Source organism: Capricornis sumatraensis, chromosome 7, assembly GCF_032405125.1.
Source record: "Capricornis sumatraensis isolate serow.1 chromosome 7, serow.2, whole genome shotgun sequence".
In the NCBI taxonomy this organism is placed as follows: Eukaryota; Metazoa; Chordata; class Mammalia; order Artiodactyla; family Bovidae; genus Capricornis; species Capricornis sumatraensis.
Window position 1 is genome coordinate 89,868,810 of NC_091075.1, and position 576,716 is coordinate 90,445,525.

The window sequence follows — 576,716 nt, forward strand, 5'->3', positions numbered from 1 at the left end:
GGAGCTGATTATACAGAGTGAAGTAAGCCAGAAAGAAAAACACCAATACAGTATACTAAAGCATATATTTGGAATTTAGAAAGATGGTAACAATAACACTATATGTGAGATAGCAAAAGACACAGATGTATAGAACAGTCTTTTGGACTCTGGGAGAAGGCAAGGGTACGATGATTTGAGAGAATAGCGCTGAAACATGTATATTATCATATGTGAAACAGACCACCAGTCCAGGTTTGATGCATGAGACAGGGTGCTCAGGGCTGGTGCACTGGGATGACCCTGAGGGATGGGATGGGGAGGGAGGTGAGAGGGGGACTCAGGATGGGGAACACATGTATACCCATGGCTGATTCATGTCAATGTATGGCAAAACTACTACAATATTTTAAAGTAAGTAGCCTACAATTTAAATAAATTTTAGAAAAGTTTATTGAAGTATAATTGTTATATAACATTATTATTAGTTTTAGGTGTACAACATAATGATTTGATATCAATATTATTAAATGATCACCAAATATGTCTTATTAACATAAACGATTTTTATTGCAGAGTAATATGACAGGGTAATCAATAACAATTTTTTAAAGTAATAATGTTACATTAAGATAAAATTATATGGAAAATATGGAAAGGAAATATAAGTGGAAGGGACATTGTACAGGAGACAGAGATCAAGACCATCTTCATGGAAAAGAAAATAGCTGTCTGGGGAGGCCTTACAAATAGCTGTGAAAAGAAGAGAAGCGAAAAGCAAAGGAGAAAAGGAAAGATATAAGCATCTGAATGCAGAGTTCCAAAGAATAGCAAGAAGAGATAAGAAAGCCTTCCTCAGCAATCAATGCAAAGAAATAGAGGAAAACAACAGAATGGGAAAGACTAGAGATCTCTTCAAGAAAATTAGAGATACCAAGGGAACATTTCATGCAAAGATGGGCTCGAGAAAGGACAGAAATGGTATGGACCTAACAGAAGCAGAAGATATTAAGAAGAGGTGGCAAGAATACACAGAAGAACTGTACAAAAAAGATCTTCATGACCCAGATAATCATGATGGTGTGACACTCACCTAGAGCCAGACATCCTGGAATGTGAAGTCAAGTGAGCCTTGGAAAGCATCACTATGAACAAAGCTAGTGGAGGTGATGGAATTCCAGTTGAGCTATTTCAAATCCCGAAAGATCATGCTGTGAAAGTGCTGCACTCAATATGCCAGCCAATTTGGAAAACTCAGCAGGGGCCACAGGACTGGAAAAGGTGAGTTTTCATTCCAATCCCAAAGAAAGGCAACGCCAAAGAATGCTCAAACTACCACACAATTGCACTCATCTCACCCGCTAATAAAGTAATGCTCAAAATTCTCCAAGCCAGGCTTCAACAATGCATGAATCATGAACTTCCAGATGTTCAAGCTGGTTTTAGGAAAGGCAGAGGAGCCAGAGATCAAATTGCCAACATCTGCTGGATCATGGAAAAAACAAGAGAGTTCCAGAAAAACATCTATTTCTGGCTTGTTGCCTATGCCAAAGCCTTTGACTGTGTGGATCACAATAAACTGTAGAAAATTCTGAAAGAGGCAGACTACCTGACCTGCCTCTTGAGAAACCTATATGCACGTCAGGAAGGAACAGTTAGAACTAGACATGGAACAACAGACTGGTTCCAAATAGGAAAAGGAGTGTGTCAAGGCTGTATATTATCACCCTGCCTATTTAACATCTATACAGAGTACAACATGAGAAATGCTGGACTGGAAGAAGCACAAGCTGGAATCAAGATTGCTGGGAGAAATATCAATATCCTCAGATATGCAGAATGCACCACCCTTATGGCAGAAAGTGAAGAGGAACTAAAGAGCCTCTTGATGAAAGTGAAAGAGGAAATTGAAAAAGTTGGCTTAAAGCTCAACATGCAGAAAACTAAAATCATGGAATCCGGTCACATCACTTCATGGCAAATAGATGGGGAAACAGTGGCTGACTATATTTTTGGGCTCCCAAATCACTGCAGATGGTGACTGTAGCCATGAAATTAAAAGACACTTGCTTCTTGGAAGGAAAGTTATGACCAACCTAGACAGCATATTAAAAAGCAGAGACATTACTTTGTCAATAAAGGTCCATCTAGTCAAGGCTATTGTTTTTCAAGTGGATGTGAGAGTTGGACTATAAAGAAAGCTGAGAGGCAAAGAATTAATGATTTTTGAACTGTGGTGTTGTATAAGACTCTTGAGAGTCCCTTGAACAGCAAGGAAGTCCAATCAGTCCATCCTAAAGGAGATCAGTCCTGGGTGTTCATTGGAAGGACTGATGTTGAGGCTGAAACTCCAGTACTTTGGCCACCTGATGCGAAGAGCTGATTCATTGGAAAAGACTCTTAATATTGGGAAGATTGAGGGCAGGAGGAGAAGGGGACCACAGAGGATGAGATGGTTGGATAGCATCACTGACTCAATGGACATGAGTTTGAATAAACTCCAGCAGTTGGTGATGGACAGGGGGGCCTGGCGTGCTGTGGTCAATGGGGTCACAAAGAGTCAGACACGACTGAGTGACTGAACTGAACTAGGCCAAGAACAGTGGTCTGTAGCACTATCATGAAGGTATGAAAAACCGCTGCTTCCACTGGATAAAACTATTGATAATTATTTAACCCAGTTGGCCACCTCAATTACTGAGAGAGTATAATGAACTGTGTGAAAAGAGGTGTTGTTAAGTCCTCCTACCCGAGGATTAGACATTGTTCATTTTGAGAACATCTGTGTCATGGGTCTTATCTACTCGGCTACATAAAAGGCTGAAATTTCTTCCGGTCTTTGCAGTATCTTTAGTGAATTACCTGTGACTCAATAACATTCTGGTTTAATCCTTTTTCTATAATAAAACTTTTATTTCCTTTCTACCGTTTTGGAGAGGTTATCTGGTTTGGCAGAAGATTTTAGCCCTGATTACATTTCCTCCACAATTCTGGTAAGGAAAATGGGATGAGTCCCACAGGTCTTGAATTGAATAGGTGACCTGAACATCTTAGGGCCACACAAAACCAGGGGCAGAGACCTTGAATAATTAAGCTTCCCTTCTAGTTCTCTGCTCTTTCAATTTTTAAAATATTTATTTATTTGGCTGTATCAGGTCTTAGTTGCAGCACACGGGATGTTCCTTGCATCATGCAAGGTCTTTCGTTGTGACACACTGGCTTCTTTAGTTGTGGCGTGTGGGCTTAGTAGTTACTGTAAGTGAGCTCAGCTGGCATGTGGGACCTTCGTTCCCTGTTATTGTTGTTCAGTCGCCAAGTCAGGTCCGAGTCTTCACGACCCCATGGACTGCAGATGACAGGTTTCCCTGTCCCTCATCATCTCCTGGAGTTTGCCCAAGTTTACGTCCGTGGAATTGGTGATGCCATCCAAACATCTCATCCTCTGTTGGCCTCTTCTCTTGCCTTCAATATTTCCCGGTATCAGGGTCTTTTCCAATGAGTCAGCTGTTCACATCAGGTGGTCAAAATAATGGAGCTCCAGCTTCAGCATCAGTCCTTTAACCATAACAGCTCCCTGCTTGGTTGGAGGACTAGGTCTCCTGATCCAGCTCTATGTCTCCTTCATGTATCAGCCCAGCAGTATCCCACCTCCAGGAGTTTCTTCTCATCACACAATCACATATCCTATAGCTAGAAAAGCAGACATGACAAAGTGACTTGATCAGGAACTAATTAAGAACTTTGATAAAAGATCATCCCCCATATGAGAGGCAACAGGATAAGTAGCAGCTGCAGTCATTACTTGGAAAAAGACAAACAAATGAAACATTAAGTTGATGAACGACAACATGGGAGAGAAACCAATTTATATATATAGATGTAGAGACAGATTATACAGTGGAAGTGACAAATAGAGTCAAGGGATTAGATCCAATAGAGTGCCTGAAGAACTATGGACAGAGGTTCATGACCTTGTACAGGAGGCAGTGATTAAGACCATCCCCCCAAAAAAGAAATGCAAAAAGGCAAAATGATTTTTCTGATGAGGCCTTACAAACAGCTATGAAAAGAAGAGAAGCGAAAGGCAAGGAGAAAAGGAAAGATATATCCATCTGAATGCAGAGTTCCAAGGATAGCAGGAGGGATAAGAAAGCCTTCATCAGTGATCAATGAAAAGAAACAGAGGAAAACAATAGAATGGGAAAGATTAGAGATCTCTTAAAGAAAATTAGAGATACCAAGGAAACATTTCATGCAAAGATGAGCACAATAAAGAACAGAAATGGTATGGACCTAACAAAAGCAGAGGATATTAAGAAGAGGTGGCAAGAATACACAGAAGAACTATACAAAAAAGATCTTCATGACCCAGATAACCACGATAGTGTGATCACTCATCTAGACCAGACATCCTGGAATGTTAAATCAAGTGGGCCTTAGGAAGCATCACTATGAACAAAGCTAGTGGAGGTGATGGAATTCCAGTTGAGCTATCTCAAATCCTAAAAGATGATGCTGTGAAAGTGCTGCACTCAATATGCCAGCCAATTTGGAAAACTCAGCAGTGGCCACAGGACTGGAAAAGGTCAGTTTTCATTCCAATCCCAAAGAAAGGCAATGCCAAAGAAAGCTCAAACTACCGAACAATTGCATTCCTCTTACCCAGTAGCAAATAATGCTCAAAATTCTCCAAGCTGGGGTTCAACAGTACATGAACCATGAAGTTCAAGATGTTTCAGCTGGATTTAGAAAAGGCAGAGGAACCAGAGATCAAATTGCCAACATCTGCTGGATCATTGAAAGAGGAAGAGAATTCCATAAAAACATCTACTTCTGCTTTGTGGACTACACCAAAGCCTTTGACTATGTGGATCACAACAAATTGAAAATTCTTTAAGAAATGGGAATACCAGACCACCTGACCTGCCTCCTGAGAAATCTGTATGCAGGTCAAGAAGAAAGAGTTAGAAATGGACGTGAAACAACAGATTGGTTCCAAATCAGGAAAGGAGTGCATCAAGGCTGTATATTATCACCCTGCTTATTTAACTTATATGCAGAGTACATCATGTGAAATGCAAGGCTGGATGAAGCACAAGCTGTAATCAAGATTGCTGGGAGAAATATCAATAACCTCAGATATGCAGATGACACCACCCTTATGGCAGAAAGCAAAGAGGAACTGAAAGAGCCTCTTGATGAAAGTGAAAGAAGAGAGTGAAAAAGTTGGCTTAAAGTAATATTCAGAAAACTAAGATCATAGCATCTGGTCCCAACCCTTCATGGCAAATAGATGGGGAAACAGTGGCTGACTTTATTTTTGGGGGCTCCAAAATCACTGCAGATGGTGACTGCAGCCATGAAAAACTGTGACCAACCTAGACAGCATATTAAAAAGCAAAGACATTACTTTGCCGACAAAGGTCCATCTAGTCAAAGTTATGGTTTTTCCAGTAGTCAGGTATGTATGTGAGAACTGGACTATAAAGAAAGCTGAGTGCTCAGGAACTGATACTTTTGAACTGTGGTCTTGGAGATGACTTGAGAGTCCCTTGGACTGCAAGGAGATCCAACAAGTCTATCATAAAGGAAATCGATCCTAAATATTCGTTGGGAGGACTGATGCTGAAGCTGAAACTCCAATACTTTGGCCACCTGATGCAGAGAACTGAGTCATTTGAAAAGACCCTAATGCTGGGAAAGATTGAAGGTGAGAGAAAGGGACGACAGAGAGTGAGATGGTTGGATGGCATCACCGATGCGATGGACATGAGTTTCAGTAGGCTCTGGGAGTTGGTGATGGACAGGGAAGCCTGGCGTGCTGCAGTCCATGGGGTTGCAAAGATTTGGACATGACTGAGTGACTGAGCTGAACTGACTATAGAGACAGAGAGAGAGTTAGAGATTTCTTTGTGTCCCAAAGGGAGAAAAACCAGCTCTTTATTCCTTTTCTGGACCACCAGAAAATTTGATGTCACTGATAAGTTATACAGGGCTCCCAGGTAGTCATATGCTTTTCTTGCTAATAGATACTTTTCATGTAAAGACTTCTTTCCCCGTGTGCCCTAGATGTTTGCAGAAGTGCTCTGCAGCAAGTTTTCAGCTTACTGCCCCCCATGTGGGTGTATGCACTCTCTATAGGGTGGAATTATGCAACAACAGCTGCACAGAATTATACAACCAGCAGATTCTTTTCCTTTCATGGAGCAAGCTTGTCTGGGGTCAGAAGGAAGATCACATGACAAGGGATAAAGTAGCCAAGTGAAGTTGACTATTCACTCCCCTCCCACAATTGTGAATAATCTAAGCACATTAGAGATCTGAAAGAGGGTTGCTGACATCTGTACCTGAAGACTTTTTGCTAAAGGTGAACTGAAGAAGGAGCAGCATGTGCTCAGAAGACAGTTGAAAACCCCATTGATTTTCCAGCAGTGTTTCACTAAGGCTTTCTTGAAATGTATTGACATGGACCCAGGGGCAGATCAAAATGCCCTGTGATCCTAAACACCTTTGTCTCAGCTCTCTTGCTGACTATCCAAACTCAAATTAGGGAAAAGACCACAGATGGCAAGAATAGACTATTGCTCAAATTTTAATAGTAACTTCTTAGTTTTGGGAATAATCTAGAGAAATATAAAGAAGAAAATAATATATTTGAAACTGTGCTGTTGGGGGCTCAGTTAGAACTGTTTACTGAAAGGAAACAACCCCTACCCTGGACAGTGCATAAAGGGAAGAAAGGTAAAAAGGAGGTTATGTTCTTATTGCAAGATGCCAGGCAGAGAGAGGCTGTGAGACAAGACCTGGGGGAAGCAGGAATTGCAGGGGCAAGAGAATCAGATGAGTCTCAGAGGGCAAAAGTCTATGAAAATACTTGGCAAAATGGCTCAGTTGAGGAGAATCTTGGTGGAAATCAGTGTCATGTGAACCAAAGTTATTGAACCATGTGTCAATAACTTTTCCTCAGTAATTGATCTCACCATTTCGGATAGATAACTGTTTCTACTTGTTCTGCCATTTCCTTGGGAACTTTTCCCTTTCTGTTTGATGACAGATCAATACAGATTTTTGGTATTGGGGATCAGCTCTCTACTTGTTCGTTTCCATCCATTATTCAGGCAGAGCCTCTTATTAGGAACTTGTGCTCTCACTTTCTCCTGATTCTCTTGTTGAGGAGAGACATGCTGTACAATTAAAGGCTATCATATTCTGCATGGGCTTCCCAAGCGGTACTAGTGGTAAAGAACCTGCCTGCCAATGCAGATGTAAGAGACATGGGTTCCATCCCTGGGTCAGGAAGATCCCCTGGAGGAGGGCATGGTGACCCACTCCATTATTCTTGCCTGGAGAATCTCATGGACAGAGAAGCCTGGTGGACTACAGTCCATGGTGTCGTAAAGAGTCGGACACAACTGAAGTGACTTAGCACGCATGCATGCATATTCTATACTCTAGATGAAATGTCTTTGGAACCTGTGGAGCACCTTGGAAAAGACCCCCTGAGCTAGTTACTTTACTTTATGGAAAAAAAAAAAATAGAGTGTAGCAAACAATGGCAGTCTTATACTAGAAAGGTAATCTGAGCTGAAACAAATTGATACACCACTTTGAGCCCTAGGAAATAATGCTCTGGCTGGTGTTTAGGGACTTCCCTGGTGGCTCAGATGTTAAAAGCATCTGCCTACAATGTGGGGAGATTAGGGTTTGATCCCTGGGTTGGGAAGATCCCCTGAAGAAGGAAAGGGCACCCCACTCCAGTATTCTTGCCTGGAAAATCCCATGGACGGAGGAGTGTGGCAGGCTACAGTCCATGGTGTTGCAAAAGAGTCGGACACAACTCTTTTCGCTCACACAAAGGGAAGTTAGTGACTTCACTTTGAGTCTGACTCTTTTCCAGGCCTCTGTATCCATGGGATTTCCCAGACAAGAATACTGGAGTAGGTTGCCTTCCCAACCCAGGGATCAATATGGTGTCTCCTGCTTGGCAGGTGGATTCTTTACCACTGAGCCACCTGTGAGGCCATGATGCTGGTTTAATTCAAGATAATAGAATCAAAGGCTTCCCAGGTGGCTCAGTGGTAAAGAATCCGCCTACTAATGTGGGAGCCTCAGGAGATTCACGTGGGATCCCCGGGCTGGAAAGATCTCCTGGAGAAGGGAATGGCTACCCACGCCAGCATTCTTGCCTAGAGAATCCCATGGATGGAGGAGCCTGGTGGGCTACAGTTTATGGGGTCGCAAAGAGCTGGACACAACTGAGCACAACAGAATCAGTAATAAATTTACCAGAGAGGTAATCCATGGCCCTGTGTAAAATAATATCTTTTGTCAAGTGCTGAGTTAAAAGGGATAAAATCAGGTATAACATAATTAGAAAAATAAGGAGTCATTTTTAAAAAGGATGTTTTAGCCCATTCAGGGTGCTATAGGAGATTATCATAGATTAGGTATCTTATAAACAACAGAAACTTATTCCTCACAGTTCTGGAGGCTGGGAAGTCCAAGCTCAAGGAGGCTTGGTGTCTTACCAGATTAGGTGTCTGGTAAGAACCCACTTCCTGGATCACAGACAGTGGGCTTTTTGCTATCACTTCACAAAGCAGTAGAAATAAGGGCTAGTTGAGCATCTCTTATAAGAGTCCTAATCCCACTCTTGGGGACTCCACTTTCATGCCCTAAACCCCTCCCAAAGGGCCCCACCTCCAAATATCATCATATGAGGGTTAGATTTCAACCCTCATGAATTTGGGGGGACACAGTTTATGGCAAGGGACTAATCCCCCTTAACACTCCCATACTGCCAGTAATGAAAGAGGTAAATGTGATAAACATGGTCATTTTATAGATTTGTCAAGAACTTAGCCATTAATCCCTGTGGCTCCTAACCCTGCAGCTGTTCTGATTTCTGACTTTAGTACATTTATCTGCAAAGTTATTTCTCCGTGATTGACCTATGTTCTGCATTTTCTTTCTCTCTTTTCTCTCACTCTCTATTTTTCTTTCTCTTCCTCTAGCAGATGAGTCTAAATTCTTGTTTGCCTTTACTTATGGTGTCTGATACTTACATCAAAGGATTCCTCAAGGGTTTCACAATTCTTCTAGCATGCTTTTCTCATTATTAAAGAAAAAAAGAACAGTCGACGAATTTGTCTCACCCAAGAGATGTATAATTAATAAAAATGCAGTTGATTTGCCAAAAGTGGCAGAAACTAGAGAACAAAAATGGATATTTTGCCTCTGATACAACACTTTGCTTTGCAGGAGCCTAAGATCTCACTAGACAAATGGGAATAGCACCACTGAGGTAAAATATTTAGGGCATCTGCTGTCAGCTGTGGTCCACCAAATGTGATAATCTTAGAGTCAGCCCATTTTGTAGATAAAATGGCCAGCTATCAAAACAAAAACAAACAAACAACTAAGACAATATTTGGAATTGGTACAGAATAGTGAACAGTGCAAAAGAGCACACCTTTTGCAGAATGAACAAAACCTCTGGTAACAATTAATTATGCAGTTCTCCAGAACCTCCAATTTATCTCTACACTCTCAAGAGGCTTTTGAGCAACTAAAATTGACTACATGCTCTCCCTCAGCTTTGACATTTCCTAATAAAAAAAAAAAAAAAGAAACTGATTGATTTTTCTGTGGGAGGGTAAGAGTTCAAATCTGAAAGTTTGTCATAAAAATATAAAAATTATACTTATTTATTTTAGGGCTTCCCTGGTGGTTCAGCTGGTAAAGAATCTGCCTGCAATGCAGGAGACCCTGGTTTGATTCCTGGGTTTGGAAGATACCTTGGAGAAGGGAACAGCTTCCCACTCCAGTAGAACTGGCTAGAGAATTCCATGGACAGAAGAGCCTGGCAGGCTACAGTCCATGGGGTCGCAAAGAGTTGGACATGGCTGAACGACTTTCACTTTCATTTATTTATTTTGGATAAAGTCAATTAGCAAACTCTAACCCAGATGGCCACCTTAATTACCAAGTGGTATACGATGAACTATGTGTACCAAATGGTGTTGTCAAGTCCTCTTACTTGAGGACTAGGTATCTTCATCTTGTGAATGTGTCTAAAATAAGTTGTATCTGCTTGGCTATATGAGAGAGTGAGATTTACCTCTGTCTTTGAAATCTCTGTAGTGAATTGCCTGTAACACATGTCATGTTCTGCTTTAATGCTTATTTAATAATAAAATAGTTTACTTTCTCTTCTACCACTGGAGAGATTTTTTGGTTTAACAGGAGATTTTATTTTTAATTACATTTTCCCAATACACACAGGCCGTGCCTATCACTTCAGAAAGAGTATTTAATTCATGGGTGGAAAAGGAGATGTATCAGTTACCTTTTTCAGGGTAAACTGGTCAATCTCTTACCTTCATCAAATGTAGGAGGTCAACTGTCATACCATCTGGAGATATCTGCTCACAAAAGTTCTTAGCCATTTGGAGATCAGTCATCAAACACACTTTTTTTTTTCCTATTCTGCAGTATCCATCATTACGTTGTACCAGTTATGATTTGCCAGCTTTCTGCTGGCAGAAGGTAATCTCTCACAAGTGGCCTCATCTTTACAGAATATGCTTGGAATTCTGCAGCCATCTAGTCTTGGCCTCCTACTACCTGTTTAGAATTTGATCGATCAGTTGACTTCACATGGTAAGTGAGTAAGTGAATATAACATCTTTCCAGGTTGCCCCCAAATTACTAGGCTTCTCAATAACAGGGGGAAAATGATCTTACTGCATTTTTTTTTTTCTAATCGCCACATCTCTTAGAAGATGTGCTTTAAAGGTAAAAGGAAAGCAAAGTGAAGTCACTCAGTAGTGTCCAGCTCTTTGCGACCTCATGGACTGTAGCCTACCAGACTCCTCCGTCCATGGGATTTTCCAGGTAAGATACTGGAGTGGGTTGCCATTTCCTTCTCCAGGAGATCTGCCTGACCCAGAGATTGAACCCAAGTCTTCCACATTGTAGGCAGATGCTTTACTGTCTGAGCCATCAGGGAAGTCCTTTAAAGGGGGCTATGAATAAAATTTTTGTCAATTTCTTTTCGGTCTGCCACTCTCTATTTTCTCCAAATCTCATGAGAAAGATTTTTCTCCTGTAGTCTGCCCCAAGGTGTTTCCTACTTCAATCCAGAGATGGGTAGACAGCTATCCTGACAGCTAGTTATTATCATGTTTTGATGTCCTGTCTCAGTCCACTTGGGCTGTGTAACAAAATAGCCAGCCTGGGAGGCTTAAACAATAGACATTTATCTTTCACTGTACTGCTTAATCACTTCAGTCGTGTCTGACTCTGTGCAACGCTATGGACTGTAGCCCGCCAGGCTCATCTGTCCATGGAATTCTTCAGGCAAGAGTACTGGAGTGGATTGCCATGCCCTTGTCCAGAGGATCTTCCCAACCCAGGGATTGAACCCTGGTCTCCTGCATTGCAGGCAGATTCTTTACCACTGAGCCACCATGTAGAGGCTGGGAAATTCAAGATCAGGGGCTAGAAGATTTGATTCTTGGCAAGGGCCCTCTTCCTGGTGAATACATTTTTTTTTCTGTGTCCTCATATGATGGAGAAAGCTCTAGTCTCTTCTTATAAGGTTGCTAACCCCATTATGGGAGTGTCTCCCTCACTACCTCATCTTAATTTCTTTCCAGATGCCCCATATCCTAATACTACTACATTAAAGGCTCAGTTCAGTTCAGTTCAGTCGCTCAGTCATGTCCGACTCTGCGACCCCATGAATCGCAGCATGCCAGGCCTCCCTGTCCATCACCAACTCCCGGAGTTCACTCAGACCCACGTCCAGTCAGTGATGCCATCCAGCCATCTCATCCTCTGTCGTCGCCTTCTCCACCTGCCCCCAAACCCTCCCAGCATCAGAGTCTTTTCCAATGAGTCAACTCTTCGCACGAGGTGGCCAAAGTACTGGAACTTCAGCTTTAGCATCATTTCTTCCAAAGAAATCCCAGGGCTGATATCCTTCAGAATGGATTGGTTGGATCTCCTTGCAGTCCAAGAGACTCTCAAGAGTCTTCTCCAACACCACAGTTCAAAAGCATCAATTTTTCGGTGCTCAGCCTTTTTCACAGTCCAACTCTCACATCCATACATGACCACAGGAAAAACCATAGCCTTGACTAGATGGACCTTAGTCGGCAAAGTAATGTCTCTGCTTTTCAATGTGCTATCTAGGTTGGTCATAACTTTTCTTCCAAGGAGTAAGCATCTTTTAATTTCATGGCTGCAGTCACCATCTGCAGTGATTTTGGAGCCCCCAAAATATATGCTGTTTTTTGAGGGGGAGAGGAGACACAAACATGGAGTCCATAACACATCTCATCATTTTTTCTTACCAAAATTGTATGTCATTTTGATTGATGGGTCCAAAAGACAACTCTGCCACAGTGCCAATCTGATCTAACTGAAAGGACTGGACAGTTCATTCAGATATCCACTAGTCAGAAACCCTGCTGAGAATCAAGAATTGCTAATTATTTCCAGGGCATAATCACTCAGGATCACAAGTAGACCAGGGAGAAATCAAGGTCTCTATTGCAGCTCCCGGGTCCTTTCTTGCTACTCCACTTGAAGATCAGCATAAACCTCTCTAAGCACTGTTTGTTGTCCTATCACTTACACAGAGAAGCCATTTAAAAGGTCATACTATGTCTCCATTTATCTATTTTTTAAGTTATTTATTTATTATTTTGGCTGTGTCGGGTCTTCTTTGCATCATGCGGGATCTTCTATTGATGTGGGATCTTTCATTGTGGTGCACAGAGTCTAGTTGTGGCCCGTGGGCTCAGTAGTTGTAGCCCACAGGTTTAATTGCTCCACGGCATGGAGGATCTTAATTCCCAGACCAGGGTTGGAACCTGCATCCCCTGCTTTGCAAGGCGCATTCTCAATCCCTTCCCAGGGAAGTCCCACTGTCTCCATTTATACTCAGACATTTACATAGCTCAGGTGACATTTTCCAGGGAGCCATCCTCTATAAACTGAAAAGCCATAGCTCTGTTTGCGGTTTGTGCTCGGTTGCTCAGTGACCCCATGGACTGTAGCCCACCAGGCTTTTCTGTCCATGGACTTCTCCAGGCACGTGTACTGGAGTGCAATGCCATTTCCTCCTCCAAGGGATCTTCCTGACTCAGGGATCGAATCCTCATCTCATGTGTCTTCTGTGCTGGCAGGTGGATTCTTTACCATTGGGCCAAAGCAGCAATCCCAAATAGCCATGGCCCTATCACTAGAAGAATTCCATAAAATGATTCTCCTGCTGGAAAAATCTTTAGACTGTGCTGACAGTAACATGTTTACAGGAATATTTGATCAGCCCCCTTTTTTTATTTCCTCGAATGTTTCCATGATGAACTTTAATTCATTTGGTATTTTCTGATTACCACTCTTACCTGTCTCTGATGACCAAACAGTTTCTAAATCAAGGAACCATAGGACATTGAGTTAGAAGCAATGCCTAGGTTTCTGAGTTTGGGTTTGAGCCAAGACAAATGTGATATAACTAAAAATTAAACCTATCTTCTATAGCCTCATCAAGCATATGAACAGGTATGCTTTCCATCTCTCCCTGACTATTAGGTAAGAGTAAGTAATCACTTGGAGAAGGCAATGGCACCCCACTCCAGTACTCTTGCCTGGAAAATCCCATGAAGGGAGGAGCCTGGTAGGCTGCAGTCCATGAGGGTGCAAAGAGTCAGACACTTACTGAGCGACTTCAGTTTCACTTTTCACTTTCATGCATTGGAGAAGGAAATGGCAACCCACTCCAGTGTTCTTGCCTGGAGAATTCCAGGGATGGCGGAGCCTGGTGGGCTGCCATTTATGGGGTCTCACAGAGTCGGACACGACTGAAGCGACTTAGCAGCAGCAGCAAGTAATCACTACTCCATTTGTCTGTAATAATTCAATGTCACTCTCCCTAAGCCGAAAGTCCTTTGAATGAAATGGTTTAAGAATTGAAAGCACCCAAATAGAACTACATACTTCTTTCTTATGAAATAAGGCAAGTTGCTTTACATTGAAAGTACTTTCTAAGAGATTAATGCATTTATGACATGTCTATTTAATTTTTTTATTTGCTCAAACTAACATCTCCATATTCAAGCAGGGGTGATAATTGTGGCAGTATGAAACTCATCTCCTTTAATAGAGAATTATAAATAATTGAGACCAAAGGACATAAGGAGAGCAGGCAGAATATCTTTCTAGTGTTTTTCTCCCACAAAAGGATCCATTTCCTTTATTTTTTCACACTAGTAAAAATATGGTAAATTTGCTCCTGTCTTGTCTCATTTGTATTTGGGTTTGGTTGTAGGTGAAGAAAATTACTCTGTAACCACAGAGAGAGAGAGAGTAATTTGATTTATGATCACATGGCATAAATTTTTACTTTTACTTTTTGCTCTTTTTGGTTTCCCTGTAATATATAGTTTAAGCTCTGCTTTTCAAAGGTGTGTGTGTGCTAAGTCACTTCAGTCATGTCTGACTCCCACCAGGCTCTTCTGTCCATGGGATTCTCCACACAAGAATACTGGAGTGGGTTACTGTGCCCTCCTCCATGGGATCTTCCCAACAAAGGAATTATAAATTCTTGGCCCCACTCCAGATCACAAAATCAGAATCTCTGGATGATTACCCAGGTTTCTGTATTTTATCAGCTCTCTGGGTGATTCTTATGAATTCTTCTTATGAATGCTCATGGCTCAGAAGTGTTTATTTAAACTGGCCTTGTGTAATGGACATGAGTTTGAGTGAACTCTGGGAGTTGGTGATGGACAGGGAGGCTTGGCATGCTGCGATTCATGGGGTCACAAAGAGTCGGACATGACTGAGCGACTGAACTGAACTGACCTGAACTGTGTAAATGTTTGCTGGTATTGAAAAAACGTGGCTCGTATCTGCAAGTTTCTCAGATGCAGACCAAGAATACGGCAATGTTCTTGGGTGAATATGTCTTTAACCTCCAGACCTCTGAATGATATTGTCACAGTTTGAGGAATCACCCACTCCTCTGCCTGCATAAATGATACTTAACCTCTCTGGGATCTAATTTCTTCACCTGTAACCTGGTTTGCTCTGGTCTGGAGAGATAAGCTTAACAGGGCAAAGAATACTAAAAGAGAACTCCAGGTGTTTCCTCTATGCTCGGTCAAGAGTGCAATCACATTCCCCAAATTCCTCAAATGTTATTCAACATAGAGGACTTAGTGATGATGTACCTGGTGATTCATAGAAGTCCAGTTTGTCAGGATGTCAACTAAGACTTTGCTAAGTGATATCATGCTCAGAACTATGTAGCTGGAAACAGTGTTGGGGCCAGTCATGGACCCCTGACTCCTGGTCCATTTCCTCGTCACTGTTTGGCGCTTTATCTCTACAATCAGACACATTTAGTTGGTGGTATGGAAATGAAGTAAAGTGAACTGACAAATTGTGTTCTTTGGAGAATGAAAAAACTAGAGATATAAAGTCAGTTTCTGTTAAACCTTGAAAGTAAACGGGATGTGATCATGGGCAGCAAATGATTTTTATTAATTTTATCTTCATTAAGTTTGAATTTTTCAATAGCATGGATTTCTCCCTATCAAGATAAATATATAGTATCTATATAATTATATGTAAATATCTATATAGATATATGTAAAGCAAAATTAGGAAAATTACATCATTTCAAGTGAAATCTTTAGGTGAATTGAAGGCTATAGAAAAAAAGATGTGAATAGCTGGAATCCAGAAGAAACTCTGAAATCAGCTGCAAAGCCTCCACTTTTCTCCTAGAAATTCTTTCTTCTTCAGAAACAGAATGAACCAAACCCAGAGAAATAAAGGCCACAGATGGACTGCATTCACCTTCTATTGAACTCATCAATTAAAGGCAAATTATATTCTAACATTAAAATCACATTTCTCACAGGGCCTTTATTTTTAACTCATGTCTTTTTAGCTCTAAATAAAGAAGATGGGATAATTGATAATTACTGGCAAACTTTTAAAACAATTATGGCTAGATTTTTAGAGAAATAATGAATCAAAACTAGCCCTCATTTTACAGATGAAGAATTTCTCAAGGTCACACAGCTAGTACATAATCAAGTCAGGTCTAGAAAATAGATTCCCAATAATAAGGTTTAATGCTATTCCTGCCTGTCTTTGCTGAACTGAGGTCAAAACAAAGAGGAATAAAAATATATAAAATGATAACCCCCCAAAACACATAGTTTGGGTGAAGAAGCCTTTAATTGCAATTGTTTCCCCAATGACATTCTTTAATTTCTCTTTTGATAGCTTGTACGACAGAAACTTTTCCCACTGTTTTATATTAATTAACTCATCCAATAATTTTCTCATACACAAGATAACCAAAATCAAGAAGCTAGAGGAGAAAATTAACATGCTTATGTGGTAGACACTACAATCACCCCTATTTTACATGTAAGGAAACAGAGGTCCAACTTTTAATTTGCTTATGGTTAAATGGACAGTAAGTGATGGTTCTGCGATGTGAACTCAGAACCTCCAAATAGCCACTACATTATACAGACTCTCCACTGATTCTATATATCATTCAATATCTCCAGCTCGAAACGCCTCATTTTTAAAAAGGCATTACAGTTTCATTATCTAATAATCATACATTCCTTTAAGTTTTAAAGCTATCTTATTTATTTCTTTTTTAACATGGAAAGTGATTTTATTTTTTTTTATTGTTAAGATTTAAAATTTAAAATTTATTTTTAATATAAATTTATTTATTTTAATTGGAGGCTAATTACTTTACAATATTGTATTGGTTTTGCCATACATCAACATGAATCCTCCACGAGTGTACACCCGTTCCCCACCCTGAATCCCCCTCCCACCTCCCTCCCTATACCATCCCTCTGGATCCTCCCAGTGCACCAGCCCCGAGCATCCTGTATCAGGCATTGAGCCTGGTCTGGTGATTCGTTTCACATAAGATATTATACATGTTTCAATGCCATTCTCCCAAATCATCCCACCCTCACCCTCTCCCACAGAGTCCAAAAGATTGTTCTATACATCTGTCTCTTTTGCTGTCTCGCATACAGAGTTATCGTTACTATCTTTCTAAATTCCATATATATGCGTTAGTATACTATATTGGTGTTTTCTTTCTGGTTTGCTTCACTCTGTATAATAGGCTCCAGTTTCATCCACCTCATTAGAACTGATACAAATGTATTCTTTTTAATGGCTGAGAATACTCCATTGGGTATATGTACCGCAGCTTTCTTATCCATTCGTCTGCCGATGGACATCTAGGTTGCTTCCATGTCCTGGCTATTATAAACAGTGCTGTGATGAACATTGGGGTACATGTGTCTCTTTCAGTTCTGGTTTCCTCAGTATGTATGCCCAGCAGTGGGATTCCTGGGTCATAAGGCAGTTCTATTTCCAGTTTTTAAAGGAATCTCCACACTGTTCTCCATATGGCTATACTAGTTTGCATTCCCACCAACAGTGTAAGAGGGTTCCCTTTTCTCCACACCCTCTCCAGCATTTGTTGCTTGTAGACTTTTGGATAGCAGCCATTCTGACTGGCGTGAGATGGTTCCTTATTGTGGTTTTGATTTGCATTTCTCTGATAATGAGTGATGTTGAGCATCTTTTAATGTATTTGTTAGCCATCTGTATGTCTTCTTTAGAGAAATGTCTGTTTAGGTCTTTGGCCCATTTTTTGATTGGGTCATTTATTTTTCTGGAATTGAGCTGTGGGAATTGCTTGTATATTTTTGAGATTAGTTGTTTGTCAGTTGCTTCATTTGCTATTATTTTCTCCCATTCCGAAGGCTGTCTTTTCAGCTTGTTTATAGGTTCCTTTGTTGTGCAGAAGCTTTTAATTTTAATTAGGTCCCATTTGTTTATTTTTACTTCTTTTTCCAATATTCTGGGAGGTGGGTCATAGAGGATCCTGCTGTGATTTCTGTCGGAGAGTGTTTTGCCTATGTTCTCCTCTAGGAGTTTTATAGTTTCTGGTCTTACATTTAGATCTTTAATCCATTTTGAGTTTATTTTTGTGTATGGTGTTAGAAAGTGTTAAAGCTATTTTAAAATGTAAAGAAGCACAAATTAAAGACACCAATAATTCTACCTACAACCCCAAAGTTACCATTGTTAATATTTCATTTTGTATTATTTCTCAGTATTTTCCTCACACTTTTAAAATTTTTTTACAAATATGAACCACATTTTCCTCAAGCTTCATTATCTTTGGGTAGAGATAAAATCCTGACTTTACAATATCCCAGTTCCAAGTACTTACAGACCATCTGGTGATATCCACGTGTAGAGTCATCTCTTGTATTGTTGGAAGATGGTGTCTGCTATGACTGAAGTACTCATAGAAGTCCCTCAGATGTCCAGCAAATGCTACCATAAAGAAAGCTAAGCACCAAAGAATTGATGCTTTTGAACTGTGGTGTTGGAGAAGAGAGTCCACAGTTGGAGATTTGAGAGTCCCTTGGACTGCAAGCAGATCCAACCAGTCCATCCTAAAGGAAATCAGTCTTGAATATTCTTTGGAAGGACTGATGCTGAAGCTGAAGCTCCAATACTTTGGCCACCTGATGCGAATAATTGATTCACTGGAAAAGACCATGATGCTGGGAAAGATTGAAAGCAGGAGGAGAAGGGGATGACAGAGGATGAGATAGTTGGAGGCATCACCCACTCAATGGACATGAGTTTGAGTAGGCTCCGGGGGGTTTGTTGATGGACAAGGAAGCCCAGCATGCTGCAGTCCATGGGGTTGCAAAGAGAGGGACACGACTGAACTGAACTGAAGTACTTATGAATGTCCCTTGGATGTTTAGCAAATGCTACCAAGTAAACTAAATGCCTGGGCTTCCCAGGTGGCTCACTGGTAAAGAATCTGCCTGCCAATGCAGGAGATGTAGGGAACACGGGCTTGATCCCTGGGTTGGGAAAATCCCCTGGAGGAGGAAATGGCAACCCACTCCAGTATTCTCACCTGGAACATTCCATGGACAGAGGAGCCTGGCGGGCTACAGTCCACGGAGTTGCAAAAGTGTCAGACACGACTGAGTGGTTGAGCGCACATGCAAACTAAAATGCCCAGCACTGTGTTGGACAACATGGTTCCCGGTTGGGTGCTGCTATCCTACAAGCACCATGACTCCAAATGGAGGCCACTCTTTTCTCTGGCCACTGTGGCCTCCACTAGCCACCACTGCCACCCTCCTGTGTGTCTCCACTAGTATTTTGAAAGTGAAAGTGAAGTCACTCAGTCCTGTCCGACTCTTTGCGACCCCGTGGACAGTAACCTACCAGGCTCCTCCATCCATGGGATTCTCCAGGCAGTACTGGAGTGGGTTGCCATTGCCTTCTCCAGGGGATCTTCCCAACCCAGGGATTGAACCCGGGTCTCCCATCTTGTAGGCAGACACTTTAACCTCTGAGCCTCCTAGTATTTTAAATCCTTCAAATTGTCAAAGATGCACAGTAGATAAAGAAAAGTGGACCGTGCTTATCTGGTTGAATGAATGGGTAAAAGAGGGGTCTCCTGAGGCTTGCTTAATCTTAGTGGTTTGAAATGTTTTCCATCTATCAGTTTCTCCTCCAGCCTTGTCTGAGAGCATGGATCTGTAGTGCTAGCAGCCACCTTATCACAGGTTCTGACTCAACTCACTGACTTTTTTCACTCACAGAATGGTGAGTACCCCGCACATAAATTTCTCCCTGACCTTTCTGGTCCATGTGTCAGACAGAGCAAACAAGCTTGAATTATCTCCCAAGAGGCCCCTTATTCACCGGCAAGTAAATTTTTGTGAATTTGTTGGGTTGCTGGGTGATATGCCCATCTGCACTATATCTGTAACTCCCCTTCTTGGCAGCAAGTATTCTTATTTTTTTTTAATATTTTCTATGTCACTAGATAAAAAAATGACTCAACAGCCTTTTTAAATTGAAGTTTTTATTAGTAATGAGACAATATTTACGTGTTTTAGTATTATTCTATTAAATCAGTTCATAAGAAAATTCTTCACTTTTGAAGAATATGATTTATTGCTTTACTGGTTTCATTTATTCTCTAATTTTTTGTATAAATAATTTCCCACTCCTATGTCTTTTTAAGATATTGCTACTTTACTAAATCAATTCACAAGCAAATTCTTCATTTATCAAGAATATGATTTATTACTTTGCTGGTTTCATTTATTCTCTAATTTTTTGTATAAATAATTTCCCACTGTTATGTCTTTTTAAGATATTACTGCTCTACTAAATCAATTCTTAAGCAAATTCTTCATTTATCAAGAATATGATTTATTACTTTGCTGGTTTCATTTATTCTCTAATGTTTTATATAAATAATATCCCACTTTTATGTCTTTTTAAGATATAACTACTCTACTAAATCAATTTATAAGAAAATTCTTTACTTATCAAGAACATGATTTATTACTTTACTGGTTTCATTTACCCACTAATTTTTATATAAATAATTCCCCACTCTTTTTTGTTATAGTATGACTTAACTCTTAGCTGAATGATATCTTGTACTCTTTTAATGGAAGTTTACATAAATGGAAATTTCAGAAAGCATTAAAAATTTCTATTTGCAAGCTGAGGGGGCCTCTGGGCATTCACATGGTGCTATTGATCCTTCACGTGAGAAGACACGGAATTGATAAACTCTCCCTCTTGACACCACATGACTCTGGAGCAAGGACATTACAAAGCCCCGAGGAAGCCCTCCAAAGAGCAAATTTATGCTTCTTGCTATTTTGTGATATATCTACTCAGTAGTAGAGGGGTCCTGGCTTTGTGCCCTACTGAAAATGTATCTATGAGTTCAGAAATAATCAGAGTCAGCCATTTGGATTATAAATGGGGGTTAGGACAACCTCCCCATTGGGTGCAGTTGATCGGCACTGTCCACAGAATATTGTTTGTAAATAACAGTGCCTTTCTGTTCCTAAGGAGAGAGCCAACTGCATGAGAATTTAATCTAAAGCAGCAGACTGGGCAACTAGTCCTCCCAAGACCTGCTAGTCACCTAGTATTATTTATATGATCTTGCATGGAAATCTTTCTTTAGTAATCTCTCTCTTTTGATATTGTGAATGCGCTTCTCATCACTTTAAAAAGAATCAAATAACTAAGGAGGACATGAGGAATAAAAGGAGTTACTCTGGAAGAAAGCAAGATTTCAAAAACAGCTCTATTTTGCAAATCTCAGACTCTCTTCACATATGATTGAAAGCTTGACTAAATATAAAATTATGATCTCATAAATTTCCTCTTAGCATGGCATTTTCTGATAGCACCAGATGGGAAAATTTAGTCAGACTAACTTCTGCCACATTGCTGTTCATTTTAATCTTAATATTTTTTGTGGTGTTAAACTGAATCCTAGGTGAGTTTTTGTTTGCATTTAAATTTCAAGGGTGATATTTTCATCACTTTAATGAGAATATGCAGAATTCTTGTAGCTCAGGCTCAAGGTTGTGTTTATATGTTTATTTTAATCACAAAATTTCCCTGTGTTATACATCTCATGACTCTTTTTGCTTCATTTTTTCCCTCAGATCTTCTTGGGATTATCTGCTTTCTGAGATTTGATCTTCATTTTATGTCATAAATGTTCTCTATCACTCCTGTAATTTTCCTCTTTTATGTAGTCACTATTGCTGCTAGGGCTATTTTCACATGAGACAAATTAAGTGTTAAGTCATAAATAGCACTACTAGCAATAAAATCAGTAACTACATACTGAGAAAAAGTGTATTTCATAAGACAAGTAAAAGAATTCTGAACTTACATGCAAGTATACACAGATAAGAGTATGTTCAGTTCAGTTCAGTCACTCATTTGTGTCTGACTTTTTGCAACCCCATGAACAGCAGCACGCCAGGCCTCCCTGTCCATCACCAACTCCCACCCAAACCTATGTTCATTGAGTCAGTGATGCCATCCTCTATCACCCTCTTCTGCCCTCAATCTTTCCCAGCATCAGGGTCTTTTCAAATGAGTCAGCTCTTCAGATCAGGTGGCCAAAGTATTGGAGTTTCAGCTTCAGCATCAGTCCTTCCAATGAACACCCAGGACTGAATCTCCTTTAGAATGGACTTGCAGTCCAAGGGACTCTCAGGAGTCTTCTCCAGCACCACAGTTCAAAAGCATCAATTCTTCGGTGCTCAGCTTTTTATATAGTCCAACTCTCACATCCATACAGGACCAACTGGAAAAACCAGAGCCTTGACTAGATGGACCTTTGTTGACAAAGTAATGTCTCTGCTTTTGAATATGCTGTCTAGGTTAGTTATAACTTTCCTTCCAAGGCGCAAACGTCTTTTAATTTCATGGCTGCAATCAGCATCTGCAGTGATTTTGGAGCCCAGAAAAATAAAGTCAATAACTATTTCCACTGTTTCCCCATCTATTTGCCACAAAGTGATGGGACTGGATGCCATGATCTTAGTTTTCTGAATGTTGAGCTTTAAGCCAACTTTTTCACTCTCCTCTTTCACAATTATCAAGAGGCTCTTTAGTTCTTCTTCACGTTCTGTCATAAGGGTGGTGTCATCTGCACATCTGAGGTTATTGATATTTCTCCTGGCAATCTTGATCCCAGCTTGTGCTTCCTCCAGCCAAGTGTTTCTCATGATGTACTCTGCATGTAAGTTAAATAAGCAGAGTGACAATATACAGCCTTGACATATTCCTTTTCCTATTTGGAGCCAGTCTGTTGTTCCATGTCCAGTTCTAACTGTTGCTTGCTAACCTACATAAGAGTATAGCCCCTAAATATATTAACAATATACTGACATATGCAAATCTCTATACGATCTTTCTCAGAACTGCTGAATATGTTATCTTATATGTCTGAAGGGCCAGGATAGTGAGGAGATTATCCTGCATAAATACAAGTGGGCCCAATATAAGCACATGAGTCCTCAAAAGCAGAGGAGATTTGCCTGCTGTTGTCAAAGAAAGATGGTAGCATGAGAAAAGATTGAATGCTGCTCTGTTGCTGGTTCTGAAATGTAGTGGACTAGGTGCAAGACCCAGAGAGAGCCACTGAAGAGCTGGAAAGGCAAGAAAATGGCTTATTCCCTAGAGCCTCTAGAAAGGAATATCTGCTAACACCTTGATTTCAGTCCAGTGTTACCAGTATCGGTCCTCAGGCCTACAGAACAGTAAGGAAATATACTTGGATTGTTCTAAGTCATGTGTGTGTGTGTGTATACCATGCTCATTATATATATTATAAATAATATATATATGTATACACAGACACACATGTTAAAATTCTAATCAAAGAGGCCATTACATAAGCAAACCAAAACTTAAGCCAGAATCAATGCATGCATTCAAATCTGAGAAAATGACGCTTAAAAACAACCAATCACAAGTGGCCAACTAATATCTGAAAAAGAATATGCGTATATATATATATATATATATATATATATATATATATATGGATTGCTTTGCAGTATTCCTGAAACTAACACAACACTGCAAATCAACTATATTTCAATCAAAAAAGAAAAAAAAAAGAACAGCCACCTAGGCTTTCCCAAATAAGACACCACTGAGGATGAGATGGTTGGATGACATCACTGACTCAATGGACAGGAGCTTGAGCAAACTTGGGGAGATAGTGAAGGACAGGGAAGCCTGGTGTGCTGCAGTTCATGGGGCTGCAGAGTCAGTCGTGGCTTAGTGACTGAACAACATCAACAAAGCTTTAGCCAGTCAAATAATTTCCTTGCTTTTCTTCCAAGGCTGCACTGCTCTATAAAATCTGTCTCCCGCTCCTGTTGATGTAATGCTCTTAGCCACATTCAGTTTGGCACTGCTCAATTCAAATTGATGTTTGCTCAAATAGTCTTGAAAATTTAACATGCCTCAGTTTATCAAACTTGGGTCTTCCACATTGCAGGCAGATTCTTTACCGTCTGCACCACCAGGGAAGCCCTATCTTTTGTCAACAGATATATATCTGTATCTGTTCATACTTATTCCAACCCCAAACCAGAGTGTTCATTTCAGCGTTTTAGCTTTCACTCCTCTCTCATTTCTAATTTCTTTTTCTGACAGTGGGAAATCTGGCTCTCCTTACTACAATGTAGAGTGTATAGTATATAATTATTATTCAGCAATACTACATACAGAAAATAGTTTCAAAAGTGCTAGCCCATACATTTGTGAGAAAAAAAATATTTATCAGCTGCATACGATTCTTTCTGGATTCACCCTTACAATATCCACCAAAAACATTGTTTCACCAGATTTCTTGTCAGCTCCTTTCTTTCCCACCATGAGGCACATTCTCCACCTCTAAGCAGCCACTTCCTGCATTTCTGCCTTGTGGCTCCAACCAGTTAGCAATCAATCAACAAACCAAGTGAAGAGAAAAGTTGTTGTTATTGCTTACTCACTAAGTCATGCCTGACTCTTCTGTGACCCCCATGGACTGTAGCCCACCAGGTTCCCATGTCCATGTGATTTCCCAGGCAAGAATGCTGGAGTGGGTTGCCATTTCCTTCTTCAGAGGATCTTCCTGACCCAGGAATCAAACCCGAGTCCCCCGTATTGCAGGCAGATTCTTTACCACTGAGTCACCAGGAGCCCCAAGGAGAAAAGTAGCTCAGGCAATTGGGCTCCCTCTTCTGCCTTTCTTTCTTGGGTATCTACACTTCATTTTTTGTTGTTATTGTTGTTGCCTTGTCTAGTTGGAACTTATTTTTGTTCAAAGGCTCACAAGATTGCTCAATGCTTTCCTCAGTTTCCTCACCTCTTAACAGCCATTTTCTGCTTGACTTCTAAGTATCTCTAAAGAATACTAAACTAATCTCAGTGTTTCATTTCTTTCACTAAAACCTGGGCTCCTTAGTTCTTGGCTGCCTTAGGTGCAATCCAAAGCTTTACAACAGATGGGATGTTTGATTGTTTTTCTACTTTTTTCCTTAAACTTCTCAGTTACTCTTGGGAGCTCTGATCACCAACAAGCTAGTCCTTTATAGCTAGAAGGAGAAATCCCCCAAACCTGTAACTATTTCCCTGGATGATATTTTTAGTGTTTAGTTTTAGTTTGTTTCTCAGTTAATCCAAAATTAGCAGCCTGCAACTGTTATTTCTCCTGTCCCCATATTTTTCTTAATAATGAATTATCTTTGGCCTTAAATTGTATTGCCCTTCTTCACCAGTTTTAGAACTTCTAATTGGAATTTTGAAGAGAAAATGAGTCTTTGTATGCAGGTTATCATTTGGTCTGGACATGTTTTAAGTTTGGAATCAAATAGTTTTTTTCTCTTACTCAAAGAATAGAACACTTTTTCAAGTCAAAAAACTTTGATTATCATTGTGGGTAATTCCAAAATATTTTTATGAAGTCATTTGCCCTGGAGAGTATCTTCAATTATCAATATATTAGCAAAAAGCATTTTAGGCTTTAGAAAAGAGAGAGTGAATTAATACGTAAAAAGTGTTCACAAACCGAAAAATAGCTTTCATCTTTTCAAATCCACCATTAAATAAAGGAGTTCTTTACTTATTATCAATTTAATATTTCAAAAAGTGCAGTTGCAATTATTTTCTGTATAGATACACATAATGAATATTCCAAAAGTGATACTGTGTGACTGACACAGACGCATCCTCCATGGAACCTCCAGTTTCCCATTGAGATATCAAGTAGGCCAGCTGAGACCCAGGAAGGCAGCAGAGAGAGCTCAGTATACAGAGTTTATGTACAAGTATCACAAGTCAATGGCTAAATCTTATGCAGATATAGTATATCCAGCGGGAAACAATTTTCCTGTCACAAGAAAGGCTCATTCTATTGTATGTCAAGAAAAAATTATTATATTATAGTTTAATGAAATGTCCCTCAAGATGATCCCACTCTTTTAGCTCTGAATGTAGGTACCCCCAGAAACTTTCTGATTATCAGTTTTGTTGTGGTGTTAAAATGTTTACCACCTGAATCACGTAACTGCATTGTGTGGTTATATCAGCAATGTTAGGGTTTGCTTGAAATTGCAATAGTATCCCATTATCCACAGTTGACTTTTCATGGTTTCATTTACCAGTGGTCATCTGCACTGGTCCAAAAATGTTAAAAGGCAAATTCCAGAAATAAACAATTCATGAATTTTAAGTTGCACACAGTTCTGAAGGATGTAATGAACTCTCTCTTTCTGCTCTCTCCTGCCTAGGACATGGTGGTTGTGGTGGTTGTTTAGTTTGCTAAGTCGTGTCTGACTGCTACGACCCTGTGGACTGTAACCCTCCAGGCTCCTCTGCCCAGAGGATTTCCCAGGCAAGGATACTGGAGTAGGTTGCCATTTCCTACTCCAGGCGATCTTCACAACCCAGGGATCAAATCTGTGTCTCCTGCATTGCAGACAGTCTAGACTGCCCAGGATATGATCCTCCCTTTGTCCAGTATATCCCACCTCTTAGTCACTTCATAGCCATCTCAGTTAACAAATCAGCTGTCACAGTATTGCAAAGTTTGGGTTCAAGTCACCCTAATTTTGCTTAATAATGGCCCCAAACGGCAAAAGTAGTGATGCTGGCAATTCGAATATGACAAAGAGAAGCAATAAAGTGGTTCCTTTAAGTGAAAAGGTGAAGGTTTTCGGTTTAATAAGGAGAGAAAAAATATTGCCTTCCCAGATTGCTAAAATCTATGGTAAGAGCAAATCCATCTGAGAATTTATGAAAAATAAAAAGAAATTCATGTTAGTTTTGCTATTGCACCTCAAAATACAAAAATTATGGCCTCAGTGCATGATAAGTGCTTAGTTAATGTGGAAAAGGCATAAAGTTTAAACAATAATAGAGTTTGAGAGAGTCCACATTTACATAACGTATTAGAATTTATTGTTAGAATTGTTCCATCATTAATTATTATTGTTAACATCCTACTGTGCCTAACTTATAACTTAAACTTTATCATAGACATGTGTATATAGGAAAAATCATAGTAGTACTGTTTGGTACTACCCATGGTTTTAGGCATCCACTGGAGGTCTTGGAATGTATTCTCCATGATGAGGGGGACAACTGTATTTCCATAGCACATTAATGACCATGAACAAATTTCATAACCTTGAATGCAGAATACTGGGAGTCATGTAAAGAAAAATAAGTCTATTTGTTTTTATTTCTAACAGGCAATTGATCCTGTGTGCTTTAAGGGAACCTCCATTGATGGGATTTTCCAGGCAAGACTACTGGAGTGGGTTGCCATTTCCTTCTCCAGGGGATCTTCCTGACCCAAGAATTGAACCCAGGTCTCCCACATTGCAGGCAGACGCTTTTAACCGCTGCACCACCAGGGAAACCCTGGTGCAAGCTTTGTTGCACACAAGTAAAGGGTGTCAGGTCCCAGTCTATCTTCAAACATTCATAAGTTTGGGATCACCTATAATTCAATTAGGTTTTTGTTCAAATAACTTTATCAGAGGGGCTTTTTTTTTTTTTTTTTTTACTATTCTAGGTCTTGGCTCAGACGATAAAGCGTCTGTCTGCAATGCAGGAGACCCGAGTTCGATCCCTGGGTTGGGAAGATCCCCTGGAGAAGGAAATGGCAGCCCACTCCAGTATTCTTGCCTGGAAAATCCCATGGACCGCAGAACCTGGTAGGTTACCGTCCATGGGGTCACAAAGAGTCGGACACGACTGAGCGACTTCACTTTTCACTTCACTAGGTCAAACACTGTATCTCTTTATCATTTCCTAGGTTCATTACCCTACTTTATTATTTTATACTCGAGTACCAATTAATAGTTTATTGATTGTGTCTCCTCACTAGAATGTCAGGTCTTGAAAGCTGGGACTTATCTGCACTATGCTTAGTAGTAGGTATTCAATACACTTTTGTTTGATGAATAAACTGCATGTCTTGAAACTTTGGGGATAAAGTAATTTTCTAAATGGAATATTTATCTTCCCCCTTAATTTATATTTTTAAAGAAAGATTAGAAGGAAAAGTTTTCAATTTTTTTAGTTAGTTACAATAAGGGGAACAAACCATTTTTGAAGAGTAAAAGAATCCTTAAGACTACATGATATATTTTGTCTTATTTTTTCTTTGATGTTAAAAAGAATCATAGAGGAAGAAAAGATTATTAAAATTCTGAAGTTATTTTATGTATTACATATTATGATTAAAAAAACCCAGTCATATGAGTAATGCAAGGCAGGTAAAAGACTCAAAGATTTACAGGGGGTTTTCAAACTCAAATGTCTATATGGACAAGGAGGATAACATAGAAGAGTATCATAGGCCAATTAAAAAACCAGAATAAATTGGAAATATGTTAAACCAGAGGCTTTATGCTCAGTCTAAAGGTATTAATACTTATTTTTTTTAAAAAACTAAGTGAAAATAAGTGTCTGCTTGTAGACATGTCCCATTTGTGATCTCTTCTATAGAAAGAAAAATATCAAAAGGAATAACATCTGTAGTAACACAGTGCTATGAGATTTTATTACCCATATAAATAATCACTCCTCCTTTGGATATCAGGTGCGAATTTTTGAAAAGACTGAATGCAGAATGGTAGGTCCAGAGTCCAAATGTAGATGAGAAAAGAATACTGTTCAGTGGTTAAATGGAAAGAAGAGCTTAGAGGAATATCTATATATATCATTTAGGAAAATGTGATTATAATTATTTTCACAATAGTTGTTTAAATGTCATTACAACCAATTACTAGTCATGGTGCAGAGGTAAGAATTCACAGAGCGTCTACTTGCACTCACTTTGAGCTTCATATATCAGTTGATATACAGAGAACTCTGATCATAAGTGCATCCATTTATGAAGTGAATTTTTCAGTGTCACTCCTATTACCCAATAAACCCATATTTTATGCTCAATTTCACTTTAATATGCCAACAAAGCATATTCAGTCTCCATAAACAAGTAGAAGTCCTTAGACCTGATTTGTGAAATGAAGCTGAGCTTCAAATGAAAGTGATGTCTCATAAACCTCAATATCCCCATGAGAAATGAGATAGAAATGGAAAACTACTGTAACCCAAAATTCATTTCAGTATTATTGCTGAGGACTTTTTGTTTTCTTTCAAAAAATCAGGGCAATGAATTCACCTTAAATTGCAGTCTCTTGTGTTGTAGTTACACACAAAATAAGTGTTCTTATGCCAGGTAATACTGTAGCAGAAAGGGATTGAATAACTTCCTGGAGAGTTTGCCATAACTTATTATTTTTCAAAAGCTTTCACATGTATTTTCTCTGTAATCCATATCAGAGGCTTCCTATTTCATTTGTAAAACTTAGACATTAAAGATACTCATTTTTCTAGTGTGCTGTGGAGACTGCAAGAAATAATACAGAGCAGTATTGACCAGGAGCAGTTTTTGAAACAGATTAGATGCTAGAAGAGAGAAATCAAAGAGAAATGGAAATCAATGGAATCTATTTTACACTTTACCAAATTTTAACCATGCTTTAAACAGTCTTGTCTGTTGTGAATGCTCGACAAATAAGGTTTGTTTTAATTGTAAAAGAATGGTGTTGGTTGGAATTCAGATCACAGATGAGTGAGCATAGGCACAGATGTAAACTGGAAGCAGGCCTATTTTTCTTACGTAACACTCAAGTTCTATTCATGTTTTTATCCAAAAAATATTTATTGAACTATGGATCAGCTCAAGAGATACTTCAGTGGAAATTTAAGACAAAACCCTATTCTAATGTAACATATTTTCTAGTTAAGGATGCTATTATTGTTATATGGTATGTTGGAAAGTTACACAACACACACACAGGCCCAGACACATCTTCTTGAGTCAGTCACAAGAACCTGAATTATGGAAAGGACAAATAGAATGAGAAAGGAATGGAAATAGTATTGATATAATTGAGATGATATGCCTCTAGGTTCTCCCACCTTTTCCTGATAATGATTTGGTTATTTCAGTCCACAGGTGTGTACTTGCTGAGTCACTTCAGTCGTGTCCAACTCTTCTCAACACTATGGACTGTAGCCTGCCATGCTCCTCTGTCCATGGGCTTCTCCAGGCAAGAATAGTGGAATAGGTTGCCATGTCCCCCTCCAAGGTATCTTCCCAACCCAGGGATCAAACCCACAGTTCTTAAGTCTCCTGCATTGACAAGCATGTTCCTTACTACTAGCACCGCCTGGGAAGCCAATTTCAGCCCACATAGTTTCTCTCAAAGAGCTCCATTGCCTCTTGCTCCTAAGTTCTTCAACTAAGGACAGAAAATCAAGACATTATTTTTTATTCCATTTAATTTCTGAAATCACTTAGCAATCAATTGAATGCCTTATAAATCAACAATGCTGGATACAGAGTGCTAGGCTGTCTGGTGACATGGTGTCCCCTCTCAAGGAGGTTACTTTCTCTTTTCTGCAGAGCTTTTTAATAGATAGCTCTGAGATATATTCATGATTTTCCGCTAAAGTATTATTCTTATAGAATGTAAAATTTATGCTACTTTTCAGGAAGATTTAATTCTACAGAAAAAGTTGGTTGCCTAGCCTAAAAATGTTTGGGTTATGTTTGCCTATAAACAGCAAACAGCCCACAAGAGTACCTTTAGATAAAATTCTCATTGTTCATCCACTCACCATCCATTTCCACTATCTCTCAATACTTATTTAGAATCTCTATCTTCCATTCAACCTTCTCTGACCAATCCAGCCTAAGCTGTCCAGCTTTTGGAATCCTACGGACTGTTTCTGTGAGCATACAATGATCATCTCTTGATGTGCTGCTTTAAAAAGCATTCTGCTTATATGACATGTCTTAACAAGAGGATTGTAATGCCTTTTAAGTCGGTGTTTTTTTTTCCCCTTTAACATATTTCAGAATGCAACATATGTATTTACTGAAGGCCTGGGTGAATTTGACTAAAACCAGTGTACCAAAAAAGAGTTCACTGAAGACGCCTCAGAATATAATGAAGTGATATTCTTAATAAGCATACAGAATAGTAAGAGGAGTAAAATGTGTACCTGAATAGTGATGCTGTGCTCAGTTACTCAGTCGTGGCTGACTCTTTACAACCCCATGCATAGTAGCCCACTAGGCTCCTCTGTCCACGGAATTTTCCAGGCAAGAATACTGGAGTGGGTTGTCATTTCCTGCTCCAGAATAGTAGTACTATGGTGCAATATATACTCAAGTGCCATAAGATATACAAGATGATCTCAGTACAAAAATTTGTACAATTTCCTCAGCACAATTTGTCTGCATCTCAGAGAAGCACAGTTGATCTTAGTAACAGATAATGTTACTTTCAGATTGGTCAGAGGCCAATTGGTCAGAGATTTTCAAATAGAAACCGTTTGTTGTTGATCAGTTGCTGTCCTGTGGGACTCCATGTGACCCCAAGGATTGCAGCATGCCAGGCTTCCCCATCGATCACCACCACCACAGAGTAAAGCAGTGCCTTTGGCCATTTGTCTTGTCTACAAGTTACATGCCTTTCTTTTTTCCCTCCTTTATCCTGATTACCTCACTTCCTGTCTTCATATCCAACACTTGGAACTTGCCTTCTGCCTATTTAACTTCAGAGTTCCACAAATGTTGATAAAGAAGCATTTTTTTTGGTTGACATTTTGCCTCTTCCATGTTTCTCCCCTTAACAGTCTCCCCAGAATATACAAGAAAATTTCTGAGATGAAAAATTAGAGATACATTTTTCATAATACTATTCACGTAAACTAAGACACACATGTAGGTTGAGACAAATGTTGTGTAGATTTTATATATATATATATATTATAAAAATGTACTGACCAGAATTTTCTACTAGAACATGGCATATGTGATTTATAATAAAATTTAAGGACTTTCCTGGTGGCCCAGTTGGATTTATCTCTGATCCAGGAGATCCCACATGCCTTAGAGGAACTAAACCCGTGAGCCTTAACTACAGAGCTTGCTTTACTTTATCAAAATATTTGATTTATTTATCAAATATCTGGACACCTTCTGTCTGCTAAACATTGTGCTCCTTGCTAAGAATACAGGATGAATGGAAAGACAGAGTTCTTGCCCACAGAGAAATCGCAGACTAGAGGAAGAGACAGTTGCATTGACTACTTCTGCCGTGATGAACGTTATTTTCTAAATCCTATCTTCATTCATTTTCTAGGTGACCATTTCCAATATTTAAGTTTTGAGAATATTATCAGACTTTGACATGACAACATATGGCACAATCAAAACTTTGGTGTTCAGTTTCTAGACCCCCTGGCATCTGGAAGTGGGAGGAAGACATGAGATGTTGACAGATTCAACCTGGGCTCCAGCACAGCCTGCCTAACTTAAATCGCCATTAATTATCCAGCTCTTCAGACAGGCTGGAAGGTTCTGGGGACGCATGAATGAAAGGTGAATGACTTATTCACTGTGTGATTTGCTGTTCTTCCTTTATGTCCACTCACTACCTGAGAGATTCACCCAAGCCAAGGATGTCATTCAGCTCTGCCTTGTATGCCCACCCCCAGCCACCCAACACACTGAGAGGCAAACACGCAAAGGTAAGTCAGCATCTTGTGTCCTTGTTCAGCCTTTTCGTTAGCAACAAAAGCCATGTTATTAATGTGATTCTTCTCTCGCCTGCTGTGAAGGTATTGTGTAATATATTTGATGCCCATTCATAGCACCTGTACCAGCCCATGTGATGTACTTTCTCTTTCCTTTTGTTGAGTTTTGTTTTCTATTTTTGCAGCTGTTTTGATATCTTTATTGTATAGGCCCATTTATTTAAATCACTTCAACATGTCTCCATTAATAATAGGTACACACAAATGGCATTGCTTCCAAGACAGAACTGAAGTAAAACAGTTGAGACTAAAATTATTGCTTCATATAAACTGCAAGGAATAAATTTTAAAAAGGATCTTGGTAAGTTAATAACAAAGTTTGCTTTCATTCATTTTTCTTGTATGTTGAAACATCATGATGTGTGGCATTGTGTGGTTTAGCTTTGCCAACTTAAAAAAGACATGGAAAATACTTATTTCTGCTGCTTGCTGAATCCTGCAAAAATTACCCTTCATTTTCTTTTTCTAACTTCAGTGATGTCATTTTAGACGGATTTTGGAGCAGCTTGAGAATTTAAAATTTGTTGTAACTAAATTCTGCCTTGACTATTTAGATAATCCAAACAAATGCTACAATTTTTACATCAGATGCTTAGAGGAGGAAAATATGTTTGTGTTTATTGGGTGTTTCAGAACAAATAATGGAAAGATTCAAGTTGTACTTATGACTCATATTTCTATTCTCCTGCTCTAACCGCTTTGTGACCTAGGTGTTTTTCATCAAGATGAATGTGGCTGGTAACGTACATGCTGCTAGTGACCCCTTTTGAACAATGATATAACTGTATGTGCATACGTGCTTGATTGCTCAGTAGTGTCTGACTGTTTACAATCCCATGAACTGCCTCTGTCCTTGGAATTTTCCAGGCGAGAACCTGAAGTGGGTTGCCATTTCCTCCTCCAGGAGATCTTCCCAACTCAGGGATCAAACCAAGGTCTCCTGTCATTGCAAACAGATTCTTTACTGACTGAGTCATCAGGGAATCCACTTTACTCTATAATCTTATTTAAATTAGTTCATTTATTTCCAAAAGAAAGTGAAAGTGTTAATCTCTCAGTTGTGTCCAATTCTTTGTGACCCTGCAGACTGTAGCCTGCCAGGCTCCTCTGTCCATGGAATTCTCCAGGCAACAATACTGGAGTAGGTAGCCATTCCTTTCTCCAGGGGATCTCCCTGACCCAGGGATCGAACCCAGGTCTCCTACATTGCAGGCAGATTCTTCACTATCTGAGCCACCAGGGAAGCCCAAAGTGTTCTGTTATCCTGAGAATAATAACAGGCAACCATTTCTAACAGTGATTCTGGGTCAGGCATTGCACACATTATTTTATTTAGCCCTCTCAATAATCCCATAAAGCACATATGGGATGTGCTTTTTTCCTATTCCCTACTTGATAGATGAAAAACTGAGGCACTGTGTATTAAATACCCAATAAGTGATGATCCATGATTTGAGCCATATTGAACTTTCCTAAACAGCTTCTCAAGAAAAATGAGAAGGGACATTGAGAGCAGAGTATCCTTTTCTGGTCACCCCAGGCAGCTGAGATGCTGGCCCTTAAAGTGGTACTGCTCCATTCATAAAAGCACATTTCAACAACCTCATTATGCTGCTATTTTAAAACAAATTGTAGGAAATATATCTCACAGCAAGGGAGATATAGGCTTCCCTGCTGGCTCAGATAGTAAAGAATCTGCCTGCAATGCGGGAGCCCTGGGTTCGATCCCTGATTTGGGAAGATCCCCTGGAGAAGGAAATAGCAACCCACTCCAGTATTGTTGACTAGAGAATACCATGGACAGAGAAACCTGGTGGGCTACAGTCTATGGGGTTGCAAAGCATTGCACACAACTAAACAATTAACCTTCCACTTTCAAGCGAGATTAAAAGACTCGTGAAAAGAGAAGCAAAATCAGTGACCCACATAATGCTGTTTTTCACCCCAGTGTGGACAATTTCTTCTAGTAATTATATCAATTTAAAGAAAAAAAATTGCTAATAAAAATATCCCTGTAGCAAAAGACCTGCTAGATCTATACAAAGCCCCAAGGCTTGAAATGAACCTACAATTTGAGATATTAATTTTAATTAATTGAACAAATATTTTAATAGTATATGGGCATTGAAATTCAACCAGCACTATTTGCTACTAGGCTAGAAACTGTAATTATTTAATATCTATTACCGTTAGATAATAACGTTTGTTTTTGTTCATTGTAATATATCAAGTTGAATGGAGGACTTATTAGCTATGCTTGCAAAAGCTGTGAATTTATAGGCAGACTCTTCTTTGTCCTTAGAAATGGTTTCCTCTCATATTTGCTTATCTGTATTATCCGTGAAGAAAGAAGCAATTGTAAAAGGGTTGCTTATGTGGAAATACTATCCTAATTTAACCCAGTTTCTTTGTTCTTATAACACCCAGTATGTATACCTTCCACTGAACATCAGTTACTATACTCTGTGTCACCCATGACAGATAATTTGACAATTCAGTGTTCGAATACAAAGGTAAGACAGATGTATTTCCTGTCCTCCTGCAGAATATATTCTAGTGAGTGATGCATGTAAATAGAAAAAATAAACAGAACAGGACGACAAACAAATAAAATGATATGAGTGTGCTGTGTAGAATAATATATCAAGGAAGACAAAAGGAGATCTCATTTAGGTATGGTGATAAGGGAAGGTGTTTCAGTGGAACTAACATTTTCTCATGCTGAGAATGAAAGGCTGAGGAAAAAAAATTGTATAAAAAGTGGAAGAAAGAGCATTTCAGGCCGAGGAAGCAGCAGGTGCTGTAACCCTGTAGTATGGAAGCTTTCAGTGTGCTGAAGGAACTTAAAAGCCTATTTCTGGGTGAGAAATAGTGATGGTTAAGAGGAAGGGTTGAAATGAGCTTACATAGATGGATAGGATCAGATCATGGTGGATCAAAGGCCATACTTGGAAATACCATTCTAAACACAATCAGAAGTCCCTGATTTGGTTTAAATAGGAGGGAAATATGATTCTGATTGGGTTTCCCTCATAGCTCAGTTGGTAAAGAATCCTCCTGCAATGTAGGAGACCCAGGATTGATCCCTGGGTGGGAAGATTCCCTGGAGAAGGAAATGGCAACCCACTCTAGTATTCTGGCCTGGAGAACATGGACAGAGGAGCCTGGAATGGGGTCGCAAGAATCTGATACAACTTTGCAACTAAACCACCACAAGATTCTGATTGGAAGCTTAAGACAAATCACTCCAACTGAGCTGTTGAAAGTGGATTGTAAAGAAAACACTTAAGAGGTATCTTTTACCATCCAGGTGAGTGATGATAGTAGCCAAGACTTGGGTGGCTTCTACAATTAGGAATTCAGTCAATGATGGTAAGAGAGATGAATGAATTGCAGCTCTAGCTAATAAAAAATCTAACAATCAAGTTGTCAGGACCAGGTCCTTTGGAAGATGTACTTCAACAGTAGGAAGGGAATATTGATATTAATTGCTTCACTGGTTTAGTGGAAGCCTACATGTTCCAGAGAATAATATAAGATCCAAAAGAGTGGAGAAATCTCAATAATGAATAATGATTTTATCAGTTCAGTTGCTCAGTCGTGTCCAACTCTTTGTGACCCCATGGACTGCAGCACACCAGGCCTCCCTGTCCATTACCAACTCCAGGAGACAATTCAAACTCATGTCCATTGCATCTATTATGCCATCCAACCATCTCATCCTCGGTCATCTCCTTCTCCTCCAGCTTTCGATCTTTCCCAGCATCAGGGTCTTTTCCAATGAGTCAGTTCATTGCATCAGGGGGCCAAAGCATTGGAGTTTCAGCTTCAGCATCAGTTCTCCCAATGTATATTCAGGACTGATTTCCTTTAGGATTGACTGGTTGGAGCTCCTTGCAGTCCAAGAGAATCTCCAGAGTCTTCTCCAACACCACAGTTCAAAAACATCAATTCTTCGGCACTCAGCTTTCTTCACAGTCCAACTCTCACATTCATACATGACTACTAGAAAAACCATAGCTTTGACCAGATGGATCTTTGTTAGAAAAGTAATGTCTCTGCTTTTGAATATGCTGTCTAGGTTGGTCATAACTTTCCTTCCAAGGAGTAAGCATCTTTTAATTTCATGGCTGCAGTCACCATTTGCAGTGATTTTGGAGCTCCCCAAAATAAAGTCTCTTACTGTTTCCACTGATTCCCCATCTATTTGCCATAAAGTGATGGGACTGGATGCCATGATCTTAGTTTTCTGACTGTTGAGTTTTAAGCCAACTTTTTCACTCTCCTCTTTCACTTTCATCAAGAGGCTCTTTAGTTCTTCTTCACTTTCTGCCATAAGGGTGGTGTTATTTGCATATCTCAGGTTATTGATATTTCTCCTGGCAGTCTTGATTTCAGCTTGTGTTTCATCCAGCTTGGCATTTTATATGATATACTCTGCTGCCGGGAGCCAGCACGGGAGATCCCACCCATGACAAGGTCATGCAGAGAGGCCTGGTGGGCAAGGCGAGTCAGGTCTCAAGGGGTCCTCTGTCTGAGCATCTACCCCGAAACCAAAATCTGTCTGTCTGCTATACTATACTCTTCTGACATTACCACCTTTTCTCTGGAAAGAGTTAATTCAGAGCTCCAGTTACCAGTCTCCTGCATATAAAAAGCATGTCTTGGCTTAAAACCCCTTTGAAGGCTTTCTAACTTACCTAACCAGTCTGCCTGGATTTTTTACAACTTGTGAATTGTTTACAGCCCCCAACCACGAAGCTTAGAGCATCTTTAAGATACACAGCCTTTTCTAAAAAGCTAAAAATTATACTGGTGATGGGATTCACTGTTGAGTCAATGACTGCTGCCAGGCCTCCATATTCTTTACCTTTTAGACACCTGAAAGATATTAATCAATGTAATTGGGATATAGAAAAAGGAATATAGTAGTTTTTGATGTTAGCAACACTAGACTTTTGAGTTAATTAACCTTCTCTTTGTTATAAATCACTGTACTTCTTTCACTGTTATAAATTGCTGTGTCCTTGCTATGTAAAAATGTAACTTTATTTAGTGCTTTCTGAGAGTGGCACCAGACTTTGGGAAGAACAACACTTTTAAGACAGATAAGTCTTCTGGTTGACAAACCCTTATCAGAAAAGGGCCGTAAAATGTTAATTGGCCTTCTGGCCAGAAGATGATGTAAATCACCTAAGACTTGTGTATACAACTAAGTATGAAGAGAGAAAGTCTGGTCTCGATAAGAGTCAGGGCTGCTGACACTGCATAATTTAGTATTATCCATTGATCTCTATGTAAAATCAAAAGTATATAAGGCCTTTCCAGACAATAGAGGATGGGCCAGTCACTGGACTGGTTTCCCCTGTGTCTTTTCTTACTCTATTTTCTGGCTGAATTCCCATCTGGGAGGTGGAGGCTCGCCATGTATACTTACTTGCCCTGGCTTTTAAGACCCACGTGAGAGGAAGCCCAAGGCGGGGCACCCCCCGCTATTCAAGAGGACACCCATGCCGTCCCTCCTTCGAATTACCCTGGATCCACTGGGGCAGGACCCCGGCACTCTGCATGTAAGTTAAATAAGCAGGGAGACAATATACAGCCTTGATGTACTCCTTTCCCGATTTGAAACCAGTCTGTTGTTTCATGTCCAGTTCTAACTGTTGCTTCCTGACCTGCATATAAGTTTCTCAAGAGGCAGGTCAGGTGGTCTGGTATTCCCATCTCTCAGAATTTTCACAGTTTGTCGTGATCCACACAGTCAAAGGGTTTGGCATAATCAATAAAGCAGAAGTAGATGTTTTTCTGGAACTCTCTTGCTTTTTTGATGATTCAGCAGATGTTGGTAATTTGATCTCTGGTTCCTTTGCCTTTTCTAAATCCAGCTTGAACATCTGGAAGTTCACGATTCATATACTGTTGAAGCCTTGCTTGAAGAATTTTGAGCATTACTTTGCTAGCGTGTGAGATGAGTGCAATTGTGCAGTAGTTTGAGCATTCTTTGGCATTACCTTTCTTTGGGTTTGGAATGAAAATTGACCTTTTCTAGTCCTGTGGCTTCTACTGAGTTTTCCAGATTTGCTGGCATATTGAGCGCAGCACTTTCACAGCATCATCTCTTAGGATTTTAAATAGCTCAACTGGAATTCCATCACCTCCACTAGCTTTGTTCATACTGATGCTTCCTAAGGCCCACTTGACTTTGCATTCCAGGATGTCTGCCTCAAGATAAGTGATCACACCATCAGGGTTATATGGCTCATGAAGACTTTTTTGTATAGTTCTTCTGTGTATTCTTGCCACCTCTTATTAATATCTGCAACTTCTGTTAGATCCATACCATATCTGTCCCTTATTGTGCGCATCTTTGCATAAAATGTTCCCTTGCTATCTCTAATTTTGTTGAAGATATCTCTAGTCTTTCCCATTCTATTGTTTTCCTCTATTTCTTTGCATTGATCACCGAGGAAGGCTTTCTTATCTCTCCTTGCTATTCTTTGGAAGTCTGCATTCAGATGGGTATATCTTTCCTTTTCTCCTTTGCATTTCACTTCTCTTTTTCAGCTATTTGTAAGGCCTCTTCAGACAACCACTTTGCCTTTTTGCATTTCTTTTTCTTGGGGAAAGTGTTTTTATATGTATAAATAATGACTTCAGTTTACTGTGAACTCCATGTCACAATAATTATTTGAACTTGCTATTTACAGTGAACACCTCATTTGTGTGACATTTGAAGTATAATTATAAAGATTGTTGCTGTGTCTGAAACTGTTCTGACTCCTCAGGACCAAAGGTAGCATTGAGTGAGTGTTTACTTGGTGGTTCAGATGATAAAGAATCTGCCTGTAATGCAGGAGACCCAAGTTAGATCCCTTGGTCAGGAAGATCCCTTGGAGAAGGGAATGATACCCCACTCAAATATTCTTGCCTGGAGAATTCCAGGGACAGAGGAGCCAGGTGGGCTACAGTCCACGGGGTTGCAAAGAGTCAGAAATGACAGAGCAACTAACACTTTCACTAAGAGGAACCACACATGGCCTTTCCCCTTCATTATCTCATTTAACTCTCAACAGAGTCCCATGAAGTATATCTAACCATCCTCAATTTAAAGACAAGGAAATGGATATTTAAAACTCTTAAGTATATCTCTTATAAATGAAATGAATGAATTCTATTCTAAGCTTTCCTGACAAGAAAGACTCCAGCATTTTCATCACGCACTGATTTAATTGCAATTTGTTACAAATTGAGAGGCATGTCTGAGGGCAAATTAAGTTCCTCAATTTGAATAGATTAGATTAATTTGAATCTATGCATAATTTGCCAATTTACGTAAAGGAGTCTATTAAATTCCAAATCTTCATTACCTCCAATCTAATTTAGTGAGCTTTATCTTTATTTACCTACAGTTGGGAGATGATGACAAGTCAGTACCAGCCACAAAGTTCACTAATTCAAAGCCAGTGAATTGTATAGCACTTCTTAAACCTAGCAAAGCAGTATATTAGAACACCCAAACAAGCTTTATGAGCATAAAATTTACCTTAACTTCTTGAAATTTTGAGTAAAATTCTTGCTTAATATCAGGACAAAGGAAAGAAAATCACTTGATGTATCTCTATCTTTCTTGACACTCATGATCTTTTTTTATCTTTTCTACATTATGGGAGGATACCCTAGTGGCCCAAATGGTAAAGGATATGCCTACAATGCAGGAGAGTCAGTTGCAATTACTAGATTGGGAAGATTTACCAGACAAGGAAATTGCAATTCACTCCAGTATTCTTGCCCGGAGAATCCCGTGGACAGGGTTGCTAAGAGTTGGACATGATTGAAGTGACTTCAGTTCAGTTCAGTTCAGTCGCTCAGTCATGTCCAACTCTTTGCAACCCCATGAACTGCAGTACGCCAGGCCTCCCTGTTCATCACCATCTCCCGGAATTCACTCAGACTCACTTCCATTGAGTCCATGATGCCATCCAGCCATCTCATCCTCTGTTGTCCCCTTCTCCCCTTGCCCCCAATCCCTCCCAGCATCAGAGTCTTTTCCAATGAGTCAACTCTCCTCATGAAGTGGCCAAAGTACTGGAGTTTCAGCTTTAGCATCATTCTTTCCAAAGAAATCCCAGGGTTGATCTCCTTCAGAATGGACTGGTTGGATTTCCTTGCAGTCCAAGGGACTCTCAAGAGTCTTCTCCAACACTACAGTTCAAACGCATCAATTCTTCTGCGCTCAGCCTTCTTCAGAGTCCAACTCTCACATCCATACATGACCACAGGAAAAAACCATAGCCATGCCTAGACGGACCTTAGTTGGCAAAGTAATGTCTCTGCTTTTGAATATGCTGTCTAGGTTGGTCATAACTTTTCTTCCAAGGAGTAAGCGTCTTTTAATTTCATGGCTGCAGTCACCATCTGCAGTGATTTTGGAGCCCCCAAAAATAAAGTCTGACACTATTTCCACTGTTTCCCCATCTATTTCCCATGAAGTGATGGGACCGAATGCCATGATCTTTGTTTTCTGACTGTTGAGCTTTAAGCCATCTTTTTCACTCTCCTCTTTCACTTTCATCAAGAGGTTTTTTAGCTCCTCTTCACTTTCTGCCATAAGGGTGATGTCATCTGCATATCTGAGGTTATTGATATTTCTCCCTGCAATCTTGATTCCAGCTTGTGTTTCTTCCAGTCCAGCGTTTCTCATGATGTACTCTGCATAGAAGTTAAATAAGCAGGGTGACAATATACAGCCTTGACACACTCCTTTTCCTATTTGGAACCAGTCTGTTGTTCCATGTCCAGTTCTACTTGTTGCTTTCTGACCTGCATACAGATTTCTCAAGAGGCAGGTTAGGTGGTCTGGTATTCCCATCTCTTTCAGAATTTTCCACACTTTATTGTGATCCACATAGTCAAAGGCTTTGGCATAGTCAATAAAGCAGAAATAGATGTTTTTCTGGAACTCTTTTCCTTTTTTCCATGATCCAGCGGATGTTGGGAATTTGATCTCTGGTTCCTCTGCCTTTTCTAAAACCAGCTTGAACATCAGGGAGTTCACGGTTCACGTATTGCTGAAGCCTGGCTTGGAGAATTTTGAGCATTACTTTACTAGTGTGTGAGATGAGTGCAATTGTGTGGTCATTCGAGCATTCTTTGGCATTGCCTTTCTTTGGGATTGGAATGAAAACTGACCTTTTCCCGTCCTGTGGCCACTGCTGAGTTTTCCAAATTTGCTGGCATATTGAGTGCAGCACTTTCACAGCATCATCTTTCAGGATTTGAAACAGCTCAACTGGAATTCCATCACTCCAATAGCTTTGTTCATAGTGATGCTTTCCAAGGCCCACCTGACTTCACTTTCCAAGATATCTGGCTTTATACTAGTGATCACACCATCATGATTATCTGGGTCATGAAGATCTTTTTTGTACAGTTCTTCTGTGTATTCTTGCCACCTCTTCTTAATATCTTCTGCTTCTGTTAGGCCCATACCATTTCTGTCCTTTCTCGAGCCCATCTTTGCATGAAATGTTCCCTTGGTATCTCTAATTTTCTTGAAGAGATCTCTAGTCTTTCCCATTCTGTTGTTTTCCTCTATTTCTTTGCATTGATCACTGAAGAAGGCTTCTTATCTCTTCTTGCTATTCTTTGGAACTCTGCATTCAGATGCTTATATCTTTCCTTTTCTCCTTTGCTTTTCGCCTCTCTTCTTTTCACAGCTATTTGTAGAGCCTCCCCAGACAGCCATTTTGCTTTTTTGGATTTCTTTTCCATGGGGATGGTCTTGATCCCTGTCTCTTGTACAATGTCATGAACCTCACTCCATAGTTCATCAGGCACTCTATCTATCAGATCCAGGCCCTTAAATCTATTTCTCACTTCCACTGTATAATCATAAGGGATTTGATTTAGGTCATACCTGAATGGTCTAGTGGTTTTCCCTACTTTCTTCAATTTCAGTCTGAATTTGGCAATAAGGAGTTCATGATCTGAGCCACAGTCAGCTCCTGGTCTTGTTTTTGCTGACTGTATAGAGCTTCTCCATCTTTGGCTGCAAAGAATATAATCAATCTGATTTCGGTGTTGACCATCTGGTGATGTCCATGTGTAGAGTCTTCTCTTGTGTTGTTGGAAGAGGGTGTTTTCTATGACCAGTGCATTTTCTTGGCAAAACTCTATTAGTCTTTGCCCTGCTGCATTCTGCATTCCAAGGCCAAATTTGCCTGTTACTCCAGGTGTTTCTTGACTCCCTACTTTTGCATTCCAGTCCCCTATAATGAAAAAGACATCTTTTTTGGGTGTTAGTTCTAAAAGGTCTTGTAGGTCTTCATAAAACTGTTCAACTTCAGCTTCTTCAGCGTTGCTGGCTGGGGCATAGACTTGGATCACTGTGATATTGAATGGTTTGCCTTGGTGACGAACAGAGATCATTTGTCATTTTTGAGATTGCATCCAAGTACTGCATTTTGGACTCTTTTGTTGACCATGATGGCTACTCCATTTCTTCTGAGGGATTCCTGCCTGCAGTAGTAGATATAATGGTCATCTGAGTTAAATTCACCCATTCCAGTCCATTTTAGTTCGCTGATTCCTAGAATGTCTACGTTCACCCTTGCCATCTCTTGTCTGACAGAGCGTGGTCCACTGGAGAAGGGAATGGCAAGCCACTTCAGTATTCTTGCCTTGAGAACCCCATGAACAGTGTGAAAAGGCAAAATGATAGGATACCAAAGGAGGAACTCCCCAGGTAGATAGGTGCCCAATATGCTACTGGAGATCAATGGAGAAAAACTCCAGAAAGAATGAAGGGATGGAGCCAAAGCAAAACCAATACCAAGTTGTGGATGTGACTGGTGATAGAAGCAAGATCTGATGCTGTAAAGAGCAATATTGCATAGGAACCTGGAATGTCAGGTCCATGAATCAAGGCAAATTGAAGTGACTTAGCACTCACCTTTCAACCATACCTGAGTTTATGTAAATAAGGTGACTTGTGGGAAACACCTGTAGATGAGGAGCATTGACACAGGAAACAACTATGTGATTAGAGGCTTATAATTATCATTCCGACTCCCAACCTCCTCCAAGGAGGGAACAGGGGCTAGAGATTGAGTTCAATTACCAGTAATCAATGATTTTATCAGTCCTGCCTATCTAATGGAATCTCCCAGAAGTACAGGGTTCAGAGAGCTTCTGTGTTGGTGAACACACTGAGATGTGGGGAGGTTGGTCCATGGAAATCTCCAGGCCAGGATACTGAAGTGGGTAGCCTTTCTCTTCTCCAAGGGATCTTCTCAACCCAGGGATCAAACCCAGGTCTTCTGCATTGCAGGCTGATTTTTTATTAACTGAGCTATCAGGGAAGCCCTGATATGTCTAGAAGGCAATGAATGTCTAGCAGGCAATGGGTAAAAGAAAAAGCTAAAAAGGAATACATTATCGATTATTTCCTGAATTCTTGGTGACATTGTCCTGCAGATCCACTGGTGAACTCCATAGCTGGCAGTGATGCAAACAGGACAAGTCTCTTAGGTTTATAGGATGAATCAAGTGCTTTTAATTTTTCCTCAATAACTTCCTAATGGAATTATAGGAAGAAGGTGGTAATTGGGAAAATATCAATAAGAAATAAAATTATATATTTGATAAAACTGAATATGAACTCTCTAAGCATATACATTCAGCTAATAAAACCTGTCTATGAAACTTATGGAGATATGTACTTTTACTTTGCTTTTTCATCAGCCTCTTGTTTTTGACCATTTTAATATTTATTAGTATTTTAATGAAGCAACAGCTATTCAAAGGAAACATTTGAGAAAAAAATCAAATTGTTATTTGTTAGTATAGTAACTCCAGGGATTAGCTCAGGGGGGCAGGAAGGAGAAAGATATTGACTTCAAAATGAGGTCAACATTCTGATTATGAATTCAGCCCCATAATTAACCATATTACTATGTACCATCACATGTATATAATTAGATATTGCTATTGATTTGGATGTACTTATTTTTATTGCTCTAAAGAAAGGAGTGCATACCAGGAATATTTCTACCCACTTCTGAAGGGCAAGCTCTCTCTGGAAAAACAGAGTAAACTCTCAGAATAAATGTGTGCCCATGGTACATTTGATGAATCACCAATGGGATTACATTTATAAAAATAAATATGTCAGAATTTGTGTCAGAAAAAGAAAAAGCTAGAGAGGTTGTCATCATATAAATATTTGTACTAAAGCATTCCACCTTGGAGAAGGCAATGGCACCCCACTCCAGTACTCTTGCCTGGAAAATCCAGTGAACTGAGGAGCCGGGTGGGCCACAGTCCATGGGGTCGCTAAGAGTTGGACACGACTGAGCGACTTCACTTTCACTTTTCACTTTCATGCATTGAAGGAAATGGTAACCCACTCCAGTGTTCTTGCCTGGAGAATCCCAGGGACGGGGGAGCCTCATGGGCTGCCGTCTATTGGGTCACACAGAGTCGGACACGACTGAAGCGACTTAGCAGCAGCAGCAGCAGCAGCAGCATTCCATTTAACACGGAAAGGGAATGGCACCCCACTCCAGTACTCTTGCCTGGAAAATCCATGGACAGGGGAGCCTGATGGGCTGCAGTCCATGGGGTCGCTAAGAGTCGGACATGACTGAGCGACTTCACTTTCACTTTTCACCTTCATGCATTGGAGAAGGAAATGGCAACTCACTCCAGTGTTCTTGCCTGGAGAATCCCAGGGACAGAGGAGCCTGGTGGGCTGCCTTCTGTGGGGTCGCACAAAGTCGGACACGACTGAAGCGACTTAGCAGAAGCATTCCACCTACACACTTAGGGATTCACAATGTAACAATAGTGTTTCCCCAAAGGGCATTTTAAAGAGCATGAACCCATTTTAAGTTTCATGAATATGAAACTCCATAAGTTTCATATTCAACAATGTATTTGAAGAACATATTCTTCAAAACAGGGGAAGGAAGATTTTTATAGTCAAATGAATTTTGGGTAAAATATGTATTTTTGGAGGCAATTGCAGTATCTAGAAAAAGCGTGATGGAACACTATTCTTGAACCATCATTTTGTTTCATTAAATGGAGCTTGGGTTCAGTTCAGTTCAGTTCAGTCGCTGAGTCGTGTCTGACTCTTTGCGACCGCGTGAATCGCAGCATGCCAGGCCTCCCTGTCCATCACCAACTCCCAAAGTTCATTCAACCTCACGTCCATCGAGTCGGTGATGCCATCCAGCCATCTCATCCTCTGTCGTTCCCTTCTCCTCCTTCCCCAAATCCCTCCCAGCATCAGAGTCTTTTCCAATGAGTCAACTCTTCACATGAGGTGGCCAAAGTACTGGAGTTTCAGCTTTAGCATCATTGCTTCCAAAGAAAACCCAGGACTGATCTTTAGAATGGACTGGTTGGATTTCCTTGCAGTCCAAGGGACTCTCAGGAGTCTTCTCCATCACCGCAGTTAAAAAGCATCAATTCTTCGGCACTCAGCTTTCTTCACAGTCCAACTCTCACATCCATACATGACTACTGGAAAAACCACAGCCTTCACCAGACGGATCTTTGTTGGCAAAGTAATGTCTCTGCTTTTGAATATGCTATCTAGGTTGGTCATAACTTTCCTTCCAAGGAGTAAGCGTCTTTTAATTTCATGGCTGCAGTCACCATCTGCAGTGATTTTGGAGCCCCCAAAAATAAAGTCTGACACTGTTTCCACTGTTTCCCCATCTTTTGCTATGAAGTGATGGGACCGGATGCCATGATCTTCGTTTACTGAATGTTGAACTTTAAACCAACTTTTTCACTCTCCACTTTCACTTTCATCAAGAGGCTTTTTAGTTCCTCTTTACTTTCTGCCATAAGGGTGGTGTCACCTGCATATCTGAGGTTATTGATATTTCTCCCGGCAATCTTGATTCCAGCTTGTGCTTCCTACAGCCCAGCATTTCTCACGATGTACTCTGCATGTAAGTTAAATAAGCAGGGTGACAATATACAGCCTTGACACACTCCTTTTCCTATTTGGAACCAGTCTGTTGTTCCATGTCCAGTTCTACTTGTTGCTTCCTGACCTGCATACAGGTTTCTCAAGAGGCAGGTCAGGTAGTCTGGTATTCCCATCTCTTTCAGAATTTTCCAGTTTATTGTGATCCACACACTCAAAGGCTTTGGCATAGTCAATAAAGCAGAAATAGATGTTTTTCTGGAACTCTCTTCCTTTTCCCATGATCCAGTGGATGTTGGCAATTTGATCTCTGGCTCCTCTGCCTTTTCTAAAACCAGCTTGAACATCTGGAAGTTCACAGTTCACATATTGCTGAAGCCTGGCTTTGAGAATTTTGAGCATTATTTTACTAGTGTGTGAGATTAGTGCAATTGTGTGGTAGTTTGAGTGTGTTTTTGGCATTCCCTTTCTTTGGGATTGGAATGAAAACTGACCTTTTCCCGTCCTGTGGCCACTGCTGAGTTTTCCAAATTTGCTGGCATATTGAGTGCAGCACTTCCACAGCATCATCTTTCAGGATTTGAAACAGCTCAACTGGAATTCCATCACCTCCACTAGCTTTGTTCGTAGTGATGCTTCCTAAGGCCCACTTGACTTCACATTCCAGGGTGTCTGGTTCTAGATGAGTGGTCACACCATCGTGATTATCTTGGTCGTGAAGATCTTTTTTGTACTGTTCTTCCGTGTATTCTTGCCACCTCTTCTTAATATCTTCTGCTTCTGTTAGGTCCATACAATTTCTGTCCTTTCTCGAGCCCATCTTTGCATGAAATGTTCCCTTAGTAGCTCTAATTTTCTTGAAGAGATCTCTAGTCTTTCCCGTTCTGTTGTTTTCCTCTATTTCTTTGCATTGATTGCTGAGGAAGGCTTTCTTATCTCTTCTTGCTATTCTTTGGAACTCTGCATTCAGATGGTTATGTCTCTCCTTTTCTCCTTTGCTTTTCACTTCTCTTCTCTTCACAGCTATTTGTAAGGCCTCCCCAGACAGGAGCTTGGGTGGTATTAGTATTAATATGCACCATCTTCTAATTTTGTATGTTAAAAATTATTCTTGTTAGATGGGTACTAAATTCTAAAAATATTACTAGTATTTTAAAATTTTCAGCTTCTTAACTCTGGAGTCTAGGGACAAGGATTTCAATTGTTATGCCATAAAGTGGATTCTGACTTATTCTACTTTTATTTATTTTATTTTTTATTTTTTTTTAAATTTTAAAATCTTTAATTCTTACATGTGTTCCCAAACATGAACCCCCCTCCAACCTCCCTCCCCATAACATCTCAGTGGGTCATCCCCATGCACCAACCCCAAGCATGCTGTATCCTGCGTCAGACATAGACTGGCAATTCAATTCTTACATGATAGTATACATGATAGAATGCCATTCTCCAAAATCATCCCACCCTCTCCCTCTCCCTCTCCCTCTGAGTCCAAAAGTCCGTTATACACAGCTATGTCTTTTTTCCTTTCTATGTTTAAGTGAATGAATCTTTATATATATATATATATATATATATATATATATATATACATATTAAATATATATATATATATATATATATATATATATACATATTAAATATATATATATATATATATATTCTACTTTTAAAGATTCATTCACTTAAACATAGAAAAGGCTATGGCAAGTTCTGCAGCTAAGAAATCTGTTTAACTTTGTTTTATCAGGACTTTTAATATTTGGTTTGGTTTTTACTCTTTTTTATTTTTTTGAAGAAGCATGTTTTAGCCATGTCAACAAGTATTATTTTAAGCTTAATACCATGGACACTGTAGCGTAATGAAGATGCAGATGGCAGGAAGAAATAATTTTAAAAATGCAATGTTCATTCTGGTTCAAACAGTCATTTTAGCTTATCTCTTTTCTTACAACTTTCTTAGAGTTTATTGTCTTTTGAGCCTATTTTAATTTCTAATTTGTGCCTGTGGCCATAGTCATTTTAATATCTGCTCTAGAATTAATGTGTTTGGAGGAAAAGATAATATCAAGAAAATCAAAGAGTTATACTCTGGTCTTCAAGGATTTGGTGGTAAACATTTCATAAGTCTGCCATCACGAATATCTACTAAGCTTTTCCCCTATATATTGTAATAGTGCTCATGTGTGAAACGGTACAATAAGGGTAGCGAAATGTTATCACAGATCACGAGGAATTTTCTATCTAATAATGAATACCAGCTATTCAGGGGAAATTTTAGCAAAGTTGGAGCAGACACTGTTCTCAGTCTTGAGATTGCAGCATAAAAGATTGAATTCCTGGAAGTCTAGAGGTTATTGTCCAACAGAAAGCATGCTGCTGCTGCTGCTAATTCGCTTCAGTCGTGTCCGACTCTGTGCGACCCCATAGATGGCAGCCCACCATGCTCCCCCATTCCTGGGATTCTCCAGGCAAGAACGCTGGAGTGGGTTGCCATTTCCTTCTCCAATGCATGAAAGTGAAAAGTGAGAGTGAAGCCGCTCAGTCTTGTCTGACTCTTAGCGACCTCATGGACTGCAGCCTATCAGGCTCTTCCGCCCATGGGATTTTCCAGGCAAGAGTACTGGAGTGGGGTCCCCTTGCCTTCTTTGAACAGAAAGCATAATGGTGTTCAAAACCCAGTAGAAGGATGCCAATATATATATAGCATTTAGATCCTCTGGATTATATTGTTCCTACTTAATCTGTTAGACTGAGAGAGGTACATTTAAGTTCATCCACTTCTATTATACTCTATCATTTTATATTATGTTCCTTTTGACCATAGTACACGTCTGTGTGCATGCATGCCCAGTCTTGTCTGACTCTTTGTGACCCCATGGACTGTAGCCCTCCAGGCTCCTCTGTCCATGGGATTTTCCAGGCACGAATCCTGGAGTGGGTTGCCCCTCCTCTAGGGGATCTTGCTCACTCAGAGACTAAACCCACATCTCCTGCATCTCCTGCATTGCAGGCAGATTCTTTACTGCTGAGCCATCAGGAAAGCCTGAATAACATGTCTAAATTAGAGAGATTAGAAAATACTGTGGCTTGGAATAATATCTTGTCACAGTTTCTCTTGATTTAAAGTAGCTCTTATCTCTCTGACAATAAACAGGAGGGTGTTAATAAGAAAGTCTTAATTTTCTATAAATGATTATAGCAACTCCTTTCATTTGCTTTCACTCAAAATATTTATAATAGTTTATTCATCTTTCTGGATTATGTAAAGTGTTGCAGATCACATGTCTTATGGTAAGTATATCAACAATGTCTTAACTTGGACTTCATCTCATTTTTAATGTTATGTAAATAATTTAATAAATACAATTAGAAATATCTCCATCCCCTGATTCAAAGGAAGATACAATGAAGTTCACTTTAGAAAGGGTTTTACAAACTTCCTCCAGGGAATTCAAATACATGCTTTAAAATTAATATTATCATGTTACACCTACTTGTTGCCAGGACAATGAGTGTGTGTATGCATGTGTGTGTGTTTGTGAGTCCATGAGTACAAGTTTTCTCTGTTTTATTTGTTCTCTGTCATGTACATGATGACTCATCAGAAATTGTAAGGAGATCCCGAGCTCACATTCCAAAAACTGCTGAGAGCTCTGTGTTCCACCTTCAAATTTAAAGCAATCTAACATTTGATCAGATGAGTTGCACTATAGTATATTACTCATCTGTGGCCTTTCAGAAGGCAACTTCTTGACAGAGGACAGTTACAGTTTAAGATGAAGTAGGGGTCACTGAGGGTTGGACACAACTGAATGACTTCACTTTCACTTTCCACTTGCATGCATTGGAGAAGGAAATGGCAGCCCACTCCAGTGTTCTTGCCTGGAGAATCCCAGGGACTGGGGAGCCTGGTGGGCTGCCGTCTATGGGGTGGCACAGAGTCAGACACGACTGAAGTGACACAGCAGCAGCAGCAGTGGTGCATGTGTGCTGAGTCACTTTAGTCGTGTCCAGCTCTTTGCGACCCTGTGGACTGTTGTTCTCCAGGTTCTCTGTCCATGGAATTCTCCAGGCAAGAATACTGGAGTGGGTTGCCATGCGCTCCTCTGGGGATCTTCGTGACCCAGATCAAACCGCTGTTTCTTGTGTCTCTCGCATGGGCAGGCAGGTTCTTTACCATCAGCGGCACCTGGGGAGCCCAAGATGAGGTAGAACTGAATTTAAATGAAAGCCTGACTTTGGAGGCTTTAGGGAGAGAGAACACCAGCCACAAATACTTAAGCCATTTTATCCAAGGAGAATAAACTCTATTTTAATTCTTATTTAAAAATAGAAAACACTGATTTAATGATATTCTAGAAGATTACTTTTTTTTTTTTTTTACAAAATATCTGAAATGAGAGTCAGCTCTTCAGGGTGCCAACACAGCCCCTAACCAACTTGGCAAGGCTTCCAATGAGTTTTCTAGACATAAGTGAAAATGAATGTCACTTAGTCATGTCCGACTCTTTGCAATCCCATGTACTATAAAGTCCATGGAATTCTCCAGGCCAGAATACTGGAGTGGGTGGCTATTTCCTTCTCCAGGGAATCTTCCCAACCAAGGGATCAAACCCAGGTCTCCTGCATTGCAGTCAGATACTTTACCAGCTGAGCCACGAGGGAAGCCCAAGAACACTGGAGTGGGTAGCCTAGCCCTTCTCCCCTTCTCCAGCAGATCTTCCCGACCCAGGAATCAAACCGGGGTCTCCTTCATTGAAGGTGGATTCTTTACCAGCAGATCTACCATAAACACAGGGAAATTCATTGAATGAACAACTCCTGAAGGTCCACAGGGCTCTGTGGGTGACCCCAGATCCTTAGTATTAGCTAAATTTTCTGTGTGTGTTTTTTCAGTCACTCAGTCCTGTCCAACTCTTGTGATCCCATGAGCTATAGCCCACTAGGCTCTTCCGTGCAAAGGGTTTCCCAGGCAGGAGCACTGTCATGGGTTGCCATTTCTTCCTCTAGGCAATCTTCCCCACCCAGGGACTGAACCTGCGTCTCCTGTTTGGCAAGCAGATTCTTTACCACTGAGCGTTATTTGCTAAATTTGAGTCTGTTTTATTCTTTAGACACTATAAGCACAGTGGCCAGGGATGCTATATTTCTCAGGAGCCTATCACATTTTTGAAGCCAGGAAAACTGTTAGTCACTTAGCAAGAGAAAAATAAGAACACAAATGAGAAATTAAATATTTACCAATAAACAAACATAACTTAATGCTAGCTGCATTATGGTTAAATTTAGCATTCATAATATTTCTATTGCACTTTGGAACTAGCTGTAAATTAGATTCTCTTCACTTTGCAAGAATTTTCATATATCCATGGTGACTTGAGAGAAATCAGAGTTAATTATAAGCTATTTGCATTGCTTATGGCTAAATACAATTCGAAATGATATTATAAATACCCTTTTAATTTTTATGCCAATTTTTATATATAATGTATGAGGAAAAATGTTGTAATGTATTTAATACAATGTGGCATGAGGCCAGAAGTCTGCTGAGCAATTTCATCTCCAGTCTTTCTCTTCATATCTTACTGATTTCTGAAAAATTAAAATCCATCTCTGAATATAGTTCGTGCTAAGTCTCTTCAGCCATGTCCAGTTTTTTGCAATTCCATGGACTGTAGCCCATCAGGCTCCTTTGTCTATGGGATTCTTCAGGCAAGAATACTGGAGTGGATTGCTGTGCCCTCCTCCAGGGGATCTTCCTAACCCAGGGATCAAAACTGCGGCTCTTACTTCTGCATTGACAGGTAGATTTTTTACCACTAGCACCACCTGAGAAAAGCTCAGGGAACTCTATTCAGGGCTGTGTGATGATCTATAAAATAACAAGTATTTTGCTTGTAAATATTTCCTAAAGTTACAAATATTTCCACACAAAGAATAATTCTCACAATTACTAGGACACAACTTAGCAACTAAACAGCAAAAGCCAAACTGCCCGTCTAAATGCTGGTTCTACCAGCCAGCTAATTGTGACCTGAGTGAAGGACTCCGTGTGCTTCAGCCTCAATCTGCTCATCTGTAAAATGAGAGTGATAATGATCCATGGGGCTGTTTGAGCATACAATAAGATAATGCAGGAAAAGTCATGAATACAGGGCCTGACAGACATTAAATGTTCGATAAAGGTTTACAATTATTATTTCTTTCAGATAATCTCTTTTTTAAAAGATATATTTTTTTATGGGGTCACAAAGAGTCCAACACAACTGAGCCCATGGCACATATCTTTATATGGATGAAAAACAAACCTCAAAAGACCCAATTTGATTTTATTCAAATCAAGATCACAATTTTCACAAAGGCCCATCTGCCTGAAAGTGTCTGATATGGCCCCAAAACTGCAGAGACAAGTAGAGAGTTGTAGGAACTATGTATGTAATGTGACAGCGATGCATTCATAATTGACACAACCTGTGAACCACTGCAAAGACCAAGAGAACTATCTTCTCCATAGAGGTAACATGCACTGCAACATACTGTCCACCGACTTGCTGCCTCCAAATGTTCTTCAGAGGGTGACATCCCTTCTCTGGACCCAGGAGAGAGCCCCTGGCTATTATGTGCTAAGGGAAAAAGGACTCACATATGACCTTTGATTATAAATTGACATACCAAACTTTCTTTTTACTTTCTTCCTTAGTACCTCGAATTCTGCTTTGGCCACTGTAAAAATGTTTGACCTTCCTACTCCAGACAGTAAGGTTCTGCTGTGGAGCCCAAATCTCCTAGTTATGACTGTGGTGGCCCTTCTGTTCTCAGCCTTTTCCCTTCTCTGTTATTATATTTGTCAGGATTGGGAACTAGCTATTGTTGATCCAGAAAGAACCTGGATCTACTACTGGATTTAGTCCAGTGCTCTTCATTCTTCAGGAATAACGTTAAGGATCAAACGTGAATTTTGAGCATAAAATTAGATGAGCTTATCTCACTTCTGAGCTTGACTAGAACTGGGATTAGAATTGGAATTCATATTGCAAATGTATTCCTCCATGGCCAGTCTCCTTCTATTCTGCAGAAATAAGGGGCTCCAATGTAAAGGAAGGCCATTAACTCTGGATAAGCAAGAGTCTAAGTTGTTGTTCAGTTACTAAGTTGTGTCCGATTCTGTGACCTCATGTGCTGCAGCACGCCAAGCTTGCCTGTCCTTCATTATTTCCCAGAGTTTGCTCACACTCATGTCCATTGAGTTGGTAATGCCATCCAATCATCTTGTCCTCTGTCATTCCCTCCTCCTCCTGCCCTCAATCTTTCCCAGCATCAGGGTCTTTTCCAATGAGTTAGCTCTTCTCATCAGGTGCCCAAAGTACTGAAGTTTCAGCTTCTTCATCAGTCCTTCCAATGAATATTCAGGACTGATTTGCTTTAGGATTGACTGGCTTGATTTCTTTGAAGTCCAAGGAATTCTCAAGAGTTCTCCAGCACTGCAATTCAAAAGCATCAATTCATTGGCACTCAGCCTTCTTTATGGTCCAATTCTTACATGTGTTCATGATTGCTGGAAAAACCATAGCTTTGACTGTATGAGCTTTTGTTGGCAAAGTGATGTCTCTGCTTTGTGATCCACCTAAACAAGTGAGCAGAAGTGTGCATTTTGAGAGAGAAATTCTGAAGGCTTTTTAATATATTACACTTATTAGTATATTACGCTTTCAAATAAGCCCATTGCAAACCTCCAGACTGCACAAGTATACATCCAGCTATATGCATGGGACATCTTCATTTGCATATATGGCTACTAAGATGAGTCACATTTTTCTAGCCTGATTTCCTAGAGCTATCTAACGACACACACAATGATATGTACTCTGTTGGATTTCTTAATTTTTATCTTCACATCTCAGACGTTGCGTGGTGCTTGGAGACAGTAACACAACCTCTGGCTGAATGCTTTATTGTTTATGATGTTCTCAACATGCAACTCAAGTTGTCAGAAGAAATAGCCAATCTTATTCACTTTACCTTTGCTTTGGATGTTCATGGTTGTTAGAAATGCTTTTGAATAATGTGGGTGGTCTGGATAAATAGTTTCTTTCACTACCGAGCCAGGATTTTAGTTTCCTTCCCTCTGCATTCACCCTTCTGACTTGGAATCTTATCCTATTCTCCTCCACAGATTCCTTAAGCTTACATATATGCTCATGTCCTCCCCATCACTCAAGGTGGAACCAGATTTCTGCTTGACTCTTCTTCTGCTGCCTCATTAGCCACTATCTGTTTTCTCTGTTTACCACCAGACTACTCAAGAGATTGGCCTCACGTCACTGCCTCTTCTGTCCCATCTCTCACCAACCTTCACTGTGGCATCCCCTACAGCCTGTCTTCTGCCCCAAGCATGTGACAGAAAGTGCTTTCTGGAAGGTTACACAAATTTCTGAGTTATGATCATGTGGCAAACATTGTTCTAGGTGCTTAGAATACAGTCATGTGCAAACTGGAAAAAATACCTGCCCTCTAAGTGGAGTGTCCTTTGTAGCAGAGGAAGCAAAAAAAAAAAAAAAAAAATCATCATAATACATTGGTTTCTATATATTATGTTAAAAGGTGATTTAAAAAGAGCATATTGTGATATGAAATAGGATGTTGGTGTTAGAACTCATTAGAAGATGACAGTAAATATTTTTTTAATATAAATTTATTTATTTTAATTGAGGCTAATTACTTTACAATATTTTATTGGTTTTGCCACGTGAAGGAGGTAAGAGAATTCTGGGAAAGAGCATTCCAGCAGGAAAGAATGACAAATGTGAAGTAACTCAAATACTCTTTTATCTTTGAGTCCTGCCTCATCTTTTTATACTCCTAACCCACAAAACGCCATCCTAGACATTTCTTTTATTACATCTTCACTGTCACCGTAAAACTGACTCTAGCTTTTTTAGCCCCCATAAAATATGCTTCTTGGTCTTCTACTATACTTGCAAATTTGATTTTAGTGAAAGAAAGGACCATGGCCTTTGATTTACTCAAAATCTATAACCTAAATAACTCTGATAATGGCTGTAAAGATTGATAATGTCTAAAAAAATCTTAAGCTTCTGAGGCTGCAATTTTATTATTTTTTGCCTTCAATTTTAGAATGTCTCCAATGTGTTGGTTTTTCACCCTGGATTCTCTGTGCTAGTCATGCACTTACTGTTATGCTGGTTAAAATCTAAAATATTATTTCCTAAAGTGACACTTGAAGTGTCCATGATTCAGAAGATGGGAAAAGTGAGTCATGGCTATAGGAAGTCAGTAATTTTCTCAGTGAGCCCTGCTCCATGTCCACACACTTTAAGGCTAAATATCTACTTGCTACACCAAGTTTAAAGAGCTGGGAGTCTTCCCACTTCAGGAGTATGTACTTGATTTTTATGTAAATCATCATTGTCCAAAGTATATTTCATGGAACACCTAGTTAATTTCATGTGTCAGCTCAAATGAGTTTTAAGGCTAATAACTGGTAAAAATAGTATTTCTGAGTGTGTCTGTGAGCTTGTCTCTAGCCTTTGATTCAGTAGACCGAGTGAAAAAAGATCTCTCTACTCAAAGTCACTGGATATCATCCAATCTGTCTAGGGTTTGAATAGAACAAAGAAGCAGAGAAAGGGTGAATGCCCTCTGCCTGAGTTTGAGATGTCCATCTTCTCTGGCCCTCAAACACTGGCTCTCCCGTTCTAGGGCTTTCAGACTCAGACCAGAATTTATACCATTGGCCACCAATGCTTAAGCCTTTGGATTCAGATTGAATGTTACCACCGGCTTTCCTGAATCTACGGCTTGAGATGGCAAATTGTGGTACTTCTTGGCCTCTGTAATCACTTGGCCATTTCCTCTAATAAATCTCCCTTTTCCTGTATGTGTCTCTGCTTTATTGGTGATCATGTTTTGAATTTCTGTTTTCCTGTTCAATGTTCAGGCTGATGCTATATAACCTCTTCTTATTTTCTTGCTCCCACTGTTTCACAAACTGCTTTCCTCAGTTTTCATTCACTGTCTCTGCTTTGATTCTGAATGACAAGGGAGAAGACACCAATAGTTTTGTTGCTGTTCATTCACTGAGTCATGTCTGACTGTTCACCAGGCTCCTTTGTCCATGCAGTTTCCCAGGCAAGAATACTGGAGTGGGTTGCCATTTCTTTCTCCAGAGGGCCACTGAATCACCTGGGAAGCCCACACTGATAGTTTATCAAAGTCTAATAAAGAGAGAAAAGTACAATACAATGAATTACATTGCACTTGAAAACTATCTGCTCTATTTATGATGTGGCTGCTACTGCTAAGTCGCTTCAGTTGTGTCCCACTCTGTGTGGCCCCATAGATGGCAGTCCACCAGGCTCCCCCGTCCCTGGGATTCTCCAGGCAAGAACACTGGAGTGGGTTGCCATTTCCTTCTCCAATGCAAGAAAGTGAAAAGTGAAAGTGAAGTTGCTCAGTCATGTCTGACTCTTCGCGACCCCTTGGGCTGCAGCCTACCAGGCTCCTCTGTCCATGGGATTTTTCCAGGCAAGAGTACTGGAGTGGGGTCCCATCGCCTTCTGCATTTATGATGTGTAGTGATTAACAAATAAGCTCTTGAAAATCAAACTGCTTGAATTCAGACTCAGACTCTAGATCTCAATTTTCTCTTCTACAAAGTGAGGGGTATAAGTGTGCCTACTTTATAAGGTTGTGTAAGGATAAATTGGACTTTCCTGGTGGCTCAATGGTAAAGAATCTGCCTGCCAAAGCAAGACACATGGGTTTGATCCCTGGGCCAGAAAGATCCTCTGGAGGAGGAAATGGCAACCCACTCCAGTACTCTTGCCTGGGAGATCCCATGGACAGAGGAGACTGGTGGACTTCAGTCCATGGGGTCACAAAGAGTTAAATACAACTTAGCAACTAAATAACAACAATAAGAAGGATACGTCAGATAACATATTTTTAAAATACTGGTGTTTAACTGGTGGTAGGAGAAACAGTGCACTAAGACAGTTCATTTATTATTTAATTTATGATTAGTCCTTGGTTAATCTTTCCTTCCTTGTGCCTTTATTCCAAATCTATTTTACATTTACTTTATCCCAAATATGAAAGTGTAAAGAACAGAGAGATATGTTATTACTGACCTGAGTAGGCCTAATGCATTCTTAACTGATATAAATTGGAAAAAGTAGAGAAAGTATCTCTCTTAAAAGAACAGTAAAATATAGAAGAGGCATTCCATCATGCTATGTAGTAAGTCTGCTCATTAATAGATGTGAGAATTGGCATCTAACTTTCCCCCCCTCATTTTAACAAAAATAATGAGTAAAGATGTTTCTAATGGCTATAAGACTTGTAGCAGACTTTGATACATTGGTTTCACAGGAATTGGGGTCCCTGGACAATTACAGGTTCCTAGTAACTTTAACTCAAAGCCTGATGGCCAGTGCAGTGGTCATGGCAACAAGCTGGTCATGCTGAGGCGAGGGCTTTGTGGTCTTCTTAATGTGCAGACATATTTCCATGTTAGACAAAACAATTCTGATGCCCTGGAGCTGGAAATTCTTTTGATGAATAGTGTAGAATTCAAAATTACTCATTAAGAACAATCTCACTTATAAGTCCATATAATCAGTGGAGAATCATATTTTGGAGCTGTTACATTAGGAGAGCCTAGCCACTCACGTTCCTGTTGTATTAACTGCCTTTAGACAACTTCTGCCTTCCTTTTATTTCTGTTCCTAACTCACATTCAATTGGTATAGCTCAGAGACTCAGAAAAGCATCCGTTACTTAATCTGCCATGAAAAATTGATAACACGAAGAGAACCCTAACTTTCAGGTTCCAAATCAGAGAACATAGATGGGGTTTAATTTGGGAAATAAAATAGCTATGGGGCTTGTTATCTAACATCCGATGCCAGACAAATTGTAGAAGTTAAATGGGGCAATATAGACAAATGCATGGGGCAGAGAATTCAGAATTTTAGAATATTGATCCAGCTGGAATAGTTATAAAAACAGAAAGAAAGAGATCGGTTGTTTTTCTGTTTTCAAAATAAACAAGCTAAGCAGCAAAGATTATTGTCAAAGTAACAGCACTATAAAGGTGCTAGGGCGTAGCATCATAAATGGTGCTCAGAAGGTCACAAAGGATTAAGGCAAATGTGTTTCTTGGCTTAGGATTTCAAAGCCTTTAAAAAAGATTCAAATGTTTCCTCATCAGAAGATAAATATCGAAAGGATACACGTGTATGTATGACTGAGTCCCTTTGCTGTCCACCTGAAACCATCATGACATTGTTAATTGACTATACTCTAATACAAAATAAGAAAGTTTAATGAAAAAATAAAAAAGATGACTATCAATCTCTACTCCAAATCTACTTAATAATATGTCAGATTTCTAGCTTAAGGAAATACTTGTTTTCTTCCACATTAATCAGTTGGCAATCTAACTAAACTGCATTTCAGTTTTCTCTTGCTGTTTTCTGAAAAAATTCCTTTTGGCTCTCTGCTCATTTTCTCCAAATATGTTTTCCTGTCATCATCAGTTAATCTGAAAAATTACTGAGCTCACACTTTATTGTGAATTTTCTACCAGAAGAGAAAGAGGTGACAGAGACCTTCTTTGTTTTGAGGAAGTCTGGTTGTGGTTACACACTTATAGAAAACATTTTCTTTGCTTATTGGAGAATTTCTTTTTTCAATAAATAGCCAGACTTCCCTATCAATGGTAATTATGCCATTTCATCTTATCATCACTAGTAAGGAAATGTCATTTTCAGGATTATATTTATTAATAAACTTGTATGTCCATACAATTAAAGCTATGGTTTTTCTAGTAGTAGTATGGATGTGAGAGCTGGATGCTTTCGAATTGTGGTGCTGGAGAAGTCTCTGGGGAGTCCTTTGGACTGCAGGGAGATCAAACCAGTCAATCCTAAAGGAAATCAACCCTGAATATTCATTAGAAGGACTGATACTGAGGCTCCAATACTTTGGCCCACCTGATGTGAAGAGCCAACTCAGGAAAAGACTCCCTGATGCTGGAAAAGATTGAAGGCCAAAGGAGAAGGGATCGATCAGCAGAGGATGAGATGGTTAGACAGCATCACCAACTCAATGAACATGACTTTGTGCAAACTCCAAAAGATAGTGAACAGCCTGGAGTGCTATCGTCCATGAGGTCTCAAACAGTCAGACACGACTTAGTGGCTGAACAATAAGAAAATACAACCTGCATACAAGCTCAGTCACTAAGTTGTGTCTGACTCTTTGCAACCCCATGAACAGCCACCCACCAGGCTCCTCTGCCCATGAGATTTTCCCAGTAAAAATATGAGAGTAGGTTGCCACTTCTTCCTCCAGGGGATCTTCCCAACCCAGGGATTGAACTCATGTCTCCTGCGTCTCCTACATTGGTAGGCAGATTCTTTACCACAGTCACCCAGGAAGACCCATGTATAACAAACAAATGTGTGTATAATTATATATAATTTTGAGAATATAATGCTGAGTTTAATTTACAAATATAACTATTATCCTTAAGCAAGAATTAGTAAATATTTAGTAAATTAGTAAATTTACATTAGGAAATATTTACAATGTGACAATAGATTGCCTTGACTTTTGACTTAAGCATATTACTTCACAAACCTCTAACTCCAAGAATATTGAGTAGAAAAAATGAATTATAAAGTCCTTGCATGACAACAAGTATTATTAGCCTCATCTGTTTGTTTGTTTGTTTAAATTTGGCTGTGCTGGATCTTTGTTGTAATATGTGGAATCTTCTTGAGCCACGCAGGAACTGGTTACCGGACCAGGGATTGAACCAAGTCCCCATACAATGGAAGTACAAAGTCTTAACCACTGGATTACTAGGGAAGTCCCAAGCTTCATTTATCAAGTCTTATTTTTTAGTTTTTAAATACTTATTCATATGACCGCCAAGTATAGGATATTGGAAATTCAAAACCAGAAAAGATTAAGAGCAATGCCAGAGTTATTTCTCTAAAGATAGGAACTGGATCACATCATCACATTATCTTCCTCCTTTAGTTTATTTGGTTTCTCATAACTCTGGGCCTTTGCACATGCTGCCTCTTATACCAAGTCTATTCCTTCCTCAAGCTACATACCCTTTCCCCCTTCTTCTAACTGCTATTCATAATGTAAAATTATCTCACACTTTTTCTGACTCCCCCGTATTGACCTCTTCTGTATTTCCATTGTGCCATGTACAGACTTTTAACTACCTTTTTAATAATAAAATATTATTTTTATTACTTGTCTTCTCCTACATTGCATTATAAAGTTTTTGGGGCCCAAAGTTTTATTGCAGTACAGTGCTAGATGCTAGGGATGTTGAATAATAAATGAAAAAATGAATGGACATAGGAATGATTGAAGTAACACAATAACAGAAATCATCACTAGCTTAAATCATCATAGCTTAAAATGAACAATAAGGATAAAGATTAAAATTCCATAAAAATAATGAATGCTATAGATAAAAGTCATGATTTAAATAATATTCCATTTTTTTTCTATGTAAAGACTGGAAGAAGAACATACACTATTAAAGAAAATTTTCCAGAAATTGATTATAAGTTATTTCATTGGTAAGGAACTAACTTCATCTAGCTGCAAAACTTTACTTGTTGCTTGACAATATCAGGTAAATATGTATAGAATATATATCCACACAAAAACTTTCACTGATTCCTATTCTTTTGATATTTGATAGTTGTTAAATATTACTGGTACAATTGTTATGGGAAAAAAGGGTTTGAATGGTGATTGAACTCAAAGTTAAATGATAAAATGATCAAAGAAAAATATTATCAAGAGCTCTTTTAGCGAAAAGATCATTTATTTTTCTCTCTTTGGCATTGACATTGATTTCTTATGTGACAAGTGAACATACTCAGAATATGTATATATATGGACTGCCTTGTGTTAAAAAAGTATTATTCACCCTGCATTTATGTTTTTTTTTAATAGTTGTCAAAATATATACCACTCCTGGTACTCTCTACAAATTATTTGTTGCAATTTTAAAGGAGGATATTCTAAGATACAAACCAAATGAATGCAGATTGTAAAACGCCCCTTAAATGCCCCTAAGTAAACCTCTAATTCTAGTTTAGGAAACAGGACTCCCAGGGATAAAAAGATGAATTATGGTTTTGAAGTTTAGCCTGGAGAATCCCAGGGACGGGGTAGCCTGGTGGGCTGCCGTCTATGGGGTTGCACAGAGTCAGACACGACTGAAGTGACTTAGCAGCAGCAGCAGCAGGGTCCCACTTTAAGTGTTTTTTAAAACAGAATGCAACATATAAAGAAAATTTTAATAAAAATAAAACATATATATAATTAGCAATGCTGTCTTAACTCCAAGTTCTGCTTACAAAAGCTCGCTAAGCATAAATTTACTTCAATATGAGAAATTATGATTATATTAAAATTTTGCAATGAATCTTTGAGCAAAGTAAGAACAACAGGCATAGAGATCCAGTTCTTAAAGTACCTGCCAACCATGTGGGATGAGAAAAAGGTAAAACTGAGATTGACGTAATGAGACAGACAAAACCAGGACTCAGAATGGCAGGAAATGGCAAAATTTGAAATTAACAAACAACAAAAAACAAGACAAACATTTAGATGAGGGAGCAAGCACATTTTGGAAAAAATGTAAGTGTTTTGGTAGGTACATTTCCTGCAAAAAAAAAGAAAAGAAAGAAAGAAAAGAAAATCACCTGTAAGAGAAGTATATAATTGAAAATATCTATCAAACAAGTGTAAATTTAGTGGATGGTATTTGTCTTTACTAACAATGAGATAGTGGAGAGCTAGAGTAAGGGGTTTGGAGCCAGAACACCTGGTCTTGGAACTTTCTCTCCAGCTTACTAGCTTCTACAGTCTCTGTACTAGTTCTGGCAGTTTACATGATCAGTCTTGCTATGGTCTCTTCGTTTGTAAAATGTAGATTCTACTGATACCTAGGGTACAACTACTAATGTGCTAATAGGTTACTTATGAATAAAACATGTTGAACATAACACTTTATAAAGCACTGGGTACCTGTTACCGTCCTTAATTTAAGGCGTGGAAATCTTTCTTGATATTGCCCTTTCCGTTCAGTTCAGTTCAGTCGTTCAGTCCTGTCCGACTCTTTGCGACCCCATGAATCGCAGCACGTCAGGCCTCCCTGTTCATCACCAACTCCCAGAGTTCACTCAAACTCATGTCCATCGAGTCAGTGATGCCATCCAGCCATCTCATCCTCTGTCGTCCCCTTCTCCTCCTGCCTACAATCCCTCCCAGAATCAGGGTCTTTTCCAATGAGTCAACTCTTCGAATGAGGTGGCCAAAGTATTGGAGTTTCAGCTTTAGCATCAGTCCTTCCAATGAACACCCAGGACTAATCTCCTTTAGGATGGACTGGTTGGATCTCCTTGCAGTCCAAGGGATTCTCAAGAGTCTTCTCCGTCACCACAGTTCAAAAGCATCAATTCTTTGGCGCTCAGCTTTCTTTATAGTCCAACTCTCACATCCATACATGAGCATACTATATTTATTGTTTCATTTATATTATTTTATGAGTGAGAAGCTGGGCCAGGTGTCCTTTGATCTCCCGCGGCCAGGCCAGGTGCTGGTGGAGAAGCCGCTCAGCGAGGCCACGGCCCAGCTCATGGACGAGGAGGTGTGGCGGCTCATCGGCTCCGCGCACGCGCACACCCTGGGCCTGCTCACACACTGCCGCAAGCGGGTGGACAAGGTGGGCAGGCGGCTGCTGGAGAAGGAGATGCTGGAGTGGGCCGGCATGGTGGAGCTGCCGTTCGCGGAGAAGATCACCTACGAGGAGCTCGTGGAGGGCACGGGCAGCCTGGAGGACACGGCCCTTCCCGAGGGTCTGCAGTGCTGGCTTGGGGAGCCCGCTGCAGGAGAGCCCAGCCTAGTGCCTCCAGCTGGAGAGCAGCCTCCGGGAACCCCAGGAAGCAAACTGAAGCACATGTAACCCGAAGCAATGGTACTCCACTCCAGTACTCTTGCCTGGAAAATCCCATGGACGGAGGAGCCTGGTGAGCTGCAGTCCATGGGGTCGCTAAGAGTTGGACACGACTGAGTGATTTCACTTTTATTCTTCACTTTCACACATTGGGGAAGGAAATGGCAACCCACTCCAGTGTTCTTGCCTGGAGAATCCCAGGGACAGGGGAGCCTGATGGGCTGCTGTCTATGGGGTCACACAGAGTCAGACACGACTGAAGCGACTTAGCAGCAGCAGCAGCATATATTCTTTAAAGTAACCAGCAATTTGTACCATTTATTGGTGATCATATTTTTCTGACACAGCACCCCTAGAACCATCTACGTACAGATTTCTCTAGCTTCCTGCAATACTGAAGCATGCCAGTTTTATCTTAGAGGGCGTGTTTAATTATTAGAGATTAAATTTAGATATAGGAGAACTGTTGTATCTGAATTCACCAGGTCACAAGTATGTGGTTGACAGCCATGAAGTAAAAAGTAGAGTAGAAACCAGCTAGCACAACAAAATAGTCTAGTAATTTCTGTTACCATGTGGACAGTCTCATCCATGGTTATGGTATTAACTTACCATTTATTACATGCCAACCTCATGCATGCTCTCTTTCTCTGTCTCTCTCTCTTGTTGTCTCTCTTTCTGTCTCTATATCTCTGTCTCTCTCTCTCACACACACACACACCTACCTTCCCTTCTTATTTCTACACAGTGTAGCATTCAAAAGACTCCAAAAGCAGTTTTACTAAAGTCTTGTGGAATGTCTCTGTGAGTGGGGAGGAGAGTGGGGGTTGCCATACAACAAAAACAAGTATATTTTAAAAGTCTTTATAAAAGAATCCTCACTTCCACACACCTGCTTCTTGAAGTCCTCTATGTTGCCCTCCAAACTCCAGGTTCCTCTCTCTAGGGTTCTAATGCTTTCCTCCCCTAGGAGGCACTTTTCTGTGGACCCCAGTTTATCTTATCTGCTGCTGCTGCTGCTAAGTCGTTTCAGTTGTGTCCGACTCTGTGTGACCCCATAGATGGCAGCCCACCAGGCTCCCCCGTCCCTGGGATTCTCAAGGCAAGAACACTGGAGTGCGTTGCCATTTCCTTCTCCAATGCACGAAAGTGAAAAGTGAAAGTGAAGTTGTTCAGTCGGGTCAGACTCTTAGCGACCCATGGACTACAGCCTACCAGGCTCCTCCATCCATGGGATTTTCCAGGCAAGAGTACTGGAGTGGGGTGCCATTGACTTCTCCAATGCATGAAAGTGAAAAGTGAAAGTGAAATCACTCAGTCGTGTCAAACTCTTAGCGACTCCATGGACTGCAGCCATCTAAGTGTCTTCAATTCTGCCTCCAGGAGGCTCTTCCACTATATCCTGAAAAGAGATGATGGCAAGTGATAGATAAGTGTTTTCTTTTTTTTTTTTTTTAATTTGATCAGAGTATAGTTGCTTTACAATGTTGTGTTAGTTTCTGTTCTATAGCAAAGGGAATCAGCCATACTTACATATATCTCCTCTTTTTTGGATATCCTTCCCACTTTGTTATTTTATGTGTTTATTCAGTAGAGGATTGTAGAACTTTGTTTGCTTTTTTTTTTTGTTTAAGCTTTGGGAATGATACTATAGAGTAGGATATTAACACTTGTGATCTGAGTGTGAATAACACTTGTGTGTGAATAATTATTTTCTTCCTTGACATTAAAGTTTTTTTGGGGGGGGGAGGTGATAGTTTAAAAAGACAGGCAACACTACTCAGCCCCAGGGAAATTGCTAACAATCAGGTGATTAAAAGCTAATTGGTCAAATCAACAATTTAACCAAAACTATGAGTTGACTGGAAAGAGCAGATTTTCTGACCAACTATATTAACGAAGTGACACTAGTGTCACCAGGGAAGTGATGAGTAACCTTGTTACACCCCTGCTATAAGTCAGGATGGGAGAAATTTAGGGGTCATTCCAGTTCTTCGGTAAACTCTACAATGAGTTTGCAGAATTTATAACACCTTGTTTTGGTTTAGAATTTGTGCTTTTGTTGACAAATTTATTTCAGTAGATTATGTTTTTCTTGATAGAAATATTTTAAAATAAATTAGCTCACTAGCTCAAAGTGTATTATTCAAAAGTGTCTGGGCTCAGAATGTTTTCTAATGTATTAATTGATGTGTTAATAATGCCTGTTTGTTATATTTTACTTATGCATCTGATATTTTACCTCATTTTATGCAGTTTTATTCACTTTTATGAAGTGAAGTGAAAGTTGCTCAGTCATGTCAGACTCTCTGGGACCCCATGGATAATCCATGGAATTCTCCAGGCCAGAATACTGGAGTGGGTAGCTGTACCCTTCTCCAGGGGATCTTCCCAACACACAGATTGAACCCAGGTCTTCTGCATTGCAGGCAGATTCTTTATCAGCTGAGCCACAGGGGGCAAAATCTCATTTAGAATAAAACTCCAAGCCCCATACGCACCAGAGATGCTCAGAGGGCTCACACAAAACCTCACGAGCACCAGGAGATCCCACAGAGACTGAGCAAGACCTGCCTTTGAGTGTCTTAGTGTCTCCTATGGAGGTACGGGTCAGCAGTGGCCTGTCGCAGGGACAGGGGATCTGGGTATTGTAGACCTGACATTAAGCCCTCTTGGAGGAGGTCACCATTAATCCCACCATAGTGCCACCAGAACTTACACAAGACTTGGGAAACAAACTCTTGGAGGGCACAAACAAAACCTTGCATGCACCAGGACCCAGGAAAAAGGAGCAGTGAGCCCCATGAGAGACTGACCCAGACTTGCCAGTGAGCGTCCAGGAGTCTCTGGCAGAGGTATAGGTCTGTGATGGCCTGCTGCAGGGTCGGGGGCACTGAGTGTGGCAGTGCGTGCACGGGACCTTTTGAAGGAGGTCGCCATTACCTTTATTACCTCCACCATAGTTTGGTCTCAAGTCAACAGCAGGGAGGGAACACAGCCCCACCCATCAACAGAAAATTGGATTCAAGATTTAATGAACATGGCCTTGCCCATCAGAACAAGTTTTCCCCCCAGTCAGTCTCTCCCACCAGGAAGCTTCCATAAGCCTCTAATCCTTATCCCTCAGAGGGCAGACAGAATGAAAACTATAATCACAGAAAACTAATCAAACTGATCACATGGACCACTCAATGAAACTATGAGCCATACCGTGTGGGGCCACCACACAGATGGATCGTGGTGGAGAGGTCTGACAAAATGTGGCCCACTGGAGAAGGGAATGGCAAACCACTTCAGTATTCTTACCTTGAGAACCCCATGAATGGTATGAAAAGGCAAAAAGATATGACACTGAAAGGTGAAGTCACCAGGTCAGTAGGTGCCCAATATGCTACTGGATATCAGTGGAGAAATAACTCCAGAAAGAATGAAGAGATGGAGCCAAAGCAAAAACAATGTCCACTTGTGGATGTGACTGGTGATGGAATTAAAATCCAATGCTGTAAAGAACAGTAATGCATAGGAATCTGGAATGTTTGGTCCATGAATCGAGGCATTTGGAAGCGGTCAAAGAGGAGATGGCAAGAGTGAAAATTGACATTTTAGGAATCAGTGAACTAAAATGGACTGGAATCAGGGAATTTAACTCAGATGACTATTATATCTACTACTGTGAGCAAGAATACCTTAGAAGAAATGGAGTAGCCATCATAGTCAACAAAAGAGTCTAAAATGCAGTACTTGGGTGCAACCTCAAAAACGACAGAATGATTTCTGTTCATTTCCAAAGCAAACCATTCAATATCATAGTAATCCAAGTCTGTGCCCCAACTAATAATGCTGAAGAAGCTGAAGTTGAATGGTTCTATGAAGACCTACAAGACCTTCTAGAACTAACACCCAAAAAAGATGTCCTTTTCATCATAGGGGACTGGAATCCAAAAGTAGGAAGTCAAGAGATATGTAGAGTAACAGGCAAATTTGGACTTGGAGTAAAAAATGAAGCAGGGCAAAGACTGACAGCGTTTTCAGAGTTTTGTCAATAGAATGCACTGGTCATAGCAAACACCCTCTTCCAGCAACACGAAAGAAGACTCCATACCTGGACATCACCAGATGGTCAATAGTGAAATCAGATTGATTATATTCTTTGCAGACAAAGATGGAGAAGCTCTATATAGTCAGCAAAAATAAGACTGGGAGCTGACAATGGCTCAGATTGTGAAGGCTTTATTGCCAAATTCAGACTTAAATTGAAGAAAGTATGGAAAACATTAGACATTAGACACTAGACATTCATGTATGACCTAAATCAAATCCCTTACAATTTTACAGTGGAAGTGACAAATAGATTCAAGTGATTAGATCTGATAGACAGAGTGCCTGAAGAATATGGATGGAGGTTCGTGACATTGTACAGGAGGCAGAGATCAAGACCATCCCCCAGAAAAAGAAATGCAAAAAAGGCCAAAATGTTTGTCTGAGGAGGCCTTACAAATAGCTGAGAAAAGAAGAGAAGCTAAGGGCAAAGGAGAAAAGGAAAGATATAAATATCTGAATGCAGAGTTCCAAAGAATAGCACGAAGAGATAAGAAAACCTTCCTCAGTAATCAATAAAAAGAGAGGAAAATAATAGAATGGGAAAGACTAGAGATCTCTTCAAGAAAATTAGAGATACCAATGGAAGTTTTCATGCAAAGATGGGCATAATAAAGGACAGATATGATATGGACCTAACAGAAGCAGTAGATATTAAGAAGAGGTGGCAAGAATACACAGAAGAACTATACAAAAAAGATCTTAATGACCCAGATAACCACGGTGTGATCACTCACCTAGAGCCAGACATCCTGGAACGTGAAGTCAAGTGGGCCTCAGGAAGCATTACTATGAACAAAGGTAGTGGAGGTGATGGAATTCCAGTTGAGCTATCTCAAATCCTAAAAGATGATGCTGTGAAAGTGCTGCACTCAATATGCCAGCAAATTTGGAACACTCAGCAGTGGCCATAGGACTGGAAAAGGTCAGTTTTCATTCCAATTCCAAAGAAAGGCAATGCCAAAGAATGTTCAAACTAACTCACAATTGCACTCACCTCACAGGCTAGCAAAGTAATGCTCAAAATTCTCCAAGCAAGGCGTCAACAGTATGTAAACTGTTAACTTCCAGATGTTCAAGCTGGATTTAGAAAAGGCAGAGGAACCAGAGATCAGATTGCCAACATCCTCTGGATCATAGAACTACTTCTGCTTTATTGACTATGGCAAAGCCTTTGTGTGGATCACAACAAACTGTAGAAAATCCTTAAAGAGATGGGAATACCAGACCACCTTACCTGCCTCCTGAGAAATCTATATGCTGGTTAAGAAGCAACAGTTAGAACTGGACATGGAACAACAAACTGGTTCCAAACTGGGAAAGAAGTATGCCCAAGTTGTATACTGTCACCCTGCTTATTTCACTTATATGCAGAATACTTCATGCAAAATGCCGGGCTGGATGAAGCAAAAGCTGGAATCAAGATAGCCGGGAGAAATATCAATAATCTCAGATACGCAGATGACACCACTCTTATGGCAGAAGTGAAAAAGAACTAAAGAGCCTCTTGATGAAAGTGAAAGAAGAGAGTGAAAAAGTTGGCTTAAAATTCAACACTCAAAAAATGAAGATCATAGCATCCAGTCCCATCTTCATGGCAAAGATAATGGGGGAACTTCTTTTCCTTCATGGCAAACATGGCAAAACAATGCAAACAGTGACAGACTTTATTTTTTTGGGGGGGTGGTGTTCCAAAATCACTGCAGATGGTGACTGCAGCCATGAAATTAAAAGACGCTTGCTCCTTGGAAGAAGATCTATGACCAACCTAGATAGCATATTCAAAAGCAGAGACATTATTTTGCCAACAAAGGTCCGTATAATCAAAGCCATGGTTTTTCCAGTAGTCATGTATGGATGTGAAAGTTGGACTGTAAAGAAAGCTGAGCACCGAATTAATGCTTCTGAACTGTGATATTGGAGAAGACTATTGAGAGTCCTTTGGACTGCAAGGAGATCCAATCAGTCCATTATAAAGGAAATCAATCCTGAATATTCATTGGAAGGACTGATGTTGAGCTGAAATTCCAATACTTTGACCACCTAATGCAAAGAACTGATTCATTGGAAAAGACCCTGATGCTGGGAAAGATTGAAGCCTGGAGAAGTAGATGACAGAGGATGAGATGTTTGGATGGCATCACCAACTTGATAGACATGAGTTTGAGCAAGCTCTGGGAGTTGGTGATGGACAGGGAGGCCTGGCATGATGCAGTCCATGGGTTCCCAAGGAGTCGGACACGACTGAGTGACTGAACTGAATTGACTGAATGCAGTTTTACCTTAGCATTTTACTTTATAACTCTTTAGTATTTTTAAAAACAAGTATTATCCTTTTCTATGTTTTCATCATTTCAATTAATTTTTTTCTCTTATATCTTATATTTGTGGCTTCATAATATGTAGAAAGGAATAATGACATTTTTACAAAGTGTATTAATTAATGTGAATACAAGAGAAATGCTTTATTTGCTAATAATTTGGGGCATTATTGTACCACTTACTATCTTTGCAGAGATACATAATTATTCCTTAGTTTCATTATTTATTGTTCATAAATGGAGAGTGGGTATATTCTGCTAAAATTCTTTCAAATCAATGATCAGATATTATTTGCAAATAGTTTGTCCTTCCTATCAATTTTTAAAGCTAAATTTTTTGTCTTTTGATCCTGAAACTTTGTTCTCTGCCACCATTAATGAGACATGGTGACCAAAAGCCAAGCACGTTGCAGAGTCTAAAAGAAATGCTGTGATTTTGCTACATAGTGAAGATGACGGACTATAAAGAAAGCTGAGTGCTGAAGAATTGATGTTTTTGAACTGTGGTGTTGGAGAAGACTCTTGAGAGTCCCTTGGACTGCAAGAAGATCCAACCTGTCCATCCTAAAGGAGACCAGTCCTGGGTTTTAATTGGAAGGACTGATGTTGAAACTGAAACTCCAATACTTTGGCCACCTGATGAGAAGAGCTGACTCACTGGAAAAGACCCTGATGCTGGGAAAGATTGAGGGCAGGAGGAGAAGGAGATGACAGAGGATGAGACGGTTGGATGGCATCACTGACTCAATGGACAAGAGTTTGGGTAAACTCCGGGAGTTGGTGATAGACAGGGAGGCCTGGCATGCTGCAGTTCATGGGGTTGCAAAGAGTCAGACATGACTGAGCAACTGAACTAAACTGAACTGAAGATGATGAGGAGATTGGGGAAACCACAATGACAAAGTTGATATTTATTTTGAATTAGTATATGTTAGGGCTTGGCTAACAATTTTACTTAAGCTCATTTTTAACAGCAGTTCCACAGTGAAATTTGATAATTCTGCCTCCTCTTTGGCAGATGAGGAAACTGAAATCTAGTTAGATCACCCAAGATCAATTCAGGCGTGAAGTGGTAGGTGGGGTGCAAACCTGAGTCCTCTGCCTTTGCAGCTTAAACTAGAAACTATGGCAACACTGTATCTCCTTGTTACATGATGAAGCCCCCTCCTTTGGATGGTCCTCAGAGGAGGTCATGTGTTTTCATCAGTCCTCACGGGTCAGAGCTGATAGTAGCTTTTCTAAAAACTATCCCGAGCTGACACATTTTAAAACTAGAAGGAGCCCCTTTTCCTTCTTATCCCATTAGCATTATTGCCACTTTCTCGCTCTTCAAGTTCTGTGGAATGGATTTAGGCAAAAAAAAAAGTCACCTCATAGCCTCTTATTTTCTTTTGTAAAAACAGTATGATGCACTCTGATGTGAAAAGAAGAGCCCCTGTCCCTTTCTTTGAGCCCCTTTGGAGAAAGTACAAGTAGCAATTGAACTTGATACTATTTCACTTTGTAGCAGGAAAGAACTTGGTTACCATTACTCAGTGATGAATCTAATGATAAAAATTTCAGTTGAGCCAGGTCTATACTTTGTTAACATTTTTATTGCTACGTGCTCCCAATACAACAATCAGCATCAGTAGTGTACACTTTGATAAAAAGGAATTTTTAGCTTAGTAGAAAACGAAGCTCAAAGATCAGAAGTATAATGAATATATACATCTTTATGAGAGGTGTATGTGTGTGACCAGCTTTCTCTGTAATCCCCTGTGGACTAGATGCATGCACACGCAAGCGAACTAGAGAGAATTTCATTCTGAAATTTTAGGGAAGAAAAAAAAGATTTCTGCTTGAGGCTCAGAGATTTACAATCTGGAATTCACCTAATTCATTTGACCTTCAAAAGTCTTGCACCAAGTAGCAGCGATTCTTTAGAGGTATAGAGTCAATATTTTTACCATGGTTAAAATGCAAAAAGTTTTTGCACATTTTCTGTGTTGAGAGGTTAACATATTTACATTTTAGTTTGCAAACTGTAGTTTTAGATGGTTCAGAAACTGACTTCAAAATCATTATGCTGACAACATTTATCTTTTTTTTTCCTTTCAAGTGTAATTCATGAAATACTAATTTCTTTCACATACTTCTTTTCTGGTGTTTCTAATTTACTATTTCATTAAACAGCTAGTTGTCTGAGCCCATACAATTTTATGTTTCACTGAAGGGGAACAAGTTACCAACTTTGCATCAGCTCCTCTAAAATTGCAAAAGGTTTGTATAACATCAATTTTCAAATTTAGTTCTTTGATTTGGCTGCTTTAGTTTGCTTAAATTTCTCCTCTATGTACAGAACAAAGCATGCAGCTCTAATTATGTCTCTCTAGTTTACCAAAATATGTCATTGGTATTAGAGTAAATATTTAGTACATAAAAATACTATCAAGAAAAAAAATCAAATTTTAATAAATATCTTCAGTTCTGAATTCTATATACAGATACTTTACATCTACTCCCTGGAACTTCTGGCTTCACTGTAAGTAGACTGATCACTGACATAAATTACTAGCACATTATTGCAGTCAGATGCATTGTGGTTGTGACCATGTGATTATGAACCATGCGGAAAATAAATATCGCAACCATTGACAAATACTGTCTTGAACCTGCTTCTAGAGCCCTACAGCCCTACTCTATTTGAGTGTTAATCTAGTTTCATGATGCTTTTCTCAGCTACCAACATACAAATGATCTCAGAACATTTTTCATTATTATTACAGTACATTGAGTATACACACTTGTAGAGGTCAACAATGAGACAACTCAAAACAACACAAGAACAGAAGACAATCAATGGTGTCTACTGAAGCCCTGGTAAAAAGGTTTCTGTTTTGTCTTGCATGGGCTCATTTACTGGTCTCTGTTCCCTGTGACTACAAGTATGCTAAGACACTAATCTTATTCTTCTTTATTTAAAGGATGGAAGGTAATATCTGCAGCTTATCTATTCTTTTTCTCTAATTTACGTGTCACATTGTTGATCAAACAAAACCACACAACACAACCCTTTGTATTGTCAGTAGCTGCAATTCTAACTTCTTTGTAATATTCTCCTTTGAAAATCAACTCATACAATGTCAAATAAGGCAATACTCAATGACAGGCACCTAGAACATCCAGAAATGTAACACAGTAAACAATCATTTGAGAACACATCTCTTAAAATAATACTGATTTCTGCAATATACAGTATTTACACAAACAGCTGCAAATTTGCTCATACAATATTTCTAATATAGATAAATAGGAATACAACTCTAAGAATTCTTTGCTCCAAAACTTTTTGTTAAAGTGTAAACCATTGGCATCTCTTTTTTCTTTTTACTGTAATTTTTTAAATTTAAAAAAGAAATCAGCTGACATGCACAATTGGTTCCAGTCCCTTTCCTGCTTTAGAAAATGACCCACACACCTAACAACTTACTTTCCTCCAGTCAATAATCTTTGGTGCCTTCTTCCAATGAATTCTGGTAAATGAGTCGAGGCAGAACAAACGAAGGACGAAAGCAACTGGAAAGTGAACCAGCACTTTTTTTTCTTCCACTCACAGAGAAAATGAGCTGATGATTTATGGAGAGTTCCACTTTAGACAAGCTGTATGCACCATGGAGAGAGGCAGGTCCTCCAGATTTTTCACCAACATCGAGCCTTTGGGCTTCCCTTGCTCATCTTTCCGACGTGGATGACCTTAGCGGACGTCTCTTGTCAATAAGCTTTTCATCTTTCTTTGAGGTTCTTGCCTGAGAAGAAGCACCTATGGAATCACTGGCTGCAAGGAAGGGGGCAGCAGCCAGTTGTGGAGATGAACTGAGGTGGCCACTCTTGGTAGGTGGGGAGGCCAGTCCCAGAGTTTTATTTTCTGCTGGCTGTGCTTGCCTCTGGGATAAGTTAGCACCATTGGATTTACTGTTTGGCCTGAAAGCAGCATGCTCATTTGGACCTACTATGGAAGAGATTCTGCTCAAAGATTTCTTCTTTTCAGCAGGAGTCTCTGAATAGTACGGAACCAAAGATGTAGGCATCACTAGAGGTCCAGGGAGGTCACTGGGGTTAAAGATAGCATCATCATGAGTTTCAGCAGCTTCTGAAAGGTACGGCGGTGGCAGGGTGCTACTGCGCTTGCTGCAGGACTCACAACATAACTTGTTATAACCTGGTATGGAGCAGTATCGTGCCAGTACCTCCATTTGACAGAATATGGACTTATCTCCCAAACATGGCTCATCTACAGAGATTCAAAGAAAAATAATATAAGAAATATGCCCAAACATAAACAGTGGACAATATGCATGGAGCTAGAGGGCAGTATGCTAAGTGAAATAAGACAGAAAAGGATATATATTGTATGAACTCACTTATATGTGGAATCTAAAAAAATAAAATAAAACAAAAAAACAGAATCATAAACTCAGAGAACAAAGGAGTGGTTACTAAGGGAGGGGCAAAATAGGTGAAGAAGATTAAGAGGTATAAACCTCCAATTACAAAATAAATAAGCCATAGGGACGTCCCACAGAGCATAAGGAATATGGCCAGTCATATGGTGATAACTTTGTATGGGGACAGACTTATTGTGGTCCTCATTTCATAATGAAATGACATAATATTGTATGCCAACTATATTTCATTTTAAATATAAAAATAAATATAGCTAAAAATAAAAGGAGGAAAAGCATGAAAATCGTTAATGAATATAAAAAGATTTAACTAAGATCTAACATTGATGGGTGTTTTCCACATAAGCCTTTGAGTTAAAATATGAATATTAGAATAAATTTACTAAAAAAGTTGTTCTCTCTATGCAAAGCACTTGAATTGACCAGCTCTTTCACATTCCCATCAAGAGTCTTCAGATCGAGGGTATTTTTTTTCTTCTTAGGAATGTATTTCTGATTTTAGAAAATAGAATATTGGATTTATCATACTTTTAAGATATAGAGAGGCATCTGTTTGTTTTTTTTAAATTTTATTTATTTATTTTTAAATTTTAAAATCTTTAATTCCTACATGAGTTCCCAAACATGAACCCCCCAGAGATGTTATGGGGAGGGAGGTGGGAGGGGGGTTCATGTTTGAGGCATCTGTTTTTAAAATTTTTATGATAGTCTGTCTTTATGATAGAGTAGTCTCTATATTAAGTTTAAATTGAAAATAAAAAATACTAAAGATTTGTTGGAACATATTAAATCTTAAAACTATATTACTAAAAGAAAAATCAAGATACAATTTTGATTCAGAGTATATTCTCCAGAGTGAAGCAATAGTTTCATGTTTACCATTGAATGTTCTCAGGTTATTTGTTATTTGAAAGCACAAATCTGGGTAACATGTGCCAACTTTCTTATGAATAATACATGGTTAATTTTATCGAATTGACAGTACTTTAAAGAATACTAAGTACCACTTATAAAACACTTGGGAGGCGTGTTTGTACATACTATTTCCATTATTTTAAAATTTTATTAATCATAAGTTGTAAGAATTAGATTTCAAAAAATCCAAACATTGAGTTCATAAAAAGTCTGTACTTCTTTTTAGCCATTCCAGGGCATATTCTATGCAGAGCCCATGTGCATAATCCCACACAGAATACTGATCTCATATCCAAATAATAAACGCAAAGAATTATAAATTGTGGCATTTATGTAATACAATCACCATGACAATGTAATGTTGGGTAATTCTACATTGCTAGGTAAGGAACTTGCTATATAACTTGCCAAAGAAATTGAATCCCTTTCCTAAAGTTTGAGGGGGGGGGATCAAAAGAGGAGGGTCAGTTGGCAAGACCAATAAAGATTAAACCTTATCACCTTTGTTAGAGTTTGAATGTCATGTACACTTCCTACACTCTAAGATGACTTGTCTTTGCCTGACATTTACACACCTATGATACAGTATGAAGCATTTGAACATCTCATACTAGAAAATAATTAGGTTGTAATCCTAATTAGGTTGCAAATCCCTGCAAATTAATGGGTTTTATGTCAAGTATCAATCCCTTATTGTATCCAAATTATTTTTTCTATGCTTATGTCTTTCTATGCCTATAATATTTTCTTTTGGATTAAGGAAGAGAATCAAGCACATACCTGCTGACAATTGGGCATATTTGCAGAAATATACAGCTCTACCAGTCATTGAGATCAACAAAGCTTACAAAGTGTTTAGCCTTCTGACAGTAACACTTATATAAGGGTAAAACATTACGGTGACAGTAAATTTACAGCTTCTGAGTAGGTAAATTTGTTATTTTGGCTTTGACTTGTGCTTTGAACTTTCAAATATACTTTCCAGAGAAAAATGATTAAGTATGTAAGTCCTCTGTCTCCCCCTCATGGTCATACTTGTTCATGCCACCCCACATTATCAAAGGGAAATCTGCAGAGGGATAATTCACAAGGAAGACTAGACAGGTAATGGGAGAATAGGAAGGGGGAGAGAGAGAGAGACAGGCACGGAGAGTCCGAAGGGAAGGGACACCGGGGGTTGGGAAAGAAAGAAGGCGGGGAAGACGAGATGGGGAAGAAGGGAAGAGATGGGAAGATGGAGAGACAGAGGGGGAGTGGCAGAGACAGGGAGAGGGGAGGGAAGGACAGATAAAAGTGGAGGAGAAAGAAGGACACCTTTAGACACATGTGCCAGAAAGGGAAGGATGAGGGCTATCAGGGAGAAAAAGAGGGAAACGAAGAAAAAGAAGTCAGGAAGACACAGGGAGAGAGAGAAGGGGACAGGGAAAGAGAGATGAGGAGGAGAAAGGGAGGCCAGGAGAGGAAGAGAGTGAGTGAGAGAGGGAGAGAAGAAAAAGTGAGTGGAAAAAGCATGCGTGGAGTACACAGAACGTGAGCAACCCACAAACAGCAGGTAACAGCAAATCAAAAGCAGGGAGTGAGACCCACAGAGGAAATGAGAGGAGAGTGAAGTGGAGACACAAAACGAGGCAGACAGCTCACAGGCAGATGTAGAGAAAGTGACAGAAAAGGAAGGAGACAGAGAAGCTGAAACCATCCATATATGCTATTTATTACAACAGCAAATTTGAATTACACAGACATCCCGGACTCATGACAGTTCCACTTTTGATTTATGGATTTCACAATGGCGTGAAAGCCACATACATTCAGTAGAAACTGTACTTCAAATTTTGAATTTGGATCTTTTCTGGGTTAGTGATAAATGGAATGATCCTCTCGTGATGCTAGGCAGGGCAGCAGCCGCAGCTCCCAGTCAGTCAGGTGATCGCCAGGGCAAACACCTTTTAATCATACTGTACCCAGACAACTATTCACAGGCTTTGAGTTAGATGGTTTTGCCACGTGAAGGCTAACATAAGTGTTACGAGCATGTTTAAGGCTAGGGCATGGTGTTCAGTAAGTTGTGCCCATGCGACGACATATGCATGCATGCTCAGTCATGTCTGACTCTTTGAGACCCTAGCCCACCAGGCTTCTCTGTCTACGGAATTCTCCAGGCAAGAAAACTGGAGTGGGTTGCCATTTCCTCCTTCAGGGAATCTTCCCTACCTAGTGATGGAATCTACATCTCTTGCATTGGCAGGCAGGTTCTTTATCACTGAGCCACTTTGGAAGCCCTGTTCTGTAAGTTAGTTGTATTAAATGCATTTTTGACTGAATGTATTTTCAACTCAGAAAGAGTTTATCAGGATATAACTCTCCTGTAAATTGAGGAAGATCTGCACTTTAAAATAAAGAAAAGAGACTCTGTTTTTGCAATACTGAAGGAATAGGTCAAGCAAATTTTAGCCTAGGTACAAGGTGCCTATTTTGCAAGCACGTTTGTTGAATATTTGGGCTTTCTTCATAGCTCAATTGGTAAAGAATCACCTGCAATGCAGGAGACCCAGGTTCAATTCCTGGGTTGGGAAGATCCACTGGAGAAGGGATAGGTTACCCACTCCAGTATTCCTGGGCTTCCCTTGTGGCTCAATTGGTAAAGAATATGCCTGCAATGCGGGAGACCTGGGTTCGATCCCTGGATTGGGAAGATCCCCTGGAGAAGGGAAAGGCTACTCACTCCAGTATTCTGGCCTGGAAAATTCCATGGACTGTATAGTCCAAGGGGTCACAAAGAGTCGGACATGACTGAGCGACTTTCACTTTCATGGATATGGATGCAGGTATTGGGAAACAGCTTTGTGCATAACATTTATCATCTGAGTGTCTCAACTGAATAATTTTAGTAAAACATTGCATAACATTCTGCATTATTATGCCTTTAACAATAATGTGAAGTTATAAAGAAAATCAGAGAGAAAATAAGTAGATTATTCTAGAGACACAGATTGACAGAAACTTCATATGGGGTGATACGGCCCTCACCCCAGCATTACCGTCCACTGGGGATCATGGAGGCTGCAGTGGTGATGGTAACTAACTGGAGGGGATATTGCCTCAGACACCCATTTTAAAGAACTGTATTAGGCTAATATTTCAAGTGTGTTCTCCTAAAGTTATTTTTCAATAAGCAAATGGGAATTTCAGAGCTTGTCCCCAAAGGAAATTCTCCTTTTTTGCGGCTCAAAAACATGGTCATAGTGAGAGTTTGATGCATGAAGCAGGGTATTCAAAGCTGATGCTCTGGGACAACCTAGAGCGATAGGGTAGGGGAGGGAGGTGGGGAGGGGTTCAGCATGGGGGGACACATGTATACCTATGGCCGATTCTTATTGATGTATGGCAAAAGCCATCACAGTAAAGTAATTGTTCTCTAATTAAAATAAATGAATTAATTAAAAAATCAGAATAAAGAAAAAAGATAACCATGGTCAGAGCAGTGAAATCAATCCGTGTCACACCTACCATTACAGGGAGGCAGCTGACAAGCTCGGACAGACTCAGGCTTCTCCCCGTCGCAGTGGTCACCGGCCCTGCAGAGGACCTGCCTCACCTCTGTTCCCTCACCGCAGGTCACTGAACACTACAGAAACAAAGGCTATGATTGTAGACGTTTTACTCCACCAAGGCTGCCTCTCTTCCTTTCCCCATGTGCACACTCAGGCACACACATGCACACACAAGTGTACATACATACACAGCTCTGGGGTTCTTTCTCTGCTGTGCAGCGTTACAGTGACTTTGGAGACAGAGAATCCTGTTTATACCCTGGCTTCCTTCAGCAGCCTGGGAACATTGCTTTTTCTCTGAAAGCCTCAGAGAACTGTTGGGAGTAAATGAAGCAAAGGAAACAATGTATGTAAAGCAGGTTAAGTCTGGAACTTAGGAAGCATTTGATGCTGAAGAAGTCATTGTTACAGTGTTAACACTTTCTGCTGGTGCTGCTAAGTCGCTGCAGTCATGTCTGACTCTGTGTGACCCCATAGATGGCAGCCCACCAGGCTCCCCCGTTCCTGGGATTTTCCAAACAAGAACATTGGAGTGGGTGCCATTTCCTTCTCCAATGCATGAAAGTGAAAAGTGAAAGTGAAGTCACTCAGTCGTGTCCAACCCTCAGCAACCCCACGGACTGCAGCCTTCCAGGCTCCTCTGTCCATGGGATTTTCCAGGCAAGAGTGCTGGAGTGGGGTTCCTAAAACCAGCGGAGGAGTCCATTTTCAGGGAGCGGATCTCGGATTGAGCTTCCCCTTCTCTCACCTTCCTTACAGATGTGACTGACTCATGTGCTATGCTGGAACTACTATTATTCTATTCCCACAAATTGATTTATTTAAGGAAGGGGCTAACTGCTCTAAAACTAAGACCAGAAATAGCCGTGCTGTTGATCTAGGTAGGATCTGCAGAGGAAGAAGGCTTGTTCTAGGGCTCTGAAGAGAGTGAAAGGTGAGTTCTTCCAGTCCTGTGCAGGTAACTTTCATTGGCTTGTTCCTTCCATCCTGGGTCTGCTCTCCACTTCCTCCTTCATTCTCTATCTGCTTTTCTGAGTCCCTGTCCTCCTAGCCACTCTTCTATGGCCCCATAATTCCTTATTTGGAATCTTTAGAAACATCAAAGATCTGTGGTTAATACACGGACCGAAACACTGATTCAGCTAGTCACCAAACAGACGTTACTCAGACAGGCACCAACTGGGCACTGGGGAAACAGAGTACCTTTTTTTTTTTTTTTTTTTTTTTTGAGAAATGCTTGGTCTAGTGCTGAGCACAGGCTCAAAGACAGGAGTTATGATACACTGCTGTGATCAGCAAGCCATTGGTAGGCTTCTGCTTTTGGAATGAAGAAGGACTGCAGAAAAGGTGGTATTTTGGACCATGAAGCTGAGCCTTGATGGATGATGATGGGTAGATGGTCAGATAGACAGAAAGGGAAGGGCAAGCCAGCCAGAAGGGAGGAGGCTCCAACCAGCTGGCCTTTGGAAGAGTGAACAGTTTCCTCAGACTGGGACAAAGAGGTGGAATAAAGGAAGACAGATTAAGAAGAGTTATCATGGGATTTATTTATTTATTGCTGGTGATCATCTTGCAATGTATACAAATACCAAATCATTAAGTTGTACACCTGAATCTAAGGTAGTGTTGTATCAATTATACCTCAGTTTAAACACACACACAAAGCAGTGGGGTGTCACATAGGACAGGGCCCTGAATTCAAGGTTAGGGATTTGAAACGTATGTAGGAGGGACAGTGCGGTCAACACTAATATTAGAAAATCAGTCACCTTTTAGACAGCGTTGTATCCCAAAGCATCCGAATGTGGTTTGCCCCCATCAATGAATCTTACATGCAAACACTGTTTTAAAATACCATTTTTTTCTTAATACGCCCAGGTGCTTACTGATTCCACACAATGTGACAGTTTCTCCATTCACACAAAGCCCACCTGATACAGAAGCGAAATTAAAATATGTTTCACATGCTTCCACACACATACGCCCCCCCTCCCCGGCCCCTCAGAGTTCGCACACCCACCTCGTTCCAAGGCCCCGTTTTCCACGGGGCCGGGCAGGGCACTCTGTTGCAGGGCCGGCGGCTCTCGGGCCGGTCGCCCGCGCAGTACTTGCTGTGCACGGAGCGGTTGGTGCCGTCGTGGAGCGGCTGGAGGCAGCGCACCGTGCGCAGCTGGTAGCCGGAAGTGCCGCAGGTTTTGGTGCAGTGCTCCCACTCTTCCGCCGCCCAGCTGCAGGGGGTGGGCGTGAGGGGTTAACATTGTCCATGGAAACCCCGGGGCACCGTGCGCCCCTTCTGGCACCGTAAGCCTAGGTTTTTCTGCTCTCTGGGTGAGGTACCACCCAGGAGGCAACTTCAGAAATATGCATGCATCAGTCTCAGAACTTTCTAACAAAAGTAAATCTGACACATCTATTTTTCAGGCCTTGGTATTCTGCCTCCCCGGTGACTTTGAAACAACCTTCTCTCTTCCGAAAGGATCATCTACAGAGGGCTTTGGAAACTCAGCTTAAGGTTTTCCCGTTAGATTCAGGCATCATGGTAGTTTTCAAAACTAGCCCCCACTGGTAAACAGGATGTGGTATACTGATTGCTATTATTCATCAAAAAAAGAAGGAAATAATACCACATACACTATCATGGATGGACCTGGAGATTACCATAGGAAGTGAAGTCAGAAAAAGACAAATATCATGGGATATCACTTATATGTGGAATCTAAAAATATGATACCAATGAACTTTTGCCTCAGGGTGTTGAATATCTCATGCTGCTGCTGCTAAGTCGCCTCAGTTGTGTCCGACTCTGTGCGACCCCATAGACGGCAGCCCACCAGGCTCCCTCATCCCTGGGATTCTCCAGGCAAGAAAACTGGAGTGGGTTGCCATTTCCTTCTCCAATGCATGAAAATGAAAAGTGAAAGTGAAGTCACTCAGTCCTGTCCCACTCCTAGAGACCCCATGGACTGCAGCCTACCGGGCTCCCCTGTCCATGGGTTTTTCCAGGCAAGAATACTGGAGTGAGTTGCCATTGCCTATATCTCATAGGAAATATAAAAAGGATCCATCTGATCCCTGCCATGACAAACTGATTTGACTGCTGCTGCTTTTTCATTACTTCATGACTCTACTCATGTTTTAATATTCTGAGATTACTGTTCCAACTCTGTGGTTGTTGCTGTGAAGGCTGGCTACCTGACATATTCATTATAACTGAAAAATTTTGTTCTTCAGATAGGCCCTTATTGACCTGATAAAAGTTGTATGCTTGAGCAGAAACCACTTCCATGAATGTACCTGATAGAAACATTTCCAAGCAGATATTTTAAAAAAGATTTCCTCGGGGACATTCCCAAATCACACATCCAAGTTCAATGTCAGTGTCCCAGCACTCTCTAAATTAGCTATGGATACACTATTACAGAGAGTTCTTCATTACATATATCCCAAAGGGTTGTCACCATTGATTACCTCCAGCTAATCAATCTGTCAGAATGTAATGGAAACATACTATTTGTCCTTTCCAAAGTTACTTTCTCTCTGCATTTTTAAAAAATTCTGTATATACAGAGCTTGTTGTTGTAGCTGTTTAGTCACTAAGTCAGGTCTGGCTCTCTTGTCACCTCATGGACTGTAGTCCGCCAGGTTCCTTTGCCCGTGAGATTTCCCAAGCAGGAATACTGGAGTGGGTTGCCTTTTTTTCCTCCAACCTAGGTATTGAACCTGTGACTCCTGCATTGGCAGGCAGATTCTTTACCACTGAGCCACTTGGGAAGCCCGTATATGCAGCACCAAAATATAAGCAAGTTAAAACCTTGGCAGTTTTTGCTCTTCAGAGTTTAAAAGATTGCCCTTGTTGTCAGCTGACAGTAAGAATGAATGGTGGCAGCTGAAAAAGTTTACTCAAGTTTTGAAGACTTCAATAGTGACTCTCATTTGAAGATAGGTATTACATGAGAGGTATATTATACTTCATAGTCATAGGTACTTTTGGCCACCAGAGAAACCTGGACATATGATAATTAACTCAGCAGACCCAAGAAGGATAAAGTCAAGTTCCTGGTGGCTCAGATGGTAAAGAATCCACCCGAGATGAGGGAGACCTGGTTTCGATCCCCGGGTTGGGAAAATCCCCTGGAGGAGGGCATGGCAACCCACTCCAGTATTCTTGCCTGGAGAATCCCCATGGACAGAGGAGCCTGGCGGGCTACAGTCCATCGGGTCACAAAGAATCAGACATGACTGAGCGACTAAGCACAGCACACACATATAAACAAATCTATATACAAAACAGATTCTCGGATATAGAAAACAAACTTATGGTTACCAGAGGGGAAAGGGGGGTGAGGAGGAATAAATTAAGAGTATGGGATTAAGAGATGCAAACTACTATACCTAAAATAGGGAAGCAGAAAGGATTTACTGTGTAGTACAGGGAACTATATTCAATATCTTGTAATAACTTATAAAGTCAGGTAATCGGAAAAAAACGGAATAATTTTCTTGCACACCTGAAATTAACACAATATTGTAAATCAACTGTACTTCAATAAAGAGAGGCAGAAGTAAAAGTGAGAAGCAGAAATATGGTTAAAAGACACGGGACTAAAGGTTTATATAATTTCCATGAAATGATCTGATCACTGTAAGCAGGTACACGTAATAGCTTGGAGTAAAAATTAAATTAAAACTAAAAAGAGCTAATGCCATTTAAATCCCTTTCATTTTGTCCTTGGTATATAAGGATAGGTAAAATAAATGCTTACAGCGGATGTGTGCACTCCTGAATATTGCACATTCTTCTAATAGGTTTTGGCTTTTTGTTGACCTCACAGAAGCTGCGATGAACCATTTTGTTATCACTTTTCCTACGGCATCCGTATTTAGTGTACTGGAAACCTGGGGAGGCAAATATATTTTTGATTTAGTCATTTATTCATTCTGTCACCTATTTGATCATTTATTCATTCATTTAGTTCATCAAATATTTATTGAGCCAGGCACTGTTCTAGGTGCTCTAGTTCCAGAAGCAAATTAAATAATTAAATATAAGTTAAACAAAAATCCTTTAATAAAGTATTAAATAGCAACTTCATGCTTGTTAATGAACTAGATCCTGAAATACAGTCTAGTAAGATAGTCAGATAGGAAAACTATGTCATAGTTTCTACAAAGCCATGTCAATAATTGACTGTAGAGGGCAGCAAAGGAACACAGAGAGGAAGTTCTCTGCCTTAGCTGGAGGAGAGACAGAGAATGTTTACAAGATCAGCACTTCCCTGGGCAGAATCCTCAAGTTCAGACAGCACCAGTAAAGCGAATGGACTTCACTGGTGGCTCAGTGGTAAAGAACCTGCTTGCCCCTGAAGAAGACATGAGTTCGATCCCTGGGTCAGGAAGATCTTTTGGAGTGGGAAATGGCAACCCACTCCAGTATCCGTGTCTGGGTCCCAGAAGAGTTGGACATGACTTAGAGACTGAACAACAACAAAGAGAATGAAGCAGAACAATAGTCCAAGCAAATGAAATGACATAGAAAACTGCAGGGCTCTTTGAATGGCTGAAGTATGGGATCCGGTCTTAAAAGATCTGTGGGCCAGACAAATGTTTAGGGAGTTATTGAGGGTCTCCCCAGGCACCGACTTGGACGTTTAAAAAACATATATATATGGACAGAAGAGATGGGCACGGGGGTGGGGGGCGGGACTTGGATTAGAGGTCAGGTATGAAGAGGGAACTGGAGAAGGAAATGGCAACCCACTCCAGTATTTTTGCCTGGAGAATCCCATGAACAGAAGAGCCTGGAGGGCTACAGTCCATGGGGTCACAGAGAGTCGGACACGACTGAGTCACTGACACACATATATATTATTTTTTAATGTTTAAAAACATTATATATGTGTATATATATATTATTTTTTAATTTTGGAAAATTTTAAATCTAAAAAAGTGTAAGGAAAGCACATGAATATGCCTTACACCTAGATTAACCTTTTGTTACCATGTCAGCATATTTGACATACATATTTTTACATCATATATATTAATTATAACATATAATAAACAGATTATATCAGTAAAGAATCTGCTTGCAATGCAGGAGAGCCAGATTCGATTCCTGGGTTGGGAAGATCCTCTGGAGAAGGAAATGGCAGCCCACTTCAATATTCTTGCCTGGAGAATCCCATGGACAGAGGAGCCTGGCAGGCTACAGTCCATGGGATCACAAGAGTCAGACATGACTTAGCAACTAAACCAGTACCACATATACATTTAAATATAAAATGTTGATGAACCTTTTGAGAGTAAGTTGCTAACATTCTGATTCTTCACTTCTAAATACCTCAGCATATAGCTCATAACAAGCACATTACCCCCACATAGCTACAATATACTCTTAAAATCAGAATATTTAACCCAAATATAATACTATTATCTAATATAAAGACGATATTCAAAATTTATCAATTGCCCTATAATGTACTCTATAAAAATGTTTCTTCAGTCAAAGAACATGCATTGCATTTAGTAGTCATGGAATTAATCAGGAATAGTTTCAATCTCTTTCTGTCTTTTAATATTTTTGAGATGATAAGCCAGTTGTTTTGTAAAATGTCCCACAGTCTGGGTTTATCTGTCTCCTAACGGTTCGATTCAGGTTTTCACTTTGGTCAAGAATATTACATAAATTATGTTTTGTCTTCAGGGTAACATATTGAGAGAAAGAAGGATCTGAATCAGGGAATATAATTCTACTCATTCATTTGTTCATCCATTCAAGAAATTACCTAGAAATGAAGAGAAGAAAATCAAATTTAGTTGGCTAGTTAAGAGACTTCTGCAATAATCTTCCCTTTCAAAGTCGAGAAGGAAGCCTGATGAGGGAGGGATAAATCTAGTAGATATTAAAAAGGTGCATCTGAAAGTCTTGTGACCAAGTAGATGTCGACGACGCAGTGGTGGTTGGTGGCGGTTTAGTCACTAAGTCGTATCCAACTCTTGTGACTCCAAGGACTATAGCCCGCCAGGCTCCTTTCTCCATAGGATTTTCCAGCCAGGAATACTGGAGTAGACTGCCATTTCCTTCTCCAGGGCATCTTCCTGACCCAGGGATCAAGCCTGGGTCTCCTGTACTGCAGGCAGATGCAGTAGGAGGATCCAGATTAAATAATCATTTTGTGGTAGAGTATCATTTTTGTTTCATTTAGTTTTTGGCCACACCTGTGGCACACAGTATCTTAGTTCCTTGACCAGGGACTGAACCTGTGCCCTCTGCAGTAAAAGTGCAGTCTTAGCCACTGAACCACTAAGAAAGTACCTAAAGTGTCATTTCAAATAATTATCTAAAAACATTTTATGTCCTTTCTAGAGAAAAACCTTTAAAAATACATCTTTGAATTTAAAAGTAAAAATATTTACCCAGGCATTCCCTGCTATGAATAATTTCTTGTTTTCAACTATGAAGTGTTACTATTACGAGAGAATTCTGTCTAGGCTAGCTCCATTGTGGAGCACTTGTTGTTCCAAACTAAAGGAATGGATAATGGGAGAGACTGAGAAACTCTGAGGTGAGCTTAATGGATCTACTCCAGAGAGAGAGAGCGGACAGGTAGCAGAATACAGTATAAACAGGTACGAAGAAGCCAGGCTACCTACCTGGGTTTGTATCTTACAGTGCTGAGCTTCCCTGTGTGTCACTTTCCCCACCAGTATGACAGAGGTAAAAGCAGTACCAACCTCTTAGAGCCATCCATCATTAAAATATAAAACACTTAAAATAGTATCTGGTACATAGTGCAACTAAGAGCTCTTCCATTATTAATGCTGAAAAGAAATGCATAGGTATGGAAAGTAAAAGTGGAGGAGAAGGAAGGTAAGAAGCAAAAGACACCGAGGTTTGGGAGAGTTAGGAAAGAATAAAGTGACTAAGGGTGCCACTGCATGGATATAAGACAAGGGGAAAGGGCCAAGGAATTTTAAGATGGTCTACTATTGATATGAATGGATTCCTATCATTTGTAGATCCTGAGATTTCAGTCAAAATGCTTTATATTTAAGTGCTGGTTATGTCTGGTATTTTCTCAGGTTGTATCCTCAGTTAGACACAATCCTTAAGGCAGAAGGAAGAAGATTGGCTTTTATATGAATTACATTTTAGTATAATAAATGGGTTCAATTTGTTACCTCCACCACAGGGTTTGGAACACTGAGACCAGCTCTTCAATGCCCACTCAAAAGTATCTAATTCTTCCTGGATGACATTGTTGCTGTTGATTGTAGGTGCAGAGTCCTCGTGGATGATGTACTTATATGTCAGGCTAGAGCGGGTATCGTTCTCCTGAGGTATAATCTAATGTATACATGAAATAGATATGTAAATCACCTGAGTTTTAAATTTGAATGAAAAATTACAAATATTTCAGAATACATATCTTATTAAAACTGGAAGACTTTCAAGTAGTTTCTAAAAATAGAGTTTTTTTTCTTTCTATCACTAAAGTATAGGTATGTCTTGACTAAGAAAAAAATGCAAATATATAAAGTATCTTGACATTAAAAAGTTTAAAAAAATACAATAAAATTCAATTTAGAGTTCCTCAAGTTACATAACTCCTGAGTGTACTTAATTGTTACTCTTTACAGTAGACTTTTGTTATGGTGATAAAGATAATCATATTCCATCCAGAAAATATAGAGATCATGAAAAAATATAAAGAAAATAAAAATCATCCATAATTCCACTAAACCAGACAAAACTAAAGTCACTTTTATTATTTGGGGATAGAAGCTCAAGATATTTGCATATGTGTGTGTGAGTGTGTGTGTGTATGTGTACACATACATACTTTTCTGGTCTTGCTTATTTCACTTAACATGTCACGCACTTCCCAAGACAGTAAATATTCTTTGAAAATACATTTCTAAATGCCAGCATAGCGTTTACTCTTAGTGCACGAGTGCATGTCCAGTCACTCTGCTGCTGCTGCTAAGTCGCTTCAGGCGTGTCCGACTCTGTGTGACCCCATAGACGGCAGCCCGCCAGGCTCCCCCGTCCCTGGGATTCTCCAGGCAAGAACACTGGAGTGGGTTGCCATTTCCATCTCCAATGCATGAAGGTGAAAAGTAAAAGTGAAGTCGCTCAGTTGTGCCCGACTCTTAGCGACCCCATGGACTGCAGCCCACCACACTCCTCTGTCCATGAGATTTTCCAGGCAACAGTACTGGAGTGGGCTGCCATTGCCTTCTCCAGTTCAGTCACTCAGTCGTGTCCAACTCTTTGCAGCCCCATGGGCTGTAAAAGCTCCTCTGTAGAGCCTTTTTGTAGACTGCCAAGCTCCTCTGTCCACGGGATTCTCCAGCAAGAATACCAGAGTGGGTAATCATTTCCTACTCTAGGGGATCTTCCTGACTCATGGGTCTAACCCAGGTCTCCAGCATCCCCCACACTGGCAGGTGGATCCTTAACCACTATTCCACCTGGGCAGCCCATTTAATCCTAGTGTACCTTATTTAATCAGAAAAATTAATATCTATATTTTGATTAAAATGTATCCCCATTTTTGTGATAATTTCTGATTTTACTTAATGTGGTAAAGGGTACAAACACATTTTTATAGTTCTCATAATAGACCAGTGAATGGCCCTTCAGAATAGTTAAAACAATTACTATTTTCATAATGAAAGTATATGAAGGTGTTCCCATTCAGCACTGTATATTAAATCATTTTCCTCTTTGTTAACTGAATGGGCAAAAAATTGTTGTTTTAACTGCTATTTATTTGATAAATAGTAAAGATTAATTTTCCTAAGTTTACTGGTCACTTGTATTTTGTCCACCATGCATTGTATGTTCATGTCAGAGCCTCTTTATTTTATTGTTATACATATTCTTTTTTTCATGTAATCCAAGCAATAGAAATATTAATCCTTTTGTAATAAACTTTGCAAGTGTATTCTCAGCTTTTTATGTGATCTTTACTTTTCTAGCAAAGCACTCTTTTTTATAAATACTTTTTATTGACTTTCATGTAGTTTTTACAGGATTGTATCAATTACATATGGCTCCCTGGGGTCACTCTAATATTATTGGCGAAGCCCTGCAAGAAGGCTCTGAGGCCAGACACCTGTGATGCTGGAGAAGGATGCAATGTAATTACATATGAGTAAAACAGAGCTTCTGATCACCAACCAATCAAACTTAAAATAATCTAAATAAAATTTGATTGATATGTATTTTCCTACAAAATTACCTAACCTATGGAACAGAATGAGAGTCCAGAAATAAGCCCACATAAATTTGGGTAATTAACTTGTAACAGATGAAAAGGGAACTTAATGGAGAATGGACATTGCTTTCAACAAATGGTGCTGGACACTGGTGGCTTAAAAAATGTGTGTGCAAGTCCTTTGACACTTTCTCTCTCTCAAGAAGTGGAGCTGAATTCTTCTCTCCTTCAGTGGATCCTGGACCAGTGGCTTGCTTCTAGCAAACAGCAGCAGATGTGAAAGGATGTCATTTCTAAGGTTAGGTTAAAAAGACTGACTTTTGTCTTGGTTGCATTCTCACTTTCTGGATCATTTGAATCACTCACTTCTGGAAGACAGCTGTCATGTGAGAAGGACACTTTAGCATCCTATTTAAGCATCCATGTGAAGAAGCTTGGGAGCAGTCTTCCAAGGGCTTTCAACTACCATGTGACTGAACTGGGAACTGAGAAGATTCTCTCCAGTGGAGCCCTAAGGTGACTGTAGCCTCATCTGAGAGCATCTTCATGAGATACCCTGAGCTAGAACTAGTCATGGAAGCTATTCCCAGATTCCTGACCCAGAGAAACTATGAGATAATAATGCTGCTTGTGTTCAGCCATCAAGTTTGGGGTGATCTGTTATATAAGAATAGATAATGTATGGATATCCATGTACAAAACTAAGACCCTAATGCAGACAAAGTGTGTATAAAATTAGCTTAAATGGTTAATAAAATTAAAATGGTTAAATGTAAAACTATAAAAATTACAATAAAAAGAAGAAAACGAATTTTGATCCTGGATCAAGAAAAAAGAAAAAACAACCATATATAATAAGAAAGTCTTGATCCATAAAAGGAAAAATGGATAAATTGGACTTCAATAAAGTTAAAATATTTTTCTTTATGGAAAACACTACTAGGAGAAGGAAAAGAAGCTACATATTAAAAGAGAATATCTGAAAAATCACATTTCATAGAGGATTTATATATTGAGTATATATAAAAAACTCTGAAAAGTTAAAAAGAAAAAAGCAACCTACTTTAACAATGGACAAAAGATCTGAACAGACACTTTATCAAGCAGAAATAATTTTCAAATGAAAAAAGATTTGAAATTTAGTGAGATGATTTATTTTAGATTAGTATAATATTTTTATAGGGAATCCAATACATATTGGTTTGGTATACAGAATCTAACAATATATTTCAAGTCAAAATGATCACTTCTGCTTTCATTCACGGGGAAGTAACAGAGTTGCCTTCCTGATACTAAAAATAATAAAACTGGATACAATATTTGAGAGGATTTTTTTTCTTGCAATGAATAACATGGCAAAGGAAAATGATCTCCATGAGGAGAAGTACTGGCTTCTGGACAGGGCCAGGTCTGGACCTTGGTATGGAGAGCAGGAACCCAAGCCAAGTCAGTGTCTCACTGAGCTGAGGAGTGGGGAGTTTGGGGCTTTCAGAGACACGGGCGCTAAAGAAAAGAGGGCTTCAGAGAGGGTGGTCGAGAAAGCTGCATGGGCTTTCTATATAGAGGACTGGTCTGTGCTCGCCCAGGCCAAGAAACCATGCTATCTACCAATGAGTGGCTGCCGTGGGGCTGGGAGCAGGACAGAGGTGCCTCGGGACAGGCAGGGATGAGGGCCCTTGGTGCTCTTATGGCCTCCCCAGCACTTCAGACATGCAGTTACGGCCCCAGAAAGCCGAGACATAAGAATAAGAGCAAAATTGAAACAGATCAACCCTCAGAAAGGAAAACCGAGCCTCCAAGATCAGTGGAAACCGACAATAAATTAACTGCCAGACAGAATAAAACCCAGTGCTTCTAAGAAAGGCAAGGTAAACTAAAGGCCTGACAACTCACCATCTCTAATGCTCAGTGTACAATAAAAAAAGTATAAGAAGTATGACAATGTGAACTATAATCAAGAAAAAAAAAAAGCCCACAAAATCAGGCAATATGAAGTCTCAGGACTCAGAGGAAAAGTTGGACATAATGAGTGAAAATATATGGACATCTCAGCAGAAAAATGGAAATTATAAGAAAAGAAAAAAAAAAAGGAAATTCTAGAAAACAAAGTACACTATCTGACATGAAAACTTTACTGGATGGGCTCAGTGGCAGACTGGAGACCATATAAGACAGTAAAAGAATTTGAACACAGTTCAATAGAAATTAGCCAATCTGAAGGACAGAGAAAAGACAGCGATTACAAAAGGATGAACACAGTTCATAAGTCTCGTGAACCAACTCCAACTGTTTTAATATACATGTAAGTGAGTCCCAGGAATAGAAAGAGAGAGATGGGGGAAAAATAAACTTGAAGACATATGGAAAATTTACCTCAATTTAGTGAAAAACATCAATCTATAGAGCCACGATACTTGGTGACCCCCAAGCAGGATACATACAAAGAACATCACAAACTAAGCATGCCGCAGTCAAATTACCAACCGTCCAGGACAAAAAGATAAGGAGAAAATTGTAAAATGCAGCCAGAGAATACTGACACACTAAATGCACAGCAGCAACCTAAATGAAGCTTGCTAACTGCTGCTGCTAAGTCGCTTCAGTCGTGTCCGACTCTGTGCAACCCTGTAGATGGCAGCCCACCAGGCTCCCCGTCCCTGGGATTCTCCAGGCAAGAACACTGGAGTGGTTACTTCTCATCATAAACAATGGATTCGAGCAGACAAATGTTATATAAATGAGTCAATGATGGCTCCTGTATATTGGCCCCTAGGTTGTTTATTTATACACAGCAAGTTCAGACTGATTAGCTCAAAAGTCCACTGGCACCAAACTCAGATTTTCACATAGCCAATTGTTTCAAATGTAGCCCAAACAAGTAGATTTCTAACCATCTAGAAGAGAAGGGGGAGACAGAGGATGAGATGGTTGGATGGCTTCACTGACTCAATGGACATGCGTTTGAGTGAACTCCAGGAGATAGTGAAGGACAGGGAAACCTGGTTTTCTGCAGTCCATGGGGTCACAAAGAGTCAGACACGACTGAGCAACTGAAGAACAGAGCCTGTTTGCTTTGCATACCCTTATGAAACTGGACCCCAAATCCACTAATTATAAATAAGACTTTGTGGTTATCAGGATCTCAAGCTGCTGCTGCTGCTGCCGTTGGAAGCTCTCCAACCTGGAGTCTCCCTGCTGTGCTGCTAGGCAACATCACCTGGACACATAATCTCCTCTTGAGTTTCCCTTCCTCCAAAAGGGAGGGAGAGCCCTTGTCTTCTTCCTGAAGGTGGCCTCACATGCAAACCTGCTAAGGCATCACCTGAACAATATGGTTGGGTGCCACCTCACAGTCATATCTATTTCCTGGATGAAACCCCAAATTCCTGGACCTCTCTACAATGATAGAAAAACATCCTTAAAGTGCTGAGAAAAAAACAAACAAGCTAGCCACTTCCAATTTTATTTCTAGTGAAGATATCCTTTAAGAATAGAGTGACATAAAGATGTTTTCCAAGAATTGAAAGCAGAGAGAGTAACTTGCTAGCATGCATACCCATAGCACAAGAAATGTTAAAGGAAGTTCATTATATCAAAAGTAAAGGGTACTAAATAGAAAATCAGATTTACCAGGAAAAATGAAGAGCATCAACAATGCTAAATATGTGAGTAAATATAAAAATCTATTTTTTCTTTTCTTGTCTTTAAAAGATAACCGACTACTAAAATCAAAGATAATAATACTATATTTCATTTATAATGTATATATAATAAAAGATATGACAAACTTCCCCAAAGAATAAAGAGCAAGGATAAATGGAATTATTAAAAACAAGCAAGTAAATAAAATCGATTCTAATTAGTTATATTATATTAAATATTTAATTATACAATTAATTGTAATTGAGATAGATTGATTATAAAAATATAAAGTAAAACAACTACCCAGTAAGCCTGGAATGCCACATACCAAAACAATAACAGGATCATGTAGAGGTCCATCGGTGTGAAGAGTTTCAATGTCATCTTCAATGTTATAATCCCATTCCACACCAAGATCTATGAAGGTCTTTGACTTGGCTTCCTCCCCTTTGCCATTTAAAATATAGTGGCCTGTAGCCTGATTCTTAATTGCTAAGGAAAGAAAAATGAGTAACCGGCATACATTTTATCTTATTACAGCTTTGAAGATTCACAGTTAAGTCTCTCGCCTATAAATGAAAGACTGCATTTATGAGTATCAAAGCAATTAAAATGAGTGTTACTTCTGATAGGACTCATACTTCATTCAGTAGGCATTCAAAATTCTCAAGAAGCCTTCCTAACCAGTTAACAATAGTGGCGAGATGGTGATATAGAAAATCAAAATTAATAAATATTCCCATTCGAAAACACTGCCAAAGCAGTCAACACTTTCTAACTCATTCATCCCATACATTTCCTCAGGAAGCTGGAAATATTTTTAAAATAATGGCTTATTCTACAACAAGTAATACAAATGATTTATACTAGGACAGCATACAACATAATGCCTTTTTTATTTTATTTTATTTTTTACTGTGTAGCTCTTTCAAGTTAAGTCAAAATATTAGAGGTATTCAAAACAGTTGAACTAATTTTTAGGCCAACAAGCAATTAGTCCTGACAACTGTAAAATTCTAAAGTCATATTACCTACTAAAATGGTCAGGAAAAGCTCTTTACTGGTGACAGAAATTATAATATATTACAGATTTACTATATATTATTAAATAAAATGCTTTCTCTAATGAATAAAAATAACAAATGGGATTTTAAAGTTTGGAGGTACGTTGGCATTTAATGATATTAGAAAATAAAATTTAAAAAGTTATTACTATTACTAAAAATGTGTAGAAAACATGAGTAATTTTAGTTAAATACATTTATTCCTCTTGAGATTTTAAACTAATTTTTCCAAAGATAATAATCTGAATTCCAGAATAAAAAGTAGGGAATTTCAATTATGGGATAAAGGACTGCAGCTAGACAGTGGAGACTGTTTTGGAATCTAGTAGTAAATATATTTTAAATACTAGTAGGACTATTTTGGAATCTAATAGTAAATATATTTTAAATACTAAGAAAAAATTCCATGTAACACCAACAAAAACCCCAATACATTTTGAAGTTACATGTATTTAGAAAAGCAATTTACTATATATTTTCACAGGTTTGACAGATGTGTCAGTTTCAGAAATCTTCTTAGTGATTTAACGGCTCAAGGAATATGTGAAAGCTGTGTTTACATTTGTGCATTCACTTTAAATATAAACCCCTCTAGAATGACATTTCTACATGATCTTCTAATATAGAAAGGAGGAAAAAATCTTCTTTTGAAAATTATAAACAGGATAATTTGCAGATAATAAACAGAAAGCATGCAGAAAACGAATCTGCATGTGCCAGTCAAACTGGACACATAACAGATATCAGGACACTTTTTACTGGACTAGCACAACCTGGATGAGGTTGGTTTTCAGCCAAAGAACTTAAAATGCACTAAAAGAAGAGGCATACAGTATGGCATCAACCAAAATATCAGAATTAATTTGTCAACAAATATGGCAAATTTTTCTGATATTCCTTAATTTAGTGCATGTTATCAATATTTTACTTTTTCTCATCTCCCAATAACAGAATAAAAATGTGTAACAAATTCACACTTACCAAATTATTTTTTCCTTCATGTCCTAATGAACCAACCCAGGTTTCACCAGAAATTAAAACTCTAGTTGTGAATATTTCTTATTATAAAGAAAGAATAGTTGGGAGAAATGACCAACGCAAACCAGGTAATGATGACTTTATACATAATTTTGAACCTTGCAGACCTATGCGTGTACATAGATATAGATACCTATGTGTATACATGGACACAGATACACACATACACATGTATCTATATCTCTGTATCATTTCTTTGACATTTCTACATTTCAGTGCATGTTAAAGCACAGCCAGCAGACAGAAACACTTACCAAGAACATGAGGAGAAGCCTCGTCTTCTTGGATTAACACATGTCTAGCACCAGGGGGTATATCAAACATCTTAAGGTACCCTTTGCATGTGTAGTAAATATTGGAGGAAGCAAAGAAGAAAACAAAAGCAACAACCTTGGTTAGTCAGGCATTACGTTCCTACAGCTCCTGTGTGCAGAAGAAGGCATCCATAAACCGAAAAAAGCAGTTTCAGAAATTAACTTCAAAGCACTGGCAGATTTTGTGACATCTGGCACAGGATCAGAGGCATATTTTTCTTTATAATTATTAAGTTGACAAAAAATTAATTTTGTTTCTAACCCACTAGTCACTTATTTTGTATTGACCTACAAATTGTGGCAACAATACTTCAGGCAAATATAATAGTATACTCTTCTGTGTCCCTCCATGCGACTTTAGTTTTTTAAATTATCCTTTTGAACAGTGGCTCATTTATAGTGTGATTAGTTGGTGAATTTCTTGAGGTATTTTATTGGTCTATATATTATTTTAAAAGTCTAAGTGGCAAGTATAGATAGCTAAACTTCTAAGTAATGAAATAGCTTCAGATTTAAAAGCCTGCTCTATTCTGAAGAAATTACAAAAGAAAAACCTGTGAGTAGTTTTCATTTATATCATGATTAGCAACTACTTTTAAGGCTTTACACAGTTATAAATGGCAATGTTGTAAAATATATTTTGTAGATTGGTTGGAAAACATCTGCAAGTTATATCACGCAGTGCCTTTACACTGACCCTAAGTTCAATCTTCTAATCGAGAAACTGCAAACCAAAATGCTTAATAGGTTGTCTTAGGTTTCAAGGTCCTATTGTCCTGAATAATAAACCTTCCTAGTATTATCGCATGTCCTAAAAGTTATCTTAACTGAACTGAAAAATTATCTTAAGATCATTTGGAATTAAGGTCCTAACTATAAATCAACAATAGTCAGGGGAAATAGAGAAACCAAAATGTTTCTTCTCGTTTCCATCAAAAATGAATATAGGAAGATTATGCAACTTATACCTTCATTACATTATGAAACCTATAACTCATACATTGTAACTATTGACAGAAATCCAGTTATAAATACAAAATTGCTGGTGGAGTCAGAAAGAAATCTGTTTTTTGGTCATTTCTATATGGACAATGATTACCTATAGGTAGATTTACCTGACTTTTTAAATAATATTTATTAGTGTCTTAACTAAGTGGAGTGGTCATTTTGGGGTCAGGGTTTTCAGCACCTGAGCCTGGGTGATAATCAGTACATGAAACGTACCATGTTTGCCTGAGTATCAGCAGCTGGAAGTCATGTGGTTAAGATACCAAGGGTAGCAAAACAGCTTGATGCCATTTATGGATGCCCATCTTTCTGCAGTTTGCTACAACTTACCCAGTACATTTTTAGCTTCCCTTGTTTCAGCAAGAGAAACACTACGAGCTCCTTTGGGTAAAGTGAAGGCTCCTCTTGTCTTCCCTTAAATAGAACGTCTTTAATTAGTAGAGAGTTCATTTATCCAAGTCTTGCTGTTTCATTGACTATACTATCAGCTTTGTATAATTTTATTAGGTAACATATAAAATATGTTTCATAATCATATATATTGAAGTCAAAATGCATTTATAACAGTTAGCTAATGCCAATAAACTGTTAATAGTCAATGAAAATAAGACTAAGCATGAACGAGAAATGATATAGGTGATTTGAAGTCGAATACTTGCAGATTTCATTTTCCAGCAACTTGAGTTCTTTATGGCATCTCTTGCTTAAATTTTTCCCTGTTGGAAAAGGTTAATTAGTCTATTGAATAACTATGATGATAATATTAGTGCAAAAAAATAGATGTTAGTTTATCTTGGAACAGTCTGAAAGCTTTCCTCTCTTCTTCTGAACTTAATTTGGAGGTTTAGCATAACTTTTGAGGTATCTGAAAAAAAAAGTACTACTACCTTTTATTACACATAATATAGAGAGGACAACAATGGTAAAAACCATTTTGTTTACATTTATTCACTCTGGAAATGAGAAAAAATAATTATTTTACACCCAAAATGAATAATTCATAACTGCAATAAAGCACAGTAAATTATTTCACATTAAGATGGAGAAAATCATGTTACTCTACTAAATGCATATAATTTATGTATATAATTCTAATTTTGTTTGCTTTATTAAAATAATACCATCAGCCAGAAATGGCAACATTTGCTTTTTACAATTTTCAAAGTACAAACTATAGTAAATTATCACAGAGGAGTAGCAAAGACATCAGTAACTAGAGAAGGGCATACCTAAGGAAACACATTAGAATATAGTCACCTGCTTCTGCCTAAACATATCACCTGCTTCTGACCCAAATATATCAAAGAGCAAAGCTGATATGTGTAGAAATGGCTTGAGGTGGGTGACTGGGGGATAATGGGAGTAAAAAGAACTAAGGGAATTATTCCATTTGGATAAAGACTAGTTTTTTCTTTTATATATAGTTTCTTATTTTTCTAAAAGGAAAAATTACTGCAATGACAATGTGTTCAATGTAAACCAAATCTTTGTCTTTGTTTTATCTTGTTTTCTATTATTCTGTAAGAGACTATATCTTGGATGTAAGAGAAGCTTTTCAAGGGAAGCGTCACATTGAATTAATCTTTAAATATTGAATTCTTACAAACTTTTGTTCAATAAATGTTTGTTGAATAACTGAATAATAATTGTTCCAAACTTAAAGAAATCATTCAGTAATCCATGTTTGTATCTAAATCTTTTGTGAAAATTCCAATGTATAATTATGAAAATACTAATAATGTTGCATATTATTTGTTGCTTTGGTTCCATCTAATGAACCTTCACCATATGCCAAAGTCCAGGCCATTGACTGTGTAACAAGCACAGAAGTTCACACCATAAGCAATTATACCTCAGGTTATTTTTTGTTGTATGTACCTCAAACTTGTTTAATATAAAATTATAAATACTAACTGAAATATGAACCCAAGATTTATAGTTTTATAAATAGGATAAACTTGTTCACTTTTAAAAGAAGCAAAGTGACTGTAATATTTTAAAAGTTGTATTTAAAGTTTTGAATATTTTTAACTTCTGATCAGTAATTTATGTCAAACAAAACATTCAAAATAAGCATTAATTCTAATAATTAGGTCTAACACATTTTATTAAAAACATAAAATTAAACAGAACATATTTTAATGAAAGACTATAATTGATATTGGTTTCTTTTATTCCTTATCTAAATTTAGTAGATAGGTTTTCATCATGGATGCTATAGAGTATGGATTGGCAAAGTTATTTCAATAATTTCTTAAAAGGTAATCTGGATGAAAATAAATCAGCAGCTAATTGTGTGTGTGTGTGTTTATAGAGAAAATGGTGCATTCCTAAAAGAAGTCTCAAAAAAGGCAAATCATGGATACTGAATTCATGAGAACCTCATCTTACCAAGCTTCCTGGGTGTCCTGGTAAATGTCCCCTTTACAGTTCGACAATGGGAATTATCTCCTCCACAGACACCACACTTATCCTCAACCTTGTTAGAACCGATTTCTTTATCACAGCCCACTTTCTGGGAAGAGAAGATATTAGATGTAGCTCATTTTAATGTGCCAAGCAAGTAAAGGTCAACATACTGGAGCATGATACACCATTTGTTCCATCATGAGCCCACAGCCAGGCACCAAACTCCCTCTCTAACTCTAATTCTTAATATCTTGGTCTTTTAAAGAACTATTATGAAATCAAATGACTTGCACTCTGGGTAATTATAAAGGATAAATTTCCCTCAGTCTAATGCAGTGCTTCTCCTATCATATGTAGTCAATCATCAAACATTTATTGAACACAGATATTGTAGCTGATGCTGAGGAGACAAAAATTAAGATGTGGATGTGTTTTTCCCTGGTTGCCTTCATATTAATAAAGAAGAAAATCAAAATAGAGAATTGTCCATTAGTACAAACTTTACAAGTTGGTAAGGGATGTGAGACAAAACATCACCAATGATGAGATTTTCAAAGTAACTTGAAGGAACAGAGGGTGCAGAAGGCAATTCAAGAATGCAAAGGGATTCAAACAAAGCCAAGGAAGTCATCCATTTGTGGAAAGTGGGTTCAAAACAATTGCTCTCCTTGTTTGTTTTAGTGGTTAAGTCATGTCCAACTCTTTTGCTACCCCATGAACTGAAGTCTGCCAGACCCCTCTGTTCATGGGATTTCCCAGGCAAGAATACTAGAGTGGGTTGCCATTTTCTTCTCCAGGTGATCTTCCCAACCCAGGGATTGAACCTGTGTCTCCCGCATCGGCAGGCAGATTCTGTATCATCGAGTCACCACGGAAGTCCAACTGGGGTGGATTTTTAATGTGAATGGCTGTTGGGTAATGATGATTCTGCACTTGAAAGTTTGAGATGAGAGTGAGCAGAGAAAATGATGCCACATATATACTTAATGCACTCCCAGATACTGTGGGAGGTGAAAGATGAACAAAACACAGATTCTACTTTCAGGGAAATTTTAGTTCAACTATGAGGCATCGCATATTGGAGATTCTTTTATATTAACACCTTAGTTGTACCTAGGTCCAAAGGAATCAAGCAGCAGCAACATGTTCAGTTAATGAGATAATTCCTTATCATTTAAACGTGTGAACATGGACAAGAAATAAATGGCATAAAAAAAGGCTGAATGGACAAAAAGCTTTTGCATCTTCAGTAGTACTTTTGTTCTGATGTGGAATTTAGTGTTTAAAGTTAGAATTAATTGGAAGGTGAGACAGGGAGAAAAAGAAGTTTTTTAAGATGATAAAGCACATCTTGCATTGAATTAAAAAAAAAAAAAGACTTCGCATTGTACTAGTGGATGGCTAGGATAAAATACTCAAAGCAAAGGCATGGTTCCAGTTGTATTCCCAGCCCTGAGGCCTCAGGAACCCCCTGAAATGCATTTGACTGGAAATGAGAAAAATGAATTAAATATTGAAAAATTTTCTCCAGTGACCAAAGTTTGATTTTATTAAGTGAAATTTCTTCCAAATTTAGTTGAGCTATTGAACTATTCATAGACTGTCATTGTAATGTGATCTCACATAAGAAAGAGTTAAAGGAAAATTCTGAAAATACGCCGATGAATGAGAAGAAAAGGAGAAGGACACAATACTGTAGGAAGCTTCGGTGGAAGCAACCTGAACTCACCACACACTCTCCGCGCACACATATGCTGTACGGGTCTTTGTAGGAACAGCGCGTTCCGTCGTGCACCAGCTGTTTCATATAAGCAACATCTCCAGTCTCTTTGGATTGACAGTAAAGGTGGCATCTTTTCTTGGCTGTATAAGATGGAAGATTAAGTCAACTATTTATGCAAAATGATATAGTTTGAATAGTATAGTTTGTTTTTAAAATATACAGTTTCAACATGGCTTCCTGGAAACAAATTGTATAGATAAAGAGTTGTGGAGGAAGTATGCATACTTGGCATATTTATTTTAACCAGGGTGACCGTATGATTTGTCATCTAAACTGGGATAATTCAGATAGTGAAAAGGAGCTCTATTAATGACATAGAAAGGGATGAAAGTGAAAGTGTTAGTTGCTCAGTCATGTCTGATTCTTTGTGACCCTATGGACTGTAGCCTGCCAGGCTCCTCTGTCCATGGAATTCTCCAGGCAAGAATATTGGTATGGGTTGCCATTCTCTTCTCCAGGGATCTTCCCGACCCAAAGGTAGAACCCGGGTTTTCTGCAGAGCAGGCAGATTCTTTACCATCTGAGCCACTACCAGAGCCCCTAACAATATGAATTGGTATGACTGGTCCCATACAACCCAGGCTCTCTGGCTACCCTAGATTTAGCCAGGGTTATTCAATAAATTTCATTCAAAATCAATTTAGTTTTAGTGACACTTAGAGCACTGAAAAGGTTTCTCTTTTGTTTGACACAGTGGCCTAGTACAGTTTTTGCTTCTTGTAGGATGTCATTAATTAAATCTAATTTATGTGACTCATTTTCCTCAAATTAATCAAAATAATGCATTGCAATTCTGAATTCTTCCACATGTGCATCTTTGCTTTAAAACAGGCTTAAACTGAACTCAGCAGTGTATTCACCCAAATAAGACATATGTCAAGAAGTTCCCATCTGAACAGATTTAACTGAAAAGTCAGGGCTAAGGAGTGAAACATGATAGGGGAATTTCCCAGTGTATTTCTTAATAACTAATGTACGGTTATGAAGTGCCTTTTGTTATTCAATAATGCTCTTTGTCTTGTTCCTGACTTGATTATAAAATAACTGTATTTTCTCTAGTTGTTCAGAAAAGAAAGATCACAATATTCCAGAAGCATTTCCCAGCAGAGGGATTTCAGTTGCACGAGGAAACTCAGCATCTCTCCCAGGCATTGCTTTCCACTCATCTTTTCAATAGTGATGGTGGCTGTATTGCCTGCCAGGAACTATTCCATAATTCTCACCTCTCTAGAGAAAGGAGTGTATTAGCCTTATTCTTGGAAACCCAGGAGGACTCACCCCTATAAGCACCAAGTTTCCTAAATTGCCAAGTGGGGATCAAGAGTCCAAGGGATTGTGTGTTGGCAAAGCTTAAGCTCTAAGTAACTGTCCACACAGCAGGAGAAGCGTGGGTGTCTACTCACAGTCGGGATGTTCATATGGCAACCAGTGGTGTTTGGTATTCTGGTATTCAAAGTGGGAGTTACGCTGTTGGCACTGCTGAGCTCTGAAGTCCTCAAAGTGTTTTTGGCATTCTTCTGTATTACAAAGCTGGTACTCAAAATTAACACCAGGACAATCCTGACCACCATTGATGGGCCTAAAGAAAAGACAACATTGAGAAAGGCCTTTTGGCTCTGGTCCAGTGGCTGAAGCTTACAGGCACAGTGCTGGAGGGCAAAAAGCCAGAGCTTCTGAGCTGCCAGCCCAGTGAATGGACTCATACTTCCTAATTTCAATCCCTTTTCCAAAGCACTGTCCTCTCCCTGCTAGGGTTTGCTGGAGGGAAGTCCCAAACTCAAATCAGTATATTTTAAAACAGTGTGTTCTTTCAAACGGTATGTTTTAAATGCACAAAAAGAGTGTATAAAGAATCAACCAACAGGCATATGGTCTCAGGAAAATTATATATTTTTATCATGCATAAAACATGTATTTGCAACCCAAAGACACATTAATCATGGCTCTATGCCTGTTTCTTAATACATCCAATACAAACAATAATCCTATCTTCCTTAGAGAAAAATTGCGAGGATTAAATGAGTTACTGTGTTTAAAACACTTAAAAAAGAGTGTAGCACGTGTTTAGCCCTTGCTGTTCTTACTACTATAATCTTTATTGTTTTTGTTGCTTCTGTGAATATTGCTATCATCTCTTCCTGTGCAACAGATAGTGTAACCCTCGGTCTTTGTACAAAGATGTGCTCAGAGCCATCCTGCTGCCAGACAAAGAAAACGGGTGTCAAATGTTAAACCCTGCACAAGGAAGACTGTCCTAATAAGTCTGATAGTTCAGTTTTTGTTTTTTTGTTTTTTTTCCCCTGCAGAAAATAAGATTCACTAAGCATACAACAGGGGTTCCAAAAATTTTCTCTGGGAGGACAAATGGATAACTTTTCCCCCACCAGTTCCTTGGTCTTTCTTTCACCGTTTTTGCAGCTCAGCTCTGAAGCACTCCTCTCCTGACTCTGAAGTGAGGGAGCCTCTGTGGTTAGTGCTGGTTCTGCCGATAGGCCTGTGCTTCCTAGAGCAGGTCTCACAGCCTTGGTGCCTAGTCCTAAGGACACAGTGATCTGCTTTCCCTGCTCAGTTCCAGAGCCTCCTAAACAGCAATTTCTTTAACAATCTCTAACCTTAATCATGGACTACTCTTCCCTAGATGGATTAGTGGGGATTTACCCAAAATTGACACTTAAATGCTCAGTTTACACGGCCTGTGTTTTACGCGTACTTTGTGAAACTGAACATTAATGGCATAATATTGAGGCATTTTCTGGTCTGTCCCCAAGTGAAGTGCATGATAGGAGTTACACTCACGTTGGATTATTGCACTGGCGTGTTCTGAATCGCACACCAGTTCCACATGTCCGGGAACAGGAGCCAAATTTGGTCCAGGATCCCCAGTTGCCATCTTGTTTTTGCTGATTAGCATTCTTCCACATGCAATGGCCTTTATAGCACCACTTAGGAAAATGACAAAAACAATTATGAAATTTTGTGCACATGCTAAAATTGAAGTCGTTATACAAGGACCACCAAGTGAAAGACTTCCTTTCTTTTTTACTTCTTTTTCCAGTGAAAATACACTTAACATCATCCCAAAGTAATTATAACAATATGGGGACCTATACATACTGGGTAATTTGGACTTGCATTATTAAATATAAAATTAAAATAAAAGGTAACATTAATTCAGACAAGTTTTTAAACGACCCATTTATCAGTGAGTATCAAACATCATAATCAATAAGGAGATCTGAGCACTTAATTTGCCCAGTTGGTGCTAGTCTACCCTTCATCCCTTGTTATCCATATTATTGGAATTTTTTAAGGGCAATAGGCTCCCCTTTAAATAATGACAGGAAGTTATATGCCTTAACTGCAAAAACAATTAATATAACATATCTAAAACATATATAGCTTTCATAATGATTCTAAGAAATAGATAGGTCAGATATATTATCTTTACCTTTCAGATGAGGAAATTGGGGCCCAAAAAGAACCATGGATAGTGTGATACCCTCTGACCAGAAGAACTAAGTGAGGAATACTAAAACACAGATACTGTAGAGGCATAGAGCTTATAGTACCCAACACAAAGCAGATGCTCAAAAGGCTTTAGTTCTTTTCCTTTTAACATTTTGATTCATGTTTTTATTCTACACACAATAAAAGTGTTTCTTAAAACTCAACTTTGGGAAATTTAAACATAACACAAATATATTTAGGGAAATTGGATGTCCAGATTTGGTTTAGAGGATATCTTCTGCATAAAGCAAAAACGAATCAACTCATTGTTGCTTTTGTTTTTTCAGTCATTAAGCTATATTACCAAATTTTCCAAAAGCAACATGCCGTATGTTATGAGTTTAGCATAATTCCTAACAGTTTAAACATGAATAATGACAGATTTTATTATTACTATTATGTGTGCCATTCTGATAGCAAGTACAGTTTATACACATTTGAAATAGAGCTTTAAAGGGCTTTAAAAGAACTAAAAACCATATACATTTTCTTTGCCAGGTTTTGGTCCTATCTACAATATCTTATTTCCAAACTAGTCAAAGCCCTTCAACGTGAGTTCTCAACATGCCTTTGTCTGGGTTTTGTGATCTTTCCCCTCATGAGTAGTGAAGCTTGGCACTGGGCCAGTTTCTGAGCATTGAATCCTTACTACACAACTTGAGATTGAAAACTTCTGGGCATCTTTCCCCAAGGAGCAGGGCCAAATCTTCTAAGTTCACATGACTTTATTTCTGGACAACTTTCACAAGAAGTGTGATGCCAGCAAGTGAATCAAATCCCATTAGAGCCCAGACACTCCGCTGAGCAGCCTCTTCCTATTCTATCAGTTGGGGGCTGAACAGTGGTCCCAAAGATGCCAAGTCCTAATCTTTAAAATCTGTAAATGCCATCTTATTTGGAAAATAGCCTTTGCTCATGTAATTACATAAGAATTTTTAGATGGGGAGATTACCCTGGATTATTCAGGTGAACCCTAAATGCCATCACATGTATCCTTATAAGAGAGGGGCAGAGGGAAACACACGCAGAGGAGAAGGGGGGCAGTGTGGGCACAAAGGCAGAGATTAGAGTGGCACAGCCAGAAGTCAAGGAACCCAGGCAGCTACCAGAAGCTGGAAGAGCCAAGAACAGGCTGTCCACAAGAGCCTCTGGGGGGAGGGCCATTCTGCCCACACACTGATTTCAGCTCAGTGAAACCAATTTTGTTCTTCTAGCCTCCAGAACTGAGAGAATAATTGTTGTTTTAAACCACCCTCTGGTAATTTGTTAGTAATTTGCTAGAGCACCTCTGGGAAACTAATACATGATGTTCGTGCATTACCACAGTGAAACTTCACATCCTATAGTTTTCTTAAAGATGACGATACATGTCATTTTAAAGATGATTCTTATGCAACATATCTTAAATCTTTACTGTATAAACAGATTATACTTACTTTCCCAGCAGCACATTCGGTTCCATCAAGTGGGGGCCCTTTTTTAGTCTTACAAAAGTAGGGATTATCAGGATGGCTACACCAAAGCTGTTTACATGGGTCAAACGTTCGGAACTGGAAGAGAGAAAAACCAAACTCTCAGTGACGTAGAGATGGAATGACTTGTACCGGTAATACCTGCTATACAGTTTCTTCACGTCATGTTTCTTGGATATTTAATTTCAAGTTATAATAGTCAAAGTTGTAGCATGTTAAGAAAACAAACATGCCTAAGAATTCCAAGTAAAGAATACTTTTATTCTGCTTTTCTAAAAGAACACTGATGAACAATGCTTTGTCTGGTTCTCCAGTTGACTTTTACTATTCTGCATGCCATTTCTACCTTATGGTTTTCAGATTTTTAAAGAGTGAGTGATTATTATAAACACTGTAAAAATGAAAATGTCATAGCAGTTTTGCAGCTCTCAAGCCATCAAAATGGCTTACCTTTATCCCTGTATGTATGAACCAGTTAGATATAAAAAATAAAAATGCTCATCATGAGCTCACTAAATGCAGAAAATATCTGTCAAACTTTTCATGTAAGATACTATATTCCAGGTGTAACAAAATGTCACAATACGTTCATATAGTTTATAAAGTACTTGTATATATTTGATCTTCATACCATGGCTGAGAAATATGGGTTATAAGGTAAGACTATAGTTATGGATACAAACCAAACAGTAATACAGCCGGATCAGAATCTTAGTTTACTCATCCTAAGAATGCTTTTTATTTTCCTAAATCACTATATTATAATATCCAAGTGTATATCTAAGCACACATATTTGTATGTACTGTTTCCTCATCTACTCTCTTTATAACAGTAAATTTCTTATCATTTTTGGATATAAAAAATAAACCTATATATCAAATGCCAGTTTATCCATATATTCATTCCCTATGCCATTAATTAGGCTTCCCAGGTGGCACAGTGGTAAAGAATCCACTCGCAATGCAGGAGACGGCAAGCGATGTGGGTTTGATCCCTGGGTAGGGAAGACCCCCTGGAGTAGGAAGCAGCAACTCCCTCTAATACTCTGGACTGGAAAATTCCACGGACAGAGGAGCTTGGCGGGCTACAGTCCATGAAGTCGCAAAGCAAAGACATGACTGAGCGCACACACACATACCATTAACTATTCATACACAGTCTTATCGTGTAGCTTTCTTCCTTTTCTTTAGTGTTATTTATTCATGGCTGTGCTGGGTCTTCACTGCTGCACCGGCTTTTCCGTAGTTGTGATGCACAGGCTTCTCATCACAGTGGCTTCTCTTGCTGTAGGGCGAGGGGCCTAGGGTGCACAGGCTTCAGTAGTTGTGGCTCCCCGGCTCTAGAGCAGAGGCTTAATAGATGTGGCGCGTGGGCTTAGTTGCTCCAAGGCATGTGGGGTTTTCCGGGACCAGGGATCGAATGCAAGTCTCTTGCATTGGCAGACAGATTCTTTAGCACTGAGCCACCAGGGAAACTCTGTCATAGCTTTCTTTTAAAATTAGTCCTCATTTCCAATCTGGGTTTTTTGTTCTCATTCCTATTACTTAATGCAGAAACTGTAATTTTTTACAATATGGAGCCAGAGCTTTAGAATTCTCAGGTTAAAACATTAACGCAGGAAAACAGGAACTGACTGTATATTTTACAGGCAAACCAAATAGCTATGTATATCTGCAAAGGCAGAATTTCAACAGCAGATCAACTTCTTTCAATGAAATACATTTTTTTCTTGCTCTAACACATAAAGCTTCCTCTAACATATAAAAAGCCCCATTTACCAGATGCGTGACTTAAGCAGGTTGCATAACCTCTGTAAGTCTTGGCTTTTCATCTGTAAAATAAAAGTATACCAACTTCCTTCTAGCCTGTCAGAAGGATTAAATAAGATAGTATATATAGAGCACTTAGCTATAGCATGTAGAAACATAGCAAACACAAATCATTGGTTCCTATTCTTGCACTAGTGAATCTGTAAAGGTCACCAAACAGGAGCTATGCAAATAGATTTTAAGATGCAAAAATCCAAATTGACTGTAACGTACCGCAGTGCACATTTTATAACCAACTCCAAAGTCAAAACGACACTGCTCATCCATAGAATAATTGATTCCAGGAAGTTCTGGGAGTTTGGGCCAGTCATGTTCAAATGGGTCGTCAAGGAGACAGTCATAGGAACTGGAGGAAGGAAAAAGGTGCATACAGCTAAATGTTCATTTTTTTCTAAAATCATGTCTCAGTGAGAAAGTATTCTTAGGTTACATACTCTGGAATTTCATCAGATCATAAAGCAAGTTCATGAAAGCATATCTTTTAAGGATTTTGGTTTCAGCTCCATTTAGAAAAAAGACCATTCATCTTTATTCTTCCCAGGAAAATAAGCCAAGCATACTCAAAAACACAGTAGAACTGTAACAACCTTGTTCATGTCCCTAGCTGAACCCCCATGGTATAGCAGGGCAGATCCTGACACCCACCCTATGGGGTACAGGTGGTATACCCTATACAGGCATTGTGTGACCACCCTCTCATCATTCTCAAATCAACTTTTACCATTAGTCAAAGATCCCACAGAGAATTTACTGAAAGGAAATCACAGTTAAAAATTCACTTCAAGGCTAGGCTTATGGCTTCAAATATTATAATCACATTATGGAATTACTGTGCCAAAAGCTAAGTCACAAGAAAATGTCTATCATGAACAAGAGTTTTCATCCACTGGGAGTTCAGTTATGATCAATGTTCTAAGAGACAGTTTCGCGCCTGTATTTCTACTGTAACGTTCTCATGACACAAAGAAGGAGACATACTGTATGTATCTTTTCAGTTCTTGGCCGCTACACCGGGACCAGTGGTAACGATGAAACGCAGCTTGCACCAAGGGGGCCATAACACTTCCCATAGCCGTCTCATCACCGCACCTGTTGCCCTGTCCATCGTGTTCCATCCCCAACCTAGAACACAGAGCGAGACCTCGCTGGAAAGAATCAACATAGCGACCACGGCTTTGGCATAATTTCTGTTTTGAAATGTACAGGAAAATAGGTATTTTTTTAAGCTAACAAGGCTTTTGTGGAGGAGTCACAGACACTGTGAAACTGGGAGCCATCTGGCAGAAATGCCTTTCTTGTTCTATAGCTCACGAGTGTCTCTGCAAGCCAGTCACTCATTTGGTTTCAGTGCATGACCTCTCCACTCTTTTCAGCTCCCCAAACTTGGCAAGAGGGTGAGAGTTGCATGCTGGCATGTGCTCTGCCCGAAATATGAACAATACTGAGAGAGGCAGAAAGAAAAGACCTTGTTTTTTTTCCCCACTCTATAGCTGTCAACAGTGACTTACACATGGCCAGTTTCATGTGCTACTACAAAGGCAGATGAAAAACCATCCTCGTGATTCAGGGTACAGCTTCTCACTGGGTGACACATGCCTGTGACTGGAGCATATCCTGTAGAGAATAACAATTACTTTTATTTTCATTTTATGAGAAAACCCATTAAGGATTACTACTGGACCTTTGCCGAGGGAAAAAGAAAAAAGCTTTTCAGGAAACAGAGGCCGTATTATTTAACTGCTAGCATCATGCCACATTCTCTTGGGAAAGCCACAGGTAACGGGCTCTGAAAGGATTCACTGGGTCTGCAATTTTCTCCTCTCCTAAGGGAAGGAACTGCCTGGGGTTACCATTCTGCTCTGCCCACCAACCAAGCCCTACCTTTCTGCTGTGGTGAATGTTCCTTCAAATCATGGTACTGATGAAGGGACCCAGAGATTCCATCAACGTTGAAAACAAAGTGGTCAGTCTAATTTTTTTATTTTTTAAAGTCCACATCAGAGTTTATTAGATAGATAGACGAAAGCTGACTTTGGAAGAAAGTTCTTCGGCAACAGACGTTTCCCATAGCACCTCTTTTCCCCTTCCAAACACTCAGTGGAAATCGTACTGCATTTAATAGCAGCCCCTCTGTACCCCAAATGTACACCTATTACTGCAAAGGAGAGAATAATATGTCATGGTATTTAGGTGGCATTTAACATTGTGAATTCCACAGAAGTCACTGGACGCAACAGAAAGCAAATGTATGCTTGGCCAAGGCAAAGATGAAAGTGATGGTGGAAACGTGAACATGTGAACAGACTCCCTGATTCAGGATTGCTCTTTTTTTTAAGATTTAAACAATTTTTATTTTATGTTGTAGAATAGTTGATATATACTGTTGTGTTGGTTCCAAGTGTACAGCAAAGTGATTCAGTTTTAGTTTTGAAAAGTCATGCCCTTAAATTTTTCTGCTACATAGTAATGGAAATACCTTGCATTCCAGCAGGTCCGAAGTCTTGCCTGGTTAAGAAAATTGCGTGATCATGGTGTTCAGAGTGATTGGGATCAGATTTTTGTTGTTGGCAAGCCCAGCGACACACATTCTCCAGGCTCCTGGATGGATTTCCCCTTTCTATGAGGCTGATGGACTAGAAGAAAACAATATGTTAAAGACATGCATAATATTAATATTTTCCCAAAGGCTTCATTGAATAACTTTCTCTGAAATTAACATTTGAGATTACAGTAATTAAATAATGTACAATAATATTATTGGGGGCTTGTTTAGATAACTAATCTCATTTAGAAACTCTAAATGCACCTAAGGGATACCTTTATGATGATCAACATTATCTGTGTGAAACGTGGCTGACACCATTAACTGAAATACGGGATGATGAATTTTTGTGCTACTGTGAAGCAACTCAGTATTAATCAACTGTGTAAAAAAATCTCAATAAATATTAAGAACAATAACAGAAGAATCTATCTTAATCTATCAAATATTTGGGACTTTTTCTCTAGAAATGTTGAAGCCAAAGATCTTCAGTTTCTTTCTTTCTTTTTTTTTTTTTTTGCTTCAAACTTAATCAAAGCTGGTTTATATAATTTAAGGAGCCATCAAATTATATAAACCTAACACTGAAAAAAGTAACTATCCTTTATTTTAACCTCACAGCAATGAAGAGATGGGGCATTCATATCCTGCTGTTCCAAGAAATGGAGTGACATTCCTGAGAACCCTGCTGTGCATATGTGCATGAGTGCTCAGTCACGTCCAACTTTTTGCAACCCTGTGGACTGTAGCCCAGCAGGCTCCTCTGTCCATGGGATTCTCCAGACAAGAATACTGGAGTGCATTGCCATTTCCTTCTCTAGAGCATCTTTCCGACCCAGGGTTAAGCTCATGTCTCCTGCATCTCCTGCATTGCAGGTGGATTCTTTATCACTTGAGCCATTGGGGAATGCAGTTACTATCACATTATCATCAGTTCAGTTCAGTTCAGTTCAGTTCAGTCACTCAGTCGTGTCCGACTCTTTGCAACCCCATGAATCACAGCACTCCAGGCCTCCCTGTCCATCACCAACTCTTGGAGTTCACTCAGACCCACGTCCATCGAGTCAGTGATGCCATCCAGCCATCTCATCCTCGATCGTCCCCTTCTTCTTCTGCCCCCAATCCCTCCCAGCATCAAAGTCTTTTCCAATGAGTCAACTCTTCGCATGAGGTGACCAAAGTCTGGAGTTTCAGCTTTAGCATCATTCCTTCCAAAGAAATCCCAGGGCTGATCTCCTTCAGAATGGACTGGTTGGATCTCCTTGCAGTCCAAGGGACTCTCAAGAGTCTTCTCCAACAACACAGTTCAAAAGCATCAATTACTCTCACATCCATACATGACCACTGGAAAAACCATAGCCTTGACTAGACGGACTTTAGTCGGCAAAGTAATGTCTCTGCTTTTGAATATGCTGTCTAGGTTGGTCATAACTTTTCTTCCAAGGAGTAAGCGTCTTTTAATTTCATGGCTGCAATCACCATCTGCAGTGATTTTGGAGCCCCAAAAAACAAAGTCTGACACTGTTTCCACTGTTTTTCCATCTATTTCCCATGGAGTGATGGGACCGGATATCATGATCTTCATTTCCTGAATGTTGAGCTTTAAGTCAACTTTTTCACTCTCCTCTTTTACTTTCATCAAGAGGCTTTTTAGTTCCTCTTCACTTTCTGCCATAAGGGTGGTGTCATCTGCATATCTGAGGTTATTGATATTTCTCCCAGCAATCTTGATTCCAGCTTGGGTTTCTTCCAGTCCATATCGTCAGGAGATAAAAGTTCAAAGCAAGTTCTGAAGGAACGAGAAACTAAATTTGGAACCTCAAATTAGTTCTTACTTGGCTGACTGGCTGAGTTTTGTTACATTTCAGCAGGTGGTTTTATCAGTGTTTACATTCTTAATAAACAAGTTTGGTTTGTTATATGTTGATCACATACTTCTCCAAATAAATGATTTCACAACCAACTGAAGGCTCTTGACATCTCCAGCTAGAGTCGACTTGCCTTCAGTGCTGGAGACACAAAGTAGGTCAGGTTTGTGGGGGGAACTAAAGATCAATGACACCCATTCAAGAGAGATGGTAAGTTTTCATATATAATACAATGCAAACACATGGACTTTTCCCCCGTTCTTGCTAAATGCATATTTCATTAGTGTTCCATAATCAGGAGGATTAACTGTGGGAGGGGGACATTTAATTTTAAACATCAAGAAAGCTGCCAAGTTAGTCACTTCCCCTATGTTTTCTCCTCAAAGGGAGAGACTATTTCATCCATTCCATTATTTCCAAGGACAGGGATCCAACTAGTGCCATTTTAAAGCCAGCTAAAGTTACACTACATAAAAATGCCTATTATATGTATTCTGACCCAACACTTCATTTTCAAGATTATAAGATTAATGCCCTTTAAAAAAATACACTGTATGCTTCGTTTTTATTAATTGGAAAGATGTGAAACATTCCTTTTAAGAAATCCTGAGAGAGAAAGGCTCTCTATTATTTTGTTAATCCGCCTGTAATGTAGGACACCTGGGTTCGATCCCTGGCTTGGGAAGATCCCCTGGAGAAGGGAACGGCTACCCACTCCAGTTTTCTGGCCTGGAGAATTCCATGGACTGTATAGTCCATGGGGTCACAAAGAGTTGGACATGACTGAGTGACTTTCACAGCCGGACACACACAGATATATTTGAAGCTCCTAGAAAGCATCTGACACAGAGCAGGCACTCAACATACGTGTTTTGGATTAAAAAAAAATCAATCATAAATTTAACGCTGGTAGTGTTTGTTCAGCTGAAAAGTTGTGTCTGACTCATTGTGACCCCAACGAACTATAGCACACCAGACTTCCCTGTCCTTCACAATTAAGGAAATCCTCTTTTTCCATTATATTGTCATACCTAAAATCAGGATAATCATCTTCGACTCCATTAGACAGAGGTAAACACATCAGATGACACCAGCACAAAAATCACTCATTATCTACTCTAAGTTAGAGATCTCCATTCATTGGGGCAGTTTTCTCTTCTCAATTCAGAGCAACTGGGGTCTACATGAGACATATCCACTATAGCCCCAGTAGACGAATCTGTTTGCTCACCCACTCTTTGATGTTCACAGCTCACATATAGTAAGACACTTTACCTTTGCATAACCCAGCATTATCATGCGCACCAGGACCACATTTATATGCACTCCCAGGGACTCATCGTGGTAAATTTCATTCACCTAGAAACAAAGGAGATAATTACTAGAGGAAAGGCCACAGAAAGAACTTTAGGAGATGGACACTTGGGGAAACGGCTCTGTAATCCCAAATACAGGAGACGAGTCACTTTTTTTTTAGTTTAAACTGATATTGGAAATGAAATCATTTACATTTAACTTTGGAATGATTCCTGGCTATGTGAATTACTGATACTGTAAACCCTGTAGTATCATGAATATAGAAACTAGGCTGTAAAAGGACTAAAAATATTAGAGTGTTAAGAATACATGTGTACTATGATCCACAGATAAAATTCATCAAAAGTAATCACATTTAAGAATCTGCCTTCCAATGCAGTAGACATGAGTTTGATCCCTGGTCAGGAAGATCTGCTAGAGAAGGGACAGGCTAACCACTCCAGTATTCCACTCCAGTATTCTTGAGCTTCCCTTGTGGTTCAGCTGGTAAAGAATCCACCTGCAATGTGGGAGACCTGGGTTCGATCTCTGGGTTGGGAAGATCCCCTGGAGAAGGGAAAGGCTACCCACTCCAGTATTCTGGCCTGGAGAATTCCACAGACTGTATAGTCCGTGGGGTCACAGAGTTGGACGCGACTAAGCTACTTTCACTTCACTTCGGGAAGATCCCACATGCCATGGGACAACTAAGCCCGTGAGCTTTGACTACTGAAACCCAAGTGCTCTAGGGCCCATGCTTCAAAACAAGAGAAGCCACTGCAATGAGAAGCCTGTGCACCACAACTAGAAAATAGCCCTTCCTTGCCACAACTAAAGAAAGCCCGCCTGCAGCAATGAAAACCCAGGACAGCCGAAAAATAAACAAACAAAAGCTTTAGCAAGACCACGATTCAGGTGAAGCATCTGCCAGCATGAGGGATGGCAACCTGTGAAGATAAAGAGCAAGCGTGTCCTGCAGGGTGCCTCTGTTTCCACCAGGGCCGCTACCTCTTGTTAGGGAAGCTGGCGTGCAGGAGCTGTGGTGGTACCTGTGGGCCAGTAACTGGGTGGTGCTCCCAATGCCTCTTCCACCCCAAGAATGGGGCATCTGAGGCAATGATTATTTAGAAGTCTCACAGTAAAGAAATCCTTCCACATTTGGATTACTAAGATGACTGTTCAAGTACATATAATATCAGTCCTGGGTAAACCTCAGAGTGGTAAAGTTGAGTCATTGCTCTTGATTTAATTTTAAATGTTAAGTTAAAATTTCTACAGGTAATCCGGTATACTTTAAAACCATAGATATTAGAACTTACACAACCTCAGAGGTCACAGTCCAACAGATTTTTATAGATGAGGAAGATGAAGACCACAGAGATTAATTAACCTGCAGAAACAGTCAATTATTGACAGTCTAAAAAGACTTCTGGCTTCCCTGAAGGCTCAGCAGTAAAGAATCTGCCTGCAACATAAGAGACACAGGAGATGTGGGTTTGACCCCTGGGTCTGAAAGATCCCCTGGAGGAGGAAATGCCAACCCACTCCAGTATTCCTGTCTGAAAAATCCCATGGACAGAGGAGCCTGGCGGGGTATATTCCAAAGGGTCGAAAAGAGTCGGACACAACTGAACGTGTACGACCATGCAGAAGAGCGAAGTGACTTCTATTTTCTGGTTATGCTAGTGCAAAATTGGTGTGAATAAAAATTGCTAGTAAGTTGGAAATGCTAATGGTGCCTTTATCTGGCTACATTTCAAAGTTCTTAGCTGTTCTCAGGAACAGGGAACCAACATTTGTCATAATTACTGAAAGAGGGATGGAAAATGAGTCTCAATTCAACTCAAGACCCAGGAGGTTTGGACAGAAGGCACAGAGGGAAGATAGGCAAAATCTCATAGAGAGAAGCCTTAAAAAGAAATATAACTCAAGGATAATAGAATGCTCTAAAAAAGAGAAATGTATGGATTTCTAATTATACTGACCAAGAAACAGACCAAGAAATCTCAAATGAAAAGTTTCAGGAATATAATCGGACCACACAGAACACCATAAATATCAAAGTGTTCAATGTAGGTTGAAGGTAAGTAAGTAAAGACACTCAGTCATGTCTGACTCTTTGTGACCCCATGGACTGTACGCCACCAGGGTCCTCTGTCCATGGGATTTTCCAGGCAACAATACTGGAGTGGGTTGCCATTCCCTTCTCCAGGGGAACTTTCTGACCCAGGGATCAAATCTGGGTCTTCTGCATTACAGGTAGATTCTCTACCATCTGAACCACCAGGGAAACCCATGTATACATAGATATACATTTACAAACTCACACATACACACACACACACGTACAATGGTAAGACCCAATTTAACTACTATTCAAGATAAGCCAAGGAGTGAAAACAATCGGTAATTCACTCTTGCATTGCACAAGTATGCAGGCTGGTAGCACATGCCCAAGCAATTCAACTAGAGGCCATTGTAAATCTGTAACATTGAGTTCATTTTGTCTGTTCTGTCTGATGAAAGAGATGTATACAAATGGGAGTGCTTCCCTGGTGGCTCAGCAGTAAAGAATTTGTCTGCCAATGCTGGAGATGAGGATTTGATCCCTGGATTGGGAAGATCCCCTAGAGAAGACATAGCAACCCACCCATTCTTACCTGGCTAATCCCATGGTCAGAGGAGCCTGGCCAGCTTCAGTCCAGGCGGTAACAAAGAGTAGACACAACTTAGAGACTAAACAACAATAGCAACAATACAAACAGGAATGTAACCAGAGTCCTCTAAGCAAGGGGCCTAGAAATGGGCTGCATAAAACGTGGTGGGAGAGGTGTGGTGGCTAAGAGCCTGACACGACCCACTAATAGTCTCAGTTGACATCTTTCTTGACATCTCAGAAAGCTTCATCTTTCTGAGTCTCAGTCAAATGGACAGAATAAGAATACTATCTCATATGATTGGGGTAAGAATTGAAAGATTTTATTTATGCACACAACAGCTCAAAAATTTCAAGAGTGAGAAGGAGAAAAGTACATTAAAGCACGTAAGAGTATAGGAAGTAGAAAAGAAAACCTAAAGAAAAGGAAAAAAGCCACCATATGGAAAAAGGGTTCAATTTGCTCTGAATGTCTACGGCAAATAAAACTAAAACCATGGGTTCACTGTTAAAGGGGGAGATTTCAGGTCAATATAAGGAGAACTGAATGCTGACCCAAAAACTGTAATTTCTTATGACCCTTTTGGCCATGGGCAGATTCTGTTATCTTACTCCATATCTCATAATGCCTAATTGAGGACTGAATGCTCCTCTTCTTCAGGATTATCTGATAAGAAATATCTAGCATAATAATTCCAAAACAAGTAAATGTCTGAAGCCAGGCCTGTCATCGACAGAAACTCATGGACATTCCAAGAGACTTCTCATAAGGCGGTTGTTCTGAATTAGCATAAAGGCTTCACACACAAAGTTTTTACATGTACTTAGTGTGTGCTTAGTCATTCAGTCATGTCCAACTCTTTGTGATCCCCACACTGGAGTGGGTTGCCATTTCCTTCTCCAGGGGATCTTCCCAACAGAGGGATTGAACCCACATCTTCTGTGTCTCTGGCATTTCAGGCGAATTCTTTACCACTGAGCCACTGGGGATGTCCTGCTGCAGCTGCTGCTGCTGAGTCACTTCAGTCGTGTCCGACTCTGCGCGACCCCATAGACGGCAGCCCACCAGGCTCCCCCGTCCCTGAGATTCTCCAGGCAAGAACACTGGAGTGGGTTGCCATGTCCTTCTCCAACGCATGAAAGTGAAAAGTGAAAGTGAAGTCGCTCAGTCATGTCCGACTCCTAGCGACCCTATGGAGTGCAGCCTACCTGGCTCCTCCGTCCATGAGATTTGCTGGGCAAGAGTACTGGAGTGGGTTGCCATTGCCTTCTCCTAACATGTACTTAATGTATCAATAATTGAAATGTAAATGCATTTAATGTAAAAGATGTTGAAATTAATGTTAGTGAGTTTACAAAATTGGGGAACAATATAATTTTAAACTAAAGAAAAACAGATTAAAAGAACTAAATTAATTTCTGGAGGAGAAGTGATGCAGGGAAGGGAGGGCCTTACAACCATGGCTGAATAGCAGTGACAGTGATACTTTTAAATGCTATGGGAGACTTTTATGTCAGAAAACTATTAGACTCATAAAATAAATGAAAGGTGGCAATTATAACAAATAGCTTGTGATATCTGAGTTAGTATAATGTACATATGAAAAATGAAAGTGAAAGTCATTCAGTCGTATCCAACTCGATGTGACCCCATGGACTATAGGCCATTAGGCTTCTCGGCCCATGGAATTCTCCAGGCAAGCACACTGGAGTGGGTTGCTGTGCCCTCCTCCAGGGGACCTTCCCAACCCAGGAATCGAACTCAGGTCTCCTGCATTTCAGGAGGACTCTTTACCATCTTGAAACACCAGGGAAACTCATAACATACATATAATCACCCTAAATTAGTACATTCATTTTTGTTTGGTAATTTTAAAAGTCAGCACAGTACTGAGAAATATAAAGGACACACTTAATGTTCTCAATAGCAATATTATATTATAAAATGATGAAATAAAAAGGCACTTTTTAAAAGGTTAAATTTACCATTCACCAAAAGAAAAGTGGTATTTAACAATAGTCCCTATTATGCCAGACTAGTAAGTTAACAGAGTACCCCAGTAGAAATCAAGATCAGTTTTGGAATGTTCCAAGTTGGCACAAATTTGTGAAACTGTCTCAGAGTATAGCATGGATAGAGATAACCAAATATAAGGCAATACATAGGATAAAATATTCTTTCAATGTGGCAAATCAACAAATATTAGGTGTCTCTATTGTACAAAGCACTGGATATCATTTATTATTTTGCCTCTCAAGGTTCAAAAAGTTGCTTGCTTTCCATTACTGAATTTTAAAATGTACCTAATCAGTAACAGGATGTAAAGTTTTTTAGGCTCTGAGACACACAGGATATGATAAGAGGTGCAGAAATAATCAGCATCACAGAATTAAATATATTCTAAGACTTGAATTCGAGTCCCAAATCTGCCCCCAACAAACTGAATGACTTTGGGTTGGTCACTTAACATCTCTGAGCCTCTGTTTTCTCACTGGCAAATTATAATCATACTTGCTCTTTTTGCTTCACACAGCTGCTGTTCAAATCAAACAAAATGCCACAAACTGCCCTCAGCAAAATAAAAGGCACATGAGAACACTTCTACCTATCCATACCAAAATGTTAAAGGTTTATGAACATATTTTCCAATCTATCCGAAAAGAGCAAAGAAAAACAAACAAAAAAATAAACAAACAAAAAACATAACTCTCCCCATCTTAGTTTTCACTGAAAAGGATTTGAAAAATCTTGTACTGTGAATTTATTTACTCTCAATAGAATAATAATAGAATCAAAGATTCAGTTTAAATTACAAAAAAAAGGGGGAAAAATTTAATAATTTTATTTTTCAAAAATACTTTTTCCAGCAGAGGGCAGTACACACATGTTAGAGGCGGGTGGAGCGGCTGTGTTAAACACCTGAATGTACTTACACAACACTGGGTATGTTTGCCTTTTGTATATTTACACATAAATAAAATAAGCTCCTTAAAATGAAATAGAAATTTTAAAATATTCTAACCTGAGGAAAACACTGAATGACTGGACTCTTAAAAACAAAATAAATATTGATGACACATTTATGTAGATTGTTTTTCAGTGTCATCTGATTAACACATTATATGAGAGGCACAAAGAAACTTAGGATTTGGGTATAAATTAATCATGAGTTTTAACAACCAATACATGATATACAGAAAGAAATAAACAGATCATACTGAATTAAAATTGTGGATATGTTAAGATGAATGAAAATAATATTTTTTAAGAAAGCATTTTTATAACAGTGACAAGGAAAGCTACTTTTTCCTAATTTAAAGCAGAATCAAGAACACAAAAAGCCAGCATTAACACAGAGCTTTCCAAGTTCCAGACACGGTTTTAAATACTTTAGCTATGTTAATCAAGTAATGCATAATCTTTGAAACAACTTTAAAGATATTATCTCCATTTTACATCAAAAAAAATTGAGGCCCAGAGAGGTTAAGTACTTTGCCCAAGGTCACACAGCTAGTACACAGAGTAAAGGATGTACACCTAGGCAGTCTGGCTCCAGAGTCAGTAGTTTTTACCAACTCGCTACACTTCTACACACCTGCAGACCACACCACTGTCGCGATGCAAAACAAATCTAATTTTAGAATAATCATTATCCCTGTGTTTAAGAAAGTGATGTGTAAGCATACTGATAAAGATAACTCGAAAAAACTTTACTTCTTTTCCATAATTTTCCTTTGTGTAAATTTTAAGGAAATGAATTAATTGGACTTGGGTTTGGGTGAACTCCGGAAGTTGGTGATGCACAGGGAGGCCTGGCGTGCTGCGGTTCATGGGGTCACAAAGAGTTGGACACAACTGAGCGACTGAACTGAAGAATTAATTAGATTTGAGATTGACTCCAAATAAGGATTTCTTGAAAGTCAATATAATCTAAAAATATATTGGGAAAAAATGAAAAGGAGCTGGAGCAAATCACTGGAAAAAACTGAATAGGAAAAGAAAAGACAGGGCTGAAATTTATAACCAGTGTTTGGGGTTGTAAGCAAAGCATTAAGCATAAACAGTCTAAGAAGTCATATATCAGATATTACATAAGGCAAATCAAAGTTTATTGATGCAAAACTGAATATCCTGCCACCATGTCAGGCAACCTAAGGAGCACAGGCGGATTTTCTATAAGGTGATCAGGGTTGAGCCCAGAATATTTATTAAATTACTTGAAAAATGGGGTAAATAGGATATTAACTTTTAAGTAACCTTAAATTGGAAGGGATTGCCAATGTGAAGGTGGGGAAAGGTAATGATTTTAGGAATAGTTGATTTACTTGATTAATTAAATCAAGTATTCCTTTCCTTAAGAGGAAAATTCCTTCCAGGTTTGTTCCTTAACAGGACAGTTTCTCCCAGGACATTTCCCAGGACATTTCCCAGGACATTCTGACCTGCTTTGTCTGACTAGCTGATGAACAGCTTTGTCTGCCTTTGACAAAAAAAAAAAAAAAAAAGCACTCATATTTCTTTAGGACGGAGGGATGAGGTCTTGAAAGGCCATATTGCTCAGTGCTTAAGGGTATGGGCTCCACAGTCAAACTGCCTGGGTTTGCTCTATGTGACCTTGGGCATCTTGTTTGTTTCTGTGCCTCAGTCTTCTCATCTGTAAAATGGGATAATTACACTACTGTCCTTATAGGATTGCTGAGAGGGATAAAGGAGGTCACATACATACAGTGCTTAAAGGTGCCTGGGCCTTGCAAATATAAAAACAAAAATTGTTAGCCAGCATTAGTAATATTATATAGAAGCAAATAAATGGTATACATGTATAATTTTTTTAAAGAGACTTTTTGTTAACTAAAAGCAAAGAAGTATGACAGGACAGCCTCAGTGACTTTGGCTGGACATAAACAAATCCTACAGTAGACTGGGAAAATATATTACTCTATCCACAGCCACACCTTGTTGAGCAAAAACTTCCAAACACATAGCTGCTTAGATTTGCAGTCCTGTCCTCTATATTTTTACTCAGGGTGTAGCTGTCTCCTAACCTGTCAACTCCTTTCCCCTCACTTCCAATTTCAGAATAATAATGACTGCTTTTTTAAAAAATTGAAATACAGTAATTTAAAATGCTGGATTAGTTTCAGGTGTATGGCAAGGTGACTCAGTTATACTCTTTATTTCATATTCTTTTCCATTATGGGTTATTATAAGATATTGAATATAGTTCCCTGCACCAGACGGTAGGTCCTTGTTGACTATTTATTTTATATACAGTAGCACTACAGGTAAAGAACTCACTTGCCAATGCAGGAGATATAAGAGATGCAGGTTCGATCCCTGGGTCAGGAAAATGCCCTGGAGAAGGAAATGGCAACCCACTTTAGTATTCTTGCCTGGAGAATCCTATGGACAGAGGAGCCTGGTGGGCTACGGGCCATAGGGGTGCAAGGAGTCGCACACAACTGAGGCAAATTAGCATGATTAGCACGTGTATCTCTTAATCTCAACCCTCTAATTTCCCCCTCCCCTAATAACTACCTTTTATGAATAGTCTCATCTAATATTTAGTGAACTGAATTGTGCCTAAGGGTACTAGGGGTCGGAAACTGATTGACAAGTGAGTTTAAGTCTCTGCTCTTAAACTATTGTTGTTTGATTGCTAAGTCGTGTCCAATTCTTTTGCAGCCCTATAGACTGTAGCCCACCAGGCTCCTCTGTCCAAGGGATTTCCTAGGCAAGAATACTGGAGTGAGTTGCCATTTCCTTCTCCAGGGAATCTTTCTGGCCCAGAGATCGAACCTGAGTCTCCTGCATTGGCAGGCAGGTTCTTTACCGCTGAGTCTCCAGGGAATGCTGCTCTTACCATGAATACATTCTAATAGGTAAAACAGGCACTAAGCATGGAAAATATAAATCATCACAAAAAGACATGCGGACGAGGTCATTTCGGATGGGAAAGGGTGCTCTGAAGAAAATCTGAGTGATGAGCTAGAGGATAAGAGAGAGAGGAAGAAGCTACCTGAAGCTGTGGCATTCAGAGCGTGAAGACCCATCTGGACAAGAAGAAAATAGGCAGTTGCCTCTCTGGGGAAAAAGTGATCCAGGAAGAAGGGAGGAGCTGGTACAAAAGCTCAACCTCTGTTATCATGAATCTCAAACACTACGAAGGGGACATCGTGATATATAAAAAAGAGACTGAGACCCAGAGAAGTTCTACAATTTGTACCCCAAATGATTAGCACAGCTACAAATCCAATAAGTCTGTATGACACCAATGTCTCTTCTCTGTTATAACCATCTTGCCTGTTTATTTCTTCCTGTCATAGTAGAAGTACTAAGTTTCCTTCCTTGAGGCTCTTTCACACTTCCTTAGGGCTCTTCCCTGGTGGCTCAGATAGTAAAGCATCTGCCTACAATGTGGGAGACCTAGGTTCAATCCCTGGGTTGGGAAGATCTCCTGGAGAAGGAAATGGCAACCCACCCCAGTACTCTTGCCTGGAAAATCCTATGGAAAGAGGAGCCTAGTAGGCTACCGTCCATGGGGTCACAAAGAGTCGGACGTGACTGAGTGACTTCACCCACTCACTCACACTTCCTTAAAGATATTTATTTGCTCCAAAAAATCAATGCCATTTTTTGTATTCAATCGCTCCCCTTCTCGAGGTTCTTTTCCCTCTTTTACTAATATTCCCAATTTTCCTTCATTATGAAAAAATAAAGCCCCCTATAATATTTTGTAGCATTTAGTACTGTTCATCACTACATTCATCAATGATATTATTCAAATTCATCAATGATATCCAAGTTATTTGGCTATATTTTAATAATTGCTCCTTTTCCACTGGCTTACTCACACACATCAGTATGTCTCAATGTTTTGTTTTTGATTCTCTTTTCACATACTTTCTCTGCAATATTTCATCCACTGCTGTTTCTTCAACCAATTTCTATAGAGTGATGAATCCCAAATATCTCACACTGAATCACCTCTCTTAGGCTTCACAGTCATCTGTTCAGCTCTAGTAAGAGAGCTATCTATTTGGAAATACATCAGTATATCTCAAAGTATACTCACCCTCTCCTGTTCTTCTCTCTGAGTATTCTATCACAGCTAAAGATGAAACCATCTTTTAAAAAAAAATATTTATTTTGGCCATACTGAGTGGCATGTGGGTTCTTAAAACCAGAGATCAAATCCACACCTGCTGCACTGGAAGTATGGATTCTTAACCACTGGACCACTAGGGAGGTCCCAAAGATGAAACCATCTGATTCTTCTTCTTCAAGCATTATAGTCAGTATATTACCAAGTCCTGCAGTACCTCTCACATCTGTCTCTCCTGTCCACCTTCATGTCCAGCACCTCAGTATGTGTCCTACTCAGTTGGACTGCTGCAACCACCTCTTAAAATCTTTGCAAATATTTTCATTTGGGTAATTTGGGCTCATTTCATTTGTTCTCCAGAAGGACAGGTTATCGGGTTCACATAGCTGTTCTCCGTAAGCATGAGGCTCTTATTTTATGGTTAATTATGCTTTGACTTCCCTAGGTATCAAAGGAGCTTTGGGTGGACCAAGGATAGGCAATTCAGCTATAAGGCCTCATGAAGTCTTCCAGCCTTTGGAATAGTGGAAACATACCAAAAGCTCTGGCAGAACTGATTTCTTTCTTCAAGAATGAGAAAGACAATTTGCTTAGCAAACTAAAAAGTTTTTCTGCTGTAGGACCCTTGAAAAAATAAAGGCTGAAACAAACCAGGGAAACAAGTATTTATTTCTTGTTCAGTTAAAATTAAAGGACCTATGAAACAGCAGCACTGTTTGCATATTATGTCATGTTAATTTCACCTGTGATGAAGGGAGTTTCTTCTAGAATGATGGGTCCAGGATATTCCAGGGAAGGTGTACATATTTATACAAGGGGTGGCTGAAATGATGTGTGCTTACTCCAGTCTGTCTCTGTGACCTTGTGTGTTCAATCCACATTGGGGACAGTAAGTTTTTTGAGGTAGGAAGGGATAGAATAAATCACAAGGAATCTGAGGCCAGATGGATTACAGTTTGTCCCCTAATTTGGTCACTTATATATTAATGCTATGTATCTATGTTCATAGCACAATGTCTAACAGAGTCTCTTCCTCCAAATCATTCAATTTTATCCTGAATTCTCTTTTTAAAACACAAACTAATCTTTAAAATCCTTTTCATAAACCTTCTTCACTAGCACCGTGAATTTCCAACTCCTCAGCATAATACATACATTTTTCTACAGGCAGCCTCAGATTCTTTACCCAGCCTCACCTTCTGCCATCTCCACCTCCAGTAGCGCTAAAGACATCATGAGCTACCACTTTAAAAATCTTTATAAAATCTGTTCCCCATCTTCCCAAACCCATCTTCTCTTTTTTCTAGCAGGGAAATGCTAATTCATTCTCTAGGTTTCAAGTCAAATGACACATCCTCTATGAAGATTTCATTTGCCAGTTATGTTACTTGCCAAACCACATCCCCTCCTTCTCAGTTAATGTTTACACAGTATTTTGTGGCTGAATCTCTTCAAGAAACTATCACATTTTATTATTATTGCTTCTTGATTTGTTTATTTCACTGCTAGAGTTAGCTTCTCGTGAAAAAGGAGCTAAATTGTATTCATTTTTGCCTCCCTAGAATCTAAGAAGACTTGGCCTATGGGAGGGTATGTCTGCTAGGTGAATAAATGTCTGGAAGGCTGATGTGAATTCAAATGTAAAGAATGGATTAAAGATAATTAAAGACAATAACCCAAATCACAGAATGGCTACAGGATTTGCTCAAGTTGCCTGAACATGTATACTCCCTAGATAAATCTGCCTCAAACTCACATTCAGCATTTTCAGAAACACTAGCTAAGAAATTAAAAGCAGTGAAGGGATTGAATCATCATTAAGCAACCAATAATCACATTAGTTTGCTAATCCTTGAATAAGTCCATTAATGCTCTGTTAGGACTAGTGTACTTCCAGGAGTATACATTTTCCTGTAAAAGTATTAGGTAGGGAAGCTTGCCATATCCAGCAAAACACATTTATGAATTCCCAGTTCATTGTCTGTCATAGATGGCCAATTTTAGTACATGAGAAAACTGAATGTTCTTAATGATTAATAATTACTTGGAAGTACAAGATTTTTTTTTCACACATTTAAAAAAGGGAGTTACACTTTTTTTAATGAATTGTTTTCTTTTGGTAAATCCTGAGATTAAGGGATTGACTCAATTCTCTGCAGGGCACTGAACATTTTAATAGGCACATCAGACCCAGATCACCTCACAAATCTTAGCAAATGACAGAGATACCTGCCACCACAAAGTGTTAGTGACGAGAAACTTCTGGCACATGGAAGGAAAATACCTGCCTTCCTCCTCCTCCAACTGCAGAATCTGCTTTATCATCCTGTTAGGGAGAATCTTCAACTAGATTGCTAGCTGATTTGATTCAATCACACAAGTAACTGAATTCTCAATGTTAGGGCTTGAACGGTATTCTAACAAGATAAAGGAACAAGTAAAGACATTAGAATTTTATTTGGCAAGGGATATACAGAAATGCATCAACTTTGCAACAAGAGGCAGTAAAGCCTAGGGAGGAAGAGCAATCGTTTCTGAAGGCCCAAGGATCTATCCAGTTCTTTACATTTTTACATCTTTACATTTCAATCTCTTAATTTACAAACTAGGACTGAAAACGAACCTATAGTTGAAGAATTTTCCCTAATTCTTGTGAAGCATTTAACATCACGACCAGGCACACAGCAAAGGCTAAATGTTGTGCCAGTTGCTCAGTTGTGTCCAACTCTTTGCGAAGCCATTGGCTGTAGACCACCAGTCTCCTCCGTCCATGGGATTTTCCAGGCAAGAACACTGGAGTGGGTTGCTATTTCCTTCTCCAGCAGTATAAACCCCCATTCTTAATGACATTAAATCGTTCTTCTGAATCTGAAACTAGATTATTTCTAATATCTTCAAAGATTGCATCATTAGCCTTGAGTCTACACAATCTTGTTTTTTTAAATAGGCCACCCCATCTATGTGAATGGCACCATTATCCAGTAGTATTTGAACCAGAAAGGTGTAAATCACGATGGATTCCTCCCTTCCCTTGAGCTCCCTATTTGATCCACTGACAAATTCTATTGATTATACTATGAATGTTGCTGCTGCTGCTGTTTCGTCACTAAGTCGTGTCCTGCTCTTTGTGACCCCATGGACTGCAACCCACCATGTTCCTTTGACCATGGGATTTCCCAGGCAAGAATACTGGAGTGGGTTGCCATTTCCTTCTCCAGGGAAACGTCCTGACGCATGGAATGAAGCCAAGTCTCCTGCCACCTGGGAAGCCACTCTACTGTGAATACTCCCTTATTGTTGCAATCGTCATTGTCCAGTAAACTATCATCTGCCTAGACATCTACAATTGATTTCTAATTGATCTGTCTTCATTGTCCCTAGATCACTGCCATCTATTCTTTACAACACAGAAAAAGGCTTTCAATGACTTTCCACTAATTCTCTTAGAATTGAATTCAGTCTCCTCCCATGACCTGGAAGATGCCTGCCCTCTTCTTCAAGCTCCACCTGACTCCTTGAATGATAGACTCAAGCCACAGTGGCTTTCTTTTTATAACTAAAACACTTGCTCTTATTCAATGGCTCTTTCTTCTTTTTTCAATCTCAACTTACCCATCATTTCTTGGGAGAAGACTGTCCCTACCACTCGTTAGCCCTGTTATTCCCTTTCTAAGCAAACTGTTGGTTCCCTGTAGAATTCTTATCATAACCTTTGATATGCTTGCTTGATTTCCCCACCAATCTGTAATCTGAGTATGAACAGAAAATGTCTTTGTGTTCCCAACTAAATACTTGGTACACAGCATTAAAATATTTGCTAAAATACTGAATCAGTTACAGTTTTATTGGATGTATACTATGTGGCTGACATTGTTTTTATGTGTGTGTGCTAAGTCACTCAGTCCGACTCTTTGCAACTCTGTGGACTGTAGCCTGCCAGGCTCCTCTGTCCATGGGATCCTTCAGGCAAGAATACTGGAGTGGGTTCCCATGTCCTCCTCCAGGGGATCTTCCTGACCTAAGGATTAAACCTGGAACTCTTAAGTCTCCTGCACTGGCAGGCAGGTTCTTTACCACTAGCACCAGGAAGCCCTGACACTATTTTAGATGTAAATATGAAGCTTAAAAGGAGAAGGCAATGGCACCCCACTCCAGTACTCTTGCCTGGAAAATCCCATGGACAGAGGAACCTGGTAGGCCACAGTCCATAGGGTCACTAAGAGTCGGACACAACTGAACGACTTCACTTTCACTTTTTACTTTCATGCATTGGAGAAGGAAATGGCAACCCACTCCAGTGTTCTTGCCTGGAGAATCCCAGGGACAGGGAAGCCTGGTGGGCTTCCATCTATGGGGTCGCACAGAGTCGGACACGACTGAAGTGACTTAGCAGCAGCAGCAGCAGCATGAAATTTAAAAATGCATAGTAACTGTACTCAAGGAGCAAACAACCTATCAGAGAGCTACTGCCAGGAATTCACACATTTTATAATAAGGAGATGGTTTGTGAAAGGTTCACAGGAGCTGACAGTTGACCCTGATCTTCATGAGTGAAAATATTACCATAAAAGAAAAATGGAGATGAAGGGGGAGGAAGGAACAATGGGAAGAAAGTTTAGAGACAACAAAGAACAAAGGCACCAAAGATGGATTTTAATTGCCATGATATCTTCTACCCATAGCCTTGGTTCTGAACACAATGGAAACTGTGGAAAGATGAGGTTTTCTGAAGCCAATACATTTAATTTCGTCTGACCAACAATAACTGCTGTAAGCAAAATAATACAGAATATATGTGCTGTTATTTCCTCATCTATAAAATGAAGGGATAACAATAATATGCTTCTTATGGTACTTCCCAATGGGAAATTCCATGATTCTTGAGTTTCTTTTTCATAAGATTCTTAAGGGCAGGAATCACTGGACTGAGAGTTGAATAAATGTTTAATGAATAGATTCACTTTTACACAATTTATACTCATGTGCTCTTTTTGTTTACTAGTCCCAGTATATGTGGACTTCAAATTCTGATACCAGTTTATTATGATGGTGAAAACCAACACAAGATCTACTTTCTGGGTTGCTTTTAGAAACAAATTAGGTAGGTTAATTTTTGTCCATATTAGAAGATTAGTACTTCTGTAACTTTTCTTTATCCCGTCACAAATAGATATATTAATACATGATAAAAGGAAAGCTTTGCCTGAGACAAAGAAAGGATAAAAATAAGATAGTAATATGCCATCACCCTTTATCACCAAAAGGTGTAAAAGTGCATATGCAAAGAAAGAAAATGATTCCCAGAGTCAAGACAAACGGTAAGTACTGTTAGCTGTTGCAGTGGCTGAGAGAAATTCTAGCTTCTAAAAGGATTAGAGTAGATGGAACATATGGCTTTTATGTCCTTTTGACTTTCACTTAATAATTTGGTAAAAGTTAACCAGTTCCAGAACAACAACAGCAAAAAATGTCATGATCCTGTAGCACCAGCTTCTACTTCTTTCAAATCAAACTAACATTGTGAAGAGTGGTCTTCATTTCGTCATCTTTACCAAAATCTGTGCTTCCTGGTATGATCTACAAAGAATTTCTTTATATTCTCCCAGTGTATTAAACATAGTAAATATCCATCCATTGTTGGCTAAAAATCTATAAACAGAAGTAAACAAAGTGGAGCAACCTCTCTGGAAAGTTCTATAATTGCTATCTAAGTTCATTTTCTTATTTTACATTAATCTCCTTCATGTAACCTGTATGTAGTCAAATTCAAATATATGCTGTGCATCTATTTGGAACTTTGAATATTCAACTGTCTTCTCTGACTGGAATTCCCTGTTGTTCATCTTCAAAGATCTAACTTCTAACATTCAACCATACTTCTTCTCCATACCTCTAGTTCAAAGACACCCTAGTAATCTTCCCCCATAGCAGAGAATCAATACTTGCTTGCAGTCAATTAGCACTTTCTAGATGATTTTATACATAATAAATTACAAATCTAATTTCCCCTAGCAAAGTATATCCACAAGTGAGGAAACACCTCTATTATACTAGAAGGTTTCTGGTTTGAATAAGTGGATGCCTAAAAGAGTCATTTACTGAGAAAAGGAGGGATAGGCAAGCTTCAATTTATTTGCTCTAAACTCTGAAAGTATCTGCAAGAACACTATGCTGAAACAAAAAATAATAATAATTTTTAATCAAACACTATTAAATGATACACTTAAAATGCATATTTTATTACATGTCAGCTATGCTTTAATGAAAGTTTATATTTAAGAGTAAAGAGTTTTTAATATTTTAATATTGACTTTATTTACTATTGTATCATATAATCATTGTATATTTTCTTCCTGTTGTGGTTAAGCAAAAATACATAAATCACTTTCTCTGACAACCCATTTCTACCCATATTTGAAGTCTCTCAAAAAATAGCATTTTATATTATAACCTTTAAAAGTTGAAAACACAATAAATGAAACAGGAGCAAACATCAGATCAGGTGTTCTTTTAATGCATTTACTTTTTTCATTAACCTCATTCTGAAGTAATTTCAGACTTACAAAAAAGATTGGAAATACAGAAAAAAGAATTTCCATACACCCCTGACCCAAGTTCTTCAAATGCTAACATTCATCATAACTACTATACACAGTACAAATTTAGAAAATTAATTTTAATGTGATACAATTAACTAACCTAAAGACTCACTTAAAATTTTATCAACTGTTCCACAAATACCTTTTTACTGTTCTATGATCCAATCTATGACATTTTGTTGCCATATCTTCTTAGTGTTCCTAAATCTAGGACAGTTCCTCAGTTTTTCTTTCAAGATTCTGATAGTTTTGAAGAGTATTGGTCAGTTATTGTGTAGAATGCCCCTCAATTTAAATTATTCTGATGGCTCCTTGTGTTGTTTTAAAATACAGTCATATCTGTTTATTTTTTCTTTAAAGATGCGTCTGGGAGAAATTTTGAGTTCTATGAAAGAGGATGAGTTAAAAATAAACATAGATGGAAGGCAAATGGAGATTCTCACTTTCATTGATTCATTTGCAAAGAAGCTGGGGATTCAGTGGAGGGCATGTTTCCTCTTAAGGAATCTTATTAAAATCACCTGGAGCCTGTTCACTTGAGACCCCAGAGGAAAGTGTTAACTCAGTGAGCTGTCTTTCCAGTGTCCAAATCCCAAGATTCCCAAGACAAATCACATAAAGAACTTTAGTATACTCATTTGCACAGTCATCACTATCATTGGACTTCCCTGGTAGCTCAGCTGGTAAAGGATCTTCCTGCAAAGCAGGAGACCTTGGTTCGATTCCTCGGTTGGGAAGATCCCCTGGAGAATGGATAGGCTACAGACCCAGTATTCTTGGACTTCTGTGGTGGCTCAGATGGTAAAGAATCTGCCTGCAATGCAGGAGACATGGTTTGGGATCCCTGGTTTGGGAAGATCCCCTGGAGGAGGGCATGGCAACCCACTCCAGTATTCTTGCCTGGAGAATCCCCATGGACAGAAGAACCTAGGGGGCTGCAGTTCATGGGGTCACAAAGTCGGACGCAACTAAGCACACGCATACTATCATTAGGCAATAAGGGCCTAAAACAAAGGAAATACATTTGTGTCCAAAAGGTGGCAACTATCTAATTTAAAATAGCAGGTAAACCAAAGCTATTTAACATTACTCTTGACTTATGCTTCAAGTGTTTTTCTTGGTTATACTTAAACTATGATTAACTGGAGTTAAAATTAAATAGAACTCGAAGTTTCACCTTCCTACCTCCCAATAACCTATCTCCTCCTCCTTCTACTTTGTTAAAGCCACCTGTTTCTACTTTGTTAAAGCACAAAAAATCATATATTCTCTCACAGTTTCCATGAGTCAGAAATTTAGGAACAATTTGGCTGGGTGGTCCCAGCTTGGTTTTTCTCATGAAGTCAAAGTCAGATGTCAGCTGGGTCTATTCACCTGAAGCCTTGATTAGGGTCTAGAGCGTGCATGCTCAGTCATGTCCGACTCTCTGGGACCCCATAGACTGTAGCCCGCCAGGCTCCTCTGTCCATGGGATTTCCCAGAAAGAATACTAGAATGCATTGCCATTTCCTGCTCCAGGGGATCTTCCCCACCCAGGGACTGAACACACGTCTCTTGCGCCTCCTGCATTGGCAGGCTTGTTCTTTACCACTAGCGCCACCTGCTATAAGGATGCCACTTGGAAGGTGGATTTCCTGTATGTATGGCAGTGGTGCTGGCTTCTGGCCAGAAGTACCTGATTTTCATCACATGAGCCACACCACAGAGATGCTTGAGTATTCTCACAGCATGGCAGTTGCTTTCTGCCAAGGTTTTTTCTACTCTAAATACTGGGGTAGACTTTTTCTCTTTAAGATGTCACTGGTCTTTGTCTGTTCCCTGAACACAATAGGCTTTGTTGCACCTCTCCCAATAAAATGCAAGCCTCTTAATTTTTGGAGAAAATGGTTCCAGGAAGGGTTTTTTGCCTGTCCCTCCCCCCACTCCAGGTTAATATTGAGAATGAAATCAGCTCAGTGAGGTCTGTATCCCTTTCTCTCCAGATTCTGGTCCTGGCTCATAGGTGGCAAAAGGCTCATGAGATTGGGTGCTGAGACGGGTTCCATCCTAGGCTCCAGACATCACCCTGAACAAATCCTTTATGATGTTTTCTGCTCTGAGATTCTGGGAAAACTGGGGCATCAAGTGGGGGTGGGGGCTGTGCTGCCTTTGTTTAAATCCCTCACAAAATTGCCATTTTGTTTTGGAGCAAGCCCTGTGCCTGTCAGTGATTCATGGCAGATACTTGCAAACATGTCATCTTTCTTCACATCACATGATGAGCCTTCTGCTTCCCTTTGTAGAACTTAGGGGGAAAAGCAAATTGTGGGAAGAGCTTTGGGTTCTTTACAGCCCCTGTCAACTGGCCATCTGCTAATCTCCTCGGTGCTGGACAGTCTATGCTCACACTGTCCTTTCTTCTTTAGAATTTTCCTGTGAGCACAGCCACCACTATTCACATTTTCCTGGTGAGGAACCTGAGAAGTTAGTACTTGTACAAGCTCTCCTACCATATAGTGCTAGGGGCAGGCTTAGACGCCAGACTCTCTTGCCTTCCCATTATTGTCTTGCACCTCCTACATATGTATTTTTAAATGATTGATACAACTCAGGAACAGACAAACGTAAGAGATGCAGAAGGCAAGGTTTGTGGGGAGAGGTACAGAGCTTCCATGCTCTTTCCAGGCTCTCACCCTCCCAGCACTGTGATGTGTTCACCAACACAGAAGCTGCTGCTGCTGCTAAGTCGCTGCAGTTGTGTCCAACTCTGTGCGACCCCAGAGACGGCAGCCCACCAGGCTCCCCCGTCCCTGGGATCCTCCAGGCAAGAACACTGGAGTGGGTTGCCATTTCCTTCTCCAATGCGTGAAAGTGAAAAGTGAAAGTGACGTCACTCAGTCGTGTCTGACTCCTAGCGACCCCATGAACTCCAGCCCACCAGGCTCCTCCGTGCATGGGATTTTCCAGGCAAGAGTACTGGAGTGGGGTGCCATTGCCTTCTCCGAACATAGAAGCTAGTCACTGTCTTTTGTTTTTGGCCATGCAGCATGTGGGATCCCAGTTCCCCAACTAGGGATAGAACCTGCTTCCTCTGCATTGGAAATGCAGAATCTTCACCACCAGACTGCCAGGGAAGCCCCTTCCTTGTCTTCTTTTAATGATTACCATCACTGTATTATCATTATCTCAGATTGTTTCACTAACTTCAAATAATTGTAAAAATTTACCTCAATTTTATTGACATTTTAAGCCTCTGTCTCCTCTAGGGGAAAAAAAAGTCACAATAATTTTCCATGTTGCAAGATACTTGAAAAAATATTGAGATGACCAAATGCTGAATTCCTTTCTAAACACTTCTTTTATTATATTGTTAAACTGATTAAAGCCTTCATGTCATTTATATCCTCTTATTTCAAATCCAAAGTTTCTGTCTGTTCACAGTCCACCTCTATGTTGTTTACACTCATTTGTTCACTTATCCGTCCTTTCATTACACAGACGTTTGACATTTAATAATTTAAGAACTCTTTTCAAGACAATAAAGTATGAGACAAATATGAGCATTCCTTTGAAAAGGTGTTCAGTTTAAATGAAAGAGACAACCATGAAGCAAATCACTGGGGCCTAACAGTACTCCCCTGGTTCAGGAACGGCGTGCTAAATATCACCTGGTTTTGGATATGGAAACTATATTTGACTATCAGGCAGACTAAAAGAAGATTGTATTTGCTGACTAGTTAACTAATTTAAAGGTGCCAAACGAGACTAAAGGAAACTGATCTTTTCTCTATCACAGGGACACGTGCATGCATGCTAAATCGCTTCAGTCATGTTTGACTCTTTGCGACCCAATACACTGTAGCACACCAGGCTCCTTTGTCCATGGGATTCTCCAGGCAAGAGAACTAGAGCAAGTTGTTGTGCCCTTCTCCAAGGGATCTTCCCCACCCAGGTATATGAACCCGCGTCTCTTGCCCCTCCTGCATTGGCAGGTGTGTTCTTTACCATTAGCGCCACCTGGTAAACACCCCCCCCCATTTCTCCCCAAATCAATGCAAGGAAATAGACTTTTTGCTGTCAGTTTTCTTCTATAGTTTCTGCCTGAACCTCTGTGACATGTAAAGTGAAAGTGAAAGTGAAGTCGCTCAGTCGTGTCCCACTCTTTGCGACCCCATGGACTGTAGCCTATCAGGTCCCTCCGTCCATGGGATTCTCCAGGCAAGAGTGCTGGAGTGGATTGCCATTTCCTTCTCCAGGGGATCTTCCTGACCCAGGAATCGAACCCCGGTCTCCCGCATTGCACGCAGATGCTTTACCATCTGAGCCACCAGGAAAGGTCCCTGTGACATGTAAAGAAAGCCTCTATGTTTGGGTAGCACTCAAGTTTGGAGAGCCATGATTTTAGATAACCATGGGAAGCCATAAAACAAGGCTAGCATAGGAAGTTACTAATTATTCCAAACTTGTCACAGAAAACAACAGCAACAAAAAAAACCAACTTATTTCCTTTGCTTCAAATTTCCACGAGATAGTTTCATTAGAATATCATTATTGGTTTTTTCCATTTCTCCCACTCTTATTTAATTGATCAGTTTGAGACAGGGCATTCTCATTTCAGTGTTACAGATTTAACAGTCTGCAACAGAGCAATGGGAGCGTAGGGAGGAAAGGAAGAGATTCAGTCTTCAGTCTGTCATGCCTACAGCTCTCTACCCATCCTACAAAGGAAATCTGAAATTACTGTTTCGAGTTTAATTGAAAACCTGAAATGAAAGGTTTTCTATTAAGCCTTTGATTTAATTGGGGGTTGCGGATAGAGGGTTGTGAGCAAGATTGTCTAGTTGATCACAAGGTTTCTAAACCTTGGCACTGCTGATATTTTAGACCAGATAATCCATATTTCTCTATTGTGGAGAGCTGCCCTTTATGTTGCAGTTGTATAGCAGCATCCCCGGCATCTCTCACTAGTGGCAGTAGCTTCCTTTCCCAGTTATGACAACCACAAATGTCTTGGTGCATGCTAAATTGTTTCAGTTGTCCCCAGCTCTTTGCAATCCCTGGGGACTGTAGCCTGCCAGGCTCCTCTGTCCATGGGATTCTCCAGGCAAGAATTCTCCATGCCCTCCTCCAGAGGATCATCCCTACCAAACACTGTCAAATGGTCCTGGGTGGCAGGGGCTGGGACAAAGTGCTCTCAGCTAATTGAGAATAAGAAAAATATTTGTGGCTACACATTTAAATGATGTGCAATTCAGCTCTTATCAATAATAAAACTATGTATTCATCATCTGCCTTTTCACTAGGCCTATCATTCAGTTGATTCTGTACTTAGGAAGAGAGGGGAGACTGTTACTATTACCTCCTAAAAACCTCTACATATAGTAATTACTTCAGGTGCAATGAACTTCAGTTTTAAAAATTATATTCTCTCTTCCAGTTCTATTCTCTGATGCTTGATTAGCTTTAGAATAATTAATTTCTAGTATTGGTGATAGAGACTCAGCCTATTACCTAACTTTTTTAATGGTCTTAAAAACAAAACGTCTTTTTGCAATGGTTATAAAACTAAAAATGCAGCACTTTTGTGTTTTCCTTGACACCTCAGCTTACTGTCTGGTGAATATACTATAGCCATTTCTACTTTCCTGTCAACAGAGTCTGTCTAGAAAACCTTGACAATCCCATGTGCCCTTTGAAAAACAAAGCAAAAAAATCCAGGAAACAAATCCCTACAGACCTACTTTAACCTGAAGCTTCCTGATGGATTAGAGGATTATTGAACATCTTGTACAATCTTTTAATTTTATAAACACAGAAACTAAATCCCAGGAAGGGACATGACTATCTAGGGTCACAAAGTCAACCAGGAACATAGCTAGAACTGAAGCCTCTGCCTCCTAAGTTCCAATTTGATAATCTCAACACTTCACAGCTGCTCCCTCTAAAGTCTTACAGAACTTATAATACAGTGCCTACTGATATGTCTTAATAATAGAATGCCTTTTATTGCTCAACCTTTGCATTTTTTTTGCATCACTTTTATCCTTGACTAAATTATAAGTACTGTGAGGACAAAGACTATTCCAAATCTCTACTGCATTACTCCAAGAGCCTTCCTAACAAATCTATCCTGACTGACTGCCTCCCTAGTGTGGAAGAAAGTGGTCCAGGGGCACAAGGAATGATGCAAATATTAATAAAAGTAGCATCTTCAGGGGAATTTGCTTTCTGTGTGCTAAGCAGTCTTCATAACTGGGATCTGTGCCAATAAACAAATAAACATGTGTTGAGTTTCTACACTATTTTCCATTTCACAGAGATATAATATATGTAGAACTTTATACATTGGCATCTAATGAACAGAATATATGTTTAACATATTGGCTTAAATATTAGAATAAATAAAATCATGATTAATAACATTAAGAATTGTTGGAAATCTAATCTTCAGCACGGAAATAAGGCAAGATACCCAAAGAAATCACACTAAAAGTCAAAAGCTGAAAGAGAGAATAGGCTTAGGTAATACATTTGCCAGAGTAATATGGTATTTTATCATTCTAGGAGATTAAACATATAAAACAGAGCATACTACTATCTTAGTTATCTTTTAGAAGCAGGTAACGTATGTATTTTTTCTTCTCAACTGCCCTGTGCCAGTTCACCTGGGAAAAAAGGACATCAGTTTGAGGACACCGGCTAAATTTCTTCTGGATAAGATTAAGGCTCATAAAGAAGACATAGAGAACAAATTTAGAGTCCTTTATAATTGCAGGGCAGCACTGTGCAAAGAGTTGACTGCGCTTTGTATGTATATTACATTCAACTGCATCATGGTGAAAAATATGACTCTATCCAAAAGCTCTAAAAGCAAGCATGCACACAGAGTTATTAGGCCTAAATAATTCCTCATCATCCTGGGATGCAAAATGATGCTGGAAAGATCCATCTCATTCTTTGTGGTCCACATCAAGTCAGAAGGGCAGTCCTGAGAGTTTTGATTATCCCCAGGACCAAATGAGAACCATAATTGATGTTATAATTCCAGCCCATTATAAATTTTTAAATTTAAGATTTTTCTTTGATGACAATGGATCAATAGTTGATCACGCAAAAGAAAATTTCACTTCGTGTTTCCTTTAGTTTTGCATCTTGTATGTTAAATCTGTAGATCAATATTTGAATCGAATGCAGTTACGTACACATTTTGAATGTGGGGTGTAGTCATGGAAGACCTCATAGAGGTTTCCAAAAGACCAGAGCAAAACAGGAGAAGTGAATCAAAAGACCAAAAAGCTTCAGAAAGGGAGTCACTACTCACAATGTTCATCAGGGTGAGGAGGTAGTTTTGGACGTGCTCTTTGCCATGGAAACGGACCACAGAGTCATCCACTCCCAGCAGTACCTCGATGTTGTAATCATTTTCTCCTGCGTGTCTGCGGCGCCTCATGGTTTCATTCAGCTGCTGGTCAATGCTGCTGTAAACAGTACCTAGATCATCAAGGCCTTCCAGATCCGACTCTATTAAGAAACAAAAGGAATCCAGGCATTTCAGTTTTCCCAATGGGCCTTCTAAGGACTTCTTACAAAAAAAAAGGATGTTCTTGGGGGGCCTATCATTATCATCCACAGTCACCAAGATGCTGCTTGTCAGTTTATGCCTTCAATAATGTGCATATGCACACGTGATTAGACAGATATCTGTAAACTCAACATGGAACAACACAGGGAAAAATAGTATTCCTGCACAGAGAGCAGTGCCACCAGCCAGACGGATGGTTGCAGGAGGGACAGAGGACTTCCTCCAGCTGTATCCTTGGTGCAGAGCACAGGAAGTGGGGGTACAGAACATGTGCGGGCTAAGCAATTATTAAATAAGTGGAGGCTATTAATTTCAGAGTCACAGACTGATAAGTTTACAGTGGTTAGCTTAAGTTACTTTAATCATGGACTATGGAATTTGTATCATATAAGTCCAAATCACTTCTTTTTCCAGTAGCTTCAGCTTAAAAATAAAATTGTAGCATGGCAACACAACAGCATTTAGTGGTGTGACGATCAGTTTCCATATATTACTTTATTTTTTGTAAGTATGGTTTTCTAGTGAATGCTGCTAGGCAGACACTACAGTTCTTCCACATTTTACTGGCCTTCATCTGGATAGCAGGCTGCTATGATAGGTATATATCTGAATCTTTGAGATGCTTAAGTTAAAAAAATCAGTCACAAAGGGGAGAGGGTGGGATGATTTGGGAGAATGGCATTGAAACATGTATACTATCAGGTAAGAAACGAATCACCAGTCTGTGTTCGATACAGGATACAGGATGCTTGGGGCTGGTGCACGGGGATGATCCAGAGAGATGATATGGGGTGGGAGGTGGGAAGGGGGTTCAGGATTGGGAACTCATGTACACCTGTGGTGGATTCATGTCAATGTATGGCAAAACCAATACAGTATTGTAAAGCAAAATAAAGTAAAAATAAAAATTTAAAAATAAAATTAAAATTAAAAAAAATAGAACTATAAAAATTTTATTTTATGCTGTGGAAGGAATTTAATTCTTTTACTTTCCAAATAGATATACATATACATAGACACACATCGAGTGGTATACAGATAGCCATACACATACATATCTCTAGAATATCTTTCTATCTACTTACCTACCTACCTGGAGAGAAAGAGTAAGAGAGGCATTTTTAGGTTCTAATTGTCTCAGATTTCGATTATTATAGTTTTGGTGAAGAAAATGCCTTGGTGCATTAAACAAATAAAATATATTCCTGAAATACTAAAAAAGATATTAATGAAAACTGCTAATATACAACTGAAAGAATCCTCATTCCCATTTCAAATATATAAAACCTGGAAAGGATTTTATTTTACACACTGCCTTGATGACTAAAACAGCCACATATCTAAAAACAAGTTTGACAGAACCAATTCTGACTCATGTTTTATACGAAGGCTTATTTAATGTTGTACTGAGGCCTGTAAGCCATTTGAATTGGTGTCTGACATTAATGAACAGACATTTTCCTCGCCACCTCTGTGGTTTTAGTAAAGTTGAGGGGGAAAAAGTGGTGTCTCTTGGTCAAGAAGATTGAGGACCAAGCCTGAGCCACATGGGAACTGAACTGCAGAAGTACAGGTCTCACTCATACTCCTTCCACTTTTAAAAATACAGAGAAGCAGCAGCACCCTCCCCTGTAAGTATAAGTAGAGGCTCTGAATGTGACTACTCAGGTTAGAAAACTAGACTGTAACTCACTTTGACCCAAGCTCAAATGCTAGATCATTAGCTGGGAATTTTCTCCTCATAAGGGAATCACACTGGCTCCACAGTATGTACACAACTCTCACCACCATCCACATCAAACAGAAAGCTTTCCTCAAAAGCTGTTTTTAAGAGCTGTAAACCCACACAGAGCAGAAGACTACACCTGCAAACAACCTTCCTATTCAACCTCAGTCTCTTCAGACACTTGAGAATGTGAAAGATTGTGATAGCCAGTGTTCAAATAGGAAATTCACACACAAACTCCCAGTTCTATAAATGGCTCTCTTTGGCAGAACTGTCAGTGACGGTCTCCAATGGAAATAGCCCAGTAAAGTCATCATGTCATTAAGTCTGATGCATGAATGAAGAAGGGTGAATACCTATTTCAGAAGGACAGTTCATCCTGCTCTAAGTAAGACACCTTTGGTTTGGCCTTTGCATTCCTTTTCAAATTGGTGGTTTTCTGGTAAGAGAAGAGAATCTATTTTTTCATTGCATGAGGAACTCAAGAAGGAAGTCTTTTTCAACCATTGCTTTTATTCTATCAAGAACACTTCTGCCCCTATTTCCTCCTGTGCTGTACAATGTTCTTTTCTGGGATTCCTAACGTGGGCAAATGTCAAATATTAAAAAAAAAAAAAAACCACAGTAGTGTACAAATTGTTCTGAGGCTGTGACATCTCTTCATTCACAATGAATTTTCCTAGTATGTCTACATTACAATATAATGATCAGATATACCTGGCTTCAAATCCTGGCAGTGCCACATCCCAGCAGTATGATTTTACTTAAAACTAACCTCTCTGAGCCTCAGTTTTCTCATCTGTAAAATGGGATAATGATACCTACTTTGCAGAGCTGCTGTGATTCTGATTAACGTTAGTAAAAATAGTGCCTACAGTACTTAGTCATAAGTGCTCAACAAATAGTTCTGCTACTACTACCATGATGATGGTTATGGTGGTGATGATGATTTCCTGTTAAGAGAAGATTTCTACACTTTTTAAAGCTTCCTATATTTTATTTTATATATCAAAAATGAAATGGTTATATTTCTTTTGAAATAAAGGTGAGAAAAAATCTGGAATTAGTCAAGGAAAATATGAAATGCTGATAACTTTAGAATGAATAAGGGTAACAGTATCTCTTGTGGAGCACAAAGTAGATAAAGCAGAGGAGAATCTAGAATGGTTACTTCCAGTTAAAATTAGGATTAAATTCAGTCTTGCCTGGAAAATCCCATGGACAGAAGAGCCTGGCAGGTTATGGTCCACAGGGTTGCAAGAGTCAGACACGACTTAGTGACTAAACCACCACCAATGAGACAAACTTGTTTAGCTAATACCAAGTTGGAGAGAGTTAGTTTAGAAATAGCACTGATCTTCACTCAATGAGTACTTATTGAGTACTCATGTCTGGCAGACCCTGAGAAAGTGAAAACTTCTTTACATGTTAATTCTGGGAATTACACAGTTGTACCAGATTCATATTCAGAATGAAGCTGAATTTGTGTCCTGTAGTCATAATCAATTATGTAAGCTTAAACTTGTGGAAGTGTCCATGGGTTACACACTAAATAGACCTAATCAGGGTATTGAGTGCTTGTGTGCCTTCTAAGGCACTTCAATTGTGTCCAACTCATTGCAACTCAGTTGACTGTAGCCCACCAGGCTCCTCTGTCCTTGGTATCTTCCTGGCAAGACCTGGAGTGGGTTGCCATTTCCTTCTCCAGGGGATCTTCCCAACTCAGGAATCAAACCTTCATCCCCTGTGTCTCCTGCATTGGCAGGTGGGTTCTTTACCACTGGTGTCACCTGGGAATCCCAATGAGGGTATTAGAACACATATATTGTTAATAATTCACGCTTTTATAAAGCTTCAGAGTTTAAAAGCGGACACACAGACTTCCCTGGTGGTCCAGTGGTTAAGAATTCACTTGCTGATGCAGGGGACATGGATTTGATTCCTGGTCTGGTAAGACCCACATGCCATGGGGCAACTAAGCTTGTGTGCCATAACTACTGAATCTTTACTCTAGGGTGTAGCTCCACAACAAGAGAAGTCACTACAATTAGAAGCTTGTACACCACAACCAAGAGTAACTAACCACTCTCACTGCAACTAAAGAAAGCCCACGTGCAACAAAGAAGACCCTAGCCAAAAATAAATAGTGTTTACAAATATAGTATATATAAAAAGCAGACACACACTTTTACAAAATTTTAGATACCTCTGTGTCTAATTCTAACATTCTCTTTGTGCCCCCATAAATACAGGAATAAGAACAATTAACGGTGAAGATGATGCTAATTGTGCTTCCCTGGTAGCTCAGATGGTAAAGAATCTGCCTGCAACGTGGAAGACTTGGGTTCAGTCACTGGGTTGGGAAGATCCCTTGGAGAAGGGAAAGGCAACCCACTCCAGTATTCTTGCCTGGAGAATTCCAGGGACAGAGGAGCCTGGTGGGCTACAGTTCATGGCATGTCAAAGAGTCAGACACGACAACTAATCAACTAACACATAAACACATACACATATGATGCTAATCATGTCCAAACACTCCCTATCAGATCTGTGTTCTGCTTTAGGGACTGAAGAATCACAGAGATGTTGATAAGCAAGTTTAAGAAGTGAAACTATAGTGACATTCTGAGGTGGGTCTTGCAAACTCTGGATCTCTCATGATACCCTGTTGGCATTCTGCTTAAGTAAGTGAATTTAAGGTGATTTGAAGGGCTGTGGCTGAGCTGGATAGCAAAAGTGACTGATGTGATAACAGAATTATCAGAAAAACAGAGACTCTGAAGATACCAGTTCAGTTCAGTTGCTCAGTCATGTCTAACTATTTGTGACCCCATGGACTGCAGCACACCAGGCCTCCCTGGCCATCGCCAACTCCAGGAGTTTACTCAAACTCATGTCGATATAGCCATCAATAATTAAGCCCCTGCAATAGCTATACTGTGCTACTACTATTTCCCATACTTCATTACAAAAACTAATCCTTATAGTACCTTTTCAAGCTTCACAGAAATATCAAAGGCAATCCCCTTAGCACTTAAGAGTGAGCTTTCTATTTTTCAAACTTTTTGGAAAATATAAGTTTTGAAACTTAGCTTGAAAGCTCTGATAAGAATTTAATATTTTTGAAACATTTTGATTATATCCTTCTTTGTGCCCCTGCAGATTCTTTCTGTAAATGAGCTTTCATGAAAAAAAAAAAGATTTTATAATAAATAAAAGCCTATTTTTATGGAAAATATGAAGTGTTTGGGGGCAAACATGTGACCAATCAAGTCATAACAAATACAGTTATCTTTAGTGTAAAGTCAGAATTTTGAATAGAATAAAATCTATTCAAATAGATTAAAAAATAGGTAAAATTGAATAAAATCTGATTTGTGGATTATAACATTTGGGCTTAAGCCATTTTCAGGATGGAATATGGCATGTTTACATGCTTACTTACATTTACAGGAAATCTAAGTGTAGTTTGATGAAACCACTTCCCATTCTGGAAAAAAATCTTGTGATGTGAAAAATGACAGGGGGAAAAGTTAAAACTTGAAAGGAACACATGTAAGAATTAAAGATTTTAAAATTTAAAAAAAAATTTAAAAAAAACAAAAACAAGTTCTGATCAAATTCTGAATCTTTGGGGTTGGAATATAATCTTAATCATGCTATGATAGAGAATATGATAGAATCATCTACCCTACCGCTATTCCTTATGCCTAAGGAAGAATGGCAATTCTAAGTGAGGTAGCAATAGCCAGCTAAAAGTCACTTGCAGACTTCCTTGTAACTAAGGACCACACTTGATTTAGGATAAGTCAATGAGATATAAATCAAAGTACTGCTTACACCTCAATGGCTTGACACGGTTCTTATGAGAGGCTTCTATGCAAGCCCCTCAAAGGAATGTGATTCATCTTAGTAGGTGAGCACCTTTGGTCCTTTACTTAGTAATCCTTCCAGCTGCCTGGCCCATGAATGTGATACGGGAGTTCTTTGAGATAACCTTGGATTCAAGGCATGTACTTGGTTTGGTAGAGTACCTATAAAGAAGGGATTGGATATCCCAAGGTTTTTTACGGAGCTGGCATCCTAGCCCTGGGCTGCCTAGCATCAGACTTTGTTATACAAAGTGTAAAGGGGATAGCACTTCCATTGTGCATAGGGCATATGTGGGTTTTCTTTTATATGTCACTAAATCAAGTCTTAATAGATACGACATTGGCAACATTTAATTGTATTCTGTATATTCCCCCACCCCCTGCTCTCCTACTCCTTTGGGGAAAGCAAGTTAATGTCATGTTAATAAGTGAGTGATAAAGTAAGATTCACTTTACCAAAATGTCTCACAGCAGACTTCTCTGTAGTGCCTCCACTTCAGAAAATGAGGAAGAAAATGTTTGACAGTAACAATAAACACAGAATGGATCTATAAGGAGAAATTCGGCATTCTTCATGAACAGACTCCTGCTGTGCAAATGAAGTGACTAGAATGTCACAGCTAGATTTTCCAACTGTAGGTGGAGAACCTAAGATGAGAGCTAAAAATAGGTGTAAAATCCAACACATGTCATCTGTTAAGGTCAGAAGCAGAGAGGAGTTAAGTTATTGTGTTGACCTGTTTGTATCATCCAAGAGAGATTTTTCCACTGATATAATTTAAATAAATGTATGCTGTTATTGGGCTTCCCTGGTAGCTCAGAGGTAAAGAATCTGCCTGCAGCGCAGGAGACTGAGGTTCTCTCTCTGGGTCCAGAAGATCCCCTGGACGAGGGCATGACAACCCATTCCAATGTTCTTGCCTGGGAAATCCCATGGGCAGACGAGTCTGGCAGGCTAAAGACTTTAGGGTTGCAAAGAGTTGGCCATGACTGAATGACCAAGCACCTATTGTTATGATTCTAAAAAGATAGAGTAGCAGCATCTCCACATATATGGGGAGATGCAAGTCTGCAAGTGACTTTTAGCTGGCTTTATTGCTACCTCACTTAGAATTGCCGTTCTTCCTTAGGCATAAGGAATAGCAGTAGGGTAGATGATTCTATCATATTCTCTATCATAGTATGATTAAGATTGTATTCCAACCCCAAAGATTCTATTCTTTTTAGATAGAGTAGCAGCATCCCCACATATATGGGGACACCATTCTACCAAGATATAAAAGGATTCTGTGAAAAGCAGCTGAACTCTTCACCAACTGGGAAATTCCATAATGATAGTTCAAAGTAATATATTCAGGCTAATTCATGATGTCAATTCTGAAGTTACATTAAGTAACTGCTGCTTTTTTTAAAAAAGAGACATTACCATTGAATGAATATTAGTTTCCATGATTTCGTTTCCCTCAAGTTCTAATTCTAAAACACGTTTGCTTTTGTTTTCACTGACTACTTTAAATGATAGCATATGGTATTTTTAAAATAGAAAACGTACCTTTTAAATAGAAAAAAAATGTTTTCATGATTTGAGTTTGTAATCACTAGCAAACAAACAAAATAGAAAAGTCATCTTAATGTCTAATATACAGAAAGTCCTGTGTATGTGTATATGTCAGTTAGAACGTTTTTGGCTGCAAATAAAGACAACTTTAAAGCATTCCCAGTAATCAGGAAATATATCAATTTGCATTACAAGAGGTCCAGTGGTAGGGTGATTCCTGGACTACTCAGTTCATCAGCATATCAGGTACATCATCTTTTCATATCCTGCCATTCTTGATATACAGGCCTTGTCTTATGGCTGCACCAATTCCCCATCACAACCGGGTATCACAAATTCTATCTTTTTGCATGTCTTTCTTAAAAGTAGGCAAAAATCTTTCCTAGAGGTCCTCTGGTACATTTAATGACATGTTTCAGTGGTTGGCATTGAAGCACAGGGCAATGTAAAAATTATTCAAAGAACAAACCCACACATGTCTTATTCCAATCAGAAACCAACTTTCGCAACTGAGGCTGACCTCCTCTGAAGTACATGTTTAGGAAAAGTATGGGTTCATGAATAGTACTGAGATTGTATTTTGAAAAGATGAAAGCAGAAGGCCTTGAAATAAAAGAAGAGGGGGAAATGGAAGTTGCATAGGCAGCTCACGTCGCTGAATCCTCCTTTTCAAGCCCTTCTCTTCCCAGTGAGTTAGGAGAGAAGGGGTCAGGGTACAACCTTTAAAAAAAAAGGACATAGCTGCAGGATATGGCAGAAACTGATTAGAACCAACTAGATCCAAGATGGCAGATTACTGACTTCCAGTAGACTTTGAGCCTCATTATGCGTTCATTGTAACACGGGAGTATGCCAAATGACACACCCACCAGTGCCATGACAGTCCTGAAGCTAACAATCAGTTCAGTTCAGTTCAGTCACTCAGTCGTGTCCGACTCTGTGACCAAATGGACTGCAGCATGCCAGGCATCCCTGTCCATCACCAACTCCCAGAGCTTACTCAAACTCATGTCCATCGAGTCGGTAATGCCATCCAGACATCTCATCCTCTGTCATCATCCCCTTCTGCCTTCAATCTTTCCCATCCTCAGGGTCTTTTCCAATGAGTCAGTTCTTCATATCAGGTGGCCAGAGTATTAGAGTTTCAGCTTCATATTCAGTTCTTCCAGTGAATATTCAGGACTGATATCCTTTAGGATGGACTGGTTGGATCTCCTTGCAGTCCAAGGGACTCTTGAGAGTCTTCTCCAACACTACAGTTCAAAAGCATCAATTCTTTGGCATTCAGCTTTCTTTATAGTCCAGCTCTCACATCGGTACATGATGACTGGAAAAACCATAGCTTTGACTAGATGGACCTTTGTCGGCAAAGTAATGTCTCTGCTTTTTAATAATGCTGTCTAGGTTGGTCATAGCTTTTTTTCCAAGGAGCAAGCATCTTTTAATTTCATAACTACAGTCACCATCTGCAGTGATTTTGGAGCCCCCCAAAATAAAGTCTGTCACTATTTCTATTGTTTCCCCATCTATTTGCCATGAAGTGATAGGACCAGATGCCATGATTGTAGTTTTCTGAATGTTGAGTTTTAAGCCAACTTTTTCCCTCTCATCTTTCACTTTCAGCAAGAAGCTAACCATAAAAGACCAAAAATTGGGCAGTTGCCCAATTCTTGGAAATCCCTGCTTCTTCCCCCAAATAACTGGAATAATCCTTCCACTCATTAGTCTATAAAATTACCCAAACCATAAGAACTAACCATGTCATATTTTGGGGATCTTTCTCTCACCTTCTGAGATGGTCTACATTCAGCCTGAAAGTGAAAGTTGCTCAGTCATGTCCGACTCTTTGTGATCCCATGGAATTCTCAAGTCCAGAATACTGGAGTGGCTAGCCTTTCCCTTCTCCAGGGGATCTTCCAAACCCAGGGATCGAACCCAGGTCTCCTGCATTGCAGGTGGATTCTTTACCAGCTGAGTCACAAGGGAAGCCCTGTTCTCTCTAGGTAAATTCACTTCTTATTTACCACTCTGCCTCTGAATTCTTTCACTATGAAATGAGAACCTCAAAAAAGATGCACAAATTGAGAACTGTGAGTTAAAAAATGAGGACTGCAGCCCAGGAGGCAGCATATCAGATATCTCTAAGAGACTGCTCCTGGAGGAGCATTGGGGAAAGTCAATATACAAGGTTTTGGTGATGGGGGAGTTCCATGAAGCATTCATTTTACAAAAGGTTTTTTGTTAGTCACGAGGATCTGATGTCACCATCAAGGGATTTAGTGCTTCTTTGGAAGGACTGATGCTGAAGCTGAACTCCAATACTTTGGCCACCTGATACAAACAACTGGCTCATTGGAAAAGACCCTAATGCTAGGAAAGATTGAAGGCAGGAGGAGAAGGGGACGACAGAGGATGAGATGGTTGGATGGCATCACCGACTCTATGGAAGTGAGTTTGAGCAAGCTCTGGGAGTTGGTGATGGACAGGGAAGCCTGGCATGCTACAGTCCACGGGGTTGCAAAGAGTCGGACATGACTGTGTGACTGAACTGAACTAGATATGAAGAGATACAAGGATTGAGATCATAAAATCTGTTCCTAAAAACATCCAACTATGTAAAGACCAGTCCCACCAGATTCCCTGGAGCAGAAAGTGCCTCACTCCATCCTGAATTCCCTCAGGGGTCAGTGAGGGTCAACAGCTACAGCAGCATGGGGTTCAGTCTCCATAGATGCAGATGGCAAATGCCTTTCTTTGTTGCTCAGTTGCTGGCAATGCTCTGGGTAAACGCCAATTTGTGGTTGACACTGGGAACACCACATTCCCTAGAAACAGTCTGCCACTGGTCTCTTTTATTTTCCTTTTGCATTCACACATTTTATGTTTCATTTCTCCTATTGTAATCTGCTTGCCTACAGAACACCTCTATACTCTTTTGGCCCAGTAATGTCTGCTGACATTCAGTTCTTCATTGCTATAGGAGTGCACTCATCACTTTTGCTTGTTCAGCCCTATTCCAATCATTTCTTGAATAAATCACTGAAATGTTTGGGTGTGGGCAGAGTTGTCAGACAAAATATTGTATTCTCTGTTTAATTCAAATGTCAGATAGACAACAATTTGTTTTGTATAAGTATGTCCCAAATATGATCATGGGACCTACCTGATTCTAAGAATTTCTTCCATGTTTATCTAATATTCCATTTTAAATGAGAATTCTATATTTTCACTTTCTATATATGGCAACTCTAGGTGTGAGGTATCTGTCTTTCTCCAGGAATTCAGGAAGCTACATTAATCTACACCCTCCTGGCTTCACTTTCCCACTCCACCCCTGAACACTCAGGTCTAGCAGTGGAAATTGATCGAGGCATGCCCAAGTATATTCCATTTCCCTGACTCTAGTAATTGGATGGGCAGATGGCCTAAATCATGGCACTGAAACTACGATGTACAACTCTTTTATTTGGAACTATTAGGAAAGAGAAGTTCTCTCTTCCGGGCTTATAAACTGGCAGAATGTAGTAGCGAAGGTGCTTGGGGTGAGCATGGGAGAGCTGTTGGTTTAAATTTAGCACAAGAAGAAGAAAGTGAAGATTATTAAGGGAGACAATAGTTATATTCCAGTGATGTCATTGAGACTCTGGATGCAACCATTCTTTAAATCTTGATTTTTCAGTTTTGTGAGTCATTAAACAATACTAACACCTGATATTCTTCTCTTACTACTTTGGAAAACAATTCTTGCCAACGACAGTTTGATGTTAGTTCCTGTAACTGAAAATAAAAGAACCCTGAAAGATAAACCCATCTATACTCTTCGTGCTATAGTCACTAATTTTCCTTCCCTTTTCTTTAATAAACTATTCTTAGGCTGTAAAGTTCTCTGAAAAGGATGGTAACAATTAAATTTATATTTAATATAAATATTATTTATAATACAAATATCCCAAGTTATTTATGCTGTTTATATCACTTTAAATATAAGAAATTCTCTATTAGTAAGCTGTTTCCTAGTTTGTTTCTTCTGTTGCTCTTATTCAGCTAAAATCATAGTTTAACTTTGGAAGATACTGCATCCTACTAATCTGATACTGCTAGAAGTTACAGTTTTCTATGTATAATTTCCATATACATTTAGTTGGACTAATGGAAGTTAGGTAGTAGTAACATGTTTCAGTGTAACCCTGACAATACTCTTTTAATACAAAAATCATACTTTTATGAGATATTAAATATTTTGGACTATATCCTTTTACATACAGTGTCATACAAAGGGAGAGAAATTGAAGACTGAGCAGTATTCAGTAAATCTCAAAAAAAAAAGTCTATTCATCTTTCTCATAAAACAATGTGAATTTCTTTGTTCATTACAAGCTGGCTAAGCCAAGAGGCCTAAGCTGTAAACAAGAAAGAAACTGTCTTCCAAGAGTAGCACCCTTCCCTTGCAAATCTGCTTATTACTTAACACAAACATGGAGCAAGTTCAAAAAACTAAAACCTTAGCAAACACAGGTATCACTTTACAGTCCAAAGAATACAATGTTTGAAATAGCCACTAAAAATATTTTGCACTGAGTTTTCCAGAGCCTTAAGAGCTAGACTTAAAAAAAAAAAAATCACATTTAGCTGATAGAAAATTGGGGGTGAACTTCAGGAAGTCATGTTACAGAAGTGAAGGCAAGAAATACATTCTATAAATCAGGTACATTGTGGGCCATCCCTTAAAACTAACCAAAGGGTCACAACAAGCAAGATGAAACTGCTCACTCAAGAAAGAAATCATGTTGAGATAACTGGAAAAAAAAAAAAAAAGAGAGAGAGACAAGAAAGATTCATTGATGTACAAACTAGTATTGATTGCATCTAAAATTGTCTTTCTAGATTTTAAAGGTCTTTTTGCAGTTTGAGTGCAAGAAATCTAAATGTTTATATGTTCAACTAAAATTGAGGAATAACACATTGGATAGATTAACGTCGATGGGATGAAATCACTGATCAATAAATTGTCATCAAAGTTAATAAATGCTGATAATTTCTTTAAGTATCAGATGGGAAATCCAGACCACTGGCCGCAAGTCTATTTCTAAGTGAGTGTGAACAGATTTCATCTCAATCCATTCAGTAATTTGAAAGGCCCTTCCCTGGTGGCTCAGAGGATAAAGCGTCTGCCTCCAATGCAGGAGACCTAGGTTCAATATCTGGATTGGGAAGATCCCCTGGAGAAGGCAATGGCAACCCACTCTGGTACTCTTGCCTGGAAAATCCCGTGGACTGAGAAGCCTGGTAGTCTACAGTCCATGGGTCACAAAGAGTCGGACACGACTGAGCGACTTCACGTTCACCTTTTTACCTTTCATAGATTGGTAACATGAGGATAATCCTCACAAATGAAAAAAGTTAGAATCCCTAGAAAGGCTCATTCCCTCCTTTCCTCCTGCTCTCATTTTCCCTCCCTCCACATCCTTTCTTTCAGTTCCTTGTTTGCTTCATTCCCTATTTCTTTCCTCTCTACCTTGATTCTGTCCATCCATCTATTTCCAAACATTTCTTGAGCACTTTTTCCACATAGAATTGGATCTGGTTTCTAGGAATAAAGAATGAATAAACCCAGTTTCTGTCATTGAGGTGGTTACAGCTTAATGGGAAAGAAATATAAACAGATACTTTCATACAATGTAAAACATGTGACCTGGAAGAATCTGAGGACATTTCAACAGAGGAGGTGACAGCAGGGCTGGATTTTGAAAGATGCGCAGAAGTAAGATATGTGGGGATACACTGACGGCCATTCCAGGCAAAGACATAGTATATGCAAAAGACGTGAACAGTACTGATACCCTCGGGGAACAGCATTGAAAAAAAAAAAAAAAAAGAGGGTGGAGCAAAGAGTAAAGTGAAGGTTTGTGTTGACAGATGTGGTCACTGATGGAGGCTGAAGTAAGATCATCAAGAAGCTTATATACTTTGTAGATAGGCTTGGAGTTTGTTTTCTTGGGAACAGTTCTGTATCATGCCTATTGCGTGCATGAATCCTAACTCACTTCAGTGGTGTCTGACTCTTTGCAACCCTAAGGACTGTAGTCTGCCAGGCTCCTGTGTCCATGGGATTCTCCAGGCAAGAATATCGGAGTAAGTTGTCATGCCCTGCTCCATCGTGCTAATTATCCTAGCATGAATACGAGTAGTTTTTTCTCTCCATTTTCAAATGTGGCCCAGTTTAAACATATTAAATGGCTGCCCTACTTTGAGGTCTCTCAACATCAGAAGGTGATTTGTAGAAGGAGAGCTGAATCTACATAATTCTCTTGTGTGCACAGAGATTCGATGGTAACAGTGGGACTGCAAGACAAGCCTCCCGTGTTCTCCCCACAGTGATGTACTTTCCGAGCTGAAGACATAGGGGTGTAAACCTGATGATGTAACAGTGGACATCCATTCCAGCATGCTTGTGTTGTATACTCCTGCAGGAGCTGTGAGTCCCAGTGTGCTTGCCTCTAGGCTCCCAGGTGAGCCTTTGGTTAAGCCAATTAGAGGTACTCAGGTAAGATTTGAACTCAGAAGTAGCAAGTGTGGTTTGGGAGACACTGTGGGGACTGGGGTTTTCTATAGTAGCATCCTAGGTCTGGTTGCCAGCTGTGTAGATGCTGAGCCAAGTACGGCTGCAGTACTGCCAGTTTGTTATCCTCAGAGAGCACCTTCCGTAGCAACTTCTTGGAGTCAACAGGTCCAAGGATAGCTCGCTCCTTCTCCCCCCTCCCTGACTGGAGCAGCAATAGCAGCTGCCCAGGTGGACCAATCAGCTGCATCGTTCTGAGAACTAGTCCCGGAGCCCAAGCCTAAATGGTCACTCTTCCAGTCCTTCCAAGAATCTAAATGTGCGCTTAATTCTTTATATTAAATCCTTTCATGCTTAAAATAGCTGATGTGGTTTCAATTTCCTGGAACGGAACCTTGACACATAGATGGTAAGTTATTTAACAAAACTGGGCCTCACATCCAAAGCTGTGTAATCAGAGGGTGGGGCTATTCAGTGACCTGCAAGAGCCCTTCTGCCTCTAGAAATTTTCCTTCTGTGATTCTGTACTTTGGGGGAGTTTGCCTAATACCTTGATTTTTCTCTCCCATATCCCTTAGGAACTGCTTACAATACGGCCCCTGGCTTACATTTCCAGATAACTCTTCCACTAGGGTCCCTGTTAGTACATGACAGAAAATGCACCGAAAGCGACAGGATGTGTACAAGACAGGGATGAGAGAGGACCCATTCATTTAACAAACTTCTACAGGGCACCTATTACATGATGTGCTGGCATGCTAAGTCGCTTCAGTTGTGTCCAACTCTGCAGCCCTATGGACTGTAACCTACCAGGCTCCTTTGTCCTTGGGAATCTCCAGGCAAGAATGCTGGAGTGGGTTTTCATGCCCTCCTCCAGGGGATCTTCCTGACCCACGAATTGAACCTGCATCTCTATGCCTCCTGCATTGAACAAATGAGATTTTTACCATTAGCGCCACCTGGGGAGCCCATCGGTCATGTGATAGGTGTTCTTAAGCAATATTTTATAAACCCTTTGACCTAGTCCAGGCATTTGTTACACAAAACATTCCTGGAAGTACATTTTACCTTTGTATAATTTTCAGTGTAATAACGTTCACTCCCCATCCTGTAGCTACCCATCCTTATCCTTTTCCACTCCAGGGTACAGTCACTATAGCTTTACAGAAGCTGACCTGGGTCAAATTAGGATTTATTTCCCTTTTTCTCTAATCGTCTTCCTTTCTAACCAATTTCACTGTCTTCAGTCGAGTGCATCAGCCCATATTCTCTTCACTGATGCGGTCTTCCAACTAAACATTTCATTCCTCTCTACTTTTACTTTTCCATATATCTCTGTAGGAGGTCCTTTGCTGGATGCTATGCTTGTCTCCAATTGTCTGAGAATCACCCAAGCAAGGCCCTTTGTTTATTTTTACACACATTCCCTTGGACAAATCATTCAGTTATTGAATTTTAATCTGTTTTTTAACCCTTGAGCTACATATACTGAGTTAAGACATTTCTACATTCTGCTCCGATGCCTTCTCATTATTATTATTCTCAAATAGTCAACTTATCCTAACATGATGCATTCTTCAGTAATCTTCCTGTATTCAATACTTCCTATTCAGGCAATCAAAACCCTGAGGTCATTTTTACTTTGCTTGCCTCATCAGGTCATTGCCAAATTCTGATAATTCTTGCTACACAATATTCTTAGATTTGCCATTCTGTCGGCACTTCAGACTCCAATGTCATATTCCGTGTTCTATGTATATTGGACTGTGTCTTCTCTTTCATTGTTTTGAATCCATACTCATTCTATGTTCAGCCACTTAAATTGTCTTCCTTAAGTGTTACTCCAAGAGTACTTAGTGCAAATTTCTTTTCTTCATTAAATCTAAACCTTTTGTCACTGGCCAAATAGATGCAGGAGACCTGGATATGATCCCTGGGTCAGGAAGATCGACTGGAGAAGGAAATTGGCAACCGACTCCAGTATCCTTGCCTGGGAAATCCCATGGATAGAGCAGCCTGATGGATAGGCTCTGTGACTTCTGGGGTCACAAAGAGTCCGCTATGACTGAGGGACTGAGCATGCATGTGCATGCAAATATTTCACTACCTAAACTACACACCTCTTTTTGTAGCCTCCTTTTAATTCTTCTCCAGAAGGGTTAACATAATTATTAGTCATCACACAGTCTACTCATTTATGCCATTTTTCTTATTTCATCAGCCTAGAATGCTGTTCACCCAAATAAAAGAATATCTTTAAAAATCCATAAAGGAATTGATCAAAGCCTGCCCTGTTCGAGGATCCTCTCATCTGACTCTAATCAACATATTTAGCAGTCCCAGATGACTTTCTACTAACATCCTTAAAGCCAAAAGTTCAAAAAAGAAAAAATAATGTTCAAGGGTAACTTCATGTGCTATATTTTTCCTCTTGTTTGATGAAAGTCCGAATAAGTTCTTGGTAAAGCAAAGAATGGTCACAGATAATATAACTCACCAGAGCACGTAACTTTAACAACAAGGCTGAAAACTAGGCATATACTACATAGTATTTGTTATTAATAACAGTTGTATTCACAGAAGAAGCATATAATATATTAGAGTTAGTGCATCTTTAACCTATTTGCTTTGGAACACTTCATTATATGGATTCCATGGTAATGTAGACAGAGTGACATAAATAAATGCTCTTGAATGATACTTTTGTGAGTAAAAGTGACACCTGATAATTAATGGTTGTATCCACATTTTTAAAAGGCGAAATGTGCTAAAAAGTAGTCCAATGAACCTGAAGCAATAAATGTCTGTTAAACAAATAAGTGAGTAAACAAATCAGTGGGTAAGTAATTTGAGTTTAGAGAAAATGAGGACTTAGATCGATGATAATGCATCAATGCACAAAAAGTAGACTAATGGAAAAGAAAAACATAACTAATTGTTACTGAAGTTTCTAATGGTACTATAAGAGATATCATCAAACAAAAAACTGGGGCTTTCCTGGTGGTTCAATGGTTACGGATCTGATTTGCAGTGCAGGGGACACTGATTTGATCCCTGGTCTGGGAAAATTCCACATGTTATGGAGCAACTAAGCCCGTGGACCACAACTACAGAGCCCATGCTCTAGAGCCCGAGAACCACAACTACTGAACCCGCAACTACAACTACTGAAGCCTGAGTGCCCACAGTGTATGCTCGGCAACAAGAGAAGCGACCGCAATGAGAAACCCGAGCACAGCAGCTAGAGAGTAGTCTCTGCTTGCCAAAACTAGAGAAAGCCTGTGCAAAGCAACAAAGACCTAGAACAGCCAATAAATAAATAACAAATGAAATATATGTTTGAAAAGATGATCTTCCATATCAAATATATTTTTACAAAAAGAGAAGAAAAATACTGGAGAGAAGTCCTCCATGTGAGAGTAGGTGTATAATTAAATGGGGCTTCCCTGGTGACTCAGTGGTAAAGAAGCCACCTGCCAATGCAGGAGATGTGGGTTCAATCACTGGGTAGGGAAGATCCCCTGGAGAAGGAAATGGCAACCCACAATATAATCCATATAATTGAATTTTATATATTAACAGCCAACAAAAACAAATGAAATTTATCAACAAAAAATTAGAAAAAAGTCTTATTTAAAAGAGTATCAGTTCAGTTCAGTCGCTCAGTCATGTCCAACTAAAGACTCAAATTCTTAGGAAAAAAAATATAATAAAGATGTGCCAGTTCTCTACATTGAAACATTAATACTTAAAAGACATTGAACCACAGAGTTGGAGAAAATATTTGCAAAACATATCCAACAAAGTATTCATATCCAGAGTATATAAGTACACCTACAAAACATTAAGAACAAGACAAATGTCCTGTTTTTAAATGTGTTCTTATATGTGCACGTCACAAAAATAAGTCTAATAGCCTACAGATATATGTAAATGTTCTCTATCTTGTTAAAACATCAGAAAAAAAAACAAATTAAAGTCAAGTAAAACATACCTACCACAACCACTAAAACTAGAAAATAAAACTTGAAAAAATCAGGCATCAAGTGGGATTTGAATCAACTGGAACTCTCATCTACTGCAGGTTGGAAGGTACATTGGTACACTATTCTGCAAACCCTTAGCATTATCACTAGAGTTGAACATATGCATACCCCAAGACATGGTAATTCTACTATGTAAACACCAAGCAGAAATAAGTGCATGTAAACACCCACCATAATACACAAACAATATTCATAGCTATTTATAATAGCTAAAACCGAAAAACACATACGATGAATGTGTGTATGTGTTAGTTGATCAGTTGTGTCTGACTCTTTGTGATCCCACAGACTGTAATCCACCAGGCTCCTCTGTCCATAGGATTCTGCAGGTAAGACTGCTGGAGTGCATTGCTATGTCCTTCTCCAGGGGATCTTCCCCATCCAGGAATCGAACCTGGGTCTTCTGCATTGCAGGTGGATTCTTTACCATCTAAGTCACCAGGGAAGCCCAGCTAGGATGACTGCTGCTGCTGCTGCTAAGTCGTTTCAGTCGTGTCCAACTCTGTGCGACCCCATAGATGGCAGCCCATCAGGCTCCCCCGTCCCTGGGATTCTCCAGGCAAGAACACTGGAGTGGGTTGCCATTTCCTTCTCCAATGCATGAAAGTGAAAAGTGAAAGTGAAGTCGGTCAGTCGTGTCCAACCCTCAGCAACCCCACGGACTGCAGCCTTCCAGGCTCCTCTGTCCATGGGATTTTCCAGGCAAGAGTACTGGAGTGGGCTGCCATTGCCTTCTCTGAGCTAGAATGACTACATCATGCTAAATTGTACAAGTGAATAGTATAAAGCAATTAAAAAAAACAAACTGAAAAGTGAACCTTCCTACACTGTTAGCAGGAATGCCAATTGGTATAGCCACTATGGAAAACAGTATGAAGTTTCCTTAAAAAACAAGAGTTGTCATATGATCCAGCAATCTGATTCCTGGGCATATAGCCAGAGAAACCTATAATTTGAAAAGATACATGCACCCCAGTGTTCACTGCAGCACTACTTAGAATAACCAAGACGTGGAAGCACCCTATATGTCTATCAACAAATGAACAGATAAAGATGCGGTATAGTTAGACAATGTAATACTATTCCACCATAAAAAAAGAATGAAATACTGCCATATACATGAACACAGAAGGACCTAGAGATTATTATACTAAGTGAAATATATCAGAGAAAGACAAGCATCATATGATATTACCTATATATGGAATCAAAAATACAATACAAATGTACTTATTTACCAAACAGAAATATACTCACAGACATAGGAAACAAATTTATGGCTACCAAAAGGGAAAGAGGAGGTGAGGTATAAATTAGAAGTTTGAGATTCATAGATACAAACTCCTATATATGAAACAGATAAACAATAAAGTCCTGTATAGCACAAGGAGCTATATTCAATACCTTATAATATCAGTATTCAATATCTTATAAGAAACTATAATGGAAAAGAACGCATATATCGCTGAATCATCTTGCTGTATACCAGAAACTAACACAACATTGTAAATCAACTAGATTTCAAAACAAACAAATTGGTAAGAATAATTTTTGCAGGTGATGGATATGTTCATTATCTGGATTGTAGTGGTTTCATGAGTATATTAAATTTATACATAAATTTAATATATTTAAATTTATAAAATTGAACATTTAAATGTAGATATGTTTAACATCTTAACTGCATCTCAATAAAACTGTTTTATAAATGTAAAAAAAAAGAGAACAAATTGCTACTGCACACAGTAACATGAACTAACCACATAGACACAATTTTAAGTTAAAGAAATCAGATGAAAAAGAATAGTGCTATGATTCAATTTACATTACATATATTAATTTCACAAAAGGCCAAAAGTATACTGTGTTGAGAGAATTCAGAATGGTGATTGACTTTGGTGGGTTACTGACTAGGAGATGGTACAAGGAGAGCTTTGGTGATGCTGGAGTCATTCCATAACTTAAATTGCATGATGATTACATTTGTAAAAATTCATTGAGCTGAAAACTTAGGCTTGAAAACTTTACTCCACATGTACTGTAGTCCAGGAAATAAAAAAATCACAAAACCCAAAAAGATTTAAATATAAATTAAATCTCTCATATGCCAACACCTATTTGACACAAGTCTTGAAATAAAAAACTTTGGAAAACATCATGAAGTAATGTAGAAGTCTACATCAAAGCAAAATAATTTATGCAAGAGTGGCAAAAGGCCACCCACAAAGACTGCTTTCCCTCCTCCCAAAACAGTGACTTGATAAAACACACACACACACACACACACACACACACACACACACACACACACACTTTAAATCAAGCCACAAAATTTACTTCCCAGGGGGTAGAATGTCAGGTTAATGTAAGTCCAGCTAGAGTATTAGAGGACATTTGCAAGATTTTTGCCAAAGAATGCTTACGAGATCATTCTTCAAAAGGCTTCCCCTCTATGTTCCTGACATGATATAAACTACTTTGGTATTTATGTATGATGGCACTACTTTAGTATACTTTATAGGTCTTTAAATTAAACCATCTGTCATTCGAGCTAATCTTAAGAGAAAAAAAAAAAGAAACACAATTGCTCTATAGCATGCTGTGTGCGTAAGAATCACCTAATTCTTAGGGTCTCTACCCAGATATTTAACTGCACACTAAGTCTACAATGGGCCCCAACATCTGCATTTTAAGAAGCACTCCAGTAGATCCCGAATCGGGAGGCTTGGGCACATGTTCATGTTTGTTGCTGTTGTTCAGTCGCCTAGTTGTGTCCGACTCTTTGTGACCCCATGGACTGTAGCATGCCGGGCCTCCCTGTCCCTCACCATCTCCCGGAGTTTGCCCAAGTTCATGTTCATTGCATCAATGATGCCATCCAGCCATCTTATCCTCTGACACTCACTTTTTCTTCTGCCCTCCATCTTTCTCAGCATCAGGGACTTTTCCAATGAGTCATCTGTTAACATCAAATGACCAAAATACTAAAGCTTCAGCTTCAGCATCAGTCCTTCCAGTGAATAATCAAGGTTGATCTCCCTTAAGATTGACTGGTCTGATCTCCTTGCTGTCCAAGGGACTCTTGGGAATCTTCTCCAGCACCACAGTTCAAAGGCATCAATTCTTTAGCATTCTGCCTTCTTTACAGTCCAGCTCTCACCACTGTACGTGACCACTGGGAAGACCATAGCCTTGACTATATAGACCTTTGTTAGGAGAGTTATGTCTCTGCTTTTCAACACACTGTCTAGGTTTGTCATTGCTTTCTTGCCAAGAAGCAATCGTCTTCTGATTTCATGGCTGCAGGCACCATCTGCAGTGATTTTGGAGCCCAAGAAGAGGAAACCTGTAACTGCTTCTACCTTTCCCCTTCTATCTGCCATGCAGTAATAGGACTGGATGCCATGATCGTAGCTTTTTCAATATTCAGTCTTAATCCAGCTCTTTCACTCTCATCCCTCACCCTCATTAACAGCTTCATTAGTTCCTCTTAGCTTTCTGCCATTAGAGTGGTATCATCTGCATATCTGGGGTTGTTGATGTTTCTCCCCTTTATCTTGATTCCAGTTTGTAACTCATGTTTATGGTACATTGCTCCATATACTATGTTATGAAATGACCACTTTCTGTTTGATCTGCTTATATTAAAAATGTGATGGCTTTTGTTTATGTGATCACAACTAGTTTGGATGATAGATAAAATAATCAATTTACCAACTGAACTACTCTTTCAAAATATACTTTAATTATAAATACTAATAAGTATCTCTATTATGCATCTATGGTATAAAACAACATATACGATATTTACTGCATTAAGGGGAACCTTTCTTATGGTTCCTTATTTAATATACATCTTACTAACAACAAAATTAATACTTACTCTACTCTAGGCACCACTGTAAGAACTTTAATATATCAACTTAATTAATACTCACAATAACCCTGTGGAATAGATATTATTATCTCCATTTTACAACATAATTGCACTCATTTCACACGCTAGTAAAGGAATGCTCAAAATTCTCCAAGCCAGGCTTCAGCAATACGTGAACCATGAACTCCCTGATGTTCAAGCTGGTTTTAGAAAAGGCAGAGGAACCAGAGATCAAATTGCCAACATCCACTGGATCATCGAAAAAGCAAGAGAGTTCCAGAAAAACATCTATTTCTGCTTTATTGACTATGCCAAAGCCTTTGACTATGTAGATCACAATAAACTGTGGAAAATTCTGAAAGAGATGGGAATACCAGGCCACCTGCCCTGCCTCTTGAGAAACCTGTATGCAGGTCAGGAAGCAGCAGTTAGAACTGGACATGGAACAACAGACTGGTTTCAAATAGGAAAAGGAGTACATCAAGGCTGTATATTGTCCGCCTGCTTATTTAACTTCTATGCGGAGTACATCATGAGAAACACTGGACTGGAGGAAACACAAGCTGGAATCAAGATTGCTGGGAGAAATATCAATAACCTCAGATATGCAGATGACACCACCCTTATGGCAGAAAGTGAAGAGGAGCTCAAAAGCCTCTTGATGAAAGTGAAAGAGGAGAGCAAAAAAGTTGGCTTAAAGCTCAACATTCAGAAAACGAAGATCATGGCATCTGGTCCCATCACTCCATGGGAAATAGATGGGGAAACCGTGGAAACAGTGTCAGACTTTATATTGGGGGGCTCCAAAATCACTGCAGATGGTGATTGCAGCCATGAAATTAAAAGACACTTACTCCTTGGAAGAAAAGTTATGACCAACCTAGATAGCATATTCAAAAGCAGAGACATTACTTTGCCGACTAAGGTCCGTCTAGTCAAGGCTATGGTTTTTCCTGTGGTCATGTATGGATGTGAGAGTTGGACTGTGAAGAAAGCTGAGTGCTGAAGAATTGATGCTTTTGAACTGTGGTGTTGGAGAAGACTCTTGAGAGTCCCTTGGACTGCAAGGAGATCCAACCAGTCCATTCTGAAGGAGATCAGCCCTGGGATTTCTTTGGAAGGACGGATGCTAAAGCTGAAACTCCAGTACTTTGGTCACCTCATGCGAAGAGTTGACTCATTGGAAAAGACTCTGATGCTGGGATGGATTGGGGGCAGGAGGAGAAGGGGATGACAGAGGATGAGATGGCTGGATGGCTCACCAACTTGATGGATGTGAGTTTGAGTGAACTCCAGGAGATGGTGATGGACAGGAAGGCCTGACGTGCTGCAATTCACAGGGTCACAAAGAGTTGGACACAACTGAGCAATTGAACTGAACTGAACTGAACTGAAGATATTAATATCAATATCAATAACCTCAGATATGCAGATAACACCACCCTCATTGCAGAAAGGAAAGAAAAACTAAAGAACCTTTTGATGAAAGTGAAAGAGGAGAGTGAAAAAGTTGGCTTAAAATTCAACATTCAGAAAACTAAGCTCATGGCTTCTGGTTCCATCACTTTATGGCACATAGATGGGGAAACAATGGAAACAGTGAGAGACTATTTTTGGATTGTGACTGCAGCCTTGCAGTTAAAAGATGCATGCTGCTTGGAAGAAAAGCTATGACCAACGTAGACAGCATATTCAAAAGCAGAGACATTACTTTGCCGACAAAGAGCCATCTAGTCAAAGATGGTTTTTCCAGTAGTCATGTATGGATGTGAGAGCTGGACTATAAAGAAAGCTGAGCACCAAAGAATTGATGCTTTCGAATGTGGTGTTGGAGAAGACTCTCTAGAGTCCCTTGGACTGCAAGGAGATCCAATCATTTCATCCTAAAGGAGATCAATCCTGAGTGTGCATTGGAAGGAATGATGCTGAAGCAGACTCACCAATACTTTGGCCACCTGAAGTGAAGAATCGGCTCATTGGAAAAGACCCTGACGCTGGGAAAGATTGAAGGAAGGAGAAGAAGGAGATGACAGAGGATGAGATGTTTGGATGATATCACTGACTCAATGCACATGAGTTTGAGCAAGCTCCAGCAGTTGGTGACAGACAGGGAAGCCTGGTGTGCTGCAGTCCATGGGGTTGCAAAGAGTCGGACACAACAGAATGACTGAACTGAACTGAAGATGAGGCACTGATGCACTCGCCTAGAGTCACATAATTAAGCAAAAGAGCTGGTGTTTGAACTCAGGAAGTCTAGCTCCAGAGTCAATCTGCTTAATCATTGTTCTAGCCTACTTTTCTGAGGGCTATCCAGTTTTAAACTTCTGTAGGTTAAAGGCAAATAAAACCACAAAACACAATTTAAGGGGATAAAATAGACTTCTTAAAAATCTGCAACACAGTAAATTTAAAAAAAATAGCCATGCTTTTAACACTTCAAAAATGTTAGGTTACATAAGAAGAGTTTGACCAACACCATGAAATTTGGGCCAAGGACATTAAAAAAGTCAAGGAGCCTAGTGGTCATTAAGTCCACTGTGATGCACCAGTGACTACAGGGCACCAAAAAGCATGAAAAATTCCAAATTCAAAACACAGACTGTACTGCATGTGCACGTGAACAGAAAAAGACACTGGAAGGATACATACTAAAAAGGATTTCCTTTTTTGTTTTAGTTTCCCTCTCATTATACTATCATAAATAGAATAAATCAATAAATTCTACTCAAAAGAAAACAAATGGACAGAAAAACAGACTTCAGTGCAACAGAATCTTAAGAATATGAATGCTTATTTAAATATAAACCACTAAATCATCTCTTCAAAGATTCCTTTTATACAATAGCACTTTATAGGTACACGTATCTTATACTTTCTCTACAGTATCTTAGGTCTTTGTTCTGCTTTACCAGCTCTGTACAGTTGAGGAATTGACCGTGGATTTACTACTCTTTGCATCTACAGGACCTAGACAACACAAAGCCTGGCACCTAAGGAGATAAGGTATGTGCCTGCTCAGTCTTGTCCTATTCTTTGTGACTCCATGGAGTATAGCCTGCAGGCTCCTCTGTCCATGGGATTTTCTTGGCAGGAATACTGGAGTAGGTTGCGATTTCCTCCTCCAGGGGATCTTCCTGACCCAGGGATCGAACTCACAACTCCTGCGGCTCTTGGACTGGCAGGTGGATTCTTTACTACTGCGTCACCTGGGAATCCTGGCACATAAGGAGGCATTCAGTAACTGACGGTTCAGGGATTTCATACTTGTGAGAGCAAAAATGCTCAGGGCAATACTGTCTTCTACGATATACAAACAAAACTATTTCAGAAGCTAATATCTACCAGATATGACCTCATAATTGCCTAAAGGTACACACAGCTGTGTTGTCATGAGGAGAACAGGTTATTAGCTGGAGAACTGAGAGACATTTCCAGGACAGCTGGAAAATTACTCTCATTGAATTCCCCTTCCTTGTATTTCTAGTGAATACTTTACTCATACTTGACAACCTCTCCTTGGAAATATTTCCCACACCTCCGCATTACAATGTCACTTATGTTGCCCACACTCTCTATGCATATCTTTATTATATGCATAATATAGCTGCATCATAGTTTCACTTGTGACTATTCTTTGGCTGCACTGGGAGCTCTCTGAAGCCAAGGAGTGTGTATTATACACCAGGACCACTGTACACAATCTTGCAGGCTATGCACTTCACAAGAGCACCATTTCTAAAGTGATGTTTCTATCATCATGCATTATCAGTGATTGGTATATTTATGACATCACTATTTTGGTATATGACAATAAAGCATCTTAAAGAGAGATTATTTTATCTTCTAATATTCAAAGCTCCTGAAACATGGAAGGTACTCAAATTTTATATAAACGAACCCACCAAGAACTGAACCAATAACTAGTATACAAAAATTAATGTAGTGAATACTGGTTTTATCTTACAAATGACATGTGCAGAAAGACAAATTCAATATGACAAATAATATACACAAAGTGTGATAAAATTAGTGATCCTTTGCTAATACATATCCATGAATTTTATGGTCTGAGGACATGTAAAGCAAATTACCTCTAAAGTGAACATGGTAAGTTCTATCATTACACTCCCAAAGCCAAAGCTACCAATATGGGAACCTCCATTTCAGAATTTTCTTCCTCTCATAGTACTTAAAAGCTTTGATGGAAAAAGCATGATAAGCACACCTATTTAAACATCTGATGTTTTCACTTTGGGGCCTTGAAGAGCACCGTGTCCAATTCAGTTCAGTTCAGTCACTCAGTCGTGTCTGACTCTTTGCGACCCCATGAATTGCAGCACGCCAGGCCTCCCTGTCCATCACCAACTCCCGGAGTTCACTCAGACTCACGTCCATCGAGTCAGTGATGCCATCCAGCCATCTCATCCTCGGTCGTCCCCTTCTCCTCCTGCCCCCAATCCCTCCCAGCATCAGAGTCTTTTCCTATGAGTCAACTCTTTGCATGAGGTGACCAAAGTACTGGAGTTTCAGCTTTAGCGTCAGTCCTTCCGAAGAAATCCCAGGACTGATCTCCTTCAGAATGGACTGGCTGGATCTCCTTGCAGTCCAAGGGACTCTCAAGAGTCTTCTCCAACACCACAGTTCAAAAGCATCAATTCTTCAGCGCTCAGCCTTCTTCACAGTCCAACTCTCACATCCATACATGACCACAGGAAAAACCATAGCCTTGACTAGACTTACCTTAGTTGGCAAAGTAATGTCTCTGCTTTTGAATATGCTATCTAGGTTGATCATAACTTTCCTTCCAAGGTAAGCGTCTTTTAATTTCATGGCTGCAATCACCATCTGCAGTGATTTTCGAGTCCCCCCCCCCCTGCAAAAAAAAACCTCTGACACTGTTTCCACGGTTTCCCCATCTATTTCCCATGAAGTGATGGGACCAGATGCCATGATCTTCGTTTTCTGAATGTTGAGCTTTAAGCCAACTATTTCACTCTCCTCTTTCACTTTCATCAAGAGGCTTTTGAGTTCCTCTTCACTTTCTGCCATAAGGGTGGTGTCATCTGCATATCCGAGGTTATTGATATTTCTCCCAGCAATCTTGATTCCAGCTTGTGTTTCCTCCAGGCCAGCGTTTCCCATGATGTACTCTGCATAGAAGTTAAATAAGCAGGCGGACAATATACAGCCTTGATGTACTCCTTTTCCTATTTGAAACCAGTCTGCTGTTCCATGTCCAGTTCTAACTGTTGCTTCCTGACCTGCATACAGATTTTTCAAGAGGCAGGTCAGGTGGTCTGGTATTCCCATCTCTTTCAGAATTTTCCAGTTTATTGTGATCCACACAGTCAATGGCTTTGGCATAGTCCATAAAGCAGAAATAGATGTTTTTCTGGAACTCTCTTGCTTTTTCGATGATCCAGTGGATGTTGGCAATTTGATCTCTGGTTCCTCTGCCTTTTCTAAAACCAGCTTGAACATCAGGAAGTTCACGGTTCATGAATTGTTGAAGCCTGCGGCTGCGAGTGCAACAGCCAGGGCACTAAGCACAAGTGGCTGCGACGGCCAGCACCCACGGCCAAGAGGAGCTACCCCACGTCCGAGGTCAGGGGCAGCGGCTGAGAGTGCCAGGCTGTGATGGCACAGGAACCAGAGGAGCCACCCTGCATCCAAGGCCAGGGGTGGCGGCCAGGAGGAGCCACCCTGCGCCCAAGGCCAGGGGCAGCAGCCGGGGAGAGCAACCCACTTCCAAGGAGCAGTGGCTGTGCTGGTGCAGGAGGGCCTAGAGTAGCTATCCCACATTGAAGGTCAGGATGGGCGGCGGTGAGGAGATACCCTTCATCCAAGGTAAGGAGCAGTGGCTGTGCTTTGCTGGAGCAGCCGTGAAGAGATACCCCAAACCCAAGGTAAGAGAAACCCAAGTAAGATGGTAGGTGTTGCAAGGGGGCATCAGAAGGCAGACACACTGAAACCATACTCACAGAAAACTAGTCAATCTAATCACACTAGGACCACAGCCTTGTCTAACTCAGTGAAACTAAGCCATGCCCGCGGGGCAACCCAAGACGGGCGGGTCATGGTGGAGAGGCCTGACAGAATGTGGTCCACTGGAGAAGGGAATGGCAAACCACTTCAGTTTTCTTGCCTTGAGAACCCCATGAACAGTATGAAAAGGCAAAATAATAGGATACTGAATGAGGAACTCCCCAGGTCGGTAGGTGCCCAATATGCTACTGGAGATCAGTGGAGAAATAACTCCAGAAAGAATGAAGGGATGGAACCAAAGCAAAAACAATACCCAGCTGTGGATGTGACTGGTGATAGAAACAAGGTCCGATGCTGTAAGGACCAATATTGCATAGGAACCTGGAATGTCAGGTCCATGAATCAGGGTAAATTGGAAGTGGTCAAACAAGAGATGGCAAGAGTGAACGTCGACATTCTAGGAATCAGTGAACTAAAATGGACTGGAATGGGTGAATTTAACTCAGATGACCATTATATCTACTACTGTGGGCAGGAATCCCTCAGAAGAAATGAAGTAGCCATCATGGTCAACAAAAGAGTCCGAAATGGAGTACTTGGATGCAGTCTCAAAAACGACAGAATGATCTCTGTTCGTTTCCAAGGCAAACCATTCAATATCACCATAATCCAAGTCTATGCCCCAACCAGTAATGCTGAAGAAGCTGAAGTTGAATGGTTCTATGAAGACCTACAAGACCTTGTAGAACTAACACCCAAAAAAGATGTCCTCTTCATTATAGGGGACTGGAATGCAAAAGTAGGAAGTCAAGAAACACCTGGAGTAACAGGCAAATTTGGCCTTGGAATGTGGAATGAAGCAGGGCAAAGACTAATAAAGTTTTGCCAAGAACTGTGTCCAAAAGACCTATAAATAAGAAAGTGAAGTGAAGTGAAGTCGCTCAGTTGTGTTCAACTCTTTGAGACCCTATGGACTGTAGCCTACCAGGCTCCTCTGTCCATGGGATTTTCCAGGCAATAGTCCTGGAGTGGATTGCCATTTCCTTCTCCAGGGGATCTTCCCGACCCAGAGATCGAACCCGGGTCTCCCGCATTGTGGACAGATGCTTTACTGTCTGAGCCACCAGAAAGTCATAAATAAGAAAAGTGAAGTGAAATGTTAGTTGCTCAGTTGTGTTCAACTCTTTGAGACCCCATGGAATAGAGCCTGCCAGGCTCCTCTGTCCATGGAATTCTCCAGGCAAGAGTACTGGAGTGGATAGCCATTTCTTCAGGGTATCTTCCTGACTCGGAGATCAAACCTGGGTCTCCTGCATTGCAGGCAGATTTGTTACTGTCTGAGCCACCAGGGAAACCCTTATTAAAATAGAGTATTTACAAGATTTTTAAAATTCAATCCACTAAGAAGATAGAGCAATTTTAAATTAACATGCAATATATTATATATTAATAGCTTTACAGTATATAAAGCAAAAACTGACTGAATTAAAATGAGAAAAAAATACCTTAAATCATGGTGGGTAGTTTTAAACAACCGACACAAACTAAAGAGCAAACAGATTTAGAAAAACAGTTCATTTCTAGATGATATGAACAAAACAGCCAACAAATATGACTTGGTAACAAAAAAAAAGCATTGTATCCAACAGTGACAGAATTCACATTCTTTTCAAGTGATCCTGGAACATTTGTCTATTGTTGGACCATAACATTTTATGCTGGACCATAAAACAAGTCTAAACAAATTTCAGAAAACAAATCATTCAATGTTCTTCCACTATAATGGAATTAAACAAGAAATCAAAAGTAAAAAGACAATTAGAAAATCTTCACACATGGACATAAAGCAATACACTCACAAAACATGGATTTAAAAAGACATCATAGCGGAAAACAGAAAATATTTTAAACTGAATGATAGCATAGTAGAATTTGTGGGATGCATATAAGGCTGTGTTTAAAGGGAAAATTTATAGCCTTGCATGCCAAGATTAGGAAAAGAAGAATGAGTGAATATCAACTTCCTAATATTCATCTCAGAAAATTAGAAAAGGAAAAAAATTAAGTTACTTAACTAGACAAAATTATTAAAAGTAGAAATAAAATAGTAACAAATATAAATTTAAAAAGATAACATAACATTAGAAGACTTTCATATGGATCAGAAAGAGGCTAGAACAAATATAAGAAATGAAAAGGGGAATACTATTACAGATGCTTGAAAACTTTAAACATAAGAAGAATATAACATGAACCACTTTATGCCAATACATTTTAAAATTTATAAGATATAAACAAATTCCTTGAAAAACACAACTTTAAAAAATGATACAAGAAGAAAAAGAAAATACAAATTGTACTATACCTGTTAAGGAAATTAAATTTAATTAAAAACCTATCCAGAAACTTAAAGGAATCTATGGACAAAGTACAATAATTAATAGCTGAATTTATGAAGGAAGATGGATATATTCATTATAAAAATTATGTTTCAATATTTCAGAAACACACAAAATTGTTTTAAAGATAGAAATCATAGTAGCATCAAAAAACATCGACTAACTAGGACTATATCTTATAAAAGATATGCAATATTTACGAAATAAAAAGAATAAAATATTGAAAGAAAATAAGAAAACCTAATTAAGTAAATTAATCTTTTAAAAGTATAAACCATTCACAGTTTAGAGGACTCATTGTTATAAAGATGCCAATTCTCCACAACTGATTTATAGATTTAGCACAACACCAACTGCAATTTCAGTATTTTTTGTTGAAGCTAGACGGGTAATTTTGAAAAAACATTTCATGGAAATTCAAAGGGCAGAAAACAGCCACACCAATCTTTAAAAGTGGCACAGATTTGAACAACTTATACCCCCTACTTAGCAAAATCTAGTAGAAATCTAGACTGGTGAAAACAGTGCAATGTTGATGCAAAGGCTGACAAAGAGGCCAATGGGAGAGAACGGAAAGTCTAGAACAGCCTCATACAATATGGTCACCTAAAATTAACATATGGGAAAGAATGGTCTTTACGTTAATGGATGGAAGGTCACTTGGATATCCACATGGGGAAAAAAATGAATCCTGAGCCACACCGCATGTCAAACACAAAAATTAAAAGTAGATGGTTTGTAGATCCAAATACAAAAGAAAAAAATGAGAAAGTATTTAAATGAAAACACCAACTATCCTTATAACTTTGGAACAGGCAAAGATTAAGAGGCCATGAAAGGGCTTCCCTGGTAGCTCGGTGCTGAAGTCCACCTGCCAATGCAAGGGACTCAGGTTCAATTCCTGATCCAGGAGGTTCCCATATGCCATGGAGCAACTAGACCTGTGCACCACAAACCTGGAGCCTGCGCTCTAGAGCCCAGGGACCGCAGCTACTGACTCTGCATGCCCCAGAACTCATGCTCCGCAGTAAGAGAGGCCACCGCAATGAAGCTTGTGCAACTCAACCAGAGAGTAGCCCCTGCTTGCCTCAACGAGAGAAACCCCCTGCACAGCAACAAAGACCCAGAAACGCCAATAATTTAAAAAAAAAAAAAAAGAGGTCATGAAAAGTGTTAACCATAGGAAACTTTTGCTAAATTCAATCTTAACATCTGTTCACCAAAAGATCCTTAGAAAGTGAAAAATAAGCCACGGTGCAAGAAAAGATATATAGAGAGATACATACATACATACACATATATACATGAAAAGTACTCAGATGTGCATAAAGAATTCCTTTGCTACAAATCAATAACAAAAGCAGGCATTCCAATGCAAAAAAGAGTAGAAACTTAAATAGACAATTAAGTGGATAGCCAAAAAATCAATAAGCTTATGATAAGATGCTCAATCCTACTAGTTATCAAGGAATAGTTAGTAAAAACCAGAATGAGATATCACTACACATGTCCAGAATGGCTAAAATTATAACAGCAACAACAACAACAACACAAAGTGTTGATGAGGCTGGGAACAATTAGACATTTCGTACACTTTCTGGTAGTAACACATATTTATATAGCTACTCTGAAAACTGGAAATACCTACTAAATCTGAAAAGAAGACACAGAAATTTCACTTCTAAGCATAAACCCACCAGAAATATATATATATGTGTGCCAAATAATAAGAATGTTCATAGTAGCCTTGCTTAGGATAGCTGCCAAATGGAAACAACTCAGTCCGTTAACAATAAAATGCATAAAGAAACTGTGGTATCATCATTCAGTGGAAAACTATACAACAATAAGGATGGATGAAACATAGCTGTACACAGTCAGACACAAAAACTACCTATTGTACGATCTTGTTCATTTAAAGCTCAAAATCAGGCAAAAATGATATATAGTACTTTTAAGTTAAAATAATGAAGGGAAGTGTCTGGATGCTGACAATGTTCTAGGTCTTGGTCTGGAAGCAGGTATTCTAGAAAAATAAAAAGTGCTGTGGGAAATTCATGTGGACACTAATTATTTTCTCCACAGCTTACTGAGAAATATACTAGAATAAGCACATTGCACATTTCTTCACTTCCCAACACAGAACGTGTTATAATGAATCTAGAAAAAAAACTAAAAGTCAAAGCTATGACTACTTTAGCAGTATGAAGAAAAAGTGCAGCCTTTGTAATTAAGTCATTCTATAGTTTCTTCATGTGACAAAATTTAAAACATATTTATTTAATTGAAAAACTGTGTGGCAGCCTATTTGTTCTACTGAATGTTTGGGAAAAGTTCCTTTGCTCTGGTGTAGAATTTCTTATTATTATTTTCTTGCTATGCTTTGAGTCATTCAAGCTGAGTTGTTTTTAGCATTAAGCAGCTAACCCAGAAGCAAAGAAAACCAGTCACAAGGGATTATCTCCTTTAGGACTATACTAGAATTATTATACCTATGAAATTATGTAAAACTGGATAATTTTATGTGGCAGGAAGAAGAGGGGAGTTATAAATAGAGGAAAGCAAAAGATGTCACTAATTATTAACTAGGCAATATGAAAATAAACGTTTCTATAAATAGATTTTTTATATTTTTTCCTTACACTAAATTTTCTTCCACTTCTGTTTCTTCCATCCTGTCCACATTGGTGGATTATTTATTACTCTTTCAGCTATATATTTCAAGAGAATGAGGTGACTGATTATATTTTTGCATAGTTTCTTGGTTTAAAATGCTGTGAAAGGAATTTATTTTTAAATTTGGAACCTGTTACTATGACATCAAAAAAAATGACAACAGAAAAAGCTAGCAAAGAAATACTCTCAACAGTACCCTTAATTCTAGTAGTTATAATCTTTTAAACCTCTTGCCCTTGATAAAGCAGTTAATATCTCTAAATGAACATAGGTATTTCTAAGAAATTCCAAAAGTCATTTCTTAAGCTTTAGTGTTCTGATTCTTCACTGTTACCTTAAGAAACTCTTCCCAGATCCCACAGGTTACTGCATGAAAGGAGACTGTTTTTATAGTCATAATTCTGAGCTGCTAGCCCTGAAATGTTTCCTCATATATTTCTTATTGATCTAAACCTTCCTGGCTATCCATTTTATTACCAATGCTTACCTTTCTTTTATTTATAGCACTATATCACCCTTCAGACTTTGTGCTAGGCACTGTCTTTCTGTCCCACAACTGTGACTCAGTAATTGGCCTCTGGTGACCCTGAGTAAATATTCTATTTCATCCCTGTGTGTTAGCAAATTGTTCCCCAAACTTGACATTAGTATAAGGAATTGCTCCTGAGCGGCCAATGTATTTCTGGGAGTTCAGTCCATTCAATACCTCAAATATTTCTTGAGTACCTACTACATGCTCAGCACTCTGCCAGGTGCTAAAAAGAAAACGATGAGTAAAACAGAGAGATTCCTGGCCCTTCAAAAGTTTTGATGAAAAAGACAGAGCTCAAGCAAGTAAGTGCATAGATATATGACTATAAAGAGATCTGGGAACAGGAAGTACTCCGAAGACATACGATGGTTGACCTGACCCAGTCTTCAGGGTCAGGAAAGGCTTCCAAAAAAAGTAACATACAACCAAGATCTAAAGAATGATAATTAGGCAGTGATTCACAGCAGGCAGGAACTTGCATGGCAGGATAAGGATTTGTGTCTGTGAAAAAACATACTTTCTATTGGGAAATTATCAAATAATTAACCAAAGATAGGGGGTGGGGAAAAACTGAAAATTTGACAGGGACAACTAAATTAAAAATATATTTCAGTGAAAGGGCTGTTTCATTCTAAAGAAGAAAAATAACCATTCATCATGAATTTTGTCAAAAGTCTCTCTATGCCTCCAAAAAATAAACTGAAAATGAGTCCAGAGCTTTGATAAAGACATTATGTGACATAAAATTCTATAAGGGAAAAAATATAGGTGACAAGGGGGAAAGTTGCAAAACTAGATATCAATTTCCATGATGAAGAAAAGATGTAAAATGTCATACATCAGAGATAAGGAAGCAATATAAATGCAGAAGAGATGAGTTTAAGATAAATATTAAAAAGAGGACCATTAGAATCCTGTTTTTAAAAAATCCATTAGAATTTGAAAATTTTAAATATACATACTCAAATACATTTAACATGTTACATGTAAGTGTTGTTAACTCTCAATATAGGTAAAACAGAGGGTAAACATTTGAAGTCAGATAAATTTCATTTACAATGTCACATATCAGAAAAAAACAGATATTTACACACATGTAAGTAGAAGAATGCAGTTCTTTTTTTTCACTCTTCTGCTTTATATTTCAATTGGCCAGTTTCTGTAATTTACAGATACTATGCTAGATAGTGTCTAGCATAACCCCAACACTGACTACACACAGTTATTTCCAATTAGCTTGGACACTGGATAAACGCCTCTTATCACGGAGGCAGAAGGGTAAGGTGAAGAGGTCCCTGACCTGAGCCCTGACTGAACCTCACTGAAGGCCTGAGTCACTGAACCTCTAAGACAGTGCATGCCAAGCATGAGAGCCTATTAGAATCACCTGCAGGGCTTGTTAGACCACGTGGTCCTATCTTCAGAGTTTCTGATCCAGTAGATCTCAGGCAAGGCCTGAAAAGTACACTTCTAACTAGTTTAGATCTAGGTAAGTGAAGAGGAACTAAAAAGCCTCTTGATGAAAGTGAAAGAGGAGAGTGAAAAAGTTGGCTTAAAGCTCAACATTCAGAAAACGAAGATCATGGCATCTGGTCCCATCACTTCATGGGAAATAGATGGGGAAACAGTGTCAGATTTTATTTTGGGGGGCTCCAAAATCACTGCAGATGGTGACTGCAGCCATGAAATTAAAAGACACTTACTCCTTGGAAGAAAAGTTATGACCAACCTAGATAGCATATTCAAAAGCAGAGACATTACTTTGCCAACAAAGGTCCGTCTAGTCAAGGCTATGGTTTTTCCAGTGGCCATGTATGGATGTGAGCGTTGGACTGTGAAGAAAGCTGAGCACCAAAGAATTGATGCTTTTGAACTGTGGTGTTGGAGAAGACTCTTGAGAGTCCCTTGGACTGCAAGGAGATTCAACCAGTCCATTCTGAAGGAGATCAGCCCTGGGTGTTCTTTGGAAGGAATGATGCTAAAGCTGAAACTCCAGTACTTTGGCTACCTCATGCGGAGAGTTGACTCCCTGGAAAAGGCTCTGATGGTGGGAGGGATTGGGGGCAGGAGGAGAAGGGGACGACAGAGGATGAGATGGCTGGATGGCATCACCGACTCGATGGATGTGAGTTTGAGTGAACTCCAGGAGTTGGTGATGGACAGGGAGGTCTGGCGTGCTGTGATTCATGGGGTCACAAAGAGTCGGACACAACTGAGTGACTGAACTGAACTGAAAGCTCATGTTGCTAATGCTGAACAACTCTGCTCTAACAGTATGTTTTCTTATTTGCAAAACGAAGAAAACATTGCCTTCGAGGCCCACTTCTCAAAATTGCTGAATAAAGCCAGCATGCCCTTTGAGGATATAAATTGTTTCATGTTTTCTTATACTGAATTGCCAAGGGTGGTATATTTGAATGACCGAATGTCTACATCTTATTAACAAAAAGACACTATATGACTGTGGGAATGGTGGTGGTTTAGTTGCTAAATCATGTGTGATTCTTTGTGACCCCATGGACTGTAGCCTGCCAGGGTCCTCTGTCCACTGGCAAGCAAGAATACTGGAGTGGGTTGCCATTTCCATCTCTGGGGGATCTTCCTGACCCAGGGATCAAACCCATGCCTCCTGGATTGCAGGCAGACATTACCGACCGAGCCATCAGTGAAGTACATGAGTGTGGGAGAATAATGGTCAAATAGTAGGAATTCTTCCTACGTGGCATTCACCCAAGTGGCATGGGTAAACTGGAAATTCAGATATTGAAAAAGCAAGAGAAAGACTATGTAATTATGTTGCCAGAACTGTTAGCAGCAACTTAGAGACACTGGCAAATAACTGCTGTCCCAGCCACCTCTTGAGTATTGCAGACCCACAAAGGCACTGAAAAGGGAAATGCCTAGTACAGCAAGGGACTGTCACCACGCTGCCTCAGCACCCATGCCAGTGTGTGTTCTGACTGCTGTGTCCCACGCCACATTAGTAGTGAAAGGCTTTAAATATCACCCTTAGAAAGGTGAGGGGATGAAATGATTACTATCTCTTTGCAGACACCTTTTCAAATAATCAGTGCAAATCCTGTATTTACCACCATAGTTGGTTCTTCCTCTGCATCCTTACTCCATGTGAATTCACATAAGAAGTCCCATGAGAATAGAAAATAGCAAAAGGATTAAAGGATTTAGGATTATATGTGATTGCAGAATAATTCCACTCAGGTACTATTAAAACCTGCTCAGAAACATCAATTTAGAAAGGCCTACCTACATTGCTAAAGAGAAAAGGCACAGCAGTCACCAAGCATGACTGGTCTAGCTCTGCCTCTCTGTTCCAGCACTTTCCAAAGCTATGTAAACCTTTCTTCCCCAGGTGCTCGAAGTATCCCATGTTGCCATTTGATGTGACTAGTTCCATTGCCAGCAGCTCTGCCACCTTGAGCCACTTAGGTCCACAGTCTCTATATTCTGAGCAGCCTTTGACATTGCCAAATACTGAGCTGCTGCTGCTAAGTCACTTCAGTCGTGTCTGACTCAGTGCGACCCCATAGACAGCAGCCCACCAGGTTCCCCCGTCCCTGGGATTCTCCAGGCAAGAACACTGGAGTGGGTTGCCATTTCCTTCTCCAATGCATGAAAGTGAAAAGGGAAAGTGAAGTCGCTCAGTCGTGTCTGACTCTTTGCCACCCCATGGACTGCAGCCCACCAGGCTCCTCCGCCCATGGGATTTCCCAGGCAAGAGTACTGGAGTGGGGTGCCATCGCAGAACTAAACAATTCCTACTTAGAGGTCAGTCTTCTCTGTGACTGTGAGTGTGTGTGTGTGTGTGTTAATCACTCAATCATGTCCAACTCTTTGGGACCCCATGGACTATAGTCTGCCAGGCTCCTCTGACTATGGGATTTCCCAGGCAAGAATAACAGAGTGGGTTGCCATTCCCTTCTCTAGGGATTTTCCTGATGCAGGGATCAAACCCAGGGCTCCTGCTTTGCAGGCAGATTCTTTACTGTCTGAGTCACCAGGAAAACCCCAGTCTTCTTTCTACTTATGTTTAAAAAAGGGGGTATTTTTTCCCATTATTTGTGCTGCCATTTCTTACACAAATACTGGGATTCACAAACCAACAATGCAAAACCCAAGAAAATCTGGAAAAAACAGTGAAGGAGCACTTTGAATTTCTTCAAGTATTTATCTCTGAGTAAACTACATGGGACCTTTAAACAATATGAATTTGAACTGCACAAGCCTGCTTATATGTGGATGTTTGTCAACAGTAGATACTACAGTGCTACACAAAGGCAAGGTTGGAAGGTTCCCAGATGCATAACTGCAGATGGGAAGGCCAACTATAAGTTATACGTGGATTTTTGACTGCTGCGAGGGTGGCACCCCTAACCCTACATTGTTCAAGGGTCAACTGTACTTCAACCTAAGCTGACTCTTTCTGCATATTATGAGTAATGATCAGGTAAAGAAAGCAGGCTTAGAGTAATATTATAAGAAAATATCCTTCCAGGAAATGTTTTCTGGAAAAATTCTCTTCCATATATGGAACTGCAATGGATAATGTATACATGATCCAATCTCAACTTATAAAAATCTCATCCATATTAAAAAACTGATGTTTTTTACTAAACTTCCTTTACTGGTTTCCATATAAAATGGCGGCATTCCTTGCATCTAACTTAGCACAAGTATAAAACACTGGGCTCAATGAATGAACTGTTTACTAAAACAAGGCTATGGTTTTTCCAGTGGTCATGTATAGATGTGAGAGTTGGACTATAAAGAAAACTGAGCACAGAAAAATTGATGCTTCTGAACTGTGGTGTTGGAGAAGACTCTTGAGAGTCCCTTGGACTGCAAGGAGATCCAACCAGTCCATCCTAAAGGAGATCAGTCCTGGATGTTCATTGGAAGGACTAATGTTGAAGCTGAAACTCCAGTATTTTGGCCACCTGATACGAAGAGCTGACTCATTTGAAAAGACCCTGATGCTGGGAAAGATTGAAGGCAGGAGAAGAAGGGGACGACAGAGGATGAGACGGTTTCATGGCATCACCGACTCGATGGACATGAGTTTGAGTGAATATGACATGCAGCAGCAGCAGAAGAGGGTAACAACAAGTAAATTCACACACTGAAGATCTGTGTAAGTATACTTTTCATCAGTGTGTGTTGAACCTCTTCTGCTCTTAAAATGACAGTTTTTAGGATCTTCAGAGAAGAGTGAGGGAGAAAGAACAGTCATGTTTTGGGAACAAAGAACGTCCTCAGTATGACTTAAAAAGCTTTTCAACCTAATCAAACAAAGGAAGCCCTTTTTGAAACAAGAGGCAATTCAAGAATGGTCGTTAATCAGAGGTAGAGTGAAGGCACAGGGGTGACTATACGGCTGTTCTTTTACTGTTATCTGGAAAGAAGTTTTAGATTTCCATAAAACACATAGAGTAGAATTGAGCCTTGAATGAACTATAATGACGGGAATCACAAATATTTCAATTTTATAAATAAAGTTCCAAGCACTTTTAAATTGATTGATTACAATGAAGTATGTCAGTTCTTTTGAAAGCCATATACTTGTAGTTATGGGTTTTTATCATCAGTATTTCTTATTGAAAGCTCCCGAGTTGAAAAATGGCATCCAAAATAATCTCATTTAAATGGGAGGCAGGGTGTAGTACAGGACAAGTGTAACATATTAAGAAGTGAACAAATGGGTTATTATTGCTGGCTTTCTCATGTTCCGAGTCAATAATTTATTTAATCTCACTGAACCTGAGATATCTCAGTAAAATGAGGATAACAATAGGATCTATGTTATACATATTATTCTTTTATTTATTTATTAACTCACTGGACTGTAAGATCCATAGGGACAGAAATCAAGACTGTTCTATCATTATAAACTTAGTTCTTAGTATATAACAGATAAAGCATCCTACATGCTGAGTGCTTGGAATTTACAGAAAATAAGACAAAAATGAAACTTAAACTCAGGAAAATCAAGTAAAGCACTTTACCTGTATAAAGTAAAATATAAGGAAAGTATTTCTCCTAGTGAGCTATACATGGTGAAGGTGAAGTGTCCGACTCTTTGCGACCCCATGGACTGTAACCTACTAGGCTTCTCCGTCCAAGGGATTCTCCAGGCAAGAATACTGGAGTGGATTGCCATTTTCTTCTCCAAGGGATCTTCCTGGCCCAGGGATCGAACCCGGGTCTCCCGCATTGGAGGCAGACGCTTTAACCTCTGAGCCACTGTTGCCCTTTGGTCTCAGGGCTGTGTGATGTTATGGTTACATCTAAGTTGCAAGAACTTAGTCGTCCTGGTGGCCCGTGGAGCCACACCCTGTAATCATCAGACAGAATGGATAGTTGAAAGAGGGTTCTTCCCAGCTGGGGTCTGGGATTCCCAGGTGGCTCAGTGGTAGAGTGGTTCGCCCATCAATGCAGGAGGCACAGGGAACACAGGTTCGATCCCTGGGTTGGGAAGATCCTCTGAGGGAGGAAATGCCAACTCACTCCAGTATTCTTGCCTGGAGAAACCCTTGGACAGAGGAGCCTGGCAAGCTACAGTCCCTGGGGCCACAGACACGACTGAGTGACTGAACACAGATGTCAGCTGAGTCTTGCTTCCTCATATCTTAGAGACCTGTGGGAGTCCAAAGCTTCTCCATGATTTCAGCAAATTCCCCAAAGCCGACTACTTTATGGTTCCCTCATTCCCTGCATTTGTAGAATGCCTCCTTTACATCTAATGATATACATAACTATAACACCAAGTTCACTCCTTTCTCTGATTCCAAAGAAAGACCCTCTTCCAACACATATTTGCTGAGTTTACTTACTTGAGGTTCTTCTGGGAAGGGTGACCTAAGCCACAATCTCTTATCATTTCAGTGTAACCAGACCCCTTACTGTTCCTCCCTCTGTTTTCTGGTACCCCAAGCAAATTCATCCTCTTTCCTCAAATTGGAAGGTTCTCAGTTCAGTTCAGTCGCTCAGTCGTGTCTTTGCGACCCCATGAATTGCAGCACGCCAGGCCTCCCTGTCCATCACCAACTCCTGAAGTTCACTCAGACTCACGTCCATCGAGTCAGTGATGTCATCCAGCCATCTCATCCTCTGTCGTCCCCTTTTCCTCCTGCCCCCAATCCCTCCCAGCATCAAAATCTTTTCCAGTGAGTCAACTCTTAGCATCAGGTGGCCAAAGTACTGAAGTTCAGCTTTAGCATCATTCCTTCCAAAGAAATCCCAGGGCTGATCTCCTTCAGAGTGGACTGGTTGGATCTCCTTGCAGTCCAAGGGACTTTCAAGAGTCTTCTCCAACACCACAGTTCAAAAGTATCAATTCTTTGGCGCTTTCTTCACAGTCCAACTCTCACATCCATATATGACCACAGGAAAAACCATAGCCTTGACTAGACGGACCTTAGTTGGCAAAGTAATGTCTCTGCTTTTGAATATACTATCTAGGTTGGTCATAACTTTTCTTCCAAGGAGTAAGTGTCTTTTAATTTCATGGCTGCAGTCACCATCTGCAGTGATTTTGGAGCTCAGAAAAATAAAATCTGACACTGTTTCCATTGTTTCCCCATCTATTTCCCATGAAGGTTCTGCTCCTACACAAATCGATTATTATCTTATTTTTTTGCTAACAGAGGTTGGTTCCTTCTTAAGGAGAATTCTCAAACTACATAATAAACATAACAAAAAATAACGTTTTTTCTGCCTATTTATTATACCTACTACTTTCATAACTATATTATTATTGTTATTGTCTTTGTTAGCAGAATCAATTTGTAGTTCTGTATAGGGCCACATGAACCCATCTTGTGTGTGTTAGTTGCTCAGCCATGTCCAACTCTGCGACTCCATGGACCGTAGCTTATCAGGCTCCTCTATCCATGAAATTCCCCAGGCAAGAATACTGGAGGGGTTGCCATTCCATTCTCCAGGGGGTCTTCCCAACCCAGGGATTGAACCTGGGTCCCTTGCATTGCAGGCAGATTCTTTACAGTCTGAGCCACCAGGGAAGCCAAACCCATCTTAGGTGAGCCAGACAGGAAAAAAGACACAGCTGTGTATAACGGACTTTTGGACTCAGAGAGAGAGGGAGAGGGCGGGATGATTTGGGAGAATGGCATTCTATCATGTATACTATCATGTAAGAATTGAATCGCCAGTCTATGTCTGACGCAGGATACAGCATGCTTGGTGCTGGTGCATGGGGATCACCCACAGAGATGTTATGGGGAGGGAGGTGGGAGGGGGTTTCATGTTTGGGAACACATGTAAGAATTAAAGATTTTAAAATTTAATAAAAAAAAAAATAGTAAGTGTTAGATCCTATGCAAGAGTAAGCTTTCATTATACACTGCTGAAATAGAATTGCTTCCTTTTATGTCACTCTATATGCTATCTCCAAATCACCATCAACATGACTTACAATTTTTATCTGTAGTCACATAACTTATAATGGCTAACATTATGCCAACTCTATTAGTTTTTTTCTATTTGCTGTGTAACAGCCACAAATTTAGCTGCTTGAATCAACACTCACTTGTTAATTCAGTCTCACAGGTCAGAGACTGGGCAGGGTAGAACTGGTCCTGCAGGTCAGAGTTTGAACAGAACTCAATTTTTTTTTTTCTTCAGATCTGCACAAATCTGAAATCAAGATGTCAGCCATGCTGAGGTACTCATCCTAGTTTTGGTATCCTCTTCTGAAGTCTGGGTTGTTGGTATACTTCACTTCCTTGTGGCTGTCTGACTGAGGCCCAAGGTTTCTCTCCAACTGTAAGGCAAGGCTTTAGTTCCTTTAGGCTTCTTTTGTTTCTTGCCACAATGTCCCAAAGGTCATTCACAACATGACTTCCTATTTTCTCCAAGGTCAGCAAGAGCATTTAATTTTTAATTAAAAAATATGGGGAACACGTGTATACCTGTGGCAGATTCATGTTGATGTATGACAAAACCAATATAATATTGTAAAGTAATTAACCTCCAATTAAAATAAATTTATATTAAAAAGAGGAAAAAATATGGGATTCAGGTTCTGTAAGAATCAATTATTCATTCTGAAATTCTGGAAATCCATGTTACTCTTATTTACTTTAGTTTCACAATAAAAATGGTGATAATCATTGTGATAATTAATGAAACTCTTCAAAAGATTATTGCAAAAATCAAATGAGATCATGTGTATTACAAACATAATATAAAGTGGTATGGCTTCCCAGGTGGGTCAGTAGTAAAGAATCCACTTGCCAATGCAGGAGATGCAACAGATTCGGGTTCAAACTCTGCGTTGGGAAGATCCCCTAGAGGAGGAAATGGCAACCTACTCCAGTATTCTTGCCTGGGAAATTCCATGGACAGAAGAGCCTAATGGGCTACAGTCCATGGAGTTGCAAAGAGTAGGACACGACTGAGCCACTGAACACATAAAGTGGTATATACATGTAATTATTATCTGTATTATTGGCATTATTATTAGTCTGCTCCTAACACATTTCTGCTCCTCCCCTGATTCATATCTATACGCTCCTGGGAGTTTTCTTTACTAATTAACTAAAGATGAAAAACCTCTAGTATGCCTTATTGATACTTTTATGAGACATACAGAGATTTTGCTGAAGTGGACTGTGAAAATGTTACAGGTCCATTTAAAGGTGAAGCTAAAAAATGACGAAAAGTGACAGTTCACAGTTGACTAAATTTAAGCACTATGCATCATTTGCTACCTTGTGTGGGAGGAGAAGCAGTTCAAGGTAAGGATCTACATGTCAGCTTCTAGATTGTCTGGTCAAGTAATCAGAGTCAGGGAAAAAAATTGGAATTTTGATAACCAAGAAGTTCAAAGGAAAAGTTGGGATAGAATTTTTGGAATGTAATCATGATTGGAGGATACCTGTATCCCACATGAATCATCACCAAAAATTTCCTACAGAATAATTTCTTATTCAGATGGACAGGATAACTCCTTCTGCTGTGGTTGTTTAGTCACTAAATCATGTCCAACTCTTTTCAACTCCATGGATTGTAAATCTCTGGGGTCCTCTGTCCATGGGACTTCCCAGGCAAGAATACTGCAGTAGGTTGCCATTTCCTTCTCCAGGGGATCTTCCCAAACCAAGGATCCAATCTGCAACTCCTGCATTGCAAGTGGATTCTTTACTGCTGAGCCACTAGGAAAGGCCAACTCCTTCAGTACATGTCAGTCTGCTTGCTCAACAAGCTCAGCAGTGAATAAGGTTGTGCATGGGATCAACAACATGAACGTAAGCTCTTCGTCTAGTCTGGATATCTCCCCTGCTGATGGTTCAATTTGTCCCCAATATGATGCCATACTATGAAGGAAGATATCTGCATAACCTATTTCACATCATGACACACGTGATGTGAAATCATCTGAGTCACCCAACAGCAGCACTCAGAACTCTTCCATGACTCTGCAAATGAAGGGCTCAAAGTGGCCTTATTCCTGTAAGTCTGAACTTGTTTATTTGCTCAGTTCTTTGATTCTTTGACCTATGCAGGATTTTTTCAATTAATTCCTTGCTATCTTTGCTTAAGTTAGCATAGCCATATTCTGTTGTTTGCACGCAAACAACCCTAAGATTTTTTTGGCTTCCCATGTAGCTCAGGGGTAAAGAATCCACCTGCCAATGCAGGAGCCACAGGAGACGCAGGTTTGAGGTCAAGAAGATTCCCTAAAGGAGGAAACGGCAATCTACTCCAGTGTTCTTGCTGGAGTAATCCCATGAGGAAAGGAGACTGGCAGGCTAAGTTCATGAAGTCACAAAGAGCTGGAACGATGGAGCACAGCACTAAGACTAAATGCCTGGGGAGTCACGGACCTAACTTGTAAAACCATTGAGAAATTCCTTCCTCATTCACAATTATCCTGCTGCTGCTGCTGCTAAGTCGCTTCAGTCGTGTCCGACTCTGTGTGTCCCCATAGATGGCAGTCCACCAGGCTCCCCCGTCCCTGGGATTCTCCAGGCAAGAACACTGGAGTGGGTTGCCATTTCCTTCTCCAATGCATGAAAGTGAAAAGTGAAAGTGAAGTTGCTCAGTCATGTCTGACTCTTCGTGATGCCATGGACTGCAGCCCACCAGGCTCCTCCATCCGTGGGATTTTTCCAGGCAAGAGTACTGGAGTGGGGTGCCATTGCCTTCTCCGACAGTTATCCTGGGAAGCCCTAAATCTGAGTTGGGATTAAATGATGTACCAGTTCTTGAACCCAGGAGTGGAACAAGAATTACCCATACAATGTTTTAACAATACATATGCGGATTGAAAGCTACTTGATTAGATTCACAAATTGAAATCTGGAAGCCATTGACAATTCAGTTGATATGATATTAAAATATATTCAATAACATATTCAAGTATATTTCTGTATCTTCAGCCACCAATGTATAAACTTTTCAACCTTTAAATTCCAGGAGAGACAGTAAACAATATCTGCCTCTTAAAAGTTTAATTTTAGCTGTTAAAAAAGTTTTAAAGCATGATATTCTTTAAAAGATTATTTCCAGAGAATAATCAAGTTCATGCCAAATAATTTTATAACAACCTGGCAAAAGTAAAAATAAGGGTTAAAAAGATTATTCTGATACAACTAGAATATCTTCCATAGATTAAAGAAAGCAAAGTCATATGAAATATAAATTAATATTATCCTAATGTAGCACTTTACTTGATTCATCTAATTTTATTTGCTTCCCTCTTATGCACATGTACACACACTGTCTCGACTTTTTGCCCTCTTGTTCTCATTGTCTCTGGCTCTCTCTCCTGTTGCCACCTGTGCAAGTGTGCACATGGATGCACACACATGATACACCCAACAAGACAGAGATTCCATTAATGAGCCCATCTTGCAAGAGCTTTACATAACTCTCTAATGTGTATAAATCACGGCAGCGCACAGAAGAGATTTTGCCCTCTGCCTCAACTGCTGTTCCTTAGCCTTTCACACAAAATAGTGTACTGTCTACAGTTCAGTCATTTACCTTTCCTGATTTCTTTTTTAAGCTTCTTTGAGACATCACCCAAATGTGAAGAACACTTTAAGACTTCTTCTTTTCATAAGTGGTACCCATTTTTGTATATTCCTACTCTCCCCTCCCAACTCCATGAACCCAAATTCCAAATAGATAAGGATTAAAAGAATTATTTGGCAAATGCCAAAAATACTGTGCAATTTAAAAGTTTGAATATAAAGATATGTCCAAAGAAGATCTATCATCAAGTAACATGTTTTTTTAAACAGTTATTTTAAAATATCTCTGGGGTCTGCAATAGAATTCAATATGGTTTAATTTTTATTTAAATTATCTTCTGCTGGACAAATACCTGTCTCCTTGAAGCAAAGTTTATTGCTTTTAGCATATGAATAGAAAGGTTTTTATTTCAAGAAGAAATGTTTTTCCCACTATTTTTTATTTATAGTTGATGAAACTTCCATGTAAGTGTTTCCAAATAAATGATAGCAATTCACTTCTGGTATGACTGAGTAGAATCTACTCAACTAACTCTCTTACAATAAACTGTAAACACTAAGGAAAAGTAGGAAATAAAACTTCCTGAAGTCACTGGACTTTCTGAAGTGTGTATATATATGTATATATGTAGATACATATATACACATATATAGGTAACCATTAAAAAATAAAATGATACATGAAAGGGGTAAATTAAAATGAAATTATATAAAATATTCAATTAACCCAAGAAAAGACAAGAAAGGACACAGAGAAAAAGAACAGGCAAGACAAACAGAAACAAACAGTAAAACATTAATAATAAGACATATCTCCAACCTATCAATAATTAAATAAAATAATTAAATGAAATATTCCAAACCAAAGGAAGAGATTATAAAAATGGATAAAGGATAATGTAATGAAAAGCTAGACCAAACTATATGCTAAGACTGTTTAAAAATACAAATATAAAAAATAGACAGCATATATAAAGTGGGTAGAAGTTAGCTGACTGCTATATTACTATCAGATAAAGTAATATCAAAAAATAGTTAAATTTATAAATTTCATAATTATAAAAATTTAATTATAAAGATGTTTTTTAAGTTTGACTTCCCTTATTTGTCAGAAAGACATAAAAATCAGTTGTTTTTAATTATATTCAAACCTTATTCAGTTAAATGATCATATGTACCAGTTCTGATTTTCAGCCATTACACTTGCTATGAAGTTTTGTCAAAAAGCCAATTAATTTCTATGTTGGTATTCCTTCAAAAAGTCTCCAAGCTGACTCAAGGGGTGCCATTCTTAGTAACCTCCCTAAAATACATCATCTGCCAACCAAACTACTTCCTATAATCAGTAACCAAATAGAATTTCTTTTTTCTTTCACATCTTTATTTTCATCCAAATTGTGTTTGTGTATGGATGCATATATATGGACATATGTTTACATATATACATACATTCTTATTTTTAAATGCACATTTCATCCATATGGGTCCCCTAACCATATTGAAGTTAAAATTCCTACTCAAAAATATCGACAAAGAACATTTTGCTAAGAAAGTAAGCAACAAAAAGCAAGAATCCTGTGCTAGTTTAGTTCTCTAATTTAAAAAAAAAATAACCTTATGATTAGTGCAACAAAGGATATGGATAATCCGAATTATTTTTGAAAGTTGTTTTCAAATGTTAAAGTAAGTAGGAGAGAAGAGAGGAGAGGGGAGTAGAAGGGGAGGGGAGAGCGGAGAGACAACTGCAGGGAACCATTACAACTTTTCTATAAGCTGGCAACAAACCACAGGGTGACTAGCTTTTCCAACACTCTACATCTATTAAGTGTGAACCTGGGATTCAAATGCAGGCAGACTGAGTTGAGAGCCCTTCCTTTAAACCCACTGTACCATCTCATGAAAAATTACTAGGGTATAAAAACACTGTGATGTTTTCAAGGGTTCACAATGAGGTAGATCTTCAGTACAATGAATTAGTCTTTTTGAAAATCTGATCCACAAGCACATCTATTAAAAAATAAGGTGAATGATAGAAATTTAGTATGTAGTTGACATGTAAGAGTTCATTTAGAGATAAAACCTCTTATTAATATGAGTACGTTCTGAGCACATTCCCTGTAAAGGACTAAATCTGATAGCTGATATAAAGTATCAGAGAACTAAAATTCACAAGAAATTTTCAGGTTAAAAGATGAAACATTTCATATGAGCATTTCATTTAATCCTCATTACAAGTATGAGAGGTAAGCATCCCATGTAATTAGACCCATGAAACAGAGATTCCACAGAAAGGTAACCATGCTTGCAAGCTGAAATGGCAACCCACTCCAGTACTCTTGCCTGAAGAACTCCATGACTATCGCCGGCATGGACTGTCACCTGAGGAGCCTGGTAGGTGACAGTACATGGAGTCGCAAAGAGTCAGACACGACTGAGCAGCTTCACGACTTCACGAAGCTCGTGATGTGAATCCCATACTCAGTCGACTATTCTTGCTGTTTCTTTAATTTATCATAGATCATTATAAAAATAAAAACTACCTTCCAAAAATAATGGTATCATAAGCCAGGCACTATTCTGCTGTCACCTCTTGTGTCTGAATCTCCTAAGTAAAACTAGGATGTGAAGTCACCTGGAGGTTGACACTTGAAGAAAGAGAGTCAGGCTTGGAGGTATTTGTTGGGGTTGTCCTGGGTGAATCTGATCTCACTTGAGCTATAGTGCATAAGGGTAATTAGCAAGAAAAGGCATCTACAATTTGGGGGTGAACTTGATATAGTGAATACAGTACTATCAAAATCTCCCAGTGACATTCACTTGAATTTGGTACCTAGGGCCACTTAGATGGTATTGGTCAAAACACAAAGATGTCAGTCTCCTAGCTAGTTGATCAAAAAGCTCAGACTCAAAAATGCTACTTATTGATGTCCCACAATACATAATTAACAAAAGAGGGGAAAAAAACCAGCTTTTTTTGTAAGTGCCTAAAGAATGTTATTTAGCCACATCAGACACAGCAGAAGTAATTTGCTAATATCAAAGTATAAAAGCATAAATCCAGGTAATTAGCAAATAACTACTAGCAGCCAATCTGTGTCTCATTTGTTAGTGACATAGAACATAACTGAAAACATATTATTCATTATTGAAGAAACAAGCCATTAATCACATATAAAGGAAATATTAATGTACACCTTTGAATAGTGAATGTACTCATTCTGAGATTTTTTTTCATGTTGCTGTAGAAATGATAGCTCTACTCTGTCTAAACCATATTTCCCGGTCCCTCTTTCTCTGCGACAAATGAAAATAATGTATAAGGTATCAAGCCAAGGCCAGGAGTACAAGCACTGTTCATAGCAGAGATACTGAGTAACTCATCCAACAGAGTAGATGGTCTTATTTGCAGGTGGCATTAAGCAACTCCAAATTTTATTTTAAATGAAAGGAGTAAAGGAGAGAAGGAAGGAGCAGAGGGACTGAGAGGCAGAGGGTATGAAGGAGAGAAAAAAGGAAGACAGACAGGTCATTCTTAAATAAAAGCAACTGGGGTGTTTTGTTTAATCATAAATTTATCCTCAACAATGCAGACACAATTCTAAAAGCATCTTCTCTCCTGGAGAAAAATAACATTTTCCTTAGTGGCCTTCTTCCATGTTGAATTTATAACTGTTTCCAGAAGTATATCAAAGAGAAAGACTTGCAGTGTGTATATCTGGATAAATTGTAGAAATAGCTTCTCATAAGCTTATTTATGGTCCATCAGTGACCAACTCATTCTCAACTCTTTGGAGCACAAAGCCAAAAACAGAATTCTAGGGCTGGTCAACATGATATCACTTATATGGGGAATTTAAAAAATACAAATGAATGTTATGGTTACCAAACAAACTTACAGCTACCAAAGGGGAAAGGGAGAGGGGAGGGATAAATTAGGAATATAGGATTAAGGATTAACAGATACAAACTACTATACACAAAATAGATAAACAATAATATATTAACAGTTCCCTGTGTTACAGCACAGGGAACTATATTTAGTAGTTTTGTAATAACCTATGATGAAAAAGAATATATATATATATTCAGATTCTTTTGGGCCATAGGTTATTATATATATATATCTGAATCACTTTGTTGTACATCTGAAACTAACACAATATTGTAAATCAACAAGCAAAGAGAGAAAGCATGGTGTGCTTTGTCGCTCAGTCATGTCTGACTCTTTGCGACCCTGTGGACTGGTACCTCTGTCCATGGGGATTCTCCAGGCAAGAATACTGGAGTGGGTTGCCTTGCCCTTCTCCAGGAAATCTTCTCAACCCAGAGATCCAACTCAGGTCTCCCACACTGCAGGTGAATTCTTTACCATCTGAGCAACCAGGGAAGCCCAAGAATGCATATATGAAAGAAAAAAAAAATTTATTCAAATAGGAAGTTCTGGATGATTTTGTAGAGTTATCATAGCCCTGAAGTATTTTTTTGAAAAATTCTACATAAGAATTACAACATTAAATATTAACCAACTCATTTAAAGCCCTGAGGATTCTGTATGACTATTACCAGAAGTGGAGTCTGGTTGCTTGCCACTCAAAAGCCAATAAAGTGGCCAGATTGTTGGAAAAGGGAAATTTGCTTTATTTTGTATGCTGGCAAATGCGAGGGGTCGGTGAGGGCAGACCCCCATCCTCCCCACCCCCACGATCAGGATTTGTTTCATTTCCTTGAGGCCAATTCTTGGAATCATGGCACCTTACGATTCTTGGCTATAATCTGGTCACCATGTAGTTAACTTCAGCTTTCAGTATCTATAAGACAGCCTACAGGCATGGATTAGAATACTACCTATAGCCCTTGAGAAGGAACTAAAAATCCTTGACTATGCTTAATGACTATATTATTTGGTCTCCTTGGACTATTTTTTTGTTTGTTTATTTGTTTCTGCACTTTCCTATTTCTCTAATTAAACTTCTTTGGCTAAAGTTTTTCCTCAGACAAAAGGCAGGAAGAGGACATGAGGAAGGAGGACCACAGCATAGGGTCCTGCTCTGTTTCATGACCACTTATATTTAAAATAATATTAAGTACCCCTGGAGAAGGGCATGGCAACCCACTCCAGTATTCTTGCCTGGAGAATCCCAAGGACAGAGGAGCCTGGCGGGATACAGTCCATGGGATCACAAAGAGTCAGACACGACTGAGTGACTAACACTTTCGCTTTTTTTTCCATATTTATTTTATGATAATGTTGTTGATGATGTGCCAGCTGCTGCTGTTAAGCACTTTATCTCATTTAATTCTTGAAAGAATCCAAGGAGGAAGACACAGTTTTTCCCCATTTCATGTGCTGAAACTGAGGCACAGAACTAAATAAACTGTCTAAAGTGGAGCCTGTATTCACACAGGTAGCCTAGATCCAAAGTCTTTATTTTTTTTAACATATTTTCCCCACTTCATTTCCTATTATCTCATACTTTATGAAAACATAATATTCAACTGAAAATAACTACATTTCCTATACTGATTACTCATAATTTTGGCAAAGTTAATGTTATTATACAGGAAGGAGCAAAAGGGTATGTTTCTCCTGTGAATTAAAAGAAGGCTTCAGTAGCATTTCTCCCTGAGCAGTATCCAAAGCATAGCAAAAACACCTGTCTAGGAAAGCACTTCATTTCCTAGGCTGTACTATAAATACCTGAAAGCCATTTAATAAAATAAAATAAACTGTTCCTCAAAATTGTCCTGACTTCTTAACTTCCCAGCGATGACCTCTTTTTCCTGGGCTCCTAGAAGAAAGAAATTCTGGCCAAACTTTTTTTTTTAAGTTCCTTTTATGTCCAAGATGATGGAAAACCACTATGAGCTCACAGGGATAACCAATTGCCTTAGAAAATCCTACTGACAAAATTATAGGGACCCAACAAGAGCATGCATCTTTGTCCTGCTGTAATCTCTGCTCATTGAAGCACATCTGTGGTACTGTGCTCAGTTTTGGTGCTGCAATTTAAATGGGACATTAGAAATGTAGGGTCAGGGGTAATTAACAGGGAAGAAAATGCTACTCTCAAAGGCACTTTTCACTTCTAAAATACGAAATAGTCCATGGTTATTTATTATGTGTATACTATCCTTCTCAGTTGATGAAATGGGTGTTGGTCAAGCTAGGCTCCAGGTTTGAGGGGTGGAGAAGAAGGGAAGGAAAAGGAGGGTATTTCCAGCAGAAGACATGACATTTCCAAAGGCCCACACAGAAGAACAAGCTTAGCAGTCTGGGAACTGAAAGTTCTGTGCAGCTGGAGTGGAGAAAATGAAAGAGACTAGTAATAGAATAAACCAGCTGGGAAAGAGAGGGTCAGATCTCCAAAGCCCTTGTGAGTCAGGACAAGAAGGGGCTGAGCAGGGGTCAATGGGAGTGGGTGGAGAGGTCGAGGAGTAATGAGAAGCCACTGAAATGTTTAAAGAAGGGGCCAAGTGTCTGTGACTACAGTTTGGATAGAGAACTATAGTTGTACCAACTGAAATTGTCAATATTCCACTGTCTTGAACCCATACAGATGGCAATTACCTCTGGTTCGATCTCATCAAAAAAATCTTCCTAAGAGGAAGCAGGACTAGAGACCAGGAGACAGTTAAACACTGCAGGTAAAAAAGATGAGGAAAAGCCACACAGTGACTGAGAGGCTATGGTTACTGAAGCTGAGAAGCTAGGATGACAACATGTCAAGGTTATTATGGATGGGATCATTGTACAGGAATAATAATTGACTAGATGACCTACTGAATTTGCATAGGAACCTGGAATGTTAGGTCCATGAATCAAGGCAAATTGGAAGTAGTCAAACAGGAGATGGCAAGAGTGAACGTTGACATTCTAGGAATCAGAGAACTAAAATGGACTGGAATGGGTGAATTTAACTCAGATGACCATTATATCTACTACTGGGGGCAGGAATTCCTTAGAAGAAATAGAGTAGCCATCATGGTCAACAAAGAGTCTGAAATGCAGTATTTGGATGCAATCTCAAAAACGACAGAATGATGTCTGTTCGTTTCCAAGGCAAACCATTCAATATCACAGTAATCCAAGTCTATGCCCCAACCAGTAATGCTGAAGAAGCTTAAGTTGAACAGTTCAATGAAGACCTACAAGACCTTTCAGAACTAACACCAAAAAGATGTCCTATTCATTATAGGGGACTGGAATGCAAAAGTAGGAAGTCAAGAAACACCTGGGGTAACAGGCAAATTTGGCCTTGGAATACGGAATGAAGCAGGGCAAAGGCTAATAGAGTTTTGCCAAGAGAATGCACTGGTCATAACAAACACCCTCTTCCAACAACACAAGAGAAGACTCTATACATGGACATCACCAGATGGTCAACATCAAAATCAAATTTATTATATTCTTTGCAGCCAAAGATGGAGAAGCTCTATACAGTCAGTAGAAACAAGACCGGGAGCTGACTGTGGCTCAGATCATGAACTCCTTATTGCCAAATTCAGACTTAAACTGAAGAAAGTAGGGAAAACCACTAGACCATTCAGGTATGACCTAAATCAAATCCCTTATGATTATACAGTGGAAGTGAGAAATAGATTTAAGGGCCTAGATCTGATGGATAGAGTGCCTGATGAACTATGGAATGAGGTTTGTGACACTGTAGAGGAGACAAGGATCAAGACCATCCCCATGGAAAAGAAATGCAAAAAAGCAAAATGGCTCTCTGGGGAGGCCTTGCAAACAGCTGTGAAAAGAAGAGAAGCAAAAGGAAAGGAGAAAAGGAAAGATATAAGCATCTGAATGCAGAGTTCCAAAGAATAGCAAGGAGAGATAAGAAAGCCTTCTTCAGTGATCAATGCAAAGAAATAGAGGAAAACAACAGAATGGGAAAGACTAGAGATCTCTTCAAGAAAATTAGAGATACCAAGGGAACATTTCATTCAAAGATGGGCTCGAGAAAGGACAGAAATGGCATGGACCTAACAGAAGCAGAAGATATTAAGAAGAGGTGGCAGGAATACACAGAAGAACTGTACAAAAAAGATCTTCATGACCCAGATAATCATGATGGTGTGGTCACTCATCTAGAGCCAGACATCCTGGAATATGAAGTCGAGTGGGCCTTAGAAATTATCACTATGAACAAAGCTAGTGGAGGTGATGTAATTCCAGTTGAGCTATTTCAAATCCTGGATGATGATGCTCTGAAAGTGCTGCACTCAATATGCCAGCAAATTTGGAAAACTCAGCAGTGGCCACAAGACTGGAAAATGTCAGTTTTCATTCCAATCCCAAAGAAAGGCAATGCTAAGGAATGCTTAAACTACTGCACAATTGCACTAATTTTACATGCTAGTAAAGTAATGCTCAAAATTCTCCAAGCCAGGCTTCAGTGATAGGTGAACCGTGAACTTGCAGATGTTCAAGCTGGTTTTAGAAAAGGCAGAAGAACTAGAGATCCAATTGCCAACATCCACTGGATCACCAAAAAAGCAAGAGAGTTCCAGAAAAACATCTATTTCTGCTTTATTGATTATGACAAAGCCGTTGACTGTGTGGATCATAATAAACTGTGGAAAATCCTGAGAGAGATGGGAATACTAGACCACCTGACCTGACTCTTGAGAAATCTGTATGCAGGTCAGGAAGCAACAGTTAGAACTGGACATGGAACAACAGACTGTTCCCGAATAGGAAAAGGAGTACGTCAAAGCTGTATATTGTAACCCCGCTTATTTCATTTCTATGCAGAGTACATCAAGAGAAACGCTGGGCTGGAAGAAGCACAAGCTGGAATCAAGATTGCCGGGAGAAATATCAATAACCTCAGACATGCAGATGACACCACCCTTATGGCAGAAAGTGAAGAGGAGCTCAAAAGCCTCTTGATGAAAGTGAAAGAGGAGAGTGAAATAGTTGGCTTAAAGCTCAACTTTCAGAAAACGAAGATCATGGCATCTGGTCCCATCACTTCATGGCAAATAGATGGGGAAACAGTGGAAAGTGTCAGACTTTATTTTTTGGGGCTCCAGGATCACTGCAGATGGTCATTGCAGCCATGAAATTAAAGACGCTTGCTGCTTGGAAGAAAAGTTATGACCAACCTAGATAGCACATTGAAAAGGAGAGACATTACTTTGGCAACAAAGGTCCATCTAGTGAAGGCTATGGTTTTTCCAGTGGTCATGTATGGATGTGAGAGTTGGACTATGAAGAAAGCTGAGCACCGAAGAATTGATGCTTTTGAACTGTGGTGTTGGAGAACTCTTGAGAGTCCCTTGGACTGCAAGGAGATCCAACCAGTCCATTCTAAAGGATATCAGTGCTGGGTGTTCTTTTGAAGGATTGATGCTAAAGCTGAAACTCCAATACTTTGGCCACCTCATGCAGAGAGTTGACTCATTGGAAAAGACTCTGATGCTGGGAGGGATTGTGGGCAGGAGGAGAAGGGGACGACAGAGGATGAGATGGCTGGATGGCATCACCGACTTGATGGATGCGAGTCTGGGTGAACTCTGGAAGTTGGTGATGGACTGGGAGGTCTGGTGTGCTGCGATTCATGGGATCGCAAAGAGTTGGACACGACTGAATGACTGAACTGAACTGAGATGACCTAAAATCTCTATTTACAAGTTTGAAGGGGTCTTAGGAAACGTTACAACCAACAACCAACTCTAACCATCCAACCCCACTCTATTTTTACAATTAGAAAAATGGTGTATTTTCACTCAAAAAATTGATTGTGAGTATGTTCCAGGTATCAAGACCTATGCTGACCACAATGAGTATAAAGATGCTTCAAGGAGCTTAAGACCTAGTATGTCCATCTGGAGGGTGGTTACAAGCAGAACAGTGAAGCAAGCTGCTTAAATCTCACTGCCAGAGGCAAATGAGGACCAGAACTCATATTTTCCCTGACTCATAGAGACAAAGACACTTTCCACCATACTTGATTACTCAGGATTCCTAGGCTTCACCTGATATGGGCAGCTAGAGGTCGGTCTCAGCCTCACCATGCTATCCAGGAGCCAGAGGGGCAGCACCGATAGAACAGAGCTAAATGGCAAGCAGTTCTAACTGACCCCAGTCCCGTTCCCTCCCTTAACTCTCCTTATTGTGGTGGATTCTGTGCTCCATGAGGTCAGGGCTTTTATGTCACTAAAGCTGTTTACCCAAGTATTGCTTGATCTATCACTAGCCTACTCCACCAATTTCTTCTTGGCCTCATGCATTTTCAAAAAAATTCCACCTCCATAATCCAAAGTAGTGGGAAAATTGTATGATTATACCATAACATTGTAACTGAAAATTCACTGTATCTGAATATCCAAATTACCCGTATAATTTTTGTCTCTGCATGCCCTGAAATCAAACACTGGGATAAGGTGATAGCTAAGTTTAAGGCAGTTACCAATTTTCTCTAAGAATCGCTCTAGTGGGGGGAAAGTGAGAAAGAGGGGTCAAAGAATTTAAATTCTTTCATTGACTTATTTGCCTAAACACAATTTATTTCTTTTTCCACTTTATTTAACTCTAGGATATTTCAAAGATAAATGGAAGCAGCTAGCTTTATGTCTAATAGAAACTAGAAAGGAAGTTTCAAAGCATTTTTTCTTCAAGAAAATTATGCCTAAAACACATTCTACTTCTATCCTACATATATTTTGCAATAGAAGTATTAGTTCTAATCTCCTATCCTTCTTCCTGAGCTTCCCCGGTGGCTCAGATGGTAAAGAATTTGCTTACAATGCAAGAGACCTGGGTTCGATCCCTGGGTTGGCAAGATACCCTGGAGGAGGGCATGGTAAGCCACTCCAGTATTCTTGCTTGTTGAATCCCATGGACAGAGGAGCCTGGGGGGCTATAGTGCATGGGGTCAAAAAGAGTCAGACATGACTGAGCAACTAACATTTATTCTTCTTCCTAATGACCTGGAGTTTTTAGATTAATTTTTAGATAGGAATTGGAGCCTTTTACAAGATACAGTCTTTATAAGTCGAGTAGCAGAATAAACAGGTGAACATGAAATAAAACGGTCACCACTTCTCTCAGGTGAATAAATTTTCCTCTTTGTTATTTCAATTTTCTTCAAATATACAAGCAATACATGAATGCATGATTTCATTTTTAAAAAATTGAGCAGTTTTGCTGCTGTATCTGTGGGCCTGTTTCATCCCCAGGAACTGTACCTGCTCAGATATCCAGGGCTCAGAGTCAACCAATTCTTCACTTGAAGAGAATTCTGTTCTTCCACAACATGAGGAATTATTAGGGACTGAACTGTCCCCCTCAAATTCTTGTATTGAAGTCCTAACCCCTACTTCTTCAGAATGTGACTAATGTGGAGAATCCTTAAGGAGATAATTCAGTAAAAGTGACATTGTTCGCATGAGACCTAATCCAGTATGATCAGCATCCTTGTAAGACAAGTAGATGTGGACAGAGACACACAGGCAAAGAAGACCATGTGAGGACGGCCATCCACAAGCCAAGGAGGGCCATCTCAGAAGAAACCAGCCCTGACACCTTGACCTCAGACTCTAGACTCTGGAACTCTGAGAAGATAAACTTCTGCTCTTTAAGCCTCCTCATCTGGGGTGCTTAGTTGTGGCAGCCCAAGCGAATTAACAGAGGAGCAAACCAGAATCTACAGGAGGACATGTCTCATTTGAAAAAGTCTACTTCATATTATATTACAGTGGTGAACACTGGAAAATAATGGCAGAAAAACCTCTAAAGCCTGGCCAAATCCAGGTGGCAGGTAGCACTGTGTTAGTGAATGCTGAAGGGCAGATGGTCTGCTACTTACACTGATTTAAGATTTTTCAGGTTTATGATGGTGTAAAAGCAGTCCTCATTCAGTAGAAACCATACTTTGAATTTTGAGTTTTGCTCTTTCCTAGTCTAGCAGTAGACAGTACAGTCCTCTCCGGTGATGCTGGCTTCCAATCAGCCATGTGATCACAAGAGCAAACAACTGATACACTCTGTGCCAGATAACCGTCCTGTTTTTCACTTTCAGTACAGTCTTCAATATATTATAGGAGATATTCAGCACTTTATGATAAAAGAGGCTTTGTGTTGGATGATTCAACTGTAGACTAAGTGTTCTGAGCACATTTAAGGTGGGCTACGCTAAACTGCAGTGTTCCATAGGTTAGGTGTATTAAATGCATTTGTACTTGTGGGATTTTCAATTTACAGTGGATTTATTAGGATGTGAGCCCATCGTAGGACAGGGAAAATTTGTGCTAATGAGCACATCGTGAGAAACGCTGGACTGGAAGAAACACAAGCTGGAATCAAGATTGCTGGGAGAAATATCAATAACCTCAGATATGCAGATGACACTACCCTTATGGCAGAAAGTGAAGAGGAACTAAAAAGCCTCCTGATGAAGGTAAAAGAGGAGAGTGAAAAAGTTGGCTTAAAGCTCAACATTCAGAAAACGAAGATCATGGCATCTGGCCCCATCACTTCACAGGAAACAGATGAGGAAACAGTGGAAACAGTGTCAGACTTTATATTTTTGGGCTCCAAAATCACTGCAGATGGTGATTGCAGCCATGAAATTAAAAGACGCTTACTCCTTAGAAGAAAAGTTATGACCAACCTTGATGGCATATTCAAAAGCAGAAACATTACTTTGCCAACTAAGGTCCGTCTAGTCAAGGCTATGGTTTTTCCAGTAGTCATGCATGGATGTGAGAGTTGGACTGTAAAGAAGGCTGAGCGCCGAAGAATTGATGCTTTGAACTGTGGTGTTGGAGAGACTCTTGAGAGTCCCTTGGACTGCAAGGAGATCCAACCAGTCCATTCTGAAGGAGATCAATCCTGGGCTTTCTTTGGAAGGAATGATGCTAAAGCTGAAACTCCAGTACTTTGGCCACTTCATGCGAAGAGTTGACTCATTAGAGAAGACTTTGATGCTGGGAGGTATTGGGGGCAGGAGGAGAAGGGGACGACAGAGGATGAGATGGCTGGATGGCATCACTGACTCGATGGACGTGAGTCTGAGTGAACTCCAGGAGTTGGTGATGGACAGGGAGTCCTGGTGTGCTGCGATTCATGGGGTCGCAAAGAGTCGGACATGACTGAGCAACTGAACTGAACTGAACTGAACTGAATGTGTAATATTTATTGAGCACTCACAGTTGGCTGGACCCAAGGAGAAGGGTTTTGTCTACATGACCCTTTGAGTCTCCACCATATTCCTATGAGGTGGGGGCTATTATTATCTCCATCTCATAAGTGAGGAAACCAAGACAAAGAGGTTAAACAACATCTGTGTGATTCAGAGCCAGTCTTCCTCCAGGTTTGTCCATGTTTTTCCTTTGCCAGCCCTGGGAGGTAGAGTTTGGGGAAGGAGTGGTTATCTGATCTATGATGGCTATTGGTTAAAAGATATTGGAACTTGCTATCTTACATCATGTTTTTGGTCCCACCTCCAGGGTGAAGCTATCAAATGTGTTGAGTGTGGTGAAGATGTTGCTAGTCAATAATAATAATCGCTCGTATTACAGAGCACTTAATGTGAGCCTTGATCTGAGTTTTGAAACTGTCTATGTGACTCTCACAGCATCCTAAGAGCTTTTGCCAGCGTCTCCCCGCGGCCCACCTCCAAGTGATGGGCTCTGGCACTTGCTCCCCTCACCACCAGCTGTCTTCCTCCCCCATAAGCCCAGTATCTGCATCTGTCATGCGGAAAGGAAAAAGGGTGGCTGATGTTCAAATTTTAAAATAGAAGAAACTTTGTTCTTTTTCCCCTTACTACAAAAACATTTTATGATAATTGTAAAAAAAAAAAAGAAATGTTGAAACCAGAGCAAAAAGAAATAAATCATCCACAGTTCCACCCCCTAAAACAAATTTAACAGTAAAAAAGCATGCAAAAGTCTTCTCTCATCATCCTATCTTCCAATTACTGTCCCATCCCCAAAAGAAATATTGTTTGTGTTATCGCTGTCACCAGTTTTGTCATGAAAAGTCAAGAGCTAAATCTTGCTACCCTCAAATATAGCATTTTGACATATCATGACAAGATACACAATCAATGATTTCCATATACATAATATATAAATAAACTCAGAACAAGGGAAATGTAACAAAGATGTAAAGATCATTTATCTCTCAAAACAATAAAATAGCACATACTTATTTTAAGAAATATGTAATAGCTGCTGGATTAATGAGATTGTAATTCAGGGTAAGAAACAGAGTTAAAAATTAAGATCAACTCATCAGCTTTGACACATGACTAGTTAAAAGTATCAAGGACAGCATGTGAAAGTGAAAGTGAAAGTGAAGTCGGTAATCCATGAATTAATTTTTGGAATTTTTTTTCTTTATTAAAGAACTGAAGTTGAAATCAAGCTATTTTCATGCAAAGAACAGTACTAAATTAAAAGCAAACAGTCTCAACAGTCCATATCTGGATGTAAATACTAGCTCACCCTCTTTTTTTTTTACACTGATTTTCCCACAGGAAGGAACAGATTAGAGGGTGGATTACTTCAAGCACTATAAAGGTCTCTAGACTGACCCCACTCTTCGAGGGAACTCTTTCAGAGGAATAATGCTAAAAAGAACAGTGAAAGCCCAAGAAAACCCACAACTGAGCCCTTCAGAAGGCCCTCATTCACCAGTTCCCATTGACTGCCCTGGCCTCTCTGAGGGAATTCAAAATAATTCACTGCCCACCATAATACTGAATTCACAACAGAGAGGAAAAAAGGTGATGGAGCTACTTTGCATCTGTTTAATTTTTTTACAGAAATGTTAAGGGGGTTAATCTTCTACAAGCCCAGTCATGTGCTTTCACAAAGAGCCAAGAAAGGAGTCGCAAAGCCTGCCATGATTCAAAGGGAGGCTCTTTGTGTCTTCTTTTCTGTACCACATCTGACAAAGAGGCTGCCTGAGTTCTTCGGCTTCGGGCTCTTGCCTGAATTCTGAAGTCAGTGAAGCAACAATGATGTCATTGCTTCTGAAGACCACTGTTGGTTGAGATAATGAAGATCTCTTCATCCAAAGCATTATCATTTTCATGGCACACATTTCCTGTATTTCTTCAAATACAAATGTATCCTATGTGTTGGAAGGGGTGCCATATCTTTCTTTATCTTTTGCATTATTGAAAAGGAAGCATACTGCAATACATTTCCCTCCCACGGAAACATATCATTTTTATGTTTAGCGAGAAGGTACTACTGGACTAGAGTGCATTTAACAGGGCAAAAAAGATTACATTTTTTACTGAGGGATAGGTATATTATTCAATTAATATTCTCATACTAAAAGTCCAAAGTGTTAAGCAACATAGTCATTTTATAAGGAAGATCCACTTCTTACCCTTTTAGTTCTCAGTATATGTATATAAATAGCTTGGAAGAGCATATCGAGTTACTCAAAGAGAATTAAAACAGTTTGAGAACAGTTTCCACACTGCCAATTTTAAAATAATGGACCCTACTGAAAATCCTTTGCAAGGTATGAAACCTCTCTGGGAGAAAAGTGACAACACAAATATGTATATATAGAAAATTAAATTCAAGAAGCTTTTAGACCTATTGATGTCCTTGCAGATTAAGAAAGTCTTTTTTTATCAGAGTACAATTTCTTTAGGAAAAAATTCTGTTCAGATCTTTCTGGAAGTATCTGGAGAACAATGACTTTTTTAAGAGACTGAACATTTTCTCAAAGTATTTTCTACTTTCCCCCTTTGATATGTGTTAATGGTAGACTCTACTTCAATCACATACAATACCAGTTATGAAAAAGTTGACCTCCCTTAAATTATTATACATAAGAAACTTGAAGCTTTTAATCTTTAAAATTAAAATAAATCTTTAAAATTAAAATAAAAATTTAATCTTTCTTCTCAAGAGTTTGTTGGATGAGATTAGATGAAAATAAGAGGTAATATACGAATTAAAACAGCCAAAACATGTGTGATAGAAGTTGAAGTTAATTATCTCATTTCATTGAGTCTCATATATGAGATAAATATTATCTACCTTTCAGATTCTACAAAACTGAAGGCAGACATTTATTCTCTTCTCAAAAAGATGGTCTAGTGGTTACCAGCTAAAGATGATATAAAGATGCATTCCAACATCTTAAAAGAAAGAGATATGCGGTCTATCATATCTAAGGACAAACAAGAAAGTAGAGTGGGGGAAAATGTATGTTTATGGAATTCAGAGTTCAGTAAAGTTCAAAGTAAATAGTGTATAGTGGGAAATGGGTGTCACTAATGAACAGTAAGAGAGAAAAAATAGGTAAATAGATTCCAGGTGCTGCCTGAGGACAATGCTAAAATGGTTATATTCTATCCAATAAAGAATAGGGAAAGAAAATTACCTAAAAATTACAAGTTTTAGACTACATAGTGATATTATAAGTATTTCAGTTCACAAAGGTTACTAAATTTTCCATCAAAAGCAGCAATCTCCAAAGCAGGATACCAGTGTACTTACATTACAGAGATTATGTAAAAATATGTACTGGAATATGGAGAAAAAATAGAACTTCTATCAAAGTTATCTCTGTTATATTCTTTTGAATTTCTATCTCTGAGAACGTCATATATGTTACACATATTCTGTCATATATAAACTATAGTAATACATTTGTGTCTCTGCAAACACACACGCTAACATAGTGTAAGTACACGATCCACAATGTTTGGTAACATCTCAAAATGGACTAGAGTGACCTGGGTTTAGAACTGGATAACAGTCAAGGGACTGCTGTAGTATTCAAAACAGAAAACTATTAGGTTCTGAACAAAAGTAGAAAACTGGAGACTGAAGGGGCTATCTTGAGAGTTTTCTGGATAGATAACTTGCTGGTCTTGCTTGCCAACTAGATAAAGGATATCGAAGTCAGAAGGATTAGCTGGGTGGATACCAATACCATTCACTAAAACAAAAATCTAATATGAGAATCAAGGAGCAGTTTAGGAACTGGTTGATGGTTAAAGATGAGTTCAGTGTTGGCCATATTGAGTTAAAGGTCTTTGTGGAAAATCTAAGTGCAGGTGGCTAAAAAGTTGTTGAATATACAGTCTTGGAGTTCGAGAGGAATGTAGATGATATACACGACCATGCAATTCTCCCAAAGATCACCAATGGTACAAGACATGAGAAAGAAGAGGGAGACTTGCGTGAAAAGGATGGGAAGAGGAAAAATTATAAAGGGAGGAGGCTAAGAAAGAAATCCAAGTAAGACACTAGTCAGGAAACCCAAAGGGGGATTCTAAGGCCACAGGGAGGTAAAGGGGAGTAAAAACCAAAATAGAGCAGCATAGTTTATCAGTAAAAAGTTGTGTTATTTATTTTGAAAATAAATGAAATCCCAGGAGCTGAAAAACAGATCTTAATAAATCAAGGAAATAATTCATATTATAAGGTGGTATATGCCAAAGGGTAGAAATGAACTTTTAAGAACTATGAAATTTCAAGGAAAAAAAATAACACTTTCATTTTAAAAAATGACCCTCAAGCTGGATAATAAACACTAAATAGAGGTGACAAGAATATATTCCAAAAAAGAGTAATAACAAACAAGGGACACAATAAGGAAGCTTATTTAACTACATTAGATATTTCTTCCAAAGTTACATCTAGCCAGGCACAAAAATTTCTTTTTACTTCTAATAAAGATGAACATGTAACATTACTTTTGAAACACACTGAGTTTGGATGTGTTGTTGTTGTTCAGTCGCTAAGTCACGTCCAACTATTTGTGACCCCATGTATTGTAGCACACCAGGTCTCCCTGTCTTTCATGGTCTCCCAGAGTTTGCTCAAATTCATGTCTGTTGAGTCGGTGATGCTGCCTCTCTCTCTCATCCTCTGCTATCCCCTTCCCCTTTTGTGTTCAATCTTTCCCAGCATCAGGTCTTTCCCAATGAGTCAGACTGTTTATAATTATTCCACGATTAAAATTTTAAAATTAATTTTATGTATAATAATTTAAAAACTAAACAATGCATGTAACAGAGAACCCTTATCTCTGCCCCATCCCTGAACACTCTGCTCAGAGACTGAGTAGGGCTCAGGGATAGCATGAGACATTCTGTTGGGCATGTTACTTAAAATTTTTTAATGTTAAATATGGGTCACAAAGCCACTTACTGGGAAGCCTTTGGGCTAAAACTATACTAAAGAAAAAACATGTTTGCCAATCGATAGCAGCTAAGACACTGAATCAATCTGGTTGAATTAGTTATTATATAAAAAACAAACCAAACAAAAATCCTTGAGGTAACATGATTTATATATGTGTGTTTTCTACTTTTAGTTATTAATAATAATGTCATGGTCACATCATCATATTATGTCTCTACCTAAACTTTTGTCCTGGTTCCTTAGGATTGTCTTCCTTTCTTCCCAGTCATCACTTCCAGGCATCCTTCACTATCAGCCTGAAGTCCCTCAAGCACTTCAGCCTTCACTGGTATCTCTAAAGTCACTGAACATGTTTCCTAGATCAGTTATTAAAAAGCTAATTTTGTAACTGATTAATTGCATTTTTAAAAATCAATCTTGGTATGTATCTTTATCAATCTTGGAAGTATGGGTTTCCCTGGTGGCTCAGATAATCTGCCTGCAATGCAGGAGACCCAGATTCGATCCCTGGCTCGAGAAGATCCCCTGGAGAAAGGAATGGCCACCCATTCCAGTATTCTTGCCTGGAGAATTCCATGGACAAAGGAGCCTGGCAGGGGGTCACGGGGGTCACAAAGAATTGGACAGGACTGAGCAACTAATACTTACTTACTTATAGAAGTATATTATACTCTATGAAGCAGGGCAAAGGCTAATAGAATTTTGCCAAGAAAATGCACTGGTCATAGCAAACACCCTCTTCCAACAACACAAGAGAAGACTCTACACGTGGACATCACCAGATGGTCAACACCGAAATCAGATTGATTATATTCTTTGCAGCCAAAGATGGAGAAGCTCTATACAGTCAACAAAAACAAGACCAGGAGCTGACTTTGGCTCAGATCATGAACTCCTTCTTGCCAAATTCAGACTTAAATTGAAGAAAGTAGGGAAAACCACTAGACCACACAGGTATGACCTAAATCAAATCCCTTATGATTATACAGTGGAAGTGAGAAATAGATTTAAGGGACTAGATCTGATAGAGTGCCTGATGAACTATGGAATGAGGTTCGTGACATTGTACAGGAGACAGGGATCAAGACCATCCCCATGGAAAAGAAATGCAAAAAAGGAAAATGGCTGTCTGGGGAGGCCTTACAAATAGCTGTGAAAAGAAGAGAGGCAAAAAGCCAAGGAGAAAAGGAAAGATATAAGCATCTGAATGCAGAGTTCCAAAGAATAGCAAGAAGAGATAAGAAAGCCTTCTTCAGCGATCAGTGCAAAGAAATAGAAGAAAACAACAGAATGGGAAAGACTAGAGATCTCTTCAAGAAAATTAGAGATACCAAGGGAACATTTCATGCACAGATGAGCTTGATAAAGGACAGAAATGGTATGGACCTAACAGAAGCAGAAGATATTAAGAAGAGGTGGCAAGAATACACAGAAGAATTGTACAAAAAAGATCTTCACGACCCAGATAATCATGATGATGTGATCACTAATCTAGAGCCAGACATCTTGGAATGTGAAGTCAAGTGGGCCTTAGAAAGCATCACCACGAACAAAGCTAGTGGAGGTGATGGAATTCCAGTTGAGCTGTTTCAATCCTGAAAGATGATGCTGTGAAAGTGCTGCACTCAATATGCCAGCAAATTTGGAAAGCTCAGCAGTGGCCACAGGACTGGAAAAGGTCAGTTTTCATTCCAATCCCAAAGAAAGGCAATGCCAAAGAATGCTCAAACTACCACACAATTGCACTCATCTCACACTCTAGTAAAGTAATGTTCAAAATTCTCCAAGCCAGGCTTCAGCAATACGTGAACCATGAACTCGCTGATGTTCAAGCTGGTTTTAGAAAAGGCAGAGGAACCAGAGATCAAATTGCCAACATCCACTGGATCATCGAAAAAGCAAGAGAGTTCCAGAAAAACATCTATTTCTGCTTTCTTGACTATGCCAAAGCCTTTGATTGTGTGGATCACAATAAACTGTGGAAAATTCTGAAATAGATGGGAATACCAGACCACCTAACCTGCCTCTTGAGAAATCTGTATGCAGGTCAGGAAGCAACAGTTAGAACTGGACATGGAACAATAGACTGGTTCCAAATAGGAAAAGGAGTATATCAAGGGTGTATATTGTCCCCCCGCTTATTTAACTTATATGCAGAGTACATCATGAGAAACGCTGGCCTGGAAGAAACACAAGCCGGAATCAAGATTGCCAGGAGAAATATCAATAACCTCAGATATGCAGAAAAAACCACCCTTATGGCAGAAAGTGAAGAGGAACTAAAAAGCCTCTTGATGAAAGTGAAAGAGGAGAGTGAAAAAGTTGGCTTAAAGCTCAACATTCAGAAAACAAAGATCATGGCATCTGACCCCATCACTTCATGGGAAATAGATGGGGAAACAGTGGAAACAGTGTCAGACTTTATTTTTTTGGACTCCAAAATCACTGCAGATTGTGACTGCAGCCATGAAATTAAAAGACGCTTACTCTTTGGAAGAAAAGTTATGACCAACCTAGACAGTATATTCAAAAGCAGAGACATTACTTTGCCAACTAAGGTCCGTCTAGTCAAGGCTATGGTTTTTCCTGTGGTCATGTATGGATGTGAGAGTTGGACTGTGAAGAAGGCTGAGCGCTGAAGAATTGATGCTTTTGAACTGTAGTGTTGGAGAAGACTCTTGAGAGTCCCTTGGACTGCAAGGAGATCCAACCAGTCCATTCTGAAGGAGATCAACCCTGGGATTTCTTTGGAAGGAATGATGCTAAAGCTGAAACTCCAGTATTCTGGCCACCTCATGCAAAGAGTTAACTCATTGGAAAAGACTTTGATGCTGGGAGGGATTGGGGTCAGGAGGAGAAGGGGACGACAGAGGATGAGATGGCTGGATGGCATCACCGACTCGATGGACATGAGTCTGAGTGAACCCTGGGAGATGGTGATGGACAGGGAGGCCTGGCATGCTGCGATTCATGGGGTCGCCAAGAGTCGGACACGACTGAGCGACTGAACTGAACTGAATTGAACTGATGGGAAAGCATATGTTAAGTACCCTATAATAAATAAAAATAATATATTTTGTATCAATAATAGACTACATGTTAGCCTAAAACTCACCACTGACAATTATGCATTGTGTCTGCATAGTCTGTGAAGGCATAAGCTGTAGACACATATTCTATATCTGTTAAATACTTTAGTTTTCTAATGAACTAGCTGAATAATGTGAGCTTTTCCTCCCTTCTCTGTGAGATAGTCAATAGTAAAGATTGTTTAAAAGATACATGTTAGTACTCTTGTATCAAAAAAAGTCCCTGCTTAGATTTTCAGATTTCTTTAGTGTTCTAAAGACCCAGTTTGAAGATCTAATTTTAAAACTGGCTCACGAGATCATAGTCAAATGCTTGAGTCTTTTTTACAAGATATCCTTGGCTAACTTTACTCTAAGAAATTTAACACAGTTGGACTGTATTCCTTTGGCTATGAAATACCTTTCACAGGAATGGCCATTAAAGTATGTGTGCAAAGGGGTGGAACAGAGAATGTGTGTGATCCCATCTTAATGCAACATGTTCTTATATCAAAATATGTTTTCTAAAATAACCACTTATATTTTGTCTCTATTCATGGAACTATAAGGGGTATTCTTAATGGATTAAATACTGAGCACTTACAGTTTCCCTCTCCCATTAGATTTTCTGCTGTCTATCACATTTAAGTTGTTCTTTTTAAGCTATAGTTACTGGAGCTGGGGACCGAAGTTAAGGGACTGCCTTCACGACTGTTCTTATTAATTTTTCCTTTGTTATTGCCAAGAACTGAAGAAGACTAAAACAGATGACCTCCCTATTTGTACTGAAGGATGGTTGGACATGGTACCTCTGTCACTTTCAACACCATTATTCTATCTCTGGACCAAAAGTTAGAAAAATCTGCAAAAGTAAGTAACTGGGCTTCTGAGGACTATATTTATGCTACTGTTCTCTAATTTGCATAAAAGTCACTTCTTATTTTAATCATATCAGAAAGAAAACATCAGGATTCTATATTCACAAGGAGAATAAATTTGATATCTTCTTTTAATCACAAGTATTATAGAATTAGAGATAAAATTCCATATTTTCAGATATTAGCTGGGAAAAGAAAATAACTATCAAGCAAGTATAAGATTCCAAATTTATATATATAGACACTGGAAAACTGAAAATTCCAAGGTTCTCCTGATGACTCAGGATGTCCAAACTGTATCTGTGATTCATTTTAGATTACAATCATGAGGTAAGTTATGCTTGGGTTATAAAGATAATATTTATTTTTTCTGACATCAATTCCATTTTAATCCTGTTTTTTTTTTGTTCTTTTGTACTTGACATCTTATTATTCTTCATCCCAAATTACATGTATATAGTCAGAGGAGACAAGATTCTAACAAAAGCCCTTTCAACAACCCTTTGATATATATGGTTTTTGCAACTACGACAATGTGAATCCCAGAAATAGAGTAATCTGTGACATGGCAATGATATTTTAAAAATATAATTATTCTTCTCTGCCTTCATGCATAGATAACTTGTTAATGACCCCCAAACTCTAGCTGGAAGACTGGGAAGGGAAAGGAAAGTAGCTGTTAGATACTAGGATTGTTGCACCAAAAATATAAAGAGACTTGATATTCAACTTCTGCAGTTCAAATAAGATTTTTCAAAATTAAGAGATCTGTAGGTTAAGAAAGAATTAATTTTCTAAATCTTCATAGCTCTCATGTAACATATCAATGCTAGGCCTGGAGACCACAATACAGAGGGTTTTTTTGCTTTGTTTTGTTTTGTTTTCCTCCTATTAGAGAAAGTCCTGGTAATTGTTAGTCTTAATCATGAGGCTAGAGTAGTAAGGAAAAAAATATTTAATTAGAAGAATAAAAAGGCAAGCTTGGCCCTTCTGATTCTGGATGGCTTATGGAGAGGACACAGTGATTCTGATTTCTTCCCAGTTCCCTTCAAGGCAAAATCTCATAAGAAGGGGCACAGTGCTAAAACACACAGATCACTGAGGACCTCCACGGGCCAAAGCCTGTTCTTCCGCTCTATTCTGGGGACACTGGAAGGAGAACACTTAACTTCCTAGCACATCCAGTTGTAGCCAAGGAAGCTGTGACACTCCTTGGTTCCCATGCTATAAGAACGGCACCACCAACTCTATGGACATGAGTTTGAGCAAGCCCTGGGAGTTGGTGATGGACAGGGAAGCCTGGCGTGCCATAGTCCGTGGGTTGCAAAAAGTCAGACACAACTGAGCAACTGAACTGAACTGAAAAATAGCATGATCTGAGTTTCCCGGGGAGCCTGTCATAAAGGACTACTGAACCACCATGATGTGCTCGCACACAGAAGCTGTGGGCAGGTCACATGGGCTGGGGAAACATTAGTCCTAGCCAGAGCTGAGGGCGGTCTGCTGCGTCCCTGAGAGCAGACAGAGTCTGGTTGAGAAAGGCCAGCATTGAACGCCAGTGGGTCTCACAGTGGCCAGGCAGACCAGGAATATCAGTCCAGTGAGGCCCACTCAGCCACCCAAAGAAGGCCACATATCAGTTAACATCTAAAACTTCTGAACGAAATCAAAACGTGATGCATTCTGCATTTGGAATATCTCTGCTTTTCTTTTTCTTCTTTTCCCTCCAATATGTGCTACAAAGTCACCAATCTATTAATAACAGGAAGGTCCAATTTCAGAATTCCTACTACTTAAACTCTTGGCTTCCCAGTTCCTTAATTTCTATTCAGAATACAAAACTTGAATTTAATTCAGATTATTTGAGTTACTTTATCAAAGTTGTCATAAGGTCACAAGAGTAGAAATAGAGTGGAGTGAAGTGCTACTAGATGCTATGAGTTGACCTCTGAGTCTCATTATAATTGGGCCTTATAACTAGGAAAGACGAAAAATCCAAAAAAGATGGGACTTTACTCAAGAATAAAAATCCGGGCCATTAATATAATAACCACCCGGATAGATTTGGACAAAATGTTGGATTTTGTCCAACATCAAAGCTTATAGATCTCAAGTCTACAAAAATAATTCCTATGTATATCATGAAAGTTCATTAATAATTTGCAGAAGTCTGAAATAACAGGATGCTAGAATACGTCTTCCATAAATTTAAGTGGAAGAGAACCAGGGCGCGACAGTGTTTTAAAAATGCCCAGGTGAATTCAAATGATAGCAACCCCTATAACAACTACAAATACTTCCTCTGACTTTTCAAATGTTGGATCATCACAGATAAGAGAAAGGTGCTGAGAGACAAAATCAATGTACTAACCTGATTAAATTGATTGTACCCACTTTAAACATAAATTGGAAGGTGCGTCTACTACACCTAGTGCTGATTTCCTCTGGACTTCCTACTGGATTCAAAAGCCAACCCCAGCATCACAGAATGAGAAGGGGCAATGTTTATTTGCATAAAATTCCTATATTGACTTTATCTGCATACATCATCCAAAATGGGGAATGGAGATATTTAAAAGCTGTCCTAATATCTTAATTTCTTGTTACCTAAAGGCTGTCCAATGGCATTTCACCAGCACAGAGCACGGGACATAAAAAGAGTCTGCTTTCATCACTAATTTGTCTCACCAAAGGGGGTGTAAACATTACTTTCCTCCCCTGAGTATGCAAGGTAAGACCTGATAAAACTGAAGATGTGAAAACAAAACCTGCCAACATGCTGAAGCAGATGATTGAATTTAGAATGTAAAAAGGTTTAGTCCCACACAGACTTTATTCTTAACCTTTAAAAACCACACATAAATCTATAAGTCACATTTAAGAGATATAAGCCTTGAGTATTGGCTTATACTCAGGTAGCATCTAAAACACACTTAAAGACTATCCTTTGGACAAGAATATAGACAAAATTTTAAGATGCTTGGTATTATTAATCAGAGCTCTGAAATAATGAACAAATAGCACAAAACCAAAAGAACAAGTTAATGTGGAACAGCATAGAAGTGGTTACAATAGTTGTGAAAGATGAGAAGAAAACCAAACAAATAGACAAAAAAAAAAAAAAAAATTGAATCAATGTCTCTTATCAAAAATTTTGGTAGTAATCCAGCAACTTTGAATTCTCAACACCAGTTGTACATTTCCATATTCAATACCTTATTAGAGAAAACATGGACTTATATTTTGTGCACTTTAAATCTGGACTATATAAACACTCCTTTCATTGTATCTATTCATGAAGAGATAGAATAGGCCCAGTAAGACATGTTAATAAGGGAAATAAAGTATTATCTTTCATGTTTCACATCTCTGCTTCCTGATTACTTTATATAATAATTCAATCTTCAATTGCCTCCTTTTGTCAATAATTATTATAAGTACCTAGATTATGAAACATAAAGAAACCAACCTGAAAAAGAATCCCATAAATGTCATTAGTATTTCTATGTGAAGCCAATGGGAGTTGCTCTGACAAATAACTGACCCTTAAATTATGTTATAGACTAAACTATGCAGCTGTGAAAATTTTATCATTTAACATCTATCTAAAAGAATATTTGCTATTGACAGAACTTAATGATTTAGTAATATTATTGCTTCATTCATAAGAAAACATCTGCAAAAATTAAATTCTCTTGTTTGATTTTTTTTTTTTTTGGTGGGTTACAATGCCCACCAAAGTTTCTCCTTGATTAGGGCATAGGTCATGAGAACTTCCAAATACAAAGGATTACAGCACCTACTGATGTGTCTACAGATCAAGGAAGGACTCTGTGCCGAGGAAGTTCCTAGTGTCACTAAAATAAGGAATAGTCTTCCCATTATTCTAGTTCTTGTTTCATAGTTCCATTCCCTGGCAACCAGGAGCAACTCCCAAATCATTTCTGACTTGTACATGTTTCCCACCTGGGACAAAGACACTCCTTCACAGCACCATGACAACCACACCAGCAACACAAGCACTTGGGTTCATGCAGGAAAATGAAAATCCTGAAAGGAAGCTAGGAGATAAAGGCTTACTATTCCTTGTTTCCCACTGGTAGGAAGTAATTACAAAAATTACTTTAACACAAAGCTTCTGGTGAATGAATAGTTTGTAATTTGAGGGGAGAAGCCTAAGGGCCTAGAGATTAAGAAAAAAATTATGAGAAGCTGAATGATGTCATACAAGTACAGTCTATCCCACCCCCGAGAAAAATAGACTACCTAAAACAAACTACTTATTGATGACAGTGTAGACATTCTTAAGAGATGATCAGACATGTATTTTCCTTTTTATCTGGGTTTAGACTGATGACTAATTTAAACAGTGGTGGTGAATTTTATGACCCTTAAAGAGTTTATTAGCCATGTTTTTACCAAGTAAAATTCAAATCAGTAATATATAAAACAATTTTGTCCAAACTAAAGATGCCAAAAATGGATGTAATTTCCATACTCCCAAAGCAGAAATCAGAAAAAGAAGTAACTTCAACTCTCCCCCATGATGAAGTAGACAAGTTTCTTTATCATAAGCATGCCAAGTTTATATTTGTTTTTTAATGAAAAGGATGGTATTCTTTGCCAGAACCTGGGTGTGGTATGTGTTGTGAATACCTGCCAGTTCTGTACTGGAAGATATTATTTATATTGCCAAATATAAAACTGTTTTAGGTCTTATTCGCGAAAGAATAATTCTAGAACAGAGCACTGTATTTGTGACTTTATAAGTTCAAGTTCAATACATTTTTAAACAGATATTTATATTTTTCCACATTTCAAAAACAATATAACCTCTTTAAGGGTCAAGGAAAGACAATCTGTGCAATATATGGGAATGACGGAGGATTTGCTAATGTTGTTGTTGAATTGTACTATATAATCTTTCATCTCAACAGGTTCAAAGCTGTGACTTTTAATGGAAACCTAGGTAAATATTTTTAAAGATAAAGAATCAAAATAAATGCTTGCTTTCAGTCAAGTGGAATACCTTAGGGCTGTTGAGTATGGTAGAACCATACTTTTTTTTTTTTTCTTTTTTTGTTTGTTTTTAAGGACATAATCTTCTTTCCTATAGTGATAGGTAGCAAAGATCTTTCATGGGTTCCCAAAGTTGTGCGATGTTCAATTTCTGATTCTCACTGATATGGAGTTAGAAATTAAAGAGTAAAAGGCAAGCAGAGACATTCTAAGCAACCGTGAGCCAATATCTGCTACCTGAGTCCCAAGATCACTTCTACCCATCCCCACTGCAACAGGTATATAACAGTCATGCATTGATGTTGGGACATGATTTTGAAAATATACTGTGAATTTTTTAGAGCACTTACTGTCCCAATGGATCTTCAAAGTTAATATATCCAAAATTATTCTCACTTGTCATTCTTCATCAAGTCTATTCCAACTTCTCATTTGAAATACCTGAATTCTGGAAACAGAATTCTCTATAGTCTTCCAGATTAGGATTCTGAGTCATCCACGATCACTCTTCCTCTCTCTCTACCCCAACAACTACTCTATCAAATAACCCCATCTATTTTACTTCAATCTCAACCCAGTTTGGCTCTTTCTTTCCAACTCACTATTCGTGGACAGGGAGGCTTGGTGTGCTGCGACTCATGGGGTCACAAAGAGTCGGACACGACTGAGCGACTGAACTGAACTGAACTCCTCACCTAGTTCATGTCATAATTGGTTTTAACTTAGAACACCTTCAACAAACTACAGACCTCAAATGAATGCCATTTCTGAACCGCTAAACCGACAAAGCAAGAAATGTGGCCAGGCAATGTGTGATGACTAGCAAAATAACAGCAGAGTATTTACTTACAAGAGCCTCACTGATGAAGCTGTAAAGGGATAGCAGTGCCTTGCTTATGATCAAAACTCCTCCTGATGAGTGTTTATATTAACCTATTAGCGAAATTTATGAAGACTGTGGCCCTCAAATACATTTCTTTCTGAGGAAGGCTTATCTTATATATTTTATTCCTCTTCCTATAACTCATTGAAGAGAGACCTTGTATCTCCTAAAACAACATCCTATATTGACCCCCCAAATTACTATTTTATATCATACTATAGTTTTCACTTATAAACCAATATATCTTTATAATTCTGGAAACTGTTTAATTTTACATTTCAGAATGATGGAATGAATTATAAAAATATATTTTTAATTTTCACTTGGAAAATATTTAGTCCATGAAAAATCTTGGCTCTCAGTCCTAAAACCAAGAAATTAAAAAGGATAATTTAAACATTATAGTATGGTATTTCAGGTTCTAAATTTGAATCTCTATTTACCCTAGGAAGATATTTACACTTTTAAAATATATCATTACAATTTAAGACTCTCCAAAGGAGGTAAATTGCTAGCGCCAGCAACTCAGTTCAATGGGAACTACATATATAAGAAAACAAAAATAGTGAACTTCATACTAAGTTTTATCACGGAATATTCTGAGAGAACTGAATGGCTCAATTTTGGTTCCAGTTTTAAGGTAACTGAGAGTTAACAAAGGAATCCCTTTTGCTTTGACCCATGACTGCTGAAAACCTTTCCAAAATATATTACCCTAGCTTGTGGCTTACTTTTTACTATAAAGTAATCCTCTATTCGAAGAGTTGACTCATTGGAAAAGACCCTGATGCTGGGAGGGACTGGGGGCAGGAGGAGAAGGGGATGACCGAGGATAAGATGGCTGGATAGTATCACTGACTCAATGGACATGAGTTTGAATGAACTCTGGGAGTTGGTGATGCACAGGGAGGCCTGGCGTGCTGCGATTCATGGCGTCGCAAGGAGTCGGACATGACTGAGTGACTGAACTGAACTGAATTCTCCATTCGCAATTGGAAAACTGTTTTCAGAGTCTGTCTTCTTAAAAATTCCTCATATAATCTGAATATACTGATCCTGATGCTTCTGGAATTTATATTTTTAATGGTCTCCTAAAATAATGTCCCAAATTAATTATATCCAATTCTATTAAATGTATATACCTTGACTCCTAAATTATTTTGTCTAATTTAACATCTAAAAATACAATAGGTATTAAATGTAATATTTCTCACAATTTTATTATTTCAAGAAAAAAATAATCTCTCTTCCCCTATAGATATCAGACTATCGGAAAGCAGCAAAGACTGTTATTTATAGAAATAAATATCTTCAGAGACTGCAATGGAGGAACAGGGTGCAGTTTGGTGAAACTACAGTATGGTAGATGGAGCAGAGGAGGACAGTCATAGAGACTAATCTGGTTTCCAGTCCTCCAAGACCATTCTATAGTCTGTGGGACTAAGCTTTTCTGAAAGATGTTTGTTGCTTCAAAAAACATATTGCTTTTAACATACAACAATCAGGATTATAGAAAAAGCACTGTATCCTACTATCTACCCTTTGATATAACCATCATTTGATTTAGATTAACATTTCTAAAGCATGAAGATATTTATAAATGAGAATTCATGGCAGTGCATTCACAACATTCTGATCTCTATTCACAGATAAAGAAACTGAGGCTCCAAAATGTTAACTACTAATCTAACAACTTATGTTGTAGAGCTGTTACTCACATTATTATTATTACTTATTATCATTATTATGTCTAACTGCAGAGTATATTTCCTTCTTATTATATCACAGTGACCCCCTGGGATAGATACACATTTCATAGCACTGCATCTGTTAATACAGACCTATTGCTTCAAATCAGAAATTTCTCAAAAAATTTTCAGGCCATGTTAATTTTAAATGCATTTTAAATGGTATTATTTCAATTAATACCACATATAAAAGGAAGATGGTGGCATCTGAACCTCAGACTAATAACTAGGCAACAACTCTCAAAAGACATCATTAATCTAGAAGACATATGTCTGCTAAATTAAGAAGAGTATCTGTATCCCTGACATTTCCCTAGGGGAAATTTCCATTGCCTTTAATTTAGAAAGTTGGCCTTACAAAATAAAATACAGTTGACCCTTGAACAATAGGGGTTTGAGCTATCTGGGTCGACTTCTAAGTGGATTTTTTTCTACAGTAAATACTACCATATTGTATGATCCACTGATTCCTAGTTGGTTGAATCCAGAGTTGGTTGAATCTGAAGATAGGGAACCTCAGATACAGAGGACCCACATGTAAGGGATGAGGCTACAAACCATATGTGGATTTTCAAGGGCAAGAAGGGTTGACACTCCAACCCCAATGCTGTTCAAGGGTCAACTGTATAGTCTTTTTGAGATTTGGTTAAAAAACAGATTCCTATTATTTCTTTATTTTCCATAAAGGGAATTTCAATACCAACTTTATAAAAACATCTCTTTAATACCAAGTTACTTTCCAATCCCATTAAAAAAAAAATAAACAGAAAACCTTGACAGGCAATAATTCACTTGACTTTAGTGGCCTAGCCTAACTTAAAATAAAATTTGACAGAATCATTCAACTAATTGCCACTTTTACATTGTAAACAGTTTTGCAAAATAGGTGAAATCAAACAGCATTCTTATTTTCAAATGTTATCTATCATGCTGGACTTCAAACAAAATACAGTTCTTTGCTGTGTCAATATATCTCATTTAAAAAGTTTTAAAATAATATTAATAATGCATAAGTTAGATTATCCTTAAAGACACACTTTGAAAATTTAACCCAAGCTAGAAAAAAGTTCATTTTAATGTGAAAATTTAAAAGTAATAAAAAAATAACAAATTGGGAGAATGATGACTTGAAATAAAATAATACCTATAATATATATTTCTCTTATGCATTTATAAATGGCAAGCCATATGTCATAATTTATAAATATAAGCTTCTTTTGCTTCTTCCACATTATACAAAGGCACATGACTATCACATTCTCTTAACTGATGGGAGAGTTGTTTTCATCATATCTTAGAACTATAGTTAATTATTGAGGTTTGTCAAAGATGCGTACCTCCGTAGTGGAAGTCTTGGGACATGTCTATGGGAGCCCGTTCTACTGCTGATCTCTTGTAGACAACATGAATCCTTCCTTTTTCTTCCTCCATCTGCTTACCTCTTTCCAAGGGTTCAATGAAATACTCATCATTATCACTTTTTATCATTCCAGCCTAGAGAAAACATAAAATGTGTTATGTTAAAAGAAATATCTATCAGCTTTAGCTTACATTTAGTTTTTTAAATGGTAAGAATACAATTTTTGAAAACTAATGACCTTTCCACTTTTGGTTATAAATTCAAACTGGTTAGTTACTGTTAGTTGTTCAGTTGTGTCCAACTCTTTGCAACTCCAAGGACTGTAGCCCACTAGGCTCCTCTGTGCAGGGGATTCTCCAAGCAAGAGTACTGGAGTGGGTTGCCATTCCCTTCTCCAGGGGGTCTTCCCAACTCAGGGATTGAACTCACGTCTCCTTTATTGCAGGCAGACTCTTTACCGTCTGAGCCACCAGATTAAAATGATTAAGCCACTATAAATATCAGTTATTCAAAGGGAAAAATTCATATATGGTAGGAATAAAATATTCCTAGGTGTTGTTGATCCTATTTGTGATGCCAATTGTCTTGCTGTTCACATTGTTTGCTGAACCCAGGGTAGGCAATGCAGGAAATCAGAGGCTGGATGAAGACTCAAGGAACAGTAGGAACTGCAAACACATGTATTTCCTCCTGGCTGGCACGGCAGCCATAACACAGCCTCTCTCCTGGCTGATGAAGCAGGCAGGAGAGAAGCAGCCTTAGCAGCAGCCGTAACATAACCATAATGTAGCCATAACATAACCCCATATAACACAACCATGCGTCACTCCAGTGTAGCCCTGATGCAGCAGCCAGGGCCTTCATGGTGAAGTTCACAACAGGCATACCACACAAAGGAGCCCATGGCCAAGTGAGTCCCTCGTGAGGTGCAAGTGAGTACCTCGTGAGGTGCATGTGATCTCAGCCGTTACATAACCCTGCTAAGTCACTGTTCATAGAACATGGGGCTAGATGGCATGAGAGTGTGGGGCGAGACAGCCTGCCTGGCAGCATCTTGTTAATTTGTTCTTTCCCTACATAAGGTAAAATCGACTTCCCAGGTGGCGCTACCGGTAAGGAACCCACCTGCCAATGCAGGAGACATAAGAGACGTGGTTTGATCCGTGGGTAGGGAAGATCTCTGAAGGAGGGCATGGCAACCTACTCCCATATTCTTGCCTGGAAAATCCCATGCACAGAGGAGTCTGTCGGGCTATAGTCCACAGGGTCACAAAGAGTCCAACACGACGGAAGCAACTTAGCACACATGCAGATAAGGCAAAATAAGAGCTTTACATAGGGTAAGAACAAGAAAATCATACAGTCTATATAATTTCATTGGTCTATAGATGAATCACATTTATGTATTCTACTTAGCATTTTATCTTTAAAAATCTTACAGGAACATAAATTCAGGAAAAATCTCTGATTTCCCATAGTAACCCATTGTGGAGCTGTTATCCACTGCTGCTAAGTATCTCTGTAACCCATTTATATCTTCCCATCATATCACCATGGTATGAGATGAATAAGTTCCATGGGGTACTCCATACGTAAAGTTACTTCTGTCCTTAATTCACCTCAGCTTCATTGGAAACTCTATATTTCTAATATTTATTAATTTGAAGAACTAGCTCAAATTTTGCCCATATTAATCTAATTTCATGATTTTACATATTTTGTTCCTTCTCCAGTGTCATCCTTTTAAATGAAAAGGTTATCTGATATTCAGTTCCTTCCTTTCACCTCACTGGTGTTTTTATAACTGTTTCATCTTTGATTTACTTAGAAAACACCAGGACTATACTATTCACTACTACAGTTGAAGAGAAATGATAGTTTGTCTGAAATTTATCCTTCATTAATTATAGAGTCCACAGTACATTCAAATAGCTACAGCTCATATTCCTGTTGTAAAAGTCATACACTAATTGTTATTTTGTTGTTCTGGTCTCTAAGTCATGTCTGACTTTTTTGTCACCCATGGATTGTAGACTGCCAGGCTCCTCTGTCCATAGGATTTCCCAGGCAAGAATACTGGAGTGGGTTACCATTTCCCTCTCCAGGGGATCTTCCCAACCCAGGGATCAAACCCACAGCTCCTGCATTGGCAGGCAGATTCTTCATGGCTCAGCCTTGAGGCAAGTCCCACATATACTAATGTGGTTGTTCAGTCACTCATTAGCTTCCCACCCTTTGCAATCCCATGGACTGCGGAACGCCAGGCTTTCCTGTCCTTCACCATCTCCCAGAACATGCTCAAACTCATGTCCATTAAGTCAGTAATGCCTTCCAACAATCTCATCCTGTCATCCCCTTCTCCTCCTGCCTTCAATCTTTCCCAGCATCAGGGTCTTTTCTAATGAGTCCACTCTTTGCATCAGGTGGCCAAAGCACTGGAGCTTCAGCTTCAGCATCAGTCCTTTAAATGAATATTCAGGATTGAATTCTTTCAGGACTGATTGGTTTGATCTCTTTGTAGTCCAAGGGACTCTCCAGAGTCTTCAAAATCACAGTTCAAAAGCGTCAATTAATACTTCAGTGCTCAGCCTTCTATATGGTCCAACTCTCACATCCATACATGACTACTGGAAAAATCATAGCTTTGACTAAACGGGACCTTTGTTGGAAAAATGATGTTTCTGCTTTTTAATATGCTGTCTATGGTTGCCATAGCTTTTCTTCCAAGGAGCAGGTATCTTAATTTAATGGCAGCAGTCATGATCTGTAGTGGTTTTGGAGCCCAAGAAAGTAAAGTCTGTCACTGTTTCCATTGTTTCCCCATCTATTTGCCATGAAGTGAAGGGACCGGATTCCATGATCTTAGTTTTTTGAAAGTTGAATTTTAAGCCAGCTTTTACACTCTCCTCTTTCACTGTAATCAACAGGCTCTTTAGTTCCTCTTCACTTTCTGCCATAAGGGCAGTGTCATCTCCATATCTAAGGTTATTGATAGTTCTCCTGGAAAACCTGATTCCAGCTCGTGCTTCACCCAGTTGGGTATTTTGCATGATAAACTCTGCTTATAAGTTAAATAAGCAGGGTGACAATATACAGGCTTGATGTACTGCTTTCCCAATTTTGAACCAGTCCATTGATCCTTATCTGGTTCTAACTGTTGCTTCTTGACCTGCATACAGGTTTCTCAGGAAGCAGGTAAGGTGCTCTGGCATTCCCATCTCTTTAAGAATCTTCCAGTTTCTTGTGATCCACATAGTCAAAGGCTTTAGCATCATCAGTGAAGCTGAAGAAGATGTTTGTCTGAAATTCCCTTGCTTTTTCTATGATCCAACAGATGTTGGCAATTTGATCTCTGGTTCCTCTGCCTTTTCTAAATCCAGCTTAAACATCTGGAAATCTTCATTCACATACTTTTGAAACATAGCTTGGAGAATTTTAAGCATTACTTTCCTAGCATGTGAGATGAGTGTGATTGTATGGTAGCTTGAATATCCTTTGACATTGCCTTTGTTTGGGATTGGAATGAAAATTGACCTTTTCCAGTTCTGTGGCCACTGCTGAGTTTTCCAAATTTGCTGCCATATTGAGTGTAGCACTTTCATAGCATCATCTTTTAGGATTTGAAATAGCTCAGCTGGAATTCTATCACCTCCACTAGCTTTGTTCATAGTGATTCTTCCTAAGGCCCATTTGACTTGATATTCCAGGATGTCTGGCTCTAGGTGAGTGATCACACCATCACGGTTATCTGACTCATTAAGATCTCTTTTGTACAATTCTTCTGTGTATTCTTGTCACCTCTTCTTAACACCTTCTGCTTCTTTTAGGCCCATACCATTTTTGCCCTTTATTGTGCCCATCTTTGCATGAAATGTCCCTTGGTATCTCTAATTTTCTTGAAGAGCTCTCTAGTCTTTCCCATTCTGTCACTTTCCCCTATTTCTTTGCATTGATGACTGAGGAAAGCTTTCTTATCTCTCCTTGCTATTCTTTGAAACTCTGCATTCAGATGGGTATATCTTCCCTTTTCTCCTTTGCTGTTCCCTTCTCTTCTTTTCTCAGCTATTTGTAAGGCCTACGAAGACAAGCATTTCAGCTTATTTTAATTTTTTTTCCCTTGGGGATGGTTTTGATCACCACCTCCTGTATAATGTTGTGAACCTCTGTCCATAGTTCTTCAGGCACTCTATCAGATCTAATCCCTTGTATCTATTTGTTACTTTCATTGTATAATCATAAGGGATTTGATTTAGATCAGGTTTTAGAAAAGGCAGAGGAACCAGAGATCAAATTGCCAACATCCACTGGATCATCGAAAAAGCAAGAGAGTTCCAGAAAAACATCTATTTCTGCTTTCTTGACTATGCCAAAGCCTTTGATTGTGTGGATCACAATAAACTGTGGAAAATTCTGAAAGAGATGGGAATACCAGACCACCTGACCTGCCTCTTGAGAAATCTGTATGCAGGTCAGGAAGCAACAGTTAGAACTGGACATGGAACAACAGACTGCTTCCAAATAGGAAAAGGAGTGCGTCAAGTCTGTATATTGTCACCCTGCTTATTTAACTTCTATGCAGAGTACATCATGAGAAACGCTGGACTGGAAGAAACACAAGCTGGAATCAAGATTGCCGGGAGAAATATCAATAACCTCAGATATGCAGATGACACCACCCTGATGGCAGAAAGTGAAGAGAAGCTTATAAGTCTCTTGATGAAAGTGAAAGAGGAGAGTGAAAAAGTTGGCTTAAAGCTCAACATTCAGAAAACGAAGATCATGGCATCTGGTCCCATCACTTCATGGGAAATAGATGGGGAAACATTGAAAACAGTGTCAGACTTTATTTTTGGGGGCTCCAAAATCACTGCAGATGGTGATTGCAGCCATGAAATTAAAAGACGCTTACTCCTTGGAAGAAAAGTTATGAGCAATCTAGATAGCAAATTCAAAAGCAGAGACATTACTTTGCCGACTAAGGTCGGTCTAGTAAAGGCTATGGTTTTTCCTGTGGTCACGTATGGATATGAGAGTTAGACTGTGAAGAAAGCTGAGTGCTGAAGAATTGATGCTTTTGAACTGTGGTGTTGGAGATGACTCTTGAGAGTCCCTTGGACTGCAAGGAGATCCAACCAATCCATTCTGAAGGAGATCAACCCTGGGATTTCTTCGGAAGGAATGATGCTAAAGCTGAAACTCCAGTACTCTGGCCACCTCATGCGAAGAGTTGACTCATTGGAAAAGTCTCTGATGCTGGGAGGGATTGGGGGCAGGAGGAGAAGGGGACGACAGAGGATGAGATGGCTGGATGGCATCACTGACTCGATGGACGTGAGTCTGAGTGAACTCCGAGAGTTGGTGATGGACAGGGAGGCCTGGAGTGCTGCGATTCATGGGGTCGCAAAGAGTTGGACACGACTGAGCGACTGAACTGAACTGAACTGAACTGAACTGATTGGCCTAGTGGTTTTCCCTACGTTTTTCAATTTCAGTCTAAATTTTGTAATAAGGAGTTCATGATCTGAGCCACAGTCAACTTCTGGTCTTGATTTGGTGACTGTATAGAGTTTCTCCATCTTCAGCTACAAAGAATATAATCAGTCTAATAAAATCTAACATTACATAGACTAATATGATTAATATTAAATTAATATAACATGCACTAATATGGAATATAAATTTAAATAGCAGTACATTTATTTGAAAACAAAGTTGAAAAAATAATGTATTAGTGTGGAATTGTAATTATTTGAAAATATTTATCAGATCTATGTCATCGTCTTCTTCTGAGGCTCTTATTCTTTATTTTCAAATGTCAGGTTACTCACTCTCATGGAATATAGGCAAGGGAATATAGGAATATAGGGGAAGGGGGGATGATTCCCACCCCTTCTAACTGCTGGTCTAATGGCTCTACTGCTCCGTATCAAGCAGCACAGACATGAAAAGTAGGCAAACCTTGCCTCATAGCATCTGTTTTCAGCAAATATGCCTATAACTATTGCTTTTCTCTTGCACTCACATCTGTCCCCATTTTCTATTCTGTCTTCTCCTCCTAGATATGCTCTCACCCCCGCTCCCTCTGTGTAAGCCCCAGAGGGCATTCTCAGAAGCTCTGGTGTCTCCATGTGCCATCTCTACATCCCCCTAACTACTATGCACATTCAAACAGCCTTTGAATTTATGTCACCTTGTCTTACAAGGAAATATCACTACAGCTTTTCCACAGTGGTTAGTTTTACCCTCTTGAAAAAACTTCTACCCTTTCACCACAAAGAACATTGAGCTAGTGGGCATTCAGTAGTAATGTTGATCTTCCAGAGACAACTCCAGTATCTGAGTTGTTTCCTCATCTGGTCAATTACTTTTCCCCTAGTGCTGTACTGAAAAGATGCTTTTTTTCATAAGTGGCCTGATTAGATCTTGACCCTCTTGTTAATGGATTCATCTCCTCTACACACACAATTTCCAACGTTTTCTCATGCTTTTCAATTTTTGGTTTAATCTCTTTAGCATTAATGTCATATTCTTAAATCTCTTTTTCTCAGTAATTTTGAATTCACTTTTTTGATGGGTTAATAGTATTCATAGATAGTGAAAGTGAAGTCACTCATTTGTGTCTGACTCTTTGCGACCCTATGGAGTGTAGCCTACCAGGCTCCTCTGTCCATGGGATTTTCCAGGCAAGAATCCTGGAGTGGGTTGCTATTTCCTTCTCCAGGGGATCTTTCCAACCCAGGGATAGAACTCAGGTCTCCTACATTGTGGGCACACTTTTTCCCATCGGAGCCACCAGGGAAAATGTTCATAAAACATGCAAACTAAGCATAAACATAGTAAACATATAAAAAGTTAACTAACAGGACTACATCCAAGGTTGAAATGTTCAGCCTCGTTCCTAATGCTGCCTGTTGATGGGAGGCAGTGTTAACTGCCTTTATTATGGAAACACAGGTCTGTTGTATATACCAAAGTCTACAGATTGAAGTTTATCAGTATTCATCTTCATTCAAGTTTTTTTTTTTTTTTTTTGCCCTAAATCCATTCAGTCACATTGTTCTGTAAAGTCTCTTCCATTCTTTTCCCATCTATTTACACTGACCTTAGTTACAGACCTCATCATTGCTCATTTGGATTACAGAAATTGCCTCCTATTGTGAGACTTTCCATAGATCACAACAATTCTCCAGATGAGTGCCTAAAACTGAGTGGAAACAGTGGTCACTGAAGCAGCCAGCAATCTCTTAGCAATGGGCAATGACTACTGGGGCACTTGAAAGCCATGGGGAAAGCAGGAAGGATTAGCCCACATGCCATTAAAAATCATTTCTACATACCTTCTATTGGAAATGTTCAAATCTCAGGCCCTACTTTCTCCACTAGGTCACAGGTAAAATTTAAAACATCTAACCCTCCCCCTTAGGAGATAATGAAAATTTAAATGAGGTTGAGGCAGAGTCATTGGCAAGGCAAAAGCTGGATCACATAACCTGTGATAACTCCAAGGACAGGAAATCTTCTTTAAAATTTTTTTTCATTAGAATATAGTTGCTTTACAATACTGTGTTAGTTTCTGCTCTATAGCAAAGTGAATCAGCTATGCAAATGCATACATCCCCTCTTTTTTGGATTTCCTTCCCGTTTAGTGAGAGCCTACCCTTTTATTCATCATGTAAGCAAAGTTAAATGAAAAAAAAAAATCTTATCTAAAGCACTGTACTGGATAACCTTAGTAAAATAAAAATTCTCAAAGACATGGTTCATCTACCCTCCAGTTGAGGGCAATCTAGCCAAATAAATGCAATATATGTCTAAAGGTATTCAGTGATGTATATTATGAAAAGTCCAGACAGTAAATGATAACGGCACTTGAAAGTCAAATTAGGGAGATTCTTTGCCCACAAACCTACTGCACAAGCCAACTGTCAAAGGAGCTCTTGATTCTCCACCCAAAATCTATTTCAGCTGAAATCTCCTTAATGCCTATGGGAATTTCACTTTGGCCATTGTTATTGTTCACACTCTTCCACATAGCACAGCAGCCAAAAATTACTATTTCAAATTATGGTATCATTTTAGACAAGCTAGAATGTGATAACAAATGGACAGACTATGTAAGGGCTCAAAACATCAGGTGCTGCTTTCCTGCTCACATAGAAGCTCAGAGTATTTCTAGGTCAGCCAGGCGGGGGTTCTGCTCCACAAGCCATGTGGGTGTCCAGACCGACGGTGGCTCTGCCATTTCAATACGGGCTGCCATGTTTGCCCAGTCAGAAGGGGGAACAGCAGGAGGAAGCCCACACAGAAGATTTTTTCTGAGTTAGCCCTGGTCATGTCACCGGTACCACTTACTTCCACGGGCAGGATACAGTCACATGGCTGGCTCACAGCCGATTGCAAAGAAAGTCAGGAAACAGAATCTGGCTGTGTGTCCAGGGAAGAAAGACAATGGATTTTGATGAACAGGTGGCCGTCTCAAACTCAAATAAGATCATGTCACTCCTTCACTTGAAACACTTCAGTTGCTTCCCCTTGCACTTATACCACAATCCTTCAAGACCTGTATCTCCCCAGCCCTGCCTATTGACCCCCAAGAACTGCCCCGTCCCCATACTTCCAGTGCCCCAGCCTGAGGGGCCTGTGCACAGTGTTGCTTTTCTTTTGATATTCCCACCTTCTTTATGGCCTCAGACTTTGAAACGTTGTTGGTTCTATTTAGAAGGGTCCTCTCACGCCATGCCACACTTCCCTTAGCTGGCTGTGTTTTATTCTCCAGGTCTCCGTTTAAAGGCAGGTGATGCAAGAGGTGTGAGTTTGATCCCCAGGTGGGGAAGATCCTTTGGAATCAAAAATGGCAACCCACTCCAATATTTCTGCCTGAAAAATTTCATGGACAGAGGAGCCTGGCAGGCTACAGTCCACGGGGTCACAAAGAGTTGGACACAACTGAGTACGAATGCATTATGGTCACAGTTTAAATGTTACTTCCTTAGAAATTATTTTCTGACTCCTTCACCTGCATGTAGACTACGTATCCCCATGTAAATTAGGGCCTATCTTTTAGCCAATTAGTCTGACAGAGCAATGTATTTTCTCTCACAGCCCTTAACACAAATCCCAGGTTGACTCATCTAAGTGTTACCTTTATTATTTTCTGTCTCTCTCATGGAACTGTTGGGATTCCCTGCTGGCTCAGATGATAAAGAATCTGCCTGCAGTGTGGGAGACCTGGATTCGATCTCTGAGTTAGGAAGATCCCCGGGAGGAGGGCATGGATAATCCCCATGGACAGAGGTGCCTGGCGGGCTACAGTCCATGGGGTTGCAAAGAGTCAGACGTGACTGAGGGGCTAAGCACACAGCACGTGCGGCACTGTCAGCTCCTGAAGCGAACTTGTGTCTCTTAAGTCACCTTTGTCTCCTTAAGTACCAGCACAACGGCCACACAAAATATGCCTTCAATACATTTTTGATGAAAAGTGACATGAATGCAAGGTAAAGGGAGGGGATGGAGAATTTTTAGAGGTTCCTGGTGGGAGGATTGCTGTGTTGGTGGTGTGAGAGAAGGCATTAGAAGTGAGACAGTTCAGGCTTGAACAAAGGTTGTGAAGTGCAAAACTCCAACACATGCTTGAGGGCAGTGGGTACCCTGCTCATTCAGAGCAGAGTCTGTGCAGGGCAGCTCTGGGAAACAGCTTACAGAAGATTTGTGTCACCTTGTATCCGAATTTTTAACTTGTAGCATGGAGAACAAGTAAGGTTGATCAGATGGGCTAAAAGAAAGTGGGATTTTAAAAATAATTTTTATTTATTTATTATTTTTGTCTGTGTTGGGTCTTTGTTGTTGTGCAAGTGTTTTTTGTAGTTGTGAAGAGAAGGGGCTACTCTTGGATTGCCACGTGCGGGCTTCTCACTGCCTTGGCTTCTCTTGCTCTGGATCTCGGCCTTTAGGGCACAGGGGCTTCAATAGTTGCCGCATGTGGGCTCAGTAGTTGTGGCTTGCAGGCTCTCAAGCACAGGCTCAATAGCTGGGGCACATAGGCTTAGTAGTTTCACCACATGTGGGATCTTCCCAGATCAGGGACTGATCTTGCGTCTCCTGCACTGGTACACAGACTCCTTACACTGAGCCACCATGAAGACCCATGAAGTGATGTTTTAAGATTTATCTGAGGATTAAGTTCCAGATGGAAGAAAGACTAGGAAACAAGCAAGCATGAGGTTAAAAGTTCAGGTGGCAGAAGTGGCAACGGGAAGAGAAAAGGGGAAAGATGCTGGGAGCCAGCGTGAAGAACTCCGCCCATGGCAAAGGTCATGAGGAAGGAGGCTTCGGCATACGCAAAGGCAGGATCGAGCCTCAGGAAACCCCTGTTCCCGAGCATCTACCCACAAAACCAGAGTCCTACTTTACTGTTTTATGCTCTCACCTACACCTCTGACTTTACCAGGAGCTCTCCCCCATCACCTCTCTCAGAGAAGGAGCTAACCTACAGCTCCAGTTAATAAAAATTCCTGGGCATGACAAGAGTGTTTCGACTTACGAACTCCTCTGAAGGTTATCTAGCCTGCCTGTACAGGTTCATCCGGCCACATGTGATTGTTTACAGCCTCCCAACCGTGAGAAGCACGAGATGCTGTAAACTTTCTAAATACAGATTCTTTTGAGAAGTTAGAAAAGTATAAGTATAGTATAGTGGGTTGATTAGAAATTATATTGGTGAAGGGTTTTTCATTTGTTGAGCCAATATTTGCTGCTAAATCTCCTGCCCTTATAATGAACATAACTAACATATAGAAGAAATAAGTATTAACCTTTAAGATTAATCATGTTACCCTTAGGCTAAGTAAATTCCTTTCTTAGTTGTAACCCACTATACCCTCACCCTATAGGAATGCAACTTTATCTGACCTTCAGAGGGTGGTACCTGGTTTAAGAAAAATCACCCCTGGGAAATAAGTTTTTTGGTTATCAGAAAGAAAGGATCATAAAATGTCAGCAGGCCTCATGGCCAGAAGATGATGTAAAACCCCTAAGACCGTTATGTATACGTTTATATGAAGCTACTGATTTTGATAAAGGTCAGGACTGCTGACCCCTGCGTGACTTTAAAATTTCCATTTGTCTCTATGTGTAACAAAAGGTATATAAGCAAACCTAAAAATAAAGAAATTGGATCAGTTTCTGAAAAGACTGATTCCCCCGTGTCGTTCTTTCTTGTTCTCCATTTCTCTGGCTGAATTCCCATCTGGAGCGTGGGTGCTCGCCAAGCCTGCTAATTTTGCCCTGGCTTTTAAGTTCCACCCAAGAGGGAGCCCAAGGCGGGGCACCCTCTGATATTCAAGTGGGCTCTTGTGGCCTATGTAGGTGGTGCAAGCTTCTTGTCTCGAAGCTTTTTTGGTATCCCACGTAAACCAAGTTATTCAGCCTCTTTTTCTCCACTAATTTTCCTACTACACTATTCCTTTCTAATCTCCCATTATATCTTTAAATAAGCAATTAATTCCTAGGATGCTGACTCTGTCCCTGCTTTGAATTACCCTGGATCCACCAGGGCTGGACCCTGGCAGAAAGAGAAAGAAAAAAAGGAATAAAGTCAAGAGTGATTACAGGAAAAAATAAATACTTGGTCACCTGTTAACATGGAAACTCCTCCACTTAAAACCTTCCAAGGGGGACTTCCCTGGTAGTCTAGTGGCTAAGACTCCATGCTCTCAGTGCAGGGGACCCAGGTTCCCACATGTTACAACTAAGAGTTCAGAGTTCACAGGCTGCAACTAAGACCCAGTACTGTCAAATAAATAAATAATTTAAAAAACAAACAAACAAGCAAAACCTTCCAAAGATACCCATGCCATGTATATTAATAATCAAAGTTTTCAAGATGCCCATTCTTGGCACCACCATCTCCTGGGCCTCATCTCTTTACTCTTGCCCTTGCTGGTTCCACTTTAGCCACAACGGCCTCCCTGCTGACTCCTGATATCCCATGTAGGTGCCTTTGTTAAGGCCTTTACATTGGAAAGGCACTTCCACTTGTATTTTCCCTTCCTGAAATCTTTCTCCCCCGGAATTCCACATGTCTAACCCCTTCACCTCCTTTACCTAAGTAAAGCACACCCTGACTATCTACCTGCTTCCCCCACCCAGCACCCCAAACTCTCTTAGCCTGCCCATCTTTTCCATTGTACTCACTGCTTTCTGATGCACTAGCTAACCTAACCATTTATCATGTTCCTTGTTCACTGTCAATATCCCAGCAATATCCTGCTTGTCAGGAATTTACTTTCAGCCTGTTCTGTTCATTCTGTATCTCAAGTGCCTAAAACAGTGCCTGGCACAAACTGGATGCTCAATAACTATTTACTAGATGACAAAATGAGAAGCAAAGATAAAGGAAGCGAAGAAGGTACAATCTCCAAAATTTTGAAGTTGGGTGACTAGGAAATTAATGCTTTTGCTCACAGGAATAGAAAAGCTAAAAGAGAAAGCTGATTAGAAAGGCAGGAAGATGATTAGTTCATTAAGCATGTTCATTTGCAGTAAGGGTGAAAATACCCAACATGCAAAGAAAAGATGCAGAACTTTTATTCAGAAAAATTGCCGTGGCCACAAATATATTGGAAATGGGATACTTCTCAAGGCAATAGCTAAAACTGTTGGGGGGAAAATGAACAGGTAAAGTTCATAAAGAGATCTGAGGGAGAGCCAACAGCAAATCTTGGGGAAAGCTCACAGAACCTCAGAATATTACTATACAGGAAATTCCTAAGATCTGAACTCAGGACCATGGTCTACAAGGTCCAAATGGCCTGAAATTCTCTATTTGTCTCGCTTCTCCTAACCCTTCACATCTTGCTCTTTTGGCTCTAGCAATATGGCCCCTAGCCCTACTGCCCTCACCCCTACAAGCATGTTCCCCACCTACATAAATTAGCTTCCCCTTCTCTCTCTATCCTAGCCTTTTTCCTTTTGAGGCATTACCTCAATTACCTACATGAGTGTCTGTCATCCTTTGGGACACAAACTTAATTAAGCATAGACTGTGTCAAATTCACTGCTGTATCTCAAGGCCTAGAACAGAGCTTAGCTTGAAGCAGGTACCTAGTATTTGATGGACACTGGGAGAGGAAATTAATGTAAGAAGTGGACAAGTGAAAATAAAACATCTTAGAAGGAAAATTTAAAACATGGCAAGAGAGGTGGGAGGAAAACTGAGTACCATGTCATGGGCATCCAAAGAGAAATTTCCTCAATGTTAAAGCAATGGCAGTGAAGAGGACACAAAAGATGAAGGCTGTGAAAAGGAAACTAGAGAAACAAAAGTGATGGAGTAGCGGGGGCTGAAGAGATACTACAATGAATTATGAAAGGACCAGGTGGTAAAGCCACATATATTTCAGATCCTAGACTGTTCAGAGCCATTATAGGTAGATTCTCAGCCTGCTCTTCCTACCACATCACATGGATTTTTCTTCCTCAGCAGTTACCAAAAATGGAGTGACTAAAAGATGGGATATATATATGTGTTTATGTGCATGCAATGGAATGTTACTCTGCCATAAAAAAGAATGAAATACTGACAGATACTGACATTTGTAGCATGGATAGACTTAGAGAACATTATGCTCAGTGAAATAAGTCTGACAGAGAACAACAAATGCTATCTGATTTCACTTATATGTGGAATATAAAAAATGAGACAACTGAATCTATACACAAAAAAGAAACAGACTCACAGACATAGAAATAAACTTACGCTTACCAAAGGGGAGGAGAGAAGGAGGATCAAGTTAGAAGTAAGGATACAAACAGACACAAACTACTATATGCAAAATAGATAAGCAATGAGGCTGTACTGTATCGCAGAGGACATTATAGTCAATATCTTATAAAACCTATAATATAATATAACCTACACAGCATCATAAATGAACTGTACTTCAATTAAGGTGGGGGGGGGGAAATCTCGTGTTTTTAGACAAGATTGAGCCATGCAAAAAATCATCAGTACCCATAGTTAAGTAGTAAAGACTCTTTTATCCGTAAGATATTCATTTAGGTAGTCAGGTATTCAATAAATACATTTGGAAGCTCAAAGACCATGAATTGTTGACCTTAATATTAAATAACTCACACTCCAGCTCTCAGTCTTCACAATTTTATTTCACAGGATACAGTGGAGTGATTTAAAGGAATAAAATTCAATATGTATAAAATTAGGCAGTTTCAAACTATGACATTCGAAGTATTGGCATTGCTTTCAATCTTGCCAGAAATTTACAACTTTTAATTATAACTTAGAAATGTCACACATAAGATTACATATGGTCCTAAAAGATTCTGTTTAAACAGATGCAATAATTTCTTATGTATCTTAAATGTTATTTAATTTGTGTATGGTGTGTGCTCAGTTGCTCAGTCATGTCTGACTATTTGCAGCCCCATGAACTATAGCCTGCATTTCCTTTGCCCATGGAATTTTCCAGGCAAGAATACTGGAGTGGGGTGCCATTTCTTACTCCAGAGGATCTTCTCGACCCAGCGATTGAACCTGTGTCTCTTGTGTCTCCTGAGCTGGCAGGCAGATTCTTTAACACTAGCACCACCTGGGAGGTATCGTAACAAGGCAATATTTCATAAATTTCCCTTTATGACACAAAACCTCCACATTTACCCTTCTGTGATCATATATAGTAATACAGGAAATATTTATGGTATTTCTGAAACTATTTTCCAAAATTTAACACAGATAAAATTTTAAAATATCTACTATATTTAGTACAGCATGAAATTAAACATGTTTTATTAAATTTTAATTAAATCTTCACACAATTCCTTTGACATCGATGTAGAGAGGATATTTATAAAACAATGATCCATGTAAAAAAGTCAGCTGCATAATTACTCTCTCCTCTGGTCAACTCTTCCAGCTACATCACTCAGCTCAAACACTGCCAAGAATACAGAATTAAGCCAGTAGCTTAATAATAGCTTCTGAGCATGGAAACAGCCATCATAAAGGCCACCCTCCTCATTCACTAGATGAGGTCCTTGCAGTCATATCTGACACCCAGTTCTACTAAACCAAGTTAGATGGTTTCCTAATCCTCATCAAAATGCAAATGGCAAACAAAAGTAAGGGGTGTGGGGTCCAAGGAGTTTCAGCTGAGATAATGTCCATGAATCCCCTTTGTAAACCATAAAGACTTACCACAAATGTGAAATTCTAGTCCTTATATATCGACAATAATAAACAGCAGTCACGAATAAAAGACTAGACTGCGTTCAACTGGTTTAAAATGAAAATCAAAATAAAAGACCTTTAAAGAAGAATTTAACCAAGATTTACTAAGGTTTTTTGAAAATTCTGCGCCAGATATTCTAAAAATCTTCTATGGAAACCTTCTATTTTCAGCTGTGACACCTAAATGCTGCTTTAATGCAATAATTCTCAACTCTATGAAGGAAGGAGAGGAGAGCTAGGCAGCTTTTTTAGAATTCCAGGAAATATGTACCAAATAATGTGATACATAATTGAAGCTGAAGCTAACTAAATATCCATTATTTTGTGGTAAACTGGTTACAATCTTAAACTAGGTCATAAATAGGAAAGTAGTGATGTTTAAAATGTTTGGTTTGTTTTAATTAAACTACTTTCATTAAATTCAGTTTAGTTTTAAATGTCTAGAAGAACATTGAGAAAAATTTTATTAATGTTGTGTATGTATGCAAGAGAGAATAAATGCAGATGTAATATTTAAGAAAGACTATCAGTATACCTTAGTGGTACAAGTCCATCTTAGCTCACTAAGGTTCATAAAAACACATTTGGAGATTCACCATTTGACTATGTTGCTTCCTCCAATACCTATTCTTTCCCTATGTCAATAAAGCACGTTGCCTAAGTCCATGTTATCATTAGAATGGACAGATGTTATTATATGAACATGATTTCAACACTTTTCCTGAATTTCAGGAAGTATTTCAATATCATCCTCCAAATTCCTACAGAGAAGGCAAAATATCTCAGAAAGGATGGAAGAGAGAATAAGGAGAAATAACACAGCTGTATTTGTTAAAAGCACAATTTATTTACATAAAGAAGCTTATTATTTTGGATGCACTTGGATAGAGCTTATGAAGATTAAGAAATAGCTAATATATGCCCCAAACCATGCCATTGGTTACTACAAAGCCTTCCCTATTCCAAAGTCAAAAGTAATCTTTATTAATTTTGGACTCTCAGCATTGTATCTGTATTTCTATGATACTTATCATTGTCAATCTTTTATTATAATTATTTATGTTAACTGTGCTAGTATGGGGGAAGTAAGAGATGTTGAATAAGATGTCAGCTGAACTAAAATATAAGTGTAGTCAAATTCAACATTCATTTTTGGGTTTGGCTGGCATTTCATTTAACAATAATCCTTCTGGATGCTGAAACTCAACAGCATCTACCATAATCCTCTGCAAACTGATATGACACCTAAATGAATGTTTGAAGAATCTTTTCCATGAAGGGAGTAGATACTCCAGTCAGGCAGGTGTTTTAATTGGAGTCCTCAAAAAAAAAAAAAGAAATCCTATTTGACTCAATAATCTGTACTTAATTAATTCATCTTGATTCACTTAGATGCTAAAGCAAATGGGTCTCACTTTAACCAGTGATATTACTGATCACCATGTCAGTTCCTTAGTTAGACAGCATAACCTCCAACCGTCTACTGTCTGATTTTTATCAAAAACTAGGTTGCAAGAAATACAATTCTAGGAAGATTTCCTGAAGGTGAAAGGATTTTCTATACATCTAGTCAAACTGCTTTATTTTTTATCATTTCCATCACCAGTGCTTTCCTCCATTAAGCCAGACCACCATTATTTGGGCCCTTTAATAAGACTGTTTTTAATCAGCTATGTGAAGCGCTAAAACATCACCCTATGAAGAAGGAGATTATACAATAGGGTCCTAGGAAGCTCACTGTCTAATAACAGTATGTTTGTTGTTGAAGATCTTTCTCAATATCCTACACTCTGTATGCTATGTGAAAATCCAGGGGAACAAAAAGATCTCAGATTTTAGTAATAGAAACAGATTTGGTTCATTTTTATTTGATCAGCACTTCATATTATGTAATTAACCAATATCTGTGAGAAAACTCAGAGTCAAATTTGTATTCTCTCTTTAAGACAATCTTGTGTCATGAAACCATGGATACTGAACTTTTTTGTACATTAGTTTTCCTGTTCTTGTTTTTCCTTCTGTTTTCAATATTTTACTGTGTGAATGCATATAAATGCATATGTTTATCATACTGAAGGAGGTAAGTACTTGTTAAGTTAAAGTACAAGACTATATACTGCAAGCTAAAACTAAGACATGGTGGTTTAATTTGAAACAAGAACACATTTTTCTGAAAATGTGTAAAGTATAGGACTAAATGTATTAACTATGTTTATTTAGCATCATTCAATGTTTCACAAACATCTTAGCATTCTTGAAAAGTTAAGGATAAATTATTTTTATTATTTTCACAAAATGTGACAGTTTATAACTCTAAACCTTACTTTCCTCTAATTTCCTAATGATTTGTGGTGTACAATATAAAATATAAACATTAAATATTTTTACATTTAATTTGGATTTTGTATAGTGAGGTATCCCATCTATATTAATAAATACACACATTGAAGCTATAACCTCAATAATATTGGCAGAGGACTTATGTGAACCAAAACAGCATATTTTCTGTTATTTCCTCCCATTGCTCTTTGTAAAACATAAAGCAAACCAAACAGCACTGAAACATGTATATTATCATATGAGAAACAGATCGCCAGTCCAGGTTTGATGCATGAGACAGGGTGCTCAGGGCTGGTGCACTGGGATGACCCTGAGGGATGGGATGAGGAGGGAGGTGGGAGGGGGGTTCAGGATGGGGAACACATGTACACCCATGGCTGATTCATGTCAATGTATGGCAAAAACCACTATAATATTGCAAAGTAATTAGCCTCCAATTAAAATAAATAAATTAATTTTAAATGAAAAAAAAAAACAGTACCAATAGCAACGACAAAACTGAATCAAAGCAGCCAATAAGAGGGGAACAAAAGAGCAAAAAAATAATTTAATGAAAAAAAAAAGAAGAGACATTAGTTCAATCAAGATTTCCACTCCAAATTCAGCAAAATGAGACAATGTACACGAGCAAGAGGCAGAGAAACAGCAGGAACTTCCGACGAGTCCCTGTACCATTTGCTATACAGGAAAAAAACCACACCAAGGCCCTTCTCCATCTCCAGTATGTGTGCCTGATACATATAGGCCTCAACAGTCATGATAAATGATAAATTTGTTGCTAAATATGTATAAAAGTAAAATATCCCCAAATATTAAGGCACAGAAAATACAGTTGATATTACCTTTTGCAGAGGGAAGCAAAAATTGAAAAACTGAAATTGTGCAATGCTCTTAAGTACCTTTTGCAGTTTAAATGTCATTTTAATGACTGAACATCCTAAAAAGAGATCATCTGTACTATGGCTTACCCATAGCTACTGTGCTTGTACAATCCCAGAGGGAAAGGATGGGACACAAAAGTGAAGAGGAAGAGGGAGTGAAGGAGACTGAATCTGGAGATGGATGCAGGGAGGGAGTCCCCTTACTGCAAATTTCAGAAAGTCTTAAAAATATCTAGTAAAATTATTTTCACAAGCGTCTAACATTTGTAGAGTTTATGGCATATAAATACTTTATTCATTTAAAGAAAACTTTTGTTCTTTTTCATAAAGAGAATTCATCCCTACTCTATCTGACTTGATTTTTCATGTGGAGTTTTTCATGTAAATGCATTTTATCTAGTTATTTCCCCAAGTCAGGATGAGATTTATAAGTACGTACAAAAAAATCACTTAGAAAAAACTTAAATTAGATGATTAAAAGCATCAAAGACAGTAAATCAATTCAGAAAACAAATGGATCCCTCCTGATTAAATGTTTAAGACTTTATGATCTTGTAACATACATAACTATACAAAAATGATCTTCACGACCCAGATAATTACAATGGTATGATCACTCACCTAGAGCCAGACATCCTGGAATGTGAAGTCAAGTGGGCCTCAGGAAGCATTACTACCAACAAAGCTAGTGGAGGTGATGGAATTCCAGTTGACCTATTTCAAATCCTGAAAGATGATGCTGTGAAAGTGTTTCACTCAATATGCCAGCAAATTTGGAAAACTCAGCAGTAGCCACAGGACTGGAGAAGGTCAGTTTTCATTCCAATCCCAAAGAAAGGCAATGCCAAAGAGTGCTCAAACGACCACACAACTGCACTCATCTCACATGCTAGCAAAGTTAGTGTTCAAAATCCTCCAAGCCAGGATTCAACAGTACATGAACCAAGCTGGATTTTAAAAAGTCTGAGGAACCAGAGATCAAATTGCCAACATCCGCTGGATCATGGAAAAAGCAAGAGAGTTCCAGAAAAATATCTACCTCTGTGCTGTTGACAACGCCATAGCCTTAGTGTGGATCACAACAAACTGTGGAAAATTCTGAAAGAGATGGGAATACCAGACCACTTGACCTGCCTCCTGAGAAATCTGTATACAGGTCAGGAAGCCACAGTTACCACTGGACATGGAACAACAGACTGGTTCCAAATTTGGAAAGGAGTACATCAAGGCTGGTATACTGTCACCCTGCTTATTTAATTTATATGCAGAGTACATCATGAGAAACGCTGGGTTGGATGAAGCACAAACTGGAATCAAGATTGCCAGGACAAATATCAATAATCTCAGATATGCAGATGACACCATCCTTCAGGCAGAAAGCAAAGAAGAAGAGCCTTGTGATGAAGCTGAAAGAGGAGAGTGAAAAAGTTGGCTTAAAACTCAACATTCAGAAAACGAAGATCATGGCATCTGGTCCCATCACTTCATGGGAAATAGATGGGGAAACAGTGAAAACAGTTACAGACCTTATTTTGGGGGGCTCCAAAATCACTGCAGATGGTGACTGCAGCCATGAAATTAAAAGACGCTTGTTCCTTGGAAGAAAAGTTATGATCGACCTAGACAGCATATTAAAAAGCAGAGACATTACTTTGCCAACAAATGTCTGTCTAGTCAAGGCTATGGTTTTTCCAGAGTTGGACTATCAAGAAAGCTGAGCACCAAAGAAGTTATGTTTTTGAACTGTGGTGTTGGAGAAGACTCTTGAGAGTCCCTTAGACTGCAAGGAGATCCAACCAGTCCATCCTAAAGGAAATCAGTCCTGAATATTCATTGGAAGGACTGATGCTGAACCTGAAACTCCAATACTTTGGCCACCTGATGCGAAGTACTGACTCATTGGAAAAGACCCTGATGCTGGGAAAGATTGAAGGCGGGAGGAGAAGGGGACCACCAAGGATGAGATGGTTTGATGGCATCACTGACTCCATGGACATGAGTTTGAAAAAACTCCGGGAGTTGGTGATGGACAGGGCGACCTGGCGTGCTGCAGTCCATGGGGTCACAAAGAGTCGGACACGACTGAGCAATTGAACTGAACTGAACATACCTAAGTGCCAGGCTTGAAGATTAAGCAATCCTAGTTTAGAGAGCATAAAGGAGGAATCTCACTTGGTTCACACAAGATGTGGGTTCTGATCAGAGGTTTGCTGCTAACTAGTATGACTTTTGAAAAGTCATTTAAGTCTTTAGTGCTCAGTTTCATTATTTAAAAATACAAGAGTTTTACTAGATTAATCATGAAAATGACTTCCAATTAAATTATCTTCCAAGGATAAAGCTCCCAGGAAAGATATGTATTTGAAAAGCTGTTCTCTGCCAATATCCAAAGACCCATTTATTCCCATGATAAATAACTTGAAATTATTAGATTAATGTAAAGTAGGTCACAAACTTTAGTGTGCCAAAGAAATTAGGTCCCAACCTCAGAGATTTTTCCATGTTTCAACTCCAGAGAGTCTGATTCAGAAGGACTGGGATGCAGATCAGAAACCTGCAATTTTAACAAGCACTTTTAAAAAAAATGCTGCAAATAGTGTTAGTATGGAAATTATAGTTTGAGAAAAACTGCTTAAAAAATAATGTGCCAACAAAAATTAATTTGGGGATGTTTACTCCCTTATGCTAAAACAAATTTTAAGAAGACTATTTAAAGAAAACATGACTAAATGGAATCTAGGAATTGAACTCTACATAACAGTCATCTACTGTAGATATTAATAAAGTATCTATACATATCCCAAGTTTTTAACAGTTTGAAGAATGAGTTCAACTATCTTAATAATTAAAAGAAAAATTAAAAATCACAGTCATTCATTTAGCAGAAAATATATATATATACATACACACACACACACACACACACACATACTAACAGCTGTCACAAGGAAAAAAAAAGCTTTATAAATTCCAACAACTAAAAATAGTTTAAGGGGAATGTTAAATTCAAAAGAACCTAAAGTTTTGATCTTGGAAATTATTCAAAATAGCATTATAACATTATAGCCTCCTGGTGACTCAGATGGTAAAGAATCTGCCTGCAATATAGGAGACTTGGGTTCGATCCCTGGGTCGGGAAGATCCGCTGGAGGAAGAACCGACCCCAGTATTCTTGGCTGGAGAATTCCATGGACAGAGAAGACTGGAGGGCTACAGTCCATGAGGTCTGAAAGGGTCGGACATGACTGAGCGACTAACACACACACTTAACATAATAAGAAGTACCAAACTGCATAGCCATTCTAAATCCTCTTGAGTCAAGGAGATTAATGATTGATACTTATTTTAGCTAGGTTTGTGCATTATACTAAATTTTGAGAATATATACTGAAGATATATTTACTGTTCCTAAAAAGGTAAGCTAGCTCACAATTAATGGCAATAAAATCAAAATTCGTAATGACAAGTATAATCTAAAGTATTGAAATGCTGCCTGCAAATAGGAATTCAATCTAGACCACTTCAGGTATTCTTTTAGCACTTGATATTTTTCTGCCATTAGGTGGATATTGGCAAGTTGGCATCAGGGTCAGTGCCTCACACAGCAATATTTCTCAAACTTTAAAGTATAAATCAATCAGCTGGGAATCTTGTCAATATAGGTGCTGACTGAGTGGTCTGAGATTCTATATTTTGAAAAAACTCCCAGGGGATGTGGATGCTTCTGGTCTTTGGATGATACTTTGTGTAACAAGGCTGCAGGGCATTTCAACTACATTGAGTTAAACAGAGGAAATCCTATGAATTAGATATAGGTCAATGCAGTAGATTTAATTTCCAAAGATGGTCCACAACACAGTCTCTCATTCCACATGGCTTTCCTCAGTGTGACTTCACCACTCCCCCATCTACAGAAAAATTTTAATTGCCCTCCCTGCAACCCAAGCCAGCTTTTGTGATTCACTTGTAATGAAGACAGTGTGGTGGAGTGTCACTGAATGATTTCTGAGCCTAGTGTGGAAGATATCTTGAAGCTTCTGCCTCATTCTCATAGAGCACTCTCTTTCCAGATACTTCCTCTCAGATCCGGCTGCTGCACTGTGAGAGACCTCGGCACCCGAGTAACAGTCCAAGTCTTTGAATCACTCATTCTCGTCACCAGACGTGTGGATGAAGAAACCACCCCATAATCCCAACACTCAGCGATTCGAATCACCTCCCATTCTTTTGAACCTTCTCAGATGAGGACCCAGACATTCTGGAGCAAAGACATATCATCCACAATTGCCTTATCTAAATTCTTGCCACACAAAAATCCAAGAACAGAATAAAATAGCTATTGTTTTATACCCAAGTTTGCATGGTTTGTTATACAACAATGAAAAAAAAAAAGAATGGAATTAGAGTTAAGGTGAAAAAGCATGTAGTGAAGGAAAGCAAATATTTGATCCCTATATATTATTTTTAATTGTTTAAGCTGTATAGCTAAGAGAGGGCTAAAAGTGAAAGTGTTAGTCACTCAGTTGAGTCCAATTCTTTGCAAACCCATGGACTGTAGCCCACCAGGCTCCTCTGTCCATGGAATTCTCCAGGCAGGAATACTGGAGTGCGCTGCCATTCCCTTCTCCAGGGGATCTTCCTGACTCAGGGATGGAACCCAGGTCTCCTGCATTGCAGGCAGATTCTTTACCATCTGCGCCACCAAGGAAGCCCTAGAGAGGCAAGGTCTGGCAATAGAGATAAAGCTTCCAACACTGTTACAAGAACTTGAGAGAAAGTATGGCCAGAATAGAAGATGCATCCTCAGATCACACAAGAGATTATAACAGAAGTTGAATAGGGACAACAGCAAAGAAACTTGGAAGGCATCAGAAATAAATTAAGTGTAAACCTGAGAACATATAAAGGAATTAAAAATTGGAACATGAACTCTGTAGGATGGCTTCTGGTTTCATCAATGAAGCCTCTTTCACTAGACTACCGAGAATAACCATAAAGCAAATCATAAATCAAACTAGAGAGAACAAAGGAAACGTTTTCAAGAGAAATGAAAGTGACACAAATAGAACATGCAGCGGGCATAAATAATAATGTGAAGAATGGATTACGGTGCAGTGCTAAAATGGCTCACTCAGTGCTCCAGGAATTGGGACATAAGGAGGAATATGACAAAATCCTACACAGTAAAGTTTAAAAGACTAGTGAAAACAAGAAACAAAGTAAGTAAATAATGTACTTTCATACAGTGATAAATAGTATAAAGAAAATAAAGCAGGGTAAAGGACAGAGATACTTGGGGGAGGAGATAGGAAAGATATGCAAGATCTCTCTATACTGATTATAATCAAGAAAAAGTCAACAAAGAGCAAGTAGTGATGAGACACAAAGATGGGCCTTACTATCGATAAATTATCCGCAAATGAGAAGAAAGCCCAAGACAGCTTCCTAACCACAACCTGACAGGTGTTCCGCTCAGAAAGTTGGAAGTCATTCTTGACCTTACTGAGACACAGAAGAACTTCATTTCCCAGTGTTCCCTTCAATGAAGTGTGTTCAGATACTAGCCAATGGAATGTGGGTGGGAGTGATATATGCCACTTCTTAGATTGGCCCATAAAGTCCTCCAGGTCAGTAAGTGAAAGAAGAGAAAGCCGGGTGTTTGTCTCTCTCTCTCTCACTACCACAGCATGTATCTGAGAGCGGTGGTGTCTAGTCCCCTTGGTTACCCTCTTCCATGGTACCAGCTTTAACACCACCTACCTGCCTGGCTTTTTGAGATCTTGGGACAAAACAGCATTTGTTGCTTGATGAGCTCTGAGTGCCTCCCCATCCCAGGTCAGTTCCCTTAACCTTGCCCACATCCTGTTAAGTAGTCCCTTTATGAAACCTATCTAGTTTAAACTTTTTAAAGTTTAAACATTCTTTAAACATTTTAAAGAATGCCACTGCTCCTTACCAGGACCTTGATGGATATACTATTCTACATCATTCGACATTTGAATGAAAAGCATAATACCTAGGTCATTAAAACAACTAGTAAAACTGACAGAGCTTTAGAACTGAAAGTGATCTTGGAAATCACCTTGACTCCATTAACCTTATTTTTCACTGATGGGAACAAGGACCAAGGACCAAGGATGCATTTCCCTTTTATATTTTCTATATAATCATTATATTTAGTTCACACCAGAAGAAAGCATATGCTAAGCTTTTTATTTTGGGGGGCTCCAAAATCACTGTAGATTGTGACTGCAGCCATGAAATTAAAAGATGCTTACTCCTTGGAAGGAAAGTTATGACCAACCTAGACAGCATATTCAAAAGCAGAGACACTACTTTGCCACCAAAGGTCCGTCTAGTCAAGGCTATGGTTTTTCCAGTGGTCATGTATGGATGTGAGAGTTGGACTGTGAAGAAAGCTGAGTGCCAAAGAATTGATGCTTTTGAACTGTGGTGTTGGAGAAGACTCTTGAGAGTCCCTTGGACTGCAAGGAGATCCAATCAGTCCATTCTGAAGGAGATCAACCCTGGGATTTCTTTGGAAGGACTGATGCTAAAGCTGAAACTCTAGTACTTTGGCCACTTCATGCGAAGAGTTGACTCATTGGAAAAGACTCTGATGCTGGGAGGGACTGGGGGCAGGAGAAGGGGACAAGAGAGGATGAGATGGCTGGATGGCATCACTGACTCGATGGACGTGAGTCTGAGTGAACTCCAGGAGATGGTGATGGACAGGGAGGCCTGGCGTGCTGCAATTCATGGGGTCACAAAGAGTCGGACACGACTGAGCGACTGAACTGAACTGAACTGAAGCTTTTTATATATTTCAGAATATTTATTTATATTTACAATATATTCAGGGGGAAAGTAACAAAATGTTATTCTTAAAATGAACACTCAGAAATACTAGTTCTGCATTGGAACAGCAGTCATCTCAGCTGGAAAGCAAAGAACATGAGCTGCTCACTTCTCATTCTTTCAGTGAAACCCTATTCCGTTTATAGAGCTGCCAAATGGCGGAAACAGCCCAAAACAGTTTACAGTATTGAAATATACTGACTTTTTTCCTTGATGATCTTCTTATGATGGAAAAAACAAGCTTTAACCACAGCTGACCCTGATCATTAATGTCAGCTCCTGATCAAAAGCCACACCCTGCCTGCAAGTCACATCAAAATGCCAAAGCATCTCTCCAGCTAGAAGTTCAGCAGCAGCAAATGACCATTATCAAGCTCTGTGCATGAAGACTTTTTCTAGCTCCCTCCATTTCCCTCTAAGTTTACTCTTGCTCTGCAGCACTCATTTCATATCTTGAGTATCTTTTAATGTTCTTGTTCTGAGAAACTAAATTAACTAATGCTATCCCAAGAAAACAAGACGGCATCTGTTGAAAAAAGCTATACCATATTGCAAAGCCTCAACCTCTAGGTATCAAATATGAGGCTAAAGCATTTGTTATCTTGAATAAAAACATTTGTTGGATCCTCCTGAATCTTTCCTCCCACACCTTTGGTCTGTGAAACAGTGTCACACAAACACGATCTTATCCTATAACAAAATTTACTAAAGTTATGGGCTGTCACTAAAATATGTCTCAATATTGTAAACTTGATTAAGTAATATACATATGTATAAAACCTCTGGTTAATGCTTTTTTTATCTTTAGATTGTATGTGTATATCAAAGGGATGTGATAAGAGATTAGAAAAAAAATTGTTTCTTTCAACAACAAAGCCATAATTTGTACGGAATGGATGGTCTTCCTTAAGTGAGCGAAGTTTCATCTGCATTTTCAACCTCTCTCCATCACTTGTGTTACTGCCTGAGCTCCACTTCCTGTTAGATCAGCAGTGGCATTAGATTCTCGCAGGAGAGTGAGCCCTACTATGTAAACTGCACATGCGCAGGATCAAGGTGGTATGTTCCTTATGAGAATCTAATGTCTGATAATTTGAGTACAACCCAGAGGGATGGTACGGGGAGGGAGGAGGGAAGGGGTTCAGGATGGGGAACACGTGTATACCTGTGGCGGATTCATGTTGATGTATGGCAAAACCAATACAATATTGTAAAGTAATTAGCCTCCAATTAAAATAAATAATTTTTTTAAAAAAATTGCTTACAGACTCATATCCAGAACTCTATCAGTGAGTGGCAAGTGACAATTGTATAATTGTTTCATTATATATTACAAGAATAATAGAAGTGCACAATAAAGGTAATGCACTTAAATCATCTCAAAACTATCATCCTCACCTCTTTCCGTGGAAAAATTGTCTTCCACAAAGCTGATCCTTGGTACTAAAAAGGGTGGGGACTGCTGGATTAGACTAATAAGGTAGGTAAAATCCCAGTGAAATAGTAACTAGCCAATATCCGTTCATCCAGACTATCAAATGCAAATGGCAAACTTCTGCCTTCAAATCCATGCCCATCCTGATTTTCAAATGGCCCTAAAGGACTCAGTAAAGAGACTGAAGTCGGCCTGTTTCCTGAGATTCTTACGTTGCAAATAAAATGGAGCCTCTGTACCCCAGGAGAATTTAGTTATGCAACTAAGTTTTCGACATCTAAGTAAATGGTACCGTAAAAGATAATAGTATCAATATACACTTATTATAGCCCATTCCACATTCATTTGCTCAGTCTTTCAGACAACCTTATGCTATTTAAAAACCAAAACTCAGGGAGGTTAAAATGATTCATCTGAAGTTACACAGTGAGTGGCAAAACTAGAACTTGAACCCAAATCTTTCAACCCCTAACCTGATACTCTTTCTATTGATCTTGGACCTGCAAGAAGTGCAAATTCTGGAGCTCTACTGCAGGCTGACTAAATCAAATACTCTGAGATTGGGTCCTATGGGAGGCAGAATTATAAGGTAGCCCCCATTAATCTTATGATTGACAAAGATTTGCAAGAAAGATAATCCCCAGGTTTTCAAAGTTATTGAGAAACAAACACTCTTTAAAATTTCTAAGAATTATGAATTATTACAGCCTTTCTGGGGATAAATTAACAATGTAAATCAAAATTCTCAAAAAGGCATATATCTGTTGACTCAGCAGTTCCACTTCTAGGAATTTAAATTTATGCATCCCAAGTGGATACAATAAATAGGAATTAAGCAAATCAATTATGGCACAGCCACATTAAAATTAGGTTCTTGATGCATTTTTACTGCCATGGAAAGATGCTGAGCTCTAATGTTTAGGAAATAACAGAATGCTGTGGATAGTCTGCAACACTAGAACCATCTAATATCAAAGATGTATCAACTAACTTCATTTAACATCAAAGATTTATCAATTAGCTTCCTAAAATAGTCTCAAAGTAACTAAATGTTTGTAAAAGAAAGCTCTGCATAAATTCATTGTAACACAAAGTTTATCAGATCTATAGTTTTTGAGCCATGGATCTGTATCTCCCTTAGTTGATATTGGGATTTTATGGCAATGATCATAATCCAACTTCTATCACAGTGCATTACTTTCAAGAGGCATTACTTTGCCAACAAAGGTCTATCTAGTCAAAGCTATGGTTTTTCCAGTAGCCATGTATGGAGGTGAGAGCTGGACCATAAAGAAAGTTGAGTGCCGAAGAATTGATGCTTTTGAATGTGGTACTGGAGAAGACTTTTGAGAATTCCTTGGACTGCAAGGAGATCCAACCAGTCAATCCTAAAGGAAATCAGTCCTGAATATTTATTGGAAGGACTGATGCTAAAGCTGAAACTCTAATACTTTGGCCACCTGATGCAAAGAACTGACTCATTGGAAAAGACCATGATGCTGGGAAAGATTGAAGGCAGAAGGAGAAGGGACAATAGAGGATGAGATGGTTGGATGGCATCACCAACGATGGACATGAGTTTGAGCAAGTTCTGGGAGTCAGTGATGGACAAGGAAGCCTGGCGTGCTGCAGTCCATGGGATAGCAGAGTCGGGACATGAATGAGCGAATGAACTGAACTGAACTGTTTAGGTTGAACAGTTGTTAGTTTAACATAGAATATATTCTGCTGGGATTATGTGCTCAATAATTCACCAGTTCCAAAGTTCACAGCCAGGTCTTCACACTGGTCCACTATGAGTCTGTCCTCATGACAATAGAAGGCAATTCTAGGATAAGCTCTCCTAGAGTCACATGACTCTGATTATTTCAGTATCAACAGTAACTCAGACTCATAAAGTGAAGAAAACGAGAATCCTTTCTGACCTACAATTGCTAGGTGGAGTCATGTGGCATATACCTATATTCATAAAGATCAGTAATAGGTAACATACTCATAGAAGTAATGCCAAGACCCAGGCAGCTTTGGAGAAACAATAGTACCCTTACTACTTATAAGATTCTTTCCACTTAAAAGAATGGGTGTTTAGCCTGATGGAACTGTTTCACACCTTTGTGTTCCCATAAGTGTTGCTGCTCTTTCTCTTTCCTGTTGAGCTTTAGCTATCATGATTGAAAGTGAAAGTAAGCCAGAGTAAACTGACAACATCCTCCTTTATAGAAATTAGGGCACAGGGAAGAAGCATGACTACATGGAGAGATAAGAAGAGTAAGACAAGAATCCGTGGTCCCATAAACAAAATCTGTAGAAAGGCTCAATATATGATATGGTTCAGAAATAAAAGTCCCTTCTTTAACGTAGAAAAATTCTAAATCAGTATTTCCCAAACTTTTTTGTATCAAGATCCCTTTATACACCTTAAAATTATTGAGGATCCTTAAAGAGCCTTTATTTATGCAGGTTTTTTTTCTCAGTACTTATTATAATACTTTAGAAACTAAGACAAAATTTTACAAAATATTTATTAATCCATTTAAAAATTAATTGATTACATGGTAATATATATAAAACATTTAATGAAAGATAATGAAGGTTTTCAAAACCAGGAAAATTTAATGAGAAGATATACATTTTAACAAATCTCTTCATATCTGACTTAGTTCATTCTCTGATCTGCTTCTAATTTAATCTGTTGTAAATATCTCTTGCAGTCTCTGGCAAACTCCACTGTACGTACATATGAGTGAGAATGAAAGTCAAAGAAGTGAATAATGTCTTAGTATAATTATAAAAATAATTTTGGATTCACTAAATCCCTAAAGATGTCCTGAGGACACATAGAGAGCAGTGTTTCTGGTTTACTTGGGACTATCCTAGTTTTGAGAGACTGAACTGAACAGAACTGACCCTAGTTTGGGGCTTCCCAGGTGGCGCTAGTGGTAAAGAACCCATCTGCCAATGCAGGAGGCTTAAAGAGACATGAGTTCAATCTCTGCGTTGGGAAGATCCCCTGGAGGAGGGCATGGCAACCCACTCCAGTATTCTTGCCTGGAGAATCCCATGAACAGAGGAGCCTCGTGGGTTCCAGTCCGTAGGGTCACAAGCGACAGCATGCACGCATCTTAGTTTCAGCACCAAAAGTCCCAAGTCCTGGGGAAAGTCATTAGTCCAGGCAAACAAGGATGAGTCATCCTCTCTATAATATAGCCTAAGATTAACAGTGCTAAAACAAAAAGAAAAAGATCAACTTGCTTAAGATCATAACATCAACTAATTACTGCTATACGTTCAAAATCACAAGTCTACCTAACTCATGGCTACACTTATTTCTTGTTAGTTTTATACTAATTTGAAATCAGCAAACTCTGCCAAGTAGCACACACTTAAACATATACAGAGCAAAAAGATTTGATATGTTATATTAGGAAAAGTCAAAATTAAGCTTTATTTAATTTTTTGTGGTTTGGGATCCTGGGTCTGAACCAGTATAACTTAATAAATGTCTATTAAAATATATTATTTTTGAAAGAAAAATACTATATGCCATTGCACTAAATATTTATTCATAAAATGCAAAGAGAATTATTAGTATTATAGTGACTAATTACCTTTTGCAACAACAAAGTATTTAGCTTCCTGAGAATTATTTCATTTTTCAAAAAGCTTTACTGAATAAAGTATATTAAAGTTGCTTTATGACATTCAAGTGCCAAACCACATGTTTTCCCTCCATCACCTTTAGTTCCTTTTAAGTGAAACTGTGTATGAGTAAGTCTTTAGTCAAATAATGTAGTCATCTGTTTCCCTCATTTTTTCCCTTTTTTAGATGAAGTATTTCTAAAACGTTATGTATATAACAACTAACAGTGATCAGTATAATCTTTTAACAACTCCTAAGGTTCTTTTTTGTATAAAACATGAATGACAAAATCATATTATTTACATTAAAATGTTATAAGAAATCACCATCGTAACCAGGTTTTTCTCCATATGAGATTTTTTACATTATTGAATTGGCAATAGGCATTCATTTCAAGCTCAAGACATTTTTCTTGCCATCATTCTCACAAAATTAAATGTGTACCTACAGTTGCTATGTTACTGGTATAAGCCTTACCTTGGCATAGTTATCTTGTTTAAATAAATCATTTTCTAAAAAGGTGTTTGCTGCAACTTTAAAATGTATTTCCAAAAGCAATAATCCCCTAAAGAAAAAATGTGACTTCCTTCTCCAATTTTTTTTTTTTTTAGTTTTTCTCACTCTTAAATTGTCTAGAGACAGGTTCACTAAGACTAGGATATTTATGCTTTTTTAAGGAGGAATTATGTTATATAATGTCAATGCAAAATTGTGGAGGATATAAAAGCACATTAATTAACAACTTTTCTATTTCAGACACAGAAGAAAAGTAAAATATTTTACAGTGAAATACCACTAGCACTTCAAATTTCACAAAACGTCACTTGCAATTGTCCCAAAGAATGATAATTATATAATACCAACAATGTAAAAATGCACCAAATAAGTCAAGTGAAAGATGAGTTTCACCATATTTTTGAAACATATGTCAAAAGAGACAAATGTCCAAATTCCATTTTGTGATTAGTCATTAAAATCTGGTAAAATATTAGAATTTAGCAGACATTTTTATCGAACATCAACTTCTCTACAGCAGACACGTCACACACACTAAGACCCCTGACATCAGTTTCTCCAAATTTTAGCTTAATTCTCCACAAGGCCAGTCAACTCCTTGGGGGTGTGGAGGGCGGGAATCACTTGCCTGCTTAAAAACTGCCATGAATATCAGTTTCCTGGAAAAGAAAGTTTGAACCTCTTTTCTTGGCATAGTATATGATGTTCACTCAGTACCCCAAGCATGATATCTTTTGCCAATTCATTTCTCCAGCAAATAGACCTTGAGTGCCTTGCAGCACCTGGTCCACGGCGATGCTCAGTTACACTTTCTGCATCAGTAATAGCAACATCCTTACAAGCTTATGCCCATGTACCTTGGACACACTCTTCCTTCTTCCTGGTAAGATATAGCACAGTACAGGTGAGAACTTTGCACAAGAGGGACAATTCAGGAAGATTAAGAATGTTCACTTGGTCAATTTTGCTCACCCATAAATAAAATAATTTCATTAAGTTCCACAGGAGAAAAGTATATCCATTTCATTTGGATTTCTACTCTTGCTAGAAAGATGCTGATGAGAAACTACGCTTGCGTGTGTGTCATTTTTTATTGACATGAAACTGACATAAAATAAAAATATAGACCTTAGGGGTTCAGTACAATGAGTCTTCACCCTGCAAATATCTATGTAACAAACATTAAAAACAAAATATAGGACACAACTGTCAGGATCAAAAGGTTCTTTCATGTCCCTTTCCAGACAATTTCTCTCTCCCATCCCCAGGCCACTCATTCTATCAATATAGATTTTTTAAAATCTATTCTCAGACTTCATATAAAGAGAACATACATAGTCAATGGAGACTTTTTGAATCTGGTTTCTCTCGGTATAAAACTTTTAAGATTCATCCCTATTGTTGCATGAATCACTAGCTTCTTACTATTATCACTGAGTAGTATTCTACCTAAATGAATATACCTTGTATTTCTCATGTATTTATTAATACTTTGTGTATCTTCTTTGATGAGATGTCTGCCCCGTTCCTTTGCCCAATCTGATTTTTAAAATTAGATTGTTCATCTTTTCATTAGTAATTTGTAAGATTCCTTTAAATATGTAATATATTCAGATACCATTTTCAGACATGTATGTTGTAAATATTTTCCCTCTCTGTGGTTTGTCCATTATTTTAATGGAATCTTACAGTAAGGAGACTTTTTAATTTTGATGAAGTCTAACTTGTCAAAAGTTTTTATGGTTACTGACTTTTGTGTCCTGTTCAAGAAATCACTGTCTACCCCAGAACTTTCTATTTGAAACTTTGTGTTCTAGGTACACATATAGGTCTATGATCCATCTCAAAAGGCTGAGGGTTCATGAATGATTATTTAACCTGTGTCAGTGTTTGGGAGGGACGGGCATTCAGTCCTGTGCAGACAAATGTGGCGAGGTAAGGGAGGCATAAAGCACTCCATTTCTCTCCTCTGAAAAGAGGTTGAGGGGCCTCCTGCACCAGATTCAGACCTCAGGGTTAGGGCAGAGGAACAGGTAACACCTTGGTCTCTATGCCTTCCAAAGGAGGTGATTTAGAAATTGCATGGTTTCCAACTCTTGCATATGCCCACAGATTACAAAATGATTTCAAGTATTCTCTGGAATTTTTGTTATCAAAAACTGAAACATCTGACTCTTGGTATAATGGTTCTCTCATCAGATATTCCATTTCCTTCATGAAGAAAAAACAAAACACAGAGCTGGTCTTGATTTAGTCATCAGTCAGCTAAACATGGGAGAAGGCAATGGCACCCCACGCCAGTACTCTTGCCTGGAAAATCCCATGGACGGAGGAGCCTGGAAGGCTGCAGTCCATGGGGTCACTGAGGGTCGGACACGACTGAGTGACTTCACTTCCACTTTTCACTGTCATGCATTGGAGAAGGAAATGGCAACCCACTCCTGTGTTCTTGCCTGGAGAATCCCAGGGACGGGGGAGCCTGGTGGGCTGCCATCTATGGGGTCTCACAGAATTGGACATGACTGAAGTGACTTAGCAGCATACTAATATAATTGTTGTTTAGTCGCTAAGTCATGCCCAACTCTTTGCAAACCCATGGACTCCAGCCCACCAGGCTCCTCTGTCCTAGGGATTTCCCAAGCAAGGATACGAAGTGGGTTGCCATTTACTTTTCCAGGGGATCTTCCTGACTCAGAGATTGAGCCTAAACCTCCTGCATTGCAGGTGGATTCTTTACCAGCTGATTCACAAGGGAAGCCCAAGAATCCCGGAGTGGGTAGCCTATCCCCTTTTCCATGGATCTTTACAGCTCAGGAATCAAACCGGGGTCTCCTGTATTGCAGGCGGGTTCTTTACCAACTGAGCTATCACATGTATACCTAAAATTCCCTCTCTCACCAGGGCAAAATCAATTCCTTCCACATTTTTCACACTTCCATTGTAGCCCCTTAACACAATGTTACAATTCTGCATTCATTCATTCAGCAAGTATTTGTTGAGTGCCTACTTCATGTCAGGGCTTCCCAGGTTTCATCAGTGGTAAAGAATCTGCCTGCCAATGCAGGAGGTGCAAGAGACGTGGGTTCAATCCCTGGGTGGGGAAAAATCCCCTGGAGGAGGAAATGACAACACACTCTGGTATTCTTGCCTAGAAAATTCCATGGACAGAGGAGGCCAGTATGCTGCAGTTCATGGGGACACAAACAGTTGGACACGACTGAGCATGCACACCATACATCCTCCCATACCACATGTCAAGGACTATGTTTGAGAACATACGTACCTTATTTGAGGCACTACCATTACAGAGCTTACCCTCTAGTATTAAAATGTCTTTATCCGCACCTGGTTGGGGGTCACCACTGCATCGTATTTGGCACATTCCCTGGCCATTGATAGAGTCTCACAAATGTTTGTTGAATTAATTTTTCACAAAAGATAAAGTAGATTAAGCCTTGTTCACAGCTAGCTCATTGTTAGGCAATCCAGGACAATCCATGTTTAAATAAATTAATGCAATTTTAACAGGTAATATTTCCATTTAGAGGAATCTGTGATCTGAGAAATACTAGAACGGGAAGATAAATAAATAGAGAAACAAAGAAAAGTAGGTCCAGGAAATCTCATTCATATTTCCAGTTCAAAAAATTTGTTCCCTGGTGGCTCTGTGGTGAAGACTCTATCTTCCAATGCAGGAGACACAGGTTCAATCCCTGATCTGGGAAGATCCCACATGCCAAAGAGCAGCTAAGTCCATGTGCCACAACTATTGAGCCAGTGTTATAGAGTCCAGGGGCTGCAACTACCGAGCCTATGTGCCCTAGAGCCCATATTCCACAACAAGAGAGACCACCACAATGAGAAGCCTGCACACCGCAACGAGAGAGTGGACCCCGCTCATTGCAACTAGAGAAAGGCTGGCCCTGCAGCAGCAAAGACCCAGCACAACCATCAATAAATAAATAAAATTAGCTTTAAAAAATCTTGTTCCATGTTTTTACTATTATTAGGTCAACTATTCTTCAAAATCCTGACAATATTAAAAAAAAATGATAACTGGGCATTCAGTGATCCTCTGTGGTCAATCAAGTGTGATCCATAGGTTACCAGTCCCAACCAACACAAGCCTAATGGGCTACAGAACAGTTATCCAAGGGACAGAGAGCCACATATTTACGGAATTGAAACACTCATGTAAGTAATCACCCTAATGAGTGAACAGTCGTGTGTATCACCACATCCTGCAGGAAGCTTAAAAAGCAGCCCCCTTACTGCCTACAGCATTATCAGGCAAGAAGACACACATCGAGGCTACTGCTGTGGGCGTCCGAGTGAGAATGGGCTGGTGTGGACTTCCTTTCTGAAGAGAAATACAAACACATAAATGCACAGACAGTTCCTTCTCCTGTTCCTAGAAAAGCAAATAAGGAAAGAATTCCCTGCTACTCTCACCAAATTCTAAATCAGGAGGTAAAAGAGGTACGCAAATCTCAGGGTATGACGCATGATAAAAATGTATTCCTCTCATGTCTTTCCAAGATCATAAAAAATGAGTTGGGAGCTGTCATCATGGTCTTATCCTGGACATTTAAAGATAAACATTAAACACCTTGGGATATTTTTTTTCAAATTTAAATATAAACCCAGGTTTACAATTTCTGTCTGTGTTAAAAGTAATGTGTTCACATGTGAATTTCTCTAATGTTTTAAATCCAAGGATTTAAGTGTATGACCATTTGTGTTTGGATGCATGTTTCCTTTCTTTTCTTCTTCTGTTGTATGAAGCTATACACATGTTTTAAGAATTAAGCGATCAGTTAGCCTCACACATAGACATATCATTTTAAGGCTGGATATTACAGAGGAAAATAGGATGATCAACTTTTAAATTTATCTATTTGACTCTGCAAATTGGAACACAAGTTGGAGGAAATACAGGATAAATTCAGATTATAATAGTAGGTAACTCATAATAGCCGAGAATTCAGATCATAATACTAGGTAACTGATAATAGCTGAGATGTGGAAATGAGCCAAGTGTCCCTCAACTGAAGAATGGATAAATAAAATATGATATATCCCTACAATGGAATACTATTCTACAATAAAAAGTAATGAAGAACTGATGTGTGTACAACATGAAGGAACATGCTAAATGCTAAATGAAAAAAAGTCAATTATAAAAGTACACATACCGTATGATTCAAGTTGTGCAAAATGCACAGACTAGGCAAATCCACTGAGACAAAACACATAAGCTGTTGCCTAGAACTAAGGAGGGAGGGAAAGGAATGGAAGGAAATGGAAAGTGACTGCTAACATTACAAGGTTTCCTCTAGGGGTGATGAAAATGTTCTAAAATTAATTGTGGTGATGGTTGCCCAATTCTGTATATATATTAGAAACCACTAAATTTTAAACAGGTCAATTGTATGGTATGTGAATGATATCTCAATAAAGCCAGTATAAAATAGGTAATACTTTGTAGCAGTAAATGACACAGGCATCCACTTTGTGTAGAAAAAAAGAGCATGAAATGAATTCTTATCCAGGTTTATAAGCATGAATCCAGGAGGATGCAGAGGGAGGAAAAGCTAGAAAAGACTTCTTTTCAGTCTAATGCCACAGTGACTGTGTGCAATGAACACATTTCATCTCATTCAGTTAGTGCAGCTAGCAATATTCTAATAATCTGTGGCAAAATTTCACAATCTGCTTCAAAGCCTCAGTTACATATACAGTCCTTAATAATGTGAGTAACAGGGGGAAAGCAGTTCTATAAAAGAGAAGGATCTTTAAAATGTATTGGAAAGGTTGAATAGGAAAACAGAGTCAACAAAAACAAAATTTCACCTTTAACAGGAAGACCTAGTTATAAATAGCAGACCAGCTAACCAAAGGTAATATCGGATAGAGGATCCGATCGGATAGAGGATCTTCCTTAAAGAAATCATAGGCCTAAAACATCCAGGGTTAAACTAGTGATTAACTAGTGTCAACCAGTGTTAAACCCACTGCAGAAAAACACAGTTGAGTGCTTCCACCTTAACTACAGGATAAAACTTTAGAAGACAATTTGATTTCCATACCAACCGTGTCACGTGCCTTTGCCTATGTTTATGAATCATTAAGGAAAGGTTTCGGTTAAATATAAAAATTCCATGGAGGTGATATTACAAACAATGCTAAAGGTATCATTGATGGGTAGAAGTTGCAGATAAATTAATACAAGGATGCTTAGAGCCGTAAGTAACAGAAAAGAACACTATATGAAGAAACAGGGAAGGATTAATCATCTCATGTACAGGAAGCTGTATGAAAGGAATGCTTTGCTGCTCAACTGACCTCAACAGAAAATCCTTCTATGTTGTTTCTGTTCTCTAGCGATGTCTCTCCTGATGTTTCCAAGGTAAGTGAAGCAGACCTAGGTGTCAACTACTGGCAATTCCACATCCATAGGAAAGAAAGAAGGAAGGAAGCGGGTAGGAAGTGTGAGAGGAAGGACAAGAGGGAGGGAGGGAGGAAGTAAAGAAAGAATTAACTTGATGTACCCTTCATTTGGAAAAGCATCTTTTCAGAGGTCCCTGGTTTACTTTCCCTCAGGTCCCAGAGCCAGGATCAGGTCACATGACTATGCTTAAACCAACCCTTAGCGAAGAGAATGAAACCACAGTGACTGGCTCATTCTAACCAAGATTTGCTCCTGGAGCTGCAGAGAGCAGTCACCCCTTAAAATCCACTGGGAGAGTAGAATAATGAACAAAGGCAGACTTGTTCCAGGAAGTACAAAACAAAAGTGATAGGAGTGATACGTGATGCAAACACCATCTCACACACAGGACAAATAAATAGGTTGTAACCTCCAGAGTCGGGAAGGCAAGGATGAAGTCTTCAAATATGTGAAAGACCATTAGAGAGAAGATCTCTGATCAATTTAATTTGAGGCCCTACAAACTATTAGCTCTCCATCAATATGTGCAGGGCAGATTCCTAAGTGGGCAGTAATTAGACCATTCACGTAAAGATTGATTCACCATCAATAGAGAATACAGTCTTTGGATTAAAGGTTGAACTAGCTAATCTAGGATTTCTTGTACCCCCTTCTCTAGTTTGGCTGAATCAAGCTTGTAGGAAATTTGCCCACTATTTCCTCCCTCATCTTCCTTAATAAATCTGCAAATCAAATTAAAAACCTAAAGCTGATATTCTCAAGTGGCAAGAAAAGAAACAAAAAGATGATTTTTCATAGGTCGAGCAGCCTTTTCTTGTGTCAGACAATAAGTAAAATGAAGATTCAGAGGGGTTTAAAGCAATTCTGAGCATCAGTACCATGTGCCATTTCTTTCGGTCTTCAATCGTAATTTCATTCCTGTCCCAGGCAGCTCTTCTTACGGTTGGTCTAAGTAGAAGGACAGATTGCTGATCACACAAGGGCTCTGGCTTTAGTCAGAACTGACTAAATAAATACCAATGTCTGAGAATTCCTTATGCCTTTCTTTGTTGTTATTCTAAATGCCAACATGAACAAGCAAACGGAGCAATGAAAGAATGTGCCATTGAGATCCATGGGGGGAGCCCGTTACTTCCAATTACATCCCTCTTCTCTGCCAAGTCCTACCTTCCAATTTCCATTCTGACCTATTTTCACGCAGTTAATGTTGACAATTATTTAGACAAATAATATGATTTCAACCCAAATTTCTTTGACCTTAAGAACAGACCTTCAGTCAATTGCAAGCAGTTCCTGAGTTCATACTCAATGACTGCAAATTTTGAGTCAGGACACTCTCCCTGACACCACATCTGAAAATAAATTTAATAAAATATAGATGTAAAATCTACTTAGGTTTTGCTTGGGTTCAAAAACCACTCAGATTTTGACATGTGAAGAGAAAAGTTTTTAAATTTAACTGAGAAAGGCTTTTCATTAGACTCCCCCATCACCTCAATCACTTATATTTTTATTTACACATTAGATAGCAGATATTAAATATAAAGAACACAAGTGACTCTAAAAGGCAAGACTCCTAATGCAGCAAGTGTCAGACAATTCCTTCCCTCTGTTTTGGTGAGGAAAATAGGGAGCCACTCCATGTAGTTCATATCTAAAAATGTAACAACTTCTCTCTGCTGCCCTTTGTGTCAGCTATTTGTCAGGCACATAATATTGCTACTCACATAAAAATTTCACCAAGACTTAGACCTATTTTTTCAATCCAAAATCTTAATTCTCTGCATATAAATTCAACGAGGACCTCTTTGTTTTTATTTCACCTGTTCTTTCGCCTGTCCTGTATGCACTTCGCCTTACTACTCTCTCCTCCCAGAGGAAACTAAAGAAGTTTAAGGTTCAGACATCTATTTGCACAGACTACTTCTAAGGCCCAGAGAAGAGCCCTAACAATGATCCCATGATACATTTCCATGATTCCCTGCAAAAATAAGACATTTTAGCCTCAAATTGTTAGGCCATGGTCTTTCTCACTTGGCCTTCCCCTCTATCACACTTGTCTTTATGTTGAGAGGCACTGGCAAGCATTTGGGGGATCTGTATAGACAGAAATAGAGTTGGGAGTATATTCAGTTTGGGTTCAGTGGGATATATTTCTATGGTTCACAGTAACTTTCTTGTAGAGCTCAGTTATTGTGAGTTGTCTCCAAGATAGAAATGCCTTACTGGATTATAAAAAAATCTGTAACTTTTTATGAGTATTGTCAACTCAAAGATTATTTATGATAAGTCACTGTATATGCAAACTTAAAATATTAAATATTTCAAGCCCTCAAATATTAAAGCTCATGTATGAAAGAAATTTGATAAATGTTTCCTACATTTTAAAAATAATCCTAAAAATTTACATGATATTATTGGTAATTGGCTGAGATACTTAACAGAATTTATCTAAATTTATCAATAATAAAAATATAATTTCAAACAGCCATGATACTGAGTTACTTTTCTACTCTCTTGGTAGAATATATTACAATATATTGTATATTACAATATTGTCTTAACATGAAGAAGCAATTTCAGAGTAAGCTCACTTCCCAAAAAAAAGGAAAAGAAAAACTGTGTAAGTCCAACAGCTGTTTCAATTAATAAAATTGTTTTCACTGAATTTTGTGATATTTGTGGCATTTTAAGCTCTTTACTTTGTAATTTTCCATGGTTTCTTTCTCATTCTAAATAATCACATTAGTACCTAACTTGTATTAATAATTTTGTATTATTTATCTTTAAAAGAACCCCTACCTTGATCAAGCTTCAGATTACACAAAACCTAAAGCCGCATTAGACTCATTGTTGAAAATGCTATCTTTCCTTGGCCTCTGGGAAACTGCACTCTTCTCATTTTCCTCCCACTGTACTGACCACTCCTTCTCTGTGTCATTTACTACACTCTCTTCTAGCCACAAAAAACACATACTCCATGCAGGGAGGCATGAAGAGTCTGTTCTGGACCTCCTTCTCTTTTCTGACAGTTTACTTTCCTTAGCTGATCCCATCTAATCCCACGGCTCTAAAGAGCCTTTTCCAACTGCTGATGTCACCTCCATCTCCAGCTGTAACTGCAGATGAGACTCCAGTCTTGGTTACACAACCATCTACTCAACATTTTCCACAGGAACATCTCAAACTCCACGGCCAAAACAGAACTCTCAAATTTGCTGTCTAAACCCACTGCCCCTCTAATGGTCCCCATTTTAGGAAATGGCCCATCAGTGTTTTTCCTCACATCTAACTTCTGAGCATTACCACTCTTTCCTCTTTCTCTCACTTCACAGGTCTCATTACGTCTTGTCAAACTCTCCTTAAAACATATCCCAAATCCATTACTCCTTTCCATCTCCCTTTCTGCTATTATAGTCCAAGACACCACCACATCTCATCTCAAAAACAAGGCTCTGCCTTAGACAGCAGGTGCCTATTCCATTCTCGACACAGCAAGGTGATCTTTTTAAAAAAGTAAATCGTACCACATCATCCTTCTGCTTAAAATCCTCTGTGATACCTGAAACTAAACATTTCACGCTAGCTTACAAAGGCATACAAGGGCTGCCTGCTTCCCATCTCATTGACTTTGTCTTCTAACCCAAAGTTTACCTTCTTAGCAGTTCATCTCTGTCTCATATGTTTTACTAACCAATCCTCCTGATTTCCCTCAAATCCCACACTTTTTTCAGCTGTCGACCTAAATATCATCTCTTTGTAACCACGTCAAATGCCATTCGATCCCTGGGTTGGGAAGATCCACTGGAGAAGGGAAAGGCTACCCACTCCAGTATTCTAGCCTGGAGAATTCCATGGACTGTACAGTCCATGGGGTCACAAAGAGTCGGACATGACTGAGCGACTTTCACTTTCATTTTCAAATGCCTCGGTCAATTCTTGTCACATTACTCCATTTTATTTCTCTGCATCATACTCAGACCATTGAGTGACTGAATTAAACTGAATCTGATTGTTTTCTTGTATGTTTATTGGTCTGCTATACAACAGTTAGAACCAGACATGGAACAACAGACTGGTTCCAAAGGAAAAGGAGTATGTCAAGGCTGTCTATTGTCACCTTGCATACTTAACTTATATGTAGAGTACATCATGAGAAACACTGGACTGGAAGAAGCACAAGCTGGAATCAAGATTGTTGGGAGAAATATCAATAACTTCAGATATGCAGATGATACCACCCTTATGGCAGAAAGTGAAGAGGAACTAAAAAGCCTCTTGATGAAAGTGAAAGAGGAGAGTGAAAAAGTTGGCTTAAAGCTCAACATTCAGAAAACGAAGATCATGGCATCTGACCCCATCACTTCACGGGAAACAGATGGGGAAACAGTGGAAACATTGTCAGACTTTACTTTTTTGGGCTCCAAAATCACTGCAGATGGTGACTGCGGCCATGAAATTAAAAGACGCTTACTCCTTGGAAGGAAAGTTATGATCAACCTAGATAGCATATTCAAAAGCGGAGACATTACTTTGCCACCAAAGGTCTGTCTAGTCAAGGCTATGGTTTTTCTAGTGGTCATGTATGGATGTGAGAGTTGGACTGTGAAGAAAGCTGAGTGCCGAAGAATTGATGCTTTTGAACTGTGGTGTTGGAGACTCTTGAGAGTCCCTTGGACTGCAAGGAGATCCAACCAGTCCATTCTGAAGGAGATCAGCCCTGGGATTTCTTTGGAAGGAATGATGCTAAAGCTGAAACTCCAGTACTTTGGCCACCTCATGCGAAGAGTTGACTCATTGGAAAAGACTCTGATGCTGGGAGGGATTGGGGGCAGGAGGAGAAGGGGACGGCAGAGGATGAGATGGCTGGATGGCATCACCGACTCGATGGACATGAGTTTGGGTGAACTCCGGGAGTTGGTGATGGACAGGGTGGACTGGCGTGCTGCAATTCCTGGGGCTGCAAAGAGTTGGACACAACTGAGCGACTGAACTGAACTGAACTGATACATCTCTCTCTAGAAATCTGGCCTGTTATTTTCATCCTGGTGTTACCACCAGCTAGAAGAGTACTTCACATACCATCTTAAGCCCTCAGTATGCTATTCTGAAAAATGACATGATAATCTTAATGTCAATGATTCCAAGTTTGCCTCAAAAATTATATTACACTCTGCAGTTTGAGAAAGGGGTGGACAAGGCTGTTACCACATCATTCTTCACATGACCACTGCTTGGAACATTTTTTTTTTTTAACCTTCACAAAAGCACTGAACAACATAATCAGTTTTGTGGTCATAAATATGTTCTAAGAGTCACATGACCAGGCATTGCCACTATAGAAAAGAGGGTAAGGCACTCCTACACTAGAAAAAGCAAATCCTACTTTGTTTTTCAGTGAGATTTATTGCATCTGTGGAAGAGGTATCAAAGATACAAATACCAACATTTAATCTATTATATGACTATTCCCAAACTGCTGTTCTTAGCAGAATTCTTTCATGGCATGGTGTTTTACCATGCCTGTGGAGAGGGAGCACTGATTTGTCTTAGAAAATGTATTCCTAGATTTTCAATGATGGCACTGTCACAAATACATATAAGGCCTGCCATGATTATACCATCTAAGAATGTCTATGGCGAACTGTGAAAGTGTTAGTCTTCTTTGCAACTCTGCAATTTGCAACTTTTTGTAGCCTGCCATCCTCCTCTATTCATGGGATTTCCCAGGCAAAAATACTGGAGTGAGTAGTCATTCCCTTCTCCAGGGGATCTCCTCAATCCAGGGATCTAACCTCACTCTCCTGCATTGCAGGTGGATTTTTTACTGCTGAGTCACCAGGGAAGTCCTATGAAAGTGAAAGCTGCTCAGTCGTGTCCGACTCTGTGACCCCATGGACTATACAGTCCATGGAATTCTCCAGGCCAGAATACTGGAGTGGGTAGCCTTTCCTTTCTCCAGAGGATCTTCCCAACCCAGGGATCGAACCCAGGTCTCCCACTGCAGGCAGATTCTTTACCAGCTGAGCCACAAGGGAAGCCCAAGAATACTGGAGTGGGTAGCCTATCCCTTCTCCAGTGGATCTTCCTGACCCACGAATTGGACCGGGATCTCCTGCATTGCAGGCAGATTCTATACCAACTGAGCTATTAGGGAAGCCTGGGAAGTCCTATGTGGTGAACTGTAATTGATGGCAAATGTTCTACTACTGCAAAAGTGTAGACTCCACAAAGCTTCCATCAATCAGCATTACTGGTCTAATCCAGCTGGTGGCTGGTGCCATCGCCACCACCTCTCTTACCTGCCTTGCTACAGAGACCTTCGTAAGGGTGCCAGCAGGAGAGACCAGAGAGACAAAAACAGCAAGTGAATGTTTCTACCCACCACCACCCTCAGAAAAAGAAGAACTAGGAGACATAGGAGAAGTGTATTGGTCAGGGGAGAGAGATAAAAACAGGAAGGAAGGGAAAGGGAAAGGAGAGAGGTGACAAACAGTGAGAAAGAATGGAACCAAAGAAAGAAAGACAGAGAAGAAGGAAAGAAGGCAGGGAGGGAGAGAAGGAGGATGGGAAAGAGGGAGGAAAGGAGAGAGAAAGACAGTCAGAAAGAAAGAAACTGCCTTCAGATAAGGTGTTCCAAAAGAAAACAGCACTAACACACAATTTTCATTATTTTCACTGAAGAGACAGACTGTAGAGAAATGAAAGGACAACATACTTTTTCATGAAAGCATCCACAGACCTTTAGGACAGTCAGAGCCTAATTCTGGCTAGAGAAGTTGGCCAGATATCTAAAACTGGAGAGGATCAAGTCTGACCCAATCCTGGCTCAGTCTGTGGATTCTTGAAGGTCAAGTAGCATTTAGCACGAAATGACTGCCTGGCTAGAGTGAATCTGAGCTACTCAGAACAGATGTCAGAAGAGAAAAAAGAAGAAAGCAAAACAAAAAACAAAGCAATTGATAGTGGGAAAAGAATGGCACAGATTTCTCAACAATGTCTGAAGTCATTTCTTATAGGCAGATTCCAAAATGGTAGCAAACCACGAGTATACTAGATGGCCATCAAAAGAAAATATATGAAACCAAATATTTAAAAGATAGGTGTGGACACGCTAGTGGAAAAGTCAGCCCTATCATAATGCCAGTATACTTAGAAGTAAGGCCAGTGCTATTTTATGACGTAAATTGAATATTTTTCAGACACAGAAATTTGTAGTTACAGATACAGAAATAGACTGATACTGAGGGGAAGGGAGTTTGTTACACTAACTGGCTTCAAATATTTTTCAAAATTTAAAAGTAATTAAACCAAAACCCAAACCTAAAATATTTCTGAAAGGACTTTTCATAAATAAATTACACATGTTGAAGGAAATATAATCTATTCATTATGTTCATATGTAAATTGGACATTATTGAAGGTTTTAAACAATAAGCAATATTTTTGAAGTTTAAAGGTTTTTTCTTTTATTCAGGAATCACATTTATAAAAACAGAAACTAATTACAAAATTGAAAGTTTGAGCTTTAAAATCTTAAAACGTATCTTCCAGCTATAAGCTTTATCATCTGTAAAGTATCTATAGCAAAAATATATTTTCTGTATTAATATAATTAATAGATTATAATGTAATGCAACATAACTAAGTAAATTTAGTCATAGTATGTATACCAGTCAATGAACATACTTGGGGTATTACTATTTCCATAAAACGGATCTTTCTTTTTCCTTCTCATAAACAAATATTGTCCCAATTACTTTGAGGAAGTATAAGCTAGAACTCGGAGAAGGCAATGGCACCCCACTCCAGGACTCTTGCCTGGAAAATCCCATGGACAGAGGAGCCTGGAAGACTGCAGTCCATGGGGTCGCTGAGGGTCGGACACGACTGAGCAACTTCACTTCCACTTTTGACTTTCATGCATTGGAGAAGGAAATGGCAAACCACTCCAGTGTTCTTGCCTGGAGAATCCCAGGGACTTGTGAGCCTGGTGGGTTGCCGTCTATGGGGTCGCACAGAGTCGGACACGAGTGAAGTGACTTAGCAGCAAGCTAGAACTCCGGTATTTTACATTTCAAATTGCTTCCAAATGAAACTATGTGCTTGAGCTGCCATACCTGGCCAGCAATCAGCACATTAGCACATGAGTCCACCTGCCAGTAAGACTCTCCTTTTCAAACTGCCTCAGCAGCCAGCCTCCATCTTTCAACTAAATTTCTTAATAAATCAAAATCAGTACTGGTCTGGGGCCCTACAGTTCTCATAATACATATCTAGACTTGAGCCAGTTTTATGCATCAGAGCTAGTGGGGTCTCTGCAGCACAGTCGGTCTTAGTCACAAACTCCTTCCAAATGAGACAGGTTCCCTTGCCTCCCACTGCCATCTCCTTCAAAGTGTCTCCCACAATCTGAATCCACTATTTTGGCTGCAGCTGACTCTTAGTCCCTTGGACAGCAAAAAGATCAAAGCAGTCAATCCTAAAGGAAATCAACCCTGAATATTTATTGGAAGGACCGATGCTGAAGCTCCAATACTTTGGCCACCTGATGCGAAGAGTGACTCACTGGAAAAGACCCTGATGCTGGGAAAGACTTAAAGCAAAAGAAGATGACAGCAGATGATAAGATGGTTAGACAGCATCACTGATTCAGTGGACACAAATTTGAGCAAACTCTGGGCGATAGTGAAGGGAAGAGGATCCTGGTGCGCTGCAGTCCATGGGGTTGCAAAGAGCTGGACACCACTTAGCAACTAAAAATCAGCGACAACTTGCCCATGTCAAATTGTCAAATACAGTTCTATCAGGTTTCAAACTGATGATATCCTAAGGAGTATAACAGATTTTATCTCAAAGAACACTAAATAGGAAGAATGGTCTTTAAAGATGTCAGGGAGGGGCCAGGGGAGCGGGAAACGCCCCGATTCCATTGACTCTAGCTAGAAATTTGCTATGACATTTACACAGCAAAAGATATGAAGAGTCCCACTGTGAAAGAAACCCGGGTGCTTAACCAAATGCTCCCTAAACATATGTGACTACAAACCTTTGCTTTACATTTCATCATTTCATTTTTCTTACTAACTATTCACATCCTAAAGAAAATAGGCAGAGAATGTCCGATACCACTATAGGAACTCACATATATATGGAATCGTTTTAAAAAAAAAAAAGTAGGGGGAGGGGCTCCTAAAGAACAGAACAGTTTGGTTGTTGTCAGAGGCGGGGAGTGGGAGGTGGACAAAATGGTGAAGGGGCTCAAATGATACAAACTTCCAGCTATAAGGTAACTAAGTCATGGAGATGTGACGTACAGCATGGCGGCTATAGATAATAACACTATACTGAGTATTTGAAAGCTGCTAAGAGAGTAGATCTTAAAAGTTCTCATTATAAGAAAAAAAGTCTATGTATAGCAACAGACTGTTTTGCAAGATACACAAATATGGAACCATGTTGTACACTAATATATGTTAATTATACCTCCAAAATGAGAAAATAATGACATCATCCCTCTGAGGATAATCTGCATTTATTAAGAGGTTCCTGTTGAATCTTTGATAATATCATTTCAGATTCCATGGCTACTGGTAGTAGAAATAGTTGCAGTCAGAGAATCATTCCTAACACATCTTGAATTACTCCACCTAGTAGCTACAGAGTCTGCCTGCTATTAAAAACAACAGCTAAGATCTACTGAGAGTTTAGTTCATAGTATGCAGGGTTCCAAGTACTTACATATATTTACAAATTCAAGTCATCTAGCAATCCAATATTTGCTATCCATATCAGACAGATAAGGAAACTGAGGCATGAAAATGTTAAATCAGCTAAAGGTAAACACTGCTAGTATGGAGTGGTAAGTGAAAAGTGTTAGTTGCTCAGTCGTGTCCAACTCTTGGTGACCCCATACGGCCAAGCGCTTTTTTACATGAAATTCTCTAGGCAAAAATACTGGAGTGGGTTGCTGTCCTCTTCTCCAGGGCATCTTCCTGACCCAGGGAAAGAACTGGGGTCTGCTGCATTGCACGAAGATTCTTTACCAATTGGGCCACCAGGGAAGCCCAGTATGGAGTGGCAGTGCAATTCAAATCCAAGTACCTGGCTTCAGAACCCATGCATATCAGTATCCTTAATAAACATTTAAGATGAGATAAATCTGTTTGGTTAGACAACTGCCTTTTGGAGAACAACCAAGTAACACAATACAAATATCGTATGGTCCCAGTAAACACAGGTTGTTTTTGAGACTGGCACTTATGGATTTGCTTTCCCTTTGCTTGTGAAAAAAAAGTGTGTTTAACAAGGACTAGAGAGAAAACTCATTAGGGATGATTATCATGATATTTAAGTACCACAACTGAGCTTTGGGAGTTAAAAAAAGAGACTCCCTTCCTTCAAAAATAGCAAACCTCTTTCAACAGTGAGAAAAGGAAGAATTGGGCAGATTTTGACTCTAAAGGTTGTATTAACTTTATCTATTGCTTGGCAAAGGCGGGAATATGTTTAGACATATACATATGCTTCTGAACCTTTATAACAAAGATGAGGAAAACTAATATTTTATATTTATTCACAAAGACTGAAAGCATATTGCATTAAAAAATAGGTAAAATAAGTAAATCCTATATTTCACCTAATAAGGACTGGTCTTTTCATTTTGTAGCACTAATTTTTAGAATTAAGTATTGAATCTTGTCTTACTATAAACAAGTACCTTTATTGTGTAAAATTCTGAAATATTAAATTTTATCCAGACCAGACATTTTTGGTTTTACAAATAATTCACTCCAAAATGATTTAGTGCTGAAAGGGTTAGTACTATACATTCAGAAAACCCAAGGGTATGGGAATTGTCATTAGAAAATATAGAGTAAGAATCACTGTCATTTTGTTTTTACTATTTTATTAATATACTCATATTAATATAAACATAGGGTCATATTTGAATTCAAAGCACCCCATCACAAGTGTACATTGCTGAAGAGGTCTGTAATGGGTTGGAACACGAGCTTTGGAGTCTGACACACCTGAGCAGAAATTTCAACAAGTTCAATGTTCTCATCAATAAAACTGAGATCAGTACACAAATCACCCCAGAGAGTCACTTCAAGGATTGCGGGCTCAACAATTCAGCACAAGGCTGACATAGAGCACTTGACACTTGAAAGCTGTAATTACTGCTATACTTATTAGCCAGTAAGCCTTGTCCTAGGTAATATCACGTTAGTTTAAAATTGACCTGATTAAAATATAGTACAGATAGATTGAGGAAGATCAGAAGAGGCAACTTAATAGTGCTAAGAGGATGAAACAAATATAGAAACAAAAGCAAAGGAGAAAAGGAAAGATATCAGCATCTGAATGCAGAGTTCCAAAGAACAGCAAGAAGAAATAAGAAAGCCTTCTTCAGGATCAATGCAAAGAAATAGAGGAAAAGAACAGAATGGGAAAGACTAGAGATCTCTTCAAGAAATTAGAGCTATCAAGGGAACATTTCATGCAAAGATGGGCTCAATAAAGGACAGAAATGGCATGGACCTAACAGAAGCAGAAGATATTAAGAAGAGGTGGCAAGAATACACAGAAGAACTGTACAAAAAAGAGCTTCACAACCCAGATAATCACAATGGTGTGATCACTCACCTAGAGCCACACATCCTGGAATGTGAAGTCAAGTGGGCCTTAGAAAGCATCACTATGAACAAAGCTAGTGGAGGTGATGGAATTCCAGTGGAGCTATTTCAAATCCTGAAAGATGATTCTCTGAAAGTGCTGCACTCAATATGCCAGCAAATTTGGAAAACTCAGCAGTGGCCACAGGACTGGAAAAGGTCAGTTTTCATTCCAATCCCAAAGAAAGGAAATGCCAAAGAATGCTCAAACTACCGCACAATTACACTCATCTCACACTCTATTAAAGGAATGTTCAAAATTCTCTAGGCCAGGCTTCAGCAATACATGAACCGTGAACATTCAGATGCTCAAGCTGGTTTTAGAAAAGGCAGAGGAACCAGAGATTAAATTGCCAACATCCACTGGATCATGGAAAAAGCAAGAGAGTTCCAGAAAAACATCTATTTCTGCTTTATTGACTATGCCAAAGCCTTTGACTGTGTGGATCACAATAAATGTGGGAAATATTGAAAGAGATGGGAATACAGACCACCTGACCTGCCTCTTGAGAAACCTATATGCAGGTCAGGAAGCAACAGTTAGAACTGGACATGGAACAACAGAATGGTTCCAAATTAAGCAAAGTGTACATCAAGGCTGTATATTGTCACCCTGCTTATTTAATTTCTATGCAGAGTACATCATGGGAAACGCTGGGCTGGAGGAAGCACAAACTGGATTCAAAATTGCTGGGAAAAATATCAATAACCTCAGATATGCAGATGACATCACCCTTATGGCAGAAAGTGAAGAGGAACTCAAAAGCCTCTTGATGAAAGTGAAAGAGGAGAGTGGAAAGTTGCCTTAAAGCTCAACATTCAGAAAACTAAGATCATGGCATCTGGCCCCATCACTTCATGGGAAATAGATGGGGAAACAGTGGAAACAGTGTCAGACTTTATTTTTGGGGGCTGCAAAATCACTGCAGATGGTAACTGCAGCCATGAAATTAAAAGACGCTTACTCCTTGGAAGGAAAGTTATGACCAACCTAGATTTCATATTAAAAAGCAGAGACATTACTTTGCAACCAAAATCTGTCTAGTCAAGGCTATGGTTTTTCCTGTGGTCATGTATGGATGTGAGAGTTGGACTGTGAAGAAAGCTGAGTGCTGAAGAATTGATGCTTTTGAACTGTGATACTGGAGAAGACTCTCTAAAGTCCCTTGGACTGCAAGGAGATCCGATCAGTCCATCCTAAAGGAGATCAGTCCTGGGTGTTCATTGGAAGGACTGATGCTGAAGCTGAAACTCCAATACTTTGGCCACCTCATGCGAAGAGTTGACTCATTGGAAAAGATCCTGATGCTGGGAGGGACTGGGGGCAGGAGGAGAAGTGGACGACAGAGGATGAGATGGCTGGATGGCATCACTGGCTTGATGGACATGAGTCTGGGTAAACTCCGGGAGTTGATGATGGACAGGGAGACCTGGTGTGCTGCGATTCATGGGGTCGTAAAGAGTCAGACATGACTAAGTGACTGAACTGAACTGAACTGAACTGAATCAGGGCTTGAGCTGGATGTGTATGAGTAGCAGAGAAGAAACAGGGTTTGAATTATATGAAGATAGAAGAATCTGGACTATGGAAAATTTTCCCATCCCTCAGATGTGTAAAATTTTAAGTGAAGGAACTAATATTCATCAGTGGCTGCTCAAAATGGAAATTCACCCCATTATAAAGATACTTGATAATTCAACGTATATAATTACGAACACTGTGTACTGATTTTTTTCTTTAACGATGAGAAATGTATGAGATTGAATTTATCAGAATCGTTTTGTTTGTAAGGCACAATCCAATGCAGTACTACAAATAATAAAGATGACTGCATGCACATGTTGTATGCATCTCAATTTTCATTAATAAAATACTAATTCTGATCACGCTAATAGGAAAACTGACAACTTTCCAGATTCTCTGCAAAAATGATTTTGCAAAACCATTGATAAATAAAGAGGCAGTACGGGAGCCGAAAATTGGAGGAAAAAAAACACAGAAACATGTCAAGCAGCCACTTAATAAGAACATTATGTGTCTTCTGGATTTTGAGATGTTAACAATATTTGTCAGCTTTATCAAGTTTGTAATTTTTATGATTCTTTTTCCAGTGCCAAATAAATAGTCAATATCATACCTAATTTTACACAAGTTTCACACCCCATGAAACCTGAATCCACCTAACTTTAATATACCCTCTACCAGAAATGTCCATAGACATTTCTATGGAGTTGTTTAAAGGTCCATTATATCCTCTAGCTAAAGGGAAATACATTTTAAATCACTTCTAAATTATTTTTAGAAGTAGCAAATTCTGCTGAAAATGCTGTTAATTCACGTACAAAAGCACTCACTTAGCCCTACCAGTATTCATGTCCTCATGACATGAGCCCTGTCTTTCCTGCTAAGCCACCACTGGAGAGGCACTAGGGAGAAAATGTGCATTTCCCACATACATGCTGTTAGAATGGTAGGCTCCTCTTGCATGGCTTGTTCATTTTTTATACTTGCATATTTGCTTCTTCACTTGTTCTGCGACTTAGCGCTCAGTCATGTCCAACTCTGCAACACCATGGACTGTAGCCCACCAGGTCCTTCTGTCTGTGGGAATTTTCCAGGCAAGAAAACTGAAGTGGGTTGACATTTCCTCCTCCAGGGGATCTTCCCGACCCAGGGATCAAACCCTCATCTCTTTCAGATTCTGCATTGGCAGGATGATTCTTTACCCCTGAGCCACCTGGGAAGCCCAGTGATCATGTACACATGTGAGAGTTGGACCATAAAGAAGTCTGGGTGCCAAAGAATTGATGCTTTGGAATTGTGGAGCTGGAGGAGATTCTTGAGAGTCCCCTGAACTGCAAGGAGATCAAACCAGTCAATCCTAAAGGAAATCAGTCCTGAATCTTCATTGGAAGGACTGATGCTGAAGCTCCAATACTTTGGCCACCTGACGCGAAGAGCCGATTCACTGGAAAAGACTGATGTTGGGAAAGACCAAGGACTAAAGAAGAGGAGAGCAGCAGAGGACGAGATGCTTGGACAGCACCACCAACTCAACGGGCATGAATCTGAGCAAACTCTGGCAGATAGTGAAGGACAAGTAGAAACCGTTGTGCTGCAGGCCATGGAGTTGCAAAGAGTTGGACATGACTTAGTGACTCAACAACAACACTTGTTCTCTTTTAAACAGACTGCTTCCTGTGCAGTGCTGCAAGACAACACAGGGAGGAACTACAAAGGACCAAAAGACAGAAGAAAGTTCTTGAGAAGCTTACTCAAGTGAACATATTCAAAGTGACATCCACTGGAAGATAACCGTCTTCAATTGGTAGAAAAAATCATGGGAGGAAATTACCCAAGATGTAAATAGTAAAGATCTTTGAGTTGTAGGGTTGTGAGCATTTTTTCTCCTTTTATGTCTCAAGTTCTTTTGGCATGTCTAAATGCAAAACGAAATCAAGATGTGCTATATTTATAATGAACAACAAAAATCAATAGATGACAAGTGCTTTTTCTAATAATCCAAATGTCCTACATGAGGGAGTAAATTTTATTTGCTCAGTGTCGATGGGCGTTACTTACTAGAAACTGGAAGAACACAGTATAGATTAGAGGCAAATCATTTACTTTTACAGGCTGAAAATCCTTAAACACATATACAACAGTAGTAACACTCAATTCATTTGCAACATAAAGGAACAAAAAATCAATTTTAATTTTAATAAATTTGGAATGTTCAGTGATCTGGTATCTAGGCAGGTAGAGAGGAATGAGAGTTGCTCCAAATTAGATATTACCTGCTTCTGGGATTAGTTAATACAGGTTGTTGGATGTTTTACTTTTAAATAGAAGTGGTTGTTTTATTTTAAACAGAATATAGTTGTTCCTAGATAAGTCACTAAAAGTGGGAGACATCAAAAGATGTCTCCATGTCAACAATAAATAAACATTTATTGAGGACTTACTATGTGCTACCCACATGCCTGCTCTATCCCCAGCCTGGAAGTGAAGTGAAGTGAAGTTGCTCAGTCGTGTCCAACTCTTTGCGACCCCATAGACTGTAGCGTACCAGGCTTCTCTGTCCATGGGATTTTCCAGGCAACAGTACTGGAGTGGATTGCCATTTCCTTCTCCAGGGGATCTTCCCAACCCAGGGAAAAAGAGGAAGAAACCCAGGTCTTCCACATTGTAGACAGACACTTTACCGTCTGAGCCACTACTATTCCATTTTTCTGAGTTGTAAACAGGACACAGCTAAGGAATGGCAGGACTAAGATAAACTGATCCCATGGTTAATTACTATACAGTAATTAAGTCTTCTCTTAGAATCATGAAAAACTGATCCAAAACCAACATTTACCCTTAAAATGTATAGCACATTTCATGTTCTTCTTTCATAATCTCTCTGCTTTTTTGTTCAGGAAACAAACTCATTATCTCTGTTAGACAATTAGAGCAAAGACAGTAATTCATCTTTGGGGGACAGAATACAAAGTGAAGAGTGAGGAATCACAAATGACAGGGAGTCCTTGGCCCTGACTGACTGTGTCTTTAGTCATTCAGTGGCTGAAGTCTGTCCCGCATTGACAAGAGAGCGGAGCTTAATCGAGTGAGTTCAACACTGGTAATATTCAGAGGTGGAGGTAGTGGTCTTCATGGTGATGAGGAGAAAAAAAACTGATAAATTAACTTTCCTACTGAAAAGGGAATCATAGGACTGTGTTTAAGATTATTAGAATGTACATCACTGAAATAACAGGTTTTGAATATCCTGTTTGAATATCAGCCAATCATCTAGAATCCTACATTCTCCAAATTACAGTCAATTAGTCTCTCTTTCTTGCTGCCCGCATCCCACAGCTCACTCTCTCCCTCTCTCTTCTCTCTGTCTTTCTGAAATACAGCCACTTATGCAACTAGAGGCAAACTGAATCATGGTGTTAATTAAAAACAAACATAGACCAAATGCCCATGCCCTCCTCGCCTTAAAAACAAAAACAGCAGCAGCCCAAAAAGGCTAAGAGGTAAGCAAAGGAAATTAACAAAAGAATAGGAACAGAAGGTATGGTCAAAACGTTGTATCTTAAAAGGTCTAACCCTGAGGTGTAGGTGGTTAAATAAATGCAGAAGGGGTTTTGAGAATATGAATGTTTTATAACTTTCTTTGGATCTAGTTTTCTTTTGTGGAATTTGAGTGGATGATAATTCAATGAATAACTGAATGCATGATGAAAACTGTGAACTGTTTTTCAAATGGTCCTATGACACTTTTTTTCTTTTCACATTCTAGGCTCTTCAAAGATACACTGAAACCCTCTCCATGGTCCCTAGGTTAAGAACTTCTAAAGTAAATACTTACTGTGATTATAAATGGGTATGTAATGGCTAACTCCAGATACCAGAAAGGGTTTCTGCTTATATATGCCACCCCATTTTCAGTAACAGTAGGACTAAATGTAACAAGGACTTTGAAAGAACACTTAAATATTCTGTTGGAAACTGGTGACCACAAATGACGCAATGTTATCAAGCTCGGTTTGTTTACTGCCCATAGGGCATTAGTTGCCAAATACTGGCAGAACATACGAAATATTAATGAAAAAATGCTAATGAAATACAGCTTTGTATACAAAAAGAGCTTTTAACTTTTCAGAGGTGTTTTATACACTGTAGAACATTAAATATGAAAACTACTATTTAGAGAATGAATGTATTACAAATACTTAGGCCCAAGATCAATTCTAATTTGATTAAGTCTGGAGTTGGATGAAGGATGAGGACTCTGTTTAAAGAAGAAGTCTAGGACTAGAGAACAGATTGAAACCAGAGGATAAAGCTTAAAGAGAACTAGTAACTTTGTAGCTATTGGATAAAAATTTTAAATCTCCAATACTTTGGCCACCTGATGCGAAGAGCTGACTCATTAGAAAAGACCCTGATGCTGGGAAAGATTGAGGGCAGGAGGAGAAGGGGACGACAGAGGATGAGATGGTTGAATGGCATCACTGACTCAATGGACATGAGTTTGGGTAAACTCCGGGAGTTGGTGATGGACAGGGAGGCCAGGTGTGCGGCGGTTCATGGGGTCGCAAAGAGTCAGACACAACTGAGCGACTGAACTGAACTGAACTGATCTATATAATATGTCAACTCTGAGAAGGTCATACAAATCCACACAATCAGAAATACTTTTGGAAATAAATACTTCGGGATGAATGTAAATTATCAAAACTAATATATATAACAGAGCATCGTGATTAAGACACGGAGTTTGAAAGCTGGACAGACCCAAGTCTGAGCACTGAGTCCACCTCTAAGAAACAGTTAACTTCCCAAAGTCTCAGTTTCATCATCTGTAAAAAGGGGGTAGTTATAGCACCAAATGAGAAAATAAACAAGAAATCTAGTGACTTACACATATAAAAATCTCAAATTATACTTATTATTACTAACATCATCCTAACATCAATAACAAAACTATTATCATAAAGCTATATTAAAAGGGGAAGATTTCAGTATTCCAATAACTTAGATTTTTAAACAGAGACAAAAAAAGTTAAGTATCAAGAGTATCTCCTTTTTTATTTCTTTTTTACTGTCCATTAGCTAATTTTTAATCAAGATATGATCATCTTACATAGTCAGAGGCTTCTTTTCTTGTTTATTAGAGCTGCCCAAGATGGATTTTCTAGTTTATTCTACTCCTCTATAGAGTAACCAAGCAGTGGAAGGAACGGTAAATATGTACCACATATCGTATGAATATGTGTGTATGTGTTAACAATTTGAAACAACTTCAAAAGCCACCAGAATTTCAAAAAACGGACAGAGAGAAGAAAAAAGAGTTTTAGGACACCAAAGTTTTAGAGACCTCACATGAGAAAGATTTTTAAGATACTAAGATAGCAACAATAATAGTAAGTGGTCTAAGCTCAAAGATCTCTAAATTCCTTGAAAAATTAATGGGATGCATAATTTATAACAAAATCATATATTAATAAAAGCCATAAACATGCTATCACTCTTCAAAAAACAGACTCAGAATTTTTTTAAAAAAAGATTAAAATAAGTTGTTACCTGTATCTAAATCTGAAGAATACCCTTTAGTCAAAATGTGTTAGAAAGAAGAAATTGCCACTACTAATGCCAGATAAGGTTGAAAAAAAAACCTTTGTTTATTTTATAAAACCAAAGGAATATTCAAACTTGGAAAGTATCATAACATTCATAATCAAGAGATATAAAAATGTTTGCCCGAGAAATTTCCCTTGGGAATTCATTATAAGACTGTGAGTCAAAAGTATCATTAAGCCAACCATATGCATTCACACAGTCACTGAATCATTACCTATGAAATCAATAACCAGAAAGTAGCTAAACATCCCGTCATAAAGCAAAGCCTAAATATATTTGGAATATTCACTTAAAATCAAAAGTCACAGATTATGTCCTACATGCCGGGCAAACAGCTAACATAAGAAGAGCCTTGCTCTCAATGCAGTCTCACTCTAACCTATCAATTTGATGAACTACAATATAATTTTTAGAGCCTTGTTCTCAATACAGTCTCGCTCTAACATATCAATTTGATGAAATACAATACAATCTTTAGGAAGACAGCAAAACAAAACAGATAAATCTTCATGGCAAAAGTTAATGCATAAAGATATGGAAAGAAATACAAAATGCAATGATCTGAATCATATAAAAAGTGGGCCTAAAGTGGAAGTTAATTATAGGATGCTCATTAATTCATTATCACCAGTCGTAATTTGACAGGCTACTTCTCATGCCATCTGTTATTCATCAAAAGTCCCCTTTAAACATTTTTTTCTTTAGTGGACAGGAGAAATTTTCTTCCGTCAGTTCCATCTGTTTGTGGCAACATGTGCTACAGCAGTACCATAAATGCTGTTATACTCAGAGAACAGGTATAAGCAACTTATAGAGACTCTCAAACTGACAAACGTACCCCCTTTAAAAAGAGAGGGTCTTGTAGGCAAGTGAATTTTAAATGTACTCTTACGACCAATGGTAAAAGTTCCAAACTCATGCTCTTTCAACATCTTTATTCCAACAAATCTAACTTCTCTGCTCAACCCTTCAGTTAAACCATGCCATAAAATGTTTGCATATTCCCTGATCTTTGGCTGACTAATTTCATTTACTTGAACTAAGTGCTATGTTTGCTACATGCAGTTCAGCTTTTACTCCAAGTTTTATTAAATGTACTATTAATAATCACTTCTCATGTGCAAGGTTGATAGACCGTCCTATCCTGGTTGAACTAGTGACATAGCGAATGATATTATCTGTGAAACAGTCCTTATTTTCTTTCTCTGTATTATCCTTTATTCTTTCTTTCCATTTCTTATTTATACAGTCATTCAACACATATTTATCATGCACTTACTGTATCCTGTATTCTCTTTTGAGCACTGAGGGTTAAGAAATGGATAAAAAATAATGTATGTCTTCATAGAGCCTGCACTGCAGTTTAGGAGATACACATATATATATATATAATTCCATATCATGATAACAGCTATGAAAAAAATAAAGCAAAGAAGTCATTAAAGAGTGACTTTAACTGGGTGGCTGCTGTTTTGACTCTCCTGAGAGGTGGAAAGTTTGAGCAAAATCCTGAGTAGAGTGAGGGACTGATAAGGTCACCAGCTTCAGAGGACTATCAACACCTGTAACAACTTAAGCAATATTAAAAATCCCTCTTGAGAAACATAAACCAGAGAGATGATTTATTTTTGCTTCCTTTCTGTGTTGTTGGCTCTAAAAAGTCTAGTTATGGCCCATGGCTTTTGGAACAATGAATAGTCATGAAGACTGAGGGCAGTCAAATCCTGAGCACACCAAACAAACAAGAGTGCATTTTACACAAGTACAGTTGGTCTGCGGCTCTGAAGTGCCCAAATTGTCGAAAAGCCAAACCATTTCATGTTTTTTTCAGGTTACCTATGCTCAAATATTTACACCAAGTAGCATCATATGTTGGGATCATTTGAACAAAAGCATCCTATCGAGACCAAAGAAAGAGTAAGACAAAAGCCATCACAAAAAGCAGAGCTAATTATTCTAACAAACTCTCTTGTCACAGGTTCTCAAATCTCTAACTACAAGAGCATCCATTCTCCATAGCCTCTGTCCAAAAATAGTGATGGGATACAGGTGATTTTTTTCTTACTTTCTTTTTCAGTGTTTTAAAATCTATTTTGGATAGTAAAACACACAGACAAACAGCAACAACAAAAAATGAAGTGTTTGGTGGGTTTTTTTTTTTTTAAGAAAAATTTCCTCTTCCACATCTCTGAATCTATTTTTTTTTTCCAACTTGGCCTGTTACAGGTGGCTAGCAGCAAAGAACTCTACCCTGTCATTAACCAAATAGAAGCCTCACTGAAAAGGATCAAGAGCTCTGTGTTTCATCAATTTAACATCCCAGCATTAGCACCAGCCAAGCAGACACAGCCAGGCTGCCAAGACAAACAAATGGGGCTTGGCAGAAAGGGGGCAAGTTTCTGGAGACAACCCTCCAGTCTAAACTTCTTAAGGAGTCGGTATAAACGTGCTTTTATTGAAAAGGTACTGCTCCATCGAAAAAGCACAGATTCAGTGCAAACACTGCTGCCTTTCACTGGTTATGTTGGCCTAAGGTGGGTGCAGCCCAGTGACTCTGCAAAACCTGCGTCACAGCCACCTGCTGCTCGCTTTTTTAACCCCCTAACCAAAACTTCTGGAGCCACATGGAACACTGGCCGTTTTATCAGAAAGAAAATAGCAGTAAAGAGGGATGCCGGGCCACAGAGCCTCCACCCCAACCTCATCCAAACAGGGAGTTAACAGTCAGTGAATAAATGATTACAGGTCCCCTCTGTTTCTCCAGCCTGGTGGACAGAATTTAAATTTAGTATAGGATAGCATTCCTTCATTCCTCTTCTACGGTTTGTCAGTAACAAAATATTTCTTAAAACTTAAGCTTCCTAGAGATGGTGGGGGTGGTGTCGAGGGGTAGGTACAGTTCTAAAACCTAAAAACACTGGAAGTACTTTATAGGAAATTCCAAATTTTTTAATATAAATTAAAAAAAAATTACCATTGATCAACATTTATTGAACCTCTTCAGCTGCTCTGGATAAGGTATAGGGGTTACAATAGGGAATACAGTACTCAGTCTCCTTGAGGAAGCAGCAATCTAATCCAGTCAAATACTTTTGGCAACAACTAAAAATAAAGTTACAGCATTCTGACAGTCTGAGAGACTTGGGTTCCTAAGAATTTGCAAACAGAATCTCTATAATGTACTAGAATTTCATGAGCCAGTTTGAAAGGTAGTCTCATTACTGACTGTTCCAACTGCATAACCTTCATCGTTCTTAGAAGTTTTAGCATTTATTTAAACTGTGTTGTCACTAAAAGAGGATTCTAGTATTCCCAGTAGCAGTGAGCCACCTTCACAGGAGGGGCAGAAGTATTTCATTCATTTATCCTGTAAATATTGGGCTTTTAAGAGAATCAAAGCCCTCCATTTCAGATGCTGGGATTATGACAGCAAACAAAACAGAAAAAGCCTCCACCCTAATGAAATTTATATCCCAGCTTGAGAGAAAGAATAATAATAAGTAGATAAATGAGCACGATTGCTTAGTCAGCAATAATCACAATGATCACAGTTAGCAGAGTCGTGGGAAGAGCCAGGTAGAGCGACTAACGTTGGGAGGGCTGTTTCTAGAGAGGCTATTTTGCAGAAGCAATACTTGAGCAAAGATCTGAAAGGTCAAAAGGAGCCAGCCAGGTAGAAGGAGCGGCTGGCAGAGTGAGCAGCGAGAGGAAGAAATGAGCTTAGCGAGTTCCAGGAAGAACAAGAAGGCCAGAGTGGCTGGAATGTCATCAAGCAGGGAGGAAAGGCAAGACTAGGGGTTGGTTTCAGCCAAGGTCCAGACCACTGAAGGCCTTGGAGGGCATGGGAAAGAGTCTGGATTTTATTCTGACAGTAATGGGAGACTACTAAAGTGAGGGGGTTAAATGGGGTCTGGGGAGCGGGGAGATGATCTGACTTACTTGTTTTTAAAAGTCAATCTGGCTGTATTCACTCATCCAAATATTTGCTGGGCATTTACTATATTCTAGATCTTAGGGACACAGGAGTAGACAAAAAAAAAAAACAACAACAACTCTCTACCTGCATGAAGTTTGGACATGAGCGGAGATTTGAGGGGCAGTTAACATGAAGCAAATAAACAAGATTAATACATCCAGTCATGAAACCTTTGATGCGGAAAAAGACAGTAAAGAAGCAGAATATGATAATGGAAGGTGCTATTTCAGACAGGTTGCCTGGGGAAAGTCTCTCTGATAGAGTAACAGAGATCAGCTGGGGAAGTGTTTCAAGCAGGCAGTCAATGGAATGGTCCAGAAAGACAGCATACTTGGCTTTGGCTGGCAGTGTGGCCTGGGGGAGGTGATAAAAGAAAAACTCAGAGGGGAAGCCTGTGGCAGAGCCGTGGCTGCCCTGTGAACAGCAGTAGTTTGGATTATATTTTGATTGACAAGGAAGATGGTTCTGAGCAGAAGGTTGACAACCTGATCTACATTTTGAGATGCCCGGTCTTGCTGCTGGGTGGACAAAAGATGGGACACGAACAAGGATAGGGGCAGGAAATTCTGTTCCAGCATAGGAAACCACCTTGCCATCGCCCCTTCTCTGTCTATACATTCTTCCTGTATACCCATTTTTCCTGTGTACCCAAACGGAACATTTTCCTGTATACCCATCACTTCAGTTATAGCTGTCTGTGATGATTCCCAAAGTAACTGAGTGGGAAAAGGTTGAGCTTTAGGGTCAGATAGACCTAGATTCAATTCCAAATTCCAGCACTTCCAGTTTTGTGATCTGAGGTCAACTATGTGACCTCCCTGAAACGGCTTCATCATCCATCAATTATAGACAGTAATACCTCCAGGGGATATGGAGAGAATTAAATACATTACAAATAGTACTGTATCCCCATACATTAAAAATATTCAAAGATAATGTCAGAGCTGTGTTTTCTTTTCTTTCTGTCTTTATCCCCAGCTCAAGGTCCCTCACAAAAAAAAAGCTTGCTCCTTTCCTCTCTTTTCCACACAGTCAGCCTCCTTCAGCCTTTTCAGGGCCAACTTTCAATTGCTGGGTGAGCAGATTCAAACTCCTACAAACCTCTCCATGTCACTCCCTCCTGTTAATCCTATGCCTACTTACCCCTGGATTCTGCTGACCATCATCTCAAGTGTTACTATGGCAGCATTGTCTCAGACCAATTCTCACTGAATCTATCTCTGCCTTCTCCCAAAGACTGTGCTAGTGATTCTCCTAAAACTCAGGATCATATCATTCCTTACAAAAAAGCAATGAATGGTTTCCTATTATTGAAGTAAGTTCCAAACTTACTCATATATACTTAGGATACACTACTGTCAGACCCGCTGCATATCCAACTTACGTTTCTGTGTTATCCTATCTTTATATTCTTACAGTTGAAAAGAGTCATGCTATCCTCTGGTGGCTCACATGGTAAAGAATCTGCCTGCAATGCAGAAGACTTGTGTTTGATCCCTGGGTTGGGAAGATCCCCTGGACAAGGAAATGACTTACCCACACCAGTATTCTCGCCTGGAGCATTCTATGGCAGAGGAGTCTGGCGGGCTACAGTCCATGGGGTTGCAAAGAATCGGACACGATTAGGTGACTAACATTAACGTCCTCTTACATTCGATTTGTTCCATGTTTTTTCCTCTGCTCAAAATTTTCCCTTCCTTCCAGCTCTCTGCAGCATCTTCATGGTATGTGTCCTAGATGAAGTTGGTATCTCTTTCGGTGATACCATAGTAGCAAGTTTGCATCACGTTTTTACTACCCTCACCACATCTCATTATAATTATTTGCTTACTATTAGAGTTCCGACTGGACTGTCATCATTGAAGAAATAGCTAGCGATTCATCTTTCTATCCTCAGAAGCTACCACCCCACAGCAATTTTACAGTCCAGTTACATCCCAACATTAAAGAATTTGTAGCTATTCCAACATTCCACATGTCTTAAATTACCAAAACAAATAAGATTATGGTCCCTGGCCCATTTTGCTCCAACAGCCATATTTCAAAATCAGAATTATGTAAAGATGCATTATTTCAGTAATCCTTCCAAGATTTTCAGAGTTTAGAAAAAAATCTCAATATCTAGAGCTCAAGAAAAGTCTTCATTGTAGCTAAAAATAGTTTAATGATAAACTATTTTAGATCATCTAATTTACAACTTTAACTAACAGCGTTAATAGCCTCCTGAAGAGGGTGAAAGAGGAGAGTGAAAAATCTGGCTTAAAACTGAATATCCAAAAAACTAAGATCATGGCATCCAGTCCCATCACTTCATGCCAAATAGATGGGGAAAAAGTGGGAACAGTGGCAGATTTTATTTTCTTGGGCTCCAAAACTACTGCAGATGGTGACTGCAGCATGAAATTAAAAGACACTTGCTCCTTGGAAGAAAAGCTGTGACCAACCTAGAGAACATATTAAAAAGCAGACACATCACTTTGCTAACAAATGTCTGTATAGTCAAGCCATGGTTTTTCCAATAGTCATGTATGGATGTGAGAGCTGGACCATAAAAAAGGCTGAGCATTGAAGAACTGATGCTTTCAAATTGTGATGCTAGAGAAGACTCTTGAGAATCCCTTGGACTAGGAGATCAAACCAATCAATCCTAAAGGAAATCAAACCTGAATATTCATTGGAAGGACTGATGCTGAAGCTGAAACTTCAATACTTTGGCCACCTGATGCAAAGAGTCAACTTACTGGGAAAAAAAAACCCTCAAGCTGAAAAAGATTGAGGGCCAGAGAAGAGGGCAACAGAGGATGGGATAGCTGGATGGCATCACTGACTGAATGAGCATGAGTTTGAGCAAGCTTCTGGAAATAATGAAGGACAAGAAAGCCTGGAGTGCTGTAGTTCATGGGGTTGCAAACAGTCAGGCATGACATAGCTACTGAATGACAAAAACAACTCAATGAAAACATACAAACAGTACACAGTAGAATCTGGTTGGCAAAGCTTCACAATTAAAATGGTTATGATGCTCATGAAAATTCTAATTTTTCTCACAGTAATCATCATCCAAAGTTTATAGGAGTCTTCAGTTCAGTTTAGTCACTCAGTCGTGTCCGACTCTTTGTGACCCCATGAATCGCAGCACCCAGGCCTCCCTGTCTATCACCAGCTCCCGGAGTTTACTCAGACTCATGTCCATCGAGTCCGTGATGCCATCCAGCCATCTCATCCTCGGTGGTCCCCTTCTCCTCCTGCCCCCAATTCCTCCCAGCATCAGAGTCTTTTCCAATGAGTCAACCCTTAGCATGAGGTGGCCAAAGTATTGGAATTTCAGCTTTAGCATCATTCCTTCCAATGAACACCCAGGACTGATCTCCTTTAGGATGGACTGGTTGAATCTCCTTGCAGTCCTAAGGACTCTCAAGAGTCTTCTCCAACACCACAGTTCAAAAGCATCAATTCTTAGGGAGCAACAGCTAGAACTGGACATGGAACAACAGACTGGTTCCAAATAGGAAAAGCAGTACGTCAAGGCTGTATATTGTCACCCTGCTTATTTAACTTATATGCAGAGTACATCAAGAGAAATGCTGGTCTGGAAGAAGCACAAGCTGGAATCAAGATTGCTGGGATAAATATCAATAATCTCAGATATGCAGATGATACCACTGTTATGGCAGAAAATGAAGAGGAACTAAAAAGTCTCTTGATGAAAGTGAAAGAGGAAAGTGAAAAAGTTGGCTTAAAGCTCAACATTCAGAAAACTAAGATCATGGCATCTGGCCCCATCACTTCACAGGAAATAGATGGGAAAACAATGGAAACAGTGTCAGACTTTATTTTGGGGGGCTCCAAAATCACTGCAGATGGTGATTGCAGCCATGAAATTAAAAGACGCTTCCTCCTTGGAAGGAAAAGTTATAGGAGTCTTAACAAACAATAAATCAGAACAATAGTCAAAATTTATTTTCAAAGATGAATATTTAATAGCAAATATATGTAACTATTTCACAGTTCACAGTTTTAATTTTTTTTAAAAAAAAGCACTTCATAATTTTACTATAAATTACCCACATGGCAATTATATAAGTAAGGAGCTAGATATACCACATATTTTAAGGAACTCTCCGTATCTGTGCTATGCTTAGTCACTCAGTCATGTCCAACTCTTTGCAACCCCATGGACTGTAGTCCGCCAGGCTCCTCTGTCCATGGGGATTCTCTAGGCAAGACTACTGGAGTGGGTTCCCATGCCCTCCTCCAGGCGATCTTCCCAACCCAGGGATCGAACCCAGATCATCTGCATTGCAGGTGGATTCTTAATGCTTAACAAAAGCATTATCCAAATGCAAAAAGGCACCTAATACTATCCTTTAAGGCTTAAATAATGACTTAGGAAAGTCATATCACTTCTTTCACATACCACTGCACTAAACAGATCATAAGAAAATTAAACTAATGTCATTAAAATTTTCAGGTATTCAAACAAACAAATTTGAGACCAGATTTTAAATCTTCCTGACTTGGATTACTGCTAATTTTGCCAATCTACATCACTTGATCCCTCCCTTTAACTGCCAGTCACACTTGTAAGTTAACTATACCTCATTTATTTTTCCCACTTGGGGGGCAAAGGAGAAGTGTAGTCTCCTAGGTTTCAATAAGAAAATAGCACAGCATCTTTCTTAGACTTCCCTGGTGGCTCAGCTGATAAAGAATTTGCCTACAATGGAAGGAGACCCAGGAGACCCAGGTTCAATTCCTGGGTCTGGAAGATCCTCTGGAGAAGGAAATATCAACCCACTCCACTATTTTTGCCTGGAAAATTCCATGGATAGAGGAGCCTGGCAAGCTACATAACATGGGGGTGCAAAGAGTCAGACACAACTGAGCAATTAAGCACACACAGAGAATGTTTCTTACCAGGAACAATAATCAGATAATTGTTCAGACTTTTCCATATATAATACCCTATACATACATAAAATTATAAATCATTCTATAATCACTTAATTTAAACCCTGCTGCTGCTGCTGCTGCTGCTGCTGCTGTGTTGCTTCAGTCGTGTCCGATTCTGTGCGACCCCATAGACGGCAGCCCACCAGGCTCCCCTGTCCCTGGGATTCTCCAGGCAAGAATACTGGAGTGGGTTGCCATTTCCTTCTCCAATGTATGAAAGTGAAGAGTGAAAGTGAAGTCGCTCAGTCGTGTCCAACTCTTAGCAACCCCATGGACTGCAGCCCACCAGGCTCCTGCATCCATGGGATTTTCCAAGTAACAGTAGTGGAGTGGGGTACCATTGCCTTCTCTGAATTTAAACCCTATTCATCAGTTATTACCTACAGAACAAGTTAGCACTCTTGCCCCCCCTAGTGGATAAATGAATACAAAATTGTGTTTATTTTCCCCACATTAAGCCTGAAGCGTGTGCATGTACAGCCATTCCTTGGTATCTGAGGGCGAGATTGATTGCAAGTCCCCTGCGTGGATATCAAAATCTGTGGATGCTCAAGTCCCTTATATAAAATGCAGTCTGCATATAATCCAAAAACATCCTCCCATACAGAGATGAATAGTTATCTCTAGACTACTTACAATACCCTGCTGGGCCACATGGGGTGGCTCAGTGGTAAAAGAATCCACTTGCCAATACAGGAGACAAGAGATGTAAGTTTGATCCCTTGGTCAGGAAGTTCCCCTGGAGGAAGCAATGGAAACCCATTCCAATATTCCTGTCTGGGAAATCCCATGGACAGAGGAACCCAGCAGACTACAGTTCACGGTGTCAGAGTTGGACACAACTGAATATGCATGCATGCATTTTTGTTGCGCAGTTGTTCAGCCGTATCCAACTCTTTGCTACCCCAAGGACAGCAGCATCCCAGGCTTCCCTGTCCTTCACTATCTCCAGGCATTTTCTCAAACTCAAGTCTATTGAGTCAATGATGCAATCCTATCATATCATTCTCTGTTGCCCCCTTCTCCTCTGGCTCTCAGTCTTTCCCAGCATCTCATTTTTTCAAATGAGGAGGCTCTTTGAATCAGGTGGCCAAAGTATTGGAGCTTCAAATTCAGCATCAGTCCTTCCAATGAATATTCAGCGTTCATTTCCTTTAGGATTGACTGGTTTTATTTCCTTGCAGTCCAAAGGACTCTAGAGGTCTTCTCCAGCACTGCAGTTTGAAAGCATCAGTTCTTCAGCATATAACACCTACTACAACGTAAGTGCAATGTGCCTGCCTGCATGCATGAGAGTTAAGTCTCTTCAGTTGTGTCTGACTCTTTGCAACCCCATGGACTATAGCCCTCTGGGCTCCTCTGTCCCTGAGATTCTCCAGGCAAGAATACTGGAGTGGGTTACTAGGCCCTCCTCCAGAGGATCTTGCCAACCCAGGGATCCAGCCCACTTCTCTTACATCTCCTGCATTGGCAGGTGTGTTCTTTACCACTGGAACCAGATAGGAATTCCCATAAATGCTATGTTCAGTTCAGTTCAGTTCAGTTCAGTCACTCAGTTGTGTCTGACTCTTTGCAACCCCATGAATCGCAGCACGCCAGGCCTCCCTGTCCATCACCAACTCCTGGAGTTCACTCAGACTCACGTCCATCAAGTTGGTGATGCCATCCAGCCATCTCATCCTCTCTCGTCCCCTTCTCCTCCTGCCCCCAATCCCTTCCAGCATCAAAGTCTTTTCCAGTGAGTCAACTCTTCACATGAAGTGGCCAAAGTACTGGAGTTTCAGCTTTAGCATCATTCCTTCCAAAGAATATCCAGGGCTGATCTCCTTCAGAATGAACTGGTTCAATCTCCTTGCAGTCCAAGGGACTCTCAAGAGTCTTCTCCAACACCACAGTTCAAAAGCATCAATTCTTTGGCACTCAGCTTTCTTCGCAGTCCAACTCTCACATCCATACATGACCACTGGAAAAACCATAGCCTTGACTAGATGGACTTTTGTTGGCAAAGTAATGTCTCTGCTTTTGAATATGCTATCTAGGTTGGTCATAGCTTTCCCTCCATGTAAATGGTTGTAAATACAATATAAATGCTATGTCAATAATTGTCAGCACATGGCAAATTCAAATTTTGCTTTTGGGAATATTTGCTTTTGAGAATATTTGCTAGAAATATTTTTTAGAATATTTTCTATCCACAGTTGGTTTTACCTGCAGGTGCAGAACCTGTGGATATAGAGGGCTCACTATATATTCAAAAATATGCTTAGAAGACAGATAAGAGTAACTGTTCACCAGTTAACAGTGTAGTCCAAGAGACTCACACAGACTGATGGGAAAGAACCATATTATTGTAAAAAGAGATGGTTCAAATTCCAACTCCAACCCATAGGAGCAATGTCATCTCAGGCTAGCTGTTCAACATCTGAAGCTCCATATCATCATCTCTCAAAGGAGTCTGATAATAGTGACTTCACAGGCTTGTTGTGAGGTAACATACAGTGCCTTGCACAGTACATGGCACACATTGGAACACTAATAAAATCAGCTCCGCTTCCCCCTCATTGCTTTCTCACTCCTCACATCTCAACGGTTGGCATACACAAGTTTCTCAGGCCTGCTCCTTCCAATATTCTGAATGGGCCATATTTTTTGAGATAGTTTTTCTTGTTGTTCAGTTGGTAAGTCAGGTCTGAGTCTTTTATGACCCCATAGACTGTAGCCCACCAGGCTCCTCTGTCCATGGGATTCTCCAGACAAGAATACTGGCGTGGGTTGCCATTTCCTCTCCAGGGGATCTTCCCAGTCTCAGGATTGAACCTGTGTCTCCTCCACGGCAGGCGAATTCTTTACCACTGAGCCTCTAGAAAATACTTAAAATCTGTGTACAAGATGAGAAGAGTGGATTGGTTTCCACTCACACTCAGTATTACTTTAGTCCAGGCAGACATTGGCTCTCCTGTTGGTTTCATTCTGACTCAGGATCCCACACCTTTCAGGATATCATCTGGACACAGACAAAATGGCTTAGCTATACTGACTGAATTTCTCCGCCTCTCAGGCCGATACTCTGACTGCCACCTACTTCTCAAGGCTACATGCTGCTGCTGCTAAGTTGCTTCAGTCATGTCTGACTCTGTGCGACCCCATAGACGGTAGCCCACCAGGCTCCCCGGTCCCTGGGATTCTCCAGGCAAGAACACTGGAGGGTTGCCATTTCCTTCTCTAATGCATGAAAGTGAAAAGGGAAAGTGAAGTCACTCAGTCATGTCTGACTCTCAGCGACCCCATAGACGGTAGCCCACCAGGCTCCTGCATCCATGGGATTTTCCAGGCAAGAGTACTGGAGTGGGTTACCATTGCCTTCTCCCCAAGGATACATGAGGACTACCAATGCTATTTTTTGGAAGTCCCTTCCAATTTCAAAGCAACAAATGAAAAAAAATTATGTATCAGTAAGCATTTTTTAAACAACCTATGTTTTATCCTATACATTGACTTAGAGCAGTGGTTCTCAAAGTTTGTTCTGTGCATCCCTGGGGGTCTTGAGACCCAGGCTCTTAAAGGAGTTTTGCAAGGTCAAAACTATTCTCATCTTAATATGCAGTCATTCTTGCCTTTTCACGGTGTTGATCTTTGCACTGATGGCACAAAAGCAATTGTGAGTGAAGCTTCTGGTCCCTTAGTGTAACTCTAGGCATTGGAACCAAGCTGTCTTAGCAATCATGATGTTCTTTACTGCAGCACACTTACAATAAAATAATAATAATAATTTTAAAAAGCCAGCTGAACTTAACAATGTCCTGTAAAGCCATAACATTTTTATTAAATCTTTAGTCTTAAGTACAAAATTTTAAATACTCTGTGACACAGTGGAAGTACACAACCATAACCACACTTCTACTGCATACCAAAATATAAGGGAGATCTCAAGGAAGATCACTTATGCAATTGTTTAAGGTATGTGACTTGAACTAGCCACTTTTTTTTCATGGTACATCATTTCATGAAGTAACAGCCTACATAAATTATGGTTATCCAGACTTGGGTATTTGGCAAACATCTTGAAAATGAATAAAGTGAGCCTACCTCTTCAAGGAAAACAACTGACAGGATTTGTTGCCAATGATAAAATTCAAGCTTTTAAGTGAAAATTAGAATTGGGGGGTACTGTAAGCCTCACAGCTCCCAACACTAAAATTACTTCTGATGCTATGAATATATTAACAAAGGTTGATATAGCAATATTTCATAACTCAGTGAACCAATATTTTCCAAATGACCAATACATGAAATTACAAAATCATACATGGCTAAATGATCCGCTGAACATACAACATGGATTTTGGTGTAACAGATTACAAAAATATTTGATATGATTTCAGATTCCACATTGCAGCTAACCTTTAAAATGTTACCATTTCTTAAGTTTTAGGATGGGATAAAAGAATAGCCTCAATTATCTAAAAGGCGGTTAACATACTTTCCTTTCTAACTGCATATGTTCATAAAACCAAGTTTTCTTCAAACACTTCAAACAAAATCAACACACTAAAATACAAAAGCAGATACGAAAACCCAGCAATCTTCTATTAAGTCAGATATTAAAGAGGTCTGTGAAGATTAAAAATCAATGCCATCCTCCTATTATATTTTGATGGCTATTTTTTTGTAAAGAGTTTTTCATTTTAACAATATATAATGAGCTTTTTGTTGTTATTTTAAATAAACTGATAAATCAACATTTTAACACTGTCTCAGCTTTAATTTGATGTGGTAAACGTAGACAGAAATAATCTGTATTAACAAAATCTCATTGAGTTTGTCAATAATTTTTCAGCGTATAAAAGTTCCAAGGTCAAAAAGTTTGAGAAGTGCTGTCTTAGAGAAATCAACATCCCCCACTGAAGAAGGCTATCAGTAGAGCTCACTTCTCCCTCCGTTTGAAGCTGGAATTTCAAAAATTATGCAACATAAAGCAGATACTTTAAATTCCTAAGATAAACACAAAGAAGAACTAGAAATGAGAACTGAGTTTCTGAAAGTGGTATTATTTCACATCTGGAAATCCTGGTCCAGGAAAAAATGAGATGGGACTTGACAATATAAATGACAAATAGAAAAAGTAATAATGTTTTTATACATATTCAGATATTCATACATTCTCAATTCCACTGCATCTCTTGTTTTTGCCAAGGCCAAAATCATGCCCCATAGGAGAAGAGAAGCCTATAAAAAACAAGCTACATACTGATCATTTTTCTCCTGAAAATAAAATGCTATCCTCTGTTATGGCAGAATACATGCCAGATACAGAAAGATTCCTGGTGAAATATCTTTTTAACAGCATGCAGAGCATTCACTGTAGGTTTATACAATATAGTAAGGACACAAAAATGATGCTTTTGAACATAAAAGTTACTTGTAAACTTTTGCTTTCATGAAGAATCTAACAATGTCATCTTGTCCATTCCCCAACATTTATTTGAAAAGAAGGCATAAAAGTGGGATTCCACTCAAAGGAAGCATTGATTCTTTCATTTTGCCATTCTAGTGAATCCCCAATATATATAACATAAAAATCGGAGGTGTGTATCAAGTGTTCTCATGGTGCTATTAATGGATATGCCACATAAAAGACAGTCAACATGAAGGGTAAGAGCGATTCTTTTTTTTTTATAAATAGCTCATGCTGACAGCTGTAGAATAACTTACATGTCCCAGAAAACTTTGGCTAATGATTTGTTTAATGTTAAGACACTTGTTAATCTGAGTTGCCTCAAACTTAATTGTAATATTTTATAATCATTAATATGAGTGAGGGAGAAATTCATCTCAAAATTAGCAGAAAGCATAGCAAACAAAATTGGAAACTTGCAACAAAGAAACATGCAAGAAAACTGACAAGCCTCTAGCAAGACTGACAAGAAATAAAAGAGAAGACACCTTGCTGAGATCAGGAACGAAACAGGAGATTTGTTCAAGACCCTGCAGACATCAAAAGGAGAGCAAGGGAATACAACGAACTCCACAAAAATGAATTTGACAGCTTACACAAAATAAACTACATTAAAAAAAAATGTGGTACCTTATTTCTGAACTTCAAAAAAAGAATAAAATGTCAGTATTAATAAAAACAATGATAACTAATGTATGAAGAACCTTGCTTATCTGCATGCTTATCCTAAGCTACAGCTCTGAGATCTTATTTAAATCGAAGGTGGTAGACTCCCACATCCAGGAAAAAAGGATAGACCTACTCTTACTCCATCGAGGATTTCTTTCCAGTAAGTGCAGCTGAATATGTTGGACATTATATATACATTTTATACACACACACACACACACACACACACACACACACATATATACACACAAGGACATATAGCTCTAAAGAGGCAGAGAAGAGAGAGTGGTTAGAGACCCCAGGATCTGCTGTGAGATACTGGCTTTTCTTCTTGCCTCGTGTTCTCCAGACTTGGAGAGGAAAAAGCTGGCAAGTCAGAAATAACAACAGGCTCAGACAAAAAACAAAAGCTCCAACAAAAGACTGCACTCTTTAGCCAAAGGACCAGGAAGGGGCCAGCCTCTGAAGATAGAAAGTCTTAGACAATAACAGCTCTACTCCAGCCAAACACCACAGAAAAAAAACTACGGTTCCAACCACACCCACATCAGCATCAGCCAAGCGAAGAACCTAGACTTCCACTCTCTCAATGCTGTAATGAGTCACCCCAACACTTTGGCTGACGTGTGAGGGAAAGCCAAGTGGGAAGCTGGAAATTCTATCCCCACCAGTCGGTAACCAGCCTTTCCACAGTCTCCTGTATTACCAGTGAAGATTTCCATGCAAAGCCAACAGTCCCACCACTGCCCAGGAATAAAGAAGCATCCATCCCTCTGCACATGATCAGACTATGTGCTGATTACAAGCAATCTACAAACTCACTTCAAATATAACAATATAATTCGAGATGCAAATCAAACAATGAAAAGATATGCCCTCTAAACATCAATCAAAGGAAATCACAAGTGGCCACATTAATATCAGATACAATAGACTTCAGAGCAAATAAAAGTATCCAACATAGAAAGACATACTATATAATGATAAAATCATCAGTCCACCAAGAAGACACAGCAGTCTTAGGTGTACAGACCAAATAATAGAGCTAAAAAATATGTTAGACAATACTGACAGAATTGAAAGGAGAAATAGACAAATCGACAATTATACTTGGTGTCTTCCCCATGCCTCACACAAGAACTGATAGAATCGCTAGACAGAAATTAGCAAAGACATGAAAGACCTCAACAACACCATCAACTAATAAGATCTAATCAGTATTTATACACCATTCCACCCAAGAATAACAAAATACACATATTTTCAAGAGCCCACAAAAAACAGACCATATTGTTGGCCATAAAAAATCTCCCCATACTTAATATAACTGAAATCAGACAGAGTATATTCTCTGACTACAGAGGAATCAAACTAAGAATAATAGGAATATCCTCCAAACACTGAGAAATTAAACAACTACTTTAAGTAATGAGTCAAAAGGAATTTTCAAGGAAAAAAACTTTTTTTAATTTAATGAATATACAACACATCAGTGTTTGGTGGACTCACCAAAAGCAGCATAGAGTGGGAAACTGATGATATGAAATGAATACATCAGAAAAAGGAAAAGTCTCAAACAATAATTTAAGTCCCCAGTTGAAGAAACTGGGAGGAGGAATAGCAAAATAAGGCAAAACACGTAGAAAGAAAAAAAAAAATAAGGCGTATAAGTGAATGAATAGAAAAGAGAAAAATAATAGAGAAAATCAATGAAACAAAGTGCTGGCCACTTGAAAATTTTAATAAAATTGACAAGTCTCTAACAAAGACTGATAGCAAATAAAAGAGAGACAACTTACTGATATCAAGAATGAAACAGGAGATTTGTTCAAGATCCCATAGACATCAAAAGGCGAATAAGGGAATACAATGAACTAAAAAACAACACCATGTACAGCCTTTCAGGGGGAAGAAGATGAAGTCATAGGTGTAAATCTAAGAAAACAAGTGCAGGACTTATACACTGAGGACTACACCATGCTGATCAAAGAATCAGTGACGATCTAATACACAATCATGGATTAAAGATTTGACATGGCAAAGACATCAATCCTCCCAAATTTTCATATAAGTTTAATACAATTCCTACCAAAATTCAAGCAAGATTTTTATAGATGCAGAAAGGATTACTCAGAAACGTATACAGAAAGGAAAAGGAACTTGGATAGCTGAAGTGAAGTCACTCAGTCGTGTCCGACTCTTTGCGACCCCGTGGACTGTAGCCCGCCAGGCTCCTCTGTCCATAGGATTCTCCAGGCAAGAGTACTGGAGTGGGTTGCCATTTCCTTCTCCAGGGGATCTTCCCAATCCAGGGATCGAACCCGGGTCTCCTGCATTGCGGGCAGATGCTTTATCCTCTGAGCCACCAGGGAAGCCCCCCGCCCAAGAAGAGATCCCCAATTTGCCCTAACCTCTATCCCCTAAAAGGGAAAAAACCAACTCTTTTTCTAATAGACCTCAGAGTTAGGGTTTAATAGAAATTCTTGATTCATATACCCCAGAACTCGATAGCTGAAGCAATTTCAAAAAGAATAATGTGGAAGTAATCTGTCTAAAAAACAATTACAATAGAATGGGAAAGACTAGAGACCTCGTCAAGTAAATTATAGATACCAAAGGAATATTTCATGCAAAGATGGGCTCCATAAAGGACAGAAACAGCATGGACCTAACAGACACAGAAGATATTTAGAAAAGGTGGCAAGAATACACAAAGGACGATACAAAAAAGATCTTCATGACCCAGATATCCACAATGATGTGATCACTAACATAGAGCCAGACATCCTGGAATGTGAAGTCAAGTGGGCCTTAGGAAGCATCACTACGAACAAAGCTAGTAAAAGTGATGGAATTTCAGCTGAGCTATCTTAAGTCCTAAAAAGTGATGCTGTAAAAGTGCTGCACTCAATATGCCAGAAAATTCGGAAAACCCAGCACTGGCCACAGGGCTGAGAAAAGGTCAGTTTTCATGCCAATCCCAAAGAAAGGCAATGCCAAAGAATGTTTAAACTACCTCACAATTGCACTCATTTCACACGCTAGCAAAGCAACGCACAAAATTCTCCAAGCTAGGCTTCAACAGTATATGAACTGAGAACTTCCAGATGTACAAGCTAGATTTTAAAAAGGCAAAGGAACTAGAGATCAAATTGCCAACATCCACAGGATCATAGAGAAAGCAAGAGAATTCCAGAAAAACATCTACTTCTGCTTTATTGACTAGGCTAAAGCCTTTGACTGTGTGGATCAAAACAAACTGTGGAAAGCTCTTAAAGAGATGGGAATACCAGACCACCTTACCTGCCTCCTGAGAAACCTGTTTGCAGGTTAAGAAGCAACAGTTAGAACTGGACATGGAAAAACAAATTGGTTCCAAATTGGGAAAGGAGTATGTCAAGGCTGTATAGTTGTCACCCTGCTTATTTAACTTATATGCAGAGTACATCATGTGAAATGCTGGGCTGGAGGAAGCACAAATTGAAATCAAGATTCCAGGGAGAAATATCAGTAACCTTAGATGTGCAGATAACACCACCCTTACGGCAGAAAACGAAGAGGAAGTAAAGAGTCTCTTGATGAAAGAGAAGAGTGAAAAATCTGGCTTAAAACTCAACGTTCAAAAAACAATGATCATAGTATCCGGTCCAATCACGTCATGAAAAAGAGATGGGGAAATGGAAACAGTGACAGGCTTTATTTTCTTCAGCTCCAAAACCACTGCAGATGGTGACTACAGCCCTGAAGAAAAGCCATGGCAAACCTAGACAGCATACTGAAAAGTAGAGGTGTTATATGGACCTTTAAAGGTCCATATAGTCAAAGCTATGGTTTTTCCAGTAGTCATGTATGGAGGTGAGAGTTGAACCATAAAGAAAGCTGAGTGATGAAGAATTGATGCTTTTAAACTGTGGTGTTGGAGAACACTCTTGAGAGTCCCTCAGACTGCAAGGAGATCAAACCAGTCAATCCTAAAGGAAATAACTCCTGAATATTCATTGGAAGGACTGATGCTGAAGCTGAAGCACCAATACTTTGGCCACCTGATGCGAGGAACTGATTCATTGGAAAAGACCCTGATGCTGGGAAAGATTGAGGGCAGGAGGAGAATGGGACAACAGAGGATGAGATGATTGAGTAGCATCACCGACTCGATGGACATGAGTCTGTGCAAGCTTCAGGAGTTGGTGATGGACAGGGAAGCCTGGCGTACTGCAGTCCAGGGGGTCACAAACAGTCGTACACCACTGAGCAACTGCACTTAACTGAATCTGTCTAAATTCATGCATGGGTGCATACTCACTCGTGTCTGACTCTTGGTGACCCCCTGTCAAGCTACTCTCCACAGTATTTTCCCTTGAGTGGGTTGCTATTTCCTCCTCCAGGGGATCTTCTCTAACCAGGGATCGAACTCACATCTCCTGCATCTCTTGCACTGGCAGCGGATTCTTTACCGGTGACACACCTGAGAAGCCCAATCTGTTCCAACAGATTAGACTAAATATACAGTAAAGCTACAAAATTTCTTGGAATTAAGCATTTTGAGTTTGTCAAAACGCTTAATCTAGGACACAAAGATCATGAACATAAAACATCAAAAAATCAGACTATAATTTTTTTTAACTGTACTCTTTTTTTTTTTTATTAAATTTTAAAATCTTTAATTCTTACATGTGTTCCCAAACATGAAACCCCCTCCCACCTCCCTCCCCATAACATCTCTGTGGGTGATCCCCATGCACCAGCCCCAAGCATGCTGTATCCTGCGTCAGACATAGACTGGCGATTCAATTCTTACATGATAGTATACATGATAGAATGCCATTCTCCCAAATCATCCCGCCCTCTCCCTCTCTCTCTGAGTCCAAAAGTCCGTTATACACAGCTGTGTCTTTTTTCCTGTCTTGCATACAGGGTCGTCATTGCCATCTTTCTAAATTCCATATATATGTGTTAGTATACTGTATTGGTGTTTTTCTTTCTGGCTTACTTCACTCTGTATAATCGGCTCCAGTTTCATCCATCTCATCAGAACTGATTCAAATGAATTCTTTTTAATGGCTGAGTAATACTCCATTGTGTACATGTACCAAAGCTTTCTTATCCATTCATCTGCTGATGGACATCCAGGTTGTTTCCATGTCCTGGCTATTATAAACAGTGCTGCGATGAACATTGGGGTACATGTGTCTCTTTCAATTCTGGTTTCCTCGGTGTGTATACCCAGCAGTGGGATTGCTGGGTCATAAGGTAGTTCTATTTGCAATTTTTTAAGGAATCTCCACACTGTTCTCCATAGTGGCTGTACTAGTTTGCATTCCCACCAACAGTGTAGGAGGGTTCCCTTTTCTCCACACCCTCTCCAGCATTTGTTGCTTGCAGATTTTTGGATCGCAGCCATTCTGACTGGTGTGAAGTGGTACCTCATTGTGGTTTTGATTTGCATTTCTCTGATAATGAGTGATGTTGAGCATCTTTTCATGTGTTTGTTAGCCATCCGTATGTCTTCTTTGGAGAAATGTCTATTTAGTTCTTTGGCCCATTTTTTGATTGGGTCGTTTATTTTTCTGGAATTGAGCTGCATAAGTTGCTTGTATATTTTTGAGATTAGTTGTTTGTCAGTTGCTTCATTTGCTATTATTTTCTCCCATTCAGAAGGCTGTCTTTTCACCTTGCGTATATTTTCCTTTGTTGTGCAGAAGCTTTTAATTTTAATTAGATCCCATTTGTTTATTTTTGCTTTTATTTCCAGAATTCTGGGAGGTGGATCATAGAGGATCCTGCTGTGATTTATGTCTGAGAGTGTTTTGCCTATATTCTCCTCTAGGAGTTTTATAGTTTCTGGTCTTACATTTAGATCTTTAATCCATTTTGAGTTTATTTTTGCGTGCGGTGTTAGAAAGTGATCTAGTTTCATTAAGGAAACAATTCCATTCACCATTGCAACAAAAAGAATAAAATACTTAACTGTACTCTTAAAAAAAAAAAAAGCTATGGAAATGAAAAGGCTAGCCACAGACAGAAGAAAATACAATATTATTGTCCAGAATAGTAAAAGAATTCCTAGACTCTAGAACACAACTTATTTTTTAAAATCAAAAAAAAATTCCACATCTCAAAGGGAAGATATATGAATGACAAATATACACACAGGAAAAAATACTCAACACCACCAATAATTACAGCAATGAAAATAATCAAAATCTTTATGCGATATCCTTACACACATAAGAACAACTAAACTTAAAAAGACTGACATTACCTAATGTTGGCAAGGATTCAGAGGAACTGGAACTCTCTTACTTCGCTATGAGCAATGAAAAGTGGTGAGGCCCGGTTCATAAAATAGTCTGGCAGTTTGTTATAAAGTTAAAAATATACTTATTATATGATCTGACAAATATACTCCTAAATATTTACTTGAATGAATTGAACATTTATCCATGCAAAGACTTCTACTCTAATGCTCATATCAGCTTTATTTGGAATAACCAAAAACACTAGAAAAATCCAAAGGTCTTTTTTGACTGGTGAATGGATAAACCAATTTTGAGGTATCCATACAGTGGGATAGTAAGTATTCTGCAAGAAAATTACAAAAATTATAGATTCAGTAATAACATGGCTGAATCTCAAAAGCATTATAATTGAAAGAAGCCAAATACACACACACACACACACACACACACACACACACACACACACAAAATACCCACTATACGATTTCAGTTGTATAAAATTCTGGAAGAGATAAAATCATACTGAAAGGAAGCAGATCAGCAGTTGCTAGAACTCTAGGAAGGCAACTGACTGCAAAGGCACACGAGGGAACTATTTAAAATCATGATGTGGTGATGGCTCTATGCCTGTATACAATAGTCAGAATTTATCAAATATTTTGCCCCAAATTGGTGGATTTCATTTATCTACATTATGCCTCAACAAATCTGAGTCTTTAGATTCTCTAAACTAAATCTTCTAGTCTTGGTTAGCAGTATCAATGATTAATCTTATAAGAAATGTTTTATTTTTGTTTCTGTTTCCAGTAAACCCCTCCCTCGTTTATTTCTCCTCTTCCCAAAATAATAAGCCCAACCCCACAACAATGAATTCCAAGAAACACCCTCTTCATTTGTCTCCAAGGTAGACATATAAATATACCTGGCCTATCCTGGTGTCAGATGGAGAATAAATGTTGTTAACAGTGGTCCTCAGAAAAGTTTACACTGTCCCTACTGTGCATTCTCCATGCAAAACAATATACTGATTGGCATGAAGGGGAGGGGGGCAGGCAAGGAGTGCCCAAATTTCATTAGGATAGCATTTCCTATGCTATATTCCTATTTTAAAATAACCTTTGCTCCTTCTCCCTTCCCCACACAATTTATCCCAATTCCATTCTCCCTTAAACACATCAGAATTACTGTAATGTGTAAAAAAGGAAGGCAAAAGAATAACCAATCCTTAAAAACCTGACAATAAATTATACAACATGTTACACACAAGGGAACCATCCTAGTTTCTCTCACATGTGAAATTCTTCAAGGGATGTCCTGAAATCTATCAGCCTTCTTTCTCCTTTTAAAGTATTTTTCATTATTATTCATTAAACAAATATCTACCTTTAGCTTTTCAAATCTCAGAAACCTGACCCTCCATGTCTGAACAGAATATTCCTGAGTGAAGCAGGCTTAAAGCAGAAGAACAAAAGACCAAGAGACAGATTAGTGTGTCTGAATCTCATCTAGGCACAGATGGAGTTAGATCTGAATCACTGCATCTGCTCTGCATTTCTACAAAAGATCAGAGATGCAGTCAGGAAAATTCAATTCTCATGTCTTCTATACTCACCTTAGGGCAAATGGAGTGGAGCTCCCAAGCTACCCACAGCAAATTGGCTGTGCCCACAAGTTTCCTATAGGGAAAATCAGCGATTTTCCCAGATGATAAAGATAGGCATCCTGGCAGGAAGTGGACAAAGAGTGATGTAAGGGTTATTGCTGTTGTTATGATTATATCCTAGATTTAAGGTGGGCACCTGAAAGATACTCAAGTAACAAGGCTGTCAAACACTTAGTTCAGTCACACAGTCATGTCCAACTCTTTGTGACCCATGGACTGCTAAGAAATAGAAGAAAACAATAGAATGGGAAAGACTAGAGATCTCTTTAAGAAAATCAGAGATACCAAGGGAACATTTCATGCAAAGATGGGCTCAATAAAGGACAGAAATGGTAGGGACCTAACAGAGGCAGAAGATATTAAGAAGAGGTTGCAAGAATACACAGAAGAACTGTACAAAAAAGATTTTCATGACCTAGATAATCACAATGGGGAGATCACTCACACTCACCTAGAGCCAGACATTTTGGAATGTGAAGTCAAGTGGGCCTTAGGAAGCATCACTATGAACAAAGCTAGTGGAGGTGATGGAATTCCAGTTGAGCTATTTCAAATCCTGAAAGATGATGCTGTAAAAGTGCTGCACTCTATATGCCAGCAAATTTGGAAACTCAGCAGTGGCCACAAGACTGGAAAAGGTCAGTTTTCATTCCAACCCCAAAGAAAGGCAATGCCACACAGTTCTCAAACTACTCCACAACTGCACTCATCTCACATGTTAGTAAAGTAATGCTCAAAATTCTCCAAGCCAGGCTTCAACAATACGTGAACCCTGAACTTCCAGATGTTCAAGCTGGCTTTAGAAAAGGCAGAGGAATCAGAGATCAAATTGTCAACATCTGCTGGATCATCAGAAAAACAAGAGAGTTACAGAAAAATATCTATTTCTGGTTTATTGATTATGCCAAAGCCTTTGACTGTGTGGATCACAATAAACTGTGGAAAATTCTGAAGGAGATGGGAATACCAGACCACCTGACTTGCTTTGAGAAACCTGTATGCAGGTCAGGAAGAAACAGTCATGGAACAACTTCTTTTCCAAATAGGAAAAGAAGTACATCAAGGCTGTATATTGTCAGCCTGCTTATTTAATTTATATGCAGAGTACATCATGAGAAATAATGGGCTGGAGGAAGCATAAGCTGGAATGAAGATTGCTGGGAGAAATATCAATAACCTCAGATATGCAGATGATACCACCCTTATGGTAGAAAATGAAGAAGAACTAAAGAACTAAAGAGCTTCTTGATGAAAGTGGAAGAGGAGAGTGAAAAAGTTGGCTTAAAGCTCAACATTCAGAAAACTAAGATCATGGCATCTGGTCCCATCACCTCATGGCAAATAGATGGGGAAACAGTGGAAAGAGTGGCTGGCTGACTTTATTTGGGGGGGGGGCCTCCAAAATCACTGCAGATGGTGATTTTAGCCACAAAATTAAAAGACTCTTAGTCCTTGGAAGGAAAGTTCTGACCAACCTAGACAGCATATTAAAAAGCAGAGACATTACTTTGTCCACAAAGGTCCATCTAGTCAAGGCTTTGGTTTTTCCAGTAGTCATAGGCTCCTCTGTTCATGGGATTTTCCAGGCAATAGTACTGGGGTGGATTGCCATTTCCTTCTCCAGAGGATCCTCCCAACCCAGGGACTGAACCCGGGTCTCCCACATTGTCGACAGATGCTTTACCGTCTGAGCTACCAGGGAAGCCACCCATGTACGGATGTGAGAGTTGGACTATAAAGAAATCTGAGTGCCAAAGAATTGATGCTTTTGAACTGTGGTGTTGGAGAAGACTCTTGAGAGTCCCTTGGACTGCAAGGAGATTCAATCAGTCCATCCTAAAGCAGATCAGTCCTGGGTGTTCATTGGAAGGACTGATGTTGAAGCTGAAACTCCAATACTTTGGCCACCTGATGTGAAGAGCTGACTCATTTGAAAAGACTCTGATGTTGGGAAAAAATGAGGGCAGGAGGAGAAGGGGACGACAGAGGATGAGATGGTTGGATGGCATCACCGACTCAATGGACATGGGTTTGGGTAGACTCCAGCAGTTGGTGATGGACAGGGAGGCCTGGCGTGCTGCGGTTCATGGGGTCACAGAGTCAGACACGACTGAGCGACTGAACTGAACTGGACTGCAGTATGCCAGTCTTCCCGTGCATCTCCAGCTCCCAGAGGTTGCTCAAACTCATGTCCATCGAGTTGGTGATGCCTTTCAACCATCTCATCTTCTGTCTTCCCCTTCTTCTGCCTTCAATCTTTCCTAGCATCAGGGTCATTTCCAATGAGTCAGTTCTTTGCATCAGGTGGCCAAAGTACTGGAGCTTTAGCTTCAGCATCAGTCCTTCCAATGAATATTCAGGACTGATTACCTTTAGGATTGACTGGTTTGATCTCCTTGCAGTCTGAGGGACTCTCAAGAGTCTTCTACAACATCATGGCTCAAAAGCATCAATACTTCAGGACTCAGCATTTCTATGGTCCATCTCTCACATCGATACATGACTACTGGAAAAACCATAGCTTTGACTAGATGGACTTTTGTCAATAAAGTAATGTCACTTTTTTAATATGCTGTTTAGGTTTGTCATAGCGTTTTGTCCGAGGAGCAAGTATTTTTTAATTTCATGGCTTCAGTCACCATCTGCAGTGATTTTGGAGCCCAAGGAAATAAAGTTTTTCACTGTTTCCATTGCTTCCCTATCTACTTGCCATGAAGTGGTGGGTCTGGATGCCATAATCTTTGTTTTTTGAATGTTGAGTTTCAAGCCAGCTTTTTCACTCTCCTCTTTCACCTTCATCAAGAGGCTCTTTAGTTCTTTGCTTTCTTCCATAATGGTGGTGTTATCTGCACATCTAAGGTTATTGATATTTCTCCCTGCAATCCTGATTCCAGCTTGCGCTTCATCAAGTCCAGTTTTTCGCATGATGTACTCTGACTATATTCTCTGTCAAACAGTAGCGACAGACAATTCTTGGGAATAGATTTCTAAAAGTACAAGCCCCAACAGTTCTCTTCAACTTGAAAAATGCTGGATTATTCCTCCTTCTTTTATTTAGTAACAGGCAACTTTGGCGTTGGAGTACAAAATGAAGCAGGGCAAAGGCTAACAGAGTTTTGCCAAGAGAACACACTGGTCATAGCAAACACCCTCTTCCAACAACACAAGAGATGATTCTACACATGGACATCACCAGATGGTCAATACAGATTGATTATATTCTTTACAGACTGATACATTCTTTACAGTCGAAGATGAAGAAGCTCTATAGAGTCAGCAAAAACAAGACCAGGAGCTGACTGTGGCTCAGATCATGAACTCCTTATTGCAAAATTCAGACTTAAATTGAAGAAAGTAGGGAAAACCACTAGGCCATTACACACGACCTAAATCAAATCCCTTACAATTTTACAGAGGAAGTGACAAATAGATTCAAGGGATCAGACAGATAGACTGTGATAGACAGAGTGCCTGAAGAACTATGGACAGAGGTTCACAACATTGTACAGGAGGTGGTGATCAAAGCCATCCCCAAGAAAAAGAAATGCAAAAAGGCAAAATGGTTGTCAGAGGAGGTCTCACAAATAGCTGAGAAAAGAAGGGAAGCTAAAGGCAAAGGAGAAAAAGAAAGATACACCCATATGAATGCAGAGTTCCAAAGAATAGCAAAGATAATTAATAAAGCTTTCCTAAGTGAATATTGCAAAGAAATAGAGAAAAACAATAAAATGGGGAAGACTAGAGATCTCTACAAGAACATTAGAGATATCAAGGGAACATTTCATGCAAAGAGGGGCTCAATAAAGGACAGAAATGGTATGGACCTAACTGAAGCAGAAAGTATTAAGAAGAGGTGGCAAGAATACACAGAAGAACTATACAAAAAAGATCTTCATGACCCAGATAACCACAAAGGTGTGATCACTCACCTAGAGACAGACATCCTGGAGTGCAAAGTGAAGTGGGCCTTGGAAGCATCATTACAAACAAAACTAGTGAATGTGACTGAATTCCAGCTGAGCTATTTCAAATCCTAAAAAGATGACCCTGTAAAAGTGTTGCACTCAATAAGCCAGCAATTCTGGAAAACTCAGCAGTGGCCACCAGACTGGAAAAGGTCAGGTTTCATTCCAATCCCAAAGAAAGGCAATGCCAAAAAATCTTCAAATTACTGCATAATTGCACTCATCTCACATGCTAGCAACATAACGCTCAAAATTCTAGTATATGAACCGAGAACTTCCAAATGTTCAAAGACTGATTTAGAAAAGGCAGGGGAACCAGATATCAAATTGCCAACATCCACTGGATCACAGAAAGAGCAAGATAATTCCAGAAAAACATCTACTTATCTTCAATGACTATGCTAAAGCCTTTAACTCTGTGGATCACAATAAACTGTGGAAAATTCTTAAAGAGATAGGATTACCAGACCACCTTACCTACCTCCTGAGAAACCTGTATGTAGGTCAAGAAGCAACAGTTAGAACCAGAAGGAACAATGGACTCGTTCTAAATTGATAAAAGAGTACATCAAAGCTGTATATTGTCACTGTGCTTATATAACTTATTTGCAGTGTACATCATGTGAAATGCCAGGCTGGATGAAGCACAAGCTGGAATCAAGATTGCAGGGAGAAATATCAATAACCTCAGGTATGCAGATCACACCACCCTTATGACAGAAAGCAAAGAACTAAAGAGCCTCTTGATGAAGGTGAAAAAGGAGAGTGAAAAAGCTGGCTTAAAACTCAACATTCGAAAAACGATGATCATGGCATCTGGCCCGATCACTCCATGGCTAATAGATAGGGAAACAGTGAAAACAGTAACAGACTTTATTTCCTTGGGCTTCAAAAATCACTGCAGATGGTGACTGAAGCCATGAAATTAAAAGACATTTGCTCCTTGGAAGAAAAGCTATGACAAACAGCATATTAAAAAGCAGAGACATTACTTTGTCAACAAAGGTCCATCTAGTCAAAGCTATGGTTTTTCCAGTAGTCATGTATGGATGTGAGAGTTGGACCATAAAGAAAGCTGAGTGCTGAAGAATTGATGTTTCAGAACTATGGTGTTGGAGAAGACTCTTGAGAATCCCTTGGATTGCAAGAAGTTCGAACTAGTCAATCCTAATGGAAATATTCATTGGAAGGCCTGGACATTCATTAGAAGGCCTTGACACTGAAGCTGAAGCTCCAATACTTTGGCCACCTGATGCAAAGAACTGACTCACTGGAAAAAAACCAGATGCTGGGAAAGATTGAAGGCAAGAGGAGAAGGGAACAACAGAGGACGAGGTGGTTGGGTGGCATCACCGACTCCATGGACATGAGTCAGGAGATGGTGAAGGACAGGGAAGCCTGGTGTGCTGCAGTCCATGGAGTCTCAAAGAGTCGGATATGACTGAGCAAATGAATATCAACATTACAATTAGAAAAAAAAATGTGTCTGCATGGGACTGCATGGGATCTCAATAATTCTTGAATATAGTGTGTGAAATGTTAAAGTGAAAAGTGTAAGTGATGTTGTTCAGTCATGTCCAACTCTTTGTAACCCCGTGGACTGTAGCCCACCAGGCTCCTCCATCCATGGGATTCTCCAGGCAAGAATACTGGAGTGGGTTGCCATTTCCTTCTCCAGGGGATCTTCCCGACCCAGGGATCGAACCCAGCTCTCCCGCATCGCAGGCAGACGCTTTAACCTCTGTTAAGTTGGATGAAATGGGTGAAAAAGAGAAATACAGCCTGTTAAACTGATTATTTCTGTAGTCATCAGGTTTTCATTAAGGCTTGGGCATAGTGTTAAAGAAATGCAATCTTTCAAAATTTCTCCACACAGTCCAATACATTTCTGTTGCATATTTTGTTTCCAACTCTATTACTCCATGTCTTGAACCTCTGCAGACATGCTAATCACAGCCATTCATTCACAAAGGGCTTAAGCTAAAATTTTTTATAGTTTGGGCTAAAGTTCAGTTATCAAGCAGTGATTTCAGATCTGGTACAAAATTTTTTTTTTAATTTAAACAAATCTTGAAAAAAAAAGACAATAAATCAAACTTACATTTTAACACAAAACATTAGTAAGTTTGCCTGGATCATCTTCAAATCTTAATTATTTGCATTCCGGTTATTGACTTTTTAAAAGATCATTGAGAAAACATGTTCACAGTGAAATCATTCAAAGACTATCTTTCTACAAGTTTTCTTCCCAATTTTCCATGTTTTGTTTCCTTAATATCTAACCCCTAACCTTTCTTTTTCTCCTTAGGGATATATTTGCTGATCCTAACTATGTTTACATTTTTAATATCATCTATATTTCTAATAAAATTAGCAACTATGTATCTAACTTCATGAAAGCACTTTGTGCAGTAGGATTTACACATTATCTTAGTTTAAGCCAGACCAAAAAACCTCTACAGTAAATATTATTCCTACTTCCTAAGTGAGGAAACTATGAGCTACAGAAATCAATTAAACTTGCTCAGTGTAACAAGGTTTCTAGATGGCAGTGTCAGGTTTTACCCAGTTCTAATTTACTTCAAAATCTAGTACTTATCTTCATCATCATGGTCAATATAGACCAACCTAGTTAAACTACCACATTTTGATATTCATATACTTTGTCTATATCCCAGGATGCTTAGTCAAATACAGAAAAGCTTATCTGATTCCTATTTGCAAATACGAGTTTTTGAATCAGAGGTTCTATGTCTATTTCACAAAGACTACTGACAATCTAGCTCTCCATTGCGTCTCTGAATCAGTAGCCCTCCAATGTTAATAAATTCATGGCTTTGGACACGTATTTTTTAGACTGCATCAAGAGAACCAAAAGCTAGTAAATTAAATTTTAAATCAGGCAGATTTCTGATACCAAAAAAGTCTAATCAAAAGCTGGAGAAAAAAATGTGTATCTCCAAAACAGACTGAATTACCAGATGGAAGAAAGGGTTTAAGAAAAGATTGTCAAGTTCATAATTTGAGGCAAGAATCTAGGCTTTTGATGGTCAATGCACTCATTAGAACAGCTGGCATGACAGCTTGAATGGGAAACTTTAGCCCTACTCTCTGACGCTATTCACTTCTCATCTGCTGTTACTTCTCAATTCCCCTCTCAGTGTTGTTAGTTTAAAAATATGGTAGGACAGAATAGCCTTGCAAATAATAAGTGTTCAATAAGCTATCATTGTTTGTTGACTAGATTTCATGAAAAATGTATTCATTCACCACTTCTATAGATAAGAATTTTTTTTAAAAGATACTGAGAAGTTGAAATTTTCACAAAGTCACAGAGGAGAAGCAGAGTGCCTACTCTGTCAGATGTTGGTCTAGAGGTTTCACATTCTTTATAAAAGTATGTTGACTCAGATCATTGTCTTTTTCACAGAAAACATGACTCAATATATATATGTACACTAGTAAGTTATATTGACTCGATGTCCAGAAAAGTAAACAGAAGACAATAAAGGAAGAAGAGGCTAGCAGATTTTCTTCTCTCTGGAGAAGGAAAAAATGATGCCTGTGCTTAAAATAGGTCCTTAAAATTTTGCAGGAAGTAATTTCACTCATCACAAGAATCGATGACCTTCTTAAAAGGTGGCTTGGAGCCAAAACAACTCACTAGATGAGAGTAAAGGAAAGAGTCACAGAGCTATCCAGCAAATCAAAATTTTAATAGGTACTCAGAGAGACAGAAGCCCAGGCAACATACACAGATAATCAGTCACATCCTTCTGTAACTATCACAGTTGATTCCAGATTTACTTTGAGTGAGCAGTCTTATATGGGACAGTGACTCATTAACAATACCTTTCCCTCCATATTCAGTGTTTTATTTTCTCCCTTTACATACAGTCCAAAGAATATCATCGTAAAGTCAGGTTTTATATGCTGACAAGCACAGAACCAAACAAACCCAAAATACATCAGTAAAGAGTTATGATCCAAATAAGCACTACCATCAATAAGAACTTCAATGAGGTCATAAAGTTTTATTTGTAAAAACTTTGGCCCTTTCTTTATCTATTTTCTTGGCCATATTCAAAGTAGAGAAAAAAAATGTAAAGAACTGTCCAAACTTATGCACTTTGTGTTTGAGTCAAGAAATTTTTATTCCGATTACTAGAGTTAGAAAAGCTACACAATTCAGTTTATTATTACTCAAATTGAAAAGGCTATGTTTATACTGTTAAGACACTTACACTTTATACATTATTACCTATATATTTAGAAAGAATGCTGGTGACATTCACTACCTTTTGTTACAAAAGGGAAGAAAAAAAAAAAACGAGAAAGGAAATTTTGTCAAACTGCTTCAAAACTTCGTTTGGTAGAAATACCCCAGTTGAGGTCACAATGCATGTAATAACAATTCGAAAGTAAATACCTAGAAAATAATCTAGTCACACCTACTCATTTTAGTTCAATTATTTAATTACCTTCAGCAAATTTAAAAAAAAAGAAAAAAAAAACCCACAGCTTTCCCACAATAATGCTCATCTATTAGGTGTGCTGTCAACCCAGATCTTGAGAACATTACAATTCAGTGAAAAGACTTTTCCTTGCAATATATATGTCAGCATGGTAAAAAAACAAAAAGGAAAAGAAGCATAAACCAGACCTACTAAATAGCAGGAATTTTGTATGGAGACAAATTAAAACATTATTTCCTTGTTCAATTCGGCACGGTTTCTGTCCTACCTCTCCCCACAGAAGTAATCTTGTTCACCACAAACACATGATGAGCCCACCACGTTCTCATCGTTCTGCTGACGACTAGGGATAGATGATGACTATGATGGGAAAGCTTTATTCTCATCTCTTCCATTTAATCTTTTGACATGAGTTATAATTTCGTAAAAAGAAAGTCATTAGACTCTTACCAAGATCAAGTTGTATTTCCTATAAGCATGGCATAAGAAAAGAGCATATTTTACCCAACATAGGAAATTTTCAACCTACAGGCTTGGCAAAATGAGTTGATCAACTCTGGAATGATTAAGGGGTCATCAAAGTAGTAGTTTTCATGTGGGTTTCTAGCCACATCTTTGAATGTAATAAACCAAGTGTTCTTATTTTGTGCTTTATCTTGCTGAAAGCAGCATTGTTCACGCAAGAGTTCACGTTGGAAATGTTTTACCAGTGGAAAATAACTCCATCTTGTGGATTGTCATAACCATGGCATTCAGATCTCACCTTTCTTCAAGCCTGTAGCTACAAAGCTTGCATCCCCTTGATCCCTTACAATCATCACAATCTGCGGAACACTCGTTCCCTGTTGGGTTTTAATCATCACAAGCACCCCTCTGTACTGCAAAGGTGTGTAAAGTTCCTGCCACACCTGCCATCACCGCTCCTACCACCACAACTGAGCTTGGCTGTTCCAGCCTGCCAACACCAGCATTGCTTAGTGTTGGAGGTTGCACACCAGCCCTATTGATTTTTAAATGAATGAAATTCCTAAGAGGGCAGATATTAAACAGAGTGAGGAAGGTTCTTTAAAGCTGAGATATGGGAGAGGTGGCCCAATGGCTTCTCCACTCTGCGTCCTTTTGCACATTCTCCTTTCATTCAGTTTCTGAAGATGATAATCATGATTCTATATACTTCAACTCAAATACACCTAGGGAATAACACACTTACTATGACAATACTCAGCCACACATCATCTTCCATTTTGTTCCCATATTTTTGAAAGCTCAAAACCTAAAGAGACATGTCTCTTCCCATTCCCCTGCCCCTCACTTTGCACAGCAGCACTTTCTAATATCCAGTATTTCTTCCTGGCATCATTCCAGTTCCCACCTTGGGTGGTTGTCCCAGCCCTGACACTTTGCTTGTCTAAAAGGAAGTTATTAGATAGCAAATGCATAAACCAAACAATCGAAGGTTTCTTTCTTATATAATCCACAAATTTAAAAAAATGAAATTGAAGCAAAGCTTTAGGAAATGTTTTATCATAAAGACAAATATAATACAGAGTGAAGAGAGAAAAAAACAAATGTAGCACATTAACACATATATATATATAGAATCTAGAAAAATGGCATTGATGAACCTATTTGCAGGGAAGGAATAGAGACACAGATATAAAGAAAGGCCTTGGAAGTGGGGAAAGGAAAGCGTGGGATGAATGGAAAAAGTAGCATCGATGTATATACACTACCCTGGGGCTTCCCAGGAGGCACTAGTGGTAAAGAACCTGCCAGCCAGTGCAGGAGACATGGAAGAGATGCGGGTTTGATCCCTAAGTCAGGAAGATCCCCTGGAGAAAGGCAACCCACTCAGTATTCATGCCTGGAGAATCCCAAGGACAAAGGAGCCTGGGAGGGGCTACAGCCCATAGGGTCTTAAAGAGTCTGAGATGACTAAAGTAAATTAGCATAAATGTGTAAAACAGATAGCTGGGGCGAAGTTGCTGTATAACGCAGGGAGCCTAGCCTGATGCTCTGTGGTGACCTACAGGGGTGGGATGGGTAGAGGAGAGGAAGGCTCAAGAGGGAGGTGACATATGTCTAATTATGGCTGCTTTGCATTGTATGGCAGAAATCAACACAACATTGTAAAGCTGTTTTCCTCCAACTGAAAAAGTAAAACAAAAGAAAAAAAAAAAAAGTCATGTGAAGAAAGAAGAGGAAAAGAGGTCTGTTTTATATTAAAAGAGACTTGAAATCCAAAAAAAAAAAAAAAAAGACAAATGTAAATATATATTTTCCTATCACTTAAGGGTACACAAACTTCTACTCTGCAAATAAGTATATAGATACCAACACAAAATCCAGAATATGTTGTGTACCATGATGAAAACAGTAGAAACAGTAAGACCTTGGCATGAAGTAGAATTAGCACTTCTTTTCCAGGTTTTTTCCTTCTAGTTTAGTAAGTTATTCCTTCTCTTCTAGAGAGGCTTCCCTGGTGGCGCAGAGTATAAAGAATCTGCCTGCAATGCAGGAGATCCGTGTTCGATCCCTGAGTCCGGAAGATCCCCTGGGGAAGGGAATGGCAAGGATACTTGGCTGGAGTACCCTATGGACACAGGAACCTGGCAGGCTACAGTCTATGGGGTCACAAATCTGTTCTATAGAATGTAACTATAGGCACACTCTTTTGGAGAACTTGGCAAAACACTTTCCAGTCTATCGCTTACATTATGGAATGCTATTACTGAAAACACAGCACAGCATGCTGCTGTTTCAGTTGCTAAGTCATGTTCAACTCTTTTGCGACCCCATTGACTGTAGCCTGCCAGGCTCCTCTGTCCATGGGATTTCCCAGGCAGGAATACTGGAGTGAATTGCCATTTCCTTCTCCAGCAGATCTTCCTTAAACAGGGATGAAACCCGAGCCTCCTGCATTGGCAGGCGGATTCTTTACCACTGAACTACCAAGGAAGCCTTTTACTTACTATATATCATTTAATATTATATTAAACAACAAAATACTTTATCAGAATATAGCTCAGGACTTCTCCGATGGTCCAGTGGTTGAGAATCTACCTGCCAGTGCAGGAGACATGGATTCAATCCACATGCTGTGGGGCGACTAAGCCCATGCATCACAACTATTGAAGCCCATGTACCCTAGGGCCTGTGCTCTGCGAAAGGAGAAGCCACCGCAATTAGAAAGCCCACACACATTAACTATAGAGTAGTCCCTGCTCAGAGAAGGCAATGACACCCACTCCAGTACTCTTGCCTGGAAAATCCTATGGACGGTAGAGCCTGGTGGGCTGCAGTCCATGGGGTCGCTAAGAGTCGGACACGACTGCGCGACTTCCCTTTCACTTTTCACTTTCACACACTGGAGAAGGAAATGGTAACCCACTCCAGTGTTCTTGCCTGGAGAATCCCGGGGACAGGGGAGCCTGGTGGGCTGCCGTCTATGGGGTCACACAGAGTCGGACACGACTGAAGCAACTTAGCAGCAGTAGCAGCAGCAGTCCCTGCTGACTGCAACCAGAGAAAACTTGTGCACAATGAAGACCCAGCGCAGCCAAAAAACATAAATTGGTTAAATTGAAAAATAAAAAAGTTAAAGAATATAGCTCAAAAATAATTAACCCCAAAGAATATAAAAATATCAGCTGAGTTTTTAAAGAAATCTATTTCCATACTCAAATATAAATCATAGGGTCTACAAATATTCAAGTGTTCTACAATCACAGCACAAATACCAAAAACATGGCAGTCTCCTCCAACAAAATCTCAACTTTTCTTGTTACAGGTTAACAATCATCACCAGGAAAACAATGTCTATTTACATCAAAATGGACCAGCTAGACTCACTACCCAGAAATCTGTCTAAATAATTTGAGCAAAAAGATTTTAACACATTATTGAATTCACATAATTAAAGATAAGCCTTTATTTATGCTTTGAGAATCTTTCAGCTCAGTTAAAAGATAAAAAATCTACTAGATTCGCATTTCCTACTTGAGACCTATGCTATGCTATGCTATGCTACGCTATGCTAGGTTGCTTCAGTTGTGTCCGACTCTGTGTGACCCCATAGGCAGCACCCAACCAGGCTCCCCCGTCCCTGGGATTCTCCAGGCAAGAACACTGGAGTGGGTTGCCATTTCCTTCTCCAATGCATGAAAGTGAAAAGGGAAAGTGAAGTCACTCAGTCGTGTCCAATTCTTAGCAACCCCATGGACTGTAGCCCACCAGCCTCCTCCGTCCATGGGATTTTCCTGGCAAGCGTACTGGAGTGGGGTGCCATTGCCTTCTCTGTGAGACCTATGGTTATTTAAAAATTGAGGTCTCATTTGTGCCGCCCTTAGCTGTCTAGCCTCTGTTGTTTATACACAGAGATGCTTCTGCAGATGATTACAATATGTACGTCCCTGCCTGCTGAGTTGCTCAGTCATGTCTGACTCTCAGAGACCCTATGGACTATAGCCCGCCAGGCTCCTCTGTCCATGGGATTATCCTGGCAAGAATACTGGAGTGGGTTGCCATTTTCTCCTCTAGGGGAACTTCCCGATGCAGGGATCGAACCCGCATCTCTGGTGTCTCCTGTGTTGGCAGGCATATTCTTTATCACTGAGTCACCTGGGAAGCCCTGAGCCACGAGGGAAGCCCAGCGGTAAGTTCAGACATAACTAAAAGGACCAGTATGCAACCCAATTTTTCTATATTACATGTAGTAAAATATGTCTTTTGTTTTATGGAGTTAATCAGTATATGCTGAGGCTGGCAATATTTATAATTTTGCTCAAAATTAAAGACTCTGTTTCTGATTGCTGGGCTCTATCCTGGTATAACTGCTCCCTATAATTTTTTTTATATGATCCACAGTGCCTTTGGCAATTGCAATCTGACTTCCTGCCATCCTTGCATTGGATCACTGACAGTGTCAGATCCACTCGTAGTTAATTAAAAAAAAAATGACATCACAACTCAAACCATCTTATGTTGAGAGAAACACATGTGATATAAAGGTTTTCTGCTAGAAAAGCCTGACAAAAACTGCTTTGTTTTCAGAAGAAAAAGTACATGCATGAGAATACAACTTTCAAAGGAATACAGGATGAAACTACCGTCTTGGTACACATACTACGCTATATTTATCAGAGAATTCTGGCTTGTCACAAAACCAAGGAGAAGGGAGGGTTCCAACGTACCTTGGAAAATTCTCATATACAAAGAAAAACGTTATTAATATATGAGATGTATCCAGAATTGAAATGTTACTCAAAGATATAAAATTTACTCATAGACTTTCCTTTCTCATTAACTTCCATATAAAGACCCCTAATATTTTCAATAAGAATAGAATTCTTAGCCACTTATGTAGAATGTGCTTCCAAAAGCAAATGATATGAATGATCAATGTTACAATAATTCAACTCCAAACCTCTACTAATTAGACATAATTCTTAGTACTTTGACAATATTCACAAGCTAATACAAAATCATTTAAAGCAGGGTTTTCAAAAGTGTGGTCCACAGACATCATGATCATCTGGAATATCTGATAAAACTGGAATCTTGAGCCCCCACAAGACCTATCAAATCCAAATCCAAACGTCCCCTCTGGAAGGGAATCCAGACATCTATACTTTCAGCAATCAACCTAGGGGAGACTCATACCAAATGATGTTTGAGAATCACTGATCCAGAACCTGGAAGGTCTGTAAATTACCTCAGAGATATTTTTTATTCTTTTGTCTACAGTGTGTGAACTACAATGAGAAATGTCTTCCCATGCTTAAAGTATAATGAGACTATTGAAAATGATCAATTCATAATGTAAGTGGCAAGTTTTAGATTTTTGTTGCCAGCACCGTACATGTTTTTAATTACAGTAAAGCAGGTTCTGGATTAGAAGCCAAACAGTATACCAGAAGAAAAAGCTTATTTCAGGAGGAGAATCTAGGCCTACTAATACACAGGAATACTCATAAAAGTCAGTATAAATTGTACTCAGACAAAATGATGTGAGAACATACTTCTTTGCCTAAAAATATAAACTGCCTTTATTAACAACCCCAAAAATGACTTTCCATATTAAGCTGACCTCAGAACTTGTCATATGTTACACTCTATAATAATGTATCTTTGGGGAACTCTTGTATTTCTTTAAATGTTCTCTTTGAGGAAAAAAAGCAGCCTGTAGTATGTTACTCAATATGTCAACCACAAGAGTAGTGAATAAAGGAAAAAAGTGGCAAACATCATCCACAAGCAGTGTATAAAACACACACGTGTGGGTGTGTATATCTGCATATGTAAGTGTGTATTAATCTAGATTTAGTTTCAGAGAGCTCTCAAGGAGCCCATTTTTTCACTATTTTTTCAGAACTACAAAACACCATCACTGTCTTCTTGTGTGTGCCTGTCAAGCATCTCTTTTCCCTTGTGAGAGAAGTGCATCTCTCGGTAACCATGCCTCCTCCCTCTTTTGGAGAACAACCCCTCTGTGGTCCATCTGGCTCCAGTAGGCCATCAATTATCACGCCATATTTCAAAGACTGACCCAATCCAAGATGACCTAACTGGAATCTCACTCCTGGAAATTTGAATCTAGAGAAAAGCCATGCATAATGATGATGGCCGAAACCCAATCATTCCAACCTCCCCCAAATAGACTTTGACTGAGTTCTTGAGCTGTCCTGGGTCCTGCTTTCCTGAAATTTGGCTCTTTGGCTTTTCCTTCAATTTTTGTGAGTTATCGAATATGATTCCAATATTTTCCATTATTCCATATTAATCAATATTATTTCTCTTGCCAACAACAACAAAAAACCACTGATAAGGATGGGATATGCTGAGCACACACCTCGTTTTGGTCCACTATTTGGAGGGCACTGTTTCTCAATGAGTATTTAAACCACTACAAAATACCAACTCAGTGGTAAAGGATGTGCCTGTCAATGCAAAAGATACAAGAGACTCAGGTTCAGTCCCTGGGTTGGTACAATCACCTGGAGGAGGAAATGGCAACCCACTCCAGTATCTTTGCCTGAAAAATTCCACGGACAGAGGAGCCTAGTAGGCTACAGTCCATGGGGTCACAAAGAGTTGGACACGACTGAGCAAATGAGCGTGCGCGCGCGCATGCGCGCACACACACACACACACACACACACACACACTCACACAATCCCAACACTTTTTCCATGAAATCCTTTCAGAATGAAATCCTTTCAGAAAATCAAAAGTCACTTTTGCATTTATCATACTAGCCCAACATTACCAACATTATACTGTCCATAAGCACTTTATTTTCTGCCTGAGAATTTGAGGTCTCTTGCTATTAATGCCCAGTACCGAGTTAAATGCTTTTATCTCTTTCATCTTGCATGTTAAATACTTTATTGCCCATCCACAAGGGTAATATAAATAAATTCCCATGTATATATGCTTATCTTTTAATGTTATATATGCCCCTATTCACATCAGGCACATAATTTGTAGCTTAGAGAACACACAAGCAATGTAATAACATGGAAATGCACACACCATGCAGGATAATATGCATAGTTATATGCCCAGTTCAAAAGCCGTATTGACTAACTGCAGTAAACAAACACATGTGCATTATAAAATACATATAAGCCTTTAAAGTACAATACGGGAGGCCCCTCATGCAGACACACTTCACTCGTCCTCCAAATCTCCTCTCTGCTATTAAGTTGGGGTGTTAGCTTCCATTCTGCACCTCAGCAATGACTCATCCATAGTAATGCTTCTGAAGAAGTCGAGAGGCAGATTGAATATGAAGATTAAAACAGAGTACTTGTCAAAATCTTCCACCAGTAACTCTTGGACTGAAAAACTGAGCCATTTAAAATTTTACTTTTATAGGATATTTTTCAAGGCAACTGTAGAAAATGAGTATGGTCCTATTTAACATGGGGAATATCAGTCACAAAGGATTCAACTGATTTTCCAATATCTGAGACAAACAACCATTGGGAAAACATTTTACGTTTTTAATATAGAAACTTGGAAATATTCGGTGGATCCAACCATGAACAAATATATTTCATGAGACTTTTAATATATAAATCCAATCACTTGTAGCTATTTATCAGTAGATTCTATAAGAATTTCTTCTCAGGAATGCTATTTTGGCATTATTTGAGTGAATAATAGCAATTTTGTTTTTTACCAGTTTAAACTTGACCCTAAATTAAATCACTTGGTTTCTATAAACACTCTGTGTGCTTAGTCGCTCAGTTGTGCCCAACTCTTTGTGACCCCATGGACTGTAGCCTGCCAGGCTCCTCTGTTCATGGGGATTCTTCAGATAAGAATACTGGAGTGGGTTGCCATGACCTCCTCCAGGGGGATCTTCCCAACACAGGGATCGAACTCAGGTCTCCTGCATCGCAGAAGGATTCTTTACCGTCTGAGCCACCAGGGAAGCCCAAGAATACTGGAGTGGGTAGCCTATTCCTTCTCCAGGGGATCTTCCCAACCCAGGAATCGAATCAGGGTCCCCTGCATTACAGGAAGATTCTTTACCAGCCAAGCTACCAGGGAAGCCCTATAAACATTCCACCCTTGGAGTTTGTTTCCTTTTCTCCAACATTTCTGTCTCTTCCTCTGGTTCCTACTCTTCTTGCTCTGGAAACACATTATTCTCTGCATTTTCAGAGTGAGGGGGTACTTGAAGAATTCTGTACATTCTGCTCAATTTCACTATAAAACTTAAAATTGCTTTTTTAAAAATCTATTTAAAAGATGCATTCTTGGCACTTTCCTGGCGGTCCAGTAGCTAAAACTCCATGCTCCTAATGCAGGGGGCCTGGGTTCAATCCCAGGCCAGGGAACTGGATCCCACATGCCACAACTAAGAGTTTTCATGCTGCAATTAAGACCTGGTATAGCCAAATAAATATATATATTAAAAAATAAAAATAAAAGATAGGAATTCTCCAAAGCTCTGTACTTCAGCTCTCCTATCTATACATCCTCAACTCTGTCCACTGTCTGAGCTTCAGTTACCTCCTTTCTGTCCTTGTCTTCCAAATTCCTCCCTGGCTATGGCACTGCCTCCAGAGTTCCCACAACTCCCAGCTATCAGCTAAACATCACATCTGCACATCCTATTGGCAGTTCACATTCAATGTGTGTTAGGGAGAATTTATCAAACGTTTTCTCCTGTTCTTCTGTTTTCCAGATTTCCTGATCATGCCTGCTCAGAACTTTCAGCTCATTTTGATACCCCTACACACACTCTCTTTTTCCTTCCCATCTATATTGGTTGCCAAATTGTAAAAAGGCTACTCATTCATGTTAGGCAAACTTTCCCTTTTCATCTGTCCACAGCTACTTCTCTAGTTTCTAATTATACTACCTATTACTGTACTGTTATTGTATTTTAGTTACTGCGCTAGCCTTCCAAACAACTGCTTTCCACCATTTCCCCTCTACTTCTATTTCACTCCACATCATGTAACCTATGTAATTAACGAACCTTCATGAATGCAACTCTTTATTTTCTGAATGCAATTCTGATCAGGACACTTGTTTATTGCCACTTCAAAGCTCTTTACAATGTTCCAGATGAAGGCAGCTAATGTTTTCATTATCCTCCTTCCTTCCCCATACTTGTCATGTCCATGTCTTTATTTCTATATTTTCCTCCCTATGGACTGGCATTCTCTCTCTTTCTGTTTCTCTATGCTTTAGTATTAAATATTTTATAAGGCTCAGCCCCCTGAAGTCTTCCTTGACAGAATGAGAAACGGGTATAATTGTTGTTATCATTCTGTCCTCTGAATGTCCATTTGTCCATCTCCATATGTGATAGATAGATAGATAGATATCAATTTCATTTTCATTCATATGACAGTTATTTCTATAACTCCTATATTATCAGGCCTTGCCCATGCTTCCCAGATGGCGCTAGCGGTAAAGAACCCATCTGCCAATGCAGGAGATGTAAGGGACCCAGATTTGATATCTGGGTTGGGAAGATCCCTGGAGGAGGGCACAGCAATCCACTCCAGTATTCTTCCCTGGAGAATCCCATGGACAGAAGAGCCTGGTGGGCTATAGTCCATAGTGTCACAAAGAATCTGAAGCAACTTAGCACACATGCACGCCAAGCTATGGGCACAGACACATGAGTCTTAACAGTAATCACTTAAATGTCACCAACGTGTGTACCTACTAATATGGAATTTCTAGGTCCATACAGATATTTCTGGAAGACTCTAAGAAATATTTCTCATATACCTGTGAACAAGCCTTCTCTCACTGAAGTTTTTATTTAAATGTCCTCCTACATTTCCATGGAACTCAGACATAAATCTATCAAGAGCTACAGCAGTAAAAAAAAAAAAAAAAGAAAAGAAAAAAAAGAAGAAGAAGAAGAAAAAAAAAAAGAACAAACATTTTCTATGCTCAAAATTGTTCCGTCCCTCAATGCCCAAGACCAAGCCAAGCTTAGAACAGCTGGATTTTTCTTCCCTGAGGTAAGCTCGCTCTCAGGGAGACTCTCAGGAGACTCATCAGATTTTCATGCACCAGGTTGCTCCTGACTCACCTAACCAATCCACCAGCTGCACTCCACACCTGTCTGTATTTCTGCCCAGACTCAAACTATAGTCACTGTTCCTTCCTGTACTGTAAACTCTCAAAGACCATGTTTTAATAATCTATATTCATCCTCACCAAGACATTTCACAGTTTCATACAGACAATCAGTCCTTAATTACAAAATAAATTAGAAGAGGAAAAAAAAAACAAAAATTTTAAGTTAATGATAATTTAGCAACATTTAAAAATCAATCCAAATATTTATAACCTTTACATCAGATAAACCAAAGTCTTAAGTATGTGAGCCTAATTCTATATAGTGAACAATCTCTCTTACCTATCTTTCCAATGCTTATATTCCCTTAAAAGAACAAAGGTCTTTTGAAATCAGTTTCAAAAGGGTAAGATTGAGAACCTGGTACACAGTTTACAGGGTTGTTATTAAGCATAATATATATACAGTATTTAATGGAGTGTCTGCAATGTAATCAGTACTCAAAAAAAAAAATCTTTGTTTATATTGTTTTCATTGTAAAAGCTAGATTGACTTATAATTGTTCCTAAACCAAATTCTACAGAGAAACTCTCAAAATTGACTATTTCTTAAACGGCACATACTGTACATTGCCTACAGTTTATGTTAAACTCTAAGTTTGTCGAGAGTCCCCTCTATTTAAATTGAAGTTATTTATAGCTTTTATTATCTACTTCCATTACTATAATAAATGGGCTTCCCTGGTGGCTTAGAGGTAAAGAATCTGCAATGCAGATTCTCCTCCAATGCAGGAGACACAGGTTGGATCTCTGGGTCGTGAAGAGCCCCTGGAGGAGGAAATGGCAAATGAAGTTATATATAGCATTTATTATCTACGTCCATTGCTATAACAAAGAGCAGTTCCCAGAAAAATCAAGCCATAGTAACCATATACAAATGAATGCTTTCTAGCAAACAAAATGATTTTGATGTTTCCAGGCTGTTTAACTATAGCCCTGGTCTACCTTGATCTCAGAAATAATGTCAGAATATCTTGATTTGTATTTGAGATGGCCCCAAAACTTGCCATTAAAATCAGAGCTTAAAATGTCCTCTTAACCAAACTGGGAAGATGAACTCAACAATTTCAAGTAAAAACATAAAAACGTGGAGACTTCTACAGAAACAAAGCTTAAGCGAGATGGCAGGTTAAATTGCTGGAATCAATACAATAAAAGAAGACCTCAAAGGAGGAACATTTTACAATAAACCAGGAAATGGAACATCATTTCTCCTACACAGAAATCCATGATTGGAAAAAAACGACTGGAAACCTTTCCTCCCACAACTGCCCTTCTGAGTAGGTGTGGTGGGCTGAACTTCACCCTCAACATTCCCCAGAGATTCTGATCTGTTTAACACCTGGTCCAGTCTGCAGGGTCACTAAGTCACAATTTATTCCAGTTAGCTTCTCTCCATTCAACTTACATTTCACTTCCACGAAATCCTCTCTCTCTCAGAACAAACAAAGCCGCACCTCCTACGTGCCCTGGTTCTCATCCTCTCAAGATGATAGAACATTTCACTCTGAGGACACTTCACAGAACACTCAGGTTCCTTGAGACTCAGATGCCAGAAACAGAAAGGGAAACTAAGCTACCTACAAAGTTGGTGATTCCTAGCATGTGCTACAGTGAGAAAAACAGTAATCCTCATGAGAAAACAGACTGTTCTCATTGTTGTTCAGTGGCTAGGCTGTGTCTGACTCTTTGCGACCCCACGGACTATAGCTCACCAGGCTTCCCTGTCCTTCACTATCTCCTGGAGGTTGCTCAAACTCATGTCCATTGAGTCAGTGATGCCATCCGACCACCTCATTCTCTGTCACCCCCTCCTCCTCCTCCTGCCCTCAATCTTTCCTAGCATCAGGGTCTTTTCCAATGAGTCAGCTCTTTACATCATGTATCCAAAGTATTGGAGCTTCAGCTTCAGTCCTTCCAATGAATATCCAAGGTTGATTCCCTTTAGGACTGACTTGCTTGATCTTGCTGTCCAAGGAACTCTTAAGAGTCCCACAGTTTGAAAGCATCAGTTCTTTTGGTACTTAGTCTTTTCTATGGTCCAACTCAAACATTTGTACATGACAATAAATTTAGAATAAATATAGGATGATTCTACTTATTAAATTGAACCTTTAAGTCTCCCTCACACAGGCTCTATTCTATATCACTACACCTTGTCTAACAGCTTTTTTTGGAAACTGGTATAGAAATGAATCATAACCAAAAAAAAAAGAGAGAGAGAGAACAGTCTTCATTTCTGACAATGTTAAAATGTTAAGACATTTTTTAAAGGTTAAAACCATTACAAAATTTAAAACGTTAATGTCGGATGAAGTTAATAAAAGGAATAAAGACACATCTAAGGCTAAGCAAATATCAAAGTGAGATAATTTCCTAACACTAGCAACTGTTTAACAGAACTGTTTTAAGTTTTAAAATAAAAAATTCCAACCATAACCCCACCAGATTGAAAATAATATTTTATCACTTTATTTTCAGACAGGGCTCTTTTCATCAAAATGAATGGGGCTAGGATAATGATGCCTGAATTTAATAATCTAATTTTTACTTTTACAGGAGTTTGGGTCATTACCCAATAATCTCTCATTTTGCAAAGAATAAAGGCTTGGCTATTCTAAAACTTGAGTATGAGAAGAAAACAATGTATGCACAGAGTGTCTATTCAATTCATATTTGATACATGCATTGAAAGAAAAAAGAAAGTTTCTAATAAATTTTGAGGAAATTTCTTTACAATTTCAGAAAGATAACACAGACCCAGAGTAATAAGTCCTTTTTATCCTGTAGAGCACAGTTTCTAGTGTTCTTACCTGTTTAAATTAACAGGTAAGAATGTTAGCAATAACATTAAGTATTAATTTAATGTTAATTAACATTAATGTTGACAATTGACATTAAAAAAATCTGAGGACAATGTTGTCCTGTATATTTTACAAGCATTTTGTTTTTCAATTTGTGGAAACAAATTAAACCAAATGGTAAAATTTTATGCAAATATCACTCTCAGATTAAAATCAGAAATACACTAGAAAACTTAGGGTAATATGTGAAGCAAGTCTACACATTACACTGAATTTTCATTAAAATTAAATATGGAGAATCTGTACTGAAAGCTTTTAAACCATTTTTGAAATAATTGCGTGACTCATCTCTATTACCTTTGCTAATTTAAAAAATTTAGAAACTATCAAAATGCAACCCACTCAAAAGTGACTCATTTGACACTGAATTACTTCCATGCCTAATCTGAACAATATCTTTAACATATAACCTGATTATAATTGTTACACAATTGTCTACAATTGTTATAACTTGAGTTTAGCCCTGGTGGGGGGGGGGGGGTAGGAATCATTTGCCTCTGAAGGTTTAATATATCTCTTTTTCTATTGTCAAGAAATGAGAACTGTGCAAACTAATATATTTCCTTTTAAGTTTTAACTGTCAGAAAGTTTAGAACAACCTTTATTTCCCAAGTGTTTAATCTTGTTCAGATACTTGAAAAGAGTCCTTTTAGATTCCTTCACATAGTCTTTGTTTTGTCTTTCCTTAAATGCTTAGCTGGCATTGTCCTAATACGTGATCTCCTCGAGTCTTTTCAAAACCCAGTAAAAACTGAAATTTCAACAAAAGGAGAAAGGGCTGTGGGATAGGGAGGCAGGAGGAGGAGAGCCAGGAGAGAGGAGGGAAGGTTCCAGGCACCTACACACACCTGATCCTCAGAACTGACACAGATCTGTGCTCTGTCTGCCAAAATAACACCAGATTCTTCCTGAGCAAGTCAATGTTGACAGTGTTCCATGGTTTTTAAAGCTGAGGTGATGACGACCTATAGGAGTAATAAACAACAAAAACTGAACATATTTAAAAGAACAATAATAGTTAACTTGATTGAATATTTGTCTCCCAGGCACGGAACTAAGTGCTTACGTGGAATTTTTATTGCTCACAATAACCCATGAAACAGTTTATTATTACTATTAATTTATTATTTATTGTCTCATTTACTAATGAGAAAATGAGACTTAGAATGGTTTTATGCCTAGTATGTGCTAAAGCCAGGACTCACACTGCTAATTCCAGAGTCTGCGCCCTTAGCCAGTGTGCTCTCTTCATGGTTATTAAACAAAATGCGTGTTGCTCGTCTGGTATATATTTTCAGAAGTACAGAACTGGCATGATGGTTCAAGAGAAGTAAGTATGGGGCAGCCAACGTGAATAAATATTGGAATGGATAATAATTTTATTATTATCAAACCAAATATTCACGTAAGCTGAGCAGAAGGAAAAGTTAGAACTGGATAAAATAGGAAGCTACCCTAAAAACTCTAATAAGTATTCTGGATTTGTAACCCAATGCTAGACAGGGAAAATGGTGGTGAGACTGGGAACCAGTTTTCCGCGCTGCTAATTAGAAATGTGGGCACTGATATCACCACTCCATTCCCCTGGGCTTTAGTTTCCTCATCTCTAACACAAGGGAAATGTTTTCCTAACTGCAGCCCGCTGACAGAATCCTGCGAGGATATGCAGGCCTTTATCACACTCCCCTTAGGGTTAAGTGGCTCACAGCTCCAGGGCAATCCACCCTGAGAAGTGCATTTGCTCTGCATCATAGCTCAGTTGGTAAAGAATCCGCCTGCAGTGCAGGAGACCCCGGTTTGATTCCCAGGTCAGGAAGATCTGCTGGAGAAGGAAAAGGCTACCCACTCCAGTATTCTAACCTAGAGAATTCCAAAATGACTGAGCAACTTTCACTGAGTGTCAGAACAGACAGTCTCAGGACAGGCCCCCACTGCTATTTAGTCAGCATCAATGCCTCTCCTTTGAGAGGTGGCCCTTCACAAGGCAGAATACTCCATACTAGATAAGCCCTGGATAAAGGACAAGAAGCAAACCATGACCAGATGCCCCTCCCACTAAGAAGTGCTCCATCACCCCTAATATAACTTAGGAAAAAGAATTGTCAAATTTCTGCCTGAAACCTAAACTATTAGAGGGCTATTTGAGGTTAAAAAATATAATAAAATCAAAAGAAAATGAAACAATCAGTAAGGCCATTGGGATAATTCAGAAAACAAGCCAGTTATCAGCCACATTCAGTGTGGAAGTGTTCATCACCTTGATAGACTATGTGATTTTGGGCTATGTGAAGTCGCTCAGTCGTGTCCGACTCTTTGCAACCCCATGGACTGCAGTCTATCAGGCTCCTCCGTCCATGGGATTTTCCAGGCAAGAGTGCTGGAGTGGATTGCCATTTCCTTCTCCAGGGGACCTTCCCGACCCAGGAATCGAACCCGGGTCTCCCACATTGCAGGCAGACGCTTTACCGTCTGAGCCACCGGGGAAGCCCCCAGGGAAGAACTTACAGGAATACATCTGCTGATATCATTTTGGCTGCAAGTTCCAAAGAAAGAGAAATGGGCTCTTAAGTCAAGATCAGATTTAAGTAAAACAGCAAAGAAGGGAAAAACGTGTGGTCTTTTTCTTTTGTTCATCTTTCCCTGAGGGTCTATTTCCCCAGGCATGGCCCAATTCTTCCCACCTTCCCTGACCAAAGCTTCATGTTCAGTCTCCCTCACCTGTCATTTCTCCCAACCCTTTGGTGTCCTGCAGGAGCAAGTCTGCTCAACTGCTAATGCAATTTAAGTTAGAAAGTCCTAACTAGAGAATATGACATTTGTATTTTCTAACAGTGAAAATTCCAAGCAAAATGACGATACAGAGGGGCTGGGGTAATGATCCCCTTAAATCATCCCCCATGTACTTGTGAACAGCACAAATCCAATTCCCCCCCAGAGAAACATAAGGGTGTGGAAAGGAGGACAGTGAGGTATCACAAAAGAATTTCAGAGTCTGGGATTAGCCAGGACCAGCCTTCGAGGGCTTCACCCCAAGCAGGAAATTGCTGCACTGCTCCACAGCTTCCCTGCACCAGTGCCCAGGCAGCTGGCCAATTCGCTATCCCCTTCTCTGGCCTCATACAGACAGCATCATCCATGCAACACTGGCCCCACCATAACCCTGGCTGGCTTGACAAAAGTTGGCAGAGAGAGTCCGGGCTGTGCTATTTAAAGCTATAAGCAGCTACTGTGGAAGGGGATGAGCTGCTTTAGTGGCAGAGGATAAGGCCAGACACAGAAGATTTTCACTGGCCCTAATGAAATTCACACACCTGCTGGGGGTAGGCAGCCAAATCTGATAGAAAACAGCTCAGCTGCATTTATTAATTACTGGTACTCATCTATCTCTCCCAACTGGCATCTGTTTTCAGGGTTAAACTGCTTGATTTCAAATCCTTAGATTCAATTTTCAGCTTCAAAATATATTGATGAAACATATATACATTTTTGCTATATATATGCCACTCAGTAATCCGCAAGGTTATATCTTATATAATGTATACACATACACCATTGTACACATATGTGTATAGGAAATACATATATAAAGAGATAGCCATACATGTGTCTATGTTGGAATTCAAGCTGCCCAAGTTTTCTCAAATATTAGGAATATCCTCTGAGAACTAGAATAATATAACAGACAAAAGTACAGATTATGAATGCAGGTATCTGGGTCTTCCGTGAGACACGGGACAAGAGGCTCACTTCCCTGGGCTCTTAATCCATAAGTGGGAACTGTCGTCAGGATTAAGATAATTCCTGTAAAGGACAGATCTCTGTCTGGCACATAATAATTGGTGCTCATAAAATTTTAATTAGTATGAGTATTAAGATAAAACACCTAGGGTAGCTCAGGAGAACCATGACAGATTATTTTCCTTCTGAAAGTTAAATTTTATCTCAGTCAACCTGGTTAATCTGATCTTGTGGTCTCTCTGCCCTCCTACTTCCAAAAAGTGTGTTCAACGAGCATACCTGGGGAACTCCTATTCATCCTTAAAGACTCAGCTCAAATACCATTACCTCAGGAAAACTTTCCCTAGTTTAGGTCACATGACTGTTACTTATTTCATGACACAATGTCTCTTTTCTCAATAGTACTTATGCCAGTTTATCTTCACTCAGTTGGATAACTTTACAAAAAGTAAAGTTTGTGTTTTCCACTTTATCAAAAACTCCATGGGAGTAAATATGATGACTGTTTGTGCTTCCTGTTGCATTCCTAGCACAGAAAGTACATAGTACTCACTGAATGAATGAATGACTCAGCCAAGTTCTAGCCAGATGTTGATCTATTTATATCCTCCTATGAACTGTGAACTTCAAGATGTTCAAGCTGGTTTTAGAAAAGGCAGAGGAACCAGAGATCAAATTGCCAACATCCGCTGGATCATCGAAAAAGCAAGAGTTCCAGAAAAACATCTATTTCTGCTTTATTGACTATGCAGAAGCCTTTGACTGTGTGGATCACAATAAACTGGAAAATTCTGAAAAAGATGAGAATACCAGACCACCTGACCTGCCTCTTGAGAAACCTATATGCAGGTCAGGAAGCAACAGTTAGAACTAGACATGGCACAACAGACTGGTTCCAAATAGGAAAAGCAGTACGTCAAGGCTGTATATTGTCACCCTGCTTATTTAACTTCTATGCAGAGTACATCATGAGAAACGCTGGGCTGGAAGAAGCACAAGCTGGAATCAAGATTGCCGGGAGAAATATCAATAACCTCAGATATGCAGATGACACCACCCTTATGGCAGAAAGTGAAGAGGAACTCAAAAGCCTCTTGATGAAAGTGAAAGACGAGAGTGAAAAAGTTGGCTTAAAGCACAACATTCAGAAAACTAAGATCATGGCATCCGGTCCCATCACTTCATGGGAAATAGATGGGGAAACAGTGGAAACAGTGTCAGACTTTATATTGGGGGGCTCCAAAATCACTGCAGATGGTGACTGCAGCTATGAAATTAAAAGATGCTTACTCCTTGGAAGAAAAGTTATGACCAACCTAGATAGCATATTGAAAAGCAGAGATATTACTTTCCCAACAAAGGTGTGTCTAGTCAAGGTTATGGTTTTTCCAGTGGTCATGTATGGATGTGAGTTGGACTGTGAAGAAGGCTGAGTGCCGAAGAATTGATGCTTTTGAACTGTGGTGTTGGAGGTGACTCTTGAGAGCCCCTTGGACTGCAAGGAGATCCAACCAGTCCATTCTGAAGGAGATCAGCCCTGGGAGTTCTTTGGAAGGAATGATGCTGAAGCTGAAACTCCAGTACTTTGGCCACCTCATGAGAAGAGTTGACTCATTGGAAAAGACCCTGATGCTGGGAGGGACTGGGGGCAGGAGGAGAAGGGGACGACCGAGGATGAGATGGTTGGATGGCATCACCGACTTGATGGATGTGAGTTTGAGTGAACTCTGGGAGTTGGTGATGGACAGAGAGACCTGGCGTGCTGCTATTCATGGGGTTGCAAAGAGTTGGACATGACTGAGCGACTGAACTGAACTGAACTGAAGAAGCAGAAAGGGGCTTCCTGGGTGGTGCTAGTGGTTAAAAAAAAAGAAAAAGAAAAAACCTGCCTGTCAATGCAGGAGACATAAGAGACACAGGTTTGATTCCTGGGTTGAAAAGTTCCCCTGGAGGAAGACATGGCAACCCACTCCAGTATTCTTGCCTGGGAAATCCCATGGACAGAGGAGCCTGGCAGGCTATAGTCCATAGGGTTGCAAAGAGTCATACATGATTGAAGCAACCTAGGGGCTCAGGTGGTAAAGAATCTGCCTGTAATGCGGGAGACCTGGGTCCAATCCCTGGGTTTGGAAGATCCCCTGGAGGAGGGCATGGCAGTCAACTCCAGTATTGTTGCCTGGTGAATCCCTATGGACAAAGGAGCCTGGCAGGCTATAGTCCAAGGGGTCACACAGAGTCTAACACAACTGAACAACTAAGCACATACAGCAAGAAGCAAGAAGGGGCTTCCCAGGTGGTACTAGTGGTAAAAAAAAAAAACAACCCTGCCTGCCAATGCAGGAGACATGAGACACAGGTCCCCTGGGTCCAGAAGTTCCCTTGGAGGAGGGCATGGCAACCCACTCCAGCATTCTTGCCTGGGCAATCCCAAGGACAGAGGAACCTTTCGGGATACAGTCCATGGTGTCACAAAGAGTTGATGCAACTGAATCAACTTAGAACACACGCATGCAAGAGGCAAAAAGAGAGAAAACTCACTCACAGGGATATAAAGACTGAGAGTTACCAAGAGACACAAAAGTCGGGGAAATACATTTCTTGTCTAAACGAAGTCAAACAGAAGAATGGTTTTCTGTAATTTTTACCTTCCATCACGGAGAAACCATGGAAAAAAATGAAAGGTTACCAGGCAGAGTTCTGGGTACTAAAGAGGAGGGTGGAGGGAGATTCTGTACAAAAGCATTTATTCAGTTAAAGTTCATAAAACCTAGAAGATGATAGTGAGCAGATTATAGCATGTGACATAGAACTAATGTCCTGTGTCTTCATTCACTGTGTATCTCATCCAATGTTTACTATGCACCTACTATTGTAAGGGATGCTGCCTGGTTTTGAAGACATAGGAGTAAACACTACAGACACAATTCCAACTCTCATGGAGTCTCCAGTTTAGCAGGGTGAGAAAGCATTAAATAATTCACATGTGATCAGTGCTCAGAAAGAAGAGCCATAGGTTGCTGCAGTAACAACCTTGACAAGCAAGTCAATGTGTTTATTTTCTTCCAAGGAATTAGTCCAAAGTATGACATTTATACAATGTCTTTTATTTTAATTCTATATTTTTTTGGCAACATGATGACATGCTGATTTGTATCTGTTTCCTTTGTTTAACAGGAGTAAATCAATTTTAGAGACATACTATACTTCTACTATGCTATTGAACAAAAATATGGGCTTGGATAACTACACCCCAATGTTTGTTTCAGCACTGTTTATGATAGCCAAAACATGGAAGCAACCAAAATGTCCATCCACAGATGAATGGATAAAGAAGATGTGGTGTGTCTGTGTATGCTGAGTCACTTCAGTTGTGTCCAGCTCTGTGTGACCCTATGGACTATAGCCTGCCAGGTTCCTCTGTCTATTAGGTTCCCCACGCAAGAACACCGGAGTGGGTTGCCATGCCCTCCTCCAGGGATCTTCCCGACCCAGGGATTGAACCCGCATCTCTCACGTCTCCTGCATTGGCAGGCAGGGTGGTGCATATACATGCAATAGAATATTAGCCTTTAAAAAGAGTGAAATAGGGCCATTTGCAGCAGCATGGATGGATCTAGAGATTGTCGAGCTGAATGAAGTAGGTCAGATAGGGAGGGAGGTATTGTACAATATCTCTTATATGCAGAATCTTAAAAAAAAAAAGATACAAATGAACTTGTTTGCAAAGCAGAAATAAACTCACTGACTTAGTCATGCAAAAGTTACACACTGGAAAATTTGAAGACACCAATGAGAGGTCTCTAATTCACATTGCAAGCAGCAATCAATCTCCTATTCTAATATTCACACCATTCAATCTGTCAGCATTGGTTTGTTGAGCACACAGTGTACCAAACATTGCTAGAGATCCAGGGAAAAACAGTCCTCATCCTCAGTAGAGAGAGTCCCCCAACAATAAATGTAAAAAATAAATTCAAGATAAATTTGAGATGCCAATAATGGCTGCAAATAGACTAAAAACACTACTATACTATAGACTGGCTGAAGTTTCTGTTCTGGCTAGAATGACCAAAAAATATTTTATGAAGAAATGGAATTTAACACCCAAAGGATGAGATGGAATCTCTATTTGAAGATCTAGACAAGAATGTTCTGAGCTGAAGAGACATTTCTAAAAGGTCAGAGACAGAAAAATAATTGGATTTGAAAAACAAAAGGAAGACCAGAGAGACTGAATATAAGCAAGGGAATGGCACCAGAGAAGTGTGCTGAGACTAGATCTTGTAATACAGTGGTTTCCAAAGGTAGTGTTTGGAACTTGTTAGGAATGCAAATTTTCAGGCTCTTCTTCAGAAACCCCAAAGTGGCACCTAGAAATCTATGGTGCAACAATCCCTTCATGGGATTCTCATCCGCACTAAGGCCTTTTGGAGAGAACAATGATTCTAAAGTCTAGTCACATATTGGGAAGCCCAGGTGGCTCAGTGGTAAAGAATCCACCTGCCTAGCTTGGGGGATGTCAGTTCGATCTCTGGGTAGGGAAGATTCTCTGGAGAAGGAAATGGCAACCCACTCCAGTATTCTTGCCTGAAAAATGCCATGGACAGAGGAGCCTGGTGGGCTACAGTCCATGGGGTTACAAAGAGTCAGACATGACTTAGTGGCTAAATCTCCACCAACACCACCCCAGACAAATGAATTTGTATTTTGGAATTGCTGTTTAGGCCTCTTTATGTTTTAAATAGCTCTTTAGGTGATTATGAGACATAATGATTATTAGAACAACTGACATAGGGTCTTAAAAGTCATGGTAATAATTCTGAATTTTAATTAGAAGTGACTAAAGGGTTCACTTTTCACTTTCATGCATTGGAGAAGGAAATGGCAACCCACTCCAGTATTCTTGCCTGGAGAATCCCAGGGACAGAGGAGCCTAGTGGGCTGCCGTCTATGGGGTCGCACAGAGTCGGACACGACTGAAGTGACTTAGCAGCAAAGGGTTTTAAATAGAGAAAAATTCATCAGATTTAGAAAGGTCACCTCAATTTCTATGTGAAGGGTGAAGAGGGGCAAAAATAGACCAAAAATAAAAAATAGGAGGTCACTGTACTATCCAGGGAAGAGATGACAGGGGTTTATATCAAAGTTGTAGCACTGGAGATTTCGTAAGTAGATTCATAACATGTTTTATAAAACAACTCTCAGATCATGTTTTATAAAACAATTTCAAGACTTACATTATGGATTTTGTGAAAGAAATGAGGAATAAGAGGAATCTGGCATAAGCCTAGGTTTCTGGCTAGAGAATTAGGGTCCAAACTTTCCTTTGAGGACAAAATCACACAGGGGTAGCTGTCAAGGGACCATCTTCAGTCATGTTAAATTTGAGATGGTTATCTGACATCCATGTGGAGAAGCTGAATGGACAGCAGGACATATATCCAAGTCCAGAGGTCAGAGCAGAGGTCAGGGCCAGATGCAGAGGGCCGTTACTGCTTAATGGTATTAGAAGCCATGAAATCACAAGAGATCGTCTAGGCTGAGAGTATAGATACAGCTCAGTGTAGTACTGAGATGGTGTATGGACGGACAGAGTACGGGACTGACTCACGAGAGCTCAAAAGCTGTGATGGCCCCAGACTGCTTAAGCTCAGGACAGCTAGAGAACTCAAGGTCTCCATGTTGCCGCACAGCACAATCCCACCACCAAAGGGAAAAGTGAAAGTCACTCAGTCGTGTACAACTCTTTGCGACTTCACGGACTATACAGTCCATGGAATTCTCTAGGCCAGAGTACTAGAGTGGGTAGCCTTTCCCTTCTCCAGGGGATCTTCCCAACCCAGGGATCGAACACAGGTCTCCCATGTTGCAGGTGGATTCTTTACCAGCTGAGCCACAGGAAAGCCGAAGAATACTGGAGTGGGGAGCCTATCCCTTCTCCAGTGGATCTTCCCAACCCAGGAACCGAACAGGGTCTCTTGCACTGCAAGCGGATTCTTTACCAACTGGGCTATCAGGGAAGCCCAACCAGTTCGCAAAAGCAAAGTCATGTTAGAAAATTGCAAGCACTTGGTAGTGACGATTGGTTACTGAAGAAATTAAAACGAGGATACACTTCAAAGCTCCCCCTACCATCAGAAAATCTTGGCATGAATCAAAAAAGGAATATCAGGATCAGACACATAAAGGTGTTCGTCCAAGTTCACAGTTTCTTTAAGTTTCTGTATTCTGCCAGAACTTGGCCTGGGAAAATGGCCTTCCAAGATGTCCAAAGTATATGTCGCCTCTGGGCAAGGAGACCAAGAGACGAAGTTGCAGTTGTGCGTAGTTAATTCAATCTGGGACTGATGGGTGCTGAGTCAAACTGGCTGGGATGATAACTGGGCTGTGGGCAGGGGCCAAGACAGTATTACAGACCAAAAAAAAAAGTTCCAATTCCTTCCTTGAGAAAGCAAGTCAGCTGGGAAAAGCCAGTATCCAGAATCACTGCACACAAACAAGAAACAGACAGTTGAGTTATGGTGTCTGGCGCTAACTGGGAACGTATTAGAAATGTAAACTTTCAGGTCCATCTACAGACCTACTAAATCAAAAACTCTGAGGTGGCTATAAGCAAGCTATGTTTTAACAAACCCTCAGGAGATCCTGATACACACGAAGATTAGAGGCCCCTTGGGGAAAACAATGACTCTCAACTTTGATTGCATATACCTCAAATGTAACCTATGAGGAACTGTCCCAGGGGAATGACTGCGTCAACAGAGCCGTCACACATTCCTATCCTGGGGTAATTCAGTACTCCTCCTACAACACAGCCAAGGTACAGTCTCTTCTGCTCTTAATATTTTATAAAAATATAATTGTTTCTCTCTCTGCATATGCATACATACACACATACATATGTAGATCGAGAGATAGGTAGGTGGGCAGATAGACAGATTTCTCTCTACACTGATTATTTCCACTTTTCATTAGGAGTTAAGCTATTAATCTCCTCAAATGGTATTAGAAGTTGGGTCCTTTGGAGCCTTCTAGAACACAGGATTTGTTCATAGTTCGTGGATTTAATATAAATTTAAAAAAACAGAAAGAGCATATTAGAGAGTAATCATATCTCAAAAGTGGCACTCATACATGCAATTTACACTCCCAACCATGATAAATGAATAATGATGAGTAGGAAGCAATAATTTCTTCCTTGGCCAGGAATGCACTGTCCACAAGGATAAAGAGAACACAAACTTAGTTACAGAGTTACAGAACATTAGTTCTAGAAGGAATCTCTGGAAACTTAGAGTCAACAGTTTCCTAATTTTAGATCTCTGGGCTTCTAGGAACCAGTGGCGGCAACAATTCAGATCTGGCAATGACTGTCACTGTGTCATAAGGCTGAACAAAACAGTATAGGTTTATGAATAATCAAACCTTTTTACTGGAAAACATCATCAGCCAGTATAAAGAGACTATAATTCATACTTACTGGAAACTTTATGAGCAATTTTGTGTATTTTTGATAGTTAACATGTAAAATTGTTAATTACTTAATAAATAGTTTATCTGGTTTACAAAGTATTTCAAAACATTAGACTGAACAGGCAGAAGAAAAAGAATCACGGATGTCATTCAAACCCCTGATTTTTAAGTATGGGGAAGATTAAGAAGGTAGTTTCATGGGTATAGTTCAAATTTCAAAACATCCTCATAGGTTAACATGTTTCTAAACCTTTTCCAAGCATTGTATATAAAAATGGGCCTATCCTTGAAAATTTTAAATTAGTGGTTAGGATCTAGGACCAATATAAAAGGTTCAGAGACTTCCTACATCATTATGCTAAGCCTGGGTGTGGTTCCATAGATTAAGCCAAAGGTGACCACGACATGCAGCTGACCAAACAGAAACAGAGATCTTACAGTGACTTAATTTTATCTGGATACACATTACTATGATTGGTCTGCTTTTCTGTCTGGGCAGCCAGTTAATATCATCCTCAAAGCTATGTATGAAAAATAAAGGACTATATGAAGCCAAGCAGGATAGCATGATATAATGGCACCCTGTAAGTGAGATCAAATATCCTGCAAGCCCAAAGGAAGTATTACTCCAAGATTTTAATCACTATGTTAAACGCATCTTGTTTTACAGATAATGCTAAATAAAACATTTCACACTGTGTTTGGGTTGTTAACATTTACAGAATCTCTTACTAAGTGCTGTTCTTCATTTTCTCTTAGGCTTAAACTGGGTCCTGCTATATTTTTATGACACCAAGCATCCACTTTTAGAGACATCACCAGACAGAAGTAGGCCTTCCAGAAATGTTTTATATTGGAGTTGGAAAGTCCTATCAGCTAATCAGAAAACTCAAGACCCCAAAAGTCTACTCTGATAATGCCATTTAAGTTTAAAAATGCATTTTTTAGCAATTGGAGCCAGGGACCCACCATGCCACCTTTATCTCCACTGCCATCCCCCACAGTTGCCTCCATAGACTTGTAGAAAATGCTGTATGCTTTTTTTTTCCAAGTAAAACTTTAGACTGGAAACAAAAACAGATATAAGACAGCATATTAACTACCATCAACAAATAAAAGAGATATGAGATAAGATATGAAAACTAGACTCTAAACAACAGCAGTATATACCATCTAATGCCATGGACTCTTTATTGCTATTCCCATAATGTCTTACTCTGAGATTCATAATTTAAAACACTGACCAAAATGAAAAGCCTGAGAGGTGTGTTAAAATTATGACCTATGACTGGACCTATGACTCCATTCCAGCCAGGGTATGGGTTCTATCACACCACTAAAGGCAACTGTTTCCTAAAGCAGGAGTGTACTGTGGGATGCACTGAATGACTGAGTGTTCAAGTGCAAGAAACTGAAGTTTTATAATAATAAGAAGTCCATCACAGTTAGTATGCCTGTGTCAACTGCAAAGAATCTAATACATGGAATAAGATATTTTCACTTTATACTTCTAAGTAGAATCTAAGGAAAAACTTTCTACATGGCAGAGCTATATATTAACAAGATGGAAAGTAGTGAGCTTCTTATCATTAGAAGTCTTCAAGAAAGCACAGATTAGAGTACCCCTCAGAGAAGATGATGCTAAAGGAGCCCTGCCTCAGTTGGAGAAGGTCATCTAAAAGTTACAGGATTTTTACTAGAGTATTCACTTCATAGAAGACTATTTTCCACATGTTATTTCACAGGCTGAGTTGAGTAACTGCAGCACTTTTTTTAACTTTGCAAACTTAATCATAATACAAAAAGCATAGTTGAGCTTTTTATTCTAAACAGTTTCTTCAAGTGCACTGTTGTAGACTGACAATAATAAAACTACCCTTTTAAATTATATTTCTGATTAATCTCTCTATGTTTCTAACAATATTAAAAATCTACAAGCTAATTCATGTCATGACCTCTGTTTACCACCCACACTGTGAGGAACATATTTAGGTAACTTGGGGTGATAGAACTGTTAGGTTTTGTTGTCAACAGACCTGAGTGCCATCCAGCTCTGCACCAACTCTAAACACCTAAAAACAAATTTTGCCACAGGTCATTGAGTCAAAATATTTAATTAAACATTGATTTTTCTCAACATTTTCTATGGTTTTTCATATATATGGGTGCATATATGTATGTTCGTATGTATATAAACATATATGCATGCATATATATATTTCTATACACACACATATACATTTGGTAGAGATGATAAATGACATAAAATAAAATGAGATTTAACACTGAAATCAATTCATTCATTGACAGGGTTATCTTGGTGTGTCTTGTTTTTTGAAAGTTCGGCAAACTTGATCAAATTACTGTTTAGGCTATAAGCAAAAATCACTAAAAAAAACATTAGAAATACTCCTTCGAGAATAGAAAGAAGTAATGCTCAAAATTCTCCAAGCCAGGCTTCAGCAATACGTGAGCCGTGAACTTCCTGATGTTCAAGCTGGTTTTAGAAAAGGTAGAGGAACCAGAGATCAAATTGCCAACATCCGCTGGATGAGAGTTCCAGAAAACTCTAGAAAAGAGTTCCAGAAAAACATCTATTTCTGCTTTATTGACTATGCCAAAGCCTTTGACTGTGTGGATCACAATAAACTGTGGAAAATTCTGAAAGAGATGGGAATACCAGACCACCTGACCTGCCTCTTGAGAAATCTGTATGCAGGTCAGGAAGCAAGTTAGAACTGGACATGGAACAACAGACTGATCCCAAATAGGAAAAGGAGTACGTCAAGGCTGTATATTGTCACCCTGCTTATTTAACTTCTATGCAGAGTACATCATGAGAAACGCTGGGCTGGAGGAAGCACAAGATGGAATCAAGATTGCCGGGAGAAATATCAATAACCTCAGATATGCAGATGACACCACCCTTATGGCAGAAAGTGAAGAGGAACTAAAAAGCCTTTTGATGAAAGTGAAAGAGGAGAGTGAAAAAGTTGGCTTAAAGCTCAACATTCAGAAAACTAAGATCATGGCATCTGGTCCCATCACTTCATGGGAAATAGATGGGGAAACAGTGGAAACAGTGTCAGACTTTATTTTGGGGGGCTGCAAAATCACTGCAGATGGTGACTGCAGCCATGAAATTAAAAGATGCTTACTCCTTGGAAGGAAAGTTATGACCAACCTAGATAGCATATTCAAAAGCAGAGATATTACTTTGCCAACAAAGGTCCATCTAGTCAAGGCTATGGTTTTTCCAGTAGTCATGTATGGATGTGAAAGTTGGACTGTGAAGAAAGCTGAGCACCGAATAATTGATGCTTTTGAACTGTGGTTTTGGAGAAGACTCTTGAGAGTCCCTTGGACTGCAAAGAGATCCAACCAGTCCATCCTAAAGGAGATCAACCCTGGGATTTCTTTGGAAGGACTGATGCTAAAGCTGAAGCTCCAATACTTTGGGCACCTCATGCAAAGAGCTGACTCATTGGAAAAGACCCTGATGCTGGGAGAGATTGGGGGCAGGAGGAGAAGGGGACAACAGAGGATGAGATGACTGGATGGCATCACCGTCTCAATGGACATGAGTTTGAGTGAACTCCGGGAGTTGGTGATGGACAGGGAGGCCTGGTGTGCTGTGATTATTTGGGTCGTAAAGAGTCGGACATGACTGAGTGACTGAACTGAACTGTAGGGATAGGAACATACAGTCAACACAGTAAGAAAGTGAGGAGAACACTTCAGATGGAAGAAGTTACAGCTATGCTGCTGCTGCTGCTAAGTCGCTTCAGTTGTGTCTGACTCTGTGCAACGCTATGGACAGCAGCCCACCAGGCTCCTCTGTCCACAGGATTCTCTAGGCTGGAATACTTGAGTGGGATGCCATTTTCTTCTCCAATTGAAGGAGGTTAAATGAGGCACTTAATTCACCAAACTTGAAAGACTGAAGGACCCAGATGACGGGAGAAGTCAGTTTTTTAAAAATCAACTTTCTTAACCCTCTTAGAAAAAATCTGGGGAACAAATTCTAGGAAAAAAAAAAAAAAAAGCTACTGAGAAAAATCTCGCTAAACTCCAGAGAGAAAGCTCCATGACTTCAGCAAAAACTTTCTACAAAGAAAAGGAACATAATTAAGGAATATGAACCTTGCCCTCCTCTCATCCTGAATATCCATGCAAGCACTGAATTTGGTCTTCATATCCATCTCTAGGATCTGCCCTCCTTTTTTGTCTCTCTCTCCCTCTTGCATTAAACTTGCTCCTGTGCGTGCATGCACACTCAGCCGCTTTGGTCGTGTCTGACTCTTTGGAGCCCCATGGAGTGTAGCCTTCCAAGCTCCTATGTCCATGGGATTCTCCAGGCAAGAATACAGGAGTGGGTGGCCATGCTCTCCTTCAGGTGTTTTTCCTGACCCAGGGATTGAACCCACATCCTCTGTGTCTCCTGCCCTGCAGGTGGATTCTTTACCACTGAGCCACAGGGGAAGCCGCACTTGCTCCTTCATTCAGCTAAACACTGACCAAGACTACTTTGGCTTGCCTATGTATTCATTACGTATATTACAAAGTTCATGAAATCTTCTTATCCCATCCTCTCTTCATGTTTATGGCCATCACAAATATCTCCAACTTTCCTCACAGGCTCTTCCTCTTAGCCATCCCACCCTCTGCCATCATCAGTAGTCACTTTAACATACATGGTTATCTTTCCAATGTCTGGGATCACAAATACTGCTTTCTCCAGGAAGCCTTTTATGATCCTTCCAGGTATAAATAATCTTTTCACCACCTGGATTCTCACATTTCATCTACTCTAGTTTTAGAGCCTATAAAACATTCCGAACGCCTTGTACTTTAGTTCTATTTTTGCATATCTTATATCTAGTACTCCTGGAAGACCAAGGTTATGCCCAGTTTACCTCAGTATTGCCCACAGCAATCAATCTAGCCCTTTACATATCCTAGCTCTTCCAAAAGCTTTATTAACTTTATCAATATTCCTAGAAGCAAAGATGCAGCCACACAATTAACAGTTTTTGCAGTCGAGGACCTTGAGGCTGGGTTTAGTTTGTAAGAACTCTGTGACTTCAAAGCCTGATCATGCACAAAGGTGTCATATCAATATCTTGCTGTGCTTTTGTTCTCGTTTTAATGATAATTTTCTGAGAAGAAGAGGAAATGAAAGATGTTGTCAGCACTATTTTCACAGTTCTTAAAGTATCTTGAGTATTTTTAAAAATCTATATTAAAGTTATAATGAAGTCCTAGTTGCCATGGCACTGAGAAGAATAGGAAGCATTACTTCTGAGGCCAACTTTCCATTCCCTTTTATTTATTTTCTGTTTTCCATTCTTATACAAAGAAAGATGTGAAATACCACATTTATTTTTCCCCAATTTTTAGCTCACCCTTAAATTTAAAAATGTACTATATTAAAGTTAGAGACAGTAATGGGAAATAAATCATAATCAAATTGATGTAAATAAAATCATAAGCCGAAGGGGCTTCCCTGGTGGTTCAGTGGTTAAGAATCTGCCTGCCAATGCAAGGGACACTGGTTCGATCCCTGGTCTGAGAAGATCCTCATGTCATGAGGCAACTAAACCCACGCACCACAGCTACTGAAGCCCAAGCACTCTGTAACCTGTGCTCCGCAACAAGAGAGGCCACTGCCGCGGGAAGCCTGAGCGCCGCAACTAGAGAGCAGGCCCCGCTCGCGAGAACGAAGACCCAGTGCGGCCGAAAATACGAAGAAATGAAATAAACGTAAGATGGACAAGTGGCACCCACAAACACGAATAGTTTACATCAGCCTCAAAATAACTATTAAAAAGAAGTATTTTCAAAATCACATGAAAAAAATATAGCCAAAATTTTGCCAAAGGCTTGACATATGTATAATTCTGGATTTATACAAATTAAGTGCAAAAATGTGAAAATGATCAAAGACTTTGCTAAATCTTTCCACTTCACCACAGGTAAGCATAACCAGGCTGCCTATCTGAGAAGGAAGGCAGGGTAGGAAATGTAACCAACAGCCCAGATCCAGCACAGGCAGGATTAATACTGTCAGCTCCTATGGGGCCAAATCTCAGGTAGGAAGCAATGAGGCTGATCATGGTACTGGTTCTCCCAAACTAATTAAACTAGAGTTCTTATAACCACTTTTTCCTTTCTACTTATGGAAATAAAAGGGTATAGGTGCTATGAGCATCTTCTAACCCTGCATTGCTAAAAACAGCCTAGTGTAGGGGGCTGGAAGTGAAACAAGGTTTCAGTCCTTTGTTCCCCAGATCTACTGACGTGTCTTAAATCAACATGTACATGGTTAAGACACAAAACTCCCTCTATCCCATCAGGAAAATATACATCTTCCATAGACAAGTTCCTTGGGGGGAAAAAAGGTAGGAGGGGACTGGCTTTTAGAGATCAGGTTCTCCTCATAAAAGCAGACGTTCAAACGTCAACATCTAAAGATCAGTCCTTAAAAACTCTAAACCTACTATAAATAGCTACGGATTTGTATCTATTTTTAGTATCAAACATTTCTTCTACCAGATTGAACTGTATTTATAATCACTAGTCAAATATTCTTAATCCCAGGCACACAGGCTCATAATACTTTTTAAAATAGACTTTTTAAAAAGTGCCTCTGCAGTTAGACTTACTGAGATAGGCATAGAGAGGACATGTTTCTGAAGGGACCAAATCTAAAAGCAGAAGTCTTAAGGCACAAAAGTCTGAAGGCTGTTTTCTTTATAAGTTTGTGGTTGTCCACAAAGACTTCATTTGGCCATGCCCCAAATCTAAAAAGGGTAAATTACTTCCAATACTAATCAAATGTGACTATCACATATTTTAGAAAAGAGGTTTTGCCTATAGCTCCCAAATTTTAAGCTTCCAAGACTCCCTAACCTAACAGTGGAGTTTTCCTATTAGAAGCTTCAGGATGGCTAAGAGTGGTTTCGAATAAGAACAAGGTAGGATAAACAGGAGTTAGGTGGGAAAAAAAAAAAAAAAAAACTATGTTTTTACTGGCCTTTCCTGAGTTTATCCATTTTACATATTATTTTATTAGATAACCCCTATTGATTTCATTTGAGAAGGACCTGGCAACCCACTCCAGTATTCTGGCCTGGAGAATCCCATGGACAGAGGAGCCTGGCAGGATATAGTCCATAGCACTGCAAAGAACCAGACACAACTGAAACAACTTACCATGCACACACACACAGTGATTTCATTTGGAGGAAGGATTTCAAATGTTGCAAAATATTGAAAATTTCTGTCCTTGATCATAAAGTCAGCCCACAAGGAAATCATTGAGTTGGATAGTCCAAAATAGCCATCACCAGTCAGTTCTTCCATTCTCAACCAGTTTCCTCTGATGACAATCCAGAGCAATTAACAAAGGGATATTGTTCTCATAAGTCTAGAAAAATCCAGTTCCCTTATGTTACGAACATATGACATAAAGACTACTAACCAAATAACCCTTTATTTTGGCAAATTTGAAGACCACAAAATATGATTGTGAGCCGCCACTACTCACAGGGGAGATTTAATAGTGTTACAGGGCCAATGCTAGGGCTCTGTGGAATAAAGAAATCTATTTTCAGCTGGAATTCTCAGCCAGAAGCATCTTCCCACTCAGAAGTGTGTGAAATGCTTGCCATCACCATGACTCCTGACCACTGGACTCTCACTGCAGAGATGCAGAAGCAGAAAGGTAACACACATCAATGGCCTCCAGCCAAAGACCACTAGGAACTCATCTGCAGTTGACAAACTGGGTTTATTATGTTGCCGGGAGCCAGAACACACACCAGAGGGAAGCATAAGCATCTCAGTAAGAGAACTTTAGAAAGAACCTATTAACAGGATTTAGGCTTTGGCAGGATAATTTGGAGGAGGATCTAGAGAATTGGGCTTTTTAAAAATTGGATGCTGTCAGAAAACAAGGACAACTCCATGACTGAATATCATAACAATTCTCACTTACAGTAGGGTATACTAGGGCAGACATAAAGCTGTAATTGGTAAAGAATTAGCTATCACTCATAAAAGATAATCTTGACAAAGATTCAAAAAAGGTCATGCTAGACAGAACAGATACGGTTCTTGGCCACAGTGGGTGAAAATCACTGTTAATTCCTTCATGCAGAACACTTTGATGCTGATTTCAGAAACGCACAGAATAATATTTTAGATATCATGTATATCTATGTCTGGGCTTCCCTGGTGGTGAAGGTGATAAAGAATCTGCCTGCAATGCAGGAGACCTAGATTTGATCCCTGGGTTGGGAAGATCCCCTGGAGAAAGGAATGGCTACTCACTCCAGCATTCTTGTCTAGAGAACCACATGGACAGAAAAGCCTGGTGGGCTACAGTCCATGGGGTCACAGAGTCAGACACTATTCTGACATCTTTTTTATATCACATTCTAGACCTTGGCTATGCATATGTCACTTAAGGCAATTTTCTCTCTTCCTCCATAATGTCCAAGTTAAGGGAGCTTTCCTGTGATCATTTCACGCTGCTGCTGCTGCTGCTAAGTTGCTTCAGTCATGTCCAACTCTGTGTGACCCCATAGACGGCAGCCCACCAGGCTCCCCCGTCCCTGGGATTCTCCAGGCAAGAACACTGGAGTGGGTTGCCATTTCCTTCTCCAATGTCTTCTCCGGATCATTTCATAGTTACCTGGAATAAGTAGTATTCAGTCAAGTTTCTGATGTTCAGAGGAATAGGAACAGCTAAGTATTACTACTTGCTTTTCAAACTATCTGGGGTAAATTGTTTCTTTTCTCCCGGATTGGCCTTGGGCTGATAATTTTGTAAAATACAAGGAAAACTAATTACTAGGAAAAAACAAAAAAGACACAAAATAGCAGCTTCAGCTTTTTTTTTTTTTTTTTACTGTTAGGTCCAACACAAGTATAATAACTATGTCAAGGTGTCACAAAGTTTCTTTATATAGTCTCACCTTCAGTATTTATCTTGACCTGGGTGTATGGACACTCTTTGAGCAGTACTGTTATTTTATTTTATTTTTTAAAAATCACAGCTTTCTGTTTAATGTAAATTAATTCTGTCTCAGACTGCTACCTATTTCAAATATATATAGTTTGCCGCAAGGTAGCATTAGAGAAAAAGAGGTAAGGAGTTTCACTCAGGGAAAAGGCCATGGGAAGAGCTTCCCAATCTCAGTGAAAAATAAATACCTGTGGCTGCTCCTTATGACTAAGAGTTTCAAAAGACCCACACAGATAATCAGATCACAGGAATCCCATCAACAATAATCTACAATAGACCCATCCAGATAGGGCTTCACTGGCATTCTCTTCCATGTCAGGAAACTTCACTTCATCTTGCTGAGCAGAGATGGTCCCATTGGCATTTTTAGGCCAGCAGGGGCTCTGCTTTCTGCTAAGACAACTTAGATTTGGTTATAATCCCAGAGTTTCCCAGGGAAATGGCTTTCTAGCCCATCAGCTTAATCCTCAGGCAGCTATGTGATCTCAGCATCCCTGTTCCTCTTCCTAAGGTCAAGAAGGTCAAACTTAAATCCCCTACACAGCAAGTTAAAGGAATAAAAAAGGGTTTCAGAATCTGCTAATTAGCCAAGTTTATTTACATTCACATCAGTTTTACTTCCTGCTGTATTCCAGCTAATGTGCTTATTCTATCCAATGCAATTTTAAGAATTTGTCCCCAGCTTAATGAAGTAGTAGTCATCACTCTATTGATCTGCTCTCTATTACTGAGCTTTAGTCCCACCATCATCTTCATTCTTCCTCCATAGCTGCTATGAGCTGGAAACTCTAAAAAGCCTTCTGTTCAGGTACACCCGCATAGTCAGCACTGCCTGCTATAGGCTGGACTCCTCTCTTTTCCAAGGTCAAGCTCAAGGCCTGAGACATGTATGCCTGCTTAGAAACTCTGTCCCCATTCATAAAATCTCTCCAGAAGATACTTCCCTTCATCACAACTTTTTTTAAGTTGAACATAATTCTAGTATGCATATGTGTGTGTGTGTATACACATACATGTATACCAGATATTTTGACACTTAAAATCTATGGCAAATTTAACCTCTTTGAGCTCCATGAGAATGGTAATCATGACCATTCCTTTCATCATTTCACAATGTCTGGAATAGCACTTGCCCAGAATTGACTTCTCAGAAATAGGTTTTGATTAATTAAAGGATCAAAGAATGGAACAAATAAATACACTGGTTGAGCTGTGCACACACACACAAACAGACACACTGTGTCAATGTACACATGTCAACAATTAGCACCATACCTTAAAAATGAGAAACCAATCCTAATATTAATATATATGCATACTTTATACCTATTTTCCTCTTCCTTACAACTATTGCCCTATATTTCTGTATCTATGATTTGATAATTTGACATGTACAGTAAGAAAAATAGTGACTGCTAAGTCAGGTTTAAAAATTCACTATTAAAATAATTTTCTTGCCTTTTGCCTTCCTTAAACTGATTTTCAAGTTTCAAATTTCCTAGTCCAAGCTTCAGTCTTAACCAGGGAGATAAGAAGTACTTTAAAATAACATTGAATTAAGTTTTATACTCAATATACTTTACTTAGAAGTATTATAAAATAGAACCTTTTATAGAATTTATTTCCTCTTATACTCTAGTAGTGTTGAATCAAGCTCTTAGTGAATATTTTAAACTTTGTCTTCTAGAAGATGTTTTCTTTCTATTGTTTTCGTCAGTAATTTAGTTGTCAGATCTATTAAACATTTGTGCAGAATGAGAAGAATCTCAGAGATTCCTTGTGCCTTCAAACCCTATAGCATGGTCTAGCACCAAATGTGATGCTGTGACTCTTAAACTCAAAGGGTCCAACTAGGAGACCTGCCACACATGCTCTATTCAGTTTTCCGTTCAGGCTTCTAAAGCCCTATAGAACATCTGGAGGCAGTACAAGACCTCCAAATAAAGCCTGCCACCATGAACCCACCAGGCCTTGAGTAAAAAATATGGCATCATAACTTCTTTGGGTTGTGCTTATGCATTAAAGGGATAGTAGCAGAAGATTCAAGGTACTGTTAGGGGACCAGCCAAGGCCGAAGGAATACAAGGATTGTTTTGAGAACTCCCAGAAGAGAGACAGAACAAAGAGAATAGCTGTGAACTCCCAAGAAACAGCAGCCTGGCAACCACAGAAAGAAAAATGGTTGCTCTTTTTGAACAAAGGCTTGGAGTCAACTATGAATGGAAGAGGCATAAACATTGACACACTTCTCAAATAACATCTGGAGATAGAAGACAAAAATATTTCACATCTTCAGAGCGTGTGAAGAAGGGTCAGTTACTATTAGCCTCAACCACAAAAGTGAAGAACAATATATGGCTATTTCATTCAAAAGCAAGAGAAAACGAATCAAAGCCACCACAGAGAGAGAACTCCACCTCAGGTTCATACACTAATGCCATTTGAACAAATTCTGCCAGAGAAGCACCATTTCCCATTTCAGCAGGCTGCTGCTGCTGCTGCGGCTACATCGCTTCTTCTGCGGGGTGTGCAAAAGAATGCTTGCTAAATATTTTCTTTAATAAAATACCTAATGTTTCCTCACAAGAAGGGAAATACTATCATTTTGAAGGAATCTATGCTTCTTTAAAAAGTTGTCAGGATGATTTTAAAGAAATACGGAAATAAAATTCCCAATGGGACGCAAGTGGACATATAAGCAAAGAATGCTAAAATAGTTGTCTTTGGTTTCTTAGGCTAATGTCTTCATGTCAAAATGAAGCCAAAGCACACATCTTTGACAGTGAAATGCTTTCTAATGTTTCTTCCTGAACTTGAAATATAATAATGAGGCTTTCTTTCCACCTCTACCTTCCAAACCATGCTGAAGCCATGCTGCACTTCCAAACACCTGCAAACACAGAGACACAAAAGGCAAGGAGTCTTACCAGACCATCACAGTTGCTAATGGCAACAGAAGTTCCTGGAATGTCCATGATGTCACCAACATAAGCACAGTTGGTCTGCAAAGGCTCTGTTTTCCAGATTCTGTCCGAAGTACTTCCTGGTTGATGGTCATTAATGGGGTTGGTTATATTCCCAGGCACTGGAGATGCCTCATGCCATTCCACAACAGCACCAGGAGCTACCAGCTGAGTGTTGGGCTTCAGTCGCAGATGAAAATCTCTTCCGAATGCCGTGACGTTAAAGAACAATTGCTCAGAGTTGGAAGACACGTCCCTCGTTGACCTCTTTTTGTGATTTGCAGAAAGAATGTGGGAGAGATAGCGTCCTTCAAAATTTGTGCTGACAGGAGTCACCAGCTCATACTCTCTCTGTCTCTTTATTGGTAAATCTGTGGGGTGAAAAAACAGAACTGTAGAATCCTGTGTAACAAGAGAACACGGGAGGATGTAACACAGGCATCAAGGGCCCAGCTCACAAGACCACACCTCAAGTTGCATAGTAAATATATTCTTGAATCGTCTCATAAGCAGTAGGTTGTGAGAACTCAAATCATTTCTCAAACACATTTAGGTAACTCTGTGTTAATCATTTTTTTTTAATTTTTAAAAAATTTCACTACATGTGGATACCATGTCATTTATGTGTTTGAGAATATGAATAAAATAACTTTCCATAAATTGTATCAAGCTTGCTTATAATCAAGACATACACTCAATTAATGTATCATTGACATAACTAATAACTGCTATAGACTTTTAACAAGCTTGCTACTATGTAGAAGATATTTTTCCTAATTGCTTTTATTTTTTCTTTGTAAGAATCCTAGAATTTATACTTATCACAATAGTTTTGTGTATTAAACACAATGTACTTTGTACTATATCTACCATTGGCCTGTAATTTATACACTGCAGCTTATGGCGCTGCAAATGATACATATTTTTCTACCATACCAACCCTAATAAGCATACTTCACAGGTAAGGAAACTGAGATTCAGGAGGTGTGTGTCCAAGGTCACATAACTGTGAAGCTCAGCTATATCTTCACATTGCACTCCAAAGCCCATACACTTCCTCTGCTTTATCATGTTTGTGTCCCATAAATCACAGAACATTCTCAGCAAATGAGGAGAATGGAGTAAAAAGAACCATCTATAAGTTGAATACACAAGTACTGGTTAGTCAAGAGCAAACAGCACTGTTATTTTGTACCATACTCCTTGCACGGGAAAGATCCTCATTTGAATACGAATCCAATATTAAGGGTCCACTTTATAACATGGGTGGCCACTCACATGTTTAACTGAATTGCACAATTAGAATGTAACTGTTTGGCCAAGTTTAGCCAAACGTGAGTATTGTGTCCACTAAGATGCAAACATCCTTGGGAAAGGCAATACATTAAATGAACCGTTTCTTCCTTAACAGAAACAATTTTGAAGGCAGAAGGAAACAAGCAAGGCAACAAGAATGAAGAAAGAACACATGGAAAGGAAAATCTAAGAGCATGAATTTAAAAGTTCTCCACTTTCATAATTCTAGCCTCAGACAGCCCTATAGGCATGACAAAGTAGGTATGAAAAAAACTATATGATTCACAAAGATTCCTCACCTATGGAAGCTTCATGATGTTATCTAATACATTAGCATATTGGACCCATAAATGAATCTACAGCCTATGTTCTTAAAGTGTTTTATAAAATCACTGTGAAAGGTGAAGTCACTCAGTCGTGTCCAACTCTTTAAGACCCCATGGACTGTAGCCCACCAAGCTCCTCCATCCATGTGATTTTCCACACTGGAGTGGGTTGCCATTTCCTTCTCCAGGGTATCCCTCTGACCCAGGGATCAAACTAGGGTCTTCCACATTGCAGGCAGACTCTACCATCTGAGACACCAGGGAATCCCATAAAGTGAAAGTCACTCAGTCATGTCCAGCTCTTTGTGATCCCACAAACTATACAGTCCTTGGAATTCTCCAGGCCAGAATACTGGAGTGGGTAGCTCTTCCCTTCTCCAGGGGATCTTCCCAACCCAGGGATCGAACCCAGATCTCCCACATTGCAGGTAGATTATTTACCAGCTGAGCTACCAGAGAGGCCCCAACAATCACTAAGTTTTCATTATTTTCCTACTTTTTAAATAACTCAAACAACACGTAAAGTACCAGAAGACAAATGAAGGTATTTTGCAACCTGGAAATTCCTTGAGTGCATGTTTGTTACCATTACACCACTTATAATGACCAGTGCATTTAAACATAATACCTGTTTTTATCAAGTGTATACAGCAAGTGACACAGTTGTACATATTCACTAGGCAGAGAAGGAGTGAGGAGGGTCATATCACAGAGTAAAGTGAAGCCTGCTTCCAGGGAGCAGAAGCAACCCAATTCCTGCCTCTCTACAGTCTCTCTACATCATGAAGACCTGCATAGGTGTTGGTGTATGCACAGACACACAGATTCGGTCTCCCTTACAACCAAATCCATGAGAACACTTTCATAAATTCTGGCTGAGAGAAATAACTTCAAATTTGAGAGAATGCACTCAAGTGTCACAGAAGCAGGGTGATGGAGGGAGAAGCTTCCACAGGAAGGGATGAACTGGGCTCTTGGAGGTGGACTGACACAGCCAACCCCAAACTAATTCCTGGAGGATAAGTAATTCCCCATTTAACTCAGTATTCCCAATATCATCTCATACACGACTTTGTCCTCGCCAGGGTCTCTTATCAGTAGGATGTGTTTACCATGTATGAGTTAGTAATGCAGGTAACTAGAGCACATTTGCTTCATCTCTGCTGATCCACAACACTGACTTAACTATCCACGGCCCAGGAGCATCTCGCTGCATCAATGATTCCAGTTGTAACTCATTCTTTAACCATCGGTTTACTGTTTCGGAGAAAGAAAGAACAACATTTCATTTTAATGCACGGATTTCTCATCTCCATTGAAGGGAATTCACGCAACCAAAATCTAGACAATATACTGATGCCTGGATTAAGCAACAGAACAATTAGAAAATTTAGGAAAAATGCAGGGCATCTCCTCCACACCTAAGAGGATACCCAGCGTTTCATACTGACAGTAAGCCATATATCCTAAATTTTCTAGGGCGAATTCATTTTTCCACTGTCAGACAATATGTTCTGAACTTTTATTCAAAATAAGAATGGTATGTTTGTATAGAGCTTTGTCTTATCCAACTTTAAATAATAAACCATTCCTAAAATGTACACATAAGAAACACTTTTGAAATTAAACTCTGAATGAGTCATTTCCCAGGTGGGAATTAAAGAAAAAGATGCATTTAATATTCCCTCAAGCTACCACCCCGTAGGACAGGAGTTAATGGAACTGACAAAGGAGCTACCCAGTCACCGGCCATGTATTACAGAATAAATACCAGGCACTGTGCTTGGTCCTGGGGAATAAACCTTCTCTAGTTCTTACAACAATCACAGTTGGTAAGTATTATTACCCTTAATTTATAAATGAGAAAGCAGACCAAGAAAGCCTAACACATAGCAAACAAGGAGCCAAAGAAAATTTTCATTTCTGATCATCTTGACACTGAAGATCACACTCATTCACAATAGAGGAACATCTTGCTGGCAATTTCTAATTGAAGACCTGAGTTATAAAGGAAAACAAGAATGATGATGGCCTATCTGCAGCCAACCAACCAATTTTTCCTCTACTGCAGCTTTAAAAACTTTGTAAAAGGCTCTTAAATTCTAGGTCTTGGGGAGAAAAATAAAGGGACGGGTGGGTAAAGCTCAAAGTTATCAATGGTAATCTCACGCTACAATCACATATGCAACCAATGTTAATTTACTGCATTCAGAAATGATACATTTCCCAGCACCAAATACTTCCACAAAGCAACACAGTGTAGGGCCAAGGAACAGATTACAGTGTTAGAAAGCAGCAAGTCTACACGGGAACTTGAGCAAGTTCTTTATTCTAAAGGCTCAGCTTCCTCAATTGTTAACCACTGCTGCTGCTGCTGTTGCTGCTAAATCACTTCAGTCGTGTCCGACTCTGTGCGACCCCATAGACGGCAGCCCACCCGGCTCTCCCATCCCTGAGATTCTCCAGGCAAGAATACTGGAGTGGGTTGCCATTTCCTTCTCCAATGCATGAAAGTGAAAGTGAAAGGGAAGTCGCTCAGTCCTGTCTGACTCCTAGTGACCCCATGGACTGCAGCCTACCAGGCTCCTCTGTCCATGGGATTTTCCAGGCAAGAGTACTGGAGTGGTTTGCCATTGCCTTCTCCACAATTGTTAACTAGAGGTTAGTAATAGTTATAATGTCATAGGAGAGGTTTAAATGAGATTAAAATTTAAAACTAAAGGATTCTGTAAGTTTTAACTATTTTAACTTAAATGTAAATTAGCTACTTATTAGGATTCTCCAGGCAAGAGTACTGGAGTGGGTTGCCATTTCCTTCTCCAGGGGATCTTCCCAACCCAGGGATTGAACCCAGGTCTCCCACATTCCAGGCAGACACTTTAACTTCTGAGCCACCAGGGAAGTCCATTCAAATATTCAGTTCAGATCACTTCAGTCGCTCAGTTGCGTCCAACTCTTTGAGACGCCATGAATCGCCGTACGCCAGGCCTCCCTGTCCATCACTAATACCCGGAGTTCACTCAGACTCACATCCATCGAGTTGGTGATGCCATCCAGCCATCTCATCCTCTGCTGTCCCCTTCTCCTCCTGCCCCCCAATCCCTCCCAGCATCAGGGTCTTTCCCAATGAGTCAACTCTTCACATAAGGTGGCCAAAGTACTGGAGTTTCAGCTTCAGCATCATTCCTTCCAAAACAATCCCAGGTCTGATCTCCTCTAGAATAGACTGGTTGGATCTCCTTGCAGTCCAAGGGACTCTCAAGAGTCTTCTCCAACACCACAGTTCAAAAGCATCAGTTCTTCAGCGCTCAGCCTTCTTCACAGTCCAACGCTCACATCCATACATGACCACTGGAAAAACCATAGCCTTGACTAGACGGACCTTAGTCAGCAAACTAATGTCTCTACTTTGCATTATGATATCTATGTTGGTCATAACTTTCCTTCCAAGGAGTAAGCGTCTTTTAATTTCATGGCTGCACTCACCATCTGCAGTGATTTTGCAGCCCAAAAAAATAAAGTCTGACACTGTTTCCACTGTTTCCCCGTCTATTTCCCATGAAGTGATGGGACCAGATGCCATGATCTTTGTTTTCTGAATGTTGAGCTTTAAGCCAACTTTTTCACTCTCCTCTTTCACTTTCATCAAAAGGCTTTTTAGTTCCTCTTCACTTTCTGCCAAAAGGGTGGTAACATCTGCATATCTGAGATTATTGATATTTTCCCCAGCAATCTTGATTCCAGCTTGTGATTCTTCAGGCCCAGCGTTTCTCATGACGTATTCTGTATAGAAGTTAAATAAGCAGGATGACAATATACAGCCTTGACGTACTCCTTTTCCTATTTGGAACCAGTCTGTTGTGCCATGTCCAGTTCTAACTGTTGCTTCCTGACCTGTATATAGGTTTCTCAAGAGGCAGGTCAGGTGGTCTGGTATTCCCATCTCTTTCAGAATTCTCCACAGTTTATTGTGATCCACATAGTCAAAGGCTTTGGCATAGTTAATAAGGCAGAAATAGATGTTTTTCTGGAACTCTTTTGCTTTTTCGATGATCCAGCGGATGTTGGCCATTTGATAGCTGGTTCCTCTGCCTTTTCTAAAACCAGCTTGAACATCAGGAAGTTCACGGTTAATGTATTACTGAAGCCTGGCTTGGAGAATTTTGAGCATTACTTTACTAGCGTGTGAGATGAGTGCAATTGTGCGGTAGTTTGAGCATTCTTTGGCATTGCCTTTCTTTGGGATTGGAATGAAAACTGACCTTTTCCAGTCCTGTGGCCACTGCTGAGTTTTCCAAATTTGCTGGCATATTGAGTGTAGCACTTTCACAGCATCATCTTCCAGGATTTGAAATAGCTCAACTGGAATTTCATCACCTCCACTAGCTTTGTTTGTAGTGATGCTTTCTAAGACCCACTTGACTTCACATTCCAGGATGTCTGGCTCTAGGTGAGTGATCACACCATCGTGATGATCTTGGTCTTAAAAATCTATTTTGTGCAGTTCTGTGTATTCTTGCCACCTCTTCTTAATATTTCTACTTCTGTTAGATCCATACCATCTGTCATTTATTGTGCCCATCTTTGCATGAAATGTTCCCTTGGTATCTCTAATTTTCTTGAAGAGATCTCTAGTCTTTCCCATTCTGTTGTTTTCCTCTATTTCTTTGCATTGATAGCTACAGTAGGCTTTCCTATGTCTTCTTGCTATTCTTTGGAACACTGCATTCAGATGCTTATATCTTTCCTTTTCTCCTTTGCTTTTTGCTTCTCTTCTTTTCACAGCTATTTGTAAGGCCTCCCCAGACAGCCATTTTGCTTTTTTGCATTTCTTTTCCATGGGGATGGTCTCGATCCCTGTCTCCTGTACAATGTCACAAGTCTCAGTCAATAGTTCATCAGGCACTCTATCTATCAGATCTAGTCCCTTAAATCTATTTCTCACTTCCACTGTATAGTTGTAAGGGATTTGATTTAGGTCATACCTGAATGGTTTAGCGGTTTTCCCTACTCTCTTCAATTTAAGTCTGAGTTCAGCAATAAGGAGTTCATGATCTGAGCCACAGTCAGCTCCTGGTCTTGTTTTTTTTGACTGTATAGAGCTTCTCCATCTTTGGCTGCAAAGAATATAATCAGTCTGATTTCAGTATTGATCATCTGGTGATGTCCATGTGTAGAGTCTTCTGTTGTGTTGTTGAAGAGGGTGTTTGCTATGACCAGTGCATTTTCTTGGCAAAACTCTGTTAGTCTTTGCCCTGCTTCATTCCATATTCCAAAGCCAAATTTGCCTGTTACTCCAGGTGTTTCTTGACTTCCTACTTTTGCATTCCAGTCCCCTATAATGAAAAGGACATCTTTTGGGGGTGTTATTTCTAAAAGGTCTTGTAGGTCTTCATAGAACTGTTCAACTTCAGCTTATTCAGCATTACTGGTTGGGGCATAGACTTGGATTAATGTGATATTGAATGTGGTCCACTGGAGAAGGGAATGGCAAACCACTTCAGTATTCTTGCCTTGAGAACCCCATGAACAGTATGTAAAGGCAAAATGATAGGATACTGAAAGAGGAACTCCCCAGGTCAGTAGGTGCCCAATATGCTACTAGAGATCAGTGGAGAAATAACTCCAGAAAGAATGAAGGGATGGAGCCAAAGTAAAAACAATACCTAGCTATGGATGTGACTGATGATAGAAACAAGGTCCAACGCTGTAGAGAGCAATATTGCATAGAAACCTGGAATGTCAGGTCCATGAATCAAGGCAAATTGGAAGTGGTCAAGCAAGAGATGCCAAGAGTGAACATCAACATTCTAGGAATCAGTGAACTAAAATGGACTGGAATGAGTGAATTTAACTCAGATGACCATTATATCTACTACTGCGGGCAGAAATCCCTCAGCAGAAATAGAGTAGCCATCATGGTCAACAAAAGGGTCCGAAATGCAATACTTGGATGCAGTCTCAAAAACGACAGAATGATCTCTGTTCGTTTCCAAGGCAAACCATTAAAATATTACCCAAGTGGAATTTTAAAATGCAAAACTAGGGACTCCCCTGGTGGTCCAGTGGTTAAGAGTCTGAGCTTCCAGTGCAAGGGGCATGGGTTTGATCCCTGGTCTGGGAACTATGATCCCACATCCCTGAGATGTAGCCAAGAAAGTATAAATAAAATAAAGTGCAAAACTCTACAAGTGTCGTCCTGGATGGCTGAAGGGCCACAGTTACAGACATGTAAAGGTTTTTGTGAGCCATAAGTTCCATAAGCACAAAGAGCCAGGGTCATGGTAAAGCCACATTGTGGTCACTGATCACTCAAGAATGACTCAGAAGCCTTGAATTTTGATTCAACCCACTGGCATCTCTGCATGCCTGGTCCATCCTGCTCTCCTATCCCCAGTATAGATGAACTGTCTGTGGTCTTACTTAGGAGCAAAGCCTCCACTCGTGTACACAACCTAGCCCCTCTTGCCTTTGCAAGACAGCTTCAGCAACTGTCCTCTCTTTCTTTCCTCATCAATTTTCCCCATCACTAGACTGTCCCCACCAGCGAATAAATAAGTTGCCATATTTCCCACCTTTAACAAACACACAAAAACCTTCTTGATGCCACATCCATCTCTAGCTAATTTCCTATTACTTCACTGCCCTTTACAGCAAAAAATTTCCAAAAAATTGACTGTATTAGATTTCTCCAAATCCTCTCTTTCCAATCTTGTTCTTTCTTGAACCCAGCCCAGTCATGCGCTTGCCAAAGTCACTAGTAACTCCGCAGTACTAAAACCGATGGTCCTGACTCCATCTTCTTACTTGCTCTGTTTCTCTTTCCTAAGAAACACCCCTTTTCTTTAGCTTCTAAAACACCATTCTCTACTGGTGCTCATCTTTTTCTCAGTGGTCTCCTCCATTCTCCCTTCTCACATCCCTCTATTCTCATGACTGATACACACTGGAGTGCCGCAGGACCTGGTCACAGACTCCTCTTCTGCGTGTACCCTCTCTAGCGTGGTGTGCTCATTCTGTCTCATGACTTCGAATGCCTTCACCATCGTGTACCTCCAGCCCGAGATTCCTCCATGAGTCCTGCTCTCATCAATTCAGCTGCCCCTGGATCCTCTTCCTGTGCATAGTCATTAGGCACATCAACACCTCCAAAAGTCAACTCCCCACTCCCAAACTTGCACCTCCTCACCGAGTCAGTAGATGGCAACTCCATCCTCCCAGTTACTCAGACCAAAACCTCGACGAAATCATCCTTGATTCTTCTCACACCACATACAAAATCTTTTAACAAATTTTATTGACTCTACCTTCAAAATACATCCAGACTCTGATGACCACTCACCACCTCCCCTACTGCTACCCGAGTCCACACCACCATGCTCCCCTTCACAAGTCATCCTCAAACCAGAGCCAGAGGGATACAAACGGAAGATCATGTCACCCTTCTCAAAACTCATTTCACTCAGAGTAAGATGGCTTGCAAGGTCCAGCCCTGGGAAATCTCACATCTCAAGGTCACTGTGCTCACCATTTCCTCTGCCGAAATATCTTCCCCTGACAACTGCATGGCTCAGCCCTCCATGCCTTCAGGTCTTCACTTACACTTGGCCCTCCCACTGTCTTTCCTGACCCCAGGAACCATCTCATTACTATCTTGCTTCTGCATTTTACTTTTCTCCATAAAACTTGTCACCATCTCACATACTATATATTTTATATATGTCTGTTTGATCACTTCTTAATGTGCCTGCTTAGTCACTCAGTCATGTCTGATTCTTTGCAACCCCATGGACTATAGCCCACCAGGATTCTCTGTCTGTGGAATTCTCCAGGCAAGAATATTGGAGTGGGTTTCCATTCCCTTCTCAAGGGATCTTCCCAACCCAGGGATCAATCCTGGGACTCCTGCATTGCAGGCAGATTCTTTACCATCTGAGCCACCAAGAAAATCCTTGTTTCTTTATTATACCTGCTAGCATCCAAGCTTCAAGGGGAAGCTTGAAGCTTCTCCTCACTATAGTTCTCCAGTGCCTAAAACTAACTCTAAAGTCACCCAATAAATATCTGTGAATGAATAAATGAGAGCAACTTGAGCCTAAAGAAGCACCAAAAATTAGAATGTGTCCTCTTTTCCCCAAACAGTAATTATCATCAAGTGATTGATGACAGCAAACCACACAAGTTGTCATAAACCTCTATAGCCCGAATCTGCTTGACAATGTGGGGGATATTTCTCACGGTGTCTGCTGGCCTATAAATTCAAACATTTCACAATATCCTGAACTTACATTTTAAGCCACTAAGAACAACAACAAAAGTGTATCTAATCATTAAAACAGATCTCCTGGAATGCAAACACAGAGCCCCCTCATACTGAGGAACCAGAGGCAGGAAATTAGCCCCTCCTCTGCAATCCCTCTGGATATTCATAGAATTATAACCACACAGTCAAAAAATAAACAAGACCTTGAAAAACCATCTCATCCTTGCCTCTTTCTTACAACTAAGGTATCTCAAATAGAAAACATCATGTTTTCTTAAGGTAGGGGTGCAGTGCCTTTCACCTGCTCCCGTTCTCTGTAAGGGAAGATTTTTCTCTGAATATCCTGACCTCTCTGCCCTCCTTAACTCACTCTTCCCCAGTGAAGAGGCATGATGGATGTGAATAGCCAGTCTGGGAAAAATAAGCAGCCTATGAAGCTCAGCATGCCCTCACCATCATTCTTCCCGGGAAGGAAGGACCCTGTTAAGGACCCTGTCCTTTCTGATAAGGACCCTGTTCTCTTTCACTTCACGCCCCTATACCCTGGTTCAGGCCCTGTCTCAGCCCAGCAGTCCTGACAGACTCACATGGGTTGAGGTGTCTGTCAGCGGGCCCACTGCCTGCCTGTGCAAGAGCCTTGTGCTCCACCCTGGCCTCTTTTGTAAGAGATCTTTTAACCATGTTTTCAGATTTGCTATTTCTCAACATGTTCAGACCAGGCAGGTCAGAGTATGTTTAATTGTGATTCTGGACACTAAGACTTTTGATATCATCACTCACCTGAAAAAATTAGAGCAATAGACTTTAATTCACAGACTTGCTGTAAGAATTGAATGGCCTAATCCAAAGTGCTGAACACAGTATCCAGCACTTAGTAAGTGCTCAATAAATGTTAATAATAATTAATATTACCCTGTTATTTTTTCCTGAATAGTTTTGACTGCTGCTGCTGCCGTGGTAATAGTTTCAATTAATTGATCATTATTTCAGGATAAGATTAATTAGAAAACTGATATCTTTATTTCTAAGTCAGACCTGAAAATTGCTTAGGATACTATCTACTAATCAAATCCCCTCACTTCACACATAAGAAACTGAAACTCAAAGTTAGGTAATTTAGCCTGAATCAAAAAGTTAAGCCATCATTTAAGGCTCTCTGCATTCTGCCTCTAACTTCTTTTTGATATCATCTCCCATATTACCTAAAGCAACATGCTAATGTGCTCACTACATCTTAATCACACAACTGATTAATCACTCTTGACTTTAGAGACTCCTGCACTCTACTGCATTGAAAGGTCTGTTGCTTTCTCTCCATCTACTCAAAGCTAACCCAAGCCTCACGGCCTTTCTCAAGCCCCAGCTTTTCTAAGAAAACTTTCCTGCTTACTTGCCTTAAAGTACAGACTTCATGGTCTAAGCTTCCTAGCTCTGTCATACACTGTCTGCATAACAGTTATAAAATAAATCCCTAAGGGTGAGAAGTTATATGCTGATGTCATATCCTTTCAGCAATTTTAAGCAATTTGGGGGCAGAAGTGTGATGTTAAATGTGTTTAAATATCCCCAGTGTACACCAGTTTTGGAGGAAAAAAGAAATTAACATCTATTTTTGGAAGTGGGAATTCCTGGGGAGAGGGCTCTCACAGCATGACCCCATGACCCAGGCTTTGGGATCATCTTAACGCCTTCACACATTTGGCCACATGCACTCACACCTGAGGACAGGCAGCTTGGTATCCTTCTAAATATGTTTTAGGATGCTACACAAATGTAGCGTGTAGCGTCTCCCAGAGGAGCCTAGATGTCCCCAGCATATTACAAAGACCACCATCTAGAACAGCAAGAAAAAACAAGCCTTGAGTAGTACAATCAACCGTGCTAGGACCAAGAATGGCTGCAGAATAAAGTTCTCATGTATCACAGCAATTTTTAGCTGATCTAATTAAAACCAAAGCTACCCAGGCACACAGAATATTGGAATACTTGTGATTGATGCAATGCGGCTTTGCGTGCTAAGTTGTCTCAGTCATGTCTGACTCTTTGCAACCCTATGATCTGCAACCTGCCAGGCTCCTCTGTCCATGGGATTCTCAAGGCAAGAATACTGGAGTGGACTGCCATGTCCTTCTCCCAGGGATCTTCCCAACTCAGGGATCGAATCCGTGTTTCTTATGTTTCCTGCATTCAGGTGGGTTCTTTACCACTAGTGCCACCTGGGAAGCCCAACGTGGCTTTAGTTCCCAAGTAAAGAAGGAGGTGGGGTATGACAGTTGTATATGAAAAGTCTTAAGTCAAAAAGCACTGCATTTGAATGCTGGTTTCAAGCTGATGTGCTCTTTGGCATCCTGTGAACAAATTATGAAAATACAAGGCTCAGACAGGTTACCTGTAAAATAAAAAGAGATAAAACCACATAAAGGGCTTGGTCCATCTAAGAACATCTCAGTAAATGTAAAGTTAGCTGCTGCTACCTACTATCCTCATCCAGCTAGAGCTGTACAAGAAGGAAGTCACTTGTGTCCCAGCTCCCCTCGGGCCTCTCCCCTCTCCATCCCCAACCCAAGCTATTATTTCTGGTGGTTAGGAGGGATCTTGAACACCATGACACCAAATGGCCTGAAGTCCAGACTGGCTCTACGAACACATGCTCCATTACCCAAGTCAGAGACTGGGATTCTCTCCCACGAATTGGCTGATTGCCCTACTATAGAGGCAGTCACACAGGCAATTTCCTTTATCAGGTATAAATTCTCAGTATGCAACAATCTGGCCACAAGAATGAAATCAAATAAGCATTTTCAAGATTTGCTCAAGAAGCCGCTCCAACAACAACATTTCCAAATCCTGAGCCAAGGGTAAGAGAATGAATTTCATTAGAAACGACAGGGACCAGCTGTTCCAAGAGAGATGTGAGTGGGGTGAAGAGTGGACATTAAGAGGACATCACATGCCAGAGGCCTCACCCAGGCTGTAAACACCAACGGAGATGGGGACACATCTTCTTTCAAAGGCAATTAAAAATTAATCATGATAACAGGCTGAAATTCTGAATGCAGCCAAATTCCTTTTTCCTCACTTCATCTCCTCTAAGCTGTTACCACCACAAGGCAGAGAAACACTTTGATGTCTTTTACTTTAGTTGCAAACCTATTTTCACAACTCTTGTGGGGGGGGGGGTTGCTTTTTTTTATACTCATTATTAAGGAAGAACAAATACTTGTGAACTTCAAAATTCTTCTCATTTTTAAAAAAAAATCTGGCTTTTTCATAAATATTTGTTGCAATTGCACAATGTTTATGTTCAAGAGAGTCATTTAGGAAAGAACAGCACATTCTTTAGCATTCCAGAACATGAAATCAGGTAAGAGGAGCTCTTTTACGAAAAGAACAACTATTTTACAGAAATATATCCAAGTATTTTCTTTGTTTGCTACATCTTAAAATAATCAAATAATAACAGGCTAACGAGTTTTTGGGGGGGGGTTTTTTGGTGCTGTGCTGTGTGTGTGCTCAGTTACTCAGTCATGGCCAACTCTTTGAGATTCCAAGGACTGTAGCCCACCAGGCTCCTCTGTCCATGGGATTTTTCAGGCAAGAATACTGGGGTGGGTTGCCATTTCCTCCTCCAGGGGATCTTCCCACCCAGGGATCAAACCCCCGTCTCTTGGGTCTCCTGTATTGCAGGTGGATTCCTTACCACTGTGTCACCTGGGATGCACCTTTACTTTATTAAGTGAGGCCCAAGTGCCAAAATCTTAATTTCAATCTCAGTTTTTAAGAAGCACTTTTACTGGTTACGTTTGTCATCACTGGAAACTTTACAGATGCAAGAGAAATATCAAACATTCTAAAAATTAATATTTCTCGTACGTCTTACAATTTTTTGATGGATAATACTTTCAGAGACTAATATTGAGTCTAGAATTTCAAGCCAGGAAAAGTAGCATTTATCCCCAGGGCAAAGGCTGAGGAAAATATGACAGATAAGAAATGTGGATAGCAGCTTTAAAGGTTTTCACTGAAATGTTACTTGTGGTAATTATTTTTTCCAAATCTAAAATAGCCTGGCTCATGGTTTGACAAAAAGTACAAAAAGCCATCTGATATGAAATAACCAACCTTAACTCCATCTGAAGACTTAATCCCTCTTTGCCATGTGATGTATTTACATATTCCAGAAATTCGGACACAGACATCTTGGGGGTCCATTCCTCTGCTGGCCACAGTCACCAGTTCCCATCAAGGTGCTCCTGGAAGTCCTCACAGCCGTGGTGTTATTGGACATTTGTGACCCCTAGCATCCATCCCCTCTTATTCTTTAATTGAACCTCAGTTTTCCCTCAGGTTAACTGTCTCACACTCCACCCTCAGTCCCTGTACATCAAGAATGAAACATCTCAATCCAGGCTAACCTGAGCACTGCCTCACTGAGCACCAGGCTTGGCTTGAAAATAAGTTGTTTTTTTGTTTGTTTGTTTGTTTGTTTTTTGCAAGAGCCTGGCACGTGCACATCTAATTAATACTGGTAAAGACAACAAAAAAGGAACTTTTCCATGTGTCAGCAGCAACCCACTTCCCTCCATCCCAAGATATAACATTTGAGACTCTTTTTGACTGTTCCATTTCTTTTCTCTGGGATGTTACAGCCAATCCCCAAGGAGAAGGACTGTCAATAGGTAATATTGTGGTGAAAGATCTGCAAGCGTGGGGTTCAGGAGAGGGCTCCAGGCTTAGGTAGCTAGGATGTAAATCAGGAAACCGAGTGGACTGTCGTGACAGGGGCAGCTCTGGTGGACACACATTCACTGAACGGTTTTCCACACCTAATGATATGACTCAAGCCGAGTAGCCAGTCAAAGCTCTACCAGGAACCACTACTGGCGCTGCCAGGACAGAAGTGTCTTGTCTAGCGGGGCGAAAGGTAGGATGATAGCCTAGAGTTGCTGGTGATGGTCTTTGCCACAACTTGGATCTTGGATGGTCACAATCTTATGCTACTAGAGAAATAAAGCCAACGCAAAGGAACAATGAGAGTGAAGGAAGGAGAGAAGGAAGAAAGAGAGGAAGGGAGGAAAGGGGCAGGGGAGAAGGAGAGGCAAAGGAGGAATGGGGGGAGAGAGAGATTGATTTTTGACATTATTTGAGACCTAAATCCAGCTATACCTGACTTTGATTATCTGATCAATTTTGTTTTCCTTAACCACTATCAACTGGGTTCCTGTTTTTTGCATCCCAAGGAGTTATGATTAACCTAAGAACTTTTGCTCAGTGAAATGGAAAAAAGGGGTTTCAATAAATAAAGTGAAATGAAGAAAGAATTATGTCCAGTATGTACAAAATATAGTTGGTATGGAATCCACATGGAATAACTGTTTCCTTCCTCTACTACTATATTCCAATGAGTTAAGCAACACTATGTTGAAATGCCAACATGAAGCTAATACGTGAAAACAGAACTCTTAAAGAGCCGTCACATGGTAAGTTGAGTGGCTGGATAGCATACAAATCCATGACACACTAAATTAAGGTACCTGGAAAGCCACGGTGGCAGGCAGACCTATCAGAAACGTAGGGACTAGCGCGAGGCAGCTCTCCTTGAGTAAAAGTGTTTTTTAAAAAGCACAAGACTAAGACATACCCATAGGTAATAGGTAATAATAATATGTATTATTCTAGCTGGCTCACCATGTGGCAGCATTATATGAATCCTTTAAAACTCTATGAAATAGAATACTTCAGTCATATACAAGACAAGGACACTTTTACAGGTTAAGGTCATCAGCTAGAAAGTGGTACAGGCAGGATTTTAAACCACAACCACACAGTGAAAAGCATCTGTGCTGCTGACCATTTGACAGAGGACAGAGGAAATTAATATTAGTTGGTCCTCTAAGAGAAGACTCTTGAGAGTCCCTTGGACTGCAAAGAGATCAAACCAGTCAATCCTAAAGGAAATCAATCCTAAATATTCATCGGAAGGACTGATGCTAAAGCTGAAGCTCCAATACTTTGGCTACCTGATACGAAAAGCCCACTCATTAGAAAAGACCCTGATACTAGGAAAGATTGAAGGCAGGAAGAGAAGAGGACGTCAGAGAATGAGATGGCTGGATCATCTCTGAGAATCACTGAATCAGTGGACATGAGTTTGAACAAGTTCTGGGAGATGGTGAAAGACAGGGAAGCCTGGCGTGTTGCAGTCCATGGCGTCACAAAAAGTTGGAAAGACTGAGCGACTGACCAACAAATCCATACACTGGTTAGATTTTAGATTAAGAAATGTTACTCTACTTGTAAAAAACAAAGGATATTACATATAAAAGAAAGAGAATGCAAATTCACATGAATAATCATTTCAATCATTCTTTTATCTTTGTGTGCATTAGTACATACAAAACGATATGTATTAAATATGAAACAATTGTAGGCAATGTGATTTATCATTCAAGTATTTGAAGATCCATATGTTTAATCCTACTTTTCTTTCTAAAAGTTTCCTAAATACTCTTTTTGTTTTATCAGTCACTTTGAGAACAAGACTGACTATTTCACGCTGCTCACAATTTGTTCTAAATTCCAAAAAGATTCATCATGCTGAATTTGTGGCACTCATTTTGATACACAAGATACTGACATTTTACCACAAATCTCTCCTAGGGCTTTACAGTGAGTCAGCAAAATGTGTAAACATATTCGGAAAATCAGGATTGATCAGTTACATGTGGGAACAGAGATTCCTAAGCTAAGAAACTCCCCACTCTTTACTCGCCATTCTAAAGAATATACATCTCTCAAATTCTGTTCTAGGAGGTGGACAAGTCATCCTCCAGTACTGATAAAATTACAAAACCTTTTTATAATATGAAAGCGAAAGTGAAAATCGCTGAGTTGTGTCTAACTCTTTGCAACCCCATGGACTATACTGTTCATGGAATCCTCCAGGCCAGAATACTGGAGTGGGTAGCCTTTCCCTTCTCCATAATGGTTCACATTTGGATGTACTTGATAACTAAAAAAATGATTAATTCATTTCATCTTTCAGAGACTAATAACTAAATACTTAAAAATTATGTTCAAACATCAAGAAGAGCAGAACCACATCTAAAATTAAAATATTTTAAATCAACACTTTCCTATATATTGCTAGTCAGAATTCAGGTCTTAGAAACGTCTTCAAAAGTCACTTGTCAAAATGCACCCTGTTAATTTGGTTTTACTCAGGAATCAACTTCTAGGACTCTCTCCAGAAGTAGTCACTGGGAATGTGAACAATAATCTACATGCAAGACTGTGTGGCAACATTCATTATCATAAGAAGGTGGAGGCCATTAGGGAAATGATCACATAAATTAAGGTTAATTAATAGATGGGGAAACAGTGGAAACAGTGTCAGACTTTATATTGGGGGGCTCCAAAATCACTGCAGATGGTGATTGCAGCCATGAAATTAAAAGACGCTTACTCCTTGGAAGGAAAGTTATGACCAACCTAGATAGCATATTCAAAAGCAGAGATATTACTTTGCCAACAAAGGTGCATCTAGTCAAGACTATGCTGTTTCCAGTGGTCATGTATGGATGTGAGAGATGGACTGTGAAGAAAGCTGAGCATTGAAGAATTGATGCTTTTAAACTGTGGTGTTAGAGAAGACTCTTGAGAGTCCCTTGGACTGCAAGGAGATCCAACCAGTCCATCCTAAAGGAGATCAGTCCTGGGTGTTCACTGGAGGACTGATGCTGAGGCTGAAACTCCAATACTTTGGCCACCTCATGCAAAGAGTTGACTCATTGGAAAAGACCCTGATGCTGGGAGGGATTGGGGGCAGGAGGAGAAGGGGACAACAGAGGATGAGATGGCTGGATGGCATCACCGTCTCGATGGACATGAGTTTGAGTGAACTTCGGGAGTTTGTGACGGACAGGGAGGCCTGGCGTGCTGCAATTCATGGGGTCGCAGAGTTGGACATGACTAAACGACTGAACTGAACTGAACTAAACTGAATGATGCTTATGAGGGGTTTGTAATGATATGGAAAATTATACTAAAATATTAAACAACAAAAACAGATATACAAAATCCCCACAATCTGTGTATTAAAAGAAGACTGAACAAGAATATTCTAAGTTATAACAAGAGCTTGATATCTGGAATGACTGTCTAAAACCTGGGGAATACAGAAAAAGAAGATAACCACAAGAGGCATGTGTAAAGCATCTACAATCAGAACCATAACTGATTAATTAAAAAGCACAATTCAACAACTTAGAATAGAAGGAGTACAGCTTAAAAGTAAAAGCCGATCTCTTATTAGAGGAAGCGTAAGATGAGAGTTCCCCAAATTCTGGTAATAACAATCCTTTTTGAGGAAGCACGGGGATTCCATTAAGTCCTCACTGTCAACAGATCCAGTCCAAGCAGTATAACCACACTCTTCATATTGAAACCACTCATGATTTCAGCAGGCAATTTGGAACTGTCCCTGATGGATTTCCAAGGTAATCTGGGTTGGCTACCCATAAGCAAACAGTGCTTAAAGATAATCATCCTGGAAACAGAGGTGACCCTGGAGATTTCATAACATTTCTGAGCAATATCATGATTATATGGTACAATGACAACAGAAAACAGTGAAGTATGGGGAAGAAACAGTTCAGCTAAAGAGCAATAAGTTGCCAGTGATAAGTAACATACTGCATCTAATAACACCTTTACATAAGACACTTAAAGCGTTTAACGTAGATCATTATGGTGCTCAATGGTGGGATAGGAGCTAAATCAGTAAAGTCAAGTGTGTGATTTTTAGTCACAGAGAAGAGCAATGGCTTAGGTGGCTGAAGTTCTAAATTTTACAAGGGATCCCTTTAAACTTCCTTTAGACCACATTTTTAGTGTTGCTGCTGGCAAACTGGATTGACAGATTTCGATCATTGCTTATCTTATTTCCACTGATGCCAGAAACATGGAAAGTTATCTCAAATAGACTTCAGGGCAAAATTAGCGGACATTTCAAACTTGCACATAATTCGATTCAACTTGACAAATACTTGTGGAACACAAACACAAAAACATAAAAAAACAATAAGCCTAAGTCCTTGGCTTTGTGGAATGAAAAAGGAAGTCACAAGGAGCCTTGATAACACTGAATGATTAATTGTACATCCATTGTCTCTATCCTCATTTTCCTAAGGATCAGTTAAACCTGGAGAGGGGCATAGAACAAGAATATTTTAAGAAAACCAGAACACAGGCAAATCCTAATATGCTAATAACCTGGTTACTAGATCTATGCACTGGACAACAGATATTTGAGAGTCACAAGGTACCAAGCCCTGTTTACGTGCAGGAGATAGACACAGCAGTCATCAAGAGAGTCTTTGCTCTCTCAAGGTCTACATTAGTGGAAACACTTATTCTACTTATTCTATGCCAAGGAGAAGGTAGAGTAACTCACACTTCACTTTGAAATGAGTACCTGTAAATAATGAAAAATTATTTCTCAGGAAACCAGATAGCTGAGAGTATAAATTAGCAACTTCGTTTGGTTAAGAATGAAACACAATGGAATCTGAAACCGAAAACAGTAATAGGGCAGAAAAAGATTGACATGTCCCAATTCCAAGAGCCGGGGAGGGGGTGGGATGGGATGGGGGGAGAGGGAAGGTGGCTGAACACCAAAGCCTCACAGTGATTTCTCCTCTGATGTTACTCAAGTGATCTCAAAGCCGTGGTTTATGAAACAAAAAGACTCAGAGAGTTCTTTTTCAGATTCTCCAATTTATACAGAACTATGATTTATTTCCTAAGCCACATGTGTCACAGAGCAAACCTCCTTATCCCATCAGGCCAGGCAGCGAGCTACCCACAATTACCCTAGGCAACCTACCAAGGTCATAGTCTGAGTCAGAAATGAGAGTTCCCTGCTATGTCACAGAAGCATGCTACCTATCTCATGAAACACATTTACACATGTATACACAGTGCACACACTTTCACGTATGCACCTATATGTATGTGTGTGCACAAATGTATGTGTGTGTGCATATACGTGGATGTATGTATGTATGGGTATATATGGATGTATGTATATACTGTGTATGGGCTTCCCTGATGGCTCAGTGGTAAAGAATCTGCCTGCAATGCAGGCGAACACGGGTTCGATCCCTGGGTCGGGAAGATCCTCTGGAAGTGGAAATGGCAATCCACTCCAGTATTCTTGCCTGAAAACTTCCCGGGGCAGAAGAGCCTGGTGGGCTACAGTCCAAAGGGTCACAAAAAGTCAGACGTGACTGAGCAACTGAGCACACACATATACTATGTACGCATGTATGCATGGGTGTATAAATGTATACATGGGTGTAGACAGGTAGATGAGGCTTCCCTGGTGGCTCAGCAGTAAAGAATCTACCAGTAATGCAGGAGATGAAAGTTCTATTCCTAGATCTGGAGGATCCTCTGAAGGAAGACACAGCAACCCACTCTAGTATTCTTGCCTGGGAAATCCCATGGACAGGGCAGCCTGGTGGGCTATAGTTCTTGAGGTCGTAGAGTCGGACATGACTTAGCAACTATACCACCATGTGGACAGCTCCTCTCTGGTGAACAAAAGAGAAGAGAACTAGATCACAGATCAAAACTTATTTGTCTGTTTTCCTGAGAGCCAAACATACTTTCCCACATACCAAAAGGGCATTCTTCCACTGGGTGGAGAAAAAAGTAAAGAAGCCATATCTCCTACTCCACACTTAATGGATGACATCTGTATACACTCCAACCTGCCCCCATCAAAGACTGCCCTCTCCACACTTGATGGGTGACATTGTATACACTCCAACCTGCCCCCATCACAGACTGCCCTCTCCACACTTTATGGGTGACATCTGTATACACTCCAACCTGCCCCCATCACAGACTGCCCTCTCCTCAACTAAATAAAAGCCTTCCTAGTCCAGGGGATTGAAGCACATCAGATATATATTTTTTAAATTGGTTTCCTAAGGCAAATACTAAAAAGTGTACATTATTTTTGTTTATAAAAAGCATTTAAAAACTGGAAAAATTAAGCTATCCTATTAGAAGTCACCTTTCATACAGGAATCCTGCTAGGAAAGTGACGCAAAGCACTAGTAATGTTCTTATTGATCCAGGTGCTGGTCACCTAGAAGTGTTCCCTTCATGAAGAATCAGCAAAGTGTACACTTATATTCACCACCTGCATGTGTGTATATATAGAGAGAAAGTATTTTTTAAATTCAGCTTCCTAACAATTTGTGATCTGTTATTAATTTATATTTACTCTTCCTGAGACATTCACAAATTATTCTGAAACACGGAATTTTACCCAACCAATTTGTAGATCAATAAATATAAACTCATTTATTTTTCTAATTTCCTAATAAGTTGTTCAAAACTACTTTTCAATCAATTATTGGAAAAAAATTACTTAATTACATGTAGAAAAGTATGCTTTACCAAACCTCCAGGTTAGCAATCCCTTGATGTACAGGGACAGGAGAATGAAATCTCATTACTGCACATCAAACTTTTAAAATATATTTTACAAATAAAATTTTAAATCCCTCTTAAGAAAACACAAATGACTGTAACCCAAAGCCAAATGATACACTTTTGCTATCACAGGATTCATGAGTCAAGTCTCTTTTCATCTATATTTCTTCCCTTCAACTCAATTTGAAAATGGTAAGTAAAACTGATAATAATCAAAGAGAAAAATCTTGTAAAGCAGAGGCACTTGCTGAGAGCAAGTAAACTTGCAGAGGAGAAAATAAATCTCCAGCAACACAACCTAAGAGTGCCCTGACCTCTTCTCTTCTGTGCTGCTACTCATCTCCCTCTTATCAAAATAAAGCAGACGGGTACTCCTTTCTTCCCTGAGGACAAGAGCTACCAAAGTAGTTTCTGTTAGCTAAAGGATTGGACCACTGTCTCAACCAGGGCCTCTTACATACGAGCATGCTGAGTCTATCTGAAAATTTAATCAAAGCAATATATCTTATTCCTTGCAGAATGAGTAATCTTAAAATAGTTTTTTAATTTACATATTGAAATGTTAGGACATTTAAGTAATCAAATGTTTAAGACATAAAAAGTAAGACAGCTTTCTTTTCCCTATTTGCTTGAAGACTGGTTAGAAAGGAAAAACTCCTTCTTTAGAAAGATAACATGTTGATGGCTGAATGCTATCAACTACAAACGACAAATGTCTCTTCATAGACATTGTATTTTCAATGCAGTTCTCAGTCCATCTCCTCCCATCTGTTCTCTTCCTGTGGAGGTCTAAGCTTGGGGAGGAGTTCCAACAATGCCAGGCACTGAAGGAAGGGAGCACTGTGACACAGGATGACAGGTAGCTACATACAGATGCCTCTGGGCCTGGATCTTGGGGCCCCTCCATTTAGTTTACACCTCTGGAGTCCCCCATCTCTCCACTATGCACTATAGCAGGTTGCTGTATAACCTCTCAAGCTTCATTTCCTTCAAATCTAAAATAGGCACAAATGTGTCCCTACCTCCTAGTGCAGTTGTGACAAATAGATGACATAAGGCACATCAAGCAATTAGCACTGTGCCTGGCACACAGCACATAGGCAACAATTTGTAACTAAGTCTGCAGTAATAAAAACTTTTCATCTAAAAGATGACTTTACAGTATCACTTGACAAATACAGAATACACAGACTACTGTGCCAAAAAGAAAATTATCTTTTAAAGTAACTCAAGTTAAATGTGTATGAAAAGACTGAATGGAGCCCAGCTTCTTGACAGACGACTTTCAGTCTCTGAATTCAGAACGAATATATTATTATAAACAGCTTCAAAAAAAAGACCATGGACTTTGGAGGGACATTTTACAAGACACCCCTCTGTGAGCCTCAGTCTCCTCACCCATAAAATGGGAATAAGTCCTTTATCATCAGGCAAAACTGAGGTTTTAGATGTTATCTGCAAAAGGCCTAACATATCTTACACAACAGCAGAATGATTTTAAAGCAGATGGTATAAGAAAAGTCATCAGAGGGATTATTCAAAGCTGGAAAAAATTTTAAGAGAAAACTTTCCATCATCTGTACTTTATTTTTCTCTTTTTTTGTAGCATTCTTACACTTTCTCTTCTAATCAAATGTGTTCCACTTAACCTTACAGAAGCTGATTTCATTTGATTATCTCTGTATCTTCTTCCAGTCCCTCCATCACCTTTCAAGTACCTACCAGTGGCTTGTCCAAAGACAGATAATAAATTGACACCTGAAAAGCCCAACTACAGGACAATTTTTACATCACTACAATTCACCCTGAGGGAAGTGACTCCCTCCTCTGTAAAGAGGAAGAGAAGAATAGAAATGTTCCTGGACCACCAACTACTTCTTTAACCATCAATGGGAGAAATTTCAGAAACAATATTTTGCTTAGCTTACTTCATTCCCTACCAAGATAAGAGTGACATCTGAGAATAAGGCTTACCTATTTGCACCATTTCTTCATTACCAGCCTGGAAAGGAGGGGGGAAAGTAAGAAAAAGAAACAGTTACTGGGTTTCATCTTATCACCTCATGCGTTTTATTTCTACCATTAATGCTTTTCAGGAGCTGACTAATCAGGCGACGCCGGAGACTGGGATTGGTGCCTAACCGCTGCACCCTAGTTTGTAGAAGGTTCCTGTGACGGGGAGCACGAGCCAATGCAACAGCAATTTGGGACAGGGTGTCGTTTGCTCGTTTTAACTTTTAACATTTACGAAGCCAGCAAAAATAAGTCCTGACACTCAATATTCTCTTTGGAAAACTCCAGATATTGGATCAGGAGTAGAAAAGAAAGTCTCCGAATTTATACGTGCAAAACAGTAGTCTAAATCCTGATTGATCAGATTTGAGGTCAGGCAGCAACTAGAACGAGTCTCTTACTTTTTCACCTTATGGTCAGACCAAGCAGACCAAGAGACGCTACAAAAAACTCACGGAGAAATTCTGTACCCAGAGCCTCAGCGGCCCTGCGCCGCTGTGACTGACTACACAGGGCTCGGCTCGTCCCGCCGAGCCTTCTCAAGGACTCTTCTGAGAGCATCGGGCTTCACCTTGAGGCTCCAAAGGGTGGGGGCTGGGCCAAAAAGAAACAGAGCAGTACTCAACTTCGCTTTAAAAAGAGGAGGAGTTGTGTAGAGGGGGAGGGGAGAAGAGCTGCCGGCGCCTCCAGCCTCTCTGCCCAGGAAAACGCAGGGCAGGAAACGTCCCCGGGGGCCCCCCTCCCCAACTGTCAAACCCCAGCCCGGCCGCGGTACTCCCAGGACACGTGTCTACTGGATCGCTCCCTGTCCGGCCCAAGGATTTCCTGAAACCCCCGCCTCCCGCTGCCCGAAAAAAGCTGTGAGTCAGTAAGCAGGAGAGAAAGCCCCGCGAACTCGACCCCGGCTGCTGCAGTCGGAGCCCTGGGATCCTGGACCCAGCGTCCAGAACTTCATTCAAGCGCCCACACCGCCCTCCGGAAAAGGGAAACCCAGATGGCCCGGCGAGGATGCGAATTGGCTGCAGTCGGGTCACCGGGAATTGTTCGGAATGCCGCAAAGTGAAGCCCGAGGGGTGACAAGCCTGGGCTCCCCTGCAATGTAACCCCCTCCACCCCCGAAAGCCCCGCACGCTGCGCCCAGCCCTCGAAAACACCGACCGTGAAGGCACCAGATAACAGGGAAAGGGTGGGAGGGGGGAGGAGGAGAGAGAGGAGGGGAAAGAGGGGGAGGAACTGTTTCAGGGAAAAGGTTGGGTCTGAGTTTTTTATTGTTATTATTTTCCACTTACTTGTCCATCAGCTGAAGTCTTAACCTCTACCAGAGCGGCTGCTATCAACCAAAGTGACAGGAGAACCATCACGAGTCGAGTTCACTTTTCAACTGCTGGGCAAAGCAAATGCCCAGAGCAAAACCTTCCCCCCCAAAGTAAGTTTCTTGGAAAAAAAGGAAAAAAAAAAAATGCAGAATTAAAAAAAAAACAAAAAAAAAAAACCTGATCTTCCGTGCTTGGCTTCAATGAAAATGAAATCTGAGCTCTGAGCCTGGCCCCCTCTGCTCTGCAGTTCTTTCCACTTCACCTTCTCACCCCGTCCTCCCAAACAGAGTGTTCAGGAGAGAAGGTGCTGCGAGCCGGGCACGGGCTGCCCCGGCAGAGGCGGGGGGGGGAGGGACGAGGGGCTTCCAACTATCTCTGTCCGCAGAGGCTTTTTTCTAGGCTTTTCGCGCACCGTGGGTCCCTAAGGTTAGCGCTGAGAATGCTTGGGTCCCCAGGAGCACGGCAGGGGGAAGTATTAGCGAGAGAGACGGACGAGCGAGCGGGAGCGGGAGAAAGAGGCAGGGAGAGGGCGCCTCCGCGACTCGCTCCGAGGTGGGGGCGGGAGGAGCCGGAGGGGAGGAGGCAGGCGGAGGAGTGGGAGGAGTGGGCCGCTCGCCGGCTCCCGTGGCTCGCCGAGCGGTCGTCTGCTCGCTGCCGGCGACCCGCGGGGCGCTAATAAGTCGGCCGGAGCACCCCCCTCGACCCGCGCCCGGGCGGCCCCTCCCGCCGCGGCGCCCACGTCACGCGCGGCCCGGGCCCGCGCCCCCCGCGCGCCCGCCAGGACGGCCCGGGGCGGGCGCTGCAGGCGCGGGGAGGCGTGGGGAGAACGATCGGTGCCCGCGGCCGGCCCCAGGCAGGGTCGGGCTTTGAAGCCGCACGGGGGCCGGGTGGGGAGGCAGGGCGGGGGCTCGGGGGGGTCGCTTGAGTGGCCGGGGTTTACCGCCCGCACCGTTCCCCATCCCGGAATCTTCTCCTTCCCCGCGACGGGGCGGAGCAGATCTCGGTGGCGATCCCAGGGGAGCCGCTGGTCCCGCCTGGTGGGACCGGCTTTGAGTTCATTCTAGGAATTGGGAGGGTCCGAGGGTCGGTCCTGGGCTTTAGGAAATTCACCTCCTGCTACCCTGCCTGCTCTCCCAGCCGGGTCTCCCGCGGAGAACCGCCCCCGCGCCCCGGAACCTCCAGGTTGTCACGACTCAGTTGTCTCCCCTCCGCACACCAGCCCTCTACCACGATTGGTGGGGATGATTCCTACCCCCGTTCAGTTCTTGTTTATGCCGTATTCGTTTGTATTAGTTTTAAACGTTGCCATGTCTCTTCCTTGAGTCACCCGGGTGCTTCCGTTTATCACTGGAGTGCACAGGCCTAGGCGTCTCTTCCTCTCAACAAGATTAAGTTATCAAATGATTTCTGCCCTTTGTGGCCTGGACCTTTCTGGGAGGAGATAGCGCCAACCTGAGCTCCAGAGACTTGAGAAGGGTTTGCTGGAATCCAGGGACAGGCCCTAGGAATCCTAGGGCAGACTCTCATGGGCGCTTTCCAGGGAGCAAGAGAGGTGGAAAAGGAAATATTTCCAACTTCTACTGACCGATTTCTGACACTCCCTCCCCAGCTCAGACCATGAGAGAAGAATGAATAGGCACAAATTTAGGTATAATTTTCAAGACTTCCACTGGAAGGAGTCTCACAGAGACTTGTCTAAAATAACGTGTGTAGAAGTTACTGGGTGTTTTGCTAAGAAATGCTTCGGTAAGTCATAGTTCCTTTTTTTCTCAGAAAACATGGTGTGAGTTTAGAGGGAATACTTCAAATTCTTTATTTAAAGGTTGCATCTTTAGCTTACACACGGAGGGGTTTGTGTTTACTGCTGTGTTATCTACTAAGTCTTCTCAGACACTCACCCGTTCAGGTGAGAAACCAAACAACTGAATGGCCCCACCAGTAACGGGTTAATTAGTTAGTGATCAGCTGTGAATTATAATTAGACTGCCGCACTGAAGTATCTCTAAATTACTTTTTCCTTCAATTAAAGCCTTAAGCATTTTTGCAACCTATCACTGACTTACTGTCTGGGAATGATTTGCTGAATTCTGTGCCTATTTTTCTTACTTATTAAAAAGATAATCTCATGATCTATAAATAAAAATTATGTCACTCTTGCCTGGAAAATCCCATGGACAGAGGAGCCTGGTGGGCTGCAGTCCATGGGGTCGAGACTGAGCCACTTCACTTTCACTTTTCACTTTCATGCATTGGAGAAGGAAATGGCAACCCACTCCAGTGTTCTTGCCTGGAAAATCCCATGGACGGAGGAGCCTGGTGGGCTGCTGTCTATGGGGTCGCACAGAGTCAGCAGCATGCTTGACAATGAACTTCCCTGGTGGCTTAGACGGTAAAGCGTCTGTTTGGGAAGGTCTGCTGGAGAATGAAATGGCAGCCCACCACAGTATTGTGGCCTGGAAAATCCCATGAACAGTGGAGCCTGGTAGGCTACCATCCGTGGGGCCACAAAGAGTCGGACATGACTGAGAGACTTCACTATGCTGACAATTGGGGCTTCCCTAGTAGCTTAGCAGTAAAGAATCCACCTGCAATGCCAGAGACCCAGGAGGCATGGGTTCGATCCCTTGGTTGGGAACATCCCCTGAAGGAGGAAATGGCAACCCACTCCAGTATTCTTACCAGGAAAATCCCGTGGACAGAGGAGCCTGGTTGGCTACAGTCCATGGGGTTGCAAAGAGTCAGACACAACTGAGCGCGTGGGCATACACACACACACACACACTAACAAGTAAAAGGATATTAGTGTACAAATCAGAAACTCTGTATTCTAGGCCCAGCTAACAGCTGTCGGACCTTGACAAATCACTACAACTCTATTTTGGTTTTCCCTCTACGAGATAAATCAGCTCTAAAATTATCTAATTTTAAATAATAACTAGTTTTTTAGTTAGGCATGGGATTACAGTTAATTTACTACAGTTCAAGCATTTGTTATCATCATAATTCCTGCATAACAAGCAATTCATGTGACTTTCATAAAAGGAATGGCTTTAGATGTTCTTGGCCCTGATCATGGAAAGAAATGTATTCTACACTGTGCCCCAGTAAAAATTTTCATGATTCAGTGCTTACTGCATGCAACCCTGGTATTTTCTATCCTATTGTTTTACTTTGTTTCCCACATACTGTTTGGGATCCACTTCATTGATTTCACAACCCAATGAGTTCATGACCCTGATTGTGACAAACATTAATTTGAGAGTATATAATAAGGTTTATATTTCTTGGATTCCAAATAAGTTGAATTCTTATTAATAAGTTTCTTCCAATATACAAAGTTTCCCAAAGTATGTCCTGGAATGTTAGATGTTTTACCAAAAAAGAAAAAAAAGAATTCTCTGACAGTTTGTAAAATGCTCATATGAAGAAAATGAAACGGGTTTCTTTGTTTCAGAAATACATAGGGACTTTAACATCCTAAGCTCATAGAGAGTCTTCAAGAGAGGGAGTGTGCTCTGGTCCTCTTACTGACGTAATCACAGAATGCTTTTTCCTCATGCTTTATCCTCTGAGGAACTCACTTGCAGAAATATCATCACAAAGACCAATTACTAGAGTAAAGTGAACTTTGAGATAGGTAGGATTCACATACAGATTCCATTTTAGTGTTCTCAAATCTAAAACCAGTTTACTAATACTGCTTTTGCAAAATTTGTGAAAATTAGCATAATTTTGCATGTAAACTATGGAGAACATGGTCTAGAACATTCAGTTCAGTTCAATTCAGTCGCTCAGTCGTGTCCGACTCTTTGCGACCCCATGAATTGCAGCATGCCAGGCCTCCCTGTCCATCACCAACTCCCGGAGTTCACTCAGACTCACGTCCATTGAGTCCGTGATGCCATCCAGCCATCTCATCCTCTGTCGTCCCCTTCTCCTCCTGCCCCCAATCCCTCCCAGCATCAGAGTCTTTTCCAGTGAGTCAACTCTTCACATGAGGTAGCCAAAGTACTGCAGTTTCAGCTTTAGCATCATTCCTTCCAAAGAAATCCCAGGGCTGATCTCCTTCAGAATGGACTGGTTGGATCTCCTTGCAGTCCAAGGGACTCTCAAGAGTCTTCTCCAACACCACAGTTCAAAAGCATCAATTCTTCGGCACTCAGCTTTCTTCACAGTCCAACTCTCACATCCATACATGACTACTGGAAAAACCATAGCCTTGACTAGATGGACCTTAGTCGGCAAAGAAATGTCTCTGCTATCTAGGTTGGTCTTCCAAGGAGTAAGCGTCTTTTAATTTCATGGCTGCAGTCACCATCTGCAGTGATTTTGGAGCCCCCAAAAATAAAGTCTGACACTGTTTCCACTGTTTCCCCATCTATTTCCAATGAAGTATGGGACCAGATGCCATGATCTTCATTTTCTGAATGTTGAGCTTTAAGCCAACTTTTTCACTCTCCTCTTTCACTTTCATGAAGAGGCTTTTGAGTTCCTCTTCACTTTCTGCCATAAGGGTGGTGTCATCTGCATATCTGAGGTTATTGATATTTCTCCTGGCAATCTTGATTCCAGCTTGTGTTTCTTCCAGATTAGTAAGGGCTTAAATGAAGGATTGGTTAGGTGAAACTGTATGGCCTACATATAGAAAGCTCACTGATAATGAAACATGGCAAGTTCTAAGAAAAGTAGAAAAATATAAACAGCTAAAATATTATGAACTTTTCAGTTTACCAGAGATAGCGTTAAGAATAAGAGGCAAAGAAGTTATCGAGTTCCTGTCACAAACTGACCCCTGCCCGCCTACCTCACATCGAATCTCTGCCGTTCCTTGCATGTTTCTTTGCCCTCAGCAGCAGTGCCTTTTCACCACGTGCCACATTGCGCACCCACACACTTGCTTATATTGATTTTTCAGTTTTAAGACCCTTCCTCTTCCTGTCCACAAGTCAAAGAAAGGCACGTTAGGCAGGAGATGCTAATGTGTGCTCCATAAAATACTAAAGCAATACTTGTGAGTATGTTTCCTTCCAAAACATGTTTTTTAAAATCATTTTATTTATTTAATTTTGGCTGTGCTGGATCTTCATTGCTGCACAGGAAACTTTTCTCGTGTAGAGGCTTCTCTTGTTGCAGATGACAGATTCTCGGGAGCCTGGGCTTCAGTAACTGCAGCACGTGGGCTCAGTAGTTGTGGCTCTCAGATTCTAGAGGGCAGGCTCAATAGCTGTGGTGAATGGTTTTAGTTGCTTCTCAGTATTTGAGATCTTCCTGGCTCAGATATCAAACCCATGTCTCCTGCATTGGCATGTGGATGCTTTACCACTCAGCCCACAGGAAAACCCTCAAAATATGTTTTAAGTAAAGAAATAATTTAAAAAGTAATCGTGTGTATGTAGTCTCCCTAATTGTGAAGTCATCCTTTTTAGGACTGAAGTTTCACGAAATCAGCTGATACATGGATATTTTAACCTGTTCATTCTTATATTGGCAACAAATAACTAAGCAGAGAGTTGTGTGTGTGTGTGTGTATTTTCTGTTTGATACTGACAAGTCAATGTTGTCTATCTTTTCATAACTTAACATTTTAATACTTAATGTTTATTGTATATTAAACATAAAATTTATTATTTCTTACAGTGAATAATTCTTTTATAGGTTTGTTGTTTCTGCTGTTTATCTTTCCCACACTTTTTTGTTTTTGAGAGTTTTTTTAGAGCAGTTTATAGTTCACAGCAGAATTGAGGGGGAAGTACAAAGATTTCCCATACGCTCCCTGCCTCTGAACATGCATAGCTTACCATGTTATCAACATCCCCAAAAATGTAACAAAAGAGTAGTACATTTGTTAATACTGATGAACCTCCATTGACACAACATAATCACCCAAAGTCTGCAGTATACATGAAGGCTCACCTTTATCTTTGTGCACTGTATGTATCTGAACAAATATATAATGACATGTATCCATCATTATAATATTATACAGTATACATTAAAGCTCACCTTTATCTTTGTACACTGTATGTATCTGAACAAATATATAATGACACGTATCTATCATTATAATATTATGCAGAGTATTTTCACTGCCCTAAAAATCTATCCTCCACCTATTCATCCCTCCTACCCCTGGCAACCACTGATCTCTTTTACAGTCTCCATAGTTTTGCCTTTTCCAGGATGTCATGTAGTTGAGATCATACAGTGTGGAGCTTTTCCAGATTGATTTCTTCCACTTAGAAATATATATTTAATTTTCCTCCATGTCTTTTCATGACTTGATAGCTCATATCTTTTTAGCACTGAATAATATTCCATTGTCTGAATGTACTGCCATAATTTATCTATTCAACTACTGAAGGATAACTTGGTTGCTTCCAGGTCTTGTCAGTTATTAATAAAATTGCTAAAAACATCCAAGAACTGGTTTTCATGTGGATGTACATTTTCGACTCCTTTGGATCAATACCAAGGAGCATGATCATGGCATCATATACTAAGAGTATTTTTATTAGTTTTGTAAGGTACTGCCAAACTGTCCTCCAAAGTGGCAATGCCATTTTGCACTCTCACCAGCAATAAATGAGAGTCCCTATTCGTGCTGCATCTCACCAGCATTTGGTGCATCCTGTTCCATATTTTGGCCATTGTAATAGGTGTGTAGTGGTATCTCGTTTTTTTAATTTGTATTTCCCTGATGACATATGAAAAAGAACATCTTTTCACATGCTTATTTGCCATCTGTATATTTTCTTTGGTGAGGTGTCTCTTAAAAGTTTTGGGGCCATTTTTACATAGAGTTTTTTTGTTTTCTTGTTGCATTTTTAGAAGTTCTTTGTATATTTCAGATAGCAGTCCTTTATCTTTATTTTTGCACCAAAAAAGACTTTTGTAAATATTTCCTTTAAGTCTGTGGCTTGTCTTGTCATCCTTTTGACCTTGACTTTCACAGAGCAGAAGTTTTTATTTTTAATGAAGTACTTTCCCACACTTTTAATATATTTAATAACCTTCTGGCAATATTGATTAAATTGATTATATTTTTTTCATCTTTTCATATAGTCAAATAAATATGAGAAACTCACTACTTAACTTTGTTCCAAATGTAAGTACATAACTTTACTACATCATAGTTGACTAGATTTATATCCACCTCCCTCTCTAAACTGCAAGATCCTTGAAGGCATTGACCTCTGCTTTATTCACTCACAATTACTTCTGGCACATTTCCATCCCACAGAAGTGGCAGAGTGCTTTAACTAATATATCCCAAGCAAGTCTGGGGAAAATCATGCCCTTTTTTCCCAATCTAGTGTTAAGTTGGAGAAAACTCTTGAGAGTCCCTTGTACTGCAAGGAGATCCAACCAGTCCATCCTAAAGGAGATCAGTCCTGAATATTCATTGGAAGGACTGATGCTGAAGCTGAAACTCCAATACTTTGGCCACCTCATGCGAAGAACCAACTCATTTGAAAAGACCCTGATGCTGGGAAAGATTGAAGGCGGGAGGAAAAAGGGACGACAGAGGATGAAATGGTTGGATGGCATCACTGACTCAATGCACATGCATTTGAGTAAACTCTAGGAGTTGGTGATGGACAGGGAAGCCTGACGTGCTGCAGTCCATGGGGTTGCATAGAGTTGGACAGGACTGAGTGACTGAACTGAGTGTTAAGTTGTATCCCAGGTCCTAGGGATCTTGTTACCTAGAACTAACACAGGGAAATATTAAAGCAGATACAGAGGACGGACCATGAAAACTAGACCATCTCCTCCAACACTCCACCCTCTGTAGCCTCAAAGAGCACAGCTATAAGACTTGCAAAATGAGGAAATGGGATGGGTAGCAGCACATATAGAAGGACTGTTGATAATTGAGGACAAGAATCTTTTTCTCATATAGACTCCTTCCTTGTTTTATGTAATTAATATGGACTTTCATTTGTGAAGCACACTATGTATCAGTTCACTTCAGTTCAGTCGCTCAGTCGTGTCCAACTCTTTGCAACCCCATGAATTGCAGCACGCCAGGCCTCCCAGTCCATCACCAACTCTCAGAGTTCACCCAAACTCCTGTCCGTTAAGTTGGTGATGCCATCCAGCCATCTCATCCTCTGTCGTCCCCTTCTCCTCCTGTCCACAATCCCTCCCAGCATCAGGGTCTTTTCCAATGAGTCAATTCTACGCGTGAGGTGGCCAAAGTATTGGAGTTTCAGCTTTAGCATCAGTCCTTCCAAAGAACGCCCAGGACTGATCACCTTCAGAATGGACTGGTTGGATCTCCTTGCATCCAAGAGACTCTCAAGAGTCTTCTCCAACACCACAGTTCAAAGGCATCAATTCTTCGGCGCTTAGCTTTCTTCACAGTCCAACTTTCATATCCATACATGACCACTGGAAAAACCACAGCCTTGACTAGACAGATCTTTGTTGGCAAAGTAATGTCTCTGCTTTTCAATATGTTATCTAGGTTGGTCATAACTTTTCTTCCAAGGAGTAAGCTTCTTTTAATTTCGTGGCTGCAATCACCATCTGCAGTGATTTTGGAGCCCAGAAAAATAAAGTCTGACACTGTTTCCACTGTTTCCCCATCTATTTCCCATGAAGTGATGAGACCAGATGCCATGATCTTAGTTTTCTGAATGTTGAGCTTTAGACATTACTCTTAATATTATTATTTCTTTAATCATGGCATTAGATTGATTAGGAATTAAGATGCCAACATTTCATACATATAAAATAGAGCCTGGCACACAGCAGACACTCAAAGAATATTTATTGTATGAATGAGGGAGTGAATATTTACTGTATCTACTTAACAGGAGTTTCTCTGGTGGCTCAGATGGTAAAGAATCTGCCTACAGTGTAGAAGACTTGTGTTTGATCCCTGCATGCGGAAGATCCCCTGAAGTAGGGAAATGGCAACTCACTCCAGTATTCTTGCCTAGAGAATCCCATGGTCAGAGGAGCCTGGTGAGCTACAGTCCAGGAAGTTGCAGGGTCAGGCATGACTGAGTGACTAACAATAACTAACTTAACAGAGTGAAATGAATAGGTTTTAGTTTCCCCTTACTATCACAGAATAAGCAGTTTTCATCTTGGACCTTTTTTTTTTTTACCAGAGTTTTGATACTTCCACTGACAGCACAAAAATTAAATAGGAAAATTTATTAATATAAGGGTCTAGAAATTAGAAATGGAAAAGCCTTACTAGGTAATCTAGTTTGTGCTTTGGCTAGCAGCTGAGGCAATGTTGTTCCCACAGCCTTTTCCTCCAGAGGAAAATCAGTATCTTACAAGGGTAAATTGGGACTTCGGGATTTTTATTCAATCATTTGCTTTTAGAAAAATAATTTCACTATGGGACAAAACGTGAAGAAAAAATATTTATCATTTGTCTTGGTTTTCCTTTTTTTTCTTGATTTAAGAATATTCATTTCATCCTTATCTTTGACTGTCACCATAATTAGCCTCTTTCCTTGTTAAAGTTTGGCTTATCAGTTAACATGTTTAACTGTTTATACTCAACTAACATAAACAGATAACTTTGTCTACCCTCCATTGTTTTTATAATTTTCCTCTTTTTTCTCAAGTCTGTGGAATATTTGTGCTTGGAAATTCTGAATGATAATAGAAAATGGGGTTTAAGCAGAAATAAGGGAGAAATTAAAATTTAAAATTCTTCCAAATGTTCCTTGATATGATTCCAAAAGGGTTCCTGGACCCAATTCCAATTAGCGTGTGTTTGGAGGCCTCCCCACATCAACAAGCAATTCCGGGGCACATGCAGGCTGTCCAAGAATTCAGCTCGATTCTGACACTATGCATCTAAAGGTTGCATCAGATTCCTCAGGTAAAGAGCTCAGTCTTACTATACTCTTCTCTACTTCAGACACCAAAGGGAAGCCCAGATTGTTACCTGTGCTTCTAACTGATGGGCTAAAACTGGAGGTAACTATGACCCCCTCCAACTCAGTATGCCAATCCCAAATGCAGATTATTACATGTAACTCTGACTGACTTGCTATAAATCAAGAGGTTCCCACCACTTCTCAGGTTTGAATAATTTGCTAGAATGCCTCAGAGAACTCAGAAAAACCTGTTGACTCACTAGATTACCAATTTTTTATAAAAAGGATACTAAAATACAAGAATCAATAGCCAGATGAAGAGATCCTGGGAGAAAACACAGGAAAAGGGCAGAGCCTCCAAGCCCCCCTCAGACCCACCACTTTCCCCATTCTCCACATGTTTAGCAACTCAGAAGCTCTCCAAACCCTAGAAACTTCATTACATGGGCATGGTTGATCATTGGCCGTTGGTGATAGATTCAGCCTCCAGGCCTTCCCCCTCACTCCCACAGGTGGAGCAAGAAAGACTGAAAGTTCCTCTCCAATAACATGGTTCTCCTGGCAACCGGTCCACACGTTTGAAAGGGATCAAAAAGTCACCTTTGCAGAAGTGTTCTGAGGAACTAAGTATGAGAGACTAAATATTATTTCATTGCTCCTTTTGCTCAGAAAATCCCAAGGGTTTTGAAAGCTATAAGCCAGGAACTATGGATGAGAAACAAATATATGTGAGAGTACCAAATATACATTTCCCCTATAAATTACAATTTGGCAATGACATGACCTAGTAGTTACAGCTGTTTTTTATTACAGAAGCCTTCAGAATTATCATCAGATTACTTTGCATTGATTCCATGGTTTTCCCCTTGGTAGCTCAAGGAATTCTAAAATAGTAGAATTTGAGATAAACCAGATGAGTATGTGAAGTTATTGAACAGAGTTGACGTATTCTCATGGAGAGACAGAGGTTCAAAATCAGAGATGTGGCAAAGTGCTTTTCACATGGCAGACCATTCCATAAATGCACAATAAACTTAGTTAACTGACTCCTACTAATTATACCAACACTTGTATTTTGAAGTGCCATCAAATTTGTTGACTTCAAAATTGTGCTTTTTTTTAAATATATAACTGTCAATTCAATGCTGCAAAACATTTAGGAAGTACCTCATAATACCCTTTGTACTGTGAATTAATTACCATTTTAAAATATTAGAATAGGATTCACCATTTTCAATGAGGCTCAGTAGCCTTTACTGAGGGAGAGACTTAGCAAATTAGCAGTTAAACTGCTCATAAATTGGATTCTCTTCTAAGAGGAGAATGTAGATTACCTTTCAGTCAGAAATTTACCTAAGTGTTCTACATTTACACTAGAATCAAAGCAAGATGAAAAGGGTTTCTATGGGAGCAAAACTATATTAAAATTACATTTGAGAGAACCCTTCTACTTAAGACTTATTACCGTTAGTTAACAAGCAATTTCTGTAGTGAACTTGATTAGATTTTTGAGATTAGGATACTCCACTTTTTCCATGCTGTCTGAAAGCAGAGAGTCAGAAGTCTTCTGAGTATTTAATCCAATGACTACACAGAAAACCACAATTCTGCTATATTGTGAGGCACAATATATTTTGCACATCTTTACAATTTAAACTAACAGGGAGAGTTTATATTTTATTACCAATTTTCTGAAACCTCATATAATTTATCCATTGACTGGAAGTCTTCACAAAATGTTTATGAGCGTTTTGTCTCTCTCTCTTTTTTTTTTTTTGAAGAGAAAGAACAAACAAATTTTGTATTCTACTGAGTAGCCAAAAGTCATCCCCAATTTTACCTCGCAAAACTTTCAATAAAATCAATTGTTTAGTTCTCAGAGTATCATATGTATCCATCAAAGTATCAATTAATGTTTCAGACTAAATTAGAAATAATTTTCACAAAGGGGCAAAGTAAAACAATACACCAAAGCAGATAAAAAATGGTTATGATCAATAATCCTAAACTGTCTCTCCTTAAAAAAACACAACATACAATATTAGAATCTAGCTTTTTAGGAATCAAAACAAAACCGAACTTCAACTTTGGTCTGAAATTTTTGCGTTTTTATTCAAATAGATTTTAGCCAGATAAAAAACCAGAGTAATCAAGCTAGAAATTGTTACTGCTCTTATTTGGCTGCTATTATTACAAAAGTTCACTTTTTTAAGACCAAAAAAATTCACTAAAACTTATGTCTAGGGTCCTTATTCTGTTATTTTCACACTAAACAAAGCAAGAACCCAGAAGTTACCACTATTCTGGAAAATTCCAATTATAAATTCTTACTATCTACCATGTTATGCTAACTCGCATCAGTCATGTCTGACTCTTTGTGACCCCATGGACTATAGCCTGCAGGCTCTTCTGTCTGTGGGATTTCCCAAACAAATTTGCCATTTCCTTCTCCAGAGTATTTTCCTGACCCAGGGATCTAAATTACATCTCCTGCATTGCAAGTGGTTTCCTTACCTCTGAGCCCCCAGCGTTAGTCCCTTAGTTGTGTACAGCTCTTTGAGACCCCATAGACTGTAGCCCACCAGGCTCCTCTGTACATGGAATTCTCCAGGCAAGAATACTAGAGTGAGTTGGCATTTCCTTCTCCAGGGGATCTTCCTGACCCAGGGATCATACCCACATGTCTTATGTCTCCTGCATTGCCAGATGGGTTCTTTACCACTAGTGCCACCTGGGAAGCCCATAAATGCTTATTAGAGACAGTTCAAATGTGAAATTACACAGTCATTTTAGTAGTTATATACCGTCCCAGAAAAAACTTTTGCCATCAATGTAACAATACAGAATCAAATATTCTAATGATATTTTAATGCTTTGTACACATTAGGAAAAAAGTATAAAAAATATTTATTCCCCAATTTATTTTCCAATTATTCAAATTGTTAATTCATAAAGAGTAACATGAATCTATAAACTCTAGCTAATCCTCAAATCTGTTGCCTTAGTTAAAAAAAAAAAAAATTTGCACCACTTGAACTGAATACCTGTTGATAACAATTCGTGCTGAAAGCATGTTTCCATTTACTATTGTCGTTTTCTTCCCACTATTAGAAGAAATGTTAGAAGCACATACAAATTTGACCTGTGAGTTTTTTTTCTTAAATGCACGTTGCATGCAACTCCAGTTATTCTGATTCAATAGATCTACTATGGAAATTTGGCATCCATAGTTTTCCAAAGTTTCACAAATAATTCAGTCTAAACTGTTTCCCAAGACATGCTCTTTAAACTTTTATGTACCTAATAAATGCAGATTCTGATTCAGTACGTTTGGGCTGGGTCAGTTCTAACAAGTTCCCCAGTGATGGTGACATGGCTGCTCTTCAGAAAACACTGAACTGACAGACCCTATGACTTACTATTCATAGATAATTACAGAAAATAGAAGCCATTTGACATTAAAACCAGGCATGAGCTATTTAGAATAGCATCTAATTTTGTCCCCTATTCCTTACTAAACATCCATTACACACAATCAACATATAATTCAGAACTGGGTAGAAATAAATGCAAGAAAACATCTCTGTGGCATTGATTAGAAAATTAAATGTTCTTTTACTCAAGAACCATGTGCTTTCTTACACAGCAAGCACATTAAATAAAACCAGTTTAAGGAAGTTTAATTATTAATTTAAAAAAAAAATCACAGTCCACAGTCTATGATGATGCTTAGAAATGTTTGGTGCCCACAGGAACTCGGGACCGACATTGCCTTCTGCAGTGTCTGAACAGCCTACAACCAAGCATGGGGAAATGCTCACAATGAGCTCTCCATTAGCACTTTACCCAAAATGAGCATCAGAATTCTGGGAACTGTCTGAGATCATTCATCTTTAGGAAAATGAAGGTGAAAGACTTAGTTGATGCTGATGTTGAAAGACTAACTGCAAGGCACTCTTTAGGACTGTAGCTCAGTTGTGTCCGACTCTCTGCCACCCCATGGACTGCAGCACACCAGGGTTCCCTGTCCTTCACAATCCCCCAGAGCTTGCTCAAACTCATGTCCGTTGAGTCAGTGATGTCATCCATCATCTCTTCCTCTGTTGTCCCCTTCTCGTGCCTTCAGTTTTTCCGGCATCAGGGTCTTTTCCAATGACTCGGCTTTTCACATTAGGTGGCCAAAGTATTGAGCTTCAGCTTCAGCATCAGTCCTTCCAAAGAATATTCAGGACTGATTTCCTTTAGGATGGACTGGTTGGATCTCCTTGCAGTCCACGGGACTCTCAAGAGTTTTCTCCAACACCACAGTTCAAAAGCATCAATTCTTTGGTATTCAGCCTTCTTTATGGTCCTACTGTCACATCCATACATGACTACTGGAAAAATCATAGTTTTGATTAGACAGACCTTTGTCGGTAAAATAACGTCTCTGCTTTTTAATATGCTCTCTAGGTTGGTCACAGCTTTTCTTCCAAGGAGCAAGCATTTTTTAATTTTGTGGCTGCAGTTACCATCTGCCACTGCAGTAATTGAGGGACTTCAATTACTCTTACTCTTAGATTAATTACTTATAAGAGTAAGTCTAAAGTACTTCTGGGCTTCTCTGATAGCTCAGTTGGTAAAGAATCTGCCTGCAATGCAGGAGACCCTGGTTCGGTTCCTGGGTCCAGCAGATCCCCTGTAGAAGGGACAGGCTACCCACTCCAGTATTCTGGCCTAGAGAATTCTATAGACTGTATAGTCCATGGGGTCACAAAGTGTTGGACGCAACTGAGCAACTTTCACTCTCACTTTTAAGTAATTCTAATATTCTAGCGTATACTTGAAGCCACATAGAATTTCTTAGATTCCTGATACCTGCGAATTTCTCATATCCATAGAATAGGGCCTCATTAAACCTGTTTCTGGGTATAAAAATGTCCCATTAATCCCTTTGATCACTCTAGAAAGTGCTGTTTTTTTAATCTTCTATGAGAATAGATGAAGTGTTCTCATTATTAACTTAACATGCAGATACAGATAAGTCCTGTTAGAAGCATGTTCTGTAAAAGATGTTAACTACCTATGAAGCAGCACATATTGTTTTATTTTGTTCTATCACTATTCTTTTTACTTTATCCTCTCCACCCTCAATCCTGCCACATACACCAAGTTCTGTGTTTCTTTGCTTTGAGGAAAGACCAAAAAGAAAAAGAAATATATCCCCCACACAGCTTTTCTTTTGTGTTTTTGTTTCCCCAGCTTAAAGGGACAGACGTGGGTGACTTCTCATAATTGGTGAAAAAAACAGAATCAGAGATATTGAGCTATCTCATTTCCATAAGGCCTGGGGAGTTGCGGCCCACAGAGTTAACGAGGCCCTAACTGGGCCTGGACAAGCTAAAACCCAGCACTTGTGGGTGGCTCACCATGCCACAGAGCCTGGTTCATAGGGCATCACAAAGGTAACCTCTGCTGCCCAAACCAAGAGGGATCCCTTTCTGTATTTTGGTGAGTTTGGAATTCCAGGAAGTGAGGGACCAAGTAACTGAGATTGAATTTCCTGCCAGCCTTGATATCTGGAGATTTAAAAATATTTTTGCGTGTTAGTCAGTCAGTAGTTTCTGATTCTTTGCAACCCCCCGGACTGTAGCCTGCCAGGCTCCTCTCTCCATGAAATTCTCCAGGCAGGAATACTGGAGTGGGTTGCTATTTCCTTTTGCAGGGTATCTTCCCAACCCAGGGATTGAACCTGGGTCTCCTGCATTGCAGGCAGATGCTTTACCGTCTGAGCTAGTAGGGAAGCCCTTAATATATTTTAGCTAAATTTAAATCAAATAAAAGTAACATTTCTTGAACACCCCAGTTGCTGCAAAATTATACCTGGTGAACTTACATTTGTCCATTTCAGGCATGAGATTATAATAAGATGTATCCACCTATAGTTATAACAATTTTTAGGAAAGTTTCTAAGTTGAGACTTTGCAAAATTTAGAGAAAAAAAATTATTGAGAGAAATCAAACCCCTACAATGGACAGAAAGGGAAAGTTCAAATGTATTTTACCTCGTGGTTATGTAAGAACAAACAACTATAGAACAAACTGCTCTTGCTTTGAATTAGGGAATTGGTGAGAATCTCTGGAGTGGTTCAGCGGCTGTTACCTTAACATTAAAGTGGGTCTGGATTTACTTCCTCGCATTTTTCAGGCTTGGCTGATTATTCATGTGAATCAAGCCGATTTTGTTTCTTGTTCAAAGTGACCAGTCACTTCCTCTATCAAGAGCCTCTTTGCTGAAAGATGTTCTGCTTTGCAACTGCAAAGGTTCACGGCCACCTTTAAGATCATTACCAACTAATTTCTTTAGAGTTCCAGTGGTTTCCTCCTTCTTATCAACTTAAAAAATGCCAGCAGTCTATTGTTTTCCTTCTGGGAGAGATGTCTAGGAACTTAGCCCTGGTGCATTCTAGCCTGGGGCCCCTTCATCCTGTTGTGGCGGAGGGAGGGACACTTGAAATTCCAGTTGGTAAGAAAGAATCAGTTCCAGCTCAGAATCCCAGGTACAAAGCAATTCTTTTTCAGGAAGAACTGAACTTCCATAACAGGGACTTTTCACATGTGAAGGTTTTCACTTGGAGCTGTTATCACATGGACTACCAAGGTACTCTTCACTTTTCCACCGTGTGTTTTCCTTTAAACTTTGTTTTGTAATGTGTACCTGAAGCTAAACAAATACGTAAATAAACTTCCATTTCCTATAAGCAAAGATAAGCTGAAAATATCACTGGCAGATAATCAACTTTTAACCATGAAAAATCTACTTATCACTTCATAAAAATGCTTTTCATAGAATACCTCATCTAGGCCCAATTCAATAACATATTCTAAACTCCTCTTCTTCAAGTATTATAGATTGTTCTTTAAAAACACTATATATTTAACTTATTATACTACATATGTGTCTATTGCTAAATATTTTCCCATACGTGTCAGAGACTTCAAAAGTGAAATCTTATTTTAATCAGAGAAAACCCACTATTACAAAAACCCACTATTCAAAGCCATGCATAAATAATGAACCATCTTAGGAAGTTTTCTGAAAAGCTATTTATTATATTAACATAAGTAAAACTTTCTATATGGATATTCTAACAAATGCTCTGTGAATATAACTCCTTTAGACTCAGGAAGCCTGGGGGAAACAAAAGAAAACAAAATTCTTACAACTATGCAAACCAGAGGCTGCTTAATTTGGTAAACAACAAAGGTACCTGAGTGCAGCACTGATTTATTTTAGAAATTAAAGCTCTCAGACAGGGACCTCCCTGGTGGTCCAGTGATTAAGAATCCATCTTGCAATGAAGTGGCTGGGGGCTTGATCCCTGGTCAGGGAACTAAGATCCCACATGCTGCAGAACAGCTAAGTCAGTGCACCATAATAGAGAGCTGCATGCCTCAACTAAGATCCTGCATGCTGCCACTAAGACAACACAACCGAACAAACAATTTTTTAAAGAAAACTGTTAAGATTTTATCTGAATCAAACTCACTTTCTCCCAATCTTTTTAGGTCTGGATGGTACTCTATGCTGTTCCCTCTCAGTCATGGAATTGTTTCCACTCTAGCTCTAACCTTCCAGTGAGGCAGAATCTTGAGAGGAAGCTGACTTGACTTTAAAGTCAATTCTTTTATCTATTTTACCGTGTAATGTTTGTGTTACACTGTTACTTTTACATATTTATATGTGGGTTTCCTGGTGGCTCAACGGTAGGGAATCCGTCTGCCAATGCAGAAGCCACGGGTTTGATCCCTGGGTCAGAAATGGCAACCCATGCCAGTACTCTTGCCTAGAAAATCTCATGGACAGAGAAACCTGGTAGGCTACAGTCCATGGAGTCTCAAAGAGTTGGACATGACTTAGCGACTGAATAATAACATTATAATGCTACCATAGTTAAACATCCAGATTATATATTATCTGCAATATTGTGATTTATAAGAAATATGTATGTTTGGTCACTCAGATGGTCAAAATATTTCTCATATATATCTGGTCTTCATCCATGGTTCCAGGCTCACAGCTCTCAAATCCCAAATTTCCTGAGCAATGGGTGCATCTTTTATTATTGTACATTGTCTCTTGTCCTCAGTTCTTGAAAATGCTTCAGAGCCACAAAGGTGAAATGAGTGTTGAGTTATTCAGAAGTCCCTTTCCACATAACTGATTTACTTTAATTAAGGTAGCTTTTGAAAACACCTCAGAAAGTGAGCTGGTGGCAAGGAAGACCAATCTTGAAGAGGGGGTTGATTTACAGGGAGGAAAGGAGGGCTAGATTGCTTGGCCAATCAATCATCATTGACTGATGATTTAATCAATCATGCTTAAGTAATGAGGACTCCAAGAAAACCCAAAGGAGAAGGTTGAGAGAGTTTCCAACCTGGGGAATTAGAACATTTCCATATGCTACAGTGCTGGACCATAAGCTCCTTGAGGACAGAAGTTCTTCTGTTTGGGATCTCACCCTATGAAACCCTTCATCTGGCTGTGGATCTGTATATCCTTTAATAGCCTTTGTTGTTGTTGTTCAGTCACTAAGTTGTATCCAGCTCTTTGCTACCCCATGGTCTGCAGCAGGTCAGGCTTCCCTGTCCTTCACTATCTCCGAGTTTGCTCAGATTCATGTCCATAGAGTCAGTGATGCTATCCAACCATCTTATCCTCTGTCATCCCTTTTTCTTCCCCTCAGTCTTTCCCAGCATCAGGGCTTTTCCAGTGAATAGGCTCTTGACATCAGCTGGACAACGTATTGGAGCTTCAGCTTTAGCATCAGTCCTTCCAATGAATATTCAGTGTTTATTTCCTTTAGGATTGACTAGTTTGATCTCCTTGCAGTCCAAGGGACTCTCAAGAGTCTTCTCTAGCACCAAAGTTCAAAAGCATCAATTCCTCGGTGCTCAGCCTTCTTTATGGTCCAACTCTCACATCCATACATGGCTACTAGAAAAAACACAGATTTGGCTATACAGACCTTTGTCTGTAAAGTGATATCTCTGCTTTTTTAATACACTATCTAGGTTTGTCATAGCTTTCCTTCCAAGGAGCAAGCATCTTTTAATTTAGTGGCTGCAGTCACAGTCCATTGTCATTTTGGAGCCCAAGAAAATAAAATCTGTCACTGTTTCCACTTTTTACCCATCCATTTGCCATGAAGTGATGAGATCAGATGTCATGATCTTTGTTTTTTGAATGTTGAATTTTAAGACAGTTTTTTCACTCTCTTCTTTCACCTTCATCAAGATGCTCTTTAATTCCTCTTTACTTTCTTCCATTAGAGTGGTATCACCTGCATATCTGAGATTGTTGACATGTCTCCAGGCAATCTTCATTCTAGCTTGTGATTCATCCAGCTGGGCATTTCACGTGATGTGCTCTGCATATAAATTAAAGAAGCAGGATGAAAAAATACAGCCGTGATGTACTCCTTTCCAATTTGGAAGCGGTTAGTTATTCCATATCCTGTTCTAACTACTGCTTCTTGTCCTGCATACAGGTTTCTCAGGAGATGGGTAAGGTGGTCTGGCATTCCCATCTCTTTATGAATTTTCCACAGTTTGTTGTGATCCACACAGTCCACAATCAAAGGCTATAACATAGTCAATGAAGCAGAAGTAGATGTTTTTCTGGAATTCCCTTGCTTTTTCTATGATCCAGTAGATTGTGGCAATTTGATCTCTGGTTCCTCTGCTTTTTCTAAATGCAGCTTGTATATCTGGAAGTTCTCAGTGCATGTACTATTGAAGCCTAGCTTGAAGGATTTTGAGCATTATCTTGCTAGCATGTGTAATGAGTGCAATTATATGGTTGTTTGAAGATTCTTTGGCATTGCCATTCTTTGGGATTGAAATGAAAACTGACCTTTACCAGTCCTGTGGCCATTGCTGGTTTTCCAAATTTGCTGGCATATTGACTGCAGCACTTTAACAGCATCGTCTTTTAGGTTTTGAAATAACTTAGCTAGAATTCCATCACTTCCACTAGCTTTATTCATAGTAATACTTCCTAAGGACCACTTTACTTCACACTCCAGGATGTCTGGCTTTAGGTGACCACATCATTGTGGTTATTCCAGTCATTAAGATCTTTTTTGTATAATTCCTCTATGTATTCTTGCCACCTCTTCTTAACCTCTTATAAATTGGTAATCTAGCGAGTAAACATGTTTCCACAGTTCTGTGAAACAGTCTAGCAAATTATTCAAAATGATAAGGGTGTCATAGGAATGTCTGATCTATAACCAGTTGCTCAGAAGTATAAGTAACAACCTGGACTTGCGGTTGGCATCTTGAATTGGAGGTGTTATTAGAACCTCAAATCTGAAGCTGGTTGGTCAGGAGCAGTTACAACTCAGGTTTGCGTTTGGTGCCTGAAGTGGAGGCAGTCCTACCCTTTACTTGTAGAATCTGATGCTGTCTCTGGATAGAATTGAGTTGATTTCTCATCTGAGAATTGCTTGTTGACACACACATATTGGAATTGGGTCCAGGATCCAAAATGTTATTTACATAACATTCACATTGTATTAGGTGTTATAAGTAATGTAGAGATGACTTAGCGTTTAGGAGAGAATGTGAGTAGGTTAAGCAAATACAGGACATTTATAAAAGGGACTTGAGCATCAGTAGATTTTGGTATCCATGGGTGGGAGGTGGGGAGAGGCCCTGGTGGATATGAAGTGATGACTATATTTTAATCTCCATTTTGTTGAGTCCTTTGCCTACATCTCAGTTGGTTCATAGGAGGAGTAGCAAGTAAGATAATAAAAGTCATTTGTTGCCCTCTCCCCACCACCCCACATCAAAGACCAAGAAATATTTATGTAGCCTTTCTTCCTAGGCCAATGGTTGCTATGCACTGCTTTATTAATTTCTTGACTTTAAGCCATTTTTATTTTCTAGTATAGTTCACACTCAATCATGGTATGTTGTTATATTAAAATCACGTTGTATTACATTTGCTGTATATTTAGAATGTTTACATTGTTTGTCTTAACTGAGAAACAACTGCAGATTTCTATACTTTGTAAGATTTTGCTGCTACTGCTGCTGCTAAGTCGCTTCAGTCGTGCCCGACTCTGTGCAACCCCATAGACAGCAGCCCACCAGGCTCCCCTGTCGCTGGGATTCTCCAGGCAAGAACACTGGAGTGGGTTGCCATTTCCTTCTCCAATGCATGAAAGTGAAAAGTAAAAGTGAAGTTGCTCAGTCGTCTCTGACTCTTCGCGACCCCATGGACTGCAGCCTACCATGCTCCTCCATCCATGGGATTTTCCAGGCAAGAATATTGAAGTGGGGTGCCATCGCCTTCTCCGAAGATTTTGCTAGTAGGTTTATATTAGCTGAGTTAGAAAATTTTCTTCTTTTCCTAAGCACTTTATATTTTCTCTTTTCTGAATGTTTAGAAGAATTCACCTGTAAAACTATCAAAATGGAAACCTTAAAAAAATAACACAATTTTTAATTATTTCTCAGCTTGGAGGTTTTTTCTAATTATTTTAGAATCTATCTTATCAATTTATATTTTCTATAAAATATATATCATTAAGTTTTTTAACATTGCAGGAGACACAAGAGACATGGGTTTGATCCCTGGGTCAGGAAGATCCCTTGGAGTAGGAAATGGAAACCTACTTCAGTATTCTTGACTGGAAAGTTCCATGGACAAAGGAACCTGGCTCACTATAGTCCATGAGTCACAAAGAGTCAGACACAGCTGAGCACACACACACACACACACACACACACATACACACATACACACAATATAGTTAGATAATAGCTAATTAAAATTTTTTATAGATATCTCATTTTAACACGCTAATTCTTTTTGTTGTTATTTAGATTTACCAGCATGTTTTATATATTTGATGTATTTGAAAGGTCCAGTTCCTAGCTTTTAACACTGTCTATAGATCTTTAATTTGCAGTTACTTATTTTATGTATTCTATTAGTTTCTTTCTCCTGCTTTCCTTAAATTTTACAGCTCATTTCCAAATGTTTTGAGGTTTGAAATCATTTCTTTTCATTCATTTGTATTTAATAATAGAAACAACACAGAGGCTAGTGTTTTCTAGATTGGCTTTGATGCTTTACTGTAAGTTTTAACACACTAAAATTTCATTGTTCTTATTTTCTGGGTAGTCTTTCCACTATCTTTACTATCTGTAAATTTTCTCTTCGTTCATGAGTTGCTTAGAAATAATTGAACTTATTTTCTTTAAACCTACCCTATTAATCTCTCTTTTCATTTATTTTTCCTTGTGTTCAGGGAACCCATTTCAGTTTCAGACTCAGACTTTCTTCATCCGATTAACACTTCTTTTATATTTACCTTAGTACTTCTTTGGCTTTTTTTCTCTTTTTGAGTAATATAGGCATATTGAATTCCTTCCTTCTGTCAACCCAAATGAAGAGATAAACTGAGACAAGCTCAAATTACAAGGCACTGAGTTTATTCGAGAATAGAAAAGGAATAGCAATTTGGGAAATACATGCTGTGGCAAGCTACAGACAAGTCTGTTGAGGGTTTGGGATGGGTTGTAGTTATGGGCAAGGAGTGCAAAAAGAGAAGTCCAGCCAGAGACCAAGCAGGAAGTTCCCTGGCTTGAGAATGGCCAGGGATTTTTAGCAGATGTTCATTGGTCAGGAGATAATCCGTAGTCATTTGTAAATGAGGCATTTATGGGAAGGCAGTCTCGCAGTTCTTAAGTACCATTCTTCTGAGGGTGCATGTGTGAGATTCTCCATTTCAGAGTCTCCCGTTCCATTTTAGATTGAAATTCTTTCATGTGTCTGTACTTCATCTTTTCTTTCATCATTTTAATGTTTCTCTTTATTTGGGCTCTTGGACAATTTATTGAATGTGTCAAACTCTCAAAATTTACTTTGCTAAAATGCGCAAACTTTTCTTCAAGAGGTCTTTCACTGTTTCTTATTTGGTAGCCATCTTTTTTTTTTTTTTTTAATCTCCTTTAAATGATAGTTGAGTTGCCCATGGTTGGGCTTTTTCATCACTGACCGTAGTTGGTTACATAATGTAGTACATTCTAGAATCTGACTGAGTAAACAAAGTTTGAAAATTTACTTCTTAGAGTAAGTTCTAATGTTTCAGAGCAGTCCCCTTCCTTTGTCCTAAAAATAACTGATGTGCCTAATGATTTTTCTGTCTCCTCAGACACATCTGAAACAAAGAAAATTCTCTTATTACCCACAAATAGAAGCTGATAGGGAACTATCAAGGATTATGTGGGTTTCTCTGCTCAAAATCTTTCTAGCATAAAAACACACAAATAGCAAGAGTTAAGATTTACTGTAATCATACTTTGCTAGTTCAGAGGTACAGTGGCCTGGGGAGAAATAGGAAGTATCTGAAGCCAAAGACAGCAAGTAGTGGCCAGGAATTAGCTGGCAGAGGACCACCATTCTTTGCCTGGCACATTGCATCTGTTAGAAGCTAGCCAATGAAGAGCCCCATTCCTTACCTAGTGGGCCAAATAGGCAGGGAGTAAATGCCACTTTGGGCGCCTCTGCTTGCCATGACCTCCTGGAACCAACTGTGTTTCCCAGAAGCGGTAATAGGATCCACATTGTTCCACTGACTTTGGATGGTGGAAAAGGGAAAGGGCTGGTGGCTCACATGGATTTTGCCAGGTCTTCTGCATTTGCTCTCAGTACTTCACCTGTGGAGCATCATGTGTTCCATCCACCATTTCTTTATTTCAATCCTGTTTATTCAAGCAACTCAAAATTCCTCAAAGTTTCTCTGAGAGGAAAAAAATCACTGCTTCCTGGGTTATCAGATTTAATGAAGTTACTCCTTACTTTTATATTTCATTGGTAATTTTATTTCAAGTAGTATGATCATTAGTCTTATATGCTTAACTAACACTCTTTGTTAATGTAGAACTTTTCTGTCAGTTTTTGACATTAAAATGCCTTCTGTTGACATTCCATAGTATGGTTCTATGCTTTCTGTTTTATCTCTTCCTCTGATTATGAAGTCTCTGAAAACAGTGCTTAACAACTGAGTCACTTTGTCCTTTGACATCTGGGAAAATACTAGACTTACTTTTGTCCATGAGTGGAAGAAAAGTCTATGTTGCTCTCTTCACATTTTCCCCGGCTTCCAGCATGGTTTAAAACAGCTGCAGAGAGAGTTTTGTTCCAGGACTTCAGAGATTCCTTTAGCCATTTTGTTCAGAGCGAATATATTTCCTCCATGGATTAACAATAATCCATTTCATTTTGCATAACAAATTTCTTTCACTTAAAATCTAAAGAGTAGGCTATGTTGGAGGTTCACTTTTTTGCCCCAGTTTTATTGAAGTACAGCACTGTATAAATTTAAGATACACAACATAATGATTTGACTTACATATATCATGAAAGGATTATAACAATAGGTTTAGTGACCATCCATCATTTCATATAAACATGAAAGAAACAGAAAAAATATTTTTCTTCAGGATTTATTCTCTTAAGAACTTTCCTTTATAAAGTAGAGCAGGGTTAATTATCTTATCATCGTTAATACTTATTTATCTTATAGGTGGAAATTTTATACCTTTGACTACCTTCATATAACTCCCCTTCCCTGTCCCCTCACCTTCTGCATGCCCGCCCTGTTTCTCAGTTGTGTCTGACTCTTTGTGACTTCAATGACAGTAACTCACCAGGCTCCTTTGTGGGATTATCCTGGTAAGAATACTGGAGTGGGTTGCTATTTCCTTTTCCAGGGGATCTTCCTCACCCAGGGATCAAACCTTCATCTTCTGCAGCTCCTGCATTGGCAGGAGGATTCGAAACCCGTCCCCTCACCTCTGGGAGCCACAAATTATGATGTGATTTCCCATGAGATGTTTTTGTTCATTTGTTATTGGAGTTAATTGACCTACAACACTATATTATTTCCTGGTGCATACAATAGTGATTCAATATTTCCATACATTTCAAAATGATTACCATGATAATTCTAGTTGCCATCTGCCACTATACAAAGATATTGCATAATTATTGACTATATTCTCCGTGCTTCCCATTTCATACTGTGACATTTATTTTGTACCTCTTAATTTCTCTCACTTACTTTTCTCCTCCCTCGCCCATCTCCCCTCTAACAACTACTTTTTGTTCTCTATATCCATATTCTATTTTTATTTGATTCAGGTCAGTTCAGTTCAGTTCAGTTGCTCAGCCGCGTCCAGCTCTTTGCGACCCCATGAATCACAGCACGCCAGGCCTCCCTGTCTATCACCAACTCCCGGAATTCACTCAGACTCACGTCCATCGAATCAGTGATGCCATCCAGCCATCTCATCCTCTGTCGTCCCCTTCTCCTCTCCACATATAAGTGAAATCATACAGTATTATTTCCTTGTCTGACTTGTTTTACTTAGCATAATACCTTCTAGGTCCATCTATGTTGTCCCAAATGGCAAGATTTCATTCTTTTTTATGGCTGAGTAATACTGCACTGTGTATCTGGGTGTGTTTCTCACATTTTTATCCATTCATCTATCCATGGTCACTTAATTGCTTTCATAACTTGGCTATTGTAAATAGTGCTGTAATAAACACAGGCATACATTAGTCATTTCTAATCAGGGTTTTCCTTTTCTATACTAAATACCTAGGAGTAGAAATGCTGAATCATACGGTAGCTTATTTTTAATTTTTTTTTTTTTTTTTTTAGAAATCTCCAAGACCTTGATGCTGAGAGGGATTGGGGGCAGGAGGAGAAGGGGATGACAGAGAATGAGATGGCTAGATGGCATCACCGACTCAATGGACATGAGTTTTGGGTAAACTCCGGGAGTTGGTGATGGACAGGGAGGCCTGGCGTGCTGCGATTCACGGGGTCGCCAAGAGTCGGACTCAACTGAGTGACTGAACTGAACTGAACTGAATACTGTTTTCCACAGTGGCTGCATCTATTTACATTCTCACCACTGGTGCACGGGGGTTTCCTGTTCTCCATGTCTGGCCAATGCTTAATATTTGTTGTCTTTTTTATAATAGCAATCCTGACAGGTATGAAGGGATATCTCACTGTGGTTTTGGTTTGCATTTCCCTGATGATTAGCAATGTTGAACATCTTTTCATGTGTCTGTTAGCCATCCGTTGTCTTCTTTGGAAAAAAATATTTATTCAGGTCTTCTACTATCTTTTAATCAGCCTTTTTGTTTTATTTTGAGTTGTATGAGTTCTTTGTATATTTTAGATATTAACCCCTGTTGGATATGCCATTTGCAAATATCTTTGCCATTCAGCAGGCAGAGCTTTTATTTTGTTGATAGTTTCCTTTGCTGTGCAAAACCTTTTCGGTTTGATGTATTCATTTATTTGTGCTTTCTTCCCCCTTGCCTAAGGAGACATATACAGTAAATATTGCTAAGATTCATGTCAAAGAGTGTATTGCCTCTGTTTTCTTCCAGAAGTCTTATGGTTTCAGGTCTTATTAATACATTTAAGTCTTTAATCTATTTTGAGTTTGTGTATATGTTGTGAAAAAGTAATCCAGTTTGATTTTTTTACATGTAGTTGTCCACTTTTCCCAACACCATTTAGTGAAGAGTCTGTCTCTACCCCATTGCTGCCTACTTTTTTGCAGGTTAATTGAGCTTATAAATATGGGTTTATTTCTGGGCTCTCTGTTTGATTCCATTCATCTATGTGTTTGCTTTTGTGCAAGTACCATACTGTTTTGATTACTATATCTTTGTAGAATAGTTTGACATCAGGGAGCATGGTATATCCTCTTTTGTTCTTTTTTCTTAAGATTGTCTTGGTCTTTTGTTTCCAAACAAATTTTAGAATTATTAGTTCTAGTTTTGTGAAAAATGCCATTGGTATTTTTTTTCATTTTCATTTTATTTATTTATTTTTACTTTACAATACTATATTGGTTTTGCCATACACTGACATGAATCCACCATGCGTGTACATGAGTTCCCAATCCTGAACCCCCCTCCCACCTCTCTCCCCATATCATCTCTCTGGGTCATCCCAGTGCACCAGCCCAAAGCATCCCGTATCCTGTGTCGAACCTAGACTGGCGATTCGTTTCTTACATGATAGTATACATGTTTCAGTGCCATTCTCCCAGCCATTGGTATTTTGATAGGGATTGCCCTGAATCTGTAAATTGCCTCAGATAGAATGTCATCTTAACAATATTAATTCTTCCAGTCTATGAGTGTGATGTATCTTTTTATCTGTTTGTATCATCTTCAATGTATTTCATCAGTGTCTCCTACTTTTCCAAGTACAAGTCTTTTACTTCCTTAATTAGATTTATTCTCAAATATTTTATTCTTTTTGATGCAATTGATATTTCTCCATTAGCCATCCCATTGATTGATTAAGAGCTAAATCAATATTCCCTTTCTCTTTCACTCTTTAAGTCACAGGATCAGTTCAGGGAGCTATTTCAGTAAGGGTCACTTTTGACTTCATAGACTACTAAGTGAAGCTATTTTCCTCAGATAACTAGAAATCTGATAGTAATATGCCCAGGCTAGCATAGTCACTGGAAAATATTGTGAAGATGTGGCTGTGCATCTCTTTATCCTACTCTCCCTAGGGTGTAAGCTGCAGCCCTACAATTATGCCCTCATAGTCAGAGGATTATTCCTGCACTCTGGGTTTAGAATTGGTGTTACAGAAAGGAAGGTTAAATGAGAAACAGTGAAGATAATATTTTGCACTTTCTCTGTAAGAGACTTGGGTTTGATCCCTGGGTTGGGAAGATCCTTGGAGAAGGGAAAGGCTACCCACTCCAGTGTTCTGGCCTGGAGAATTCCATAGACTGTATAGTCCATGGGGTCACAAAGAGTCAGACATGACTGAGCAACTTTCACTGTAATCCTAACTGGCCACAATTGTATTCCATAGCCAGCTCTAGTTTCAAGTATGTAGGCATATTGAATTATTTTAGGTGGGTCATTGCCTCCCTTAACAAAATTGAGGACCTTTCAATAACAGAAACAAGCCACAGACATTGAATAGACAAAGAACATTATCTGCTGAACAGCCTTCTTTGACAGAAGCATCTTCTTTGGTCTAAATAGTGTATTTCTAGAGACTGGTTCTATAACAGCTGATTCCTACTAGTTACATGAGTTGTATGTAATGGCTCTATAAATATCTGAACAATGTGAATATTATGCTTATTTTAAATTATCACAGAAATAACTTTTGTTCCATGAACAATTTAAGTACATTCTTCTTCACATAAACGATTTAAAAAATTTACACAATGTACTTACTGATATTCACCCTCAAATTTCTATTGAATTTACTACTTCAAATATTTCACATCATTTTCAAGAACACAATTTCCTCCAAACCTGTCATATTTCAGAATATCCTACTTGATGTCTACTTTATTGAGAATACTCTAGCCATTTCTTCTCCTGTAAGTTCAGCTCTTCTCCTCAAAAACTGAACTGACCTAGCCTTTTGTCCACAAGAAAGGAAAAAAGGACCAGATCTCTATTTTAACAGTAATTTTTAAAAATTGCTGTTTTTTAAAAATGAGCATCTTATTTTACAGTAGTTTATGATTTACAGAAAATTTGCAAAGATAGTACAGAGAATTCCCATAAACCCCATTCAGTTTCTCCTGTAATTAACATCTTGCATGTAGGCATGCTCAGTCACTCAGTCATGTCCAACTCTTTGCAACCCCACAGACTGTAGCCTGCCAGGCTCCTCTATCAGTGGGATTCTCCAGGCAAGAATACTGGAGTGGGTTGCCATTTCCTCCTCCAGGGGATCTTTATGACCCAGGGATTAAACCCACATCTCCTGCATTGCAGGCAGATTCTTCACCACTGAGTCACCAGAGAAGCCCATAGTAGAATACATTTGTCACAGTTGATGAGCCAATATTGACATTTTATTAACTTATTCCTTTTTTTTGGTCCATGCCACACAACTTGCAGGATTTAGTTCCCCTACCAGGGAATCAAACCTGGGCTCTGGCAGTAACCACTGGATCCCTAGGGAATTTCAATACTTTATTAACTAGAGTCTATACTTTCTTCATATGTTTGTTTTTACCTGATGCCCCTTTTCTCTTCTAGAATCACATTCAGAATACCACATTACAGTTAGTTGTCTTATCTGCTTAGATTCCTCTTGTAATTTGGTGAAATATCTCTGAGATGGATAATGATCACACTGGGATTATAAACTTTGGGGAGGAAGACCACAGAGGTAAAGTACTTTTCTTCACATTATGTCAAGGGTACATGCTGTCACTATGACTTTATTCTTGATATTAGTCTTGATCCTTTACTGAGGTAGTGTCTTCAAGTTTCTCTCCTGTGAAGTTATTTTTTTCTAGGTTGTTCTCTTTGGACCGAAGTCATTAGACATATCCCACACTTAAGAAGTAGGGAGTTAGTCTCCTGCTCCTTGAGGGGGAGAGTAGTTACATAAATCATTTGGAATTCTTCTGCTTAGGACACTTGTCTGTTCTCCCCAAATTATTCCTTTATGATCATTTATTTATATCATCATGGACTCACAGGTATTTATTTTATACTCTGTATTATAATCCAATACTATATTTTGTCATTGTTCAAACTGTTCCAATTCTGGCCATCAGGAGCTCTTCAGTTGAATCTGGTGCCCTTTGACATACTCCCATCCCTGGTATCTGTGTTTTTGTTTGGTTAGTTTTTTCAGCACTTTCATACTTTTTTGGCACTATATGTTATTCCAAGATCATTTTGTATGTCTCCTACCTGAGCCCTGGAATCAGCTATTTCTCAAAAAAACTTTGGTTCCTTTTACTAGAAAATGGTATTAGAAACTACAACCTGATTTAATATCATTTCACAGTGTGTATAAATCAAAATCAAACCATCATACTGTACCTTGAATTTATATATTAAGGCACATCAATTATTTCCCAGTAAACTTGGAAAAAATACACAATGTACCCTCTTCCCTAAAAAGGAGAAAGAAATTGAGACCTGGATGATAGGTACAAATTTACTTTTAGGTGCCATTTGTGATATAGTGTGGGAAGTGCACTTGAATTGGATTCAAACTTGGAGTGAGGGAAAAACAGGTTCAAACTTGGTTCTATCATTTTTTAACGGTGTAATTTTTACTATGTTACTTAAATTCTAGGATGCTTCATTTCCTTCTATGTAAGCAGTAGTAATAATAGCTAATATCTGTAAAACACGGTTTGTCAGCCTTGGCAATATTGCCATATGTGTCAGAGGATTCTTTGTTGTGAGGCACCATCCTGTGCATTGTAGAATATTTAACAGCATCTCTGGTCTCCACCCACTAGATGCCAGTAGCATACTCCTGTCAAAAATGATTCCAGACATTGCTAAATATCCACTTGGCAACAAAACTACCCCAGTTTAAAACTGCTGCAGCAGAATATTCTTAGGAATTAAAGACGTCAGATACATTATTTCTTTAGTCCTTACAAAACCCCCATGAGATTGAAATTATTTTACAGATAAGGAAAGTGAAGGAAAAAGTAAAAAACTTTCTCAGGTGTTCCTAGCTACCTAGATACGCTGAGGTTTGAGCCTAGAAAGTCTAACTACAAAACTCACGGTCTTAACAGCAAAACCACAACGGCCTTTATAAAAGATATAAATAATAATTCTGCCCTTACAGAGCTGTAATGAGAATTAAATGGAATATCATCTACAAGAACATTTCACATGGTACTTAGTGTAGGGGAGGCATTCAGTAAATGTTGGGGAAATCTGTGTATCTGAATCACCTCTTTCCTCCATAGCAAGTTTTCTCTACTTATTATATTTCTTTTGGTATTTACTTTTTGTTCTTACTTCTAAAAGTTTCTTACCTTCTGCCTACAAATGTACTTAGATCTTTTCCTAAGGAAAAAAGAATTTTCCCTTCACTAGTCTTCTCTTTCAAGGTATTATATTTTAACATAATATTCATATCTATTTCCTCTTCGTAATCATTTACTCATTTCATAACGCTTTAAAGTCTGACTCCCTTTCTGCCTGTGAATTCCTGCTGACCTAATCAGAGTGATAGCACCAAAGGGAGTTTGACAGACATATACATTCACCCTCTCTTTGTACAGATGAGAAGGTTGACGCAATGCTTCACGATATGCCAACTAACCAGTTATTTTTTAAAAAGCCCTTCGTGTTTTCATGCCTATGGGCCTCTGTTTCATAAGAAGTTGCTAAACATTCCTTTTTTTATTTTTGTAACATCTGTTTTATACTGTTTTCTGTGTGTGTTAGCGGCTCAGTCATGTCCAACTGTTTATGATCCCATGGGCTGTGGCCTGCCAGGCTCCTCTGTCCATGGAATTCTCCAGGCAAGAATACTGGAGTGGGTTGCCATTTTCTATTGAAGGGGATCTTCCTGACCCAGGGATCAAACTCAGGTCTCCTGCTTTGCAAGCAGACTCCTTATAGTTTGAGCCACCAGGAAAGAACTATGTTTTCTACTATGTATCCAACCTTAACCTTTTCCACATTCTTCAGTTCAGTTCAGTTTAGTCGCTCAGTCATGTCCGACTCTTTGCGACCCCATGAATCGCAGCACGCCAGGCCTCCCTGTCCATCACTAACTCCTGGAGTTCACTCAGACTCACGTCCATCGAGTCCGTGATGCCATCCAGCCATCTCATCCTCTGTCGTCCCCTCCTCCTCCTGCCCACAATCCCTCCCAGCATCAGAGTCTTTTCCAATGAGTCAGCTCTTCGCATGAGGTGGCCAAAGTACTGGAGTTTCAGCTTCAGCATCATTCCCTCCAAAGCAATCCCGGGGCTGATCTCCTTCAGAATGGACTGGTTGGATCTCCTTGCAGTCCAAGGGACTCTCAAGAGTCTTCTCCAACACCACAGTTCAAACGCATCAATTCTTCGGCGCTCAGCTTTCTTCACAGTCCAACTCTCACATCTATACATGACCACAGGAATAACCATAGCCTTGACTAGACGGACCTTTGTTGGCAAAGTAATGTCTCTGCTTTTAAATATGCTATCTAGGTTGGTCATAACTAGTTTCTTTTCTTCTCTTACATATAAACATTCAGCAAGGTGATTCCCTTAACTATGCTTAATCTCTTTTCATTAACTATTTTGTCTCCCATGACCCCAGCAGTCATATATATTTCTCTCAGATCTGTACATCTTACCTACTCCATATTCTGAGCCACAGGCTCACAGCTTCAATTACCTAATGAAAATTCTTACTTTGATGTCCTACAACTACCTTGAACAACATCTATAAAGTGGAAGTCGTCATTTTTACCACTAAAGTATTCCTTTTAACATTCTCAGTTTTCTTGCTAGGAAACAAATCATTGTTACCTATTTTAATCTTCTTTTAAATTTCTATCACCCTTATATCAACTATTTATCAGATTCTATACATTTTTTACCCCTGAGGTCTTTAGTATTTCTTTGTTTCACTCCAATTTCTGTTACTCTAGTTTAAGCTTTGTAAAATTATGCCTGGAATATTTACATAATACAATAAATAGCCTTCTACTTCAGTTTTTTTTTCCTTCCCCAAATAATCTTGAAAACCATAACACATCAAGCTGTTGAAAAGCAACACAGTATGAGTACTGTGATAGGTGGCTCAAAAACTATCAGTGGCTCCGCATAACCAAAACACCTGCAGTTCAATACAAGACCTGTGCAGTTCAGTGCACTAGCCACTAACCACCTGTGGCTATTGAGCCCGAAGCATGGTTATTAAAAAGGGAGATGATGCAACTAAAGATTATCATATTAAGTGAAGTAAGTCAGAAAGAGAATGACAAATACCATATGATATCACTTACATGTGAAATCTAAAATATGACACAAATTATGAAACACAAACGGAGGTATGGACATAAGAGAATAGACTGGTGGTGGAAGAGGGATAGACTGGGAGTTTGGGATTAGCAGATGCAAACTGGTATATATAGAATGGATAAGCAACACGGTCCAACCGTACAGCGCAGGGAGTTGTATTCAATACCCTGTGACAACATAATGGAAAAGAACATGAAAAGGAATCCATGCATAACTGAGTTACTTTGCTGTACAGCAGTAATTAACACAACATTGTGAATCAATTATACTTCAATAAAAAACGTGAGATGAGCTGGAAGAGTAAATACATACTGAGTTTTGAGGATAGAACCAGACATTATAAAACATCTTCATGATTTTATATATATATATATATATATATATATATTATATTATATTTATTGACTATGCCAAAGGCTATGGTTTTTCCAGTGGTCACGTATGGATGTGAAAGTTGTTCTATAAACAAAGCTGAGCACAGAAGAATTGATGCCTTTGAACTGTAATGTTGGAGAAGACTCTTGAGAGTCACTTGGACAGCAAGGAGATCCAACCAGTCCATCCTAAAGGAAATCAGTCCTGGGTGTTCATTGGAAGGACTGATGTTGAAGCTGAAACTCCAATACTTTGGCCACCTCATGTGAAGAGTTGAATCATTTGAAAAGACCCCAGTGCTGGGAAAGATTGAGGGCAGGAGGAGAAGGGGATCCACAGAGAATGCAATGGTTGGATGGCATCACCGACTCAATGGACATGAGTTTGGGTGGACTCCAGGAGCTGGTAATGGACAGGGAGGCCTGGCGTGCTATGGTTCATGGGGTTGCAAAGAGTCAGACACGACTAAGCGACTGAACTGAATATATTATATGCTTACATGGTAATACTATGGATGTGTTGTGTTAGAGCACATTGTTAAAATTAACTTTGCCTTTATTAAGTGAGTAATAGAAATTAACAATTGTGTATGTGGTTCACATTATGTTTCTATTAGACAGTGATGGCTCAGACACTTAGTCATACACTGTTCAGATTTTCATGCTAAATCCACTGTAATTTCCAACAGTAGACGATTGCTATTCCCTAACCATGCCGTCATTTTTTAAAAATTTGTTTATTTTTAATTGAAGGAGATTTGTGTTGGTTTCTGCCATACATCAACATGAATCAGCCATAGGTATACATATGTCCCCTCCCTCTTGAACCTCCCTCCCACCTCCCAGCCCATCCCACACCTCTAGGTTATCACAGAGCACTGGTTAGAGCTTCCTGAATCATACAGCAAGTTCCCACTGGCTATCTATACATATGGTAGTGTATATATTTCCATGTTACCTTCTCCCTTTGTTCCACCTTCTCTTTCCCCCTCTGTATCCATAAGCCAGTTCTCTATCATGCCCCCACTTGTTACCACTTTCATGCCTCTGCTCATTCTGTTTGCTTCTAATACAGTTTCCTGTCCCCTATTCCTGCCCATTAGGACTCTTTTTATTAATGAATAACTAAAACCTAATTCAAGAAAGTATAAGCAAAAACACATTTTACTGGCTGTGTAGCTGAAAAGTCTAGATATTGATATGAGAAACAGTTGCACAAGGAGGCTTGGATAAATATTATCAAGATGTGAAGTTCATTCTCATCCTCCCTACCTTTTTCTTTTTTCTCTTTCTGCCCCTGTTCATTTCTTTCTCTTCATCCCTCACCTCTTCTTTCCTTTGTGTTGGTTTCAATTTACTTTCAAAATCTCTCTATGTAGTAACTTGGAGCAACATGGTCCTACCATACAGCACAGGAAACTACATTCAATATTCTGTGATAAAGCATAACAGACAAGAACATGAAAAACAAAGGTATGTATAACTGAGTTACTTTGCTATACAGCAGTAATTAACACAACATTGTAAATGAATTATACTTCAACAAAACACATGAGATGAGCTGGAAGTGTAAAATACATACTGAGTTTTGAGGAGAGTTGTAACTTGGAGAGTAGTAACTTAACTTCTGTAACTCCAAGTTCAGCAGCCCCCAAATTAAAAACTGCCTTTTCACTGTATTGGAGAAGGAAATGGCAACCCACTCTAGTATTCTTGCCTGGAGAATCCCATGGACGGAGGAGCCTGGAGAGCTACAGTCCACGGGGTCGCAAAGAGTCGGACACGACTGAGTGACTTCACTTTCCACTGTATCGGATCACATAGCTTCAAGGTATTTGTTGCTATCTGATTGGTCAAGTTTGGCCCACATGCAAATCCCGAAACAAGGATGGGGTCAACCTCATCCAACCACATAGCCTGAAAAGATGAAAGATAGCCTATCTCTGGATGAAAATCAAGGCGAAAATATCAGAAGACAAGAAAATGCTTTTTTGAGCTGATGAAATTAACAGATATAATTGACATCTTTTTCAAAGTATATCTCAAATAGATTGCATCATCAAAAGCTTTCACATCCCAAATTGATTGTGACTTCTCTCTTCTCTAAATTCCCAGTCCGTACCTTTTGTATCTCTTCTATGCCAACTACCATATTCTATGTTGTATTGTATTTATTTCTGTGATCATGTTAGACTCCTTTCCTCCAACTCTCATTTTATTGTTTATTACAGTATTCTAATGAATTCCTCATGGGTCACTGAATGCATAATAGAAATTACGTATTTATTGAATTGAATTGTTCTTTAGCCCTGAATGTTTTTCAAGTAGGAGATTTATGCATCTAAATAATTAATTCAGAGCCATTAGTAATTAAAAGTAATTTAATATAGTTTTAAAAAGTAATAGTTAATTGCTGTATTCATACAGTATGAACAGAAAATCCAAATTTTTGTAATAATAGATTAAAATATTTTAAAATAGCCTCCGTTTAACCTCCAGGTTCTTTAGATTTTCATATAAATGTTCAAATCAGTCTGTCAATTTGTGCAAAAACTCCTGATGGTATTTTGTTTGGTATTACAATGAATGTGTAAATCAGTTTAGGGAGAGTAGACATCTTAATAATATTGAATCTTTCCATCTATGAACATAGAATAGGTATCTTTTAAATTGCCTTTAATTTCTTACAGTAATGTTTTGTGCTTTTTAGGTCTTAGTCATCTTTTGTTAAATGTATTCCTATAAGTGTCATGTTTTATGATAATATTATAGTGTCATTTAACTTTTTAAAATTGCCTTGTATAAATAAATGCAATAAAATTTTTTTTGACTTTAAAAAAATAACCTCCACTTTTATATATGACTATACTCAGAGTCATATATAAATAGGGAGGGGTTTCCCAAGTGGTGCAGTGGTAAAGAATCCACCTGCCAGCGTAGGAGACTCAAGAGACATGGGTTTGATCCCTGGGTCAAGAAGATCCCCTGGAGAAGGAAATGGCAACCCAATCCAGTATTCTTGCCTGGAAAATCCCATGGACAGAGGAGCCTGGAGGGATACAGTCCATGGGGTCACACAGAGTCAGACACAACTGAGCACCTGAGCACATGCTTTGCCTCTGTAAACAGAGAGGACTGGTGTGCTGTCATCCATGGGGTCACGAAGAGTCGGACACAGCTTGGCAACTGAGCACATGCTTTGCCTCTGTAAACAGGGAGGACTGGTGTGCTGTCATCCATGGGGTCACGAAGAGTCGGACACAACTTGGCAACTGAACATCAATATTTAGAGTGACAGGAGAAAAAGGTATTAGAAAGTGAGAAAATCAGAAAAGGTAAGAAAACAGGCATAAGGAAGGGAAAACCAGGCAGAGCAGGAGGAAGAAAGGCTGAATGTCACAGACAGAAGAACTGCAAAATCAGCAGAGTGAAACATCAAGATCGGAAATCTATCTTCTGATTCCTAAGCATTAAAGACAAGGGGAAAGAAAAACAGGGAAGCAAAAATCTGATCATATGTGGTAAGAATAATCTCAGACTAAAATTAAAAGACAAATAGAACTTTGTAGAAAAAATCTTACCAAGGATTACAGATTAAGAACAGTGCCTGACACATAGTAGATTTGCTGAATAAATGAATACAGCCTTGGATTTCTAATATATAATGTAAAGAGCTCTTATAAATAAATAAAAATATGGTAGAAAAATTGTCAAAGGATATAATCCAAAGGAGAAATATAAATGATTAAAAAGCTGTGAAATTTAAAAGTGAAATTTTAATGAATGCAAAATCAAGCCATGAGCTACTTTTACCTCATATAATGCTATGGGAATGTGAATTTATACTTTTCATGGAAAAAATTGATATTGTATTGCTTGACTATCACTGCATATCAAACACCTTTAAGATTTCAGTGGCTTTCAAAAATAAGCATTTATTTCTCACTTACATGTTGCTGGGGCAGCAAGGATGGCTCTGCTCCATATTGAAATTCCTGTTGGTGTGGTCTCCTCAAACATACATCTCATTTTTCTCCTAAAATGTGCTCGCCAGAGCAAGATTCTCTCATAGTAAAAGAGAGAGGTATAGAAGGGCAACCTTAGGACTCAGGCTCAGCACAGAGCATGAAGCAAAGCGAATCACAAGACCTACTGTGAGCCCAAGAGCAAAGACATGCTCCATCCAAATGAAACCACCACAGGGTCGTGGATTTAGTGAAGGAGGAAGAATGGAGCCAAGCATTCAATCTCCTGTAGGTATTTCACTTTTCTGGAAAATGTTAAGAAATGTCCAGAAGTGGTCAAACTAGCAACAATGTCCAATTCTTCCTGTCTATTGCTGTTGCCGTTTTGGTGGTTGTGGTTTGAATACCCTTCCGCAGGGCATGCATTCTCTAGTACCTACCACAGACCTCATGACTCGATATTATCCCCGGCTTAACGGTTTTGTAGAGACTTGACCTGATCCTGCAGGCATTTGAGCTTGACTTTCCTGGTTTAGAGTGACACCACTTCACCACTACAGTTAATTGTGAACAAATTTTCTCAAAGATCCAAATATGAGAAAATAGATAAAATAAGGTTCAGATATAATATGCAACATTATATAGATAAATGTTATTTTTTAAATTATATTTAATAATATATGGAAATCCTTCCAATGGAATAATGGAAAAGGTATCACTGTACGTGTGCATACTCAGTCACTCAGTCATATTGGACTCTTTGTGACACCATGGACTGTAGCCCGCCAGGCTCCATTGTCCATGAAATTTTCCAGACAAAAATGCCAGAGCAGGTTGCCATTTGCTACCCCAGGGTATCTTCCTGACCCAGGGATCGAACCCATGTCTCCTGTGTCTCCTGCATTAGCAGGTGGATTCTTTACCACTGAGCCACCTGGAGCCAGTACTCTATAGCTATATATAATTATGTTTTCAGTTTTATAAGTGAAATAACATATACATACATTAAATACACTTATTTAAAGAGGACTGGTAGAAAATATGTCAAATATATAGGACCATCTCCTAAAGTTAAATTTACCACTAATTGTTGTTTTCTTCTTTGTATTGTTCTATATCATTGTAATTCTGTACAATGAATATTATTACTTTTTAAATCCATAAATAAATAAATATAAAAAACAAAGTACTCTCTTGCCTGCAAATCTGGACAGTACATTTAAACATTAATCATACTGCAAGGACTTAAAAGTAATTTCACACAGTACCATCCCTTTCAGTTTGCAACTTGGAAGCTGAATAGAGTGGTTCCATTCTTAGCTGACACAGGGCATGCCTTGCGGATATTGTGGCTTTAGTTCTAGATCACCACAATGAAGCAAGCATTGCAATAAAGCAGAACACATGATTTTTTTTTATTTCTTAGTGCATGCAAGCTATATTTATAGTATAGCGTGCTCTATAAATGTGCAATAGCATTACGTCTTGTAAAAGTCCCCAAAAATGTACATACCTTAATTTAAAAAAATACTTTATTGTTAAACAATTCTAATCATCATCTGACCGTGTAGAGTTGCCACAATACTTCAATTTGCAACAACTGCAACGTCTGGGAAGCACAATAAAACACGGTACAACTGTGTGCAACATTCACTCCCCCCTCTGTATGGTACATTCCCTTTTATTATTTATCAATGTATTTTCTTCTTCAAGTAGATTACACATGACTTTGGGGATGGTGATGGCTTTGTTACATTTCTCATGTCACCTGGTACAATGTCTTATACAGTAATAATGATAATAATAACATGCTAAATACATTATTTCATCTTCACCACAGCCTTACAACGTATATAATGCCATTCCTACATGGTCCTCATTTTACAGATGGGGAAGATGAGACTTAGACTAAATAATTTACCCAAGATTACACACAGAATTAGTAGTAAAGCCAGGCTTTGAGTCCAAGCAGTTTGGTTCCAGAACCTTCTCTGAACAAAGAAAAGTCTTTAAAAGTGTTGGTCTTGGATCAGTATCCGTCAGACTCATTTCTTCTCTTTGTCTGCTCTCCTCACGCCTGTTTTTCTCACATTCCCTTGTTAACTCATTTGCTTGTTAGCTCATTTCCCTTTTCAACTAGTGAAAGGCACTAGTGGAATCAGGGAGGATGGGAAGAAGGGAGAAAGAGAAGATCCCTCACTCTTGCTGTCGGCAGCCTCTTGACTTGGGTCTCCAGCTCCTGCTAGGCTAAGCCAGCCTGGTTCCAGCTTCTGCTCCTGGCCCTGGCTCCCTTGGACCTTCTGCTTTTCCTTTTCAGCCAGGGCTTCCACAACTTCTTGTTGCTAATCTCTGCCTCAGTGACCTCTGTTTGGCTTCTCGGCTCCTTCTTGATCTGTTTAACCAGTTCTAGGGATTAAATTCCCTGTTTCAAATATGTACATTTTACACAAAACATCTTCTCAGTTACAATTTTCCCAGAAGACTGCCTACTGGTCTTTACATCCAAACTTCATAGATTATATGAATTTCTCAAAACAATATTTTTTGATTGACATTTATAAAATAAATGTTTATACTTATATCCCCAAACTCTGCAAACCATTTTAAATAAAATAAAGTCCTAGTATGAGGGGAAAGCCTTGCATCACACTCCAAATACAAATGGTAACACACTAGAATCACCTTTGTTATTGCTGTTTAGTTGATAAGTTGTGTTTCACTCTTTTGCGACCCCATATGACTGTAGCCCACCAGGCTCCTCTGTCCATGGAGTTTCCCAGGCAAGAATCCTGGAGTGAGTTGCCATTTCCTTCTCCAATCAGAATCACCTACAGACATTTTAAAAAGTATGCCAACACTATCCAAGAACTATTACTGTGTCACTCTTGGAGCCCTGATGTCACATGTTTGTTTGAAATCGATATCCAACAACCTATGAGGGCAGGTGATTTCTTTGCTTACTGCTAGAATTCCATCTTTTAGAATGATACTCATCAGCTATCTTGCTAAATTAAGCACCTAGTAGGTGCTTTAGTTATTTCACCTATACATTTCAGAGGATTTCCACCACAATATCTTTGATAGAGTTGAAAATGAATCAATTTACCACTTTTTGATACTTTTTAAATGAATAGTTAAAACTCTAAAGAATATTCGCTGACTGAAAACAGAAAACCACAGAATTGAATTTATCTTTGGAAGGAAAGTTATGACCAACCTAGATAGCATATTAAAAAGCAGAGACATTACTTTGCCAACAAAGGTCTGTCTAGTCAAGGCTATGGTTTTTCCAATGGTCATGTATGGATGTGAGAGTTGGACTGTGAAGAAAGCTGAGTGCCAAATAATTGATGCTTTTGAACTGTGGTGTTGGAGAAGACTCTTGAGAGTCCCTTGGACTGCAAGGAGATCCAACCAGTCCATTCTAAAGGAGATCAGTTCTGGACATTCTTTGGAAGCAGTGATGCTAAAGGTGAAACTCCAGTACTTTGGCCACCTCATGCGAAGAGTTGACTCATTGGAAAAGACTCTGATGCTGGGAGGGATTGGGGGCAGAAGGAGAAGGGGACAACAGAGGATGAGATGGCTGGATGGCATCACCAACTCTCGTGGGTTTCGGTGAACTCCAGGAGTTGGTGATGGACAGGAAGGCCTGGCGTGCTGTGATTCATGGGGTCGCAAAGAGTCGGACACGACTGAGCAACTGAACTGAACTGAACTGATCCTTGGCCAGCAGTGACCATATCATGTGTTACTTTAGAGGTGTCTTGAAAACAAAAGAACTTCAGAGATCAGAGAAGGAGAGAAGGAGCTTTTCTAAAATCACTACAAACATGAAAGTGAAAAAGCAGAGACTGGAATAGAGTCTCTGAGAGTCTGAAGTTCCCCCTTTACTGGCTCTAGCACAAGAATTAGGAGACTTTTGAGAAACAATATAGTTTTGGCAAAGAAGGATATGATTTTGGATAGTGACTTAAGCTCCATTTTATCCCATGTGATATGTAGGTAACAATATTCACCTAAGCTACATCACAGGAGTTGGAGAAGATAAAATCATCTAAAAATTCTCTGTAAAAGATAGCATTTTATGATCTGTCAAGTTCCATACCATCAAAATATTTTGAAAAGAAGAAAACTCAATATATTGTGCACATCTCATTTATAAACACTCAAATGACTTTGGATGACAGCATGGGCTACTGTAGTGAACTATATTGAAGTATTTCAAACCAAAAACCCTATCTAAAAAATCTATGAAAGTGTTAGTCACTCAGTCATGTCCCACTTTTCAGGACCCCATGAACTGTGAAGTCTGCCACGCTCCTCTGTCCATGGAATTCTCCAGGCAAGAATACGGGAGTGGGTTATCATGCCCTCCTCCATGGGATCTTCCCCACCCAGGGATCGAACCCAGGATTCCTGCATCGCTGGCAGATTCTTTACCCTCTGAGCCACTAGGGTAAAAACCTATATGGTGATTAAAAACTAAAAATTTCTACCAGTCCGTAATGCTTTCAAATATTGATTTAGAAAGATACATGTCAAGAACAACAGAAATTTTACAAATATTCCTTTTCATTTATATGTTCATTTACAACCCCTGAGTTGTAAGCTTTGAGATATTTAAACAGCCAGCAGGAAAAGAAAAAGATTATATTAAAAAAAAAAAACCTGGAAGCCAAAATCTGAGGTAGGGAAGTCTCCTACAATCCAGGCACTGACTGCAAGCCATCTACCCTGAAACATGTAAGCAAATCAGCTGCAAAACCTTTGCTGCCTTTCTCAGCCAGGCGTCATCTCTCCCCGTGCCAGAGGGCTGCATGGAGAAAATACTCCTTAATTGCTTTCATCTGTGCTTATAATGAGTGATATTTTTGAAACGAATCTCTAAATGACCTCTTCTTTTCCCCTCTACCGATTTGATATGGTTTGTTTTTCAATCCTCGCTGTGAGCTTAGTCAGGCAACGCCGTGCGGTCCTAACCGTCTGGGGCTCAGGTAGCGACACTGTGGAGTTCTAGCTGTGAGGTCTATGGGAGGTACTTTTGTACTAAAAAGTATGGACCCTGGATACTCCAAGAAAAGGTCGGCATTGTCACTTCGGACTTCTCTTTTCTCACGGTAGCCTGGCAACCAGACTGCGTCTCTTTGATGGAGGGCGTTCCGACTAGAAAACAGCTTTATGAAAAGTGTCAGGGTCATCTTTAGAAACCCGAAGAAAACAAAACAAAACCCCCCAAAAAAGCCTACCACCAAGAAGGCAAAGAAAAAAAAAAAAAAAAAAAAAAACCTCCGCACAACTCAATTATTCAGCTCCACACAACTGCGCCTGTCAGGTCTTCGCAACAACACTCACTTGAATTTAATTAAGTTTGTCCGAGTCGCCTGTGAACTGCTCTGCCGGACCTGCCTGAACGGGATGAAAAGCCTGAAGGCAGACCCCGTGAGGCCATTGTTGATAAGAAGGGGCTCTGCATTCTGCAGTTAGGTAAATTCCCATCCCCTCGCACAGAAAATGCCCCGGGGGAGAACATTTTGTAGAGAGCTCTGGAAGTTGGGTGGCCTGAGAGACTAGACAGATGAGAGCTTTTCCCACCAGGGACGTGTCTGCCTCTTTTGGGTTCCTGGTGCTGAGGATAAAATGCTGGCTTTTGGAACTTTGAAGTCAAACAATTAGATTCAAATGCCAGCTCTGCCACTTACGAGCTCTGTTACTTTGGGGAAGTTAACTACCCTCTCTGAGTGTCAGTTCCTTCATTTTGTGAGCCAAGAAAGGTCCTGATTAAGGGAAGGAAAAATGCCAGACACTATTGGCTCTCAAGGACTCTATTCCTTATTTTTCGATTTAAATCCTGTAAAATGTATTATAGTTTATTACAAAATAATTTCCAAACTTACAACGTGATGGAGGACCTTCAAAATACAATGCTAGCAGCACATATCTGTTGCTTCCAGATGCTTCGCAGAATGCCCCGCCTTCTGCACTCACCTTTCTCCCTCCTGCACCTGGGCATAAGTGTGTCCTCTGGATAGAGATAGAAATACAGATTTCTAGTGATTGTTCAAGATCTCATCCTAATGTTTTCAAACCCGCCTGTCTTACTTCTCCCAGGAAGCCAGTCATTACAGCCCTTGGGTTCTCAGAGCACTTTGTACTTTCTTCAGTCCTCACTGGTGGCTCAATGGTAACAAATCTGCCTGCGAAGCAGGAGACATGGGTTCGATCCCTGGGTTGGGAGGATTTCCTGGAGAAGGAAATGGCAACCCACTCCAGTATTCTTGCCTGGAAAATCCCATGGACAGAGGAGCCTGGGAGGCTACAATCCATGGAGTTGCAAAAGAATTGGACACAATTGAGCAATGAAACACAACAACCCATTTAATTTCTCCCCAAATGAATCATAATCATCTCATGGGCATGGTTGGGTACCATTTGTTTTTATATTATTCAGATATTTAATAAAGAAGTGTTCAGTAAACATTTAATTGATGAAGGGATAGCTTCCAGAACAGCTTTATTTATCACTTCTAAATTTACATTTAAAATATTCTAGAAGTGAATTATTATTTTTGGTACCTCCCTACAGTACCACAGAGTAAATAGAAATGAATAAACCTAAAGTTTGAATCATGGTGAAGAGTACCATGGCATAAGAATTAACAAGCTAGAAAGTGAATGAATACTAACTTCTCAATCTATAGACAGCCTGATCAGCATATGCTGGAGACTTTTCCAAATAAGATAACAAATCGAGTTAAGAAACAAAATATGGTAAATATTAGAAATTTTAGCTATTCAGATATTTTCTAGTAGTTTCATCTCACTAAAATCAAATTATTGTTTTGATTCTAGCTTTGATTAATTTGATTTAAATCATTTTATTTCAATTAAAAATAGTCAAAATTATTATTAATCTGATTTTAATTTAGCAAGTTCTTTTCATTCTGAAAAGCTTATTCTGTTGAGAAAAGACTCAACTGGAATCAGAGATTTATAAAATTTTCAAATTTAAAAGTACCTGAGATATTAGCTAGTCCTGTTTTTTACAAATGAGAAAACTAGGACCTGGAAATATTAAGAAACTTTCTCAAGCCTCCTATTAGTTAGACTAAAACTGACTTATCTAGTCTCCCCATTTAGATCCAGCATGCCACTGAAGCGGGGGACCACCCGATGCTATGGAAATGGTAGGAACCTCGGAAGAATGTGGACATTTTGCCAATGTGGACATTTTTTATAATGAACTCACCCTGCTCAGATCTAAGCTTCTGGGAAGTTTAGGATAAAGGGGATCCCATTTTCTTCACAGCTGACTGGAAAACCAAATCTTTGTTATCAGCACTCTGTCTGGCTAACACTTAAATCTTGACTTCTTATCACAGTCATTTTGACCTCTGCCTTTCTGCCTTTCTAGTCAGGAACAGTTCACCACTTATGCAAAGTGTGGTGTCTGCACCAAAGCCCACCTGCAAGAGTGAGGCTAAGAAACTTATACAGCATTTGATTCCACATTCATACGTATGATTGCTGGGCAAAGCTAAAGGAACAGTATGTATTAATTGCACACTGTCAGTGAATGTGTAACCATTTTAAAATTTCTTAGTGTTATCCTTGTTCTCATATCACTTAATGAAGTATGCTCTTATGCTGCTGAATCTAATTAAGAAACATGAGCTTGTATTTTGTATGTGGCCTTCTTCATTTCATTTTCATGATAATTTTTATTGTATTTTATAAAAGTAGGGCAAATTTTTTAAAAACTGCCCTTCACCACAGATAGTTTGAGAAACAGTGTTCTGGAAACCTGCGACTTGTTCATGCCTCAGCCCTGCTCTTTGTTTCTTACTCCCACCCCTCTGCTCCCCTAACTTTCCCAGCAAGACAAGCTCTCTCTCTTTACTCTCAGAGCTCCTCCTGCCCCTAACGCCCTGCTCACAGGTCTCTGCATGGCCTGCTCCTTCTTTCCTTTAGTCTCGGTGTTACCACCTCAGTGCAGCCCTGGCGACGCTCCCTCAACCTCCACTGTAAGCCGTGGGCCTCCATCTAATGGCTTCAGGGTCACCCAGCTGGTGCTTGCCTAGCTCTGACCATTATTTAAACTCCCCTTGTTTCATTGTTTCTTGGCTTCTTTATTACCTGACAGGGATCTTGCCTAGTTCACTCTCATCCCCTGGTGCCTAGGACTACACCTACCACATCTTGTCAGGGCCCCAGTACTTGTGGGATGTTACAGAAGGAAGCCCCATGTGTTGTTTCAGGCCTATTACAAGAATTACATTACTGTCATCTTTGCCACAGGTCTATAAGGTAGTTATTATCATCTCCATTAATGGTTGAGGAATCTGACATTCAGAGCCATTAAGGAACTTGTCTAAGATTACGCGGTCATGGCTGCGTTTATGATTCCTAAGCTTTCCACTGTGGTAGGTAAGAAACTCTCAAACACTGACATCAGTTGTCAATTATCAACATTAGAGCCAACAAGAGGTATTATTCAAGAATTCTGGAATGTTTTCTGCTTCCGATATAGGCAGAAAAGAGGTGTGCTACATTTTAAAGTGAAAACACAGTTTTCATGTGTGCTGTTTAAAGTCTCTCATTAGGGTTGTCAGATACTGCAAACGAAAATACAGGATTACTAGTCAAATCTGAATTTTAGATAAGCACTAAGTAATTTTTTAATATATGAGACATACTATATTATTCATTATTTGTCTGATATTCAGACTTAAGTGGGCATTTGTATTTTGTCTGGCAATCCTAACTCAGGAGTAAAAGCAATAATGTTAGTCACCGAAATTGGTGGCCATTTCACAAATGGACTAAAGTTTAAGTACAGCTAAGGAAATGTTTCCGGAATATGCAAATTTCTTCCAAAAAGTCTTGTAGAAAATTTCTGAACAGTGACATTCCTTACAGGGTTTTACCACCAATAGGACATGGGTTAGTTTATTTGCCAGAAATGAAACAAATGTTTGTTTCAATGTGACACATTCAAAAGGAACTAGGATAATTCATCATTTAAAAGGAAACAACTAAGGAATGATCTGCTAACAGTAAATAAATATATGAGAATGATTATATAATAGTTATCAGCTGCTTTGAATTTCCACTGAGGTTAGAACAAGAAATACATGACTGAAGCTAGAGCATGAGGCATTTAATTTGTTTTGGATGTAGTATTTAAGGACTTCCTGAGAGTCAAGTTTCTAAAAGCTTGTGTGTGGCATCCTTTGATAAAAAACACTCAATCTGGCTTCAGTCAGTTCCTTTGACAAGCCAGGACTGGTTTCAGCTCTAGGCCAAAGGCACTGCGTCAGGGGTGTAAAATGAGGAAAGACTGATTTGGATCTCAGAGATGTCTAAGAATAAAAATGTCACCATGATCAAGATCAGGCTGCTATGGTTTATTATAGACTCCTAAACCAGGCATGAACACTGGTATATCAAGTTGTTATGATGGCTTATAATGAACTACCCTGGAGAAGTGTCCCATGCCATCACCCACTCCAGAGTCACAGCTCACATAAACATACTGTGTAAAAATCCTGATTGTTTTTATCCTGAGTCTCCCTATTTGACAAAAACAAGGAAAAGCCTCTCCTCCCCTGATCTTTTTTTTTTTCTTAAGGAATACCTATTAGCATGTCTCAGGCAGGGGTATTTTACATGAGAACTTTCTGCAGCTTCTGGGCATCGTCTGAATTCTGTCTGAAAGCTTAGATGAGGCCCCTGCTTCACCTTCTGAAGAAGAATCTGACAGCAACACCTGCCAAAAGTCAATGCTACTGAAGGCTTTTGTGACACCGAGTCTCTGCCCTACCAGCATGCTCTGGCCCATGGCTGCTCCAGACCCTAAATGTTAACATCAGGATCGGCAGCCACTGATCTGCCTTAACCATCAAAGTCAACATGGCTGTCCTCTCGGACAGTGATCCCCAACCCTTTTGGCACTGGAGACCAGTTTGGTAGATGACAATTTTTCCACTGACCTGGATAGAGGAAAGGTGGAAGATGGTTTCAGAACAAATCAAGTGCGTTACATTTATTGTGCATTATGTTTCTATTATGACATCAGTTCCACCTCAGATCACCAGGCATTAGATCCTGGAAGTTGGGGACCCCTGCTCTTGGAGTTTAACCTAGTAGCACAGATGAGCTGTGGTATACCTAGAAACAACCATCACCTCAAATGATGGCTGAGCCCAGTTGAGATCATTATAGTTCAGTCACTCAGTCCTGTCTGACTCTTTGTGACCCCATGGACTGCAGCATGCCTGGCTTCCCTGTCTATCACCAATTCCCAGAGCTTGCTCAAACTCATGTCCATTGAGTCACTGATGCTATCCAACCATCTCATCCTCTGTTGTCCCCTTCTCTTCCTGACTTCAATCTTTCCCAGCATCAGGGTCTTTTCCAATGAGTCAGTTCTTGGCATCAGGTGGCCAAATTATTGGAGTTTCAGCTTCAGCATTAGTCCTTCCAATGAATATTCAGGACTGATTTCCTTTAGGACGGACTGGTTGGATCTCCTTGCAGTCCAAGGGACTCTCAAGAGTCTTTTCCAACACCACAGTTCAAAAGCATCAATTCTTTGGCACTCAGCTTTCTTAATGATTGATTCAACATGACTACTGGAAAAACCATAGCTTTGACTAGACAGACCTTTGTCAGTAAATTAATGTTTCTTTGCTGTCTAGGTTGGTCAAAGCCTTTCTTCAAAGGAGCAAGTGTCTTTTAATTTTAGGCTCCAGTCACCATGTGAACTGATTTTGGAGCACCCCAAAATAAAGTCTCTCACTCTTTCCATTGTTTCCCCATCTATTTATCATGAAGTGATGGGACTAGATGCCATGATCTTAGTTTTCTGAAAGTAGAATTTTAAGCCAGCTTTTTCACTCTCCTTTTTCACTTTCATCAAGAGGCTCTTTAGTTCCTCTTTGCTTTCTACCATAAGGGTGGTGTCATCTGCATATCTGAGGTTATTGATATTTCTCCCAGCAATCTTGATTCCAACTTGTCCTTCATCCAGCTCAGCATTTTGCATGATGTACTCTGCATATAAGTTAAATAAGCACAGTGATAATATACAGCCTTGATGTACTTCTTTACCAGTTTGAAACCAGTCCATTGTTCCTTGTCCCGTTCTAACTGTTGCTTCTTGACCTGTATACAGATTTCTCAGGAGGCAGATAAGGTGGTCTGGTGTTCCCATCTCTTAAAGAATTTTCCACAGTTTGTTCTGATCCACATACTGGAGAATGGCATTCTATCATGTATACTATCATGTAAGAATTGAATCGCCAGTCCATGTCTGACGCAGGATACAGCATGCTTGGGGTTGGTGCATGGGGATGACCCAGAGAGATGTTATGGGGAGGGAGGTGGGAGGGGGGTTCATGTTTGGGAACACATGTAAGAATTAAAGATTTTAAAATTTAAAAAAAAAAATAAAAAATAAATTAAAAAAAAAAAAAAGGCTTTGGCATAGTCAATAAAACAGAAGTAGATGATTTCTGGAACTCTCTTGCTTTTTCTATGATCCAGCGTATGTTGGCAATTTGATCTCTGGTTCCTCTGCCTTTTCTAAAACCAGCTTGAACATCTGGAATTTCTCGGTGCACATATTGTTGAAGCCTTGCTTGGATAATTTTGTGCATTACTTTGCTAGCATGTGAGATGAGTGCAATTGTTTGGTAGTTTGAACATTCTTTGGCATTACCCTTTTTTGGAATTGGAATGAAAACTGACCTTTTCCAGTCCTGTGGCCACTGTAGAGTTTTCCAAATTTGCTGGCATATTCAGTGCAGCACTTTCACAGCATCATCTTTTAGGATTTGAAATAGCTTAGCTGGAATTCAATCGCCTCCACTAGCTTTATTTGTAGCGATGCTTCCTAAGGCCCAGTTGACTTCGCATTCCAGGATGTCTGACTCTACGTGAGTGATCACATAGTCGTGGTTATCTGGGTCGTGAAGATATTTTTTGTATAGTTTTTCAGTGTATTCTTGCCACATCTTCTTAATATCTTTTGTTTCTGTTAGGTCCATACCATTTCTGTCCTTTTTCAAGCCCATCTTTGCATGAAATATTCCCTTGGTATTTCTAATTGTCTTGAAGAGATCCATAATCTTTCCCATTCTATTGTTTTCCTCTATTTCTTTGCATTGATCACTGAGGAAGGCTTTCTTACCCGTGCTTTGCTATTCTTTGGAACTCTTCATTCAGAAGGATATCTCTTTCCTTTTCTCCTTTGCCTTTAGCTTCTCCTCTTTTCTCAGTTATTGTAAGGCCTCATCAGACAACCATTCTGCCTTTTTGTATTTCTTTTTCTTGGGGATGGTCTTGATCACTGCTTCCTGTACAGTGTCACTAACCTCCGTCCATAGTTCTCAGGCACTCTGTCCATCAGATCTAACCCCAGGGGAATTCCATCTCATTACTAATGACTTTCTCTAATGTGTTTACCTTAGTTCTCAACAACTCCTTAAGAGCTGTTTGGCTTTCTTGACAAGTTTGCCTCTTCTCAAAAGCACTTAACAGATAGTAAGTAAGACACAAAGGAACTTGTATGAATAAAGACCCACTATCCCTCTAAGTACCTAACTTGCCGTTAAGAGAGTGAGGAGACAATGGAAAGATGTGTTCAACTTTTGTGTAACTCCATTAAGAAAAGGTGTTGGTCCTTCTCTCCTTTGTGAGTTTTCACTTATTCTCTAGACTAGGTTATAGCACTTTAGATGTCTGTTCTCTCAAAACTCTCCTTGCATTCTTTTTTTAAAAAAATCAACATCTGGTTTTTCTGTTAGACTGTAAACTGTGTGGATACAGACATTCTCTGTATCTCATTCCCTGCTGTCTCCTTAGCACTTCACCCAGAGTGATACGTAATAGGTACTCAATAGGTATTTTGACCTTAATTCAGTTTCTTCCTAGTATCACCAACTTGGTGCCTATTGAGGCAGAATGCATAAATATACTTTACCTTTAATAGAAACAAAATCAATGCTAATAAAATACATTAAAAGTTGAGAAAATACACAAATAAGTGGAGAAAATGGCTCAATATTCACACTCACAAATTGGGGATATGTGGCCAATCAACATTGCTAACTGAAATTGTTGAGAACCTTCATGCCAAACCCGTGGTGAAGCACTGCTCGTTGGGTTTAGAGTTCAGGATTGCATAATCCTGCCTCAGTAAAGCAGATATATTACTTTACCAACAAAGGTCAGTCTAGTCAAAGCTGTGGTTTTTCCAGTAGTTATGTATGGATATGAGAGTTGGACTATTTTAAGAAAGCTGAGCACCGAAGAATTGATGCTTTTGAATTCTGGTGTTGGAAAAGACTCTTGAGAGTCCCTTGGACTGCAAGGAGATCCATCCAGTCCATCCTAAAGGGAATCAGTCCTGAATATTCATTGGAGGGACTGATGCTGAAGCTGAAACTTCAATACTTTGGCCACTTGATGCGAAGAACTGACTCATTGGAAAAGACCCTGATGCTGGGAAAGACTGAAGGCAGGAAGAGAAGGGGACAACAGAGGATGAGATGGTTGGATGGCATCACCAACTCAATGGACATGAGTTTGAGTGAACTCCGGGAGTTGGTGATGGACAGGGAAGCGTGCCGCAGTCAACAGGGTCACAAAGAGTCAGATACGACTGAGTGACTGAATTGTACTGAACTGAAAACCCATCCAATCTTATTTCTTGCTGATGACAAGTAAGACGTTTGTAATCCAGACAGCTTGATAACCCCAGCCCACACATATTCACACCACGCACGCACACACACACATACACACAATTACCCCTATTTTTATACCTTAATTCAAGTGTTTCCTTGTCTAGAATTCCCTCCTTCTCTTGCCCATATGCTCGTAGGACACCTATCCTTCTAGGGCCTACTCAAAACTTTCTCTAAAAGCCTCGGGCCTCTATGGTCTTTATTCCCTTAAATTTCTTTTTAATCCCTGCAGAACAACTAGCACTTTTACACTATCTTGCTCTCCTCTTGGCCACATATAATTTAGCACCTCGCTATGTCAATATAACTTTATATAATGTCATCTCACTGCCAAGTTGTTTATATATGTATCACATTTTAAAGTATTGAAATATTATTTAACATCTCATAGTTCTTTCATGACCTACAGTATATATTCTGAAATTACTTTGGTTTCCTGGTAATGAGTATATTATACAAAAATTGCCATTTGACGCCCACTTGAGATTTTTTTAAAGATTAAGATTCATAAAGTGTGGGATTTCTAAATATCAACACTTTATCATGAGGAGATTGAGTGGAGGAAATGGAAAACAATGTATTATGTAAGAGGCAATCTGAGTAATACTTGTATCATCAAATTAAATTCCTAAAACACGCTAGGAAGTATATTATCATACTTGCTTTTATAGATGTGAAAATTGAGGCTTAGATACATGAAGTAATGTATTCAGGGACATTGAGACAGGAGAGAGACAGATTGATTGAAAGAGAGAGACAGAGATGCAGAGAGAGACAAAGAACAGAGTGAGACAGAGCAAGAGAGAAATAATTTGAATTGACATGTTTTTGCTGTTTGAAATCTATGACAAATATGAATTTACTTCTAAGTCTATTGTGACAAACCTATTTTTTGCAGACTTTGTCTGAGAATGAAGATATTAAAAAGACATTCAGTTCAGTTCAGTTTAGTCGCTCAGTCATGTCCAACTCTCTGCGACCCCATGAACTGCAGCTTGACTGATTTTTTTTTTAATGAATTTGATGACATGTAGCTTGGTACATGAGGAAAAAAAGTACAATACTTAGAAGGCAAACTCTACATTGTGACCCATTTTCCTCACCGCTGCTCTGCCCAGAAAAGTTCTCAGTAGGATAAGCAGAGAGCACCTCAGACTCTAAAAACATTAGGCAGAGTTGATGAGGCATGGCATGGAGCAAAACCAAGGTTCCACCCATCTCCTTTCCAGTATTTTATTCCACTTAAAAGCTTTATATTTTGAGGATAATAATAATGCTCAGACACTCAGTCATCTTTGACTGTTTGCAACCCTGTGGACTGTAGCCCTCCAGGCTCCTCTGTCCATGGGATTTTTCAGGCAAAAATACTAGAATGGGTAGCCATTTCCTTCTCCAGGGGATCTTCTCCACCCAGGGATCCAACCTGGGTCCCCTGCATGGCAGGTGGATTCTTTACATTTTTGGGAAACAAATCTAAATTTTATTCTTCGTTCTATGCTATTGCTAATGATGCAGGCCCTTGCTTTCTATGATGTCTTATTTTCTAAGAAGGAAATATATAGTTTGAAAAAGCACATCATCATTAAAATACATAGTGGTTAAGACTCCAGCTTCCAATGAAGGGGATGTGGTTTCCCTGGTCAGGGAACTAAGATCCCTCATGCCTTAGGGTGTGCTGCTGCTGCTGCTGCTGGCTGCTAAGTCGCTTCAGTCGTGTCCGACTCTGTGCGACCCCATAGACTGCAGCCCACCAGGCTCCCCCATCCCTGGGATTCTCCAGGCAAGAACACTGGAGTGGGTTGCCATTTCCTTCTCCAATGCATGAAAATGAAAAGGGAAAGTGAAGTCACTCAGTCATGTCCGACTTGTAGCGACCCCATGGACTGCAGCCTACCAGCCTCCTCTGCCCATGGGATTATCCAGGCAAGAGTACTGGAGTGGGTGCCATTGCCTTCTCCTAGGGTGTGACCAAATATTAAATAAATAAATAAACTTGTTAAAGAAATACTTTCTGAATTTCAACATAGGCATTGAGATATAAATAAACAAGTATTATCTTAGCACATAAAAAGTATAAAATGAACAAACTATTCAACTTAAAGATTTAATATTCAAATTTGAGCTCTCATTCATAGTAACACATCTAAAGAGCATATACTTTTTTCTCACTTGAAAAACATAGTTTTTCAGTCACAGTAAATTGGTTTCAACATATCCACAGACACTCTGGCAAATGTTTTTCAGTGAGAGATTCAGGAAACAGAATCAATGAGTTTCATTGAACACATCCAAAACAGAACTGTAGAGAAATCCTGAAGACTTGAGATATTAAGAGTATCTCCTCCACAAAAGGATTCCATAATACATTTGCTACTGTTATAATGAATCGTGACTTTCATGATCCCTGGTGGAGAGCAGTACAGCAAATATATGACAGCTGAAGACTGAAGAGATCTAATTGTCCAAAATTTTTCTAATACTAAACATTTTAAGGTGATCAGAAAGGCAGAAAAAAAATATAGCAGTGGTTTGGAATTTGTCATTCTTGAATTAGGTATGTATTTATGTATGTATTTTAAATGATTCTTATAACTGACATGCTATATTTAATTTCCTTGATCCAAGTGAATAAATATTGTATCATTTTATGAGAAACCCATATAAGCTATAAGAATGATCAATTCTGGTACAAAAGCCTATTGAACTGTAGGTTTATTAAATATAATGAAACAAAATTTTGAATAAAGAAAAAAAGTAAGGCTTAAAGTCTTCTAGATCATATATACATACATATATATATATATATATATATTTTTTTTTTTTTTTCCCTCCTTTCCAATTAAACTCTATGGTTGCAGCTGTGTCAAGGCTACTCTGAGGCTATTGTCCTCTAATCTCTCCTGGTTCCCAGCACATATTACCACATTTCTCAGAGGGTGAGCTCTGGCCCTAAATGCCTAAGCAGTGTAGCAAAATCTCCAAGATACCTGATTGTGGCCACTGGAGAGCAGAAGGCAGGCTCAAGAAAGCCCCTGGGTAGCCGTATTTCTTCTTTTCACTATGAGGTAAATTTGCTAGAAAACTTTAACAAAGAAAATAGTTCTTGGTTCATCTTGTTCATGTTTAGATTTTTTGTGTGGGCTTAACCCCTTCTACAGTAGGATGACATCTTAAGCCACTAGATCTAATATCTCCAGCCACTCTGATTTTCTCATTGTCTGCTGAGCTTTCCTAGCAAATCATCACCCTAGGCTTAATTTTGAACAATAAAGGCCTAAGATATGAATGATTCCATGTGCTCTTAATCTATTCCCTTCTAGAGAACAAACTCCTTCTTAAGTGTATAAGATATTTTGCTATGGTCCTGACAGTGGCCAGATATAACTTTGAGATATTTTTCATGAATATTTTATATCACCCTTATAGTAAATTACTCACTTTGTATAAAAAGGTCAATTCTTTTCTGAGAATAAAATTGTAATCCTCTTCGTTTAACACTAGATAAATGATGGATATGAATTCAAGAAAATATAAGAGTATGTTATTAAAGTGATAAATTGTATTAAACAAAAAGTAGATAAATCTGATTATAAAATAAATCTATAAATTTTATAAATTATCCCCATCAGTTGCATTTTATGTAAAATTTGAACACAACACATAATGTTATTGTGAGATATTTACTGGAATAAATGGATAAAGCAAATAATTGGGTAATTAAAGGAAATCATAGTAAAAAATCTAATTAGCATGACTAGAAGGAAACTCAATGGGAAATGCTGATGCCTGTAGTCTCAACAGTATGAATGCAAAAAGAGAAAAGGAAAAGGAAAATAAGTACTGATAGTGAACTGAGAAAAAATGTAGAGTTGTACAGCCAAAGGAGATACTTAAATATCTCCAAGAAGGTTATCAAATGTCAAAACTATCATTTATACTAAGAACATAATAAAATGAAAATGTTCAAGTTAGAAAAGACCCAGAACATGAAACAAACTCATCTAGGTCTGGAACTAATCACCATGTAGGTAAATTACTGTTTTAAATCCAGTTAAATTCAGTATTTTGCTGGTTTTATGATACCACCTAAAGTTGAAAGCACTGTGACAGATACACATAAAAGAGATGAAAATGATTCTAGAATGATTTGTTGAATCAATACACTACAGGGTTGCTTAGATTATGATCCTTAGTCCTTGTGTATTAGATTCACCAAGGGTTCTTGTTCAAAATGCAAAAAATATAGTCTTATTCACCTTATAAGCAAAACAGATATGTGGGTAGAGAATAAACAGTTTCATCAAGCACATCAATTTTATGTACACTAAAGTTTGGGTATCTTCTAAGATTTTAATTGTGAAGGTAGAAGCAGCTCCTAGCATAGAAGATGGGAAAAGATCACAGATAAAAAGTTCTTTACAGACCAATTCCCATCATAACTCAAGATACAACAAAGTTTTCTTGTCAGTTGGTAAAAATAGTTATTCTGATTTTCAGATTTATAAGGTAGAGAGTGGATGTTATAAACATAGAATAAATTTAAATCTTTGTTAAAAGTTATAAGAAAACATTTTAGATTGTTTCTAATAAAACATTTTAACTGCTGACTGTACCAAATCAATTTTCAATCCATCCCTACCTTTATACTAAAGGGTTCATCATGAAAATTATTGCTAAAAGATGTTCACACTCTTTGAAGAAATGAACAAAAGAAAGGTCTTTCTCATGTGATTGAATGCTTGGAACATGAAAGACATAGGCCAGCTGAGAGAACAGCTTAGAAATCCAAGATGACTGTCCATGTGCATAGAGAGAAGTGTTTTACTTAATTCTCAGAGGAAAACAAAGTTTAGATGAAGAGTGATGGTTAAAGACAGCTAAAAAATGTTCACTGCCACATCAGCAATGTGGCTATGCCCTAAAATATCACCTCCACGTAAACATGAAGATACTAGGTAAACAATGACAAAAATAGCATTAAATAAATTTCTCAATCACCATAAAATAAAAGAATAACAAAATCACCAAAGGTCAAACAACTAAACCAAGCGAACAACCAAAAGAACAAACAAATGAATCATAAGCTGAGACCAAGATAGCAAGAAGAAACTGAAAACAAGGCTAACCTGGGTTGAATGACAACATCAGCATCGTATATTATCAGGACCCAGTGGCTGTATGTGGAGGGACAGTAAACAGAACCTAGGCTCTAAGCAAAATAGGGTAACTGAACTGAAACCCCCACAAAAAGCTAGTACAACCAAACCAACTATTTATTCTGTGAAAATGTTGACTGAGAAAAATTGGCATAACAGGTCAAGGAACTAAGAGGAAGTTTATTTGTCTCTGGAACTCTGAGTGCAAAAAATAAAAATATTCTCCTCTGAAATTTAAAAAATTTCAAAACTTCTCCCTCATATGCATAGCTAGGATTCAAATTTACATTATTCCTTGTGTTCACAGAAAATCCAAACTGAGGAATTAAATTTGTCTGGTCTCAGATCGATAGAAATCCCCTGGCAACATTTGAAAAATAAATGCCTGGGAATTTTCAGAATTATCAAAAGATATAAATACATTTGTAAAGAAGCATAATGATAAGCTGCATACAAAAAATTAAACCAGATCCATACCTCAGTAATTATAGTGAAACTGATGAACACCAAAGACAAATAAAGACTCTTAAGATCAGCTAGAGAGAAAAGTCATATAAGGATATGATTGACACATCCTAAAATGTGACCCCTTAAGGTGTTACATCTTTAATTTCCTCCCCTTGTGTTCAGGCTGAATCTGTGACTTGCCTCTAGCCAACAGAATAAGACAAAGGTGATGGAGTATTTATTCTCTTGATTAAATTTCATTACATAAGATTGGCTCCAGAAAGGAATGCAGCCCAGTTGACACCTTGATAAAAGGCTTAGGAAAGTGAAAGGAAAGTGGAAGCAAATTGAAGTCGCTCAGTGGTGTCTGACTCTTTGTGACCCCATGGACTGTAGCCTACCAGGCTCCTCCGTCCATGGGATTTTCCAGGCAATAGTTCTGGAGTGGCTTGCCATTTCCTTCTCCAGGGGATCTTCTCAACCCAGGGATCAAACCCCGGTCTCCTGCATTGTAGACAGACGCTTTACTGTCTGAGCCACCAGGGAAGTCTGATAACAGGCTTAAGAGACCCTAAACAGAGGACCCAGCTTAGCCATGCCTGAACTTCTGACCCACAGAAACCATTGAAATAACAAATATAGGCTATTCTAAGCCACTAGTTGGTGCTAACTTGTTAGGTAGTTTTGTGCTTGCATGATCAGTTATTAAGTTGTGTCTGACTCTTTGTGACAAACTGACTGTAGCCAGCTCAGCTCCTACGTCCATGGGATTTTCCAGATGAGAATACTGGAACAGGTTGCCATTTCCCCCTCCAGGGGATCTTTCTAATCCCAGGGACAGAACCTGCATCTCTTGTGTCTTCTGCATTGGCAGGCGGATTCTTTACCACTGAGCTGCCTGGAAAACCTCCATGTTAGGTACTGTTAGGGAAATTAAAATGGAGGAAGTTTTGTTCAGGCCTCTGACCTTACTTCTGACCTGCCTAGACACTGCCTGGATTCCATGCCTGCCTGCCACCACAGTTAGTCAGGCAGCACTAGATAAGGAAAGGATTTGGTCTTGGAATTCTTGAGCTCCTGGAGGCCTGGCCAACTGCACCCAGGGTTTAAGGAAATCCTATGACTCATAAGATAAACAGCATTGTAAAAAGGTTAAAGTAAAACCAGAGCTGCATCTTTGCATACAAACTGATGATGATATCAGTTTGTGGCCTGGGATTATAAGTAGGAGACCCCAAAACTACAATTTGAAATCTCACCGGTAGAGTGGACACATTTCCTAGGACCTTTTTCCCAGATGGGATACAAGATTGCTGTTAACAAGGGACTTCCTAGCAAGCTGTTTAAGACTGGATGTTGGTCGGCCTAATTTGGTGATGTCTGTACTGTCACTCTATTACTTCTATTTCTCTTTTTGTTAGGGGGAAAACACTGACTGAAACTGCCCACCCTGGCCAGGCACCATGGTAAACATTTGTATGAGTTATTTTATAACAGGGAGTCCTGGTAAGGAACACAGAACTAAAAAATCACCGAAAAGAATTCAGGAGGGTCAAAAGGAGATGCCGTGTGTTCTATTATCTCCCAGAATCCTCATTGGCATCCATTTTGGCTGAGCAATGTGTGCGCCACCAGGAAGGACCCTGAGTCAGAGTGATTAACCAGAGACAACCCAGAAATTAATCCCATTAACATAAAACCCAAGACTGTGAGCCATGTGATGGAGCAGTTCTCCTGGGCTCCCTAACTCTAATATTCTCCACCTGGGTTTCCCTTCCCAATAAAGCTTCTTGCTTTGTCAGCACATGTGTCTCCTTGGACAATTCATTTCTGTTAGACAAGAACCCACTTTCAGGCCGTGAAAGGGGCCTTTCATGCAACATTTTCTTTTAAGGATTGTATATTGAAATTAAGTTAAATAGGTCTCTATTAAATGTTGAAATTGTTTGTGTGCAATGAGTGGTACCTTTTGATAATGAAGCCTTCAAAACTGAAATGGAAGTAAAATTTGCAGGAAAACATAAATTGGTGCTGTGAGCAGGATTTGTGAAACAAAATGCCACTCTAAGAAGAAAGAGGTTAAGATTAATGAAGCTTCCCATTTCTCAGATGGGAAGATTGGCATTATTGCTTGCTGTTGCTGTTGTTCAGTCACTCAGTCCTGTGAGACTCTTTGAGATTCCATGGACTGCAGCATGCCAGGCTTCCTTGTCCTTCACCATCTCCTGGAGCTTGCTCAAACTCATGTCCATTGAGTCAGTGATGCCATCCAACCATCTCGTCCTCTGTCATCCCCTTCTCTTCCTGCCTTCAATCTTTCCAAGCATCAGGGTCTTTTCTAAAGAGTCAGCTCTTCGCAGCAGGTGGCCAAAGCATTGGAGTTTCAGCTTTAGGGTCAGTCCATCCAATGAGCATTCATGGTTGATTTCCTTTAGGATTGACTGGTTTGATTTCCTTGAAGTCCAAGGGACTCTCAAGAGTCTTCTCCAACACCACAGTTGAAAAGCATCAATTCTTTGGCACTCAGCCTTCTTTATGATCCATCTCTCACATCCATACATGACTACTGGAAAAACCATAGATTTGACTATATGGACCTTTGTTGGCAAAGTATTATCTCTGCTATTAATACACTGTCTAGGTATGTCATAGCTGTTCCTCTCTATTGCTTGTTAGTTACTGAATGCGGCATAAACACTGCACTGCATGAGAAATGGGACCCTAAATTAAAGTGGACCAAAATTTTGAATACCTATGGCTGGTGCCAATTGAGAAAGGACAAAAATGTACCACTCTAGGTTGAAGAGGCTGGATCCTCTTCTCTGCCTACAATGAAACCAAATTAAAATTGATTGAAGAGAAGTCACAATTGGAGACATAATTATATGATATGCAAGGACAATTGTCCATGTTACAATGTCAAAATTACACTTCAGCTGACCAAGTCTCCACTTTCCAGTTGGTAGCTGAAAGAACTGCTATAAAGTTTACACAAGTTAAACACTGAAAGTGGTGAGGCAAGGTTAACAAAAAGAAAGTTCATCTGGTAATAGTTAAAGCAAGGATAGATTGGGATAGGAGATTAATTCCTCCAAAATTTAGGGACCCACCCAGACTGTAAAGTTTTGGGGACTTATATCTCTCTACTACATGGAGAGATATTACCAAAGACACTGGTGGCACAATGGTAAAGAAATTGTCTGCCACTGAAAGAGATGCAAGGGACACAAGTTCAGCCCCTGGATTGGGAGGATCCCCTGGAAGGGGAAATGGCAACCAGCTCCAGTATTCTTGCCTGGAAAATTCCATGGGCAGAGGCACCTGTTGGACTACAGTCCATGACGCTGCAAAGAGTTGGACACAACTGAGCATCTAAGCACACACACACATACACACACACACAAAGATAATGGAACTTAAAAATCCCAGGACAAAAAGGAGGCTCAAAACTTTATAGGGATATTTGGTTTCTGGTGACAGCATATTTCACATTTGGGCCAGACTTTGAGTCTGCTTTACAAAGTGACTTGATGGGAAGAAATTTTTAAGGAAAGAAAAAGTAAATGAGATAAGAGCTTTTAGATAAAGTTTATTAAGAATAATTATGCTTTAGGAATGTCTACCTAAAATAGTTTCCCCAGGTTTTGATAAACTGAATTTATAAGGTTGTACTAAATTAAGTTAAATGATGGAATTTTAAATAATTAGGTCATTTCCAAATAAAACAAGATGCTAAAACAGTAATTACTAAACACTGACTTTTTTTTAATATGGAGAAGCAAAAAGATTTAAAATTACTAATGAATATATTTGGTACTATCTTGAGATGGCACCAAAGAAACTAAAATTTTTTAGAAATTATCAATGATATTTATGCTCACAGAATGCTAATATAAAGGAGAGTTCATGGTTTTTAAGGAAAGTAGGATGTGTGTTTTTAGTAAAGAAGCTATGAGGAATGCAAAGAGTTGACTCATTGGAAAAGACTCCGATGCTGGGAGGGATTGGGGCCAGGAGGAGAAAGGGACGACAGAGGATGAGATGGCTGGATGGCATCACTGACTTGATGGACATGAGTCTGAGTGAACTCCGGGTGTTGGTGATGGACAGCGAGGCCTGGCGTGCTGCGATTCATGGGGTCGCAAAGAGTCGCTCACGACTGAGCAACTGAACTGAACTGAAATGAACTGAAGGGAAAAGGAAGTACAATAGGCCTAACTTAGAGGTGTCTGTTTCTGAACTGGAAAATAAAGTGATAAATATAAAAAGTGATAAGAAAGATCAGCGGAAAGTAGACCCTGAGAAAAGAATTTTATGCATGGTACAAGTTTTCTTGGGATGTTGAACTGCCTTTGATAACAGATATTAAGTTTCCTTACCTCCTAAGTGATTTGCTTCTGAAATCTTTTACTCTTACTTTGGCTGAGTAAATAACTGTTGTTTCATGGTGACCTATGATCTTATCTGACTAATGGTCTAAATCCTTTGGTATTTTTGACAGAACGTCTTAAAATAAAAGTCTAATGATTTCTCTTGACATCTAGATGACTTTGGGGTGCTTTAGAGGGCATCTGGTCCCAGCACTTCATGGCAAATAGATGGGGAAAAAAAGAGAAAACAGTGACAGATTTTATTTTCTTGGGCTCCAAAATCACTGCAGATGGTGACTGCAGCCATGAAATGAAAATACACTTGCTCCTTGGAAGAGAAGCTATGACAAACCCGGACAGCATATTAAAAAGCAGAGACATCATTGCTTTGTCAACCAAGGTCCATATAGTCAAAGCTGTGGTTTTCCCAATAGTCATGTATGGATGTGAGAGTTGGACCATAAAGAAAACTGAGCACCAAAGAACTGATGCTTTCAAATCATGGGGCTGGAAAAGACTTTTGAGAGTCCCTTGGACAGCAAGGACATCAAACCAGTCAATCCTAAAGGAAATCAACCCTGAATATCCTTTAGAAGGTCTGATGCTGAAACCGAAGCTCCAATATTTGTGCCAGCTGATGTGAAGAGCTGACTCATTAGAAATGACCGTGATTCTGGGAAAGATTGAGGACAGGAGGAGAAGAGGACAGAAGAGGATGAGATGGTTGGATGGTATCACCGACTCGATGGGCATGAGTCTGAGCAAACTCAGGGAGATAGTGAAGAACACATGAGCCTGGCATGCTATAGTCCATGGGGTCACAAATAGTCAGACTCTTGGTGACTGAACAATAGGAGAATCAGAACCTCCTTACCCTGGAGAAGAAAATGACAACCCACTCCAATATTCTTTTCTGAAAAATCACATGACCGAGGAGTCTGGTAGGCTAGAGTCCATGGGGGTCACAAAGAGCTGGACATGACTGAGCACAAGCACACATACAGATGCCCAGCCTGATTAATTAAGCCCAGACTAATGACACTCAGCGGTTAATAAATGTTTAGAGCCTTTTACCACTGAGATTTTGTAGTCCTTTATCATGCAACTTTGTTGTAGTAGCATATATCTGATAAATATAGCATATTACTAAGTGTTCTGCACTTGTTTAAAATCATATTATCCTATAAATCTTCAGTGACATTATGCATGTAACAAATTGACATTAACTCAGTTTCTTTTTTTTTTTAATAAAAAGAACCTCCTTTAAAGAGAATGACTATTCCAAACTTAAAGATTCATAAAAATAGACTTCTATACTGAAACGATTGATTATTGGGAAATTAGCCCAGGAGCATTAGCTCCTTTCTGAGCTACTCCTGAGGCCACTGGACTGGATTTGTACTCTATATTTGAACATAGATTTACTAAAAGATTGATATGTGATATTGCAACTGGTGTTGGAATCAAAATGCCTCCTGGACACTTTGGATTAATCAAAGATTGTTCCAGTTTAGCATATAAAGAGAACTATGTATGTAGGGGAATTATAGGCTCATACTACCCAGGAGAAATTTGAGTAATTTTACAAAGTGAAGGAAAGTATGATCTCTTTATTAATAAACATGATTGAATTGCTCAACTGCTGATTCTTCCATGTGTAATTGGCAAAGTGCAAAAAGGAGAACCCCCCATCTTATTAACGGTTAGGGATGAGGAAGGGTTTGGATCCACAGATGAAATAATGCAATTGGAGTAAAGTCTAAGTAAAGGGGCCTAATGGTCCTCCCATACCTGCTGATGCGATTTTGCAGGGGAAGACTAATACCTTATTAGTGATGACCCCTGGACAGAAAACATAGAAATATGTGCCACTAACTGTACAAAAAAGATCTTCACGACCCAGATAATCATGATGATGCGATCACTAATCTAGAGCCAGCCATCTTGGAATGTGAAGTCAAGTGGGCCTTAGAAAGCATCACGACGAACAAAGTTAGTGGAGGTGATGGAATTCCAGTTGAGCTGTTTCAAATCCTGAAAGATGATGCTGTGAAAGTGCTGCACTCAATATGCCAGCAAATTTGGAAAACTCAGCAGTGGCCACAGGACTGGAAAAGGTCAGTTTTCATTCCAATTCCAAAGAAAGGCAATGCCAAAGAATGCTCAAACTACCACACAATTGCACTCATCTCACAAGCTAGTAAAGTAATGCTCAAAATTCTTGAAGCCAGGCTTCAGCAATACGTGAACCGTGAACTCCCTGATGTTCAAGCTGGTTTTAGAAAAGGCAGAGGAACCAGAGATCAAATTGCCAACATCCACTGGATCATGGAAAAAGCAAGAGAGTTCCAGAAAAACATCTCTTTCTGCTTTATTGACTATGCCAAATCCTTTGACTGTGTGGATCAAAAGAAACTGTGGAAAATTCTGAAAGAGATGGGAATACCAGACCACCTAACCTGCCTCCTGAGAAATCTGTATGCAGGTGAGGAAGAAACAGTTAGAACTGGACATGGAACAACAGACTGGTTTCAAATAGGAAAAGGAGTACGTCAAGGCTGTATATTGTCACCCTGCTTATTTAACTTATATGCAGAGTACATCATGAGACACGCTGGACTGGAAGAAACACACGCTGGAATCAAGATTGCCAGGAGAAATATCAATAACCTCAGATATGCAGATGACACCACCCTTATGGCAGAAAGTGAAGAGGAACTAAAAAGCCTCTTGATGAAAGTGAAAGAGGAGAGTGAAAAAGTTGGCTTAAGGCTCAACATTCAGAAAACGAAGATCATGGCATCTGGTCCCATCACTTCATGGGAAATAGATGGGGAAACAGTGGAAACAGTGTCAGACTTTATTTTTTTGGGCTCCAAAATCACTGCAGATGGTGACTGCAGCCATGAAATTAAAAGACGCTTACTCCTTGGAAGAAAAGTTATGACCAACCTAGCTGGTGCATTCAAAAGCAGAGACATTACTTTGCCGACTAAGGTCCATCTAGTCAAGGCTATGGTTTTTCCTGTGGTCATGTATGGATGTGAGAGTTGGACTGTGATGAAGGCTGAGTGCAGAAGAACTGATGCTTTTGACCTGTGGTGTTGGAGAAGACTCTTGAGAGTCCCTTGGACTGCAAGGAGATCCAACCAGTCCATTCTGAAGGAGATCAGCCCTGGGATTTCTTTGGAAGGAATGATGCTAAAGATGAAGCTCCAGTACTTTGGCCACCTCATGCAAAGAGTTGATTCATTGGAAAAGACTTTGATGCTGGGAGGGATTGGGGGCAGGAGGAGAAGGGGACAATGCAGGATGAGATGGCTGGATGGCATCATGGACTCTATGGACGTGAGTCTGAGTGAGCTCCGGGAGATGGTGATGGACAGGGAGGCCTGGTGTGCTGCGATTCATGGGGTTGCAAAGAGTCGGACACGACTGAGCGACTGAACTGAACTGAACTCACTGCTATTCTCATAAGTAGATTATTCTTGAAAGCCTGACTGTAATGTGGGTTGTCATTCACACCTCAGCCTTCAACGATATGTTACAGTGAAAAGAAAAATATGAAGAGAGCTATTGGAGAATCTTCAGCTGGAGAAACATGAGCTGGACCTAAACTCGGGACAATGTCACCTGCCCAGCAAATAAAGCCTGTCCTTTCTGAATTTTGACTTTCTATGGACAAAATTTATCCATCTGCTAGGTTATAAAGCACTGGTAAAGATATAACTCAATACTTGAACACAGGTATTATGTGCCAATTTCATGTGTTACTTTAACAGTCATATCCACTTACTGACAAATTATGACAAGGCTACTGAGGGATTGCTATATGGACCAACTTCTCGCATTTGCGGAAACCTGCTTATTGGAGAACTCTACCAACTATTGTGAATGGACTATCTTCCCCAAATCTTGTTTTTTGAAATAGCCTCTTAATTTGTACGTATTGTAACCAATGATGTAGGAACAACTACATATCAGTTCAGTTCAGTTCAGTTCAGTCGCTCAGTCGTGTCTGACTCTTTGTGACCCCATGAATCGCAGCACGCCAGGCCTCCCTGTCCATTACCAACTCCCGGAGTTCACTCAGACTCGCATCCATCGAGTCAGTGATGCCATCCAGCCATCTCATCCTCTGTCGTCCCCTTCTCCTCCTGCCCCCAATCCCTCCCATCATCAAAGTCTTTTCCAATGAGTCAACTCTTCGCATGAGGTAGCTAGAGTACTGGAGTTTCAGCTTTAGCATCATTCCTTCCAAAGAAATCCCAGGGCTGATCTCCTTCAGAATGGACTGGTTGGATCTCCTTGCAGTCCAAGGGACTCTCAACAGTCTTCTCCAAAACCACAGTTCAAAAGCATCAATTCTTTGGTGCTCAGCCTTCGTCACAGTCCAACTCTCACATCCATACATGACTACTGGAAAAACCGTAGCCTTGACTACACGGACCTTAGTCGGCAAAGTAAAGTCTCTGCTTTTGAATATGCTATCTTAGGAACCCCTTTTTCTGGAGGCTTAACACATATTGATCATTTATATTGGAAGTGGAAGTGTGGAAGTGTTAGGGGACCACCTATTATTTTGCCCCCATAAAAACTCAGGTGTTATCAACTCAAATGCTATTTACTACTTTGTTCCTAATATTAGCTTTTTCTTAGAACCCCTATATAAAATTTTGCAAGAAACCCAAGTATTACAAAATTTCATAGAAAAATGTAACCATACCTTGATAGAACATTTTATTATTACTTCTATTGCAGCTGATAAGTTAATAGGTATAGGAGTTAATGTACAAAAACATACTTCTCATTCATGGTGGGACTTTTTCTTTACTGCATCCCTTACTGCTCAGAAATTGTTTTCTGTGTGGTTTAACCTCTTGGTTATTTCTTTGATTATCTTGCTTCTTACCTTTTGAAATTGTTATTTGACCTATAGAATTAACAAGACTGCTCATGTTATTTTGCCTTATTCCTATGACCTTCAGCCTAAACAATCCTGAAGCTGACTGTTAGAGAAATTAAAATGGAGCAAGTGTTGTTCAGGCTTTAGAAGCAGGAGAGCAGGCCTCTGACTTTGCTTCTGACTTTCTTGGACACTGCCCTGATTCCATGCCTGCCCACAAGCACAGTTAGTCAGGCAGCACTTTAGAAAGGAGGTAGGTCTTGGAATTCTTGAGCCCCTGGAGGCCTGGCCAACTGTGCCCAGGGTTTAAGGAAATCCTATGATTAACAAGATAAAACAAACAACATTGCAAAAATATTAAAGTAAAATCAGAGCTGCATTTTGCACACAAATTGATGATGATGTCAGTTTGCGGCCTGGGATTATAAGGGGAGCCCCCCAAACTGCAATTTAAAGTCTCACCCGTGGAGGGTATGCACTGCCCAGGACCCTTTGCGAATTGGGACTCCAGATTGCTGTTAATCAGGACTTCACAGTGCTGTTTAAGTCGGATGTTGGTCAGCACAATTTGGTGATATATGTGCTGTTACTCTTCTCTATTATTTCAATTTCTCTTTTCTTTTAATAATTGTATGTTGAAATTAAGCTAATTAGTCCTCTACTAAATATTGAAATTGTTTATTTGTGTGTAACGAGTGATTTGTTAATGAACCCTTTGACTCTGAAATGAAAGTAAAACTTTAGCAAAATAGGTAGCAATAGAAATCTATTACATATTTTGGTACCAAGAATGGAGTTCAAATCTGCATATAGATTCAGAGTAATGGGGCATAGCTAAAGCAGCTATCTGAAGAAATTCACAGCATTTAATACATGTAGCAATAAAATGAAAACAATAAGACATGTAATTCAAAAATAATAGAATAAGACCAAGAAAGTAAAGCAGAATAATGTAAATGGAAGAAATTACTGAAGGTAAATATTGAGTTAGAAAACAGAACAAAAAGTTAATTCTCAAAAATATAAGACAAACAAGTTTACTAGCTGAGAAAGGGAGACATCAGAGGGAACGGTGAATGTGCAAAATAAGAAATGAAAAGGGGGTAATATCCAAAACACAAATATTTAAAAAGTTTTTAAGATTATCTTGCATGAGTATATATACATGAATTTTTAAAAACTAGATAAATATACAGCTTGTTAGGAAGATATAATTTATAAAAACAAGCTTCAGTAGATGTAGATGTTTTTAACTGTCCAATTTTCATAGATGAAAAAAAATAAGTTGTCAAAGAGCCTCTCCATCCTATTGTTGTTATTGTTCAGTAGGTAAGTCAGGTCTGAGTCTTTTGCAACCTCATGGACTGTAGCCCACCAGGCTCCTTTGTACATGGGGTTTTCCAGGCAAGAATACTGGATTGGGTTGCCATTTCCTTCTCCAGGGGATCTTCCCAGACCAGGGATCGAACCTGGGTCTCCTGCATTGGCAGGCAGATTTTTTTTTTTTTAATCACTGAGCCACAAGAAGCCATCAAAACAAATGGTATGAAAGAGGACTTCTACAAAACTGTGAAGACCAAATAACCTTGATGATTTAAACTATGCTGGAGCATTGATAAAGCAGTGAGTGTGCTTATGCTCAGTCACTTAAGTTGTGTCCAGCTCTTTGCAACCCTATCAACTGTAGCCAGCCAGGCTCCTCTGTCCGTGGGATTCTCCAGGCAAGAATACTAGAGTGGGTTGCCATACCTTCCTTCAGGGGATCTTCCTGACCCAGGGATCGAGCCTGAACCTCATGTTTCCCTCATTGCCAGGCAGGTTCTTTACCACTAGTGCCACCTGGGAAGCCCCTGATAAAGAAATTCTTCTCAATTCTTTTCATTACATGAGTTTACATTGTTATAAAACACACACTCAAAACTAAAAGTCAATCTCATTTCTAAATGTAAATATGAAAGCTTAAATATAATATTAGTAAACAGAATCCAGCAGTACTTCAAAATCAAGTGGACATTTCAACATTAGGAGAGCTATCAATAAAAATTAATCCTACTAATAGATGGAAGAGAAATTTATATGATCATGTCCATATATGCCAGGGAGGCATTTCACATAAGTAAACCTCAATTTCAATTTTTTTAAAAAATTGATAAAATAAACACTGATGTGTCATTTCTTGCTGCTTTTGTTGTTGTTCAATCACTAAGTCATGTCTGACTCTTTGCGACCCCATGGACTGTGGCATGCCAGACTTCCCTGTCCTTCACCATCTCCCAGAGTTTGGTAAAACTCATGTTCATTGAGTTGGTGATGCATTCCAACCATCTCATCCTCTATTGTCCCCTTCTCCCCCTGCCTTCAATCTTTCCCAGCATCAGGGTCTTTTCCAGTGAGTCAGTTCTTCATTTCAGGTGGCCAAAATATTGGAGCTTCAGTTTCAGCATCAGTCCCTCCAACAAATATTCAGGGTTAATTTCCTTTAGGATTGACTGGTTTGATCTCCTTGCGATCCAAGGGACTCTCAAGAGTCTTCTCCAGCACCATAATTCAAAAGCATCAGTTTGGTGCTCAACCTTCTTTATGGTCCAACTCACATCCATACATGACTATGGGAAAAACCATAGTTTTGACTATATGGACCTTTGTTGGCTAAGCAATGTCTCTGCTTTTAATATTCTGTCCAGTTTTGTCATAGCTTTCCTTTCATGGCTACAGTCACAATCTGCAGTGATTTTGGATCCCAAGAAAATAAATCTCAGCTCCTACAGGTTCTGTTTCTTAAACTGCATGCTGGTCTCTTGGGAGTTTGCTTTATTATTATTGGGAGTGGGTGATATGTGTGAATATTTTCATACTTCACGAACAGAGGGAAAAAGCATAGATAATAAATTATCCTCCAAAGCTAATATTTTTTTATTTTATTGCATCATTTTCACAAGTAAATATAATTATTGATACTGTACAAGCAATGGCACTTCGGTTTCATTTTTCACTATGAAAAAGAAGACTATACAGGCCTTCTTTTCAGAAAAGACAGCCAAATCTTTCTATAGGATGTTTCAAACATGATGTCATGGCCAAGGAGGGCTTCCCAGGGGGCTCAGTCATAAAGAATCTGCCAGTGTAACAGATGTAAGAGATCCAGGGTCAGTCCCTGGGTCAGGAAGATCCCCTGAGGAGGGCATGGCAATGCACTCCAGTATTCTTTCCTAGAGGATCACATGGACAGAGGAACCTGTTAGGCTACAGTCTGTAGCGCTGTAAAGAGTTGGACACGACTGAAGTGACTTAGCATGCATGCATGCACCCAGGTTATAACCAAGGTATCATTACCTACCTGCTAAAATCTAGAATAAAATAGTTTCATTAGGACTGTTGCAAATTTAACATTAGTAAATAAAAGAAGGAATTTCAGAACACCTAAAATGTTTATTTTGGGAAAGGGAAATTTGGTTGTTTCCTGAGAAATGTCCAGAGTAAGGTAACTCATTCTTTGCTCCTACACAAACAACACATTCTAGAATTCTGTGATTGGAGAGAAAAATTCACCACTTTTCCAATGCTTCATTGTTTCTCAGGATTAAAACTGTCAGTGGTCCATGTTTTATATGTGACTGATGACAAACAAAATGCAGACAAATTCAAATATTTGTATTATTTAGATTTAATTATATTATGATCCATTCACTGAGTCAGATATTGGCGTGTGTCTGATTTGTTACAATCATACTGATCAGATGGCATCTGATATTTTAATAATTAGTCAAATTGCCTTAGCAACTGCTTACTATATCCCTATCTTTTGTGACTTTGGCTGCTGTCCTTCAGCGAGTCTCACTCAAACAAACTCTAATGTGTCCCATTCTCTAATAATATCTCCATGTGACTCCCAGGACCTTGACCTTGACAGACAACATGATGCATTGCTCAGATCACACAGATTGAACCATATATTCACCTTTGCTTCTGAACAATGGACCAAGCTGGCCATTGGTTTTAACACCACCTGGGTTCCCATGTGGGGCTTCCCCCCTGGCTCAGAGGTGAAAAATCCACCTACAGTGCAGGAGCCACCAGGAGATGTGGGTTTGATCCCTGGTTCAGGAAGATCCCTTGAAGGAAGGCATGGAAACCCACTCCAGTATTCTTGCCTGGGGAAGCCCATGGGCAGAGGAGCCTGGCAGTCTACAGTCCACAGGGCCACAAAGAGTCAAGTATACCTGAAGCGTCTTGGCTCACACGCACACACGGGTTCCCTTGTACACTCGTGCAGACTGTGGGGAGGAAGGATCTATTCCTCAGACCACAGTGGCATCCACCTCTGAGGCTGGGAAAGGCTCTTCATCACATCTGATGGATTTGCTTCCCCAAACCAGAGCTCTGTGTGTTTCAAGGACTGGTAACACGATCTGTAATTCAGCTGAGCACTTGCATGAAAGATGTCAAGGATACAGGTGCTGTCCAGGTCACAAACCCTTATTTATCACTATCTCTTAGAGAAGACAGAGAGCTGGACTATCTCAGCAGACAGCCTTTGTGGGAAAAGCAAATCACTGACCTTATTGAAAGGTCATGTTTGTTCCATTATAAGGCAGAGGTCCAGAATCTAGTAAAACAGGAAAAACTCAGATAGTGACACAGGAGGTGGTCTTTGCTTGATTCAAATTCTAGTTACTGTTATCCCCCAGAGGAACACTCACCCTGTTTAAGAACCTTGTGCAGTCCTCCTCAGCCTGCTGCCTGTTTGAAGCTCATTTTATCAGCAGCTGGTTCACTTGCCCATGCCATCTCATAAGCATCTGTCATCCTAGGCATGTACCTAGAGAAAGCCTCCCTTAGTGAAGACCTGGTATATGTTTGTTTCCACCTACCAGGGCACATGCATTCATGCGTTCATTCATTCAGTTGCACCTTTGTGCCAGTCCTCACGAGAATGGGCCTGACATCAGGAAACTGTCCCTTCAATGTGGCAAGAGTGCAGGTGGCTGAGTATTTACCTCTTCCTAAATTTCTAAGGTAGAATGAGGCGTCTCATGCTCATGTCGTAAGTTTACATCTATCTAGGGAATTATTTTTCTATGAATATTTATTCAAGTATCAGTTTAGTTCAGTTCAGTCACTCAGTCATGTCCGACTCTTTGTGACCCCATGGACTGCAGCACACCAGGCCTCCCTGTCCAGCATCAACTCCCTGAGCTTGCTCAAACTCATGTCCATCGAGTCACTGATGCCATCAAACAATCTCATCCTCTGTTGTCCTCTTCTCTTCCTGCCCTTAATCTTTCCCAGCATCAGGATCTTCTCCAATGAGTCAATTCTTTGCATCAGGTGGCCAAAGTATTGGAGCTTCAGCTTCAGCATCAGTCCTTCCAATGAACATTGAGGATTTATTTCCTTTAGGGTTGACTGGTTGTATCTCCTTGCCATCCAAGGGACTCTCGAGAGTCTTCTCCAACACCGCAGTTCAAAAGCATCAGTTCTTCAGAGCTCAGCTTTCTTTATAGTCCAACTCTCACATCCATACATGACTACTGGAAAAACCATAGCTTTGACTACATGGACCTTTGTTGGCAAAGTAATGTCTCTGCTTTTTAATATGCTGTCTAGGTTGGTCATAGTTTTTCTTCCAAGGAGCAACATTATATTGGTTTCAGGCATACAATCAAGTGATTTAATATTTTCATATTTTATATATAATTCAAAGTTATTATAAAATATTGAGTGTATTCCCTGTGTTTTCCCAGGTGGCTCAGTGGTAAAGATTCTGCCTGTCAATGCTGGAGACGTGAGCTCGATCCCTGGTTAGGAAGATTCTCTAGAGAAGGAAATGGTAACCCACTCCAGTATTCTTGCCTGGGAAATCCCATGGACAGAGGAGCCTAGAGGGCTACAGTCTGTGAGGTTGCAAAGAGGCAGACATGACTGAGGAACTGAGCACATATGCATGCCCTGTGCTATACATTATGTCCCTGTAACTTATTTTATAACTGGTAGTCCGTACTTTTTAATTCCTCTCACCTATTTCACCCCTCCCCCTACCTTATTCTCTTTGGTAACTTCTGCTGCTGCTGCTGCTGCTAAGTCGCTTCAGTCGTGTCTGACTCTGTGCGACCCCATGGATGGCAGCCCACCAGGCTCCTCTGTCCCTGGGATTCTCCAGGCAAGAACACTGGAGTGGGTTGGCATTTCCTTCTCCAATGCATGAAAGTGAAAAGTGAAAGGGAAGTCGCTCATTGGTAACTACTAATTTGTTCTCTTTTCTCTGTTATGTTAAGCAAAATAATTTAGACAAAGAAACACAACTGCAGTATACTTTCACGTATAGATGGAAGCTAAAAAGACAATATAAATGAACAAATATGGCAAAACAGAAATGGACTCTAGGAAATTGTTTTGATGGGCTTTACTGCTGACCAGGGCCATGGCACCATCCTTTGCATTGTAGATGTGCTCATATACACAAAAAGGAATGATCTTTTCTCTGCATAAAATTGCCCCCTGCCCGTTACCATGTTCAACATGGCTACCCTTTTAAGGAGAAATATCTAGAGTTCCACAATCCAAGGTCAGGTAATCCTGAACTGTGGGCCTCTGTTCATTTTCCCCTTGGAGAAGGATCAGTGTCTGTATTAGTTTTCTCTTGTTGCATAACAAATCTCCACAAATTTAGACACTTAAGTTAATATTCATTTATGAGCACACTGCTTCTGTGGGTTGAAAGTCTGACCATATCTTAAGCTGGGTCCTCTGCTTAGGGCTTTGTAAGGCTGAAATAGAGGTGCTAGACAGATTGCATTCTCATCTGCAGTCTCTGCCAGGAATGGAGCAGCATCTAAGCTCTGGCAGGTTGTGGACAGGATTTATATCCTTGACGGAGAAGGCAATGGCACCCCACTCCAGTACTCTTGTCTGGAAAATCCCATTGATGGAGGAGCCTGGTAGGCTGCAGTCCATGGGATTGCTAGGAGTCAGACACCACTGAGCGACTTCACTTTCACTTTTCACTTTCACGCATTGGAGAAGGAAATGGCAACCCACTCCAGTGTTCTGCATCTCTGTTTGCTTCCTGAAGACCTGAAAGAAAGTGAAAGTGAAAGTCATTCAGTCGAGTCTGACTCTTTACGAAGACCTGAAACAGGGAGAAAAAGAGAAAAACTGCTGCTTGTAGTTTTTGCCTTCAACAAAGCCTAGGCTCTGGTGTTTTAAGGCTCCCCTGATTAGTTCAGGCTGATCTAGGATTCTCACTCTTTTGATTAACTTACTATCCACTGATTAAGGATCTATACATGAAAAATCCCTTTATCTCTGCCATATTCCATTGGTTAGAAGGGGACCACAGTGTCTGCTCACACTCAAGGAAGGGGACGACAGTGTCCACTCACACTCAAGGAAAGGGTGTGACTCAGTGGCACACCTAGGCTGTATCTGCTGCAATATCTTCAAATGAAGATGCACTTGTCTTCTGCTATTATCCATAGTCCAAAAAAGAGGACACATAGGAAATGTACATGCTGGATCAGCATCGACAGGGCTGCAGGAATCAACTTTAATCCCTGTCATCCTTCTTCCTCCCTGAGGAGTTATAGCATAGTGTTGAAAATTGTACCTACACCAAGAACACCTAGGCTACAGTCACTGGGCATTTTCATTTTGGACCATATCACCCAGATTTGTTGGCACAACAAGTGTCATAAATAACTGAGAAGCAGAACTGTGAACAGGCCAGTTGCTATAGTGAAAAATTTTCTTGATGAACACCAGGCAATGCAGTTGACTCTTTGCTTCCAACAGGTTCAAATTATATAAAAATTTAAATTCAAACATTCTTTCTGTATAGAATGATTGAATTCACCTTGTCCTTGCCTCTCTTTTGTTTTATTTTGCTTCTTATTTTCTATTAAATTATCTTCTTTTCATGCAAGTATTTTTTTAAAGTTTCTTTTGGGCATGCATTCTTCATTTTAACAAAGTTTTAAGCACTAAAACTGTAGGAAGAATGATTTAAAACCCCCATTGCTTATTTGGCTGGTGTTGTAAAAGATTTTAAGAAAGCAAGTTCAAAATAATAACATGCCTTCACAGCAACTTGAGAAATATAATACAGCAAAAAGTTCAGCAAAAGTCTGATAAACCCATGCTTCTTTGGCAGAGGTATGTCTTTTGATTTTCCCCAGTTTCCTCCACAACCCCTATGCCCAGTCACTGGTCTGAAGAAGACAAGTGGTTCAGACATGCCTCCCACCACATTCTCAGAGTAGTAGAACATTATTTCTGCTATTCCCATTGCTTTGCCTTCCACTCTTTCCCTGCTTTCTGGGGTTTAGTCTGGTTTTGGGGAAAAGTAAATAAAGACTGAAGGTTTATTTGCTTAAAATATTGATTGTGAGAATTGTTATCCTGAGCATCATCCATTTTAGAGTAAAATAAAATAGCTCTGGGGACTATTTCCCAACAGTTCAAGGCAAAGAATCTGCCTACCAATGCAGGAGACACAGATTCAATCCCTGGGTCAGGAAGATTCCTGAAGGAAGAAATCCCATGGTCAGAGGAGCCTGATGGACTACAGTCCATGGTGTTGCAAAGAGCCAGACATGACTTAGCGACTAAAAAACAACCACAGAAGAGCTCTGAGTCAAAGAAAAAGGAGAAAGCACTGCTCACAAATTTTCAAACCACAAGTTCAGGACCACACACTTCTCACTGCAAGGATGATATTCATAGATATTATGACACCACAGGATCCCTCAGAATAGTGAACCATATCTAGTAATCCTGCTGACCAATCCCTTTACTTGGCTGTTTAAAAGCTACGTTAATCTCCACAACCCTTCCTGAATCCCAAGATTTTAATACCAAGGATTCCTTTCCATGACTTTCTCCGGGCTTGAGGCAAACACATTGTCCGTCAGGTTCTTTATCTCCACAGTCCATCTGCAACCTCACTTCTCTTACTTCCAAAACAATCGACTGGAAATGTGAATATATCTTCCAGACTCTATCAGGCACTATTTAGTGCCAAGGTGGTGGCTGGGGGACATGGATGATCACAGGTCCAAGAAATTGACCAGAAAGACTGCTGCACACCTTAATGGCAACCCAGATAAATTTGGACACTCATGTTTCTTGGTTTCCACACAAAAATCCTGTATTTTAACGGGTAGAAGATTAGATTGGAGTGTGTGGTATCGGGTGTAGAAAATTACCTTGAAGCCACTATGCAGTGAGCTCATGCCTGGAGCATGAAGGGAGGCATTATCTCGCTAAAGAGACACTGTCCAGAAGCGAAGGAGATAGCCTTAAGACCCGCTTCCTGTGTTCTCGTCTCCTGTTACCTCTGCGGCTTTCTCTACTAACTAATCCTTGACTTGTTCTCTTGGCTACTCCTCCACATCCACCCTGCTCAGCCTCTGGCAGGGTTCCAGTGCCCGGCTTTGACTGCCTCTTTGCTGGTGGATTGAATCTGATGCCTGCTCTAGTTTTCCTGGACTGACGGGCAAGTCCTACAATTTTGACCCAGTGTAGCCCCATGTCGCCATCTTGTTTGAAGTACCTTTTCAACAGCAGCTTTTATAAACTAATGACAGAACTCTTCAATGCTTCTTCAGAATCTCCAGTCACTTTTTTCTTTTTTAAGGAGTGTATATTCTTACTCCTTGCCAGATTTTGGAAGATAAATCCTAATTTTAAATTTAGTAAATTTCTCTTTAAATAAAGATGGGGGAAGCATCTTTTTAATGAATAAAAGTCAACACATTTTAATGAATAAATTCAATTTTAAATTTTAATAAGTCAATTATAGGAAGGTATGAAATTTATTCTATCTGGCATATAAAAATGAGAAATTTATTGATTCATACATCATATAATTTTTTTTTAAAGACAAGGGCATCAAAATCTGTATAGGAAATACCTTAAATGAGGGGCAGCTGTATTGTGGTAGAATAAACATTGAAAATACATCAGAGCACTTGGATTTATGTCCCAATTCTGCCTTTTAAAAGGGAAAGTTGCTTTTCTAAGAGTCAGTTTTTATTAACTATAAAAAAGGCATGGCAACCCACTCCAGTATTCTTGCCTGGGAAATCCCACAGACAGAGGAGCCTGGTGGACTGCAGTCCCTGGGATTGCAGAGTCGGACACGACTAAAGTGACTTAGTCTAAGGATACAAATATGGTGGCTCAGACAGTAAAGAATCCACCTGCAATGCAGGAGACCTGGGTTGGATCCCTGGGTTGGGAAGATCCCCTGGAGGAGGGCATGTCAACCCACTCCAGTATTCTTGCCTGGAGAATCCCCATGGACAGAGGAGCCTGGCAGGCTAAAGCCCATAGGGTCACAAAGAGTTGGACACTACTGAGTGATTAAGCACATGATATTTTATTTATAATGAATGCTTTGTATATTATGAGAATTGAATATAATCTCCATTTCTCTGGCTTTCTCTTTGGAAAGATTCTCTCCCTGCATTCTGAGACTCATCAGGGGACGTCTCAAATGTGCTCACCAAGTATGCAGTCGCCTGTGTCATTATACACTCAGAACACATATTTGCCTCTGCTGGTACTGCTGGTAAGGTCAACATTTCTGGGTACCATAACCCCTTATGCTAGATACTGCCAAGATCTACTTGATGCCAGATCAACTAAGTATCACTTCTCATAAAGAAAACAGGAGCCAGACAAGTCAAAGCCATGAAAGCAGCTCTCTCTGGAAGGAACTATTGCAATGAGGAAAAGGAGATCTTGGTATATAGAGCTGGGCTCAATTTCGAATACAACATGGACAAATGAGGCATAGCCAAGGAGCAGAATGGAGGTCAGTGGATGAAAAATTACAAACAGGAAACATCAACGGTAAGCAAGGAGGAATTCTTTGGTTAGACCAATTTGACAAGATTATTGATGAAGGTAGGCCCAAGTGACCAGAGGCCAAAGATGGGAGATGAAGAATTTGATCAGACAGATTTGAGGGTGGAAATTCTTATAAAACTGCACGATTGTTTCTACAACTGGGTGTTTCAGGCCCTATAAGGACAAATGCCAAAGTTCAGGCCTAGAGGGTACTGAGGAGGCTGACTGAAGTTTAATCCAGAAGAGAGTCTTGCCAGAGAATTGCTCCATTTACCTGTTGGTCCCTCTGTGTGTTTCTGGGCCTGCCAGGCACTCCTTCTGCTGCTTTGCCCAGCTATTCCTCCTTCACCCATTAGTTTCTGTCACCAGACTCCAAAGCCATCTTCCACAAAGCACCGAAGTCTCCCAGTTGACGCTATGGTGAATGCTCAAAAGAGCCAAGGTAGGGGGATCTAACTTTTTTTTTTTTTTTTAAGGAGACCTAAAGCAATGTTGCTTCTGACTGTGTGCAAGTTTCAATAAAATTACTTTTTCCTCTAGTTTACTTCCATTTCCTCCCAGACAACCTAGACATACATCCATGGAGGCAGAGCCAATGACTAACACAAGTGACAAAATTATTATACAGAGTCACCTCTCCCCTCCAACTCTGTGGGTCTATTTTGGGACCACGCTTGTGAGTGACTCTATCTTCCTCAGCAGTCTTCCTAATCACTCATCTGGCCAGACTCCTGGCAGGCTGCCTTCCGGTTCACTGCACATGCCTCGGCGGATCTAAATCCCAGCTTATGCTTAAGTCAGATCCCCTTAGTAAACACACAAAACGTTGCTATAATAATAAAGATTAAAAGAAAGGTCACAAATCACTTAAGAGGAGACAAGGTGTTGTAGTTGGATTTCCCTTCCTGGTAGCTTTTAATGATTTTAGGAATTCCGGGTGAGATTATTATTATAATTAAGCAATACTTTCCACTCTAAGCTTTCTGGCTGCCAAGATGAACATAATGCAGGCAGTGTGTCCCCAGACCTCACCTACTTGTAATGCAAAATAAAACTACGGTTCTTGTAATCTCCAAATCAATTTCCGGAAGTCCATTTTTGTGCTGTGTTCCTCTTCCCAAGTGATTTCTGGGAATTGGGAATTGCTGAGGAATTCTTACATGTTCTACGAATCCATCCTGGTGGTCTCTTTTCAGCTCAGCCAGACATTTGGACTCACAACCTTTGTTCCAGAGCCCTTGCAGGTCACATCACATCATCTCATAATCAGATTCTGAGAGCTCACTCCTTAGCCCAACCTTCTCCAAGCAGAGACACAAAGCCATTGATTAATTTTCCAAACGTATCTATATCCTTCCTGTGGTGTTCTGCAAAATTTCATTAAATATTAAAGAATGATAGAAGTATAAGTTTCAGTGTCTTACATGGCTATTCCTGACTTTTATAGGAATAATTGTTCTTATTCAGTCATTTCCGACTCATGGATTGCACCATCCTTCCCTGTCCTTCACCATCTCCCAGAGTTTGCTCAAACTCTTGCCCATTGAGTTGGTGATGCCATAACACCAACTCATCCAGGGCCTTTTACTTCTGCCCTCAATCTTTCCCAGGTCATTTCCAAAAAGTCAACTCTTAACATCAGTGGCCAAAGTATTGGTGCTTCAACTTCAAAATCATGTGTACTAAGTCGCTTCAGTCAAGGCCAACTATTGAACTCACATTTCTAATGTCTCTGGGATTGGCAGGCAGGTTCTTTACCACTAGCACCTGGGAAGCCTTAGCTTCAGCATCAGTCCTTCCAATGAATATTCAGGGTTGATTTCCTTTAGGATTGACTGGTTTGTTCTCCTTGCTGTCCAAGGGACTCTCAAGCATCTTTTCCAACACCACAGCTCTGGTGGGCATTTATCCTGTTCCTTTACCTGCTGGGTATTCCTCTGTCTCTTCATCTTGTTTATATTGCTGTGTTTGGGGTGGCCTTTCTGTATTCTGGCAGTTTGTGGAGTTCTCTTTATTGTGGAGTTTCCTCAGTGTGGGCGGGGTTGGTTGAGTGGCTTGTCAAAGTTTCCTGGTTAGGGAATCTTGTGTTGGTGTTCTGGTGGGTGGAGCTGGATTTCATCCCTCTGGAGTGCAATGAAGTGTCCAGTAATGAGTTATGAGATGTCAGTGGGTTTGGAGTGACTTTGGGCAGCCTGTCACTGAAGCCCAAGGCTGTGTTCCTGCATTGCTGGAGAATTTGCATGGTATGTCTTGCTCTGGAACTTGTTGGCCCTTGAGTGGTGCTTGGTTTCAGTGTAGGTATGGAGGTGTTTGATGAGCTCCTGTCGATTAATGTTCCCTGGAGTCAGGATGTCTCTGGTGTTTTCAGGATTTGGACTTAAACCTCCTGCTTCTGGTTTTCAGTCTTATTTTTACAGTAGCATCAAGACTTCATCTATACAGCACCGTTGATAAAACATCTCCTTCCGAAGACAATGGGCTGCTTTTCTGGTTGCCCGATGTCCTCTGCCAGCATTCAGAAGTTGTTTTGTGGAATTTACTCAGTGTTCAAATGTTCTTTTGATGAATGTGTAGGGGAGAAAGTGGTCTCCCCATCCTATTCCTCTGCCATCTTCTCCAGCACCACAGTTCTAAACCATCGATTCTTTGGCACATGGCTTTCTTTATGATCCAACTCACATCTGTACATGACTACTGATAAAACCATAGCTTTGAGTATATGGACCTTTGTTAGCAAAGTGACATCTCTGCTTTTTAATATTCTGTCTAGGTTTGTCATACCTTTCCTTCTGAGGAGCAAACATCTTTTAATTTTATGGCTGCATGAAATTATAGGAATTAAACATACCTTAAGATCCTAACCAGTTTTTCCACAGCAGTTACCAGATTAACCTCCACCAGCTTTATCCTTCATGGTGCTTGTGTTTTGGATTATTTCCATGTCTCCAAGTCTGATCTTGAAACTCTTAATCTTACAGAATGGAAGGTCCTCTTCCCATGTTAAAAATTCCTCCTCCACCACCCAGGGAAAATTGCAGGTTGGAATATCCTTTTCTTCAAGAAAGTCACAACCCTTCTCTACTCATGGAATGTGACCTAGAGTCTATCTAGGACAATAATAATGGTAAATAGAATATTTCCTGAATGTTGCTTTAATCTTAAACAGCACCATATGAGGCACATTTACAATTCAATCAAAAATCTATGCTTTATGTAATGACCAGTCTGATTTGGAAAAGGTCAGTTTTCATTCCAATCCCAAAGAAAAGCAATGACAAAGAATGCTCAAACTACCACACAATTGCACTCATCTCACACGCTAGTAAAGTAATGCTCAAAATTCTCCAAGCCAGACTTCAGCAATACGTAAACCGTGAACTTCCTGTGTTCCAGCTGGTTTTAGAAAAGGCAGAGGAACCAGAGATCAAATTGCCAACATCCGCTGGATCATCAAAAAAGCAAGAGAGTTCCAGAAAAAAACGTCTATTTCTGCTTTATTGACTATGCCAAAGCCTTTGACTGTGTGGATCACAATAAACTGTGGAGAATTCTGAAAGAGATGGGAATACCAGACCACCTGACCTGCCTCTTGAGAAATCTGTATGCAGGTCAGGAGGCAACAGTTAGAACTGGACATGGAACAACAGACTGGTTCCAAATAGGGAAAGGAGTACGTCAAGGCTGTATATTGTCACCCTGCTTATTTAACTTATAAGCAGAGTACATCATGAGAAACGCTGGACTGGAAGAAACACAAGCTGGAATCAAGATTGCCGGGAGAAATATCGATACCCTCAGATATGCAGATGACACCACCCTTATGGCAGAAAGTGAAGAGGAACTAAAAAGCCTCTTGATGAAAGTGAAAGAGGAGAGTGAAAAAGTTGGCTTAAAGCTCAACATTCAGAAAATGAAGACCATGGCATCTGGTCCCATCACTTCATGGGAAATAGATGGGGAAACAGTGGAAACAGTGTCAGACTTTATTTTTTTGGGCTCCAAAATCACTGCAGATGGTGACTGCAGCCATGAAATTAAAAGACACTTACTCCTTGGAAGAAAAGTTATGACCAACCTAGATGGCACATTCAAAAGCAGAGACATTACTTTGCCGACTAAGGTCCATCTAGTCAAGGCTATGGTTTTTCCAGTAGTCATGTATGGATGTGAGAGTTGGACTGTGAAGAAGGCTGAGCGCTGAAGAATTGATGCTTTTGACCTGTGGTGTTGGAGAAGACTCTTGAGAGTCCCTTGGACTGCAAGGAGATCCAACCAGTCCATTCTGAAGGAGATCAATCCTGGGATTTCTTTGGAAGGAATGATGCTAAAGCTGAAACTCCAGTACTTTGGCCACCTCATGGGAAGAGTTGACTCATTGGAAAAGACTCTGATGCTGGGAGGGATTGGGGGCAGGGGGAGAAGGGGACGACAGAGGATGAGATGGTTGGATGGCATCACTGACTCGATGGACATGAGTCTGAGTGAGCTCTGGGAGGTGGTGATGGACAGGGAGGCCTGGTATGCTGTGATTCACGGGGTCACAAAGAGTCGGACACGACTGAGCAACTGAACTGACTGACTGACTAAGATTATCTCTATTACTACAGTTATATATAGAGGTATTATTTCATAAAATATGTGAGCTCCCATTATGTCTTAAGCAATGCACTTGGTACTGATGCTATATCATGAATAAGACAGAGAAACTCCTGGTGTACAGGGATTTGATAGCATTAATAAGTGTCAGTCACTGTTTTAATTGCACGGTCTCATTGAATAGTTTGTAATCTCAACAGCTTATTGAGAGTTAGTGTTTTTCTTTCATTCTATAAATAATTTTTTTTAGAAAAACTGAGGTTTAGAGAGTTAATCCAATTAATGCAACAAAAAAATTGCAGAACTAGTATTTGAAGCAAAATCCTGTATTGACCACAAAAGTACATTTATCTATAACCCATAGAAAGAAAATGTTACTCTGGGACCTACACATCATCTGAGAACAACTGTTTAGTTGCAGATAGAGAATAATGCTGCTTTGGTCAAATTTAGATTGAGTAAATTGATGGTGTCAAAGGTAAATTAAATATCCAATTCTATCAGATAATCTCTGGACAGGTGGCTGCCCATGACCCAAAACATCACAATTATTAAGCATCAAGAGGGTTAACCTGTGTGTGAGATGGGTGAAGTAGGTCTGAGGTTTACAAAAACTCCACAACCTTTTTTTATATTATTATTCATTAACTATCTTTACACTGATTGTACCTGCTAGTACTGGCATTCAATTTCTCACATTTCATATACCTACATAGTTTAAAATTATATATAGAAGTATATATTTATCCAACTGTTTAGTGTTTAATAACAGGATTTCTAAAATTAAAGTTTGAAATTTTTCGTAGGTGGGGTTGCCAGCCTTAGCAAATACAAAATAAAAATAGAGAATACCTCTTGTGTCTGAATTTCAGATAAATAATAAATGCTTTTTTAGTATAAGTATGTCCTATATAATGTTTGGACATATTTATACTAAAAGAAATCTATCTATTGTTTCTCTGAAATTCAAATGTAAACTGGGTGCCCTGTATTTTATCTGGCACCCTTATTCCACACAGACAGGCTTAAATCTCTAAGATGCTACCTTAACTTTGTCTGTTGGTTATTTCAGGGTACTCCATGAGAAATGAACACTTGTTGCAATCTGTTTGGACATTCTGGTGTGGACCACTTAAATTGCTAAATGGCTCAGTAGTTACTGATAGTCCCTGATAGTTACTTGCTATTACAGAGATTTATAGCATATGTGGGCCTTGATCTGAACTATAGTCAACTCAAAAAACTGTCTATGAAACTCTGTTATTTTCTGCTGTGCAGAAGCCAAGGTAATTATGGATTTCTCTGGAGAAAAACACATCCATTGATTTTAAGTTGTTTGGGGGAATGTTAATTTAATGTAAGTTTCCTTTTGCCATGACTGAGACTTTCATATATTGTACACAACAGTTGGGTAGAACACAAAATGCCTTTTGTTGAGAAGTCTAGAGTTTTGCCGCTTTTGTTTGTTTAGCTTTAAGGAGGCAATCTGGGGAGAGGGGTTGGTGAAGGGCAGAGGAAGTTAGTGGAGACGAAGCAAAGTTCTTTCACCTTAGGTCACTGAACTTCTGAGATGCAGTTACATTTTGGCTTGGAGAGTTTTATTTGCCTCAGGTAGCCATCTCAGCAGTACACCACAGACGAGACAGGAACATGAACGCCCATCTGTCACTCTGCTAATGCTGGCTCTCAAGACCTCACGAAATAAACTCCACAGAAAAGCCCAATATTTGAACTTTTCACTCTCTGTTCATTTTATTAGACAGCAGTGAAAGTTAGCTTCATACTAAATGCTGAAGATAAAGTGTAAGATACCCTTATTAATTAGTCTTTGCATTTCTCCTTTCTTTAGGTAGGTTTTAAAAGAAGTTATTTCCTCTTAATTCGCTTGTCTGATACTGAAACATGTTTGAAAATAAAGGTGATAAGAAGAAGAAAAAGAAAAAAAAGATGAGTTACAGGGAGACCACCCAAGAAAAATGTTTTTATATTCTGTTAAAGACTTTCCAGTCTTTCAAATTCATTTTTACTTCTGACCTGAACAGACTAGAACTTCTAAAATATTTTTCAAAAAGAGGAAAATAACATAGTCTGTGTCCAAATTCTTCACAGAACTTGTGGAAAAATCTATACTGTGTTTTAACATTTTCTATATATCCTAAAACTTCCTGCATAAAGAAATATTTAAAAAAAATAAGAATTGATTTTAAGATGGAACAAATGAACCAGTGAAGTTGCTCAGTCATGTCTGACTCTTAGTGATCCCATGGTAGGCTATAGGTAGCCTACCAGGCTCATCCATCTGTGGAATTTTTCAGGCAACAGTACTGGAGTGGGCTGCCATTTTCTTCTCCAAGGGATCTTCCCAACACAGGGATCAAACCCATGTCTCCTGCACTGCAGGAAGATGCTTTACCGTCTGAGCCACCAAGGAAGCCCAACTATAACTGAATCATTGAAACCTTTTTTTTTTTTTTTCTTTCTTTCTTTCTTGATGCTATATAGTCAGTCAAAGTGTTATCTATGCCAGAGGACCTCACCACAGAGCTGGGGGACCTTTTAAGCCAAAACTCAAAAGAGAGAAATTGTACTGGAAAAAAAGAGCTAGAAATAACTATCTAAATATTATATTTAATTTTTATATCTTAACTCAGTTCAGTTCAGTCGCTCAGTCATGTCTGACTCTTTGCGACCCCATGAATCGCAGCACACCAGGCCTCCCTGTCCATCACCAACTCCCGGAGTTCACTCAGACTCACGTCCATTGAGCCAGTGATGCCATCCAGCCATCTCATCCTGGGTCGTCCCCTTCTCCTCCTGCCCCCAATCCCTCCCAGCATCAGAGTCTTTGCCAATGAGTCAACTCTTCACATGAGGTGGCCTAGGTACTGGAGTTTCAGTTTCAGCGTCATTCTCTCCAAAGAAATCCCAGGGCTGATCTCCTTCAGAATGGACTGGTTGGATCTCCTTGCAGTCCAAGTATTATATAATTATATGTGTAAAATGAAAAGTGAAAGTACTAGTTGCTTAGTCATGTGCAACTTTTTGTGACCCTATGGACTGTAATCCACCAGGCTTCTCTGTTTATTGGATTCTCTAGGCAAGAATACTGGAGTGGTATCCATTCCCTTCTCCAAGGGATCTTCCCAACCCAGGGATCAAACCTGGGTCTTCCACATTGCAGGCAGATTTCTTTACTGTCTGGGACACCCTGAACATTAAAAAAGAAAAAGACCGTTTCTCTTATAGGTTGTTAAATGTGATGTATAGTCACTGCAATGAATGAGCTTTCAGAGGTCCTGGGCCTCTGCGTCCCCACACACCTGGACAGGTTACAAAGCTGTGAGGCACCCCCACCAGGCATGTCCCAGAAGAAATGCACCCGAGTCCTCAAAAAGAGCACTCAGCTTTACTTTTCTCTACCCACTTCACATTTATTGATCACCTACATGGGCATGATGTTGTTTGCTCTATGCCAGGATTACATCACCATGGATATTCTTCTGGGCTAGATAATTTTTCTGTTGTTGTTCTGGGGATTGTCCTGTGCATGGCAGGATGTTGAGCAACATCCCTGGCTTTCACCCTCTAGACACCAGCAGCATCCACTTACTCTGTGTCCTCTTAGGGGCAAAATCGCTTCCAGTTAAGAACTACTGCTCTATGCTAAGATAGAGATTCTCAAACTTTACTGAACACAAGACTCAATTAAGATGCTGATTTAAAAGTAAGGTTCTTTGTGAGGTAATGGTCCAGATGAGATATACTGTAGATTTTATCCCCAGCCCCAATTCTGTTTTTCCCGGATTAGAACATACTGCAAGATCTCTGATGAGCCTCAGGTCTGAAGCTGAGCTTGGCTCAGGTCAAAGCTCCCTGGGCCAACTGGGACAAAATGACTCCTGTCTCTACTGAACTAAGTGAATAAGTACCTTTGCTTTCCCCTTGAAATACCTAGAGTGAGTCTGGGGAGATGAAGAAAAATTTCAAGTAACTTTGCTGCATCTGTTTCAGTCCCCAGCCACCATGATACCTCCAGGGCCCTAAATGTCAGTCATAGCCTACTTCTCTTTTACAGATTATTGGTTCAAAATCATGCTGACCTCCTTGAAGACATATAACCTCTGTGCTTAGTAGAGTGCTTATTGTATAAAGGTGTTGGATAAAAGCTATTTTTTGAGTGATTTATTCAATAAATTAATTATTCAGTACTCTTTATCACTATTGGTTCCAGAGTGTTTGACTTCTACGTTGTTCTAAACTAGGCTATTTAGATGGCCTTGCTGTTAGAGGTAATCTAACAGAAACGACTGAGAATTACATAAAGTCTTTTAGCCAAAGTAGCACAATCTTTCCTTTTTCCAAGCTCCTGCTCACATTATGGACACCCACAATGCCCTGCTTCCTGTCTGAGATTCTTCAGCCCTAATTTAATTCGTGGAGATGACTGATGTCATGAGACACTTTTGGTCACCATTTGTAACCAGTTTTTGAATGTCTCTGCTATTGAAGACGTGTGTAGACATTTCCAAGGGCAAGGTGGAGCTCTCACTACTTTAATACATTCACATAAAACATTATATATTAAACACGGATGTTATGCAATGATAATTCTTAGTCAGAAGGCTGTTTTTCCCAAACTCACAATATTTACTTCTGCTGGAAGAATACTGATTTTTCCATTTATGTGTTTTCATTGAAAATTTATATCAGCTGGAATGCCTTGCTTACCATAAAATTCTACAATATGTCTTTAGAGAAATAATTCTAATTTTAGAAGTTTTTTCCTAACTTTATTATCTTTACAACTAATTTCAGCCATCAAACTTCAAACTAAACAAAAAATTCCAATGAAAGACAAATTATGGCTAAAGTCAGCAGAATAATAGTCAATTCTTACTGAAAATAATGGTTATTGACTATAAATAACAGTGCAATATATATTCAGACTAAAAAATATAAATCATAATACATAAGTTATATGCTTGTATTAGTGCTTCTTACGTTATTCTATGACTTTTTTCCATCTCAATCAGAATATATTTGTTTTTCATAAAGTCATTTCCACTTTTTCTTTATATGAGTAGGGCATGTGCATGTTCAGTCATTTCAGTTGTTTGCTTTTTGCGATCCCATGGATTGTAGCCCACCAGGCATGTCTGTGCATAGGATTCTCCTGGCAAGAATACTGGAGTGGATTGCCATGCCCTCCTCCAGGAGATCTTTCTGACCCAGGGTTTGAACCTGCATCTCCTTTGTCTCCTGCATTTCTGGAGGATTCTTTACCCACTAAGCCACCTGGGAAGCCCTTATATGAGTAGAGTTGTTTTTCATTCTAGTAGTCTCACATGCTAGATGAATAACATGTTTTATCATAAAAATATAATTGCATTAATAAACAACACATGGTGAGTTAATGCTCCTCTAAGAAATCTAGGCTATAGGAGTGTCTTAGTCTGTTTGGGCTTCTATAACAATATCCCACAGACTGGTAGCTTATAAACAACAGAAATGTATTTCCTACAGTTAGAGGCCTTATCACTTCCCAAAGTTACCACTTCCTATTACCATCACTTTAGAGGATTTCAACCTGTGACTTTTGAGGGGACACAAATATTAAACCCCTAGTGGCTCAAACAGTAAAGAGTCTGCCTGCAATGCAGAAGACCCAGGTTAGATCCCTGGGTCAGGAAGATCCCCTGGAGAAGGAAATAGCAACCCACTCCACTATTCTTGCCTTGATAATCCCATGGACAGAGGAGCCTGGCAGAGTATACCCTATGGGGTTGCAAAGAATCGGACGCAACTGAGCAACTAACACACACTCATACAAATATTCAGACCATAGCAAGAAGTAATTAATAATATGCTTTCTAATGTGAAAAGCATATGCTTAAACATCATTTACCATCTGTGTGACCTTATCCCAATAAGTTTTAGTTTCATTCTCAATACAATGAGAATAATGTTAATATCTACTTCGCAAGGTTGGTGAAGCAAAAAATAAAATCAGGCATCAAATGTTCATAAAAGTGTATGTGGAATAAAATAAACAGTAACTTAATTGTTAGTTATTGCTTTTTATCTTATTTTTTAAATTATTTCTCTGATTTATGGGTAAAATAAGTTAGTTAAACTTTTTGCCATTTATTTACTTTGTCTGTGAGAAAATAATTTGGTTCAATTCTATCAAACTCATTTTTAAAGCAGTGTTTTTGAAGTCAGTCTACAAAGATGCTAAACACTGGAGGTTACAAAAGTGAAACCACAAATGATCCTCACCTTCTTGGCACGTAAAATCACTTTGGGGGACAAAACTCAGATGAAAAGTGGTTAAATAACCAAATAAGGCAGTCTATAATTTAGTGCTAGAGTTAGGAGTTGAGACATAAATTTGGAAAGATGTTCTAAAAACTTAGAAACCAATGAGAAAAGTTGTCACCATGGAAAAGTTGAGATTTAGGCTGATAAAAAGGAAGATTAGAGGAAAGAGTATATTAATCAAAAGATGAGGTGGCGAGGAAATCTCAGAAAAACATGAAATTGAAAAATGTCAACAATGTAGCATAGTGAAGGGCATGTGTGAATGGATACTGGAATCAAGGAGTATCCATTGTGTTGTGTATCTTAATCAAGAGAATGCTGAATGCCCAGCTGTATAGTAGGCAGTGAGGAACCATAAGGCGGTATGAACAGATGAGTGAGAGAACAGCAGTATTTTAAGAACGATAGATTGGAATCACTGCAGGTTGGAAAGAGGGAAAAAGGGACGTAGTTCACAGATTGGATAGGAGAAAGAAGAGGCTGGAGGCAGGAAAAGCAGTTAAGAAGCCATTACACTCACCCAGGAAGAAGGTGATGAGGTCCTGGAGTCAGCTCCTGATGTAAAAGGGGCAAATGATGTATGTTTGTCAAAGATGAATTGATATGACGGGGTAAATTTGTTGGATGTACAGGGTGAAGTAAAAAGATGAGAAATTGACTCCAATTCTAATCATAAAAATCCAAGGACCGATGTGTCCTCCTGTAGTCATCTAAATCCTTTCCATTGACCTTGTCCTCACAAAACTTCCCAGGGATGCAGTACCTAGAACCTAAATTCAACAACACTGGCAGTATAAATTTTGAAAAGCAAAGTTTAAATTCTGCATACTCTGAATATTTTACAGATAATGGTCTATCTACTTACCATTTCAACCACACGCCTCTGTTTATTCATAGTGCCATTAAAAATGTTCAGTGTTCATTCCTGAAACCAACCCTGGACTTCTGGATCCAACAGTAGAGTCAATTAAATGATTGCTTAAACATCAAAGCTTTTCTTCACTAATGTCCTTACCAGGGGACATAAATAGGCAGGTCTTTTCTCTTTGGTTGGGGCAAATGCCTGTGTAGTTCAGACCAGCATATTGTACATTCCTGTGTGATTTTATGTGTTTGATTGTTGGCAGACGGAATATCTGCTTTTCCCATTCCTATCAACTGAATGTGTGCAGTGCACATCCTGCTCAAAGCAGGCCTGTTTTGCCGGGCAGAAGTCAGGGCTCACTGCCCTGGGACAGCCTATTTCTTGGAAATGCTCATAGGATCTTCAGTTTCCCTTTTGAGGTATACAAGGAAAATATTACCCTGGGGAAATAGCAAAGGATTTCCTGACATCAGCCAAAGAAACAGGTGCACGTATATTAGATTTGATTTTTTTAAAACATGGGGGATACGAATACAGTGGCCAAGAGTCCAAGCATAACATTCCCCCATTAACAATTTCAATGGTCCACTCAGAAAACCTGCATCCTCAGTGATCACTGTCCCGATAATAATTTGAATGCCTTAGTCTGGAATTCAAGTTCCTCACAATCTGGCCCCAGCTGACCTTTCCTACCATATTATGCTCTACACCCATTCAAGATCCTGCCAAACTAAGCCACTTTCTGTTCCTTGATCTTCAACCCAAGTTCTGTGCTTGCTTATGCAATTTCTCCAACTAAAAATTATCTTTCCCTACAATCCTAATTCTTGGCATCCTAAAAGTCCCATTCATCCACCAGTCAGGGAAGACTTTTCCCTTCCCCCAGAGGGAAATCAGCTTTCACTCTTTTATCCTCCCATTGCAAGTTACTTGGTTTCTCTGAAGGTACTTCCAATTTCTACTTGAATAATGGTCAATTATGTGGACACTATACTTGGACAGTTTATGACTGATTCAGCTGTGAGTTCTCCACCAGAAGGTTGTACATCTATGACATGATGGAAAGAACACCTGGATTGGGAAGATTTAGATTCAATTTACCTCTTTATGCTGTGTCACTGTGGTCAAAACCTATCGGTTCCTAAATTTCAATATATTTTTTAGAGATTAGATGTGATAATGGCATGAAAGCCATCACTTAAACTACAAAAGTTAAGATAATTTAATATGTTTTATGTTATATAAAATATAGTACAATTTATTTAATTTAATAAATTAATATTATATCATGAATGAAATTATTGATGGTGAAAAAGTAAATACATTTCTTGACACTGCTGGAAAGATTATTCTTCTGTGTGACCTCACATACCTGACCAGCTTGTTTCACAGTTGGGACACCCCCAAATTGGACTTGCTCATGAAAAGAGGAAAAATTAAAATATGATTTTGTCATTAAAATTGCTGAGCCCTCCTTCCCTATTTCCTAATCATTGGTCTAGCATTTTGATGTTTTTATACTATAGCCAGGCTATGTTACAGTGATTCACAGATGCTGTCAATCAGGTAAAACTGAGGTAGTTCAATCCCTGAGACCAAAACTTCATTTATTCCATAAGTATTTACTGAGTGATTGGAAAAGGAAATGGCAACCCACTCCAGTGTTCCTGGGGAATCCCAGGAATGGAGGAGCCTGGTGGGCTGCCGTCTCTGGGGTCACGCAGAGTCAGACAAGACTGAAGAGACTTAGCAGCAGCAGCAGCAGCAGCAGCATTTACCAAGTGTTCTTAACGGTAAAGAATCTGCCTGCCGTGCAGAAGACCTAGGTTCGATCCCTGGGTCAGGAAGATCCTCTGGAAAAGGGAATGGCAATCCACTCCCCCATTCTTGCCTGGAGAATCCCATGGACAGAGGAGCCTGATGAGCTACAGTCTGGGGAGCTGCGAAGAGTTGGATGGGACTGAGAGACTAACACTACTACTACTGCCAAGGCTTCCCTGGTGGCCCAGATGCTGAAGACTCTGCCTGTCAGGCAGGAGACCTGGTTCAGTCCCTGGGTCAGAAAGATCCCCTGGAGAAGAGAATGGAAGCCCATTCCAGAATTTTTGCCTGGAGAATCCCATGGACAGAAGAGCCTGGTAGGCTACAGTCCCTGGGGTCACAAAGAATCAGACATGACTGAGCAACCAACACTTCACTTTCTTTTCACTTTCATGGGTCAGACACATTTCTAGTTAAGTTAGAGAGGTGAGTAAGAAAAAATTCATCTTCCTCTTGAGATGTTTACAAACTGCTGCTGGGTTGCTAAGTCACTTCAGTTGTGTCCGTCTCTGTGTGACCCCATAGACGGAAGTCAACCCATTCCCCATCCCTGGGAAACTCCAGGCAAGAACACTGGAGTGGGTTGCCATTTCCTTCTCCAACGCATAAAAGTGAAAATTGAAAATGAAGTCACTCAGCCGTGTCTAACTCTAAGCAACCCCATGGACTGCAGCCTACCAGGCTCTGCCGTCCATGGGATTTACCAGGCAAGAGTACTGGAGTGGGGTGCCATTGCCTTCTCTGGTTTGTAAACTAGCAGAGGAGAAGTTCAGCTTCACATACAAATTTCATTGCAATACAATACAGTATTTAGGTTTTAGAGTGAGGTAGACAGTGGTCAATCAAGAACTTATCTGATTAAACTAATTCTATGGTTTACCATATTTCTATGGTTTACCATATCCATTCATCATCAAACAAAGTGTATCTCCCACTTTAATGTGCCTTCAAAGTTCATTTCAGTCCATCATGAAAAATGTGGATGGAGAGTGTATGATTTACATCTGTTCCCCACACTCTAAGGTGGACTTGAATCTTAAATTCCCTAGAGAAAGGTTTGCTTGAAACTGAAGAAATATGCTAAGTTTGCCTTTCATTATCACTAACAAAAGGCCAAGGCAGGGAAGTACTGAAAAGGAGAGAGAACTTTCTTAGGATTCTATTCGCTAAGGATGAAAGAGAAAACTGAAACAGAGTAAGAGGTGGTTAGTGTTTCCAAGAAAAACCGTTCAATATCACAGTAATCCAAGTCTATGACCAGACCGGTAATGCTGAAGTAGCTGAAGCTGAGCGGTTCTATGAAGATCTTTTAGAACCAACACCCAAAAACGATATCCTTTTCATTACTGGGGACTGGAATGCAAAAGTAGGAAGTCAAGAAATACCTGGAGTAACAGGCAAATTTGGCCTTGGAGTAAGAAATGAAGCAGGACAAAGGCTAATAGAGTTTTACCAAGAGAATGCACTGGTCATAGCAAACACCCTCTTCCAACAACATAAGGGAAGACTCTACACATGGACATCATTAGGTGGTCAACATTGAAATCAGACTGATTATATTCTTTTCAGCCAAAGATGGAGAAACTCTATACAGTCAGCAAAAACAAGACTGGCAGCTGACTGTGGCTCATATCATGAACTCTTTCTTGCCAAATTCAGACTGAAATTGAAAAAAGTAGGGAAAACCACTAGATCATTCAGGTATGACCAAAATCAAATCCCTTACAATTACATAGTTGAAGTGAGAAATAGATTTAAGGGACTAGATCTAATAGACAGAGTGCCTGATGAACTATGGATGGAGGTCATGAAATTGTACAGGAGACAGGAATCAAGACCATCCCCAAGAAAAAGAAATGAAAAAGAGCAAAACAACTGTCTCAGAAAGCCTTACAAAAATAGCTGTGAAAAGAAGAGAAGCAAAAAGCAAAGGAGAAAAGGAAAGATATACCCATTTGAATGCAGAGGTCCAAAGAATAGCAAGGAGAGATAAGAAAGCCTTCCACAGTGATCAGTGCAAAGAAATAGAGAGAGAAAAAGAAAAAAAAAAAAAGAATGGGAACGACTAGAGATCTCTTCAAGAAAATTAGAGATACCAAGGGAACATGTCATGCAAAGATGGGCTCAACAGAAATGGTACGGACTTAATAGAAGCAGAAGATATTAAGAAGAGGTGGCAAGAATACACAGGAAAACTGTACAAAAAAGATCTTCATGACCCAGATAATCACAATGGTGTGATCACTCACCTAGAGCCAGCCATCCTGGAATGCAAAGTCAAGTGGGCCTTTAGACAGCATCACTACAAACAAAGCTAGTGGAGGTGATAGAATTCCAGTTGAGCTATTTCAAATCCTGAAAAATGATGCTGTGAAAGTGCTACACTCAATATGCCAGCAAATTTGGAAAACTCACCAGTCACAAGACTGGAAAAAGTCAGTTTTCATTCCAATACCAAAGAAAGGCAATGCCAAAGAATGCTCAAACTACCACACAATTGCACTCATCTCACATGCTAGCAAAGTAATGCTCAAAATTCTCCAAGCCAGGCTTCAGCAATATGTGAACCCTGAACTTCCAGATGTTCAAGCTGGTTTTAGAAAAGGCAGAGGAACCAGAGATCAAATTGCCAACATCCGCTGGATCATCAAAAAAGCAAGAGTTCCAGAAAAAAATCTATTTCTGCTTTATTGAGTATGACAAAGCCTTTGACTGTGTGGATCACAATAAACTGTGGAGAATTCTGAAAGAGATGGGAATACCAGACCACCTAACCTGCCTCTTGAGAAATCTGTATGCAGATCAGGAAGCAACAGTTAGAACTGGACATGGAACAACAGACTGGTTCCAAATAGGGAAAGGAGTACGTCAAGACTGTATATTGTCACCCTGCTTATTTAACTTCTATGCAGAGTACATCATGAGAAATGCTAGGCTGGATAAAGTACAGGCTGGAATCAAGATTTCTGGGAGAAATATCAATCACCTCAGATATGCAGATGACACCACCCTTATGGCAGAAAGTGAAGAAGAACTAAAGAGCCTCTTGATGAAAGTGAAAGAGAAGAATGAAAAAGTTGTCTTAAAGCTCAACATTCAGAAAATGAAGATCATGGCATCTGGTCCCATTACCTCATGGGAAATAGATGGGGAAACAGTGGCAGACTTTATTTTTTGGGGTTCCAAAATCACTGCAGATGGTGACTGCAGCCATGAAATTAAAAGACACTTACTCCTTGGAAGAAAAGTTATGACCAACCTAGACAGCATATTTAAAAACAGAGACATTACTTTGCCAACAAAGATCAATCTAGTCAGGGCTATGGTTTTCCAGTAGTCATGTATGGATGTGAGAGTTGGACTATAAAGAAAGCTGAGCACTAAAGAATTGATGCTTTTGAACTGTGGTGTTGGAGAAGGCTCTTGAGAATCCCTTGGACTGCAAGAAGATCCAACCAGTCCATCCTAAAGGAGATCAGTCCTGAGTGTTCATTGGAAGGACTGATGCTGAAGCTAAAACTCCAGTACTTTGGCCACCTGTTGAAAAGAGCTGACTCATTGGAAAAGACCCTGATGCTGGGTAAGATTGAGGGCAGGAGGAGGAGGGGATGACAGAGGATGAGATGGTTTGATGGCATCACCGACTCAATGGACATGATTTTGAGTAAACTCTGCGAGTTGGTGATGGACAGGGAGGCCTGGCGTGCCACAGTCCATGGGGTCACAAAGAGTCGGACATAACTGAGTGACTGAACTGAACTAAACTGAGTGCTGGAAAGACAGGGACTCCATCTGCCACGTTAGGCAGAATGTGTATATGTGTGTGTTATGGGGGAGATGACTGAACACATGTAAGTGTAGTAATATAAGGCCTGAGCTAACTCTGCTCTCCCTTCCTGGGAGAGTCCTAGAAAAGGGAGCAAGATCCTTGGATCCCTGTAAACATGGTGGAGTGGCATAACTGGGAGGCTAACAGGGAACTCAGTGTGTGGGAACTCAGAAAGGACCAAGATTAACATTCAAAACATAACTATTCCCTAGAGAAGACAAAGGACCTCTTTATAATGAAGTCGTTTCAACTGACAATGACTGACAACTTCTGAATGCTATTATAATCACTCTTAAGTTATATAAGTTGTGTGATTTTTCAGATTTGATTTATAATATCTCTATATGGTCTGAAATTGAGAAAAATCTAGATGTTGAAATGAAAAAGAAAATTCTGGAAATCAGGATTGTATTAATTTTATTAAGGTTCATAAAATTTGTGTAAAGTAACACAAAAAACTAGACTGCCTTATTTTTACATTCTTTCTCACTTATTTGGCATTTTATTGAGGCATCCTCTTAGTCACTAAATTTGCTTAAATCTGTGACATGTCGTCTTTGAAAGTTCTTATTATATATTAGAATTAATTTAATAGCTTAAGGATCATTTATGGTGGTTGGGTTTGCTCAGACAGTTTCAGGATCACATACCCGGGAACTCCTCTGTTTGGAGCATATTTAGAAGTTGATGAATGAGGGTGACCACAAAATGCTAGGGAATGACTTCCATGGTGGTTCAATGTAGGTCACATTTTTAAAATTCTTGCTTCATCTCAAATTATTTTCTCTTTTGTGGCCCAACATTTTGTGGCCTGACTTTCAATATTTCTAAAGTCTTCTCTAATTTACTGCTATTACTTAACATTTATTTATGAATACAGTATATAAACATTTAATTTGATAAAAATAGATCCTTGGTCCATGCTATGAATGCCTTTATAAAGCAATGTATCTATTAAGAAAAATTTTTCAAAAGTGTCTTTTTCTACCTCCTCAATGATTAGAAAATATTTCATGGATTTCTTCAATCAGTCAACATTTGACTCTGTTAGTTAAACCGGAATATATTGACAACATTATTTCTAATTTTACATTGATTTGGAATTGTACAGATAATATAATACACACATGTATTTATAGTATATATATTTTTCATATATACACTGGTATATATACACACATATATATAATTGTACAGATAATATAGCTCACATCCACATATTATTTTTATAACACATAAAATTGTTTAGTGTGTACAATAATAGTTTTAAAAAATGCTCATACTCCTTGACTGATTCTTGTGGATCTGTTCGAAGGAAGTAATTATAAAAACACAAGAAACATTAGCAACAAGAATATTTATTGCATCATTATTTGTTCTACAGAGAAATTCAAACCTGCTTTCATTTGCAGAACAGAACACCTAGGTAACTGGTAATATAGCTATGTGATGGAATATGGTGCAAACACTATTTAGATTTTATGACAATATGGAAAATGCTTGTAATATAATGTTTAAAAAAAGGAATTTAGATACAAAATTACACATGGGTTGATAGAAACTGGAAAGTAGAGCTTTCAAATTATCCATTCTTCAGACATTTTACTCACTACTTAATTCTATTTACATTATAGGGAGAAAAAGAAAAAAAGCCTTAGACATATACAGGTATGTTTGCTTGAACTCAAATATCCAGGTGTTTTAAAGGCTAAAATTTTAACCAAACAAGAATTAAGTCCCTTTAGTTACAATACAGCAGTTGGTATATTTGCTATGTGTTTTTGAATAATTTCTTTAACTTCCCTGGGTCAATTTCATTTATAGAGTAGTGATGATAATGGCACCATCTTCTTGAGATTTTTGTGAGAACTAAATTAGTCCACTTGTTTTTGGGTTGAGTTACAGCTACAGAGTAGTAAACACATTTTCATAGATACACCATAGCTCTTCAAATCAAAAGGAAACAGAAACTTACAGGGAAGAAATAGGTAACTCACAAAGAGGCAATTTTTTAAGAGGCCTGTTTTCAGAAACCAAAATTACATTTCGCATGGTCTAAACTATCCCTCCTAACATCATCATGAAACTCCTTCACAGTCCCTACTTGGTGCAATTTGAAAACCAAACTACTGTTTGAGAAGCTTCTTAGGAATCTTGCCTTGGTTGTGTATGGGCAAGTTCAGTCGTTCAGTTGTATTTGACTCTTTGTGACCTCATGGACTGCAGCCCATTAGACTCCTCTGTTCATGGGATTTTCCAGGCAAGAATACTGGAGTGGGTTGCCATTCCCTTCTCCAGGGGAATCTTCCCAACCCAGGGATTGACTCAGGGACCAAACCTGCATCTCCTGTGTCTCCCGAAATGGCAGGCAGGTTCTTTACCACTGAGACATCTGGAAATCTCCTTGCCTCAGTTATCACCCACCTAAAGCCTGAGGTGGCATCGAAGAAACCAGAGTGACACTGGATTCATTCTCAGATCCTACTGCTCCCAGAATGATTCTCCCAATTTTCAAGCTAAAAGAGCTATTGGGGAGCTAAACAGGTGTGTAGCTGAAATATTCTAGTCTGTCCAGCAGAAGTCCAGTTTTGGCCAAATTCTCAACTGCCCCTCCCAGTTGGCAATGCAGAAAAACCTATACTTCTGTGGTTTAGCTACCAATTATTCTGAGTAATGACTTTTATGGTACCACAGGCTGCTGAATCAAAATGTCATGGGGTCATAAAAGAGGAATGCTTCCTGCAAAAATTGTCTCCATACACATGGCGTTGGAGACCAGCAGAAGGGAAATGAGGGCATCTGCTTTCTTGTTAACATCAAGGTCAGTAGTGGAGGCCAACCAGGAAAGCTGAAACCTTTAAAGTCCTTCCTAAGTGGCCAATCTCAAATCAGAACAAGTACCCCTGGGATTCTCCAGAGTTGATTACATCTGGCCTGACACTGGACATATCTTGCTTTCTCATAGTTAAAATTGCCAACAAGTTCTCTCTCCAAATGGTATTTGTTTGCCTCATGACACGTGCTGCAGCGATAGATTTGATAGAAGAGAGAAAGAAAATAAGAGTTCAGGTTCGGTGTCTCTTTTGTGACACTGCTCTGCTGGCACTTAGGTTTTTTCCTTCTGACATGGTACAAACTTGGCCTTCACTTTCACTCCTGCCTACGCACACCCTTGAGGTTTCCTGAGAAGCTAGACCATCATGAGCTGCACCTGGAGTGCAAGGCAGTGCCATACGTTTTCACATAGTTTTGTACTTCATGATCGCTCCCGGTAGATTTTTGAGGCACCAAGCTGCGTTATCACATCTTTAAGCCTGGATGGACATTTGGTTGCATCTAAGTAGAAGTTCTTTTGCTTTTTCTCAGATTCAAATGTTACAGGAGCCAGGTGATGAGGATAGGGAGCAGCCTCTATTCTTGTTATGAAAAAATTAGGAGAAAGTGTTTAGTGATGTCCATAGTACAGAGTTGAGACTTTCAGAACACTGAACCTAGTAAAATGGATTCTCCCCACCACTGAGGAAGGGAAACAGGCAGGCAAGCAAGCATGATAGTGTGCTGATCTGAATTTATAAAAGATGGTGAGTATGTTGGCATAAGAGTGCCAGGGTCCAGGCAGGACAGGTAGAAACATATCTTGTGGAAATAGGTCGTGAGAAGTGAAGCGTGAGAGAGAAGAAAATCTCTCTTCTCTCCACCTGATAGAGAGTCTGAAAATTAGGCTCATAAAGTGAAATGTTAAATTTTGAGACTGAAACAATGTGAATATCGTAACTTTTTATCTTCATTCAATATTTGGGACATGTGGGAAATGAAATGTATATCAGCATAGACATGCATAAAGTTTATAACCACATCCTATATTAAAGGTTATTCTCATACAATCTTGTAAAGAGTTATGTGATATTTAAGATATACACAGGTTTAAAGAATAACATTATTAGCTTTAAATTAAAATATTGCTATAATAAAGTATTTCATTTACCCCTCTTGGCTTGTCACCCTCTCTCATCCTTAAAGTAATCAATATCTTGGCTTGAGTGTCCATTATTTCTGTGGAATTCTTTACTTACCATTATATGGGCATTAAACAACACGCAGTACTATTTTATGTCTAACTTTTTCTTCACTGAATGCCATATTTCAACACATCTACTCTACTTTGGTGTTAATGAAAATAATGTAAATGCCCTCATTTCCCCTCTACTAGCCTCCAAATGCCATCTGTATGGAGACAAGTTTCAGTGGAGGCATTCCCCCACTAGCATTAGAATACTGAAGAGTGGCTCCATTTTCTCTGTGGTACTAAATAGCTCACACTCGGTTTCATATAATTCTTTCAAAATCCCAGATATCTAGGGTTATGTTCATTTAAGGCATCCTATTATAGACAAGTAACATGAAGTTCAGATTGAAGTCCTGGCTCTGTTCAACACAGAATGAGTTGTATTTGTCTTCCTAGAACTCGTTTTGGTGAATTACATAATGGAGACGGTAAAATGCACATACATTACCTCCACTGAATTTTCCAACTCTAATATTTCTCCTTTTATTTGAGTCTTCTCCCTCTGCATGGAGGAATAGACTCCCTATTCTCATTAATAAATTTTCTCTCTTTAAACCGTCTTTTGTCGATTTCTTTAAAAAAAAATTTACTGAACAGTAAAACTGAGAATGTTTCTACACATTCTTTTCAAAGTATAAACTAAACCTGTTTTCAGGAAGCATTTTCTGGCCAGGTTTTGTTCGAGTAACTTATCTTAGCCTGCTTAGGATTCTGAGGGATCTGCTGAGGAACTAAAAATATTGCTACTAGTAGTCTGAACGTGAGATACAATACCCTTTGCCACACAATAGAAATCAATATTAGGCTCAGTTTGAACCCCATCTAAGGCAATTACTAACCCAAGTATCTCAAAACAAAAATGTGTCTACTCCAATGAAGTCTTCCTAGGAAAGGAGTCAAAGACAGCCTCATACAAAGACACGGGTGAGGTGAGGATATAATTTCCATTCTCATAGTTTTTGCATAGTTGGCTGTTACTCCTGAAAAAAGATCACAGTAAACTGAGACATTCCATGTTTAATCCCTGTCCACTTTTTACTGAAGAGTGTAAGGAAAATCCATTGAAAAAATGTTAAGTTTCAAGAAAATGAAATAGACTTCTATTATACCATTATAAAATAACAAATTACCATTTTCTTTCTTTCAATGAGTGTAAGAAGTCATATACAAGATTCTCTGCTTAGGAAAAGCGTTACTCGGTTGCTGTAAAGATTGTGTGTTCTGCTTTTATTCATTACATGTTATTTGCTCTATACAGTATATATTTACAGTCCTTTAAATAGGGATGTTTACTGAATTTAAAGAAAGAAATTTTATTTCTATGAACAAATCTCCAGAGCAAGACTGAATTTTCAGTATTTCTTGCTGCTGCTGCTGCTGCTGCTGCTAAGTCGCTTCAGTCATGTCCGACTGTGCGACCCCATAGACAGCAGCCCACCAGGCTCCCCCATCCCTGGGATTCTCCAGGCAAGAACACTGGAGTGGGTTGCCATTTCCTTCTCCAATGCATGAAAGTGAAAAGTGAAAGTGAAGTCGCTCAGTCATGGCCAATTCTTAGCCACCCCATGGACTGCAGCCTTCCAGGCTCCTCCATCCATGGGATTCTCCAGGCAAGAGTACTGGAGTGGGGTGCCATTGCCTTCTCTGGTATTTCTTGCTAATACACATTAAATAACGGTGACAGTCAACAAGAGGTGCATTACTCATGGGTCAGCATCTGTTCATTCATTCAAATGAGATTTCCAAGTGCTAGCTACTAGTTTCAGCTCAGCAAACATTTATTGAATGCTGCCTGTGTGCCTGGCACTGCTGGGGTGTTGACGCATCTATATGTAGAATATGAATATGGATAAGGGTCACACGCCATAGTATATACCTAGGAGATCCATGTCACAGAAAGGCCTCAAGTTTCTCCTTTAAAATAGAAAAACTAAAGGAGTTGTGGGGGGCATTTGTATTCAAAGCCTCCAAAGATATAAACATTACATTTAAGAGTTTGTTAACATGTTTTTGAGTCCATTCACCTTTGTTCAGTCAAGCTAGAAGTAAACACTATAAAAATCTAGAACATATTACTTCTGTCCTGGTATCCAAGGGAATTTGAATTAAATGGCATATTTTCCTTTATAATTACAACTTTTAAAAATATTTATCTATTTTAGTTGGAGGGTAATTACTTTACAATATTGTAGTAGTTTTTGGCGTACATTGACATGAATCCGCCACGGGTGTAAATGTGTTTCCCATCCTGAATCCCCTCCCACCTACCTCCCCATCCCATCCCTCTGGGTCATCCGAGTGCACCAGCCCTGAGCACCTGACTCATGCACTGAACCTGGACTGGAAACATGTTTCACATATGATAATATACATGTTTCAATGGTATTCTCTCAGATCATCCCACCCTCGCTTTCTCCCACAGAGGCCAAAAGACTGTTCTATACATCTGTGTCTCTTTTACTGTGTTGCATACAGGGTTATCGTTACCATCTTTCTAAATTCCATATATATGCATTAGTATACTGTATTGGTGTTTTTCTTTCTGGCTTACTTCACTCTGTATAATAGGCTCCAGTTTCATCCACCTCATTAGAACTGATTCAAATGTATTCTTTTTAATGGCTGAGTAATACTCCATTGTGTATATGTACCACAGCTTTCTTATCCATTCGTCTGCTGATGGACATCTAGGTTGCTTCCATGTCCTGGCTGTTATAAACAGTGCTGCGATGAACATTGGGGTACACATGTCCCTTTCAATTTTGGTTTCCTCAGTGTGTATGCCCAGTAGTGGGATTGCTGGGTCATAAGGCAGTTCTATTTCCAGTTTTTTAAGGAATCTCCAAACTCTTCTCCATAGTGGCTGTACTAGTTTGCATTCCCACCAGCAGTGTAAGAGGGTTCCCTTTTCTCCACACCCTCTCCAGCATTTATTTCTTGTAGCTTTTGGATAGCAGCCATTCTGACTGACGTGAAATGGTACCTCATTGTGGTTTTGATTTGCATTTCTCTGATAATGAGTGATGTTGAGCATCTTTTCATGTGTTTGTTAGCCATCTGTATGTCTTCTTTGGAAAAATGTCTGTTTAGGTCTTTGGCCCATTTTTTGATTGGGTCATTTATTTTTCTGGAATTGAGCTTCAGGAGTTGCTTGTATATTTTTGAGATTAATTCTTTGTCAGTTGCTTCATTAGCTATTATTTTCTCCCATTCTGAAGGCTGTCTTTTCACCCTGCTTATAGTTTCCTTTGTTGTGTAAAAGCTTTTATAATTAAGTCCCATTTGTTTATTTTTACTTTTATTTCCAGTATTCTGGGAGGTGGATCATAGAGGACCCTGCTGTGATTGATGTCGGAGAGTGTTTTGCCTATGTTTTCCTCTAGGAGTTTTATAGTTTCTGGTCTTACATTTAGATCGTTAATCCATTTTGAGTTTATTTTTGTGTATGGTGTTAGAAAGTGTTCTAGTTTCATTCTTTTACAAGTGGTTGACCAGTTTTCCCAGCACCACTTGTTAAAGAGATTATCTTTCTCCATTGCATATTCTTGCCTCCTTTGTCGAAGATAAGGTGTCCATAGGTACGTGGATTTATCACTGGGCTTTCCATTTCGTTCCATTGATCTCTATTTCTGTCTTTGTGCCAGTACCATACCGTCTTCATGATTGTGGCTTTGTAGTAGAGCCTGAAGTCAGGCAGGTTGATTCCTCCAGTTCCATTCTTCTTTCTCAAGATTGCTTTGGCTATTCGAGGTTTTTTGTATTTCCATACAAATTGTGAAATTATTTGTTCTAGCTCTGTGAAAAATATCGCTGGTAGCTTGTTAGGGATTGCATTGAATCTATAGATTGCTTTGGGTATAATTACAATCTTGACATCCTAATTTTTTTCTTTAAGTTTGACTGAGATATAGCTGACATACAGCACTGCACAAGCTTAAGGTGCATAATGATTTGGCTTCCACATATCATGAAACGATAACAAGCAGCTCAGTGAACATCCATCATCTCTTATACATACAAATTGAAGAAACATAAAAAATTTTTTTCTTGTGACAAGACTTAGGATTTATTTACTTTAACAACTTTCATAGATAGCATACAGCAGTGTTAACTATATTTATCATGTTGTTCATTATATCCCTTGTACTTATTTATCTTAAAAATGGAAGTTTGTACCTTTTGACTACTTTCATCCAATTTCCCCTCCCTTTACTCTCTGCAAACCTGGTTCTCTTTTTTTTCAGAGTTTTTATTTTTTGTTTGTTTTTGTACGATAATTGGTCTATAACACTGTTAGTTTCTGTTACACAACACTGGGATTTGTATTTCTATTATATTTCAAAATCATCACAATAAGTCTAGCTATGATATGTCACTATACAAAGATGTTACATGGTTATTAGCAATATATGTATATATGATTAAGTAGTTAATCTCCTAAATTCAAACTCATTTTAACAACCTTGCATTTTTACCCACCATGTTTACTGTTTTAATGTTACATTCTATACCATTTTCTTTTGTGTATCACTTAACTACTTATTGCTGATACAAATAATTTTATTACTTTTGTCTTTTTAACCTTCCTACTAGCTTTGTACATTTGCCTTTACCAAGAGGTTTTTCCTTTCATAATTTTCATATTTCAAGTTGCAGCCTTTTCTTTTTCACCTAAGACAAGTCACTGTAACATTTCTTGTAGACCTGGTTTGGTGGTGCCTAACTGCTTTAGCTTTTATTTGTAAAATTTCAGATCTTGCCACCAAGTCTGAATGGAAACCTTGCTGCTGCTGCTGTTAAGTCACTTTAGTCGTGTCCGACTCTGTGTGACCCCATAGACGGCAGCACACCAGGTTCCCCCGTCCCTGGGATCCTCCAGGCAAGAACACTGGAGTGCGTTGCCATTTCCTTCTCCAATGCATGAAAGCAAAAAGTGAAAGGGAAGTCGCTCAGTCGTGTCCGACTCTTAGCAACCCCATGGACTGCAGCCTACCAGGCTCCTCCGCCCATGGGATTTTCCAGGCAGGAGTACTGGAGTGGGATGCCATTGCCTTCTCTGGAAACCTTGCTAGGTAGAGTAATCTCAGTTGTAGGTTTTTCACTTTCATCACTTTAAAAATATCATGCCACCCCCTTCTGGCCTGCAGAATTTTTGCTGAAAAGTCAGCTGATAGCCTTGTGGGAACTCCCTTGTTGCTTTTAATATTCTCTTTATCTTTCACTTTTTGCCATTTTAGTTATAGTATATCTTGGTGTGTTCTTCTTTGGGTTGATTTTGTTTTGGACTCTCTGCTCCCTGGACCTGGATGTTTCCCGGGTTAGGGAAGTTTTCAGCTATTATGTCTTCAAATATGTTCTCTACACTTTCTACCTCTCTTCTCCTTCTGGAATCCCTGTAATTCAAATGTTAATATACTTGTTATCACAAATGTCTCTTGAACTGTCCTCATTTATTTTTACTATTTTTTCTAGTCAGCTGTCTTCCATGATTTCCACTACTCTGTCTTCCAGCGCACTGATCCAGTCTTCTGGATCATTATTTAATCTACTGTTGATTTCTTCTAGTGTATTTTTTACTTCAGTTATTGTTTTGTTCATTTCTGGTTCTTCTTTATATTAATATCTTTATTTTATATTACAACTCTGTTTTATCTTTATGTTAATCTTCTTTATATTTATAACTCTCTGTTAAAAACTTCTAACTTCTTACTGTGCACATCCATTCTTCTCCCAAGTTCTTTGAACATTTTTAGGATCATTACCTTAAATAATCTATAGGGTAGATTGCCTACATTCACTTCACTTAGGTTTACCCTGTTTCTTTGGTTAAAAGATATTTCTTAGTCACCTAATTTTGTCTAATTTTTTGCTTTTATTTCTCTGTATATGGTAGATTCATTATGTTTTCTGACCTTGGAGAAGTGGCTTTTTGTGAAGATGTCCTTTGCTTCCCCAAAATTCATTCCCCTCTGATCTCCAGGAGGTATTTGCTCTAGCAGGTGACCCCAATTTGGACTGCATGGGTCCTAGATTTAGTGCTTCAGCTCTCTGGTGGGCAAAATAGTGGGCAAAAAGGCCAGTGCCTACTTGCTGCTGGGTGAGGCTGGTCCCACTGATGGGCGAAACTAAGTCACAGGGTCTCTGACTGCAGGACCCTGTGGGTTCCAGGGCTAGTGAGAGCATACTAGTATAGGGGGCTGGGATCTGGGCTCTCTAATGCACAGGGCCAGGTCTTGGGACAGCTGTAGGCCCAGGGGGTCTTAAAGCATCAGGCTCTCTGGTTAGTGGAGCTTTCTCCTTGCCTGGCTAGTTACTTGGCCTGGAGTGTCCCAGTACTGATGCCAAAAGGCTGGTGGGTGGGGTTAGGTCCTGGCACTAATAAGCTTGAGGGAGGATTTCAAAACAGTGTTTGGCAGCACCAAACACATGTGATAGAACAAGCTCCCAAAGATGGCTGCTACCAGGCTCTATGTCTCCAGGGTGAGCTCCATTTGCCCCTCTCTGGGAGGCTCTCCAAGATCAGTGGGTGGTTCTGATGTAAGCTTCTTTCAAATGACTTAATCTGCCCTGGGTCTCACAGCATATGAGATTTTCTGTGTGCCTTTTAAGAGTGAAGTCCCCATTTCCCACAGCCCTCTGATTCTCCAAAAGGAAGCCAAGTTACACATTCTAGGAGCTTATCTTCTGTGTGCAAAAACCCAGAGCTGAGGAGCTCGACATGAGACTCAGATCATTAGATCCTTGTCTCTCTTGTATTTGGAAGGAAGCCCAGTTTCATACTAGTGTCTCTCCTCCGTAATTGCAATAGTCCTGCATAAAATTTGCCATCACCACTTTAACCTCTGTCCCTCTCTGGTTTTGATAGTACTTTCACAGCTGGTTTCTGCTCAGGCAGAAACAGCACTTCTGAATATCCCAAATAACTAGAGTGACCCAACTTGGAGCCTGTCTTTCTTCGTAGCTTTCCATATGAGCCCCTGCATTTCTCCAGAGAATTAGCAGCAATGTGCCACTTTTAAAACTGCCACTTGTGCTTCTCTGCAATTATAATTGTCCTCCCTTTTGTGGGTTGCCCACCCTAGAACTTGACTCTACCACATTTCTGCCTTCCTACCTATCTTCTTGTGGTTTCTTTTTTACATCTTTAGTTGTATAACATCTTTTCTGCTAGGCTTCTGATTTTTCCATTGATAGGTACTCTGTAAATAGCTGTAATTTTGGTGTCCCCATGGCAGGAGGTGAGCTCAGGGTCCCCCTAGTCTACTCTCTTGGCCACTCATCCCCTTGACATTTTATTTTGAATTAATGCATTTATGAAAGAATTGTGCTTTCTCTCTCAACATCAGTTTAACTCTGGAAGATATTTACAATATCAAACTTTTTTAAAAAGATATTTTTCCATGCTTGCTGATAGAAACAACAGTGGAAAGTGCCACTTCCCCCTTATAAGTTGACGTTATTAGAATTGTTAGCAATATATGTGAAAAATGGCACATTGCCAAACTAATCGTTGAATCTGAGTAATCCACATCTCAACAAGTGCACTATTTTCTTTCAAAATCATGAGACTATTCATATTTAGCTTCCAAAATCTCATTAGACTGTCTCCTTTTGGCAACCAAGTTGCTTAACAATAAATAATTCATCAACCTCAAGAGGCTAAGGAAATTTTGAAAGGTATTATGGTTTAACAGAAGTAAAATGGTTTAGTTTATAAAATGTACCAGGGAACTAATAATAGGTGAAAAGATCATATTTGTACTTCAGAAGGGTTCTTGATGAATAATACAATAGCATTTCAATTGCATTATGTAAAATGTTTGTTGGATCACATCACCTTCTTTACCCACTAACTATAGCACATGACTTTTTTGATATATGTACTGTCTAAATTTAATCAGATTAGCTTCTCTTTAGTATATTTCTTATATCTCTAAAACTTGCTTTTCTAGAGTAAAGATTCAATTATGTAAAGATCTATGTCTTCATAATATCTCTACTCAAATAGTTGCTACTCTCTGGAATATATTACTGGTAAAGATTATATGATACTCTTTCTTAGAGCTCTTCAAGAAGAAAATTTGTCTGGAGTCATTTACAATAGCCATATGAATAAACATTCTTGCTGGCTTCCTTCATTTCTTTCTTTTCCTTTTCTTATCTTTCCTCTTATTTTTCTCTCTTTAAAGATATTGTATACATATTATATGAAAGATATCATGCTGGATCCTGGGAATAAAAAGATGAGTAAGTCATGATCCCATAATTTCTGTTGTGGTACATTATAATAATTACAAAAGAATCAATGACATAATACAGATTATGTCAAAATATGTCATTTATGATAGATAAAGAAAACAGTATTGAGACTTCAGGATCATACAACAGATGCTCTGGAGGCTTGGTATTTAATTGCAATTTTCTGATTCCATTTGTCTGAGTTCTATGAGCATCCATTACCCCAAACCGACTGGGAAATCTCATCAAGATTAATTGGTCCCTAGGGCTAAATGAGAAATCAATAGCTATAATGCTTTCACAATTTCATTTTGTAGATTTTTAAACAGCCAAATCTCCCCATTCTCTTTCTCACATTACCCACCATGTTCCCATGCATTCAGTTCCAACCCAGAGGCCACTGTCCTTCTCCTTTTATTCTTTAATTCTTTCTGAGTTGCACAGCAGGCATGCAGAGGAGGAAGACAGAAAACAGAAAACTTTTCAAGCTGTCAGCCTGTTCCTGCCATATCACTCTGATCCACTTCTCCCCCACTAGCCCCAGTATGACACCGCTTATCTACCAAGTGCCAAAAAGGGAAAGGAAACCCACAATACAAGATGGTCTTCCCAATTAATGACAAAACTCTTTTATGCTTGTACAATTCACTGAGAACATAAATAAAGTATTTGCAGGGCAACTTTCCAAAAGAACCTCACAGCCTAGTCCCAAGCAGAAGAAACAGGCACACGAGACAATAGCTGAGAGGCACTGAGCAGTTATCTATGTCTAATATGCATCACATACACACATGTGATTCACCTCAATCTACAAGGTAGCTACATGATTACTCCCCATTTTACAGTTAAGAAAAATGAAGCATGGAAAAATCATAGGCGCCAGAGCTATAAAAACATCTCAAGCAGCACTCTAGAACTCCTATCTTCCTCACCTCCATCCAATATTCACTGTACCAAAGCAGCCCGTCTAAATACTGGCAGAGCATGAAGTCAGCTCCATGACCTCTGTCAGATTATTTTTACAAATTTTTAAATTTTTTCAAAAGGAAAAAATTTGTAATAATATGATAAATATCTGTAGGATACCAGAGGATCTCTTATAGAAGGTCCTTATGATGGTTTGCCCTTTTGTACAAACAGAGGAGGGTGTAAGAATCATTAATATGGCAGGTATAATTCTGTTCCAAAAATGAAGTCAAAATTCTGCTAATTTTTAAGAAAATATGATAGTGTGAGATAGTTATAAATGCCAGTTTTTTAGCTCTCCAACTCTCAGAACTGACTGGAGTTGGGTCATCTGAGAATAATTTTTACTGTTATATCAACACGGAAATGAAGACAGAAACTTGGTAAAGCTCTTCGCAGCCTGGTAATTGAGGAGTTAAACTGTAAAACTGACACTCCACCATTTGGTAATCCTCCCACCACATATCTAGTTTTGGCTATAAAATCTGTGAAGCCTCCTTCCAGAAGTCAGGATTTCTTGTAATACCATAATTGGCTAAGTATGTATCATGGTGAATTTAATAACTTAGCCCCTTGGTTTCCACAACAAATGGCACCCACATGCTTGCTATTAACCTTCTGAATTGTGAATAAGATGCACTAGCCTGGTGGCTCAGTGGTAAAGAATCTGCCTGCAATGCAGGAGACCTGAGTTTGATCCATGTGTCGGGAAGGTCCCCTGGAGAAGGGAATGACTAACCACTCCAGTATTCTTGCCTGGAGAATCTCATGGACAGAAGAGCCTGGTGGGCTACAGTCTATGGGGTTGCAAAGAGTTGGACAGGACTGAGCGATTAACACTTTCACTTTCAGGCTGCCATAAATCTGGGTCTTCAAATAATGCATTTGTGTATGAGATGCTATCTACTCTGTAATGAAATGACAAGAAGAATTGTGTTGGAAAGAGACCACCCATAGATACACCGTAAATTATGCAGATGAACATTTTGAAATTCAGTGGTAAGTTAGGAAGGTGTCCTCTAGTGGACTTCCTTGTTTTACATAGGCAAAGCTCACTGCTGTGTTCCAAAGCAAAATGGAGGCCTGCTGCAATTTTTCTTGCAACTAACTTATAACAAGTCAATTGCTGCTGGTAAAATAAGGGTAACTTTGTTATATGTTGGACAAAAATGCTTCAGAATTCACAATTAATTGTAGAAATAACTAACATATGTAGTCATCTGGAAAGGATTCACATTGTAAAAACTGCCAACACAGAAAATTTACTTGGTCATACTACATCTTGATACACTAAACTTCCAGGTATGACTTTAGAACATTCATGTTAAGTCAGAGTTCTGTTCCACCTTCAGATAAATCATCTGAAGTTCAACCAGAATCCTGAAATCCAGTCGCATCAGAAGCAAAAGCAACTGACTTATTCACCCAGAAATTCATTAGCTTTATATACTATAAGCAAAATAAATGCGTGACATGCAACAGAAATACTTTCAATCAGTACAATTGAGCATGGTAGTTAGCTAATTAATTAGATATGTAGTTAACTTAGGGAACAACAAAAATAAAAATTAGACGTATTATAAATATTTTGTGTTAAATATGTATTTAAGTTCTAATCTTTTGATGTGAGAAGAAAGCTACTCCCTTGAGAATATATCCATTGATGGGAATTCCATCTGGCCTTCTCTGTGTAAACCACATCCATAACATTGACTAAGATTTCCAGTTTTACTCTTTTAAAAGGTTCAAGAATTTAAATTCTTCAGTGAAGCAAAAACATGTTAAATCCTTTTAGATTTCCATGGTTTTATAATCTTTTCTAAATATCTTGCTGACACCTAATTTGACATCATTTTCAGCTGTTTCTCTTTATTGGGACATTCCAGAGCATGAATTTAATTTTCATACAAATATTTCACTTCTTTTTCCAAGATATTTAATTAAGTTCTGTCGTTAAAATATTAAATACTACTAGCATAAAATGTTTTGGAATAAACAAAACTATCCTTCAACAAGTGGGAGCTACAGTGCATTTATAAAAATATAACAAAATAAATTACAGGCCATAAGCACTCAGAAGGCTACAGGGTTGAGACTGTACCTTTCAGAGGGAATGAAGAATGCTGGTTACTATATGAAATGTATCAAATGAAAGTAAGTTAAGTGAAACTTAATTTGAAGTAGGTAAAATAGTTGAGGGCAACGATATGTTGTGAGAATGTACTAATAAATTGCAATATATCTTATGAAAATTTATATACATTTCAGTTATTTCTTATTATATAAAACAGTTTGGAGAATAATTTTGTCCATGAATTTAAAAAAATTCATTTATCAAGGCAAACCTAGAAAGATATTTATTATTTCAGCTCAGGAAATCCATAACGTGAAAGCAAGCAGTGCCAGAATTCTCTTTGTCTTCACTCATATTTATCAAACACTGCTGTAGCATCAGGTATTTGATTTTAAAATTTTTCATTTATTGCCAGATTCATATTATGCCCTTTTATATCTGACATTTTAATCTGTTTTCTATTCCCACTAGCTTTAACTACCCTCTTTCTTTGGTCAAAAGATTGTCTTCTCTATTCTATCATTTACTAGATGGAGAATATGTAATATTTCATTTTTATTCTCCTCATATCTACTGTTAAACCAGGATGAATATTTATAATCAAATTTAATATTTTCTAATATCTAGAGTGTATAGATGTTTATGACTTTCCCCAGAACATGTCAACAACTGGAAAAATCTTTTGCTTTCCTTATTTGTTCTTCGTTTTTTTTTCACATTCAATATTTGAGAAGAATGAATAAGTTTGTATAATGTCTCTGTTCACTGTCAAGTCTCATATACCATTACTTGTTCCTGGAGTCATTAAGCTTCTTTCTGGAGTACATTTTTGAGTCTTTTAATAGTTATCATTCATTTTATGCCTGAAATGTGCTGTTTTTATTTCTCAAAAACTTAAGTATACTCCAGAGTCTAGTATAATGCCTGGCACATAAAAGATGTTTATTACATATTTGTCCACTGTGAGAATGAGCAAATGAACACGGAGATATGTTATGTGTGTATGTATAATTGTTACAAACACTCTGCAAGGTAGGCATTCTCTTCATTTATGAAGGAGGAAACAGCTTCAGAGAGGTTACTAAAACTTGCCCAGGGTCGTATCACTAGCAAAGTTTTAACATTTGGATTTAAGTCTATGCCTATCCAACATCAAATTGCATATTTTTTCAGATTCTTTGGTTCTTGAACCTAGAAAATAAAGGATCTCATAATAGAAAAAGGGATATTGAAGTTAATGAAGATGATACATTTATGGATAAAAATATACGAGGAGAGACCTTTGTCTCTTGTCTTACTTTCACCATTCCCTTGTTTGCTTCCATTTGATATTTACCCTCCACTTTCACTACCAAAGAAATGACCAAAGTACCATAGAATTGACAAGCCTAGAACTCAAAGAGTAGAATTAACATAGCCTGTAGTGGAAAAGACAATCAAAAGCTGAGGAAAGACGTTGAACAGGAAATAAGAAGGAAGATGCAGAGATTATGGACACATGGATTCATAGATATTTTTGTAATAAGAAGAAGCATCTTAGATTCAATCACTGCTTTGTAGGAAGTTATGTAACAAATACTAAATGTAGTATTTTCAGACTTTTGCAGATGTTTTCCTTTAAAGTATTTTATATCCATTATTTTTGTCACTACAATTTAAAATTGAAAAATGATGATTAGGTGAATGCACTAAAATAACCCGATTGAAATCAAGATTATTTTTAGATTGCAAACTTAGAGATACTGTCTTAGCTGACTTTCTTACTACAATTTATTGTACTAAGATCCAAACATTAAAAACTCTAGAAATCTTAGATTTATTATGTCTACATTTAAGTTTCACATACTTGAAACATTAATTACATTTATAATAGAGAAACCTTTTCAAGTGACTGTACTGCTTAAATTGCAATAAAAAGAGGGCAAAAAATAGCAAGCATAAAATAGATATCTTTTTGAGATATGGATGTTGTAGTCAGGTTACAGAAGTAATTTTTTTTTAATTAAGACCTTAGAAAATTTTTCCTAGGTTCCACCAATATAACCTGCTTCAGTTACATTTGAAAGAGTCAGTTTAGTGTTTTCTAAGATAAAATGTCTCTGCTTTAATGTGCTGTCTATGTTGGTCATAGCTTTTCTGCCAAGGAGCAAGTGTCTTTTAATTTCCTGGCCGCAGTCACCATCTGCAGTGATTTTGGAGTCCCCCAAAATAAAGCTACTGTTTCCCCATTTATTTGCCATGAAGTGATGGGACTGGAGGCCATGATCTTAGTTTTCTGAATGTTGAGTTTTAAGCCAACTATTTCACTCTCCTCTTTCACTTTCATCAAGAGACTTTTGAGTTCCTCTTCACTTTCTGCCATAAGGGTGGTGTCATCTGCATATCTGAGGTTATTGATATTTCTCCTGGCAATCTTGATTCCAGCTTGTGCTTCCTACAGCCCAGCATTTCTGGGTGGATGCACTGAGATCATTAACCTCCCAAATACCCATAAACATGCTGGACCTGCATAAACAGTCATCTCCATCTTATACAAAGATATTGCTTTAAAGGCCACTGCTTAATATTGTACACAGGTCTCAAACAAGACAGGAGTCTTACCAGATAATGCTTGTCCCCTCAAGATCTATCCTCATATAATTTCCTGTCAACCAAGCCAATAACAAGGATAAAACCCCAGTCTAGCCCAATTTGAAATAAAGAAATATTTGGCTAACTCATCTTGGAAGGAACTTGGGAAATTAAGCAATGAACTGTCTCTTGGTGGTTCTAGATCAAGGGAGGGTAACATTAAATTGGACAAGAGAGACTCAATTGTCATAAAATTGTCATAATATAGAATTTAATAACACAGGCAAAGACCCTGGGACTTACAGTTACTACTTTACCAGCATGGCTCTTGAAAACAAAAACAGCAATGGCTCTCTATCAGGAAATTATAAATGGCAGAACTATGATGCTGTATGGTAAAGAAATGGATAAAAATGCTCAGTAAAGAGGACAGGATAGAATAGATATGTTAGGTAGTTAGAACAGGAAAAAAGAGTCCATAATGGAGGTGTCTAAAAGAAAAAGAAAAGAAAAAACCCACAAAAATAGAAGAAAGGAAGGTCCAAGGACCAGAGCCTCAGGTGAAACAAGCAGCCCTCCTGGCTAGCCCAGTTTACATAGGACAGGCTCAGGGGGAGGAGAAATAACACAGGAAAAGAGGAGACAAAATCAGCCCCTGGCTTCTCTTCCCTTTGAATCTTTTGGGTCAGCCAGCCCTCATGCCTCAAGGATGTATTTTCCTTTACTTGCCAAATAAAACTGAGCTGTAACACCGATCAGTCCATCACTTCAACTTTATGCTGCGGGGAAACAGAACCAAGGAAATTACAAACTCCCCCAACATCTATGGTACCCTTTCTCAGACTTAACGTGGCTGAAACAACCTCTGCTTGGACCCTGTAAAGTGGAGGGCAAGCACAGCAGAAGCCCAACTCAGCAAAAGCTCCCACGGTGGAAGATGAACGCGAAGAAAACCCAGCACAGGAGAAGTGACAAAAAGCCCAGCAACCCCTGGAAAACCAGGATAGCAAAAACAAACTCAGCAGAAAGCTCACGCAGCTCAGTCTCAGATTTCAGAAGACCTTCAGTTGGGGTAGGAAGTCCTCGCCCTCATGGCTGGAAGGATATATAACTAATAAAATCTCAATTGCTTTACAATCTCTCGTTTCTTGTTTCCTCAAACCCCCTGTGAACAGGCAAGTGGCAGTGGGTGCAGGTGAGGGACTATGGCAGGGGCTATACCCCAGTGTGTCCTGAAGGCTCCACTGTCTGCTGTGCCCTAGTAGCTATTGCCCAAGTGAGTGAGGGTTCTTCTGTCCTTAATCTTCTTTGTGCCAAGGATCAGGCCAATGAAAACTGTGAGCAGAGGTCAGGTATTTAGCAAATTTTCTGGCAGGTTATGGAGGGGGATTCCTCAGCACATTTTTCCCACTGTTTTTTCCTCCCATCCTTCAGCTCGGCTCTCTTGGAACTTGAGCCTGGCCAGAACCCATGGTGCCTGGTTTTAGGACCTAATGAAACTTGGGCTCTTCATGCCTCATTGCAAAAAAATTAGGTGAGAGACAAAGTGATAGGTAAGAGGTGGATTTGTTCAGATTTAGAGAAGCACATTCCACAGTGTGCAGACCATCACAGAGGGCAAGCGAGGTGGCCACGGAATGTGGTGTAGTTAGATTTTGAGAGCGGGGTGATTTCAAATGCTAATGAGTGGGAGGACCATTCCAACAATTGGGGAACCACCCACTCCTTGGTTTTTGACAGTGCCTTGGAAATGTCAGTTTGAACACACAGACCAAAGCCTTGTCTAACTCAATGAAACTAAGCCATGTCATATGGGGCCACCCAAGATGGATGGGTCATGGTGGAGGGATCTGGCAGAATGTCGTCCACTGGAGAAGGAAATGGCAAACTACTTCAATATTCTTGCCTTGAGAATCCCATGAACAGTATGAAAAGGCAAAAAGGAAGGACACTGAAAGATGAACTCCCCAGGTCAGTAGGTGCCCAATATGCTACTGGAGATCAGTGGAGAAATAACTCCAGAAAGAATAAAGGGATGGAGCTAAAATGAAAACAACACCCAGTTGTGGATGGGACTGGTGATAGAAGCAAGGTCTGATGCTGTAAAGAGCAATATTGCATAGGAACCTGGAATGTCAGGTCCATGAATCAAGGCAAATTGGAAGTGGTCAAACAGGAGATAGCAAAGTGAACGTCGACATTCTAGGAATCAGAGAACTAAGATGGACTGGAATGGGTGACTTTAACTAGATGACCATTATATCTACTACCCAGGGCAGGAATCCTTTAGAAGAAATGGAGTAGCCATCATGGTTAACAAAAGAGTCCAAAATGCAGCACTTGGATGCAGTCTCAAAAGCGACACAATGATCTCTGTTCGTTTCCAAGGCAAACCATTCAACATCACAGTGATCCAAGTCTATGCCCCAACCAGTAACGCTGAAGTAGCTGAAGTTGAATGCTTCTATGAAGACCTACAAGACCTTTTAGAACTAACACCCAAAAAAGATGTCTTTTTTCATTATAGGGGCCTGGAATGCAAAAGTAGGAAGTCAAGAAACACCTGGGGTAACAGGCAAATTTGGCCTTGGAATATGGAATGAAGCAGGACAAAGATTAATAGAGTTTTGCCAAGAGAACGCACTGGTCATAGCAAACACCCTCTTCCAACAACACGAGAGAAGACTCTACACATGGACATCACCAGGTAGTCAACACCAAAATCAAATTGATTATATTCTTTGCAGCCAAATATGGAGAAGCTCTATACAGTCAGCAAAAACAAGACCTGGAGCTGACTGTAGCTCAGATCATGAACTCCTTATTGCCAAATTCAGATTTAAATTGAAGAAAGTAGGGAAAACCACTAGACCATTCAGGTACGACCTAAATCAAATCCCTTATGATTATACAGTGGAAGTGAGAAATAGATTTAAGGGACTAGATCTGATAGATAGAGTGCCTGGTGAACTACTGACGGAGGTTCATGACATTGTACAGGAGACAGGGATCAAGACCATCCCCATGGAAAAGAAATGCAAAAAAGCAAAATGGCTGTCTGGGGAGGGCTTACAAATAGCTGTGAAAAGAAGAGAAGTGAGAAGCAAAGGAGAAAAGGAAAGATAAAAGCATCTGAATGCAGAGTTCCAAAGAATAGCAAGAAGAGATAAGAAAGCCTCCCTCAGTGATCAATGCAAAGAAATAGAGGAAAACAACAGAATGGGAAAGACTAGAGATCTCTTCAAGAAAATTAGAGATACCAAGGGAACATTTCATGCAAAGGCTCAATAAAAGACAGAAATGGTATGGACCTAACAGAAGCAGAAGATATTAAGAAGAGGTGGCAAGAATACGCAGAAGAACTGTACAAAAAAGAGTTTCACAACCAAGATAATCATGATGGTGTGATCACTCACCTAGAGCCAGACATCCTGGAATGTGAAGTCAAGTGGGCCTTAGAAAGCATAACTACAAACAAAGCTAGTGGAGGTGATGGAATTCCAGTTGAGCTATTTCAAATCCTGGAAGATGATGCTATGAAAGTGCTGCACTCAATATGCCAGCAAATTTGGAAAACTCAGCAGTGGCCACAGGACTGGGAAAGGTCAGTTTTCATTCCATTCCCAAAGAAAGGCAATGCCAAAGAATGCTCAAACTACTGCACAATTGCACTCATCTCACATGCTAGTAAAGTAATGCTCAAAATTCTCCAAGCCAGGCTTCAGCATTATGTGAACTGTGAAATTCCAGATGTTCAAGCTGGTTTTAGAAAAGGCAGAGGAACCAGAGATCAAATTGCCAACATCTGCTGCATCATCAAAAAAGCAAGAGAGTTTCAGAAAAACATCTTTTTGTGATTTATTGGCTATGCCAAAGCCTTTGACTATGTAGATCACAATAAAATGTGGAAAATTATGAAAGAGATGGGAATACCAGACCACCTAACCTGCCTCTTGAGAAACCTACATGCAGGTCAGGAAGGAACAGTTAGAAATGGACATGGAACAATGGACTGGTTCCAAATAGGAAAAGGAGTACGTCAAGGCTGTATATTGTCACCCTGCTTATTTAACTTATATGTAGAGTACATCATGAGAAACGCTGGGCTGGAAGAAGCACAAGCTGGAATCAAGATTGCTGAGAGAAATATCAATAACCTCAGATATGCAGATGACACCACCCTTATGGCAGAAAGTGAAGAGGAACTCAAAAGCCTCTTGATGAAAGTGAAAGAGGAGAGTGAAAAAGTTGGCTTAAAGCTCAACATTCAGAAAACGAAGATCATGGCATCTGGTCCCATCACTTCATGGGAAATAGATGGGGAAACAGTGGAAACAGTGTCAGACTTTATTTTTTGGGGCTCCACAATCACTGCAGATGGTGATATAGCCATGAAATTAAAAGGCACTTACTCCTTGGAAGGAAAGTTATGACCAAACTAGATAGCATATTGAAAAGCAGAGACATTACTTTGCCAACAAAGGTCCATCTTGTCAAGGCTATGGATTTTCCAGTAGTCATGTAAGGCTGTGAGAGTTGGACTGTGAAGAAAGCTGAGCGCTGAAAAATTGATGCTTTTGAATTGTGGTGTTGGAGAAGACTCTTGAGAATCCCTTGGACTGCAAGGAGATCCAACCAGTCCATCATAAAGGAGATCTGTCCTGTGTGTACTTTGGAAGGAATGATGCTAAAGCTGAAACTCCAGTACTTTGGCCACATCATAAGAGTTGACTCATTGGAAAAGACTCTGATGCTGGGAGGGATTGGGGGCAGGAGGAGAAGGGGATGACAGAGGATGAGATGGCTGGATGGCATCAGCGACTCGATGGACATGAGTTTTAATGAACTCCGGGAGTTGGTGATGGACAGGGAGGTCTGGTGTGCTGCGATTCATGGGGTTGCAAAGAGTCGGACACGACTGAGTGACTAAACTGATACAAGTAGGATGTATAGAGGTATGCATAATCATGTTAATGGAGCTTCTCACGTGGCACAGTGGTAAAGAATCCACCTGCCAATACAGGAGATGAAGGAGACGTGGGTTCAACTCCTGGGTCAGGAAGATCCCCTGGAGTAGGAAATGGCAACCCCACTCTGGCAGTCTTGCCTGGAGAATTCTGTGGACAGAGGAGCCTGGTGGACTGCAGTCCATGGGGTTGCAAAGTGTCAGACGTGACTGAGCACACGATCATGTTAACAATAATGACTCATATTTTAAAAGATCCATCCCCCTGTGAAGTTTTGTCTATTCATCTACTAATGCTCAGGTATGTCACATGTATCACAACCATTTTGTCAGCCATGTTAACTACCTGGAATCTACCCACTCTTCCTACTCCTACTTACTCATTGATGTCACTGCCTGTGAAGTTGTTTGAGGCTGCCTTAACTTTGAAACTATAGAGAAAAACATAGAAAGAATTCTGGTGATTCTGGCAAGACTATTAGCACTTGATTCTCTTGATGTTATTTACCCTTGGAGTGCTATACTTGAGCAGGTGTGGGGAGCAGAATATTCTTCCTACTCCTGTTTCATACCCAGATGCCTGTGTGCTGCCAGCAAAGTGCACCTCATCTCAAGGTTAAGATTTTGCTTGAAGTCTATCTTTACATAAGACTTAGACATGAGTCTATGACCCCATGTTAAGAGACTAATGTTTCAACAGATACCTTGCTGCCTTCTGTACCTCCATTTTATTCCACTTTCCTCTTATTTGGCTGTCAACCTGTTCTGTGCTAATCAATTTATGCAAACATATTTTCAGACCACCCAAGATATTAGGTCATTACATTTTCCTGTGTTTGCATGAGTCTCAGTGGTATATGCAACTTGGGCTCAAAGTGGGATGGAAATCATCCACCCCTGCCTTATATTGCCTTGGGAGAGCTTTAATGTACTGTATTCTAAACATTACATTAATACTACTCTTTCATCTTCATTCCCTCACCAAATGATCAGGTCATCATAGAAATGGATTTTTCTGAGTTGTTTCCAATATCTCATTAAACTTTTTAATCATCATCCCTCTGGGCCTAAACTGTGAAGAAAGGAACTGAAATAACCTCCCACATCTCTGCTCCCCAACAAACCTACCACACCTGCATAGTGTCTGGCACATGGAAGGCACTTAATATCTACTTGATGAATGAAGGAAGGTGAAAACACCTCCCTACTCATCCACAACTTCAGATTCAAGGAACATGGCAGCCATAGAAGTGGAAAAAAGGAAAAAGAGAAAAAAAATGCAATGATGATTAGTTCAAGTTGCATGGTGCCCAAACACTGAATGAAAGAGAAGAGGTGATTGTTGTTCCATGCATCAGTAAGTTTTGGTTGAAATTCTCCAGAATAAATATTAAGTTGAGCTGTGAAGTAAAGATAGACTGCAATGCCTTTCTTTCTAATATTCCTCAATATTTGAACAAATATGTTGATATGTTTATCCACATCTGCCGTACCTTACACCATGACCAAGAAATTAGGAATTTTACTTGATTTCTAAAATATAGTATTTGGAAACTAACTTTCGTTGTTGTTAATCAAGATTAAATTTATTTTTCCAATGACCAAAATGAAATCAATGATATTCATAGGAACCAGAGTATAGTTGACTCTCAAACAGTGCTGGGTTTAGGAGTGCCAACCCTCTACTCAGTCAAAAAATCTGCCTATAACTTACAGTCACCTTCAATATACTACATACTTTCATATTCTTTGATTGAGCCAACTAAGTGTCACATGGTACTGTAGTATTTACTATAGAAAAACTCCCGGGTATAGAAGACCTGGGCAGTTCAAAGCCACCTTGCTCAAGGGTCAACTGTACTCATTTTTAACGGCCAAATCTCCCAGTAGGTGGTGCTATAGTGCTTTTATTTTTTCATTTTTATTTATTTATTTTTTTTTTTGCGATTCGTTTCTTACATGATAGTATACATGTTTCAATGCCATTCTCGCAAATCATCCCACCCTCCCCCTCGCCCACAGAGTCCAAAAGACTGTTCTATACATCTGTGTCTATTTTGCTGTCTCGCATACAGGGTCATCATTGCCATCTTTCTAAATTCCATATATATGTGTTAGTATACTGTATTGGTGTTTTTCTTTCTGGCTTACTTCACTCTGTATAATCGGCTCCAGTTTCATCCACCTCATTAGAACTGATACAAATGTATTCTTTTTAACTGCTGAGTAATACTCCATTGTGTATATGGACCACAGCTTTCTTATCCATTCATCTGCTGATGGACATCCAGGTTGTTTCCATGTCCTGGCTATTATAAACAGTGCTGCGATGAACATTGGGGTGCACGTGTCTCTCCCAATTCTGGTTTCCTCAGTGTGTATGCCCAGCAGTGGGATTGCTGGGTCATAAGGTAGTTCTATTTGCAATTTTTTAAGGAATCTCCACACTATTCTCCATAGTGGCTGTTCTAGTTTGCATTCCCACCAACAGTGTAGGAGGGTTCCCTTTTCTCCACACCCTCTCCAGCATTTATTGCTTGTAGACTTTTGGATCGCAGCCATTCTGACTGGTGTGAAATGGTATAGTGCTTTTAAAATGGGACAATCCATCCTGACTCTGTTTCCTCTTTCTAAATCTGAGCACAGTAATGGAACTGTTGAAGCTTAGAGCTTCAACAGAGCAGAGTTGTCTTGCTCTGATATTTGTTTGATACATTGGTTCTCAGCCTTCATTGTGCATCAGAATTATTTATGATGTTTTTTAAAATTGCAAATACTTTGGGATGTGCCAAGAAATGGATATATATATATTTTAAAAATACTCCAAGGATTCTATTTTACAGCCAAGATTAATAACCACTGACCTGGTAGAGAAGACACATTCAGAGGCAAAACTATAGAGAAGCAGTAATATCATAAAATAAAAGCATTTTATAACAAATGTTTGTGAATTTAAGCATTTAATACAATAACTCAAACTATGAACTGCAAACACAATGTTTCTCATTTATAAAAACTTGGTTCTTTGCCTAATTTTTGGAAAATCAAAATTTTCATTTTTTACAACAGCCTCTAGCTCAAGCCTAAAATGGGTTGAACTTTTAAGAGGAGCAGTATATTAGACAATATGTTAGTGTAGTCCTTTGTCTTTCACTGTTTCTTGTTTTTTTCCAAGAAATTGAGATTTACCAGAAGCAGCAAATAAATATGATGATTTCTGAAAGTTCTTCCCAGTTGCCTAGTAACTTCTCATTTGCCCACTTCTCATTTTCTGCAGCAGCTAAAAGACAGATCACTACCAAACAGAGAAAGGTGATCTTATCATAAATGCATGAAAAGAACAATGCAAAGGTGACAGCCTCTTCAAACTAACTTCAATTTCTCCTTGACTTGTGGTTATCCTGGTTGTGTGGGAAACATCCAAAATGTGGTTCCCATCATAACATTTTCAGCAGAAGCTCATTTGCTGTGAAGCTGATGAAGCATAACTTTTTGGGCCTCTCACTTGCATAGGTCATTCTAAGGTACCATGAGGGACCCCAGAATTGTGATTTCTTAAAAATTGCAAAATATAAGGTATTTTTACTGCAATTGGCTAATACCACTAATTCTTTTCACTGCTACTTCTCTGCCATTCTTCCCCTTATACTAAGTGATGTTGGAAGAACCACAGCATTTGGAGGAGTTGGTTAAGGGAGATTTGAGGGCAGTGTTAGTTTGGTGTTAAGTGGGATACAGGTATATGATGTATAGTCATTTCCACGGATTGTTGTTGCTCAGTAGCTAAGTCATGTCTGACTCTTTGCCACTCCATGGACCACAGAATGCCAGGCTCCTCTGTTCTCCCAGAGTTTGCTCAAATTGTCCATTGAGTCAGTGATGCCTTCTAACCATCTCATCTTCTGCCATCCTCCTTTCATTTGCCTTCAGTCTTTCCCATCTCAGGGTCTTTTCCAGTGAGCTGGCTCTTTGCAGCAGGTGACAAAAGTTTTGGAGCTTCAGCATCCGTCCTTCCAATGAATATTCAGAGTTGATTTCCTTTAGGATTGACTGGTTTTATCTCTTTGCAGTCCAAGGGACTCTCAAGAGTGTTCTCCAGCACCACAACTTGAAAGCATCAGTTCCTCAGTGCTCACCCTTCCTTATGGTCTAACTCTCACATCTGTACATGACTACTGGAAAAACCATAGCTTTGACTATATAGACCTTTGTCAGCAAAGTGATGTCTCCGCTTTTTAATATGCTATCTATGTTTGTTTATAGCTTTCCTTCCAAAGATCAAGCATCTTTTAATTTCATAGCTTCAGTAAAGATCCACCATGATTTTGAAGCCCAAGAAAATATAGTCAAGTAATTGGTAGCAAGGTATCATATGCTCATAGATGGCAGAGCTAAGACTCAGACCTGTCTTAGTCTGACTAAATAATGCACTTAACACTTCTATTAGCCTGCCCTCCATGTGCTTAGAAGCAGAGCTTCTTAAGATTATCTATCTTTAAGCTCCTGTCAGGAAGTGATAGTACGTTCCTACTGCTGCCTGACTGATAATTTTTTTTTTTTTAACCTTTTCGCCCCTCCTATCTTACCAGTACAGCATACTTTATCCAAACTGGATTGCTTATGCTTGCTGGGAAAGAACTTTGTTCATTCTCTTCCCTTAGCTAATTATTTTATTTTACTGGTTCTGGTTGACTTAACATAAAACAGTGACTTGACTAAGTTAATAAGAATATTTGCATGTCACTACAGTGGAGAAGGCAACCCACTCCAGTACTCTTGCTTGGAAAATCCCATGGGCGGAGGAGCCTGGTAGGCTGCAGTCCATGGGGTAGCTAAGAGTCAGACACCACTGAGCAACTTCACTTTCACTTTTCACTTTCATGCATTGAAGGAAATGGCACCCTACTCCAGTGTTCCTGCCTGGAGAATCCCAGAGACGGGGGAACCTGGTGGGCTGCCGTCTATGGGGTCGCAGAGTCGGATACGACTGAAGCAATTTAGCAGCAGCAGCAGCAACAATGAGAAGATCAATGACACATCAGTTAATGAGTATGAATTAAAAATGTAATTATCATGAACCATCATACACACACACACAAAAAAAAAAAAACCTTAAAATCTTATACTTCACACGTAAAAGAAATATGAAAAAGATTTTTACAAATTTGGCAACAATCCTAAAAAATGAAATGACGTTTCAAATAAGTTTTAAAGCTGAAGGAAAACTTTGTTAGTAATTAAAAGAAACTTTAAACAATCATTCTAGGAGAACCAAAACTAGGTATTACCTTAAACCAGTCAGTATGACTATCATCAAAAAATCTACAAACAATAAATGCTGGAGAGGGTGTAGACAAAAGGGAATTGTACTACATTGTCGGTAGGAATATAAATTGGTGAAGCCACTGTGGAGAACAGTATGGAGGACCCTTAAAAAACTAAAACTATGGAGTAGGAAATGGCAACCCACTTCAGTATTTTTGCCTGCAAACTTCCGTGGACAGAGGAGCCTGGCAGGCTACAGTTCATGGGATCAAAAAGAGTTGGATGCAACTGAGCACAAGCTAGAATCAAGATTTCCGGGAGAAATATCAATAACTTCAGAAAGGCAGATGACACCACCCCTATGGTAGACAGCGAAGAGGAACTAAAGAGCCTCTTAATGAAAGTGAAAGAGGAGAGTGAAAAAGCTGGCTTAACATTCAACATACAAAAAACTAAGATTATGGTATCCAGTCCCATCACTTCATGCCAAATAGATGGGGAAACAATGGAAACAGTGAGAGACTATTTGGGGGGGCTCCAAAATCACTGCAGATCATGACTGCAGCCATGAAATTAAAAGACACTTGCTCCTTGGAATAAAAGCTATGAACAACCTAGACAGCATATTAAAAACAGAGACTTGACTTTGCTGATAAAGGTCCATCTAGTCAAAGCTATGGATTTCTGATTGTCACATATGGATGTGAGAGTTGGACCATAAAGTTGAGCGCCAAAGAATTGATACTTTTGAACTGTGGTGTTGGTGAAGACTCTTGAGAATCCTTTGGACTGCAAGGAGATCAAGCCAGTCAATCCTAAAGGAAATCAGTCCTGAATATTCATTGGAAGGACTGATGTTGAAGCTGAAGCTCCAATACTTTGCCCACCTGATGAAAAAAACTGACTCATTACAAAAGACTCTGATGCTGGGGAAGATTGAAGATGGGAAGAGAAGGGGACAACAGAGGATGAGATGGTTGGATGGCATCACCAACTCGATGGACATGAGTTTGAGCAAGCTCCGGGAGTTGGTAACTTGGTGATGGACAGGGAAGCTTGATGGGCTACAGTCAACGGGGTCGCAAAGAGTTGGACATCACTGAATGACTGAACTGACTGACTGAGCACAGTCAGTGTAACGCACACACACACACACACACACACACCCCTACACACTAACCTATAGTTTCAAATAAATGTCCGTGAATATTCTAAAAAGTGTGTTAAATACATTAAAAAAAAAACTAAAAAATATAGTTACCATATAATCCTGCAATCCTATTCCTGTGCACATATCTAGAGACAACCATAATTTGAAAACACACACCCCAATGTTCACAGCAGCACTATGTACAATGGCCAAGACATGGAAGCAACCTAAGTGCTCATCATTAGATGAATGGATAAAGTATATATATATGCTGGAGATAGTCCTGGAGATAGTCATACTAAGTGAAGTAAATCAAACAGAGAGAGACAAACATCATATATTGCTTATATGTGGAATCTAAAAAAAAAGATATAAATGAACTTATTTATAAAACAGAGGTAGACCCACAGACATAGAACACAAATTTTGGTTACTGAAGGAGAAAGCAGGTGGAGAATAAACTAGGAGCTTGGGATTAAAATACATACACTACATGTATAAAATGAACTTCCCCAATGGCTCCGTGGAAAGATTCCACCTGCAATGCAGGAGACTCAGAAGACACAGGTTTCATCCTTGGGTTGGGAAAACTCCTGGAGGGAGAAATGGCAATCCACTCCAATATTCTTGCCTGGAAAATCCCATGGACAGTGGAGCCTCACTGTCTACTGTCCAAAGGGTGGAAAATACATTGCCATTGAAAAATATATTGCCATTCTTACTACCTTCCTTATACAACTGATTGATTCTTCGCACAATTGTAAATAAATAGTTGAAATCACAAGGAAAATGGAAAAATCTAACTGAAAATAACAAAAAGATAATGAGATCAGGTAATAACTGGAAGAAAAAATCAGTAGTTAAATGTCATATATATGGAGGAAATCTCTAGAAAAAGTATTATTGTTGCTGTTGTTTAGTCGTTATGTCCGATTCTTTGTGACCCCATTGACTGTAGTCTGCCAAACTTCTCTGTCCATAGAATTCTCCAAGCAAGAATACTGGAATGGGTTGTTATTTCTTTCTCCAGCAGATCTTCCCAACCCAAGGATTTAACCTGCATCTCCTGTTTGGCAGGCAGATCCTTTAGAGCCACCAAGGAAGCTCAGAAAAAGTATGCATATATAAAAATATATGTACTTATATACAATTATTATAGATGTATTGATATCCTTTATATCAATTATTACCCTTTATGTAAACCTATTTATTGATGAAAAAAGATAGCAATATATCTAAAACAATTGATATAAATGGTTAAATTGTAAAAATTGATCTAAATCAAATCCCTTAACATTATACAGTGAAAGTGAGAAATAGCTTTAAGGGACTGGATCTGATAGAGTACCTGATGAACTATGGATGGAGGTTCGTGACATTGTACAGGAGCCAGGGATCAAGACCATCCCCATGGAAAAGAAATGCAAACAAGCAAAATGGCTGTATGAGGAGGCCTTACAAACAGCTGTGAAAAGAAGGGAAGCAAAAAGCAAAGGAGAAAAGGAAAGATATACCCATTTGAATGCAGAATTTCAAAGGAGAGATAAGAAAGCCTTCCTCAGTGATCAATGCAAAGAAATAGAGGAAAACAACAGAATGGGAAAGACTAGAGATCTCTTCAAGAAAATTAGAGATACCAAGCGAATATTTCATGCAAAGATGGATCTATAACGGACAGAAATGGTATGGATCTAACAGAAGCAGAAGATATTAGGAAGAGGTGGCAAGAATACACAGAAGAACTGTACAAAAAAGATCTTCATGACCCAGATAATCAGGATGGTGTGATCACTCACCTAGAGGCAGACATCCTAGAATGTGAAGTCGAGTGGGCCTTAGGAAGCATCACTACAAACAAAGCTAGTGAAGGTGATGGAATTCCAGTTGAGCTATTTCAAATCCTGAAAGATGATGCTGTGAAAGTGCTGCACTCAATATGCCAGCAAATTTGGAAAACTCAGCAATGGCCACAAAAGGTCAGTTTTCATTCCAATCCCAAAGAAAGGCAATGCCGAAGAATGCTCAAACTACCGCACAATTGCACTCATCTCACACGGTAGTAAAGTAATGCTCAAAATTCTCCAAGCCAGGCTTCAGCAATACGTGAACTGTGAAATTCCAGATGTTCAAGCTGGTTTTAGAAAAGGCAGAGGAACCAGAGATCAAATTCCCAACATCCGCTGGATCATCAAAAAAGCAAGAGAGTTCCAGAAAAACATCTATTTCTGCTTTATTGACTATGCCAAAGCCTTTGACTGTGTGGATCACAATAAACTGTGGAAAATTCTGAAAGAGATGGGAATACCAGACCACTTGACCTGCCTCTTGAGAACCTATATGCAGGTCAGGAAGCAAAAGTTATGTAACAACAGACTGGTTCCAAATAGGAAAAGGAGTACGTCAAGGCTGTATACTGTCACCCTGCCTATTTAACTTCTATACAGAGTACATCATGAGAAACGCTGGACTGGAAGAAGCACAAGCTGGAATCAAGATTGCCAGGAGAAATATCAGTAACCTCAGATATGCAGATGACACCACCCTTATGGCAGAAAGTGAAGAGGAGCTAAAAAGCCTCTTGATGAAAGTGAAAGAGGAGAGTGAAAAAGTTGGCTTAAAGCTCAACATTCAGAAAACTATGATCATGGCATCTGGTCCCATCACTTCATGGGAAATAGATGGGGAAACAGTGGAAACAGTGTCAGACTTTATTTTGAGGGGCTCCAAGATCACTGCAGATGGTGACTGCAGCCATGAAATTAAAAGACACTTACTCCTTGAAAGGAAATTTATGACCAACCTAGATAGCATATTCAAAAGCAGAGACATTACTTTGCCAACAAAGGTCCATCTAGTCAAGGCTATGATTTTTCCTGTGGTCATGTATGGATGTTAGAGTTGGACTGAAGAAAGCTGAGTGCCAAAGAATTGATGCTTTTGAACTGTGGTGCTGGAGAAGACTCTTGAGAGTCCCTTGGACTGCAAGGAGATCCAACTAGTCCATCGTAAAGGAGACCAGTCTTGGTGTTCATTGGAAGGACTGATGCTGAGGCTGAAACTCCAATACTTTGGCCACCTCATGCGAAGAGCTGACTCATTGGAAAAGACCCTGATGCTGGGAGGGATTGGGGGCAGGAGTAGAAGGGGACAACAAAGGATGAGATGGCTGGATGACATCACTGACTCAATGCACATGAGTCTGGGTGATCTCTGGGAGTTGGTGATGGACAGGGAGGCCTGGCATGCTGCACTTCATGGGGTCACAAAGAGTCGGACATGACTTAGCAACTGAACTGAACTGAACAATTTACAAATAATATTAAATACATAAGTTTTCATTTTAAATTATATATAGCCAATTAATTCTCACAGAATGAATGTTTTCTTTGATTTTTGGATAAATTTTGTTTCTGTAGCCAACCCATGATTGCAATTGATAAATAAGTGTAATTCAACATGATTTAAGGTGGATATTTTCATTTTCATCAATAAAACAAAAATGAAAAAATAAAAACATGTATTAGAACTTCACTCATTCACCAACTATGCAAGAAATGTTTTGGTTGCATGAGATGATAATTTTTGAACACAGGAAAAATATTTCCTCAACTTACGGTGCTATTCATGTTGTAATGACTATAGACATAGCACACTTTTAAGTTTGGTCACCATTATTAGCATTTTCTCCAACACTTTATGTCTAGACAATCAACAAAACAAATTATGACCTGATTTGCACTTGCCAATTCCTGTGGTCAGAATACGCCCACTGTGGTCAATTTCAACCTTAGTGTTGAGAAGAGATGTACATCATTACATTCGTCCCCTGTATCCACAGGGGATGGGTTCCACGACCACTTCAGAAACTAAAATCCACAGATGCTCTCATTATTTACATAGAATGACACAGTATGTGCATATAACCTATACACACCCTCTCAATTATTTTAGTTAAGTGAAAATCTTTCAGGTGCATCTGACTCTTTGTGACCCTGTGAACTGTACAATCCGTGGAATTCTCCAGGCCAGAATACTGGAGTGGGCAGCTGTTCTCTTCTCCAGGAGATCTTCCTAACCCAGGGCTTGAACCCAGTTCCCCCACATGGCAGGTAGATTCTTTACCAGCTGAGCCACCAGGGAAGCCCTGTATGTTTTAGACCATGATGGAGGAGGCTATTTGGCTACAGTTCATGGGATTGCAAAGAGCTGAACATGACTGAGAGATTTCACTAAATACTTAAAATACCTTAGTAGATGTAAATGCTATATAAATATTGATAGTTGCTGGCATGCAGCAAATTCAAGTTTTGCTTTTTTGGAACTTGCTGGAAGTTTTTTTGGGGAATCTTTCATCTATATTTAGTTGAATGCACAGATGTGGACCCAGTGGCTATGGATCCCACAAGTGAGAAAGCCTGACTGTACACAGGATTTCTACCATACAGATGCACTATGTGTAAATAACCTCAAGAATAGAGATAATAGTAAATAGTATAAATAGTAAATAGACAATAGTAAAAGGTAGTGAAATAATTGGGCTTCCCTGGTGGCTCAGTGGTAAAGAACCTGCCTGCCAATGCAGGAAATGGGGGTTTGATCCCTAAATTGGGAAAATCCCCTAGAGAAGGAAATGGCAATCCACTCCAGTAATTTTGCTCAGGAAATTCCATGAACAGAGGAGCCAGGCCAACTGCAATCCATGGGGTTACAAAAGAGTCAGACATGACTTAGTGATTAAATGACAATGAAATAATTAGGTAGTGATGAGTTTTACATATTACTTTTAATTTAATTTATTTAATGGCACATCTGTATGACTTGTTTTAATAACAAGTTTGTAAAATTCTTGAAAAGTTATTCATCAGCTGTCACAATCCAATATGAGTCAGCTGCAGTATACCACTGTGTTTATCACACAAAGAAATATGTGAAGAAAGAAAAGAAACTTAATGTGAGTGTATTCAATCAGTATATATTTTGGAAATCCACCCTGTTATAAGCATTGGAGTTGAAGAAGAGAATCACCTCTAATGTTAGCTATTAACAAAGTCACTATATCATGTGAGTCACAGATACATAAGAATCTCTGCCACATAATGAAAATTGGTATAGTCCTCGTGTATAAAGAGTGTTGTTGGGAATCTCCTGGAGAAAGCCAGCTGCAAGACATACCTATTGGAGTAGGTGTAGTCGTACCTATTGGAGAAGCACATAAAGTAAAGAAATAACATGATCCCAGAAGACATGAGAACGACATGAAAGACCATGACAAAGGTAGGGACGTGCGGCTTGGCTAGTGAGGAATCCGTGGATAAACTAGATTTTAAGTAAATAAATTTGAGAAAAAATATTTTATAGTGAATACAGATTACTACAAATGTGAAATCAATTTCTACTTTTGAGGTATTAGGAAGGAGAGTGGTCTAAAGAAAAATTTAACAGATCAGCAAGGATACTTGAAAAGGGAAACATTAAGGCAAAGATTCACGGCCACTATAACAGATAGCTGATTAAACACAGAGCCCCAACAGACGCTGGATTTTGAGCAATACTGGTTTTGATTATTAAAGGAAAAATAAATGTTGCGAGTAAAAACATTTATTAGCAGCCTGAAAATATACTAAAACCTTCCCCCAGTTTGCCTTCTCTGTCTGTTTTCTGTATCTTGGAGACCTTCCTATTGAACAGGTTCTTATGCTTTATCCTGGACATAAAAGAAAAAACCCAATCTAGCTACAGAAAAATATAAATGTTAAGTTAGGTGTCAAAAAAAAAAAGAAAGAAAAAAAGAGGGATGGAGGAAAGAAGGAAAAAGAAAATTCTGCTATAAGAAGAGTAACTTAAAAGAATATCAAGAAGTACTAACTATTCCAAAACCCTGAAGTAAGCTCAGGTTTCGTAAGTGGAACCTCTGACCTTAGTGCCAGAATACCAGATCCTCGTGCAGAGCAGCACATCTGAGCTCTGGAAACATCTGGTTCCGTTGATGAGTTCAGTCTGAGGTTCTAGACAGCCTGCTGTCCCTTTGCTTATTGTAGTCTTACAAGTGACCCAGTCACAGTTGACATCTGTCAGGTGAGTCAGACTCATTCAAACACTCTTTAGACGTGCTGCTGCTGCTGCTAAGTCACTTCAGTCTTGTCTGACTCTGTGCGACCCCAGAGACGGCAGCCTACCAGGCTCCCCCCGTCCCTGGGATTCTCCAGGCAAGAACACTGGAGTGGGTTGCCATTGCCTTTTCCAATGCATGAAAGTGAAAAGTGAAAGTGAAGTTGCTCAGTCGTGTCTGACTCTTCGCGACCCCATGGACTGCAGCCCACCAGGCTCCTCTGTCCATGGGATTTTCCAGGCAAGAGTACTGGAGTGGGGTGCCATTGCCTTCTCTGCTTTAGACATGATACATGCTCAAAGATAGTGGTGAAGTGAAATTCTCTCAGTCGTGTCCGACTCATTATGACCCCATTGACTATAGAATCCATGGAGTTCCCCAGGCCAGAATACTGGAGTGGGTAGCCTTTCCCTTCCCAAGGGGATCTTCCTAACCCAGGGATGAATCCAGGTCTCCCACATTGTAGGTAGATTCTTTACCAGCTGAGCCACATAGGAACCAACTATTCATTTTTGCTGTCTTGATTAAACACTAATTAACCGTTTTGGTTGGTAACCTTCAACTCAGTTCAGCTGAACAGAGTGCTCTGAAGTTAATGTTTTGTTAAGACATGTCATCAGGATAATTTGTGTTACCACTGACATATGCACTCTTCTATTTCCTTCTGCCTCCAGGTGTTTTGGCTTCTTATAAATACCAAATTTTTACTCTTGGTTCAGTGTCCTAATGTCAGCCTAGGAACTTGGAAACACTAACTTCAAAAAGCTACTCACTCCTATAAAGTAGTTTAGATCTACAGATGATGTTAAAATGTACCTTCTGTATGATTTTTACTGGCTATATGAAGTTTTCTATGTGTTTAAGAGTGTGTTTCTGTATCAATGAATATTTAAAAGGTGCAAACGTTATAGTAGCTAGTTACTATAGGTAAGCAATCATAAGACCCCCAAAATCATTAAAAATTAAGGCCTAATGTGACCACAAAGTCAATATTACTGAGTTAAGGACTAGAATCAGAATATAAATTACTTCTAGGTCAGCCTCAGAGATCAGGGAGTTATTTTGTTGTTGTTGTTGAGTTGTTAAGCTGTGTCCAATTCTTTGCAACCCCGTGGTCTACAAGCACACCAGACTTCCCTATCCTTCACTATCTCCTGGAGTATGCTCAAATTCATATGCATTGAGTCAGTGATGATATCTAATCATCTCATCCTCTGCCACCCCTTTCCCCAATAGCCTTCAATCTTTCCTAGCATCAGGGTCTTTTCCAATGAGTTGACTCTTCACATCAGGTGGCCAAAGTATTGGAGTCATTACATAGGATGTATAACCTGCTTTCCTTTGGAGAATAAATTATATGGCCAAATTTCACCCTTGATTTTCTAGTGTTACTTTCATTTTACTCCTAGGTTCACAACAATCTTTATTTATTATTATTCCAACTTTGCATGTTTCAGTATTTGCAATTTTTGAACAAGATTGAGAAGCTCTAAATTAATGATCAGCAGCTTACTCTTAGAATGTCTGAAGTCAAGAAATACCTAAATATTTTGAAGTTCTTTCATCCAGGATTGCATTCAAAGAGATCAAGAAAAGTTGAGTTCAGTTCAGTTCAGTCACTCAGTCGTGTCCAACTATATGCGACCCCATGAACCACAGCACACCAGGCCTCCCTGTCCATCACCAACTCCAGGAGTTTACCCAAACTCATGTGCATCGAGTCAGTGATGCCATCGAGCCATCTCATTTTCTGTCGTCCCCTTCTCCTCCTGCCCCCAATCCCTCCCAGCATCAGGATCTTCTCCAATGAGTCAACGCTTCACATGAGGTGGCCAAGTATTGGAGTTTCAGCTTTAGCATCAGTCCTTCCAAAGAACACCCAGGACTGATCTCCTTTATGATGGACTGGTTGGATCTCCTTGCAGTCCAAGGGACTCTCAAGAGTCTTCTCCAACACCACAATTCAAAAGCATCAATTATTCGGCACTTAGCTTTCTTCACAGTCCAACTCTCACATCCTTGCATAACCACTGGAAAAACCATAGCCTTGACTAGATGGACCTTTGCTGGCAAAATAATATCTCTACTTTTTAATATGCTATCTAGGTTGGTCATAACTTTCCTTCCAAGGATTAGCGTCTTTTAATTTCACGGCTGCAATCACCATCTGCCAAGATCTTGGAGCCCAAAAAAATAAAGTTTGACACTGTTTCCCCATCTATTTGCCATGAAGTGATGAGACCAGATGCCATGATTGTAGTTTTCCAAATGTTGAGCTTTAAGCCAACTTTTTCACTCTCCTCTTTCACTTTCATCAAGAGGCTTTTGAATTCCTCTTCACTTTCTGCCATAAGGGTGGTATCATCTCCATATCTGAGGTTACTGATATTTCGCCCAGCAATCTTGATTCCAGCTTGGGCTTCATCCAGCCCAGCGTTTCTCATGATGTACTCTGCATATAAGTTACATAAACAGGGTGACAATATACAGCCTTGACGTACTCCTTTTCCTATTTGGAACCAGTCTGTTGTTCCATGTCCAGTTCTAACTGTTGCTTCCTGACCTGCATATAGGTTCAAGAAAAGTTATAACCTGCTAAATAGACATATTTCAGGAGACCAGAAAGAGACCTATTTTAGATCCTGTCTGATGAAGCGCTTCAAGAGGAAGTTAGAACTAAGATTAAAATGAGCCAAGATACAACCGTCCTATAGTCCAAGTAGCCCTGGAAAGAAAGGATCATCTTCATGAAACCAGACAACAAGAAACTCCAAACCAGCTGCAGATGGCTTCTGGAGCCAATCCCGTCAATCCAAGTAAAGAGAAGGAGGTAACCCATTTGTGTGCTAGACATCGAAAGAAACATTCCCCACAGGGTAGGAGTGGTTGGAATGGAATCCTTGAATTAGATGAAGGAAAACAGTTCTGCAAAGCCTTTTTATTCTTAGAACCACCAAAACTTTTACTACATGTCAAAATTTTTTTCCCAGGCCTGCGACCCTAAAATCAACGGTTCTGGATTCAGAATTTAGAATTGACATCAAGAAAGCTTAACTAAGAACAAAGAAAAGGTTTACAGTTTCTCATTCTTCTCATCAACCCTCTACTATCCCTTCTCAGTTCCAGTTACCTCTTTTGATTTTGGTGTAAGGTACAAATCAAAATGACAGATTGTTCAAACAACCTAACATTAACAAGATAATATGCTTAAAAAAAAAAAAAGTATCCAGGTTCTAAAGCAAAGGATTCTAGACTATGAAAGAAAAGAGGAAGTAGAGTAATTGGGTGATAGAATCTGGAGCAATTTACTGAGCAAACTGGATGGCTGCCGAGCTTTATCACATACCATTAGACGATGGGTCAGATAGCACCCTAATGGTTTAAGGCTAACATCCTCAAGTTGATTACATGAATGATATCTTTATTATCAAGGTTTGTTGTTGTTGTTTAGTTGCAACCCCATGGACAGAAGCATGCCAGGCTCTTCTGACCATGGGATTACTCAGGCAAGGATACTGGAGCAGGTTACCATTTCCTTCACCAGGGAATCTTCCCAACTCAGAGTGAACTTGTGTCTCCTGCATTGACAGCTGGATTCTTTACTGCTGACCTACCAGGGAAGAACTACTAGCAAGTTTAATAGTACTTAACCCATTTTTTGCATCACAGACTTCTTTGAAAATATCATGAAAGCTTCTGATACTTAATCTACCATAATATACATATTCTTTTACACACAAAATTTTGCATACATTCTCCTTAAAGCTCATAGCTAATGAAGTGCTACAAACAATATTAATGCAAAAAAGAAAAAAAATCCATGAAACTAAGAAACAACTAAGTTGAAACAGGAGTTAAACTAGTAATAGTTAAACCATTAATCCGAAAGAAAAAGCAATTGGAGCTGCACCCTAGTTTTTTTTCCCTCCCAGCTGCTGGTGAGGAATGATAGTCATGGCAACACTTACAGCGTGTCTCTCAGCTCTCAGGAAAATGGTCTGATTTACATATACCAGGTGGCACAGTGGTAAAGAATCCTCCTGCCAACGCAGGAGGCACAAGAGATGCTAGTTCAATCTCTGAGTCTGGAAGATCCCCTGGAGTAGGAAATGGCAACCCATTCCAGTATTCTTGCCTTGGAAATCCCATGGACAGAGGAGCCTAGTGGGATACAGTCTATGTATCCTAGTGGGATACAGGCAAAGAGTCAGACACAATTGGGCACACATGCACACACACACCACACACCACAGACACACACACACAGCACAGTTTCCCACATCTGATGATAGGAAGGCCAAAAAACTAATGAAAGGAAGGATTTGTTGCTATTTCACAGTTAAAACTAACATGGAGTCTACTGTCAGCTAGCACACAGCCCCTGAGTCCTTAGTGGGGAACCTCAGTGACAGTCATAAATACAGTGCCAAAGGGCAGGGCTCAATCCCAAACTGGAGCGTAGGTTCCATAGCACATGAAGGGGTGAAGGAAAGGAAGAAAAACTCCTGCCTTTTGGTCACCTCGGCTGGCAAGTCCGCAATTGCCTGTTACCTGAGAAGGAAAGCCAGTTGGCCAGGTCATCTCCTCTGGATGGTGTACTCACCACCTCACCCAACTGTCCCACTTGCGGCCTCATTTTGGTTTCATCTGGAACACAAGATGAAGAATATTTCTGACCAAATTATAAAATACAAGTGGGCAGTTTGGTTTTAAAATGTCAGTTCACATGAAGATTTTACAGTTGTCTTTGTAAATAAAGGAGAATTTTCCTCAAATGACGCAGGGATTACAGAGAGGTGGTCAGGGGAGATTGAAAAAGCATACACAGGAGCGGTCATGATTTCTGGTTTTCTCTTTTAGGACAAACATTACAACAGACAACTCATGTGCCGTGGGTGAAGTTACTTCTAGACTTGGGGAAGTATCAGTAATTTTGGTGTTTTTTTCCCCCCTCCCTGAGAGAAAAGAAAGAAAATTAATTGCCTTTTCATTGAGTTATTCTTTTAATACAGAAAAAAAAAACCCAAAAATGTTTACATCATTCCCTACACCTCTGCAATAGTAAAGCACTTTTAAGTTTAGTATTTTTGTTTTTGTTGTTGTTTTGACTACAGTGTCAAGATATATTAGCTCAGTATTTAAATGTAAGAGCAGACATGGTGGGCCACATTTGCTCAGATTTACTCTAACCTATATTCAGTAAAAATGGAAATCCCCCATATATGTTAGTAATTACAACATTTACAGTAAGTTAGTAGGAATTTTTCTATGTATAATATAAATGACCTTCCATTAGAAAAGACCTTGAGTGCTTTTCAAGTTGTGTGATTGCACTTTCCATAGCAATAGCACTTTATGCTTTCTTTTAAAGTGCCTTAGCACACACATCATCCTCGGGAAAACTTATACATAGATTAGGTGGTTATTTCCCCATTTTTCTGTGGCTAAATGGAAACCTTGACTTCCACTTGCTCAAGATTATTTAGAGACAATAGCAAAATGTTCACTATCCTGACTTACTGACTATCCACGTACTCTCTCTCTCTCTTGAATCTTTTTCCTTTTTACCACATTATATCTGAATAATTCTTGAGATCTTTAAATATGGGGCTAAAGAGACATTTGATTTCTTCTCTCCATTCTCTGGATTCTCCCTTTTATCCTTAAAAACTGTCATCAGAAGAGATTCTTCCAAATTTCAAGATTTGTGTTCCTTGACTCACAAGTGAAAAAAGAAATAAATAATAAATAATTATACTAGATCTGACTATGTTATAGCAAGGCTCAAAGTACAGATCCTTAGTTAACACGAAACAAATAAGCACTTTTGATTTCACCAACTATAAAATAATTACCAGATTTCCCTGGTGGTCCAGTTGTTTAGAGTCCACCTTGCAATGCAGGGTACACGGGTTCTATCCCTGGTCCTGAAGATCCCTCTTGCCACAGAGCAGCTAAGCCCATACACCACAAGTACTGAGCCTGCACTTCACAACTACTAAAGCCCTGGCACCCTAGAGCCCATGTTTCACAACAAGAGAAGCCATCGCAATGAGAAATCCATGTGCCACAACTAGAGAAACCTTGCACAGAGTTCAAGACCCAGCACAGCAATAAATAAATAACTTAAATTTTTTTTAATTGAAGGATAATTGCTTTACAGAATTTTGTGGTTTTCTGTCATACATCAATGAGAAACAGCCATAGGTACATCCATGTCCCCCTCCCATCTCCTTCCTCACCCCACCCTTCAGCCTGTCGCAGAGCCCCTGTTTGAGTTCCCTGAATCATACAGCAAATTCCCATTGGCTATCTAATTTACACATGGTATTGTAAATTTTTATGTTACTCTCTCCATACATCTCCCCTTATCCCTCCTCTTCTCCCACCTTGTCCATAGGTCTGTACTCTATGTCTGTTTTTCCATTGCTGCCCTGAAAATAAATTCATCAGTGCCATCTTCATATTCCATGTATATGTGTCAGTATAAGATATTTATATTTCCCTTTCTGACTTACTTCACTCTGTATAATGTATTCTAGTTTCATCCACCTCATCAGAACAGATTCAAATGTGTTCCTTTTTATGGCTGAGTGGTATTCCATTGTATATACGTACCACATCTTCTTTATATATTCATCCGTTGATGGACATCTAGGTTGTTTCCATGTTCTAGCTATTGTAAGTGGTGGTGCAGTGAACATTGGGGTACATGTGTCTTTTTCAGTTTTTACTTCCCCAGGGTATATGCCTAGGAGTGGAATTCCTGGGTTATATGGTGGTTTTATTCTTAGCTTTTTAAGGAGTCTCCATGCTGTCTTCCATAGTGGCTGTATCAGTTTACATTCCCACGAGCAATGTAAGAGTGTTCCCGTTTCTCCATACCCTCTCCAGCATTTATTGTTTGTAGACTTTAGATAAATAAATATTTTAAAAATAAAATAATTACCTAATTTCTAACAGAAATCAGAACTTATTATTTTTACTGTTTTTAAATAAACAAGGGAATATCTCAACCACCAACATCTTTCTCTTGACTCACTACTCCCAAACTTCCTTATATCATTTTTCTTCTACAGTCTATTCTTCAGAGAGAGATGATCTTTTAAACCTTTGTGATCTTTTAAAATTTTAATTCAATTTGTGTCATTTCTCAACTTAAAACCAACTGGTGGTTTTCCGTTACTTTTAAAGAGTGTCCAACTTTTTATCAAGACCCTTGAGATCCTAAATGATCATGTCCCTACATTGATTAGCCACTGCCACAATACTGCTTTAAAAACAACCACAAAACTCAAGGATTTGAATCATTTATTCTCATAGATTTTCAGTTGGCTGAGTTGACCTCACAGTCATTCCTGGAGTAGAATATCTTCAGGCTGCAATAGTGTAGAAGGTTCTGTATGCCTTTCTCATCCACCTCCTGGGTCCAACAAACTAGCTGTGGTAGAAACAGAAATGTGGCAGGCCTCTCAAATCTTCTGGTCAGAACCAGCATCCTGTCAACTCTGCCCACTTGCCTTTAGCCACAGAACATCATGGTCATGACCTCAAGGTCAAAGAGCAAGAGATACATTTGAACCCTGATGAGACAGCTAAAGAATTGAGACCAGTCATTTGATACACCACATACTTTAACTTCATCTTCTAACACTTATCCTACTTTAACTCTTGCTTTCCAGACTGGGATTTTTCATGCTCCCCAAGTGTACAGGCTCATCCCAACCTCAGGGCACTGCCTTTAGAGTTCTCTCTCCCCAGAATAGGTTTCTCCCAGACACCCCATGAGAGAATGGAGTCATTCTCTCATTGTGTCTAGGTACCTCTTAAATGCCATCTCCTTTGGAAGGCTTTCCTTGATTACCGTATTTAAAATAGCTACAACACATGCACATGTCCCATTATTTCCCATTCTGTTATCTTGCTTTACTTGTTTTAAAAAGAGTTATCCAAAGCATTATGTTAAAAAAAAAGTTGTGTGTATTTGTCTGTCTCCATCATTTTATTGCCAGTTCTTTAAGGGATCCCTTTTGTCTATCTTGTTCATCATTATTTTTCTAGTACCTAGGATTGTGTCAGACACATAAGGAATTGTCTACAAGTATTAGTTGAATGGGCAAATTAAAATCATTCTTATTAGAATTGAAAGTAAACCATTCAAAAGTGAGCCTATTCAGCACTAGATCTAATCTTCAAGACTAGGGATCAGAAGTTCCTTCACAGATTCTTTTTTCCAGGAAGGTGCAAATACATTTCAGACCCTATGAAGAATGCTATTTCCCATGGATGCCATGTTACATATTTGACCATAGAATGAGAAAATGTGCATTTTTAATTAAGGACCCATAAATGCATATGCCACAGAGCAATGTCAGGCTATTCTGCGAAATGAATGCAGCAAGCAGAAAAGCTCTCTCAGCTCTGCCAAGAAAGACAGCCCTTCACCTAGCTGCTAATTCTCCAGGCAGGCTAGCACTATCTTAGATTTCTTCTTAGGTGACAGAATCAAGAGAAAGAAACAAGATGTGAATTTACCTGGATCCAGTGAATGCCTCAAACAGCACAGTTCAGGGAAGGATGCCAGCTCGAGTGAGGCATTTTTGGACTCTAAGAAACTATGTGGGCCTTCAGTGTCTCCAGCTCACACTAATAGGCCTCGCAAGACTGTGTTTGGCTTCAAGGAGGCCACTAATGAAGTTCAGATTGAACCTGTGCGGTTTTGGCTTTAAAATGTTTCCTTAACATTTTATAGGGAGCTTAGTCTTTATGAAATTTTCAGAAAGGGTAGCCAGCCTTTTGTTTGAAAACACAGTAAGATGCCTGCATTAATCATAATGGTAATGGCCACAGTAATAATGGGAGCAACTGGAAGGCAAAACGATGTGAAACTACAGGCTCCACCAGGTTAATCTGGATGTTTGTTTATAAAGTCCAAAATTTGCTGAAACAAAATAATAATCAACTCTCTTGGAATGTGCTGCATATTCTTTGTGGGATTTTTTTTTTCTTGTGGATGAAAAGGAAGGGAAGGCAGAATGATGCTGAAACTTTCCATCACTGCTCCTTTCTTCTGATTCAGCATGGTTCTCACTAAAGTCCACATTCCAACAAAAAATGCTCATGCGAGTATATTCTTCAAGGAAAAAGAATGTCCCATCTGTCTTCATGATTACACTTGCATGTGGGTAAGATCCAGCAGAACTGAACATGCCAAAGCATTGGCGGAAAGAAATTGCCCTTTCCTTGCTCCCCTCCCTCCCATATTTTTCTTCTGAAAAAATATTCACCCAGAGGAGGGATAGATATGCCATAGGGTCATGGGCATATAAATTTGAAGACTTTCTGATTTTTTTTTTTAATTTTAAGCAGAACTTGACTATTTAGGGCTGTGTAGATAGAGCAGGATGTCCTTGTTTGGATGTGAGGCTAAATTGGGGTTAGGATGAAAAGAAAAGTAAAGCCCAGGAAAATTCTTGAGCTTTAAACCACTCTCACAAAATAATATTGAGCTGAGTTACATGTAAATGAGTCAGAATTTAGAAATCAAGAAGCTAAGTTTTCTAATATGTTGCATTTCAGGTTCTACAAACTCCAAAATATTTTTTCAGTTATTTTGGAAAAACTACTTTGGAGATGTGTTTGCTAAATCCAATACCTGACCATAGTGTCCTTATTGCTGAGGGTTATCTGGAAGAGGAAAAACTAAACTCTGTTTTTCAGATTGTGGGTGGCTTACAATGAAAGAAAACATACACACACACACACACACACACACACATACACATAAACACTAGCATCAGTGAGAAATAATCCTAATAATCCAAGGAGTTAAATTAGTTGTCTGAATCACAAGAAAACAAAGCAACATAAATTTGTCCCTTTACATCCACAAAACGAGCCATTTGAAATAGATGGCTCACTTGGACTTGAATTCCTGGCACTCAGGACCTTCATGGAAAGCATGAATAAAATATTGAATGAATTAATGAACAAACGAATGAAGACAACAGGAGACATTATTCAAATACTGTTGTATAAAGCATGTATTTTGCTTTATAATTATGCATTATATGGTCAGCTGGTAACATCTCAGGATATGTGTGGGATTTTCTTACACGAAAGAAACAAAACTCATGAGTTATCACAAAAAATTAGGTTTACGCCATGTGCAGTAATAAAGGCCTCTGGCTATACATTAGAGAGCTTAGGTTCTATATCTTTGCCCTAGATTCCAAGATCTCTTCCTTTGTTACTCAAGACCAAATTAAATTGTCAGACCTTTGCTTCTTATATCTATAGAATAGAGTTAGAGGACATTAACTGCCATGCCATGTATACATTCTTATTTATTTTATTATTGTCATTACTGTCACATATCCACTCCTGCTACTTTTCAATACTTAACTTTTGCACTAGCCAGTCAGCCTCCTTAATAGTCTATAGAACTGCCACATATCTAAGTAAAGACCCAGAAAGATCAATGACACATACTTGCAGCAAATTTTCATTTTTCTACAAGTTCAAAATATTTCTGCATTCAGAGCTTACTCCAAGTGCCCTGAACCCCTACAATGTCATAAAACTGGGGTGTGTAATTCAGTGCTATATAATATTACTCAATTATTCACTGTCACTTGTATCAGCCTTTTATCTGCCTATTAAATTGTGTATTTAATTTCTCCTCCTGAAGAAATTTCAAGCCAGAGTCTTTGCCTCTTACAGGTGTCTTATACCTCTCACAGCAACAAGCACAAAGCAGGTATTTGATGAATGAAGACACATGCAATTAAACCAAGAATGACCAAAAGATACAAAAGGAGCTACCAAGGGATGACATATTTCACATCTCTCGAAAATGGGAAGCAAGTAGAATAATGGCAACTGATGTAGCATGTTAGAGAAAACCTTACCTTAGAATGCTTACAGAAAGCATAGAATAAAAGAAGCAACATGTCCTGGAGAACCCAACAGAAAGCTAATGTTGGTAGTGGTAATGAAATGATGAGCTGACATATGGTCTGCATATGGTCATTCCAGTTCCGGGTCTACTCTGCCATATCCCACTTTAGGCAGAATAGACAGAAAGGCAGTAGTCAGAAATCTTATTCTTAGGAGAGTAAAGGCTTTTTCTCTGGGGAAAATGAAGAAATCCAGAGAACAGATGTTTGATGTTTTGACATTTTGTGAAACCCTGGCTTTCTGTCTGATCACCAGCAGGCAGAATTTCCAGCTGAAACTTAAATCGGATGCAAAGGTTGAAGTCAACTGTGTAATTGGTGATTGAAAATCATCACTTAAAAAAAATAAAACCACAATGTAAAAGACAAAGAAAATAAATGAGGAGAACTGTCTCAGAAGAAAAAGAGAAAACCTAGGAGATAGGAGAATAATTGTAACAATAGTGTTCTCCTGTTTGTAAATCAAACTAACTTTCATTAATGATGCCATTTCAAAAATAAGCAATTAAAGAAAACAAAGAGCTCTTGGGAATTAAATATTTGACTACATAAATTTAAAATCAGCGTAAGGTTTAGAAAGTAAAGGACATTTCTTAGAAAAACAGAAAAAAACAGCAAATAATTGAAAAAAAATTTAATGCAAGAGACACAAAAGACAAATCTAGACAATCTAATATTTGACTGAGTTTCAGAAAAGAAAAAGGAGGAGAAAAATGCCAAATTAAGCCAAAACAAAATAAAAACTTGCTAAAGCTAAAGAACCATAAAGTCCCACATTGAAGGAGAAAACTCAGTATCAAGAAAAGTGATTTTTAAAGATATTGAGAGAAAAGCATATCATTATGAAATTTTAGAATTCTAGAAGTCTTTTTCAAAATCCTAAAAACTTCCACAGGGTAGGAGGACCTACAAAAATGAAAACCTGAATTGCTTCAGACTTGTCATCTACAACACTGGAAGCAAGATGGCATTAGACAGTTTCTTCAAAGTCTGTGGAAAAATTGTAGCTTTCTCTTTCAATCTGGAGCTTTATCATTCTTTACTGTGTTTCTTTTTTTAACTTTTTTTTTGACATGGACCGTTTAAAAATCTTTATTGAATTTATTATAATATTCCTTTTATTTTTCATGTTTTGGTTTTTTGACTGCAAGTCATGGGGTAATCAGGTTCACAACCAGGAATTGTACCCACGCCACCTGAATTGGATGACAAAGTCTTAACCACTGAACTACCAGGAAAGTCCCTTTAATTTTTTTTTTTTAACTGTATCTTGTTCTAAGTTTTCTTTGTCTCTTTCCTGGGACACTTATTAGTCAAATGTTAGATACCTCAGTTTGTCTCTTACTTTTTTCTTATATTTTAGAGCTCTTTGCTTGTCTCTATGTCCTAAAAAATGATCAGTCATAATGTGGGTTAAATAAAGACATTTTCAGACATGCATTGATACATATACTTACCTTCTATGCACTCTTTCTAGAAACACTTAAGGTTATGGTAATTCTTACCATACCAAGGACTACGCCAAGAAGGAAGTCTTATGACCTCGGACATAGTGGATTCTATTCAGGGTCATACACAAAGGAACTCCTAGGACTGTGATCATGACCACTGGCCTAGAGTGCAACAAAAGATTATTGAGCTCCATTTTTTTTTTAATGTATAGAAAAACAGCTCTGATGATACAGTTTGGAAAAATAAGCATTTCTATAAGAAATTCCTTTAAAAGGATGTAAACAATTCTCAACTACAGCAAACAAAATTTTAACAGAAATAAAATGCAATCCAAGGTCAATTCTTGACACTACAAAAATCACTTATTTCTTCTTATTAATGCAAATATTGTTAGTTTATTTCTGTCCTTTATCAAGCCCATCTTTGCATGAAATGTTCCCCTGGTATCTCTAATTTTCTTGAAAAGATCTCTAGTCTTTCCCATTCTGTTCTTTTCCTCTATTTCTTTGCATTGATCGCTGAAGAAGGCTTTCTTATCTCTTCTTGCTATTCTTTGAAACTCTGCATTCAGATGCTTTTATCTTTCCTTTTCTCCTTGGCTTTTCGCTTCTCTTCTTTTCACAGGTATTTGTAAGGCTTCCCCAGACAGCCATTTTGCTTTTTTGCATTTCTTTTCCATGGGGATGGTCTTGATCCCTGTCTCCGGTACAATGTCACGAACCTCAGTCCATAGTTCACCAGGCACTCTATCTATCAGATCTAGTCCCTTAAATCTATTTCTCACTTCTACTGTATAATCATAAGGGATTTGATTGAGGTCATACCTGAGATCCAACCAGTCCATTCTAAAGGAGATCAGCCCTGGGATTTCTTTGGAAGGAATGATGCTAAAGCTGAAACTCCAGTACTTTGGCCACCTCATGCAAAAGTTGACTCATTGGAGAAGACTTTGATGCTGGGAGGGATTGGGGGCAGGAGGAGAAGGGGACAACAGAGGATGAGATGGCTGGATGGCATCACTGACTCAATGGACGCGACTCTGAGTGAACTCCGGGAGTTGGTGATGGACAGGGAGGCCTGGCGTGTTGCAATTCATGGGGTCGCAAAGAGTCGGACACGGCTGAGTGACTGAACTGAACTGAACTGAAGATTTACGATGATTTTGTAAGGGTAAGTGTAAAGCCGAAAGGTGTTGTGAGAGAGTAAATCTCTATAGCCTAAGAGGAAGCAGAGAATACAATAACCAGGGAAGATAGCCATTTCCTTCTCCAAGGGATTTCCTCCTCCAAGGGATTTCCTCCACCAAGTGATCAAGCCTGGTTCTCCTGCATTGCAAGTGGATTCTTTACCATCTGAGCCTCCAGGGAAGCCCCCAGAATACAATTAGTATAGATGCATTATTTAGCAATATGGAGGAATTTGTAAGAAAATAATTTAAAATAGTTGCCTCTACAGAAACTGCACTGGGGGTGGGAAAGAGTAAGAAATAGAGTGAATATTTCCCTCTCGTTTTAAGTCTTTTTGGGTTCTACTTCACTTGTTAATATATGTGTGTATCTTTAATAAATATTTTAAATATATTTAAATAAACCTGTCTTATTTATAGTTTTTGTTGAAACATGCTATGGTCCAAATGTGTCCCTCCAGAGTTCCTATGTTGAAATACTAAAAAAGAAAGAAAGCTTAATCACCAAAGATAATGGTTTGAGGAGGTGGAAACTTTTGAGAAATGCTTATATCATAAGAGTCATGTTATGATAATGGGGTTAATTCTTTATGAAAGAGACTCTAGAGAGCTCCCAAACCCCTTCCACCAAGTGAGAACACAGCAAAAACACACCAGCTCTGAAGCAAGAAAAGCACCCTCACCAGAACATGACCATGATCTTGCACCCCGATCTTGGATTTCTCAGCCCCGATAACTAAGAGAAATAAATTTTGCTGTTTATAAGCTACCCAGTCTGTGTTATTTGGTTATAGCAACCCAAACAAAGACAGAGTATTAGCAAATTGCTATAGAAGAAGGAAAAGGTACAAAGAGTTTATGATGTTTACTTTGAAGAAGTAATCATTTTTAGCCTCAGTCTTCTGCTTATATCGGCATTCAGTACAGCATGGAGGAAAGAAAACTAACAATTGAAAATTTTCAATTTCACAGTCATATTGCCAGGTTGTATTTCTGAGTGCTACTAGCGAAGTTTCTCCTTTGCATGAATCAGGAAATTACTTGAATATGAGAGGTTCCAGACTTGATCTCCTGAAGCAACTGTGTTTTCTTAATCTGTTCATTCTTGAACACGGTGAGTTCTATGAGCTCAATAAATATTTCCTGGATGGAACTGAATGTGAAGAAATGTCCTCGCAATACTTGATTCTAGGCTATAAAGGAGGCAGTAGCAAAAATAGTAGAAAACCTCTACCTAATTTTTAATGCTTGCCAATTTCTCCTCATTTAGGGTTGTTTCTTTGAGCCCTGAGCATTCTTAACTCGCCAATTAACTAACTATCATAAATTTTGAATGTCTGTCCTTTTGAAGCAAACAGAAACATACTATCATTTTTTTTAGCTTTGTAAATTTATTTTTCTCTATGGCAACAAATTTCTAATTTTTATCCTAAAAAACAAAACAAAACAAAACCCTGTGTGTTTTCTATTAAGTATGTATATCCACAATGCAAACTTTAATGAGGCAAATCACCAAAATGTGCTTGTGAAACATTGCCCAACATAGTTAAAGAGTATATTTAAATATCTCTAACATATACACTATCATAAGTAAAATAGCCAGTGGGAATTTGCTGTATTACTCAGGGAACTCAAACCAGGGCTCTGTGACAACCTAGAGGAGTGGGGCAGGAAGGGAGGTGGGAGGGAGGGGACATATGTATACCTGTGGCTGATTCATGTGGATGTATGGCAGAAACCAACACAATATTATAAAGCAATTATTCTTCAATTAAAAATAAATAAATTTAAAAAATAAAATAAATACCTCTAAAATACTTTCTTGTCTATTTTACATGTGGTTTAAATTCACTATTAAAAATTTATAAAACTGATACATATTTTAAAAGCTTCACATAATCTTATTATCAAATAGACAAGATTCTTAACTTTTTTTTGCTGCCAGTTATTTCTATGTAATAAATATGTGAAATATATATATGAATAAAATAGATTAAAATGCGCTTTTCACAAAAATGGTATTATCTTCTTTTGTAACCTTTTTTTCATGTGCAAAGGTATCTATCATTAACACAGTTCATTTTCATGCCAGTAAACATGGATCTTCATCATCATTCCCAGCAATGGATAGATTCTATCATGTGGATACATTATTATTTAGCCAATATCTTAACATGGGAAACATATATTGTCTCTAATTTATAATTAATGAAAACACATTAGAATAAACCTCTTTGTGCATACGTCTTTGAGTGCATGTATTTTTATTTCTTTAGAGTATGTTGCCTAGAACTGAAACGTTGCATCAAACTATCTGCACATTTTGAAGACTTGCCCTTGGGAAAATTGGTCCTAGCTTACATCTCACCAGTAATTACAAAAATGCCCTTTTATTCATGCAGTTTACAATACTGGATATTGTTATTCTTTTTAATCACTGCCGCTCTATTGGGTAAAACTATGCAACTTGAATTTCTTTGATTATTACTGAGTTTGAACTTTATTTTTAGTATTTATAAGGTCTCTTTTGTGAATTGTCTGCTCATGTTTATTGTTTTATCATTATTAGGCTGTGAAAAGTTTTTTTTTTATGTTACAGCATTTTAATTAGGAATAACATTTCAGTTTCTTAAAATTCTGGGTTTAATTGAGGCTTTGGCAAGTTATTATGAACACTCACATGTCAAGGACTCACTAACGTCTTGCATTCACCAGACTTGCCAATGACAAATTGTTTCTTAGATTGTGGTAATCGTACAAAACTATGCTGAAATGTTATTTGTTTACTATAGAAACAGACACAGGAAGATAGATCTATTAAAGATTATGATGATTAAGATCATAACTTAAATTTCTGTTTATGACAATGCTTTTTTGAATGGCTTATAATTTAAAATAGTTCATCTCAAGCACCTTAAAAATTCTTTCTCCCCATATTTTTATTCAAGTACTTAACTGCATTTATTTTCCCCAAGAAATCTCCAATTTTTTCACTTATTTTAAACTACTCTCAAATAATGAGGATTAAACTTTAGTAGCAAATGTTGAAACATATAAAGGTTTGTAATGGTTATTCTCCATAGAAGTAAGCTTTTTCTCTCTCCTATCTTCCTCTCCTTCTTGTCTTTGTTATTAATTTCCCAAAAATATTTTGGCTCACTATGACCACAAGAAAAGCACACTGAATTTAAAACATGAGACAGCATTGTAGTGGGTTGAATGGTGGCCCCTCTAAAAGATGTTTGTATTTTAAATCAAATCTCTGAAACTTTTAAACGTCACCTCACTCAGAAAATGAGTTATTACAGATGTAATTAAGTTAAGGATTCTGAAATGAGGTCATCTTGGGTTATCTGAGCCCTAATCCAACGAGAACAGTGTCTATAAGAGACACACAGAGGAAATAAACAGAGCAGGAAGGGCAGCAGGCAGTGCGACTATGGAGACAGAGATTGGAGTAATGGGACCAAGAAGAACCAGAGCGGGACTATAGCCACCAGAAGCTGAAAATGGCAGAGAATGGAATTGCCACTAGGGTCCCTGAGGGGACTGCGGCCCTTGAGTTCAGACTTTGGGCCTTCAAAACAGTGAGCAAATAAACTTCTGTAGTCTTAAATAATCAGTTTGTGGTCGTTCGTTTTGGCCACCACAGAAAACTAACATAAGCACTAATACTGAAAAATCTCACCAATTAAAAAGGAATCTTCCTAAGTTCTGAAAAGGTAAAGAAATTACTCATTTGTCAAATTCTACATAGTATGTATGACAAACTTTCTCTAGGCAATGTGTGGTCTCCAATGTAGTCTTAAGAGTAAGGTTAGCCCTCTTCACCTTTAGGTTTTGCATCCATGAATTCCACCAAATGCTGATTTTAAAAACAATTCCAAAAAGTACCTAAAGAGCAAACCTTGAATTTGCCACATGCTGGCAACTATTTACACAGCAGTTACATTGTATTTAGAACTATAATAACTTGGCACATAGAAGTTCTCTATATCTCTAGTCTGTTTCTCTTTCATTATATTCACTAGTTTGCTCTATAGATCTCACATACAAGTGATATCATACAGTATTTGTCTTTGCCTGACTTTATAATATTCTTATGCTTGTAGCAATTCCATATATCTTCTGTAACAAAGCACCACAAACTGGAAGGATTAAATAACAGAAATGTATTGTCTCACGGTTTGGGAGGTTAAAAGTCTGAAATCAAAGGTGTCAGCAGTGTTGGCTCCATCTGGCATTTTTGAGGGAAAGATCTTTCCAGGCCTCTCTCCTTGGCTTGTAGCTGGCTGCCTTCTCCCTGTCTCTTCATGTGATCTTCCCTCTAAGTGTTTCTATCACTGTCTCCGTATTCCACTGCCATCTTTTGCAGGAACATCAATCATATCAGATTAAGGCCCACACTAAAGACCTCATTTTAACTTGATCACCTATGTAAAGACTATCCCCAAATAAATTCACATTCTGAGACACTTGGGGGTTAGGACTCTAACATACCACTTTTTGTTGGACAAATTCCTACTCAAGTATATATTTCCCCTTTGGCTTCCACTGCCTTATATCCTAACCAAAGCATAAAGCAATAACTTAATATTTTGAGATGAGAAAGCTCAAATTAAAAGAAGTAATATATGTTTTCTGGAAGGAAGGTGAGGCAATTGTATGAAGGAGTAGGTGAAACAAGTCTGTGAAAATGGAATTAAATAATTTTGTTATTAATCTTTTTCATTTATAACTGTTTTTCCTTTAAAAATCAGAATAGCAAAGAGAGAAGGCTCCTGTCATCCTTTTTCCCTTCAGTATTTATAAAGAAAAAAGTTCATTTTTTAGCATAATCCACAAGAAGCAAACAGCTTTAGAAACATAAGGAAAAATTTATTTTCCTTTTACTATATCATATAAGCATTGTAAAACAAAGCAGATATTTCATCTTTTTATTTCCATTTAGTATACAAAAAGCTATATTTCAGACTGAACAAAATAGTCATTTCCAATTTGTATGGTAAATTATGAGTCGTATAAAGAACCATTTCTGGGAAAGATGATAAACTGCTCTTCTGTGCAACTCAGGTAGAAAAGTACTTTTGCTCATTCCAACAGAAGTAGGAAAAATACTGTTACAATTATTCAAAGAAATTGTAGTTATATAAGGAGAAATTAGACTTTCTAATAAATGCTTAACCACATATTTTTCTCCTTTAACTTCTCTCAACACTTTGACTTTCATATATACCTTAGATTTATGATGTAATTGTTGAGACAAATAAGAAAATATTCTTATCTGCACATAGCATTTTCCTCAACTAACAAATGCCTCTACAACAATTCCAGCTGAAGCAACCAAAATTCCACAACTTATGATTGAATATCAATGTTACTCTTTTAAATATTTATTGTTAAATTATGTTTGAGCACTTACTATGTGTAAAACTCCATGAAATTAAAGGGTGCAAACATATTGCTGGTGGGAATGCAAAATGGTACATCCACTTTGGAAGACAAGTTTGGTGGTTTCTCATCAAAGCTAAACATACACTTATCATATTATCCTATAATTTCCCTCTTTGATAAAAAACCAAAGGAGCTGAAAACTTATCTCTACACAAAAACTTGCATATGAATGTCAACAGTAGCTTTATCTATAATTTTCAAAACTTGAACCTACCAAGATATCCTTCGTTAGGTGAATGGATAAATATCTGAGGCTCATCCAGGCAACAGAGTATTATTCAGTGCTAAAAATAACTCAGTTGTCAAACCAGGAAAAGACAAGGAGAAACCTTAAATGCATATTATTAAGTGAAAAAAGGCAATCTAAGAAGGTTACTATACTGTAGGATTCCAATTACATAGCATTCTGGAAAAGCAAAACTATGGGCAAGATAAAGTTCAGTGATTTCCAGGGGCGAGAAGAAGATAGTTGGAGGGAGAGAGGAATAAGCAGAACACAGGGGATTTTTAGGGCAGTGAAAATACTGTAAATGATATTATAATGATGAAAATATGCCATAATTTTTCGAAGCACAGTGAATGTACAATACCAAGAGTGAGCCCTTATGGACTTTGGGTGATTGTGATATGTTGACATAAGTTCATCCTTGGTTTTTAAAAAAAGGTACCAATAGATACATGTATATGTATAACTGAAAATAAATAAGTTTTAAAAAAGAAAAAATATATATAGAAGTTCCATTTGAGGAGTGATGTTAATAATCGGGAAAGCTAAGTTGTGTCACAGCGGGGGGTTAGGGGTACATGGGAAATCTTAGCACTCTCCTTTATTGTAAACCTACAACAGCTCTGAAAAATGAAGTCCTACAAAAAAGAAAAAAAAAATAGACACACGAGAAAATTAGTTGAAGGGCTTTGGAAGTTTTACCCTGGAGAAGAAAAATTAACCTATCTTTGTAAAATTAAGAGCTTTATGTCGATTAGGCAGCTAGTTTTTTTCTTTATAGACCCTGAAGAGAGAAATGACAAGTCAGTAGACTTGTTTCCGTAATGTAGTGTTATCACACTCACCTCACAAGTAAGTAGACTTCAACTTGATATAAAAAGGTGTTTTTTAAGTTTTAAATCTATCAGCTACATGAGAGCAGTATCTATGTATATCTTGTTCATCTTTGTATGATCAGTGCCTACAAGATGCCTGGTATGTGAAAAGTGCTCAGTGATTGAGGAGTCAGTAAGTTCCTTGTATCTAGGGTCAAAAGTATAGCTTATACGACCCCTAGCAGAGGTTGTACATTGGGTTGATATGGGATAGAGCAACTGTTTTCATATTTTTATTTTTTGCTTTCTTTTTAGTAGCTGAATCCTTTTGTTTTTGTAAAAATTATTATGTAGAAATGCAACATATAAAACAGACAAAATCAGAGAAACTTTGTTGAATTGGCTGGCAGGAACCTAGATCTGCAACTGCCAAACCACCCACTTTGTCCCTGTACCATCTCCACGAAACAAAACTTGTTAGGGGTTTAAAATTCTGAGATTCTATGAATTCCCAATATCAGTTCCAGAGGAATATAACCTTTCTTCATACATAAACTGAAATGATATTAACTTATTATTGATTTTGCTTTCATATCTAAAATTTCATGATTAAATAAATTATTTAAAATACACTAAATGTGAGATATCAGATAAGAAGCGGAAAAGCAGAAAGGAGACAATGTTTAATGAGCTCTTACAAAATGTCAGACTTCATACTAGGTTCATTATGTTTAATAGATTTAAGTTCAGGAAAAATTACTTCTGCATAGGCTGACAGAGAAGACTTCACAGAGGAGGAAGAATTTGAATTAAACCTAGAAAGGTTTAACCTAGATAGGAGAAAAGATAGAATGAAGGAAGGAAGCTTAATTTTCTTTGATTTTTAGACATAGACATATGTCTATGTTGTAGACATAGAAAACAGAACTATAATAAAGTTACTTTGTGAAGAAATTCCAAAAGCTCCATGCCATTACATTATAAATATTTAGAATCATGCTATGAGTATCAAGAAAAAATATTAAACCCAAATCCCTGATCACTAGCAATGGGGCAAATTGTTACCATGCATTCCAGATATGGTTCATGAAGAATGCACATCTCTTAACCCACAACTTGAATCTAATCATGAGGAAATAGTTACAAACCCAAAATGAAAGATATTCAGCAACATAACTGACCTGCGCATTTCACAGGTGTCACAGACTGAAGTACTGTTCCAGATAGAAAGAAACTAAAAAGACATGACACCCAAATGAAACACAAGATCCTGGGTTTTGTTTTGCTAAAATGATACTCTTAGACCAACTGGAAAAATCTGAATAAATGCTGTATATTAAACAATTATGATAGTAAGTAAGTAAGTGTAATCACTCAGTCGTGTCCGACTCTTTGCGACCCCATGGACTATAGGCCACCAGGCTCCTCTGTCCATGGGATTCTCCAGGCAACAATATTGGAGTGGGTTGCCATTTCCTTCTCCAGGGGATCTTCCCAACCCAGGGATCGAACCTGGGTCTTCCACATCACAGGCAGATGCTTTACCCTCTGAGCCACAGGGAAGCCATGATATATCAATATTATTTGTCATTTGTCTAATTTTGATAATTGCACTTGAGTTATGTAAGCAAATGTTTTTAGAATAGACACACTGAAGAATTTACGGATAAGGAGGAATCATGTTTCCATCTTACCCTCAAATGGTTTAGAAGAAAACTTACACACACACAGAAAAAGACATATAAAGCAAATGTGGTAAAATGTTATTATGTGGGAAAACTTGGGGAAGTATATATAGGGACTGTTTCTACTATTCTTGCAGCTTTTCTGTAGGGTCTGAAATTATATCAAAATAAAAATGTTAAAAGAAGAAAGCAAGGAGAAAATTTAAGCAATATTTCTAAGAAAGGAAAATTAACATGCTACAGGAATGGTATGATTCACATCAAGAAAGAAAGTTCTTTGCTCAGGAAAATTATTTATATGCCCCTTGGTATCAAATTTGTATTTCTCATGGGAGACTTTGGAAGAAAACAGTATAGTAGAGAGACAGCTGGATTATTCTGCATAATGAAGCAAAAGAAATCTTACTAACTTCAGACAAACTGGGGGTGGGATTCAGGAGTAAAGAGAAATCGGCAATAGGGAAGGAAAAACACAAGAAGTTTTAAATTGAGATAGCCATCAAGAAATTTCTAGAGGGGAAGTAGCTGATGAAATTGTTGGACAGCAAGCCTAATACTAAATTTTATTTTTATACTATGCTGCACTCTGATTTTCCTCACCATCCCCAAATATTTAATAAAAATCTGCTACATATTTATAACACTTTCATTTAAAACACTTTGATTGAAATAGAAATGAAGGTCATATACATGGGACATAGAGGTCTGAGAAGACAGCAACATTAGGAAGAGAAATGCAGAGAAGAGACTGAAAATTCAGTGGACTTGCAAAATTACAGAAAAAGGTAACCAGAGCTATATAAAACTTGAAAAATCCTTGAGTTGGTGGGAAGGGAAGAATTCTGAGTTTCTCAAAACATCCTTGTGACTACAGGAGATTCAATCACTCCTTTTAAGTATTATAGGACAAGTTGACGCAGGAAGGTTAGAGAACTTGGGAATGTAAGGGAATGTAAGATGGCATATACTTTTGTTACACTGGCATAAATAAATATTAAATAATATTTATATTAAATAAATATTATATAATATTAAATATTTATATTAAATAAATATTAAATAATATTTATATTAAATAATATGATCAATTAAAAGTTATTTTTTATACTAAGTTATGATCCCATAATTGCACTTCAGGGCATCTATTAATATCTATGGTAACCTGCCTCTAAAATGGCTTCCAGTGAATCTCATCTTATGATGTTGATGTCTTCCCGCATTAAACAGAGTGATTTGTGTGATAAATGAGATATTGAAGAAATTATGGAGCATGACTTCTGAGGTTAGGTCATAAGAAACACTGTGGCTTCTGCCTTACTTCCTCTTAGGTCACTTGTCCTGCCTAAGCCAGTTTTCACATTGTGAAGGCACTCAAGCAGCCCATGAAAAGTCCCACTAGTGAAGAACAAGGCCTTTTGTCAACAGCCAAGATCAACTTGCCAGTGATGAGAGTGAGTCACCTTGGAAGCAAATCCACCAGCCCTAGTTAAGCCTTCAGATTACTGCAGCTCCAGCTGACAACTTAACTATAATCATTTAGAGACCTTGAGACAAAACCAGCCAGCTAAGGTGCTCCCAAACTCCTAACCACAAAAGCTATGAGACAGTAAATATTTTTAACTATTTTAATACATCAAATTTGGTGATAATATGTTATGCAGCAAAAGATAATTAATACATTCTCCTAAAGTAATCATCAGGAAGGTTATGACATTCATTGTGAGTAGGTTCAGTACAGTATTTAATTGATCTCATTCATAATAGACAAAAATTGAAATAACCTAAGTGTCTAACCTAACTATAAATGAATTTTTAATGAATTTTTTATATAGTAATATCATAATTAAAGTGAAAACTTACTAGATTTTTTCTATTGAGACACTGTATACTTTGTAGACATTAAAATTAATATTTTGAAAACAATATTCTTGAAGAATATTAAATAACAGTCAATGTACTGTTATGTGTAATAAGTAGCATATAAGACTATATATTTTAGTATTATCACACATTTTGTAAATATATTTTTATTTACCTACAAAATATACTTATAATTATACATATATTATAAAATGGAAGTCAAATACATACATATGTAAAAGAGAAACACTGACACACAGTACAACAAATGTTAACAGTAGTTATCTTTGGATGGGGTAGGAATTATTTTGGTAATTGCCTTCTTTAATTGTTCTCTGTGTGTGTGTGTGTGTGTGTGTGTGTGTGTGTGTGTGTGTATGTGTGCTGTCATGTCCAACTCTTTGTGATCCCCTGGACTATAGCCCTCCAGGGATCCATGGGATCTGTCCATGGGATTTCCCAGGCAAGAATACTGGAATGGCTTGCCATTTCCTTCTCCAGAAGACTTCCCAACCCAGAGATGGAACATGCATCACTTGTGTCTTCTGCACTGGCAGGCAGATTCTTTACCAGGGTGCCACCTGTTACACTAAATGTATGCATTACTTTTATCATCTTACTTTTTAAAAATAATAAGAGAATATTTGCCACCGCACAAAGCATGGGAACAAAGAGTGGTGTAAAGTAGTGCCTGCTCATAGAACTTGATTACTGGGAAAGCCATCTAGTTCAACATCCTCATTAGAGACACAGGAGAATTGGGTGATTACCTTGAAGTTCACCTAGTTGGTAATGGCAAAACTTGAAGGGACATTCAAGTCTCCCAGTTTCTGATCCAATATTTTCTTTATTATCCTATGTTACTGCCAAGAAATCAAAGACAATGGCACCACATGACCTCAGATAGGAAGAGGGCAAACTTGAGAAAAATGGTCAAAATAAAATTAATGGCCAAACAACTCTGAGCAGACATCATGGCAAAAGGAAAACTATGTTCTAGGAAATTAGGCACCAGTGTCCACTGCTCAAATAAATCAATATTTAAGGACTTTTATAGAGCCACCACTTTTATAGTAAACCTTAGTTAGAAAGGATGTCCGTCTAGACCCAGTAGGGCTTTGACCTGAACTGACTCATAGCTAACCTATTTATAGGGAAAGTTAAAGGGTAAATGCTATTTCATCACCTGATGAACAGGAACTTCACTTAATGCAGTTGCCTGAGCCAGTCTTACCACATCAGAGCAACTTGTATATACTTTCTCTCTCTACCTCCTTACTTATGCTGCCATACAGAACATTATACTGGTAGCTAGCCACAGCACAGATATTTATAAGTCCTTTGGAAGGATCTAAATGGAGAATGAAAGAGCCTCTCATATGAAGGAAAAAAATCAACAGCTAGTTCTAACTCGTTAGTAATTTGGGCTTTATTTGTGTTTGGGGGAAATAGAGAGTTTGAGAAAACTCATAGAAACTATAAAAACTTTCTGAAAACATTGAGAGAATTATTAAGTTTGTATGTACTCTGTTGCTTCCAGCTCTAAAAAAATTATCCAGGAATAAGCAGACAAAACCACTTACATTTCTTCTATATGATTGTTGTCTCTTGCATGGTAAAATGTTTAATCATCAGAAATAATAAAACTTCCACATGAAAACTTTTCAGATCCCTTATACATCATAATGAGGAATTAATATTAAAACGTACATGTAGCTACAGAATTTCCAAAGAATTCTCAATCTCTGGCCCATGATAAAGTGTGGGATGAATGGTTTTTTTGAGGAAATACGAAGTAACATGTAATTACTTGAGAAATCTCAAAAGAATTAGGTCATCACTAAGAACTATTGCTTGGCTATTTAATCCTAATATGACTTTTGTTCTGGTGTTGAATAAAAACATAACTAATCTATTTCTACTCCAGGAAGAGTATTTCTTCATCCAGGAGCCAACTAATGAAAAGACTGTTGTTTCAAGTAAATAGGAATGTTTCCAGAGATTTTTGAGTAAAGGATAAGAGTGATCCTAAAGGAAAAGAGAAATTTGGTTTTCAAATCACCTGCTTGGTGAGTTTCTACTAGCTTAGGAAACGAGACTGAGAGAATTCCTATACGATTCGTCAAGGATTTCATGGGTGGCATAACACCAGTAATCTCACCCTATCTGCCCCCAAGTTAATACAAAATGGGAGATGACCTCATAGATCACTGAGCACATGACCAATTAGCACACAGGTGGGCCCTCTTTCTAATAAATCTGTGTGTGTGTGTGTGTGTACTTTGTATATATAAATAGTCATAAATAAATTATTAAAGCTCACTTTAAAAGTTTATTTCATCCCTATAGATTTTTTCACTCTATGCAAATATATATATATGTTTAAATTTTTTAAAAAACCATATTTTCAAAACATGTCTTTAATACCACCTGGCATTCTCTGCCCAGTTGTAGAATTAAGTGACCATATTGTTGGGGCTTTCCTGGTGGCTCAGTGGTAAAAAATCTACCTGTTAATGCAGCAGACACTGGTTCAATCCCTGAGTCAGGAAGATCCTCTGGAGAAGGACATGGTAACCCACTCCAGTATTCTTGCCTGGGAAGTCCTAGAGACAGAGAAGCTTGGTGGGCTACAATCTATGGGGCTGCAAAAAAAGTTGGACACAACTTAGCAGCTAAACAACAACTTTTTGCTAAAGTACCTTCCAAGGGTGTGGATAAGCCTTAGACTGGGGAATCGGAGGATCTCAGATAACTGAGGTTGCTTTTATATATATACAGAAGTATCAGCTCTGCCTCCAGGAACCAGAAACATGGCCCACCCTGCTTTACCCTGGAGCCTCCAACAGAGCTCTCTTGGTTTGACAAGGCTCTGATGTCCAGCAGCAACCATACATGAGTCAGTTTCCAAAATCTTACTTGGCTGAACAGGCAGAAAAGGCAGACAGAACTCAGATCATTCCAACCCCATCTTGGCCCAATAGAGACTTGTTTGAGGTGTATACAATTGAGAAACCTCTTATTGATGTCTTTTAAGGGAAGATTTTTGTCTGTATGAGGTGGTTGAGGTGTGGTCTTGCCTTAAGGTAGAAACGAAATCTTGCAAAATCATCAGTTTGAGGTTTACAACAGTGCCAAGTCAATCCTCTCTTTCAATGTTCTATGTGTTTCATTGCTTCCTTCTGAACTGTGGTAGATAAATTTACCACCCAGTTTCTAGATGCTGCTTGGAGATTATCTTTTTCCTTTACTACTATCCACTGTCCTAGATTCTGACCTTGAGCCCCCTGTATGCAAATATCTTTTATATAAATCTGCACTGAGTGAGTTTCCTGGTGGTGCAGTGGTCAGTCCCCAGGGCTTTCACTGCCAAGTGCCCAGATTCAGAATCTAGCTGGGGAACTAAGATCCTGCAAGCCATACAGTGCAGCCAAAACAAAAACAAAAATATAAACTTGCACTAACAGTCTCCTCCTCTGTTAATCGCTTCTCTGGGGAATGTCACTGCTTCTCCATTACCTTCATGTGCTGAGTTTTAAGTTGCTTTCCATCGGTTTCAATATTTTCCATCAAATTACTATGAGGCGCCTATCTGAATTTCCTGACCTAATACTTACTTAGGAAAGGGTATCTTAAATTTTTTAATTTTAATTCAAGAGTGTGAGAGGATGATAGTAAGTGTTCATTCAAACTCCAAAGATCTTCCAAGAAGACCAAATAAGAAAATGCATAAGCAATTAGATTATAAAATAATAATAGAAAGAAAGCTTAGTATCATATATTATAATACATAAAAAAGCTGAGATGTTATGTATTATAATAAATATAATATTATAAAATATTACTAATATGCTGAGATCTTATGTATATTTGTCTGTACTGGCTGCATAAACCAGCTTCACATGTGGTCTGAATGTCATCATTTTTCTTCACACTGTTCTCTCTAACTGGAATTTTCTCCCTTCCTAAATTTGATTATATTCCAGCCAGCCTAAATCCACCAAACCTCACATGGTCCAACGTTCAATGCCTGTGTGGCCTTGGACAGGTAACTTGAGCAAGAAACATTTATTGATGATCTTCTAGGCTGTATATTAGAGTTCAGAGTGAGAAATTGATATGCAGAAGGTAATACCATAAGTGGCAGACTAGAATAGAACTCATATCTCCTGCCTTAGAAACCAGCCACCATTCACTGCCCTATCCTGCTTTCTCTAAGTTTACATCAAGGAATTCAAAGATTATAGACAGACCAACAGTTTTACACTATTTGTTAATGTATCCATAGTTTGCTCTCAGATTTTAGTGGGGATAGCAAAGGTTTTTCCACTAATGAAAAGCCTCAGATACTAAGCTGTTACAAGAAGCAAGTATCTTACATTTTAATAATCATATTACACATTAAAATATTGTTTAAGTTCTACTTCATTTGAAAAATTTTCTAATTCCTTTATTTTTTCTGAATATAAAATTAATGTCCGTCTCCTTTAGATAATTACTTGTCTGCATTTCCAAACCTGTGTGATCAATATTTTCATATATCACTTGATACTCCCATAAGTATAATACCTATTTCACTACATTCTTAACAGCAGTCAGTATCAGTAACAATTCAGTTGCTCAGTTGTGTCCGACACTTTTTCACTCTCTTCTTTCACTTTCATCAGGAAGCTCTTTAGTTCTTCTGCACTTTCTGACAAAGGATGGTGTCATCTGCATATCTGAGGTTATTGGTATTTCTCCCAGCAACCTTGATTCCAGCTTGTGCTTCCTCCAGCCCAGCATTGCTCGTGATGTACTCTGCAGAGAAGTTAAATAAGCAGGCTGACAATATACAGCCTTGATGTACTCCTTTCCCTATTTGAAACTAGTCCATTATTCCATGTCCACTTCTAACTGTTGCTACCTGACCTGCATCCAGATTTCTCAAGAGGCAGATCAGGTGGTATGGCATTCCCATCTCTTTCAGAATTTTCCACAGTTTATTGTGATTCACACAGTCAAAAGCTTTGGCATAATCAATAAAGCAGAAGTAGATGTTTTTCTGGAACTCTCTTGCTTTTTCCATGATCCAACAGATCTTGGCAACTTAATCTCTGATATCTCTGTCTTTTCTAAATCCAACTTGAACATCTGGAAGTTCACAGTTCACATATTGCTGAAGCCTGGCTTGGAGAATTTTGAGCGTTTGCTAGCATGTGAGATGAGTGCAATTGTGTGGTAGTTAGAGCAATCTTTGGCATTGCCTTTCTTTGGGATTGGAATGAAAATGGACCTTTTCCAGTCCTGTGGCCACTGCTGAGTTTTCCAAATTTGCTGGCATATTGAGTGCAGCACTTTCACAGCATCATCTTTCAGGATTTGAAATAGCTCCACTGGAATTCCATCACCTCCACTAGCTTTGTCCACAGTGAGGCTTCCTAAAGCCTTGACTTCGCATTCCAGGATGTCTGGCTCTAGGTTGGTGATCACACCATCGTGGTTATCTGATTCATGATCTTTTTTGTACAGCTCTGTGTATTCTTTCTACTTCTTCTTAATATCTTCTGCTTCTATCAGGTCCATACCATTTCTGTCATTTATTGTGCCCATCGTTGCACAAAAATTTCCCTTGGTATCTCTAATTTTCTTGAAGAGATCCCTAGTTTTTCCAATTATATTTTCCTCTATTTTTTTGCACTGATCACTGAGGAAGGCTTTCTTATCTCTCCTTGCTATTCCCTGGAACTCTGCATTCAAATGGGTGTATCTTTCCATTTCTCCTTTGCCTTTCACTTCTCTTCTCTTCAAAGCTATTTGTAAGGCCTCCTCAGACAACCATTTTGCCTTTTTGCATTTCTTTTTCTTGGGGATGGTCTTGATCCCTGTCTCCTGTACAATGTCACGAACCTCCATCTGAAATGCTGGGCTAGATGAAGCACAAGCTGAAACCAAGAGAGCTGGGAGAAATATCAAAAACCTCAGATATGCAGATGACACCACCCTTATAGCAGAAAGCAAAGAGGAACTAAAGAGCCTCTTGGTGAAAGCAAAAGAGGAGAGTGAAAAAGCTGACTTAAAACTCAACATTAAAAAAAATAAAGATCATGGCATCTGGTCTCATCACTTCATGGCAAATAGATGGGGAAACAGTGTCAGACTTTATTTTGGGGGGCTCCAAAATCACTGTAGATGGTGATTGCAGCCATGAAATTAAAAGACACTTTCTCCTTGGAAGGAAAGTTATGACCAACCTAGATAACATATTAAAAAGCAGAGAGATTACTTTGCCAACAAAGGTCCATCTAGTCAAAGCCATGGTTTTTCTAGTGGTCATGTACGGATGTAAGAGTTGGACTGTAAAGAAAGCTGAGCACTGAAGAATTGATGCTTTTGAACTGTGGTGTTGGAGAAGACTCTTGAGAGTCCCTTGGACTGCAAGGAAATCCAACCTGTCCATTCTATAGGAGATCAGTCCTGAGTGTTCTTTGGAAGGACTGATGCTAAAGCTGAAACTCTAATACTTTGGCCACCTCATGTGAAGAGTTGACTCATTGGAAAAGACTCTGATGCTGGGAAGGATTGGGGGCAGGAGGAGAAGGGGACGACAGCAGATGAGATGGCTGGATGGCATCACTGACTTGATGGACGTGAGTCTGAGTGAACTCCGGGAGTTGGTGATGGACAGGGAGGCCTGGAGTGCTGTGATTCATGGGGTCGCAGGGAGCTGAGAAACTGAACTGAACTGATTGTGATCAAAACATTATGGTACTAGCACCAAAAAAAAAGAAAAAAAAAAGGAAAAAAAAGACACGTAGATCAGTGGAAAAGAATAGAAATAAACCCATAGTTATGTGGTCAATTAAATCTATGACAAAGGTGGCAATAATATACAATAGAGAAAAGAGAACTTCTTTAATAAGTGGTGTTGGGATGCCACTGGAAAGTTACATGCAAAGGAATCAACTTGGAGTACTTTCTCATAACATATACAAAAATAAACTCAAGAGATTAAAGACTTACATGTAAAACCTGAAACCATGAAATGTCTAGAGGAAATTATGGGCACTGATTGGTCTTAGCAATATTTTTTTTATATATATCTCCTCAGACAAGGGCAACAAAAGCAAAAATAAATGGGACTACATCAAATTAAACATATTTTCATAGGGAAGGAAACCATCAAAATAATGAAAAGATAGCCTACTGAATGAAAGAAATTTGCAAACAATATATCAGATAAGGTATTAATATCCAGGATATACAAAGAATCCACATAAATCAACATCAGAAACTCCAAATAATCCAACTGAAAAATGAGCACAGGATCTGAATACAGAAATTTTTAGAGAAGACATATACACAGCCAACACACACATGAAAAGTTGTTCAGCATCACTATTCACCTGAGAAATGCTCTTCAACACCCAATAAGATATATATATATATATATAAACGGAATATTGAAGTGAAGTGAAGTCGCTCAGTCATGTCTGACTCTTTGCCACCCCACGGACTGTAGCCTACCAGGCTTCTTTGTCCATGGGATTTTCCAGGCAATAGTACTGAAGTGGATTGCCATTTCCTTTTCTAGGGGATCATCCCGACCCAGGGATCAAACCCGGGTCTCCCTCATTCCAGGCAGACACTTAAACCTCTGAGCCACCAGGGAAGCCCACACCGCATAAGGAATACAGTTAATAATATAATCATTTTATATGGGGATAGATGATAACTAGGTTGATGCTAATTGTGTAATGTATACAAATGTGAAATCACTATGTAATACACCTGAAACTAATATAATATTGTAAATCAACTATATTTCAATTTTTAAAAACAGAGGAATTAACTTAGTTAAAAGTGAAAGGAAGGAAGGAAGGAAGTCCCTGCCACATGGAAGCTTAATGTCTGCTCACACTAGATGCAACTCATCACATGGAATCAGTGCCCTGGATTAGATAGTCACTTAGATCTACAGGCAGGAAATGCCACATGATTTTTCAGCTCTAGAATTTTTTAGTTAACCAGTAGAGAATACAGCATTCAGTTAATGTCTAAAATCACAGGAAAGCCAAAGACATAGCTATAATGTCATGGATCTGAAGCCTGTTGATGGAGGTATTTACCAAAACACTCTCTCAAACGCATATTTAATGAGATCCAGCATGAAATCAAGATGCCATTTCAAAGGAGAACTAGCAATGATGGGAGCCTAGTGACATTTAAAGAACATGGAGACTGATAGCTAATAAGAAAGCAGTTTGGAGGAGATGATGAGAAATGGAGCCAGGAGACAGTTCTGAGTGGAAAAGCAGGTGGACATAGAGCTTTTTTATCTGGCTCTTGGGAGGCTGGGCATGTTAAAAAAGGGCAGCTGGTGGAATAAACATTAGCCCAAGAGATCAGGCATCCACAAAAGCAAGGAGCAGTTCCAGATGCTAACTCATAGTCTTCATAGAGTTAAGGACACTCTGTTTTCTTTTTCCAAGCAGTCCAAACCTACTAATCTGGAATCCTGGAAAAAAGGGTGAGGAAATATTTCCAGTGTCAAATTGCAATCTAAAGAAGAAAAGGTCAGTCAAAATGACCAGAAGGGGACAAGAGTGCCATGGGCACTAGTCCTAAATAGGGTTTCCCTATGTGTCTGTAAAGGTTAGGGTCAAATATTTTTTCCCAGAAATTGATATTTCAGGTTTATTTACTTGGTCCACAAAACTAGCTAAGGCTACTGAGGTCATCATCATCTTGTTCTGGAGACAGAAGTCTGCTTTCTTAGTTCTAAATAATGGGAAATGACATCTCCTTCCATGCAGAGCATGGTTTCTTATTTCCTGTTGGTGGACTGGGCAAGTGTAGAGTAGGTGCAATGTCTTCATAGACCAAGAACTCTGTCTTCTCTGCGAGCTGACCAACAATTAGAGAAAGTTGTCCAATCTCTTTCTTCATACAAGTGAAGCTGAAGTACTAATATCCACCCAGATAGAAAGTTTCCTAAGCAGTTAGTGCAGACTGGAGGAACAGAGCCCCTTCCTTGCCAGCAGTGGTGGAGTGTGGAGCCAGGGAAAATTATTAGATTAGAAGTGGAATTTAAAGGGAAGCAGGTCAGAATAAAAGTTTATAACTTAATCATGTAATCAAACAGGTCTATAGAAGAGGATAGGAGGCATGATAAAAAGTCAACCAATACAGTATTGTAAAGTAAAATAAAAAAAAGAGAGAGCATAGAGCACCAGGAAGCTGAAGCAGGCAGACCTGAAGGCATTTCCTATCCATGAATGAATATAGCCAAGGTAGGCCTTTCTGTGGGCTTCCCTGGGGGCTCAGTGGTAAAGAATCCACCTGCCAGTGTAGGAGATGTGGGTTTGATCCCTGGTTCCAGAAGATTCCCTGGAGAAGAAAATGGCAACCCCCTCCAGTATTCTTGCCTGGAGAATTCCCATGGACAGAGGAACCTGGCAGGCTACAGTCCACAGGGTCACAAGAGTCACACACAACTTAGCAACTAAACCACCACCACCACCACCACTAGTATGCTTGCCTGAAGAACCCCATGGACAAAGGAACCTGGCGGGCTATGGTCCATGGGGTTGCCCAGAGTCAGACATGACTTAGGACCTGAACAACAACAACAAGCCCTTTCTATAAAATTCAAAACCAGGGTCGTGGATGAGGAAAGGGCCAGAGGGAAGCAGATCCCACCTTTCCATGACTAGGACAACATTCACCCTCTTGAGGTGAAAGCTGACTTTTCCCAATTTTAATTATTTAAGACTGTATTTACTTCTGCTGCTGCTGCTGCTAAGTCGCTTCAGTCGTGTCCAACTCTGTGCGACCCCACAGATGGCAGCCCACCAGGCTGCACCATCCCTGGGATTCTTCAGGCAAGAACACTGGAGTGGCCATTTCCTTCTATTCTTTCTTAAATCTGGTTTTATCTCTATGAAAATTAATCCTAGAAAATGAGCACACGGTCTACATAAGCCTAGAGACCATCTCAGATTCTGCAAACTGAAGGCAGTTTGTAGACAATCCCTTGAATCAGAGAAAGTATAGTCAGGAAATATTTCAGGTCTGACTTTCACTATTTATAACATTCCAATTCTCATAGCATTAAACTTGGGGAAGAATGTTGTACTCCCACTACAGCATGAAAGTTACACCTCTTTGGTCAAGAGATGGCTATGTAGTATTCACATTCAGAACAAATTTGGTATCCCAGACACAGAGCTGGAGTGGTTTCTAATTTAAAATTAGATGTTGAGGAAAATAAATCTGGATACTATAAAAAAAAATTATACCTGTATCAGACTAAGAGGGATTTTTTAAACAATTGTCAAGCCAACACATCATATTGCCAAACCCATAAACTCCTTCAAGTAACAGATGGAATTTATATCACAGACTCTCAAATCTCATGGGGAGGGATTTTTGAGTCCAATTAACCCCTTGCAACATTCTTTAATCTGAAGGGATATGCTCAAATTGTCCAAAAATATTTTGTCTAGACTTATCCACTGCAGAATTTTCTATGGTACTTTCCCTGGACAGGGCAACATGAATTTAAGGCAGTGGGCAGGGGCTGATGATATCTTTTCAGAATATAGGTACTTTTTTCACATATTCTCAAGAATATCTCCCTAACAATTATGCTGCTGCTGCTGCTAAGTTGCTTCAGTCATGTCCGACTCTGTGCGACTCCATAGACGGCAGCCCACCAGGCTCCCCCATCCCTGGGATTCTCCAGGCAAGAACACTGGAGTGGGTTGCCATTTCCTTCTCCAATGCATTAAAGTGAAAAGTGAAAGTGAAGTTGCTCAGTCGTGTTCGACTCTTAGTGACCCCATGGACTGCAGCCTACCAGCCTCCTCCGCCCATGGGATTTTTCAGGCAAGAGTATATAAGGCAGGTATTCCACCTCAGCTAGATCTGCCTTTCAGTCTTGCTAAGATTTCTAATGTAAGTGCCAAGCCCCAAATTAAAAGAAAATACAAAAATTTGTCAGTATGTGCTGAGCTACTACCAACAATTTCCAAAGATGGCAAAAGCTGCAGACTTAGAGAGTTTCATATAAAATATCATCAGTGCAATTTTTGTAGACATTTTCAACCAATTTTAGAAGAGCTTGGGAGTTTAAAAACAATCTACCCTCTGTATCACTTTATTCACATTTTGGATATTATCTCCTTCTTAAGTGGTTAACCTGGGTCAGTTACAAAGCAGTTCATTTAGCAACTTGGTTCTTAATGGTTTTAGGTTGCAGATTGCTGCAGTATTGTGAATATGGAATCAGGATCTCCTTGTCTGAAGGGCTCGACCTCAAGTGTCCAAGGTTCTGTGCCTGAAACCATGCGGATGTGGTTCTTTGCAAAGGGAGATAATAGGGGAAAACAGGCACCCCTCAAAGGTCCATGGCAAGACTCCAGTCCCCCACCCAGGACCAGATTTGTCTACAAGCAGAAGCACTTAGTACAATGACATGCGAAAGAGAAGAGAAAAAGAAGACATTGCTCAACATTCAGAAAACGAAGATCATGGAATCTGGTCCCATCACTTCATGGCAAATAGATGGGGAAACAGTGGAAACAGTGTCAGACTTTTTTGGGGGGGCTCCAAAATCACTGCAGATGGTGATTGGAGCCATGAAATTAAAAGACGCTTACTTCTTGGAAGGAAAGTTATAACCAACCTAGATAGCATATTCAAAAGCAGAGACATTACTTTGCCGACTAAGGTCCGTCTAGTCAAGGCTATGGTTTTTCCAGTAGTCATGTATGGATGTGAGAGTTGGACTGTGAAGAAGGCTGAGCACCAAAGAATTGATGCTTTTGAACTGTGGTGTTGGAGAAGACTCTTGAGAGTCCCTTGGACTGCAAGGAGATCCAACCAGTCCATTCTGAAGGAGATCAGTCCTGGGATTTCTTTGGAAGGAATGATGCTAAAGCTGAAACTCCAGTACTTTGGCCACCTCATGGGAAGAGTTGACTCATTGGAAAAGACTCTGATGCTGGGAAGGATTGAGGACAGGAGGAGAAGGGGACGACAGAGGATGAGATTGTTGGACGGCATCACTGACTTGATGGACCTGAGTTTGAGTGAACTCCGGGAGTTGGTGATGGACAGGGAGGCCTGGCATGCTGCAGTTCACGGGGTCACAGAGTCAGACACAATTGAGCAACTGAACTGAACTGAAGCAAGCAAGTAACCAAGTAGAAGGGAGAGAAATGAAAGAATAAGTAGCAAATTGAAAGGGGAGGAACCTGAAACTATCAACAACATTGTTAATAAGCTACATACCAATATAAAACGTTTTTGGTGTTAAATATAAATATATATTTATATATAAATGTATATAATGTATATATATAAATATATATAAAACGTTTTGGTGTTAAATATAAATATATATTTATATATAAATGTATATAATGTATATATATAAATGTATATAAATATTTAATTGTGTATATACATATAATTTATAAAAAAAAGAAAGGGGAGGAAAATGAAAGCAATTGACCTAGCAATTCATTGACCTTAGGATAGAAAGGAGTCAAATGGCAAAATTAAAAAAATAAAACAGAAAACTTAATAGACAAAAGTCTAGAAGGAAGTAACATGGAAATCTTATTTATGCTGGTAATTTTTTCAGTGTTTCCATCACCATTTTTAAAGGATTTTTCAATAGCTCCTGACAGTGACAGAGTTCTGTGTTCATTTCTTTGATAAACCTCTCTTATCTCCTCCCTCGACTAAGAAAGAATTTCCTCTAGGAATTGACAGTCGTAGCTGGACATGATCATTATTATTGTTACCATTAAAAGCAACCACTGACATCTATAAATGGCAGAGAAGGCAATGGCACCCCACTCCAGTACTCTGCCTGGAAAATCCCATGGATGGAGGAGCCTGGTAGGCTGCAGTCCATGGAGTCGCTAAGAGTCAGACACAACTGAGCTACTTCACTTTCACTTTTCACTTTCATGCATTGGAGAAGGAAATGGCAACCCACTCCAGTGTTCTTGCCTGGAGAATCCCAGGGATGGGGGAGCCTGGCGGGCTGCCTTCTATGGGGTCGCACAGAGTTGGACACGACTGAAGCGACTTAGCAGCAGCAGTAGCAAGCACACTTCACATGCATAATGTTTAGTCGTCATAGCAACCCTATAGCCCTATATCAGTATACTTATCCTTATTTTATAGAGGAAGAAACTGAGACTTAAAATGGCTAAGGGACTGACCAAAGGTGGTTCACTCAGACCTGCACCAACTTGGCTTCCTGCACTTTTTCTTCTGCACTATGTTACTGCTCTATAGGCAAAGCAAATTTTTGGAAATAGGTGATAAATGAAGTCAGGGGTCTCAGCAACTTTGAAATGAAAGTGAAAGTTGCTCATGGAATTCTCTAGGCTAGAATACTGGAGTGGGTAGCCTTTCCCTTCTCCAGGGGATCTCCCAAACCCAGGGATCAAACCCAGGTCTCCTGCAATGCAGGTGGATTCTTTACCAGCTGAGCCACAAGGGAAGCCCAAGAATACTGGGGTGGGTAGCCAATCTCTTCTCCAGTGGATCTTCCCAACCTAGGGATAGAACCGGGGTCTCCCTGCATTGCAGGTGGATTCTTTACCAACTGAGCTATGAGGGAAGCCCTTTACTAATTTAAAGCATCTTCACTACAAAGATACCTACCAAACATCTGTAGATAGTGTGGTGTAACACTTTTTATAAGGTTAGGTAAGTAAAATTAAGGCAAATAATTAAAAATGGTCTCATTTCAATTTTGTTTTAAAAACTTGATTGGAAGTAATCTGGAAGGAATTTCATTTAAGTGTAAATAGGAATAAATAAGAGTTGACACAGCATCGCAGTTAAAGAGTTAGACCTTGGACTTAGACTGGCAGTATCTCCCTGCCACCTCTCAGTAAAGTGACTTTGGACATGTAACTTAACCTATGCTTCAGTTTCCTCATCTCTACAACAAGGAGTATGATAGTTTCCATCATAATATCATCATGAGAGTTAAAAGAATTAATAGAAGTGAAGCACTTAAAACTGTACTGATTTCATAGTGACACCACAAAAGTGGTAGCTATTGAGATTATTTCTAGGCATTATATATGATTTTAATTTTCTTATTTGTGTGTTTTAAATTTCCAAATTTTAATGTGAGTGTTATTTTTTAAAAAAAGCTATAAAAATAAGTGAAAAGTAGATAGCAACAGACAATCCTACAGCTCACTTAACTGAAAGTTCTGTCCCTATTAACATTCAGAGCTCCTTTATAACACTCTTCATTTCTTTAGCTCCTTGGAAAATTTGTCTTACTGACAGGTAGGTGCCTTGTTTGCTGAAGGGAAAGCTATGTGAATTATAGCTAGCCCAAAGTCTTCCTGATGAAACTGGAGCAGATGTTTGAGAAAGTAGTCAAGGTATCCAGGCTCCCTTAAAGAGACAAGGTCCATCTTGAAATCATCAAGCAAAAGGAACAAACACCAATTTTCAGGTAACCTTGTGCAAATTAGATGTCAGGTAAATTAATCAAGTTTTCCTGATCCTGAGTCTTTCATTTATACAACCCTTAGCAACTTGCTTTGGGCTATTAGTCTCACCATAAATATTTACTTAAGGAAATGCAAAAGCATTTACCCCCAAAGTTAACAAAACTAGATTCACAAGAAACATGGCACACACTAGACAGCTGGGAACAGATACAGAAAGTAGGACTTCTTCCAACCAGATGCTTCTCAAAATATGTGGCAAACGGTATGAAGAGTACTGTAAGAATTTCAAGAACCATTCTTCCAGATAAAGAAAAGCTCAGAAGGAATATAGACAAAGAGCAGATGGTACACACAAGCTGTCTAAGATTTTGAAAGGAGAGATACTACAACTTGATAAACTAATGGCAGTTTACATACACTTTAGGCAGCATCCAGCCATATGTATTGTATTTCCATAGGCTGTTTCATATCCAACAGAAGCTCTGTTACCCTCTCAAATAGGGTTATCTTTCTTACCGCACATGTGTGTGTGCTAAGTAGCTTCAGTCATGTGTGACTCTTTGCAACTCCATGGACTATAGCCCACCAGGCTCCTCTGTCCATGGAATTCTCCAGGCAAGAATACTGGAGTAGGTTGTCATGAGTTTCTCCAGGGGACCTTCCAGACCCAGGGATTGAACCCATGTCTTTCAACTCTCCTGCATTGGCGCCACCTGGGAGGCCCCTTTCTGACTATACTGAGCTGGAAACACTGGATATAATCTTTTATCATTAAAAATTGTAATTCAGGATATACCCAAGTCATCAATAGCGAGAAATTGGATAATAATCATTCTGTAATTAGCAATATACATTGAGACCTCCATGGGATCTCACGGAGTCGAACACCCCTGAGCAACTAAGCACACAGGCATTGAAATCTTAAATTCTGTCCAATTCTCTTTATGGAATTTTTAAACTGCTCTTACTATAGTTGAAAATATGACAATATTCTTTGTGTTCATATGCTGAAATATGTTTTATGACTATTTACTACCCTTAGAGCACTCTGCTAATTACCATGAGGATACACAGAAGTTGGTACTAACCTTGCAGTAATGAAATGAAGCTTTATCAAAGCCAAATATCACAGTGTTCTAGAACCACTTTTTTCTATCACCTTTCCTGTAATTAAATATATGGAGAAGTATTAGCATGTAAAGCACAGCTTTTGTACATCTATCAGTTCGAAAATACACTGAAGAATTTATTTACAGGACAACAACGGAGAAACAGACACAGAGAATAGACTTATGGACACGGGGAGAGGGAAGGAGTGAGACGTATGGAAAAAGTAACATGAAAACTTACATTACCATATGCAAAATAGATATCCAACAGGAATTTGCTGTATGGCTCAGGAAACTCAAACAGGGGGCTCTATATCAACCTAGAAGGGTAGATGGAGAAGGAGAAGAGAGGGAGGTTCAAAAAGGAGGGGACATATATATACCTATGGCTGATTCATGTTGAAGTTTGACAGAAAACAACAAAATTCTGTAAAGCAATTATCCTTCAGTAAGAAAAAAAAATTAATTAAAAACTATATATTTCCTGAAGGACCCCCTAATGGGACAAGAATTTCAGAGTATAATTGGAATTAGCTTGCCATTAAATATGGTTTCAACTGGAATGCCATTTACGAGTTTGAAGAAAAATTCTACCTCTTGTGTACTGCTGTGAATTTTCTGCCTGTCAATTCCTTTTCGTTTATCTTGAAAATGTAACAAATATAATTAGAGTGAAAGAGGAAGATTACTCTGATTATTTCTCTAGTTTTCTAGCCATTCACAACCTATAGATAGACTAAAGGAATCTTAATGTAATATACATAGACCACTATGCTCTAAATGAGCATTTTCTACTTATTCTGCTGCATTGCTAAAAGTGGGAACATGCCAACACTAAGCAAACCTAATTATACAGATTCTCCAAATTTATCATGACTTCCATCCATTAGATTCTTGCAGATGGTCTGAGTCTCTTTTCACACCCATAGCAGTTACAGGGCTGCAGCCAACCTCTCTATCCAAGAGATATATTAAAATCTTCACCATTTGATTAGGACTTTCCACTCCAGAGATTAATCTGCTTGACAAATTACAGTGTCTCTCCTGCCAAAATGATATTTTCCTAATACAAATGTAACCTGCTGACAGAGTATGTCTCATCTTCTCCCTTCTCCATCAAACCCTACTACCTACCAGCAGATAATGTTCCCCTCTGACTGACAGCAAAAATAAATCCCTAAGTGAAGGGAGATGGAAAAATGAAATGTTCACATTGGAGGGCACGAGTTTCTCACTTCATATTCAAGAAACAATACCAAGGTCTCCTGTGGGTGTTAGGCTGTATGCTGAAAGCCAACTACTGTGTAGAAAAATGGGTTATCTTTTTGGTGTTTCATAAGAAATTTTTCATTGAGCTAATACCAGTTTCTTTCTCAATAGTCTTTGGAACCCAGAGACTAGACGTGAACTGAGTGATGCCACTTTGTTCTTGGAACTGCCCCCTAGCCATTCTGGCTATTATCCTGTCTCTGCTTTCTTGTACTGACAGAGACCACTTCCTGCCTGCCCACCCTGCTCCACCCCATGCATTTGGTTTCTGCACTCTCTTTGCTTCCACTCTACATAAAGCACTCTTTTGATACCAGTAGCCATTTTCCTGCCGAAATATACCTTCTGCCTTTACCTTGAGCTCCTTGCTGCATTTAGAACTCTCTTGGTCTCTTCTTGTTCTCTGATGGCCCTGTTTCTCTCTTCGTAGGTAACTGTTACTCATCATTCCTGCCCTTTTGTGTGTCTCAAGGGTCTGTCCTCTGCTCATCATATTTTTATACTCTTTTTATTCAGTGAGTTTATAAATGCTGCTGCTTCCATTGTCTCCTGAGAGGGTAATCACCTCTGGCTCACCAGATAATCCTTCTCCAGTTCTTATTTCCCATCAGCCCCTTCTCCATTTATAAATGGCCCTACGCATTTCCAGTGGACCACATTCTGTCAAACCTTTCCAACATGACCCATCCGTCTTGGGTGGCCCCACACAGCATGGCTTAGTTTTCACTGAGTTAGACAAGGCTGTGGTCCGTGTGATCAGATTGGCTAGTTGTCTATGATTGTGGTTTCTGTCTGTCTGCCCTCTGATGCCCTCTCTCAGTGCCTACCATCTAACTTGGGTTTCTCTTACCTTAGACGTGGGATATCTCTTCACGGCTGCTCCAGCAAAGTGCAGCCGCTGCTCCTTACCTTGGGCATGGGGTAGCTCCTCTCCACAGCACTTCTGGGCCATCGCAGCCACTGCGCAGACTGGGAGCTGACTGTAGCTCAGATCATGAACTCCTTATTGCCAATTCAGACTGAAATTGAAGAAAGTGGAGAAAACCACTAGACCATTCAGGTATCACCTAAATCAAATCCCTTATGATTATACAGTGGAAGTGAGAAATAGATTTAAGGGACTAGATCTGATAGATAGAGTGCCTGAAGAACTATGGACGGAGGTTTGTGACATTGTACAGGAGACAGGAATCAAGATCATCGCCAAGAAAAAAGAATGCAAAAAAGCAAAATGGCTGTCTGAGGAGGGCTTACAAATAGCTGTTAAAAGAAAGGAAGTGAAAAGGAAAGATATACCCATTTGAATGCAGAATTCTAAAGAATAGCATGGAAATAAGAAAGCCTTCCTCAGTGATCAATGTAAAGAAATAGAGGAAAACAATAGAATGGGAAAGACTAGAGATCTCTTCAAGAAAATTAGAGATACCAAGGGAACATGTCATGCAAAGATGGGCTCAATAAAGGACAGAAATGGTAGGGACCTAAGAGAAGCAGAAGTTATTAAAAAGAGGTGGCAAGAATACACAGAAGAACTGTACAAAAAAGATCTTCATGAACCAGATAATCACAATGGTGTGATCATTCACCTAGAGCCAGACATCCTGGAATGTGAAGTTGAGTGGGCCTTAGGAAGCATCACTATGAACAAAGCTAGTGGAGGTGATGGAATTCCAGTTGAGCTATTTCAAATCTTGAAGGATGATGCTGTGAAAGTGTTGCACTCAATATGCCAGCAAATTTGGAAAACAGCAGTGGCTATAGTGGTGGATTGGAAAGGTCAGTTTCATTCCAATCCCAAAGAAAGGAAATGCCAAAGAATGCTCAAACTACTGCACAATTGCACTCATCTCACACACTAGTAAAGTAACGCTCAAAATTCTCCAAGCCAGGCTTCAGCAATATGTGAACCGTGAACTTCCAGATGTTCAAGCTGGTTTTAGAAAAGGCAGAGGAACCAGAGGTCAAATTATCAATATCCACTGGATCATGGAAAAAGCAAGAGAGTTCCAGAAAAACATCTATTTCTGCTTTATTGGCTATGCCAAAGCTTTTGACTGTGTGAATCACAATAAACTGTGGAAAATTCTGAAAGAGATGGGAATACCAGACCACCTGACCTGACTCTTGAGAAATCTGTATGCAGGTCAGGAAGCAACACTTACAACTGCACGTAGAACAACAGACTCGTTCGAAATAGGAAAAGGAGTATGTCAAGGCTGTATATTGTCACCCTGCTTATTTAACTTCTATGCAGAGTACATCATGGGAAACACTGGACTGGAAGAAGCACAAGCTGGAATCAAGATTGCAGGGAGAAATATCAATAACCTCAGATATGCAGATGACACCACCCTTATGGCACCACCCTTCTTCACCTTTAGTGAAGAAGAACTAAAGAGTCTCTTGATGAAAGTGAAAGTGGAGAGTGAAAAAGTTGTCTTAAAGCTCAACATGCAGAAAACTAAGATCATGGTATCTGGTCCCATCATGTCATGGCAAATAGATGGGGAAACAGTGGCTGACTTTATTTTTTTTTTGGCTCCAAAATCAGTTCAGATGGTGATTGAAGCCATGAAATTAGAAGATGCTTACTCCTTGGAAGGAAAGTTATGACCAACCTAGATAGCATATTCAAAAGCAGAGACATTACTTTGTCAACAAAGATCCATCTAGTCAAAGCTATGGTTTTTCCAGTGGTCATGTATGGATGTGAGAGTTGGACTATAAAGAAAGCTGAGCACCAAAGAATTGATGCTTTTGAACTGTGGTGTTGGATAAGACTCTTGAGAGTCCCTTGGACTGCAAGGAGATCCAAACAGTCCATCCTAAAGGAGATCTGTCCTGGGTGTTCATTGGAAGGACTGGTGTTTAAGCTGAAATTCCAATACTTTGGCCACCTCATGTGAACAGCTAACTCATTTGAAAAGACCCTGATGCTGGGAAAGATTGAGGGCAGGAGGAGAAGGGGACAACAGAGGATAAGATGGTTGGATGGCATCACTGACTCAATGGACATGGGTCTCGGTGGACTCCAGAAGTTGGTGATGGACAGGGAGGCCTGACGTGCTGCGGTTCATGGGGTCACAAAGAGTCGGACACAACTGAGCAACTGAACTGAACCAGGCATTTCCATTTGTATGACCTGTTATAACCTCAAATTCAACCTATTCTAAACTAACATTTTCATCTTTTTTTTTCCAAATTAACTCTCCTTCCCCATCAGTTCAGTTCAGTTCAGTTCAGTCACTCAGTCGTGTCTGACTCTTTGCAAACCCATGAATTGCAGCACTCCAGGCCTCCCTGTCCATCACCATCTCCCGGAGTTCACTCAGACTCACGTCCATTGAGTCAGTGATGCCATCCAGCCATCTCATCCTCAGTTGTCCCCTTCTCCTCCTGCCCCCAATCCCTCCCAGCATCAGGGTCTTTTCCAATGAGTCAACTCTTCGCATGAGGCGGCCAAAGTACTGGAGTTTCAGCTTTAGCATCATTCCTTCCAAAGAAATCCCAGGACTGATCTCCTTCAGAATAGACTGGTTGGATCTCCTTGCAGTCCAAGGGACTCTCAAGAGTCTTCTCCAACACCACAGTTCAAAAGCATCAATTCTTTGGCGCTCAGCCTTCTTCACAGTCCAACTCTCACATCCATACATGACCACAGGAAAAACCATAGCGTTGACTAGACAGACCTTAGTCGGCAAAGTAATGTGTCTGCTTTTGAATATGCTATCTAGGTTGGTCATAACTTTTCTTCCAAGAAGTAAGCATCTTTTAATTTCATGGCTGCCGTCACCATCTGCAGTATCACCATGACTGAGCTAATGAACTGAACTGAAAGATATAATAAATATAAAATGCTTAGCAGTATTTCACAGGAATAAGTCCTCAATTACTACTACCTATCATGTATTATTGTTATCACTACTATTACTTTTATTATTATCAGTAGCGTGTGTGTGTGTGTAAGTTGCTTCAGTCATGTCCAACTCTTTGTGACCCTATAGACTGTACGTTGCCAGGCAACTCCATCCATGGGATTCTCCAGGCAAGAATACTGGATTGGATTGCCATGCCCTCCTCCAGGGGATCTTCCAGACTCAGGGACAGTACTTGCATATCTTATTTCTTTTGCATTGGCAGCGTGGTTCCTTACCAGTGCCACTTAGGAAGCTCATTTTCAGTAGTAGTTACAGCATTAAAAAGATGACTACAACCATTTTTGTTGTTGGTATCTTGCATTTAGGCATTTGTAATTGTTTTATTTTTCTCCTTCATTTTAGGAGAGCAGGTAGTTAGTTTGCCCTTATTTTTGTATCACTGTATCCTCAGCATCTAGAACAATCCAAAGGAAAAGGCCTAATAAATAGTCTTTCCTGGTTTTGCAGAGTGAGAGGCAAAGAAAGAAAGAGAGGCAGAAACCTGGAGTAAAAAATCGTATTCACATATTATTGGTTTGTATAGGTACTTTATTTAAGGTATGAAATTCTGAGTCTTTTGAACATTCAGTGAATGACAATTGAGCTGACATTTCCCATTTGAATCTTCAGAATGTTTCAGCTCTAATCAGTCTCCAAGTTACACCTCCCCAAAACTGCAGAACTAGACGTATGGTGGGAAAGTACTAGTCCCAATTCCAGTTCTGGCCCTTGGTAGCTGTCTGAAGTTGGGCTGATTGCTTACAGTATGTAGAAGCCTTTGGGTGATGATGAAGAAAGCCAGCTTCAGAGCCCACCATCCTGAGTCTAAGCCCTGCCTCAGTGATCTCACTCTAAGCTGGACATGATAACAAGCCCACAAGTACATTACAAACATGAACTGAGTTAATAAATATAAAGTACTTACAACACTGCCTGTCATGTAGTAAGAGCTGGGTGTGAGAAATAAAAGGATTTCAGTGAGATGATGATGCTAACAGCGGTGGTGGCTAACACTTGAAAACTCACTGTGTGCCAGACCATTTTTTACTATATGAACTCATTCAATCATCACAACAATTTACAAAGTAGGTACAGTTGTTGTCTTTATTTTTTAAAAGAGAAAAATTAAATCCAGAGAAATGAATTAAATTAATAACTAATAAAATTTATTTTTAAACCAGTGACATATGATGAAATTAGCCCAGTACATGACTAGGTCTCACTAAACATCATATGGCACCTTACTAATCTCCAGCATCTGCTCAAAAACTGTTTTTATGTTGCAGTCATGTTTGACCTCCTCTTGCAAAGTTCTATGTTGGAGGCATTTATTTCTGTCTTCTCTGTTCCTTAGAAATGTGTCAATGGCTCAGTAATTCCTTTCAAATGTTAGTCTGTATATGGATAACAGATTTGAAGATAAGATAACTTTCCACTTTTTTTTTTTTGCACCTATATCATAAATGAGGGCTTCCCAGAGGCACAATGGTAAAGAATCCACCTGCCAATGTAGGAGATTTAGGAGACTCAAATTCAATCCTTGGGTCGGTAGGATCCCCTGGAGGAAGAAATGGTAACCCACTCCAGTATTCTTGCCTGGAAAATTCCATAGACAGAGGAGCTTGGCAAGCTACAGTTCATGGGGTTGCAAAGTCCTGTACATGACTGAGTGAACACACATACACATCCTGAATGAAATCTGTATAGTATAATGGTAAATACCTTGAGCAGTGCCTAGGTTTGAATCTCGCTGTACCATTTTCTAGCTGCGTAAACTTGGACAAGTTTTTGCATTAATTTTCTCAGTCTCAGTGAAGAAATCCATTCAGAAAACAGAGGTGATAAAGAGCTGCCTTCATAAACTTGTTGTAAGTAGTAAATAGTACAATGCAGTCAAAGCCCTTAGTACAGATAGTAACACAGGCAATCACTAAATAAACAGCAAAATGGGGGGAAGATAAATTTCTTCCGATTATTGTCTCTAACATGTGCTTTTCCCAAGAGTCATAGTCCTAAGGCCACTAAATAAATGTCTCATCAGTTGAGTCACTTATTTCTGCTATAAGTCTGGAAATATATCCTTATTAACACTGAATGTTTGGCAAGCCGGCTTCTGAATTTAAACATCACATATTAACTTTCTGTATTTTATAGAGAGCTCCATGGTTTATATATCTTTCACCATTCTTAGGATTAGTTTTTTTCCTTAACAACTTTTCTCAGGCAAGCATAGATTCACTCCATCTACGCCTTCTTCATTCGCACCACACTTGAGAGCCACACCTCTCAATATCTCCACCATCACTCTCAGACAAATACAAAGCGATCTGACCCAACACTACCGGGCCGTCTCAAGAGACTGATTCACACAGAGAAATTCTTACTATTTCAGCGTCTCACCCCTATTGAATGCCTGAACTAACCTTATGACAAATTCAGCTTTGGTGAATAGAATAAAGTTGTTTTGCCCACAAAGACTCCTAGTGTCAGAGATATCAAAGTGGGAAATATGAGCTTTGCCTCTGAGAGCAATGCCATCAGCTTCCCAACAGTGACAAAGCTTTCTTTCCTCAGAAGTATTGGCTGTTTCCTCTAGGGTGACCTGGTGGAGCCTATCCTAGGTCTACCCAGCCTTTAGTTATTGACTCCACCGCAAAAAGGAGAGGCTGGCTTGCATCCACCCAACCTCCTTCACACTCACTGACAGCTGAACAAGCCCCACACTTCTCTCTCCAAATGACTGGCAACGCCAGCAGAAACTTGGAACAGCAGGCAGACAAAGAAAAACAATTTAATTTCTCTCTGACTGGCTGCTCCTTTCCAAATGTGACAGCTTTTCTAACCAAATGGCTCATATTCTAGTCAGTTAAGACTGAGGTAGAAACAGGGTGAAGAGCGACACCAAATGGTTCGAAAGGGTGTGTTTATAAGGAAGGGTTTCTATCTCATCTCTCAGTCTCCCATCAGAAACAACTGGGGTGGCTTACAAAGATAAATATTAAGCAACAAGATGACAAAATAAAAATAGGCAGTAGATAAGGAAAGGAAACGCTCTGGAGCCTGAACAGTTCTTTCTGATAGTGGGTCAAAGAATAAAGAAAGAAAGAGAAGTTACTTTAGGCCACAAATTTGACTTCAATCTTTCTAACAGTGGATAGGGGAAAAGGGAACTTGTTCAATTTCAAAGAAGTATAATTCCTACTGAATCTGTAATGACAGAAATTTCCAATCAGGGGCTCTTAAATATCTATTGACATGTAAGGACCTTGGAAATCTGTTATATTCTTTGCTTTTCTCTTCATGTGACTCTTCATTTTTGTCTCAGTATCTTCTCTAAATCTAACTTAGTTGGATTTTTATTTGGGACTTCTAGAACATACTTAATTACAGTTTTTACTCAGTCACTGCCCAACTAAAACCAGGCAAGTAGACAAGTAGATCAGTTGTTCACAATTTTTTTTTTCCCTTTTAAGAAAACACACCAATGGAAACCCCAGTGAGCAAGAAGGGAAAAAATGCAGGCTTTGCTGTTTGGCAGGATTAACCATTCATAATGATGTTTGGAACATCTTTAATCTAATCAACATTGTCAAACTATTTTAAGCTACATAAGAAGTTCAAACATTAAATTTGTTTTAATATGGACTTACTGAAGAAATGGTAGGCAGCAGACCATGTTAGAGAAAGCAGAATTAAGTGATATGGACAGGAAACAGCCTAGGAAAAAAACAAACAAATAAAAAAGGTCACCAAGAAAGATATGGAAGTTCCAATTAAAGAAGAAATGGGAAAGAGGCCTGGGGAGAGAGGTGGGAGGGAGCTAAATCATAGGAAGCAAAAACATGGCAGGCTGTCAGGTTACTAGTGAGTTGAGCAAAAAGGTGGAAATGGAGAACAAGATGAAAGAGACAGATAGGAGATGGTGAAGAAAATGAAACTTTGAGTCAGGAAGAGAGGAAGTCTAAGAATGCTTTTAAAATAACAGCTGGAAATTTTAGCATACTCAAAGTTTCAAGTGCCAGAAAGTAAAGAGAATGTGGAAAGAAACAAGTACTTGGCTCAGAACAGACTCTTAAGAAACACTTGGTAGGTTTTGGTTGCTGTTGAGACAGAAGAGAGATAAGGGAGTGAAAACAAGATTAGAATTTGTACAAGAAAGAGACAGAGTGAGGTAAATTTCTTTCATGCTCCATATTCTTTCCATCATGTGATGTAAAGGGGTGATTTCCCAGAGAATTATAGGAATGATTAAAATGTGAGAAAATAAGACCTCTGAGAAAAGGTTAAATAAAATCCAGGCTATTCCCCATAAAAGAATAGATGGATAGTGATTAACAATTTCTTTTTATGTTTATAAGTCATGCCCAGACATACAAGTGAGCCCATGTTAGAGCTATTTACCTCTTGATCATAAGGAAATGAGAATCTGAAAAGTCCTCCTCTTCCACTTTGTTCACATCTCTGGCTCATTGGATATAAATTTTTATGACTTTTTTGACATGTGCTTTCCCTACCAGACTATGAGTCCTCCATGATGAGGGAGTGTGTATATTTATTTCATGTGAAAATACGTATACTGATGCTTAGTACTTAATATATTTCTCTTGTGTATTTATGCCCTGATTTTTTCAGGAAAGATTTAATGTGTTTCTTGGTTTTTGTTGGGAGAACTTGCTTCTCCCAGTCTACACTATTTCTGTTACCAGCAATCATTCCTCCGGTTGCTCAATCCAAAAATGTAGGAGTCATTCCTGATTCTTCTCTCTCTCCCTCTTCCTGATTCAGCCCATCATCAAATCCTGTCAGTTCTCTTTCCACTATAAACCTTGTATCATCACTTCCCACCATTTCACCATTACCACCCACCCTAGACTACAAGGGGCTTCCCTGGTGGCTCAGCTGGTAAAGAATCCGCTTACAAGGCAGGAGATCCAAGTTTGAGCCCTGGGTTGGGAAGATCCCCTGGAGAAGGAAACAGCTACCCATTTAGTAGTCTGGCCTGGAGAATTCCTTGGACATGGGGTCACAAATGGACAGGACTGTGGGACTTTCACTTTTACTCGATTACAGGAGCATCTGCCTGGTTGCTGGGTCCCCGTGTCCTCTTCTACCCCTGCAGTCCCTTCTTCCCATATCTGCCATAGAAACCCTTCAAACCCTGAATCAGATCACATCATTCCCCAGATTAAAACTGCCTAATGTTTTCCCATTGTACTTAGAGCCTTCCCTACAATTTGACTTCATTTCTTGCCCCCTCTCTCTTGCTCTCTAGGCTACATTTACAATAGCTTTCTTGTTGTATCTTGAAGAAGTCAGATTCACTCCTGTTCCTTAACCTTATGTCCTTGCATAGCTAACCCACTCTAATCATTCATTTGCTGCTCAAATATTTCTTTCTTGAAAGTATTTTCAGTCACCTTTTCTAAAGAGCACACACAACCTCACTCTGTTTCAATTTTCTTCACAGCACTTGCCACTCTCTGAAATTATCTACTTATTTTCTAAAGTCCAAATACAAACTCCCATAAAAGGATTTATTTTGTCTGTTCACTGTAGCCTACATTGCCAAAATCTTGAACACATAGAAGGAACTCAATAAACAAACACTGAAAGAACAGATACATTATACAGAGAGGCGTTTGGTCCAGGAATAGACATCTTCCATTAATTATCTAAAACATGCCAGTTGTGTCTTGATTTCTTATTATGTAAAATTGCTATTTTTCTTGCAAAAAAATTTTAAAAACTTGAAATTTGTAAAAACTAACACTTCTCAGAAAATGATGCTATGCTAATGAAGGAAATCAAAGGAGTACAGAGAAGAAAAGAGTTTTAAGAGGCCATCTAGCCAAGCCTCACACCTACTTATGCTTTGAGGACTACGTTTGAAAGTTGTTAAAAGAGTAGACTTTAAAAGTTCTCACGAAAAGAAAAAAACTATGTATGGTGACAGATACTAACCAGACTAACTGCGGAGAGCACTTTGCAATATTCACGAATATTGAATCATTACGTTATACACCTGAAACTGGTATTTTATCAACTCTACCTCAAAAACTTGTAATGCAGAACTAAAACATGTCCCTTTACTGAGTCACAAATTCAGAAACCAATAGAAATAAGGTAAATAGGAGTTACATGAGGTGGGCCAGGAGTGGGGGAAGGTGGTACTGTGGCAAGTGGAAGAACTCTTGCCTAGTCTAAAAGCAGTCACGACTTACTGTTCCACGACTGACTGTTGCCATGGGAGGAAGCAGGCCTGATGCTGCCAAGGTGTCCTCAGTTTTCAAGAGAAGCTTGAAAAACAGACTTTTATGTGGAATGTTTCTATTTTAAAAGTCTTACATGGTTATACTTGAAGACTGCTGGTTGATCAATCTCTAGTCTAAAGCGTCATGGAAGAAGCCTCCATCTTCTACTAGAAGGTGTAAAATTTAAAGATATTTAGGAAATTTCCTTAAATTTTCTTAATCTGCACCTATTGGGCTAATTTAAACATTTTAAAATTATGCTATAATTATTTATATTGCAAAAATCAAATAAGCAGAGTCCACTGAATTAACTCAAGTATTTGGGTTATGAAAACAAACAAAAAAACTAAAGTAAATAGATATAGAAATGATTCCAAGGCAAACAGCACTGTGCTAATGTCTTTTTTTTTTTTTGGTATTTCATCTTGTGGCATCTTGTTCAGCCCACATTTCAATCCTACCATTTTATGTACCGTCAAGATTACTAGTTTCAAACTTCACACAGCACATCATGTACTTTGAGGGAAGGACCTTCAGTGAACCACATGTTATATGGCAAGTTCTAGCGCAGCAAAATGCAGAGTGCTGTTTTAACTCAAGGATTATCGCTCACCTACTTATATTCAGAGAAGTAGCCCTATACTCCATCGTAAGTAATAAAACATTATACTCCACTTATTTTCTTTTTCTTATTTCAGTCCTACCTCATTTATGTTTTTAAGGCATTCATTTTGTGTACAAACTAATGACATGGTTTAAGTTGCAGAAGACAGCAATTAGTACAGAGAAACTAACTGAGAGCAGAATATTTGGAATTATAGAAGTTTTGAAAACACTTTTCAAAATCAACAATTTATAACCTTTCTAAAGCATTATTTGTCATCTTTGTTTAAAATTTTTATGACACATTCATGGTGTGCGTGTGCGTCTTAAGTCACTTCAATCGTGTCTGACTCTGCAACCCCAGACACTGTAGCCTGCCAGGATTCTCTGTCCATGGAACTCTCCTGTCAAGAATACTGGCATAGGTTGTCATACCATTCTCCAGAGGATCTTCTCGACCCAGGGATTGAACCTTCATCTTTTATGTCTCCAGCATAGGCAGGCAGATTCTTTACTGCTAGTGCCACCTGGGAAACCCACATTAATGGTACCGAAGTACATTATGATTATATTACACTGATCTGTTCCTATTTCTTACTTATATTGTATAGACTGCTGAATTTTTCATGATCCTAATTCTAATTTTTCCCATGCATTTCAGAGCCATGACCCAGTCTTGGCCCTTTTATTGTACTTTATAAAAGAATCTCTCTTCCTTTATTTCATCATCTTCTCTTTTTAAGTTTCCAAATAGAAATAATTATCCTAGCTATGAATGGAATTATGGTAATTTTGTTATCCTTATCACTGAAAAGATTGTCGTTAAAGAACAAATTCCATCATTATAGCATTAGCATTCATCAATAAATCTTTTCATTGAACTGTCTTCTTTATAGCATGCTTAAAGTATCCTCCTGATACTTCAGCTTGCAGGACTGATCTCTGTTATACTTGAGCCACCCAAGGCAGAAGCCTTCCCTAACTGGCTCAGTGAAACCCAGGCAGCATTTGGGTTTTAAGGCCACTTGCTATTATCCCTTTTCTTGCTAGGACATAGGTAATCCTAGATGTCAATGAAGTTTCTTTAGGTTTGGATGGGCTCCGTGATAAAATCAACATCTTTGTGGATCACAAGTGGCTTTTTGTAATCAAAAATGATTTTGTAGATCAGAAATCACTGAAAATAAGCAATTTCCTATTGTTAGACATAATAAATTTGAAGATAAAGGATAAAGTACCAAATCAGAGACTGGGCTTCCCTAGTAGCTCAAATGGTAAAGCATCTGCCTTCAATGCCAGGAAACCTGGGTTCAATCCCTAGGTTGGGAAGATCCCCTGGAGAAGGAAATGGCAACCCATTCCAGTACTCTTGCCTGGAGAATTTCATGGACTGAGGAGTCTGGCAGGTTACAGTCCATGGGATTGCAAAGAGTTGGACATGACTGAATGACTAACATACACACAGCAAATCAGAGCCTTGTATATTATTAGTAAAATAAAAATTTTGAAGCTTGACCACCTGTACTTCTACACTTTTCCTGAACTATTTCTTAAATATGAGCTAAAATCAGGAAATTGTGTGATTAAAATAAATTGTTTTCTATTAATAGCAAGTGAAAATATTCTTATATTAAAATATTTTGAATAGGCCTCAAAATATTATTAGAGAGCTGGTTAAAGGAAAGGAAGGAAGGAAAGACAGAAGGAAGGAAGGAGGGAAGGGGAAGTAGGGGAAGGAAAGGAGAAAAAAATAGTTTTATATAGTTAAATAAAATGTGAATATTAATATAATATGCTTCTACTCTGTGTCACACAAGTTTAAACATAACAAAAACATAGATAGACAATAAAAAATATTTTTTTTAATTCCCAGGAATTAATTTTTATGGAACATGCTATGAATAAATATAGAAATGTGGTTAAAATACACACATACACACATTTTTTTTTTTTTAGAGATGACTTTGTGATTGCATTTTTGACATTGTTTCTCAAATAGATAGATGTAGCAGCATGTATGGTTACTGAAAGATAAAGTCCTACTGTGCCTCTGAGGAAATATTAATCATCATGAGTAATAGCTAATGTTGACATCCTGTATTGTTATGGGAAGCACACTGTCTGAAACCGCCCACCCTGGCCAGGCACCATAGTAACTATTTGCATGAGTTGTTTTATGACAGGAGGTCCTAATAAGGAACATGAAACTAATCAGCCACCACCAACCCGAAGAGTTTGGGAAAGGTCAAAATAAGACACCGCATGTCCAACCACCTCCCAGAATCCTTCTCTCTGGCATTCAGCTTGGCTGAACAAGGCCTGCACCACCAGGAAGGACTCTGAGTCAGAATGATTGACTAAAGATAACCCAGAAACTAATCCCATCACCATAAAACCCGAGACTGCAATCCATGTGGCAGAGCTGTTCTCCTGGGTTCCCTTAACCTACTTCTCTCCACCTGGGTGCCATTTCCCATAAAATCTCTTGCTTTGTCAGCACATGTGTTTCCTCAGACAATTCATTTCCGAGTGTTAGACAAGAACCCAGTTTCGGGACATGGAAGGGGTCCCCCTTCCTGCAACAGTATTAGTCAAAGTTCTTGAGAGACTCAGACCAATTAGGATGCATTTACAGAGAGAAAAAGAGAGAGTAGAGAAAAAGAAAGGAGGGGGAGAAAGAGGAGTCAAAGAAGAAGAGGAAGAAGAAGGAAAGGAGGCAGGAAGGGAGGAGAGAGATTGATTTAGTTTAAGAAATTAACTCCTGCAATTGTGGAGGCTGGCAAGCCCAAAATCTGTGAGGCAGGCTGGCATGCTGGAGAGCCAGGAAAGAGCTGGTTTTGCAGTCTTGAGTCCAAAGCCATACAGAGGTAGAATTCCTTCCTCCTCATGAGACCTCAGTCTCTCCTCATAAGATCTTCAACTTATAGGTTGAGACTCATTCACCTCATGGAGAATAATATGCTTTATTCAATGTTTGCTGATTTAAATGTTAATCAAAAAATATCTAGCAATACCTAGACTGGTGCTTGACAAACAACCAAGTACATAGTTGACACAATTAAAAAAACAATTACCACACAGACTATTCTTAAAGTGGGACCTCAGTTCAGTTCACTTCAGTCACTCAGTCGTGTCCAACTCTCTGTGACCTCATGGACCACAGCATGCCAGGCTTCCCTGTCCATCACCATCAGCAATCCTGAAGCTTGCTCAAACTCATGTCCATCGAGTCAGTGATGCCATCCAACCATCTCATCCTCTGTCATCCCCTTCTTCTCGTCCTTCAATCTTTTGCAGCATCAGGGTCTTTTCCAATGAGTCAGTTCTTCACATCAGATGGCCAAAGTATTGGAGCTACATCTCAGCATCCATCCTTCCAATGAATATTCAGGACTGATTTCTTTTAGGACTGACTGGTTGGATCTCCCTGCAGTCCAAGGGACTCTCAAGAGTCTTCTCCAACACCACAGTTCAAAAACATCTATTCTTCAGTGCTCAGCTTTCTTTATGGTCCATCTCTCACATCCATACATGACTACTGGAAAAATCATAGCTTTGACTGGACAGACCTTTGTTGGCAAAGTAATGTCTCTGCTTTTCAATATGCTGTTTAGGTCATACCTTTTCTTCCAAGGAACAAGCATCTTTAAATTCATGGCTGCAGTCACCATCTGCAGTGATTTTGGAGCCCCAAAATAAAGTCTGCCACTCATTCCATTATTTCCTCATCTATTTGCCATGAAGTGATGGGACCAGATGCCATGATCTTAGTTTTCTGAATGTTGAGTTTTAAGTCAGCTTTTTCACTCTTGTCTTTCATTTTCATCAAGAGGCTCTTCAGTTCTTCTTTGCTTTCTGCCATAAGGGTGGTGTCATCTGCATATCTGAGGTTATTGTATCAATCTTGATTCCAGCTTGTGCTTCATCCAGCCCAGCATTTCACATGATGTACTCTGCATATGTTAAATAAGCAGGGTGACAATATATACCCTTGATGTGTTCCTTTCCCAATTTGGAACCAGTCTGTTGTTCTATGTCCAGTTCTAACTGTTTCTTCCTGATCTGCATACAGATTTCTCAAGAGGCAAGTCAGGTGGTCTGCTATTCCCATCTCTTTCAAAATTTTCCACAGTTTGTTGTGATCTACACAGTCAAAGGCTTTGGCATAATCAATAAAGCAGAAGTAGATGTTTTTCTGGAACTCTCTTCCTTTTGCAATAATCCAGCGGATGTTGGCAATTTGATCTCTGGTTCCTCTGTCTTTTCTAAAACCAGCTTGAACATCTGGAATTTCACAGTTCACATACTGTTGAAGCCTGGCTTGGAGAATTTTGAGCATTACTTTACTAGCGTGTGAGATGAGTGCAATTGTATGGTAGTTTGAGCATTCTTTGGCATTTCCTTTCTTTGGGATTGGAATGAAAACTGACCTTTTCCAGTCCTGTGGGCACTGCTGAGTTTTCCAAATTTGCTGGCATATTGAGTGCAGCACTTTCACTATTGAAATAGCTTAGCTGGAATTCCATCACTTCCACTAACTTTGTTCATAGTTATGCTTCCTAAGGCCCACTTGACTTCAATTCCAGGATGTCTGGCTCTAGGAGAGTGATCACATCATTGTGGTTATCTGAGTCAGACCTAGGCTTACATTAATCTCCTCCAAAAAAATTGGCTCATCATTTATGGTTAGTTATTATGCTTAGCAGCAACCCCAAAAACTATTTGCAATATGGTACCTAGACAATTAACTGGAGAATATCCCAGGCTAATATCAACATTTGTGAGATAGCTTACTTCTTCTTGCTTGTACAAGTTGACACCCAATAATATCGAACACATGAATGTCTCCTCAAATTTAAGACTTGAACCAAGAAACCTTCTGACATCTCCTAATTCTAGTCTCTTGTAGGTCACGTTAACTCTCTTAAGGGTGGGAAAATGTGTTTCTTCCTCTCTTCTAAACCTTGATAATACTTATAAAAAAATCCTTCTTAATCATAAAGTCATTTTACTTTAATCATAGCTAAATTCAGATATTTCAGTGACTAGTCTCGACTCACTTTTTTAAATCAACCACCCTTCTGATTTTTGCACTTAATTATTGCTATGTGTACTTACTTTTATGTTTCAAGATTTAGTTGTTTATATCTAATTTTATCTCTGTGTGATTTTTACTTATAAGTTGTGTACTATGTTTTTTACCTTTTTAATAAATTATCATGGTTTAACCCCCAGATATTTAAAATTACAATAATTGAATGAGACTTTGCTAACTAAGGGCTTCCCTGGTGGCTCAGATGGTAAAGAATCTGCCTGCAATGCAGGAGACCTGGGTTTGAACTCTGTGTCAGGAAGATCCCCTGGAGAAGGAAATGGCAACCCACTCAAGTATTCTTGCCTGGAAAATCCCATAGATAGTGGAGCCTGGCAGGTTACAGTCCGTGAAGTCACAAAAGAGTCAGACATGACTGAGTGACTAACACTTGGAAATGAAAGATATAAATTTTTATATCTAAAGTAACATGTAGCAGATTACTATTTATTAAATAATATAGGTAAACTATAGAATAATTCTAGTGCAGTACACTTTTCACTTTCATGCGTTGGAGAAGGAAATGGCAGCCCACTCCAGTGTTCTTGCCTGGAGAATCCCAGGGACGAGGGAGCCTGGTGGGCTGCCGACTATGGGGTCACACTGAGTCGGACATGACTGAAGCGACTTAGCAGCAGCAGCAGCAGCAGCACATGACAGTTAGGATTTCCCTGATAGCTCAGTTTGTAAAGAATCTGCCTGGTGGGCTGCCGTCTGTGGGGTTGCACAAAGTCAGACACAACTGAAGCGACTTAGCAGCACCAGCATCAGCAGCAATGCTGGAGATCCCGATTTGTTTCCTGGGTTGGGAAGATCTGCTGGAGAAGGAATAGGCTATCCGCTCTAGTATTCTTGGGCTTCCCTTGTGGCTCAGTTGGTAAAGAATCTGCCTACAATGTGGAAGACCTGGGCTTGATCCCTGGATTGGGAAGATCCCCTGCAGAAGGGAAAGGCTACCCACTCCAGTATTCTGGCCTAGAGAATTCCATGGACTGTATAGTCCATGGGGTCGCAAAGAGTCGGACACAACTGAGTGACTTTCACTGTCACTTTTTCACATAATAACGGTAATAATTACTTTCAACATTTTTATTTTATATTGGAGCAGAGTTGATTAAAAATGTTGTGCTCGCTTCAGGTGTACAGCAAACCTATTCTATAACAAAGGAGGCAAGACTATGCAATAGAGGAAAGACAGTCTCTTCAATATGCTAGGAAAACTGGACAGTTACATATAAATAAATGAAATTAGAACATTCTTTAACACAATACAAAAAAAATAAACTCAAAATGGATTAAAGACCTAAATGTAAGGCCAGATATTATAAAACTCTTGGAGAAAAACATAGGCAGTACACTCTGACATAAACTGCAGCAAGATCATTTCAAGCCATCTCCTAGAGTAATGGCAATAACAAAAATAAACAAATGGGACCTAATTAAACTCAAAAACTTTTGCACAGCAAAGGAAACCATAGGCAAAATGAAAAGACAACCCACAGAAAGGGAGAAAGTATTTGCAAACGAAGACTGACAGGGACTGGTTTCCAAAATAATTGCTTTTTGTAATAAAATTATATCTGAGACAAGTTACAAAATAAACTTGCCAACAATCCCAGCATACACTCATGCCTATTGTGTCATTGTTAACTGAACGGCACTAAAATGAAAAAGGGTTAACCAACTTAAATCCTTAAACTAAAACATTGATTTGAATTTTCATAATTGCTTATCATCTTGGAGGTGCTTCAACAACTTCTGTAACCACACAAAATTGAGAAAAATTATCCCTGTAGCATTAATCATCTTATAAATCGTGTTTGATATGTCTCAGTGTAAAGCCATCCAAAGACAACCTTCATTTTAAACATCATCTGCAGCCCATCTGGGACTCTGACATATGGTAAATCCAAGACTTCAGTGGAATGTCTCTGGTTCCCTATGGTAACTAGGACCACATGCAAAAGTCTCCACTGACAAACTAAAAAGTATGAAAAGAAAAAGAACTTCTTGATGCATTTCCATCTATAAACAAAACATTAAAAAAAAAAAGACACTGCAAAGCTATTATGGCCTTCAGATTTAAGCAATAAGAAAATTCTAACTACTGAGCATACAATATAATTTGTTACAGTCTGTGACTAAAGACCACAGAACAGTTTCACTGGTGCCAGATAGGGGGGAAATCCTTAATTACTGAAGATATGTGTCGTAAGTTTACCAGAACTTTAAACCACTAAATTTAATTAAAGTTAGCAGTGTTATCATAGGAATGATTGCTTTGGGAGAGGAAAGAAACTTGTCCTTCACTCATTTTGTGGTTGATGGTAGACTGTGAAATAAAACTGAAGGACGCAATAGCAGAAAATATAGGGCGTGAGAGTAGACCAGTGGAATCCAGAATTTCCAGTGGAGATATATATGCAAACAGTATCTTGGCATCCAAAAAGTCTTAATGCTTTATCTCATCAATTTTAATTTCTATTTCTATAGTTTACATGTGATATGTAATAGTCCGAGAGTGTGCTAATTTGGTTCAGTCTTGTCTGACTCTTTGCAACCCTATGGACTATAGCACACCAGGCTCCTCTGTCCATGGGATTCTCCAGGCAAGAATACTGAAGTGAGTTGCCATGCACTCCTCCAAGGGATCTTCCTGACCCAGGGATGGAACCCTTGTCTCTTATGTCTCCTGTATTGGCAGGCGAGCTCTTTACCACTGGTTCCACTACGGAAGCCCATATGTAATAGTACAGTGATATAAATATAACATAAAGAAATATGCATTTATTTGAGATGCATGCTCCCAAATTCCCATGATGCATACCTTTTAGTAAGAAAACAGATTAAACTATAAAAATACCAATAATGGCTAGGTTCTAGGCACTATTCCAAAAGCTATACATGTAATATTTCATTTATTTTTTACAGAAACTCTGTAAAAACTATTAATAGCCCAGTTTTATGAATGAGGGAACTGAGTCATAGTTACTTACTCAAGGTCCCCAAACTGCTGTGGTAGACTATATTTGAAGCCACATAGTCTGGTCCTGGTGCTTATATTAGAGTAATTTCATTACACAAGCAATGGTGATATTAAATTTGATGCTTTGTTTACTTTTACCTAATTTCAGAATGTATGCAAAGAAACATATTGCATAGAACTTGGCCAGCATGAACTCTTGCAGTCAAAACTCTGCCCTCAGTGTACAGAATGTGGATTCGTTTTGGAAGTACTACTGTTGGCAATGAACAAACATGGGTGTGTTTATCATCTAAAAGAATTTCCTAAATATTCAGCAGAATGAATGTTTTCTACTCATCACTGCTCACCCAGGTGATCAAAATCAGAAGCTATAGATAAGATAAGATGCCTGTAGGAAAAAAGACACACAGAGGAGGAGCGCTGGAGAGACTGCCAGGGCCAATGGGCTGCCACATAAAGGAAAAGAGACATTGTTTTCTAGTACTGATTCTACAACTTACTATCCTTGTGTTTTTGAGCGAGGGTTTTAACTTCTTTGGGCTTCAATTTCTTCATTTCTAAACCCCATGGACTATACAGTCCATGGAATTCTCCAGGCCAGAATACTGGAGTGGGTAGCCTTTCTCTTCTCCAGGGGATTTTCCAAACCCAGGGATTGAATCCAGGTCTCCCACATTGCAGGAGAATTCTTTACCAGCTGAGCCACAAGGGAAGTTCCTAAAATGAAGGAACCAGAGTAAATGATACCTGAAATAAATCTGAGTCTCTAGCCTTCTATAAAAGCTTAGAGCCAAGGGGAAATTTTAACAGTGACAACAGGAGCCTGAATAACAGCCTAACTAAGAACCTAGCAAACTAGCACCATTACTCAGGTTAACATAGGGCCAAAGCTAGAGAAGAAAGTTAACATGTTAGTTGGGCTGCCTCCAAAAGAGTTTCTGGGAAGAATTAGATTGCAATTCATTGTGGCTGAATTATCTAACTGTACCACATAAAGTAATATTCTAAGTTGTCAGTTAAAAATAACTTCATGTGATTTACATTGCAAACAGAAATTCTTAGAGGCCTAGAGGGGCTCAGGGCACTTCTGCTTTTTCAGGTGTCTTATAGCATCAATCCTTCCAGCAGTCCAAAATCTGCTTGAAACTTATAATTGGCCCTCACACACTATCTTCAATTCCACATCCATAGTTCTGAATCCCTGGATTCAACAAATCTCAGGTCATGTAGCACTGTAGCATTTATTACTGGAAAAAAAAAAAAAATCCCTGTATAGGTGGGCCAAGGCAGGCGAAATCTGTGTTGTTCAAGGATCAAGTGTATTTACATATGCTTTTACTTCTCAGTGAAGAAGCACGAAAACAAGATTTGAAAGTTGTTATCTGAGTCTTTATGTTAGACAAAATAACATCTTTACCATAGAAAAACACAATGCAAAATAATTGCTTTTTTATAAGCCAATTACAAGTTTTAAGAGAAAAGGTCAATATCATCTTAGACAATATTACCCACTCAAAGGACATAAGTACAAACTGATGCACCTTCATTCATTTCATTTAAATAATGTGCAACAGTATTTAAAGACGACAGCAAAAGTCTAAAAGGGAGGCCCTCCTGGTACACCCTTGGCTAGGCCACTGTTAACAGACTATTACATAAAGGTGCTCCCCAAGTACTCCTGTAGAGCGTAGCAGTGTAGTGGTAGTGTTAGTCCCTCATTCATGTCCGACTCTTTGTGACCCCATGGACTGTGCCAGGCTCCTCTGTCCATGGGATTCTCCAGGCAAGAATATGGGAGTGGGCTGCCATTCTCTTCTCCAGGGGATCTTCCTGATGGGGATCAAACCTGGGTCTCCTGCATTGCAGGCAGATACTTTACTGTCTCAGCTACAGGGATGATCCTGTAGGTAAAATCAGATTAATCTCAACCTACGACACAAAGCCATCACTAAGAAATGAGCTCCTGGAGTGGAATAAGTGGTAGACGAGTATTTGGTTGCAATCTACTGTAAGGGGCAGGTTTTCACCTGGAATATTTTAAGGGTTTCTACAACTAATCAACTACATTATCCAAAATGACCTCAATAGTAGCTCCTGGAGAACTTCCAAATTTAGGTAGAAGTTCATCTTTGAAGACAGCTAACTACAAAATACACTCTTAAATAGTTGAATACATTGCTTTTATGGCAGGAATAGATTAGAATAGCCACTTAACATTTGTAGATATCTTTCATCTTTGCTTTTCTACAGCTAATGATAAACTTCTCTTTCTGAGAACAGGTAGTTTACATTTGTTCTGAACTGGAAAAAATAAAGCCAAGTTGCAACTACAGAGAACAACCTGTGTCCTTGTAGGTCTTTTTCTAGAAAACAAGCACTTCATTTATGTAATAATTTTCCCCAAAGATGTCAACTTTAGAAAAAAACAAAGTGGGAACGCAGTCTCATTTCAAACTACTCAGGATTAAAATTTCACCTAGTACAAGATTCTTGTCTAATTTCTCTAAATATAGCTTTGAAGTAATGTTAATCCTTAAATCTTTCATCTTTCCCACAGGTAGTTATGCAAATTAGCTTCTAAGGCAAAACTTGATTATGGAGAAAATTAACCTTGGATAAAATTTTAAGTAAACTATAAAATCTGAGAAACTATGGTTTTATATACAGTTCTATACATATTTTAAGCATACTGAGGTTTGAGATAATGGTGTTGAAACCAACAAGAAACAAAAGACAATTCTCAATGCACACATCTCAAATCATTTTGCCTTTTAGGAAGGATAAATGGAAGATTCTAAAAATCTTTCCTGCTTACCTTCAGGGTTTACTCCATTGTATTTAATATTAAGCCTCTCAAGTCCTAATACACATTAACAGATTTGGTTGCTGTGAAAATTCCGTAAGATATCCTTTTTATTATCTTGTCTTGACAAATAACTTTAGGAAGTCCACTATCTGCTGGCACCTAACCTATGGCCTGACGCACAGTTGTTCTTATTCATCGTTCAGTCACTAAGTCGTGTCCAACTCTTTGCAACTCCATGAACTGCAGCATACCAGGCTTCTCTGCCTTTTACTATCTCCTGGAGTTTGCTCAGACTCATGTCCATTGAGGTGGTGATGCCATCCAACCATCTCATTCTCTGCTGTCCCTCTTCTCCTTTTGCCTTCAATCTTTCCTAGCATCAGGGGCTTTTTTAATAAGTCAGCTCTTCGCATCAGGTGGCCACAGTATTGGAACTTCAGCTTCAGCATCAGTCCTTCCAATGAATATTCAGGATTGATTTCCTTTGGGGTTGACTGGTTTGATCTCCTTGCAGTCCAAGGAACTCTCAAGAGTCTTCTCCAGGAGCACAGTTTGAAAGCATCAGTTCTTTGGCACTCAGCCTTCTTTATGGTCCAACTCTCACATTCATACATGACTATTGGAAAAACCAATAGTCAAAGCCATAGCTTGACTATATGGACCTTTGCCAGCAAAGTGATGTCTCTGCTTTTTAATATGCTGTCTAGGTTTGTCATAGCTTGGCACATAGTATTCTTTTGATAAATATGGTTGCTCATTGAGAATTTGTAGTGGGGAACTTGGCTACCAGGTCCCAGCCTTTACAAACTGGCATTGCTTACCATGGTGCTTCTGAGCACTTATCACTCTGATGTCCAGAGGTATATTAGATTTTGAGGCTGACAAGAGATTTATGCCCTAAATAATGAGTTGCACAAGCAAATGTAGGACCTAGGCAGATGGAATGACTGAGGTAAGTTGCCCGGGTAGGGACCAGTATGAATGGAAGAGGCCGCATCTGACTGAGAGTGACAGGCACTGTGCACTGAGCTCCTACAGAATATTGTCTGTAAAAATGCCAGCCTAGTGCAGCACATCGGCCTCCCCTCTTGCCCCACCTCCACATCAAAGAGCAAAAGGAAATTCTGCTTTTTACCTAAAATGTCCCTATTTTATCTCAACAAACCAATAAAAACAATGCCCCTTGCCTGATCCCTCACAATAATGGCAACCCCTGGGGTTTGACTCCAGGGTCCGAGACAGAGCACAGAGTTAAGACGTGACTCTGACATGAACATGGGACATGGCAGGCTGAGCAGATGGTCAATTACAGACTGAAAACCACAAATGGACAGCTAATGGGGCAACAGGAAAACATGTTTCTCACGTGGGAATTCAATGGAGTTCCTCACTCTGCTCCTTTGTGTGGTATTTCACTAATATCTGGAAAGTTTCAAAGCCAAGATACATCGACTCAGATGAGAATTCAGCTGAAAAGAACAGCATCTACACCTACCCTGGAAGATGAAATTATAAGAGCTGCTAATCTTGTGCTTCTGGGCAGTGGCAAACCAGTGGCCAAGAGTGATGGAACACTCTTTGTCTTCTGACTGAAGAATTTTATGGAAGCACGTTATGTACATAAAGAGAGACCATTAACAGGGTAGGAATTTTTCGTTTCTCCCAAAGCATCCAGCACCACATCCACTTTTAAAACTGGAATGCTCGACAAAGACTTTGTGCTTGGCCACTGACATATTCTCGTAGCCACAAAGAAAAGCCTGTTTCAGGTGTGTCTCATTTACGACCTATTCTTTACCAGTATACAGCAGACTGTGCTTATGGATAGAGAGGTGACTGAAAAAAGCCTAAGGAAGAACCCACAGGACACTCTAGAATGCCCTCTCCACTTTCCTCTTATTTTTGTTAGCTTTTACTTTGCTCTTCACTCCAACCAGGCTCCTCTCAGCTTGTGAACTTTGCAGACGAGGAATGCTGTTGGAAAGCCTACCTTGGAATGTTTCCTTGAGTCAGGTGGAGTATGCAGTTTGGCCAGCTCTCATCGGAGCAAGAACTGCCCAAGAACTCCAAGGAATGCCTCTCAGCACGCTGTCTGCACTGGCGTGTGTCCAGGAGAAACACTATCCGTCCTGCTAACCTTTGAGGCATAACCTTTTATTCTCCCCAGTGGAGCTTTTTTCACCAAAATTGTTCCTTGTGAGTTGCATGGAAGACTATGTTTTGATTATAAAAATCATTTACAGTGAGTATGAATTTTTCTATCTCCATATCAGTCACTCTTAATCTTTTAAACTTTTAAGCAGAATGCTTTCTTCCACAAAAAAATAGAATATCATGCAATGGCCTTGGCAATATCAGTTGATATAACTCATAAAGACATGTCATTAAGAAATTTACAAGAAATTAGTTGGGCAACTTGAAACTACAGAGTCTAAACATTATTTAAAATTCTAAATCATTTGTCTTTTTAGGACTGATCAGAAAAATGAAGTTATTCATAAATTATGCTTACATAATTTTGAAGTGTAGCTTCTGATGAATATTTAAATAAGCTCAGCTACATGGGCTTGTCATTATTAACTCCATGTAAACAGTCCAGAACATCATTATCTAATGGATTTCTGTGACTATGGAAATCTCTGCTCTGTCCAGCATGATACACACTAGCCTCAGGTGGCTTTGAGTGATCAAGATGTGGCTAATATGACTGACTAAATGAGTACTTATTTAATTTTAATTACTTTAAATTTAGATTAAAGTAGTCACATGGAGCTAGTGGCTACTGTTTGGATAATGCAGGTCTAGAGACTTGTTACTCAAAGCATAGCCACCTACAGAAAGCATCATCTTCACCTGGGAACTTTCTACAAATGCAACTTTCAGGTCCTACCTCAAGACTACTGAATTTGAGTCTGTATCTTAATAAGGTCCCCAGGTCATTTATGTGTGCATTAACATTTAAGGAGCATGAATCCAAAAGAGTCATCCTCAGCATTGGTTGTACCCCTAAAATTACCTGAAACGTTTTCACGGTTCTAATGGGGTCAAAATAGTTTCAAAATAAAACCAAAATCTATTGCCTTTTTCTCTGTGTTGGCATTTGCACTGACGGTACCAAAGCAATGGAGGATAAAACTTTGGCAGCTTCCCTGGAGGCTCAGTGGTAAAGAATCTGCCTGCAGTGCAGGAGACCCAGGTTCGAAACCCGGGTTTGAAAGATCCCCTGTAGGATGGGCATGCCCACCCAGTCCAGTATTCCTGCTTGGAGAATTCCATGAACAGAGGAGACTGGTGGGCTATCACAACTGAAATGACTAAGCAGCAGCAGTTTGAGTCAAGTCACCGGAACCAAAATGTAGAAGTCATCATTAATTTCTTCACTGTCACACTGTCACTTGCGAGGAAAAAAAAAAAAAAGTCCAGTTACATTTAAAAAATGTTTTTGTTTTTGGTGATACAGGAAAACATTCTGAATTTCTTAAATCCTGACCACTGAATGCACTTTTTTTTAGTATCGTTTGGGAATAAATAAATTAGGTATACCTTTGGGTATAAATCATTGACTCAAGAAAAACACCTGTGAGACTGAGTTATAAGCTAAACGAGGCTCTTTTTCATGAGAGACTAATTATAGGCAAATTATGGTTATTCATAACTGAGTATTTGGTAAATGTGAAGTGAAAGTCTCTCAGTCGTGTCCAACTCTTTGCGACCCCATAGACTATACAGTCCATGGAATTCTCCAGGCCAGAATACTGGAGTGGGTAGCCTTTCCCTTCTTAGAGGATCTTCCCAACCCAGGGATCAAACCCAGGTCTCCTACATTGCAGGTGGATTCTTTATCAGCTGAGCCGGAAATACTTTATTCAAAATGAATGAAGTAAATCTGTCACTTCAAGAAAATTATTAACAATGTTTCCAATGATAACCTTTGAGATTTAAAGTGGAAATTAGGATTTTAGAAAACTAGTATTTACCACTAAGGTCCTCATATTTTCCTAATACTGAAACATTAGATTGCTGGTGAAGTTAACAACTGCATTTGAAAACCCTATACAATTCACAGAATCAATATTTTTTAAATGATCAATATATGAGTAAAAAGATTCATTCAAGAAGCAAGATAGGACAATGAACTGCAATGTATTAAGAATATACATTTATTGATATGGTTTTATGTTCCAAATTGCATATAACCTTTATGAAACTACCTCTTGTCAAGTTTTATACAGTATCCAAGAAGAATACAATTATCTGAAAATTCTATTAAAATACTGTTTCCAACTACATATTTGTGAGTCACAGTATTCTTTGTATCATTCAACCAAAACAACTTACTAGAATGTAGAAGCAGATATCAGAATCCAGTTATCTTCTATTAAGCTGGATATTAACGAAATGGGCAAAAAAGAAAACCAATGCTTTTCTTTCCAATAATTTTTTGTCTTGGAAATAATAAATACTTTTTATAAAATAGATTATGTATTAATATATGATGCATTTATTATTGCTATTTTTGAAGGAAATCATAAATGTTTAAAGTTCTCGGTTTTAATTGCTTGTACAGTAAATATTGCTAGAGACTACTTCTATTACTGAAAAAGCTCTCTGGTGTTCTCAATCATATTTGGTAGTGTAAATTTCCTGAAACCAACAAGTTTGAATGCTGATGGCCTTGATAAGAAGAGCATTAAAGCTAAGAATCACCACTCTCTCTACCCAAAATTTGAGAATTGGTTGCTTTCAAGGATTCAGGAAAAAAAGGAAAGCATTTGGTATCTTCAAAAGAGAAAATACAGAGTCATATTCACACGTTGATTCATTCAACCCACTTTTTGGTGTCCACTATGACAACCCATAGAAAACATCTTTAAGAACTGGCAAATATATAGGCACATTTATTATAGCATGTTTACAGTGTGACCTAAGAACATTCTGCAGCCCACTCAAGAGTGGAGCAGTTGGTTAAATTACAGCACAATATCCTACAGAAGGTGATGGACAGGGAGGCCTGGCGTGCTGCAGTTCATGGGGTCGCGAAGAGTCAGACACGACTGAGCGACTGAACTGAACCGAGTATGCAGCATTAAAGATTCGATTCATAATTTGTTTCTAAAACTGAAATGTTGTCCATAATATATTGTTAAATAAGAATGCAAGTTTCAAAGTAATGTGTGAAGTACAGCCCCTTTTAAAAACAAGGGGACAGCTTTGTATGTATGTACAGCTTTACTTGGACTTCCCTGGTGGCTCAGATGGTAAAGTGTCTGCCTACAACGTGGGAGACCTGGGTTCAATCCCTGGATTGGGAAGATCTCCTGGAGAAGGAAATCGCAACCCACTCCAGTATTCTTGCCTGGAAAATCCCATGAATGGAGGAGCCTGTTAGGCTACAGTTCATGGGGTCGCAAAGAATCGGACACGACTGTGCAACTTCACAACTTCACTTCACAGCTTTACTTGCATTTGGTCTTAGTAAAAGGTAGAAAAGGACATACACCAATCGGTTAACACTGGTTATCTGGGAAGAGAGTGGGAGAGGATGTGACTTGAATTGTATTATTTACTTGTCCTGTATACTTCTTATTTTTTTAAAATTTGAACTCCCTGTTTATTCAGTTTTTTTCTCTTCTATGCCCAGTGGCCCTTGCTTGTTCTTTGTGGTGCCACACAGTGGTGAAGTGAAGTGAAGTGAAGTCGCTCAGTAGTGTCCAAATCTTTGCGACCCCATGGACAGTAGCCTACCAGGCTCCACCGTCCATGGGATCCAGGCAAGAATACTGGAGTGGGCTGCCATTTTCTTCTCCAGCGGATCTTCCCAACCCAGGGATCGAACCTGGGTCTCCTGCATTGCAGACAGACGGTTTACCGTCTGAGCCACCAAGGAAGCCCCCTCAAAGAAAACAATTCCACATGTGTGTGAAAAAAAAATTGCACACGTGCATCAGTGGTTCCTTTGAAGACATCGCAAGTCTCAGGAGATTAAATTTTTTCCATCATATGCGCCACACAGTGGTAGACATCAGGAAATGCAAGTGACCTTTGACCACTCTGATCTTTCTGAAGGAAAGAGAAGAGTGTAAGGAGAGAATCAGCAGCATTCCAATCGTATTTGATTCAGAGCATGAAAGTGTCATAAGAATGTTCAGTTTTCTCCCAGACTTATCAAAAGTTGGTTGCAGCATCGATGCTTCAAAAGCAATTAGCAGATTTGTGCTGCTGACTAAGGATTTCTCACTTCGGAGGAGCTAGTTGCAGCTTCAAACAGCTATAGCTACGTCTTTTATGCCCACTTTCCACTTTACCTTCTTCCGTCAATCTCTTCAGCGTCATTTCAAAACAGTGACCCACTAGTACTCTATCCTCCAACAATAACATTCTTTTCAGCTCTTAGCACATGTCCTTCCTTCCCAGTCTTCATTCTGGATTTTCATGTAGGTGTTTCCTCTGTTTGAAACTCTCCTCCTTTCCCCACACCACCCATTCCTCATTCAAGTCAAGAAGACAAAAATCACCTTCTGTAGAAAACTCTAAATACGCCTCAAATACCCTGCTCTGACCTTTCTCCAGCACAGCATTTACCATACACTCTCTCATAATTCGTAGTTAGTTGCCCATCTACCCAAGCTCAGTTCCCTGAGGGCAAGAACCAAGCCTGTACTGTTCTCTTTTGTGGCCCAGCATCAATCTGCAAGGCACATTGTAGTGACTGCAATATTTTTCTCAGTTTCTCTTGATTTTATTGTTCTTTTTTTTTAAAAAAAAATAAAAGTCCCTCTTCTATTTAGTGTTGAGGATATACTTTGAGTCAAGCTCTGGGCTAAAAAATTCATATACATTATCTGATTTAACCTTCTGCTAACCCTTAAGCCTACACTACTCTTCCTCCTTGCGGAAACTCAGTGTTTTTGGATACCACCTGCTGCTCTGATCTCTCTTCTTCCTCTGAGGTATGCTGTGCTCCAACTCCAACAAAACACAGACTTTAACTATGTTTAAGGAATCTTAACTTGAACTCAGCTATTACTTAGCTTAGTTTACTTAGCCTACTGGATCCATGGGATCCAGTTCCTCATGCTAACACAGTAAATCTAAAAACAAAGTCATATCAAATTATAACCCTCTGGGACACACACTTTTATGGGGCACATAAAGAGTAATAATGCCTTAAACCCAAACAAGGGAAATTTGAACATCCCAGCTGGACTCTGAGGAAGATACTTTTAGAAAGGAAATTCTCAACATTTGTTTTGTAGACAATATCTTCGAGGTACCATCTACTCCGCCTGTTTGTAAGGAAAACCCTGTGTTTGGAGTAATCTTGTGAGTGTTCAATCTTGTTCCATGACTCAGAGTTACCACAAGTTTTCTAACCATAGTAGAAAAGAAAACAACTTCATTTCTTTTTTATGTATGGATTTCAATGTTGTTTATCTAAGGAAAACAAAGCAAACAGTGAAGAACTGTATTTGTAACTATCCTGATCAGACATAAACTATACAGGATTTTGTGGTCCATTATAAAGTATTAAATCACCCCACTCCAGGGAGGTCAGGGTGAATGTGAACTGACTCCCCAGGTGCTGGGTACAGTGTTCTTTATCTTGACACTCAGTCCCTCAGGATGTCCTTGATGTCAGACCTTCAAACAGTGACAAGCCATATGGACATATGTAAGAAAATTTTATGTTATCGGCTCCTAACGTGATAAGATAATGACCAAACTCTCCAGGTCAAGATGCTTTCCTTCCCTTCTGAGTAGTCAAGGCTAGCGAGCCAACAAGTAGCTAGGGACCGGGGATGGACAACTGGAAACACGTGGCAAAAAAATCCTTCTCTTGACAACTTAAAAAGAAGAACTTCAAAATATTAGTCTGGAGGTCTTGGGAGCTAAGTGAGTAGAATCAGAAGGGTAGATTAATGAAAATGGCAAAGAAATAGATGCTTGGCATAAGAGGCCAACTGACTTCGGTGTAGGATGGACAGACTATGCTTCACTCTGCCATCTAGTGGTGAGAGACCCTTTGTAGTCTGTGACTCGGACTGACTTCTACTCCACAGAGGACATTCTGGCTCATTACCACATTATTGAATCCTTCTCAAGGGAAACTGTGAAGTAGATCATTTTCTGTTTTACAGATCAGGAAACTAAGAGTCAGATAGATTAAATGGCTATAAAAAGTAAGAGCTGGTACATATTCTATACCTTGTAAGCTAGCCTGTACTTAGTGTTTTGAGAAATTCAGAGTAGTGATTGACTCTCCCACCCACCCGGCATAGATGAAGAAAAACATAGAGAAATCTTATGGCAATAGAAAAGTGTATCCCCCCATGTTCTTTTTTGGAGAAGGAAATGGCAACCCACTCCAGTATTCTTGCCTGGAGAATCCCATGGACAAAGGAGCCTGGTGGGCTACAGTCCATAGGGTCGCAACAAGTCAGACACAACTGAATTGACTTAGCATCGTCATCATCAACTTTCTTTACGACTGAGCCACTGGGAAGCATATAAATAAATAAATAAATGCCATTTATAAAATATCATCATATACTGAGCAACTAACACACCACACATATGTTCTTTACACACCAAACAATAATGCCAGAAAATTTTAAAGTAATAATAAAACAAAGATAAACAATAAACCCCTGAAAAATCATGCAAAAGAACAGGAAAAAATGGAAAAATTATGAATGCATGACTTCAGTAACATTATGATAGCCTGAAGAAAGGAAAACTTAAGAATATAGCAGATGGGAATAACCTTAGACAACTACTAACTCAATTTTTTCACTTTATAGTTGAAGACAAGAAATTCAAGTACTATTTCCTGATTCCAAGATGAGTTACTGTGACAACCAAAATTCTATCTCCTCCTTTTTCTTCATTTGAGATTTTTGACAACAGAAATCAATTATTTGCATTTAAACATTTCTGAAAGGAGGGACAGAGGGAGATAAAAGGGAAACAAAGAAGTGAGGGAGAGCAGAGCTAAAACTAATTTCTTTCCATTTGTACTCAGAGTCACATTCTGGTGAAAATAAAAGTACCATAATCAGAGTGAACTGGAACACCGGAAAAGATGAAATTTCAGTTTTAAGAGACATAAATCAGGCTTAGATCAAGCCTCCTTCTTATTAACTCTTACATTTTGGAATATGACTAACCATATTTTATTGTTGGTTTTCAGTCACTAAGTCGTGTCTGAGTCTTTGCAACCCCATGGTTCTAGCACTGCAGAGGAGCCAGGCTCCTCTGTCTTCCACTGTCTCCCAGAGTTTATTCAGATTCATGTCCACTGAGTCCATGATACTGTCTAACCATCTTACCCTCTGCTGCCTGCTTCTCCTTTGGCTTTCAATCTTTCCCAGCATCAGGGTCTTTTCTAATCAGCTCTTTGCATCAGGTGGTCAAAGTATTGGAGCTTCAGCTTCAGCAATAGTCCTTCAAATGAATATTTAGGATTGATTTCCTTTAGGATTGACTATTTGGTCTCCTTGCTGACCAAAGTATTCTCAAGAGTCTTCTCCAGCACCACAGTTTGAAAGCATCAGTTCTTCAGTGCTCAGCCTTCTTTATGGTCCAATTCTCACATCCATACATGACTACTGGAAAAATCATAGCTTTGACTATATGGACCTTTGTCAGCAATGTCTCTGCTTTTTAATGTGCTGTCTAGGTTTGTCATAGCTTTCCCTCCAAGGAGCAAGTATCTTTTTCATTTCATGGCTTTAGTCACCATTGGCAGCGATTTTGGAGCACCCAAATCAAATCTCACTGCTTCTACTTTTTCCCTTCTATTTGCCATGAATTACAATGTAATGGGAAAAAATCCACTTACCCAACAATAAGAAATTATATCAATTATGGTATATCTATTCAATAAAATCTATGCAATCAGTTAAATTACAATCTACAAGCACATTTAGAGAAGGAAGAAATTGTTTGCATGTCAACACTAATGAAAAAATGAAATAAGAATACACGTGGCATAATTCCAGTTTTGTATTTTAAAAGTAGGTATGATGAAAATAGTCAAAAAATTAAAAGTCATTACCTCTGAAAAGAGATATTATAAATGTTCCTTCCAGATCTGCTTTGATGTTATTTCTTTAAATAATTGGTTGAATTTGATAGTGAAAACACTTGAGCCTGAAAGTGTCTTTGAGAAGCAAGTTTTTAAATTATGGAAAACAAAGCCACTTTTCAAAGTTTTTTAATATTTTTAATTTTACTCTTTGTTTTTTTTTCTGTAAAAAAATTTATTTTTAATTTTAAACCTGTTTTAAATGACCTTTTTTGATAGTGCTCTAGCATGGGAGGATGGTTCCACCTCATCACAGGCCAGAAGGACATAGAAGCGCAAATTCCCCACTTGGCCCCTGTTGATATCCAACAATGGCGATGCTGGTGGTGCTCTTCCTTACTGCTGGGCAGGGGTGGGATTTGGCCTCCACTGACTCTTAGGTGGGGGTGGCCTTGTTAGTGCTGAACGAGTGACTATAAAAGTTCTGAGTCTCTACTAGGCCTCCTCTGACACCCCAGGGAGAGGGTGAAGGGTGCCTCCTTACTGCTGGGTGGAGATGGAGTAGGTTCGCCACAGGGGACCCACTGTCATCACAATGGGTGGACCCATTATCAGCCAGTAAGGATGAAAGTCCCTGTTCCTTACTTGGCCTTTTCTGATTCTAGGTCATGCTTCATGATAGCCTCATTAGGCTGAAAGTCTAATTCATTCAACTTTTGCTGGCATACATAGCGGGAAGAACCAGAGGTCTTTTGTGGTGTGTGGCTAGAAGAGAGCTATACTGTCTAAAAGCTTTACTCTTGATTGGCAGACTCTTTTCTGATTCTTTGACTAGAGAAAGAAGGTGTTGCTTGGAGCTGTGTTTATCTGCAGCCATTGACTGGCATTATTGGATTGCCGGCTTCTGCTCCAATTCTGAGATGAGGCAAAAACAAATTTAGGAAATTCACTAACGTGTCCTTTCTTAGGTCTTAATGTCCAAGGTTGTCTGGCTTCTTCTTTCCATCCATCAGAATCTTCTCAGGTTCATTTTATTTGTAATGTGCAAGAGCTTGTTTTATTTATAACATGTAGAAGTTTCAGTTGTACTTAGTGGGAGAAATAGGGGAAAGTATGTCTCCATCATCCCCAAAGCAAAAACCCTGCTAATAAATCCTGATAAAGTGAAATCTGTTGTTTTGGTTTTTGGGAGGTGGGGGGGTGTGAGAGTGGGGTGGGGGCGGGAGAGTGTTTTGTTTTACCTTGAGATTAAAGTCAAGTAATGTGAGACTCCATTTACAAATGAAGAAAGTACATCCCTCAGTTTAGAAAGTGAAAGTGAAAGTCACTCAGTCATGTCTAACTCTTTGTGACCCCATGGACTATACAGACCATGGAATTCTCCAGGCCAGAATACTGGAGTGGGTAGCCTTTCACTTCTCCAGGGGATCTTCCCAACCCAGGTATCGAACCCAGGTCTCCTGCATTGCAGGTGGATTCTTTACCAACTGAGCTATTAGGAAATGATTTTCGAAAAGAAACAAAGTCTTTGTTTGTAGAACCAGAATGAATATTCCTAAACCAACATGTTTCTAAGAAAAATTATTTAGAGTTTCCTTCAGTTTAGTATCACCTAGATATTGGTAGCACCAATAAAGTGATTTCCTTGGTTATGCTGAATTATGTGACTAGCTATGGTATTCTAAATATAGGACACTGGTTTGTTGCACATTCTATGTTCCAAAATTAATAACCAGCCTTTCAATCTATTTCTTAAGTTATAAAACCTGAAGTATTATTTTATAGTAAATACAGTCTAAGTAAAAATTTTTTCAAAACAATTTCCCTCCAAAATAAAATTTTGAAGAAATAAAACAACGGAGACATTTACTTTGGGAGCTGTGGTATTAGAGAGCTAGAAAGGACTTCAATGTTCATGTAGCAAAGAGGAAAAAAAGGCTTGGGAGGCTGCAACCAAATCCTCTCACTTTAAGACCCAACTTTCATGCTAAGGAGCTCAGTGACCTTGAATGAGCCATGTACTTGTACTAGGTTTGGTTTTTCCAAAGTTAGCTCTCAGATTTCATTATTATTATTATTATTTTTATGATCTGATTTCCTGTAAGAATATTACAGATACATGTAATAATTTTAGCCCAACTAAATGCACTTATAAAATTGAAAGAATAGAGTTATCTTTCTGAACAAGGAAACAAAAGATTGCATACCAGGACGTATAAACTTGATTCACAGATGCATGCTACTACCACTTTTCAACCCCTAGAGCACAATGGAATGTCCTCAATAATCACTCTCACATCAGTGTAGGCTGAGCCAACTTCAGAACGTTATGGTCCACAGCCATTTGAGGTCGAGGAGTCACATCATTACAACTGATATTTTTCCAAACAAATTTTTAAATTTTCATTCAAAGTTGCCTCACACACCACCCAGAGTGTTACCAGATCTTTCTGAAATGCTAAGTGAAAATGAATCCAATAGTACTTAAGTAACATTTTAACTTTATATGTTTCAATTTTTTGCATTACTTCCTATCTGTACTTTCATAGAATATTAGAAATAATTTCCTTCCTTTAATCCTAGTAATTTAACCCTTTTCCATTTGACAGACATTTTTCTCCCTCTACTTTTAGTTGATGTGAAATTTGCATGGCTGATGGTGCTTTCAAATTAAACAGCTCATACATAACTATTGCTATTATATGGGGCGCAATTATAAGTGCCAAAGCTGCAGCTGGCTTCCTCCTCTTCCTTTCAACTGAAAGAAAAAAAATCACTGAGTAATTAATACCAATGGGATAAAGCTTATGCCAAGGTTTCTTGGATGAGAATTAAGTATTGCATGCAAATCAAGCATGCATTACAATTTTGTGAAATAAATTCTTAGAAAACTCTTAGTTAAGCCATTTTATAACCATATATGCAATGATTAATACATAATGGTTTAATCAGTCATTATTCATACCCATTGACTCATGACTTGAAAAGAATGCCCTTTCAGTAGTCCATATGGAAACTTAAGGATGTGATATCAGCTATTTTGAAAAACTATATATTGGCAAATTTTTATTAATAAGCTCTTTATTAATGTTCAGTTTGTAATAAGTAACCTGGGTCTTCCACTTGTCATTGGATGCTGGAGATCTTCCTAATTATTACATCATCCTTCTGTAAGGCACGCTTGGTAGTGTGGGTTCCTTCTGGTCACTGATAATTCTATGTTTCACTGCAGGCTGTGTTGCTGTTCTAGCCTAAAACAGTCACTTAACAGTGACTTAACGGAGAGATTATTTCTTCATACTAGTCCATACTAGTTGAAAGCTTCCATTTGTCGTCCCCACCACCCTAATCCTGGAGGAGATCTTGATTCCTTTTGAACCATAGAGTTCAGTCTATTAAAGCCATGTGTTTTAAATAGAGAAAGCCTTCAAATTGGCTTCAGGATATAAGCTCTCTCAGATAAACAGATGGAACCATCTCCTGGCTGCCATTTTGCTTCATTTCTTTTGAAGTATTCACTTTGGCTGACTTAAAAGTTTTTGAGATTTACTTTTCATTGAAGTCATGTATTTGGGTTCCATCAGTGGAATTTTTTTCTATTTTATGTGTAAATAGGCTATTCTAATACAAAATAAACTTCAAAGTTTGTAAAGCCAAAAACTAAAATAATAGCTACCCATATATTGTGACTACTACTATCATGCTAGAAGCTTTAAATATATTATCTCCAAGCCTCAGAATAGCTCTGTAAAGTATTTATTATTTCCTGAGTTTTATAACAGGTTAAGGAAAGTAAAGTCTCTTTTGCAAAGACAGCAGAAGAATGAAAACTGAATTCATGACTATCTAATTCCAAAGCTCAGTCTCTATCTATGACACCATTCTATAAAGAAGAATGTAATGATATGAATTTCCACAACACATACAGAAATTAATTTTATTATATGTTATACACTTTACATGTACTTTTGACTTTTCAACACTATTCAGTAAATACTTTTAAGCAGCTACTGTGAAGCCAGCCTAAGTGTTTAGGGAATCAAAACTGAATGAAACAATTCCTGCCCTCAGGATCTTCATTAAATCTACTGGAAAAAAATAAGGCAAGAACAAGAATAGCTCTAATATAAATCAAAACACTACTTTGAAACAAAGATAAATACTGCTGCAGAGGTATAAATAGAGGTTTCTGGATGTTCAAATGCAGAAGTCCTACAGGTCAGCATGAAACTACAATGTTTATAGCACTTACTATGTTCTAACTCCTGTTTTAAGTATATTATTTTTTAGTTCATTTAATTCTACCACGTTTGCATCATTATAAAGATGATTTTAAAGACTTCATTTTAAAGAGGGGGAATAAGTTCTGAATGACTAAAATAACTTGTCTGAAGATACCTATCCAATAAGAAGCTAAGTTGGGTAAGCCTGTAGTAGAAAGCAATGCGAATAACTGCCCTGTGGTAGAGCCCGTGTACTTAACTGCTCCGCCATTCTTCCTAGTTTGGAAAAGTCTCTGAATTGGGATACCTATCCAAAGTCTGCCTCAAAGAAGGGATGGACTTTCTATATTTTTAGCAGGCCAAGATGGAATTCCCTTGCTGTCATCTCCTTTCTCTGTCATAATGATGTTGCACAAATTGGGTTGCAGGGCTGATTTCCTGCTTAGCAGAGGAAAATTCACAGGCATCAGGAGATCAAGTGATTCCTTAATAAAACAAAAGTAAGTTGAGAAATTGTGAGCATTTTACTATCTATGTTGACAAATGCAAGAGAAATAAACACACATATAATTTTATTTTCTTAAACTATATCTGAAAGATATCCACAAAAGGGAAACTATGGTAGCTTCTGAGTCAGAGAATCACGTGAATATATTCACTATTAACAAAATAGATTTATTTTACAACTCAAGTCTGAAGAATAAACAAAAAACAAGCTGAATAATATTTGTTGGTAAGAGTGAAAACAAGGAAATGAGAGTGATTTTCTTATAAAACCCAGGCTAATCATCATGGAGCAATTACAAATTTTTTTCAAAAAAGATCTGACTTCTTCCTTTGATTTGATGTTTTCGAACTGTGGTGTTGGAGAAGGCTCTTGAGAGTCCCTTGGACTGCAAAGAGATCCAACCAGTCAATCCTAAAGGAAATCAACCCTGAATATTCACTGGAAGGACTGATGCTGAAGCTGAAGCTCCAATACTTTGGCCACCTGATGCAAAAAGCCGACTCATTGGAAAAGACCCTGATGCTGGGAAAGCTTAAAGGCAGGAGGAGAAAGGGATGACAGAGGACAAAATGGTTGGATGGCATCACCAACTCAATGGACATGAGTTTAAGCAAACTCTGGGATATAGGTAAGGACAGGGAAACCTGGCATACTGCACTCCATGGGGTCACAAAGTGTTGGACACAGCTGAGTGATTGAACAACTTCCTTTGATGACCTGATGGACAACATGTATTTTGAAGTATACATTCCATACATTTTAACTGTTTCCTTTCAATGTACAATATTCTCATTATCTTAAAGTCATAATATATATATATATAAACATATAGAAATAAATCTAATAGAAGAAAATATCACTTCACTTTCTTATAATTCTGCAAGTCATTGTTACAAATGCATAGAAACATATATTCTTCAAGTAAATAAACTCCTAATACCAGAATTAATGTGGTTTTAAAATTATCTGTTTTTCACTATGAATAATAAATAAAACTTCTGATAAATAACACAGAACTCTTTCAAAATTACATATATTTTCTGCAAAAGTTAGCATTTACTATTTTCAACTTAGCCTTTTGTTTGTATATGTGTCCAAAAATCTGTGTACTGAGTGCCAGAGCTTTCTATTCCTTTTCACCTGTTCTTGTCAGTTTGTTTGATGCAGCATCTAATATTTGTAGGTATATATGTTGAACATCAATACATTCCCAAGCACATGCCCCAACATTTCAAACATTAGGACTTGCTATAGGTAGGTAGCAAGAAAAATAAAGTATGTTATTAGGCTTTTTTAATAGCAGAACTTATTATTATCTTTAAAAATACACATGGCATTGGTAAAAGACAAAAGCATGAGAATGGTAAATCACTCTTACTTTCAAGGACTAAACGTTCTTTCAAATAGTTAACTGCAAAATGCATAAAACACACAAAAATGGTATGTAACAAATAGTAAAACATAATGGAAGTTTAACTGTTAAAAGAATAAAAGCTGCTAAATGAATAATAGCAGTAGCCAAGCCGGCTATGATTTCATGCTTTTCCATTGTAAAATGTAGGAATCCATTCACATATAATAATTCCAGAGGGAAAGTTCCACACTTTTAAGATATTTATGGAGTAACGAGTCAGCTTCGCTAGAATCCTCCTCATTTTAAAGACAAACAAAACCTGCTGATGCTTCACATTCCTGAGAAAAGTAAAGATTAAACCTCCCAAGAACTAGAAATGCTTAGTTACCTGCTTTCTAGAATAATTTCCTCTATACCCGTACAAGAGACAGGCAAATAAGAAAGGACAGAATAAGCACTGTTATCATGAAAGTTGGGGGTGGGGGTGAGGTGGCAGGTGGCGCTTCCCTGGTGGCTCAGATGGTAAAGAATCGCCTGCACTGTGGGAGACCTGGGTTTGATCCTTGGGTGAGGAAGATACCTAGGAGAAGGGAATGGCTACTCCAGTATTCTTGCCTGGAGAATTCCATGGACAGAGGAGCCTGGTGGGTACAGTCCATGGGGTCACAAAGAATTGGCCATGATTGTGCAATTAACATACATACACACACACATATCATGAAACGGCACATATTGTAAGGACCAGTCTGCTTACTTAAATGACTGGTGAACTCCATCCTAGGTTCCTGTAATTTTTTATACTGTACACACTCCCTCAACAAGACAAAATTAGTATATTTTCCAAAAGATTGTTCTTTTCTAGTCTAACAAAAATAGAACTCAATTTACATTTGACAGAAATAACTAAACTTTACTTCCTCCCTAATTCCTTGTGGTAGATTGATTGCATGATTGACCCTAATTCTTTACTTTATTATGTGAGTTTCAAATTCCTCCCACTGAAGCAAAGTTTATTTCCACAACCAATGTGACTTGCTTTGGCCAGAAGAAAGAAGTTGCAGTGCCCAGTTCCAACCCTAGGCCTCAAGAGGCCTTGCACATTCCCAATTTCTCTCCTACATCTCTTCTCTCATCATAAGAACATATTGATGCTATCTGTTGGTCATAGGAAGAGGACAATCAGAGATACATTGAGCAGAGCCACGTAGCCAGCCAACTGCAGTGAACTCATCTAAGACTGGCAAAACTGTCCACCTAAGCTTAGCATAGATAAGTTGACCTACAAAGTCATGAAAAATAATAACTAACTATTGTTTCAAACCACCGGGTTTGGGCATAGTTTGTTACTCAGCAACACCTGATATTTCCTCCAGCACTCTTTTCAGTTATTTCTTCTTTCTATTTGAATGTTCCACCTGATCATCTGTAGGCTCATGATCCACAGCAGTACATTAACGATATAAGAAGTATTCCCTTACAGAAGGAGTTTCAATTTCATTTTAGGTTTAAAATCTCTCCTACTTTCTAAAGAATGCTTTAAAAAACACATGACACAAAATAATCTGATTTGTCCTTACTCAGCTCTGTCTGTAATTAAAAAATTAATTAAATTAAAATAAGCCTCAATAACATCAGATTATTTAAAAGGGAATGAACATATAATGCAAGATAGTTTAATTATTATACATTAATATATTCTTACTTTTAGTAAATGATTATATACTATGACCAAGTGAAATTTATCCAATAAATGTAAGCTTTATTTAATAGCCAGAAATTAGTCTATGTAATAATACATATGAGCAAAGGGCAAAGATTGCATGATTATCTCCATAGATGCAGAAAAAGCATTAGCCAAAATCTAACAGTCTCCTTCCTTGGAAGGAAAGTTATGACCAACCTCAGTTCAGTTCAGTCACTCAGTCGTGTCCGACTCTTTGCGACCCCATGAATCGCAGCACACCAGGCCTCCCTGTCCATCACCAACTCCTGGAGTTCACTCAGATTCATGTCCATCGAGTCAGTGATGCCATCCAGCCATCTCATCCTCTCCCTCCCACCATCAGAGTCTTTTCCAATGAGTCAACTCTTCGCATGAGGTGGCCAAAGCACTGGAGTTTCAGCTTTAGCATCATTCCTTCCAAAGAAATCCCAGGACTGATATCCTTTAGAATGGACTGGTTGGATCTTCTTGCAGTCCAAGGGACTCTCAAGAGTCTTCTCCAACACCACAGTTCAAAAGCATCAATTCTTCGGCGCTCAGCTTTCTTCACAGTCCAACTCTCACAACCATACATGACTACTGGAAAAACCATAGCCTTGACTAGACGGACCTTTGTTGGCAAAGTAATGTCTCTGCTTTTGAATATGCTATCTAGGTTGGTCATAACTTTTCTTCCAAGGAGTAAGCATCTTTTAATTTCATGGCTGCAGTCACCATCTGCAGTGATTTTGGAGCCCCAAAAAGTAAAGTCTGACAAGGTTTCTACTGTTTCCCCATCTATTTCCCATGAAGTGATGGGGCCGGATGCCATGATCTTCGTTTTCTGAATGTTGAGCTTTAAGCCAACTTTTTCCTAGACAGCATATTAAAAAGCAGAGACATTACTTGGTCAACAAAGGTCTGTCTAGCCAAGGCTATGGTTTTTCCAGTAGTTATGTATGGATGTGAGAGTTGGACTGTGAAGAATGATGAGCGTCGAAGAATTGATGTTTTTGAACTGTGGGGTTGGAGAAGACTCTTGAGAGTCCCTTGGACTGCAGAGAGATCCAACCAGTCCATCCTAAAGGAGATCAGTCCTGGGTGTTCATTAGAAGGACAGATGTTGAAGCTGAAACTCCAATATTTTGGCCACCTGATGCAAAGAGCTGACTCATTTGAAAAGACCCTGATGCTGGGAAAGATTGAGGGCAGGAGGAGAAGAGGACAACAGAGGATGAGATGGTTGGATGGCATCACTGACTCAATGGACATGAGTTTGGGTGGACTCCGGGAGTTGGTGATGAACAGGGAGACCTGGCGTGCTATGGTTCATGGGGTCATAGAGTCAGACACAACTGAGTGACTGAACTGAACTGAACAGTCTTCCATGATATTTAACAGGCAAAGAGAAAGAAATTCAACCAGAAAAGAAGGAAATTTTCTGAACCTGATAAAGAAAATCCATGAAAAATACAGAGCTAATGTCACACTTAGTGTTGAAAGACTGAATGTTTTACACTACATCCAGGAACAAAACAAGGATGCCTATTCTTGTTACTTCTATCAACATTCTACTAGAAGTCCTAGCCAGGGAAATTAGACAAGAAAGAGAAATAAAAAACATCCAGACTTGACATGAAGAAGTAAAGATATCTCTATTTACTGATGACATGATTGTTTATATGAAAAATCTTAAGGGATCCATAAAAACATAATTGGAATTAACAAGTTTATCAAGCATACAGGGTAAAGTATCCATACACAAATATTGACTGAATTTCTTTATCTAGCAATAAACAACCTTAAAGTGAAATCCGGAAAATAATTCTATTAATAACAGCATTAAAAAATGAAATTCTTTGCAACAAATTTAACAAGTTACACGTAAAATTTATGCTCTGAAAACTATGAAACATTACAGATAGAAATTAATAAAAACATAAATAAGTGAAAAGAGAGTTCATGGTCATGGATCAGACTTAAAAGCTCAATTTTGCAGTCAATTGATGTTCAGCAAGTTGAAAATATTCTTTTCAACAAATTCTAATGAGAAAGCTGGATATCCACATGCCAAAAAAAAAAAAAAAAAAGAAAGAAACACTTCCTAATACCACACACAAAACTGACTAAATATATCATAGATATAAGTATAAATGCTAAAGACACAAAACTTTTAGAATAGAATATGAGAGCAAATCTCTGTTAGTCTACATTATTGCAGAGAGTGGCTTGCCTTTCTGGGCTGGTTGCTACAGGTTGTATTAATAGATCAGAAATCAATTTTTATATATGGTCTGGCCATTGTCCATTGATACATTCAGTCTCTCAGAATCAAATACTAGGTATGGAATCAATTTACTCAATTTTTTTTTAGTCTCAGTGACTTCATTTGTAAAATTTGATTATTAGTAGCTTTCTCTGCACAGGGTAACATTATACAGCCCATACAATTATTTTCTGAACTAAAAAAAAAAAATCATGCATGCTAAGTTACTTCAGTCGTGTCCAACTCTGTACAACCCTGTGGACTGTAGGCCATCAGGATCTTCTGTCCATGGGATTCTCCAGGCAAGAAAACTGGAGTGGGTTGCCATTTCCACCTCCAGGGGATCTTCCTGACACAGAAATCGAATTCACATCTCCTGCGTATCCTGTATTGGCAGGTGGATTCTTTACCACTAGTGCCACCTGGGAGGCCCAATAGGCTTTGATAGGGCTTCAATCAATTCAGTTCAGTTCATTTCAGGCGCTCACTCGTGTCCTACTCTTTGCAACCCCATGGACTGCAGCACGCCAGGCTTCCCTGTCCATCACCAATGCCCAGAATCTACTCAAACTCATGTCCATCGAGTCAGTGATGCCATCCAACCATCTTATCCTCTGTCGTCCCCTTCTCCTCCCACCTTCAGTCTTTCCCAGCATCAGGCTCTTTTCAAATGAGTCAGTTCTTCACATCAGGTGGCCAAAGGATTGGAGTTTCAGCTTCAGCATCAGTCCTTCCAATGAATATTCAGGACTGATTTCCTTTAGGATGGGCTGGTTGAATGGGGCATACTGAAATAAAAGATATACTGACATAGCACAGTGCCTGACACAAATTAGGTAAACAATTGGTAGATTTTTTTCCCCCTTTTTCCTTAGTTTTTCAGTGTAAGATAGTCCTTGTGACCCCATTTTGGTTGTGTGCATGCAAAGTGAAGGGCTTCTCTGGGGGCTCAGATGGCAAAGAATCCACCTGCAGTGCAGACGATCTGGGTTCAATCCCTGGGTTGGGGAGACCCCCTGGAGAAAAGAACAGCTACCTACTCCAGTATTCTTTCCTGGAGAATTACATGGACAGAGGAGCCTGGTGGGCTACAGTCCATGGGGTTGCGAAGAATCAGACATGACTGAGTGACTTTCACTTTCATGCAAAGTGAAAATACACAATTATACATGACTGTAAAATGGCACTTTTTCTCTTCAAGTGAATACAGATTTACCAAAGAAACCTAGATAATATTCCTACTGCTTCCTAAGAGTGACCAACAGTCCTTAATGAGTTTCTCCCATCATTCAATCACATACTTTGGGCTTCTATCCCTTTTACAGATCAGTCTATTCAAACTAATGCTGTTGATATTTCATACAAGTTTTATGTATGCAATTAAATAGTTTGGCACGAAAGAAAGTCTTCATTTCTCTTTTCTGTTTACTAAAGAACACAGAAACAATTGGCTCAGCAGGATGTTTTCTCCATTGCAAATTCCATTTGGTACAACTTAGTCCTCATCTCTCCTTTCAAGAATAATATTTATGGAGCATGCATTAGCTTACATGGTGTAAATGGTTTCTTAGTTTCTCTAGTCTCCAAATTAGCATATTCCCACCCCCACCCATAAGATGGACAACAGTTAAAACATCAACAGACACAACAATATTGAGGCCTGGAAAAGATATGTTTAAGCTCACCGTGTAAAGGCACATGGTATACATTCCAAGTCTGGGATGTCCTACAAAGGACCAGCCCATTCTCACTCCCAATAGACTCCTCAATTTTATCACAGAAATCACTTTGCTATTGTATTCCAGATGTTTTCCTATAATCTGATGAAGAGCTATAAATTCACAGCTTATACACACTTAATTCTGAGACATTCAAATAAGCAGGAGTTATACCAACCTGGGTGTTTGGGTAGCTTCCTAATACAAGAGAAAAATCAGTATACTGATTAAAACCCAAAGATTCTAGCAAGTTACATGTGGCAAGCATTCCAGTAAAAAGTCATAGAAGTATAGTAAAGCAAGAATTCTATAAAAGTTTATTATTTTTAATACTTTCTATTAGTAGTCTGAGTTTTTGGGAAAATTGGCCAGCTTTTTCAGAATACACTTCTGGCATATGAAGTCTTTGGTTTCTTCATACATTTTAAAATTTATTTAGTAACCATTTGTAAATGCTAATAAATATCAGATAATACATGGAGAATTTAACAAGAAATCTGATGTTTTAAAGTGGGCTGATTACCAGTTCACAAAATATAGAACACTCTAGTCTATTTTTTTGGTTCAGTCACCTCTAATTCACTTTTAATTAAGGGATTTAAACAAATAAATAAATCTATTATATTTCTCATAGAGTGTTGATAAACATTTTGATTATACATAGATAGATAGATAGTTTCTCAGTCCTGTCCAACTCTTTGCAACCCCGTGGACTATAGCCTACCAGGCTTCTCTGTCCATGGGATTTTCCAGGCAAGAGTACTGGAGTGGGTTGCCATTTCCTTCTCCAGGGGATCGTCCCGACCCAGGGATTGAACCTGGGTCTCCCACATTGCAGGCAGACACTTTACCCTCTGAGCCACAAGGGAGTCAGCCTGTATGTATGATTATACATACACTGATTCAATTTTTTTCTGGACTTGTCATAGACTCACCCATTCTTAGAACTTTATCTATTTCTATCTCATTCCCTCATTCTCTATATTCTTTTAATTGTATCATAAGCCAGCCACCATGGTAATTCACTCTGTAAACAAACATATATGACATCAACTATCACCTCAATTTAATTGGTTGGGTATTGATAGTTGGTATAAACAAATGGCTCATTAACAAGTTCTTATTGGTTGAAGTCAGTCATGGTCCAGTTGAGACAAATAACAATTCATATGCACATTCTCAAGAATGCAGTAATTCCTAACATTGAGGGCTTACTCTGTGACAAGCACTCTGTATATGCTCTTTATTTA

The 576,716-nt window shown here is 39.2% G+C and overlaps 1 protein-coding gene and 2 non-coding genes across 3 annotated transcripts; all 3 read right to left on the bottom strand.

Moving 5' to 3' along the window:
- Nucleotides 1-73,710: 73,710 nt before the first annotated feature.
- Nucleotides 73,711-362,184, bottom strand: ADAMTS3 (ADAM metallopeptidase with thrombospondin type 1 motif 3). Its single transcript, XM_068975243.1, has 22 exons — nucleotides 362,116-362,184; nucleotides 360,788-360,815; nucleotides 337,385-337,791; nucleotides 213,139-213,295; nucleotides 136,566-136,765; nucleotides 112,884-112,967; nucleotides 109,675-109,831; nucleotides 108,707-108,812; nucleotides 108,177-108,320; nucleotides 107,412-107,544; nucleotides 105,333-105,446; nucleotides 103,186-103,331; nucleotides 101,793-101,968; nucleotides 100,336-100,469; nucleotides 98,589-98,712; nucleotides 95,130-95,210; nucleotides 93,102-93,265; nucleotides 87,090-87,255; nucleotides 83,672-83,804; nucleotides 80,929-81,136; nucleotides 78,865-78,982; nucleotides 73,711-74,270 (listed from the first exon to the last, which is right to left on the bottom strand). The coding sequence occupies exons 1-22, from the start codon at nucleotides 362,182-362,184 to the stop codon at nucleotides 73,711-73,713; spliced, it is 3,609 nt and encodes a 1,202-aa protein (XP_068831344.1).
- Nucleotides 362,185-377,703: 15,519 nt separating this feature from the next.
- Nucleotides 377,704-377,775, bottom strand: TRNAC-GCA (transfer RNA cysteine (anticodon GCA)). The gene has a single exon. It is a non-coding gene; the product is annotated as a tRNA-Cys (tRNA).
- Nucleotides 377,776-559,607: 181,832 nt separating this feature from the next.
- LOC138082461 (small nucleolar RNA SNORD42) lies at nucleotides 559,608-559,674 on the bottom strand. Its single transcript, XR_011145091.1, has one exon. It is a non-coding gene; the product is annotated as a small nucleolar RNA SNORD42 (small nucleolar RNA).
- Between the last annotated feature and the right edge of the window lie 17,042 nt (nucleotides 559,675-576,716).

Coding starts and splice junctions, on each gene's coding strand:
- ADAMTS3 (XM_068975243.1), bottom strand. CDS start 362,184: ATGGTTCTCCTGTCACTTTGGTTGATAGCAGCCGCTCTGGTAGAGGTT. Junction 103,332..105,332: donor CCGAATGTGCTGCTGGGAAA/GTAAGTATAATC, acceptor CATTTTCCTAAG/TGGTGCTATAAAGGCCATTG. Junction 93,266..95,129: donor GGCTTCTCCTCATGTTCTTG/GTAAGTGTTTCT, acceptor TTCTTTCCTTAG/CAATTAAGAATCAGGCTACA.